Source organism: Camelus bactrianus, chromosome 34 (assembly GCF_048773025.1).
Source record: "Camelus bactrianus isolate YW-2024 breed Bactrian camel chromosome 34, ASM4877302v1, whole genome shotgun sequence".
NCBI lineage: Eukaryota > Metazoa > Chordata > Mammalia > Artiodactyla > Camelidae > Camelus > Camelus bactrianus.
The window spans coordinates 20044079-20620794 of NC_133572.1; the positions used below are offsets into that span (position 1 = coordinate 20044079).

At 40.1% G+C, this 576716-nt stretch overlaps 5 protein-coding genes, 2 non-coding genes and 3 pseudogenes across 34 annotated transcripts; 6 read left to right on the top strand and 4 right to left on the bottom strand.

Moving 5' to 3' along the window:
• Positions 1-40387: 40387 nt before the first annotated feature.
• On the top strand, positions 40388-67649 carry RESF1 (retroelement silencing factor 1). 6 transcript variants are annotated; one of them, XR_012504059.1, is made up of 8 exons: positions 40388-40504; positions 41762-41853; positions 49870-49918; positions 53262-53327; positions 57943-62971; positions 63867-63957; positions 64243-64326; positions 66916-66958. XR_012504059.1 is itself a non-coding variant. In XM_074357732.1 (7 exons), exons 5-7 carry the CDS (start codon positions 58000-58002, stop codon positions 67080-67082), a joined length of 5223 nt encoding a protein of 1740 aa, XP_074213833.1. In that variant the 5' UTR covers positions 40392-40504; positions 41762-41853; positions 49870-49918; positions 53262-53327; positions 57943-57999; the 3' UTR covers positions 67083-67649. The 6 variants fall into 6 exon arrangements, 4 of the variants coding, with proteins under 4 accessions (XP_074213836.1, XP_074213833.1, XP_074213834.1 ...); XR_012504058.1 differs by having other exon boundaries at positions 63867-64326; positions 66916-66980; XM_074357732.1 differs by lacking the exon at positions 63867-63957 and having other exon boundaries at positions 40392-40504; positions 66916-67649.
• Positions 67650-92047: 24398 nt separating this feature from the next.
• On the bottom strand, positions 92048-92120 carry TRNAS-AGA (transfer RNA serine (anticodon AGA)). The gene has a single exon. It is a non-coding gene; the product is annotated as a tRNA-Ser (tRNA).
• Positions 92121-93567: 1447 nt separating this feature from the next.
• TRNAS-AGA (transfer RNA serine (anticodon AGA)) lies at positions 93568-93639 on the bottom strand. The gene has a single exon. It is a non-coding gene; the product is annotated as a tRNA-Ser (tRNA).
• A 30693-nt stretch (positions 93640-124332) lies between these two features.
• BICD1 (BICD cargo adaptor 1) lies at positions 124333-296831 on the top strand. Of its 10 annotated transcripts, none has more exons than XM_074357303.1 (10): positions 124333-125004; positions 206461-206673; positions 236020-236172; positions 242710-243135; positions 253522-254613; positions 258426-258577; positions 261257-261574; positions 262562-262755; positions 285319-285404; positions 285527-290728. In XM_074357303.1, the coding sequence occupies exons 1-10, from the start codon at positions 124792-124794 to the stop codon at positions 285905-285907; spliced, it is 3228 nt and encodes a 1075-aa protein (XP_074213404.1). In that variant the 5' UTR covers positions 124333-124791; the 3' UTR covers positions 285908-290728. The 10 variants fall into 10 exon arrangements, 8 of the variants coding, with proteins under 8 accessions (XP_074213404.1, XP_045372013.1, XP_045372012.1 ...); XM_045516057.2 differs by having other exon boundaries at positions 124337-125004; positions 285329-285404; positions 290591-296831; XR_012503928.1 differs by lacking the exon at positions 285319-285404 and having other exon boundaries at positions 124337-125004; positions 261257-261464; positions 262663-262755; positions 290591-290726.
• Positions 214731-216822, top strand: LOC141575913 (large ribosomal subunit protein uL24-like; annotated as a pseudogene).
• Positions 296832-311779: 14948 nt separating the features above from the next.
• Positions 311780-480920, top strand: FGD4 (FYVE, RhoGEF and PH domain containing 4). Of its 5 annotated transcripts, XM_010954105.3 has the most exons (18): positions 311790-312997; positions 322311-322439; positions 418616-418768; positions 426728-426911; positions 431023-431521; positions 447696-447785; positions 449800-449945; positions 450381-450537; positions 455806-455944; positions 458289-458347; positions 458676-458822; positions 464574-464746; positions 468144-468174; positions 468384-468476; positions 468800-468925; positions 471894-472034; positions 474209-474349; positions 475399-480920. In XM_010954105.3, the coding sequence occupies exons 1-18, from the start codon at positions 312721-312723 to the stop codon at positions 475654-475656; spliced, it is 2943 nt and encodes a 980-aa protein (XP_010952407.2). In that variant the 5' UTR covers positions 311790-312720; the 3' UTR covers positions 475657-480920. The 5 variants fall into 5 exon arrangements, with proteins under 5 accessions (XP_045372005.2, XP_010952407.2, XP_045372011.2 ...); XM_045516055.2 differs by lacking the exon at positions 322311-322439 and having other exon boundaries at positions 312287-312997; XM_045516051.2 differs by lacking the exons at positions 311790-312997; positions 322311-322439 and adding an exon at positions 367662-368206.
• Positions 322314-358652, top strand: LOC141575887 (pancreatic progenitor cell differentiation and proliferation factor pseudogene; annotated as a pseudogene).
• On the bottom strand, positions 328298-329165 carry LOC141575882 (large ribosomal subunit protein P1 pseudogene; annotated as a pseudogene).
• Positions 480921-509246: 28326 nt separating the features above from the next.
• On the top strand, positions 509247-556203 carry DNM1L (dynamin 1 like). 10 transcript variants are annotated; one of them, XM_074357752.1, is made up of 21 exons: positions 509247-509456; positions 526699-526846; positions 530124-530162; positions 531641-531687; positions 532105-532176; positions 533367-533453; positions 538885-539047; positions 540987-541107; positions 542690-542821; positions 543721-543927; positions 545994-546114; positions 546351-546533; positions 546743-546832; positions 548215-548307; positions 550599-550655; positions 551345-551422; positions 551739-551771; positions 553328-553504; positions 553662-553771; positions 553931-554090; positions 554369-556203. In XM_074357752.1, the coding sequence occupies exons 1-21, from the start codon at positions 509355-509357 to the stop codon at positions 554423-554425; spliced, it is 2277 nt and encodes a 758-aa protein (XP_074213853.1). In that variant the 5' UTR covers positions 509247-509354; the 3' UTR covers positions 554426-556203. The 10 variants fall into 10 exon arrangements, with proteins under 10 accessions (XP_074213853.1, XP_074213855.1, XP_074213854.1 ...); XM_074357753.1 differs by having other exon boundaries at positions 509249-509456; positions 546351-546506; XM_074357754.1 differs by lacking the exon at positions 551739-551771.
• On the bottom strand, positions 555394-565979 carry YARS2 (tyrosyl-tRNA synthetase 2). The gene is made up of 5 exons (XM_010954103.3): positions 565172-565979; positions 564175-564342; positions 558635-558790; positions 558152-558322; positions 555394-557510 (listed from the first exon to the last, which is right to left on the bottom strand). The coding sequence occupies exons 1-5, from the start codon at positions 565951-565953 to the stop codon at positions 557351-557353; spliced, it is 1437 nt and encodes a 478-aa protein (XP_010952405.3). The 5' UTR covers positions 565954-565979; the 3' UTR covers positions 555394-557350.
• Between the last annotated feature and the right edge of the window lie 10737 nt (positions 565980-576716).

Genomic DNA, 576716 nt, shown 5'->3' on the forward strand with positions numbered 1-576716 from the left:
AAGTCTCTGGACTGGAGAACAAGAGGCACAGGTGAGGGCATTGGTACCTGGAAAAGTGGAGGTTTGTACAGTCATCCTCACCCTTCTTGCTAAGGCTCCACCTTCTGCTCCACAGCCCTCATCAACTGTCCAGTCCCCAAACCACGGCAGCCAGCTCCTCGCCCTCTAGGCACAAGACTGACACAACTTGCCCCCGGGAAATCTGTGCAACACAAGACGGGAGAAGTAGCGGCAAACAGATGGCCTTACACTAAACTCAAAATATACGTGAGTTCTCTACATACTCAGATCTAATCAATTCTCTTTCAAGCAGAAACCCATGATCAGCAGAATTCTAGAGAAAGTCTCTTATCATGCAAGATAAAGACCAAACAAGCAGAAAAGCCACCTTGAAGAAAACAAGGCAGGGAGGGTATAGCTCAGTGGTAGAGCGCATGCTTAGCCTACACAAGACCCTGGGTTCAATCCCCAGTCCCTCCTCTAAAAATAAACAAGTAAACCTAATTACCTGCCTCCCTCCCCCACCAAAAAGCTGAACAAATTAAAAAAAAAAAAAAAGAAAGAAAGAAAAGAAGAAAACAGAATATTTAGATGAAAGAAAACTACGTAATTTGTGTTTAAGTCAAACCCTCCCAGAAGGGACCACAAAGAGCTTTGCTATGATCACAATAAACACCAAGTTCAGTGTGTTAGAAATGTGCGGGGCAAGGGGGACACTGGCCAACTGAAACCAGTCAAATGGACTCCGTGAGTACTCTGGCACTTGAGTTTTATGAGGCTTTGTCGAGGAGGAGTTAGTCAAAGGATGGAAGCTAGCCAGGGTGGAGGAGGGGCAGGAAGGAAAGTCAGGCTAAGACAGGAAAGAAGCGGTCAGATTGCAAGTCTGACTGCTTTGAAAGGCTAGGTGAGGCTGTCTGTGAAAAAGCCTGTGGCTTTATCTTTCCTGAACACGTGGGTCCAAGCTGAGCTGTTACTGAAATAATTTGTTTTTCAAATTGTGGTTTCTGCACAATTTTTCTGTTTTTTCCAGTTGTGGTCCCTGTAGTTTCTCATTTCTCAGTCCCGATAGAGGTAAAAGAAGATATTGCATCCTTAAAACAAGAACAGGATGTTATTTTTAAAAAGAGGAACCTTCATAAAACAAAGAGTTTTTGGAAGTCAAAAATATGATAAGAAATAAAAACAAAGAATTGAAAGATATAATTGAGGAAATCACGCAGAAAGAACAGCGAAAAGACAAGGAGATATGAAATAGGAGAAAAAAAGATGAGAAAATTCAACCAGTCTGTGAAGTTCAGCAGCCAAATAGTGGGATTTCCAAGAAGAGGGAACAAAACAAAGCAAAACGAAACAAACAAAACAGAGCGGAGGATATCAATGATGAAATAACTCAAGAAAAAAGCCCAGAACTGAAGGACCCAAACTTCCAGATTGAAAGAGCCATCAAAACAGATTAAAAATGCCTTTTACACCAAAGCGTATGATTGTAAGATTTAAAACATTTAGGACAGAAGAGATTCTCAAGCTCCCAGAGAAGGACGTGAGAAGGGGCAAGGGACAAAAACAGAGGGACAAGAATCAGAATTGTGTTGGGTTTCCCAACAGCAATGTGGAGCAGAGAAGGAGCAAGTTTCCCTCTACCCTATGAGGGTCCCTGGCTGGGTCTGCAAATTAAACTGACAAAGGCAGATTTACAGGAGGAGGGCGTGCAAAGTTGATAGAATTTTTACATGTACATGGGATCCTTCACAGGAGAATAAAGACCTGAGGAAGTGACCAGAGCAGATGGCTTTTATACCATTTAGACAAAGAAACAATACATTTGTGAAGAACGAAGGGTTTGGTGGTAAAGAGTGAGGAAGCAACAGATTTGTTCATGCAGCTTTCTAAGCCCTGAATTCCCTGTCTCTGGTGGCGAGAATGTCTCTCTTCCTCCTGATACAGGGACATTGTGCTTCATGTAGAAGATTTATCTCCTGCTTTAGGGAAGTAGGGAGAGGACAGGGAGGTTAGAGTGACCTTCCTGCCTTTGCTGTTTTCTCAGACTCCTTCAATTTAAGCTATTCAGTACATCAGGGTGCCATATTTTGGGACAGCACAGCCTGATGCCTTAAAAATTCTGAAGGAAAATTTATTCCAGCAGAGAACTCTATTTAATCAAATCATTAGATAGGTGCAGGTTTATATAAAGACTTGCAAAGAGTAAAAATAAAAATAATTTCCATATACCCTTCCTAAAGAATCTACTGAAAGATGTGTGTCACCAAAATGAGAAACTAAGAAAGAAGAAGGTGTGAAACATAGGGAACAGGAGAGAGGCAAAGGGATGCTCAAGGTGATAGTGAAAGAAAATCACAGGGTGAAAACCGGGTACCAAGTGTGAGAGGCAACCAGTCCAGACTGGGAGACAGACATGGGGCAAATCATCGCCTGGGTGCCTACTGCCCTGTCTAACTTGAGGTCAGAATCTTGCCTGCACTTGGCTTGTTTGTGTCGCTTTCCCCTTCTCCCTCATTGCTTAAATCATCTGGGAACCATTACATCTCACAGAAGTGTTCTGCTTTGATTTACTCCTGAGACCCAGCTGTAGGCCACAGTTAGCTAGAAATAGAAAATACAGAACATTCCACGGTCCCTGATCGTATTCCTACTGCATGTCCATTCCTGTGCCTACGCCACAACCTTGCATATGTTTTCCAGGACTCAGGACCCTGCCCCCAAGTTGCCCCAGATGAGCTCATACAAGCCCTCAGAAAACATTCAGTTTTGCTAGGGGATTTTTCACCAAACAAGGGAAATGTTACATTTTTCTTATCCAGATCATTTTGTTCTTGTTACTCAGTGTTTCACAACCAAAAAGTAGAGTAAATTCTTTCTTAATGTGTGGTGAATGGTCCCCCCAGATTGCAGAATATTTGGGGTCTTATTATTGCCAGAATAACAAAATGACTAGATGAGTCTGCACAGTTAGCTTGCTGGGAATTGGGGGGAACAGGGAACCAACTGCCAATTACTTTCTATCATAATTCTCATTAAAAGTTTTTTTTCCCCCTTATATTGTTCAGAGTAACAAAGTTGTGAATGTTGCAAAGAATGGAAAGGGAATGATTAACATAAACATCAGGAAAGAAGAACCAGGAGAGTGTTTCCTTTGGGGGGAAGGTAAGGAGATGTGGGTAAATTACCCTAGTAAAAGCAGAGCTTTCCTCCCTAATTTGTAATTCTCCACTAACCTCCTAAAAGACCACCAAAGAGCCCCAATGACCAAGCAAAGTTAAGTTTATTAGGCTTACGGCAATAAGAAAAGACATTATTTTGACATAGTCTTGTATCTTAAAGGGGAAAAGTCTGGAGATGATATTTTTAGCGTTTTAGGGCCAGAGAAGGGGCATTTTATGATGGGTCTCACAAAGCAGAGAGTTTAATGGGACTAGACAACGAGCATCCCATAATAGTTCTGAATTGTTTAGGAGAGCCGGGTGAGGGTCTTGAGGCAAGGTGAGCTTGATGAATAAGCTGTTTTTGGTACCAGCGATCAGGTTCTTGTCTTATTGCAGAAAAAATTCAGGACCAGACGCAGAGGTCAAGAAAGTGAAGTGGGGATTTATTAAGGGATGGGTGGTACACGCTCCATGGGAGAGCGGGCAGGCTCGGGGGAGCAGCTGTGCCCTGAGTTTCTTTGGCAAGTTGGTTACATAGGGTTTAAAAAGAAATGGGTGGAATATTCATTGAGGAGGAAAGGGTTTGGAGTTGTATTCCCTGATTTTCATCCCAACTCCACCTTCCCAAAGGGAGGAGGAATGTTTGTTCTTGTTTAGTTTGGATCAGAAGTGTCATGGCATCAGCAGATGATGGGTACTTCTATTCTGCAAGGCTAATTTTATTGTAATGGGGGCATAATGAGCAAAAAGTTACATTCGAACACTGGAGATTCCTGCAGTTTTCCACTTTTCTTTGTTGGCCTCCAGACCACTTGTCACCCAAAATGTGTGATTTCGTATCAGTCCAGAAGTTCCTGCTTTTCTGTCTGCCCAAGGACCCCAGTTGTTTACATGATGCATAGTTTCCAGCATTTGGCCAGTGCCCCTTCTTTTTTGCCCAATTCTTGCCATTTGGCCTGGACCCCCCTTTCTCTGCTCATATCTAGCTAACTGCCTGCTCTAACATTTTGGTTGGTTCACAGTTTTATTTTCTCTGAGTAAATACTTCTTTGAGAGAGTAGCTAAGTTGTTTCGCTTATCCTAGTTTTGTTTAGCACAAAGGCGGGAAAGAATTCTTCATTCTGGAATTATTTAACACAAAGACAGGGAGATATGTTGGTTTTGTTACCAAGCATAAGTTCAAGTGCCCAATGCATAGTGAGGCCAAAGAAATGGAATCATTAGAGTTTGGAGCAAAGAAAGGTTTATTACAGGGCCAAGCAAGGAGAACAGATGACTGTGTTCAAAAGACCCAATTTCTCTGATAGTTTTTGGAAAGAAGTTTTTATAGGCAAAATTTGGGGTGAGGTTTGCAGGGTGTGTGACTTCCTTCTGATTGGTTGATGATGAGGTAACAGGGTGGTGTTCCAGGACTCTCAGTCATCAGCCTTCTGGTTTCAGCCATTCTGGGATCTCAGCCTGGGGTTACCATCCTCCACCTGGGTGGGGGCCTTAGTTCCTACAGAAGAGCTCAGAGATACTGTGATGTATATTCCTTGAGGAGGAGCCAGGATCCTGCGTTAATCACTGCACTAGTTTTTCTTGACTGCCCCTCCTTTGTTTATGCATTCCCTCCCTTCCCTGAATAGCAAATGTTTGAATCTGCCCTTTGGTACTCAGAGAAGGTCTAGGAGACTGGAACCTTTTTCCTACAAACAAACTCTGATTTCTCCACTAACTAGTACCCATATTGAAGCTTCTCTGTCTTGTCAGTTCTTCACAAATTTATTGTTTCTTTGTCTAAAAGGTATATAAACAGACTGCTTTGGTCACTTCTTGGGCCCTATATCAATTAATCCTCCACAGATACGAAATTAACTTTTTTTCCTCCTTAATCTATCTTATATCTCTAAGAGAGGGCAGTTAGCCAGAACTGAGCAGAGAAGGGAGGCACAGGTCATGTGGCAGGAGACCACACCTCCGGTGACAACAGGGGTCCTGGGGCAGACAAAGAAAGGCAGGAATCTCCAACTCAGAAAGTCACCTTTTGTTCATTATACCCTTGTTTCAAAATAATTAGCATTGCAACCAGGGCAGTACCCATCGTGCACCAACGCCAGGACACTTCCAATCAAGACCAAATAAGGACAATGTTGGAAAGGAATCTGAAAAATAATAAAAATATATGTGTAGTTGAATTGTTTTCCTGAAACTAACACAACATTGTCAATCAACTATACTTCAATTTAAAAATAATAAAACTAAAGTAAAAAAATTTTAAAGACCAAATAAGGACAAAAACTCCCCCTCCCCTCAGGAACCAGGCCAAGAACCAGGAAATTACCCCCCCCAAACTCCTCCCTCCTTGATGAATATTCTGCCCAATTGTTTTCACACCCCAAGTAACCAGCTTGCCGGAAGGAACCGGGGCAGCTGCTCACTTGAGTCTGTCACTCCCTCCTGAGAGTGTACTGTGGCTTAATAAAGCCTCATCTTGCTCATTTGTCCTCCATGTCTCATCTCTGAATGTTTTCTGTGATGAAACAAGAACCTAACACTCCAGTAACCTGTCAATCTAATTTTTAAATAATCCAAAAGAACCAAGAAGGGTAGGGGGAAATTCTCCCCTCCCAGACAATTGTAAGAGATTTTAATACAAATTAAAGAACATGAAATATCATGGGAAAAAATGGTTTTTGCCATTCATTTTGGAGTCCCATATTCTTGCCAGTTGGTGGTCTACCACAGACAATCAAGCTTCTGAGTACCTATTAGGACATGCTAAACTCCAAAGTTCTGCATTGTTTATCCCAATTTAATGCTAGAAAAATTATGTTCATTAATTTTCTGACATGTAGCTTTTGATCTAAGACTTAACTCTGAATTCTGAGAACTGCCTGATCCCATAAAACTCCAATTTGTCATAATTACAAATTACTAAAAGGATATTTCTGATAATTTTTTTTCAAAGCATGGATGTTAATCCCAAAATGTCATGTCTACTGTACTTTAAATACTCTGTCAGACAGAATCTTAAAAAAAGAATTTATGAGCTAGTAAACTTGAAGTTACCCAGTCCTTAAAGATGAAAATTGATCCCTTTAAGCCACTGAAGACACTGTCTTTCTATTTCCATTCTGTTTTGAAATCTTCAAACCTTGACTGTATTTAAGAGTGGAACCCTTTGGGGAAGGGTTTGATGAAGGAATAACAAGAGCAAAATCTAAGTGGAACATTTATCATCTTTGAAGTGATCTTCATTCGAAGAGCAGGATGAGCAGATCATAATTTGCCCATATTTGGCATTCATGTTGTTTCCAAATATGTTTCCTCAAGTAAATTCACATCATATGAAAAGGACTTTGTGTGTTATTTTCAAGTGCGAATGTGATGGGTAGAGAATGATTCTTCAAAGTCTAACTTGAAAATCAAGGCAGAAAAAATTGGGTAGCAGTTGTTTGGATAACTTTCCTTCAAATATGCGAGCTTGGCATTATTTCACAGCGTTATTGGGCATGGCCTCTGCAGTCAGAGAGACTTTGGTTCAAATGTCTTGGGACAATTAATGATTTCCTGAGTCTTAGCTTTTGCATCTGATAAGCAGGACTAAGCATCTATGCACTGTGTCACTGAGAACATTAAATGGCGTAAAGAAGGTGAAACAACACTGTGCTCGGCAAATGTTAGTGGTAGTTTAATGACTCCCTGTCACTATCCTAAAAATGTTAAAAGTGAAACCCTTTAAGATGGCCTGTCTTAAAAGCCTTTCTTAATCTGCCTTATGCTCTTCTGAGTTTCTCCAAACTGCACATGTTCCCTAAGCCAAGTTCATCTGCCCGAGGCACCATGAGGCCAAGCCAACTGAAACGTCAGAGTCTGGAGCAGAGGAAGGTTTATTGCAGGGCCGAGTAAGGAGGACGGGGCGGCTCGTGCCCCCAGGAAACCCCGAGCTCCCTGAAGGGTTTCAGAAAAGCATATTTGAAGGCCAGATGAGGGAGGGGGATTGCAGGGTACATGCCAGCTCATGCACAGTCCTCTGATTGGTTGACACGGCAGTAACAGGGCGGTCAACACTATCAAGCCCCAGGCTCCAGAAGGTCTGGGGGCCACGTGCTCAACATCATCAAGTAGTTAATTTCTTCCCTTTGGTGGTGGTTTTTAGCATCTGAAAAACTCAGGAAATATACATGAGATACTATTATCTGGGTGCTTCAGAGAGGAGCTGCAGCAGGGGGTATGGGGGAGGGTCTGACCTTGGAAGCCCCACGGGGTCCTGCTCAGTTACACACATAGTTTCCTCCACAAACTACAGTGTTCCTTGGGTCCTTGCCTTGTTCATGCCTTCACCTCCTCTACTCTCAGGAGTATCTTTCTCTTAATTCATTATTCTTTCCTTAAGGCTCACCCCTGGTGTTACTCCCTGCCTGAAGTCTCTACTGGTTGGGTTAAGGTGTTCCTTGTGTGTAGTTATCCTAACTCCTGTTCAAACCTTTCTATGTCTTTGTATTGTGACTCAGTTTGTTTGAATATTGTGAGCTCCTTGAGAGCATAGATGATGTTTTATTCATATCTTGAAACTCAGAAGCTAATGCAGTGATTTTTAAATGGTAGATATTCAATGAGCATTCAAGAAATGAATACTCAGTGAATAAACAATGCTCAGACAAATTGCTTCCAGGTTCTAGTCTCTTAGCTTGCAGGTCCTGGACCTCATTTGTTTGAACATTGAGGAACCAACAAGCTTAAGGGAACTGAATCACACTAAGTAGACTCTCAAGGTAGTATATAAGCCAGAAGGCAACTCATTGAAAGATAGCTCCTATCAATTTGATGGGAGAAATTTTCACTATTGAGTTCTGAGGAAGCCATTCTGGCTTATGCATGGTTTGGTCTGAACTGGAACAGCCTGTCTTTGTGGCCTGTCAAACATGCATTGTGCATCTGCTTTACCCATTAAAGAAAACAAGGCATTACCCAGAAGAAGAATGTCCACTCTGAAGGCAGGGCTAAGTGCCCCTCCCTCCCTTCCTATGAGGTCGGTACTAGTACTCTTTCAAAGAAAAGCTTCCCATTTCCAGACACCAAGGTCACGCTGACCCACGGTGACTCTTTTGAAACCTTGAAGGAATGTATCCCTGTCAAGTTGGATGTTTTGTTCTTTGTTCTGACAAGATATAAAACTGCTGAGAACCATGCTTTTCTGGAGCGCTTTCTTCCTTGGTGGAGACTGCACTCTTGGGCAGCAGTCCTCTGTGTGGCTCGAATAAAACTATAAAATTATTATAGATTGCTTATCGATTATTTACACTGAAAAATTCATCATCGCCCCTAGAGGACAGTCTTTAGGAATAATCAATGTAGTTTATCAGGGAGTCTGGAATGTTCCAGGTACTGCTCTGCGCTCACCAAGAGCAAGTCCATCGCTTGATAATGGCCCACTGTCAAGTACGCTGTTTCTGTAACTGAGCTGGACCCTGTGGGGCCTTCCTGGGTCAGACTCCTCCCCCATACCCTCTACTGTAGCTCCTCTCTGAAGAACCCAGATAATAGTATCTCATAGACATATTTCCTGAGTTTTTAAGATGCTAAAAACCACCACTAAATGGAAGAAATTAACTACTTGGTAATGGAGGTTATGTGCCCCAGACCTTCGGACACATAGGGGTTGACAGTATTGACCGCCCTGTTCCCTCTACATCAACCAATCAGAGGACTGTGCGTGAGCTGATCACGTAGCCTGCGACCCCTCTCCCTCGCCTGGCCTTTAAATAGGCTTTGCTGAAATCCTTTGGGGAGTTTGGGGGTTTTCTTGGGCATGAGCCACCCCGTCCTCCTTGCTCAGCCCTGCAATAAAACCTCTTCTGCTCCAAACTCTGACATTGCGGTTTGTTCGGCCTCTTGGTGTATTGGGCACACAAACTTGCATTTGTCAACATTTTGACTGTCTTAAAAAGCTGGGAAGTCAATGCACTGATTTATAATTACACTGAGCTCAGAATTCTCACTTCTGAATGAGGGACACATTCTCTCCCAGCCCTCAAGCTATACAGGAAGCCGTTCACAATCAGAGGCCCAGTCACTAATTCACAAGGTAAAAGTCACCGTGACAGGAAGAGGAAACACTGTACTCAGAGGGTCTTACAGGAACAGACTGTAGGTAGTTTGCTGACTCCCGATCTAGTCAATAAAAAAGAAACAGGCCAGGAGATGTGGCCTAGTATAGACAAAGTAATAAGGGAGTTGCCAAAGGCTGTTCCCTATATTATGTCTTAACGAAAATTCCTGGGCAATCCCAGGAAAATGACAGGTTAATCCCATTATAGGGTGAGTAATCTCATTATAGAGCCACAGTATAAATCCCGGATGCCTAGCGACCTGGGGTCTTCTCAGGCAGACTGCTGAAGCTCGCACTGCTTTGGACCTTCCTAACTTCAGGGGTTTCTACAGTGGCTGACTCCTTCTCCCAGCATCCATCAGAATACAGCATTGATTTACCATTTCCCTCTGCCTTTGAGACAGGAAGGGGGCAGGGCACAGCCATTCAAGCATTAACGCAACAATTAGCACCAGAATGGTGAAAGATTCAACCCCCAGGAGGCCTTGAGGCTCAAGATGGTGGGAGGTTTGACTTCCTTGAGCTTCATTATATGCTCACTGTAACATATTAGCATGGCAAATAACATGCCCACAGGCGCCATGACAGTCCCGAGGCTGGCCACAAAAGGTCAAAGAGTGGGAAATGGCCAACTTCCTGGGAATCCCAGCCCCTTCCCCAGGCTACTTAGACTGGTCCTTCCACTTATTAACATATGAAGCTACCAAGCCCCCAAAACTGGCAACAGAGTGCCTTGTGGCTGCCTCTTTCCCTCCTCTTCAGAGATGGCCCACACTATCTCTATGGAACGTGTACCTACTTTTACTCTAATCTGAGCACCCAACCCCCACACCTCTCAGCCTTTCTCTTGTCTTTTGATGTATCTCTCTAAATAAATCTGCCTTTACTCAACTGTGGCTCTCTCTTGAATTCTTTCCTGTGCAAAGCCAAGGACCCACACTTGGTGGGGCACGTCCCAGGGGCTCAACTGAGGCCTGGGACTTGGCCCTCCTCACGCCCCACAGCTGTTTTTCCTGCATCACGTTGACACTGTGTTACTATACTGCAACTATCCAATATTTATTGGACATATACGGGGGAAGCAAAAATTGTAAGACAGAGAGTGTTCCTGCCCTTGAAGTATTCCCAGTCTCAACAGAAGACAGATTTTCTTCATATACAAGTGGGTGATCACAAGTTAGCTTTGTAAAGCAGTAACTTGGCAGAGTTCTAATCTCCACTAGCTTCTCCAAAAAGCCAATAGATAAATCAAATAAAATAGTCTTTAACATACAAAATCAACGTTAAATGCCAGTAGATGCTTCCTTAGAAGCTATCTTTTTCTTTTTTTTTTTTTTTATTTTTTTATTTATACTACCACCATTGCATTAGATGACCCTGTAGGACACAATTTGGTGATTAACAGGATATTTCACACTTGTTTCACATTTTCATACTCATGCATTTGGTTTCCCACTTGTACCTAACATGAAGACTGATTTCATTGATTCGACCAGTACTCTCTGTTTCAAGGTGGGTTATTTTGTATTTTAGCTGTCTTAATTGTAAGATCCTAAAGTAGAATAACTAGGATCATTTTGGTTTTATTTTTAAGCAACTCTTATTCAATTACTATTTTGGAGTGAGTGTTAATACATTGATTTTGAAGTTGTGGTGGGTGGTGAACAAATGTGCTGTGTGGGGTTGTAGACGAGAGGAGATGGGTCCGTACTGGGAATGTCAAAGTGTTCCCCTTCAGCTGAGTAGTATGGCTGGACTGTGGGCAAACGAGGAGAACCATGGATCCCTGGTGATGAGTTTGAACTTTGTGCTGGAAAGCGTCAGCATCCTATAATTTCATTTTACATCTATTCCACTTCATTCAGTATTCAGAAGCAGTATTAAATGGAGAGTGACACTTGAGTGTCTTCCATTTTCTTACAGAATTTAAATTTATTCCCAGTGTCAAGACTGTTTCCATTTCAGAAACTTCATATTCATCATTCTCTCTCTTTTGGGAAGTATTCTATTCCTCCTAAGGAAAAACAGTGTCCATCTTTTGCAAATAATAATTAAAAATTAATTCCTTAGGCATTTCAATAGATTGCCATCCTAAAGCTCCCCTAGTCAGAATTTCAGTCGCCTCTACCCTTCGTCTCTCTTGTGGGCTTGAGGAAGGCTTCCAGGAAACAATAAGCTAAAATAAGTCTTGAAGGATGGGTAAGACAAGTGGGAAGAGTGCTCTGGAAGAGTATCAGCTACCTGAGAGGCTGGAGAGTTTATGAAAAAACTTCTTTGCACATGGTGCTATGGAATGTTAAAAGAAGAGAGAGATGTATTAAGAAATCTCAATCAAATGAGTTTCTAATAAAATCACACAACCAAAAAAACTTATCCTAATTTTATTTTTGTATTTATTGTAACAAAAAATATAATTATAAAAAGGGAAAGGAAGGAAGGAAGGGAGAAAGGAAGAAAGGAAGAAAGATCAGGCTCACAATGAAGTCACTTGTGCTAAGTCTACATCAAGCCAAAACAATACCTAACCTAATTGCAGTTTCAAATTTACCCAAGAGTGTAATCTTAATTGGTCAATCTTGAATTTCCTGATCATCACCAGTGAGGTAATCCACTGAATAGATACTTTGTCCCCTGAAATAAGGTGATCTTGCCCCCAAATTACTCTTTTTTATCTACTGACTTCCTCATTCTCCCTTTCTCTCTTCACCCCCTCCCCTAAAAAGCTTTCCTTTTCTGTAACTCTTCAGAACTTCTTTCTACTTGCTAGATGGGATGCAGCCCAATCCATAAATTGTTGAATAAAGCCAATTAGATCTTAAAATTTACCCAGTTGAATTTTGTTTTTTTACCAGGAGCTTCTTTTTTTTCCCCCCCATTAGTGATGGAAAGGCTTAAAGTGGAATCTGGCTGTAAAGGAAAACTTGTGTTTTCATTTCTATTACACACAATAATCTCTGAATATTCAGAGACTTCCAATATGCAGGGTTCTCCACTTAACAGTTCTGGTGTGGGTTTTCCACATGTTCACCCGAACTAAATAGTCTATCAGATATTTTTCCAAAGAAGATGACTTTATTTGGGATCAGCAGAGAATTGCAATTTGGGATCAGCAAGCATGGTGAGCTATGTCCAGGTCCTCGCATGGAACAACAAGAATTACTCTTTTATGAAGAGGAATTGGGAGGGTTATAGTAAATAAAGAGTCCATGGTTCTTTGTTTGTTGAGTTCCTGCCAGGAAAGAAGAGAGAGATTTCTTCTTCCTATTGGACTTTGCTATCCTTGCAGGGCATGAGAGCTCCTCCTTCTGGTATCTCAGCTGTATTCAGCTGAGGTTTCTCTTTATCAAATTTTTTTTACATTTTCCCCTTTTGATCAAAAACTTTCTCTGAAAGGATCCCAGACCAAGAGTCAAGTTGTCTACTTTTAGCAACTTTTTGTCCCTCAATATCAGGAAGGACCTTTCCTGGCTGTAGTGTCTCATGTCAGAGGAAAAGTACACAGATTAGAAACCTGCTGAGGTCACATTTGAGTAATAAGGAGGGATAGAAGGCAGAACTCTCAGGCACTTTGTATGTAAAGTTTATTTGTAATAAAGATTATAGACATTGGAGATCCTCTGATGCATTATGTCATCATTAAAGGTTTGTCAACAAACTTTTATCAGACCTGGTCTGGGTATCTTGGGAGAGCTGTCTCATCAGATTATCACCTGCTTCAATTCTGGGAAATCTTTACTTTTATGACACCAGATGATGTGTAAGTCCAGTCAGTGTTTGGTACTTTCTTTAGGTGTGTCACATGAATCCAAGAGTCTAGTCCCTCGAGTTTGGCAGTGAGAAGGAAAAGCTGGGCTGGGCTAACTCATAAATGTAAGTTTAATAAGGGTCCATTTACTGTTCTGTTCCTGCCAGATAAGTTCCAGTTTATGGATTCCCTGCTTCTGCTTTTGTGACACTGCTGAGCTGTTCACGCCCTATTGGCCAATATACCCCAAGGTTGTAACCAACCCTATAAAACCTCACGCACACGTCCTAGAGGTGCTCAGAGCTGTGGAGCATAAGCCCTTCTGAGCCCGCTGGCGTAATAAACCTGAGTGCTCCAACCCCCCGAGGGCTGCTTGTTTCTTGGCTGGCCTGTCGTTTCCATAACAGCAGCACACAGTTTGGTTATCAGTACCTGATAGGGACCTCTCCAGTGAGGTTGAAGAGACTTCTTTTTGAAGTATCTTTTCCAATAGACAAAGTCCCCAGGCTGCAAAGTATGAGGCTTAATGTCTTCATCTCCCAAGGGCACACTGTGGAAAGATTGCTCTACCAAAATGTGCTTCTTTTTAATAGAAGAAATTAGGCTTTTGCAATATTGGAATATCTCTCCTTTTATCAATTGTGAGTCAAAAGAAGCAGGAGCCAAGTGCATTGGATATCCTGTGGCTATCTCAAAGAGAGTGTAAGTTCCAAAAGGGCTTGAGCTCAGATTTAAAAGAACCAACAGCAATTTTTTTGCCAAGATATCTGGAGGGCTTCTACAAATGTTGCCATTAGTGTCTTTGACGAAATCAGAAGATTGAGGGTAATAAAGAGAAGTATTTCTTCTTTCTGTTGGGCTCTGCTATCATCCCAGGGCATGAAAGGTCCTCCTGATCTTCCAACTCTATTTACTGGAGGTTTCTGTTTATTCATTTTTCCTATTTTTTAAAATTGAAGTATAGTTGATTTACAATGGTATATTAGTTTCTGGTGTACAACATAGTGATTCAGTTATATATACATTTATATAAGAATATATATATATATTCTTTTTCATTACAGGTTACTACAAGCCATTAAATATAGTTCCATGTGCTATACAGTAAGACCTTGTTGTTTATCTATTCTGTAGATAGTAGTTTGTATCTGCCAATCTCAAACTCCCAATTATTATTATTTTTAATATATAAGTATTTTATAATAATTTAAAAAATTTTATACACATACTGAGGAATTCTGTGACACCAGCTGGGTGTCGTATAATTTAACTCAATTCTGACAATATCTACCTGGACTTAACACCAGATCCCACAGGTTAAGGGCTCAATCCTACAAGACCCTCCCCTCACCTCCAATTCAGACTCCAGTCGCAAGTCCAGATTGTCACCTGTGCTTCAATTAACAGGCTGTAAATTGGGAGTTTCTCATCACCCTCTCCTTGGGCTTGATTAATTATGCTAGACTGGCTCACAGAACTCAGGGAAACAGTTTACTTACTAGATTACCAGTTCATTACAAAGGATATTAAAGGATATGGATGAATAGCCAGAAGAAGAGATACGTAGGGCAAGGTGTGTGGGGAAGGTGGGAAAGTGTGTGGAGCTTCCAGGCCTTCTCTAGGTGTGTCATTCTCCCAACACATCCACATATCCAACCTGGAAGCTCTCCAAGTCCTGTAATTTAGGCTTTATTACATAGAAATGACTGATCAAATCATCGGTCATTGGTAACTGGTTCAACATTCAGCCCCTCACCCCTCTCAAGGAGTGGTTGGTGGGGTAAGACTGAAATATCCAACCCTTTATCACCTGTTGGTTTCCCTGGCAACCAGCCTCAATCTGTAGGCACTTTCCAAATGTTGTTTAATTAACATAAACTCAGGTGTGGTTGAAAGGGGCTTGTAATATGAATTTTAAAAGACACCCATTTTACCTTAATTCCCCTGGAGCTATTTCAGGACCTGGGAACACAACAAAATGTTACGACCAAAGAAGTCCCTATGGCTCTTACGTCAGTGAGAAGGAAAAGCCGGGCTGGGCCTAACTCGTAAATCTAAGTGTAACAAGTGTCAGATTACTGATCTGAGTTCTGCTGGCCTAACTCATAAGTCTGAGTTTAATTAGTGTTGGTAACTGATCTGTTCTTATTAGAAAAGCTCTAGTTTACTGATTTGCTGCTTCCCTTTTGTGCTATTGCTGAGCTGTTTGCGCCCTATTGGCTAAAAAAAATCCCAAGCTTGTAATTAACCCTATAAAACCTCACATACACGTCTTGAAGGTGCTCAGAGCTCCGGAGCAGAAGCCCCTCTGAGCCCACCGGCATACTGAACCTGAGTACTCCAACCCTCTGAGTGGTGCTTGTTTCTTGGCTGGCCTGTCGCTTCCCTAACATCAGGAATTACAAGGATTTCGCCAGGAACAGTGGACCAAGACTGTGAAAATTAATCAAAGGAAAACTCAACTAAAATTGTTGGGAAGGCTTGTAGAGAGAGCTCTCACCCCCTACCACTCACCATCGGTGACATGACAGATGTCAAGGAGACAGACCTACAGTCTGGGTTTCCATTCTGAATTTTTAATTTTTGTCTGTCTTAATTTTCTACTACATGGAGGAGATTTTCTATTTATTATTTTATTATCTAACTATAATTTAATAACACTATGGTCAGAAAATATCATATATGTGATTTCAATCCTGTGAGTTTTGTTGAGATTTGCCTTATGGCCAAATACATATTCAGTTAAAAGTTTCATATGTGCTTAAGGAGAATGTGGAGGGTTTTTTGTTTGTTTTTGTTCTGTTTTTGGTTTTTGGGTTTTTTTTTTTGCAGTGCACTGCAGTGTTCTGTTTCTATTATGTCAAATTTTGTAAATCATAGAAATCAAATTGTGGTGTTTTTTTTTTGGTTGATATGAATATTTTATTGACTGATTGATTGATGGAAAGAATTGTTGATTTACAGCATTAGTTTCAGGTTTACAACATAGTGATTCAATATTTTTAATAGATTATACTTTATTTTAAAATGGCCGAATTTCCTTGTGCTGTACAAAAATCTTCTGTGTTCTTGCTGAACATTTTTGTTCAGTTACTAAATTCTTCCACTGTCTATGATTATAGGTTTGTTTGTTTCTTCTGGTTATTCTATCAGTCTTTGCTTTATATATAATTTTTCAGGCTATGACTTTGAGTACATAGAAAAGAAATTTAAATATGGGCCCAAAATAATGAAATTGCACAACAGCAATGGCAAAGAGAATATCATAAAACAGCAGGAGGGAAAAAAGATGATCTTCAAAAAAGCAGAGTTGAAAGGAGCAGCCTGGTTGAGAGACAGCATAATTCACAGACAATGAAATGTTATCAGCTCTGTGCTGAGAGTAAATACCTGACAACTTGGAATTTTAAATCCAGTGAAAACATCTTTCAAGAATGAAGGCAAAATAAAATCATTTTCAGACAAATAAAACTGAGTCTCCAAGATAGGGAAAGCTTAGCCAGAAGGAAAGATCCTAGAAGAGAAGTTCAAGATACAAGAAGAAAAAAGCATAAAAAGCATAAAAAAAATACTAAGTGTTGGGTAAATCTAAATATCAACCATAAAATAATAATGATGGTAATAATATTTAAGTTTAAAAGAAAAATCCAAAATAATGTTAAAATATAAAACAGGTTCATCTTCTGAAGGAGATAAAGATATTATTTAACTTGAGACATTGTAATTTAAGTAATCACATTGCATTTTATAGAGTGACCACCATCAAAAAACAAAAACCACATCCCAAATACAAATAGGGTGCATTTCCAAACTAGTAGGAAAAATAATAAAATTAATCCAAATGAAGGCAAAAAAGAATAGAAAGTAAAAGACAGCATAAACTAGAATGGTAGATTTTTGTGCAAACTTATTTCATTAAAGGTAAATTAAATTGATGCTTTAATAGCTAAAAGAAAAATATTGGATTTTCAAATCTCTTCCATAGGCTGCCTGCAAGATTTTAGAAAGGTTGAAAGCAAATAGTAATAGGAAAGAATAGAATAGAAAGTAAATAGATGGAAAAGGTATGCCAGCTAAAAAAAAGCCAGCATGTTTACATTAAATGAGAAAACAATAGAGTTCAATACAAATAGCATTATTAGAAATGAACAGGTGCTAGCAGTGACCACGATAAAAACATGACTGTTATTGGCTCATTCATTCTTCTTATTTCATAATTTGATCATCAAAATATGATGGTATGTCTTATATCTTCCATTATCACAGCAAAGATTTTTTTCATAAAGGTTTTTCTTTCTTTTGTGTGTGTGTGTGGGAACTGGGTTTGTTTGTTTGTTTGTTTGTTTATTCATTAATTCATTCATTTAGTGGAGGTACTAGGAATTGAACGCAGGACCTCATCCATGTTGGGCATGCACTCTATCACTGAGCTATACCATCCCTCCTGCTTTTTCTTTCTTCTTCAAATTTTTTCTTCTCCCTCTCCTCCCCCTCCTTCTCCTCATCCTCCTTCTTTTATTTCAATAAACTCTTACCAGCTTTGATCTTATGAGGAAAAAAAAGTATCTCACTATTCTATTTTGAATTTCTGTGACAACTTGTAAGGTTGAACATATCCTCTTTTTTTTTGGTATTTGAATTTCTTCCTTTATGTATAATTGTCTCAAAACCTTTGCATATTTATCTAATGGTATCTTTACATGTTTATACCTGGCTTTGTCAAAGGGGGAAACTAACTCTCAATATCTGTATCTAAACAGGTGAATTTGTTACTGAGTCCAAACTCGTGCTCACTGCACTACAGACCAATAACTTGGGAGATGAGGTGTTGGGACAAAGAATAACAACTTTATTTGGGAAATCAGCAGACCAAGAAGATGGAGGACTAATGTCCTAGAGAAACATCTTCCCTAAGTCAGAATTCAGGCTCTTTTTATACTAAAAAGGGGAAAGGGTGTGGTTGGTTGTTGCAAACTTCTTGGTGTTGGAATCCTTTGTTCTTGGAGCTGTCCATGGAGGTCAGGTCATGATGTTCCTGTAAACCTCCAACAAGACAATTATTATTCTCTGTTCTGCAACTTTTTATCTCTGTATGAATGAAAAAGTGTTATACCCTTACAGGTCAGACTACCTTGTATATTTCAGGCTGTAGGCAACATTCTTTTACAAAAGGTGTGGAACCAGCGTAGCTAAGTACAAACAACAGAGCACAGGGTTAGAACTAGAGGGACAGATCCTACATGGAGTCAGATTTGATCTTCTCTATTTCAAATTTATGAATTAACTAAGGGGAAACTATACTGATCAGGCACAATATCCTTGAAAAAAGCAAGCTTTGAGTCTTATGAGTTTCTTGAGAAGTGGTTTTCTAGTAGTTGTATTGATTATAGAGACAAGAGTGGGTCTACGTCAACTTTAGAAATGTGGCTTGTGCTCGTTGCAGAGGTGAGAATGGGCTATTCTGGCAAAACTTGCTGATTTTTCAGGAACATTGGGCTGTCTCTGACTGGTCATCTTTCAAAGGTCTTCTCACAAAATCAAATTGATTTAAGGGGATTAATTGTTACCATGGCTATGGAACTGTCAATCTTTCTCTTAGGACATAAAGACTTTTTAATACTCAGCTCACCACATTGAAGATATTAAGCTTTTGTCACATTGTTTAAATTTTTGTTTCACTTTGTGTTTTAATTTGGAGATTTTTCTAACATAAAACTCTATAGTTTGTCAAAATGCCCTGTCTTCTTTACGATTCCTACCCTTTCAGTTGAAAATCTTTCACTACTCATGACATATAATAGGAACTTTCCACTTTCAATCATTGATTAAATCATTTTAATCATTAATCATTTCCACTTTTAATCATTTTCAAAGCAACTCTTTTTTTTTTTTTCCAAAGCAGCTCTTTATATTGATTTGTAATAGTGTAACTGAGCAGGACCCCAATTGTCATTGGTGACCATCTGATATCTTTAATGATGTTTGTAACTGCTTAAGTGTATAATGATTTAAAGGGTTTTTCTCATGCACTTGCTGACCCGGGTTAGGCTAGAAAGGAGGGAGGCTTGAGTGGTCTGCCCACCTCCCTTGTGGTGCTGGTACTACATACAGGGATCATGCTCAGTGCCCTACCTTGCCCCCAGTGCCCTGCTCCTGACTCCAGTGCCCTCCTCTTGACCCCCTGTGGTTTCCTCATATCCTGTTGCTCGAGCTGCAGGCCTCAGCCTGCAGCAGGAGGACTCAGGGCTCAGCCCGCTTAAAAGGTTGAAAGTATTTATCAACCTGACTTTAAATTGAACAAGTTTTCTCTAGAGCTCTTTTCCATGGAGCTCCTTCCTATGCAACCTTTGATCTAGGTACAAGAATATTAAGAGTCACAAAGCTGGAGTTGAACTTCATGCCCAGCAGAGGGAAGGGGAATGCTGCATCTGCAAAAACAAGAACAACTTTGCAACAATTTGTTACCCGGTGTGAGATTTCTATGGAAGCTAGCTCTGCCCCTTGAACTCTTGAACTTTTACTATAAACCCCTGCCTCCTCTCCCCAGCAGGCTCACAGTTTAGAGGCATTAGCCCACTGTGACCGCCTTTGCCTAGAAAAGAGATAAAGCTGCCTTTTCTACTTCATCCAAAACTCTGTCTCAATTCAGTAAGTGGGGTATGGAGGCCATGTTTTGGCAACAATAGCCTCATGTCCACATATTTTGCTTCCTCTAAAATTCCAAGCTCCACAAGGTCAGGGTTTATATCATTGTTTCCTCCCACAGCATGTATTATGGTGCATGCGAGGTGTGTGAGACTGCAGTGTAAAGCCTGGGGTGGAATAGGAATATGTGATTAAAACCAAGAGATAATAAACTATCTAGTAGGGTAAGAGTTAGTAAGGGTTGATGTAAACCAAGGACAAGTTGGATGTGAGAAAAGATTCAGGAAGAGGTAACTGAGGATCCAAATTTGATAAAACTCAACTTGTTGATAAAACTTATTCTCTTGGGTAACACAAGTCATATTATCATATTAAAAAATAATAATTCTGCCCTTTATTTGGCATTAGTTCAGTAGATGAGTAATAGTGGAGTCTTCTTGTGGGATCTTAGTAAGGTGAGATGGTTAAGCCTAAAACTGGTCTTGTAAAAATTTCCCCTAAGAACTGAACTTAATAAGTCCCCAGGGAGGATTAGAAGGCTGAGGACTCAGGTGGCAGCTTTATGTAAATGTCTACTTCTGAACTTAGCGGACAAAAGTAACCGTAATTAGTGTGCTTACTCTAGGGTGGTCCCTAAAGGGACCCCATAAATCCCCAAGCCATACTATGATATCTTAAGGGTAATCAAAAGTCAGAAGGTGTTTTCCTTCCCCAAAAAGTTCTTTAAAAACATTTGTGAATGTCATATTAAGTTAAAAGGCAGAAAAGCCTGCATTTGGACCTCTCATGTGAGATAATAAATTTCCTCATAATTATGAAAGAAAGGAAAGGAAAAGGGAGGGGAAGAGAAGAAAGGAAGAGAAGGAGGGAAGGTGGATGGAAAGAAAGAAGGATGAGAAAAAGCAAAGGAAGATAACAGAAGAAAAAAGGAAAACGCAAGTAGCTTAGTTACTTGACTGATATGAGGGAGAGTGGCCCAGAGTCTGTGTCTCCTTGAGAAAAGTGATACCAGTAATGGGCTAATTGTATAATGCTATAGTTTTGGCAAAAATATCTGGAAGCCACCTAGTTCAACTCCTTGAATTTTTAAAGAAAAAAACCCCAAATGTTCAAAGATTAAATTACTTACTAAAGCTAGTACCAGAGATGGAACTATAATTGAAATCTTTTAATTCATAAACTAATTGTATGTACTTTACAATATAGTTCATTACACATCCCAGCCTCAACCACAAATGGGTGAGAGACGCAAACTCAGCTAAACAAAGATCTTTAGGTACATCTTAATGATTCTGTGTAAGATGATCACTCTGGGTGAATTCTTGAGGATGTAATTGATACTACCCAGGAGTACTAAAGTCAAGCTTTCAATTCCTTATTTGTGTCACGTTATCAAATTTTGTTAAGCCCGAGGAAGAAGATAAATCATTTATGGATGGCTCTGATAAATATATCTTTTGCTTCCTACCTCTTGCAAAATAATAAATGGGTATGGCATATAAAGTTTTAAAGAAAAGATAGCTTTATCTGGTTAAGCATGACTGCCCCTGTTAAGAATTCATTTCCAGGGGGAGAATATAACTCAGTGGTAGAGTATGTGTTTAGTATGCACAAGGTCCTGGGTTCAACCCCCAGTACTTCCATTAAAATAAGTAAATAAACCTAATTCCCCCCATCCCCCCCAAAAGAATTAATTTCCAGCAGTAAAAGAGAAAAATATTCAGAAAAGGAGATTGATTTTACTCTGATTCAAGTCAGAGTATCTCAGCAGAGCAGGTTTGCCTTAGACTTTTATAGGCAGCGGTAAACAAGTGCATTTGGGGTGGTTTACAGTTGAGGTTGTTTTATAAGCAGGGTAAGTCTTAGTCAGTTAGTGGAACGAATGTTTTTCTCTCTAGGTAGCTAATAGCAGGGGGACAAATAGTTCTAATCTTAGCTGAAAATCGGGAGACAAAGAATGGGAAGTTAGCTAGGTACAAAGCAGGTTCAGGCAAAGGGGAAGAGGCTGTGTCTGGCCTTGTCACGGCCTTTTCTCAATCAATAATCACTGAATCAGTCATTATTTCTTAATTAAACTAGACACCCCCCCCCCAAGTAATCAAATCCTCTGTTGCCTTGCTCTGGGCTCAATGGAAAGCTCTTAGTTACAAAATTATTTATGGAAAATATAACAGTTGGTTGTAAATGCTTTCAAACTTTTAGTTATAAATGTTTTTGCAATTGAAGTTGTCTACTAAGAGCTCTCAGAAGGGATAGCCAGGAAAAGATAAACGCAGTATAGAAATAAATCCGAGGATAGTGGTGATAGTTGTACAACGTTGTGAATGTATTTAGACACTAAATTTTACACTTACAATGGTTTATTTTTGTTATGTATATTTTACCACAATTTTTAAAGTGTATAGAAAAAAGAAGAAATCAGAAAACATAATGGAAAAATCTTTACAATAGCAAGAGAAATTAAACTATTTAGGAAGAAAATTATAGTGTAATTGGGAAGAACAAATCTGACTCCATATTAGATTGGTTCCTTTGGATCTAACCTTGTGATCCATTTCCCATGCAGATTCTGCAACTTTTGTAAAAGAATGTTGCCTATAGCCTGAAATATACAGGAGAGCCCATTCTCAAGGCTCTGATCTTTAAGGGTATAACACTTTCTCATTCATATAAAGATAAAAAGTTGCAGAAGAGAAAATAACATTTGCCTTGTTGTAGGTTTGCAGGAACACCACGAGCTGACCTCCATGGACAGCTGCAAGAACAAAGGATTCCAACACCAAGAAGTCTGCACCAACCAACCACACCCTTTCCCCTTTTTAGTATAAAAAGAGCCTGAATTCTGACTTGGGGAAGATGGTTCTCCAGGATGTGAGTCTGTCATCTTCTTGGTCTGCTGGCTTTCCAAATAAGGTCATTATTCCTTGTTCCAACACCTCATCTCTTGATTTATTGGCCTGTCGTGAGGTGAGCAGAATGAGTTTGGACTCAGTAACAATAGGACGGTATAAAAAGGCATAAAAGAACACCTGGATAAATGGAGCGACTTGCTGTGCTCCTGGAGTGGAGGACTCAATGTAAAAAATCCAAGAAAGACCTCCTCTAATTTATCTATGCATTCCATACAATGCAAAGGAATTCTTAATAGAATTTATATACACATGTGTCATAGACACACCTACACATGCACAAAAATTGATTCTACGTTATTAGTTATCTGGAATGAATTATTCACTGAGGAGCATTGTGAAAAGTGACTAGCCATCTGGACAGTGTTAGTTGAACTCCTACAGCTTATCTTACACCCAAATTAATTCCAGGTGGATCAAAAACTGTAAACTTAAAGCCACAATAAAAACAAAGAAAAGCTTCTCTTCTCTAAATGTACTAAAATCTTAAGCAGGCATCACATCAAACGGAAAGTCCGAATGGGAAATAGGTAAAGGGAAGGTGCTGACCAATTCCCATAATAATCAGTAAAACCACAGTACGTTATGTCTATACACCCACCAGAATGGCTGAGTTTTAATAGGTTGACAGAACCACATATTGGTGAGAAAGTGAGTACCAGGAACCTTCACGCCCTGCTATTGGGAGTGTAAGCTGCTACAAATTCTTTGAAAACAAGTTTGATATTGAACATACCCAATGACTCCAAAAGTCTACTCCTATTAATTTAAAAAGAACATAATTTATTAATAAAAAAGGACCATCTGGAGGAGTAGATTCACGTAAGTAATGTATTTTGAATAGAAGAATAAACATAAGGGACATGGTCTCCCAGGTATCAAAATATAAAGCTATTAAAACATTGTCTAAAGCACTTACAGAGAAATTAGCCACTGAAAGAGAAGAAAGTTCAGAAATAGAGGCAAGAAGACATGTATATAGCATGCATATACATATATATATATATATAAATAAAATAATCTAAAGATTCATTTCAAATCAGTAGGAAAAGATGTACTATTCAATAAGTGGTGTGTTGTCTGTTTTGATGAAAAAAGACATTTACATTACATCAAATAATAAAACTCTGGGTGTGGGAGATTTAAAATGTTAAAGATAAACAAAGATATAAGGGGGTAAGGGTATAGCTCAGTGGTAGATGGCTTAGCATGCAGGAGGTCCTGGGTTCAATTCTCAGTACTTCTATTTTAAAAATAAATAAATAAATAAACCTAATTACCCCCCCAAAAATAAAATAAATTGTACAAAAAATAAAATAAATATTTTTTAAAAGATATAAGATTACCAGAAAAAAATTTAGGGAAATGCCTTTATAATTTTGAAGTGACAAGTATTTGTGTGTGTATGTGTATAAATATATACCTCAAATATGCATCACTTATACATTATATTGACACAGTATATATAAATGTATATAATGCATTATATATAAATATATACATTTAAAGAAAAATTTTCTCAAATCTGCAAAGAAACTGAATGATACTAACTTGACCTTTTTTATGCATGACAGAATATTTACCAAGTCCATTTGCTTTAATGTGACACTCTTGGGAAATACTATATATTTGACATCAACTTACCAAGTTTAGCAAATTATGGTGCCTGTTTTCCCTGAAAAAATATTCAGTCATCAAAATTATGATTGTGAAGATTGTAGCATAACATATAAAACTATTTCTTTAAAGAAAACAAAAGCTATGCATAGAAAAGAAAAAGCATGAGAGGAAAAAAAATCACATTGAAGAAAAATTAATCAATAGTCAATCTATGGGAGAAATAGAGGATTTTATTCAAGCCAACCTGAGGATTATAACCCAGGAGACAGTCTTTCAGAAAACTCTGAGGACCGTTCCACTTGTTGGAAGTCAAAGGCACAATTATATACATTTTGGACACAAAGGACTGTCCATCAAAATGACAACACTGACATTTTATGTAAAGTTCACCAAAGATACATAATCTAGAGCCACATCTACAAGGCCAGCAGCTGGTCACCATGACTCCTCACAGTATTAGGAAAAGAATGCTATCTTCTAAGGAGGTATGTTGCTGCAGTCAGAAGAAGGGGGGAAAATGGTCTTGGTTGGGCAGACGTTCCCACCTTTGAGGAGGTCTGGTTAATGTATAATGCATGTGCCCATCACACATTAGGGAGGGCCCAATACAGGCAGAGAATACATTCTGCTTGAATTTTCTTATCCTGGCTTAAAACATAAATTTTATGCCATCAACCAATATATTAGTGATTATCATTGCATAATATGTTATTAATAACATTTCATTTTATTTTTCAGGATTTTCCTCATTGTCTAATGAGCATTCATTATTTTTTTATAATGAGGAAAATGTTGATTCAAACAAAACACAGCATGTTTCAGCACGCCCTGACTCTTCTTTTAAGATGTGTGATGCAATAGGTTGGCCTCTTGTGGCTTTTACAGAAACCTGTAGGTTGTGTTCCTCCCAACACCTAAGAGTTTTACTTCATGTAATGAATATTTGATCCTTGTCTTTTTTAAAGGAGGGCAAGTTAACACTTAAAACTGATTGAATTACATACAGAGTAATTCACAAGTTCTGGCCAGGAAGACAACATTTCTGTACTGTGTGGTTAATCAAAGCAACTTATTTAGAAGGCTTATTTGGGAAACAATCTGTTTTAAATTAAATATTGGGAGAGAAAAGCCCCTCACCCTCTTAGGTTTATTGCTTGGAGGTGTGCTAATTAAACTAACAGAAGACAGATTAACAGGAGGGAAGGCACTCAAATTTTTTTTTTTTATGTGCATAGGCGCTCAAAGAAACTCACCCTATATACCCTTTCAATGAAACAGAGGGGTTTTGGGCTTCAAAGGACACAAAATTGTAGGGAAGTGCAACTAATGGAAGACGGGCTATTTTAGCAAGAATTCGCTTATGCAAATTCATCTTGGAGTTGGCTCCCGGTGTTTGGTAAGAGTCACTCTTCTCTCCCTGTTGGTTTGGCGGGTGGGAGTGATTCTTAATGCCTTTGGCTCAAAGTAACACTTATGCTGACGTGGCATGTTTTGGGGTGGCGTTATCTGATTCCTTTCAAAGTGTTGTCCTACAAAATACAACGGCCAGTTATTTTACCAGCATAATGGGCTTATTTGAGAATAACAATTTGAGACAAGCAAGCTACAGCAAACACCATAGGCAAGACCAATTAGCAAAGGAAAGTTACTTTATAGAGAAAAAAAAAAAAAAAAGGCAGTTGGGAGGGACTGTTTTGAACAAAAGTCCATTGGAGGAAAGTGAGAGTCAGAGTGGCCCAGCGTTTCCCATGGGCTGGGCTTCTTGCTGGGCAAGCAGACATCTTCCTGTTGAGGTCTGTAATCGACACTTCCTGTTGGGGTTTGTTACTGATGACAAGGGGTAGTGGTCCAGGGCTCCCCATTCTGGCCTCTTCACTCCATTTTAAATGAGGTTTCCTTTATTCTGTTCCACAAGACAAAAATAAGTAAAGTCAAAATATCCATGGTGTAAAAAAAAAAAATCACCATTCTGTACACAAAATTCATTGCTGTGCAGAGTTTCTGCTCTGACACAGAGGTTATAAACAGTAACTCTCATTTGCAGATGCTGACTGGTATGTATAAAATAGATGAAAAAGTTTATACTGTATAGCACAGAGAAATATATTCAGTATCTTATAGTAGCTTATGGTGAAAGGGAATATGAGAATAAATTTATGTATGTTCATGTGTGGCTGATGGGTTGTGCTGTACACCAGAAACTGACACGACATTGTAAACTGACCATACCACAACTAAAAAAAAAAAGAAAAAGTTGAAGCAACAAAATCATAAAAAGACACAAATTAAAAATCTATGGAAAATATTAATGGAGAAAATTTTAAAAACCTTTTCCTTTGAAAGCTAGTAAACTAGGCAAGCCTTTAGAAAGTTTGTTCAAGATAGATATATACATATATAGATGAATGTGTTATTCATATAATCAAATATAATACAAAAACTAGACAGAGATGCAGGCCTACATGTGTCAATATACAGAAATTATAAAAACATAAGTTAAGGAAAAGAATAAACTTGCTGAATGATTAAGAAAAAAATAAATAGTTGTGGTAGCTCACAGAGAAAAAAATGTGACAATGAATATACACATGTTCATGTATAACTGAAAAATTGTGCTCTACACTGGAATTTGACACAACATTGTAAAATGATTATAAATCAATAAAAAATGTTAATAAATAAGTAAATAAATAAATAAATAAACAGTAAGTAATTTAATTTAATTTTAATTTTTTCGTAAAATAGTGTTGTAGTAAAGATCAAAAGAGATAAGGCACATTTAGCAAAATGTCTGGCACAGCGCAAACCATGAATACTGCAACTATAATTTCATGTTCTCTTTAGAGGATGCTTATTCTCTGAGTGTACTGACTCCTGGCATCAGGCAGAGTTTTTGACGAGAGAAGCAGAAACACTATGAATAATTGAATAAGGAATTTATTATAGGCATTAGACCTTAGACAATTATGGTAGCCGGCTGAGAAGTCTACACAAGGCCGTTGGCTCCGTGGTGTGTAGATCCTGAAGTCATCCAGGCTGGTAATCAGGGAAGCTGGATGTAAAGAAGGGAAGGGCAAGAACCAGAATCCATGACATAAACTAGAAACCACAAGGATAAGCCATGATGTTGGGTGAACTGCAGGAGATGTTGGTGCCCTTCACCAGGAAACTCCCCAAGCATTTGGCCCAGGACTAGGAAAAGCTGAAGGAGATACAATGTGTGCTTGAGGAACTATGGATTGGGTACCACTATACCCCTACAAGATGTGTTAGCAGATCAGTGGTAAGATGTGCTCACTATGAAAATGCCTGGCATCCTATACTGACTTTCAGTATGAAAAAAAATGAGAGCTGCTTCACTTAGACCTCCCAAAACTTGCTCCTACTTCTGTGGCCAACTGTAACCCAGAACCTTGCAGGGAAAGAAATTCTGGGAAAGTGAGTTTGAATTTGGCTAAGCTGACATGGTACAAAGACATGATACTACTTGTCTTGTTAATGATCCCGCCTACTTTAATCTGAAACTGAAAACTTGGAGGGAAAAACACACTGTAGCATTCAGCATTCTAACTTTTATTTTGAAATTCGGGGACTTCTAACAGCAAAAACGGTTATCTTCTCTGTTCTATTTAATGAAATTGTAGTTAAGAAAACAAAGATCATTTACTTCAAAACATGTAGTTTTGAATGAATGATGTATCACATCACACAATTTGTTTAGCAAAGGACTGTCAAACTTATGCAGATTTGGCCTCTGGAAGAGGGTTGGGTCCAGGAAACCTGACTGGGTTGTGTCAGCTTGTCTAGCTTGATTGCCTCTTTGTTTGGTTCTCAACTAGCCCCTATCCACAGATGGCTTTAATTATGGACACCTAAAGCAGTTTCAAAGAAGTCAGAGTAAGGCAGGTGAAATTCCCAAACAAGCCCATCACATTTATGAGGTTTGCTTCCACTGAATACGGCAGAACAGTGGTAGGGTCTGGAGTGCTCCTGCAATGGGTAAAATATGTGCAGGGGTGGGAGATGATTTTTAGGAAGTTCAATCTGGAGGCAGAAAAATGCTAGCTACTTTCATCAAAAATAAGGTCTGAACAGCACCCAAGACTGTGAGGTTAAATGTAAGTACCAAGGTTAAGTCAACCATTGCTACCATTACCCAAACAAGGTGGATGGGCTGTTGGTATTGGGTCAAATGAGGGGATATAATCAATAGGTCCCTGGTGTTCATTACGCTGTTGTTAAGATTCCTGGAGCTTCTCCTGATTTTCTATATACAAGTAGAAAGAAAAGCTTATGATAATTAGGCAGTCCAAGGGTAGTGAGTCTAATTACGGCAAGGATTCAGATGTGTCAATTAGTTAAGATCATTCAAAGGGGCAGCCAGTACAGAAAGTTAGCAATCCATTGTCTACAACATCCTGTGAGTCCAAGAACCCTTCTAAGTTACACTTTGGCAATTAGCCGGTTAAAGTGATGAAGAGCGTCCATTCTCTGAAGGGAAAGAGACTTTCCATTTTGTATGTTGATGTCATAATGAACATAATGCACTTTGGTCTAACAAAAGTGGAGTTTATCCTTTGAGAAGTTATGTCCCTCATTTGCTAATGCTGTCAGTACATGGAGGGAATCAATTCTTCAAGGCTTTCTATCTGGAGAGCGTAACAGAAGACCCACACGTTATACTGGAGTTTCCCCATCTCTGAGTCTTAAAAGATGAACTAGTTGGTAGAGATCAGAGATTCCATACTATAAATTTCTAAGATGACTAAATTCTTCAATGAATTCTTCTCTTTCCTTGGGAGGATTTAGAAAGTTCTTAACTACATTATGCAAACCTGATCTTGACCAAGGTTTAAAGCCATCAAGCCAGTAAGCTTGGCAATCATCTTTACCTATGCTACATGACATTGATGAGGCACATTATTGAGTGAGATGGATATGTTTGTTTTGGTCTGGTTTTAGTATTATTTTTTCTTGTGAAAGGGATATATTTAAGAAGGTGCAGTGGAAGAAAGGGATGGTACAGGGAAAAGAGGCTGAGCAGAGTAAGGGAAAGGAGGGAGTCGAGGTACCAGGGTCAAGAAGGAAAGTCAAGCTAGTGTTGGATCAGGAGAGAAAGAGATTCTAAGGTTGGATTTTAGATCCTCCACATTTTTATTAGCCTTTCGTGGGGAATCATTAATGGCAGGAATTTTAGAATTTTTCTTTTAGAGGGCTCTTCATGTTACTGCCGGACTCAATGGGCCCATTGCTTGGGGTGCATAGCCAACAGACATGCCAAGTACTTTCGATCAAAGCAGAAACATTCATCACTTGTGACAAGTAAAGAGACAGGGAGCTATCTCTCAAAGACAGGGAGCTATCTCTCAAAGCATTGTCTCTGTGAAGAGCAAGATCAGGGAATTTTTAAGCTAAGGGCACATGCATCTTCATGAAAGAGTGAGTGTGATCTTCCACGTGGAGATGGATTTCCAGCTGTGCTTCCGCAGTGCAACAGCATGCTCAGATATACCTTGCATGTTCAAAAAATGGTGGCAACCCCCACCCTTAGGGCAGAGGTTTCCGCCTTAAAATGGGGCAAAGGTTACTCTAGGTTGACGAAATCCAGGCACATAGTTGAGTGAAGTCATGAGGGTCAGCCCAGGTCAGCATCATCAGTCCTTAGGCTCCACTTAGTCTGGTGGTTGAGTGCTCCAGGGGGGTTGGGGCCTGCAAAACAGCTCTGGAATGTACTTCAGGCTGATCTTTACCTTTGAAACAGAACTAGGAGTCTTTGTAGCTAATTTACTGTATCCACTATGGTTAATGCTCCTGCCTGATAATAGCATTCTTTTTTTTTTTTTTTTAACTTTTTAAAAATTGAAATATAGTCAGTTTACAACATTGTGTCAATTTCTGGTGTACAGCAAAATGCTGCAGTCATACCTGAATATACATATATTCCTTTTCATATTCTTTTTCATTATAGGTTACTACAAGGTGTAGAATATAGTTTCCTGTGCTATAGAGTATAAACTTGTTTATCTATTTTGTATATATTAGTCAGTATCCGCAAATCTCGAACTCCCAATTTATCCCTTCTCACTACCTTCCCCTCTGGTAACCATAAGTTTGTTTTCTATGTCTGTGAGTCTGTTTCTGTTTTATAAATAAGTTCTTTTGTCTTTTTTTATTATTATTATTATTATTATTTTAGATTCCACATACGGGTGATATCATATGGTATTTTTCTTTCTCTTTCTGGCTTACTTCACTTAGAATGACATTCTCCAGGGCCAGTCATGTTGCTGCAAATGGCTTTTTTTCTTTTTTTATGGCTGAGTAGTATTCCATTGTATAAATATACCTCAGCTACTTAATCCAGTCATCTGTTGATGGATATCTAGGTTGTTTCCATGTCTTGGCTATTGCAAATAGTGCTGCTATGAACATTGGGGTGAGGGTGTCTTTTTGAATTAGGGTTCCCTCTGGATATATGCCCAGGACTGGGATTGCTGGATCATATGATAAGTCTATTTTTAGTCTTTTGGGAAATCTCCATACTGTTTTCCACAATGGCTGCACCAAACTGCATTCCTACCAACAGCAAAGGAGGGTTCCCTTTTCTCCACAGCCTCTCCAGCATTTATTGTTTGTGAACTTTTGAATGATGGCCATTCTGACAGGTGTGGTGATACCTCATTATAGTTTTGATTTGCATTTCTCTGATAATTAGTGATATTGAGCATTTTTTCTTGTGCCTATTGGCCATTTGTGTCTTTACTGGAGAATTGCTTGTTTAGTTCTTCTGCCCATTTGTTCTTTTTAAAATCATGAATTACTAAGAACTATTCTTTGTCCCACAGGAAGACCTAGGAAGGCATAGTTTACCTTTCGCCCAATCATCACACTCTGGTTTTTAACTTAAGCTTGCACAGCGCATGTTATAGGTTCTTTCATTGCCTGGTTTTCTACTTCTGCAGGATATGATATAGTCTATTTTAAACCCATCCCTTCCTTACTACTGTCTCACTAACAATGCCCATTTAAAAATGTTGATGATTGAATTTTTGGAATTTTTCAGCCATTTGTGTCTACTGTAGAAAGCAAATGGATTATTTTATTCATATTCCAAGTTCCCCAGAATAACCACTCAAGTTCTAATGTGTCCTTCCAGAGCTTCCAATATTTAGTGCTATTTGCCCCCACAACTTTGAGCCCATATTCAAGTGACAAGAGGAAACAAGAATAAGTGGGCCAGGAAAGCATCTTGGAACTATGAGCCCAGTTCATCTGTGAGAACCTGGAATAGTGAAAAAAATCAAATCAAGAGCCTTGTACCACAGACAATTAAAAAGAAAAAAGGTTTATGCAGCTCTCCAACAGAGAGAGCAGGTCAGAAGCAGGCTGACTCAACCAGTCAGTTCTTGCAACTTGAAGGGACATGAAAAGGGGCCTCAGGCATGTTCTGTTCTCCTTGATGTGGCGCAGGGCCCCAGAGGGTCCAGTCCTGACTGAAACTAAGGCACAATTTTAGAAAATGGATCAAAATATTGTTAGCCTAGGCCTTTATTAGAGAATGCTGGGCATGAGCAGTCTGACATGTGAAAGGATGGCACCTTAGCAGGAAGGGTCTGTTGAAGTTTGGCCCATTTAGGGAATAGATGGCCAAAGATGGGTCCTTGGGAAAGAGAGGAATAATTCTTGTGGGTTGGTAGCCATTGTCAAGAGGAACGGGGCGGGGGGTGATAGGCAAGGGCTATGGTCATGTGCAAGAAGGCGTGAGGGGGAACCACTGTGGGTGTTAGGCGGTTTAGATAGAAATGAGCACTGGTTAGGGGGAGAGGAAGGGGAAAGGAACAACCCAGAAAATAACAGCATCTCTGCATTGGGGAAAAGGGACTCCAGAAAATTTTATTTTCTCTAAATGAGGGCCAGCAAAAGAAGCCAGTTAAATCAAAATGCTACAGCTGCACGTAAGAGAAGGACCCAGCATAACTTGACCCAATGGACCTGCCCAAAAGAGGATGGGCACGCCAGAGCACAATGAGCCTGAGCTGTCAATCAACCTGAGCACAAGGACCCTGAGCTGCCGATCAGCCTGATCACTCAGAGATCCTGAGTCGCTAATCAATCAATCAATCAATCAATCACAAAAACGCCCCCAAGCCAGGCTATAAGACAGAAAAACAAAGGAGCAGCGCCATTTTTACTCTTGGGTTGGCCCACTCCCCACTCTCGGGACTGTACTATCTTTTATTACTTTTTTACTTCACTAATGAAAGTCTTACTTATATCATGCTTTCTATCTCTTGTTAAAAATTCTTTTTTTTTTTTTTTACAGGTGACTAAGAACCAAGGTAATTCTTATTTCACTTTTCCCAGTAACATGGGACACGGATATGAAAGAACTACTGATACCGGGCAGGACCCTGTGTCCCTCCTGACCCCTGCCTCTTGTTTATAGGAAATTTGAAGTCTCCCAGGCCTCCCTGAGTCATAGAAGAGCAGGCTCAAGCCGTTGATTAGGACAAGCCTGCAGGCATTGGGGGATGGCAGTGACTCTGACCACCTATTTCAACGATTAACTGAGATTACGCCTCCATTTTCCTTTAAAACTTTCATGGCTGAACAGAATCTCTGGAGATTTTGGTGGGGAAGGGGGGAATGCTGTGTCCACCAGGTTACAGGCATTATGATGAAGACCAACTTTCCTTTTACCAAGTTACCAAGGCAGTTGCCCACCCAGATCCCCTGCCCTTCTCTCAAATAGAAACCAATTACTCTTATCTAAGTCTCAGGAGGCAGTTGCAAAGAGAAGAAACAAGCACTGATTCGAAACAACGGAGCCTAAGATGGTGGAGGATGTGACTTCCAGTGGACCTTGATCCTCATTCTACGCTCACTGTGATGTATTAGCTGCTAAATGACACACCCACCAGCGCCATGACAGTTGACAATGGCCATGACAACAACCAGAGAAACTCATACAAGGACTGATTGGTTCCATCACACCTGGAAGGGAAGACGTGATGGCAGAAGCCGCTCATAAAAATCCACATGGCCCTACCCGGTGCTGGAGCTGTCTCCACCGGCCATCGTGGCTGATAACTTCCCCCTTGAGAGCTTTCTTTCCCTGCTTGAGCACTTCCTTCCCTTCTCCTCATTTGAGCGCTTTCCTTCCTTTTCCTCTTTTGAGAAAATAAAGCAGCTTTTTCATGTTGTCCCTTTGCCTCTGCTGTAAAATCTTTCACAGCTGGTGGCAAGGACCCATGCTTTGGTGGGCCTCCTAATTTAGGGCCCCCCTCGCTGCTAACACCACTGTGGAAAATTCTTGCTTCTTCAGTGTCCCTCACCACATTCAGCATCACCTTGGATATCACCGTCCGACGGGAATGAAGAGACCTAATGCAACTGGGCTGAAGTGCACCCTTTAACAACCAGTTGCCTGTAGGGGTAGAATTTAGCCTCCTTAACCTTGAATCTGAACAGAATAGTAGCTTCAACAAAGAATGAATCGATTAGTTAGCAGCATTGGTCTCCAAACATCAGAGGCTTTAGCATTTAAATTGCTGGAGTATTTCCTTCTTGAGTGCTGAACCCTGTGGCTACACTCTCAATTTTTGTTCTTTGTTTTCCAAATTGACCTTGCATTTTGTTTTCCAGTTGGTAATTCAACTCACCAGATCTGTTTGACTGTTCAAATAAACACAACAATGAGATCACTTTACATAGATTGAGAAGCTAATACTCATTGTTAATGACAGAGAAAGAATAATTTTCTTGGCATTACTGAAAATTGTGATGGACTTAAAAGGAAGTTATCTGGCAGTATCTGTTATGTCAAATTACAATTCAACCCACCAGTTTTCCTCCTGGGAATCCTTCCAACACTTATGGATTGTTCACAAGTGGCAAAAATTGGAAATAAAGTGAGTTTCATAAGGATCATGATGAATTTCAGGTAATTATTAAAAATGACTCGGAAATGACAGGCCAGCCAAGAAACAAGCACCACTCAGAGGGTTGCAGTCCTCAGGTTTATTACGCCAGCGGGCTCAGAGGGGCTTACGCTCCGCAGCTCTGAGCGCCTCTAGGACGTGTGCGTGAGCTTTTATAGGGTTGGTTACAACCTTGGGGTTTAAAGGCCAATGGGGCGCGAACAGCTCAGCAGTGTCACAAAAGCAGAAGCAAGGAATCCGTAAACCAGAACTTATCTGGCAGGAACAGATCAGTAAACCGACACTTATTAAACTTAGATTTATCAGTTAGCCCAGCCCAGCTTTTCCTTCTCACTACTACTGTGACCTGGAGGGACGGCTATGGCTTGCTGAATAAAGTAAGAATCAGAGCAGTGTGAACCATATTCTACTTACTAAAAAAGTGAGTAAAATCTCTCTATATATTAATAAATGGTTAAATGAGCATGAAGAAAAGTACTGAAGGACCCCTGGATTAGGGAGAATTAGTGGTTTATCCGTACACCAATATCACGCTCTTTGATTATTATATAATAAGTCTTTAAGTCAGGTTGTGAAAGTCCTTTCTTTTTCAAGATTATTTTGAACACTTTGGTCCTTTGCATTTCCAAGCTCAGGTCTGCGAGTATTCCTCTTCTTGTCAAATCCAAAGGGTATTTTCCAGTTTATTCTTACTTGATTTTTAACAGGACTGAGCACCTTAACCTCATGTGTACTGCTCTGTGATATCAGTCCCTGAGTTTTTCTTCTGCCTTTCTGGCTATTCCCATGTCTCTTTAAGGTGTATCTTTCCCCCTTTCCATTAAACATAAGAGTTTTTCAAGACTTGGTTCTGGATCTTTCCTCATTGTACACGTCACATAAACTAATATTCTTTCATAACCAGAGCTTTACTCAACTTATAAAAGATTTTCTTCTCTCTCATTAATAGTTTGGCCAGTCCTGGCTGGTGGAGAGCTCTTCTTTGCAGAACTTTTTGTATCTAGTTTCCTTCTTCTTTGTTCCTTAACTATTTCCTTGGGGTATAACCTGGAGTCCATTATATTAAGTTTTCTGTTGCTGACGCAACAAATCACCACAAACCGAGCTGCTTACATAGTATCTACTTATCGCACAGAGTTTCATTTCCAAGCTCATTGTTGGCAGAATTGATTTCCTTCTCGTGCTTTCCACGTGGGCCCCTCCATATTTAAGCCAGCAACAGTGAGCTGAGCCTTTCTCATGAGTCCAGTCTCAGACTTCCCTATGTACCCTCATCTCTCTGGCTTCCTCTCCCATCTTCCTCTTCTGGGTTTAAAGGGTCATATGATTATGCTATGCCACCCAGACCTAAAAAATGTAGGCAAATCTCCGTATTTTAAGGTGATCTTTGTTACATCCACAAAGTCCCTTTGTTCGTGAAGTAACATAACCATGGAGTAACACCAGGAGGTGAAGGTCACAGTGTAATAGAGGGGAACAAATCTGACTTTATGTTGGATCTGTTCCTTTAGATTGACCACTGTGCCCTGTCTTCCAGGCTTGGTCTTGCTGGCTCTGCTCCTTTTGTAAAAGAATGTTGCCTTTAGCCTGAGATAGACAGGAGAGCCTATACTCGAGGTTCCGAACTTTAAGGACGTCAGCGCTTCTGCACTTATGTAGAGATGGCAAGTTGCAAAGTAGAGAATAACCTTTGTTTTGTGGGAGGTTTACAGGGACACCATGACCTGACCCACATGGACGGCTGCAAGAACAAAGAACGCCTGCAGCAAGAAGTTTGCAACAACAACCACACCCCCTCCCTTGTTTTTTTTGTATAAAAGGAGCCTGTATTCTGACTGGAGCAGGATGGTTCTCCAAGACGTTAGTCTGCCAGCCTCTCGGTCTGCCGGCTTTCCGAATAAAGTCGCTATTCCTTGCCCCAACACCTTGTCTCCTTATTTACTGGCCTGTCATGCGGCAGGCAGAACGAGTTTGTACTCGGTAACAGGGACCAGACGTGTACTTACCACATTCATGGGTAGAATTCAGGAATACCATAAATGGATGGCAAAACGATTAACCCTATTTTCACTAAAATTTTACTGAAACGTATCATTTCCTTCAATTATAAATGTTGGCAACAAAGCCACAGGAATATAGCAGTATTAACAGTAAATTTTTCACCATACAATCATAGGTATTCTTATTAGAGTTAATGCTTATTAGAGTTAATGCAGATAATCTTGAAATATCATTTATGGTCATTTTCAAAGTCACAGTTATTAGATTTGCTACTAGATCGTATTTACCGAGTTAGTAAACACCTATCGTATTACACATTTGTTGTTTAAAACATTTTGCTTTCATATTGAATTAATTTTACTTTGTAATCTTTTTCTTTTTAATTTTTTATTGTATTTTTTAGTGAAGGTACTGGAGATTGAACCCATGACCTAGTGCATGCTAAGCATGCACTCTACCACTGAGCTATACCCTGCCCCATTTACTTTGTAATCTTACATATCTTATTTTAAACTTTACAAAACGTTATTCTAAGAAGGGTCTATAGGTTCCAACAAACTGCCGAAGAGATTTATGGCACAAGAAAGGAGAACTACTCCAGCTTTCAGGAATAGTTTTCCTTTGTGAGGCTGAAATCAGGTTACTGCAACTTCCACATTCCAATCCAAGCAAATAGAGGGAAAGGAACTTCAGGGTAAGCCATCCCTTAGGCAGAAGTTACATACAACGTTTCTGCTCTTACGTCATTATGAGAATTGAAATGTGGCAATACTTAGCTGCAAGGGAGGCTTGGGGACTGTGTTCTCCAGTTAAGTGACCTTGTACCTAGCTAAATATTACTCATAGGAAGGAAAAACAGAATATAGGGGCAACTGAGAAAAGAAAAAGAAAAAATGACCTCATTTACCTCTTAAATGGATATTAAGCATCTTTTGTACAAACTTCTTAGTATAGACACGCTAATGATGTCATGCACTTTTCTAAAACACGTTTTATAAGTTTAGGAGTTTATGACCCTTGTGGCTAAGTATTATGCTCTTGAACATTGAGATATCATTTATAGTGAAAATAATTTGACCTGAGACAGACTTTGCTTTTGAATGTTGTGAAACACAAGGAGAGGATGTGTAATTTATAATTACACATAATGGCATAGAACCAGCTAATCTTTTGGGGGATCTTTCCTTAGCCTGACCAGTTGGATAACAAGGTTCTTTGTTTGGCATCCGGAGTTATAAATATCTTAAAAAGAAGGCACCTCCACCTCCAGCCCTGGAGTGAACAACTTTCAGGTCCTGGAGACGGTGTACTCCCCTTGCAAGTCTCCTTGCTGGTGACCTTTCAGGGCTGCTATATCGACAAATGTCAGCTGCACTTTAGGACTTGTGGGAAGATCACACTTCTGGAAAATCAGACAAGCTTTATTTATCTAAAGGAGACAGGAGAAAGCACACACATGGGGCAAGGATACACAGCAGAGAGACCGGCAACTTCACCCCAAATAGCATTGTAGCTTCCTGAGCACTACATCTTGCTGGGCAGTGTCAATGAAAATAATCAATAAACAATAAGAATGGAGGAGAATTTTATTTGAGTCAAACTGAGGAGTAGCCTGGAAGCCTGCTTCCCAGATTATTCTGAGAAACTGCTCCAGAGAAGCATGGTTTCCAGCACAGTTTTATATCTTATCAGAACAAAGAATATTAAAATCAGAGAAACTTTTCTTCACAGTTTCAAACAACGACAACAAAACCAGTCCAGCATGTACGCATACCGCATGTACAGTGTGGCCTTGGCACCTGGGAAGGGTGTCTTATCATCAAAGGAGGACCAGCTTGGTGTCCCAGGAAAAGGGGTATTTAATCTTTATTTTTAACATGGGCATTCTTTACTTCTGGTCACCGTGCCCTTTACTTTAATAATTAAAGCAGATGTACAAGGCATGTTTGATAGGCCACAAACAGGCTATTTTAGTTAACATAAAATTCAAGTTAACTCATGTATAAGCCAGAATGATTTCCCTGTATCTCCACATGTGAAATTTTCTTTTATCAGCATTAAGCCCTCCATAGGCAATATAGGAGTGGGGTCCATATCAGATTTTCTTGCAACAAAACTCCTTTTTTTCTTGGGTTCACTTGTTTGCTGACCTGTGTGGCTTAGGCTCTGGAAAACCCCTTATCTGAGGCAATTATACCACTCCATGTTCCAGGAGCTGCTTTTAATTATATATTGATTCATATTACTATCTCAACAATCCTGTGGGTAAGTATTAGCATCATTCTTACTTTACAAATGAGAAAACTGAACGGAGACAGGTTAAGTGATCTTCCCAAAGTTGTATGTCTGTTACCGAACACAAGTTCACGTGCCCAACACACACAGACCAAACAAATCAAAACACTGGAGTTTGGAGCAGACAAAAGTTTATTGCGGGTCGAGCTAAGAGGACAGGGAGCCCATGCCCAAGAAAACCCTGAACTCCTTGAAGGGTTTCAGCTAAGTATTTTTAAAGGCCAGATCGGGGGGGGAGGGGGTCACAGGTTACATGATCAACTTGTGCACAATCTTCTGATTGGTTGATAGTGGGGTAACAGTCAGTCAACACTATCAACCCCTAGGCGCCAGAAGGTCTGGGGGATCACGTGCTCAAGATCACCCAGTAGTTAATTTCTTCCATTTGGTGGTGGTTTTTAGCAACTGAAAAACTCAGGAAATACGCATGAGATACTGTATCTGGGGACTTCAGAGAGAAGCTACAGCAGAGGATATCGGGGAGGGGGTCTGACCCAGAAAGGCCCCACAGGGTCCTGCTCGGTTCCATGTCTAGTGAGTGGCAGAACCTTGATCTGAACCTTAAGAGGGCAAAGGAATACCCTGTACCCCACACTGCAAGAACTAACCACCTTGTCCTTTCTCATTTGTACTCACTCGGAAAGGATTCCCTTCTTTACTCTGTTGACTTTAAAAATAAAAGTTATTTTACCAGCAAAAATGGGTTTATTTGGGAACAGCAGAGGAACTGTAACAGAGAAGAACAAACCTGACTCCACACTGGGTCTATTCTTTTAGCTCCAACTTTTGTGCTCTGTTGCCTGTGCTTAGTCATGCTGGCTCTGCACCTTTGCCTCATCAATCAGTAAAAGAATGTTGCCTATAGTATGAAATATACATGATCGCCCTGTTTTTCAAAGCTCTGCATCCCAGGCTTGACCTTTAAAGCTGTAACACTTCTCATTCACATAGAGATAAAAAGTTGCAGAACAGAAAATAACATTTGTCTTACTGGAGGTTTACAGGAACATCCTGACCAAACCAACATGGACAGCTGCAAGAACAGAGGATTATCACATCCCCTCCTGGGTCTGGCCGGCACCAAGAAGTCTGCAGTAACTAGCCACACCCTTTTCCCTTTTAGGATAAGAAAAGCCTGAATTCTAACTTGGATAAGATGGTTCTTTGGGATAGTGTTCCACCATGTTGTCTGTCTGCTGGCTTTTTGAATAAAGTCCTTGTTCCTTGCCCCAACACCTCTTCTTCTTTATTTTATTGTTCTGTCATGGGGTGAGCAGCATAAATTTGGACTCAGTAACCAAATTGCAATTCAGGACAAGCAAGCTATAGCCAAAGCCATAGGCAAGTCCAACAAAGGAGAGTTACTTTACAGAGAAAAAGGAGGAATTTGGGGTGAGTTCTTCTGAAGGAAAGCAGATGATAGTCTCTCATTGGCTAAGTTGCTGGGGTAGTCAATTTCTTAGAGGAGATGCAATGTACAGCTTTTCCTGTTGGGGCCTGTAATTGACAATTCTTCCTGTTATGGACATGGAGTGGCACTATACTGCCAGAGGGCTCCCCCTTCTGGCCTCCCACGTTCATTTTGGAGACATCTCCCTCGATTAATTTTCACAACTTTCTCCCTATAAAAACCCTCCTACAAAAACAGTCTACTTCCTTTTATTTGAGAAGGTTCCCCTGCATTAATAGATGTTCCCCCTTGTTAGAAATAGGTGTTTTCATCCCTGACTTAGACTTACTGAGTCAGCAATTTCGCAGGGGGTGCTGTTCAGTCCCTCTTTAAGAAGAGATTCTGACGCACGTTAAAGACCGTTTTCTCCGTCAGACACGCGAACCTGCCTTGCGAATTCGGTGGATGAGTGGAGGGCGGGGCCGGCCCCGGACGCTGGTCATCCGAGCGGCACTAGGACCCGGGGGCCGGGACCGCGGCCCGCGTCGGCCTGACGCGCTCCCGGGGCGGGGCCCAGCTGTTCCGGGAGCGGGGCCTCCTGCGCGGCCCGCCCCTGAGGGCGGACCCGAGCCGACTTAAAACTCCGGGGCCGCGGGGCCGGCGCGTCCTCCCCGCTCGTCCAGGCTGGGCTGTACGCCCGTCGGTAAGTGAGAGACCAGTTCTCGGCCGCCGCTCGCGGGTCTTCTCGGGTCCGCGGCGGGGCGGGGCGCGCCGGGAGCCCGGGTGCCCGCGGGCGGGGCGGGCCGGGCCGAGCGCTTTTGTTCCGCGGCGGCGACCGAGCGGCGGCCGCGGGCGCGGGGGGCTCGGGCCTCGGGCCGCCGCCCAGAGCCCGCCCTGCCCGCCCTGCGGCGTGGGGCCGCCCAGCCCCGCCGGGAGGGCGGCGCCTCGCCGGGCGTCCTCTGCCGCTCGCCCTGCTCCTTGCGGTAGAGACAGCGGAGACGTGTTTTGCTAAACTCCAAGGCGGTTGGTTGGGCTGGCGAGTGTCAGACTAGCCTGTGTTTTTAATTGCTTCCTGTCACTGGCATGGAAAGAAAAAAAATCTTTGTTTTGCGTTTGTTTCTCAAGTGTCCCCTTCCTCTCCGCCCCTATTATGCTGAACCTCCCGGAGGAGGGTTGCTCCCCTTGCATCTCCAGGTGGCCCGCCGACACGCTTGTGTCGGAGACGCTTTCTGATGCTCAGCAATAGTTAGTTCCTGGAGGCATTTTTAAGTGCACGATTGCCTACCGGTTTTAGGTGTTCCCGAGGGACGCGAATTCTCTAAGCAGATGTCCTTAGGGTCCTGAGTTCAGCTGCAAGCTTTCGGGGAATCGTTTCAGTGAAAACATTTAATTTGTAATACTTTCAGTGCCTGTACCGTCAAAATAAAGAGAACAGCAGGTGATGAGAATGAGCTTGGTTGGGTGCATTTTAGTAGGTAGGTCGGCAGAGCTTGTTTGGGGATTTTTCTGACGATTATGTTAGCTGTGAATCATGTATAAGTTTTATTCAGCGTTAACGTGCATGAATTCCTTAAGGTTTTACTGACTTATTTTTTTCCCTGTAAACAATCGGATTCTCTTTTACTGATCCAGTAAAGAAAATTGGTAAGTTAAGCTGCTGTTAGGTTAACAGTGGGCCAGGAGAAGCGCACATGAATTCTCACTTAAAAAGTGAATGAATGGTATTTTAAGGCAGACGCAGTTTGTTTCTTTGCGGTCTTAATAAGAATTCAGTAAACTTAGTGTGCTTTTGGTGCAACCTTAAGGAACACAGATTTGTTCCTTATGTTGTCACATCAAGTAATCAGATTAATATGTATTCTAATTATGACTTTAATGTGAATTTCATATAAATAAAAATATAATTATACATTTTACATTAAATTACTGTTACTTATAAAATGTTTATTGCTGTCGGTAGGACCAAAGATGTAAACACTGTATGGAGCGGACCTGAGGTGTTCGGAGGGAAATGGGGATATATACAGTAATGAAAGAAAAACATATTTAAAGGTAAGTGTGTCATCTCGAAGTAGTCTAGTCTAATTTATCTGTTATGGAATAAAATTATTAATTTGAATCAGTATTGGTTGAATATTAAACTATAGGACAATGGATTTGGTGACAAAGCTTTAGGAAAAACAGTATAGTTGGCATATCATGGAGAAATCAGTTTATCTTTGCAAGATAAGGAATAGGAGTTTATGGTGAGGTGACTGGTCTTAAGTAACTGAGGAAGAGGTCCACTTAAAATTGTTCTCTACATGGTCTGCTTGTTTATTTTTTAAGTTTATGATTTCTGGCACATGGGGGAAAGGCAGCACAGAGCACAAGTCTGGAAGAGCCAGTCCATAAAATATCAGCCTTTAAAGCCAGAGTGATTCTTTCCAGGGCCTCTGGCCTGTAATCACCAAGTAATGTTAGGAGACCTTCAACAGTGATTAAGGCCATAGTCCCTGCAATCTGACTGCTGAGCGGCAGATCTTGGCTCTCACTTGCCATCTGTGCAACCTTGGGAAAGTCATTTAACTTCTCTGCCTCAGTTTCACCTGTGAAATGGGGTAACAGTAGTACCTACTTCAGAGGATTATTGTGATAAGTTAATGAGCCTCATAGATATACTTGGAAGAGCTCCTGGTATATGGTAAGTGCTCAGTAAACTTTAGCTTTTGTCATGTTAGAGGAAATACATTCTATGGCCTACGTAAATTAACACTATGTCTTATAGAAGATTCAGTTTGCTCCTTTAAGCTCTAAATCATCAACTATGTGTGGACTAGACCCTCCACTGTAGATCATGTTGTAGCTTCTGTTTTTTTGTAAGGAAGTATAAGACACAACTCTAGTTTTTGCCTGCAGGCAAATTTGAACCTATGTCTCTATGAAATTTTTCAGCCAGGGCAGATTTTTCCAAAAGCCTTATTTTCCATATTCTGTGATATACAGGAATCTCTTCCCATTTGGATTATCAGTGTCTTGGAAGGAAGGCAAGTGTTTAAGGAGTTGATCCAATTTGATGTTTAAAAAAGGTATTTATAAAGATAAATTCCATGAAAAAATTTTTTTCAATCAGGTCTTCACCAACCCCCTCCTCCCCCCACGAAGGCATTCTTTGTTTGGAATAAACTTGGAAAACATTCAATTTAAGATAACGAGACAACAATTTACCAACCCTGTCTCTGTAAAGCAAGTTAAATTTTACTTTGTAATAAGCCTTGTAAAGAAGTGATGCTTTCAATGGAATTGTAGCCATTATCTTGTAATAACTTTTAATGGCGTGTAATCTGTAAAAGTACCAAAGCACAGTGTCGTTCACCTGAAGTGGATATTGTAGATCAACAAATACTTCAATTTTTAAAAATGGGGGGAAGAGGTAGCTCAGTGGTAGAGTGCCTGCCTAGCGAGTACAGTGTCCTGGGTTCAATCCCCAGCACCTCCACTTAAAAAATAAGTAAATAAATAAACCTAGTTACCTCTTTCCCTAAAAAAAAAAAAAGAAAAGAAAAAAGAAAATATATTTCCCATCTTTAAAAAAAGAAGTGATGCTTTGTTGGGAGGCAGCTATGTAGTGTCTCTCCTTAATTCCTAAGGGTGCTTGTGAATTGAAGGGCAGTGTTACAGGCTGGCCCGTTGAGGTACATGTCTCCAGTGAGACATTTGCTCATAGTTATAATGAGTGCAAAGATTTAATGACAATCACTAAGATTCTCTTGAGATGTATTAAATTATAAGACTTCATTTGTAAATAAAATATTAACTTGTGGTTGAAATTGCAGAGTATGTTATAAGAAATTATATTGTCCATTGTTTTAAGAGACAGAAATTATAAGCAAATTACTATTTTTTTAAGCCCCCAAAGAGAATTCATTGGGTCACATAACTTAAAAGTTCATGTAGCTTGACCTTCAGATTTGGCTGGATCCAGCATCTGAATCTGAAAGAAAGTGTTAAAAACTTGAGCCACTCTTTGAGCTCTGCTGTCTTCAGCATTGACTTCATTCTCAGGCTACCTCCCTTCACTGGGTGGCGCTAGCATCCAGGTATACAGCCAGTCAGCTTCCTTTTGTCTGGTTGCCCCCCCAGAAGTCTCTAATCAGATTCATTGATGCCCTTTGCATCACATGCCCCAGTGTGTGCTAACAACAGGGAAATGTTTTGTTAAACTACAGTTTAGAGATGTAATTCATGTATCACTTTTATATAATTCACTTTTTCCATTTACAGCGTACAGTGGTTTTTGCAAATGTTCAGAGTATACAAACCATTACCACAGTCACTGTGGAACATTTTCTGGCCCCTAAAAAGAATCTCCATCCTCATTAACAGTTGCTCTCCATTCTCCCCCAAACCACCCATCTGCAGGCAACCATTCATCTAGTTTCTATCTCTGGATTTGTGTATTCTGAATATTACTTGTAATATCATAATGTGTGGTCTTTCGTGACTCCTCTCACCTGGCATGATGTTTTCAAGGTTCATTCATCTTGAAGCGCGTGTGAACTTTATTCCTTTTTATCGCCAAGTGCTAATTCCTTTGTATGGATTGGCCACATTTTGTTTATCCTTTCACCAGTTAACAGACACTTTTTGTGGCTACTCTGAATAATGCTGTCATGAGCGTTCATTCATGTACAAGTGTTTGCATGGACATACATTTTCGGTTCCCTTAGGTATACCTAGTGAAGTTGCTGTCGTGTCATGTGATAACCATGTTTGACCTTTTCAGAAACTGCCAGGCTGTTTTTGATGAACCATAGACATTCTCGACAGCAATGCATAGGAGTTAGTTTGTCCACATACTTACTTAACACTCATCTTTTTGATGAGCTATCATGGTGAGCATTAAGTGGTATCCTGTGATTTTTCTTAAATTGCATTCATTTGGTGATTAATGATGTTGAGCATCTTTTTGTGTGCATCTTGGCTGTTGGTATATCTTTGGGGAAAGTGTCTATTCAAAACCATGTTGACTTTAAACTCGAGTTGTCTTTGTAAAAATTATCAAGGTCTAAGAGTTCTTAAAATATTCTGGATTCTGGTTTCTCTCTAGTGATCATATATGTGAGGGTTTATTTTTGGATTCTATTCCATTGATCAGTGTTTATCCTAAGCCAGTCCCACGTGGTCTTGTTTACTGTAGTTTTGTAAGTTTTGAAATTGAAAGTGTGAGTCCTCCAACTTCATACTCTTTTTCAAAATGAATTTTAGTGTCAGATTCTCAATTTCTGTGAAGGAGACATCTGGACTTTGGTAAGGGTTATACTGAATCTGTAGATCAATTTGGGGAGTATTGCCACCTTGAGAGAATTAAATCTTCCAGTCCGTGAATGTGGGATGTTTTTCCATTTATTTAGGTCTGTAATTTCTTTTGGCAATGTTTTATAATGTTCAGAGTGCAAGTTTTTCCCTTTTGATAAATGTATCCCCAAGTGTTCCATTCTTTTTGCTGTTACTGTCAGCAGAATTGTTTTCTTTTCTAGATTGTTACTATATACTTTTGGGTTTCGTGTATTGAGCTTTTATTAGGCAACCTAACCAATCTAGTTCTATTAGTTTTTTAGTGGATTCCTTGAAATTTTCTGTATACAAAATGTTATCTGCAAGTAGAGATAGATTTACTTATCCATTTCCAATCTGGTTGCCTTATTCCTTTTTTCTGTTTGCCAGCTGCCATGGCTAGAACCTCCAGTACAGCGTTGAATAGACAGGGGCAGATATCCTTGTCTGGCAGAGGAAGAATGTCCAGTCTTTAAGGCTATGGGTTTTTTTGTAGATACCTTTTGTCAATTGGAGGAAATTCCCCTCAATTTCTAGTTTTAGTAATTTTATCTGAAAGAGTGCTGGATTTTAGGATGCATTTAATTTCACTCATATTAGATGCTTTTTCTACATCTGCTTGCAATGATCATGTGGTTTGTGTCCTTTATTCTACTGATGTGTTATATGGCATTGATTCAGTATAAACAGTCTTGCATTTCTGGGATAAGTCCCACTTGGTCATGGCATATAATTATTTTTATATGCTGTTGTGTTTCATTTGCTAGTATCTTGTTGAGGATATTTGCATCTGTATTCATAGCAGGTTGGTCAGTAGTTTTATTATGATTTTTTTTCTTTCTTTCTGATTTTGGTATTAAGGTAACATTGGCCTCAAAGTTGATTTGGGAAGTATTCCCTCCTCTTTTATGTTTTGGAAGGTTTTATAGAATGGGTTTTACATCCTTAAATTTTTGGTATGGATCACCAGAAAGCCATCTGGACCTAGCCATTTCTTTTGGGGTTGTTTTTGGTTACTAATTCAGTTTCTTTATAGGTTTCTTTAGATTCCATATGGCTTGAGTTGGTTTTGGTCAATTTGGGGATTCTGCACCCAATTCCAGTGGATATAAAGGGGGGGTTCCCCCCACATCACCGACAGGCAGTTGTCTGGGGACACTAGTTGGGTGTTTGCAGTTCAGCTGAATTCTGACACTACCTGGAAATGGTATCAGATTCCACACACTGAGGGCTCAGCCCCACAAGTCGCCTTACCCCGCACCTCAGACACACAGGCCCACATGGTCACCTGCGCTTCTGACTGGTTACGGATTGGAGGTTCCCAGGACCCCAGGCCCAGGTTGTTACCTGTACTTCTGATTGACTGATTAGAGGTTTCCAAGACCCCCCTCTTCAATTAATTTGCTAGAGTGGCTCACAGAACTCAGGAACGTTTTACTTACTGGTTTATTGCAAAGGACGTTAAAGAGTATTGTTACACAGTATTCAACCGAATAAAAAACTGAAAATCTAATTGGCTTTATTCAGCATTTCATGAATCGGGGCAGCATCGCCTCTAGTAAATAGGAACTCCTGAGGAGCTGCACAAAATGGAAGGCTTTTATAGGAGCAGGGGCGGGACAAGGAGGTTATTAGCAAGAGAAAAGAAAGTATTGTTTCAGGCAAGGTTACCTCACTAGTGCTGACCAGGAAATTCCAGAAATTTAATTCCTGGGAGATGTTGAAACTGTAGTTAAGTCATGGTTTGCTGTCCTGGGGGCAAGTGGTTCCAACCTGGGGCCTGTTGTTTCCTTTTTCTTTTTTTTAACAATAGGAATTAGCACCCAGATGGACCAGATGTGTAGGGTGATGAGGTATGTGGGAGAGGGTGTGGGAGCATCTGTGTCATTCTCCAGATCCTGTGCTCAGCAGCCCTGAAGCCCCCTGACCTTGTCCTTTTTGGGGTTTTATGGAGACCTCTTTACAGTCAAGAGTCATGGAATCAGCGGCCACTGGTGCCTGAGTGGACCTCCAGCTTCTCTGCCCTCCCTGGAGCTGTGTAGGGGGAGGGGAGGGGGGGGAGGGGAGGGGAGGGGAACCCTCTAATTGTCTGGTTGGTCCTCCTGGCACCTAGCCCCCATCCTTAGGTTCTGTCTAGAAGTCACCTCACTGATGCAACAAAAGACACCTTTATCACTCACTACTTGACAATCTGAGGGTTTTAGGAGCTCTGGTGCCAGAAATGAGCATGAAGACCAAATAATACATTTCTTATTATAAGTTACACTGTCACAGGTGTTTGTCCTTTTCATCCAAATGGTCGAGTATATTAGCATACAGTTAATAGTATCTCATTTTTAAAATTTTTTAAATTTATTTTACTTACTTCTTGAAGGGGGAGGTAATTAGGTTTACTTGAGGTACTGGGGATTGAACCCAGGACCTGTGCACACTAAGCATGTGCTCTGCCACTGAGCTGTATCCTCCCCCCTGGTATCACATTTTTTTAATATAAGGTTGGTAATAATGCCCTTATTCCTGGATTGTAGTCATTTTGAGCCTTTTTTCTTGATAAGTCTAGCTAAAAGCTTATCAATTCTGTTGATCTTTTCAAAGACCCATCTTGTGGTTTTGTTCATTTTCTGTATTTTTGTATTCTCGTGGCTAAAGTTTGGCAGCAGAGGATACAGTATGGAAAGAGGAAAAAGGTGATGCATAGGCAAAGTCCACAGAAGTCAGTGCGGGCTTCCAGGTCCTGCTCCCAGAGAGCCGCTTCATGCTTCCTCTGCAGCTGGACGCGGCAGGCTCACGTGGTCTCTGGAGGCGTTGATATACACAGTAACAAATTCTTGAAGATCCCAAAGAACGTTTGTTTATGTAGGTTATATCGGTATTTCCTTCATTAGAAACCAAAGCTGAGACACTTGTAAAAAATCATTTCATTGAAAAGTAACAAAAAGTTCTTACATATTAATGTAAATGTTGTCCAAAACAGTAGAAAACCATAGTAAAAAGAGTGGTATTGTTTTGTGTTTTTGCAAAGCTCTTTAGTATCTTTCTTAATAGGAAATAGTTGGATTCTCCTATCTGCTTCTGCATGTAATGTTTTGCTACTTGTTATTTTAGTTAGAAGTTGTTGAAGGGTGTTTCTTGGATGACAGAAATTCATTTCTGGTAGGTCACTGCTGCATTATGCCCCTAAACATTCACTGCCACAGTTCCTACCCACTTTTACGTTTTCCTTCTACGTGCTCATGTCATTGGGCAAAGTGTCGTGGCTTGGGTGGCTTAGAGCCTGGGGCTGGTCAGTGTACAGCAGTGGTTGCCATTCTTTCTCATCCTGCAAAACTTGAATGGCTCCCCTGTGGTTGTTAGGGAAGGAAGACAGCGCTGATCATGGGGGTAGGGGGCGCACAGAGACCATTCAGCTAGTTCACCCCGGATGCTTGCCACCATCTGCACCAGAAGATGCTGCTGGCCGATGGAAGATCTGAATCGAAGGACAGTTGAGGGAACAGCTGCTGACTTTGGGAGTGGATGTCCTTGGAGCTGTGTCCTTGGGCTGAGGCCTGAATACTTGATCCCATTAGTCATGATTCCTCATGGTTTCCTGATTAAGGGAAAGCAGAACCCTCTTGGATGTGTTTTCTAGACTGTAGTTACGGCTCTGAATTTAACTGCCTGCTGGATCTGTCATGCTTTACCTAAACTTGCTGACAAGAAGGGAGATTCTGTCCTATGCTTATTCTGGTACCTGAAGTCTTGAATCATTCCTCAACCTTCAGTTTTATAAAATCTGAATCTGAACCCCATGACAGTTAAAAATGCCGCTGTTGAGGTTCTTGGAATCCTGTCAGCAGAACCTGGGGCTACCGCAGTAAGCACTGTAGTGTGCCTGTAACGACGGGGGTGATTAGCAGGGAGTAACAGGTTTTACAGGTTTTCTTCAGCAGCATTGCAGCGTGCTTTAGGGGAACCGTTCAGTTCTATTCAAGGAGTCTCTCTACCTCAAGAGGCATAGAATTGGCTCACTCCTATTGTGGTAAGTGGTACTTCTCTCCTTATGCAGTTTGTGTCTCCACAGAACGTTGCAGCTCATGTAGCTGATACTTGCCTAGCAAACATTAATCACGTGCACTTGGAGGCAGTTGGCAGGGATTTCGAGGTACTGGAGACCACTGCCCCTCTAAAGGGTCGGGTTTCCCTGAGGCGCTGAAATGAGTTCCTAGACAAAACACCAAAGTAGGGTAACTGCCTGCTGCCTGTGTGCTCTGTGGTCTCTCATTCCAACTTTAGGGAATACTACAACAAGAAAAGGTGGTCTGAAACTTGTCTGACCTCTGCTGTGAAGACACAGCAAACTAAGTGTAAACTTTCGAGCCCCAGCGATGGTCCCGTTGCCTCTCTGAACTTCCTGCTGCCCAGTCGTGATGGGTGTATATGTGGTTGCCAGCACCCCGAGGTGTACCTGGATTAACCAGTCAGAAGGGGTAGAGCAATTCATTCCCACTTCCCCGCTCTCCCAGGGAGAACGCCACGTGGCTCTGAGAGCTGTGAACCTCGATGGCATGTGGGACATAATGGAGAGCCTGGCTCTGGCCTGGTCACTGTTACCCAGTGTTACCTAAGAGGAAGTGTAATCATTAGGGTATCTGACTGCGGTGGCCTGTGCTTCTGAGTCAGCTTTGGAGCTGGATACATGAAAGACTGGGGGGCAGAGATGTGGGTGAACAGCTTCTCCATGGGACTCTGATGACCTTTCTCTTCTTACAGGGCCTTCATCTCACTCTGACCCACACCTTGGCAGGGCGCCCCTACAAAGGTTGGTAAGCAGCCTCCTGAGAAATGCCACGAGGTGGCTTCTCCTCCGCCTCCCCGGTTGCAGGTGCACACAGACTTGCCAGCCTCCCCTCCCTTGGGGCGTGGCTGCAGGCTGTGAAGGGACCGCAGCTGAGGTTCTCAGCTGCCTAGGACTGCTGGGCTGCGCTCACTGTTGTGACCCTTGAATGTGATCATGTGTTTCAAGCATTCAGCACAGTTCTGGACGTAAAGTCAATTCTCAAATGTTAGCTGTTACTATAAAATTTAGGATAATCTATTCTTGAAAACCTAAATTAAGGGCTGATAAGCCTAATTTCTCCTATGACTTAAGGCCACAAAAAGCCAGAGCTGGCACAGATTGAGTAAATCTCGATACTTCTGGGATTCCTCAGAAGTGGGTTTTAGACTTAAGTGTCGGTATCTGTGGTTTTGTTGATCCATTGCAAGTCAGTTTTTCAGTGAAAAATACTGGCTTTCCTCAATTTGACTACATCAGTGGACTCTAGATAAACACATTGGAAGTGGAACTGAAACCATAATGGAAAGTTCCGATTTAAAATACCAGAATGGATATATGTGTTTTTTTTCCAGATATGTGACGAGTTATATGCTTTTTTTAAGAAGGTCCTATACTTTTGAGGTACTGAAGTGCTTATAGGTGACATCGTGCTGTTGATGGTTGACACCGATGTGAAGGGGTGGGGTGGAGACGTCTTCCCAGCTACAGGTTTAAATAGGGACTTCTGTTTAACTTGGTGTTTAACAATTACAGATAATGTTTGTTCATTGGACCAACGTTTATCAAAGGCTGCAAGACAGTTGTCTGGATGTGCATCTTCTGGGTGCCCTGAGACAGTCTTTTTTATGCTTGTCATCTTGGCTTTTAATAGAATCATCTTACACTACAACAGTGTTTCAGTTTCTTTGATAAATTAATGGTCCCTCTTGTATATAAAATAATTCTTGATGTGGCTCAAGTTTTTTCTTCCGTGTTCTGTTTCTTACTATTTCATTGAACCTAAAGCAAGCCTGGGCAAACCAATATATTATAAGTCCATTTTCATAGTTTCTGTTGCTGGTTGTGTGTGCTTGTGCATTTGTGTGTAAGATAATGACTATGATTATTCCTCAAAGGTATGATTTTTTAGGTCATTTTTTGCTTTGTAATTTTCTGTAATAAGGCTGGCTTACAAATAAAGGAAGCTGCTGGGTTGATGATTTTTCAGTTAAACCACGTTCTTTGCATTGTATGAATATAGAATATTTTAAAGTGAAAAAAATATCACAAATCTTTTTCTTAACGCTGGTGAGGTCTTCATGAAAATTTTATGTGAAAATCCACATAGATTGTTAAATTTGTAGTCTACTGCAGCCACTCACTTCCCTTTATTTCCCCGCATCAGAAATTCGTCTTGATTTTGCAGGTCACAACTTGACATTCACAACTTCCTCTGCCACGGATTTCAGTGACTTGCTGTCTTTCCACTTTTCTCACAGGAAGTAATAGTAATAATAAGATTTAAATCATGAAACTGTCAAACCTAAAAACAGACTTTGTTTTCAGGATGTAGGGTTTTTTGTTTTTTTTTTAATTAAAATTTTTGAAAGAATTCTGTGATGACACGCAGCAAGCCTCCATGGATTCTGTCTTTGGAACAGGAGGGTGTGAATGGTGACTCTGAATCCCCCAGGTGGGCCATAGCACTTTATGAGAGTCGACACATCAGGGGTGCTTGTCTCGTGGCGAGGGCCACGAGGGCCACCACCGCTTCTCGGCATCAACATACTAGTATTGCCTGTTCTCCAAACCGTAACAGCCAGATGGGTGGGTTAGTAGAGCTAAACTTTGTGCCAGCTGTGTCAGGATCATTATTTAGGGTTTGCTGATTTACCTGTAGCTATTCATGGCAGGGAGGTTCCTTGGAGAATTCCCCACAGCAGAATATAAGCATCCAGTGCTTTTTGGCTTGCTGGCACCTGTGCCCATCTCTGGGCTGCTTGCTGACCCTTTCGCCACTTGACAAGAGTACATGGACTCTTGGATCCAATCCAAAGGAACTGCCAGAGAGGAGAGAGCCTTAAAAACAAGGAAACCAGTGGACAGTTATGCACTAACTGCAACCTGAGCTCCTGTAGTTTTGTTTTCCTTTTTACCTCCACTGGAAATGAATGTGGGTGTGTATAATGTGTTTAAAACTCCTATTTCCTTGTTGATGTTTTTTCCTGCCAATTCTGTTCATTATTGAAAGTGGAGAATTGAAGTCTTCGACTCTTGGTGAATTGCCTATTTCACTTGTCTGTTTCGCTTCTTGAATTTAACGCTCTGTTAAGTGCATATATGTTTATAATTGTTATATCTTGGTGGGCCAACCCTTTTGTGGTTATAAAATGTATAGTCACTCTGCCTTTCTTGTGGCTGCTATTTGCATAGTATCTTTTTCTGTCCTTTTATTTTCAGTCTGTTTTTATCTTTGATCGAGGTATGCCTATTGGAGACAGCATATAGTTAGCTAACGTTTTTAAAAAAATACAACCCGACATTCCATCATTTGGATTGTTTAACGCACTCACTTTTCATGTTGCTGATATAGAGAGACATGTGCGGTTTGTACTATTTATCTTCTGTCTCATGTCTTTTTGTTTCTCACTCTTTTGCATTAAATGAATATTTTCTAATGTGGCATTTTTGCTTTTAATATTTTTTCACTATGTATTTTTAAGTCATTTTATGGAAGCACAAGTTACTTTTAAAAATTGTTTTTATTTCTACCTTTAAAGGTGTTCAGCATTTAAAATAGGATTTGTTGTATTTGTGATTTTTAACCAAGTTAAAAGATTCTCACTGGTGTGGGGTGTGGAGAGCTAAAGACTGGGGCCCAGGGAGGTTATGTGTTGTGTTTCTCTGAGTGCCAGCAGTCCTGGAGGACGTGCAGTGGTGTGCCTGCATACGTGTAATTGACTTAGCCCAGTGGAGACAGGTTGATACTTAGGAATAAAGGGAAGGGGAGTAGGATTTTAAACACAGAGATTTGATAGGAGGAGTGTCAGCTTTGGCGCTGCAAATGAAGGTTACATCTACAAGACTTTTTATAGATTTGGTGGTCGTAGGATGACAGTGTATTTCTTTCCCCTCTGAGATATAAGCAGCTGAGTAGGGGGACCATGTGTGGGTTAGAGTGGCTGGGGACCAGGGAAGAGAGATGAGGTCTCAGAAAATAGAAGAATAAAATTAATATAAATATAATTTTCAATAAAATGAGGTAGAATTGTTGGGTACTTGAGTTTGATATATGTGTTAATAAATTAAACTCAGTTCATTGGCTTGTGTGATTTTATTCCCCCAGAAGACATTCATCATTCCTGTGCAGAGAAGGAAATTCTGAAATTCAGCCATAGTTGGAGTTTGTCAGGTAAGTGCCATGACTGTCGCAGGTGAGGGGTGATAAGAGGGCAGGGTGGAGGTCCTTCATTCAAGGTCAGTCATTTATTTTGTTCCAGTCACTGTCCAGGGGTTGAAAGTCAGAAATGAGTAAAACGGATCCCTGCCATCGGGGAACCTGCATCCTAGTGGGAAGATGCTCCGTAGGCAAGTGAGCACACAGTGTCCTTTCCCAGGCTGACAAGATGGGTTAGATTCAAGTATCTAATGTTCCTTCTACCCAGGATTCCACCAAAATTTCAGAAAAGGTGTTTCAAAAAGAAAAAAAAAGAAAAAGGACATGTAATAGGACAGAAACAAAAAATACGGAGAAGATAAGAGATACTGGAAGCTGGAATTTGGGGGCAAAGGAGTTTATCTTTCCAAGAAAAACTTAAATGATAGACTATGGAAACCCTGCCTGTGGTAATCTCCATTACAGTATTTCTTCAGAAAAATCTAAGAATATATTGTATACAAAAGTAGAGACTCTGCAGTCAGGAAAAACTTCAGAAAACTTTTAACTTCCTCCATTTAATTTAGGTAGTTCAAGGTTGGTTTTCTAGGCTTCAGTTTTCTTTGCCAGCACAGGAGAATGGGGGGAAGAAAAACCCTCATAATTATTCCTAAAGAGTGTATCTCCTTCCTACCTATGGGCTCTGTGTGAGGCTGCCAGGCCTGCCCTAGGGAAATAACCACAGCAATTTCTTCCATTTCTAGAGTCTGGAAGTCTAAGATCAAGGTGTTTGGTTTCTCCTGAGATCTGTACTTGCAGACAGCTACCTTCTCCATGTCAGTTCACGTGGTCTTTCCTGTGTGCACACTGGTGTCTTATAGGGACACTAATTCTGTTGGATCAAGGCCCCATCCTGATGACCTCATTCAACCTTAATTGCCTCCCTAAAGGCCCTCTGTCCAAATACAGTCACACTGGAGGTTAGGGCTTCAATGTGAATTTTGCAGGGGACAGAGAATTCAGTCTGTGTAACAGCTACTCATGCCCAAACTCATGTAAGAATTAGGGGGAATTACTGGAAATTTATCATTAACTCTTGCAATACTGCTGTTTACTTTGTATTATACTTCTGTCTGATCAGTTGTCTTATTAAGGAGCTTTCCTGGGAGAAGGGACATAAGGAATATACAGGTCTTTTCCTTGGGACCTGTTTTTTAACTGAAATGGGTGCACTGTCAGGCTGGACCAGCCACGGGTGATCTGGCTCCCTGACAGATGAAAGCTCAGAGAGGGTGGTTTCTTTACTACTTTGATCAAATGGCAGGTCAGGACATAGAGTTCATCAATGACTTTGACTTTCACATAAGTGAGAAGAATCGAGCAGAGAAACAGACAGCAAGGATGCAGAATGAAAGTTAAACCCCTTGGAACCAAAGTGCTTGTAATGAACCAAGTCCGTGCATCCATAGTAGGAAAGTCCAGTTGGTCCAGGAGACCAGCCTCCAGGAGGCACTCAGGCAGGTGTGGATTACTGCTGGGTCGCAAGCAATGAGGTGAAGATGGTCCACTTGGGCAGAGCCTGATGGCCGTTGCCTTAGCAAGTGGATCCTCAAAGAGATGGGAGTTACAGCAAGACTTGTCTCAAACTGACAGTCCCAGCTCACCTATATTTATAGCCCCTGGAACACATTATCTCCAAGACCAGATGTTCGGTTTGGGAGGGGGAGAGTTTCCAGCACCAACTGTGTCACCTCAGGTCAACTTGGCAGAAGATCCCCAAAATGTCTGTATTTGGAGACAGAGATCTTCAGTGCCAGCTTTCTCCCTTTAGACGTCATCTCAGGTCAGCTTGGTAGGAGAGCCCCACAGTGTCTGCCTTTGCCTGCCAGCACGCACGGGTCCGTCCTGGCCAAGGTACAGCAATGGCTAAAAGTGAAACCTCCTAAGTCATGGAGTCAGTTTCCTGTCAAGGCGTTGTTCCATGCTTGACACCAGACCTCAAAGGCTCCTTCCTGTTGTATTATTTATGAGCAAATACGTAAGTAAACGTGTGTATATATGTATGTATCTAAAAGCCACAAGAACCGCATCAAGACATCACACACATGGTAACACATGCCTTCAATCTTAGTTGACTGCACTATGACCCATAACTTAATAGATCTAAAGGATCTACAGATTTTGTATTTTCTGCATAACCTCTATGAATAGTCAGATTTGTATTTTCCTTCCCAGTTCTTACACTTTCTAGGATCTCCAGTGCAACCGTGAATAGAGGGGGATGGTAGTGGCATCTTTGTTTTATTCTTACTATTAGTCTGAATTTTTGAAGTTACCATTTATCAGAATTAAGGAAATTTTCTTTCTACGCTAGGCTTAATACCAAACCAAGAGTAGAAACTAAAATTCCTTTTAATGAATTTTAATTGAATTTAATCAAAAATTCTTATCTCTTGAAATGATCATACAACTAAAGAAATTATTATAATGTAATTTGAGTAATTTTCAAATGACAAACCTTATATTCCTGAAATAAACTCAGTTTTATCATGATGTTATCCTTTCCATTTATCACCCCATTGGGTTTACTCATTTTATTTAGGACTTTTTTGCATTTGTTTCCGAAAGAGATTGGCTTCTTGAATGTCCTTCTTTACAGTTTTTGTTATGAGAACTTCAGTACATAAACTGAAGTACCCCCTTTTTTATCCTTAAAGAGGTTATGTTGGGTTATTCCGTAAATGGTAGAACACTCCAGTAAACCCATATGGGCCTGGTGTTTTCTCTGTGAAAAGATATTTAATTACTGGTGTAATTTCTTTAAAGAGAAGTAGTATTTTTACTATGTTAGCATTGGTTGAGTGTGTTTCTCAAGGAATTTCTCCATTCCACCTAAATTTTAAATGTATTCAAATAGTTACTCAAAGTAATACACATTATCATTTTAGTGTCTGTAGGGTTTAGTGATAGCCTCTTTTCCCAATATTGTGTGTGTGTGTGTGTGTGTGTTTGTGATCAGTGTTGTCAGAGGCTTACTGATATTCATTCTTTACCAACTTGTGACATATTGAATCTCTGTATTTTTGTTCATTACTGTATTTCACTCCTTCACTTCTTTTCCTTGGATTAACTTGTTATTCTTAACTTGGATTAATGCAGACATTGTTTCCCAGTCATCTTTTTTTTTAAATAAGTCTATTTAATGCTATAAATGAGCCTCAAGTCTTATGTGAACATTTGGATAGAAGCCTGTTACAGAGAAAAGCCAGAAGGAAGTGGCCCATTTTTAAAGTGCTTTAAAGAAAAGAATTGTCACCCCCAAATTCTGTATGTAGTAAATATCTATCCTGGCTTGTCCCCGAGTCCCCCCTCACCCCACACAATGCATATGTTGCTGCTCTAACCTCCAGTGTGACTGTGTTTGGAGGTGGAGCCTTTAGGGAGCTAATTATAGTTAAACAAAGCTGTGAGGGAAGGGCCCTGATCCAGTAGGACAGGTATTATGATCAGAGGAAGAGACAGCAGAGATCACTGCATTTTATTTATCTGGCAATTTTCTAGTTACTTTTTTCCTATGATTTCTATATTAATTCCACTGTGAATTAATCTGAGTTATTTTAATCCTTCAAAAACAAGGTTTGCTTATGGCCTAGCCATATGGTCAGTGCTGGTAAGAATTCCAGGTATACTTGGAAAGAATGTGTATTTTGCACTTGTTAGGTGTACTGTTAATATGTGTAGGTCAAATTTGTTTAATTTTGTTATTTTAATCTGTCTTTCTCCTGTCGTATGTTATGGTTATATTATTATTGTCCATTTGTAGATATGTACTGTTGGTGAGAGTGTAAGTTATTTCAGTCTTTTTGGAAAGCAGTTTGTCACTGCTCATGAAAATCATTGTAATGTCCTTTGACACACTGGTTTCACTTGCAGGAATTTCCAGAAACATTTAGCACACCTATAAAAGCATAAATATAAGAAAGTGCAGTGTAGGATAGTTTTGAGAACCAAATACCCATCACTAGAGGACTGGTTAAATGGTGATATGCCTATAAAGTGGAATGGTATGCAGACAGTGAGATAGGTGTTTGTGCACCAAAATGATAAGATATCCTCAGTAAGGAAATTATGCAAACTGTGGGCAGCATGTTTGGTAAGATTCCATTTGTCTTAAAAAATGAGGTTTTATTTATCTGTTAGTGTTTTTCACACACACAAGTTTTCTGAAAGAAGAGGTAACAATAGATGCCTCTAGAGAGTTAGACATTGGGGATGGTCAGTAGTAAGAACTTTTTAGTATATGTTTGATTTTTTTTTTAACAGTGAACATGGGTTACTCAGAGTAAAAAAGCTAGTTAAATAAATGAAGCAGTAAGTAATTGCCACTTAAAAGTGCAACAAACAAAATACTACCTGTAATGTGAGAATGAATTCCTTAAACACCCCAGAAATTGTATTGACATTTGCCATATTTATTGCATCTTTCTTTGCTGTTCTTCTTACCCAAATTAAAGATGAGGCTTTGTCTACTCTGAGGCTTCAGAAATTTTGATAGACATGTTCAGCATTGGTGATAAGGTGAACTAATTCTCTTTGAAATTCTATCCAGGCAAAACAGCTTTTTAATAAAAGATTATTTTATTTCCTGCAGATTTCTGACATTCAAAACAACTGGCTTTTAAGACTCTGATACTGCATCAAATCGACGATGAACTGGAATGCAAAACCAGAGAGTGTCGCCTTACCACCACAGTATCCTAAAAAACAGGCATCTTTTTTGGAGCAGGCTTTAGTTAACACACTTAGCATGACGTCTCAAAGTTCTTTAAACCATCCTGGAAGTAACCAAGAAGGATGCCCATTTCTCAGTAATTCAAATCCAGTTTCACAGCCACTGCTCAACATCAGAAATTATAAATCTCAACAAATGCCTATTTCTGATATGCATGGTGGGACAATTGTGACCTCACAGACGTCCGTGGAGAGAATAATACATGCCAATGTTAAAGGACCCAAACAACGAAGTCATGATTTGCACATGCCTTCAGGAGTTACACAGGATGTGTGGCTGAACTCGCCGATGAGGAATTCTATGCTTTCTCATACAGGGGCAACTGTATCTCATCAAACTGGTTTCGGAACGAACATGCCCAATGTACATGCACTACAGAATCAATTTGTAACATCAGATACCTATTCTATGCAAATACATATGATCCCTTCTAATTCTGGAAGAGTTCCTGTAACTTATCAAGGAAACCCAAGACTTAACCCACCTTTACCCGAGCAGCAGGTTGACTGGTCACAGCAGTGTGCGTCCAGTGGACTGCCTTACCCAGATTACAGGCCACTTCCAAAGCAATACAGCTATTCACCACGAAGCTTTTTGCAAGATCCTCCTTTTCAGGAACAAAACCCTATGTCATCTGTATCACTACAAGTTAAAAAAAGTCACCCTCCAAATCCTGCACTGACTTTACAGTCAAAGCAGACTGCAACCGTACCGTCCTACCAATACGCAGTTACTCAAACTGACAAAAGGCCACCCCCCCCTCCTTACGACTGTCGGTATGCAAGCCGTCCTCTGCAGAGGACTCAGCACGTTGTTAAAGTCCCTTCTATGGAAGTTCCTCACAGTCAAGACGTGCACTTACCTGAAATGAGGAAAGAATTTTTTAAAGGTTTTCAACAGCAATGGCAAAACGTTAACGAAAGTTTCAGCATGATGGGAAATCCCTGTAACTTGAGAGGAAATAGCAACGTCAGTCAGCCTTTTGATGAACCTGTCAGATCGTCTGTGGATGGTGTTCAGGCTCTTGCTCAAAGTAATCAAGAGGAAAGAATGGATTCCCGAAATCTGACTTCAAATCAAGTACTTGACACAAGTGCCACAAAAGAAAAGTTAGTGAGGGATATTAAAACGTTGGTAGAAATAAAAAAGAAGTTTTCAGACCTTGCAAGGAAAATTAAAATTAATAAAAATCTTTTGATGGCAGCAGGCTGTATTAAAACAACAAATACCCCTTACGGTGAATCGGCTCAAAATTCTGAGTTGTCTCTGAAACAAACTGTCAAAATCCAGCCTGGGCCACAGGTAACCCTGGTCACTCCACAGACTGCAGAGAATAAACCACCAACAGTAATGGGATCTGCAGAAGAAACAAATAGAATACATAGTACATTGAATTCCACCCTTCAGGACAGAAATTTTAACCAAGTCAGTTCTGTTTTACTAAATTCTGCCTGTTCGGAAAAATTGCCAATACCAGAAGGGTTACATGATTTGAAAGTTGTGAGTTCTTTAAAGACATCAGCTGTTGAGATTACCCAGGCAACACTAAATAACACCCAATTTTCATCAGGAAATTTTGTCAACGTTGCACAAAATGGGCCAACAAATTCTGAAACAGCTTCTCTTCCTCAGTCTACGTCCTTTGAGGAATATGCTTCAAAATATCCAAATAAAAATAGGCTAATTCTCAGTTTACTCGCACCTGGAGATAAAACTCTGAAGACATTATTAAAAGATACTAATGAAACTATTCAAGATTCAAAGCTGCATAGTTTTGAAATAAATCCAAATGCCCAAAACACTGGTGACCAACTGAATCTGAAAACCATGGAAACTCCAAGTACATGTAATATAAATGCCAAGATTTCAGACAGTTCTTCTTGCTTTCAGCTTAAATCCTTAAATGAACTGTCTTCTAAAAGTGACCACCACTTTTCAACGGAATTGCTAGCAACATGTCTTTCTTTGTGGAAAAAGCAACCTTCAGAACTTACAGAAGGAAAACCATGTAATGAGTCAAAAGCAAACAGAACTGCAGTTGGACTTTCAAAGCCTGTGGAAACCTGCGAGAAGAGTCCACTTCCAGCTGTTGGAAATTGTCAGAATAAGATTGTAAACAGCTCACAAGAAGCAATTCTGTCGATGGTGGCACAGAATTATGAGTCTTCAGGTGCAACGACTACAAAGGGAATTGCTGTAGTGTCGCCCTTAATTCTTTCAGATGTCAAAACACTGTCTGTCAGAGGTGCAACTCCTGAAGCCTTACCTGAAGCAGTGTATCCAGTTATTGAAGAAGGCAGTGTCTGTAGCTTACAGAATAAATTGGTAGAAGATACTGCTTCGAAGATTACTGTTAATGAGCCAGTAACAAGTACTACAAGCAGCAAGGTTTTCCCACTGATTCAGAAGGAAAAGCATGAGCCAATGAATGCTAATTCAGAAGGCACACCTCATGCCAGTCAAGGGAAGCAGAACAGATCAGAGCCAGATACCCAGTATCCTATGAGGGATCAGCAAGCTTCGTGTATATCAAAGGATAGCGACGCTGTGAGCAGCGATGTATTACAGATTGGCGATATTTGTTCTCTTGTTGAAGGCGATACCTCTTACAATTCCCAAATAGCAAAGATATTCAATTTGTCCCCTTTAAACAAAGTTGAGCCACAGAAGCCCTCTCTGCCCAACCCCCAAGGGACAAATAGTAGCCAACAAAATGAACAGTTGGATAACATCACTGAAAATAAAGACTTTGGTTTTCAGGATATTGTGCCGTGCACAGATGTGTCACGTAAAATAACTGACCAGTCACAGTCACTGCAACCTTCAGAATCGTCATCTTTGAAGTACGTTGAAGCAAAGAGTGGCATTCTGGAGGAAAGCAGTTTGGAGCATGTCGCTAAAAATGAAGGCATGGCTGACGATACGTGTTCATCGGCTGCTGTTCAGCAGGACAGTTGCCCTCAGGAAGGTGATGTGTCCTGCACTTATACGGACCAGGATCCTACAAGAAACGAGATTCTCAGTGACAAGACACCCATCTTATACCTGCACGATCAGCTGTCAGAACTTTTGAAAGAGTTTCCCTACGGTATTGAACCTGTGAACTTGCATGAAGGTTCTGTTGTCCAGCAAACGACAGACCAGATGTCAAAAGCTCAAGCTTGTGACAAAACCGGTTGTAACTCCAAAGACTCCACAGACCAAATCCAAATTACGATATTGAACTTGGAGCAAATGAAAGAATTATTTCCTGAGCAGGACGACCAACTGACAGAACCTCAGGAAGAAAAGCCTGTCCCAAAAGACAGGAAGCAGTGTGACCCACAAGCACGTACAGTTGAAGAAAGTTGCGAGTCTGTAGCAGTGGATTCAGAAAAAGATGATGTGCGTTGTTGTGCACTGGGGTGGCTCTCTATGGTTTATGAAGGAGTTCCTCAGTGCCAGTGTAGTTCTAGTGAGAACTCAGCCTCCAAGGAAGAAGGGAAAGGGCCGTGTTCTCCCTTGGAGACCAGCAGTTACAAACAAGGACAGAGAACTGATAGATGTGACCCTGTTGCATTTAATAAGCCTCCGAGTAATAATCCAGAGACTCCTGTGAATTTACCAGTTGAGAAAAAGCATGTTCCTGAAACAGAGCAAGGCAAGAATGTAGAAGATAAATCCAAAGCAAAACCTAACAGCTCCCTAAGGACAGAACAAGAGTTGTCTGGTCCACTTCTATCCAAAGCTGATAAGAAACTAGATTCCTCCTTGCAGAGTCACAAAAGAAAAAAAAGACTGCAATTTCATGAGATAACTTTTCACTCCACAAGCAAAATTACAAAATTTTCTCAAGAGGGCCTGCAGAGGAAGCTCATGGCCCAAAGCCTACGCCCATTAAAGCCAAAGATGGGTTTTTTGACAAGTAAAAATAAAGATCTGCATATGAAAAATGGCTCCCTGGTGCCATCAGTGTCCCCAGAAAAGAGAAAATTGAAAGCAGGTGGCTCCAAACAAAAAGTTTTGGAAAAAAGGAAGTTGGATGAAGGGAGCGTACTTGACTCGGAGATGAAGAGGAAGAAGAACGATAAGCCCGAGCGGGGTAAACATGTGGGAGGCGGTTCCTTTAAATTCCGTTCTCTTTTCTCCACCCCCAGTGAAAGAGCCAGGATTAAAGAAAAGACGGCCCCGAACGTTACGTCCCCAGGCTCCAAGGATAGCTCATCGAAAATTCATAGAGTCCTGGCCCCGAAGGAGTATTTATCAAGGCAGACGCTTATAGAAGCAGGGCCTAGCGGCAAAGCGTTAAAGAAAAGTTACGCAAAAAGCGCAACGTGTGACTCCCAGCACGTGAGGCCCGGTAAGCTTTCTGTGCGAGTTGGAAGTTGTGAGAAGTCAAACAGCAGCCTTCAGACCGCCAAAGAATCGTTTAATGTCTGTACCAGCCGTGGCAAAACCCTCAAAATCCATCATTCCAAGGAGTCTAAAACATACATTTCAAGGAATAGTAAAGGAACGGTTGGTGGAAAACAGCCTGATAAAATGTGGATTGATAAAACCAAATTAGACAAGAATTTAAACAATGCAAATAGTGACGTTGAATTCAGCCAGATGTCCTCCCAGGCAAAGGATCAAAGGAAACTATATCTGAACAGAGTTGCATTTAAATGCACTGAACGTGAGCGCATTTGTCTCACAAAATTAGATAATTCACCCAGGAAGCTTAATAAAGAGAAGAGACCAGAAGGTAAACCTAAGAGCCTTGTACCTGTGAAAGATGCCGCGGAGAAACTGAGCATGCTGGAGTTTAAGTTATGTCCAGAAGGACTGTTCAGTAAGAATACAAACCCCGTTGAAGACCAAAAGGATCTGCAGCCTTGTCCTAGGAAGGAGCAAGCCCCTGTGCAAGGTCCAGTTTAATTTTTTTTGATGGTGTCTGCAACGTTTTAACACATTTTCATTGTAGGTCCTGCAAGCGGGGGAGCACCTCTCCTGCCATCTGAGTAGCTAGGACCAACTTGAATGCGCTTTGCTTTTCTTAGTATTTGGTTTTCTCAGTAAGTTGATGGTTCGTTGGGCAGTGTTTGTTTTAAGTTTATTTCTCCCTTACTGTAAATGATACCAGAGTCATACTAGTGATAAGAGGGGTATCAAATTGTAAAGTCTGCCAAGTACAGAGATTTCCTTTTGTGCCAAGAGGTGAAAAACATTCTTCTAAGTTAGAAAAGCATTACATATACGTTGTTTCAAGTCTTGCTTTTGTCCGTTCTTTGGGCTTGCAATTTCAAAGCCTTCTGAATTTGAAATTTTGGTCTGAATAGTAGGAAATACGTAAGGATTGTTTTTATATGTATGGAAGTGGTCCAGCTCACTGTCATTTTTGAAGCAGGTGATGACTGTGTTGTCACTAAAGTGGTGATGTCTAGTCCACTCACGAAATACACGGTGGGAACACGGTCGAAGCTGTACCATTCCGTGTTACCACACCCAGAAGGGCAGTCATGACTTTTGGTTAGCCGGATGATAGAATTCTCAGTGTAGTGCAGGGTGGGAGGAGAGAGTAGAGAACTAATTATTTCTGGTAGTAAGGACACATTTAGGGTTTGTGGATATCATATATAAAACATTGTTGAGAAACCCAGACTGGGAAACTAAAGGATTTGAGTGGAAATCTCACTTTCTCCTGTGCTGTTCAGATAGTGTGTGTCGGGGTGCTTAGAGTTACAAGGTAAATAAGGCACATTTTCTTGGAAGGTGGTGGTGGGATAGATGATTAAATAGGAGTATATGGTTCATTTTGTAAGGTATTGGTGATGACACTTGGTTCTTATAACTGGATCCTCCCTGAGGCGCTGGGTGTGATGGAAACGTTGGAAGTGGGTGGACCAACATGAGGCACGTTCTCTATCTCGTGTGCCCTTAAACACCTTGGGGCGAGTTGGTGTTCAGCCTGTCTGGGAGAAACATAATTGAATGGTGAAGATAAGCTTTTAAATTGTGAGATACTCAGGCACTTCATATGGGAGAAAGCATTTTTCCAGGCCCTCTCTAGAAAGAGTTATCTGTGAATGTATCTAATGTCTTCTAAAATCTATTTTAGGCTTACATGATTTTCTTTCATTATAGTACTAAAAGAGGTGATTAGCAGTATCTAGAGGTCTGAAATGAATATTTAAATAGTTTCAGGAATAAAAAGTACAAAAGAAGACTGGTTAAAATGTGTGACTGAGGAGAAAAGGATGCCAGAAGCCAACCAAGAAATAGGTAAAATCATCTACGTTTTGATTTTATTTGTTGGGTACTCTGTCGTATATAAGCTGAATGCTGATTAAGAAACTTTTGTGAGATTTGATTTTTATCCATATTCTTTTAAGAAATAACTTGGTGTGTATGTGTGAGTGGTAGGAAGACATTCTGTTTTTTTCTGTCATGCTGTGGAGAGGGAAGCAGTGATGTTTCCTTTTAGCAAGAAAAGTAATTCTCATCACAATACTTTTCCTGTGTTGACTGTGGACAGTATATACTTGGTTTTGCAGCTCAGAAGTTCCCTCCCGAATACTCAGTTCTGACACTGTAGTGAGAAAATGGCTGTAGAGGAATGAATGAATGAGTGTGGGCTATGTTCAAATTAAACTTTACCAGTACTTGAAAGAGGCTGGATGTGGACTACAGGTCATACCCCTAGATGAGATGATAGGTAAGTTAATTCAATTCTCAAAACCAGGTGGACAAAGATGTTTCTGTTTATCAGTGAGAGGTTAGATCATTTGACTGGAGTTACATAGTCAGTGGCTGAACGGGGACTTGAATCCAGTCTTTCATTTTGATCATGAAAGTCTGATGCTCCTAATTGTTTATTTACTTATTTATTTGTTGGCTGGGGAGGGATTTGGCCTGAGGGCCAACCAAAGCCTCCAGCATCTGATTTAATTAGTGGAATGAATATATTTTGGATTTAGGGTTTTGCATTGAGAATTAGAAGCTAGGGTTCAAGAGTTTTGTTTTAATTTTGGTTAATTGAATACACAAAGACGAGTTTATATGGAGTCTCTTAGAAACAGAAAGAAGCAGAACTTCACCGTGAGCAACAATAAAGCACATTTTTAAACAAGAAGTGTGAAAAAGGATGAGGGAGAAGAGCTTAAAACAAATAAATGTACTTAAGCAGGCGTGTAGAATTGAGTCTTGTAGCCTGAAGATGCATGTAGGGAAAAAACTCAGCTGAATCACAATCAAGAAAGAAGAAATGCGCTATTGATTAGAACAGGAAGACGACCAAAAGATGGGGAAATGAATTAGAGCAGAAAACGCTTCTAAAGTGGAACACAGGAAGTCAAAAATGAGAAAGGTGGAAATGGGTGTGGAGGATTGGGGCAAAATGGTCCTTGGAGGTGGGAGAGAGACATAAGCATTACCTCAGAGATAAAGAGGCATTACTGGGGTGTGAATCAGAAAATATTCAGAAGACAGAAGTCCGCGCAGATTGACGGGAGGCTCAGGGAGACGCATGAGCTAAACGACGGACATAAAGGCGGCTGCAAACAGGATGAAGAAATAGAGAGTCCAGGTGGGACGTCAGAATTCAGGATCACAGTGAAAAAGGCACCATCCAGGGCCCAGACACAGTGAGAGCGGCACCAGGGAGAGAGACCAGCCAAGAAACAAGGCGCGGGGCTCCGTCAGAAGTCAGGAGTCTGAGGTTTGCAAATGTTAGCCACTATACATAAGAACAGATTTTAAAGCAATTTCTTCTGTGTAGCACAGGGAACTATATCCAGTATCTTGTAATAACCTTTAATGAAAAAGAATATGAAAACAAATCTGTGTATGCGTGACCGGGACATGGTGCTGTGCACCAGAAACTGACACATTGTAACTGACTGCACTTTAATTAAGAACAAACAAAAAACAAACTAAGGAGACTCAGGGAAAGCGTGAAAGACAAAACATCCCAGACGGAGAGGCTGGAGACAGAACCAGCGTGGAGTGAGACAGAGACAGATGTCGCAAGCTCCCAACCAGCTGTGAGAAACGCATTTCAGATAAGTAGGCCCTGCGTTTGGCAGAGGTTGGAGTGTGGGCGGAGCAAGTTGTGGAACTGTGGGCCAGGGCGAGGGAGGAGAGGAAGGAACAGAAGCCCCTGAGAAGCAGCTCAGAGCCCGACCCCAGGCGTCAGCATTACTGGCGCGGGAAGGAGAGCTAACGCGGACACAGAAGACATTGAAACAGAATTAAGAGGACAGAGTACTTGGCCCACCCAGGCAGGAAGAGGTAAAACAAGACTTACCCAGAAAGGAGTGGCTCGAGCAGAAATGGAAAGTGGGAATTTGTTATTGGAACAGCTTCTGAAATCAAGAGGCACATCCAGGAATGCACAGAAAGAGGAAAGTTGGCCGGGTCCCTGAGAACGAAGGGATAGTGAGGCTAACGGCAGCACCGCAGTGGCCTAAAGCAGGAAGGGACGGCTGTTTCCGAGCCTAATGCATAGTAGCAAGGCCAGAGGACTTGCAGACGGCCCTTTGCACTCACTCTTTGGAACTGGCTTTTTATATTGCTCGTTCAGATGGCTGTTAGGAAAGTCACCTTTATAATGTGCAATGATAAGAGGTTTATTGGGCAAGGATAAAGGAGGGGCACAAGCAGCCCTGGGCAGGGAAGACAGGGCCGCAGAGGAGAGGCAAGATGTCCTGTGTGCGTCATTCATAATTCTATAGGTAGAGAGCCATAGCTTGTCACACTGAGCGCTTGGCCCTAGTTTATCCAAGACGAAAACACATTTTTCCTCTCAATTTAGACTGCTTGTATACTGGTCACCAACTCTAAGAATAATGGATAAAATTTTTGTTTCCTCAGATGATAATGTTTTGGCTCATTCAAGACTCGCCAAGGGAAGCTTCAGTGCGGATGGATTTGAGACACTACAAAACCCAGTAAAAGACTCAAAAGCAATGTTTCAGACCTACAAAAAGATGTACATGGAGAAGCGAAGCAGGAGTCTTGGTAGCAGCCCGTTAGAGTAATTCTGAGACTCAGTTCTTCTGATGGTTCCATAATTGCCACCAGAAAATCTGTCACTTTAAGTTCAGAATGTTTTTCTGGAAATACAATTGCCATGATAAAATTTCTCAGAGATTTTGGTTACCACTTAGGTTATGCATATCATTGAAATCACTTAGTTGGCTTGAGAACCTTATTTGTGAGTAGCAGACGTAAGAAATAGACGGTGTTTGTCAAGGAAGCCATAAGGGATGGAATTTTGACGTTCTTAAACCAAGTTTACCATTATCTTGAAAGGCATTTTTATCTTATTTTGAAATGCTAACTAAAGGAGACCTGTTCCTCAGTTAGGGACTTGTTTATTTCAGCTGGGACTGTAAATATATTTTTGTTTCTAAAACATGTTAGCAAAACTTATTTTTCAAAAATGCTGTGAATGTTGTCAAAGTATATTCTTAAGTACTTTGTACCAAATTGTAAACTTTTTGTCAGAGGTCTTGTTTTATACTTGTTAAACTGAACACAACTTTTGCATAATGTTTAAACATTACATTTCATACTTGAAATAAACATTTATTTTTTAAAAAATATATTTGAAATGGTTTGATTTGTGTTTGATTTCCTACCCTTGACAACAGGGCACATTTTAGAAAGTTGTTTTTAAAAGGAGAGCCATTAATCAAGCTGTCACAATTAAGTATTTCCAGGGTGCATTCAGAAGAACAATTTCACTAGGTTTAGGAAATTGCAAGAAAGTAAGGAAGGCAAAGTATAGCTCTTCAGATGTCTCTGGGTTTTACTGTAAGACTACTAGAAGTAGAAATTGTCTTGGTCTTAATGCTGCATACGTAGCTCCTATTCATTTAGAAACATCTCAGGGGTTAGGGAGAAACAGGGAGTTGTTCAATGAGTGTATAGTTTCCGTTTTGCTCTTGTGACTGTTCTCAGCACTACTGAACCGTGTGCTTCTATCCGTAAGATGGTAACTCTTAACGTGTATTTTATCACAGATTTAAAAAATACATTCTGAAGACTTCAGAAGATGGGGCTTTTCAAAATATTAAGCACCGTGTTTCCATGGGGAAAGCAGCTATGCTCACCCTGAGTATTTGATGGTTTAAATGAGAGGATTCAGTTAGAAAAACAGTATTCGGTAAAACTGGCGCCATAGCGCCACTCAGAGCAAAGCAATGGTTCCAAGCTTACTAGTGGTCGTTATATTGGTCATTGTGTTCCTTACTATGGGGATCTCTCGATTTAACCCGTCTTTTAAATATCCTAAGCGATGGAATGGCAAGTCACTGAGGGAACTGCTGCGTGCATTGCAAAAGACTTTGAACCGGAGGGATGCAGAAGCAGCGGTGTGACCCTCAGAAGAAGCACATGTAATTGACTCGTAAACTGAACTAGTCCTGCGGAACGTCAGTTTTACTTGAATCACTGACACGTTTGTCTCAAACTACATCATCCTGATACTTCAAGGAGAAAAAGAATATTCGTTGTTGATAAAATTTGAACTTTCCAAGAAAAATGAGGATTTTAGGAACTTCGTATTGGAGACCCCGAGTTTGACAGCATCCCACTGCCTGGACCTCTGGTCGGCTCAGTGATAATATTAATGAATGTATTTCTGATGTGTCCTAAATGTTGGTATTTGGAAGATCTGCATAATTTAGTGAGCCAGTATTTCTGATGACCAGTGTAGAGTGATCAAAGATCCACTCAATCTCAGACCAGTGGGTTTCAATAAAGCAGTGCAAAAATTTCCTTGTTGCAGCTTCTACATTGTGACTAATCTTTAGGAGACAACTGCTTGTCAACTGTTGGCATAGTATGGAAGAAGAAGAATGCATGATTATCTGAAAAGGCTGTGAACACACTCTTTGGTCACATAAAAAGCTGCGTCTGCATGTGAGATCAGATTTTCTTGACATACTTGAAGACAACACAGCTCAAGAACAGAAGGCACAAGTAAATATGAGAATTCAGCTGTCCCCTATAAAGCCAGACATTAAGGAGATCTGCAAAAACGTAAAAATGCCAGACTTCTTCCAAGTTTTTGTTTTCATGATTATTTTTCATGAAAATGTAATTTATGTAAACCGTGTAGTGAGTTTAAGTGAGTACTCATTAAAATGTGTTCCAGTTTCTCCATGGAACAAACTGTGATAAATATCTCTTGAGATTCCTCAGATTTTAAGATTGTTTAAAAAAAACCTCTCTCAGTTATAGTGGCAATTCAGGAACAAGCACAATTAGATGGATATGTTCAGTCTTGCATCATTACCAAAAATTCAACATTAACTTTCAAACACTTCCCTTAAGTCGTATAAAGTTGCATGTGTGCACTTAACAAAGTTGAACTGGCTGCTGCTCTTCTTTATTTAATAATAACATTTTCATTTTAGGTGTGGCGTTTACGTGTTAAGGCTAGGACCTTATCGGTATCAATGAATATTTTAGGGCATTCAATTTCAAAGATTAATTTCAGCAAAGAATGAGAGATGGCTGCACTGACTTAAAATCTGTTTTTAAAAAAGGCGGTGGGGAGGGTATAGCTCAGTGGCAGAATGCCTGCTTAGCATGCAGGAATTCCTGGGTTCAATACTGAGTACCTCCATTAAATAAGTAAGCCTAATTACCTCTCCCCCAAACAAGAAAAGAATTAGTAAAGAGAGAAATCCAGCCTAAGTGTTTGAGGCTCAGGGCAACAGTGTGTAGAATATTTCTTTGTGCATAATGTAAGGGAAGACGGAGCCTCAATGAAAGAAGACCAAAGAAGTTTTTTCAAAAAGAAGGGAATCAAAAATGGTAGGAACTGAGATGCCAGAGTGAACGATCAAAGAAATTTAGTAGATGCACATCTGAAGACGCACAAAAGCAAGCAAGCAATAATAAATGAAGACTAATTTTGGGGGGGAAATAGTGAATCTGAATGGTGCCGTCTTCTGGAGGGAGAGCCAAGAGGACATGATGGTGGATTGGACAAGGGATAAGAAGGCGGTATCTTACTCTGGACTGTGCCACTGAGTGTGGGGAGAGGCCTGCCTTGCCTGTGATTAGGGAGCAGACGTCTTGGGACTGGGGATTGATTGCCTTAAGCATGTGGCCATGTTCAGTGGGGCTTTACAAGGGCCAACTCCTTTTCTTCTGGTCCTGGAGGCCAGGCTGAAAGGCAGAGCCTTGAACAAGTTGACCCACACCTCATAGTGGTTGAGTCCACCCAGCACAGATTCTGGAGAGGAACTGAGTCATGAACAGGCATCAGCTTCCCAGGCAGAGCGGTTTTTTTGTTTTTTTTTCATAGCTAGTATTTCAGGATAAATTTTATTTTATTTTTTTTAAAAAGTTCTCATGGTTGGGGGAGGTAATTAGGTTTTTAAGATTTATTTTAATGGAGGTACTAAGGATTGAACCCAGGACCTCGTGAGTGCTAAGCACATGCTCATGCACTGTACCCTCCCGCTCAGGGTAAATTTTAATGAAATGGATGTCTGAGGTTTAATAAGAGATCTTTATAATTTATCCTAACTTTTGCTTTGCCTAATTAGAATGGACTTGCCTATGAGATAATAGAATTTTATTTTCTTTTAAATAGCAAGAAACCTAGACTCCTTGACCAGAATTTAAGAGTTGGAAGGGGCAGGGAAGGAAATTTAGCCTTTCCTTTTTAAAGTCCTTTCAGTTGCTTCCTTCCAGTCTTTTGTTCTCTGATCTCTCTGTAACTCCAAGTTGATAATTTGCTTGAGATTGCAGGCTGTTGTAATTGTGAGGACCCAGTGATCAGGGAACTACTGCTGTCAGCGTGGTGGCATTTTAGGTATGTTGTATTCCATTGGTTACTGGGAGAGAACCTGCCTGCTCCCACTGCTTTGAACTACATCTCCAAAATGTGGCTCCTACCTTGTGATATTGTAATTTCCTGGGGTCCAAACTTTATTTTAATTCCTTCTTATTATTTTTTTGAGCTGTCTTATTGATTTTGCACAACTTTAAAATTTTTTGTCGGGGAGGGATAATTATGTTTACTTATTAATTTTTTTTTAATAGAGGTACTTGGGTGTTAACGTCTCCTACTATGATTGTGTTCCCACCAATTTCTCCCTTTATATTTGTTAGCATTTGCTTTTTGTATTTAGGTGCTCTTATATTGGGTGCATGTATGTTAATGAGTTGTAATATCTTCATCCTTTAATCATTATGTAGTGTCCTTCTTTATCTTTCTGTATGGCCTTTGTTTTAAAGCCTATTTTGTCTGAAATCAATATTGCTACTCCTGCTTTCTTGTCATTCCCATTTGCATGGAATATCTTCTTCCATCCTCTCACTCTCAATCTATGTGTGTCCTTCTCCCTAAAATGAGTCTCTTGTATGCAGCATATTATAGGTTCTTGTTTTATTATCCAGTCTGCCACTCTATGTCTTTTGATTGGAGCATTTAGACCATTGACATTTACAGTAATTATTGATAAATGTGTGTTTATTGCCATTTTGAACTTAGTTTTGCAGTTGATTTGGTATTTCCTCTTTGTTCCTTTCTTTTTCTTTTTGTGGTTTGATAACTTTCCTTTGTATTATCTTGGTTCCTTTTTAGTTTTTGTGACTCTGTTGTAAGGTTTTCACATTGTACACCTTAAATGTGTACAATTTTTATGTCAATTATATCTCAAAGCTAGAGAAAAATCTTGTTATTTTTTAAAATATATTTTACAGGAAAATAAATCATAAGAATTCCATTTTCCTGTTTTAGATTTAAAACTCTGCTAGAAACAGACTCACAGATCAGAGAACAAATCGCTGGTTATCAGAGGGAGGAGGGGTGGGGGAGGGGGCAGAATAGGTGAAGGAGATCAAAAGGTACAAGCTAGTAATAAGTAAGTTACAAGGATGTAATTACAGCACAGAACATAGTCGATGTTTTATAATAACTTTGTATGGCATGTAATCTATAAAAGTACTGAATTATTATGTTATACTCCTGAAATAATGTTTGAAGTCAACTATACTTCAATAATAAATAATAAATAAAACAAAGGATTTTGCAGCCAGCAAGTCATCAGCCACTGCAGCACAAACCCTCCCACCATCAACTGTGCACCCTGAGGGGATTTAGGATGGAGAAAAACAGGATACTGGACCTAGATGTTAAGGTGCATATCAAAGGAATGATTTCATTAAACCCAGACTCCTGCATCTTCCCATATATAGAAAAGTGCCAAATTCATTAACTTGAGATGTCTGGTTTTTCTTTAATAAGCAGTTATCTTTCGATGTTCAGCTACCTTTTTTTTTTTTTTTTTTTTTTTAGGGTTTTTTGGTTTTTGTTTTTGTTTTGCAAAACTTCTTATACATCTTGGCTCTTTTGTTACCTCTCCAAGACAGACCCTCAGAGCTATCTGACATATATATGTATGTGACATATATATGATATCTGGCTGTATCCTGGGCTTAAGTCCTCAATAATGCCCCAGATAAAACATAATTCTCAACTTTTAGGTTATGCATTTTCTTTCAGGTGATAGATCCTAGAAAATATTTTGAGGGAAAAAAAGACTTTTCTTCTAAAGCCTCTTAATTTAAAAAAAATGTATTAAATACAATTTTGCAGACATTTAAATGCAAAAACTCTTTTCATAAATTAACACCATGGGGGAAAATGGCTTAATTGCTAAAGAAAAGGAAGCTTTGGGAAAGAGCAGTATAGGAAAGTAGACATTTTTGAGTAGTCTCCATGAATATATCTTTTTCTTCCTAATTAAAAAAAAAAAAACCAAAATTACAAAGAATAATATAACACTCACTGAAGAAATATATTTAAAAACAAAATCTTCCCCCAACCCAATACACCTCTCCATAAAGGTAGCAGAAAAAGAAAACAGGTTTTTTTTTTTTCACTGAGTAAGCATTAAACTGGAATGTGATGCGGACCCCAGTCGTAAGAGATTGCAAAGACAGAAAGAAATCTCACGCTTTTATATAATCAGGCAGATACAGCCCAACGCACACAGGCTTTGAAAATAAGCTAGTCCTCAAGTAAGAGCACAATTTGTCACACATAGTTCATCCTAAATTCACCTGGAAATTGGAGGGGCCGTTTGTGTATGGTGTTTTTGTTTGTTTTTGTAGGGGCGTGGGTAATTAGGTTTATTTATTTATTTTTTAATGGAGGTACTGAGGATTGAACCCAAGACCTGTGCATGCTAAGCGTACGCTCTACCACTGAGCTGTACCCTCCTTCCGAGCTATACCCCCTCCATTTGTGTTAATTGCCTCTTTATGAAGGGAAAATGGACTTACCATATCTTCCCGAGAGGAGGTAGTTTTGCCATTTGGACCAAGGCACCCACCCAAGTTAGGCTGTTCATCCTCCCACAGTAACTGGGAGATGGGGCACACCCCTAAGGCAGGTGAGATGGCTGGGCTTAAGGCAGATCCCCGCCGGCTGCTGGCGTGTCCCCCCTGCCTGCTCCCCCCACGCCTCCGTGCTTCAGAAGCGGTGCGTGTGCGGCAGCAATAAATAGCAATAGAAGGAATATGAGCAACAGGTGTTGGAGACTTGCCAGTTAGCAAGAGGGTGTCACTTGCATATAAGGATGTAATGACCTGTCTCCCCAGGTTAGAGACGCCAAAGGCCAAGACCAGAAAGACCGGATGCCTCAACGTCCGGCTCCTACGGTGTAACCGCTCAAGAGAATGCGTGCTCTCTGCTTTCCTGACATGTGTTTCCTTAAACTTCAGCAGTTCTTTCGGTGTCGGTGTAGCCCAGAGACCCTGTGGATCCCCAACATACTTTCAGGGGTTCCGTGAGGTCAAAGCTGTTTTTCAAAATAATGCTATGCCATTATTTTGCCTTTTTCCACTTTCATTCTCTCATGAATGTAAAATGAAGTTTTCCAGAGACTACATGGCATGTGGTATCATAACAGACTGAATCTATAGCAGATATGAGAATCCAGCTGTCTTCTGCTTGGCCAAACATCAAAGAGATTTGCAAAAATGTAAAACAATGCCTCTGTTCCCAGAGAAAATTGTTTTGGGGGAGTTCACTATTTTTCAATGTGTTTTTCGTGATTATTATTGCTATTTAAAAATGGATTCATAAGGCTTTTTTAGTTCTTAGTTTCAACTTGTAATACAGTAAATATTGATAAATATAAACTATGTAAATAAAAGTTCATTGGAGTCCTCAATAATATTTAAGAGTATGAATGTGTCCTGAGTCAAAAACATTTGAGAACTGCTAAAACATTGGCTTGTGTAACTAATGGCAAAACTTCCCCATCTACTATAAATGATAGATTTCTGGTCATGTTTCCTTCTATTCCATGAAGAGATTAAACTCTTCCAAAACAATATTTTGCTAAACCATTTGCACTGAAATTTTTTACATCTCTCTTTGAGTGAATCCAAGAGCCTTAAATAATGGCATCGTGATACAACTTATTTATTATTAGAATGTTTGTTAATGACCAGATGCCTGTTACTCTTTAAATCATAAATGGCATTACCAACTTTCTCCCCTTTTCTCTCTTTTTTAATTTTTCCAAGACAAGTATAGCAGTGAAAACTTGTTGGGGAGGGTCTCCTCTTCTTTCTGCAGTTGTTAGTTATTAGAATAAAGGTGATTTGGGTTCTTTCTAATTCTAACTGTATTCACTTGGCGTCCCACTGAAGCAGACCCTAAGGAAAGGATTTGAAAACAAGGAGCTTATTTGGAAGGTGATCCTATGAAATACTGGTTAGGGGGATGGAGAAGTGAGAAAAAGATAGAAAGGAAGGCAATGAAAGAAAGCATGAGCTATCAAGCCAGCGCCCACTGTAGCTTAGTCCTGCTGAGGAACTCTGAGAGTCAGTATGTTGTGTGAAAATGGGGCACGAGAGGATGCTCATGTCCCAGGTCTTGGGTGAGTCCCTGAAACATGCCCCCCACGTGAGGGTCCTTGGCTTCACGCAGGAAAGAATTCAAGAGCGAGCCACAGTAAAGGAAAAGCACGTTTATTCAGGTAGACAGACACTCCATAGACAGAGCACAGGGCCATCTGAGAGGATGAGAGAGAGAGAGAGACGGACCACACGGTGTGGGGTTGTTAGTTTTTATGACCTCGGTAAATTCATGTGCTAACAAATGGGGGAATTATTCCAGCTACTTTAGAGGAGGGGCTGCGATTTACAGGAATTGGGTCCCCCCCAACCATTTTTTGGCCTTTTATGGTCAGCCTCAGTTTGTCACAGCACCTGTGGGAGTGCCACTGAGCATGTTAATAGATGACAGTGAGCACATAATGAAGCTCAAGGTCTACTGGGAGTCAAATCTTCCGCCATCTTGGTTCTAACCAGTTTGTCCTGTCCTCAATTGCTGCGTCATTCTTTTAGTGGTTGTGCCCTGTCCCTTTCTTCCCCTCCTTTCTCAGGTGTAGAAAGCATTTCTCCCAGCGATCCCACCAGAGGGATAAGGGAGCTGGGGTATTTATACACCAGCTGCTTTCAGGAATTGTTTATGAACTTCTAGGGGGATGTTTAAATGCAGGTCACCAGAGAAAACCCTCAGATGGCTGGAAATCAGCCAGGCATACACTAGAGAGCCAGGAGCATGGATGGGAGCATCAACAGTGGCAGCCACAAGCACAATGCTAAGTTTTTCATCATAAACACAGTATTATTTTGCATGTTCTGGAAGGTATAGGTAATTGGTGTCAACTTATATTATTGGAGAAGACGAGAGTTGCTGAGGAAACTTGAGGTGGTCCAGATGGTAGCTTAGACTTGACTGTGGGGAAATAAAGACCACCCAAATGAGAACAAGCAAAGGCTGTTTATTCAGAGCTTACAAATAGCAAGGGAGTCAGCCACAGTCACTTGCATTTTAATAAAGACTTAAGGCAGGCAGAGGAGAGGGAAAGCTTTATGGTGGAAAAGGGGAAGCCTCAGGTAAGCTGTGATGGGAAGTTGTTAGCATGGGGACACTTGTGGCCAGCTAACTAGAAATGGAACATCTTACGTGATTGGTTAGGGAAGCATAATTGGCTTTCTCTGGTTAGTCTCTAGTTGGAGTCCAGCACAAAAAATAGGGAAGCTGGAGGTTACTTACCTTACTTGCCGTCTCTATTTTCCACTATAAATCTTTCCACTCCTCTGCCTTGCCTTTGAGTCTCTGCGCAAACACCAGTAATGGTGACTGACTCCCTTGCTATAGCCAGCTCTGAATGGCTTCTGCCAGTTCTCATTCGGTGAGTCTTTATTTCCAGAAACCAAACTATTTTTACTCTCACCCCCATGCTCCTACCTTACATTTCTTTGTGCCAGTCTTATTAAACTTCTCACTTTCCCCAAATAAACATACCTGTCTCTGGCAGGCAGGAGCTGCCTGTCTTTGCTTTTATATGTGTCCTCTCTCTAGAAGATCCTTTAACTGCTTCTCCAGCTGATGGAACAAATCCTTTCTACTCCAGAGCCTGGAAGTTTGCTTTGGACAGCTACAGCTCACCCTAGTCCCATTTTTTAAAATATATTTAAACAAAATGTTGTTAGTAATAGATCATTTAAATAAGCTGGGGTGGGTTTGGTAGCCTTGCACTTTGCACGCCTGCCTTCTCCTGGGTCTCACTTAGTGCGTGGGCACCTGCGCCGCGAGCAGGGTTCTCGTCTTCAGTGGGAAAGACGACCTGTCTGCCCTTCCCCGAGCCTTGCTAGGATCACTTCACCAGCGCCTCCTTCTTCAAGGCCTACAGGCAGAGGCAGAGAGTACTTGCTGTCAAATAAAGTGTGCCCCAACACTGGTGGCTGGGAACAATTAACTCAGTCAGGTCCGGTGCTGGCGGCAGGAGGACTGGAGGCTGCTGCTTCCAACTTTATCCACCTGCCAGCTGGGCCGTGGTCCATGCTTCCACCAAAGAATGCAGAGCCTCCAGGCCGCCTCAATATAGCTGAGTTGTCTATGAAATAAGTGGAGAGAGTAGGCTGGGCAGTCCTGCCACACTGTGTACAGGGTTGTCTGATCACTCCCGCTTTAGTGGTTTTATGACATATTGTATAAGTACATGTGTAATATGTGTATGTAGGTATATACGTGTATTGTATAAATCTACAACCATTTATTTATTATACTGTATGTTAATTTGCCTCCATAATCTCTTTCAGCTGGAATAAGCTCTTAAAAAGTTCTTACGGAATGAAAAATTAAGTCTGTTTTGGTTTCTTAAGAAAGTGAATAATGGATGCACAAAATATTTATTGACGTTTACCATGGCCAGTGGTGGCTATGGTAACCTCGTTGACTGCATGAAAAGCAGAAGACCCACGTTTGCTGAAGACAAATCAGCATCCAGAATATACAATGGAGAAAAGAGTGGAGCTGAGACAACTGGACAGTTACATGTGAAAGAATGAAATTGGTTTATTCACTAACACCACATACAAAAAGAGTCAAAATGGATTAAAGACCTAAATGTAAGACCGGGTACTATAAAACTCCTAGAGGAAAACATAGGCAGAACACTCTTTGTTTCTTTTGGATCCATCTCCTAGAGTATTAGAAATAAAAGCAAAACCAAACAAATGGAAACTAATTAAACTTAAAAGCTTTTGCACAGCAAAAACCCTGTAAACAAAACAAAAAGACAACCTACCGAATGGGAGAAAATATTTGCAAAGGATGTGACCGAAAAGAGATTAATTTCCAAACTATACAAACAGCTCATAAAACTCAATATTAAAAAAAAACAAACCACCCAATCAAAAAATAGGCAAAGACCTAAATAGACGTTTCTCCGGAGAAGGCATACATACAGATGGCTGATGGGCACTTGAGAAGATGCTCAGCACTTCTAATTATTAGAGAAATGCAAATCAAAGCTACAATGAGATATCACCTCACACCAGTCAGAATAGCCATCATCAAAAAGTCTACAACTAATAAATGCTGAAGAGGGTGTGGAGAAAAGGGTACCCTCCTATACTGTTGGTGGGAATGTAAATTGGTGCAGCCACTATGGAGTATAATATGGAGTTCCTTAAAAAACTAAAAATAGAGCTGTCATATGATCCAGCAATTCCACTCCTGGGCATATATCCAGAAAAGATGAAAACTCTAATTTGAAAAAATACATGCACCCTAGTGTTCATAGCAGCACTGTTTACAATAGCCAAGACATGGAAGCAACCTAAATGTCCACTGACAGATGAATGGATAAAGAAGATGTCATATATATATAATGGAATATTACTCAGCCATAAAGAAAGAATGAAATAATGCCCTTTGCAGCAACTTGGATGGACCTAGAGATTATCATACTAAATTAAGTTAGACAGAGGAAGACAAATGTCATATGCTACCACTTATATGTGGAATCCAAGACTGATACAAATGAACTTATTTACAAAGCACCAGACATAAAAAACAAATTTATGGTTACCAGAGGGGAAACGGCAGGGAGGGATAAATCAGGGCTTGGGGATTAACAGGCACACATTTCTATATATAAAATAAACAACAGGATCTACTCTGTAGCACAGGGAACTATATTCAATATCTTGCAGTAATCTATAATGGGAAAGAATCTGAAAAAGAACTGAATCACTTTACTGTACACTTGAAGCTAACACAACATTGTAAATCAACTATACTTCAATTTTTTAAAAAACAATAATATTAAAACTTACATCTAAAAAATAATGTTCAGTAGTTCAACAATGGAGGGATAGTACTCATTATTCATGATACGAATATTGCATTGACCTATTTAATGCATGTAAGTCTACCTTTAAGATAAAGCAAAAACATTTGCCACCCTCCTCACTGCCAAAAAACCCACAATGGTTTATGGGCTTTTTCAATGCAATTCAACTTTATCTAAAAGCTTCAATTTATCCTAGTCGTTGAAAATATGTTTCTTTTCAGATTCATTCAATTTAGTGAAGCTGGGGTTATGAATGGACATAAACTGTGCTTCACCCAAGCCCTAACAGTCTGTTCAGTTTACCTGCTGAATTAGTCACTTGTGGTATGTGAGTCTCAATATATCTAACCTCCTTATCAAAACCTTTAAGATCACTGAGATGGCAATATTTATTAATGTTGATATCGATATCAATATCAAAATATACTAATAAAGAAAATGATTACAATAAAAAAGTCAGCGTCTTCTTCTGACGTTAGCATATATTTTAAGAAGATTGTGTCTGAAGGTGACTATGTAACACATGCAGACTCAGAGGTGTATTTACTTACCAGTTTCTGAAGCATGACCTCATTTAGAGCAAATGACAGCTCTTCAAGTAATTTTGCTCAGTTTCAAGTCTAAGTGTTCTGGTGCACATGTGAAAAGTAAACTGATATATGTTAATGTATTGGTGCTCTTAGTGGAAAGAGAACTTTGCAGCCAATTCAATAATGTCCATTTTATGTTGGTGTCACTAGATACTTATATTATTCGAATAATCTTTTTTTTTCTTCCACCCAATTCATGGAACCAAGTCAAATTTTTAGAAGCTCATTTTGTCAAAACTAAAACACTTAACTTCATTATGAATACTATTGTTTTAGTTAAAAAGTTCAGCACTGAAGTAAAGTCATTTGGTTTTTCACTGATAATAGGAATGTAAATTTTGAGGAAGTACAGCTTTATGGTAAAACAATACTCTCATTATATTAAGAAACCCATGGACCAGAAATGTTCTTGGAAGTGACTGAGATGCACATATCATTGGTTTAAAAACTAGTAATTTACCAGTGGCAATAGAAGCTATAATTGTAAAAATATTTATAAAAATTTTATATACGTAGATTAATTAAAGTACAAAATTTTGGTGAAGCTAATTTGAATTCAAATAAGAACTATTATTAATTTAAAAATGTATTGGGGGAGGGATAAATTAGGAGTTTGGGATTAACAGATACACACTACTATATAAAATAAATAACCAGTAAGGACCTACTTACAGTATAGCACAGGGAACAATATTCAGTATCTTGTAATAACCTATAATGGAAAAAAATCTGAAAAAGAATATATAAAAATATATATATACATATATATAACTGAATCACTTTGCTATACACTTGAAACTAACATAACATTTAAGTCAACTATACTTGAATTTAAAAAACACATTATCTGAGCCTCACAAGAACTCTTTTTTTTTTTCTTTTTTTATTGAAGTATAGTCAGTGTCAGTTTTGTGTCAGTTTCTGGTGTACAGCATAATGTTTCAGTCATACATATGCATACATATATTCTTTTTCACAAGAACTCTTTTTTAAGTAAAACCAAATGTCCTATAAAGGCACTGAACCTTTTGGTTAGGGAGTCCTGTTCAAGTGCATTGCGTTTAAAATGAGATAGAAACTTTTAACCAAAATATTTAAGAAATGGAGTGCCAAAAAGCAAAACCAGTTCCAAAGCTTTTGGCAAATTTAATTATTGAATACTAAACTTGCAAAAAAAAAGAAAAAGAGAAGAAGCTATTGAAATGTATCTTTACAAAAGCAAGGAAAAACTGAAAGATTTTAACAATGAGGGCTAAAATACTTAATTTTGAGATCCTATGATTTTTTTTAACATTTTTTATTGATTTATAATAATTTTACAATGTTGTGTCAAATTCCAGTGTAGAGCACAATTTTTCAATTATACATGAACATATATATATTCATTGTCACATTTTTTTCTCTGTGAGCTACCACAAGATCTTGTATATATTTCCCTGTGCTCTACAGTATAATCTTGTTTATCTATTCTGCATTTTGAAATCCCAGTCAATCCCTTCCCACCCCTCACCTCCTTGGCAACCACAAGTTTGTATTCTGTCTATGAGTCTGTTTCTGTTTTGTATTTATGTTTTGTTCGTTTTGTTTGTTTTTGTTTTGAGATCCTATGATTTTGATTTAAAATATCTCCACTTCTAAGAAGCGTCTTTTAAGGGAGCACCTTCTTTCAACTGGTTAAACAGTACAGGCGTACCTTAGAGAGATTGCAGGTTTGGTTGTAGACCACTGAAATCAAGCTAATATTGCAGTAAAGCAAGGCACATGAATTCTTTTGTTGCCCAGTGCATATAAAAGTTATGGTTGTACTACACTGTAGTCTATTAAGTACATTGTATCTAAAAAAAGCATTGTATCTAAAAAAAAATACATACCTCAATTAAAAAATGCTTCTAACTCTAATTCCTTTGCTATTTCCACCACATCTGCAATTACCTCTTCCGTTGGAGTCTTGAACCCCTCAAAGTCATCCATGAGGGCTGGAATCAATTTCTTCCAAGCTCCTATTAATGTTGATATTTTGACCGCTTCTCATGAATCACAAATTTCTTCCTGGCATGTCGAGTGGACCTGGTTACCCAAGGGCTCTGATGGAGCTGTACCATGAGATTAATGTTGTTTTCATGTCTGCGAACACAGCGTCCATTCTGCAGCCCACGGATCAAGGAGTCATTTCAACTTTCAAATCTTACTATTTAAGAAACACATTTTGTAAGGCTACAGCTGTCAGAGATGGCAATTCCTCTGATGAATCTAGGTAAAGTAAAATGAAACCTTAAGGACTCACCATTCTAGATTCTAGAATTAGGAGTGGAACCTGAAGGTATGACTGAATTGCTGCAATCTCGTGACACAACTCAAATGGATGAGGAGTTGTTCCTTATGGATGAGCAAAAAAAGTGGTTTCTTGAGATGGGATCTATCCCTGGTGAAAATGCTGTGAAGATTGTTGAATTGACAACAAAGGGCTTAAAATATTACATACATTTAGTCGATAAAGCAGTGGCAGGGTTTGAGAGGATTGACTCCAATTTTAAAAGAGTTTCCACCGTAGGCAAGATGCTATCAAATAAGATTACATGCTACAGAGAAATTATTAATGAAAGGAAGAGTCAATTGATGTGGCAAACTTCATTGTCATCTTATTTTAAGAAATTGCCACAGCCACCCTTCAGCAACCACCACCACGATCAGTCGGCGGCCATGATCATCAAGGCAAGATCCTCTACCAGCCAAAAGGTTACGACTTCTTGAAGGCTCAGATGGTGGTTGGCGTTTTTTTAGTAAAAAGTGTTTCTTAAGGAAGGTATGTACATTTTTTGAGACATATGCTGTATGTCATATATATAATGTAAATAATATATATATAATGTTAACATAACTTTTATATGCACCGGGAAACCAAAAAATTTGTATGACTCGCTTTACTGCAATATTGGTTTTATTTTGGTGGTCCAGAGTGGAGCTCACAATATCTCTGAGGTACGCCTGTATCTGAAGGAAACCAAGTCCTTATCTCAAAGACAGAGCCGCACACCCACGTTCACTGCAACATTGTTCACAGTAGCCAAGATACAGAATTAACCTAAGTGTTTTTCAACAGAAGGATGGATAAGGACTATATGAAATATTATTCAGATATGAGAAAGAAGGAAATCCTACCATTTGCAACAATATGAATGAAACTAGAGGGCATTATGGTAAGGGAAATTAGCCAGATAAAGACAAATACCACATTCACTTATATGTGGAATCTTTTTTTAAAAAATTGTTTTTTAAAGGTTGATTTTATAGAAATAGGATAGAATGGTAGTTACCAGGGCTGGAGGGTTGAGGGGGGAGGTGGAGGGAGGGACGGAGATGGGGAGATGCTGGTCAAAGGGTTCAGTTAGAAGATAAATAAGCTTTGGGCATCTAATCTGCTCCACATGGTGACTGTATAAATAATACCTTGTTGTGTGCTTGAAATTTGCTGAGAGTAGACCTGAAGCATTTTCACCCCCTCCCCCCTCCCAAAGAGAGCTATGTGAGGTGATGGCTGTGTTAATTAGCCTGATGGTCGTAATCATTTCACAAAGTATATGTTTGTCAAATCATCATGTTGTTCACTTTAAATGTAAACAATTTTATTTGTCTATTATACCTCAATAAAGCTGAAAAATAAAAGAAATGGATTAAGGTATATGAATAATGATTTTGCTTATGCTATTTTTATTATTTGTATAATCAACACAAAGGTTTTAATTTTTACTATATTATATGCAGAAGATCTTGTTTTTTTCTTTTCTTAGGAAGAATATTATTTCAAAAGTGGTTTGGAATTAAATTATTGAGTAGATCCACCAAAATAATAAAACCAATTTGTTGGTCAATAAACAAATATTTCAAAAATCAGAGAAATAATCATAGATTCTTTTTAGCACCTCCTTTTAATCTCAAAATTGCACTGTTTGGAGGATAATGTAAATACATGGTAACCCTGCCTACTCACAGATTCATGCTCTGGGGCTCTGCCTACCCGGCCCTCCACTCTGTCTGGCTCAGGATAAAGCACCACAAAGGCACAGACAAATACATTGCATCTCAAGTGATTAAAGGAATGTGTCTCGCCAGGGAGGAGCAGGGAGGATGAGGAAGAGGAAGGAAGAGCAGGAGCAGACACTTGCAATACGGATTTAAAGAATTTCAAGGGGGAGGATATAGCTCAGTGGTAGAGCACGTGCTTAGCATGCATGAGGTCCTGGATTGAAACCCCAGTACGTCCATTAAGAAAAAAATACATAAATAAACCTGATTACCTCCCCTCCTCCAAAAAAAAAAAAAAAGAAGAAGAATTTCAGGAGATCCTGGTCACTCTTAGGTCACTGCCAACATGCTAAGTTAAATCAGAGTGTACCCCCACTTTTTAGTAAATCTGTGAACATTATATCTTTCTTCGTCTTTATTAAAAATCAGTTTTCCCTTTTGAAATTGTCCTGTATCTTGTGACTCTTACAAAGTCACTGTCATTCAAACACATTCGTATAAACAGAGTAGATGTCCTGCAGGGTACTCCGGGGGTGCACCACGGGGGAGTTCTCTGACATTTTAAGAGGAAGACCATAATCTAGAAGTGGCCACTACAAGTCTTGAGATCTCTTTACTTCTGAAGGCCCAGAGGGTTTACAAGTTATCAAAATGAGTATTAGAAATGGGTTTTTATTAATGTAATTAGTGATCTTCAAGAAATGTGAAATATTTTAGGATTCCTCCCATTCTTGCATGAATAGAGAATAAGAATCCAGAGCTCTGGAAGCCTCGAGCCCTAAAGGTGGCATCCAGATACTGACCCTGACACGTCTTGCCTCCAACCACTGGCCCCAGGGCTCTGGGGGTCCATGAGCCGAGTGGTTGTCCTGCTTGACTGAGTGCACTTGCTGGGCTAGGCATGCTCTCAGCACCCAAGGGGACAGATGGCAGATCTTTGTTGAACTTACAGCGCAGGGCTTCTGAATTGTTTTTTCTCTGTTTGCAAATAAATGTCTGTGTGCCGCTGACTTGCCTTCGCTGTAACCTGCTAGGGAGGGTGCAGCTGAGTGGCTGACCTTCCCCATCTCTAACTATGTGAGATGTCTAATTCTGCCAAAAAGCAGCTCATAGTTAGGTATGACCTGCCTCTCAATCTGTTCCCATCTAATTTTTTCAGGTCTCCAGGATCTAGACCAGTGGTTCTCAAAGTGCAGTCCCCAGGCTAGCAGTGTCAGGATCGTCCAGGAACTTGTTAGAAATCAAATCCTGAAGACCCACCTCAGATCCGCTAAGTCAGAAGCTCTGGGGCTGTTTTCGGGTGATCCTTATGCATGAAGTTTGTGAAGTGCTGGACCAGATCCCATTTCGCCATCTCTCCCTCGTTCCTTGGTTGCTCTCCTTTTTAACTTCATTTACTGCATCCGTTGTGCCTTCTCTGAGACATCACGTTGCTTTCTTTTTTAGCATTATGTTTTGTTTAAGATTCTCCATAAATCAAGACCCATATGTAACTTCTAATCAGAATTCCTCACTCATCCAGTCTCCTTTGGGCAGACTCTTTGTATTGAGCTGATTTTATAAACAACACAATTTCAGAAATTCATATTCCTCTGTGAGGCAGCAGGAACAGTGCAAGGATTATCAAGCTCTGTTCTTTGGAACCCTCGGCACTTCTCTGAGCCCCCTAAGGGGATACTTGGAAGGTTGGGGGAGGAGGAATAAGGCTTTTTATCCTTGCCCTTTTTTTCCTGCTATTTTTGGGAGGGAGGTAATTAGGTTTGTTTGTTTGTTTGTTTGTTTAATGGAGGTACTGGGGATTGAACCTAGGACCTCCTGCATGCTAAGCACACACTCTACCAATGAACTACACCTTCCCCAGATCCTTGCCTTTTTTTGAAATCTAATTTTATATATAATGACTAACATCTGCAAATCTCAAACTCCCAAATTTATCCTTTCCCTCTTTCCCTGTTAACCATAAGAATGTTTACTATGTCTGTGAGTCTGTTTCTTTTGTAGATGAGTTCATTAGTGTCCTCTTTTCTTCCTTCCTTCCTTCCTTCCTTTCTTTCTTTTCTTCCTTTCTTTCTCTTTCTTTCTCTTTCTTTCTCTTTCTTTTCTTTCTTTCTTTCTTTCTTTCTTTCTTTCTTTCTTTCTTTCTTTCTTTCTTTCTTTCTTTCTTTCTCTCTCTCTTTCTTCCTTGCTTCCTTCCATCCTTGCTTCCTTCCCTCCTTCCTTCCTTTTTTTTTTTTTTTTTTTTTAAGATTCCACACATGAGTGGTATCATATGGTATTTTTCTTTCTCTTTCTGTAAAATGCCAAACTTAGTGTAACCAAGCAGGACCCCGTGCGGGCTGGGGGGGGCCTACCCCTCCCCCAGACAGACCCCTCCCCCACATGCTCTGCTGTAGCTCCTCTCTGAAGTACCTAGATAACAGCATCTGATGCACATTTCCTGGGTTGTTTTACAGATGCAAAAACCCCCACCAAATGGGAGACTTTAACTACTCAATGACCATGAGCACACAGCCCCCAGGCCTCCTGGAGCCCAAGGATGGATAATGTTAATCCCTTTGACACCGCCCTATTAACCTCACCATCAACCAGTCAGAGAATTGTGTGCTAGCTGATCACACAGCCTGCAACTCCCTTCCCTCACTTTGCTGTTAAAAGTGCTTTCCTGAAATCCACAGGGGAGTTTGGGCTTTTTAAGCATTAGCTGCCCCAGGCACCTTGTCTGGTGCCTTACAATAAATGCTTCCCTTTCCTTCCTCACAACCCAGTGTGAGTGGACTGGCTTTACTGTGTGCAGGGGCGCAGACCAAGTTTGGTCCAGTAACAATGGGACAGCAGAAAATGCTCCACGTTATCTGAACTGCCGGTGATATTGATTGGCAGGCGAATGGAGTGAGATGGGACTAGATCTCAAACCCTGACCTGCTGACGTCTATGACATTGAGTATCAACTTGCTTCCTTCCCCTTCCCTTCAAGTAACTGCAGGGCATTTCCTAGAATAGTTTTCAAAGGAATACACCTTACATTAGGACCTGGGACGCATACATACATACACGACTGAATCAACACTTAGCCTGACAGCATATAAAGCATTCCGGCATTTTCTATTCTGCTGTGTTTGTTTGTTGTTTTTTAATTCTTGGCTTCCAACAGCAGTTTAAACGCCTTGTCTTGGGGCAGAGGCAATATGGCTAGCAGCTGTCTCCTTCTTGGATCTGGGCTATGGATTTTAGCCAGATGTTTGCTACTCACTTCCAAGCTTCCCAAGGCAGATTGCCAGTGTTGTTGTCCTGCTGTTGGTCTTTGAGTTGATGGCCCATCTGTCCTGGATCTCGATGAGAGTCGGGGTAGAGGAGGGGGACTCTGAGAGAAAGCTCATTAAGTGTGGCCTTGTTCTGGATTCAGAATGTGGTGGGTCTGCACAAAATCACCCTGTTGGATAGGTAATTCTTTAAAAACAAAATTAAGGAGGGAGGGTATAGCTCAAGCAGTAGAGCACATGCATAGCATGCATGAGGTCCTGGTTCAATCCCCAGTGCCTTCTCTAAGAATAAATAAACCTAATTACCTACACACAAACACACACACACACACACACACAAATTAGATCTATGATTTTAAAATTTCTTTAAAACAATTAAATAATTAGAAATGTAGTCATCCCCAGCTGTGCATCAGTAACCTGTGATCGGAAATCAGTTATTCTACAGGAGAATGCTATTCTGGAGCCTTTTGACATTTATTTTAAACAAGAAAAATTATACTACGTCAACCCCAAGCCCTCAACCAATTTCTTAAAACAGTTAGTTACAGCATGGTAATATGCCCTTATATAAAGTTTAAAAATATCCAAGCCATCTTGTTAGGCATAAAGTGCTTAAAAGGTTGTTTCTCCTTTTTTTAAAATTTTTTTATTTTATTTTTTTATTGAGTTATAGTCAGTTTACAATGGTCTGTCAATTTCCGATGTAGAGCACAATTTTTCAGTTATACATGAACATACATACATTCACCTTCGCATTCTTTTTTTTGCTGTGAGCTACCACAAGATCTTGTATATATTTCCCTGTGCTACACAGTATAATCTTGTTTATCTGTTCTGTATATGCCTGTCAGTATCTACAAGTTTAAAACATTGTTTCTTTATCACCAAATACTTACTATGATCGATAATGAACAGCAGCCTTTGTGCAGAAGACCACTGACCAAGATGGCTTTGACGGTCCCTTCAGCCCGCCTAAACTTAAACGGGCTTCTTTCTGACTTGAGGCCCCCAAGCTCCCTTTACTTTAGAAGACTTGTCATTTTTTTTCTCTACCCCTTTGAGATATGAATGTTTTTTAAAAACCTCTGGGCAGTTTTACAACCCAGGAAAGTCTTTCTCAAGAACCTGGGAACCATCCTGTTGAAATGTAATCAGCCAGGGAGATGTACCCCATTTCTCAGCTTCTGAGGGAGGGCAGGCACCACCTCCAGGGTTCCTTGCTCCAGATTGCAAAACTATCTCTTGTCATAAAGATATGAGAAATTTATTTTCCCTTCAGATAAAGCCAATTAGCACACACAGCTGGCTTATAACGCCCCCCTAGCATCCTCCGGGGCCTTTCTACCAGCTCATCCCAGCCCTTAAAGAGCCCCACCCCTCTGCTGCCGTGCAGCTGCGTTCAGACTTGTTCTGACCTCTCCCTCCAGTTGCAGTAGCCTTGGATAAAGTCTTCTTCACCTGTTTAGCTTTGTCCGGTGCAATTTTTCTTTTAATGCTGCCGATGGTCTTGTACTGTATCCCTTCTGTGGACATTCAATTTCACAATTTTCAAAAAAATTTACAAGGATTCTATCTATATTAGTTTCCTGGGGCTGCTGTGACAAAGCACAATAAACTAGATGACTTTAAAAAAAAACGAACGAGCAAACCAGAAATTTATTCTTTTATAAATTTGGAGGCCAGAAGCCCCAAAGCAAAGGTGTTAACAGGGTCGTGCTCTTTCTGGGGAAGAAGCTGTTCCGCGTCTTTGTCTCAGTTTCTGATGTTGTCAGTCATCCTTGGTGTCCCTTGACTTACAGATGCATCCTTCCAATCACTGCCTCCATCTTCACGGGCAGCCTCCCTGTGCACGTCAGTCTCTGTGTCTCTTCTCTTCCCCTTATAGGGATACCAGTCATGTTGGATCAAGAGCCCACAGTACGTGACCATGGCCTTGTGTCAACTTACATCTTTTGGGGGTGGGGGGAGGAAGTAATTAGGTTTATTTATTTATTTATTTGTCTTTGATGGAGGTACTGGGAATTGAACCCGGGACCTTGTGCATGGTAAGCATTCACTCTACCGCTGAGCGATACCCTCCCCCAACTTACATCTTAAATTACGTCTGCAAAGAGCTTATTTCCAAGTAGGGTCACATTCACAAGTACTAGGGGTTAGGACTTCAACATACCTTTTTCAGGGGACACGATACAACCCACAATTCACTCTGAAGAAGCATCAATGTATTTATTTATTTTTATTATTTTATTGAAGTGTAGTCAGTTTACACTGTGTCAATTTCTGGTGTACAGCATAATGTCTCAGTCATACATATACATACATATATTCATTTCCATATTCTTTCCCATTATAGATGACTACAAGATATTGAATATAGTTCCTGTGCTGTACAGAAGAAACTTGTTTATCATTTTATATATAGTAGTTAGTATCTGCAAATCTCAAACTCCCGATTTATCCCTTCCCACCCCTTTTCCCCTCCTGTGACCATAAAATTGTTTGTTATGTCTGTGAGTCTGTTTCTGTTTTGTAGATGAGTTCATTGGTGTCGTCTTTTTTTCTTTTCTTAGGTTCCACATCAATAGTATTTGGAATGAAAGACTTTTCCCACATATGTCTATGAAGTTTGGGGATTAAAAATAGAGGGGTACCTATCTCCTAGTGATAAGGTTTACTTGGAAGGCACTGTGCAGGGTGGGCAGTGCTCTGTCCGCCTAGGTGGAGGCTTAGGTTTGGTGAGGGTGAAGCTTCTTTAAGAGGGGGATGGAGGACTAGTGTCAAAGACAAAACCAGGCAGGTAAGGGGGTTGTCTTTATGCAGATGGTCCGCCCCCAGAGCCACAGCAGAACGCCTCTGCAGGGTGGGTTTTCCCTTTGACTTAAGTCAGGAGGGGAGGTAGACAGGCTGTAGGCAGAGGGATTTCCAGGTGGGGTTGTTTTGTAAGCAGGAGAAAGCTCAGTCAGGGAGTTGAAGAGGAAGTTTTTCTGTGGTTAATTAGTGGGGAACAAACAAACAGCTAATCAATTACAACAAAGAACGGGAAGCCAGGGGATCTGTGTTGCCCAGACTTGCCATCAGGTTCAGGCAAAAAGGGAAAGAAAGACCTGTGTTTGGCCTTGTCTCAGGTAAACAGAGGAGTCATCTGCAAGGATTACGGGAGGCATGAGAAAGAGTGGGCAGTGGGATTTGTGAGTCAAATCTGGAAGGGAGATTTCTTTGAGTAAGCCGTTTCCTAGAACAGAAAAGGATGGGGGATTTCGGAAAACAGAAGGTTGAGGAGGTGTTCTTTGCCACTGCTGCTTTCCAGAAGCACAGGGTCCAGGTGAAGTTCAACATTGTCGGTGGTCAGGAGGAAGGACCCCTTAGTGGCTGAGCGCACGGTTTCATTGCCTGACTTAACTATCTACAGGCACTCTTTTTAGAAGTGGTTTGTCTGCAGGGAGGGGGGTATAGCTCAGTGGTAGAGTGCTTGCCTAGCATGCAGGAGGTCCTGGGTTCAATCTCCAGTACCTCCATTAAAAAAAAAAGAAAAAGAAAAATATATAAATAAATAATCCCCCTACCAAAAGAAAAAAAGTCTCCTTTAAAAAAAAGAAGAAAAAAGAGTGGACGCTTATCATTTAAAAAAAAAAGAGAACTGGTTTATTTATCGGTGCAGAATGACTTCCGCAGTAGTGGGGTGCCACCAAGTGGTGGTGCCAATTAGTGACTGCCAAACGTCGGGCTCCAGTGGGCTGGGTGGACCCCAGTAGTGTGCAAGGAAAACCACTGGGCTGCCGCAAGAAAGTACCAGAATTTCTACTTTATTTTTATCACAAAAGCAAGCAAGAATTAAATATTGAGTACTGATATTTAACATAGCAGGTTGCACTGAGTTCCTCACTCTGACTCTGTGTCACAAGGCACCTTCTCAGGGAAGCCAAGAAGCTTCCCACTGTGTAACTTTCCTCTCTGAACCCCTTCGGAGTGTCGTGACATATTGCGGACTGTGAGTGCCTGATTAAGTGTGGATGACGTTATCTGGTTTCAACTAAACCTATCCTTACACAATGGCCAAGTGGCTTTAAAAGACTCCTACAGAGAAAATTCTGGTTTAAAAAAATAACTCGAATAATGCACGTACCAGCAAGCAGGAATCTATGGCAGCACTGGCAAATATTCCTACTGCGGTAGACACTCTTCACCAGCTACTTGACAAAAAAAATTTAAAAATCTAACATATTTTATAAGAAGTTGATCAAAACATTCAAAATTGTGAACACTGTTTAAAATAGGAATTTACTTTAGTGTTGTTAATCTCACCCTAATTGTTCTTGTATGAAGATGTTTCATATCTGTTTGGGTTATGAGAGCTGCTTGCCCATCAATATTTGAAATAAATTGAATTTACATCTCTATTTCATAGTGTTAACCCAACCTTTTCAAAATTTGTGAAATGCAGCATAGATAATCACTGATCTTTTCCCTATGATCGTGGCGAAGACCAGTGACTGGAGCCTATGTTTGCACACTTACAAGATATGGTATAGCATAATTTTCAAAAAGGTAAAATTCTGATTGTTGGACAAATATAAAATGAATATACGTCAAAGATTTTACTTAACTCACTGATTAATGAAGGAACCAATAAAGATGTTATGACCAATTCAGGGAGCATCTAAGAAGCAAAAAGCATCACAAGATAGGATCTACAGGATATAAAAGTGATTAATGCCTGATCAAAGGCTAGGCATAGGTAACTTTGGAGTTATCTGTTCCACTGAGAGAGATGCTTGCAGCTCTTCCAGACAAAAATCTCCAAGTTAACAAGTAAGTTCACTAATTCTGAGACCTTTAGTCAATAGTAAAGAATGGAATGAACTTTACATTGTTATGATCTTCTGGCCAAATCCAGTCCATGTGTTTTGTAAATAAAGTTTTATTGGAACTTTGTTGTTTCTTCACTTATGACTGCTCTTGTGCTGGAGTAGAAGATCTGAGTGCTCAGAGGCCTAAACCCAGCAAAGCCTCAAATATTTACTGTCTGGATCTTTACAGATGAAATGTGTGGGTCCCTGCCCTAGGCAACCTTCAGGTGGGCTTTGTCCCCACGTGACAGTGAAAGGATGTGCTGCTCACTTTTTTTTGCCTTATTTCCAAATTTTGGATAATTTTCTTGACAGCTACTTAAGGACTCTTAATATTCTTTATATATATATTTTTAACATTTTTTATTGACTTATAATCAGTTTACAATGTTGTGTCAAATTCCAGTGTAGAGCACAATTTTTCAATTATACATGAACATATGTATATTCATGGTCACATTCCTTTCTCTGTGAGCTACCGTAAGATCTTGTATGTATTTCCCTGTGCTATACAGTATAATCTTGTTTATCTATTCTACAATTTTGAAATCCCTGTCTATCTCTTCCCACCCCCCTGTATATATATTTATTGGAGGTACTGGGGATTAAACCCAGAACCTCATGCATTCTAAGCATGCGCTGTACCACTGAGCTATACCCTCCCTGCTTAATACATAATTTACCTGTATTTCCATTACTTTCAGATAGACTTTTTGGATCAGATTCCCTAAGTTTTATTTTTTTTTTAATATTTTTCCCCTCAAGATGTTTTAGATATTTGTTTACTCTTATATTGCTTTATTAATTACAAGTAACACAGAGGACGTTTATTTTTGCCCTTTTAAATAAACTGCAACATTTTTTTGAAGTATAAAATTTTATATTCTTACTTTGAAGTTTAATTGACATCTATTGTCATGATATAGCTCACATATATAACAGTATATATCATATATATTGTCATGATATATACTGCTGTCATTGTTAATTCCATTTTCTTGGCATGCAGTGAGACTCCCCATTCCATCTGCACATCCGTATCTTCATTTCAATAGCATCTGCTTTCACATTTGATAGTGTCTTTAGCATTTCGTTTGGCATGTTTTCTTGCATTTACGCTCATCGTTGCTCTGTCAGTATCCCATTGTCTGTCTTCCATTTCTGTCATTTTCCCCTTAAGCCACTTCAATCACCTTGTGCATTTTCTTAATAACTGATGTAGTTTCCACAAGCCTCTCCCCCAGGTGATTGCTTTACATTTGTTACAGCGTCACTCTTATTTGGATAATCAAAGTGACTTCAGCAATACCATTAACTTTTACCTTAATTTATATACTTAGCTCCACTAGCTCCCTGCCCCCACCCGACCCCGTTGCTTTCTTTACTCATTCTTAATCAAATATGTGTCCATGTATTCTTTAATTTTCCAGATCACTGGTTCATGATAAAAGGATGTAATTCAGGACCAGCCAGTTGGAAGAGATGTATAGGGCGAGGACACAGAGCTTCCATGCCGAGTGCACACCTCTCCCCAGGTCTCCACATGTTCCAACCCAAAGACTCCGAATTCCCTAAGTTGTCATTTAACCAATGTTTATTGAGCACATACTGTGAGCCAGATAGATACTGCAATGAACAGAACCGAGCTCTGTCACTTTCCCAGTGGAGTGAGGAAGTCAAACGTGTAAAGGGGGTTTTCTCTAGGAGGTGAACGCTGAGCCCAGTCTGAGAGAGACGCCCCAGATACGTGAAGACTGGAGGCAGAGGAAAGGGAAACGAGGCGCAGTTAATGGTAGCTGGAGGGGAAGATCTGAATTGACTTCGGGGTCTCTTTGGCTTTAGGAGAACTACTTCAATGTACCTTTTGATTATGGAAAAGTAAAACCGAAGCCCTGTTTTGGAACGGAGATGTCTCGGGCAGTGGGAAACTAGGCTGTTTTTCTTGGGATTGTAAAATGTCCACTCATGTGCCTCCTTTCAGTAATAAATATGTTGTAACACCCTTTTTACTATATGCCTACTTGTATACACAATATTTTAAAAATCAGTGTTATGTTCAAATTCAAACATACAGAAGTGGTAAAAAGTTATTATTAAAAAAAATTTGTAATGAAGGTACTGGGGATTGAACCCAGGAACTCATGCGTTCTAAGCACACACTCTACCACTGAGCTCTACCCTCCTCCTCATATTATAAACATAATCTATGTAAGTGTTTGATATGATCACGCCAAGAGGCATAATGGAAGAGACCCCGGGGCCTCTGTGTAGAGCAACAAGAACACGGCGGATACAAATGCGCACGGAAGCCGTTAATCACCAACTCAAACGTCACAACTGGAGTTGCCTTCAGAAGAAATGATTTTCCAGAATGATGAGTAACTAGATAAAATCCTGGGCCACATAAAGTACAATCTTTCCTAGATTTGCACAGTGGTTTCATTTCTGGAAAATTCGATGTCTAGCAAAACCACACAAAAATATTTTGACATGTAAAGCAAAGTTAAGTTTAAGTTCAAATAATTATAAGCAGATTTTTTTTTAATTGAAGTATAGTCAGTTTACAATATGTCAGTTTCTGGTGTACAGCATACACACACACACACACACAATCGTTTTCATATTCTTTTTCATTATCGGTTACTACAAGATGTTGAATACAGTTCCCTGTGCTGTACAGTATGAACTTGTTGTTAATCTATTTTATATATAGTAGTTAGTATCTGCAAATCTTGAACTCCCAATTTATCCCTTCCCACCCCCTCCCCCCCGTAACCATAAGTTTGTTTTCTATGTCTGTGAGACTGCTTCTGTTTTATAAATCAGTTCATTTGTCTTTTTTTTAAAGATTCACATATAAATGTTATCACGTGGTATTTTTCTTTCATAAACAGGTTTTTAACCTCCATAAATATGTGGAAGAACATTAGAAGTTCACGCTGACTGAGAAACAGTTTTTCCGTGTGAGACTGCCCTACACATTGACCAGTGTCCTTGGTCCCATTTGCTAAAGCACAGCAGTGCCCATTCAGATCCCTTTACCCCAAATCCCATTCACTGTATAATCCAAAAGACTTCTTCAAATTTCCAAGTTGCCCTCTAGGGGGCAGTATGATTCCTGTGGAAAAATCATTGTGAGAAAAAAGTTGTATTACAGGGTAAACCTGCCCTTGCCCGTAGGGTCTGAGGGGCAGTGTCACTCTGTTGCCTGGGAGGCTGGTTGGGGTGAGGGTGAGGGTGGGATCAAAGAAATATCTTCTCCTCTGGCTAGCCCCCAGGGAAGCCTGGGCGCCTGCAAAAACAGAAGGCAAAAGTAACATTGGACACCCTTCTCATGCATTTAAGATTTCCTTGATCAGTTTGCTTATAAAGAGCTATAGTCAAGAAATGATGGGGTAAATGCAGAAATATCTGTCTATATCAGTATGTGAGTGTTCACGTATACACATATGTAGCGTTGTATATGCGTGCACACACGTTCATCGTGTCATTGTGTTGCAGAAAAGTGGAGGCAATCTAAATGTCTGTGTACAGGAGAGGAGATTTAAAAAAAGAAAAACAAACCTATGACACATTTATAAAATGAAATACAGGTGTCCCTCAGAGATGGTTCTGTTCAGGACCACCACAAGAAACAAATACTGCAATTAAGCAGGTCACTCAAACTTTTCGTTTGTCCAGTGTGTATAAAAGTTATGTTATACTGTAGTCTATTAAGTGTGTAAGAGTGTTATGTCTAAAAAAGCCTTTCTGTTGCTCCTGCACTAAGTATATGGAAAAGTACCAGGGGGACATCCCTTCTGTGTTGCTGGGACCTTGTATGACATGTTAAATAAAAGGCCTTCTCAATCTTGGTTATAGGAAATCTTGCTGAACTGGGAGGGAAGAAGAATGCTTTCTAACTGCTCCTGTTGCGTAAAGATCAACCCCCATCCCTGGGGAGTCTAATAACCCATAGACAAGGTCTTGGAGCTTAGAAGACAAGAGGCAGCTTTATTGCTTTGCAGAGCAAAGGGGACCCACAGTAGGCTGGTGTCTACAAAACGGTGAGCCCGACTTGGGGATGGGGTGGGGTGGTTATACAGCCAGAGCTCAAACAATAAAGCATCGATAACCATCAAGAGAATCATTTATCTTGTCATAAAGATTTCTTGGCATCAGGACGTCCTCAGGCAACCGTTCTATACAGACTGGTTAGTTGTAACTTTTGCAATCTTTTCATCTCTTTAACACCTGTGGTATGTTTCCCTTTTGGGCAAATTAGCCTATTTTTGTGGGGTTACATTTCTGTGAACTTCTTCCTGGAGAATGACTCAGAAGCCAAACATGATTATAAGTTTTAATCGCCAGAGTAAAGTAAAAGCAGTAAAATCAATACCTTTAGCTTTCACAATGGCCCGGGGCTGGGAGCGGTGACCGGTTGGTCAGGTTTGCTGACTGCTCTAAGAGCAAGCTGCAAGCGTGCAGCCAAGAGTGAGTTAGCCGAAGTGCAGGCGTTTTATATTATTCCTCCTTCACCCCCACACTCAGCACCTCAGCAATGGGCACATTTAACACCTTAAAGTGTTAAAATGTAAGTTTCTTCATTGATTATTCTGTGCTGAACTGTCAGGCTTTTTTTTCCCCTTTCAAGGACTGTGTTCATTAATTTAGTTCCACCAGCCAGCTGGCAGGTTGTCCCACAGCCTGTCAAGGGTATTGACAAGAGACAGGGGTACTGCTTCCCCTGGAGTATTCCAGGGGTGGGGGCTTTTCACCTGCACGCAGAGAACCTCCAAGTGGCAGACTGAACATTTCATGCCGCTGCCGCCGGAGAGCAGAAGCCACAGAGCGAAGCCCTTTACTGCATTCAGCGCCTCTCCCGTTCATTCATTTTCAGAGCCTGGTTTTCCTCTGACAACACTGCTCAGTCAGAACTGTGACAAGTGTACAAATGAACTGTCTACGCCTACTCTGAAGCACAGCAACATGTCTGCTGTCCTACGCGCTCAAATTTAGCAACTTCTAGTTCATTCTGTCTCTCTCTCTTTTTTTCTCTCTTTGAGAGTTAAGTTTTATTCAGCAGACATTTCTGAGGACTCAAACCCCTTCCAGCCCGGGATGAACGCCTCTCAGATGCTCTGAGGGGCTGCTCCGAAGAGGTAGGGGAGGAGCCAGGATATATAGGAGCTTTACAACACAGACCAGGTAGTGGGAACAATAAAAGATTACTCGTTATCTAAAGAAAATCAGACATCTCAAGTTGAAGAATTTAGTGCTTTTCTATGTATTGGAGGAAGCAAACATTTGGGCTCATTGAATTCATTCCTTTGACAAGCTCCTAGCTACCTAGGGCCAGTGTCCTGTCCTTTCTTATTCTGAGTCCACTCAGGGTGCACCACTGTGAGTGGCTGCAGAGGCTGGGCTGCAGGCCTGTCCTCACTGGGGGGTGGTGGCAGCTGCTGATGACTTGATGGCTTCAGCATTCCTTGTTTACTGGTAAGGTTTGCAGTATTTTTCATTCACGGTGCTCCCCCTTGATCCTAAATTTGACCAATATTTTGGGAGATATTTCATGACCAATTTTGGCCCACGACACTAAGAAGGCTCATTCCTATATCAGGCAGAAGATTCTGTCGCCATGCCGCTCAAAAGTGTTCACAGGGATCAGTTAATACTGAAAAATTCTCTGGATCATTTGTCTTACTAGTCTATGTGAACAAAAATACTGCAACCACATCAGTAAACAAAGAATGCTGAAACCAAGTCATCAGCAGCTGCCACCATCCTCCAGTGAGGACAGGCCTGCAGCCCAGTCTCTGCAGCCACTCACAATGGTGCCCTCTGAGGGGACTCAGAATAAGAAAGGACAGGACACTGGCCCTAGGTAGCTAGGTGCTTGTCAAAGGAATGAATTCAATGAGCCCAAATGTTTGCTTCCTCCCATACATAGAAAAGCACTAAATTCTTTAACTTGAGGTACCTGGCTTTCTTTAGATAACAAGCAATCTTTTATTGTTCCAACTTCCTGGTCTGTGTTGTAAAGCTCCTATATATCCTGGCTCCTCCCCTGCTTCTTCGGAGCGGTCCCTCAGAGCCATCTGAGAGGCCGTCATCCCGGCTCAAGTCCTCCCGCCAAAGAAAACATACCTCTCAAGTTTTAGGCTGAGCATTTATTTCAGTCGACATCTATCATGATCCAGGAAAATGTTCCATCTTGTTGCTTCTTCCCATATTAGTTCATTCTGTTGCTATATTTATTATGGTAGCCATACCAGGGTGATGGAATCACATTTTCTTTATTCACTATCTCAGAAGATAAAGTGTGTCTCTGTGCAGGATTGCATAGCTTTCATAGAGTTTGTATTGTTTGTTTGTTTTCTGAAGGGGAGGTGATTGGGTTTCTTCATTAATTTCCACTTGGAGAAGGTACCGGGGATCGAACCCGGGACCTCTTGCATGCTGAGCACGCGCACTACCATTTGAGCTATACACTCCCCCCTCATAGAGTTTACTCTGAAGTTACTTGAAACTGAGTCATGCTATTCTTATTAACATCATCTTAACCAGGAATTTTATGCTTATAAGAAGGCTAGTCTTGATATGTAACTAGAAATACTCAACAGAACACAGTGAAGCAAGAAACAAACTTTTAAGGGGTAAACGGAACACAGGTAATAATAATTGTAGCACATTTCAGCACAGATATCAGATTTAGTGTTGAACTAAAATCATACTATTTGAACATGAATCCCCCTGGGTTATTAGGCCTAATTAATAATGTCAACTTTAAAAAACATCAATCTAAGAAAGAAACGGGAATTTTTACTTTAACCCAGGAGAAGCCTCCCTGACAGACCTGAGAGCTGTCCCAAAGAGATGGGGTGAGGTGGGGGGTCAGTACACAGGCGATTTTGGTGAAGGGGTCTGTGCAGGCAAGCACACATTTAGGTGGAAGGTTGCTTGCTAGTCAATAGGAACAGGCACCTTGGTTAATGGTTTTAAGTGCTTTTCTAAGTATGGGAAGATGCAAGAATCCAAGTTTTATTTAAAAATTTCTCCCGAAATATCTCTAACTACTTAAGGGCCTGTTCTGCCTGCTTTCCCAGAGCACAGAGCGCCTCGTCCCGATCTCCGCCCTGAATTCCTTCCAGGGTGTGTTGTGGGGCAGCGACTGCAGTGGCTCATGACTGAATGCTTGTAGAACTGGATGGCGGGCAACATTCTTTGTTTTACACTCTCTTCCCTTTTGATCTTAATTTTGACCAAGTTGGGAGGCATTTCATGATCAGTTTGTCCCACGGTGCTAGGAACGCTTGTTCCCAGGTCAGGCGAGGATTTCGTTGCTAGACGACTCCATGTGCTATCACAGGACTGGACCCTGTTGACAGTAGCCAAACGCCGCTGGACCACCCGTCTTACTAGTCTGTTATGGTCCAGGAAATGGTTCCCTTTTATTGCTTCTTCCCATATCTAGACTGACACTCTCACAATCATTGATCTTATAGAGCTATATATTTGATCAACCATTTCAAGTTAGCTAATCATCATTAATTTTATCTGAGGCTCAGTCACACATTTGGCAATGCAAGAAACAGTGACTCACAAAACAGGTAGAATACAAGTAATGTGGCTAGTTACATCTATAAGGTCACAAGTAAGTATTTAAGCTAAAAACTTCTGTTAGTTGCTGCCTAGTATCTCTGCAGGTCATCTGACCAGTCTGTTCTGCACCAGCCATTATCTGTAAGGGAAATGATACATTGGCACTTTTCATAAAGTTCAGCCAAGATGTCTGCACAGACAACGTCAAAGATGGGTCCTTCCGACCCCTTACGGGATTGAGAAAGGAATGTTATCTTCCAAAGAGTTACCTGGCTGGCGCCAGAAAAGAAATTTGATCTTCACGGTTGAGCAGGTACTTCTGCCTTTGAGGAGGTCTGGTTAACATATAGTGTAGGTGCACGATTCACACTAGAGCAGAGGGAGGAGGCGCAAAGGGCAGAGAAGAACTTTATGCTTCAATTTTTCTTGTCTTGCCTTAAAATGTGAATTTTTGTTTCATCAACAAGTAACTCTTTTAGAGGGGAGGGTATAGCTCAGTGACAGAGCGCATGCCTAGCATGCACGAAGTGCCGGGTTCAACCCCCAGTACCTCCATCAAAAAGTTTTAAAAAAAAGTAAGTAAGTAAACCTAATTACCTACCCCTACAAAAAAAGTAATAATAATAATAAGTAACCCTTTTAAAATCTTAGCTGTGTTGCTTTTAGCCATTTTTTGCAAAGGAGTTTGTGTTTTGCTGTTTGCTTATCCATTTGGTTTATTTTGCTAAAGACTTCTGTTTGTACAACAGGTCTCACTACTTTCAGAGCATCACACAGATAAAATGTTCCATTGTTTCTTTCATAAGACTTTTATGCTATTTTTGGTAAGCCCAGGACTGAAGCTGTCTCCAGAACCAGGTCTGTTGTCAGCACCCTAATACCTGGTCATTACTGTGAAAATGATCTCTTCCCTAATGGTTCTCATTTCTGTAAGTTTGTATGTCAGCAGAGGAGTCTTCATTTAAATGACTAATATGTAGTAACGAACAGTAAACGACGGAGGTAAAAGTGAGGAAAAAGGAGAAGGCAGATCATTGAGAAGAAAGAAACTCATAAAAGTCTGGATAATAAGACTGATTGAACAGGCACTAGTTGAGGACTGGTTTCGCCTAGAGCAGGGGTTGGCAAACTGCGTGGTTGGCCAAATCTGGCCTAATGGCTAATTTGGTTCAGCCCATGAACCAGGAGTGATTTTTATGGTTTTAAATGATTGAGAAAAAAAAAAACTATTTTGTAACATGTGAAAATTATTTAAAAATTCAAACTTCAGTGTCCATAAATAAAGTTTTATTGGGACACAGCTGTTCTGTTTGTGTAAGCATTGTCTGTGGCTGGTTTCACACTATAATGGCCAAGTTGAGCAATTTCAGAGAGAAAAATAGTCTGCAAAACCTAAAATATTTACTACTTGCTTTTTTATAGCAAAAGTCTGTTGACCCCTGGACTAGATTTCTGAATTTATTTTTTTCCTTCATCTTTTTTAAAAAAATTTAGATTATGGTCATTCTTTTTTTTTTTTTTAATTGAAGTATAGTTGATTTACAATGCTGTGTTAGTTTCAGGCATACAGCAAAGTGATTCAGTTCTATATATATAACTGAATATATATGTATACTATTTTTCAGATTCTTTTCCATTATACATCATTACAAGAAGTTGAATATAGTTCCCTCTGCTATACAGTAGGTCCTTGTTGTTTATCTATTTTACACATCGTAGTGTGTGTGTCTTTTAATCCCAGACTCCTAGTTTATCCCTCCCCAACCTGAATTTAAATTTTGATACTTCTTTTTTCCTCACTTCTCCGTCCCCACATTCCTCCTTTTCTAAGCACTTCTTGGAAGCCCCAGTCTGAGCTCAGAGGGGGCAATCTGGTTAAACTGAGGGTCTTGGTTTATACCTAAGTCCGAAGCAGAAGACTCCAAGAGAGCAGAGAACTTGATAGAAGACAAACCTGGGTTTGGATTCTGGCTCTGTTAGTTGTATATCTTTATTTAATAAGCATCAGTTTTGTCATCTGTAAAACAGTAAAATACATCATAGATGTGCACTGTGTAGTCAAAAAAATTGAGTATGTAAAGTATCTGATACATACTATCTTCCCAGTAAACACTAAGTTCCTTTCCATTTCCCTAAGGAGCAGTGCTCTATGCTTGTGATTGTTTGCCTAAACTTGTAGAGATGGTCTGCGGACAAAGAGCTGCTAACACGGAGTAGTTTTTCCCTCTGGTTCCTCTCCTGATGGGATGATTAAAGCAACCATCCCTGGCTCCAGTGGAATTCCTCTCAACACTGTATTAGGGCACCTTCAGCCTAGGGTTGGCGAACGCTACCTTGCAAAGTAATATTGTGGCTGACGTAGAGAATCCGTGCTTAAAATGACTTTTCATTCTCTTACTGAAGTTTATCAACTTTGTTTTCACATCCATTTAGCTCTTTAAAAAAATAATAAATAATTTATGCCTAGATTTCCACTTATAATGGATCTCACTATCCTGTAATATTTTTTTTCTTGTGGAGATCCCTAATGAGATCCTGGCGAATCTCTACGTATCTTTTTTTTTTTTACCAAAATGCTCTTAAATTCTTTGATCATATGTTCTTAAAGATATACTGCAAACACTAAGCAATTTGCTGTGTTTTTAAATGTTACTCTTTTTTTGCTATGCAAAATCTACGTATTCATGAAAGTTCTCACTGTTAAAATCCTTCCATGATTATTGTTATATCTCAACTGTTTGGGTTCTGGATAGAAGCCACAGCGATGACGCAGTTCATTCCATGAACACTGAGTCTATTTTGCTAAAATAGACAACAGCTGAGCCATATTTATGTCATAATTTAATGAACTGACAGTGTATAAAATAACATTGTAAATTTAGTTCCCTTTTTTGAGAAGGACATTTACTTAAAACACAGTTTCCTTTTATGCCTATCTAAAACAGGCTCTGTAGGATTGTTATATGCACAGTTTTTCATACTTGATGTCTAGAGGTAAATATTAAGATTTCGACCAGTTTAGTTTTTTTTTTTTTCTGAATAGACTCGGTCCTGGTGTCAAGTCTAGGCTTTGACGATTAAGATGAGCCTCACTTTTTTCATCATTTGTAAAGTGGGAATAAATTTCACTCCACGTTTCTAATGCCGGGTTCATGTTTGCATAAAGCGTGTACTTATCAGCAAGCAGGCACACAATGGCTTATACAGTCCGTTCTGCTTGGTTAGCTGACGCCCCTGTCTGTTTCCTCAGGTGCCGAAGCACATCCTGAGACAATGGTGTCTGTACCCTGGGACAGGACGTGGGAGCTGTCTTTGGGCAATGCATCCTCTGCATCAACGGCTGGACATAGGGGGCTTAGGGGTCAAGAGCAGGGTGCTGTCCGTCCCTTAGGTGCAGATTCCAGAACATCTTAGATTCTTACACTCTGTTCCAGCCAAGAGTGAATAAAGCATTTTAGCCAATCCACGTATCTTGATTGCCACCAATTTCACCAACGAGAACTCTTCTAACAGAGGATGCTAATTTTTTTTCTTTTTGAGGGGGTGAGGGTAGGTAATTAGGTTTATTTATTTAGTTGGTTGTTTCAATTGAGGTACTGGGGACTGAACCCAGGATCTCATGCATGCTAAACACGCATGCTGACCGCTGAGCTATACCCGCCCGCAGAGGATGCTGAATGACAGTCTCCTGCTTATTAAAGGCAAAGCTCTTGCAGGGTGCATTGTCTGATTAGCATGTTGGCCGGCCCCCTGAGGGGTTGGGGGAGTTACTAAGAAGGGCATCTGGCCTGCCTCTGTCTCCTCATATGCTGTAGTGCATCCAGCGTCTGCGAATGGCTGGTTCAGTGCCTTTGCAGCCTCAATTATAAAAGTTAAGGAGTTCAGTACATGCCATCCCAAAATATGCCACTTTGGGGTACTGGGGTTTTTTTTTGTTTGTTTGTTTTGTTTTTTTTTTTTTGAGCTGAAGGCACTTGAAAAACAGAAAAATGTCAGAATATGCTTTCTTTGAACCCCCCTTATCTGCCTAAAGATGGATCCTCCCAAGGAATCCAACTAGCCTAGGTGCTCTCGCCTTGGCTTCATCTGCCAGGAAGGACTGACTCTTATCACAGGAGCCAAGACCAGAAGGCGACACCACACCCAGACATTCTTTGTCACAAGCTATCACAACTCCCATCTATTCTGCTAAGGCCCATTCATCTTTCCTGAAGCTCACTCACTCTTTCCTTAGTGGCTGCATCCTCTTCCCCTCGCCCTGTTGGATGCAACCGGTGTTCCAGGTTCTTGTCCCATCCCAGAAAGAATTCAGAGACAAGACATAGAGGTTAAGAAAAGTAAAGTGAGGATCTATTAAAGGATGGACAGTACACTCTCAGGGGAGAGCGGGCAGGCTCAGGTGGGCGGCTGCCCTGAGTTTCTTTGGCAAGTTGGTTACACAGGGTGTAGAAATGAATGGGTGGAATATTCACTGGGGAGGGAAGGGTCTGGGGTCATATTTCCTGATTATCATCCCAACTCCACCTTCCCAAAGGGAGGAGGGGTTTTTGTCCTTATTTAGTCTGGATCGGAGGTGTCATGGCGTCCGTGCATGATGGGGACTTCTGATCTGCAAGGCTAATTTTATTGAAATGAGGCCATAAAGAGCAAAGGTTACATTTGGACACTGGAAATTCCTGCCTTTTCTGACCTTTCTTTGTTGGTCTCCAGGCCAAAAGGTGTGGCCCTTTATCAGCCCAAAGGTTCCTGCTTTTCTCTCTCTTCTCTGCCCAGGGACCCCTGGTGCTTCCATGATGCATGTTTTCCTGCATGTGGCTTGTGCCCCTCCTTTCTGCCCAATCCCTGCCATTTGGCCTGTGTCCCCCTTTCTCTGCTCGTATCTAGCTCTCTGCCTGCTCTAACATAATAACTGTCTATAAGCTCTCAGATCTCACAGCTTTTTTGGATATTCTCTTTTTACGCGCAGGTGATTCCTCACATCTGTAATATTAAAAATTAATAAATTTGACAAAATAAAAAAATTAATAAATTTGTGTGCCTTTTCTCCCGTCAACCTGCCTGTTGCCAGTTCACTTTACAGACCCAGATATCGTGCCTAAAAGGGTAGAAGGAAAGCCTTTCTTCCCTTAGAGAGGCCCGTAGGCCTTTACATGCCCACGTACAGAAGAGAAACACAATCATGGTTTTCCTATTTTCGTACATATTTGAACTCTCCAATGACGAGAAAGTATAAAATTTATAAACAATTCTATCTTTTAATGTATTATTTGATCTCCAATTACGTTCTTCTTTTTTCCTTTGCTTTCAATGCTTGAATGTGTTCCTTATTATATATAGTACGTTGTAAATTGAACAATTTAGGATTTACTTAATTCCGCCTGCCTGCCCTCAATCTTTTATCATTTTTTCTCAGGCCAGCTAGTGGTCATAGTTCAGTTTCCCACTATAGGCTTGCTTGGATATCATTAATATAACTGTCATCTCATGGGCTCCTCTAACCCAAATTATTGTGCTCCATCTTTTTTCAAAAATTACAGCATTTGGGGGAGTGGGAGGTACGGGTTAGTGGGCATAGGGCAGGCTGCAGGCCTATTATACAACACGGGTAATAACTGTAAATGGAAAGTAACATTTAGAGTTGTGTAAAAAATTAAAGTATAAAAAACTTTTTTTAAATTACAGCATTTTGTACACATTTTTGGGGGGAGTAATTAGGTTTTTATTAATTATTATTTTTTTAATGGAGATACTGGGGATTGAACCCAGGATCTTGTGTTCTTACCACTTAGCTGCACCTCCCCTCTTGTACAGGTCTTAAGGTGATCAATTTTGTCCTCCCAAATGAGCAATCTGTAGGAGCCCAAGTTGTGAATTGGTGAGCTCAATGAAGACATAATTAAAATAATTCCCTTTGGTCTTGTGACCGAAAAATACTGCAAGCCATATCAGTAAAAAAAAAGGATGCTGAAGCCATCAAGTCATCAGTGGCTGCCCCACCCCCTAGTGGGGACAGGCCTGCAGCCCAGCCTCTGCAGCCACTCACAGTGGTGCACTCCTAGGGGACTCAGAATGAGAAAGGACAGGACACTGGCCCTAGGTAGCTAGGTGCTTGTCAAAGGAATGAATTCAATGAGCCCAAATGTTTGCTTCCTCTCATATCTAGAAAAGCGCTAAATTCTTTAACTTGAGATGCCTGGTTTTCTTTAGATAACAAGTAATCTTTTATTGTTCCAAATACCTGGTCTGTGTTGTAAAGCTCCTATATATCCTGGCTCCTCCCTTACCTCTTCGGAGCAGCCCCTCAGAGCCATCTGAGAGGCTGTCATCCCTGGCTGAGACCCCAGAACTGTCCACCGAATAAAACATTACTCTCAACTTTGAGGCTGTGCGTTTACTTCGGTTGACAGTCTCTAATGTGTTCCCTTAGAGATCAGTGGTATCTCTGATGCTTATTTTTTGCTATCCACCCAAAAGAGTCAAGTATGCGCCGGCCCAACAGGATGAAGTAAACAGCTGTGCACATGGTTTGGTGGGTTAATAATGGAGCCCTCAGTCAACACCCTTTATTACAGGCTGTGGGTATGTTTGGAACGATTGCTGAGAGAGAATTCTTTTTAGGGTAAAAGGACAAAATAGTGTGGTCTGGTACAGGGGCCCTCCTGGGGACTAGGATTTCTTTTGTTTACCTCCCTCGTTCTCCACTAGGAGTCCTTCTTGGCCCGACCTCGCTCTGGTGGAGGGACAAGCGCTCAGAGCACCTCTACCTCGCCTGTTCCCAGCCACACCTGGAAGGTGTCCTGGAGAATGCTTTCCATGGAGTACGACGGGTCCCCAAAGCATCAGTCCTGCCTGAGCCACATGTGAGATGGAGCCAACCTCACTCATTCATCTCATTTGAATTCTAACTGTCACATTCAGGCGAACAATCAAAAGGATTGGGGATTTCTTTATTTTGTGGAATGAATGATTGAATTTCTGATCCTGAAGTGAAAAAAATGGGCTTTAAAAAGTTAATTTGATGTATTTTGATATGAGCTATGTCCTCCATCCGCGTCCCTAGTTGTGAGACAGGAAGGGGCAGGGCACAGCCATTTAAGGAATAACACAGCGATTAACAACACCAGGATGGCTGGAGATTCAACCCCCAGGAGGCCTTGAGGCTCAAGATGGTGGGAGGTTTGACTTCTTTGAGCTTCATTATATGCTCACTGTAATGTACTAGCATGGTTAATAACACGACCACAGGCGCCATGGCAGTCCCAAGGCTAGCCACAAAAGGTCAAAGAGTGGGAAATGGCCAACTTCCCAGGAATCCCAGCCCCTCCCCCAGGGTTGTTAGACTGGTCCTTCCACTTATTAGCATATGAAGCCACTGAGCCCATAAAAACTGGCAACATGGCACCTCGTGGCTGCGTCTCTCTCCCTCCCTCCTCTTCAGAGACGGCCCGCTCTCTGTCTGTGGAGTGTGTACCTACTTTTACTCTAATCTGAGCACCCAACCCTCACACCTCGTGGCCTTTCCTCTTACCTTTTTAAACAGCCTACGCTGTATGCGGTGTGTATCTCTCTAAATAAATCTGCCTTTACTCAGCTGTGGCTCACACTTGAATTCTTTCCTGTGTGAAGCCAAGGACCCACACTTGGCGGGGCATGTCCCACGGACTTGACCGAGACCTGGGACACAGCCGTCCTCTCACCCCACATTCCTTTCCTGCATCAGTTCCTATCCACATATTTCAACTAGGTGTCCTTTCTTGGGGTCCCACAAGTTCAGCTTCATTATATGTTTCCATAGTTTGGAAAGCTTGTGTCGCATGCCCTCACTACCTCCTGTTTCATGTAGCAATGGCTTCAGTGGTTCATTTCAATTTTTAGTTGTACGAACTGCTTCAGGAGTGACGTTTGGAAACATGAACAAAAATCATCAATGATATTTCGCTTGACTCATTCTGCATTGCTTAAACCTTAAAATTTTGTAATTTGTGGTTATTTAAGTTACAGGGTTTTCAGTTTTGTTTTGTTTTGTTTTTTTAAACAACCCAGGTTTCTACCTTTTCACTGGGGTCTCTTGCTCTGTCCTTGGTCTTACTGAGCAGGCAAAGCTTAAATCAGAAAAATTGTCAAAACTAGTTAAAAACAAAAAGGCTCCCAATTCTCCCAATGCAATGGGAAAATCTGGTTATGTCTCAGGATGTGTCCACTGACCAAAAATATTAATAGTTGATGTACTATATGTAAAATAGATAAACAAGTTTATACTGTACAGCACAGGGAACCATATTCAACACCTTGTAGTAACCTATAATGAAAAAGAATATGAAAAGGAATATAGGTGTGTTCATGTATGACTGAAACATTGTGCTGTGCACCAGAAATGGACACAACATTGTAAACTGACTGTACTTCAATTAAAAAAAAAATTGATGAACATCATTTGCCAGCTGTGAAGCCTTGGGCAGGGTACACAACCTCTCTGTGCCTTCATTTCCTCATCTATAAAACAAGAATATTATCATTATCATTACCTTCAATCTCCTGGGATTATTGTTAAGGGGTAAATTAGTAAATACATGTAAAACACTGAGAACAGGACTTGGCATAGAGTGGCATTCAAGTCATGTTATCTTTAAAAAAAAAAAGTTGAAGAAAAGGACAATGAGTTAGGAACCAACCTTTCTATCTGTTCACCAGGTTGGACATCAGGGGCTTGTAACTGGGTTTGCCTTCAGCATCCAAAGGCTGTGGTTGTGGGGGAAATAAATTGTCAGTGAGGTTTGTGTAGCTCTTTCTAGCATGTGGCCATGGGCTCAGTTTCCTCATGACAATAGGCTGCTCTATCCAGGGACTTTATTAGGAGAAATTAGAAGACAGACTAGAGAATTACTAAGGAATGTGCTTCGTACTTATTAAAAATTGTTAGAGAGGTCATAAAAAGCTAAAATGGCACAAAAGAAAAACTGCAAAGGTGAGCTGGGTAGGCACTACAGTGCCAAACCATCCAACTTCCCTCCCCTGGCGATGAGAGAAAGCATTTCTAAAATGAAGTGATTTTAATAGATATAGTGATTTGCTTAACTTGGTTTACTAAAAATTGTCTGTGCAAGCTGATTATGTAGCCATGGCATCAGTTGGGTTTCCATGGTTACAAAAATAGTTACTCTTCCACAAACAGTCTTCACAACAGAGAAGTATGTGATTATGATCTTCAAATTGCCTTGTGATTCAAGAAATTTCATTTCAACCTAAAGAACAAAACTTAATGTTTTTGTTTTGTTTTATTCTGGAATTGGTCATGTTTTAAAAGGAAAAGAGAAGAGAGCAAATGGGGATGTCTATTAACTGTATGTGGTGTGTTTTGTTTTCAGAACAACACACAACCATCCTCAGTTAATAAGACAATTTACTCTGGAGGACCCACATGCTGGCCGCAGCATCCATTCTGTGTTCCTGGTGGCCCCTTGTCCATTCCCTGTGACTGTTATTTCCCTCAGGTCCTTCCACTACCTTCTCCTCTCTCAGCAAGTGACTTGAGACAGAGAAAATAGAGTCCCTTATCTTACTTAAACAGTTAAAAGGAAAAATATAAAGACCTCAATAAGAAAATTGCAAAAAGATGGAAAGAGAGAGAAGAAATATAAATGATAAGTAAATGTAGTGATTTGGGTTGGAAGTTTCATTTTCATTAGTTATCAACAAAATGTAGGTTGAAATGACAATAAAATGATATTCTTCCTTTACCTGTTAAATCAGCAAGGATTTTTAAAAGTAATAGTACTTATTGCTGACAAAGGCATGGGGAAACTGAAGTTTCTTCTGCTTCAAGTGATGTGAAAATTAGCACACAGCTTTCAAAACATGCATGCTCTTTGACCCAGTAATTTCACTTGGAGTAAGTTCTGTACAAGGTGAATCTCCAATCATAGGAGAGTGATTGCAATGATTTCTTTTAAAGTATTTTAAAATTTCGTTTAAAGCACTATGAGCTAAGGAGAAGTCTGAGGTCTTTGCCTGTATCTTGTCATTTCATCTTTATCAGAACTCCATGAAGCAGACACCATTATTCCCTTCCTACAGACAAAGAGTTACGGAGAAAAGAAGCAAGTTGCTTGCCCAAGGGCACACGGACAGGAAGTGGCTTCAACTCTGGAGCTAGACCCTCAACCACTATGCTCTACTGCCTAGTTCTAAACTTATGGCAGCAGGCAGAGCTATATAACAGACAAGATAATTTTTAAAGAAGAGAGAAAAATAATGATGGAGACATAACACAGGGGATGAGGCTAAAAATACATATAATGCAACCTATGCACTTGCTAAAAGAAGGTCACAAATCTGCCTAGAAGTTTTCTAGCACCTCTTGGATGAAAGAAAATCTGATCAGTTACACAACTCCGTGTACTCATGAGATAAAAGCAGACCACTGGCTCCAGAAAAGACCAAGTAGTCGGAATAGTAAGAACAGACATGGATTTATTCCACAGACATAGAAGGTTCTCATAAAAAGAGACACTCTGTGAGGTCATGGCTAGTGACTTTAACAGCATCCTGGTGTAGACGAGATGACCACTTCCGCTGGGTTGAGTTTTCCAGCTCTTCTCGCAGGGCCTCATGACCCAGCACCAGATCCTGGCAGCAGGCAAGCAGGATGTGGGCAGCATTTTGGATTTGTACTGGTCTAAATATTATAGAGCACCTGAGAGTGAATGGGCAGATTTTTAAAAAATAATCTTCCCTTTGATAGATTAAAAGCATGAGACTGAGATTGTGTTTTTCAACAAGTACCTAGAAATCAGTACCTATTTTGTTACATAGGTTTTATATGCCTTAGGGCCATTGGATTGGAGGTAGGAATGGTAAATATTATTATAATATGAAAAGGTCAATTATATAGTTTTAAAGGTGATGCTTAGAAACTAGTTTTGTTAGAGCAGGCAGAGAGCTAGATATGAGCAGAGAAAGGGGGACACAGACCAAATTGCAGGGATTCAGCAGAAATGAGGGGCACCAGCCAAATGCAGGAAACCCTACATCATGGAAGCCAGGGGTCCCTGGGCAGAGAGAAAAGCAGGAACCTTTGGGCTGATAAGGGGCCACACTTTTTGGGGTGATAAGTGGCCTGGAGACCAACAAAGAGAGATCAGAAAAAAGCAGGAACTTCCAGTGTCCAGATGTAAGCTTTTGCTCATTGTGCCCTCATTTCAATAAAATTAGCCTTGCAGGTCAGAAGTCCCCATCATGCACGGACGCCATGACACCTCCGATCCAGACTAAATAAGGACAAAAATCCCTCCTCCCTTTTGGGAAGGTGGAGTTGGGATGATAATCAGGAAATATGACCCCAGACCCTTCCCTCCCCAGTGAATATTCCACCCATTCATTTCTACACCCTGTGTAACCAACTTGCCAAAGAAACCCAGGGCAGCCGCCCACCTGAGCCTGCCCGCTCTCCCCTGAGAGTGCACTGTCCATCCTTTAATAGATCCTCACTTTACTTTTCTTAACCTCTATGTCTTATCTCTGAATTCTTTCTGGGACAGGAAAGAACCTGGAACACCAGTTGGATCCACCAGCAACAGTTTGAGAATGTGAAAATTTTCTCAGACTAAAATATTAAATAAAGCAGAACACACAACTATCTATAACATATGATCCAACTATGTTTAAAATCTATAGTAGCAAGATATGAATCTTCAGCTTTTCTTAACAAAGAATCATTTTTTCCCCTTTGTTTATTATAATAGAAGAATGGAAGGTACTTTCTAGATGGACTGGAATATCTCAGAAGGAGGCACCAGGTTTCAGTTGCTAGTTGCTTGGGTCCTAAGTTTGGCCATCAAACCCAGGAGAAAGAAGAAGAAAATGGGTTTTGATTTGATTTGATGCATTTGGGGTGCAGGAGAAAATGCAGGGAGGCATAAGGACCATGTGGAAGAAACAGACTGGGGAGCGGGTTAGGAACAGGCAAGATTTCCAGGGGGGCCTTCAGCAACCTGGAAGTTGATCCCTGAAGTTGCCCGTGAAATAAGGCCCTGGGCTAAGAGACTTCTGTGCTCAAGGGAGGTTGGTTGCTGAGCCCTGACACCCAGTCAGATAGAACTACCCCGGCCTTGAATAACTGCATGCTCCTCACGGGCGCCGGGGGCTACACCAGTTTCTTCTCAGAGACAGAGAGAAGTAGCTCCTTCCAGAATTTGTGTAATTTGGTAACTGCCTCCCCACAAGGCTTTGCTGGCTCCTTCATTCATTACCCTGTATGAGCATCCTTTGTAACCATAGTCTAGGACACCAGTATGAGGAAGGGCTGGGTACCTCCTGTACCTAGATGGAGCAGGTTGAGCTAGACAAGCCTGAGATTACTTTGTGTTCACACACACGTGCTCACACACATATGCAACAGAGGGTACTGGGAAAAGCTGCATCTCTGTGAAGGATCCCACCCGATTCCCCCGCATGCCCCCTAAATTCAGGGTTGCCCAGGACCCATTCCCAGCCCTCGTCTTCATGCGAGACCCTCTTGCTGGGCTCCTTCAGTTTCCACAGAAATTCTGATGCATCTTAAAGCTGAAGTCTCCACTACGAGCCTCCTTAGATTACAGCTTAAAAATATCTAGAATAGTTTCCACAGAGGAGAGCATCCAGCTTCCCGTCTCTGAGCTTTTTATCTTTGTCTTTGTTTTTGTTCATCAGTGTCTAAATTCTTAACAAATACTGTTCCATTGTAAGAAAGAGGATCCTGGGGAAGGAGAAAGAAATCAGTGCTGATAAACATCCTGCCCAGTCTATGAAGGAAGTGTCTTCATTCCTATTTATAAAGAAGAAAATTGAGGCTTGGAGCAGGTGAATACCTTGTACAAGATCAAACAGCTTGAGAGGGAGGATGACTAAAGTCAAGTCTATCTATTTCCCTAAGAAAAGAAGGCTGATGGTTTCATGTTGGGAAGTCAAACTTCTTGTCCCCAGAATTTGGGATGCCGTCCTAACCGGGAAATACTAACCCTTCCCCCAGGACATGTTGGTGCCTGAGACTGAGTCACTGTGACCTTTCAGCCTTTTAATACTGAGTAAAGTCTGTGACCTTCTGGCTTCCTCTACCCTTTAACATCACCTGGGACCTCCGCCTGTCTGGCAAAGTTATCCTACAGGACGCACACTATAAAAAGAAACCCTCCTCCTCCTGCGGGTCCCCTTTGCTCTCACATTACTGCCACACCGCTGCACCCCGACACCAGATGTGTGGGTTTTCCACACATCAAGCAACTCTGCACCCCCAGCTGAGTGTCCCACAAAGTGAAATGTCAGCGTTTGGGGCAGGAAAAGGTTTCTTGCAAGGGCCAAGGAGAGAGAACACACAGGCAGCTGGAGCTCAAAAGACCTGAACTCTGGAAGGGTTTTAGGGAAGAGTTTTTAAAGGCAAATTTGGGGTGAGAGCTGCCGGGTGTGTGACCTTCCTCTGATGGCTGGTAGTGACGCGTAACAGGGTGGTGTCCCAGGAATCCCAATCGTTAACTTTCTGGTTCCGCCCAGTTTGGGGGCCACATGCTGTGCTCAGCCTGAAGTTACCATCCTCCACCTTGGGGGGGAGGCGTAGTTCCTGCAGAAGAACTTAGAGATATGCATCAGATTGTTATGTATCTCTCTCTTTTTTCTTTTTTCAGTTTTTTTTTAAATTTTTATTTTAAGGAGCAGGGAGGTTATTATGTTTATTTATTTTAATGGAGGTACTTGGGATTGAACCCAGGACCTCGGGCATGCTAAGCACACACTCTACCACTTGAGCTGTACCCTCCCTGCCCCCCGCCGCACCCCACAGATTGTTATGTGAATCTCTTTGGGAGGAACTGGAGCTCTGTTTTATCAAACTGTTTGAATCTGCTCTTTGGAACCCAGGGGAGGTCTAGGAAGCTGAAGCCTTTTTCCTACAAACACGAATTGAAGGACATGGTCCTGTTCAGTTTCACCACAGCTATAAATCAGAGGTTCCTACACCCCAGTCTTCAGTTTTGATTAGTTTTTTTTAGAGCAGCTCACAGAATTCAAGAAAAGAGTTTACTTATTAGATTCCTGATTTATTATAATGGACATAATAAAGGAAACAGGTAAACAGCTAGAGGAAGAGATGCAGAGGGCAAGGTCTGCAAGGGTCTACAGCACAGGGGCTTCTGTCCTTATGGACTGGGGTGTGCTACCTTCCCGGAGTCACCAACCCAGAAGCTCCCCAAACCACATCTTTTGGGGCTTTTATGGAGGCTTCATTACACAGGCACAACTGTTTAAATCATCAACCAATTGTGATTGATTCAACTTCCAAGCCCTCTCCCCTCCCTGGAGGTCAGGATGCAGGAGCTGAAGGTTCCAACCTTCTCATTTTGATTGGCTCCTGAGCAACCAGCCCCCATCCTTTGGGGCTTTCCAAAAGTCACCTACCTCATTCACATAAACTCAGGTGTGGTTGAAAGGGACTTGTTGTGAATAACCAGATGCCCTTTCACTTGCAGATCTGGAGCTGTTTCAGGAACAAAGACCAAACACTGCAGCAAAAGATGCTCCCACTGCTCACATCACTCAGGAAATTCTAAGGGTGTGGAGAGCTCTGTGCCAAAAAAACTGGACAATCAAATCTACATTTCTATTATAAATCACAATACCATACACCTCTGATTTTAAAATTCCCTATAGAGCAACAATAATCAATCTCCATGGTTCTGGCACAAGGACAGACATATAAACCAACAGCATAGAATTAAGAATTTAGAAATAAACCCAAATGTCTATAGTCAACTGACTTTTGACCAGAGCGCCAAGACCATTCAGTGCAGAAAAAATAATTTTTAACAAGTTGCGCTGGGACAACTGGATAGCCACATGTAAAAGATGAAATCATACCCTTTTCACTCAATGCAGAGAAATTAAATTCAAAATGGATTGAAGACCTATAACTATAAGAAGTAAAATGATTAAAATGCTTAGAATGAAACATAGGGCTAAATCTTGATAATGTCAAATTTGGCAATGGACTCTTAGCGATGGAAGGGGAGAAGGACACTTACTAGGAATTGTGCCCACTTTTTAAACCCAGTTAGCCAGCTCCTACTCATTGGCAAGTATTTCATATACTAACTTAAATGGCCACCTTTATTACATGACCATGTGCACAGCAAGAAATTGGAGATGCACTCACTACAGGAGTAGGGAGTAGATGTTGCGAGACACCTAGGAGTTGGCCATATTCCGTGATTTAACTCATCACCTACCTTTCCATCAATATCCTCAATTTCCCTGTCTCCGCATCCCCTTGCACACTCATTCACGAAACTCTAACCCTACATTTTTAAGTTGAAATATAACCAGTTTTCAATGTTATGTTGGTTTCTGGTGTACAGCATAGTGATTCTTTTATACATATATGTATTTCTTTTCAAATTCTTTTTCAAGGTATTGAATATAGTTCCCTGTGCTAAACAGTAGGACTTTGTTGTTTATCTCTTATCCTAAATTGATATAACTACCACCATCTCTACTCTTACACTTGATCTTCTGAAAAAAGCCATACAAGGGGGGAGGGTGTAGCTCAAGTGGCAGAGCACATGCTTAGCATGTATGAGGTCCTGGGTTCAATCCCTGGTACCTCCTCTAAAAATAAAGAAATAAATAGACCTAATTACCTACCTGCCCCCCCCCCAATTTTTTTTAATTAAAAAAAAAGAAGTTATCCAAAAAAGCCACACAGTTGTATGGCTTTTAAACATACACATACATACATACATTCATTTTCATGTTCTTTTTCACTATGTTACTACGAACTATTGAATATAGTTCCCTGTGCTGTACAGTAGAAACTCACTGTTTATTTTATATATAGTAGTTAGTATCTGCAAATCTTGAACTCCCAATTTATCCCTTCCCATCCTCTTCCCCCACTGGTAATCGTAAGTTTGTTTTCTACGTATGTGAGTCTGTTTCTGTTTTGTAAATAAGTTCATTTGTCTCTTTTTTTTAGATTCCACATATGAGTGATCTCATATGGTATTTTTCTTCCTCTTTCTGGCTCACTTCACTTAGAGTGACAATCTCCAGATCCATCCATGTTGCTGCAAATGGATGGGGCTTTCAGTGCCTCTGTAAATTCATGATTTTTAACTTCAGCTGGGCTCTTGACTCGGCTGGATAACAAAAATTTTTTCAGAAATAATCTTTGTAATTGTTTAATCCTTTGATCCATGGTATCTTGTAAAACCTTAGGTGGATTTGTCACTTTAACTTCCAGCATATAGCTTTGCTCACTAAAGCAGTCCTCAATAAACTTTATAAAACAGAGGACTTGGCATTCTGAAACAGTTGACTCGGAACATTACCCCAGACCAAGAAAATCAAAGGCTGGTCAGTGGACAAATTCTAAAGAAATAATACCTGGTAGTCAGAATTTCTAAGTCTTCTTTTAATGAAAAAATAAGTTATGTTAGCCTGTGTACTGCAGCGTGCTGCAAATTCTTCTGGTTGTTTTTAGTCAAAATAGATGGAGGATGGATTTAATAATGAAGAAAGCATTAATGAGATGAGATCGTCCCCGAAATAGGCAAATGCTGACAGCAAAAATGATAAAAATTAAGAATTTTGAAGAAAACATTATTTAGAAAGTAAAGGAAAGAAACAGATGAAAAAATTCAATCCCAACTAAAATTAAATTGAACACTTTGAGAATATCAGTGCCTTTCTGGTGGGGGAGATGTCAAGGATACAGACTGTGGCTAAGCAGCAGCCCCCGCCAATCTGATTGCCACTGATGCGGAAGATGTAAAACAGGGAGATTTGTAGACACTAATATATATAAAATAGATAAACAAGTTTATATTGCATAGCACAGGGAACTATATTCAAAATCTTGTAGTAGCTCACGGTGAAAAAGAATATGAAAATGAATATACGTATATTCACGTATGACTGAAACACTGTGCTGTACACCAGAAAGTGACACATTGCAAACTGACTATACCTCAATTTAAAAAAAAAAAGACCCCCACACACAAAAAGAAAAAAACCAGGGAGGGAACAGCTATGTGGCTGCTCCTCCAACCCCTCCTCACTGACACAAAATACTCCAGCTTTTATTAATCAGCGTCATGCATCTTAGAAGAAACAAAAGACAGATGAGGTAGCAGAGCTGAGAGAGCTCCCTGAATAAACACACAAAACAGCAGACAGGGCTCAGGAAGTCATGTGAGCAGAGGGGCAGTACACTCTGGGAGCGAGCCTGGACCCAGATATGCTCCAGGATCTGGGCCAAGGGCAGCCGCCAAGAGGGCTGGGTTTTTTGTTTTTTGTTTTTAATTAAAATTAGTTGATTTACAATGTTTTGTTAGTTTCTGGTGTCCAGCATAGTGACCTAGTTTATACAAACACATACACATGCACACATATATATTTTAATATTCTTTTCAATTATGGTTTATTACAGGAAGCAGAGGATTGGTATTTGAGCAGCTTGGAAATGAGGTCCTGGCTTCAGAGGGCATTGGTGGAGAAAACCTCACATCTACCTTGAGGATGCATTTGGAGGTCTCAGTGCGTGAGGTGCTTTCAAAGGGTGCAATTCCCACCAGCAGCTGATAGCAGAGCATTCCAGTGTACCACAGATCCACCTTCTCGTTGTACAACTTCCCCTCCATCGTTTCTGCAGTCATGGAGTTATCTGCTCAGGCTGTCTCCAATCTTAAACTCCTCTTCTTGCTTCACTCACCTATCGTCTGGTTTCCACCTTCTCTTTTCCACAGAAGCTACTCCTGTCAAGAGTATGTTACCTCCGAGGGATGTAATGTACAATGCGATCAATATAATCAACACTGCTGTATGTTACATGTAAAAATCGTTAAGAGAGTAAGTTCTCATTGCAAGAAAAAAATTTCTTTTTCTATTTCTTAAATTTTGTACCTACGTGAGATGATGGATGTTCACTAAACTTACTGTGATAATTGCTCCATGAAGTGTATAAGTCAAATCATTATACTGTACTCTGTAAACTTACATGGTGCTGTGTATAAGTTATATCTCAATACAACTGGAAGGAAGAAATAAATTTCTGTGCAAAATTTTTACAAAGACCTATACACGGAGAACTATAAAACGTTGGTAAAGGAAACTGAAGATGATTCAAAGAAATGGAAAGTTATTCCATGCTCTTGAATTGGAAGACTCAATATTGTTAAAATGGCCATACTACTCAAAGCAAGCTACAGATGTAACGGGACCCCTATCAAATTATCTGTGACATTTTTCACAGAACTAGAACAAAGAATCCTAAAATTTATATGGAACAACAAAAGACCCAGAATTGCCAAAGCAATCCTAAGGGAAAGAACAAAGCTGGAAGCGTAAGCTTCCCAGACTGCAGACAATACTACAAAGCTATAGTAATCAAAACAGCATGGCATTGTCACAGAAACAGATATATAGATAAATGGAACAGAGTAGAGAGACCAGAAATAAACCTACACAGCTATGGTTGATTATTCTTTGACAAAGGAGGCAAGAATATACAACGGAGAAAAAACAGTCTCTTCAGTGAGTGCTGTTGGGGAAACTGGACACACACATGTAAATCAATGATGTTACAACACTCCTCACACCACACACAAAAACAAACTCAAAATGGTTTAAAGACCTAAATACAAGACATGACACCATAAAACTCCTAGAAGAGAACATAGGCAAAACAATCTTTGACGTAAATTGTAGCAGTATTTTCTCAGATCAGTCTCCCAAGGCAAAAATAAAAAGAGCAAAATGAAACAAATGGGACCTAATCAGACTTGAAAGCTTTTGCACAGCAAAGGAAACCATAAACAAAACATAAAGACAACCTATGGCTTGGGAGAAAATATTTGCTAATGATGTGACTGACAAGGGTTTAATTTTCAAAACATATAAACAGCCCATACTACGCAATGTCAAAAAACAAACAACCCAATCAAAAAGTGGCCAGAACACCTGCATAGCCATTTCTCCAAAGAAGACATACACAGGAACCTGAAAAGATGCTCAACATGGCTAGTTATTAGAGAAATGCAAATAATAGCTACAATGAGTTATCTTCTCACACCAATCAGAATGGCCATCATCAAAAAGTCCACAAACAATAAATGCTGGAGAGGGTGTGAAGAAAAGGGAATCTTCACACACTGTTGATGGGAGTGTAAATTGGTGCAGCCACTATGGAAAACAGGATGGAGGTTCCTTAAAAAACTAAAAATAGAGATACCATATGATCCAGAAATCCCAGTACTGGGCATATATCCAAAAAGATGAAAAATGTAATTCGAAAAGATACACGCACCCTTGTGCTCATGGCAGCACTATTTTACAATAGCCAAGACATGAAAGCAGCCTAAGTGAATGAACAGTGAACAGATGAATGGATAAAGAAGATTTGGTGTACACACACACACACACACACACACACACACACACAATGGAATACTACTCAGCCATAAAAAGGAATGAAATAATGCCATTTGCAACAACATGGATGGGCCTAGAGATTATCATACTGAGTGAAGTAAGTCAGACAAAGAAAGACAAATATTATATGATATCACTTATATGTGGGATCTAAAAAATTATACAAATGAGTTTATTTACAAAAGAAAGAAGACTCATAGACATAGAAAACAAAGGGGAAAGGTGGGGAGGGAGGGATAAATAAATTAGGAGTACAGGATTAACATGTACACACCACTATATATAAAATAGATAAACAATAAAGATTCACTGTAGAGCACAAGGAACTATATTCAATATTTACTAATAACCTATACTGGAAAAGAATCTGAAAAATATATATAATTGAATCACTTTGCTGTACACCTGAAATCAGCACAACATTGTAAACCAACTATACATCAATTTAAAAACGTATATAACCCTTTTAATAGTATATACCTACACACACATATATGACTATGAATATAAATGTACCATATTAATTTATATATGGTTACTTGTATGTAGAATAATTCGTTTCAGGTAAAAATAAAGACAAGAATTAATTAAGTTCAAAAAACTTTTTAAATAAAATAAAATAAAGTTTACTGTATTCTTAGAAAAGGAAAGAGTTACCCACCCCCGTGTTGCCAAATTCAGTGACGTTTCTCAGTCCACATGTTACTTGACCTTGATCTCCCAATGGCATTGACTTGGTCCTTGTTCTTTCGCTCCTCAAACCATCTCCTCTTTTGTTCCCTTTTGTTCTCTCCTGATTTTCCTCCTACCACACTGACTGGTCCCTTCTCTGCAGGCTTTTCCTCTCCAATTCAGCCTTTACTTGGGGTTTCTCAGGGTTAGGTCCTCAAAGCGTTCTCTTCTCTATTATACTCTTTTCCCAAACAGTCTGTTCATTTTCTTTGCTTTAAATATCATCTACTGCTAATGACTTCCAGAGGAGGACTGTTTATACCTCCCAAGAAGTCTTTCCTTTCTTTTTTTTTTCCAGGAACTCTTTCTTAATTTTAGTTTTTACATCCAATTGTCTATTTAACAGTTCTATTCAAATGTCTCAGAAGTGTCTAAAACTGAACATGTCCACAATAGAACACAATCTCCTGAAACTCCCTCCCAGCCTTTCCCATCTAATGGCAGAACATCATCCCAATTGCCCAAGTCAGAAAATTAGTTTACTCATGATTCCTTTTTTTTCTCTCTATCCCATATCCAGTTTCCAACCCTCTTGAGACTTCTAACATTCCTTTTCCCAATATATCTTGAATTCATCCACTCCTTTTTCCTACTGTCACCATCTCAGTCCGGGTCACCATTTCCGTTCTCCTTGACAACTCCAACAGCTTTCTAAAGTGACCCTATTTCTATCTTTTGATACCTCCTACCTTTTTTTGCAGATAGTAGTGATATTCTTAAAATACAAATCATATCGAATAATTTCATCCCTTATTAAATAACCAAAAGCCTGCCACTACACTGAGAGTAAACCCAAATTCATCATTCCTTTTTTTTTTTTTTTTTTTTTTGAGGCTGTTAGGCAAAGAATGCTATAAACAGATTCAGAAACTCTAGGTAAATTTCAGGGCCATCAAAAACCAAGAGAAGGGAACATCTTTTAGCAGAAAGAAGCCATTAAGGAATTCTATTCAAATCTTGAAGAACTGAGTGCAAGGCCAGCTTTAGACACAAATGTGAATCAGATGATAATTGTCTTCAGCGTTCCCAGCCTCCTCCTTCTCAACCATTCAGTTCCTTCCTTTGTGTAACTCCATCAGAATCAGGAGGAAATAAAAAGCAAGTATAACTGTAAATTTAAGTTTAATAACCTTTGAATTTTAAACTTATTTCTAATTATGAGATGACAGGCTTCTTTATTTGTTACCAAGAAATTTCAGACATCATTGAGGGGGTTAGAAATAAGGGTAGAGGATTTAAAAAGTCTTTTCAGGGAGCCTAAAAATCACAACTTGTAACCTATCAGCTCTTCTGACTTTAAGGCTGATTCAGTAGGTAAGTCTATTTAAAGACTAAAAAAAAATTTTTTTAAACAACTTTATTGTGGTATAATTTCTGTATAGCAAATTACACATATTTCAGATGTGCAATCTGATGGATTTTGATAGATGTACACACATACGAAACCACCACAATCAAGATAGCTAACATTTCCATCACTCCCCAAGAGGTGCAAATTTCAAACTCCCAATTTATCCCTTCGCACCCCGTTTAGCCCCTAGTAACGGTAAGTTTATTCTCTATGTCTGCGAGCCTGTTTCTGTTTTGTAAATAAGTGTCATTTGTGTCAGTTTTTTTAGATTCCACATGTAAGTGCTATCATACGGGATTTTTCTTTCTAAGGATTTTTCTGTTGCATGTTGAGAAGTTAAAGAGAAGTGTCTTGTCTATTCCTGTTTCTGTGTGATGTCAAACTCATTTGCATTGGAAAGTTTCTCTGTGAACGTTTGCACTTTGAAAGACCATATACATATTTTTAACTGACAGATAACTGGCTTATTATATTAATTTCAGGTATGCAACATCTAAATTCCCTAACCTGCAAGGCAGGAACAATCTCTGAATATCTCTCCAGTGTGGCCTGTCTCTCCAGCGTAATCTCAGACCACCTCCCCTTTGCTTAGTAAGCCTCAGCCCCTGATTTCTATTCCTTGCGCTCACCGAGCTCTTTCCTGCCTTGGGTTTTGACTCATGCTGTTCTGTCTTCCTGGAAAGCTCTTCCCCAACATTTTGTGCATCCAATTCCTTCATGTTCCTTAGAAACTAAGACAAAATCACTTTTTAAGAGATACGTTCATTGATCATCCTGCGATTTCTTTTTCTACTTCAATCTTATCCTTGTTTTTCTTCAAAAACTTTTACAAACAAACACACATATGCTACTTATAGGTGTCAAGTACTGTTCTGTTCACAACAACCTCATTAGTAGATTAAATTACTGTCCCCTCTTCAAGGATGAGGTAACTGAGGCACACACACAAGTAAGCGGCAAATTTGGATTTGACCCGAGCAGATCAGCTTGCGCTCTTAACCACTCTGCTGTATCCTGCCTGCCAGTGTTACAACTTGGAATTATTATCTCAATCTGTCTTTTTTGTAGCTGCTCTTTGTTTTTCATTTATGTTACTGTTTGCTTGCCTTTGTCTGTCCCTTGCCAACATGAGCTCCATGAATCAGGGACCACTAAGCCCTGACATGTTATTGGCCATTGATTTCACAGTGCCTGCTGTGTACCTAGGACATAACGGGTACTTAATAAACATCGCCTTCATGAATGAATGAGTGAGTGAGAGCAAGGGGAAGCAATATTCATGCTGATAAAGCTGGTGGAAAGTTGGTTTGAGGTACCAGACCACAAAAATACAATTTTTCCTAAATATTTGTAAGTAAGGAAGTTCCCTAAGTGATGGGAGGCTGCTAGGATAAAGAAATATGAGGGAACCCTGCTTCTAGGAACGATTTAAGAAATGATTTTCTAGATACATGCCATTGATATGTATACACATACATGTATGTACATATATATGGTATGTCTGACATAGGTATGAAGAAAGAGAGAAGTGTAATTGTGTAGAAGTGGAAGACTATGATATACACGGAAATAAGTTTGCTTTCTTCAAGTTAAATACCGACATAGAAAGGGCCAAAGTTGTAATAAGCAAAATCTTAAAGTATTGAAATAGTGTACATGTCTGAATGAAACCAGACTGAATATATTAATAAAAGTATTAATCAGAAAAATGAGGTGGGGTAGAGCCTGGGGAATGGGTAGCAATGGAAACTTAGAAAAAGGAAAAAGAGATATACAGAATCGACTCCAGGCAATATGATCCCTTTGAAGGGCTATGCTTACACTCTGTGGAGCGAGGGCAGGTCAGGGGCACACTGGGAAAAAGGCAGCTTCGCTAACTGCAACGCCAGGTTTCCCCTCCTTCTCTTCAGGAGTTCAGCATCGTTCATCACTGTGATGGGAGACTGGGCACTATGGGAACCCCTGGGCGGCGGGTGGGGTGCTTGTCAGTTGCAGTGAGATCAAGGCTGCGCAGGTGGAATGGAATTCATGGTGGTCCAAAGTTTCAAGTCTTTTCTTTCTTTCTCCCTTCCCTTTGCTTCTCTCTCTCTCTGTCCTTTCTTGATCAGATAATCACAAGAGAATACTGTAATTGTGAGCATGTGGAAGGAATCTTTTTTTGTCTGTTTTTGGAGACAGTGAAAATCACATCCAGAGAACCTATTAGTCAGGGGTTTGTAAGAACAGTGCCATTTGCTCTTCCTCCCACACCCTCAGTTGTCTTTTTTCCTTTGCCATGTACACAATGATGGGAGAGTCCTGCTTTCTAACTCAGAAAGCTTGTGTGTGTGTGTGTGTGTGTGTGTGTGTGTTTGAACACTTCTTGGCCACTGAGAAACAGCTCTGTAATAAGTGCCACCAGGAGTCAGGGAAGGACCTGGTCAGGCCCCTGGTCTACTGATCCCACAGCCTCCTGGTGACACAGAAACAGCCTTTTCTGCTATTGCTTCTTTTCTGTTTTGTTCTTCTCTGTTCTCATCTCATCTCCATTCTTTATTCTCTTTCTCTCTGACTTTGCCTTCATCTCCTCTTGTGATTCTTCATCACTCTTCATGCTGATGAAAGTGGTCTTCTTATGAGCACCTAATACTTAGTTGCTGATTTTGTATTAGTAACGTGTGAAGGCGAAGCTAACATAGTGGTCCAAGTTAGGGCTCCGGAGATACGTTACATTTTGGCTTTACCAGTTAAGAGATGCCTGACTTTGGGCAAATCACTCAACTTCCCCTTGCCTTTCTTTTACTATCTGTAAACTGGGGATAATGGTGCCCACCTCAAAGGGTTGCTGTTAGGATGGGAGAGATTGCCTGTACCAAACTTAGAAGAATGCTTGGCACATGGTCTCATGAACTATTAGCTCTTATTATTTGAAAAAATGTCTATTGTGGGGTACGTATATTGATTTCATATATAGGGAATTTCATGCAGTTTTCCTTTATTAAAGAATGCGTAGACTAGAACTACTGGGGCAAGAAACAGTAGTACCTAGTGGTTTACTGGGTGCATACATTATAGAGATCTCTTTCTGAGTAGTGATCTTGTGATAAGCGAGCCACAGAACGCTTGGGCGAGGGCAACCAATCTTTAGCAAAGACTGTCCTGAGTGGGTAATAAGGTTAGCTGCTGAGAGCGGGAAGTGAATCAGGCCAAGCTAGGGAAAGGCAGGGAGGGAACGCGAGAGGAGGCAGGAAGAAGGGGCGGAAGCGGGAGCCTAGGCGTGCGTCTGGAAGGCTCCCGAGCATAGTGTTTGGATGCCGGAGGCCAGGGAAGGATGCTGCGATACCAGCGGGCGAGAAGAAGGATGCCCGGGCCCCGAGCGCGTTAGTGACTGTTAGCTGCTCTTCGGGGAAGGCGCAGGTTCCAGGCAGTCTCCTGAGCTTGGGCTCCCGGCGCAGCCAGAGGGCCGGGCGCCCACGCCACTCGCGGGGACCTCGACGTCCACCGGGCGAAGCCCCCGGGAGGAGCTCCCGCCAGGGGGCGAGCCGGGCCCGGCCAGGCCAGGCCAGGCGGGGGTCCCTCCCGCTCGCGTCCCGCCGCCTGGGCCGCGGCCCCCCGCGCCCGCGCTGCCGCCCGGCGGGAGGCGCCTGGGGAGCTTGCCGTCTGGTCCCTCCCCCGCGCCCCCGCCCCCCGCGCCGACTCCGTCCGCCTTCCCCCCCGCCCCCCGCGCGGAACCCCGGCCCGGCGCGCAGGGAGGGAGCGAGCGAGAGAGCGAGCGGGCCGGCGCCGCATCATTCCGCACCCGCTGCAGCGCGGCCGGACGGAGCAGGTGGAGCGGGCGGCAGCCGCGAGCCGGGCCCGCGGGGACTGCAGTGACGCGGCCCCGAGACATGGCGGCCGCGCGCCTCTGAATAAGCAGAATCCGAGCCCCCGGCCGCCGCCGGCCGCCGCCGCAGCCCGGGCCATGCCGCGCGGCCGCTGAGCGCGCGCAGGGGCCGGCCCGCAGGGCACATGCCCCCGATCCTCCCCGCCGCCTTCTCCATGTCGCCGGCGTCTCGGGCGGTGTAGCTGCGGCTGCCGGAGGCGCAGTCACGGCATCGCCCTGCTCGCCCATCCGGCCGCACTTCTCTTTTCCATTCGCATCCTTCCCTGCTCCTCCTCTCCTTCTCCCTCCCCCCGCCGGCTTTGCATCCATCTCCCCCACCCCGTCATCCCCTCCTGCTTCCAGCCGCCGGGGCTATGGCCGCGGAAGAGGTATTGCAGACTGTGGACCATTACAAGACCGAGATAGAGAGGCTGACCAAGGAGCTCACGGAGACGACCCACGAGAAGATCCAGGCTGCCGAGTACGGGCTGGTGGTCCTGGAGGAGAAGCTGACCCTCAAGCAGCAGTATGACGAGCTGGAGGCTGAGTACGACAGCCTGAAACAGGAGCTGGAGCAGCTCAAAGAGGTGAGTTGCCCGTCACCTCTTCCCTGCTCGGCCCCCGTTCCCCCACCCTCGACGCCCACTCAGCGTTTATGAAGGAGTCGGAAAGGATGCTCTTGAAGGGACTGTTTCTTCATCTTTGAGCTCTTTGTTGATAAGAAAAGACTGAAAGAGCCCATTGTTTTACCCCCCAAGAGAGCAGTTGCCCAGGAAGTGAATGTACAAGCTGGAATTTGGGAGGTGATGGTTGTTGAGGCTGTGGGGGAGAGGGATTCCTGAGAGTCCTTAAGGATCGGCGCTCTAAGGCGACATTTAGTGGGTTGGAATGCGTAAATCAAACTTCTCAAACTGCTGTTACATCAGCCCAGGTTTCAATGTCACTCCCGTCACCCACAAAGGCGATGAGTAGGTTTGTGTTGAGGACCCACAGTTTCAGGATGGTTACCTCAGCCTTGTGCTGAAGGTGGCCACTCCTTGATGAGTCTGGGGGCTGTTTTTAGAAGAACTCCCCGCCAGTCCCGTTTGACAAAGGCTGGGCAGTCTTCATTCTCCCTCGCCTTAGTTATTCTTGTCACCGGCTGCAGGAGAAAAACAACTCTGCTGCTGGGTGATGTGCTGCCTTGATTTAACCTCTGAGTGAGTCTGGGCTGTGCCCGAAGTCTTGTAAGGTCACCCTGAGCGGGGGAAATCTAACTCCCTTGCAAATGGCCTGAAAGAATGGTATATGTCAAGTTCGTGCGTAGCCGAGCATTTCAAACGAGGCTCTTCTGTTAGAAATGACTGTATGAATAAAACCAGAGTATCTAAAATGGGCCCCGTATATATAACACTTGCCCTCTTTAATCTTTTGGTATTTGGCATCTTTTAGAGACCGACTAACGTATAGGAAGAAAGTAAGTGGTGAATATGCTTTGATTTCCTATCGGAGACAAAATAATATACTATTGTTGAAGGAAGTCAGTCTGTTTTCCCTGATTCCTGAGGCACTATGGGTAGCAAGTAACCAGTTATATATGCAGACGTGCACATTGGCTTTCTGTGCGGCATGTCTTTATTTTTAGGTGAATATTGGCATTTTAAATGTTAATTCTAACTTGATACGTAACGTTATTCAGAAATATTTTTCTTGTAATGTACTCAGTTTTTCAGGAGGGTGTCTTGTTTTATGTTATCACAGTTAAAAGACATGATTTATGACATCTAATCAACTTACCTAATAATTTAGTACATAATATGGTAGGCATTTATACTTTGAGGTATGTCTTTTTTCATTCTGATGCCTAACTGCCAAAAAATAAACATATGGTAAAAACCCCAACTAGAAATCTGATTTTGAGGTATTTAGCTGTAAATTTGTAGTCCATATTGTTTTGTTTTGTTTCGTTTTTTGGTTATCATGTACATGTCTGTTCTTAACTACAGCTGGATTTACTGGTGTTTTCCAACTTAGAGTAGATCTTCAGCTGAAATGTTTAAATTCAGTGATGGTGAACCTTATGAAGTCAGAAAACAGGATGATGATTGTAAATCTCAGTGGTATTTTGATGTCTACACTTATGAGGACAGCTTTGCCAAAACAAGGAAGTGCAAACCAGGCACTGTTAGCCATCACCTCCTTTATAAACGTGGTAGAATTAATTTAACGAAAAGGAGTGTGACTGTTAGATGACCTTCCTGCTTGATTCAAACAACCCTACTAGGTTTCCTGTGTCATTACAGTCACCCTGCATAGTAAACCTTAATACAGTTGTCTTTTGCTTTTCCTAGACCGTAAGCTCTTAAGGAAAGGAATCTATCTTTACATTACCTCCAGTCTTTATCACAAAACCTAGCACCTAGTGAGTGGTATTTTATGAAAGAATACATTTATACTGAAAGACGATAGAACTTTTTAAAGCATTCACTAGTCAATATTGGTTAGTGCCAGAGAAAGACTAAAAAAATTAGAAAGTATAGAAAGTGACTAATATTAAAAACTACCTGCATTACTTTCATTAGCAATAATAGGAAAAACAAGAAAAAGTGTTTTGTAAGAATAGTGTAACTGGTTTCTTAATACCGAATATTGCAACTACCAATTACTATTTTTTCTATAAAAAATTGTGGCATAATCGTATTTTGTCGTGTATAGCAGGAGGTTAATAAAAATTTATCAGGATCATTTTTACCAAATGATACTTGTTAATATATGTATTTGAGTTGCATTTAGCATAAATGTAATTTAATTTTAGGTTCCCAATGAATTGGCTTATACAATTATATAAAAATGTATTTTAAGGTAATAAAAGAATCATTGTATTTGGTTATTTGATAGTGAGACCTGTTATTCTGATCCTGCACTTTAGTTGCGAGTATTATTTAAATGAACTAAATCAGTCTCACTACTGTTTCCTATTTGAAAAGTAAATCCAAAATAATCGTGCAAACTAAGATATTCTAGCGATATCTTATGGAAGCCATTTTTGAGAAACATGTTTTGTGAGTGCTCTTGATTTTTCAAAAGCATATTTTGTTCATTTTCAAGTTTATATACTAAATGATGCATTATACTATAAAGCCAAGTATAAAGTCTTCGGCTTATTTCTGGGCTGTTTCAACAAATATGATTCATTTAAAAGTAATTGGATCGGTTTATTGGAATGTCAACAGGAAAGCACTGTGTAAGTCCAAGTTGGATGCTGGTGGTTTGCAGTGTGGCGACACGGCTCAGTCTTTACAGGTCATGTTTGTTTGCAAGAGTCAGCACCCAGCAATGCTACTGCCCTCCCTCCCAGGCTTTTTACTGCTCTGACAATAATCCGAGTGAGCAGTGTTGCTGAAGATGTGCAGAATCAAGATGATGAATTCATGAGGTTTTTTCCTAGTTATTTTCTTCGGTAGGTCAGGCTTGCTTTTTGACTTGGCTCTTCCTTGAGCCTACACAACTGCTGTCATTCTGTTCCCGAAAGAAGACTCTTGAAAAAAAAAAAAGTACTGATGATGTGAAAAAAGAATGACTGACTTCGGACATCATCATCATCATGTTTCCCTTTTCATTGTCTTTGGGAAGCTGGACCGAGCACCTGTCCACTAGAATATTCGGCCGCGGTTTTGCTTTTATGATTTCACGAATAACGCATGCTTTTCCGAGGCCTAAAGGGTACCCAGACCCAGTTAGGTTCAGGGCCTGGCTGATTGTATGTTTGAGATGTGTGTAAATCAGCACTGTGTCTGTCACCCAGGCCAAAATAGTGTTTGAAGAAGAGTCATGTTTCTAAAATTATTTGAAAACTAAAAATATACATTTGTTTAAAAAAAACCCTAGAATTTAAATTCAAGGGTTTTCGTTTTTTGTTTTTTGGCTTTAAAAATGTTTGAAATTTAAAATATTGTAATGTTTAAAAAGATCCCCGTAGAAAGGAGTGATTCAGCATTCCTGGTAGCATTTTACGAAACACATCCATGTGACAACATGAGAAAAGTTTTGCAGCTAGGTTACAGTAGACCCTCTACTAAGAATCTCTGACTCATTTTCTCTCATTTTCTCAACCTGACACCAAGGATAGACACTAGCTGCTGAGGAAGCACTTTGTGGACATAGAGCAGCTTTTCCTTCTGGGGCCAATTTGAAGCTTTTTCAGGACCGTAGTTACATCATTCAAGAAATAAACATTGAACTTAGAGACTTTTAGAGATCATCACATTAGGACCTGTTGAAAGCCATTTAACTACCTGAATTCGTCTTTAAACAGAACTAATTTCTTCCCCTATATGCTTAGAAAGATGGTTAGTTTCTCCTCTCTTTGTAAATTCTAAATCATAAAATCATATGGGGAAAACCCCCCAGGCTTCCTTTCTAATCTAAGAATAAACACAGAGAAAGTTAATACTGAATTTGTTAGTTGGCTAGTGTTTTTTCTCTCTTAATGTTTTTGCTGAAGAGATGTTACATTTATTATCAAATAATTTTGAAAAGTGTTTACAAGCAGCCTCATCAAAGAAGCATAATCATCTTCAACCACATTTTTTTTCACCCAATTTCCCTAACACGTGCCATTTTTGCTTTTTGTTTCAACTCAGAAGATGTCTCCTCTGGCAAAGTTATTTCTCAGGTGTCATTTAGCAAGATTTTATAATCTCTCATCACATTCACCATATTTGCATGAACAGCAGCCATGGTTTGAAGATTTTTTTTCGGAGTTTCATGCTTAACAAAATATTCTTCCTTATCTTCCCCTTACATACACATGCACTTTATGGATGTTGCATTCTAAATTGAAAATATAATGAACTTGCATGTTGAAAGATGTAATAAAAGACCTTCTCACACTGAAGCTTATACCTGTAAACATGGTTTGAAGGAGAGGAGGACCTGAAGACTTGGCACAGTCTGACTATTAAATGACTCCTTATGGTAAAGGAGAAGTCGCAGGAGGTGAAACTGGGGATGTGGTCGTGGCCATGTTTTGTATTGGGAACCGGGAACCATTCAAAGGAAATGAAACAAAACACGTAGTAACTGCGGTTGGTACCTTGCATTTATCTCATTTAATCTTCAAAGTCACTCAGAGGCTTAGTACCCATTTTTACAGATAACAAAATAATTGAAGTCATAAAGCATTAAACTACGGATACAGCTCGCCTCAGGACAAGGCACTTTGCATGCCTTATCCCCAATCTGTACAGCCATCCTTTTACAAGAGGAGACTTGGTTTCAGAGAGGCTGAAGAGGCTTCTCAAGGCCACAAAGCTAAGTGATGAAACTTGGTTCAGGCTGAACTCTTTTCACTGCGCCGAACTCCCCCTGAGAGGGTGAAACACCTCAGTCAACCTGCAGTTTAGAAGGTCAAGGTCACAGAGGGAGGATTGCAGCTGTGCAGGGGCGGTCGGGAGTGAGAGGTGGGGACAAACCTTAGGGCTGCTGAGGAGCTGTTGGGTGGAGCACGATGTTGGATGGGACCGGGTGTGGCAAGTGAGGAAGAGAGTGGATTTGAGAATATCAGGATGGATAGCAGGTGGTTTCATTCACAAACGAAGGTTCAAGGAAGAGCAGTTTTAGAGGGTAAAGTTGATGCCCGAGTTATGAGTCCTTTTAATTGACGTTTTCTTGGAGAAGAGGCATAAGTTGCATGATACATTAAAATACTCAACTCTCAGTTTAATGAAACAAATGAATAATTTGTACAGTGGGTTGATGAAGCCAGATCGCATTCTGAAGTAAGAGATGTGCAGACTCATCAGAAGTGGACAGGAGGCTGGGCCGGGGCAGGGAGGAAAAGTGGCCCCTGCTGACTTTTTGGGTTGGGGGTGCTGGGAGCAGCAGCACTCACCCCCTGCTGTCTGAGATGTGAAGGCCATTAACACTTGTACTTTAAATTTTTTTATTTTTTTAACTGAAGTACAGTCAGTTACAATGTGTCAATTTCTAGTGCACGCATAATGTTTCAGCCATACATAGACATACATATATTTGTTTTCATTTTCTTTTTCATTATAGGTAACTGCAAGATATTGACTATAGTTCCCTGTGCATTAACACTTTTGAGTTTTTCCCTTTGCTTTTTTTTTTCGGCCATCAGAGTTTGATTGCTCTTTAAAAATTACAATTGTATAATTACGACAATTTGTGGCAACCATTCCAAGTTAGATAAAACCATAGACAACTTAATAGTTTCCCCTTCCTCTCTTCCCAGTTCTGTCTCTGTTTACTTGGTGAGTATTCTCTTATATTTGCTTTAAATTTTTTTAAAATTTTATTTTATTGAGTTATAGTCAGTTTACAATGTTGTGTCTAAATATTTTTAAACATATGGATCCATATGCAGGTTTTTCTGTTGTTCTTATTCTTTTGTTTTTATAAAAATGGGATCATGCCATACATATTACTCTGCAACCTGGTGGGTTTTTTAAAATTTAATAGTATGTCCTTTTAGAATGCAGATGATCTAGGGCAGGGCAGGATGTTTAAAACACTGATGTTTTGAGTGTGAAGCAAATGGGACTGGTTAGGGAAGATGAGTAGAGAGCTTCAGGGAGTGTGGTTGACACTGGAGGATGGGCGGGACGGGGAGGTGGCCCAGGGTCAGCCCTAAGGGTAGCTTGGGTGGCAAGTGAGAGAGAAAGCTAGTGTAGGTGTGGGTAAAAGATACTAATGGAATTTGTTGGGGTGCACCATGGCAGGTCTGTGTCATCATAGCAAGGGAGGGAAAAGATGGGAAGTTTTATGGGTGAATTAGCAGTGATTTTGATTCCTTGCCTTGGCTGGTGACGGAGCGATGTGTATCAGCAAAATAGGCGGCTGGTTTCCAGGACTGGCAAGAGCCCGTCCTGCAGTGTGGCCACATCCTGTCTATGCTGGGTCTTGGCGAGAAGCCAAGATGATGCAGGCAGATTGGGCCTCATTATGTTATTCCATCTTTGCCCTGTGATGGTTGAGTGGTTTTTTTTAGCTTTTCAGAAGAAACTATTTTTTATTATAAAACTATTTTGGTTGTAATTATGAAGATAATTTACCTTTATTGAAGACAATAAAGTACACAAAAGTATAAAGAAAATTAAAATCATCCATAATTTTATCACCGAGATATTACTGTCATTATTTAACTTCTTTCCCTCTAGCAATCCTTTATGTGTGAAGGTATATAATGAATAATATCAAAACTGATATCAGTATGAGTATAAATATAGATGCAGATAAATACGTAGGTCCTAATATAGCTTTTTTTCAAAATTTGAATCATGCTGTCATAAAAAATTATTTAAATTGCTCTAAGAAAGTTTTTTTAAATTGAAGTGTGGTTGATATACAATATTATATAAATTACAGTGTACAATACAGTGATTCAGTTTTTAAAACTTATACTCCATTTATAGTAATTATAAAATATTGGCTGTATTCCCTGTGTTGTACAGTATATCCTTGTAGCTCATTTTGTACACAATAGTTTGTACCTCTTAATCCCCTACCCCTGTAATACCCCTCCCGTCCTCCCTGTCCCCTCTGGTAACCCCTAGCTCTCTATATCTGTGAGTCTGTTTCTTTTTTGTTATATTCACTAGTTTGTTTTATTTTTCAGATTTCACATATAAGTGATATTGTACAGTATGTCTTTGTCTGAATTATTTCACTTAGCATAATACCCTCCAAACCCATCCATGATGTTGCAAATGGCAAAATTTCATTCTTTTTTATGGCTCAGTAGTATTCCATGTGTGTGTGTGTGTGTGTGTGTGTGTGTGTGTGTGTGTGTGTGTGTGTGCACCACATCTTTATCCATTCATTTGTTGGTGGACACTCAGGCTGCTTCCGTATTTTGGCAGTTGTAAATAATGCTGCTATGAACATTGGGGTGCATGTATCTTTTCAAATTAGTGTTTTTGTTTTTGTTTTGTTTTGTTGTGTTTTTTTCAGCTATTTACCCAGGAGTGGAATTGCTGGGTCATATGGTAGTTCTGTTTTCAATTTTTTTTTTGAGAAACCTCCGTACTGTTTTACACAGTGGCTGCACCACTTTAAATAGCTGAGTTTTGAAATAGTTGGTTGCGGTCTTATATAGCTTCTGAAATTTAGCATGTTGTGCAGGTGGTGCGGAGAAGATACAAGATAGGAAATTGTTTGGCAGAAGTGTTTTTCCTTATTATGATGGAAGGAAATAAGAGAGTGGCAATTGATACCTTTTCCTCCTGGGATTTAATTACTTTATAAAACTAAAGGGTTGGAGTTGATCTCTGTGATTTTTATTATTATGACGGTTTTTATTATGACTATCTATTTTCTGTGATGCTGTGTTTTAGAATTGCCAAATCTGCTTATTTACCTACCTGTCCTTTACTTTTCAGATTCATTTTTTACAAAATATAGAAAAATCTTGCCTAATTGTGATAATTTTCCACTAGGCCTCCAGGGACATACATCAATTGTTTTCTATATTTTTCCCTCATATCTATTTCCACTCTGGTCACTCAGCTCCAGCCAGGATAATCCACCTGTCTTCACACTTGAACTCTACCCACCTACAATTGTTTTTTTTTTTTAAACAATTCATAGTTCCTTGAACACCTGGCCCAACTCGGTTCCCTCTGGATTCACGTTACTTTTCGAATCATGCCCATGTTGTCCTAGAACTGATTCGTTGGGTTTGCTTTCATGAGCATATTTGTTACTTGGCTTTCGATTGTAGAGCAAGGCCTGGTGGGTCCCTGGGAGCCAGATTTTGTATCAGAATAAAGAACTAACCAGCAAAGTTGTCCGATCACGGAATGAGGCAAGGGATTTTAGTAAGTAGTGAGCTCCCTGACACCAGGGAAGTTTACTGAGTCTAGGCAACCAGATGCTGGGAATACTGCCCGGAGGGCTCATGCTTGGAAGGGGGTTTATACAGATTGCTTTCTTTCTTTCTTATTTTGATAGAGGTTCTGGGGATTGAACCCAGGACCTCATGCATGCTAGGCAGGCACTCTACCACTGAGCTATACCCCCCTCCTCTATAGAATGGTTTATAATGTCCACCCCCTCCATCTGAGTTTTTTTTTTTTTTACCATTCCGTATGTTCCAAGGAATTTCATGTGTTTTTGTTTTTTTATACTCCCTTCCCCACCACTAGATCACAGTGTTTCCAACATGGTCAAAATTTTCTATTTAATAGCATTTCACAGTATTTATGACTTTTGAACATTTGAAATATTCTCACAGTGTATCAAAAGTTTATCTTAGTTTTCTTTTTAAAAAATACTTCCATGCTTTCCTGACCCACTTGGGTTTGTTTGTTTGTTTGTTTATTTAAAAATTGTTTTATTCATTTACTATTGTATCATTTTATTTTATTTTATTTTATTTTATTTTTGTGGGGGGAGGTAATTACTTATTTATTTTTAGAGGACGTACTGGGTATCGAACCCAGGACCTCAAGCATGCTAAGCATGCACTCTACCACATAAGTTATACCCTCCCCTTATGTTATTTTTGAGGGAGGAGGTAATTAGGTTTACTTATTTGTTGATTGATTTTTAATGGAGGTACTAGGGATTTTAATGGAGGTTTGAACCCAGCACCTCATGCATGGTAAGTATGCACTCTGCCTTGTAAGCTATACTCTCCCCTAGTTTATCTTAGTGTTGATTTATGTTTTGCTTGTTCTTCAGAAGAAGATTGATGCAAAATTTAAAAAATTAAAATGAATATGAGTTGTGGGACATTTCAATTTTGAAAGCTTTGTGGTTGCATTGAGGGTGGTCTCCAGCCTCTGGAATCCCTGTTTTCATGCCCTGTAAGAATACCCATTCATGTAAAGAGGATGTAGGAAATATACATAGTGGAATACTACTCAGCCATAAAAAAGAATGAAATGTTGCCATTTGCAGCAACATGGTTGGATTTGGAGGCTATTATGCTAAGTGAAATAAGTCAGACAAAGACAGTACTGTATGTTATTGCTTATATGTGGAATCTAAAAAGTAAAACAAATGAATATATCAAAACAGAAACAGACTGATGCATGTAGAGAACAAGCTAGTGGTTACCAGTGGGGAGAGGGGAGGGGCAAGATAAGAGTAGGAGATTAAGCACAAACCACTATTTATAAAATAAATAAGCTGCAAGAATATACAAGAATATATTGTACATTGCAAGGAATATAGCCAATATTTTATAATAACTTGAAACAATATAGTCTATCAAAATTTTGAATCACTATGTTGTACACTTGAAACTAAGACAATATTGTAAATCAGTTATACTTCAATAAAAAAGAGGAAAAATTTTTAAAAATTCATCTTTGAAAAATGACCATCTGTAAAGTAGTGTATTATTACCTTCAGATTCTTCAAGTGAGGTTCTGGAGCGCGACATTGGACGAGTTTGAGCAGAGCCTAGATTCCCCCAGGGCTTTTTGAGGAGATGACTGAATACAGACTACTCATTAGGACCCCCTAGGTGATTTATAAAACTACTGCTGCTGGGACCCCTCTCTGAGACAGTTTAGTCATTGGAGGTGGAGCGAGGGGCTTCAGTATGTTGACACCCCCCCTCATGGGTGCAACCAGGGCTGAGAGCCTCTCTCTTTAGAAACTTCCAACTCTAGGACTAAGTGACTGTACGAATAGAAGTATTTGGTAAGAAAAGCTGGAAAGTTATGAGCTAATTTGTAAACATCAGCTGCACAGGAAGGGAGGGTATAGCTCAGCAGTAGAGGGCACGCTTAGAGTGTGCATGAGGTCCAGGGTTCAATCCCCAGTACCTCCATCAAGAAATAAGTAAGTAAGCAAACCTAATTACCTCCCAGCAAAACAAACCAAAAAAAAAAAAAAAAAAATCAACTGTGCAGTCTTTTTACTTGTCTTCTCTGTTTTCTGGAAATGAAAATACTGGAAACCTTTCAGAAAACCAGCAACCAACGTCATCAAAAATCTAATCGCAAAAAAAAAAAAAAAATCTAATCGCCTCAGTTAAGATGTATGCTAAAAGCGTGTAATACTCGATCCGTCAGGGTTGTCTGAAGTTCCTTTTAAAGTTACTTGTCTCCTTTGCTGTGTCTGTTTTGTTGTTCACAGTTGCTTATGCCAACTTTACAAAGTTCATAAGTAGGATTTTTGAAAAAGAATTGCTCTGCTGGATTGATCTTTTAACTTCTGGGGTTAACTTCACTTGTTTTTTGTTTATGCAGGCTTACTGTTTTCAAACATTTTATGGGGAAAAAATGTAATATTTAACTGCTACGTTTTTATATTTAGAATCGGAAAAAAGGGACCTGTTTGCATTTATGGGAAGTACACAATCACAGTAGCAATTTCCTTAAGAATGTTTCGGCGTGGGTCTGTAAATAGAAGGTTCTGAGTGATGGGTGTTTGTTTTTCTCTGGCATCCTGCAGACTAATGTGGAATCAAATGCCACTGCTGAAGAGCTCTTAGCCGTCAGTTTTTGAAACTGAAAGAGGTCTTTTAACGTGAATGTGCCTTGCTGAGAAGCCTCACTGATTGCCTTTCTCTAGACGGTTTCAGGAGATGTTTTGAAGCTGACCTTGATGTGAGGTTGGATCTTGTGCACGGCTTCTTTTGATGAGCTGTAGATATGTCATCTTGCAGATTACTTTTTTGGCATGCATGGCCATGTTCGTTTAAATCATAATCTGAGAGGCTGGAGGGGATTGAGTTGGGGATGAATAGCAGATGCGGTCAGAGAGGGAGGAGGTGTCAAGTGATGCAGTAGCTTTTACATCCTTACTAGGACTTTTGACTTTTGACTTTTGCTTTGCATGAAATGGGAAGTTCTTGGAGGATCTGAGCACAGAAGTCACAAATACTCCACAGTTTCCCCCCCAATCCGTGTGTACATTCGAAGAGACTGTAACCTCCTTCAGGGAAAAGGAGTTTAAAATAACCTGGTAGCTTGTGAGAAGTGTCGCATTCTCCTCCCTGCCTCTCCCACAGCAAGTGTTTCATAGTTGTTCCTGGTATTGTGTTCCTTCAGGCTGGGAAAAAAAAAAAAAGATGAAGTAATTAAGACAGTTATTTTGAAAAGGACGGGGAGGATATAGCTCAGTGGTAGAGTGCATGCCTAGCATATGTGAGGTCGTGGGTTCCATCCCCAGTACCTCCATTAAAAAAATAAATAGATTTAATTACCCCCCCAAATAAACAACAACAAAAAAAGAGGTTCAACTAGACACCTGCTTTAAAAAATAACCATTTGTTTGAGTAATTAACCGGTTTACTAGAAGAGATACTGCGCTGACTTGCTGGGCTCTTCGTGCTGGAATCTTCACCTGAATTTCTCCTACTCTGTGCCTTATTCTGGACCATGTGAGCCATCTGGTAGACCCTAGTCTAAAGTGACATGAAGACAGTTTAACATTGTATGACTGGTTTTGTGTCACAGTTGATATCCTAGTTCCTGAGGGACTGGAATGAATGCTGGTCGTTTATTCATTCATGCTTTAAATATTTAGAGAATGTCCGTTATATGTCGAGCTCATGCTGGGTGTACAAAAACTCTTTATTTCTAAGTTAGTTGCTTACTGTTAGAGGCAAAAAAGACGAACAAATGTGATTAAGATGTTTTATTGGAGAGATCATGGGCTTTTGAGTCAGAATGAACTGTCTTTGAATCTGTTTAGTAGCTTTGTGATTTTAGCCTAAAACCTAGAATGCTACGAACCTCACTCTCCTGTTCTGTGAAATGGAGGAACATAAAAACTCTGGGTGTAAAGAAAAATCCACTTGAAGCATTTAATACAGCCCCTGACACATAGTGAGCACCTGATAAGTGATGGATGTGATGATGAGAATAATAATTAATAATAATAATAAAATGGTAAAAATAATAATATGTCGGCTGTGCTTGACAGGACCCCAAAGAAGAGGGCAGCAAACTCAACTTGAAGGGACCCCAGGAAGCTTCCCGATCGTGGCCACGTGTGAGGGTGTGGGACCAACAGAACGGATTTTCTTTTTTCTTTTGGTTAAAAAAACTTTTTAATATAAAATGAAGGGGAATAGACCCACCAGAATTAAAACATAAAGTTAGAGCAGTTAATGTAGTTCGCATTGATCAATGAATAAGACTGAAAGATTAATAAAACAAAACGGTGACCGTACAACATGTAAGAATTTCATATAATCTGGGAAATATTTCCAAGATGTCAGGGGAAAATGGTTATTCAATAAACAGGTCACCATATGGGGAAAAATACTGTATTCTTTCTTCATTTCCTGATTTAGGCCCCAGGGATCAAAGAGTTGAGCGTAATTAAATGAGTCATAAAAATAATAGAAAAAAAGGAATCTTCTTAAAACTATATAATTTTAGAATAGGATAAACCTTACTGAAAGCATGTCACAAACCAGAAGCAATAATAGTATATATTGGGAAAATTAAACATTTTTGAATGGGATAATAATTAATGAAGTAAAAAAAGCTAAGAAAATTATTTGCAATATGTATTTTAAAAGATTCGTTTTCTTAATCTTTGTTAGAAGTTCATTAAATAATAATTTTAAAAGACTAAAATCACAACAGAAGAGTGAGCAAAAGACATAGATATTTTGTTGCCCAAATGGCTTTTAAATAGATTAAAAAAAGGGACAACACAATCCTAATTACGAAACACAAAATAAAATAACAAATGAGATTTAATTTTTCACCAAACAGGAGGGATTTTCCAGGCAGAGGCGGGGGCAGAGTCATTGAGGAAGAAGGAGCAGCCTGCAAAGGAGGGGGAATTGGAGAGACCGTTGCTTGTCAGCATCTGTATTACTGCGGGTGGGGTGTGACATGGGTGAGAGGTGGGAGGTGAGCCTGGAGAGATGGTGTGGGGTCAGGCGACGAAGGACCTTGTGACAGGCTCGTGGGTCCCTGCCAGCCTCGGCTCGGGCGTGGCTGATGGTGGTGACGTCTGCCACGGGAAGGCTTTGCCACTGAGAGCCAGTCCCAGGGACAAGGTGGGCAGTACCTCCGACCAACAAGGGGTCTGGAAATCTCTGCTGCTCCTCTGCCCCGTTTGGTGTGTTTCAGGGTTTGTTTTAGCCTCGTGGCTTCTTGCGAATTGGAGCGAGGCCGCTTCCCAGTCTCACCTTCATCATGACCAGGTCGCCTGATTGCCCCTTCAGCATGGGTCCTCGGTGCCACTGTCCTCTTGGGTGGCTGGGCTGGTGCTGCTCCCAGCGACTGTCATCACGCCCGCACCCCTCTGATTCCTGACTCACAGCTCCCTCAGCCTCATGCCCCCCTGGAAGCCTGACTTCCAACCTGTTGATTAGTCCCTGGACGTTGCGCTCTGTCCACACTAGACTTATCATTTCCTTTCTCATCGGCTTTGCTGTTTCGGGCTGATTACTGTTTTCCTCCTTTCTTGTCTTTTTTCCTCAGTTGTCATTAAATCAGCTTCAACCTCCTTTTTGCTTCTTTTCTGGGAGAGTCTCCCTTATGCCTGTTGAACAGGGAGGGTCAGGCCACTCGTGGGAGTGCTGAGGACCTTACGCTTAGTCTACATACCACACAAAAAGCACTGGCAGTTTCAAAGCAGGAAGGTAATATAATTAACATTATGTTTTTAAAACAGTGATTTTTGGTTTTCGATTCTGACAGTGCAGTGGTCCTGGCCCTCTGCCTAATAACCCTTTTGCTGGGAGCAGTGAAAAATGCTAGATAAAATACAAAAATAGCCCTTACAATGCATGAATGGACTTCTTAGCAAGAATGCTCAGAGGCTAAACCTGAATTAAAGCAGGAACCTTTAGAAATGAGCAGTGTGTCAGCCCTGACTGCTGCCTGGAGTGCACTGGCTGAGTCAGATAAAACTGAGCTTGTTTCTGTGAGCCACTTAGGGTAGAGGAAATAAAAGACAAAGCTTAGAATTCCCCACGTTTGGGCTCCAAAGGACGTCACACTCACTGTAGGAGAGAACTGGAAAAACCATCCTGCCCAACTTTCAGCAGGGACTACGTAAAACGCTGGGTATCTATTCTCAGACTTCGTACCCCACCAGTAGGCTTTCGCCAATGTCTGCAGACTGTTCACACAGCGTATGTGTGTGTGTGTGTGTGTGTGTGTGGAAGGGCTGAAATTCAACAAACTTAAGGTCAGTCCCACTCCTGGGCGTATACCCGAGAAAACCAAAACGTGAATTCAGAAAGACAGGCTGTGTGTTTTGATTCTTGTTTAAGAAGCCTTCTCTTACTCTAAAGACGTAAAAATATTCTCTTGTGCTGTTTTCTGAATATCTTATGGTTTGCCTTTTATATTTAAATCTTTAATTCTCCCTGGAATTGATTTCTGTGTTTGATGTGAGCTAGAAATCTAATTTAATTTCCCCCCATAATTTTCCGCTCTAAAATTGGATTCCTAGTTGTTGTTTTTTTTTTGAGGGGAGGGGGTAATTAGGTTTATTTATTTATTTTTTGAGGTTCAACCCCCAGGACTTGGTGCATGCTAAGCACGCGCTCTACCCACTCCCCCATTGCCAGATACCTCACACCATCGGCTGTGGAGCAGTCCTTCTGTCCTCTGCTAACCTTCAGCGCCTGCTTTGTCGTAAATCAGGTTTCTGTATATGCACAGGTCTGTCTCTGGTCTGTCCCCTTCCATTGGTTGTTCGTCTGTTCCTGGACGAGTGTCACGGTGTCTTACGGTTGCGGCTCTGTGATACGTTCTGGGTCGCTGGTGGACCACTTCCACTCTGCCCTTCCTTAGGAGTCGTCGGCTTTAGGAGTCCTCTTGGTTCTCATTGGCTTCGATACACTTTTAGTATTTACAAGGAAGTGGCCGGTGAACCAGGGCAGAGCGCACGGTTTATTCCCATCTCCCCAGTACTGTTTCGGAAGGATGCTGAGTGTCTCGTGGTTGTCCTTGACTCTGTGTACGTTTTTATAAGCAAAGCAGGCAAGCTCCAACAAGGGAACTCAATTGTCTGACCAACTAGCTGTCACTACAAACCTTAATGGGGTCTGTGATCTAATTCTTAAGAACTCACTTTGGAGAAAAAGATTATTTAAGAGCTTTTCATAAAGTTTTAAAAAATACCAGCTCTAATCTCCAAGTCCCTTATGAGCAGGCATATGCATATTTCTAATTTAAACAAGCATCTGAACTATTTTATGGCCTGGAGCTCTATAAAAATTCTGTTCTTGGTGATTTTCCTCTTACCACAGTCATTGGAAAAACAAATTTCTACACTGATTCCCAATTAACTGGTCTATTTAATAATAACATCATACTCCTGTAAAACGTAAACCTTTTATGGAAAAGGCTCAGATGAACTGTTACCTAGGTAAGAATCCATTTCTTTTTATCATTTTACATTGTTTCAGTTTTAGTATTAATCAGAAATGTAATTATTCCTCTTCTTAAAAAAAAATTCATAGTGTTATTTATGTTCAGATAGTTTTAAATCAATAATTTCTCCCACATGTTTATAGCTTAATTATATATATAGGGGGAGGAGGTAATAGGTTTATGTATTATTAGTTTTTTTTTTAAATGGAGGTGCTGAGGATTGAACCCAGGACCTCGTGTGTGCTAAGTACACGCTCTACTGCTGAGCTATATATACCCCCCCGATTATGTTTTCAAGTCAAAACTATTTGAGTTTTTTTCCCCTTCATAATCTGATATTAACAATATGGAGAGCTTACGTTCAGCAAACTAGCATCACACTTAAAATGTCCTATTTAATATTAAAAAATAAGACTTCACCAGTCCCCTTTTTCCCCCTGTGTATTCTTCTTTCTCATTGTCTCTTATCCCCTCACTCTCCATTAACTTTACACCAGAGTATCAAGGATTTAATGGATCACGAAAGAATGAACTCTAGGGGGAAATTCCTGGGAACATTTATTAAATGTCAGTGTGGAGGAAATCTTCCTAAGCAAGATATAAAATTTAGAATGAGAAGGCAAGGCTGACACATTTGGTTCCATAGAAATTTTTTAAAAAACTGGAATAGACACCCTAAACACAACAGATTGGAGAAAAAAAATGCAACATGGTTAACTTACAGAGGTTTATTATCCCTAATATACAGCTCCTCTGAGTTGATTGAAAACAATCATACAATCACCTCCCCCACCAAAAAAAAAAAAAAAAAAGAAAAAAAGAAAAAAACCCCCAACAATAATACAACAGAAAAAGGGCAAAGACTGTAACTAGACAAACAGAAGAGGGTTTGCAAATAATAAACGTGGAAAAGATGCTCAATCTCAGCGAGTGATTGCAAATTAAATAATAGTGAGTTTTCACTGGTTTACCAATCAGCTTACAAAAATGTTAAATATTGACCACATGCAACGTGGTAGAATGTGTGGAAATGTGAGCATTCTCATACCTTGTTTGTGGGAGCAGGGGTTGCTGTGAGTTTTGAGAATGTGACTGGGCAGTCTGTATTAAGATATAAAATGCCCTCAGTACTTGGATCCAAGAATCTCTCACAAACCACAGGTGACTAACACCGTTCCCCAAATACCCCACGTCAAAGGGAAGCACCTTAGCATTTAGTATCTAATCTAGACCGTGTCTAAATACAGATCGTAAATGTGTGGAACATAAAAGGAATCAAAACATGCTCATTCGTCTTTAGTGTATCTTAACAGACTTCTATAAGTTTAAATAAATAATGCTTCTACATATTTAAATAAAATCGTGTTTTAAAATCGAGGTGTAATTTTACCCATCCCCACGTATCCCTTCTCCCTTAGCCCATTTCACGGACCTGGTTTGGACTTTTGATTTAGTGATCAGAGTGTGATTTTTTAAAAAAAATTTAATGCTACGTTACTTTTCAACGCTTCTTGGTCTTGAATATATGCGAGCATTTTTGACAAAAAGTGATGCTTATTCTCCATCCTGGTGGATTCAGGGGTTGCTCCTCTCAGAGTAAAGGGGACACCACCACCGGGGTGCTTTGTCCTCAAGAGCAGCCCTGCCACCGTCCCCCGACCCTATTGGCAGAGGAAGTGACACATTTACTCCAGGGTTTACAAAAACACTCATAAAACACCCTCTGTCACATTCTGTGAAAGAGTTAAGTGGTGACTTGGGACGTTTTAAACCTACCGTTACTTCTCTTTATGTATTTATGTAAAAATAAAAGTTGTAGCCTGTAAAAACAACTCTGAAAATCCATTGCAAAAAGGAAAACTTAATGTAGGAAAAAAAGACTGAAAATGAAGGTTAGATGACACTGAATGTTAAAATGAAGTTGGTTTTTTTTTTCCATTTCTAATCCTGAACAATTATTGTAGACATTTATTTATTTCACAGTGATTGTTGGACACCTGCCATGTCCCAGGTATTATTAGGTGCTTGGGGTACAAAGTTCCTGCCCTCGGGGGCTTGACACACCGTGGGCGAGACAGGCATAGAGGAGTAAGCAAATAAACAATTTTGCACAATGACGTGTGCTAAAATGTGAAGAGAGCAGGACAAAAGAATGAGAAGACTGGCAGGTATGCTGTCGCGGGAGGCTATTTCAGAAATGAGGGCCAAGCGTGGCTTTTCAAAGGAGACAGCATCCCACGTGATGAGCAGTATCAAGCCCAGAAAAGGTTTCACAGTGTCCGGGGCTGAACGTAAAGACCGTGAGCTTGGTGGTACTGCCGTCGTGGGTGCGGTCGGCCTTGAAAGGGCAGACCTGCGCTGTGCATTGTCGGGCCTGGGGCGCCTGCGAAAGGTTAGCATCCCTGGCTCCGCCCACTAAGTGCCAGTGGTGTCTCCTCTCCCGGGTCTTGATTATAAAATCAGGGGCGTGGCAGTGGTTGAGTGCCTGCTTAGCACTCATGAGGTCCTGGGTTCAATCCCCAGTACCTCCTATAAAAATAAATAAACCTGGTTACCTCACCCCCAAATAAAAAACAAGTAATACAATAATAAATAAATAAAATATATAAAAAAAAAACCAAGAACAAGATCACTGTCAGTGCACAACATGGTGACTGTAGCTGACAATACTGTATTATATATTTGAAAGTTGCTAAAAGAGTAGATCTTAATTCTCATCACAAGAAGAAAATTGGAACTATGTGAGGTGACGGATGTGAAGTAGGCTTGTGGTGATCATTTCACAGTGTATACCTGTAACAGATCATGTTGTATACCTAATATACCTAAGAGCTGATACAACCTTATATGTCAATTAAATCTCAATTTAAAAATTAAAAAAAGAAAAGAAAAAGACAAAAACAAAGCACCATCACACATTCCAAACTTCTCCTCTTCCCCCAGGGGAGCCCTGCTACCCTCAGCTGGGAGCCCCTGCAATCTGGAGTGAAGGGTTGGGGTAGATGTTACAGAGAGGAGGCTGGAGAGGTGGACAGCGACCAGGTCTTGGAGCCCTGGCGAGGAGTCTGGTTGTTATTTTAAGTGTAATGGGCAGCCACTGGAGTGATGTGATCTAATAAATATTTCAGAAAGATCCCTCTGGCACTTCCCTGCAGACTGTTGATGGAGTGAGCCAAGTGGGGAGGCTTTTGCAATAGTTCCAGTGTCAGATGATGGTGGCTTGGACTAGGGGAGAAGCTACTTGGCAGCGAGAAAAGAATGATTTAGTATGCACGTTGAAGGGTTTGCCAGTTAATTGGATGTGAGAGCAAAAGAAAGGGAGAAATCAGGATGGCTCCTGGGTTTCTTTAGAATGATGAGCTAAGAAGAATATAAAGAAATCATATGGTGAGATATGAAAATGAAGGAATAAATAATATTTCACAACTAAATTTAGAAGCTGAAATATTTCATATTCACTTGACTGAAAATTCTTATGGATCCCTATTTTGATACTTTGTTTAAAAAGGAATTGTAAAATGTATCTGCCAAGAGCATTTAACACTTAGAAAGGAGTCATAACTTTGACAGAAAAGCAAGCATCATCTAGTTATTATGCCCTATGATGTAATTTACTGGACCTAAGTTGGCTGTGTTTCATGATACATAGAGTATATAGCCACATTTCTTTGTTTCCGCTACAAAGCTAAAATGTTGTCATTTTTCTTCCAATAAAATAAAACAAACCAGCCATATATACCCTTTTGACATTCTCTGAAGGCAACCCCATCCAGTTATTAAAATGGATGTTTTTTTTCCAACTAAAGAGTTAATTATTTATAGGGAGCACTGTGTGTGCTCTAGGTTAGAAGCATGGAGACTAGGGCATAAATATATCCTTAAACTGGAACTGAAGTTAAAAAAAAATGCAACTGGTGCAAATAGCAGCTTTCTTTCCCCTCAACTGTGGGTCTTTGTTGACTCACTTGCAGTGTTCGATCATGTTGTGGTCCCCGAGGGCCAGGGAGGCGGGTGTCCTGGACTTATGAAGAAGCTGATGTGATCTTAGTCTGCATTAACAGAAATCCTGTCCGGAGTATGATGATCAATGTTCGCCCATCCACTCCTGGAATACTGTGTTCTAGGTGTAATGATCCAGGCACCAATGGGTGGCAGATAGGAGGAATACAGAGCTCAGATATGAAGGACTTTACTTTCTGGAAGACGAAGAGCAGAGGGAAAAGTAACAGGCTTTCTGAGGAGAGAGACTTCCTTGTTGGCTAATGGAGATGTTTAAGCAGAAGCCAAAAAGCTGTTTGGTAGGGACTTAAGGAAGTGAGTCAGGCATTTGATGGAGTTTGGAACAGAGGACGTCTAAATTGTTTTCAGCATGGTGACTCTGTCATTAAACATACCTGTCTCACTAATGCTGCAGAATTCGAATGAAGTCCTGATAACCACAGCTGCACCAGTCCTGGGGTTTGTTTTGCAACAGCTGCTTGGTGGTTAAACTCTTCAGGTGAAATAGCAGAGTGACAGAGAGTAGCGCCAGCAAGAGAGGGCACCGCTCCTCTGGAGTGGGCATCACACACGGGGGCCCATGTGTCCCATAGGCAGAAGCCAGCCCAGGGATCTAGAAACATTTGATGTAGGGAGCTGCTGCTGCTGCTTTTTTTTTTTTTTTTTTTAATACAATAAGGAGAATCATGCAAAAAATCTGGATCCCAGACCTCTCAAAAAATTGGAAGATTTCACAAAGCCCTGGGCCTGCTTTTCTTCACGACACTGGTGGACTGGACCTGAGTCGTTCTCCTTCAGAAAGGGCACGAATCTCCAGTTCACCGCCGTCCCCAGCATTTCATCTCATACACAGCACCTTACTGTCTATGTCCCGCATTTAGATCCTCCGTTGCATCATTGTTGACTTTTGAGTTTTGATTTTCTGGTCCAGATCCTGGCACTCTTTCCTTCTATGGAAAAAAAGAAAGTTAAGTGTGAGAGAGCAGAGGGGTTGGAGGAGGACATAGTGCCTTACTTGGACTTGCCTGGACTCGGATTAAAAGGACCCACATTTCATTCTGAGTCTGTCTCATATCGTGAAGCCTCGTTTCTTCATCTACTAAATAGGAACAGCAAACAGGACTGTGTTTACTTCGGAGTGAGCTGGTATATGCAGGAGCACCTGGTACATAAATAATCTTGCCCAAAGCACACGTTCTGGTGAGCTGGTGCCTCCCTACGCCCTCCTGTAAAACCCGAGGCAGCTCTGACGTTCCCTTGTTCCGTGGTGGTTGATTTCCACGTCTGTTTTCTCTTTGTGTCTTACTCAACTTTCTATCACCAAGCACTGAACTTCGCCATTCTGAGGAATGAATGAATGGAGTGAATTTTGAGAGTGAGGGAAGAGAGGATAAAGGAAAAGGAAATAAATGACTGAGCATCTTCTTCCTTCCCGTCTCTCAGAACTACTCCTCCCCCCACCGCCCCCAACTCCCCTCCTCTCCTTCCCCGGATCGTCAGCCTGGTTCTACCCTGAACTCTGATCTCTCAGAGTTCCACTTTGTGGCTGGGTTGAACATTCTTTTTTTTTTTTTTTTTTAATACCTTTATTATGGTATGATTCCTATACAGTAAACTACATGTATTTCAGATGTACAATTTGATGAATTTTGATAGATGTACACACCCATGAAACCACCACCAGAATCAAGATAACTAACATTTCCATCACGCCCATCACTCCCCAAGAGGTGCAAATTTCGAATTCCCAATTTATCCCTCCCACTCCCTTCACCCGCTGGTAACCCTAAGTTTGTTCTCTATGTCTGTGAGTCTGTTTCTGTTTGTAGATAAGTTCATTTGTGTCCTTTTTTTAGATTCCACATATAAGCAATGTCAGGTTGAGCATTCTTAAAGACATTAAGAAGGTGGTTTTTTTCTCCAGTTTTTTTTTAGGAGCTTTATTATCGAGTTTACTTAAGGCTCCAGAAATAGTTACTAATGCCTGAAGGTAAAGCCCTGTTTTGGTTTCTCATGACTCTGGTCTTCACTGAATAGTCTTTCAATGTTGTTGTTTTACTAACAAGTTATTTTGTTTTGTGACCTGAAGTAACAATCTCAAATATGTATTACGGTGATTTCATTACTCAGATTTATAATTTTTCTATATTTTTCAAAAAGGAGAAAAGTCATAGTAGAAAAGAAAGAGAACAAGGTAGCCTGTTTGGTGGTGTGTGTTTTAGCCAGAGTATCTGGCCTGATTATCTTTTATCATGTAAAGCCTTTTGCACTTAGTGTCAGCATGTTAATTTTTACTACTGTATTGTAATAATACTTAAGTGTATCTCTTTGATTAAACGGCTTCTTTTGTATGTTTCCTAGAAGTATGGCTGTAGAAAGTGCTCTAAACTTTATCAGGAAACCTGGGTTTTAATTTGGATTCCTTATTTACTGGCTAGAAGACCAAGACCGATTATTTAAACTGTTAAAATTGCTAAATTATGTTCACTGCCTACCACATACCAGGTTTTGTGCTAAATATGTAATATGTTTTATCTCAACCCTTAATAGTCTGTGAAACAATGTTTTTATTATTATTTCTGTTACATAGATGAGGAAATTGAGACCTAGGTAGATTAGATAACTTGTCTGGTTAATGATGGAACCAAAATTTGAGTGAGGAGGTGTGACTTCAAAACTTGGAGTTTTAACAGTAGTAATAATAATATTAGCAATAATAGTTCCGTAATGGCAGAAATAGTCGCTTGGGCTGACATAGTGCTGGTTATGTGACAGGCACTTCTCCAAGTGCTGTACGTATATTTAATTTATTCGAACTCATTGAGCTGTGCTTTCTTAGTTCTTAGACTTGTTATCAGTGTTAAATATAAATTGTATGTAGCTATCCCTGTAGGTACATGTTACAGAAGTTGTAAATTAACTCAATTTCTTCGGTGGCATTATCCTACATTCGCACATAAGAATGAAGAATTTTATGATTTTGATCAATTGATATCCTTTAAAGTGACCAGGAAGGTTAAGTTCGCTGCATACAGGAAAGACTGCACTGGTATTAATTTAATAAAACAGTGCAACAGTAATAGCTTGGTCCTTCTTTCGTAAGTTTGTAAGTTACATTTCCATTTTCCTGAAAACTTTTTACAGGATAGAATTTACTCTGTGCTATTGTTTAGTAATTGTATTACAACTTGATAGTTGGAGGGGCTCGCTGTGTGTCTTGTGCCCTCGGCCCTGCGGTTGCCATGGTGACTGATTTAACAACATTCAGTTACCTTGACAGCTGAATTAGGTGTCAGTGCACCATCCCTTGTTTGAGGCCATGCTTTCCAGCATGGACCCACTCTGTTTCTGTAAACTTGTGTTTGTTGTCATCTCTGAAAAAATTTTAAGGCAGCAGTTTTATGGCCTCTGCTGTAATTGTGTGTGTGTGTGCGCGCAGCATGCGCAGCATGATGAAAAAGCCAAAAGCCCTTAAATTAAATCAGAGTTTAATCTATGTCCTTAAACTAGATGGTAAGCTGCTTTGGGCTTTTTCCTATCCCTTACACATGGCCCCCACTCAGTAAATCCTTGCTGATTGACTCTGGAGTGAAGGATTATTTCTACAGTAGCATATGGTGGGCTTAAAAAAAAAATACTGGTAGTGGAAAACTTGTTGGCATGTATCCATTTTCAGATTTTTCTAGAAGGTCTCATACCAAACAAGGAGCAGCAGAACCATCTGTCCCTGAACCTGGGGTGGATCTTAGCAGCCTCCTATCTGTTGCACTGTCTTTGTAGTGGATGGCCGTGCTGCGCTGTAATTAAGTCAGCCGGTGGGAGTCCCTGTGTTGAAGGGGCCCTCTCCCTGCTGGTTAAGTACCGCTGCCTTTGTGTCACATGCCATGTTATTGTGGAGTGGATAATTTTTTTCCCTGCAATCGGTCTTGATTTAACAGCAGGATCCCCTGGGCTTCTTCCAAGAAGCACCACATCTCCCCGAAAATAAATGGAGGATGAATTCTTTCTTGAGATTCTGAAAAACTACTCAATGCACACTTTTCTTTTTCTCATGTTCAAAACAATGCTGAATGTTTATAACTATACTCCGAATGAGTTACTTGGTTCACTGACTTCCTTCCTGCTCTGGCAAAGGTCGACTTTTTTTCGTGGCAGAGAAATATTATAAAAATGTAATATTTAAAAAATGCCTAAAAGTGAAGAAGAACAGCCTTATAAGCCTCTCACTGTGGCTAATAAAAGAAAGGCTGTAAATGAGACTTACCCTGGGATTTCCCCTTCTCTTACCTTCATAAAGCCTGTGTTCCCTCCTCCAGCCGAGCCTCCTTCTGCTCATCCATTCTCTCCCCTCTCTCCCCTCTCCTGCGGATCTCAGGACCAAAAAAATCAGCTTATTCGCAGGCACTCAATTCTGACTACATGGCTGAGTACAGAGCATCTCCAAGAATGATCATATCAAATTTGGATATTTAACTTGAGGGTAGAAATAAAATTATTCCATTGGTAAGATGCAGAATTTCACTGTGAACTGTCTGGTAAATCAAGTCAAAATGTGGGAAGAGTATATAGCTTAGAGGTAGAGCGCACACTTAGTGTGCACGAGGTCCTGGGTTCAATCCCCAGTACTTTCACTAAAAAATAAATTTAAAATACATAAAGAAACCTAATTACCTACCCCGCCCACCCCCAAAAAACGAATACAAAAAAAAAAAAAGTTAAAAAAAAAGATCAAAATGGGCCTTCCAAGAAGCATTTCATGATGCTTTCATTTCTTGTCGGAAATCCTCCTGGGTCTGACCGTTTGAAGTCCATTCTGGCTCTGAGGATGTGTTAGTAGGAACAAACATATGATAAGAAATGTAGATTATAAAAAATTCTGGTCACAAGGGTTAGCGACCTGTAGACATAAGAAATGAAAACCTACTGCCTTCTTTTCCAAAAGTCCTTACTTCCTGGATGGGTAAAACATGGAATGCCATGCTGTTTTGAATTTTTACATTATTAAAAAAGTTGAACAGGTTTTTTTCATGTTGTTGACTGTTTTGTCTTCTGCCTTCTTACCAAACCGCACGTCAGTGCTTCCATTGAAAGAAGCACCCTATAGTTTGAGAGAGCCTTTATTTTCTAAGCAGACTGTTTATTTGATTAAATGTTTAAAAGAACTAGATCTACGAATAAGAAGCCAAATGTTACGTTTTCATTTCTTTGGATAAATAACGTTTCACGTATATTTCCTCATTCTCACGGGGTGGCGTATTTAAGTGTGTGTAGTTTTGGCATTTCAGGAAACAGAACTGAAAAAAAAGGATATTGATAACTTCATTAACAGCGTGTTGTGTGTCAGAAGAAATGTGGAGACTTAGAATCAGTGATTGGAAACTCAACGTATTTCAGTGTAATTGAAATCTTCCTTAGAACCGACATGTTCCCTTGACTCAGAAAGGAAAATAGGGTGGGGAAGTTTACACTAGTTGCCTTTTAATTCTGTAAAAATCTGTTGCCTCTTAAAGGTATAAAAATTCAGAACCATGGTTCTCTGTTTTGCTTCTTTGCTGTGAGTGAGTTGTTACCTTTTCTGAGCCCTTGGCTTCTGTGAACATAGGGCACCCATCTGCTGTTTTAAAGCGGAGATTTACAGTTCAAACGAGGCAACATTTTGATTTTACACTCCTGTCTTCTAGGAGTCCAACCTAAAATTAAGAAAATGGAATTATTCAAGGCCTCATTCTCTTGTTGGTGACTTAATCAGAATTTATTTATATGTTTGATTTTTTTTTTTTGGTCCTAATACCCACTTTTGACCAATGTGTTGTGTTTTTGTTATTAAGCTAAACGTGTATGAAAAGATGTCTCAGAACAATAGCCTATATTTCTAATGCTCAGTGAGAGGTCTGATTCAGAGGCCCCTCCTTTGGACGGACTTTTGAACGGCACTTACCACAGTATCCTGTGCGTGTTGGTTTTCTTTTCTTTCTTTTTTTTTTATTCGTTGGTTTTCTTTCCTTTTGTTACCCCCATTTTTGGTCAGCATCCTTGTCCTACCTGTTTTTGTCTCTCCCCAGGGCCTTGCACACAGTAGGTGGTCAACAACACATGTTTGTTGAATGTAAGACCTAAATCGTAGCCTACTCTTAAAAAGGAGTTGAGTCTCATCAATGTTTTCCATTTTGCTGAACCAAAGAGAAGATAGTGGATACCTTTACCCTGTTCCTATATCCCCAGCACAAAGGAAAAACTATGATGAGGAGAACGTGGAAGCCTCTTTACCTTCCTCTGCTTCTTGGTCAGCTCTTTGAGTGTCACCAGACAAGACCTGTGCTGTGAACAGGAGGGCACAGTGTAAACTGTGAAGATCATGTTATTAGGGTGGATGGTATGAAACTGCCATTTTTGCAGATCACAAGTGGTAGAATCTTGTAATTACACATGGTTCAGCCGAATACATTAAAATAAAACCTTGTTGAATGTGAGGGCTTAAACTTTAATCCATTTTGAGAATCTTTATTATTTGACAACAACTGACATAGAAAAAGTCAAAGCAAAATGAATTCATTTAAAAATTAGGACCCACAGTGAAAAACTATCTGAAAATGAATATATGTATGTTCATGTATGACCGAAGCATTGTTCTGTACACCAGAAATTGATGCAACATTGTAAACTGTACCTCGATTAAAAACAAAAAATTAGGACCAACATTTCAGTGAATACTCAGGGGGAAAAAAAAAGAATTGATCTAGTTAAAAGAATTGATTTCAATAAAGAATTCTTTATTGAAATATTTAAACATGTGAAAATGTTGGCAAAATAAAAATCAGCTAATACTTCAAATTGAAAATGAATTGTTTGCTGTTATGCATGGCATAATGTTTTTCTCTACAAAAAAGGCACATTACAACGGCCTTCACGTCACATCTGACTGACTCTTGCAGCATTTCTTTAAAGATCTTGAACTAAATTTGAGGACTTCATTACCTTCCCAGGGATTAAACAAGTATTTTATCATTAAAATGATTTTCTTATGAAGCATCCAAAATAGGCAGGATTTCTCGTTTTCTTTTCTTCAGTTGTTAACACTCTAAGGCTGCCTGATTCTTATCTGTCGGGGACTTGGGGTGTTACTGGAGCCGTCTTCTGTGGATTTGATGACATGTTATAGTGCATTCAGTTTACACTGCCTTCGCCGTGAGACTTAACTACAGACACCGATTGTCCGGCTATAAATAGTTCTCTCAACTCTACCCATTCTCCTTATCCTGCTTTCAGTTTCTCCATGGCAGTTATTATCTCTTGATTATATTTTTTTGTTTGTCCTTTGTCTCCTCTGGTTTCTGGAACATCCTAGTCATAGACGTCTGCACAGCCTTTTGAAAAACCATCTTAAGCTGTGAAAAGTGCTGCACATACAGAAAAAGCACACAAGCCCAAGTGTACAGTCTAATAACAGAAAGCCCCTGTTCACGCGGCCACCCCCCAGGTGAGGGGGAGAGAATGTGCAGGCACCCCAGAATCCCCTTTTGTGCCCCTCCTCCTCCACTGCGACTCTCCCACCCCAGGTAACCCGTAATTTTGGATTCCTATTTTTATTTCACTCTTTAGACATTTAAAATATTAGATTATCTGTTTCTTTTAAAAAAATGGTACATAGGAATTCTTTAGATACACTTTGAATCCTAGTCCTTTATCATTTTTGTATATTACAGATATCTTACCTACATAGTGATTTGTCTTTTCAATTATAAGTGAATCTTTCTAAAGTGAGTATTAGCATTTCACAATAGGACAGTGGTTTATTTTGCTAGTGAAATCTAGTCTTTCCCTTTTCTCTTCATGAACATTTTTTTTTTTTTTTTTGCTACAGCAGCAGTGACTGTACCAGAGGTGTAAATCCGTAGTAGGTGTGAATGCCAAAAATTATGGTTTAAACTCGCAAAATATACCTTCTTAGATACGAGAAACAGTTTGTCAAATAGCCCCTGGCTTTATCTGGGCCACCTGAAGAATCACCAGGAGATGTTAGATAGTGAAATTAATCCACTCAGGGTAAACGCACTTAGTAATTGCTTTCATTAATCAAGGCAGGTTAATTTACCATCCACTTGTACAACAATGTCAAAAACTCTATTATCTACTGAAACCTTTTGTACAGCAAGTTAAGTGTCTGTTTCCTCCATAAAGATTAAGATTCAATATTAATCCAGACTAAGAATTACTTTCTCTCCTTCACCTCTTTGATTCCCTCTCCCCACGCTCGTACAAGAGAGGCCAGACTGCAGTATGGTCGTCCCAGAGCTCAGAGCCCTTCTCTTAAATTCACATACCATCCATTTACTTCCATAGACAGATACCAGTGGCACTAGTATGGGTGGGGGCAGGTGAAATGGTCTTTCTTGAGGACAGGAGTTGGCTGTCTCCTGGTGGTTGAGTGATACACCTAGGCATCGAGGGAGACCCAAGTTCTGTTTTGTTTTTTTTTTTGAGTATCAATTGAATATTTATTCACAATGAAGCAAGAAATCATAATAAAATATCAACTTCTAAAAGCGGAAGAATTCCACAAACATCACAAAACCCAGGGTTAGAGGGGGGGCGGGAATGACAAAACGTGTTTCCTAGTGAGCTGCCTAAAATACATGTGATAATATTTTTCTAAAATTTTAGTCATCTCTTTCTATGATAAACATTTTTTCCTGTAATCTTTCTATAAGGAGATGAGAAAGATAATTCAGTCTATGAGAAATCTGCTTTTCATTATTGATTATTTATTTATGTATTTTTTTAAGACTATTTTTTTCCAGAGAGGAGGAGGTAATTAGGTTTATTTATTTATTTTTGATGGAGGTACTGGGGATTGGACCCAAGACCTCGTGCGTGCTAAGCATGCACTCTACCACTCAGCTATTACCCTCTCCCCTACTGATAATTTAGAAAAGCCCCCCCCCCCCAACTTCCAACTCATTACAATGTCATGTAACATTTTTAGAGTTTTGTCAAATTTGGGCTAAGATCTATCCAGTTGGCTTCACCCATGAGCTAGAAGAGACATAGAGCCAAGTTTCTTTGAAAGCGATACTCCTTAACTCTTGTCAGTGTTTTCATCAGTACCACTGGGCATATATTATCTCCACGTGTCTTAGTACTTTGTTTCCGGCACCTACATTTTGGTCTTTGCTTCCTCTAAGGGACTAAGAGGAGCAAGGAAGTAAAGCGTTGATGCTGAGTACATCTGTTCAGTGCCTGCAGCTCCGCACGATGGAAGTCATGAGGAAGGCTCTGTGACACAAGTTAATGATCGTGGATATGACAGAAAAGTGGTGGTGCAAAGTAGGAAGGGTGAAAGGATTCACCTTTGCTGTCAAAATCCTATGTCTATATTCTCAAATCCCATTTCCCCTTTCTTTTGACTATGATTTCTGGATTACCAATTAAACTACCAGATACTATGTTAAGCCCAATTACTACACACGATAACCTGGAAATCTTTAAGTAGCTCCTAGTCTTAGAAAAAGAAAGAAGGAGAGAAACGCTAAAATAATTATAGTATGTTATTATAATACATGATAATAGGTAGAATGTGTAGGGAGCACAGCCAGCCAGTCACTGGACACAGAGAAGGCAGTTTTTGAGCTGGTTTGAGAGGGCCTGGTTGATAGAACTTGATCGTCAGTTAGAGTTGAGGGCTTAGGGAGAGGGAATTTTTCCTTTGTTGTAAAGTTAGAGTGAATATTACTTCTATACTTGTAGGGTTTTAAGGAGAAAGGCTTAGGACAAGGTGCTGAAAGACAGCAGACTTCTATTTTCTGTGCATTTGTACATGATGACATTCATTTACAGACACAAACACTCCTTGTACATAAATTACCCATGTAATATTTGCCTTTCCCCAGTCTGAGGTGTCAGCTCTGGGCGCAGAGAGTGGGGAGCCAGCCCTTCCTTCACTGGGTGTCTGGGTGGGATGCTTTCAAAGAAGTTCCCCTCTCTTGGTCCACTCCCCCCCCCCCCCCCGCCTCCCCGAGTTCAAAGATCTTGAGCAGATATTTCTGCTTGTGTCATACCTTCCTGATCTATTGATGTCCAGGAAATTTGACAACAGAGACATTTTAGACTTGTTTAATCACTGAAGGCTTTTAAAATAATAAATGAACTTCAAGGCCAGTTTAGTTTTGCTGAGGTGAAGATCACTATCATAATTAGAGTCTTTGATCTAGTGAGGGAGAGAAATTTCGGGTCAAATGACGAAGACTCAACAGATGTGCTGAGAAAGTTTCCTTTGTCCCACTGGACACTTTTCATTGTTTTTGGTGGTATTCGACTGATGTTGCCTGCTGGCTTCCTGTAAGTCTACTCCGATCTACGTTGACAAATCAAACTAGAAATCAATTATGTTTTCAGCTAATTCTGTTAGCAGTTATGTATCCAGCAGGTGTTTACTAAGTACCTACTGTATGTGAAGCACTGTATAGGTGAGCAAAACAGGTTATGGGCCCTGTCCTCACAGCACTTAGAGTTGAGTGGGAAAAAGTGAAATAAATCAGTTTCCCATGTTTATAATTACAGATGACATACACATGCAAATAAAGGCTCTCCATAACCCAGTCATTGTCCCCTGTCGTTCTGCTTCCTGATTCGACCATCTGCATATGTTAATAGTCATTTGTCAGGCTTAATTTAGCAACCAACTTTATTTCCTCACGCTCGTTTTTGTTAACAATTCCTGTGACATGCTCACTCTTACAGATTGGCCATTGGTGCCTCACAGCCAGGGTGGCTTCCAGATTTTCACCTTGGGAAAGCAGGTGGATGGAGAGGTCACAAACGGAAATAGAGAACATAGGAGAAAAGACTTGAGACTCAGAAAAAAAATGTGTTGAACACATGGAGTTTAAGGGACATCGGAGTGGAGGTACTGAACAGGCTGGTGGAAATACACTTCTGAATCTCAAGACTGGCTAATGAAAAAGAAGAAAATTAATAATGAGGGACCATTAACACATGTCTTGCTCTGGTTATGTAACATATGGTATCAAGTTATTGCATATAAGTCATTCTTGAAGTCATGGGACTGAAAGATGAAAGTAGAGAAACAAGGAGCAGGGGAGGGTATAGCTTAAGTGGTAGAGCGCATGCTTAGCGTGAGCAAGGTCCTGGGTTCAATCCCCAGTACCTCCTCTAAAGATAAATAAGTAAATAAACCTGATTACCACCCCCATACCCAAAAAAGTAGAGGAAGAAGGAAAAGAGCTGCGATGGAGTTGTGTGTGTGTGTGTGTGTGTGTGTGTGTGGTAACAGCCCTCAGGGCTGAGGGAGAGGGAGAGGACGCAGTGAAAGCCAGAGAGGCAGTAGGTGGGAGAGCTGTGATGAGGACCAGGAGCGGATGGAGGTGAATGGAGACCAACCTGGGAAGTGTTTCAAGAATGAGAAATCAGAGCTGCAGAGATGCCAAGAAAGATTGGAGCCAGGAAGCAGCTGGATTGGAGGTTCATAGGAACAAAAGCAGAGAATTCTGAATTCTGAAACCCACAGCTCTCATTTCAGTAAAAGGGCAGTTGGATTTTTTTTGTTTCCCTTAGCCACCATTTTGAATATTTGATTAATTATCAGACAGCTAAACTTTCTATTCCTTGGTGGTTAAGATTTACCAAGAAAACTTTCTGTGCCATTTGAAGTTAAGTGATTTGTGATTAAAATCATTCAAGTTCATTGTTCACTGCTCATTCAATTTCTTTATGTGTTTTTTTTTTAATTGAAGTACAGTCAGTTTACAATGTTGTGTCAATTTCTGGTGTACAGCATGATAGTTCAGTCATACATACATATATTCGTTTTCATCTTCTTTTTCATTATAGGTTACTCTAAGATACTGAAAATAGTTCCCTGTGCTACACAGTATGAACTTGTTTATCTATTTTATATATAGTAGTTAGTATCTGCTAATCCAGAACTCCCAATTTATCCCTTCCCACCCTCTTCTGCATGCTGGTAACTATGTTTGTTTTCGATGTCTGTGAGTCTGTTTCTGTTTTGTAAATAAGTTCATTTTGTTTTTTTTTGTTTTTTTTAGATTCCACATATAAGCGGTATCATATGGTATTTGTCTTTCTCTTTCTGGCTCACTTCACTTAGAATGACACTCTCCAGGTCAGCTTCTTTGTTTCGTTTTGTTTTTTAACGTCTGCTTCAAGGCTACTCTTCATAGTTTCTATGGTGATAATTTTTAAAAAGCTTTTTCAGGTTTTGCAGGAGTATGAGTGAGTGCAGAATAGCCTAAAGAACATGGGCAGTTAGTACATGGGTGTGACAGTGAAGTACCTGCTATGAACTTGGAAATAAGGAATAAAAAACAACCCCAAACAATTAAAGGGCCAGAGTAGAGGAGGAAAAACCTTCAAGAGACAGAACGGCCAGCAAACGCTGACCACAATCTTAAGAAAAAAGGTTAATATCAACGTCAAGACTGCAGTGATCAGAAGGAGTGTTGCTTAAAAAAAGCGGTTAGGAACTGAGAAGCAGTTGCTGGCCGTGTCCACGAAGCCCCGGGCGGGGGCGGGCACCCTGCCGAGGTGGGCTCTCCGAACGAGCCTGTGATGCGGAGACAGGCGGACTGGGCTCCGGGGCCGGAGGCAGGTGCGCTTGAGTCCGGCAGCCCCCGTGCCGACTCTGCTCGCTGCGCCCCCGCCGCACCCGGTCAGCTGCTCGCTGGCGAGCTCAGCCTCCGAGGAGAGGATGATTCTCCTACTGACGCCCTTCCTGGCCCTCGGCAGTTCTGGGACACGTCTGGTAAAGTAAGTATCTCTTCTGGCGGGGGCCTCAGTCCGCCGTGGGTCTGAGTCGGTGCGGAGCGTCGTGAGGCCGAGGAGCCTGGAATGCGACGGCCTCCGGGCCCGGGGCTCACGGCCTGGATGGTGTCGGGCTCACCGCGTCGGGCTCCCTGTGAAGGCCCCGCGTTCCTGGTGAGACAGTATCACCGTAAGGGCTGCTACCGGGCGCTTTTACACATCACTGTTATTTTTCTAAACATCGAATATATTAAGACAATTCTGTGATTGTAAAAATGTGGAACAGATACCACCTCACGTGCAATGAGGCGCTGGTCGTTGAGCAGCGCCACGGTGGCCCCCGGGTTGCGTCGTGTCTCCCTGTGCTCAGTCCCCGGCCAGGCCGTTTCTGTACAGCTCCGTCCTCCGAGTGAGGAACCGAGATGCTCCTAAACGTGACTAAGCGTAGGCCTTGGGTGATGTCAGTGTTTATGTCTTCTCTGTGGTCACGGGCTGGTTTCTAAGGAACCATAGCAGTCATACAACTGTACGTTCTTGTAAATTGTACACAACGTAATCACACATGTAACTTTGTAATAAGTTACGTAAGCCGCGCTACTTAGTATTCCAATGTGACCTTGTTTTTGTTTGTTTGTTTGTTGGTGATAATTAGATTGATTTTTTTTTTTAATGGAGGTACTGGGCATTGAACCCAGGACCTCATGCATGCTAAGCATGCATTCTACCACTGAGCTATACCCTCCCCGCTTCCAACCTGCCTTTTATATGTTTCTGTATGTGTTGTAGGAGAATCCATTTTTTTCCTGAAGTTATTCTTTTCTGTTGCTACATTTGTATGCTTTGTCAAAGAAGCATTGTCAGAAAATCATCTGAAATGCAGCACAAGCAAGTTGGGGCTTTCGATGTTTTAGGTGAACCAAGAAGAAAAACCAGTGTGAGAGTTAAAAAGATACAAAACCAGAATAAGGGCAAAACGTTGACCCTGACTGATTTGAGAGAATTCTGGTCACGTGATCCTAAGAAGCGCGAGTAACCAGTTTAATTGTTTATAACCAGTCCTGCGGGAGTCCTGGCAGATCGGTTGGGGCTGTCTGCAGGTTTGCTCTAGGGAAGTGAGAGAAAAAAGCATGTATTTTCTTCTTGACCTTGAGAATTTAGCCTGGTTTCGGGTGTACAAACAGGAAGACCCTAGGAGCTGCCCGGTCATTTTAGGGAGGCACGTGGATGAAGATAGGGTTAGGAGAGCTGGGCTTTGGGCCGAGTGATGGTGGTCTGATATCCCACTAGCGTAGAGGTGTTCCCACAGCTTATGAAATAGAGAAGAGTGTGCAGCCTGCTGTCCAGGGCCAGTGGTCCACAGAGGAGAGCCCTCTCGATAGAGAAGGAGGCAGACCAGACTCCTGGGAAATTCACTGCCCTTCTGTCTGAGCGTTGCCCCGTCATTTTCATTAGAGCCCTTCCTTGTAAACTTAATATAAACTGTACTGTGCTTCTTGGCAATTCTGGCAAATCTTTTGCTTCAGCAAATACTCCAAAAAATGTAGGATCGGCTGGCTGACTGTCTTTTGGGTAGGCATCAAAACAGATGGGTGGGGGCATTGTCAGAAAGATGGTAGCAGACGCAGTTGCCTAAAGATATAAGAGTGTCTTGATATAAAAGAATATTGAGATTCATGTGGCTGGAAATTTCTGCACAGAGCAGGTTGCAGGGAGTGTATTCCGGTGCAGAAATACGGGGTCTGGCTCCCCCAGAGCGCCTGGTACAGAGGTGCAGCTGCCGCTCGTGGGACCCGCACAGATCTCTCCAGCGGACAGCCCCTCACCTTCCTTCCTAGGCAGTCTGCACCCTGCCGGCCTTTCTGCCTTTTCTGGAGCCCTTGGCTGAGTGCCTCCTGCTCACCAGGTTCAGCCCATGAATTACTCCTGCACACTGTGATGATTGGATTGAGCTACAGCTTTGCCTAAGTCACATTTTTCCATCTTATTAATCAGAGACACGCACACACCAACCAAGCATTGTAACTTGCATGCGCTTACTGCCAGATGAGGTGAATTGAAGGTCATGTTCACAGGCATCCACTGTACGTTATGGTTACCTTGTATTGGGTGGTAAGTAGCCAGACTTGATCAGATCCTGCCCCGGGGAGTCTGTGAGACAGGGAGGAAGGAACAGAAGTGCTCGTGGTGGAACAGAGCCCGAGAACAACTGAGTGACGCAGTGAGGAATCTCTGATAGACTCAGGTTAAGGGTGTCTTTGTCTCTGCCTACATACACATCTGCCTCTTTCTTCCCTGCCTCCCTGTGCACCATTTTCTCCTTTCCCTCTGGCCATCATGGACGATGGATGCTCCATGCTTCCTGAGATTGCATGTCTTCTGTTTACAGTCAGCAGAGATGAGGGTGTTTAAATCCCAATTGCAGCTGCCAAGGAGAGGGAAATTGCTTGGCCCACTTGGGATCAGGTGTGGCAGTTGGTCCATTTGGCTACAACCAGGGAGGGAGATTTGTGTGTGGGACCCAGTCCTGAGAAACAGAGATACGAACAACGTGAGAATAACTTCTCGTATTTAAGGAGTTATTTCTGTAGGCATCTTATCCTAATCTTTTATTTCTTTATTTTTTTCTTTTGAGGAAATCAAACCCACTTCCTGTAGTAATAATATCATCAAAGACATGCACAGTTAGATTTGATTGCTCATCTGATACCTGGGTCTGAGAGAGGATTGTTCAGCTACATTCCAGAAGCTTCAGTAGTAAAACTGCTCTTTGTAGATGAGTCCACAAGGCCCACCAGGCAGAAGAGGAAATTCAGGAGCCTTAATTCAATCAGGGCTTATCAGACCCCCAGGGCTCAACTCAGAGAGGGGATTCGAGTCTCACTCAATCCTAAGATATTTTGAGGAAATTCTCCAAGTTCATGATGGACCTTATTACACAAAGTCAATACTATTTTTTTTTCTCAGTGTTGAATATTCTAGGCCTAACACTTTCAGATTACTTCCTTCTTCCCTGGACTTCTGTGACACTACTCTGTTCTCCACATAACTCTCTTCCTCCAAAGTTCCCCAAATGCTCTTAATCTCCCTGCTCTGTGGGTAGGGACCCAGGGTAGCCCTTCTTTTTTCACTCATTTTTATAAGTTTCTCCAGTGTCTTGGTGTTGGGGAAGCTCATTTCTAGCCTTGACCTCTTCCATAACCATTTTTTGGTAGATACGGTTGCCAGTTGAATGAGAACTCAGTGGCATCATGTCACGTGACTACTGACATCCCCGTAATTTTGTCAGCGTCAGTGAAATTCTTCCATTTTACCCAGGCTTAATGCCATGAACTCATTCATCTTTGACAGCTTGTCCCTCCCTGAGCGCCACTACCAAGTCCAGTTGAGTTTTTCTTTGCGGTGACTGTAGGAATCCTTCATCTTTTCCATTTCTGTTGCCATGACCATTGACCAGATTCTCACTAGAATCTCTTCAATATTCTCCCAAGAGGGTTTTTGTTTTTTGGTTTTGGTTTTTTTGGCTCTTGTTTTGTTTTGTTTTGTTTTTAAACTTCTGGTTTAGTAAGTAGTCCATGGACAAGATTACTTTAAGGATTGCTCTGAGCTCCGTTACAATCACAGTCTTTGGAGTGGTCCGAACATCTTGAAAAATAAAGGCAAGATTTATTGCAGAAACCTTCGCAGGCGATTCTCATGGGTTTGCTGAGCATGCACTCTACCACTTGAGCTGTATCCTCCCCCCAGATCAGTTCTTTAAATCCCACTTAAGTCCTTCCTTGGCCAGCAGCCTCCTCCTGTTTGTCAGGTCAAGGTCAAGCTCCTTAGTCTAGCAGTCAACGCTCACTGTTCCTTCATGTGCGCCCTGAACTCCGAGCAGCCAGTGTTTCCTTCATCTGTCACGTTCATATTCATTCTGTGACTTTGTAGGGCTTTCTTAACTTCCCTCGAGACCCACCGTCTCTACTAAACATGCCCAGTGAATTCTGCTCATTCATACTGTTCTTTCCTTTCCCCAAATTTCCTGCGGTCTTATCTCTGTACTGCTGATAACCCAGTACTTGATTGTGTACTGTCTTGTATGCATAAAATCTTTCCTATCAAAATAGATTTTCAGTTTCTTAAGAGTAGGAAAGTCTTTGATATCCTGTGTACAGTCTAGCATAGCAAGTTCTAGAAATCAATGTAATCATACACTAAATAATGTCTGCTCTTATGGATTGTGGATACACCTCCTGCTTTATCCTGTATCCAATTAAAAAGATCCCATTTAGGGTTTTCTCCTAATTCAAGCATTTTACCCCATGCTGTTTCTGCAAATAGGCAGAGAGAGGAGCAGCTGTGAAATTAACCTTTTAGCTTTACTTACTCGAAATGTGATTAAAAAAAATAAGTTGTGGTTTTCTTAAAATCCAGTATCTTGAATGACATTTATTATTTTTTAAGTTAACATATTTAAAAATGTCTTTATTTCACAATGCAGACAGGGCTCTAAAAGCAAATGTGAATTTTGTCCACAGCTGTACCCTGTCAGCCACTCACAGTCTGACTGCATTATTTCAAAGGCATAGCCATCATTTACACTCTTTATTACCCAGGGGCATTTCAAACTGTTACTGAGATGCATCCATCCCTGGAGTAACCATCTGTGAATTGTAACACCATAAGGTGGAATGATGAGCGGCTACATCTAATTAATATGCAAAAAAGAGAATTTCAGCTGTCCAGCTATGCAGACTAAAATGCAACCGTTAGTCTGCTGAGTATTCCATCTAAATTTTTTATCATAGTATCTAGTTCAAGAACCCGTTGTTTTAGGATCCTCAGAGAGAAATAGAGCTTTCTTCGCCACTGAGATAAGGACATCTCAAAATGAAAGAATCTTCTTTAATAAATGTTTATTGTGAAAAATTCAAACTCTACAGAGAAAGGAAAGGCCATGAAAAATGCCAGGAGACTGCCCATGATGCTGTGAAATATCACAGTAGAAGTACTTTTCTTTTGTACGTCTGCTTGCACTCCAAAATCCCTAAGGGGTAATAAAAAAAAGAAAAGGCAATGCTTTATTTTAATGCTTCAACTGCACTGAAAGAAGAGAAACTATTGGGAGCAACATATGTTAAGATATGAAGATATAATCGCTTATATTAAGTGGGTTTTATAACAGTGACTTAAAATCTTTGAAAATTTTCTCCCCCTTTATTACACATAACCGTGCAAATCTCTTAACTTAGCTGTCTGGCTGGATGTACTCTGCCCTCCTGGAGATGCCACCCCATTTGGAATTATCTAGGAATCCTGCAGACCAGCTCAGACTTCAGAAAAGTTGTTCCGTGGTGATTTATACGTCTGTGTAATCTGGAGAATACTACTTTTAAAATGTAGTGAGGTCTAGAAATAGCCCCACCGTTGCTGCCCACTGAGAGATAACTACTCTCTTGAGGTCTGCCCGTCAGCCTGTGACAGGAGCATCAGTCTGTGACAGTCCCAGCTCCTGGGATGCGTTAATAACGGGACGTAGCCGGTGGGGGGGAGGGCGGCGGCTTGAGCCTTGGCTCAGGTTTCCAGCTGTCATACTGCTGGAGCCTGAGGATGTGCTCAGAGTCATTGAAGGAAAGCACAGCAGAGGTTCTCTTGGCTTGAGACGAGGTCCTCTGGGAGGTCACTATTAACAGCACTGTGGGAGTTATTTGGGACTGGAAACCCAGACTGTTTCCCGTATAATTTTAACTTTTTTTTTTTCAGGGCTCTGTATACTTACTATCCTTTTTGGAAGAGCTGTTAGCTGCTTGTCAGTTTACATTTTGAAATAATGCCCTGATGACATCTCTAAGCAGGGCATGTATGTATTTCAGAACACAGATGTTTTGATCAACCAGCTTGTGACACAAACCTAGAAGCAGGCGAGGCTCCTTATGTGTATATATATACACATAAGGCGAGGCTCCTTATACACACACACACACACACACACACACATATATATATATATATTTTTTTTTTTGGTGAGGGGTGGGTAATTAGGTTCACTTATTAATCTTTAGAGCAGGTACCGGGGATTGAACCCAGGACCTCATGCATGCTAAGCATGCACTTTACCGCTTGAGCTATCCCCTTTCCCCTGCTTTTTATATTCTTAATAAATGACTTGAAAATTACTTGCTTTCCAGAAAAACTCCAACTATTTGAATTCTCTCCAAACAGGGAAGATTCTACAAAATTGTTCTATATACACACACGTGTGTGTGAGAGAGATTTTGTGTTGTGTCACATAGTGTGTGACAGCTGTGTTTAAATGTGTGGATGAGACACTGTGTACTAAGTATGTGTGACCCTGTCTATATCTTAAGATTACTACCCATTTGGCAGTACTGAGATTGTAACATTGTGATCCAAGAATAAATCTCAGGAAATCCTTACCTTTTGGTTCTCAAAACAGTTTCTCAAAAATGATGGTAGTGTTTATACTGAGTAAATGCTATTGACTGTTACGAAGACAATAATTGTGACAATTACAAATCAAGTTACATTTTCGTAGTCAAGCTAATTCTCTGACTGGCAGATTACTTTTTTACAATTGGTATATCACTTAATCCTCACAATTATCCTGTAGCATAATTGTTCTCTCTGTGTCTATTTCATGGTAAATAATTTGCCTGAGAACAGCCAGCCAGCAAGGGGGAGGAGGTAGGACCCAAACCCAGATTTCTCAGACGTCAAATCCTGTGCTCTCTTGTGCTGTGTTGTCTTCCAAGAAAGAGAGTCGTAGACTGTAGCTTGGACTTCTAAATTATTTATTCCTTAAATCATTTATACAGTATAGTTTAGTTCAGTGTTTTAGAGCATGGCTTCTAGAGTAAAAATATGTGTGTTGAAGTTCTAACGTCTGTTACTTGCTAAGCTGCGTGGAGTTACTTAACATCCCTGTGCCTCAGTCTTCTCATTTGTATAATGTGTATGTTAATAGCAGTTCCCACCTGGTAGGGTTTTATGTATTTGCTTATTTATCTATGTATACATTATACATCATTTCTCTCTAAATGTATAACAGAGACGTATATATATTAACCCCCTCCCCCCAGGAGTGTATCTGTATATAGAATGGGTTAGTATGTATCTGTGGTTCTTAACTGGAAGTGATTTTGCCCCTCTCCTTCCCTGTCCCCTACTTTGGGAAACATCTGGCAATGTCTGGAGACATTTTTGGCCATCACAGTTGAGAGTTGCTACTGGTGTCTACTGTCCACTGCTGATGCTTTATAATGCACTGGACACCCCTCCAAAATGAAGGGTTATCTGACTCCAAATGTCAGTAAGGGCTGAGGTTGATTATCTCTGGATTAATATAAATTACTGTCAATCTGAATACATTTGTGTATACTGTACACACACACACACACACACACAGAGAGAGATACAGAGAGAAGGACAGAGACAGATATGCAAGCATACACTAAATGAGTTAGTAAATATAAAACACTTTGAACTGTTGCCTGGAATATATGACTGGTATGTATGTGTTAATTATAATTATTTTTCTAAATCAAAATTCTGGTTTTCACAGACTTAACACCTAATAAAGTTGGATGTTAACTGGCCCTTATTTTTAAAATATTGGATATTGATTCAGCAGATGAAAATCTTCAGAAATCACTCTTGTCTACTATTGTGATTATTTTGAATCTAGAGCCTTGTTTTCAGAGACGAGTACTTGACCCCTGCCTCTGTGGGTCAGTCTGAATTTCATTTTGTGCTTATGCCTTTTGATGGTACCCTTCATGTACAGATGCAAATGCAGATGAAGGGCCCAGGCTCACTCGTATGGATGCTAAGGACTCTCCTTCCCTTAGACTGGGTGACGTGTCGGTGGGACAGACTTCTTTACCTAGGAGCAAATGCAGGTGTTGTGTTATTGTTTTGAATAGTTTGTATTAACAGATTTTCAGACCCATCCCTAAGCATTTTGGGGGCCTAGGACAAGACGACAAAGGGAAGCGCACCCCCACATTCTGTGTCTGAATATTAAAAGTGTTAAATCAAGGGTGTTCCCCACCTTTTCTGCTTCTTCTGGAAGAAACCAAAATTCCTGGGTACTCAAGTGTACCCACTGTGTGGTACCAAGAGCCATCTGATCCCAGATCTTCTTGCCGGAATATCTTTGTCTTCTCAGCATGACAGTTTATTTCCTAGATATTTTCTCGGTCTCTCTTTCTGCTTTTTATCTCTGTCTTCATTGGCCACAGCTTGGTGAATCTCACCTTAGACATCCATTTTTTCACCTACTCACATTAAAAAAATTTTTTTCACATATTCACTCCAGTGTCATGATTAAGAGCGTGGATTCTGTATTTACAACAGCTAAGGCATGGAAGCAACCTGAATGTCCATTGGCAGATGATTGCATTGGATAGAGAAACACACAATGGAATACTTACTACTCAGCCATAGAAAGGAATAAAATAATGCCATTTGCAGCAACGTGGATGGACTTGGAGACTGTCATTCTAAGTGAAATAAGCTAGAAAGAGAAAGAAAAATAACATATGATAGCACTCTCATGTGGAATCTAAAAAAAATGACACAAATGAGCTTATTTACAAAACAGACAGATTCAGAGACATAGAAAACAAACTTATGGTTACCAGGGAGGGAAGGGGATTGTGGAGGGATAAATTGGGAGTTTGGAATTTGTAGGTACTAACTACTATATATAAAATAAACAACATGGTCCTACTGTGTAGCACAGGGAGCTATATTCAATACCTTGTACTAGCCTATAATGAAAGAGAATAGGAAAAGGAATTATATATATATCTGAATCCCTATGCTGTATACCAGAAATTAACACAACGTAAAACGAATATATTTCAATAACAAAAAAATAAAAGAAAAAAGAAAAAGAAAAAATAGAGCCTGGGTTCTGGAGACTAACTGTCTGGGCCAAATGCACTATCTTCCTGGGACTGGCCGTGTGATTCTGGGCAAGTTTACCTTCCCTATGTGTCATTCTCTGCATCTGCAAAATGGGGATGGTAATAATAATACTTTGGAGGATTGTTTTGAGGCCAAATGAAAATACACACGTGGAGTAGGTAATAATGGTGGCCTCCCCTACATCTGCACCTTCAGAACCCGAAAGGCCTTTGGCCAAATAAAACAGATGTCACAGGGTTTATTTAATTTTAGTTTGACCATTAATTATTGGGTACCTCACTGTGTGCTAAGGTTCGGGGCAGTCCTATAGTTTAGTGGCTATAGTGTGGGCTTTGGAATCAGACCGCCTAGTTTAAGATCCTGGCTCCTTCATTTACTGGCTGTGTGACCTTGGGCATGTTGTTTAACTTCTCTGTGGCTCAGTTTCCAGATGTAAAAGGAAAAGAAAAATCCTAGCAACACGTTAAGGTGGCTGTAAGAACTAAATGAGTTCATATGCAGAAAGAATCCCTCTGGCACATAGTAAGCACTCAACAGATCCTAGCCATTCATCTTTATGTTCTTATGATGGCAGATTTGGCCCCTGTCCCTCCATGCAGAGAAGCTCATGTAATTTATTTGCCGACAACCCTCCTTGAGTCTCATGAGGGCTTTGCTTCTGACTCTGTGCAACAACTTTCACACTGGTGCAGAGCGCTGTTCCAGCCTCTGACATCCTGCAGTGTCATTTCATACTCCCTCCTCTCTGTCTCTCCTGGTTTATGAGCTCTTCGAATGCAGGAACTTGCTGTTCTTTGCCTAGGACTTTGCACAATGCCTGCCACTCTTTTTTTTTTTTTTAATTGAGGTATAGTCAGTTTACAATGTTGTGTCAATTTCTGGTGCACAGCACAATTCTTCAGTCATACATGAATATACATACATTTGTTTTCATAATCTTTTTTACCATGAGCTACTACAAGATATTGAGTACATTTCCCTGTGGTATACAATATAAATTTGTTTATTTATTTTATATATACCAGTCAGTATCTGCAAATCTCAAACTCCCAGTTCATTCCTTCCCACCTCCCTCCCCCCTCCCCCCGGCAACCACAAGTCTATTCTATGTCTGAGAGTCTGTTTCTGTTTTACATGTAAGTTCATTTGTCTTTTTTTTTTTTTTTAGATTCCACGTATGAATGATATCATATGGTATTTCTCTTTCTCTTTCTGGCTTACTTCACTTAGAATTACATTCTCCAGGTCCATCCATGTTGCTGCAAATGGCATTATTTTATCAATTTTTTTGGCTGAGTAGTATTCCATTGTATAAATATACCACACCTTCTTTATCCAGTCATCTGTTGATGGACATTTAGGCTGTTTCCATGTCTTGGATATTGTAAATAGTGCTGCTATGAACATTGGGGTGCAGGTGTCTTTTTTTTTTGGTGTCTTTTTGAATTGGGGTTCCCTCTGGATATATGCCAAGGAGCCTGCTACTCTTGATTAAAAATGCTTAAGAAATATTTGTTGAGGGAGCGAGTAAAACAATGGACCCAGTGATACGTGTATGTGTGTAATTTGTACACCATCAGACAAGTTTGGTTTGCCAGTTTTCTGGCATGTAGACCACCCAGCAAGACGGATGTTTTTGGCGAGGCCAGGTGGGGAGAGTAGGGGACAGAGAAGTTGCCAGTTAGCAGGCTGCTAAGGAAAGAAGAGAGAAAAACCACAAAGAATATAGTGGCCTAGGGCTATTTAATATAGAATTCTGCCTGTTTACCTGGTGCTTTGACATTCTTCCCGGCTTACCTGCCGCCCCTGTGCCCAGAGAGGAAGCAGGGCAGTTGGTTCCTACCTGTAGTTGGGATTCTTCAAGAGGAGTCGCACGGCTGCCCACTTTGAACATGGAGATTTCCGCGTCCAGGATGGGTTGGGACTGACAGGCTGAGGTTCGAATCCAGGCTCCACCATTCCTGGTTGTCACTCTTGCCAAGTATTGATCTCTCTGAGCCTCAGGTATCTCACCTACAAAATGGGGACAATAGTGCCCAGTCGTTGTGAGTTTAGAGAACAGGTGGGTGTGTCACCTGACACATTCTAACGAAGCCCATGGGTTAGTCTGGCACATACTTTGTTTTCAACAAACAATAGGTTTTATCCTTCCGCTGCCAGGTCCCAGCTGCTGGATTAGCGCGCACTGGGTGTGAGCCTCTTCTGGCACCAAGCCTTCCTTTACCAGGCAGCCCTGGCCAACCCCCGGACATGACTCCCACAGCAAGGAGGGGCCCTTCCAGCACGCCTTCCACTGCCCTTTTTGACAAGAGGTGCCTAATACCCGGTGTCGTTAAAAAAAAGGTTTTATATCAAAAAAGTTAAGCTCTTGCAAGCTAAGCTCTCTTTTAAAAGCCATCGTACACCTCAGTAATATTTCCATAAATGTGGTTCAAAGTAAGCACTCTTATTGAGGTTTTGTTTATTTATCTTGAAAATGGAAGTGCCTCACTGTAAAAAAAAAATTTGACCCTCAGTCTAGATTTTGGACAGTCAAGAAGTATGAGTTTTTCAATATCAAATTTGGGTTAAGAAGAGCTAGATGACTTAAATTCGTTTTAATCCTTATAATCTGATAGGAAAATCTGAATCCTCTTGAAATACAGTGGAGCCACTTAAAATCGTTTTTGTGTTTCATATTCATTCATTCATGTCACAATTTACGGTTTATTATGTACAAGATACTGAGATGGGTAGATACTGTGTTTAATGGTGAAGCACATTTTTGTATAATTTATTTTCAGGTATCGCTCACTCTTTCTTACACACACGCGTGCGTGCATAATTAATTTCCCTTTTCCCCTTATGTAATTAAAAGTTAAAATAAATGAGGGTAGTGTTTCAGTTGTACTTAAGCTCTATCCAAATTTGCTTTGTTTGTAACAAGACTATGATATAACCTTATAAATATCTTAACATCATTTTTTTAAAAACTATTTTTACAGGGTAGGTTAACTATGACTCTGTGAGCAACATCTCTATCTTTTGTCTAGAAACCTTAATGATACAGTAATACCCAGTATTGTCCATAATCTGTTCACATCCAGAAAGAAAAATGATTTGAGTGTCATTATGTCTTCAGAGTCACCTAAAATCCAATCTTTTACGTGACTTACTGAGCCCTCCTACGTGGTAAAAGGCCTGAGCTTGAAGACACCCGTTGCCAAATCATTACCCATCATAGTGCTGGGTAGTAACCCTTCCGAGCTGAAAGATGGCATGCCGTAGAAGAAATGAAAGGGAGCTGACACTAGAAAGAACATTAGTGAAATCAATATTATTCAACCAGAGACAGAGCCTCCATTAACGGTATGTCAATATGACCAATTATTTCCCACAGCACTGACATCATAGCTGTATTTTTTTTCTTTGTCTTTAGGAGAGAATAGTTTTGCTTACCGTAATTGTTGAATTGTAGCCATTTGCCAGAACGTCTTCTTGGAAGTTTTTTGCATTGTCATCATTACTACTTCGAATTTGTCTTTATTTGATATCTAAACTCCTGATCGTAACTTACTTTAGTTTAAAGGTTAAGATCAATAAACTGGGCTAAGTATTCAGTAAGTTGATATGAAATCTAGAAATTCTTGATGGTACTCACTGCCCAGGGGGTAAGACGAAACAGGGAGAACTTTAAGAGTAATCAGGGGAAGAGAGGGGGAAGGTATGGTTCAAGTGGTAGAGCGCAGTCTTAGCATACACAAGGGTCCTGGGTTCAATCCCCAGGACCTCCTCTAAAAATAAATAAACCTAATTTACCTCCTGCACAAAACAACCAAAAAAGAGTAATCAGGGGGAGGGTGTAGCTCAAGTAGTAGAGTGCATGCTTAGTATGCAAGAAATACTGGGTTCGATAAAATAACCCTAATTTACCTCTCCCTCAAAACAAACAATATTAAAAAAAAAAAAAGAGTAATCAGAATTTGTAAATAAATATTTATTTTGTTAATTTTTGCTACCCCAGCTAGGCTGTAAGCTCCCTAAGTGCCGGGACAGGTATATTTTGCTTGTCATCATTTTCCCATCACCTAGTGTCTGGCGCATAGAATGCTCTAGATGAATTGTTTCTTAAAGCCTTTGTGACTTGTCATGGATTTTTGCTCAGTTTTCCGATAACTGAGTAGCTGTCAGCTTCGGAGTTCTACCACCAACGCTGCAGTGAAGCAGCCGCCGTGCTCAGGAGGGTGCAGACGGCGTTGCTGGTTCCAGACCCACCCCGTGCCTGCCACGCGCACTGTAGATGGGTGCCCCTCCTCACACCCTTCAGCACCCATGGAGGGGGGAGTTGACACTTCAGTCTCTGCTAGAGCTGCAACTGAGAAGGAAAACTCCTCCGTGGAGCAGTCGGGACCCGGCCTCACACCTCCTGTCTAAATCCCACACCGGTGTGTGTCTCTGGTGGCCCCTAGATCATACGCAAAAGCCTACCTTCAAGGCAGTCTAGGAAATGCAATTTTAAATTTTATTTTAGTTTTTATTGAGGGGGGAGGTAATTAGGTTTATTCATTTATTTATTTTTAGAGGCGGTACTGGGGATTGAGCCCAGCACCTTGTGTATGCTAAGCATGTGTTCTACCACTTGAGCTATACCCTCCCCCCAAGAAAGTGCAATTTTTTATGTTTCAAGCTTCTGCCGGGAAGAAGGCTCATTCATTAGAAAGAAGTTGGAATGGATGTTAAGCACCACCAATCTACTGCATCCATTCTAACTCCTTTTCAAGTTTACATTCCTTTAGCAATCCTTGGAAAAATGCAAAGTAGGTGATGATTTTTCAAGGCCCCAAAATAATTGACAAGTGAAGGGGGGTGGTTAAGAGTGTGGCCTCCAGAGTCCTGCTGTCTGAAGTCAAACCCTCTTTCCCCTCTATGTGCCCCAACTGCCAGATCTGCAGATGGGCATAATCTTGCTTCAAAATACGAGTTTGAGGAATAAATGAGATAAAGAATGTGATATGCTTAGCACATGCCTGGCTAATGGTAATTTACCAGTAAATGTTACCTAAATATTGTAATTCTAATTCTTATTCATCAAAGTCTCATTTCCTAATGGGAAATAGAGGTCCTTTGATTAAAAAATAAACTTTGAATTCCATTATAATAGATTTTTATGTGAGAATGTTAACAGATCTCATTTAATTCCTCCTGGTTCCTTTTTGTTCATTCATACAGTAATTGAGGGTTTACTGTGCATAATTGAGTTGGGTTGATATTCTAGTTTTATCTGATATAAATTCTTATTTATTTTTTATTGAAGTATAGTCAGTTACAATGTGTCAATTTCTGGTGTACAGCAGACTCTGAGTGATTACAATGTGTCCATGTAAATTTGTTGATGGGAACAAATGCACCTTGGTGGGGGATCTGATAATTTGATAAATTACGCAGGTGTGGGGACAGGGAAGTACATGGGAAATCTCTGTACCTTCTGCTCAATTTTGCTGTGAACCTAAAACTTTCCTAAAAGCCTATTTTTAAAAAATGAAAAAAATAAATTCTGGTGTACAGCATAATGTCCTAGTCGTGTGTGTGTGTGTGTGTGTGTGTGTGTGTGTGTATATATATGCATATATATATATTCATCTTCATATTCTTTTTCATTAAAGGTTATTACAAGATATTGATTATAGTTCCCTGTGCTTATACAGAAGAAATTTTTTTAATCTATTTTTTTATGTAGTGGTTATCATTTGCAAATCTTAAACTCCCAAATTTATCCCTTCTCACCCCCTTTCCCCTGGTATTGTTTACTATGTCTGTGAGTCTGTGTCTGTTTTGTAGATGAGTTTATTCGTGTCCTCTTTTTTCTTTTTTCTTCTTTTTTTTTTAGGCTATACATTTGAGTGATAAATTGATATAAATTCTTAATACGTGCTCATTGTGTAGAATTTGACAATAAGGAAATATATAGAGAATAATACTAAATTACTTATAATCATACTATACAGAGCTAACTGTTGGTAACAAAGTGATATTTTCCTCTCTTTTCCTGCCTTGCATATTTAAGTTTTTTTAAAAGATATTGTATATTCAGTTTGTATCCTGCTTGTTCACTGAAAGTTATATTAGGACCTTGGAAAACATTTTAATGGCTTGATAATATTTTATTGTATGGAGTATAAAAGTTATTGTTCTCAGTGTTTGAGTATTACAGTAAAATCTTTTGAACATGATTCTGCTGCTCGCCAAATACTCCACGTGCCCCCTTACATTTCCCAGCTTCCCTGTTAGCTGAGTCAGGATCCTGAGACGAGCTTTAGACAATGACCTGAGAACAGAATTCACTAGTGTCACTTCCAGGCCGAGGCAGCTGACAGCCAGCGTGTTTCCTTTGTCCCTTTCTTCCCCTGCTGAAATGAACTTGGAGGGGGGGTAGTCCAGATGGCATAACTGGAGGAGGGCAGCCCCATCTACGTTCAGCTTTGTTGAGTTAAACCATTGAGATTTCACAGATTTTTCTGCTTAGCAGCTTCTGTTAATTACCCTGATAATTTATGGAATTTGTCTTGTTTATCAGTGGTATTGATTTACTAGTACATCTTTTTCTTTTCTTTTTTTTTGCAGTTTTAATGGCCAGGCTCTTTTGCACCAGTTCTCAGTAGTTCACAATCAGTTCTTTCCAGCGTGTAAACTGAAGATAGATCAGACTATATGGTTCAAAAGTGAAAGACTCAAGAAAGTTTACTACCACATAATCTGTGCTTGTCTTCTCTTTTTTATTGACATCAAACCAGTCAGGATGTTAGACTACAAAATGCTCACTGCATGGAAGAAAAATGGATTGAGAAAGTCCCTGCTGTTAAATGAAAGTTTATGGTATTTGTTATAGAGGCAATTAAGGTAATTAGTGAAAGCCAATATAACCGGCCTCTGCTCCTTAGTCCTGAGTGTCAAAATGGAACTTTGCAATGTCCTCCCGGAAACCCCTTTCAATAGCACGTTGATAGTTAGAGAGGTTGTTCTTCAGGGGCCTCAAAGGACAAAAGTGAATCCATTAACACTGCAGAAAACAATCTGACTGCTGCAGGGCGAAAAAGGATCAAGAGGTAAAATGGAGTTGAGAAGGTCACAGGAGCTAATTGTCAGTATTTCTGCTCTTCATCAAAATTGTTTTTAACGAGCTCCCTGATAGCTGTGCGTGCTGACGGCTAGGTCAACATGGCAAGTCTAGGATCACAGGGGCGGAATTAGGTGACACTGCCCTGCTTTGGCTGAACCGAGGGAGACGTCCCCTAGAGAAAGAGCCAGAGGGGACCATGATAGGTTAGACAGAGCATCCTTGAGGGCTTGAATTTCACTTCAGCCTCAGAGGAATTGCCACAAAGATGAATTGGGTTTATGAGTATATATACTCATAGAATAGAATATATGAATATATATTCATAATACAGGATATTATGAGAACAAAGACTAGAATTACCAGAAGAGATATTTGAAAAGAGACTGCAGATTGACTGTTTAGATTTATATTTGAAGAGATGCTCAGTCAAAATCCATTTTTCAAGAGGATTTGGCAATTAGCCTTAGGCTAATTTATAACTTGACTGATTTGAAGATTTGCAAGGATTCAACTATTCAAAAACAAAACGCAGTAAAAGTATAAAAATAGACAAAGAACAGATTTCTTCTGTACAGCACAGGGAACTATACTCAGTACCTTGTAATAACCTTTAATGAAAAAGGATATGAAAATGGATATATACATATGTATGACTGGGACATTATGCTGTATATCAGAAATTGACACATTGTAACTGACTATACTTCAATTAAAAAAAAAACACTGTAAAAGGATGCAGAATACCTAGAAACTGGAAAAATACATTCAAGAATCTTGAAGGGGTTCTTTTATAAAAGGAGATTTGTAGATAATCTTTACTGAATTGTTTCCACCAGAAAGGTCTATCTCAGTTAACAGATTATGTTAATCAGACTACGAGTGTCCAACTGTTGTTACAGTGTATTAAACTGTGGTGGTTCTCAGTCGGGGGCTATTTTGTCTCTCCTCCCCCTCCCGTCGCGTCTGGTTGTCACGACCAGAGGAACTAGGGGAACGCTGCTGCCATCTAGTGGGTAGAGGCTAGGATGCCGCTAAACATCCAGACATCCTCCATCGCACAGGACAGTCCCTACAACAAAGAACCATTCAGCCAACGATGTCATTACTGCCCAGGCTGAGAAATCCTGAGTTTAAGTAAACCGGGGGACTTGTATTGGAATGAAAAAAAAAAAGGATAAAAATTGGGGGAAATGAAAGCTAACCACATTTGTTAAGTCTCTGTCCAACACAGTGCCTAAAGTCGGGGTATAGATGCGGTGTCTACCTCTAGTCCCAGGTTGGAATCCTTGGTGAGGGCAAGTTTCTTGACCTCTCTAAGCCTCAGTTTCCAAAAAAGTGAGAATGATAGTAATATTTGCCTTGTAGGTTTTTGTGAAAATTAAACGAGAACACATAATAAGTGCTTGGCATGGTGCCTGACGATCTTTAAACGCCCAGTAAGTGGTAGCTGTAATCAGCATAGAAATCAGATTGCAAAGAGTTACTCCACGTGTTTGCATTAATTATCACAGGGTCATGAGTTTTAAATACCTATTTCTCAGGTTATATTTAAAAATTTTCTACCATAGCATGCAGTATTTGTATTGTAAGAAAACAATAAACTTGCTTTAAACTAATTCAAAAGGAAGCTTCAGATTTCATATCATAAATTCTAAATATTCTTTGCTCTTTTCCAAAGTCAAGTCTAGGTTATGCAGATCACAAAATAATCAGATATTTTCAGTGGCCACTTAATTTACAAGTGTGTGAAAACTGCTATTGGAATGAAATAAAAATAAGAAATAGAATGGTTGCAAGTATTCTGAGATAGAAAATCAAAGATGCATTTATGACAGACGGGAGAATGGATTACAGGATTTGGTTTTGTTGAAGTTATTCATATATTCGTGTTTTGCTCAGATTTTTAAATTATTTCTCCTTTTATGGGCACATAGCAATTTCAGGGAAGTAGCTGAGAGTCATTCTTATTTGATATGGATTTTCCTAGTGTCAGGTCACATGTGAACCCCAGAATGAGTCTTGTGTAGTGGTTAAGACACAGAGTCTGAAGCCTGGCTTCCTTTCATCAAATCCCAGCCTTGCAGGACGTTTGGTTCTGTCCAAAACATCCGTAAGCCAATTGCTTCATGCCAAAAAGTGCTTGAAACTTGGTCCTATCCAGAATATCCATGATCATATTTGGCCCGTGCCAAATGGTTTGAACGGGACCAAATATCAAAGCCCTTTTGGCATGGATCAAATGGCTTACGGATGTTTTGCACAGAACCAAATGTCTGCTAACCAATCCGAGCCTTACCACTCATTAGCTTTTTGATCTTGGGGAAGTAACTTAACTTCCTTGTGACTTAGTTTCCTCACCTTTAAAAAGGAAGTAATAGAGGGGAGGGGCTCAGTGGTAGAGTGCATGCTTAGCATAAATGAGTTCTTGGGTTCAATTCTCAGTACCTCTGTTAAAAAATATATAAACTTAAATTATGCCCCCCCAAATCTAAAAGTAAGTAAGTAAAAAAACCTAAATTACCTGCCCCCCAAAATCAACAAATAAATAAAGTAGTTTTTTAAAAAAAGGAAACTATAATGTCCTTATATTAAGTTTAAAAGGAGATGACATGTATTTTTATTTATATAAATAAATATATTTTCTTCCATCTAAACAATGCCTGGCTCATATAGGGCTTATGTAAGTGCTTACTATTATTATTGAAAGTTGGATATATATATTTTTCATTAATAGACTTTATTTTTTAGAGCAATTTCAGGTTCACAACAGAATTGAGCAGAAAATACAGAGAGTTTGCACACAGCCCTCCCCACCCACACATACATACTCCCCTACCCTCAACATCCCTCATCCGTGTGGCATGTTTGGTACAATCGATTACCGGAAAGTTGGGTATATTTTTTTAATGTCTTTTTTTTTTTAACTTGTTGCAGAGAAGAATGACACAACACTAATTTTGGTCAAACGAAGGTAATTTTGATAGACACTCTTCAACATGTCAGTGAGAAGTATCAGACTGCTGTGTACTGATTAGCTCAGTTACAGAACTGCTTACCTGTGCTGTCAGTGACATCAGATTAGCTTGTTATTTAGAACTGGCTACTAAGGCATGACCGAGCTGTTCCAAGTTGTAGTTCTTGGTCACACACCTTCCTCGCCTCCCACTCTTTCTCGAGGAGGGCCTCCCATTTACATGTTGGAATCACGAGGTAGAGTCTGAGGATGCAAGCACACTTTCGTGTCTCTGGTGGGAGAGGGAAGGCTTCTAAGTTCCCTTTCTCCCGGTGCAGTTTCTTGTTCCTTCTTTTCCACATACCTGGTAAGACCTGGCCGCAGTGACCTTCTGCTTTGAAGGGCCCCGTTCAGGACTGAGGAGCAAGGCCAGGTGAGGGTCCAGGGGCGTGGAATGGAAGCTGGCTGCTCGGGGCTCTCCTGTCCTGACCTTGAGGGGAAAGCCGGGGACGGTCCTGGAGATCGAGATGAGAACAGTTCCCTGGCGTTTGGCTGGCAGGAGCCAGCGGCTGCCCACTGGTAACGTCTGTGCTGAGAAGTTTTAGGCTCAGGCTACCTCAGCAAAGCTCAGCAAGGTAGAAACTTTGGACGCGAACGAAGCACTAGCTCAGGTCCTGAGTGGATCCAAACCGGATTCCTGAGAAGGATGCTGACTTGGGCCTGTCTGTTCTGCGGAGACGGGATGGCCTTGCACCTGGATGGGAACCCTGGTGGGAGCTTTCATTTCCTTAGTCGCAGTGGGTGCGGTGATGATTTCTGCCACGTCTGAGCATCTGGGCGTCGTTAGCACGGCAGGCTCGGTCAGGACTGTGCTGGGAACTGTCGATTTTCTCCTTAAAAGTTCAACTGAAAAAATTATTTTTATGAAAAATAATATATGAAACAATATTTACTCTCATACTTAGCAGGAGCATTCTACATACTTGTTGACCTGTTGAATCTACCCTGGGCATCTGAAGCTGTGTCCTCTAGGTGAGTGTCTTTGGAAGTCGGCTGCGGGAGCCTTTGAGGCTTTCCAAGGAGGAGAGACAGTGATGGGAAGGAAAGGTGTAGCTTTGCTTCCATCTGTTTTATATTCTAGATTTCTCTAGAACGTTCTCTTTGAAGAAAAGTTTTCAACCACATTTTGAAAACCACTTTTGTAGGCAGATGACATCCTTGGATCACCTAGGTCATTGAACAGCTTTTATTGGAAACCTACCCGTGTTGCTTTAGCTTCCCAAAGAAACACCTTCACCAAATTGTGTTTCAAAGTTATGCTTTTAAATTATACTTCACTATTATAGAAGAGCTGGCTTTTTCTGTGCAACCATAGGATTCAAGTCCTTTGAACATGTGTTCCCAAATGAAACATATCTCTGAGTTTAATCCTAAGAAAATCTTGTTTCTCTAGAGAATGAGCATAATTCCTCTTCTCTGATGATGCAAATTATGTAATTATTTTATTTCCAGCTTTTCTCTTAGACATCCTGCAATTCTGAGCTACATTTTATGCACAATCACAGAAATGATATTGAGTTTTAGGATCAGAACATTTGTTTCTTCTTGTTCTTTACCTGTTTTATTATTTTCTTTCCATTTGCTCCTATATGCCTCTTTGCAGGCTGCCTCAGATGCTTTTTGGAATGAGGCAGGGTATAAATTCAATAAATAATATGTGTCTAAACCATTTGCCAACAAAACCTTTTTGGGACAGAGCCTAAACATTACTTACATAAAAAGATCTGGTTGCCACCTTCTGTAGGAATATTTTTTGCTCATTTCCCTGTAGTGTACTTTATTCTTTCTTTATTTTTTTAAACACTTTTATTGTGGTATGATTCCTGTACAGTAAACTACACATATCTCAGATGAACAGTTGATGGATTTTGAAAGCTGTACACACCCGTGAAACCAGCACCGCAATCAAGACAGCTGACATTTCCATCACTCCCCAAGAGGTGCACATTTCAAATTCCCAATTTATCCCTTCCCACCCCCTTATTTTTTAAGAGTTGCAGTATTTTAGTTCACTTAATAGAAGGCTCATGGATGTGGGTTCTGTGTTGACAGCAGGCGAAGCCTTACTTTCAGTATCACTTTACAGATTGTTACTCTTACTCTCGTGGGCTGGCATGTGTTGTGTGTCCAGAATTTGACGAAGGGTCTTATTGGTTTGAATATAGATTAGAGGGGCACTGAATTTTAGAATTTGGAGCGGCATAAGAAATCATCTAGCCCAGTGATTCTCAAGTAGGAGACATCTGGCAATGTCTAGAGGGACTTTTGGTTGTCAAATCTGGGGTGGAGGCTCCTGCCACCTAGGACTGGAGGCCAGGGATGGTGTTAAGCACTGCACAACGCAGGGGACAGCCCCCCGCCCCCAGCGTCAGTGCTGCCAAGGTTGGAAACTCTGATTTAGTACAGTCACGTAATTTTTCAGACAAATTGAGGCCCGGAGAGGTTGAGTGACTTGTTCTTCAAATATAAGATTTAAAATGGGGGTGGAGTGCATGCTTGGCACACATGAGGTCCTGGGTTCAATCCCCAGTAGCTCCATTAAATAAATAAAAAAAGCCAATTACCCCCCCCCCACCACCACCAAAGGAGAAAAACCATCATTTCCTACAGCCAATTAAAACATGCCAGCTTTCCATGTTCCTGTGCAAGATTTGGTCTTCAGTGTTACTAAAATAATTAGCCAAACTTGTTCTTAAAATAGTGAAATGATAAGAAATTTCTTTTTGAGACTGAGATCAAGGCAAAGAGGTTCTTAAGGGAAGACTGTTCTCAGAAATTCAGTGCCCTCCCTGTGGGTGCCTCTCCACGGGAACATTGTACATTCTTGCCCCAATGAAGTTGAATGTGGCTGCTTGACTAGCGTGGGCCTGTAAAACGTGAGACGGATGTCCCCCTCAAGTGGACGCCTCGGGAGCCCCTGCGTGGTGTGCCGTGTCCTCGCCTCCCTCTGCCAGCACTGTTGGCAGCGTTCTGGGCGAGGGCAGGGCTGGCAGCCTGCTCTTAAAGCCACAGCCCGCCCTGATGAGGATGTGATGGGGACTAGAAATTAAACCTTTGCTGTTGTTTTAAAAATGTAATCACATCATAAATCAGGTCCCCAGGAAGTGTGAGATACAGTTTTCCCACACAGAGCACGATTTGATGTTTTCCTTTCCTTCATCACTTAGGTCTGCACACACAGCATTCAGTACTTTCTTCCTGTTCTGCGGTACCTCGCCCAGGGCGCCTTTTGTTCCCACCCATCTGGAGTAAACAGAATATATCATTGTCCTGTTCTGGCTGAGCTAGCAATATAAATGCTTTCTTTTTTTGTTATTTGTATATTCATGTTTTTAAAACCACAGTACTGGAACTGCTGGAATTGAGCACTGGCCCTAAAGATGGATTTCTCCTTCCTTTTTTGGCATCAGTTTTCCCTACCTTTCCCCTCCCCCTGTTTGTTTCTACTTGGGACTGAGTGCTGATGCAGCCATTACTGGTTGGCTTTTATCTGCCTCTCTGTGGTAAGTCCAGAACAACCAGGTACCCGAAGAGGGCGGAGTAAGTGGTCGGTGGGGCACTGTGAGTGTCGCTAGCTGGAGTCACCGAGCTGCTGGGGTCTTTGTGAGAGGGAAGTTTGCTCTTATACTAGGCACTGGCGACATAGAGATGAAAAGACAAAGTTTCTTCACTCAGAAACCTTGGAAATAGAGTTGTCAGCAAGTTTCTTTCTTTCTTTCTTTCTTAATTGAAGTATCGTCAGTTACAATGTGTCAGTTTCTGGTGCGCAGCATAATGTCCCAGTCATGCATATACATACATATATTCGTTTTCATATTCTTTGAGCTACTTTCTGATCATAACACTTTAACGTGGAAGAAAAGCTCTCCCAGAGAAAAGGCAACAATAGATTCAGAGTCTGGAGCTTTTTAAGGGTAGATCTGGCTTAATTCACCTTCTTCTCACTCACCCCCTACCCACCACTGGTCCTATTCATAACTCAGTTTTTAAAGATAGAAGGAAGTCCCAAGACTCAGCCCCTGTTACCTCTTTCCTGCGTGGGGAAGTCTGAAGTGTCTAATCCTTCAGGGCTTTTATGAAGGGTTGGTGTTACTCACAGAAGACTCTGACATGGGTAGGACAGAATAACTATTAAAAAAAAATTCTTTTAGTGGGGGAGGTAATTAGGTTTATTTACTTATTTTAATGGAGGTATTGGGGGAGAACCCAAGACCTGGTGCGTGCTAAGCATGCACTCTACCACTGAGCTATCCCTACCCCCTCTGCCCTGCACCCAGAATATCTCCCATTCCTTTGTGTGCTTACCACGTGCCAGAGCTGGGGGTCCACTGTTAAGTAAGACAGGCAAGGCCTTTGCCGGCTGGGTGCTCACGTTCTAGACATTGGTTATATTGATCTCCATTCCATGCTATGCCTCAGGCCAAGTCATTCTCCATTCTGTTTCTCATCTTTAATTGTGCATTGTTCCGTTGTCAAAGCAGCGTCACCAGGTATGGTTATGCCAGTTGACAGCATAACGCAACTAATATCAACAACATAAAATGCGTGAATTTACCACCTGCCTCTGCTCTCCGCTGGCTGGCCGGCCAGGGGTCCCGCTCTGGCTCAGGTAGTGCTGTAGCCAACTGCCATCAGTTGTCTGCATCCTAGATACAAGCTTCCACTTGAATTCCCCAGCACTCTGCCCTGTTTACCTGATGGGCTGTTTCAACACTAGCAGCTGCAGGGCTGAGATAAGCTTTGTGTCAACTTTCTCTCTCAACTATCTGGGAGAGCTTAAGGGATCATTTTTGTAAATGTTCTCTTAAGGAAGCGAGGAAGGGTGGAAGGAAGAAGGGAAGAAAAAAGAAAGGAAGGGAGGGAGGGATGGAGGGAGAAAGAAGGAAAGCAGAGTCTTGCTCACCTAGTTGTAACTTGAGTTTTGCCTCTTTTCTTACAAATATCGCAGCTCAGAGACAGGTCAGACACCCTGAAACAATAATGTCTTGCTCCAAGCCCAGTGCTCATCAGCCCTTTAGAAATTATGAGCCAGGTTTTTTACTTTGGTTTTCCTCTCTGAAAAAAATCACTTAAACTTAAATAAAGTTACCAGATGTAGTCATCAAACGCTTAGGAAACTTGCACATATTTGGAATTCAGTAAATATTTGTTGGGTAAACGAATGTGAACTCTGTTGGAATTGCTTATTCCACAAATGGTCTCTTAGCAAGATTTTCAGAAACTATTTTTGTATTAAATCAGAAAACAAAACAAAGAAACAGTCTGTTTCTTCCTACAGAGTTTTAAAATGGCTTTTACATGATGCTCTTGAACAGATTTTAATCTTGTTTATGGTTGAAATAAAAAGCCATCATCATGTTTTTCTTTTGGGTATTTCATTGTTTTCCCCCATAATTCATAGATGTTCTTTGTCTGTTATGAATATTATAATTTTGTCTGTCTTGAAAATAGTTTTTTTCTTCTGTGCTGTTTCTCTATTGAGTTTATGTATCTTTTGCCTGACAAAAATAGGAAACGTCTACACTGTGAAGTGTATGTGTATTTTCCTTTCTAGTTTATTTTCTGGTTTACACAGAAAATGTCTACCAGATCCTTAAGTTATATAAATATTCTTAAATTTCTTCTAAATTTTTAAAATTATATTTTCCAGTTAAAGCCTTCATCCACTGGAATTATTCTGTATTTATTTTCTTCCAGTTGGATAACCAATTGTGTCAGCATAATTAAACTACCCTATGAAATGAATTGCTATCTCTGTGTCAGTAGTCACATCTTTTCCCATATTTCCTGTTCTGCTCCATTGATCTACCTTCCTATGATTAGGCCAGTATAATGTTTGAAAACATTGTCACTCACAGAAATTCAAAAATAGTAGAGGCTCCCTTCATTATTTTTGATTTTTATAATTTTCTTGGTTACTTCCAGATTTTTGTTTCTCAATATATGTAGTTATAAATCATTTAGCTCCAAAACCTCATTGAGATTCTAACTGGAATCACATTACATCTTTTGATTTTATGAGTATGGAACGTATTTTTGTTTATTCAAATCTTTCGTGCTTTTTAAATATGGGTTTTAGTTTTCTTCATATAGCATTTGTTCTTTTCCTACAATATTTTATGGTTTTTTGGAAATGGAATTTAAAAAATTTCTCATTCTACCTGGCTATTGTAAGTATAGGGAAACGTGATTGATTTTTATTAGTGCTTCATTTATTTGTTTTATAGTATTTGTTATTTGCAAGCATTTATTAGCTGATCTTTTCTGTTTTGTTTTTTTTTTTTCCTGTTTTGAATGTAAGCCCAAGGTAGATCATATTTACCTTGCTCACCATTTTATTCCAGCAGGTCGAATGAATGTGTCTTAAAAAGAGTTGAAGAGGAGATTCAACAATTTTTGCTATTTTCCCTTTTCTTTAAAAAAAAATGTGTTTCTACCACATACAAGACTTTTAACATCCTTGGATTTCTGCTCCCAATAAATAATTGGGGAAGATTATCTCATTTTTTCCTTAATTAAAAAAAAAACCCAACTTTTTTGAAGTATATACTTTATATATCAAAAATCACCCATTTTAAATGCACAATGAAATGATTTTTCGTAAATGTACTGAACATTTTTGCCCTCTTGCTCATTTATAGTTAATTTCTGTTCCCATCCCCACCTCTAGGCAACCTCTAGTCTACTTTTTGTTTCAATGGATTTGCCTATTCTGGACATTTCATGTAAATGAGATCATATACTATGTGACCTTTGTGACTGGCTTCTTTCAACCTGGCATAATTTTGTTTTTTTTAAATTGAAGCATAGTCAGTTTACAATGTTGTGTCAATTTCTGGTGTACACCATAATGATTCAGTCATACATATACATACATATATTCGTTTTCATGTTCTTTTCATTATAGGTTACAAGATACTGAATGTAGTTTCCTGTATTATACAGTAGAAATGTGCTGTTTATCTATTTTATATATAGTAGTTAATATTTGCAAATCTCAAACTCCCAGTTTATCCCTTCCCACCCCTTTCGCTCAGCATAATGTTGCTGAAGTTCATCCATGTTGATGACTTCATTCCTTTACTGCTAAAAATATTCTATTGGATGGATATATACCACATTTTGTCTGTCCATTCATTAGTTGTTGGATATTTAGATTGTTTCCATTTTGGGGTTAGTATGAATAAGGCTGCTGTGAACATCATAGGCGAGTCTTTGTGTGGAAATGTTTTCATTTTCCTTGGGTAGGTACCTAGAAATGGAACACCTGGTTCATTTTATGGTTTTTGAGAAATTGCTGCACTGTTTTCCAAAGTGACTGCACCATTTCATATTTTTAGCAGCAGTGTAAAAGTTTCCCAGTTTCTCCTTCCTAAAGTTTTTCCTCCCGATTCATTGATGTACGATTGAGATATTATTTACATTGAAGTAGAGTTTACATGATACAGTGCTCAGATCTTAAGTGTGCAATTCAGTGACCGCTGTGTCAATCAAGATACGGAACATTTCCATCATTCTGGAAGGTCCCCTTGTCTCTTGCCCCTTGGATGCAATTACTGTTCTGATTCCTGTCCTTGTACATTGGTGTTGTCTGTTCTAGAATTTCCTATAAACCAGCCCATACAGCTCTTTGGTTTGGGCTTCTTCACTTAATGTAAAATTTTTGAGGTTCATCAGTATTACTTATCTCTGCAGTTTGTTCTTTTTTAATTGCTGACAGTATTTAAAAAAAATTTTTTTTTGTTTTTGATTTTCTGGAGGGGAAGGTAATCAGGTTTATTTATTTTTTCATGGAGGTACTGGGGACTGAACGCAGGGCCTTGTGCTCGCTAGGCAAGCATTCTACCACTGAGCTATAACGTCCCCCCACCGAGAGTATTTCAGTATATGAATGCACCACATTTTGTTTATCTGTTTACCTTTGAGTCATTTTTAGTTTATGATTGTTTGGAACAAAGCTACTGTTAAACATTCTTGCATAAGTCTTTTTGTGGACATGCTTTCATTTTTCTTGTGTAAATACCCAAGAGGGTAATTGCTGGGTCATAAGATCATTGTATGTTATCTACTGATTTGTATGTGATATTAAGTTACATTACAACATTCTATAAGAACTAGAGTTTTTAAAATATCATGTCTGATTTTCTAAGTAATTGTACAATTTGCTGATACATATAATTTTATCTTTTATGATACTTTACTGATTATTTAATTTTCTTGTATAGAACCTCCTTAAAAATTCAATAGTAATGGAGATATTTGTTGTGCTTTTTGTTTCTGATTTTAATGGAAATGGTTTTGTTTCTGATTTTAATGGAAATGCTTCGATGCATCCTCATTTGGTATGATGTTTGCTTTTGGTAAATAGTCTTTATCATATTTAAAATTTTTTAGCTTTTTCTATTTTACTTAACTGCAGAATTATACTAGTACATTGTCGGAATCTCTCAGTGTTTCCCTTTGCTTCTCTTTGTTGATATGATAAATTATATTCATCGATTTCCTGAAAATGAACTATTTTAGTATTCCTGAAATAAATCTTACAAAAGACAAAAAATGGGAATAGGATTTTACAGAAGAGGAAATCTTAATGTTCAACAAACATGAAAAGAGGCTCAACCTTAGTTTTAGTTAGGAAAATGTATATCAAAGTAACATTGTTATACCATTCTTTATCCTCAGAGTGGCAAAATGGGTAATGATATGCAGTGCTGGTGAGCATTTAAGAAAAGAATACACTCACATTTACTGGAGGCAGTGTGAATTATTACAGCCTTTTGGGAAAGCTATCTGAGAAATATGTTAAAACTAGTAAGACATACAATCATTAGATCATATGTCTAAGATCTGTGATCTAATAATCATGTTTTGCTTTATGTTGGAGTAGCCTTATATTTTTCATGAATTTCATGCCATATAAAAATTGGATTTGGGGGAGGGCATAGCTCAAGTGGTAGAGTGTATGCTTAGCATGTAAGAGGTTCTGGGTTCAGTCTCCGGTACCTCCTCTAAGAATAAATAAGTAAATAAACCTAATCACCTCCCCCCACCAAAAATAAAAAAAATAAAAATTGAATTTCATATTGTGAACAATATGATCAGAACATTTTCTTCAGTAATTAATGCTACCTTTGATTAGCATATAAAGTGACAGTACATTATCCAGATTTTGATCCATTTGAAATAACATTATAATAAAATTATAATGATTTTAAAAGAGGCTAAATGTTTATGTAAAATCATATTATTGGAAAAACTCCGTATAATGATAAAAATTTAGAAACAACATGAAGGATTAATGCAATTATTCGCAGCTGTTAAAAATAGTGATACACACGTGTTTAGAACGTGTATTAATGAAAATTCCGCACGCACAGGATGACCCTGTCTGCTCGGTGCTCATGTGGTTGTGTGATGATGGGCAGTTTTGGTTTGTTTCACTCTTAACAAGGAGAAGGAGCAGAAGTTGTTTCTGGGACTGGGACTATCAATTACTAAACCACTTACAGTCTGAATTACACTCTTCCTGGTACAGCCGTAATTTCATCAGATTTAGTCACATCTTAATTAGATAGTAGGCTGCTCGAGGGAAGGCATCACTTCTTATGGGTCACTCTCAGAACTCAGAATCATTCTGATTTGTAATGTTAAGGGAGCACCATTGAACAGCCCACTAAGAGAGAATGGGCGTTGCATCAGAGAGGTCAGAGCGCGAGCGTTACAAAGAGCAGGTCGTGGTCCGAGGATCATCCACCTGACTGCAGTGCTGGCGCCTGCCCGCTGCAGCTAAGCAGGCTTGACCACAGTCCTTGCTGGGACGGAGGCTGCAGTTTCTGGGAAAAGGACAGAAAGGTGAGACAGGGCAGGATCAGGGTGAAGGTTACACTGATTTTACAGAAATGGAGGGCTGGATTTGATTCGGATTTGATTCAAATTTGATGAGCTTTGGTTCAATTTAAGCTGGAGACTCTACTCCAGGAGATCCTGTTTGGTACACAGACCACAGAGGCAGGAGTCTCATGACTTAGCGATATTAAAAAGTTAGGCATTGCGGGGAGGGAATAGCTCAGTGGTAGAGCACCTGCTTAGCATGCAGGAGGTCCTGGGTTCAATCCCCAGTGCCTCCATTTAAATAAATAAACCTAATTACCTCCCCCCTTAAAAAAAAAAAGTTAGGCAGGTGGCCCCTTGCTGGTTCTCAGTAGTGTGTGAAACATACACAGGAGCCTGGCAACTGCCGGGGTAGGTAAAAACGTGGGCAGCTCTCCCCCATGCTGGTGTAGGGAGCTGTCTGTTATTGCTGCTGGTGGTCCTGGCCCAGCGCAGGCTGGCGTCGGGGGCATCTGGGGCAGGCGGGCCGGGGGTCACTCTGCACCTTTCAGCTGCGGTGAGTGGATGAGTGAGCTGCTCTTGTGCCTTTGGGTAAGGGGCTCACACTTCATTTCGGGGGAAAAAAGCTGTTCCTTGGTTAAAACAGCACTCCACTTGTGACAGAGCAGCCACTCTTCTCCACAGATGACAGGGATGGGTTTTGGAGTGTGTAAACTATTAACAAAAAGAACAGGCTATATGCTTCGTAGTTCTTTTCTTTTTTTTAACTTTTTTTATTGAGTTATAGTCATTTTACAATGTTGTGTCAAATTCCAGTGTAGAGCACAATTTTTCAGTTTTACAAGAACATGCATATATTCATTGCCGCATTCTTTTTCACCATGAGCTACCACAAGATCTTGTATATATTTCCCTGTGCTGTATAGTATAATCTTGTTTATCTATTCTACATATGCCTGTCAGTATCTACAAATTTTGAACTCCCAGTCTGTCCCTTCCCACTCGCCTCATAGTTCTTTCAAGGACACTGAAAAGTAAATACGTCTGCAAGAAGATATTGTTGAAGAGAGTTATTCCACAAGTGAAGGGGCCCTGCTTTGCATTTTTCTGTCTAAAGTAGCCCTCTTGTGTCTCTGTAGAAACTGCAGGCCACACCTCAAGGGCTGAAGCAATTCTGTGGAGAAACCCACTTATACCGGATTCCAGATGCCGTTCCCACTAGAAACAATTCCAAGGACATACTTACATTTCAAATAAATGATAAAAGCAATTTCTAGATGAAGTGTACATTACAAAGGAGAAATATGTTATTGGTACATTTATCAATCCATATTACCTGAAGTTGACTGTAACAGAAAAAGTATCGACCCCTTCTTAAAATAGACTGAACACATTTTGAGGTAAATTGTTTTTCTTCCTATTTTTGCCAGCCAGTGCTTAAAACCTAATGATAGGATAGCACAGGGGAGGAAAAGCTTTTCTTGACACTCTTAGGGTCTGTGGCTGGGTCTGTAAATTAAGCAAAGACAGATTAACAGGAGAAAAGCGTACAAACTTATTTAATACAGATTTTATTTGATGTGGGAGCCTTCATCAGCCAACAAAGACCCAAAGAAACTGTTAAACCTGAGTATTTTTATAATGCTCAATATTTTTTAGTGAGTTTGATGAAGAGGGGACATTTGTGGAGAAATACGATAGGTCAGGGTATGAGATTAGGGAAGTAGCCTGGGGGAGCCTTATCGAGGCTGGTTTCTTTGGATTCTTCTGTGTCCCTTTGTCTCTGCAGTGAAGGATGTCCCTTTCTTTCCATATGGGGAGGGCGTGTCTCACACGAGGGTTTAATGACCTTCCCTGCCTCTGTCATTTTCTCAGAGTCCTTCATCCTACAATGTTCGATATGCTGAGGTACCATATTTTGGGGTCGCCTGTCCTGATCGCCAACAGTACGTTGAATGATAAAGGAATCTAAATTTCTACTTTCTTGATGTTTTATGTGCTCATTTTACTAAAACTATGGAAATCAGCAAAATATTTTCATTGCTATAATACTGATTTTTTTTTTAATGTGTAGTTTTTGCATTTGGGCCGAAGTAATTCTTATCTTTGTAAACAGGGTTAAAGAGGGCTTAAAGCAGAGGATTCCCCGTACCAGGCAAAGAAGCAAAGCCCTATTTACTCACTGAGCACAGCCGAGCCCAGACCAGAATGTCCTTCTCAGGCATCCTTTCCCACGAGCGCACAGCCAGTGACGTCCAGATGTGGACTTCAGTGCTTCTGAGCTCGTGGGTTCGACAGCCAGCTCTGGTGCTCGGCTCAGAGAACCCTGGGGACTTCTGTCTGGACCCTGTGTTCACCCGCTTCTAGGTCTGCTTTTCCACCTTCCTCGTGGATGGGTGTCTTCTAAAATGTCTTCTGGAAGAGTCTCAGCTGCCCTTTACTTTCCAACCAGAGAGAGACTCAGATGCCTTAAAACAGGCACCAGGCACACATCTACTTAAGATTCTGGAGTCAGACCTTTCTCTCATTTCCTGTGGTCAGATTTTTTATTTATTTATGTTATCCTATTTCCAAATATGCTTTTCCCTTGGGTCTCTTCACTTTTTTCTGCAAAGGATTTCCTAGACAAGGTTACCCTCAGCCTGTTGGAAGTACACGGTCCCCTTGAGGAGTCTAAAATAGAGTTCTTCCTTCAGTAATTCACAGCTCTGGTGGCAACAGGTGACATTCTCCTCCTAATGTTGTCCTGCTAAATCAAATGTCATGCCGTCTTCCAAAAGATCACCATTTGTAAACATTTTATTAAGTTATCAATGGTCAGACGCCGACTTTTTAACATCCATTATCTCATTTAATCCTTACCAGAAAGTTACTGAGGGACATTCAGTTTCTCAGGCCTGAGATGTCAGTGATTCATCATCCACGTGTATCCCAGCTTTTAACAGCTTGCTGCTGTTGGCTCCCATCCCATTCTCTTGTATGTACATAAGTGTGTACACATTTAAAAATAAATTCTACTGTAGCTTTAGAAGAGTCTCAGGAGGGATAAAAAAATAAATGCTTTCCATCCATCTTTACCCAGAAGTTAGAATATTACTTTATACGGTGGAAGCAGAATCAGTTCAGAATGTCTTTGGCATTAGAAGAGATGCATAAAAGAACTAAAGAATTGTTTACAAAAAAATTCCACTTTTTGCTAATTTGTCATATTGAATGCCATGGTGTGTACTAATTCTGGCTATAAAATGAAAACAATTACGTGTAGACTTGATTTTTTTCTAATTAACATTTGAAATCATTTAAATCATTTACAATCAGGAGCCCTTCCTGATGGTAAATGCATGTAAATTTTTATGCATGTAAAGGCAGTAAGACAGCTGGTTATCTTATGCTTTATACGAAAGATTATGTTTCAGCACATTTTAAAATTCAGCCAAACTAATGATCCTATCGAAAAATATTTCTCTTTCACTGGCTTTTAGAACGTAATTCAATTTTCTTAGCAATTTTTTGCTTCTTATTGGAATGTACGTGTTGTAATTCTACCAGAGAAAAACACTGACCTATGTAATTTTAGTGGCATTAAATTTGTCTCTTTGCGTATACGTACCTCATCAATTCAGCCAAAGCAAAAGCAAATTGCAGGGGAAGAAGTAATCTGCTGATCTGTCTGCACTGTAAGACTCTGGTGTCTGGAGGAATTGTGATGGCAATTGCTCTAAGATGCATTCTGTTTACAAAGACTAATGTTGCAGGTGTTTTTAATTAGCTGCTACAAATGAAAAACTGCCGGTATATGCTTGTTAGATCTACTTAAATTCATTCCATTCCAAATGGAGGAGAACTTAAAGAATACCAGCATAGAACAGGAAACTGTTCATTAACAACCACGTTCAGAGAGGTGGTGGTAAGTATCTGAATGTATCCTTCTGATTTTAGGGGAAGGGGAAAAACTTGATTTCCTGTGGTACAGACAATTGCATTCTGTACTGTAGTTTTCCAATTTCTTCTTATATGTAAATTTGTGTCCTAAGCAGATGATTCATCGTCAAGGAAAAGGCTCTTTGCGGTCCCCACTCTCTGGCACTGTGCACAGAAAATACTTAAATGAGATTTGTAGTATTTCCATTCATTAAAGTTTTAGAAATTGTTTTGAGAAAATCAAAGGGCTAGACATACAGGAGAGTTAAAAGTGTTACTATAATTTATCATGAAGTTTGGCGCCTGTCATTTACAGAGCTCTGTTTGTTCAATGGGTTGGAAAACTCTGTGTTGATTTTCTTATTTTCTGTGTTTCTACAGGCCTTGAGGCCGTTTTGCTATTAGTTTTAAAACGGCAATATTGACGCTCATAGCCAGGACTATTGAAGAACGCTGACATTTTAGGTTACTGTAAAATGCTTAAATTGCCTGTGATGGCATCTGATGCAGTGCCTTTATTGGAGAAAACATCTTTTTTTAATTGAAGTATAGTTGATTTACAGTGTTGTGTCAATTTCTGGTGTACAACAGAGAGATTCAGATATATGCGTATATATTCTTTTTCATATTCTCTTTCATTATAGGTTATTATAGGATAATCAATGTAGTTCCCTGTGTTTTTTAGTAGGATCTTGTTATCTCTCTGTTTTATATGTAGTAGTTTGTACCTATAAATCCCAAACTCTTCAGTTTATCCCTCCACCCCCTCCTCTCCTGCCCCTCGGTAACCATAAATTTGTTTTCTATGTCTATGAGTCTGTTTCTGTTTTGTAAATAAGTTCATTTGCATTCTTTTTTAATATCCCACATACAAGTGATATCATATGATATTTGTCTTTCTCTGTCTGACTTCACTTACTATGATCTCTCTAGGTCCATGCATGTTGCTGCAGATGGCATTATGTCATTCTTTTTTATGGCTGAGTAGTATTCCATCGTATAATATACCACAACTTCTTTATCCAGTCATCCGTCAATGGACAATTAGCCATGTCTTGGCTATTGTATGTAGTGCTGCTGTGAACACTGGGGTGCAGGTGTCTTGAGAAGACATATGTATTGCTTTGCTTTCATGGTACCCTGATCGCACTGATCTTCTGCTACTCTGTGGCTTTGAATAGTCAGTAACTGACTATAGCTGAAGTGTTACATGAGTGATGATTGTTTTCCATCCTAGGTGAAGACCTAATAAGAATTTGCTTAAAATGACAGCAAAAGGAATTTAGACTTCAGAAACGCAAAGTGCGGATGGTAAAAATCCTTTTGCCATGGGACTCCTTTTGCCTGAAACTTTGGAAATAGATAAATTAGATAGCTAAATTCTCTTTCAGCTTCTGATCTTTGGATTTTCATTGCTGTGTGCAAAGTTTATGAAACCTAAATTTTCTTCAACTCATAAAATGTGTTTTACGGTTTAATATAAAGGCTATACACTTTCTATTCCTTTTAGCTACATTCCTGCAGAACCTCCTCTGTGGTTTTCAGTATGATTTGCTGAATTCCAGAAGTTTATCTGTAAGTCAGTTTTTAGGAACATGTGATTATAAGTTCCGTCCGGGTGGAAGTCCCTACTCTTTCATGTGTCTGAACTAACAGTGCCAGAGAACACAGAAGCAGCCCCACCAAGAACCCCGCCCCACTATCTGGCAGGGCAAGCAGGGACTCCACCACCTCAAGCCACTGGCAGAGTTCCTTTCCCAGGATCTGGGAAGTAATTTTACAGGAAAAAAAACCTTAAGCCCAAATTGTGCCTAATTTAAATGATTGCTTTTGTCACATTCTCTATAGTCACAGGAAATTTTTATTATTAATCACAAATCATAAGCAATTCCCATTCTTTTATGATGCTTCTAGAGAGCCAGTCCACTGTTATGGTTTTGATGCCTTATTGCTTAGGCTAAGTCATGCTCTGGTTAAAAAAACAACCCCCAGCATTTCAGGGACCTGTGACAACAGGGGTTGACCTCCATTGCTGGGAGCTAAGACTCTATTCCACATCATTGTCGTTCTGAGATGTGAGCCGAGGGAGCAGCTCCTCTCTGAGGCTTTGCTGATCTTTGAGTGCAGGGGTTAAAAACGGAGTGGAAACATATGATGGCTTGAAAGGAGTGCATGTCATGCCACACGCATTTGACAGACCCCATCAGATGGCCACTCTGGGGATGTGCAGTCCTGCAGAGAGGGGCCCCACCAGACGTGCAGCCATTAGCGTGGCATCAGCGTGGCAGGGATGTAAAATCATCCCATGGTGAGGAGCAGGGAACACCTTTGAATAAGGGTAAGGTCGGCTATAGTTAAGACATCTCGAGCCTTGCCGTAAATAAATTCTCATCTGTTTGCGTGATGAGGTTTGTGTGTTGCTGACTTCTGTGGCAGAAGTAGCTCTCTGTGCTCACCACCCCATTTTATTTTCTTCCTGGGTCTAGAGGAAAGTAGCCTTTCTCAACCCCTTTGCATCTGTGTGGGGCCAGGAGACTATTTATGGCCAGTGGACTATGGGGAAGTGATGCACAGCACTTCCGGACTAGCTCCCATACATCTGGCAGAATCCACCCTCTCTCTCTCTCTTTCTCTGTCATCACTGTCAGGGTGAATACAGAGGAGCCTGTCTCTAAATCACTGCTCAGAGGCGATGTATCCAGGAGAACCACCTGTCCAGAAACATCTACTTTGAACTATGAGTTAGAACAAATGAACCTTTGTCGTGTTAAGAAATTGAGGTTTTGTGGTTCCATGTTTCTGTGTTACCCTATCCTGACCAATATAACCTTGCTTGCTGGTTTAGTTAATGGTGCACATTTACTGGAGTGATGTGCATTTTGTAGTGAAGTGGTCAGACGGAACATACCTCCCCAAGCTGCTGAGCCTGCGTGTACATCTCTGCTGCAGAAATACAGAGATGTGACCGAAGAGCTGATTTTTAAGTTTCATTTAACTTTTATTACTTTAAATTTAAATGGCTGCATGTGGCTAGTGGCTACTGTATTGGATCACAGAGCCGCGATAGCAGGCTTCACATTCACATCTGAGTTTCCTCATTGTGAAGTACGTGAGATGTGTTAGAGCTGATCATTTTGCAAATGCTGTGCCTTTGCTTTAATCTCTGTATTACCTTTGTGGAGGTACTTGCCATCCTGGGAACCATTTACAAGTGTTATAAAAGACTATTTATCTACATTTTTCCATGTTTAAAGGACTCTTTCAAAGGAGCTAAGTCATGTAATGAAAAGAACATTGGATTTGGTGCAAAATGTCTAGATTGTGTTGCCCACTCTCACTAATTGGCTATATGAATTGGGGCAAGTTATTTAAACTCTCTGGGTCTCAGTTTCTTCTACAGTGAACTTGTTACCAGATCCAAACTCATTCTGCTCGCCTCACTACAGGCCAATAAATCGGGAGATGAGGTGGAGAAGATGGCAGACGAATGTCTTGGAGAACCATCATCCCCAAGTCAGAATTCTCCTTTTATATTAAAAAGGGGAGGAGATGTAGTTGGTTGTTGCAAACTTCTTGGTGTTGGAATCCTTTGTTCTTGCAGCTGTCCCCGTGGGTCAGGTCATGGTGCCCCTGTAAAACCTACATCTTTGCAACTTTTTTTTTCTATGCATTTTTTTGCAGTGTTATTTTCTATCCTGCAACCTGTTATCTTTATATAAGTGCAAAAGTGTTAATATCCTTTATGGTCAGAGCCTTGAGAATAGCTCTCTGGTATATTTCAGGCTAAAGGCAACATTCTTTACAAAAGGTGCAGAGCTGGCGAGACTCAGCCTAGAAAACAGGGCCCAAGGTTAAAGCCACAGAAACAGATCTAATATGGAGTCAGACTTGTTCTTTTCTGTTACAAACTTCCAAGCTTCAACTACTCACCAGCCTCTAAAACTGAATGGTGGAACATCCCTCTATGTGGTTTTTTTTTTTTCCTCCTTAACCATTTTGTTATTCACATGTGGGAAAGGGAGGCTGTATTAGAATGAACCCACGTGTGTCAACATGACTTAACTCTTTGCTCCAGGAAATTCTTGCCCAGAAAGATTAGACAGTAAATAAATAACTAACTTCATTGTTTGCTTTAGGGGATTCTTGCAAATCAATTTATCAGGATGAACAGTCTGCTTATCTGGGCAAACAGCTCTCTTATTAGAACAATATATCATTCACCTGGGCAAACAGCTTGACAAGTACACGGACGAATGACATTATGCATTGCAGTCTTGAGAGTGAATCTGCTGTAAATGCTATTTTATTTTACCATCTAACTGGGAGGACAGTATCTTTAATATGTGCGTCTAGCAGGTATTACTGTCTAGCAGGAGTTTGTACATGGGTGAGGTTAACTGTAACAAGATTAATGAAGTCACAGCCAGTAAGTTAATTATAACAAGGTAGGTGAGCAAAATCAACTGTGTCAAACAGTTTACAACTTTACATAAGCAATCCTTTATCTACAATGTACGTTCTAAGAAGTTCAGTTTTCTATAATGAACCTTAAAGTTACAGGTTAAAGCCTTTGTAGTTTGAAATTACCGACCACAGAGGTTCCCTGAGATTACTTACTCAATATTAAGAGCTACTTACTAGTTAAAAAGAGACAGAGCGTGTGCAAATTTAAAGTAGAAATTTGTGCCTGTCTCTTGTGTTCTTTGTTCAATGAGCTCTTAAGCAAGTACCCTGAATTCTTAAATAATCTGCACTGAAGTTATTTTTCTTGAAGTTTCTCCGTAATACCTTCATCACCCATGGGTTCGTGCATTAATTTTAACTAAGGCTGAACTGAAGTATTTTCAAGTTGATGACTTATTTCTTCCTTTCTGCCCACAAGGAAAAGCTTTGTCTCTAGGTTCACAGTTTTACTCAGGAAATCTGGTGCCAGATCTGAGAGCAGCTTGTTGAGGATATGGAATTAGAACTTAGAATGTGCCCCAAGAAGGAGTCCCCTGACATTCACATCTATTGCTTTGACGTGGCCGTTTTGACCTGGAAGCGTCTGATATAAACTGAGAAAGATACTGATTTTCAGTTAAAAGAAGTTGCCAAATAATGTGCAAATCAGACACCTTCGCCTCCCGGCCTGCCCCCCACTGTTAACCAGTGTTGCATTCTCTTTCCCTGACTCCCCTCCTCCTTCCCGGACTCCCACATCTGCCCTGTTGATATTGGATATTACTCACATCAGAGATGTGATGAGGCATAAAATCAAAGGGAAGTGTGAGATGGGCTGGGGGTTAACTAACATCTGGCAGGCCAGCCACACGTGATCAGACATGAGAAGTTCACCAGCCACCGTCCTCATCAAGGGAAGACAGCTGCCGTTCAAAGCACAGCATCTTCTCCTTTCTGAGATTTTACTTACATCTTTTTTTTTTAAACTATGTAAGTGCATTCTCAAATTACTTTTCTTTTAAAATATTGAAATATATTGGATTTACAATGTTGTGTCAGTTTCTGGTATACAGCATAGTGATTCAGTCATATATATATACACACACGTATATATACATATTCTTTTTCATTATAGGCCATTACAAGCTACTGAATATAGTTCCCGTGCTACACAGTAGGACCTTGTTGTTTATTTTATATGTAGCAGTTTGTATCTGCTAATCCCAAACTCCTAATTTATCCCTTATTTATAGAACAGAAACAGTCTCACAGACATAGAAAACAAACTTAAGGTTACCAATGGAGAAAGGGTGGGGAGGATAAATTACTTAAATCTTTGATGTCTGCATCCCAAATTCCACTCTCTTATTTCTCCCTAAAAGTTAAAGACACTGATAGGAGTAGGGCTTGGGGAGGAAATGTTTGGGCCTGTGAAAAAAATTCACATTAGTATTGATTTAAAAAAAAAATTGGGTGGGGTAATTAGGTTTATTTATTGATTAATTGGTTTAATTTTTTTTTAATGGAATGCTGGGGATTGAACCCAGGACCTTGTGCATGCTAAGCACACACTGAGCTACACCCTCTCCCTCATACTAGTATTGATTTGAAGAAAAGAATCTGCTCATGGTTATCGAACTACTACAGTCAGGCCTGAAGGACGAAAGCTTTAATGTTTTCTTATTGACAAAGGAATTTAAGCACTTTACCAAGGAAGTTACACTTAGCAGCCTGAAGATAGCTTTCCTGACAGCCAATTGGTATATATACCTTCAAAGTTAACAGTTATATTTCCTAAGAGATAAGATTAACCTTCTGAAGTCTGGATGTCTCAAGGTAACTTGCGACAAACTAGTTAAGACACTAGTATGATGACAAGATATGGATCAGCCATAAGTAAGACAGGAGAGAGCCTTCATCAGCATGGGTTAGGATTTATAGTCTTCTGTCTTCAACTCCTAGGTGTTGTGACCAGCCTCCACCTGTATCACAAATCTCGGAGTAACAAGCATGCGTTGTATTTTTAAAAATCTTTTATAATGATGATTCTTGGGGAGGGCCAACTCTCCTTGAAGCTCTCACATAACTACTTGTTCTGTTTTGTTTTTGTCTTGAGGGGGTTGAAATTTATTTATTTATCTGTATTGAAGTATAGTCAGTTACATATCAATTTCTGGTGTACAGCATCATGCTTCAGGCACACATATACATACATATATTCATTTTCATATTCTTGTTCATTATAAATTACTACAAGATGTTGAATATAGTTCCCTGTGCTATACAGAAGAAACTTGTCGTTTACCTATTCTATATATAGTAGTTAGTATTCACAGGCTTTTAAATACATTTCTTTGGGGAGGAATGATATGTAAGAGTAATATATAAGTGCTCCAAAAATAGTGAAAAAAAATAGTGAGGAAGGGGGGAAAGTCCTCCATAGGGTCAGGGTTAGGGGTGAATTACTCAGTAATAAAAATACAGCAATTGTGCTCTCTGACAAGGCTGTCTGAATACCCTGACTTGCAGTTGGGTGCTCCTACCTGGGAGTCTGTTTCTCCTCCCCCATCCTTCTCATGCTGGTGGTTGAGAGGTACCTCTAAGCCTACTTATCTCATTATCTCACACTTCCCCTTTAGTTCTTTGTACTGTGCCAAGCTCTGCTTTCCTTAAACTGGCCCCCACTCTCATGGCCTCAGATGATCTGTAAACAAGAATTATTTATGCTCTTCCCTTTTCCTTCAAGGTCTTTGTAAACCTTTCACCCTCAACTGGAAGCTCCTTCCACTTCCTTCTTGCCAGCTCCCTGTCAGTGGTTTCTTTTAAGACCAACATCATAAAATATTTGCAAATGATGTGACTGACAAAGGTTTAATTTCCAGAATATGTAAACAGCTCATACAACTTAATAAGAACAAAACAAACAACCCAATCCAAAAATGGGCAGAAGACCTAAACAAGCAGTTCTCCAAGGAAGACATACAAATGGCCAACAGGCACATGAAAAATGCTCAATATCACTAATTATCAGAGAAAGGCAAATCAAAACCACAATGAGGTATCACCTCACACCAGTCAGAATGGCCATAATTAAAAATTCCACAAACGATAATTGCTGGAGAGGGTGTGGAGAAAAGGGAACCCTCCTGCACTGTTGGTAGGAATGCAGTTTGGTGCAACCATTATGGAAAACAGTATGGCGATTCCTCAAAAAACTAAAAATAAACTTACCATATGATCCAGCAATCCCACTCCTGGGCATATATCCAGAGGGAACTCTAAGTCAAAAAGATACGTGAACCCCAGTGTTCATAGCAGCACTATATACAATAGCCAAAACATGGAACTAACCTAAATATCTGTTGGCAGAGGACTGGATAAAGAAGTTGTGGTATATTTATACAATGGAATACTACTCAGCCATAAAAAAGAATAAAATGTCATTTGTAGCAACATGAATGGACCTGAAGATCATCATTCTAAGTGAAGTAAGCCAAAATAAGAAGGAAAAATGCCATATGATAGTGCTTGTATGTGGAATCTAAAAAACAGGACACAAACGAACTTATCTACAAAACAGAAACAAACTCACAGACATAGAGAACAAACCTACGGTTACTGGGGGTAAAGAGGGTGGGAAGGGATAAATTGGGAGTTAGAGATTTGTGGATACTAACTACTATATATAAAATACATAAACAACAATTTTATACTGTATAGCAGAGGGAACTGTATTCAATATCTTGTAGTAACCTATAAAGAAAAAGAATATGAAGATGAATATATGTATTTACATGTATGACTAAACTATTATGCTGTACACCAGAAATTGACACATTATAAACTGACTACACTTAAATAAAAAAATAATATGTATATGCATATAAAAGAGATACCACAGGAAAATCAATGTGGAAATGAAGATGGCAGGATCCAGTTTGATTCCAGGGTTTGAGAAGTTGTACAGTGCCCAACAGGTGCATACATCCCATTTGTAAGTAATTGCGGTGTTCAAGAATGAAATTAAAATGTTTTTCTTTCAATTTACATGCATTAGTTTTCCAAACAGCTACTATGTCGTTAGGACATAAAGTCAGAATTCAGGCTCCTTTTATACTAAAAAGGGGAGGGGGGTGTGGGTGGTTGTTGCAAACTTCTTGGTGTCAGAATCTTTTCTTCTTCCAACCGTCCACGTGGGTCAGGTCACAGAGTCCGGTCCTGGAGTCCCTGTAAACCTCCAACAAAACAAATGTTATTTTCTATTCTGCAACTTTTTATCTTTCTATGAATGCAAAAGTGTTAATACCCTTAAAGGTCAGAGCCTTGAGAATGGGCTCTCCTGTATATTTCAGACTATAGGCAACGTTCTTTTACAAAAGGTGCAGAGCCAGCAAGACTGAGCACAGGAAACAGAGCACAGGGTTAAAGCCAAAGGCACAGATCTAATATGGAATCAGATTTATTCTTTTCTATTACATAAAGACTTATTGAGTTGCCTGGACTTAGCTATTTCATAAATGGAATTGTTTTGTATTTCTTTTGTCCTGGGGAATGCCATGAAAAAAGTTTTTAGACACCAAGTGTACCTTCAACCAAGAATATTTGAGAACCTCTGTCCCAAATTAGTTAATTCAGAATATTTAGAGGTGAAGCTGGTGTTTCTTTAGGTTTAAGAAACTTCCCAGGTGATTCTAATGGGCCCTTAGGACTCAGAAGCACTGCTAGAGATTTACACATGTGGCTGAAGATAATGCTATTCAGGTGGTTCTGGGGACCACCGCTGGTTTGCAAATTATTTCCTGCAGGTCATCATCAAGATGTGGTTTATATTAATCATATGTTTAGTGAATGATGGTACAATTTCTGTAATCCTTTTTTACCCTTATGTTATATTTGTTTTGGTTAAATTTATTGAAATACAATTTTTTGTCTGTGAAATCTAATAATAAAAAATTGAATAATTGAATTCTGGTGAGGATGTGGAGCAATATGGATTCTCATTCATTGCTAGTGGGAATGCAAAATGGTACAGACACTTTGGAAGACAGTTTGGTGGTGTCCATTGTATAGATATACCACAATTTGTTTATCCAGTCACCTGTTGATGGACATTTCAGTTGTATTCAGTTTTTGACTATTACAAATAATGTTGTGAACGTTTGTGTACAAATCTATGTGGAATGAAATGGCTGGGTCATGTGGTAGATGTGTGCTTACAGTAACTGATTTTTTATTGTATTTTGCAAAATCACTAGTCCACCAAGGGTTAGAAATAAAACTGTTCCTTCACCAAATGTATTCTGAGAAGTGCTAGCCAGGGAAATGTGCATAAGATTTTTCATTGCTACATTGTTTGTAATAACAAAAAACGGGATGCAATCCAGTCATTCATTTTTGGGAGAATGTATTATTAAAATGAGGTATATATTTATTCAGCAGACTGTACAAGTAGAGATAAATGAACCATAGGGACACTAATCAAAATGGATAAATTTTAGGAATTTAAAGTTGAGTTTAAAAAGCAAATTGCAAAAGAATGCCTATGGAATGATTCCATTATATGAATTTCAAAAGCAATATTAAATAATGTATTACTTACAAATACATACATATGTAGTAAACTTTTAAGAAAAGCAAGAAAATGGTAAATACAAAATTCAGGACAGTGCTTGTTTGGGGAGGGGTTGGGGTGCAATGAGGGAGAAAGAACCAAGGAAGGGTAGACACGTTTTTGAGGCTAATGGATCATGATCTATTTCTTAAACTACAGAAATTCATTTTGATATTATTTTTGTGCTTATATTTTGTCATAAATCCTGTCTTGTATATATTCAATATATAACAACAAAATTTAGAAAAATCTCCAAACAGTAGAAAAAGGAGGTTGTTAAGCAGATAGAAGGCAACAGTTATGAACCATCAAGGATAGGGAAAAAAAAAATGCAGGCTTTAAGTAAAGATATATTTGAATAGTAGTCTATTAGGTATTATTTGGAAAAATTGGGTCATTAAACCAAGTTAGCATAGAATATTTAGTTAAGTATAGAAAATACGGTATGTTATTTATTAGAATGATGCCGTGTAGCGATGTAATATGGTGATTAAATCAGCTAAGGATATTTGATAGATGCTAAAAAAAAAACCCTACGATTAGTCTCATCAAGTTAAAAATGCATGTTTTTAATTTTTATGATAAATTAAAAATGGTTTACAGAATGCAAGATGAGAATCAAAAATCGGTAATCGAGTATCCTGTGTTTCCCAGATGGATGGAATTTATAATTGGATAGGAGTTAGGTTAAAAGCCAGAAAAAGATGGGAGAAGGTAAGAAAGAGTTCTCACTAAAAGAAGATAAAACTGAATTCTTAGAGCCTATGTCTTGAGAAATTTTTTACATTTTTAGTGGCTTAATAAGAAAAAATGATACATCAGAGTTCCCTTTCTGGTGCTTCAGTGTTTCAGAAATGTGTGGGGAGCTACTCTCCACAGAGAGGGGAACAGCCTGCTGGGTCGTGCACAGGCCCAAGGAAGACTGTTACACACGGAAGCCCCAGCCCGCCAGCACCGCATCCAAGACTTCCAGACGCAGGGGAGAGAGGGTGGGAACGGATATCTGAAAAGCATTTACTATGTCCAAGGCATTTTGCCGTGGATTTTATTTGTACCTCTTATCTGATATCCTCACCTTTAGACCTGGTCTGTTCTTACCATTAAGGGAGATGTTATCATTCTCATTTTCCACATGAGGTAACAGAGATACAGAAATTCAAAACCTTGACAAAAATGTTACAAGAGGCAGATTTAAACCCCAATACATTTGATTCCCAAAGCACATATTTTTCCTGTAATTAATAGCCAATAATTATTGTGAACTGACTGTACTTGTACCAAGAGCGATTCCAAATGATACATAGATTTTCTCTAACCCTCACAACAACACTCTGAAAGAGACATTATTACCCCCATTTTACAGATGAGAAAACTGAGGCACAGAATGTTCAGTAACTTGCTCAGTGTCATACAATTAGTAAGTGGCAGAGTTGGTCCAGTAAAGGAGCTCACATCTTTAACCTCTTTTGCCTCCTATGAGTACATCTACCTTTGAAGGATCAGGCTTAATTCTCAATATTAGGGGAACCTTATGACTCCTAATAAGGTTTGGGCCACGTAAGTCATAGAAATGGATTTCTCCCAGCTGCGAACTTTTGGGTTGTCTCACCTAAGGTGATGCCTTCTCTTCTCTCTCTCTTTTTTTTTATTACCAAATTCTTTTAGCAGTTAATTTTTATTTATTTTTATTGACGTACAGTCAGTTTACAATGTTATATCAATTTCTGGTGTACAGCACAGTGCTTCAGTCATACATGAATATACATATCTTCATTTTCATTTTCATATTCTTTTTCTCCATAAGCTACTACAAAATATTGAATATATTTCCCTGTGTTATGCAGTATAATCTTGCTGATCTGTTTTATATATACCAGTCAGTATCTGCAAATCTCGATCTCCCAGTTTACCTCTTCCCAGCCCCTTCCCACTCAGTAACCGTAAGTTTGTTTTCTATGTCTGTGAGTCTGTTTCTGTTTTATATATAAGTTCATTTGATCCCTTGTTTTCTAATTGGGCCATACCTTCTAAGACACTTCGCTGCTGGAACATAGTGGTTTGGGAAATGTTTCTTACCCAGTTCAAAGAAGTTTAGCTAGTTTACCACTTTGTGTGTGTGTGTGTGTGTGTGTGTGTGCGTGTGTGTGTGTGTGTGCGCGTGTGTGTGTGTGTGCGTGTGTGTGCACGTGCGCGCGTGCGTGCACATGTATGCATGCATGTACACTTCATGAGATCCTTTGGGCTCACTGTTTTCCATGGAATAAGAATTAATCCTTCATAGAACTAACAGCTCTATTAAACTCTCAAACTCTGTCCTTTAATGTGGACTTTCCTTAAGACTTAACTTAAAACATGGTAATTAAATATCGTTTAAACCATTTGCTGGGATTATAATATATTCTTTTTACTCCAAAAGTATTTGAAATAGATTAAAATGAAAGAAACCAATACCGTGGGATAAATACAATAAAAACTCAAAACGGCATAGAGTAAACAGGAGATAGCTGTACCAGAAACTTAAGGTATTTCAGTGAATTGCTGCAGAGCATTTAATGTGGAATTAAATACTGTGGCAGCCGAGGAAACAGAGAAATATTATTGGTCAAATAATTTTTATTATATGTTCAAAGAAGGTAATATAGTTCATTGGGGGAGGGTGGCTTCCAGTGACAGGCCAGTTGACAACCGTCTCCTTCCCCTGCGTTAAATCATGTGTAAACGTTCCCGGAGCCCCCAGGTCTTAGTGCTGAGGCTGCAACTTTAAGGAACCACCACTGAGAAGTCTTCAGAGAGGCACCCTGGCTACGCTGTAGTTTTTGCTTAGCAAAGCTTCAGTTTAGCTTTGCTCCTCTGGGGGAAGGTCAGGTTCTGGCTCAACCCTCCTTTATTCGGGTGTCTGCTCAAAGGTCCCTCCCTTCTCTGACTGTCCCCTCTAAAGGAGGCTCCCTCTCTCAGCACCTGCCTTATTGTCTATCCCTGCTCTGTCCACCATGGTAGCCACTAGCCAATTGTGACAATTAACACTCATTACATTACATAGATTAAAAATTTAATTCTTTGGTCATACTAGCCACGTTTCAAGAGCTCATTAGCCAAACGGGGACAGAGGTTACCACGCTGGACGACACAGATACATGTCATTGCTGTTTTATGCTCTGACCCTGGGTTTCATTTTCTTTTTAGGACTTTTCCAACATGGTGCCACATACTTACTGATTTATTTGTGTTCCACAGGAGTGTTTGCTCCCAATGGCAGAGAGATTTTTTCCTACAGTACTGCTGCTCCTTAGAGCCTAAAGCAGTGCCTGTTACAGTTCTCTGTAAATACTTACTGAGTGAATGAACAAACAAATGAATACATTTTAGTATTTCTGATAAAAAATATTTTGTCTAATGTCCTTGAGTGACCTAGGATATGGCTCTGCCACAGTTTTTAAGATGAAAGAATGAAAATTCTATAACCAAGGACACATATTTTAAAGATAATACGGCACTATTAAATACACTAGCCAAACTTGGATTTGTTTTGTCTTCCATATTATGAAGAATAATAAGTATGAAAATTCCTTACATACTTAGCTTAACAGTTAACATAAAGTCTGGAACACGAAGGTGAAAAATACCAATTTTCTTTGAGTTAAGAAGTCATGTGATGGGGGAGGGGGGTGGGAGGGATAAACTGGGAGTTTGAGATTTGCAGATACTGACTGTTATACAAAAAATAGATAAACAAGTTTATACTGCGTAGCACAGGGAACTATATTCAATATCTTGTAGTAGCTTATGGCAAAAAAGAATATGAAAACGAATATATGTATATTCATGTCTGACTGAAGCACTGTGCTGTACACCAGAAATTGACACAACATTGTAAACTGCCTATACCTCAATTTAAAAAAAGAGTCACGTGAGTAGAATGAGAAAGCAAGGTACTTACACAGCTAATTGGGCTTCCCCTGGCATGTAATTGAAAGCGGCCGTGATCCATTGTAATGGAATATATTAAAGGTGATATTGTGTAATTATAGCTACACATGATGAGAAATCATAATAAAATGGTATAGAAATGTCATTGTACCTCAATTAATTTCAAATAAAAATTACCCGTGAAATGATTGCAGTGTCTAAAAGGAATCTGCTATCTGAACAAAATATAACTGGAAGCATGGCTGCCCCAGGTGTGCCTATAAATAGACATCGAAGCTAATTTGTGATTTCTGCCAAGCATGAGGCTTCAATAGCCTTGAAAAAGAGAGTTTCTCTTCTCTTGGGTCCAGCTTTGTGAGGGGAGATCTGGAACAGTGATGGAGGATGGTGGTACCTGGCAGAGCCAGACAGGCCTGGTAAGCCAACAGTTAGCCAAATTCATGCCCAGTTCCAGCTACTGACCATTAGGGATTAGGTAAAGTGGGGTTGTTTTCTCCTTCACCAGCCCTTGTAAGATGCAGGTATTTTCTGAGTAGCATTAGTTCTCAGCAGATTTGCGAGTGTAGATCATGGGGCATCTGTAACCTGTGCTGCATTGGTATTATTTTTCTATTTCAAGGGATAAAAATGGTAAATGTCCTTGGATAAACTTGCAAACTTCCATTGGTTTCCAAACCAGGTCCAATGAAGGAAAAAAATGATGACTAACTTTGTAGGCCCCTATATGTTCAGTTAAGGTTTCTAAGCTGCAATAAATATGAGTTCAATTTCAATACTTGACTCTTTTGAAGATCTATTCTGTGTATATGTAGGAAATGTTTTATTTCCTTTGGTGCTGGATCTAGAGTACAATTCTTAAACTTTACATCAAGGGTAGAAAGATAAATTCACGTGCTGTTAAGGCCTTAGGGGTTGTTTTAGTCACCAAGAGAGCACTGCCTATGCGCTGAGAATAAGATGAGAACCCTAGATTGCCTAAGTCTATCTCAGGCAGAGTAAGGAAAATGGCGCCATGGAAGCTTTCTGTTACATTGACGTGGGGAAGTAGTTGTGAAGAAAAAGCTAGCTGAGGTGCTTGACACACAGTTGATGCTAATTTAAAATTTTCTTAATACTTTACGGTGTATTGCCAAAATACCAATTTCCAGAATTAATTACTCTGGTTGGATCTTTTCTTATCGACCCCTTTCAGCGTGGTTATGCTGTTCACTCGTAGTACAGCCAGGTGCATTTGTTACTGTTTGTGTTCCATTTCGGTCCCTGGACACACGGAGGCTGATTTTAATTATTACTTATTTGAGAAGTATGTGAAACTGCTGTAGTGCTGAGTCAGAACGGTATGAAAAGGCTTACTTAGAAAAGTGTGACTCCCATGAAGTGTGATCCCTCGTATCGTATTTCGTTCCCTCACCCATTTCATTTCCGCCTCATCCTCACTCACCCCCTGTAGCTTCCCAATTTCATTAATTTCTGAGTAATTCTTCTGCATTTCTTTTTGGGGGGGTGGGGTGTAATTAGGTTTATTTATTTGTTAATGGGGGTCCTGAGGACTGAACCCAGGACCTCCCACATGTTAAGCACACACTCTACCACTGAGCTATCCCTCCCCCTGTATTTCTTTTTGCACAAATGTTTTCTTATACAGTGAATGCACTGCAGTGTCTTTTTGTGGTACCAGGCAGTTCAAATGCTGTTTGGTGATTTTATCTCTTAAGGATACTGTTCATATTGGTATTTTCTTACCACTAAAGTATTAGAGAGCTAGTGAAACTATTATTTTCTTTCTTGAAAATTATTTTGAGGACTTTTTCCTAGAATGCAAATAAGAACATGAATTTTGATGGGCTCATTAGCACTGAACCGGCTATTCCTTAATAGGATTTGTCTCAAAATGGTAACATAAAACAAGCAGCTATATTTTTCAAGTTTTCTTTTAATGCATTATATATATATTTTAGCAAAATCTTTTAAAATTCTCTTTCCCCTTATTAACTGAATTTGAAGTATTTCGTGTCCGTGAGAGCTGCTAGCCTGTTACATGAACTATGTGTTTTTTGCTTCTGCAAGTTTTGCCGAGTAGCTTTCCTTACACACAAAGCAAAACAAATCATGTTCCCAAGTCCGTTCGGTTGTGCTGCGATGCGTTTCATTGTGCGCTCTTTTTTCTTTCCAAATCCTGTGCAGGCGTTTGGCCAGTCCTTCTCCATCCACCGTAAGGTTGCTGAGGATGGCGAGACTCGGGAGGAGACGCTTCTGCAGGAGTCCGCGTCGAAGGAGGCTTACTATCTGGGGAAGATCTTGGAGATGCAGAACGAGCTGAAACAGAGCCGGGCTGTGGTCACTAACGTGCAGGCAGAAAATGAGAGGCTCACGGCCGTCGTGCAGGACCTGAAGGAGGTAAACCGACAGCACACAGGTGCCCTGGGAGAGAGCTGTGGGAGAGAGAAGTGAGAGAGAGTGCTTCCCGAGAGAGAGGAGTGAAACCTTTTCTCTGGTCAGACAAGGTGCACGCAGTATCCACGCCAGCAGGCTTCCTGCTTTTTTAAGTGACACGACAGGTTATTCTGCGACAAGCTCTTTCTTTTATCGTTTGCTAAGAATGTAAAGTCTGTATTTATTGAGTACTTGGGAATGGGCCTTGCCATTTCTGCAGGGATGTTTCAGAAATACGGTGCCCTGGGCACTTCCTCCCGTTTACCTGTTTCAGTGCAGCGAGGAGAGGGATGGCTGGCCGCGGTGCTCTGTGTCCGCACTAATTCACAGTGACGGTGGTTTTAGCTCAGGAGTCTCCTCACTGGGGAGTGAGACCCTGGGGGAGTGTTCTGAGGGGGTCTTAGAGTCTGGTGATGTGCAACCATGAACTATTTTTCTGGCTGTAAAGAAGCAGCAAATTGTAGCTCCTTATGAATCAGGTCCAGTCCCCGGACCTCCACTGCACTCGCTCTTTGCCCTCAGCTTCTCAGGCAGGTGCGTCACCTGCCGGGTCGTTTCAGGGTGGCGGAGTCATTCTGTCCTGGGGGAGGGGATGATGTTGGGGACAGAAATAGCCGAAAGCAGCGTCATCCCCTGAACCCTTTTAAGAGCGTTTTTGAAAGCTTCATATTAAATATAAACTCCATTTTTTTGATAGAAAAGATGTAGAAGAGGGACAGATGGCCTTTAATCCCTACACACTCATCTCTCAGAGGTTGACAAATGCCAGGTCCACTAAGAAGTGGGCTCCTTAATTGAGCATTTTAATAATAGAAAAAGGTAGGGTGAAAAATTTGTTCCATATTGTGAAATGTAACCAAAGGAGTCCACCTGGTACCTTTCTCTGGAAATTCATGATGTATTATAAATAACATTTTGTTATTATGAGATATAAGTCATTTATTGGAATTTAATCCATAATTTACATTCACATGTGTCCATATTGCAATGAACTAAATGAAGAGTGACAGTAAGATTTCTTCTTTACCTGGCTTGCTGTTTTTGGACACGCCCCAAATCTAGCAATATGACTTCTGGAGACAGAGAAAGGGGAATTCAGTGTTGGTACCAAGAAAAGCAGGAGAGTTTTCAGGATGCCCTGCCTCACTACCCTCCACTGCAAATGAATGTTAAAAACAATTGCTCTCCAGTTCTTCGTTTGTTGCATCCATCTGTGCCAGGTTTCCACCATCACTTGCTTATCCTTTGGAGTACCGGACCCTTCTCCTCCTAAGGGACTGCCATTTACCCTTCCAACCCCAGGCTTCCCTGTGAGACAGGCATCCACTGCCACGGTGGGCCCAAGGTCACGGAATCCACCATCCTGGGTTAAGCCCAGAACACCCACAGGGGGCGACCTCAGCAGCCCCGAGCAGCAGGTTCACCTGGCGAATCCAGAGAGAGGCTGCGACATGGGCAACCTGAGGGTGACTGGCACCCATGTGCAGGTGGTTTATGGAGAATAATCAAGCAGCCTTGATTGCCAGTTGGATGGATCCTCTAAAAGCTGCACATCCCCACTATGTGCAGCGGCTGCAGTTGGGGAAAGAACGGCAAAGGTTGAGGGAAAAGCATCCACAGATGTTTTTCTGTTGAGGAAGGACAGTGGAGACTGATGGAGCCATGCTTGAGTGCAGTTTCCAATAAATAGATGTGTGACAAGTTGGTTAGTAAGAAGGATGTGGAGGGGAGGGTATAGCTCAGTGGTAGAGTGCCTGCTTAGCATGCACCAAGTCCTGGGTTCAATCCCCAGTACCTTTGTTACTGAGTCCAAACTTGTTCTGCTCGCCGACATGACAGGCCAATAAATTGGGAGACAAGGTGTTGGGGCAAGAAATAGCGACTTTATTCAGAAAGCCAGCAGATGGAGACAATGGCAGACTAATGTCTTGGAGAACCAGTCATAATACGGGCTCCTTTTACACAAAAAAACGGGAGGAGGTGTGGTTGGTTGTTGCAAACTTCTTGGTGTAGGAATCCTTTATCCTTGCAGCCGTCCATGTGGGCCAGCTCCTGGTGCTCCTGCAAAACCTCCAACGAAACAAAGGTTATTCTCTATTCTGCAACTTTGAGAGAGCAGAGCGTGAGAGCAGAGCGAGCAAGACTAAGCATGGAAGACAGGGCACAGTGGTTAAAGCCAAAGGGACAGATCTAATAAAGCGTCGGATTTGTTCTTTTCTAGTATACCTCCATTAAAAATAAATAAATAAACCTAGTTACCTCCCCCGTAACAACAATAACAAAAAAGAATGAGGATGTAGCTTAGGAATGAACCGAGGAAGCTTTGAGAAGCCTTGCCCCGGAGCTGGGCATGGGAGCGCCATAAAGCGCACAATTTGGAGAGTTGCCGAGTGGCCACTAGGTTACAGTCCTTTGATTCCTATGCATTTTCAGTCGTTGATTTGCAGTAAGAGACTAACGTGCTCCATTCAAATTTATGTATTTTTAAATCTGAAATAAATTAAGGCAATTTAGCCTGCGAGTTTATTCATTCAAATTTGTCAGAAACTAAGAGGAAACTAAAAACAACCCAGGTGGTTGGTTTCTTGGTCTTCGCTGTCGGCCAGCAACGGATGTGTGGATGTTCTTTGTGATGAGCTGAAAGGTGGTGGTACTAACTACACCGCAGAGCCCTGCTGTTTTTCATCCAGGCTTCATGTTTTAATGTCCCTAATAAAAGTGTAACTAGCGTATAGAGCAGAGTACATTTGTAAAAGGAGAAGAGGAATCAATTCTACTCCTTGGTATATTGATACAGACTTCTGATGGCTGGTGTCAAGTTGAAATCTCAGATTTTTTTTAAATTGTAGGATCAAATTTATTTACTTTTTGTACTCTGGGTACTGACTGATGCAAAGTGATCAAAAGAGATCATGAAACAAAAAAATCATGACTCGATAAGCGATGAGAAATAGACAGGGATAACCAATGCAAAATGTAGTGAATCATCTGCTTGACAATGTTGTGTGAATTTAATAATTTAATTAATGGAATCATTTAAAATTTATTGAAAGGACTCATCTCTTATTTCAGTACGCTGATTGGTACTGGCAAATGTGCCTGTCTGTATATGTGCTGTGTGTGTTATGGAAACTTTACATGTATGTTTGTGCACGTGTGTGTGTGTGCATGTAATTCCATGGTCAGATTCTTTTCCATATATGGTATATATAGGATAGTACAGTGGGAAAATCAGAAACATTTCTGAATTAGGTATTAGAAAATCAACATTCTAGACTCAGCTCTGCTAAAAGTTTTAGAATTATATTCATCATATATGGGTTAAAGATTATTTTAGTATATAGTAAATAAATGAACAGACTATTATCATTAATAGTTTTCTGCATCCTCTATAAATATTATTGAAGATATTATTTATTATGTATATCCACATTCTTAGGTTAAAGAAACTTAAGGTAAATGCCTTTTTGACTTTATTACTTTGAAAATTCTTTCTGTTGAGATATGAATCAGGTGGTAGGAATCACAGTATGTTTTCATTATTGCTTTTGGTTCTTCAAACTTCAGTTAAATTTTTAACTTCAATTAAAAATTTTTAAAAAAGAATTTCAGAAACAAACCAAAAAACTCATTATAGATTTCATATTTTATTTAAAAAGTGTGTCTGCTTTTTAAAAATATGTTATTTTTTTTATTCAGGTATAGTTAGTTTACAATGTTGTGTCAATTTCTGGTGTACAGCACAAGCTTCAGTCATACATGAATAGACATATATTTATTTTCATATTCTTTTTCACCATGAGCTACTACAAGATATCGAATATAGTTCCCTGTTCTGTACAGTATAAACTTGTTTATCCACTTTATATATACCTGTCAGTATCTGTAAATCTCGAACTCCCAGTTTATCCCTTCCCACCCCCTGCCCCACTGGTAACCATAAGTTTGTTTTTTATGTCTGTGAGTCTATTTCTGTTTTATAAATAAGTTTGTCTGTCTTTTTTTTTAGATTCCACATATAAGTGATATCATGTGGTATTTTTCTTTCTCTTTCTAGCTTACTTCACTTAGAATGACACTCTCCAGGGCCATCCCTGTTGCTACAAATGGCATTATTTTATTCTTTTTTATGGCTGAGTAGTATTCCATTGTATAAATATATTACAACTTCTTTATCCGGTCCTCTGTTGATGGACATTTAGGCTGTTTCCATGTCTTGGCTACTGTAAATAGTGCTGCTGTGAACATTGGGGTGCAGGTGTCTCTTTGAATTAAGGTAAAACATGCTACTATTAACTGTCCTTACCCCTGTTGGAAATTTTTGAAAATATGAACTGTCAGATGTAGGGTTTGAGTTTCTCATCTTAGGGTTTTCATCTTTCTGGGATTTTGCACTTTGCAGTCACACCTTCATTCATTCAACAAGGCACCTCAGTGCTCGCTATGAGCCAGATGCCTGGGTGCTTGGGAAGCGTCAGTGAACAAAAATTCAACGTGTGGTTGATTTCAGTGTTAGAACAGCTCAATGTGTTTAGAAACCGTTTCCTTCTCCTCTTTAGTATCTGTGGAAATAGAGAGTGAGCTGTGCTTCAGACAATATATGTTATAAATTGAGTATCTGTGTCCCTTCAGCGTATGTTGAAACCTGACACCCCATGTGATGGTGTCTGGAGGTGGGGACTTTGGGGGTTGATTAGGTTGACAGTGGAGCCCTCATGAATGAGACCCAACGACAGACACCCCAGAGAGCTCCCTCACCCCTTCCACTAGGTGAGAACACAGCGAGAAGGTGGCGTCTGTGACCCGGGAAGTGGGCCTTCAAACCTGACACTGAATCTGCCCGTGCCTCCCGGTGTCCAGGGCTGTGAGAGCTAAATGCCTGTGAAGCTACCCAGCCTCTGGTGTTATTGTTTGAGCAGCTCAAACGGACTAAGAAAACATTTTGGACAGTAGGGACATTATGCTGTATGCCAGAAATGGACACGTTGTAACTGACTATACTTCAATTAAATAAATACATAAATTAAAAAAAATTAAACAGTAAATTACACTCATCTTTGTCTCTCACTAAAACCACAGATAGGTGACACCTGCTGGACTAAAGCAAAACACCAGATGAGAAGCCCTGGACCTCAACCACTAGCACACGTTCACTTTTATTTAAGAGGAGCCCTTCAGCCACGCTTTAAAAATGGAGTTGCTTCTACTGTATAATTAGGAGGTCTGGTAATAGTGTGGAACTGGAAATCAGGAAATCTGAGTTCAGGTCCTAACTCGAGCACTTTATTATTTGTGTTTGATTAAGCATCTTATTTTCCGTATAAATGTTATAGTAGCACCTGTCCTACTCCTCGTGATTTTTGTGAGGATAAAATAAGATATTTTTCATGAAAGTGCTTTATGAGAAATTGAGGACTATGTTAGTGTTATTTATTGTTTCAAAGTTTGGTGATTGGACTTCACATAGCCAGACAGAAACAAAAAATTTAGGAAGATGTATTGGAGTAAACCGAGTCGCCGCAGCACCTTCTGATAGTAGCAAGAAGGAATGGTTGGCATCCGGACGTCAAAAGAAGAGACAGCACATATTTAAAAGCCAGCAGGTTGAAAGAGGAGATCCGTCTGGATGTTCTTACTATCAGTGTAAATAGCCTTCTGTACCTGGCTGGTTCTCCAAAGGGTCGCTGCATTATTTTTCAGTGAGACACTGAATGTGCTTACGATGACCCGAGTCATGGGGAGAGGTTGATTATTTAATTACGGCATTCAGTAATAACGAAGCTTTTCCTGCAGTCTCTGAGTTTCTGGTTGAATGCTTGGCCTTTGAGAGCTGTGTGTACACGTAGCTGCATGAAACTGACACTCCAACTGAATGCTGATTTTTCCTGTTCTTTAAAGGCACGGCGTGGCTATACCTGGAAAGTTGTCTGTTTCCCCGGCATGTCCCAGTTTCTCTCCTGCTCGTTGTACTTACTGGGAATGGACCTCACACCTCCCTGGAATGTTGCAGAGTGCCAAACAGGGAAGAATCACCAGTCTCTTTAATTGGTTTAAATAACTAACAATAATGTCATAGCTAACATTTATGAGAGCTTATCACGTGCCAAGCACGATACTCAGCATTTTATGTTCATTATCTTATATAATTCTCTCGAACTTACAAGGCATGTGCTGTTTCTATCCCCACTTTCCAGGTGAGGCAAAGAGAGGCTTACAACAGCCCAGCAGGCAGTCAAACTGGTGTTCTAAGCCAGGCGATCTGAATCCAGAGTCCCTTCTTTTAACCATGTTAGTGCCTGCTTACTGGTTTATTGATTCTGTTAGAGAGGGCTGTATTTCTTTTTGTTGAAAAGTTCTTTCTGACACTTGCTGAGCTGTAGTGAACAAACATCCCTATTAACATGATCAAGGAATTTGAAAGCAAAGTTTAGCAATATACTGACAGTTCACCTTTGAATGACTGATCTGATTGTGCCTTTGGGAAAAATAAGTTACATTCATGGATTTGTTTGTAGTATTAGTTTAAAATTATAGGCTCTCAGAATTTTTTTAAATGTGTGTGTATAGTTCAATGAATTTTAACAAATACATAGATTCATGTAACCACATACTCCTTTGTAGTCACATCCTTCCCCACCCCAATCTCCAGTAACCAGTCATCTGTTTCTATCACTACAGCTTTGTCTTTTATTATTTTATTTTATTTTGGGGGGGGGGTCAGGGAGGAGGTAATTAGGTTTATTCATTTTTCAGAGGAGGTCCTGGGGATTGAACCCAAGACCTCGTGCATGCAAAGCATGCGCTCTACCACTGAGCTGTACCCTCCCCCGCTATCGTTTTGTCTTTTAAGGAACATCATGTAAATGGAACTATACAGTGTGTAACCTTTTGGGAGCAAGTCCTTTCCCTCAGCGTAATGCCTGTGAGACTCGTCTAAGTTGTTGCATGTCAGTAGTTCCTTCCTTTTTATTGCCAAATACGACTGTGTGGATACATGACTTTTTTTTTTTTAGTCGATTCACCTATTGGAGAACATTTGGGTTATTTTGAGTTTGGGCACTTGCAAGTAGGGCTGCTGTATACATTCATGTGCATTTATGTTCTTAGGTGAACGCAAGTGTTTATTTCTCTAGGGTAGACACTTGGGAGCAGTGGAGCTGGTGGATGCAGATGCTGGTACACTGGCAGGTGTGAGTGGAGAGAGCCTTCGTGAGTCCTGTTCAGGTTGCTCCAGTTTTCCCTCTGAAGCAGGAAGCAAGGCCAGCGGCCGAGAGGGCAGATGGCGCGGTGCTGGGGATTTGAGGAGGGGGCGTGGTGAGATAAGCACTGAGAAGAGTGAGGCACTAAGGCAGGAAGCAGGAGGAGAAGGTCTCTCAAGAGGAGGAATCCCGGAATGGAGATCATCACCTTTGTGCACACTGAGAAGGCCAGGAATTAAGACCAGGCCTTCTGGAGATATTGACAATGAACCAGGAGCTAAAGTCTTAAGAGAAATGAGCGGGGCTGAGTCGGTGTTGAGAAGTGACAGTAACAGTGCTCAGGAGTGGGTAGCATGGTGTCTGTGTCTACCCTGCTGCTGCAGCCTCGTTCCGGGGAAGTCACTTTTAATTTTTTTTTTTTAATGTACATACATTAGCTTAAAAAAAAAAATCTCGTAATGACATGAGATTTAAAGCAGAGGGGTTTTAAGGATGGAGAAGGAGGGAGTGGTGAATGTTCTGAAAGCAGCCTTTTGGGCACCTGTCCCACAGGCCACTACTGGAGAGAGTTGCAAGGGAAACAGTGTCCCCAAGGGAGAGTCAGGTTTCCATTCATCACAGTGCATTATACGCATCTGTAAAATCATTATGCCTTCCATGGTCCCATATGCTCACAGAGTCGGTGACTACAGATTAGAATGCATGCCTTGTTATAAGGAGCATATATGTTTAATTTCTCTTTTTAAGGATTGGGAAGTACTTTTTTCCCCCATGATTTGGAAAGTTAGGTTATTGTATTTGTCAGTGAGAAATAATCCGGCAGCTTCTGAATAGTTTTCAAAATCCTAGCAGTCGATCTTCAGTCGAAAATACCTTTATCCTTTTGGGGGTTATTTTAGGGGTGCACTAGGCATCCCATAATACCAAACACTTAGGGGAAGACTTCAGAAACGAAAGCACTCTTCCCTTTCGTGGCCATTGCTGAAACGCCAGTGGCCAAAATGAAGTTCTGTCCCTTTGTGACTTCTGACCGATGCAAGAACCGTAAAAGGCATTTCAGTGCACCTTCCCACATTCGCAGGAAGATTATGTCTTCCAAAGAGCTGAGACAGTACAATGTTCAATCCATGCCCATCGGAAAGGATGATGAAGTTCAGGTTGAATGAGGGCACTACGAGGGGCAGCAGGTCGGCAAAGTGGTCCAGGTTCACAGGAAGAAATGTGCCGTCTACGTTGGACAAGTGCAGCGGGGAGGGCTCATGGCACGACTGTCCATGTGGCCATTCACCCCAGCAAGGCGCTTATCACTAGACTAAAACGGGGTGAAGACCACAAAAAGATCCTCGAATGTAAAGCCAAATCTCACCAAGTAGGAAAGGAAAAGGGCAAATATAAGGAAGAAACAATTGAGAAGATGCAGGAATAATCTTGTATACAACTTTCATTAAAAACTGTTACAGTGATTTTTTAAAAAGCATATGGTAATGTTTCCAACATCCAGATGTAGGACAGCATTTGGACACAGCTTCAAAATAGTACCACTTTCATTTGTGACTCTTCTTTCTGCGTGAGACAATGAGAGGGGGCATAAGCTTCTGGCCTGATGTGGCAATTGCAGCAACTTCCTGTGTAATAGCCAGTCATTAAGCCAGTGCCAAATGGAGAATTAAATGGGAAATTGCAGAGAAGTTCAAGCTAAAGTTAGAAATGGCCAGAGAGCATTGCCTGGGGCAGGTTACAGAAATGGCAACTCTGGAGCTGACATAGGTTAAAAAATAAAAATCTGTTTCTTTTTTTTTTTTTTTTAATTGAAGTATAGTCAGTTACAATGTGTCAGTTTCTGGTGTACAGCAAAAAAATCTGTTTTTTAAAATATTCTTGGCATAGTTTCTTTACTTTTTTTTAAAAAAGGTGATTGTTTTATCAGTTACCATTCATCCTATAAAAATAATAAGCAGCAAAGGCACCCACTTTTTAAAATGTAGAGCCAGTGTGGTGTATACTTGGCACATACACATATATGTGTATATGGATTATAAATTTGGATTTTATATGTATGGATGTCTTTCCTTTCCTTTCCTCCCTCCCTTCCTCCTTCCCTTCCTTCTTTCCCCCTCCTACCTGACCTCCCTCCCTTCTCTTTCTTGTCTTGTGAATTAGGGTCAAATACCAGCTTTCTACCTCTTGGAACATAGGAATAAAGACTGTGTATAATCCATTTGGTCCACATTGATTCTTGGACTAAAAATAGCTTGATTCAGTTTCCAACTTCTTCTCCCACCCCAAGCTCAGATTTTGCTCCCTGTGCAGACTGGGTAGAAGAGGGGGAGTAATGAATAATCAGCCGTTCAGCTGGAATGCTTAGTGGGCAATTTTAATCTTTTTTTTTTTTTTTTTTTTTTCGCATCTTGACCTCTATTTCCAAAGAACATCCTGGTTGGCAGATCTAGCCTGATTAAGATTCTGTTCAGGCATTTAATTCTCCTAAGGGAATTGATAGCTTAATCTCACAATCAAGGCTACCCGAATCTACTCAGAACTTAATTCCTTGAAGGTTATAGGAAATTTATACTTGGGCAAGGCAGGAAGAGCAAACTAATGAGTGAGCTTAGTGATGTAATGAATTTTTTTATATATATAATCTTGAATTACACTTTTTAATGCTTAATCAACAAAGATATTTTAAAAATAAATATTATAGAGTGAATTATATTAGATGCATTAATAGACCTGAACTTTACCTTTTAGTTTGAATTCAAATAGAATGTGTCCCATAAGAAAGGCTGTCCATTGGTTACCTACTTATTGGCTTCCTCATTGTCTTGCATGTTCACTTATATTAAAAGTACTTAGATTGAGAAATAGTTTTCTGATAGAGTTCTGGCTTCACTAAAACAATTTTTCAGAAAGGCAGAATTATAATTAAACATTTCTTCTGAGGTTCTCGCACTATACAAAAACCTTACTGTCTGTATTACATTAAAAAAAAAACCTAAAATACTACAATGTATTTTTTAATGAGCTTTGGCACACAATTTTAAACATGCACATTAATAGATCGACAATATTTATGGGCCAGATTATTCCCATGTTTTGTTGTGGCTTACAGGAGAGAGTGTCTGTCTAAAAATGAGTTCAAGATTTGGCTACATGTGCAAGGAAGTGGCCAGCAGGTGTTTTCTGGATGGCAAATTCAGTTGTTAGAATGATAACAGGATAACAACATCGATCTTGTCCCCAGCAACTGATGATAATGAAACTGGGTCTTGAGAGGAATAAAAACCTTGCATCATTATTTGAATCAATCTTTCATTGGCAGTGCTTGCCAAGGGAGTGTTGTTTCACGACCTTTTTTTTCATTATCAACTCCTTAACAAGTGATTTATGCATTTGTTTTCCTAATTGCCACAAAATGAAATACTGAGGAATAAGATTTTGTAGAGTAGTGGTGAGCTTGGGAGGATCATAAACCATTGTAATATCTAAGTTTTTGTGTTTTTTTTTTTTTTTTTTTTTGCTTCCCTAAGGATTAATTTTCACCCCTGTATTAATTCTCTGTGGTTAGCTGGAACAAAATACTTCAAATTTGGTGGCTTAAAACACAGGCTATTCCCTTACAGTGCTGAAGGCCAGAAGCCTGCAGTTGACTGGGCTGAAATCAAGGTGTTGGCAGGGCTGTACTGCCTCGGAGGTGTGAAGGAACGCCCGTTTCCTCTTCCAGTCTGCCCTCCTTGCATTCATTGGCTCATGGCCCCTTCCTCCACGTTTCAAAGCCAGCAACATAGCGTCTTGTTTCAGTGTCATATTCCTTTCTTGTTTTTTGTCAGATTTTTCTCTGTCTGCCTCTGATAAGGACACTGTGATGAGGGTCTACCTGGATAATCCAGGAAAATCTCTCCATCTCAACATCCTTAACTCAATCACATCTGCAAAATCTCTGCTGCTGTATAAGGTACCACACTCACAGGCTCTGGGGATTAGGACCTGGACATCCTTGGCGGCCATTGTTCAGCCTCCCACAGGGGTAATACCACCCCCTATTGGAAATGCATGTTCTACATATTGAGAAAGAGAAAAAAAATAGAAGAAGATATATATAAATATGTAACTTTGGCTTGTAATCAATTCTTTATTCTATATCTTTAATTATATGTTTAAAATTAATGAGACTCAGGAGCCCTAGAGTTGGTGATGCTCATCTTATTTCAATGTACTAACCTATCCATTTATTTTGCATCACCCTTTTGGCTGGAGCCAGTCAGCAGAGAAGGGCAATGCGTCACTCCAAGGTCAGACAGTGTCATTACCTATCTCTTATTGTTAAGCGGGAAATCCACCATTAAGCTTCCGATTGAGAGAAATATTATTGAGTTGGCAAATGCTTTCAGTGTGTATGTGCAGAGAGTCGTAGGTAACCGCATTTTTTCAGACTGTGGCAAAGAGAAATGAAAATTCTGTGCTGTATTTTAATTTGCTGCAGAGTTTCTCCTCCAGGATCGACCATTCTGTTGAGCACCCCCAAGTCAGACAGTGCTGGAAATGCCAGCGTGTGGAAGGCAGTGTCTGCCTCTCTCAAACTGTTCAGAGGGCTAAAATGAATACATAATTAATTCTAGTAGTGGAAGTCACTTCTCTCCCCCTGGGCTGCTGTTTAGGATCGCTGCCTGAATGAAAGCAGAAACCTACCTGACATCCTCTAAGCCTGACTTACATCCTCTGGGGACCATGCAGCGGATACCACTGGGCTCTCCAGCCTGCGTGTGTATTACTAATTAAAGACACGCTGCCAGGGTCTTCTTTATTTATTGCATGGCTAGCTTAGATGGCGTGGAAATTGATCAGTTCTCTATTAACAATCCATGAGCTGCACTCCCATCTGAAATGAGCAGAGGCTGAACAATACATTTAACACAATGATTGAGGTTGAATTCAACAAGAATCCTGATGAAGTCCAACTAGATTCTTAGTGCTCTGCTCCAGCGGCTTTTGGAGATAGACTTTTTTCCCTGACACACTTCACCAAATCATGGGCTTAAAAACAGTTGTATTTGCCCTCATTCTTGGGCAAATAGGACCTAGGCATCCTAATTTTTTTTTTAAACAAGATTGCCACAGAATGTTACTAAAAGCCTATGTTTATGTTTGATAAAGCAGTGCACAAAAGAAAAGTTGTATTCAGTAAAATTCCTTACAAGTTAATTACTTAAAACTTTGCAAATAACTGAAGTTAGATGCTTTGGATTTTGTTTTTAGAGCTAAGTGCAGATTTTGCAAGGGCATTCATCTCCATGTCGGCCAGGGTTTAATACTGGTTCTACAAATATTAGCTGAGTAGCCTTAGGCAAATGATTATCCTTTCGGGGCCTCAATATTGTTATCTATTAAATGGGAATAAAAATAATACCTGCCTCGAGGAGGTGTTGTGAATCCTCACATGTGTGCTTGGCATGGCTACTGGCATATGGCAGGCAGTGGGGCCAGAGTTAGCTTTTGCATTATTTCAGTGCTGTTTGCATATATTTTTAGAATGCACTTAGGATTATTTCTCAGGAATAGCATTCCAGAAGTAGAATTACTGGATCAAATGATACAAGGTTTTCTTTTCTTTTTTTTTTTTTTAAGGTCATGCATGTAGCTTTATTGCTTTTCTAGAGGATTAAAGCAGTGTATGCTCTCATTCATAATGGAAGAGAGTTCCCATTTCACTGAGCCCTGGCAAGCATTAAGCTTCGTAACTCTGTCAGGTTGCTTATTTGATAGCTAAAGAGTGGCATTTCAGTGTTAATTTATGAGGTCATTGACGATAGGGACATGGTTTATCGTCTTCATCACTACATCCTAGCCCAGAGCTTGGCATATACTAGACATCCAGAAAAAAGAACAAATCAGTGACGAGAAATTAACTACTTTCATTAATTTGTGGAATAATAAATATGTACATTCATTAATTAAGGAGTAATTGCTACACCTTCATTTTTTGCACGTTTGTTAGGTTTCAGCGTCTCTATTATTTATGTGTGGTTCAAGAAATTATTGACTTCTTAATCATTTGCTCTGAGTATTCGCCCCAGTTTATTTGCCTTTAGATTTTATTTTATTTTTGACACATTGAATTTTTGGCAGTTCTGTTTTTAAATCTGCTGCGTGTTTCCTTTGAGATTCCTTTTAGTAGTTTTAAGGGTAGAATGTTTTTTCTTCCTTCTTCTCCCCTTTACCCGTCTCAAAACTATAAAACTATAATGCTCATTTATATCAGTTTTTATGGTTTAATTTTTACTCTTAACGCTTTAGTTTATGTGAGATTCAGCTTGGTGTGAGGAACAATGTGAGAATTTAAATTTAAAATGTTCCCCTAAATGGCTAAATGTCCCAACACCATTTACATCATGATGCTTCTCTTTTTATAAGAATATTAAATTCTATTCTTTGTATTCAAGCATCATAAATAGCTTAAACTGAGAGAACTGGGGTAGATTACAGTCTCAAAAAAACCACCCCAGAATATTTTTATAATGTTAGCAAAAGAAATGAAAAGAATTAATTGTTAGTAAAGTTATTTTCAATTCAAGGGATGAAAAATAGGCCATATTTAATACATTATTACTGTTTCCCAGAATATACAACATTTATGATTTGACATAGATCTTTTAGACATGATTTATAAGCTTTTAGAATTTGCATATAAGCCCTGGGTTAAGGATTTACATTTATGATGAATCTCAATATTTTTACTTTGAGTATCAGAAAAATACAAGAGTGTAATCCAATTTAATTTTATTTCCCCCAGCCTGATTGGTCAGCAGTCGGATTTGATTAGTTTTCTGTAACCTAAATATTCAGTAGCCTAAGGGTTTCTTACCAGGTTTCTGAATAAATAAAGCATGTTTTCGGTCTGAGTGAATTTCTTCATAATTTCTCTTTAATTAAAATTGATTCCTTTTAAAAGACATTTGTATTTTCTTTTCTAGAAGTACTCCAACACTATTCAGTCTTCACTGTGTTGTGTTTTGCTATCCTGTCTTGTCCTATTTCTGGTGTATTTTGTCTTATTTCTGTCCTATTCTGTTATTTTCTCTACCTACTCTTATGCCAGAGATTCCCTTTGTGATGATTGTATAATAATATGTTAAAGTTTACTGTTACTGTTTTTCTCTTTTTCTTATGTTTCAATTACTTTGGTGGCCCTTTAATTTTTGGTTCATGTTTAAATGGTCTGATCTAGTTTTTAGATTATCAATACGCCTGTATGCTTGATCGATAGCACAATTTGGAAGATGAGCTCAGGCTCCCTTTTTTTCTCCTGTGCTGACTTAATATTTCTTCTAGGAGCGACCTTAAAAATTCATTAGTTCAGTTGTCTACAAGGTAAGAAGAGTCATCCTTCATCAACTGTCCCAAAATTAAAATAATTGATTTCATGTACATTCTCTAAAATAAAATATGGAAACCAGTGATGTTCACAACCAGACACTGCAAAAATCAATACTAAGTTTCTTTTGTATTTGAAATCGAGAGCTAATAACAGCTGCTTATAGGATTTTCCAACCTAATCTTTTTTCTGCTAATAGGTGCTCAGTCTGACAGAGCTCCTAAGGACCATTTCACCCTGTCTCTCTTTGCCGTCCCCCTTTATGCAAATAAGATGACCCTTACATCCAATCAAATCATCACAACAGGCTTTTCATCATTTTTAATGGAACGTCAGTTTCTTGCACCTGCTTGCCTGGTACCCAAAACCTTGCATCTCCCTTCAATCTGCAGCACAGAATGTTCATCAGAGGGAGTTACCTTCAAGTGCCTACTTGTTATTCTAGTCCTGTCAAAAACTCAGCTGACAGATACGCAAGGGTCATAGCCCAGGTGACACACAATCTGCCAAATCCCCCATTTTTTCTTAAGTTTTAGCCTTCTCTTGACACAGAGTATTAGAAAACTGTATACTCTTATCAGCAATATGATGTGATGTTTAAAAATAGGGACTAAGAAGTCAGATAAGAGTTGAGTTCAAATTCAGGCCCCACCACTTACTTTCAGTGGAATCTTGTCTAAATCACATCATCTTTCTAAACTTTGACATAATTGACATATATTCGGTTTACAGTATGTAAATTTCTGGTTTACAGCATGGTGATTCAGTTATACATATATATGTATCCTTTATCATATTTTTCGTTATAGGCTATTACATGGTATTGAATATAGTCCCCTGTGCTCTACAGTAGGACTTTGTTGTTTATCTATTTTATATATAGTAGTTAGTATCTGCAAATCTCGAACTCTCAATTTATCCCTTCACCCCACATTTAACCCCCGGTAACCATAAGTTTTTTTTTTCTTGGGGGGGAGGGATTTGAGTTTTAATTAACATGTGGACAAATATAATATTAATTTTTTAAAATTTGAAATTTTCATGAACAAAATCTTTTCTGTAGTATTTCATTATAGTCACTATTCTGTAGCTGAGCCATTGAAGGGAAAAGGATCTAGCCTTTGGTGTAGCTGAGAAATGGTTTGTTGTTTGTTTGTTTTAATTTTATTTTCTGTTGAAGTGTAGTTGATTTACAATGTTAGTTTCAGGTGTACAACAAAGTGATTCAGTTATGCATATATATAGACATGTATTTTCAGATTCTTTTCCATCATAGTTTATTATAAGAAATTAAGTACAGTTCCCTGTGCTATACTATACAGTAGGCCCTTGTTATTTATCTATTTTATGTATAATAGTGTGTATCTGTTAATTCCAAACTCCTAATTTATTCCTCTCCCCTCTTTCCCCTTTGGTAATCATAGTTTGTTTTCTATGTCTGTGAGTCTATTTCTGGTTTGTAAATAACATTTTAATCTTTTTTTAGATTCTACATATAAGTGATATCATATGATACTTGTCTTTGTCTGACTTACATAATATGACAATCCATCCATGTTGCTGCAAATGTCATTATTTTATTATTTTTTATGGCTGAGTAGTATTCCATTGTATAAATATACCACATCTTCTTTATCCAGTCATCTGTTGATGGACATTTAGGCAGTTTCCATGTGTTGGCTATTGTATACAGTGCTGCTGTGAACATTGGGGTGCATGTATTATTTTGAATTAAAGTTCCCTCTGGATATATGCCCAGGAGTGGGGTTGCTAGATCATATGGTAAGATTAGTTTTAGTCTTTTGAGGAATCTCCATACTGTTTTTCACAGTGGCTGCACCAAACTACCTTCCTACCAGCAGTGTAGGAGTAAGCCTCTCCACAGCCTCTCCAGCATTTATAGTTTGGACTTTGAATGATGGCTATTCTGACTGGTGTGAGGTGATACCTCACTGTGGTTTTGATTTGCATTTCTCTGATAATTAGTGATATTGAGCGTTTTTTCATGTGCCTATTGGCCATTTGTATGTCTTCATTGGAGAAATGTTTGCTTAGGTCTTCTGCCCAGTTTTGGATTGGGTGGTTTGTTTTTTTGTTATTGAGTTGTATGAGCTGTTTGTATATTCTGGAAATTTTAAGCCCTTATCGGTCACATCATTTACAAATATTTTCTCCCATTCTGTGGGTTGTCTTTTCATTTTGTTTATAATTTCCTTTGCTATGCAAAAGCTGGTAAGTTTAATCAGTTCCCATTTGTTTATCTAATGGTGTTTTTAAAATCAGATAACTAGAATTCTGCGACTTTTGTATGTTTCTCTTTTCACTTGTTGGCTGGGAATCAGAGCTGAGTGGAAAGCTCAGTTAAAGTGAGTAATTGAGGCCTGGGCAGGATAATGCTGTTTGGTACGCAAGCTATTTGCCCAAGTGAGAAACCTGTTGTCTAAGATCAATTGATTTTCCTAAAGCAAACAGTTGGTAATTCAAAACCAGAGTTGAATTACTGGTTTATATTCTTATCTGCACTGAGCAGAGTTTCCCTGGAACAATTAAGTCATATTGACACAGGGGTCTCATTTCTCAGTCCCAGTAGCTACATCACGTCAGTGTTTGCATTCATGCTTCTCAAGAATATTTGCTGCCTCTCTTTTTTTTTTTTTTTATTGTCTAAAATTTCACATTTTAACTGCTTTTTTATGTAGGCATATTTTATTTATAATGGCCTCAAACATTTTAAGCAGAGAGTAGAAATAATCATCATAATAAAATACGAATGATGATATAATCCAAATCAGCAGAGACAAAGAAAGCAAAAGAGGCCGTAGTGTAATGGTTAAAGCATGGGATCCAGAGTCAGATACTCCTGACAGTCAGATAGATAGAACTAGATGAGACAGTGCAAAGCTCTTGGAGTAGTTCATAGGATAAGTGCCCAATAAGCAGTAGTTTAAGGAAAAACAGTGAAATTATAACTTAGTGCCACAGGCATTTTAAAGATTGCGTATTGGGTTGAGGCAAAGTTGAGATTTGGAAAGAAAAAGTGGCCCTCAGCAATTTTTTTAAAATCAAGAAACATGAGCTATAGTAGACAAAAAAAATGCCTAACTTTAACCTGGCTCCTGTTAAGTTTAAGAATTATTTAAAGAACATCACAAATGCCTGATTTAGTTAAATTCTTTGAGAAGGTCTAATTCCAAATTCCAGAGCTGGAGATGGACATGGTCATCACTGGACTTCAGTTTTTAAAATCAGGACATTCAAGGAGCAGCCAACATTGCTTTCAATTCTCTCTCTAATAGGTGGAAAGACTTTTGCTAGCTGAGTGGCAAGAGTGGAAAAGGAATGTTAAAAATACCCACTGGTCTCATTTTATTTTTAAGTCAGAAGGGAAAATTCCTGAAATGTTGCCTGACTTGACTTATCCAGTTTAGAACAGAAGGATCGTTTAGATTGAAAAATAGTAGCCTGCTGGTAAATAAGGGAAATAATACCTTTGAATCTAGGGGCACCTGAATGGCCTTTTATTTCATAAGTTATGTCTCCCCTTCTTAGGATAACCAGGAGAAGGATGGGAGAGATTAGTCTCTAAGGAGGAAAAGAATTTATTATCTCTACCTCCAGAAATAACATTGTAATTACGGGACAGATTTCCACCAAACTGTTTTTAGAAATTGCACATTTTTAACTGATTAGGAAGAACTATGAAGAAAGCATCTTTATAGTTATTTGAAATTCGTAGTTTTTCCAAGTGTTTATTTTTACTTTCCTCCTCCCACTATTCCGCATTTATCAGATGTTTATTGAGCACCTTCTATTGGGCAGATACTGGTCTGGGCACTGGAGATACAGCAAGAAACAAGACAGCATCTTTGTCCTCATGAAGCTTACATTTGAGTGAATGAGATGGACAATAAACATAATTACAATAGTCTGTCATGTTGTAAAATGGGAAATCCTCATGGAGGGATTGGTGTGTTGGGTGTGCGTGACATCAAGAGTGTTGATGTGCTGATCATGTTTGGTTTGAGATGCCTGCTAGATCTCCAAGTGGAGAATAAGAAGGTAACTGGATATGTAAGTCTGGAGCTCAAAGCAGAGGCTGATGCTAGGGAAAGGAATATAGGAGTTATCAGTGAATGCATGACGATTAAAGCCATGGGTCCAGATGTGATCACCTGTGGAGTGACAAGAGAACACAGCCAGCAGTCAGACCTCAGACACTCCAATATATGGAGGTCAGCGAAGAAAAGGAGTCATTAAAGGAGACTGAGTCTTAGAGATAAATGTGTTTCCAAAAGGGTAAATGAAGAACTGTGTGAGCAAGATGAAACTTAGGACTGATCATTAGATTTGGCAGGATGTAGGGAGGTTGCCAATGAGTGTGGCAAGAGATTTCCCTGGAGTGGAGGGAACCAAGGCCTGATCAGGCTGCAGAGAGAAGGTGAAGAAATGGAGATGGCAGGTATAGACAGATTTAGTTCAGTAATTTGCCAGGAAAGGTGGCAGAGGGATGGGGACACTATTATTTTTGTTTTCTTTGTTATTAGTTTCTTCTGTGGTGGTGGTTTATTTTCATGGGGGTTGTGTGTTTGTAAACTGATGATCCTTCAAGAAGGATAAATTGGTGATGAAGGAGAGAGGTAGGATGGATAACTGCGGAAGTTAAGTCCTTGAGCAGGTAAGATCTCTCTTCCTGATATGCATAAAGATGGAAACCTTGAAATGAAAGAAAAAAAAAGATTCTTGTACTGATATCAAGAACCCTGCGTTAGGATAGGGTGCGGATGGTGTGGGAGTAGGGGGAAGGGGGAACTGGGAATCTGAGGAGCCTGTATCAGTACCATTTCCTAGGGAAAGGAACCCCAGGTGGGTAGGGTAGAGTATGGTACCAATTGCGCCCCCCGCCCCCAAAAAGGATTTGAACAAGCCAACTTCCTGGCTCCCTGGGATGAAAACGTGAGCCTGGGCTTTACCGGCAGGAAGCCTGAAGTAAACTGGGATCGCTTCACAACAAAGCACGTTCTTCTAGCTTGTATGTGGCTTCTTTGAAATAGCTTAGTTGATTCCGTACTTTGGTTAACAGTGTGTAAATCTAAAGTGATTTGTTTGTCTGTCTGTGAATGTGTCTTTCCTCTTCCCGCTTCGTCTCTCATCTCGAGCTGAAACAGGAGACAAGACAGTTTCCGGTGTGAATTTCATAGAGGAAGCTGATACAGATCATTATGGCTGGAGAGGGAGTGTCCCTGTGTTTCCTAGTGTCCCTGACAGCATGCAGATGGAGTCTGGCTTACAGTGCTCTGAGTTTGGGAGTGTTTTCCTAGAGATCGCTGAGGGCTTCAGGAGCCTACAGATGAGTTTGTTCGTTTGCTTTTTAGTAGTTTAAATGCTGCCGGTTAATTGGCAGCATTGAGCTGAAGTTGTTCCATTATCGTATTTTTAGTTCATTTTTAGGCACAAATATCTTCCTATATGATCTGATAATACCGATCATTTGCAAGTGATTTTATTGCAGCACCAGTTTGGTTCCCAGGAATGCAGAAGCATGGATCCTCCACTAGACACTTGAAAAGGAAATAATAAGGACTTAGAAATAAATGTTGTCTAGGTTAGTATAACAGACCATTTTGGTGAGGGACCCACTCTTTGAAATCAAATAAGAGACACAAGAAAGAATGCTGGGAGAACCTGTATGACAGAATGAAAAGAATAAAAATCATATCATTGTGTTAATTCCACAGCCACAGATCTATGACGCAAAAGAATCGCTAAAACTAAAGCTTGTCTTGTTGATACATTTATTAGTGTCTTGTTTCTCTTTTTAGATTCCACATTTGAGTGATGTCATATGGTATTTTTTCCCCTTTCTTGGGGGTGGGAAGGGATAAATTGGGAATTCAAGATTTGCAAATACTAACTAGTATATATAAAATAGATAAACAACAAATTTCTACTATATAGCACAGGGAACTGTATTTAATATCTTGTAGCAACCTATAATGAAAAAGAATATGAAAACAAATATATGTATGACTGAAATGTTACGCTGTACACCAGAAATTGACACATTGTAAACTGACTATACTTCAGTTAAAAACAAAACAAAACTAAACTTGTCCTACACGACATTTATCACAAAGAAATTCTGTTTGGACATTGAGTCAAACTTTCCTGACTAGATTGCACACAGTTAATGTTGTATGCTCTGCAATTACCCTCTTTCTGTTCCAATCTGGGTTTCATCACGTATTAGCTGTGTGGACTTTGGGCAAGTAACTCCTTTGCACCTCAGAGAAATAGACACAATAACAGTGCCTACCTTAGTGGGGTATTGCTGAGGATAAAATGCAACCACGTACAGAACAATGAGAATGATGTCAGCGACACAGATGAGATTTTTTTTTAATCATAAGATGACTGTCTAGAAAACATAGTGCAACTTGCAGTGTATATTGATCGTTCACTTAATTTTAGGGATGGTGAAATGATAGGGCAGTGATGGCAGACTTACTGAATACTCAAGGATGAGAAATGAAACTTGGGTTTTACCTTGTTTTGTCATTGCCTTTCACTAGGTATTCATTCCATTTACTTTTCAAAATTGTAGTATTTTCATCTTTATTACCTACAGACATATTCTCAGTAAGTGTAGGCCACACCTTATGTAATTGTGAGGATGACATTGCCAACTCAATTTCTAGTCTTTTTGAGCCTGCTGGAACCTATGCAAATTTTCCCTCTTTGAATTTTTTATGTTTACCCCATTTTTTCTGGCTGGAGTAGAAAATTGTCTTTAAAGTTATTGCTGCTACAAAGGAAATTCTAGTCCTCAAAACATCAATTAGACACAACCCTTCATTGCTGTTATATACATTTAAAAAGTTTTCTACACGTATATTAAAAATATTTAAACAAAGTAGAATGGCATAAAGACGACATCTTTCTTCACCACTGCCCAACCTCCAGTCCTACCCTGTAGAAGGAACCACTTATATTAGGTTTCTGTAACAAATTACCAAATTTTGTGGATTAAAAAATACAGATTTTTAATCTTACAGTTCTATAGTTCAGAAATCCGAAATTTGTCTCACTGGAGCTAAAACCAAGATGTTACCAGGGCTGTATGTTTCTTACTTGAGGCTCTAGAAGGGAGTCTTTTTCTCTTGCCCTTTCCAGCTTCTAGGGGCCGCCCGCATTCCTTGGTCCATGGTCCCCTCCTCCGTCTTCAGCATCAAGCTACATCCTTCTCACGCTGCCATCTCTCTGGCTCTCGTCCTCTGCCTCGCTTCCATTTTTCATTGTGCCCACCTGGATAACCCAATCTAATCTCCATACTTCATGGTCAGCTGATGACCAACCTTAACTCAACTGCAACCTTATTCCCTCTTATTACCTAGTTTCCCTCTAGGGCAATTAAAAGAGCAATGAGTCAGTAGATAACATTGCTTAAAGAGCAATTTCCTTCTTTTGTCCGCCTTGTTCAGTTGGTCTGCTTTTCTTCTCTCTGAGCTCTGGAGAGACATTTTTTTCTCCCAAAGCAAAAGCACTGAGATCCAGTCAACGCTTTGACGGAGACCCATCCCTTGTTCCTTAGACTACATCCTGCTCAGGCTGCCATAACAAACCATCACAGACTTGGGATGCGCAGACAGCAGAAATAGACGTTATCTCACAATTCCGGCCCCGAGGTCCAGGGGCAGCCGATTTGGTTCCTGGCTTGCTGCGCCCCCAGCTGGCTTTTCCTCTGTGCTCACAGGAGGAGAGCCAGCTGTCATTGCTAAGGGTACTAATCCTGTCCGGCCACAGCCCCTCCCCCATGACATCATCTAACTTTAATTACCTCCCAAAGGCCCCATCTGCAGATACCATCGCCCTGAGGGGGTTTGTGCTGCTTCAACATAGGAATTCACCGGGGAAGCAATTCAGGCTGTAACAGTCATCTGGATGGAGTTTGAAAAAACTCTTATCCAGGCCAAAGCGCATCTCTTTTTAAAGTAGTAGAAGCATAATTGCTAATGTGACCCTTTTTAAATGGTCACTTATTCTACAGATATTTCTTGTTTGTGCCGTGTGACTCACCGGCTTAAAGCTCTCCTAGTGATGAAGAGCGCTGAACCTGGGGAACAGAGCCATTCTGCCCGCTGTGCTCTGTGAGGCCGTGGCCAGGCACCTGGCTACCTGCTCCTTGCTGCCTCCCTGAGGGCCTCTGTCCCTGCTTCTCACTCTCCCTGCAGCGCCTTGCCCCAAGGCGGCCAGCTCATGCTCATCGTTCAGGCTCCCACTAAACGTCATCCGTCTTAGGACGTCCCTGACACCCAGTCACAGCTGTGTATTCCTTGGGCTTGCTGGTCTGGGCCAGAGGCTTTGCTGGATGTAAAAAAAGACAAAGACCGGGAGCAAAAAGCCAGGCTTATTACAGCGTTAGCCTTAAATGTGGGCGGGTGTGTGTGTTAGCAAGAATACCTAGCATGTCCTGAACACCTGCTGTGTGTGAAGCACTATGCCAGAGGTTCAGCATTATTTCTCTAATCTAATCTTTACAGCGGCCTCTGATGCACGTATGATTGTTATCCTCACTTTACGTCAGGTCAGCAAACTGCAGCTTATGGCGGTCAACTCACTTGCCAAAGGCCGTACACGACCAGGTATAGAGCTGGGAGTTATCCATTTTCGTTGGGCTACAGACTTTAAGCCCAATAAGATTTCCCTTTGGCCAAATGATCGACAAGACTCAGTAAGACAAAGCATCTTTATTTTAAAAAATTGAGACAATAATAGATCAGAAGGAATATTGTGAAAAGAGGCAGTGATGATTAATGAAGATAAAGGTGTTTTGTGATCGGACAGACCTGAGTGTGAGCTCTGACCCCGCCACCCGCTGGTTCTGTCACCGTGGATTAAAGACTTTTCTTATCTTCCGTTTCTTGCCTGTAAAAAGGAACTTATGATTACATGAGCAAAGAAACACTGGCACTGACAGATTCTCAATGTTAGTTTGATTTTCTTGAATAATATTAACAAAATTCAGGTATCTCTTCTGTGCAGTTTAGCACTAAGCGCAAATAAGCATCGAATAATCTCTTTTTAATGGGTTTATAGCACTTTAAGCTTGCCTTCTGAATGTCATCGTAAGTCTGGTGACTGAGACACTGGGCAGTAACTCAGTAGGAATATTTATTACAGTTGTTCACTTTGATTTTTTAAACGCTATTTAATTTTATGTTTGCTTAAAATTGACTTGTTTTAAGCCAGTCATAACTTGGGCCCCAGGCATATATTAATTTACAATTGTGATTGATCCAAAATCTCATTACTTAGATTTATATCCTCAATTCACTAATGAAAGATATTAAAATAATGTTGAATAAAATATATGGATAGTAATAAAATAATACAATATAGCTTCAAAATCTGAATATAACTGTGATAGTATTTGTGTTGTGGCTGATTCTTTACAAAAAGCAGTTCCAGGTTACTGAAAAATCCATGTTTTAAAAGCCTATCAGTCTAATGTTTCTGGAAAATGTAAGCTTTACCGAAAGTTTTCAACTTTCATAGAAGTGAAAGTAAGTAAGTGAGGTACCACTAAAGAATCAAAGACATCTCACACATAATTGTATTAATTAAATGGTGGGAACATATATTATCTCACTATTTAACTCAGTAAAATGTTAAGTAGGGAAAACAAAGAAGGTGATTATCAGGAGGCTTTAGGTAAAACTGTAACAAGATTTAAAAAAAAATGAACTATTTCTCCCACATACACACTGAGGGTTCATTTGGCTGATAGTGATTCGAAATATATATTTTGTAGTATTTCTTTGGCCGTGGCCCACACACTAAAGGCAGACATTTCTCAGTTAGTCATTTTCAGGTTTGTTGCCTAAGATGCTAATTGAAATTCAAGGCAGGGAAAACTGCGTCACCAACTTTTGTGTGACAGTGAAAGGCTTTCTCATTAGACTTAGCTTGGTATAAAAGCTTCTCCTCCCTGCCGCCTGAGAGGGACCCTGTGTGTGAAGTGTGTCCAGTGGGGTCTTCAAAAGCCATGTAGACACCAGGCGCTCACCAGCCGGAAGCCCTCGTGCTGTCTCCGCAGCAGTGAGCCCTGAGCAGCAGGTGCCAAAAGAAGATGCCCAGTGCACTTTCCAAAACTCTTTCCCAGGGCTGGGGGAAGGGAGCCGCCCTGGGGACCCCTGTGCGGAGCTCCGAGTCTCCAGGGAGGGAAAGCACGTCCTTATCCCCCAGACGCTCCCTTTCCTCCCTGAATTGGAGTCTTTTGAACCTCAGAGCCACATACCACACTGCTTGGAGCTGGAGGCTCCCACAGCCCCTCGGTCCTCTCTTCACCGTGAATTCAGCCTGATTTGCAGAGGACCATTCACTTTCCCCTTGCATGTTTTAGTCTTTTACTTTCAATTTGTTTTCTTTGGCTTTCTGCCTGAAGCCAGGAGACAAAGTCAGTCAGAATGTGTTAATGAAAAGAGCTCAAAAAAGAAAAAAAAAAAAAAAAAAAAGAGCTCAAACTTAGGATCTGGGAGATTTGGATCAAAACCTAGGACTATCATTTCCTACCTCTGTGAATTACCCCAGTTTCCTTCGTCTCTCTGGGCTTCAGTTTACTGATTATTGTAGTAGAATAGATACCACAAGTTCTTTTTATTTAACTATTTGTCCCGCATTTAACTACCAACTACTAATATTATGCATTTGTTATATGTGGTTGAATCATAGCATTCTTTTGCTGTCTTTTTATGCCTGAGAAATTTCTTTCCTCTGCCTGGTACATCCTATGTAAGTGGCGAAAACAACTTTTATTAAAACATTAAATAATCAAGTTTTCCCACTTCAATGGCACTGTAATGGATTGAAAAATTCACTTTGAGCGACTGTAGAATAAGTAATGACAAAAAAAACATTTTATAAAAGAAAATGTAAAAGAATGAGAAAACTACAAGACTTAGAGCCTATTTATAACCTTCACCTGCCAAGAAGGATAAAAGTTACTGAGTATATTTATTCGATTTATGTATACCTTTCAGATATGTCCAATCTAAACTGAATTTCTGCTAAGAGAGTAGTATTCAAGTATTTCTTTTGTTCATCTTGCCTTATGGTACTTTGTTTGGTTTTAGGAGTCTGTCTGCAAAGATGCAGTTTGTAGAAACATATTCCAATGATTTCTTACTGTTACAGAGTGCATGAAAAAATGCCTCAGAATATTATCTTAGGAATGCAACTTGTAGCCTTGACACTCGGCTTCCCTGCAGGGCTGACTTGTATGGTCTGCCTTTTGCGGATGGAGCAGCTCACTGTCTCCTGACTGTTCAAGGTGTGAGCCAGGGGGGCTACGCCTCGTCTTCTGTGCAGTGTCTTCCTGGGCGGCTGCTGGAATTCATTATTTATTGCCCTCCACTCTCCTCGCCTCCATTTCTGTTATGTTTGCTTTTCCTAAAGTTGCAGCAGTTACACAGGGTCAGATCATTGAGAAGACTCACCGGAGTCCAAAGGGTGTGTTCGTATAAGGTTTTGTAGGGGTGGAAAACTTTCCTTCTTCCCTTCTAAGTTCATTGGCTGGTCTTATCATTAAATTGACATAAGACAGATTAACAGAAGAAAACTGTAAGGGAGCCCCATAAAAATATGAGACTCCCCAGCAGCCAAGTAATCAAGGCTTATGTACCATTCCGAGCTAAGAGGGCGGAGGTAGGGGTCTGGAGCTTCAAAGGGGAGGAAGACAATTCACAGAAGATGAGAAGAGCAGGGGTTTGGCAAACAAATGTTGGCCACGCTATGCAGACAGGTCTTTTTTTTTTTTTTTTTTTTTTGGTAATTGAAGCACAGTCAGTTTACAATGTTGTGTTACTTTCTGGTGTACAGCATAATGATTCAGTCGTATGTATACATACATATATTCGTCTTCATATTCTTTTTTGTTATAGGTTATTACAAGATATTGACTCTAGTTCCCTGTGCTATACAGTATGAACTTGTTTATCTATATTATACATAGTAGTTACTATCTGCAAATCTCGAACTCCCAATTAATCCCTTCCTACCCCTTCCCCACCACTGGTAAACCATAAGTTTGTTTTCTATGTCTGTGAGTCTGTTTCTGTTTTGTAAATAGATTCATTTGTCTGTCTGGGTTTTTTTCTTTAGATTCCACATATAAGTGATATCATGGTATTTTTCTGTCTCTTTCTGGGTTACTTCACTTAGAATGATGATCTCCAGGTCCATCCATGTTGCTGCAAGTGGCATTATTTTATTATTTTTTATGGCTGAGTAGTATTCCATTGTGTAAATATACCACAACTTCTTTATCCAGTCTTCTGTCGATGGGCATTTAGGTTGTTTCCATGTCTGGGCTATTGTAAATAGTGCTACTATAAACATTGGGGTGCATGTATCATTTTGAATTAAAGTTTCCTCTGGATACATGCCCAGGAGTGGGACTGTTGGATCACATGGTAAGTCTATTTTTAGTCTTTTAAGGAGTCTCCATTCTGTTTTCCAAAACGAGTGGCACAAATTCCTTTGTGAGCAAAATTTTCATATCACATCTTAGTTCTTGCGGGATCATGAAATATCATCACTGCTTTGAAATTACGGTTATTTCTTAAATCTGCCACTCGGTTTGATTACACATTCCACTAATAAAGAAGCACATGTCTTACTGTATCAGTTATGTGTTAAGGTGTAGCAAATTGCCCCAAATATTAAGGGCTTAAAATAATACCCATGATCCTGTGGGTCAGATATTTGAGCTGTACTCAGCTGGGTGTACCTTACAGACTAGCCTGGGGCCACTCCTGTGGTGCCGTCATCTGGCAGCTCAGTTGAGCCAGATAGTTCGACACGTCTCAGTCCGGCACCGGGCAGCCGGCGCGGACTGCGGGCTGGGCCCGGGCTCCAGCAGGCTGGCTGGGGCTGCTTCATGGGTGGCCTTGTTCCAAGAAAGAGCAAGCACTTCAAGGCTTCTGGGGACTGAGGCTTCCCCTGCGTTCTGTGGGTCGCAGCAAGTCAGAGGCCAGTTCAGAGTCGGTTTGAGCAGAAACTCCACAGCGTGTGACCGCAGAGAAGTGTGATTAACTGGGGGCCACTACTGTAACCATCTCCCTGATTGCCATATCATAATCTTAAAAAATATTGTATTAGCTTAAATGTAACATAATCAGTGTCCTTGGTAATCCTGTCTTTTTTTTTTTTTAACATTTTTTTATTGGGTTATACTCATTTTACAATGTTGTGTCAAATTCCAGTGCAGAGCACAGTAATCCTGTCTTTTACACTGGAAGGGAGGAAAATTTCCTTCCACCCTCTTCGGTTCTGCGACTGGAACTAAGAATTAAACTGACATAAAACAGATTAACGGGGGGAAAAAAGCTTGCAGATTTATTTAATTTTTTTTACTTGTACATGGGAGCCTTCAAAGGGAAAAGGAAGAGCAGAAAAGGTCATTAAGGCCCCAAGGCTTATGTAGCTTTTTACACAAAGAATGATAAATCCGGGGCTGTGACAAGACAAAGGGGCTTGGGTGACAGGCAGTGTATCGTGGGACAGTGAGGAGGAAGTATGTGTGGGAAACCAAGGAAGGTGATTTTAGCAGGTCTGTCTGTCTGGGTCATTTTGGCATAGACTACCCGTCTCTGGTGATGAGAACGTTATCTTCCTGGTCCGGGGGGGCACCTCCCTCCAGGGAAATTTCATGTCCTGCTTTTAGGTAGAAAGGAGGAGGACAGAGAGGCCTTCCTCCCTCTGCTATTTGTCAAGTGCTTTCAGCTCAAAACGGTCAATGTACCAAAGTGGCATATTTTGGCCTGGGAGGTTCTGAACCCTTTCGATGTCCCTTAGAATATTATTCTGAGAAGAGGTCCATTGGCTTCACCAGGTGGTCAGAAAGGGCCATGGCACAAATGGGGTTAAAGACCCCTGATCTGGAGGCAAGGAATTGTGGGAGGTGGGATGCAAACGCCTGAGGGCCGGAGCCACTGGCAGGCCCACCACGGGGAGGGAGTGGAGGGGATCTCTGTGGCTGCAGCCGGGTGACTGAGGCCAGAGTGGCTGGACCAAGGCAGTTGGAAGACTTTGAAACTTGCAGAGGGGATCTCCCCACCAGCCCTGAGTATGGAAAGTTGGTATTGTATGCATACTAACTTTATTTTATGTTTCATAATACATTGTGGCTATCTTTCCATTCTAGTGCATAAAGCTTTTTTTCTTGTTCTTTTTAATAATTTTATAATGCTCCACTAAGAGATGCATGATCATTTATTTCACTGATCCCCCATTAGCAAACATATAGATTGTTTCCAATTTTTTTGTGTCCATATACCTGGATTTCTTTTTCTTCTTCATTTACCTCTAAGAAAATTTACTTAATGATTTTTAGTGGGGAGAGGGTATAGCTCAGTGGTAGAGTGTGTGCTTAGCATGCAAGAGGTCCTGGGTTCAATCCCCAGTACTGCCATTAAAATCAATCAATCTAATTACCTCCCCCCTCCACCACCAAAAAAAAACTAAGAAAAAAGAATGATTTTTAGGTGTAAAATTGCTAGATTATGTTATGTGTACGCGCTTTTAAAGTTTGATCGAGATCACTAAATTGCCATTCAAAAAAGGTGGTACCGATTTATAATCCATGAGGTGTTTTTTATTATGTTTTAACTGCCAAGACTTCATTCTACACTTCACAAAATTAAGGATAAGAACGTTTTGTATTGACTGTTTATTCTTTCGTTGCAGAACAATGAGATGTTGGAGCTACAGAGAATACGGATGAAGGATGAAATACGAGAATACAAATTCCGGGAGGCCCGCCTCCTTCAGGACTACACCGAATTAGAAGAAGAGAACATCACGTTGCAGAAGCTGGTGTCCACATTAAAGCAGAACCAGGTAAGGTTTAAAAAGTTTTTTGGCGACACTCCAGATAGATCCACACCTTCTGACCCCTGAGGTTACGTCTTCTCTAGGAAGGAAACTCGAAATTTGCTTCCATCTCCATACGTTATTTACGTGCTGAACTTTCCCAGCCGTCTTATTTCAGCTAAAATGTAGAAGGCAAACCTAGAAGTAGTATAAATACCAGTAAAGCTTTATTGGATAAGAAAACATTTTCTTTATACTTTAGCTCTATATTAATTTATGTTTGGAGGAAGCTAAATGTATTGTAACCAGTTTAACCTGAGACTTATTAAAAGCCTGAGTTTATAAGCTTGTTTTGTGCGACAAGCTTAAGCTCTCCCTGTGATCTCAATTAGCCTCTCCCTCTCTCTCCCCACCTCTCTTTCTCTCTCTCGCTTAAATTGTTTTCAAACTATACAGGGAAAAGGATTATGAAATGTAAAGTGGTAAGGACAACGTTATACAAAAGAAAATTCCTGATTTCTTTGTTCTGCTGTGACCTGACTAGAAAGAGTACATGTGTACGTTTAAATAATCTGGGGGGCAGTGAGGCTTCGACGGCTTAACCGTGTCATTTTCCCGATCGGTTTGCCCTGGGGTTTGTTACAGTCACTAGTAAGAGCACTCCTGAATCTGTGCTTTTAGTAGAATTGACTTGTGCATACAATTCACAGGTTGTTCAGCAAAGGTGAACTGGATTTCAAGGTCTTTCCAACGTGGTTCCTCAACCACAACCCTGTTTTGGTCTAAACACCGTTACAACCTCTCAGGTTAGGTCAAGAAACTGTCAGGCACCGTGCTAGGCACTGTGCTAGGCTAGAGAGGTACCAGAATCCGTAAGGCAGGATTCTTGCTTTCAATAAACTTAGAGGCCAGCCCAGATGTGTGCCTTCACTTCCTCTCCCTCTCAAGTTGGTATCTCCATCCAGAGCTGTTTCAGTTGACCCTTCGTATCTATGGGTTCACAGATTCAGCCAACCATGGATTAAAAAAAAGAAAAAGAAAGGAAGAAAAAAAGAGAAAGAAGGAAGGGAGGGAGGGATAGGGAGGGAAGAAATGAAAAAGAAAAAAAGAAAAATTTTAGAAAACTCCAAAAAGCAAAACTTGAATTTGCCTGACACTGGCAATATTTACATAGCATTTACGTTGCATTAAGTGTTATAAGTCATCTAACCATGATTTAAAGATGTGCCAGTGTGCGTAGGTTATATGCAAATACCACACCACTGTATACGAGGGACTTGAGCATCCACGGACTTTGGTGACTGCTGGGGCTCCTGGAACTGATCCCTCAAGGATACTGAGGGACAACCGTGTGGTTTTGATACATATAAAGATAAAGAGGGGAAAGGAAAAATCCAGAAAAAAAGAAATCCATGTACTGGCACAACTGAAATCTGATTTCTGATCGTTGTCACTCCGCCCAGCTCTGCAGGGTTGGGAAGCAAGCTGTCTGCTAAGGAGTGTGGGGGTTAGTTTCAGACAATTAAAGGAGGGTTACCAGGATGGCCCATGTGTTTTTACCATGAAGCACTGAATCACTGTGTGCGTGCCGAGGGCTGGTGGTACTGTGGGGTCCCAGGTCATGATTTGTTTGGGATCAGTGACCTCACAGTGGAGAAAATTAGAAGATTTAAAAAAAAAAAAAAAAAGCATCTCAGGGCGGGGAGGGTATAGGCAAGTGGTAGAGCACATGGTTAGCATGCATAAGGTCCCGGGTTCAATCCCCAGTGCCTCCTCTAAAAATAAATAAGCCGGATTACCTCCCTCTCCCCACTTAAAAAAAATAGTGCTTCTCGGAAATGTCTTGAAATGAGAAGGGTATTTTTTGTGTTTGTTTTTGTGGTCGCTGATGAACAATGTAAAGGACTTGAAGCAAGTTTACTGAAGGGCAAACATTTAAAGTGGGCATTACTCCTGACTCCTACAGATCGTCCGTGCCCTGGGCACAGGCAGGAGTGCGGCCAGACAGCCTCCCACCTGCGCTGCACGTGCTAGACCCATTGACTCGGGAAGCCCATGTAGGCCAGTAGTAGGTATTGTTGACAGACTGCCGAGGTATCCCGTGAGTATTCATCGCCCAGCTGTCCCGCCTGTGGGAATTCGTGCCATCAGTCTGGCTCGTTGCTGTTTATGGCTTACTCATGCCCTCCCACCAGTCACTGAAATGTGGAAATCAAATGTTTAACTCAGAAGGTTGAAAAAAAACAGGAAAATGTATACATCTCTTTAATTCTGTTTTTTAGGTGCAATATGGTAATTTTCCCAATTAAGGGTCTAATTAATTAATTTGAAATCATTTCCTATACCAAGGGCCGTTCTGGCTTATTCCCTGACAAATGGGCGCACTGCGGTGTCACAGGCCTCTCCCAGTTACGCAAATGCCAGGGTTTGGTTCCCTTTTTTTCCTGCTGTTGGTCTTTATTCATAGGATTCAGCATCTATCATAAACTCTCTTCCTAATTAACTAAGTATGAAGTATAATGTTTTATGTACGAATGCCACACATTTTTTAAAAAAGATATGACAGTGGCTGGTTTTCAGTCTCAAAATTGGTCTGAATGTTGCTTTGTGCTGAAGCCCCCTGGACAAAGCGTGCTCTCCCGTCTGGTGTGAGGTTTCTCTAAACAGCAAAACTTCCCGGATTGTAAAATGCTTAGTTCAAAGAACTAGAACATTATCGTCTCCTGAAGTTCCATTTTCCTTGTAACTGTTTATTGATTATTTTCTAAATAATTGTTTAAATACCACTTTTTACTCCCTATATAGCTCCTATATATTAGTTTGTTTCCATCTCTTTTTGTTAAATTATGACACCCAGAACACGGCCTGGCCTATAGTAGGCATTAAATAAATATTTGTTGAAACAATGAGTAAATCTTTTCCTTTATAATTCAACTGAGAAGGAAACTAAAATTTAAGATGATTATAATTAGGGAGGGTAGGCACTGCTCAGTGGTAGAGCGCATGCCTAGCATGCACGAGGTCCTGGGTTCAATAACCAGGTACCTCCATTAAAATTTTTTTTAAAATTAAGATTATTCTAATTAACCATACCAATTGTTATTTGTGATCCTAAGTATGAAATACGTGGAACCTCAAAGAATTGACTCTGAAGACTTTAGCCACGTTCCTCTGTGTGCTGATTTGGTTCTGTGACCCAACCTTTTAAGTAACGTTTTATACCTTTATACTTTTTCAAACCAATATATCTGAAAGAAGTACAGTAAACAGCAGCAGCCATAAGAAGAAGTCAACTCCCAGTTCCCCAACAGACCACCAGAAAAACCTGCTGATGAAGCAAAGCTGTTTCTCAGCTCTCGCAGTAAGAGACCACCTCGACAGCGCGTTAGTAGTGTCTCGAATTGGGGTATCTACAGGAAGGATGTTCATAGAATTTTTTAGGCTCTGGACTGGATGATTTTAAGGTGGGTCTTGCACGGTGGGGAACTGGTTGGGATAGACAGGGTTTTTGACATCATGGCTTAGAGTTGAGAGGCACAACAAAGGGAAGGTCTTGATGCGAGTCCTGGGTAAGCTACTGCAGTTCAGTCGCATCTTCCAGGAGCAAGTATTTCCCAAAAGCAACTAAGTTTTTTTATGCCAAGTCCCAGTATCGGTTACCACAGGGGCAGGACATTTTGCCTGGTTCCAGTAGTACTTAACCTGGGGCAGGAAATCATGTTAGTTTCAGTTTTTAGAGTTGAGACGGTGGGAGGAAGGGAGAAGTAATAAATTTCATGTCTCTAGTATCTCCTATATTGAACTAAAGCACTCAGTATTTGTTACCTAAGCACTGAAAAACCCTAGTTTTCAATTAACAGTTCAACTGTATTTTTATTTTGAAGAATATTTCCTCTAGGAATATATTTCTATATCAGGTAATAATATCATAGGGGACCCTGGGGGATCAATTCAGTTTGATTTCATTTAACCAGTGTTTCAGGGGTCTCTTTCTTTTTTTCTTTTTTTTAAGTATAGTCAATTACAATGTGTCGATTTCTGGTGTACAGCATAATGTTTGTATACATATACATACATATATTCATTTCCATATTCTTTTTCATTATAAGTTGCCAAGATATTGAAAATAGTTCCCTGCGCTATAGAAAAGAAATTTGTTTTTTACCTGTTTTATGTATAGTAGTTAGTATTTGCACATGTTGAACTCCCAATTAATTTATCCCTTCCCACCCCAGGAGTATCCTTCTATGAGGCCATGTACTTTTTGAAGGACAAAAGACATGATCACTGGCCCCAGGAGCTTCAAGTCCCAGTAGGGAAGGCCGGTGGTAAATTTAGCTATCCATATAATTGAGTATTAAAGCTATGTGTTAGGTGTGGCCCTACAGGTGCAGAGTGAGATCTTTAGCATTCCTAAACTCTGAAAAGATTGTGTACCTATCTCCAGCCCTCATGTAGTTAAAAATAAAAAGAATTACTAAACTCTGAAGTTGCTATAAGGAATCCCAACAAAGTACTGATTTTTCTCATGGTGTCTACTTTGATGCTGTCTTTAAGATGCCAGACACCACCCTTTAAGTGCCTTCTCATTCTGTTTCTTGGTGCCTCCACTTTGCTGGGGCTCTAGTCATGATGCAGCCTGGCAGTGATGACACGAGAAGGGAGTAACTGACATTGTTACACTTTTTTCTAGTTTATTTTTTCATTCACAATTGTTTATTCAGCAGATGCTTACTAAGGGCAGAATTCTGTTGAAACACTACGAAGGAACATCGAAGCACTCTGAGGCACACCTCGGTGCCTAAAAAGTATTTCCTCTAAGCAACCGTGGATATAAAATATTTATGGAAAAGTGGCATGTGGTACCATGGAAAAGCCTCCAAGCAAAGCATGTGGACTCAGAGTGGAGATCCATCTCACCTGTGGACTTTCACAACCAAGAGGGCGTTTGAACAGACCCTTATTTGGTTGTAACTGGAAAGAGTACTATATTGATAACAGTATATCTGTATTCTTTTCCTTAAAAATCGCCTTTATTACCACCCCTACAGAACACCTGTTGTTAACATTTTGTTAAATTTCCAGTTGATCTCTTGTATTGCATACTTGCAATAATACATTATCCTTTTTCACTCAAAGTGATATTCATTTCCTGTGTCATTACAAACCCACTGGTGATACTGTTTTTGATAACTAGGGTTCTGTCATGTTACTCAGAAATTATTTGTTCAAGGGAATATGGCTGTGCTTTAAAAAAAAATTATTTCTTAGAGATAGATCCCAAAGTATGTGATACCCAGGAGTTAAAATAATCCAGCTAGGGGAGTGAATGGAAATACGGATGAAAGGAAGGTGACCAGGAGTTGATGATTGTTGAAGCTGAGTGAGTGGTGGGCACTTGGGGCTCATTGAGCTCTTCTTGCTGCTGGGTATTTTCACATTACCCACAGTATAAAGTTTTTTTTTTTAAAGGAAAACATCGCATCATGTGATTGTAGATGTGTGTGGCAGATTTAGATTGTTGTTCTCAATTCTTTACTCTCTCCCTCTGCCGCATCCCCTGGCAGTGCCCTGGGAGGGGCAGGGTAAATTGGCCGGCTCCACTGACAGAGGTCTTGGTCATGTGACTCTCTCTGAGCAGTGGAAGGTTAGCAGACCCGATGGTGTGCAGATTTCAGGCGTGCTTGCCTGGTCTGACTAATCCCCTTACCCTCCTGTATCATCATGAGAAAAACATGCTCCAAGAAGTGTGACCCTTCAGTTTGGTCCCAAAACAAAAGATGGACAGCAGCACACAGTCTGAAGCCTGACGCCAAGTCTGTCCAACCTGCGGCGTGAAGCAGGGCTCCTGGGGCTGGCACACAGTCAGTCACCCGGTCACGTGGGGATCTTCCTTGCAGCTCTGGTTGCGTAAGAGATCTGCCAGTTTCCAGTGGGTTTTCTGTGAGAGTTGTTCCACATGGAGATGTATTTCTGACGTGTTTGTTGGGAGGAAGTGAGCTCCACGTCCTCCTACTCTGCCATCCTGACCCACCTCCATGTGTTTTTTAAATTTTTGCCTAATTGGTAGTTATTCCAGATTCTGTCCTTAAGGGCGTGAAGTTTGCTTTCTCATCTTACTCCCAAACATATTTTATTGTGATTATATTCTTATTGTGATCTTATAATTAACTTAGCCCTGAGTATAAAAATTTCCTCATTATTAATAATTAAATAAAGTAATAGTGATATAAACTTTTCTTGGATTGTGAATACTTTGATGAACTATTACAAAAATATTCTTGATTTATTAGCCAAACCGTGCCCCCTTTTGACCACTGGACCCCATAAAAGAAGTCCTAAGAGAGTTCCTTTCTCATCTCTGCTAAGAATTGAATTTATATATATATGGATATATAATATCTAAAGAAACCATCCTATGTTACCCTAGCAGTGTACTTCCATGTACTTTATAGATTTATTTTGTAGACGTCTAATTTTTTCATGTCCACTGGCGTGTTTAATGGCAGTTTTGTCAGACCCAAATTTTAGTTTTATGAATCTTCTTTATCCTGTCTGATTCAGGTCGAATATGAAGGCTTAAAGCATGAGATTAAGCGGTTTGAGGAGGAGACAGTTCTGCTGAACAGCCAGCTGGAAGATGCCATCCGACTGAAGGAGATCGCCGAGCACCAGCTGGAGGAAGCCCTGGAGACCTTAAAAAATGAGAGGGAGCAGAAAAATAGCCTGCGGAAGGAGCTCTCGCAGTACATCACCCTTGGCGACAACCACATAGGCATCTCGGTAGACGGACTCAAGTTTGCTGAGGATGGGGCTGAACCAAACAACGATGACAAAATGAACGGGCACATCCACGCGCCCCTCGTGAAGCTGAACGGAGACTATCGGACTCCCACTTTGAGGAAAGGAGAGGCCCTGCACCCTGTTTCTGACTTATTCAGTGAGCTGAACATTTCAGAAATACAGAAACTGAAGCAGCAGCTCATGCAGGTAAGAAGTTGGTTTAGGGCTGCGAGAATGAATTTTTTTGTAGATTGCGTGTAGTGTGTTGTGGGATTTCTTATTGTCACGTCTTAGTTCCGGATTACTTTTTAAAATAGTGCTTCTGTAAGTAGCAACTTTGAAAGTACAGTATTTTAGAAACACACAACAAAAGAGGTGGTGAAGAGAAATCTCTCATTTGCATTGCTTTACAAAATTCATCTCTTAGAGCCACAAAATAGATGGCAATCAGGTGTGAGGGGAGAAAAGACAGTATCTTGATGCATTTCTGAGAAAGGAATTCAAAAGCTTTCCATACAAGGCAGAAAATGAAGTCTTCCATCACAGGCAACACTACGTATAGCTTTAAGATTAATCGTTAACACTTCACAGCAATACTTTGGGCTTTAAAAGACATGAAGGGCTTTCTATATACAAACCAGCCAGGAGAGTGTGATTACAAATACAGAACAGGTGTAAATCTGAAACTAACAAGTTCTTATTCCAACATTAGCTAAACCTTAAATTTTTAGCATCTTCAAATCAAGTACCTTGTGGAGAATCCCGGCCTTTAAATTTATCTCATACTGAAATGACTTTCTAGTGTAGAGTTTGCCTCCGAGACATATTTCATCCAGTGCTGATGGAAATGTTGTCTGAGGACCAGCATCCCAGCCACCACCACCGCCTGGGGGCTTCTGAGGACGGCAAATTGTTGGACTCCACACAGATCTCCTGAGCCAGGAATCTGGTTCAACAAGCTTGTTAGTTGATCACGTCTGTGGCTTTTTCTTCATCTGTTACCCCCCTCAAGGTTCTTTGCATCTGATAATTAGAGGTCTTAAGACTCTGGCAATCATACTAGTTTTATAGCAAACAGGGCTTAGAATTTCCTGCCAAGATGGAAATGACTGAAAAAGGTAACTAACAGAAATAACAAGACTAGGGAACCAATGAAATTAATTTATTATTAGGTTTATTTTTAATACTATATCAAGAGTTAATATATCCTTTAACTTTTACCTGCCCAGAGCTTTAGGCTGCTGAAAGAGAATTAGTGAGAATTCATTTTCTCAATGTTTAATTTGAATCAAGGCAAGAGGACATGGCCACTGGAAGGAAATTAATTTCATATGGACTCACCTGACTGCAAAGTCCAGTTCTGTGCAGATAACACTTTTCTATGTCTTTTTGCTCAGTTCACACTAATACACTCAGGTGGGTGGAAAACATATTTCCTAGTGAAAAGATTTTGCATGACATATTTATAAGAATTTGTGCCCCCCAAATTGAATAGAATTAATATAAAATTTTCCTTAAACTATCATGTTGGTGGCTTTGGGATAAAAAAATAATGGGTTGAAGCTTTTTATTTCTTTTTCAATTTCTTTTTTTTAATTCTGGTGACAGAGTAGAATATATTAGGAAGAGGGGCTTTTATGCATAAAACAGCCCAACAGTTTTCAACCAGGTCAGCTATTGGTTGAAAGCTCAGAGTTGTTTTCAGCTTTAATCCTAAATGTAATCTGAGCTGGGTAACACAAAAATCCAAAAAAGAGATGTAGTTTAATAAAAAAAAAGAATGGTAGAAAACAAGTTCTCAGCAAGAGAGAGGTTCTCAATGGGGACCACGTTGCGTTTGGGATGGGCTTTGTCCTCGTTGTCTGGGACTGTCTGATAAATTACAGGAAGTTTAGCATCTCTGGTCCCAACCGATTAAATGCTTGTTACACCTCACAGATGGGGTGACCAGAGATGCCCACGCATTTCAAGTGCTCCAAGGTCGACCTCTAATTAAGAATCATTCTTAGAGAGATATCACTTTACTCTCCCATATTACACTTCCTCAAAGTGTCATAAAGGTTTATGAGGCAATACACATAAAGCGCTTAGAACAGGGCCAAGCACATGGTGAATGCTCCATCATCATGAACTGTTACCACTGTTTCTGCTCCGTAGTCTTTACTTCATTAAGCACTCAGTTTATTTAGCCATTATTAATAGTATTAACTGTTATTGTTGGATAATTAGTTCAAGGATAGTCATCTCAGATGGGAGGAATGTGGTCGCTAATAGGAATACAGAAAGGTGGCAGTTAAGTATCAGGGCGTGAAAAGGAATGTTCATTAAGCAAAAAGCTAGAATGAGAAAAGCTTGGCTGGATAAACCTTCCCTCAGTACACGAGAAAGCTGTGGGTCTTCAGACCTTTCATCAGCACCCAGTAACTGCTGACAGATTGTAAAGATGCAGGGAGGCACTGGTAAGGCCTTGTGTCCCAGAGTTTGCTCCAAATTTAGTTTCGAAAAACCAGGCTCAACACAGGAAGGACTTCGCAGCTTCCAGCCTCACACCAGGAACACTAACTTCTCATTTCGTTGTCAGCAAAGTAATCATCTATTTTCTTGTAATCAGCATTTTTGTAAGAATATATATTTCAGTTAAATTGTTGAGTACAAGTATACTGGAATGTATCTTCTCATGCATAATTTCTTTATAATCTGAGTTTTTCCTTAGCTGTTTTCCCTTGTGTTTAACTTATGTAAGTAAACAAATTATGAAAACATTACAAGATACATTACCTAGAAGTTACTGCAGTTGGCATTAATGTGAATGAGCCTTGAAAATAATACGGCAATTCTAAGACACAACACTCACGCACTGTGAAGCATGTACCGTGTCAGTACGTGTGTCAGGACCGCTGTTCTGGACCTCCTGGGGAGACAATGAAATGCACCTTCACTATGGCTGTCTGAAACGCTTGGGGCCAGATGGGTTTTGAATCTAGAAAGTATAAGAATGGAAAAAATTTTCCCTTTTCCCGTCTAGGTTCTTTGGCTGGTCCAATAATTAAATTGAAAACAGATGAAGAGGAGAAAAACAGACTTAATTTCATACGTAGAGGGTCCCGGGCAGGGACATAACGCCCTCTACTAGGGAATATGCAGATTTTAAGATTTCCTTTCTTAGGATTAAAGAAATTCTTTGAAAACAGCATACCTGAGTCAAAGCCTCTCGGCCTTTTCTTATCTTACAAGACTCGATCTGTGCATCTAACTTATGTTTTCCTGTCTGTGGTATTTACTTAACCTGGTCCCGAAAAGAAAAAAAAAAAAAAGCCTCTGTTTCCGCCTTGGGTATCAGGAATGTTGGCTGAATCGCTTCACTTCTGTTAGGCGCATTTCTAAAAGGGAAAGTAATAAATAAGCCCCATCACTAGTCCATGAGACACCTTTGCTGGGATTAGGAAAAAAAAAAAAAGATAGTTTCCCTTCCTTAAGATCTCATACTGCTGGGGTTTGCTGGGGAGGGATCTGCTGGGAAACAGTACTAATTAATAGAAAAATCTACGACTTACAGTTTACTCAGTGCCTCCCAGAATTGTCCCCAAGACTCAGTTATTTCAAATAGATTATAATTGACAATTTCCAGTGACAGTACTTGCCAGTGGCAGTCAAGTACCTTATTAGTTTTATTAGAATGAAAAAGAGTAGATCCTGCCTAGGAATACTGAATAAATCACACAATCTAGTTGAAGGTATCTCTATGCTTGTGCTAACATTTCTACCTTTGATAAATAGCCTCCGTTATACTTCATAACACAGAGAGTCAGACTAAGCAGGAAAAAACTCTTTGGGTTGTGTTCTTCAGTATCATCCTGTTAGGTAACTTCATGTGGAATGTGAGAAAACAGCACCATTTCTGTAGAACTGAAGCTTATACGTTTTGTTGTTTCCTCGTGGCTGTGGAAGAAATAAAAATTCATGTTGTGTTTGGATCCACTCTATTAAAGGCAATTTTAATTTTTCCTATAGTGATGGTAACTGGTCAATTTGTTGTATGTCCCATAAGAGTGCAAAGCAATTTATATACATTTGCTTACTTGGTTGGTAATTATAACAACTAAGAAGTAGTGTTATCCCCTTTTACAGATAGAGAAACTGAGGCACAAATGTGTCACTTGCTCAAAGGAAGTGGAGTCACTACACAGAAAGAGAGTCAGATCAAATATAATCTGTTTGTAACAGATAAGACTCACGGAATATTGATGGTATGAAATTAATTAAGACAAGATTGGTCAGTTCCCAGTTTTTAAACCTTAATGTGACACATACAATTTCCTAGGACAAAGCTGACAACTTAAGTTGTTACAGTGTTACAGACTTTACAGTTAAGGGTTACCTTTATAAGCATGAGGCAGACATGTTTCTCAGAAGCCTTACTTTTTTGACCAAAGTAAATATAAAAGAGCATCTGTAGTCAAACAGCAAGGGATGAGTCTGTATAGTTTTTTTCAAGAACGGCTTTATGGAGCTAATTCGCATGCAATCCATCCATTTACAGGGTACAATTCAGTGGTTTTTAGTGTAGTCACAGAGTCGTGCAGCCACCACCAAAGTCCACTTTAAACATTTTTATTACACCAGAAAGAAAGCGTATACCCATTAGCAGCCACTGCAGCTCTAGGCAACCGCTAACCTACTTTCTGTCTCAACAGATTTGTCTGTTCTGGACATTTCATGTGAATGGAATCACACGATACGTGGTCTTTTGTGTCTGGCTTTTATCACTTAGCATAGTGTGTTCAAGGTTCATTCATATGGTACCATGGGTTACTACTTCATTTCCTTTTATCGCCAAATAATATTCTATTATATGGATATACCACATTTTATTTCTCCATTTATCATTGATGGACATTTGGGTTGTTTCCACTTTTCGGCTATTAGGAATAATACTGCGGTGAACATTCATGCACAAGTTTTTGTGTACACGTAGCTTTTTATTCTCTTGGGCATTTGCAGGAGTGGGATTGCTCGGTCACATGGTAACTCTGTGTTTCACCTTCCAAGGAGCTGCCAGACTGTTTCAAAGCAGCTGCACCATTTTATGTCCCCGCCAGCAGTGTATGAGGATTCTGAGCTCTCCATGTCCTCACTCACACTTATTTGCCTTGTGATCATAACCTGACTGCCCTGGCTGGAACTTCCAGTCCAATGTTGAATAAAAATGGCAGGAGCAGCCATGTTCATCCTGCTCCTGATCCTAGGAAGAGAGCGGTGTGTTATCTGTGAGTGTTTGGTCGATGCCCTCCATCATTCTGGGGGAGTTCTCTTCTGTTTCTTCTAGACTGTTGTCTGTTTTCATCATGAAGCGGTATTGAATTTTATCAACTGCTTTTCCTGCATGTATTGAAATGACCACGTGGTTTTGTCCTATGTTATATTAATACAGTGTATTGTATTTTTTGATTTTTGGATGTTAAATCAACATTGTATTCCTAGGATAAATCCCACTTGGTCATGCTGTAATCGTTTTAATAGGTTACTGGATTCAGCTTGCTAGTATTTTGTTCAAGATTTTTGTGTCTTTCATGAGATACTGATCTGTAGTTTTCTTTTCTTGTAATATTTTTGTCTGGTTTTGGTATCAAAGTAATACTGGCCTCATAGAACGACTTGAAAAGGGTCCCTCCCCTTCCTTTTTTTTTTTTTTTTTTTTGAATCTCTGTCCAGCTGACTGCATTTTGCACATACACGCGTGTATGTGTCTGTGAGAGAGAGAGCTTCCTTCTTGCCACTCTCTCTGAAATATATTACCTTTTTATCCAACTGCTGGAGTCTCTCACCTTGCGTTTCTTAGTTCTGAGCTGATCTTTTTTCACAGTTCTCGCCCATCAGGGCACAGATACGCATTGCCAGAGTTGCATCACTTCAAGCAGAGAAGAATAAATTATTAATTTCTGAGTTCTATTTTACACAAGCATGTATGTCATTACAAAAGCTACACCAGTCACTCAGATGTCACACTGAGAGTCTGATGACCAGGATTAAGACTTTCTGGGAATTATTGACTCATAAAACAACTTTGATTTCTTTTCCTATAAAAATTCTAATATGAACGTGCAAATTATGCTATCTTTTGTTCCTTCACAAAAGAATCGATCATTATTAAGTACATGTAAATGTGTTTATTTTAAAAGGTAAAGATTCAGTGAAATTAAACATAATTTCTATAGGACACAACTACAATAATAATGATAGTATATACTGTATACTTATACTAAACTAAAAAGTTTACAAATTCTGCGTTCAGGTTTTCTGGCAAAAACCAGCCCTACTATGAAAAATAAAATCTCCGCTTCACAGATAGAAGATGGAAATTGTAGGAAGAGAAATAGGGCAACTATTTTTAGTCACTATAGAAGATTATATATTATTTATATGTATAATTATACAAGATTATAATCAACTCAGCAAGTCTCTTGAATAAATTCTTCACAAATAGAGATTAAAATAGACAGTTAAAATGAATAGTAATTTTAATCTTTAAAGTGCTTTGCATTTATTAATTCAAAGCACAATGTATCTGAAATAGTTTAAGCACTGCTCTTTGAAATCCAGATACAATTTAAGTATTTCAAGCTGCAGGGGAAGGATATAGCTCAGTGGTAGGCTGTGTGCTTAGGTTCAATCCCCTGTACCTCAGTTAAAAAATAAATTAATTAACCTAATTCCCCCCCCAAATAAATAAATAAGGTACTTCAAGTTTCAGTAGCTGAGTGAAAGAATAATGCCAGAGTTATACAAAATTATCCACAATTTAGTTATCCTTCTTTGTTGGGGGAGGGCAAACCAACCTTAATTGCCTGGAAAAAATACACACACACACATATATGTGTATGTATGTGTGCACGTATGTATGTGTGTATAAAATTTGAATGCCATACCCTATTCAAGTGATTCCACCAGAAATACTAAGTGTGGAAATTAGCACTGTATGGAGACACTGTTCTGTTTGATGTTTTCTGCAGGTGCAATCATGAAGAAACTGATACACTTAGCCTTTTAGGTTCAGAAAATGTTTCTGTTAAAACAACTGTAATCAGCCAAGTCCAGATTGGAAACTCTCCTAAAAGCATTACCTCATTCATCATAACACTTCTGCCTCTGAAACAAGCTTGAGGCAAACACAGTCACTACATTTTGTTCGGGTCCAATTTTTATTTTATCCAAAAACTTTTCCTATTAAAAGGGCTTTTTGAAAACAGCTTTGTGTGTTGTACTTGAGCGTACTCATCAAACGATGTTCAGACTTTTTAGAGCAAATTTACTTAATTTTCAAAAAACTGTTTTTAAAAACCTCCTGAAATAATCCATTTTACTGAGATTGTATACAACACCAATAATAGAATATCTAGGAGATTTTTTCTTTTTTATCAAAAATTCAAATGACTTGACTTTTCATCAAATACCATATGACATAATTACCTGGATTTTCGCTTAAAATTATCGCCCTGTAGTCTGGGTAAGTTGTTTCATCTTCAATGATATGCAAATACAATGTGTGGTAGCTAGTGAAACCCAGCTAAGAGGATTTGTCTTCAAATCTGTCCTGACTCTGCGATGAGTTGCTTTTGCACATACAAATACAAATTTGGAAAACAGGATGTGTTTGCCACGTAGAAGCGTTTTGGTCATGGATTTGGACCACAGTTACCCAAATGTTAGCAACAGCTAACATTATAATACTTTGAGCATTAAAGTTATTTTCTTACTAAATCATCCAAATGTCCCGTGATACAGGCATTGGCACACTCCTTTTATAGATTCTGAACTGAAGCTTGCCCAGATTTGGCTCGAGTTCTCAGATGCTGCAAGTCCTAGTGTGACCTATGATACAATGTTCTGGAATACTTTGATTTCTGTAGCCATAAAATGTAACTTCTGGATTGCGTGCCTATTGCAGATACGATCAAACAGTAGGTCATAAAATCAAAGCTACAATTTAGAAGACTCTAAATAATAATTTAAAATAACAAAACTCTATTTTAAAGTTCTAATATATACAACCATACTATAGAGGCATTTGCATCGTCTTGCAGGACCATAAATGTGATTGTGCAAGCTGAAACCATGCAAACACTTAATGGAGAAAATTACAATTGGTCTGTGATTTTTCAAATTTTGTGTCAAAACATTAGAAAACTCTCTTACTGTGGGTCATAAGTACAGAGAGCAGTGAAAAAACAGAAAAGCTACTTGGTACACTGTAACCTAAACATCAGAAACATATTTAAAGATTCCTTTGTAAAAAAATCTTGAAAAAAATGTTTAACCCCCCCCCCCCAAAAAAAAACCCTAGGGAAATTGATTCACATTTTGCAGAATATCAGAGCTATCCATGCTTTGGAAATAAAAATTTGAAAACCACCCCTCCCAAAAAAGTATCAAGATTAGTTTGATCTTGCCTTCTTCTCAACATATAATTTATGATGCTGGCAAGAATCTTTTCTTGGAAAATTGTCCTACTCCTTTTTCAGTTTGGATGAGCTTCCAACATTGTATCCTTTGCATCTTCAGTGTCTGAAAATCTCTCTGATGGTGTGAATGTGTCACTTCCTCAAGGGCTTTTTCATCCTTTTTGTAACAACTACTTTTTTCATTTATGTTGATACATTCTCCTTTGCCATGTTGCTTTGGCTAAAGTCCTTCACACAGCATCAGTGTCACCATTCCCACATTCAACTATTTCTTCTGTAACTGCTCTCATGTTTGATTCAAATTTCACTGCAACATTGTCACTCTGTTTCTTTGCTGCTCGCTCTTTCTTTCCTTCTTTTTGTCTTTCTTTGCCAATACCTTCTTTGGATGATCTGTTTTTGTGAAACATCATGCGAGTTTATCACTGGGAGACAAGAAGACAACACAACTACATACTTTGCTGCCTGTGAGTGAATTGAATAACAGATACACAGTGACCGATAACTGATGGACTTTGAATGATGTGACTGGTCGCTGGTCATGATGTTATTATGCAGTGTTTTCGTAGATTGAAGCAGCAAAAGTTTGTACTTTGCACATTGCTCACAGTTAATATACTGGTCATTGAAATCTGAACTATGGGAGGACTGGTATTTTAACTAAACCATGGTCACTGAAATTCATGCATATTAGAACCTTGTCAAGTGAAGACAGCCTAAAATGATAATTACCTGAAGGATATCAAGTATCATAAAGAATCATAAAAATACTACTATATACTGAATTATAAATTTATAGATAGATAGGTATAGCTCTCCTAAAGTAATATGTTGGTTAAAAATATTAATCATGTTTTAATAATTGATATTTATTGTGTTATTATAATAATAACTTACTTAACTCCTAGGAATTTAGGAGAGTTTGGAGGGATATAATGTATAATCCAGGAAAGCTTGAAAGTTCAACTTGATAACTTCCTTTAGACGTAAAGACATTCAACATAAGTTTATTATCCTTAAAGCAGATCTCATGATGGTTTATTTAAAAAAAGAAGAAAGGAAAGAAATTTAAATGCAGAAAGATATACCTTTTACATAGGGCTTTAAAATGCAAACTGTTATTTGCTTATTGAAAAACATACCTCCATTGTAAGCATGCAGAAACGCTTAATCATAATAGTGATTACCCATATGGAGGGACGGAAAGTGGTTTTAAAGTTTCTCAGATTTACAGTTTCTTATATATTTATATTTAATGAGATAGTATTTTATATTGAGACTTGAATATTTTTCAATATACAGTACTACCATCTTTACAGTAACATATGGCCACGTTATTCAAATTAATTGCAGTTTTAAAATAGCCCTAAAACTGTTTTTTTTCCTGACATTTATATTAAAAACTATTGTATTTAGTCCATGTTTATCTTGGGGGGTAAACGCTTATTTTTAAAGAGACAGTTATGGTTCTCATCATTATTTAGTAAGTTAAAGACTGAAGTTTTTTTCTAACTTATTTTTGTTTGTTTTAATTTTGGGGGGTGGTAGTGGAAGGTAATTATGTTGGTTTATTTATTTGTTTATTTATTTTTGGAGGAAGTACTGGGGATTGAACCCAGGACCCTGCGCATGCCAAGAATGCCCTTAATCACTTGAGCTGTATCGTCCCCTACAAAAGCCTTAAGTTTTAAAGCTGACTTAGGGCTGAGCTCTGGAAGGAAAGGCTGATTCACAGGCACCTTGAGACAGTCATTTATCCCATATACTCTAAGGCTTTCAAAATAAAGACAATGCTAAGTACTATCTCTTGAAGTCATGTTTTCTGCAAGGTGTTAAAAGATAAAAATAAGGTTGTTTGAATTATAATCAAGTTTCATGAGTGTATGTGCATAATGCGTGAGAATTTGGATGGGTAAGTATGCAGAGCATAATTCCTTTGGAATGACGTAGTTTTTGATTGATTGACTTACCAAAACCGCTGAAATAAGAAAACATGCTCCAATTCAATTTGAAGTAATGGGAACTTTGGCTCTGGGGCAGTTTTTTAAATGTGTACATGTCCAACTGTGAATGGTTCAAGTTCATCACTGGTGTTGCACTGAAGGCATTCAGAGACTTTCTTTTGCCATTGCAGGTAGAGCGGGAAAAGGCTATTCTTCTGGCCAATCTCCAGGAGTCCCAGACGCAGTTGGAACACACCAAAGGGGCGCTGACAGAGCAGCATGAACGGGTGCATCGGCTCACGGAGCACGTGAATGCCATGAAGGGCCTGCAGAGCAGCAAGGAGCTCAAGGAGCTGGATGGGGAGAAGGGCCGGGACTCGGGGGAGGAGGCGCATGACTACGAGGTGGACATCAACGGCTTAGAGATCCTTGAGTGCAAGTACAGGGTGGCAGTCACCGAGGTGATCGATTTGAAAGCTGAAATTAAGGCCTTGAAGGAGAAATACAACAAATCTGTAGAAAACTACACGGAGGAGAAGGCCAAGTATGAGAGTAAGATCCAAATGTACGATGAGCAGGTTACAAGCCTTGAGAAGACCAGCAAGGAGAGTGGAGAGAAGATGGCGCACATGGAGAAGGAGTTGCAGAAGATGACCAGCATAGCCAACGAAAATCACAATACCCTGAATACAGCCCAGGATGAGCTGGTGACGTTTAGTGAGGAGCTAGCCCAGCTCTACCACCACGTCTGTCTGTGCAACAATGAAACCCCCAACAGGGTCATGCTGGACTACTACAGACAAAGCAGGGTCACCCGGAGTGGCAGCCTGAAGGGGCCCGATGATCCCAGGGGGCTTTTGTCTCCACGGTTAGCCAGGCGGGGGGTGTCATCCCCCGTGGAAACACGGACCTCACCTGAACCAGTTTCAAAAGAAAACACAGAGGCCAGCAAAGAGCCGAGTCCAACCAAGACCCCCACGGTCTCCCCTGTTATTACTGCCCCACCGTCCTCTCCAGTATTGGACACAAGTGACATCCGCAAAGAGCCAATGAACATCTACAACCTCAACGCCATCATCCGGGACCAAATCAAGCATCTGCAGAAGGCTGTGGACCGGTCCTTGCAACTGTCTCGTCAGAGAGCAGCGGCACGGGAGCTGGCTCCCATGATCGACAAAGACAAGGAAGCCCTCATGGAGGAGATCCTCAAGCTGAAGTCCCTGCTGAGCACCAAACGGGAGCAGATCGCCACACTGAGGGCGGTGCTGAAAGCCAACAAACAGGTGATCGGTCTCATTCTACCGAAAAGCCGTGCTAGACAGCGCTTTCTTAACTGGTTTATTCCTTCATGCGTTTGGGTGTCCACTGCCGGCAGGGTGAGAGTTCAGGTTCCTGGTCAGCAGAGGAAGAAAACAAGCAACCTATGGCCAGTGCCAGATCAGAATGTAGTCATTACTCTGAGGTGCAGGAATGGATGGATGAAACAGGAGAGGAGCTATGCCCCGCTCAGTCGAGGTAGAGGTGAGGAAGCTAAAGCAGGAGCAGAGAAGATCCAGTTGCAGGTGTCAGAAGGCAGCTCAGGGGGTCCTTAGCTGGAGCCCAGCAGTCACTGAGTGTGGAAGCAGGAGACGGAGGGATGCAGAACAGGCTGGCGAGGCAGCTTAACACCAGGCGGATACAGCAAGAAAAGCTCCCGGCGGGCAGCGGGAGCAGAGGGAGAGAGAAATAGAGGACACGGAGATAAAGGTAGAATGTGCACTCGCTCTGCCCGTGACCCCACACCTGAAATTCAGGTCCACTTGGGATGTTAACTCACCTGGGCCAGAGCTGAAGCAGTAGAGAATTTTTTCTCGCCATAGACCTGTCCTTCTGCCGTGAGTAGGCATGCTGCCACGTGAGCCAGCCGGATTCCTAGATATCCTTAATGTCTGAATTTGTTTTTCACCTTCAAGCTTTACCTGGCTGAGAGTGTTATGAAATACAGTCGGAAAATATTTTTAACCTCTGTTTAGCTTCTCTGGAAAGTGAGGCTTGAAAGGTACATTTGAGAAGGGTGCTGAATAAAGGGTATTGATCAAGAGACGCAACAAAGCATCAAGTATCTTCTCGCAAATGTAAGCTGTACTAGGGCTGGAGAGTGAAGGTTAATTTCAGATTCAGAATTCCTTCCCCTGTTGCCTTTATCTGGGGAAAACCACACCATTATCTCATGTCATCTATGGTACAGCTTTCTGGCATCTTTATCTTCAGTTCCTACAAACCTGTTGATATAATTTGAAGGTCTATACCATGAGCAATAGTATTGTTTCACTATAAACACGTTTACATAAATCTGAGGGCAAAATGGGACCCTATTTTGTGCTGTCACTTGGCAGGGAAATAGAAAAGATCAGGGCAAATGGAGAATTTGTAAAACCTCTGACTCCAATTTGAGGTCAGGATGAAGAATTTGTTTCCATATCTTTCTGTAATCCGAAGACCCAATGAGTTAGTACAGTCATGAATAACTGATACCATATTAGATAAGGCTTCGACAGCCTTCAAGGACATGATATCCCGGGTATTCTTGGTCAAGCCATTCAAATAACTTCTTTGACTTCTTCCTGAAGGTTGAATATTAACAACTTAGAAACCTAGTTCTATATAAGTGTCAAGACACTTCGTTGACACAGAAGTATAGATAAGCATGATTGATGAGCCAAGAGAGACGAATTTGCGAATAAGCTTCATTGGTTACGTATGTCATGGCAGTAGTGAGTAGGGATGCGAAAACAAGTGACTAGTAATCTGGCAGGACTTCGACACTTGCCGGTAACTATTCACAGCATGGGACCTACTGAGTGCTTTAGAGTGGTATAAACAGTGCCATAGGAATTCAGAGCAGTGCAAAGAATTCCTGGCTGACTTTTTATTTTCATAGTGATTCGTGGTACCATTTGCATCGTATTAGCATCACAGCTCTTAAGTAAATTAAACATGGGCGTATCTCTAGCCACGCGTTTAGTTTATATTTTAGTGGTGTTGGGCCTGTTACTGCGCTGCTGGGTGCCAGAAATAGCTTCAGGTGTGTACAGATGGCATCCATTTACAGCTAGACATTATGGGGTGTTTATTATCAAGGCCAACCGAAGAATTCTATCATAGAGGGAAAAAAGGGAATCTTCCTGTTTTAAATAGACATTCGCATTCTCTATGAATCTTTTAATAAACCTTGGGCTTTTTTGTAAGCGCAGTGTCTTCTGATGAAATAAGTAAATGTTTATAAATGCCCATCTGTGTACTAAATGATGATGATGGATGTTAAAGATTCAAAGAAGGCCAGCACATGGTCCCTGCCTTCCAGAACAGGGATAAACTACCAGGGGTATCAGAATAGAAACAGATAATTACAGTTTGATGTTATGCATGCTGTAATCCAAGTTACGGGAGCATTGCAAAGGAAGTAACTAATATGTCCTAGATCTAGGTCTCTGTGGCTGCACACGAGATTTTTTATTTAGAAAATCAACCTTGGGAGTGTGGAGAATGGAGATGTCGGCAAATCTGCTAATGGGTTATAGGTACTTAGACATTTTTTAATTCTGAAAGAGCTTCGTGCAGTCTTGCGGACAGAAATCCACAAACAAAGCTGAGCCCTTTGGGGTGTTTTTCACAGATAATGAACGAGTGTGTGCCTTCTCTTTCAGATCTTCCTCTTTCATCATTGCTCGCCCTCTGCCCCTTAGGCAACTGGCCACGTGGCTCCGTGTGCTCACAGCTACAGTTTTGCAATTTTATCTCTTCTACATGATTAGGTGTCTCATTTTTTTGATAAGTAAACAACTGCCATCTTCCCCCAGGTCAGTTTCTGCATTCTGGGTAATTTCCTGGATCTATGATACTTCTGAAGATTCTACTAAATTATATAGCACTACAGAATATACTGAAGTATTGTATGAGTAACTTCTCATTTTAATCTGAATTTAAATTCAATCAAAACTATTAAGATACGACTTTGGAATAAAAACATTAACAAACTACCTTATCCCAGCATTATTTTAATTAAGAAAAGAATCCGTTTATCTCTATGGAATTTGAACCTGTCTATTTCAAGCACAAAAAGAAATGCCAGAAGCCAGGGTGGTCTTCCTGGGAAACCTGTTAGTAATGGATTTTTCATTAGTATTAAATATTTTTACACACTCTGGAAAGCTGTAGTTAATAGTTTGTAGAGATGGTGTGTTTCCAGTTTGGCTTCAGTGTGTGGTGCTATGCATTAAACAGGCAGGCCCTAAACACACGTTGATTTCATGCATTGATTTAGTCAGCAATTTTTTTTTTTTTTTTTTTTTTTACTTCCTACTGTGTGTCAGGTGAGTTCTCAGTTTGAAACACTGTTAATCACAAGAGCTTTAAACATGCCCAAATCCCAAATTCAAACAAATATTTTCATCCATTCAACATTTTGAAATCTCTGCTTTTACGGACATTATGAAGAATTTGACTATAATTTATTGTTTTGAAGAAGTTGTACACAAAGACTTAGGAAATAACTGTTTTTTTTGTCAATTCTTTTCCTTAAACATATAACATGGACTTATGGTTTGTCATATTCATGTTATAAACTGCTGTGGCCTGTGACTTTTATTCTGTGTTTCAAGCCCACAGAGCACAGGCAACGTAAGAATATTTGCATAAGAGGAAATTCTGTTGTATTTCAATTGGACACTGTGCTTCTTCACTAACTCTCCCTTGATAAAATCCTAGTATAACGTTTCATTTTGGCTCCCTTCGCATCTGAAAACCCCATACTCTCAACAATCTGCATTAAGTGTTTACTGAGCTACTGTCATTCCCTGAGCTCCTGATAGAAAAGTGACTGGTTCATAGCCGGCTTCCGGGGCAACGTATCCACATTATGGATTCGCATCCATGTTTTGAATTAAAAAAAAAATTGCCCTGTGTCCAAAATACATATATATGTTTATATAAAATTCAACCTAGTCAATTTCACTCTTTATTTATGAGAGAAAGCAATTGACCCAGCGTGAAGAAATCTGTTATGGTAGATTTTCCTGACATGAAGATTGTAAGCACTGTGATTTTTCTGCTTTAGACAGCTGAGGTGGCCCTAGCCAATCTCAAGAACAAATATGAAAATGAAAAAGCCATGGTGACTGAAACTATGACGAAACTTAGAAATGAACTGAAGGCTTTGAAAGAAGATGCAGCAACTTTCTCATCCCTGAGAGCGATGTTTGCAACAAGGTAATAGTTTTTTCCTTCCAAGATGAGGCGTGGTACACGGGGAAAAGACTTTAGATTGCACGCGCGCATCTTGGTGCATCAGGAGTGTTACTGAGTGTGCCGTCTAAAAGGGCAAGGTGTGAAGAAAATACATGAGGTTCCACTCTGACAAATCTAAGATAAAAACCTGTTGTGCTGTTTTCCAGAGCCCTCTACTGGACACACTGGATCAAGCAATTCTTTTACATACAAGTGTTTTTAAATAAATGTAATAGATATTTTTTCTACGGACTTATGTACCCTAAAGAATTAGACTTAAAAAAAAAAAACCCTCCCATAAGGGGAAAAACCCACTTCCTAAAATAGCTAAATATATTATCACCACTGAAATTTATTTCTGTGACTAAATTACATGAAAGTGTTTATCATTAGCAAGTATTTGTATGAAAAAGATACCTTCATAATGAAGATTAATACTCATCATATCAACTAATTACTTAGACATTAATATACTGTGAATTAAACTATAATTTCTAAAATGTAAATTATATGCATATATCACCAAATTTTTCACACTGCCCAACTAATTACTTAGACTAATAATAGTTACTACCTCTCCCCACCAGTTTTTTTAGGAAGCACCACTGTATTTTATTTTTAAACTTGAAATGATTGTAAAGAAGTGTTGATTTAAGGGTTTCAAAATCTTGAGATTTTCACAACAAGGTCCTACTGAATAGCACAGGGAACTATATTCAATACCTTGTAATATAGCCTATAATGAAAAAGAATATGAAAAGGAATATATATATATATATATATTATATATATATATAATATATATATATTATATTCAGTTATATATATATAACTGAATCACTATGCTGTACACCAGAAGTTAATACAACATTGTAAACTGACTATACTTCAATTAAAAAAAAAAAACAAACCTTGAGATTTTCAATATAGTATTGCAGTTTCCTTTTGCTGTTACAATTCAGTGCCAAAACAAAAACGGTTTTATATCTTGTAAGATGCAAACTTGGTACAAAATTCACAAAGCATAACTGTGGTTATGCTTTATTTGCAGATTCAGTAAATAATTTACACGCTGATATAAGTGTTTAAGAAAAAAGTCCTGGGACCTGGAATTGTCCAACTTCTTTCTTGTGTCAGGAAAGAAAGGGCTCAAGCTCAAACTTTGTGATTGACCCTTGGAAATGGCAGTGAGAAGTCTTGAGTGCCCGAGGGACCGCAGGGCACAGGGGAACTGACTTCTGGGTCTGAGCACAGTACAGTTTGGGGAATAGAATGTGCACCCTTCCAGCCACTCTGGCGGGAGGCAGAATGGAGAATGAGTTTGGTACACAGTGCTGCCCTCTTTGAAAAAGAAATCAAAACATTTTTAAAGGGACGTTTGAAGTCTCAATCTGGTTTATGTAAGAATTATTACCCCCAGATAATGTGCTTCACAGAAATTTGTTTTTCAGTTATATTAACTGCCTTACTCTGTAATATTAAAAAAATATTGTTATCTAACCAATTAAAATAAATCCAGGGTCCTGAAACCCACATTTTGTTTTTCTAAGCCCTGGTTTTTCATATGATAGTCCTCCTAAGCTTCTTGACATTCAGTGTTAAGGGGAATAGGTCCCACCTGGATCTCAAGTTCTTTCACTGCAAGGTCTAATTTTTTTCTTTAAAATGCCACAAGTTAATTCAAAGTTTGTAAGCTACATTTTGGATAATTCCAGAAGTTATTCACTCTCTGCTGGTTCATGAAGAGTATTTGTTATTACTATCTTGGTAGGTAAATAAACTCAGAAAAAAACTCTGAATAATTGTGTGAATCATTCTCCCTTCCAAGGGTACATGTGCTCAGGTGTTTGGTGGAAAAAGCTTATGTTCCTGCTGGAGCACAAGTTTCAGGCCTGAGTGAAGATGTTCCTGACAGCCAGCTACGCCTGTGTCAAACCCTAGGCCAGTCCTGGTTTTCTTTGACACGTGTTGCTTTATCATCTGGTTGAGAAATCATTGCAAATACTCAGGTTTCTAATGCAGGCAAATCTGCCATATTGAAGGCAGTAGCAGCTACAGTCTGAACTCAAAATAAAACCTTCGAGGGGTGGGTATAGCTCAAGGGACAGAGTGTGTGCTTCGCATGCGTGAGGTTGTGGGTTTAAGCCCCTGTACCTCCATTTAAATAAATAAACCTAATTATCCCCCCCAATTTTTTAATTAAAAAAATAAATAAAACCTGTCAATAAAGAGGTACATATTTTCTTTATAAATATTACTATTCCTTTGCATGCTACAGGCAGACTATACCAAATTTGTCACATTCCTCTTAAGAATCCAACATTGCACAGTTGGGAAAAAAGAAAGCTATTGTGAACATCATCTGAGACTTTCCTGTTGGTTCTTCTGCCACCAGGGAGCAGTCCCTACAAGAGCTGTCTCTGGGGTTCGGTGTCGCCTGTTAAGAGCGTCCCCATATGTACTTCACTGTATAGTCGAACCGTCAGTTACTGAAGTTGCTCTGCTCCCAATTTTCCAGTGTAACAGATGACTTCCCTTGTGCGTGAGGAAGACCAGGGTTCTCAATACCTCAATTCCAGTAAAATTCACTCCTTTCCACGTAAGATCCAAATTTACTTTCACCAAGATCTTCTCCTCACCACTTTTCTGTTGGGGTTTCAGATGTGATGAATATGTCACACAGTTGGATGAGATGCAGCGACAGTTAGCAGCTGCAGAGGACGAGAAGAAGACTCTAAACACTTTGTTGCGAATGGCTATCCAGCAAAAGCTCGCCCTGACCCAGCGGCTGGAGGACTTAGAGTTTGACCATGAGCAGTCCCGACGCAGCAAAGGCAAACTTGGGAAGAGCAAGATCGGCAGCCCTAAAGTAAGTGGGGAGGCGTCAGTCACCGTGCCCACCATAGACACTTCCCTCCTGCATAGTCAGGGCCCACAGACACCCAGCATTCGGGTCCGCAGTGGCACTCAGAGGAAAAGGTATGCATGCAGTGATCTTCAGAGTATGGTGCAGTGGCCAGATTTTAGTTAACTGCAAAAATTAATGTGCTCTTATTGTGGAGGATGGAGGAAGGGGAAGGAGGAGAAAAATTGGGAGCGGGTGTATAAATGGGCCTTGCCAACATTGGGTTTTCCAAATTAAAACCTTTTGATAATTGTGTTTATTTATTCCTTTCCGTCCCCAACGCCCCATCTCTTGGTTAACCATAATACGATTTTGAAGTGTCTGTCAACATTTTTGCTGTTCCTTGTATGCATAAATATGCCTCTCCCTTACCTCCAACCTAAAAATTGGTAGATAAAAGGTGGCTATTTAAGAATGAAGCTATGTTATATGCGGGTGATAATTTTAAAAGTCATTGTACCTCTGGCAATGGTGCTATTTACCAGTTTCTCCTTAACGGGGCAAGGATATGAATCTGTTCTCTTAGGGGAACTTCTGTTCATATTCTGAAAACTGCTGGCTGACTGAGGGAAGATGTCTCTATCTAGGTCATATGGAGTGGAATCTGTATACTCTTTCTCTGAAAAGCAGGTTTTTGTGCTTTTTTCATTTGGTGTGTAAATATTGCTCAAAGAAAATCACTTGTAAGGTTTTTAGTGGCTTGATTTTATGACCTTTCTCTAGAGTCCTGGATGTTGAATCAATTACTTACCCTGTATTTTCAGTTAATGACAAAATTTTTATTTTAGGAGCTTTCAGTAAAGAATAAAACAATATAAATAGTTTCTACTTGTGGTTCAAACTGACTAACTCTAATAAATCTCTTTTCCAGTATCCAGTACAGTTTCCAAATAGGGTTGTATCCTGGTATGGAAGTTAAACAATTAGTGAAAATCTTGCTTTACATGTTAAAAAAAAATTAAATGCCAATATAAATAATGTTGTCACTGGTGAGGCTTTGAAAGGTAATTAAAGTAAAACTTTTTTGTTTCCTATATGTATTTTCTTGGATCTCCTGCAAGACAATTTTCACCTTCCCTTTGTGATCAGAGCCGTCCCAGGACTTCAGGGGCTTCCTACCTACAGAATTTATTAAGAGTTCCCCCTGATCCCACCTCCACAGAATCATTTCTTCTGAAGGGCCCCCCTTCCATGAGTGAATTCATCCAAGGGCACCGGCTCAGCAAGGAAAAAAGGTTAACCGTGGCTCCACCAGGTAAACATTTTTTCCTTGGGTGTATGTGATGCAAATGATTAGATGAATAGACAGCTCTCCCGTACCTTCCAACCACTCATGCCCACCCATCCGCAGAGTCTAACTCCGATGACAGTCAGTTCCTACCAGCTACGGTAAAGTCGCCTTTATGCTTCACCACCTGTTTCTGTCTTTACTCAGCCAGAAAGTCGTTCCAGGGACTTCCTTTCCACAGCCAAGGATGGAGAATGAGAGTTGGAAGGAATGGGATAGGTCAAGGGGAACTAGGAACAGGCATAATACAGGACACACAGCTGGATCCTATTTGCAGTTTGGTAGCTCTTAGCCATTCCATCTTGGTCAAATTTTGTCATTTTGTTCTGATCATTTTTAATGTGATTTCAGTAAAGGGGGCCATCTTTATAAAAAGCCTTTTGGGCTAGTCTCCTTTTGTAGTGACTCAGAATGTCTCCTCAGTCATTGAGAAAATAAAAGTAAAATCCTCTAAGATTTTGCTCCTCCGGAACGCTTAGGTCTTCGTGTAATGTTCCTGGAGTTTGTAAGCCCTTAGTGATGTTTGCTTACCAGTACGCTCACAACTTACTTTCAGCTTCACTGTTTGGCCTTTTTCATTTCTTTCTTTTTCTTTCTTTTTCTTTCTTTTTTTTTTTTTTAATATTTTAAAACTTTCCTATGAAGGGCCTCAATTGAAAATGTGACTTCTGGCAAATACAGATCATCCTTTCGAGAAATCCCTGCCTGCTAACTACAGGTCAGAGGTGGCCAAGACAGGAACTCCAGGAAACAAAATAAGCCCAAAGGCAGCTGTTACTCGGCTATCACAGGGGACGGAAAATGAAAACCAATTTAAGTTACTTGTCGGCAGTTAGAAACTCAGGAGATTTCACAGGAGCAGGTAGATTTCTGGCCTCCCTTGAATGATTCTGAGTATCTGGCAGCCCTGGGTCTGCATTCATGATGCCAGCAACCTGGTGGGGCTGTGGAGTGACTGCTGCTTAGCGACCGTCCCCCTCACTCCCTGTGACTTAAACCCGGCCCGGTGCACCTGTCTCTGCTGTCTTCTGGCCCCTGCCTTTGAGTTTGCCACCTTGGCCACTGAATTTTATTTTTTAAATCTACTTCGATTTTACCTTAATTCCTTTTTGGAAACCTCAGCCTTTCAATCTCTGATACTTTCCTAATCTGATTCATGAGTCAGCCTAATGATACGCGGGATGGCAACTTACAGTACATGTTCAGCATTCTAAGAACATCCAAGGACATGCGCACTGACGACGCGCTGGAAAAGCGTTAACAGCCAAAATGGGCGCCTGAAAAAATAAAGTAACGCCCCTTCTGGATGTTCCTCCTTTTGTAACTCCTCTCCTATTGTTTTAGCCCCCTTTGGAAGGTACCGTAAAGTGTCTGTGACTCACCGAAGTGGTAATGAGTCATTAGGACACCTAGCTTCAATAAAACCCACCAGTCTTCTGAGTGCTCCCACTGGAATTGGTAGCACTATCTTCTAGAACTTAGAAAAGAAATTCTTTGATAAATAAGTAACCCTATTGTGTTTTAATTAAAAGAGTGACATATCAGTTAGACTAAAAATTAATAATAAATATTTATAACGGTTTTCGTTTTGTGTATGACCAACCCTGGTTTACACGGCAATCTATGTCTATATCAGGGGGCTCTGTTTTACACCATTGTCATTACATTGTGGAAACCATTAACAGACGTCATAGCCTTCTTCATGTTACCACCGCATCTTATTTTTATTTTTAAAGGTTGTTATATCATGAATTTTATTTCAGATGTTGTTACTGCATTAATCACTACTTCTTCTCTTGTTAACCGCTGAGGGAGTTTTCTGTTGTTTGTTACGTTACAGGATGCTCTTAGGAATGTCATGTGTTCACCTTCTCATCTGGTCCGTTGTTTTCCAGAGTGAGATCACTGGGTTAAAAGTATGAACATCTTTATGTTTTTTGCTCCATTTTGATGTGCTGTCAAAAAGGGCATATCGGTGTTCCAGAAGCCCTACATTTCCCCCATTTTCACACATTCTACATCTTTCTGCTACTTTACAGACACTGTATACATCTTGCAACTCTAAGGCTGGACAGCATACATGAATGAGAACACTATCATGTTGTCTTAAATTCTTTAGTTTGGAATAATGGGAAAATGCCATAGGCCTCAGAAATGATTACTATACACAAGATTAGAGCTATAAATAATGTGGAATTCAGAATCATCACTAGGCCACAAAATCATTTTAATGACAACTTAGTGTACAGATAAAACTTATATTTTTAACCATTTATTTGAAGTTAAAATAATAGAAGAGGGAAGGAAGTCAAGCTGTTATTATAGCCTGAGGAATTTTCAGTTGTTTATCATACAACCAACCAGATTAATCCTCGATAAATTCTCAGATCAACCCAGTAACATTTTCTAAAAGGTTCTGGTTCAGTGAGTTACCATAGAAACTAACTATCTACACCAAACAAATGGTAGCTTCTAAAGTTATTTACATCATTGACAATATATATTATTTTTCCTAGGCTGAACTATATTGGGTAAGACATATTAAACATTATTTATTATGCTTTTACTATATAAAAATGTTTTAATTAAGCTGAAAAAGGGAAAATATGCCATATATATCCAAGAAATATCTTAAACCCATGGGAAATAATAGATTTTATGAGTATTAGTCATGAGTTTAACATAAATTATTGATTATTATAAAATTTACTGGCTGGTAATGATATATATTCATCTTTTAAAATGACAATTCCTTGTTAATTTATCAGAATGTTTTTTGAGAGATATTATTATCTAAAATATATTTCAAAATATATTTTTAGGTTATTTTAAGTATTCTAATAAGAAGATATACAGAATGTTTTCTATTGAGGATCACTGAAGTAATTAAATCAATAGAAGTGAAATTAGTTGAATCTGTTTTGGTTGAGGAGTTGCAAGAGATATAAATCTCATTTAAATTTTAAAATACAGAACATAAAATATTACTTACCGTATATAAGGGATATTTTCAAATAGATTTCATTTCTGTGAGATGGTCAGCAGGTAACCCCATCTTCTTCAAGGCACAATTTCTTACTTTCTGGAAAATCCACTCTCTGAGAGGGCACTGATTTTCAGAACCAGAATGTTTTGTGCTAATTGATGAGTACATTGTCCTGACTGACTTCCAGTATCAGTAAAACCTTGTGGAGGAAATGTCTGGCCCTTGCTTCTGACCATGGCTCAGCCCCTGGTACCTCAACCCTTGATGAAATCTCTGGCCGTGGCTTGTTGACTTTCTTGGTCTTGACTTTATCCTCATCCAGGGTCCACCCACATATGCCTACTAGCTTTGATGAACTTGAATCAAAAGGGCCCTGCTGATACCAACAAGTTTGCAGTCAGGCAGCAGATAGTATGTCTTCATAATATCAGTGGTTATTTTGTAGCCAGTTTTTTCTGGATGCTTCAACTTCCCAGGCCTGTATAATTAGTAAAATCTTAAAATTTAATCCATAATTAAAATAGTCTACCAGAATATGTAAAAGGAATCAATGTAATTTATAGGCAAAAGATGTTATTTCTCCGGTAAAGACCTAACTGCATCGTCTGTACAGGTAAATTAGGTCCCGGGACCCAACTGCAACATGGGGGTGGGGCTGCTTCCTTGCACCAAACAATTCTCAGACACCAGCTGGGTGTCCTACAATTCAACTCAGTTCTGACGCGGTCTACCCAGAGATGGCATCAGATTCCAGAGGATGAAGACTCAGTCCTACAGGACAACCCCACCCCCTACGTTAGGAGTGGCAAACTCTGCCTTAATGTCTGTGCTTCTGACCCACTGGCTGTAGATTGGAGGTTCCCACGACTCCCTCTTTGGATTCCAGGCACCAGTCGCACATCCAGGTTGTTACCTGACTTCTGAATGATTGGCTATAAATCAGGAGTTCCCGTGACTCCCTCTTCTGGTTCAATTAATTCGCTACTTCCCAGATTACTGGTTTATTATAATAAGCTAGAACTCAGAAGAGATGTGTAGGGCAAGAAATGGGGAAAGGGCACACAGCTTACGTGCTGTCCTCACACGCCACTCTCTCCTAGTCTTCATGTGTTTGCCAACCCAGAAGCTCTATGAACCCTGTCCTTCCAGGTTCTTATGGAGGCTTCATTACATAAGCATGAGATTGATTAAACTGTTGGCCATTGGTTAGTGATTCAGCCTCCAGCCTCTCCCTTCCTGGGAGGTCAGGGGTTGGGACTGAAAGTTCCAACTCTGAAATTACAGGGTTTGTTCTCCTGGAAACCAGCTATTAAAATCATCTCATTAAGATAACAAGAGACACCTTTGTCATCCTCTGCACTTCAGAAATTCCAAGAGTTTGGGGAGCTGTGAGCCAGGATTCCTGAACGGGACCAAACATGCATTTCTTCTATTATTACAATTTTTTTAAATTGAGGTACCAGGACCTTGTGCATGGTAAGCATGCGCTCTACCACTGAGCTATACACTCCCCCCACTCAAATATGCATTGCTTATAAATCACAATATCACAGCAAGATGAACAAGAAATCTTAAACTTGGAAAAACCAGTTTGAACTCTCTTCTGGATGTAAGAGCCTAAGGCAATTTGCTCTTCACGAACACGGTGTTTTCCACGTAGGAGCTTCTGCTCTTGAATGTCTTGCTTCCCCACATCGTTTCAGTTTCGTCTGGCCCTCCCTACTCCCCTTTCTTTCCCTCCTCCCTTTCTCTTTCTCTGAAACCATTACTGAACTAACGTGAAAGCATGGTATTGTTTTGAAATCTGAAAGTTTTCTATGCTGTTTTAGATTTTACCGATTTTTAAAGCAGCTCGTAGAAATGTGTTAACCTTCGCTGTGTAATCACCCCGTGAGGTGTATGGTCAACAGTAAACACGAGCGTGTTCATTCGCGAAGATTGCCGTTACACTTCCCTGTGTTCAAACAAGTAGATATTTATTGCTCTGTCTGTTATATGTTCTTAAGCATGTACCCAAACCACATTTCTTTCATTAACTCGTTTTCTCATTCACTCATTTGTCAAAATTTAACAGAATACATTGTGCACCTGCTGTGTGTCAGGCACTTTCCTTGGCTTTTGGTATAATGCAGTGATATTCAAGTAAAACACCACCTCTGTTCCTCAAGAAACCCATAGTCAGTAGGGGAAGTAGACAGGCAAGCAAATAATGATATTAATAAATGTTCCTGGTAAAAGGGAGAGTTGGAGAGGTGAGGAAGTCCTCCCAGAAGAGATGCAAGCACTGGTTGTGAATGGTGACCGGACCTCCATAGGCAGATGGCGGGGATGCAGGTGTGGGTAATGAGAAGAGCCTTGTCGATGTCAACTGGAAAACATGCCCAGCATGTGAGTTGTGAGTTAAGTTTTATTTGGGGTGAAATGAGGACTATAGCCCGGGAAACAGCGTCTCAGATAGCTCTGAGGGACTGCTCTGAAGAGGTGGGGCGAAGGTGAGTGTTGTACAGTGAAGTGAAGGGAGGGATGTACAGTCAAGCACACATTTTGGCAGAGCCTTGCTGCTTGTCGTGAGGAAATGCCACTGTTACTGATTTTAGTGCTCTTCTAGATATGAGAAAATGCAAGAATTTGGTCTCAGAAATCTTCTCCTGAAAATATCTAACTATCTGAAGCTCTGTTCTGCCAGTTTTCCCCAGAGCACAGAGCACCTCATTTCTGATCTCCACCCTGAACTCCTTTCAGGGTGTGTTGAAAGTCAATGACTGCAGTGACTAGAGGCTTAATCCTTGTAGAGGCAGATGGCAAGTCCAAGGTTTAGCTGGCAGGGCTCCCTCATGGTTATAAATCCCGCCATGGGCTGGGAGGCGTTACGCGACCGTTTCGTCCCGTGGTGCTAGGCATACTCATTCCTAGGTCAGCGAGGATCCCGTCAGTAGGTCACTCAGTGTGCCGTTCCTGGCCAAGGCCCTGTTTACAGTAGCTGAGCATCTCTGGACCACCTGTCTTACTAGTCTTTTACGGTCCAGGAAAATATTCCCCCTTGTTGTTTCTTCCCATATCTAGAGTCGCACTGTCACAATCATAGGTCTCATATAAAGGTACATACCTGGTCAGCTGCTTCAAGTCACCTGGTCATCATGTTATCAGAGGCTCAGTCACACATTTGGTAATGTAAAAAACAACAGAATTTTGTAAAACAGGCAAAATACAAATAATATAGCTAATAGTATTAGTAAGGTCATAAGTAAGAATTTAAGCCAAGAACTTCCTTCAGGTGCAGCCCAGGATATCTCCAGGTTGTCTGACTTGGTCTGTTCTGTGCCAATCCTTCTCTCTCAGGGAAATGCAAAGTGTTGCTCATAAGGCAACCAGTCCAGTTTCCTAGTGTTACCAGCCCGCTTATCCATAGCATGATGTCATTATCCCCAACATAAAGGAGACTTTAAACTTAAATGACCATAGCCTGGTGTGAGCCACATAAATCCGTCCCGTAACTGTGGGAGGTTTCCTTCTCATAAATGGGAGGTTGCAATTTTTGACTGAAATTTTGATTGAGCTTGGGTAACCTTAGAAGGAGATTCATATTTATGGCCAGGGTCAGAGCAGATATTAATTGATCAGATGAGCAGATCCTACCTATTAATATAAATAGTGGCCTGAATAGAAATGTAAATTTTTTCTTCTAGAATAAATTTCCTGAGGGCCAACCAGTTAAAGCCTTGGAGTGGAGAAACCCACCTACGTAACCCAGAAGTGCTGGATATAAGTAATTGACCGTAAACCTAACAATTGGATTAACTTTAACTCTGCATAAGATTGTGAAATACATTTGGTTCGTAAGCAAAGTTGTGAGCAATTATTAAAGTAATTGGTATACAGTCCTGGTCCGGTGTCTTAGGTCAGCTGTCTACTTCAGATGTTTTCTTCTGATCCTGGTCTGGTAGCTTCCACTCTGTTGGAGCATTGTTTTAAGGTGGTTTTGAGATCAGCAGTCCTCTCTGTAAGCCAGTCCTGTGCAGGGGCCCTTTGCAGGTGGAAATAACAATCCAAATATCCATTTGCTTCAGATTTGCTATGCATGAGCTAGTTAGGAGTACCTTATAAGGACCCTAGATCATTCTAGGCTGGACATAGTCCTTCAAAAGATGCCTTTTCCTGGTTGTAGGTCATGGGGCATCTGATCTCCATCCAAAGATAGATTACTAAGATAAGCTTCAGAAACAATCTTAGAGTGTCCTTTTAATAATTCAGTTAAGCTTACAGTATTAAAACAGCAAGGAACTATCTGGGAAGTGTATCTTAGTAAATACAGATCCCAGTTAACAAAACTAGAATTTAATATTCACTGAAACATATTTTCTCTCCTCTCATTTCTACCAAATAGAGCCAAATTAAGACTAATTTGTTTGCAAAATAAGTCTGATTTCAAAAAACCTGGTCTGATGTTTTATATACGTGTAACTGATCATCTAGGCTTTTTTTTTTTAATTGGCTTTGCTGGAACTTTTTATAAGAAATCTCAGATTGAACTTTTAAAAAAGGCTTCTCAGGGCCAGGAAAACTACACCAAGGGCTTGTCGCAGATTTCTCCGTACAGATCCATGTGAATTCCTCCTTTTTCCAGGTCTCCAAAATACCTTGAGATTCCTGTGTCTGTTAGGAGGTGATCTTCCCAATCTGTCTGACAAAGCTGCTGGGAACCTGAGAGTTTCCAGGCTCTGGAAGGATGAGATAGAGAGAACAGAGAGATGTTTTCAATTCTGCTTACAAAGGTATAATTTACCAAATTCCTGTAAGTCATAATTAGCTTGAGGGGAAGGGTTTCATAATAGCTGGAAAACACAGATTAAAAGCCAGTTCAGACAGAAACCATAAAAATTATAACCATTTTCACCAGTTCTCTCAGTCCTATGTAACTAACCCTTTCTGTTAACAGTTTTATGAAGCCATGAGGTTTCCTGTTAGAATTATTTAATTTCTTACCTAGTTCAGCATTATGGTCTGAAAGTTACCAGAAATCTGTACTAGTCAAAAAGTCCTTGCTATGAATTTTCTTGAAGAGGAAGCATTTTTGCAAGGACATCAGAATAAAACCATAATTGTCTATGAATGATTACAATACAAAGAAACTTAGTAACTGCTGCAACATGTAACATTTTGAGGTAATGACTAGAATTATAACTGATAACATTTTACCAGGACATACAGATTTTTACAAATTCCGTAAGATTTCTAGACTATCTGTATTAATACAGAGAATTGTAATGCATACAATATAACCTAAGAAGATTTATTACTCAAGTATACTTCCCATGTAATTTAACATACCAGATGAACCTAATTAGTTTAATATTTCTTTTGGGGATGTTTCAGGGCCCTTTAAAGCATACCAAAGTTAGCTAAAGGTCAAACAAACTTCATTAGAATTTGATTTGGGAAGTTTTGACAAAAAATATCAAAAAGGTTTTAAAACACTTGGTCAGATAGGGTCATAGGTCGCTGTGAAACAATTCTTATCACTTAACCAAAGTGACAATAAAAGATTTCAAAGGCAAATATGGAAAGTTCTAACAGATTTCCAATTAAAAGTAAGAGAAACTTTATAAGGAAAAACAGATCAACATTTTAAGGAAAGTTTGTCCTCTTAACAGAGAGAAAAGCCGAATTCAGGTTTTGCACCAGCTTACTTTAAATTTTTATTTACTCAATTAACAAATTAATTGCCACATCACCCAAATCTGGGTGACAGTTGTGTTTCCTCAGAGGCACCCTATCCACAGTGGGCAATCAACATGTTAAATTTATTCTAAACTTAGCTAATCCTGATCATGCACAAAACTCTTTTCTCAAGGTTCCTTTTCCATAAACCTTCCATCACTTTCTGAATCCCTATTTGTTATCCCTTACGTATGTCCATCCAGAAACAACTGGCTCTAGGACAAACCCACTTTCTTTTTCCTTAATAAACTGCAAGTCCATTCTTCATACCTTCTTTACAGAAAACACACATCCTACTTTGTACCTCTACTGGAATGTTTCCTTTATTTTTTAAGTAGCTTTAATTACATACTTAAAGTAGAATCCTCAACTCTTAAAAACCTTAATTTCTAGTGAAAACTAAAAAGTAAGCAATTATGAATTGTCTTTTAAATTAGCATTCTGTAGATTAGCAAACATAAATACCAGTAATAATTTCTTTAAAAAGAAAGTGCCTTCTTATAGAAAATATATCAGTTTGGCACCAAACATATTTATTAATAGTCCTAAGTACCTTTAGTTTCTCTGTAAAAGGAAGCCAGTGTTCAGTAGTTAATGTTTCAGTATCTTATTTTGTTTGAGAATGACCTGACTGTTCAATAAATTTCCATCATCTTAATTTAGCACAATTCTAAAATTTTAAGTTAGCAAATATCTGGAGAGATTATTTTCAAGTAGACATTTCCTAAAATGATCATTCCTGAAGAGTTCACCCAAAGCTCTTACCTCATTTACATTTAATTTACTTATGTTCATCACACCAAGTTGTTTTTCTTGCTGGCAAATGTGGAATAGATATAGTAAGATTTTATCTGACTTCTGTTAAATAAAGGTATTTACTAAATATTGATGACTGTAAAGACATGTCTATGTTAATGAAATTGACAAACTTAAAATTTAATACCAGGTACTAATTTAATACTGAGTATTTCCTAGTACATGTGAACCTGAAACTCATTCCGGCCAGTTTCCTTTTATATGTCTGAGAATTTATATAAGTGCTTAATTTCCTTAAATCAATTAAGTAGAGCTCATTTATAAATTAAATTTTATAATACTATCCAAAGGTAAAGATTATATATATCTCACACAGACATATAGACAGACACAACCAGAGATCTCATAGCTTCATTTTCTAAACTTAGTCATGAATCAGATATTACAATGTAAAACTCACTAATTTATAAATAACAGTTGGAATCAGTTAATTTTAAAGGGCTTCTTTCCCTTTTTTCACTCAGTTTTAGGAATTAGAGATGCTGTAGATAAGGTAAGTGTTCCTCAGGGCCCTGATCTTAAGGTGCAAAGAGAGAAAAGCAAGTTCTTCTAGAAGGTCTTGTTTCTTCAGGGTCAGAATTCTGAAATTTTTTTTTCCAAGCTAACTTTCTCTAACAACTATGTACACAGTAAAAGAGCCCATTTTGGCCATTGTCAGGGCAAAATTTTCCTTTAATTCCCAATTAAGTAAGTACTTGTTAAGCACTTTTGTACATACATAAACATTTGTACGTACATAAACCTGGCTGGGTTGTTAGTGGGAGGCTGGCTTTCTGACGGCCCTTGTTTCTCTGTTTGAGAGGCTCTAGTTCTCATTTTAAAGTTGAATTTGTCGGGGATAAAATTTACTAATGACATTGTGTCATGGGCCAGTGTGTTACTTGTGAGCGTAGCTCCCCTAGGCATCACCCTAGAGTCGTTTCAGCCTTCTTTTCTGGCGTGGTTCTCCCTCCTGTGGTCCAAGACCACTCTGGGTGCTTGTGATCACTCAATGGCCAGTTCTTACACATGACCCCCAGGTGAGCAAGTCTTCTAATTAATGAGTGGGTTTCCCTATGGGACCACTGCACAGTGTGAGGACTCTGCTTCCATCACTCCTGTAAATTTCTCAGTTCCAATGTCAGTATAAGAATTTAGTTCCTGGGGATCGGGGTGGGTATAGCACAGTGGTAGAGTGCACACCTAGCATGCACTATGTCCTGGGTTCAATCCCCAGAACCTCCATTGAATAAATTAATAAGCAAACCTAATTATCTCCCGCCTAAAAAAATGAATTTAAAAAAAAGAATTCAGTTCCTATTGTTAGGTATTCTAGGAAACTATATTTCTTAAATATTCTTAAAATAATAAAACAACTTAATTTAAAAAAAATTGGTGTAATCAGGCTTGTAAAAAGTCTGTCTTATTTGTTTTAAACAGAGAGTGCCTAGAAATGTTTATAATGCATCCTGCCAGGTTAAATAGCAGGCTTTAATGACCTTGTATATAGACTGAAAACACATCAGACTCTTTCAAGGTTGGTTCCATGAGTTTTCCTTTTTTCCAGGATAAAAGAGAAAATAAAGACAATACTAAGTAAACCATTCCTTGGTACAAACTGGAGACACTCAATAAATAATCCAATGATTAACGAAACATTTGATGACCATAGTTCTATCAGCATTTTTATTTTGTTTTACTTTTGTTTTGTATTCTGCTCCCTCCTCTGTCAGCTATCCTATCCAGAACTTGCATTTCCTTAAAAAGATTTCATATTCAAGACCTGAGTATTGTAAACAAAATACGCTATGATAAAATGATGAAATTATTTAATTATGAAACATGAAAACCAACGGTGCAGCAGGAATGTGCATATTAGGGCAGATCAAATTTTCAATCCATGTTGACTGTTTTAGCGTAAGTATTTAGCTTTGAAGTCTTCTAAATTTTATTAAACCCATGGAAATTGAAAAGATTTTAATTAAAATCCTCAAGGAAAAAACGACAATCTTCCCCTAATATATCCATTACCCCTCCAGACTCAGCCGCCTTCTGGAAGCCTCCATCTCCAGCAGCACATGGGTGGGCTCCGGTGGACTCAAGCATGATGTGATCACTTTTGCCCTGAATATGTGACACTTAGAAATATCAAATAAGCATATTCTCTTTCACTCAATGCCCTCATCGTATCCCGGGGAAATGGCCACCAGCATCTTCCATGCTACGCTCCTCACACTATTTAATCAAATTTGCTGGCACTAATCTGTTAAATTCTACCCTCTGTCCTCACTGTAAGTGCATAACAACCCCTATTACAAAAAAACCAGTTTGATTATAAGCATTCCCTGGGATGTTATATTCATACTGCAGCTTTCAAAGGGACTTTTTCTGTCTACAAACAATACTAAGAAAACATAGTAAGAAAAAGCCACAATAGATACCCAGGGAAGCCAGTCTCTGGGTTAACAACTGTAGGTTCTCCCTTACATTTCTAAGGATACGTGGACAGCTACAGTGAAGTACGTTAGGTGCTTCTCCCAACTCTGAGACTCTCTGATTCAGTGAACACAAATTATTCTCCCCATGATTGGGACTGAAGCTCACTGTGTACAATCCGCATTTCTAAACAGACTTGTAAGTAAATATATTAAAATATCTCTGCACCGTATCATATAGTTTCCATCAAGAAAAAGGAAAATTCCTGTTATCTAATAAGCAGAACAAACTTTTTTTGGACAGTTCTGAGTGTCTATGTGTTATGAACTACACAATTCAGAGTTCATGCTGAATTCTTGCAGTGTGCTAACACTTTGGTTTCCTTCCCCAAACCAATGAGACTCAGTTTCTAAATGTAAATCTGTATACGGGGGCCACTGATTTAATAGAGGAATGCTTCTCTGGTACCCGTCAACATGGCAGCCAGCCAGACTCTCCTGGGGCATGTCAGCAGGCTGGGGAGCGGACCTTTGCACATGCTAAACCTGGCTTCAGCGGCTCTCCGGAGCTCTGAGCGAGCTGGGCAGGGTCTGCAGGAGCAGCCTGACTGCTGGCATGAGCGTGGTGTGAATCATGGCTAGTTGTGATGTGCATGGAAAGCCTACACTTGCTACTTCCTTTTACTTAGTTTTAAATTATGTAGTGAAAACATGGTTCCATAGCTCTTACATTTGGACTAGTTAAAGGGACCTAGTCGTTAAAACTTGTGCAGCTAGTGAACCGGAGTGGACTCACAGCGCGCTGTACTCATGACACGGCAAGGAGGCATCCTGCCGCCCTCTTGCACAGCTGCACTCCCTTCCTCCACACATCCCTCTCCTTAGTCATCTGTTGACGCTGGCTTGGTTTTCTTGGCTCCTTCCCAGTGTTTTACGCCTAAAAAGGTATGAGAGGGAAAAAGAAAAGCACAGCTCAAAATGGTTGACTTTCATCCTTTCTGTTGTTTCCTAAAAAAGTAAACGTAAAGCCATAAAGATGTTATCTAACCACTGATTTCACCATCACCTCTCAGCCAAAAGGAACGTCATCGATGTGCTCTCCATATCGCGAATTTAAAGTTTCTGTGAACTGAGCATGTAAAAGCCACGTTTGTTTTGGCTATGCTAATTATTGGACTCTGGAGATTTTCTTATTCTTTCCTTTTTTTTTTTTTTTTTTTTTTTGGTGTCTACATGATCTGTGTCACTTCCATGTGTCCAGCTCACAGATCAGATCTCCTTCAGAGGCTCTGTTTCTTGGGCTGAAGCTCTGTTTCTTGGGCTGGGTCTCTCTCGTAAACCACAGTTGTCAGTGAATGTTCTTGAGAGATGGACTAGTTTAGATTGTTACTCTTCAAATAATTATTTCTAAGGAACTTCTGTAACTTCAGATATTTGCATTTATATGATTTCAAGGTTTATGTGAAGATATATACATTGACTTTGCAGGATAATGATTTACAGCAGGACAGTCATTTTAATTAAACTCGCCTTTGCTGGGTATAAAAATGATACTTTTTTCAGTTGAAGGAAATGTACTGTCCTTGTGTTGAGGACTTTTTTGCTGCTCTGATGCTGTTCATCTCATCCAATTTTGCTCTAAACTTGGCCTCACTTTCCGATTCTTCATTGCACTTAGACCGACTTCAGTGCGCTTACTAACAATTGAAAATCAGTCTATGATCAGTTTGGGTCATAGGAACTGACATTAGAAATTTAGAATAGGAAGTACCAATGTGGGTGCCTCTTGGTTCGCCTTAAATACCTATTTCTGGCTTTCCAGGCAGTTTTACCTCCACCTCTATTCATAGGAACCTGTTTTTAAAAAAAACTCAACTATAGTGTAGTCATTTACGCTGGGAAAGTATTTATGGAATAAGCCATTATGACAGCAGACTCAGTTAAACATAAATTTTTTTCTCTTTTTATGCACTACTTGACATCAAAAGCAAAAAGAGGTAAGTTGACTATAAACCTGAGTGAACCTTATTTTCTTTAATAGATTTATTTCTGAAGAGCTTTGCTTCTATTACATTTCTACAAATCAAATATTTTTACATTAGGAAGCTTGTTATTGTAAATCCTTATTCTTTCCTTTGAAAATTGAATAAGCACCTTCTGTAAACTTGGATTTTAAAAATATTTAACATTTAAACATATTGCTTTTCCTTTAACCAAGTTATACCTATGGTTTAATTTGCTTGTAAAGACAGTGCATTTTGGGGTTTCTGAGGGCCCCCCAAAATATGGATTACATGTTATAACTGAAATTGGTGAAAGGCTATAATTTTCAGATCCATCGCTTTACAGAAGAGGATGCCCTGAATCTCTCATAATGTTTTCTAGTATTGATTTTTTTGAAATGACTATATATACATATATATCTACATATATATGTATATATGTGTATATATATTTAATAAGAAAAGCAAACACATTTCACTGAGTGCTGTCTCATATTTTCCTTGTTTGGAACATATTTTCACTTGATCTTTTTAGTGGGTTCTTGCTTGTAGTTTAACTTATTTCTCCTTTGTTTCTTTTTGATGATGGACTAATTCTGACATTTCAAAGGTATAGCTGGTGTTCATCTGACACACGCTGTTATTGACATTGCTTAAGGAGAACAGACCATCATAGCATCCTGAGTTAACTCTGTGCCAGCTGACAGTGTTCTTGGGAAGGTCATTTCTGAACAAAAGGTTATTTTCTAAAAGGTACTTAATTGGTGTAAGAATCTGGCAGCAAAATGTACTTTTACCTCTTGGTGCCACTGTATTTAATCACCCTCTCCCCCTGTGTCTTCCGTCTCTTATCTACGTAGGCTGTTGATTACACACATGCTCGTGGTGTAACTGTAAGTTGTTCAGAAGCAGAAAGTTGACGATACTGCAGAGCATTTTTATATTTCTCTTTTGCAAGGTTTGAAATAAATATAGTTTGTGAATATTGCTTTGTTTTCTCAGCTAGTCATGATAATTTGTCAGGACAGCGAATGGAAAGCCGGGTGAAAGTCTCTGTCTAATCCATAATCACTGAAAAGTCTGAAAATGCTCCCTCTCCTTCTTAGCAAGTCATGCTCTGATTCTACATTGTTGAAGACAGTTTTCATGCTTGTCACCAAAGTGTGATAAACTATGCACAGCTGTCATTCATCTGAAGGCGGAGCCAGACGTTTTTAAAGATTTGTCACCAGGCCATATTTTTACATTGTCTATCCTGAAATTTTTTTATGTCTTTCAACAATTCTGTCTCCGCTGTTTCCTGGAAATTTTTAATGAATAATGATTGTCTCTGACTATAAAGGGTATAAACAAATAATGGGATTTTCTATGTTGAACACTGATCTAAAGTTAAGGCTGAGGTGTCTGGTGATGTAAATTAGCAGGTTACACCCCTGAGTAGCTGGACATTATGTTATGTCTTACCTGTGGGTACTTTAAGAGAAACTTTGTGTTAACAGAATATGTGGTATGTTTGGCAAAAAGAGACGAGATAGTCAACTCTATGTGTTTGATTATAAAATGCTTAAAGTTATTCACTGCTATCCATTTTTATTAGTGCCAGTGTACCACTGAATTCATCATTAGATTTTTGAAAACATTTCAACTTTTCCTAACTACTGTTTATATTCATATAAATATTTTGATCTCATGCCCTCCTGATTATTTTTCTTGATATAACGTTCTTATCTTAAATTTTTCTTAGATGTTCCTAAATTCTCTACTGTATATGTCTGTTTTTTTCAGTTTGTATGTATAGGTGTCCATAGGACCACTAAAGGGTTCACGTTGTATGAACTCAAGGAGAATGTATTTTGACCCTTCTTTCCATTAACTTTTCTGTTAATTCACTAACACACTGTTAATCATTTGTAGATTTAGTGAGGAATAACTTAGTATTGGCTTGAAAAATCTTTATCAGAGAGTATTTTCTCTTTCTCATTCGTTTTGTTAGAAGGATGTTGCTATGATGACAGAAATGTCTAAATTGTACTCGCCTTTCCTCAGGAGTATTCATCACACAACAGCACTAATAATGTAACCACTAAGGGGGAGGTAGAGCTCAGTGGCAGAGCACATGCTTAGCATACATGAGGTCGTGGGTTCAATCCCCAGTACCTCCATTAAAAATAAATAAATAAACCTAATCCACCCCTCCCCCAAAAAAGAAAAGCAAAACAAATTTTTTTTTAAAATAATGTAACCAATAAAAAAAATCTAATGATCCTTTAGGGAAGGCGAAGTTGGTATATTAGCAGGTATTTTGCAACTCATGCAAATTCCCCAGACAAACTACTGTGGGGAAACAGAATAATAAGTTTTAGGAAGGCAGGGAACTCTGCTCTCACCGCACAGCGTGACTGAGGAATTTACAAACACTGCAAGGGCAGCGGAGGTCAAAGGCTGTACACAGGAAATGCTGAAGGAGATGGGATAAATGCTAAATGATAAATGGAGGAAGCAGACACTTCTCCTGGCGTGATCAGGAATAAAGACTGAAACTTGTTCGTTCTGAACAGTCCAAGAGGACACAAGAGCATTTTAGATGAAAGTAATCATAGGGGCAAAGACTTGTTGAGATGATTTCATCATATGACCTACTTCTGCCTTTTCAACTTCATTGTTGTTAATGGCCATGGTTTTGTTTCTAGAAGATGCAAACCTCAAGGTCATCTCGACTCCTCCCTTTGGCCAGTTGTGTCTGATTGATGACCGGCACCTGTCCATGGACCCTGGGCTCTGCGCCTTCCCAAACACTCTCTCACCTGATCTGTAAGATTGACATTTAATGTCTTCACATCACAGACAAGCTGAGGCTCAGAATGGTGAAGTCAGTTCTTCCATGTCCCTCAGCTACTGGCTGGTGGGGCACAGATCTAAACAGTAAGATCTCTCTGATGGACCTAAATCTCGTGCTGACTGGAAGGAAAGTTGAAGAGCACGGAGGAGTGAGAAAAGTGAATAAAGAGGAAGACAAAGAGACCATAGAAAATTGTTGCAGAGTATTGTTGGCAAGTGGAAGGAAATTGTGATGCACCCGCTACCTGCTCCTGTGGATTGTTGTGCAAAACCCTCACTTAAGACCTGAGAGTGCGCGTAAGCATGCCATCAGTTAATTATGGAAAGCAGTTTTGTGCCATTATCCACAAATATTCAGAGTTCCTCAGGAGACTTTTAAAAAATAATTACGCAATTTTTGTTTCCACGTCAGTGCACAGTGTATAAAAATTGACATTTTTCTACTAACATAATTACTCAAATTTCATATACTATCGTCGATTTGGTTTTCTCCAATACTGGTTTGACCATTTTCACTTCACTCTAAAATGCTTTTTGCTAAGAAGAAAGTCTGATGAAATTCAAGTACAGATTTTCATTTAGAATTTGTGCTTCTGGCCTTCTGTATATATCTTTTTCCTTTGAGTTTCCTTGAATTAAAACTTATTTATTTCAGTCCTCGGACTGCTTAGAGTTTAGAAGAAGCAAGGTCTGGTGATCACATTTTCTGACTTGAGAGAGAAATAAAAAGGAGAGGAAGTTAATGTGGTAGATGACACAATAGGGTCTAAAAGATGCTTCAGGTAGGAAAAGGTGAAACTTATTAGAGACTGACATACAGGTAAAAGTATATAAAATACTGCATTGGAATTTCAGACACCAGAAGTACAGGATAGAGGAAGCATGACTTGACAGCACCATCTTTAAACCAAGTAGGCGTCTATGAAATTGCAGTGTGATGGGGCTGCCCAAAAAATGCCTGTAGGCTTCTGCTCTTTTCATAGAATCAGAATGTCTCAGCTGATGCAAGATTCTGCCACTCCCCTGCAGCTATGACTTCTTACTACACATGATGTCCTTTCTGAGCACCTCACTTTTAGAAGATTGTGCACAAACTGGACTGTGGTCAGAGAGCAGAAAGGACGCCGAGGAAGGCTGAAATCGTGTCCCGTAAGGAAGAGCTTGGACTACCTGGCCTGATGAAAACTCAGGGGACAGAAATCGTTTTCCTGGTAAAGTGTGGAGCATCTCCTGGAGTGTCTGGTCATGATGGAAGGACACATGGAAAACAAGATCTCATGATATGGTCGGGGTGCACTAGTGCTCAAGTCTGGAAAAACTAGGGGCTGGGGCACAGGCCATTCCGTAGAAGACTGTGTGTGACAAAGGGCTGCAGCTCTGTGTCCCTGAGAGCATCTGGGCACCGAGGAAGCCGCCCTGCAGCCCCACGTGGTCCTCGCCACCTCCCACCACAGCCACCCGGGCCACGTGTGGAGCCAGAAACATAGAGGTGTCCCTGGCCTCCTTCGTCCGGAGACCCTCTCCCAGCTCAGACAGCCACGTGGGCTCATGGACTCCCGAAGGCACTGACTTTCAGAAAAGTGGTTAATTTTCTAAATTGCATTGGAAAGTTTAAAAATAGGAGAAGCTGGAGGGAAAACCATAGGACAAGACTTTCCCTGCCAATGAGATTCATGAGTTTCAGCCATCTCTTTATAAAAACTGGATATTTTCCCCATTCCTGCTTTGTGTTTTAGAGGTAGCTGGTGGCCTTCAAGTGACTGTCAGCGGTCTGATGATGTTCTCGCGTGTTCCTTTGACCATGTGACCCTGATATTTTGTAGCAGTAGCTGGTGTAGATTTGAGAGGCAGCCAGAGAAGCGAGTGTAAAGCAGGCCTTAGTATCAGAAAAGTCTCAGCTGAAATCCTTCCTCCGCCACTTCCTGGCTGTGTGACCTTGGGCAAGTTAGCACGTATGGTGACGATATTAATTGAATCAGCAAATGTTTGTGGACAACCTACGGTGAGGCCAAGCTCTGTGTTTGTTTCTGGTGGGAGAGGTCACGAAAAATGTTAGAGAGAGAAAAAAAAAACAGTTGCAGGATACATGCGATTTTGATATCGTCCCATAGATCAAAAATACTTAATTTCCTCATAATAAGGATACTGCAAATAACCACTCCAGAGTGTTGCTAAGACTCAAAACTGATATAAAGTTCCTAGGAGAACTTATATCATGTTGATTCACCAAATAATTTCCTTCCTTCTTTCTCTTTTTTTGACCTTCCTTTCTACTTGAGGCCTTTGTTTGGGGAGGAATGTCACAAGGAGACTCTTCATGGATATATCAAGACAGACATAAGATGCTTTCAGCAATAACATGGCTTTTTCATCCCTGCCCTTGAGGCACTAACAATCTCTTGATTATGCAATGACATTTCTCAGGCCTGTGACCTTATAATATTAATGTACAGTGTTACCTAATTCAGTTCTGAGCATTTCAAGTGAATGCTTTACTTTTATAAAATATTTTATTCCTACTAGTAGAGGCCATAAACAGTTTATAGTTGACAAGAAGTTCTTCTGCTAATTCGTTTTTTCGGGTGTACAGCCTATATGTCACAACCTCCAGGAAGCATTTCCTGACCACTTCGGTTACTTAATTGTTTCTGCTCTGAGGTTCCCTGCATTTCCCTATTATGGGAAGCAATGCAGTGATGTGTCTGTGAAGTTCAGTTCAGCCCTTGGGTCATATAGTTCTGGATTCAAATTCCAGCGCTACCTCTTAGTGAACTTTGGCAAGTTACTTAACCTTGGTCCCCCTTTCCTCACCCATAAATTGGGATTAATAAAAAAAGGTTAAAGGAGAACGTGCATATTAAGTGCCTGGCACACAGTAAGCAACGACTAAGTGCTAGGTGTGGCCATCATCACCATCACCGCCATCACCACCATCACCGCCATCACCGCCATCTCCACCATCACTGTCGTGACACTTTGTTTGTTGAATCTGCTTGTCTTCCCCAGTGGACCAGGGATCCTGTCTTCTCTGTTTTCCTTTTATCCTCACTGCCTAACACAGTTTCCGACACACAATGGGAGTTTAGTAACTTGATTGCTGAACGGTTGAGATGAAATTTTGGTGCCCCCAGGTGACAGCAGTGGCATCTGAGGTTCTGAAATGCCTCCTCCTTAAGTCACATCATTCTCATCTTTCATGTCCTCAAAAGCAATGAAATGAGGCCTGGTTTCTTCAAGAGCGAGTCTACCAGTGTAGACCCTGCACAGAGCAGGCGAGATCGTGTAAAGCCCCCAGCATCTCAGAGCTGGGCGTTTTCTCAGTCTGCCAGCCCACCCCTTTCATTTTACAAAGTACACGCTAAACACACATTGCGCTGCTCGGCTGCGTTTAGCCAAGTCCGTGATTGGAGGGCTGTCGATCCCAGAAAAGGGGTTTAGAAGACAGCCGAGTCAGAGCAACACACTTATTTTTCAAATTTCTCTTTTTAAAACCTGTCACCACCTTATCTACAGAATTTGTTTTTGTTCCTTAAGAATAACACTTAGCTAAATAGTTGTACATAATAAATGCAAAATAATAGTAATAATTAGCCGAGATGATGTAACTTCTAAAGAGGAAAAAACTGGTACTCACTACAAATGTAAGGAGTCTCCCCCACAGAGTAAACAGTTCATTAAGAGTGCATTGTGGTCCTGCTCAACTGATTTCTAAATTCATCACAAAGCATATTTCAAATGAATGATAATCTGACTGCATTGGCAAAAAAAAAAAAAAAGAAAGAAAGAAACCATACACACACACACCAAAAAAGCCAAAAACCTTTCTAATATAAGTGAGAGATGGAAAAGAACTTGAACCATGTAACCACTCTAATTAGTCTAATTCTAGGGCTTATCATTCATTCCACAGAGGTCAAAACTTTGCTATAGAAGAGCTTTATTTATACCCTTCCTGGCAACATAGGAAAGACAGGCCAGATTCCAGAGTCATCGCCCAAGTGTTCATGCTCATTTGTATTCATTGCATTTACCCAAACACAACATAAGAGGGCAGCACACACCTGGTTAACTTAAAATTGCAGGTCTGGTGACCACATCGAAGTGGTTGTTTACATTAGCCCAGCAATTCCTAAATTATCACTTACACAGGAGAGCTGTTGGAAAAGATACAAAGAGCATAAAGGAATTCACCCTTTAAGACTTTTGAGTTTCTACAAAAGGAAATCACTGAGCTACTCAAGCTGCAAAATGGGAAAACAGACTTAAAGAAAAAAATAAAAAAGAGTTCTCCAAAGCTAAGGAAATGGAAATATTTGTTATATCTGAAAGACTTTTACTGTGTCTGATCACCTGAATACCAGCTACTCAACGAGAATCAGATCTCACTTCTATTACAATGCAATAATTCATGTTACTCTGCGACAAATACCACCTTATAAAAGGGTCTCTTCAGCAATGACTGTTCTCTTGAATGAACTTAAGACAAGCCTATCTTATATTCTTCTTTGTAACAGAGACAGCTTCAGTATGTTTCTAATGTCTTGCACAACACATCAACAATTTTCATGAATTTCGGTATACTGAAGGTGTATGAGCAGGTTTTGCTCTAATAAGAGAATATGTTGGGTTTAGAGCAAGGGAGACTTAGATACAAGCCTTTGAATGTAAATTTCAGTAAAGACATTAATTCAAGGCTGTAAATCCAGAATTTCTGATAATTTGGCTTAAATATTATCTATCTAACATACAGGGAAAGAGGTTTGCTGAGCAAATGCATAGTCTAGGCAGTAGCAAGGGGAAATGCCGCAATTATTTACGAATAGCTGACTTTTTAAGTCTAATTCCAACTTTTTTGCAAAATCTTTTTGTAGGAATAGAATGTATCCATTTCTAACCAGCTTCACAGGTGATTCTAGTATATCAGCCTGATAACCAGTGAACAGGCTGCTCTTTGATTAGTTTAAAACACCCAGCCCGTGGCCTTTCTTAGAGTAGCCGATTGACATAACTGATCAGCTAAAGCATGGATTTTTACCAGCTAGCACGAGTTATATTATGTGACTTTAAAATGGCAAAAATAAAAGTGGATTTCCCATTCAGGTTAGCTTTTCTCCATCAGTCCAAGTTACTAACAACTTATTTTATATATATATGTATATATATAAACATATATATATAAAATAAACATTCTAAGATTTCTGACAGTTCTTCCTTTTGATGAATAAAGTCTATTTTCAGAAAACTGCAAAGATTATTTCCTTCTCTGACATCCTTCTATTAATCATGGAAAAGTCTGTTTTTTGCATGCTTTTCTCAAGGTCCCTATGAGACTGACAATATGCCCATGTGTCTGACAATAAAGTCAATTATCTGAATACGTTCCACTTGGAATAGTGACTCTAAGTGCTGAGCAAGTAGCTACCACCATGTTCAAGTTCAGAACTTGAAGCAATTTCATTACGTTAATAGATCCTTTATTTTTAGACATGTCCAAATACCAAATATGAATGGCCACCTAGGTCCTAATGACTTGAGAGATCTCACTACAAATTTTGGGTCACTAATTTTTAAATGCTGTGTCTAGTTAAGAAAAAAGTCTTGTCTTTCCTAATGGCATCATTCAAAAAACCAAAAAGGCTTAACCCCGTTTCTGTGTGAACGCACATTCCTCACTAAATCTCGCAGGCAACTGCTTAAGTCGCCGTTACTAACACGTGGCTCTGTCATCTCTTTGTATACGTGTCTAATTTATCAGTTTCTTATAGATTGTCAGCAGCCTGCTGCCTCCGTACCGCCACAGTGCTCACAACTAGCCGGGAGGCAAGACTGCCCGACTGTCAGGTAAATTCAGACATCCTTTCTCTTCCCACCCAGCTGCATGTCAGATCCATAGACTCCAAGCTTTCCCTTCTCGCATCGTAACTGCCGATACGTGATTACATTTGCCATGTTTTATTTCAAACATGGGTTATACAAAACACGCTTTGGATACCTGGAGCCCACATGTGCCCAGTGGAAGTACAAGGGACCTAGAGTGTATTTCAGAAGCCACCAGCTGGTGGACTAAAGGCTGCCTTCAGCTCCCTCGTGTGAGTAAACACTTGGGTCAGTCCAGCGTTTCATTACTTTCCAAAATAGAAAACCTGGAATTGTTAGGATGTTTGTCTTTTGTCTCCTTGGAGTATCTTTCTCAGACAAACAATCAGGAAGGGTATAAAGCATACCTCATGTCTGGTCCAAGACAACTTTATGAAAGTGTTTCTATTTTCTGTCCACGTAGGGCCCTCATTAAAACTGAAATTGGGGTGGGAGGGTATAGCTCAAGTGGTAGAGCACACGCTTAGCATGCATGAGGTCCTGGGTTCAATCCCCAGTACCTCCTCTAAGAATAAATCAGTGAATAAACCTGAATACCATCCCCCCCACCAAAGAAATGGAAAGATGGAAAAAACCTTGTAATGGGCATTCAGGAAATTGCAGTGGTAGTGCCCTTTAAGATTAACTGAAGAGTTTTAATTTTTACTTACTTTTAATTAATTTTTTAGTTAACTTTGGGGGGTGGTAATGAGGTTTATTCATCTATTTATTTAATGGAGGTACTGGGGCCTGAACCTAGGACCTCGTGCATGCTAGGCATGCGCTCTACCACTGAGCCATACCCTCCCCACTAACTGAAGAATCTTAAAGGCTGGTTTACATACTGCCTGGACACTACACTGGAGAGCTTGCTAAACAATTTCTGTTCCAATGAAAGCTTTGCGAATCCAGCATGAATTTATCTTCATCCTGGGCCAGCTTCCACACAGCATCAGAGCAACCCCATCAGGACCTCATCATTTTCTTGTAATCCTTCATCTCCAGTTATTTGGCCTCTGATGGTGCCAAGTTTTTATAGTCTGGTTGTGGCTTTTATAGCCTGCTTGTTGTTCCCTCCTTATTTTAATAAGGCCATCGCTTTTCTACCAGGGCAAGGCTCCTTTTGAGTAGAGACAGTCCCATACATACTTCCATGCATGTCTGAGAGGCACATGTCAGAGGCAGGTGCATGTGGTCACAGGTTAGAGCCAGAGACTTGGGGAGCCCACAAGTCCTCCCCAGAAACACAGCAGCAGTCAAACCCCAGTGTGACTCTGTCCCTGAGGTGGCTGTGCAGCCAGCTGTTTAAGTGGGACACCAAGTTAGCAGGAAAAAGAATGTGATTAATAGGCCCCAAGCCACTGCTTCCTGATTGATGTCTCAGTCTGCCGTGCCCACCACTTCCAGCAACAGGGTTTTTATTCCAGGAAGGTCCTTCACTAATAGATGAATGCTATTTTGTAACAGCAGCCAACTGTTGAGTAATTTCAATTTTTAAGTAACTAAATACAATTATAAATGCTCATATACATCCCACTGGGATTCTGTGTGTGTGGTGCACAAGCACATGGGCTCTTAACCTACAGTGCATTCTCCGCGAAGCACCCCCATCCCTCGCAGGGCCGGGGACGGTGCCAGGCACACGACAGAAGTCCAGTCACTTGACTGTTTGAGTGGATGAGCTCTGGGGTCACATGGCTTGGCTTTTAGTCCCACCTGTGTGATCCTGGACGGCTGCTTTTGGGGGCTAAGATTCTGTTTCTTGACTCGTAAAGAGAGAGGCTGGGTACTGGGGAGGGTTCGGTGAGGCACAGGCCTGGCCCGTGGTGTGTTGTCAGTGTCTCTTCCGACTACTAACCGCCCTTAGTACCTAACCACTCCTCAAGACTGAGATCTGCAGTGTCTTTCATAACCTCTCTCGTTTGCTAGGACAAAGAGTGGAGAAGGCTACTGTTTTAGATGTTTCAATTAGATAAGAAATGGAAAGGCTAATGAGGAATCATTTGAAGTTTAATTTTTTTTCACCTTTTTTTTTTGAGAACCAGTTTGACTAAATGATTATGTGCCCCACTTACGTATCTTCTGAGATTACTGGATTTAGATCGCTTGCTACTTCCACACGGATGACTGATTTTAAAGGAAAGCAGTTTAATGAATTACAGATGTTTCTTGTTTCTACTCACATGAATACAGCCTGGTCCGGAGCAGGCGTCCGCTGACCCTCCCTGTGGTCCACACAGAGAAATGATAACATACAGAGAGACCTGAGAAGACTCCCTTTTGCAGAGTCACTAGGATGATGGCTGGCTTCCTTCCCACTCACGCCCACTGCCGAAAGCACCGAACTTAATGCCCTCACTGCCCTCTTCACTTCTTCCTGGCAAGAAATTAATACATAGCCAACCTTCGCGTTCTTCCTGTGCACCAGACACGGGTTAAATCTCTACACTTATTAATGGTTACAGTTCCTCTAAGGCAAGCGGCTATTAGACTCATTTTTAAATGAGGAAACCAAGATCTGAGGACGTAAAATGATTTGTCCACGGTCACCCATCCTGAAAGCAGTGGATCCCAGTGACTTAGCAGCTTTTCTCCTAACCATCCCCATACACCACTGCACTGCAAGGGGACCCGCCCCCCGCCCCGTTAGTGATACTGTGAGGAGCAAAGTCAGAGAGTATTTAAATCAGCCATGTTGACTCTTTTGGGGGCAGGGAGGTAATTCAGTTTATTGATTATATTGTTTTTTAATTTCATGGAGGTACTGGGGATTGAACCTATGACCTCGTGCACGCTAAGCATGGTGCTCTGCTGCTGAGCTAGACCCCACCCCCACCAGGCTGGCTCTTTATCCCTGAATTGAGAAGGAAAGTTTATTTAATGAGAAACAAAATGTGCTAAGAATGTTGAATGATTTCAGGTTGGAAGTTTTCTATCCCTGTGTCTCACTATAAAAATTGTTTTATACTGCCTTCAGCTTACACATAGATTAAAACTAAAATTTTAGGCCTATAGTTTGGCATAAAAGAGCATTTGTCACTTTTGAAAATGGAGAACTTTTCCATATATGCTTTTTACAGACTGATTCCACTGTAGAGACCAATTTTTAAGGTTGTTTATAGATATCAGATATCATGATATGAAAAGAAATGCCCAGTGTGTTGCAGCCTTGGGTGTAATATTTTATATATATATTTGGTATTTAATACCTTTCCATTTCTAGCAAGTAATTGCTTACTTGGAAAAGAAATTTTCTGAAGACATATCCATTTTCATATCCTAATAGCAATGGTTTCCTAACCCTACTGTTTACAACGTGGTCTGCTACAGAACAGAGGCTCTTAAATGCAAAGGATGAAGGACAGGTGGGCGTCTGAAGGTATTTAGCAATCAGAACTGAGGCAGAATTCATCCTATCTCTATTTAAGGTTAGATTAGAATTAATCAAATCCAGTATTTACATTTAAGAAGTGATTCCTTAATCGGTAAGCCAAAAAATATGCTTCTGTCACATGAAACACACAGGGCACTTGCATTTTATGTGAATTTAAAACAGTAATGCTAGAATATGAACTATTTATAACCTCTCACTTTATGTAAGAAATCTGAAATAATGCAGAAAACATTAAAACATCATGAATGACAATGTGTTGGGCCAAGCAGCTGTGACCTGTGTTCAAGCCATCGCTGCACACTTCCAGCTGGTCACACAGAGATGCGTGTCTTCCCTCCTCGCTGAACCCCATGGGGCCTTCAAACACAGCCCTCTTGTGCAGGGTGACCACCCTGTGCTGCTTGCCGTTAACTTAGGTTGAAAAACATGTTTCGCCCCCTAAAAAGAAACTCGTTCTAAATCGTGCAGATTTAATGGGAAGAAACTCGGTTAGGTCTGTGGGAAGGTCTGTCAGCGGCTTTATTTCCCAGGCCATCTGACTCTGCCATGCAATATTTTCTTAGTTCTTGCTTTGAACCTCCAGCTCTCCCGTGTTCACCTAGCACATTTTAAAAATAGACAGGAAAAATCATTTTTAGCACTGGGTGTCCTAACTAGTACAGAAGAGCATATCTCCTTTTAATCTAAATTTATAGCCGTTCAAATAGTTTGGGAAGTAAAGGTGACCCCAAGCAGAGCGGTATTGTACATATTTATCATTTCTGTATTAAAATTCAAGAGATATACATGAAGACTAATTTCAGCACCAAAATTATTTGTTTAATGTTCATTTTTAGTAATTTCAATGATAGTATTAGCTTTTAAAAACTGATTAAATTAATAATAATAAAATTTTAATAGTTTTCTCAAATAACACTCCTGGCAGAAATGAATTCTATGGTACTGAGTTTCAAAGTACAAAGGAAAAAAGCAGAGTTTTAGGAAAATGCCGGTCTATTTCAATTAAAAAATAAAAAAATCCCCGTAGTGTGATTTCCCCCTTACTTGTCACCTTTTGAACGGTCTGAACCCGAATGTGCTCTGTAGTGTTACATTAGGAAATTCCATGCATTTGCTTCCTTATTTTTCAAGATTATTCATCAGGCCTCTGAAGAGCCCGAGCATTCCTGTGTTCATTTAAACTGGAGGCTCTCAGAAGTCATTTTGGAAGTCTGCGTGACATACTTGCTTTTCTGTCCTTTACGTTACCAAGCTAAAGCAGTAGGGGGAAGGAACCCTTGGACAAATTAGATTTCCATGGGCAAGTTAGTTATCCTGCTGGATCTGGGTCTACCAGAGAACTGTGGCATCATTTAAAGCCTTGGTCCAGCACGTCCATGTCCCCGGGAGCTTGTTAGAAATGCAGATTCTCAGGTCCCACCCAGCCCCGCTGAATCAGAATCACTCCCCCAGATGACTGGTGGACACATTTAAGTTGGTAAAGAACTGAGCTAAAGAAATCTTGCAGCTAACCCAGAGACCTAGGGAAACGAGACTGTGCAAAACCTTAAAAAAAGTGACCGCAGGGAGGAGTTCACATATTTCCCTAGCACGTTGCATTTTTCTTTTTTTTTTTCCTGCGTTGTTTGGAAGAGCCACAGTTGTCTTGGCATGCTTTCGATTTGAGCCATTTTCTGTGCAAAACTTCTGTGAATATAGTGCACCGGTGGAACCCTTAGCACGGTGCCTCGCCCCTTGTAAGTGTGTTTCTTGCTGACACCCTGTTTCTTGTTTTCAGTCCTGACACAGCTGTCCCCGAGGAGCAGCCACACCCCAGCTCCCAGTGCGCCCCTCTCCACTGTCTCTCCAAGCCTCCTCACCCCTAGTCTTCGCCCCCCGCCGACGAACACCTGGGGCCATCATTTTGTAGCCACACACAGGATACTGCCCAAGATCCACGGGGTGTTTTCTTCTCGGTGGTTAGATGTTGGATCAGATTAACGTCCATCATTTTGGAAAGATGGGAGAAAGTGGAGAAGATTAACACAAAGCACAGACTCCGGTGTGATGAAACAGTCTATGGTTTCTCTAAGTCCCAGCTACACGTCTGCAATCAAATGGCTTCAGTTCAGTTTAAATCCAAACAAAACGAAATAGGAAATATGTATCTCAGATGGCTGGCTTTTACCTCGATAGCATGAGAGAGACCTAAGACAACGTAAAAATACATATATTGTAAAATCCCCTTTCCTCATCCTTCAAATTCAGCTAGAGGAGTTGATTCTAATATTTTTGGTCATCGCTATTTATTTTGTACTTTATTTGCCACATGATTTATGTCTATAAAAATCATTTCAGTGAGAAGTGAACTTCACTTATTTTTCAAGACACATATTTTGCTCAGTTAAGTGTGAGTTTTAATTTCATTGGAAATCTGGAATTGGCCCAGGCTGTGGTCATTCTTCCTGCACAAAATGCTAAATGAAGTGCATCGGAATGTTAACCAGAACTGGATTTTGCCGCTACACTGATAGTCATTCTGCACTTACTTTAATCAGTAGCTCATTAACTGCTGGGTTTTTGTTGTTTTTGTTTTTTTAAACTAGAATTCTTCACTGGATGTTATAAAGCAAATCTAAAAAAAGAGACTATGTTATGATTCATTGACTTACTCAACTTTTGACGGCATCTTTATTTTTTTTTTTTTAATTGCAGACAGTTAGTTGCCCTGGTGCTGCTCCTTTGTGTGTGTGTATATGTGTGTGTGTGTGAGTTGACGTTAAAGAAGGCTAAATAACCTGAAGGGAAAAAACAATGGTGTATTTATTTAATGACAACAGAATTTTTGTTTACTTCTCCCAAATTCAGGGTCCTACTATGAGTCTTTCCTGCTACAAGGTATCAAGTACAAATGAGAAAATATATACATATGTAGTTGTAAGTCAACCTTTGGTTAATTAATTTATCCAGAAAGTGTTCAAATTTTGATTTACATTGTATGTTTTGTTGTTAGGTTTTTTTGCATAATGAATCCTCCTTGCCAAAAAACAACAGGTGATAAACATTAGCTCTCTGTCTACTTTTGACAAACACTCAGGTGCCTACAAGCATTATATTATATTGAGATAATACATGTTCCTAGTTAATTTACAGATTCTGCTGGGTGACTTTTATGACTTAATTTAAGGCAGTGGATTTTCATAGCAAAATTTATTTCGCACATAACCTGACAAACAAGGAAAACAGCTAACTGAGCCGAAAGGTCTAACACTCTCGGGCTCCTTAACTGTGCTGCCCACACACCTGCTCCTAGCCCTGATTCCTTGTCTAGTCAGGTAGCCTTAACTTGTTTAAAACCAGAACAGTTTGACCTTTTTGTGTAATGATAACCTGTAACTTCTCTTTGAAACAAACAATCCTCACTGTTAACACAAAAGGTAGTTAACAAGCAGGGCTCGGGGGAGGGTATAGCTCAAGTGGTACAGTGCTTTCTTAGCATCCACAAGGTCCTGGGTTCAATCCCCAGTACCTCCTCTAAAAAATAAATAAGTAAACCTAATTACCTTCCCCCCCCCCAAAACAAACAAACAATGCAGCGCTCTAACAATGGTGGTCTAGGAGGAGCCACTCAGCTTACTGAGCAAAAACAGGTGATGCACTAGCGGAGTGGCCCATCCCAGTTGGCAGCCCATAGGTAAGTTACAAAGCACAGGGTCGGAGCTCTCATCAGTCACGCACCTGTTAGAGGTCACTGTTACCAAAGCAACCAAGAGATTTTTTTTGAGTTCCTTCTACGAGTGCTATTTTCAACAGCGTCATTTATTATGCAACTTGGAGTAGTTGGAGATTTTCATCAAAATAGGGATTCAGGTTAAAATACAGAAAATGAAACAAATCAAGTCGCCATCAAGTCCTGAACACGGCAGCCTAACCTTCTGCCCGTTGCCTTGTCTTCTAGACATTGTCTTCATCTTATTGGTGTTGTATCTGCCAGCCACCAGTGTCAGTGAGACAGTGTGGGTTTTATTAGAGTTCAGTTAAAGGAAACTCCCCAACTTGCTTTTTCTTTTCTTTTCTTTTTCAAGTGTCTTGTGTTCGGACCTGAGACGTGGCATAGCTGCTAAGTTGACTTTTAATAAAACTGTGCCTGAGGGAAAATAATGCCTTTTTAAAAAGTACCTCAGAACATCTTCCCATGTTGCCTCGTCAGTGTCGGTGGTGGTGCAGGGAGGGAGGTTAGCAGAGAGTGCTGTCTGTGTGTGACTCGAGGGCAGTCGTGCTCCCTCACTCTGTGTTTACGACCAGCTGAAAAACTGGGTCATAGACAAAAACATTTATTTCTGTCAATAAAAAGTTTATCAGTAAGTGTATTATATACTAGTTTAATTTAAGTTCATTATATTAATAGAGTGGGAAATGCTTGTTTTGAAGTAGTAATTCTATACAAATGTTAAGTTTAGCAAAACTTTGCCAAAAAGATATAAAAACTGGGAAATAAATTTCTAATTTTCAGCACAAAATTAGATAATAGTCCCTAAGCAGTAAGAGAGAATCCCATGTATTTTTATGGTGGCATCATTTCGTGTAGTTTAAACTGAGCCGTATCATTTTATTTACAGGCATTTAAAATGAACGAATTTGTATAGCATTGATAAAAATCAGTACCTGTAAAGAAGCATTAGGGTTCAAAAAGAAATTGGAAAATTGAAGAACTAGTGGTAATAAAAAAGAATGAACCTCTGTAAGACAAGTTGAAGACAGATTTGGGAAAGAAAAAGCAACTATAAAATATAATTAAAATACTGGCTAATTGTTGCAAACCCAGAGGGCAAAGATAAAAGGTAGCAAGAAAGAGTGGCTTAGCAAAGTAACCAGGTCGTTTTAAAAGTAAGCACAATTACCATACTGAAAAGAATAGCATGCAGAAATGCTGTCCTGCCGAGGGTTTCTTTTAGTTAAAAAATAAACTAAAAAGGAGCAATAAATTCCCTTTGGTCTGGATGCACAGGGGCATACAGGACCCTCAGGTTAAACTTTCCAGTCAATTCATAATTCATCAGATCCATTTCTGTATCCAATTCTGTTTCACTAAGAGGAATTTGGAGAACTTTGAGGAAATAGAAAGTTATAAAACAGTTTTTAAAAAGATCTATTTAGCAAGATTATACTTTAGCTTAAAGAAAAAGAGGTACAATAGTGATCTTCGAGAAAAGGAAGGCTAACAAGTGATAGGTGCCAGCTATAGATACTAAGACTAGAATAAGAAAAAGTCTTCAGTGTGAAGGATTTATATTAACTTTGGGAAGGAGATTTTTAACAATGGGAAATTAATCACTGAAATTAATCATCTTAAGGAAGATTTGTTTTTTAAAAATTAAATACTATTGGTTGTCTAGTACAGATTAAATTATATGGCAAGATGTCTTATGATAATGTACTGTAATTCTGGGATTCCACAGTTCTATGATTCTTTCACTTTAAATTTCAAAATACATGAAGGGTCTACTGGCTAGTCGTAAAATATTTTATCCCTTAAAAACAGGGCAGCAGTCTTAATTTTTTCAAGGTATTTGACAAAAAACAAGACAGGATTGCTGGTATTATTTTTTCCTTCCAGCTATAATTCATAACATCTTTAAAGTTGTCCAGAATGTAGCAGTTCTACTATAAAAAGCCTCAACTGTCAGAGTCTAAAATGACAAATGTCCTCAGGAATACTTCGGAAATAGAAGGTATGCAATCCCCCAGGGGGGCAAATGCCTCTCAGATTTTATCTTTTCTTAAAAGGATATTCAATCTACAGTGTTTGCTTTTCTATGCTTTGGAAAATATTCCTGTACAGATAGTCATTCTATTTCAAACAAGCATGTACCACCAGTCAAATAAGTCAATTATGAATGTGGAAATTTCCTGATGTTCTGAATTAAATAAAATCCTCACAATTCTCAAGAGAAAATTACAAAATATGAAAAAGGAAGAAATGAATGAAATGTATTTTCTACTGGGATAAGAACGGCAAATTTAATGTATAATTGTTATCATCCATCAGCCAAAAGACATAATCTGTATCTCAGAAAGACACATCATAGGAAACTGATGGATTTCCAGTAAGAAAGTGTGCTGGTTCAACCCATGGATGCCACAAATGCACTAATATTATAGATATAAAGACTAGATTAAAAAGGAACTCTTAGGATAGACTTCCCAATTTAAAAAATTTGCCCCCTAAGTTTTTTGTTTATTTATAAACCAGAGTGATTTTAAATTGTCCTCGTATTTAAGATTGCAAAAAATTCACAAGAATATGTTTTCAGTAAAGAGAACACAATTCTTCAAAAAGCTGTTCCATTGGGGTTGTGAGAGAGAGCGTGATCAGTGCTGATACTGACAACTTTTACCTTAAAATCAATTTCTATGGACATACAAGGCCCATCTAGCTCCCGAGTGACCTTTTCTGTTTGTAATAACGCCCCCAGATGCGCTGTATTTGTAATTTGATTCATTGTTATTTTAGTGCCACGGTAACTGCCATTGGCCCCTGATGTATTGCATTTGTATCCTGATCCTGTTATGTTAACTCCTGAAAGATTTCATCTAGACATCTCTTTTGTCCTTCTGACTCAAAGTTAAACTAAAAGATACAGTATCAAGCTATGTCCCCCAGTCAAGGATTTTCCAGAAATAATATTCTACTTACAAAGAAGAGCAGCAGTTAACTGCCTTTAGAGTAAGGGTGTGAGTGCATAAAATTATGCAGTGTGAAATGTTTTCATGAGATATTGCACATCATGTAAGCTTTCCCATATTCATAATATGAACACTATGGAAAGTATTATTTCTCTTGTCTCCATTAGGAATGTGAGGAGATTGTTACCTGTATCCGGTCTCCTTTCCATATTGAAATGCATGGCTCTAATCCTCAGTGTCTTTTTATCCCTTTCCTCTGGAGTTATTTAAAACTTGCCCTATTTAAACCGAAGCCTGGGAAAACTGCTGAGCCAGAGTATTTCCATGACTGGAGTTTAATTGCTGTGGAACATCGGTTAAGAGCACATTTTTATTTTAACTTTTTTCCCCCTTCAGAATGATTCTCTGATCATCTGTTAGCTAATGAAGACACTGAGGAGTAAATCTGCTGCTCTTTAGTGTGACTCTTTTCTGTTTTAAAAAGTCATTTTTAAACAAAGATTGGAGAACTATGGAGAAAAATGTCGTCATGTGTTGACCAGTCATTATTCGATGATGATGGAGATACAGAATGAATCATTTTGTTGTTTGGGTTCAAAGATCTGATTGTGCACCAAATCTCAGAGGAAGTAAATGATTTTAACGTTATTGCCACAAAGTTTTTAGCTCAATGGTTTGACTGTTAGAGTCAATTAAACAGTTCTTTGAAAGTCTTTTATGACATTTTTGTAATCTACTCAGTGTTTTTATTTGCATGATTATGCATATGTGACGAACCACACATAATTCTGACATTGTATTTCTTTCCAGTATTAACATTTGTGTAACATGTGGCTGACCCGGATTTGTACCCTGTATAATCATTGTTGTAATGATCCTGCTATTCCTACATTTCACTGCAATTCTGTTATTATGCCTTTTGGGGTTAAATGTGAAGTGTTTCCACCTAATGCTAACACCATATGAAAACATGACTAAAAGACTGACCTCAGACATTCTTTTGTTGCTAATTATTTTTTAAATCCAAATTTCAAAGGAAACTTGTTCTCAAAGACATACACATTTATTTTAAATCCAAAAACGTTCTTTTACGAATTTATTTTTGCTTGTCCTTTTTAACTTTTTTGTTGTTGACAATCCTAAGTGAGTGTCCCATGGGAGAATCCATATAATATGTGCTTGTATTTGTGTAATCTGATCGCGCACTCAACGGTTGGAAAAGGCACTACAGTGCTAAGAAAATAAGTGAGGCCAACATATCAATTCTTTTATCTTCGTTTATGTTACCAACTGAATATGGTGTAATGCATAACTCTTTCCAGTAAATAAAATGGTTATCTTTGTTCATTTCATCTACTCTACCTTTTTATCAGTTTGAGCAGTTTTCTGTATTTCATGTTGATTTGTACTTACACAAAAAGAAAAAAGTTACGAATTTCTATGATTTATATATTTTAAGTGAGCACTTATTCAAGCTAAAAACTGAATATTTTGCTTTGACATCTCTACACATTCTTATTAAGAAATGTGTGTCAACTTTGCCCATTTTCTCCACTTATCATCGCTCCTACTTGTAATCTTTTCTAAAGGGTTATTTTGCAGGGAGGATATGCTTATCTGAATTAGATTAGAAACGTACCAACATGAAGGAAATGCCTGTTCTTAAAAAAAGGAAACATCATTTTAATGAAAGAAGAAGGGAAGTTTGTATGCTTTATTTGGGGAGACAGTTCTTTGTTCTCTTTCATATGAAGAAACAGCAGAGTCCCAAACCTTTGAGGAACGTTAATTTACTAGCTCCTTCTTCAGGTACGTGTGTTTTAGCAGATCAGCTGCTTGGGGAGTCATCTGCTTTGACTTGATTTTCTTTCTGGAGGCAGGGGACATGGAGAACCAGAACATGGACTTCAGTGAGGTTCTACTGAGTTGAAACCTCGAAGGCAAACCCCTTTTTAATTAATCAAATTAACCCACCATGGGCACTGCGACAGCCCCAGCTAAAGTCGCCTGCTTATCTGTTATATAAACACAACACTAAAACCAATAGCATAAACTTTCCTAAAAATCCCTTTTTTTTTTTTTTTCTCCTCTGGAAGCTGCCGTTTTCCTTTGAGATTATAAGCGTTGGTCCTTGATCCTCTCATGTGCAATAAAGCTGATAGTTTGTTACATTCAAAAGCTAGAAGAGCTGGACCAGCCTCCAGGAGTGTCCAGGTGTCTTCTCATCCCTACGTTTGGCAGGCAGCCTGGAGAGACACTCTACTGAAGGCACCGTGGTGGGGTCCTGCACCCCCACTGAGGATAAGACAGAGGCCAGAATGGATGGGACCTTGTGGGCAGGATTTGCTTGGTTTTTAGTTGTATACACATTGACTAGCATGTTGTAGGCACTCAACAAAGTGGGTTCCTTGGCTCCTTGCCAGCTAGCTTTGCTTTTACAGCATATGTGGATTTGAGTTTATAGAACTTAACGTCACCTACAATCGTATGAGCAGGCACTAAATGCCAACTAATTGGGGGAGATGATCTTTAAGTGAATGGTTATTCTTATCATTCTCTCTTGGTTAGTCTAAAAACTGGATCTCTAACCTTGCATTTGGAGGAGCCTCATGTGTACAGTGAAGTAATCTGACTGAGTCCCTTCTTAAACTTGTTATGAATCAACTATCACTTCAAAACTATGAAGCAGCTCAGGATAATTCATTTACAATATAACTGTCAAGGAAGATGAATCTCACAGGAAAAAAAATATTGCCAGTATCAGAAGTAAACATAATTTATAATGTGACTTAAATGTAAAAAGCAATGTGAAGATACATAAACCATAGCTATAGTTACATCCCGTTAAGCAGTAAAGAAATGGTTGTTTATAACTGTCGACATAATTTGTGAGACCAGTGCAAAATCAAAATGCAGACCAAAATCTACTTGTTCAAAAATTATTAAGAATTTCAAGACAGTGACAACAGGACACTAAACTAAACAGGAAGCTAAGCACAGAGCCCTCGTGACCTCAGAAGTCCACACGCCCATGAAGCCAGCCTTGCCCCAGAATGTAGTGAAATAATGATTCAGAGCTCAACACAGTGTAGCTATCCAGAATCTGGCTTTCATTTTTAACAGAATAGATTTCCCACTTTCTGTGGTTGGAAGAAAAAATACTGTGTTTTTGTTCTTCAAAGACTTACAAAGTTGAATCTTGCAATGCTCACATATCCCAATGCGACCATAATTTTCAACTCAAAATTTCTAAACTCTCACATACGTACCAAGTTGTGCAGAGATTATCAAAATCATTAAAAGAAATCTTCAAAACATCAGCAGTAGACATTTTAATTCGTGTATATTAACGCAAAACTAATTTAAGAACCCTCCTGATACTTTCATAATTTGACTTCCTTTGAAGGTATAAATTATTAATAATGTCAGTCAAATGTCACAGGAAGATTCAGCTCATTTAAAAGACCTATTAGCTCAAGATTAATAGGTAATTCATATCAACTTTTCTTCTGAATAAATCAAAGGGGAAAGAAATTATTTACGTGACTGAAATCTATTGACACTGAAAACAGGGGCACTCGTGTTATATAGTAAGCTACCCTGTGTGTAAGAAAGGGAGAAAACCACAATGTACATATATTTTTTCCTGTTTTTAATAAAGTAACAGTGGAAACCTAAAGAAGTGGTTATCTGTAAAAGAGCACAGGGGCTGCAGGAAGGAACCGGGGGAAACCAGATTCCTCAGGAGGCGAATGCCTTGCTATATTGTTTTCTAGTTCCACATGGAAATACAGTGTCTATTCAAAAATTTAAAAAGAAATAAAAAATAAAATAAATAGATGCCCTCAAAATTTTCACAATGAAGTCAGAAATAGAAACTGGCATGAATCCTAGAGAAATGATTGTTTTAAAGCTGGCTATGTCGGTAGAAGTATTTTTTCAAAGCGAGGAATTTCGTGTGAATTTTAGCTCTGGCACTTAGCAGCTCAGGTTTTGTAAAGGTCCTTAACCTCTCCAAGCCTCAACTGTATCATTTTAAAAATGAGGGGGCAGTGGGCCGCACCTGGCAGTCCCGCGCTGGTGCCCCTGTCCCAGGTGACCCTGTCCCCAGCAGCAGGGGTAGGATGGCGCTGAAGCAGATCCAGAGGAATTAACCTGACTTGCAAAGGGACCCTCCCGCCCCATGCTCCGCAGGACCTGTGGGAGATGATTAAGGAGAGCCCTTACTAAGGGAGTGTTTTCTTCCTGACCATCCACTTTCCTTCAGATTATCCTTTCAGGCCCCCAGAAGTTGCTTTCACAGCCAGAATTTATCACCCCAACATCAACAGCAGTGACAGCGTCTGCCACGACATCCTGCAGTCCCCGTGGCCTCCATCACCGACAATGTCTCAAGTGCTCTGATCATCTGTTCCCAACCCTGATGACCCTCCAGTGCCAGAAGCAGGCCACACCCACAGAGAAGTACAAGAGACCAGCAAGAGGGTGCACATGGAAATGCGCTGTAATTCAAGGCCAGCCTGGGTGCCCAGGCAGAGCGGGCAGGCTGTCCTCACCTCCCGTCTGCCACAAGCCACGTCCTGAGGAGTCAGCTCATCCCAGGAGGCTCCTGGGAATTGGAAACAGTGTCACTGGGAAATGGAGGCCTCGCCCCACGGATCCCACCAGTGCCACACGCTGGCACTGTCCCCTCACACCGAGAAGCAGCAAATAGAATGTCAGGACATAAAGAACATAACACGCCAGGAGAGATGACTGTCCTTTTAGAAGCAAGAGCAAATTGTGAAACCTGGGAAGAATTGAGTTATGCTTTTCTATGTGATGAGGTTTCTCACCACCCCTACCTATTCTCACTCGGAGGCTCGCGAAGTCCAGGTGTGGGCCGTTCATCCACCAGAATGCAGGGAGAGACAGAGGGACTTTTAAATGTAAATAAAAGTGTAATTCACTCATTAAAAAAAAAATGAGAGTCAAAACGCCCACCTGGCAAGGTTATTGCCAAGATTAAGTTAAATAGCATACATGAAATCTTCCAAACTGTTCATAGCCTTCGGTAGCTAACGTTATTTCCAATAACACAGTGTCTGGGCTATTGGAGTCCTATATGAATGGAGTTCATTCATTCACTTGTACATGCATTAATTCAGCAAATACTCATGGAGAACCTATTTCATGTTAGATACTGCTCTAGGGGTTTGCCATACATCAGAGAATAAAACAAAGAAGGTTCATGCCTTTTTGAAGTTTGTGTCATATGTAGAGCATTCATGAGGGAAACATATGAAAACCAGAGAGCATGATAAATATGGAAATGTCAAAGCATGTCAGTGAAACTTACGGAAAAATTCAAAAAGTGGAACAGGGAAAGGAAGTTGTGCTGGGCTGAGTGGGGAGGAGGTGAAGCAGATTATAGTATTAAACGGGGTGGTCAGGTTGGACCTTGTTAAAAAGAAGAATAAACAAGATAAAAATCATCCTGTTTACATCATGATTGTTTCAGTTTTTAAATTACTAAATTACATAGTTTGTTCAAATTTTTAGAAGTTGTTATTCATCTAAAAATACCAAACAGCAATGTACATTAGGCAACAGGCATTTTCCAAAACTAGTCTTTTAAAAGGTTATAATAATTTGGAGTAAACAGTACAACAATATGCGTATGTTGTATTAAATAATAATTAAGTAATTTAAAATAAATTCTAAAATATATGACTATATACTTTTCAATATATAGTCAGAGAGTAAGCTAAGCTTTCTTCGAGTCCTTAATTCCAACTGTCTCCTCCTTGACTGACCCTGTCACCCAAATTTTCTGTAAAATTAAGGGCATCTTTTAAAATATGTTCTCACAGACTTTCTTCCTTAATACAAAGGTGAGAAGGGAATGATCACATTGCTCAGCTTTGCGCTAGCTTGCTGCTGAGTGTTACCATTTTTTTAGATTTGTATAGATCCAGACTTCAAACTTGGCTATTTCAGTAGAACTGACAGAAAGTAATATATATTTAAAGCTTGGCTTTCTCTCATGAATAGTTGCCCTAATTCTGGGTCACCTTATCAGAAAATAAAAGGCGCATTACTGAATGCATTTATGTAACATGGGTAAAGCCTCATCAAATTACATGCCTAGGTGAGTATGCATACTTAACAAATTTCAAAGACGGAAATACAATCCAACTGGTGAAAATATTACCTATTAAAAGTCTGTTTATTATCTCCTATGAAGAGTTCTTTCATGTCACTTCTTTCCAGCAGAAGCAAACATAAAGCTAACTTGAATTCGGGTATCAGTATGATAATATGATTTTAATTATATGCACCAAGCCAGCCAAAGGTCATCTTTTTAAAAGTGTGCATTATCTGGAAAGGGGCTGTTCTTTGCACTGGATGATGGCAGCCTACCATTATCTGTAATATCATTTAATTTCCACATCTAAAGATGTTCCTTAAATATTCCTTGGAAACACATTCTTATTGGATGCTGAATATTCCAAAGCCCACACGTGAATATACTGTGCACATTACTGTGTAATTTCTATATATTTTTAAAGATACGTGCCTTACACTTAAAGGATATTTTCTTGTTCGATGCATTTCATTAGCACTTTGGAAGTGAGATCAGATCAGGGAAATGGAGTACTTCATGTTTCTTCTATTGTTGAAATTAAAACCAAATGAGCTCCAGTGTCGCGGGCATCAATCTGCTCTCCTCTTACGTTCTCTTGATGAGAACTTTGTGCGCGAACATTAAAAGTGCAGTTTTCTCTTATAAACAACTTGGTTACTACTAGAAATTCAGATGGCAGTCAGTAGATGGACATTTACTGACTGCATACTCCATGCATGAATGGAATCTCAAAGATTTCTTTTAAGATCAATCAATCAAACAAAATTAGAACAACTACCAAACATGCAAACTTAGACCGTGTGCTGACGGAATGGCATCCTCCTGCCATCTGCAACCCTACACTGATCAATGTTGATGCTTCTAGAGCAGTCCCATTACTTAGGAGTTATGAATGCAGCATGGTACAGTTATAATATATACCAGAATACATCTGATAAAGTTTGAAAACAAGCACAGAGAACATATGACTGGGTCTATTCTCAGATGGAAAAAGGGATGCCTAAGGTACTGAACAAATCACTCAAGAACTAATCGTGTTCTTAAATATCCTCTGATCAGCAAAGACACAGGGTGATAATTGGCTGGGTAAGTGACGATCACACCAGTGAAGCTGCAGAGGCATATTGTCAGCTTTTGAAGTTCAAGATTCTATTCACAGCCCAGCCTTGTGCATTACACTTGTCCCTGGCAGAGCTCCCCCTGGTTGGATGGGAGTTTCATCTCTCCCTCACAGCCAGGAAGTATGGGAAAAACCTGCTCAGCTCAGGATAAAAACATTCATTTCACCCAAAATAAATCCGATTATTTTCCTTCGGATTAGTCACAGGTGAGATTCTGCCAACCCCATTCGCTTATTTCCCAAATGTTTCCTTTCTCTTTTCCTAGTAATAAAAGCAATACATGCTGATTGTAGCAAATTTGGAAGATGCAGAAAAGTTGAAAGAAAACAATAAAGTTCACCCATAATCTTACCTCTCAAAAAAACTGCTGTTAACCTTTTGGTGCCTTTCCTTGAAATCATCCTGAATACTAATTCTGAAGCCTGCTTGTTTTCTCTTAACATTTTTTATGGTGACTTTTTTTCTAAGTTATGAAAAGTTTTCAACTACATTATTTTTAAGGCTGGCATAATACTCTACAGGATGGATAAACTATACATTTGAAAAAAGAAAATTCTCTTCTATTATTGGATGCTTATGTTGCTTTCAGACTTCTGCTATTTTAAATAGTGCCATTAAAAGCTTTATACAGAAATTGCCATCTAAATTTCTAACTGTTTACTCAGAGTCCACTCCTTCAGGACGAATACTGTATAGATGGTCATGAATATTTTTCCTTTCATGCATTTTTGTTCAGTAAATTTCAAGAAGTATTTTATTGTGTGGAAGCCACTGTGCAAGATGCTACAGAGGATACAAATATGAACTAGTCAGATTTGGCCTCAAGGAAATTGCAGTCTATAAAGGAGAGTCAGACGAAAGTGTACATAACTAGGATACATAATGGAAAGTGATACATTCCACGAACAAAGGTTTTGATTTGCGCTTTGGAGATTCAAAAATTAGGAGTCTGTTTTCTCATGACAAACTAAAAATCATTCACATGAAAATGTTTATTCCCTGCTTTAAAAATATTTCTGATGGCCAACATTCTCATTAAAATATTTATATCTATTTGTGTCTCCTCTGGAGAAAAACCCTCTATTAAAAGTATTGCATAAATAATATCACTGGTTTCATCAGGCTTATACTTTGTCTCATTCTCATAGGAAATTTTAGGGTGTTTTGAATATGGTTATTTTGGATTCTAATGATTCAGAGCTATGTGGGCCACTGCAACTGCCTATAGTGGCGTGAGCCTTCTGAAAAAGCAATGGTGTCATTGTGGAAAGATGTAAATTTACAATTACAAGTTGACCCTACAGTCTTATAGGTTCTGTCATTTTCTGTTGACATTCTCATAGCACATACAAGAGCAAAATATCACAGAGCTTTAAATTACAGTTTTTGAAAATAGTTTGATCATTTTTCAAAATCAAATGAAAATTTATGTAAGTATCTCATTTCCATCTACATCAGGGGTCAACAAATTTTCTCTGTAAAGGACTAGATAGTAAGTGTTTTCAGATTTGCTGTCCATCTGGTCTCTGTCTGCTCTGCTGTTGTAGTGCAAAGGCAGCCATAAATTGTTGTCTGGGTTCAATGAAATTTTGTTTATGAACATAGAAATTAGTGTTCTATGTAATTTCTCTATGTCGTGAAATATTCTTCTTTTGATTTTTCCCCAACCATTTAAAAAGTTAAAAGCCATTGGTATTTCACGAGCCATACCAGAACAGCAGGTGGTGGGCTGGGCTTGGCCCACAGGTCACAGTTTGCTGACCCCTTATCTAGATAATCTCATACAAAAACAATAAAGGGATTATGCATAAATCCTAAAATAAAATCTTGCTAAGCAGTAATAATAAATTATGAAATATAAGCCTTTTTTTTTCCCAAGTGATTTTCTTAAAATTTGGATAAACTCTTTTCCCTGTATCAGTATGCTTTTGGCTCCAGGTAACAAAGAAGCCTAACAGTGGCTTAACAATTAGGACAGTTTATCTTGTCATTTACCAAGGATTCCAGAGGTAGGAAGTTCCAGGATTGGTGCAGTAGTGTCTTTTTTTTTTAATTTTAATTTTTTAATTTTGGTGGGGGGAGGTAATTAGGTTTACTTATTTATTTACTTAGAGGAGGTCCTGGGGATTGAACCCAGGACTTCATGCATGCTAAGCATGTGCTCTAGCATTTGAACCATACCCTCCCCCTGGTTCAGTAGTGTCTTGAACTTAGCAATGCAAGGACTCTTCCCATTATTCCATCATTCTGTTCTGCCACTCTCCATAGATCGGCATCGTCTCCCCTGTCCGTCACATGATGACTACATCAGTTCAGGACTTACATCTGTATCTTGAAAAAAAGCACATATAAAAGCAGGAGGAGTAGAGAGAAGGTGGGTAGGGAGTGGGTTCCTTTTAATAAGTTCTTCTCTTATTGAGGAAGAAAATCCTTCCCAGAAGCCCATGGCAGATTTCCCCTCTAGACCCAGAACTGGATCGTAGGTTCGTATGCTTCCCCTAAATCAACAACTGGTGAAGAAAACAGGGTTCCTGTGATCACCGGATGCCATCCAGTTTTCCCATAAAGAAGCACAACTTGACCTCATTGCTAACCAACAGTTGAATTAAACTGTGTTTTGTTAACAAGCAAAAGTGGGGATGGCTGTTGAGTAGACAACCAACAGTGCTTTCCACATTCTTTTAATTTTTAATTAATGTATGAAGTGATATACTTAAGGTATATAAAGCCAAATTATTAGGAAAAAACACTTTATTGAATGAGGTATGGGGTTTTTGTAACTCTGCTACAAATTTTCTGACTTCTTTATATATTTCACCACTAACTCTTGATCAATCTTGAAATATTTCAGCTCAAAGAATATACCTCTTCTAGCAATAAGTAAATATAAATAAATAAATAAATAAATAAATAAATAAATAAATAAATAAAATTTGAAAAAGGAAATTTATTTAAAGCAGGCGCATATAAGAAGCTTTAGAAAAAGCATCCCAGAATGTTATTTTAATTTAGAAAAGTGCAAAAATGTATTTATCCACAAATACATGTATACCATATTTCATCCATCTTAAGACATATTTTTCCTTTTTTTTTTTTTCACTTTTTAACATTTCTGAAACTGGGTTGCATCTTATGATCAATGGCATTATACAATTGCTGAGAACCAGACAGCTCCTGGTAAAATACATCATCATGCATGTGCCATAAACTTGGTCATTAAGGTTGTTTTTGTAACGGTGGCAAAAATACACAGCATGAAATTTACTATCTTAATCATTTTAAGTGTGCCGTACAGTGGTGTTAACTATCTGCACATAATTGTGCAATAAACTCTAGAGCTTTTTCCTCTCGCAAAACCAAAGCTCTATACCCACTGAACAACAGCTCCCCTTCCCCCACCTCCCCCAGTCTCCAGGAACCACCATTCTCCTGAGTTTGATTGCTTTAGATACTTCATGATCATTGAGTTTGTGCATCGTAGATCTGCATGGTGAGTTTAAATGCATTAAAACGTCTCCAAAGACATTTCACTATAATGTAAAATGACAACAGAAATGTTAGAATGTATTTAGAAAGGTACAGAAATAGAGCAACAGTTATAAATGTTTCATTAATAACCTTAGTAATGGGGGGAAGGTATAGCTCAGTGGTAGAGCGCATGCTTAGCATGCACAAGGTCCTCGGTTCAATTCCCAGTACCTCCATTGAATGAATGAATGAATGGATAAATAAATAAATAAATAAATAAATAAATAAATAATAAACAAACCTAATTACCTCCCTTTGCCAAAAAAAGACAAAACAAAAAAGTTAAAAAAAACAATAATGGGTACAAATGTGATATACAAATACTGGTCAGAGGAATGACTGTATTTTCGTATTTCCTTGCCAAAAAAAAAAAAAAAAGTGTTTTATGGAATGCGACCCCCTAAGACTAATAAATTTATGTTTATATTCTGGACTTGCCCACTTCACGAGTTACTATAGAAAGCATGTGGTGTCTTAGTACATTAATAGCAAATGCTAATTAAATAACCAAAGTAGTCAATAACATATGGAAAGCTTCTTGAGTATTTAGCATCTTACAGTTGTGTTTCCTGGTCAGAAAAGAGATGAGTAGTGGTATGGAACTGCATTCCATTTTTCTATGCTCTAATTGTCCTGATAGCCAATGAGATAGTTCAGTAACATTTACGTATGAGATGCTTAATAAAACAAATAACCAAACTACTACAACAAAAACTAAATTAAAACAAAAACAAAAACATGATGTCGGTAGCAGAAAGACAGTGGAGATCTGTCCACCTGGGATAAAGAAAGCTTTTTAAAACTTCCTATATGTGCCGGATTTAAGTAAATATCCCAAATATTCTACTCACTCATTCATTCAGTCATAGAGGTGGTACATCCTTTGAGATGAAACATTTCAGTATTGGTCAGCATTGTTTTGATCTAATGAGCTAAAAACAAGGGATGTAGACAGTTAAGGTGATTGCCAAAACGCAAACCCGACATTCCTTGCTTAAAACTTCAAACTATCATTCCCTTATCATCAGAACGAAGTCCTAGCCCTTTACCACGGCACACATGGTCCTTACTGATCTGATCCTACTTTCTCTCCAGCTTCATCTCTCTCTCCTCATGCCCGGTAAGTGCAACTTTTCCTCTGTTTCTCCTCACTATCTCTCCCCTGCCCCTCTTCCCCTTTCTCCCTTGTATGTCCTGTTCCTTACACTGGGGTAACTCTTTATCCCCTCCACCAGGCCAACTCCTCATCTTTCGGGGCTCCCTTAATTTTGACTTCCTCTAGGAAACTTCTGATAGGCCAGGTTCAAGTTGGGTGCATGGAACTATGGGCTCCATGATGCCATGGACCGTGTTCTTTAAAAGTAACTGCTTTCTTTCCAGTTTCCAAATTATTTTAAAAAGATGTTGACTGACCACCTCCTTTCAAGCAGCAATAGTTTCAATTTAAGTACAAGGCCAAATTTGTGCCATGGCAGTTTCAGGTGACACCTCAAATTTGTGCAAATCTTATACAAGGTGTGTATATATGTATTTGCTTACAAAGGTCATTCATATATGTAGTAAGTGGTCAAAATATAGACATAGGAATTATATTAACATGTTATAAATTATGCACATATATATGACTTCACATATATATAAAGTTTAATTAATACCTCAACTTCTATCAACTCAAAATATCACACTGTTTACTAAGTTATTGTTGAAATAAATGTATTCATGCTTGCTAGCAACCAAATAAGTCAAAAGAAGGTAATTTTAAGCTAAAAGCAACCCAACTCTATTTAGTTAATTACATAGCTATAAGAAAGTGTGCCATGAACTGTATATACGGCTAACTGAATATCCCATGCCGTAGGTAAAAAATGAAACAGGCAGTGGGAAAGGTAATTTCATGTTTGATCAACTTTCATGACTCATATGCCAGGGGTTCCTCCCGTTATAGAACATTAGCAGAGTTAACAGAACTTGATGATATTATAAATTAATCTCTTTCTCTCCCACTCTCCATTGAAATTCAGAATAACGTTTCTATGATCCACGGGCCCCAGAGAATTCAAAAGGAATCAGACAAATTACTTTGAAAATTTAAATTAGGATGTGAATTATACTTCAATTTAATACATCCATCTGTGCATATAGTTTGGGTATGTCTTGGTGTAAAGGAAAGAGAGAAGGCACATTATCTGTACGGTGACTCCTGTCTGCACATGGTTGTCTGCATTACTCCACAGTTAAGGAATTAGGTAGGGGTAAGGCTGTGGGTTTGTTCAACAGAAATGTTAATCCAGCTGTGTTCAGAAAAGAACAGTTAATATTGTTTTCAAACATATTACTTAAGAAAAATTATTTCGGGGGTCAGAAATTATCCCTCTCATCTCTGGAGTTCCAAAGTGCTGTCTTTTTATTATATCACTTACTACATTTTTATTGTTATTATGGTTCTAACTGCAGACTGTTAGTTCCTTAAGAGTAGGAATCCAGTCTTACTAATATTGTATCTTCCGCAGCCCTCAATATGGTGATGTATGCAACTTTGAGCTCAATAAAATGTATGAAATGAATGAATATGCTACCAAATATAAGTAAATAAGTAAGTAAGTAAATAAATAAATGTATTACCTTTTTCAATTGGGTATTCATGTCTTCTGTACTGTGAGCAACAACATAAAAAAAACAAAGAGCATCACTCATCAACTGGTTATACAAAGGTTAGGTTGCAACCCACTGCAGTCGCCCACCGACAGTGCACCCTGAGATGAATTCAGATGAAAAGCAGGATGAAGCTCTCTGTGCTAAAACAGGCCCTTAGATAGATGCATCTCTCAGGAAGAATTTCAATGACGCCAGATTCCTGCATCTTTCCACCCACAGAAAAAGCACTGAAGTCATTACCTTGAGATACCTGTCCTTTGTGACTAGCAGTGATCTTTTACCAAGATGTATGCTTGACTACACTGTTTCCTAGGCAAAAAATTCCTATATATACTGGCTCCTCCTCTCCCTCTTTGGAGCAGTTTACTCAGAGGTACTGAGAGGCTGTCTCCTGGGCTACAGTCCTCAGTAAGACCCTGAACAAAACTCAAAACTCACAGCTCTCATGTTACGGGTTTTTAAGTCAACAGTTCGTCAGCCCCCTAATGCTATTACATAAAGTCAGCATGATTCATGCCTTTTAGAGACCTTTCTTACTTTAATATATAAACCCCTACCCAGTGACAGCATCGAAGTAAAAAAACTAACACATTTATAATCCATTTACTGAGGAAATAACACAATTTATTATTAAAGCAAGAGAAAATTTTTCTTTTTCTAGTGAGATTAAAATGAGAGTGAATCTGCTGCGAAGTGTTGATTTCTTCTAAATTCTAGTCTTGGAAGTGATGTGACATCAGCAGTTAAAGCAGTTTATTGATGTACAATTTTTCTCCTGAGTATAGTTTTTTGGTTTTTATCTTGTTTATTAGGGACTAGATCAATCTGAGACTGGTTATGTTGTTCAAATTACACTGAATGTTTGTTGAAAACATTTTAATCAGAATTCATAGACATATCAATATACACATTATTTTTGCTACACTGGCAAGTATACAGATAAAACTGAAGGAACATGAATTATTCATAATCTTCCTATGCATTTTCTAGTCTGGTGTTGTATGCTAATTCTTGGGGAAGGGGGGATTCTGGGCTGCCAGCTCCTCTCCATACAGTGGTTCCACCATGATCTGGGCCTCAGGCTCTTCCACTGGCTGCTCAGGCACTCCAGCCAGCAGTTGGAGAAGAGGAGTCAAATTTCATGGCCAGGGTGCAGAAGCCAGGCCTGGAGGTGACACATATTACTTCTGCCCACAAAATTCTGAAGAATTCAGTTACATGGCTCCACCTAACTGCGAGGGAAGATTTAAATCAGTCTCCTCGTATGCCCAAGGGAAATGACACAGGGTTTAGTCAGCATTCAGTCCTGGCTCAGCCCCAGAGACGTGGAGTGTAAGCACCTGCGCGCATCTCTGTATTTCAGGACCCAGCACAGTTCTCATTCAATACATGTTGATGAATTACTAGCAAACTTTCTACTGGCTATATAAGCAAATAAAATAATGTATAATGACTATAGGTACAAGATGATATTCAATATTGTGTTCTACTCTAACCTAAGTTAACTCGACATCAAATAAAGTGCTGTTGACTCCTTCCGTTCGTGTTGCAAAAACACAGTCATCAAGTGCAAAGTCCCTCAGAAATGGCTTCTATCAGAAAATGATAAGCACCATAACACTGATAGAGGAGACACCAGATGATGTGTGTTATACAACGTCCCACCTGACAATGCTGCCACCCACCCACGTGAACTAGTTACGTTAGGTAATGTGAACAATGTGAGTCAAGAAAGAAACAGCAACATGTATAGCGCGAACAAGTCAAAATGTCCAAATGAGGAAGCATCAAACTGCTGTCCCAAAGACTTGTGGTAAGACACTTTTATGCCCCCTACAGGTATGTTTACTGCAGTTCTCTACAGAAAGAATAAGCATTTACTGAGGTAGTTATTTTGGGGGGCCGGGGGTAATGTGGGAGCACATACGGGGGTTCCTTTGAGTTTCACCAGTAACCAGTTCTCTAAGAGAGAAGGTTATCAGCATTTTACTTAAAAATAGGTTAAGCTACTTGCTGATATAGTATTATTGTCTGCAACATCACCTTTTAATTGAACCAAATAAATTATGCCCCAATTAAAATATGGTTAACTCATGTATATGGAGGTAAAGCCCCTTTCAGCATTAATTTATGTTTGAAACTACTTGTTTAAATTATTTCCGATACTGTGTAGCACAGCAGACAAGACTACAGTTTACAGAGAAAGAGAAACAATAATTAGGTACAATACAGTGATACAGGGATAATAAATCCAGAGAGAGCAAAAGCTCCTTTTAACGAGGTTTGAAAGGATGCATTAAAAATTAGGGGAGGGGGTTATTCCCTTTTCCTTAGGGGTATATTTATTGGAGTAAAACCCAAGGAGACTGAGACAGTTGAACTGCCTCCTAAAAAGTTTCTTGAGGAGGACTGGGTTATGGGTTACACTTCAGGGAGCTGGAGGAGACATTACCTTGGTGAAGGACCATCTGATTAAATGTGGGGTGGCTTCCAAGGTGGGAGTGATGGTTGGGGAACCCTCTGCTTGAGCTGGGGTACTTGGAACGTTTTCCTCTCCTAGCTCTGTGGTTTTGGAATACAGCTTCATCATTACAGAGAGTAGTGAATTTTAAAGTTCACGAAAGCAAACCAGTTTAAAATGTGTTTTCTTCAATTTGGTATTTAGCCGAAGTTTTTAAGAAAGGATTTGACAAATTAAAAGGACTTCAAAGTGCATTATAATAAAGTCCTGAAAGTGTTCGTGGTGATGGAGGGTCTGATGCTGTTCCGGAAACCTTTCTCTTTTACATCCAGTCACCTCTTCATCGTTCTCTGGCTCCACGCTCCTGGGAAGTTTTCTCTGGTTCAGTGAGATAAGGACAGACTTTGGGGCAGGGCCTCGGATAAGCATTCTAGCTCTGCAGTACTACGTGACACACTGAAGGTTCCGCATCTTGGTTTCCTCATCTCAAATACTTGACTGGGTGGCTCCACGACATAGAGATCATTATCAAGGACTCATCAGAGGCTTGAGGCACAAGTGTGACCCTTGCCGCGTGGGTCTGCGAGAATGGCAAACCCTGTACAGACTCCGGAGTAGCTGTAATTATTTTCTTCTTTCCTTCCGAATCTAGAGCGTGGCCCGCAGGTAAACGCCCCCAGGTGTGGTGGCGCAGGTGAGCGAGCGCCCCCAGGTGTGGTGGCGCAGGTGAGCGAGCGCCCCAGGTGTGGTGGCGCAGGTGAGCGAGCGCCCCAGGTGTGGTGGCGCAGGTGAGCGAGCGCCCCCAGGTGTGGTGGCGCACAAGAGCGCCTGCGCGGTTCCCATCGGCCACTGGGCGAGCCCGGCCGCGCCGGGCGCGGGGAGGGGATGGGGGCGGGGCGCGGGGAGGGGCGAGCGCGGAGGGACGGGAGAGTGGGCGGGGATGGGCGGAGCCGAGCTGTCCTGAACGCTCCGGGCGCCTCCGCGAGTCCTGGGCTGCTGCCCGGGCTGGAGAGGAGGAGGTGGCGGCGACGGCGGCAGCGGCCCCCACAGGCCGAACTGTTCTGCGCTCCCCACGGCCCGCCCCCGGGGGCCGGCCGGCGATTGGTTCGGAGAGGAGTGGGTGGCCTTGGCCCCTGCCGGCCGCTGCAGTGGCGGCGTCAGGTGGGAGCGCGAGCCGCAGAGACCCGGGCGTGGCGGCTGCCGCACTGGGAGTCGGAGCCCGGCTCTCGGCGCGGCCCTGGGCGCCCCAGGAAGGAAGGGACGGGGACGCAGTCGCCGAGGAGACGCCGGGGCAGAGGGGCGCCGAGCAGCCGGGAGTCGCCCGTCTCCAGGCGCGGAGAGCCTGGGGCATGCAGGCGACGCCGCCGGGGGTCCCGCCGCCCCTCAGGAGCCCGCCGGGCGCGCGCTTGCAGCCGGACGAGGGCGGGAGAGGACGCGCAGCCGCGAGCGAGCGCGGCAGGATGAGCGGCGAGGGCGACTACAACTTCAGGAGGGTGGCGATCCGGAGAAAGTCCAACCCCTCCTACCTGCCGCCCGGGACCCCCCGGCCCTGGAGTCGGCCCCCGTCGCACCTGGGATGGGCCGAGAAGGCCACCTTCCGGAGCCAGGCACCCGCAGGCGCCCTAGGTAAGTGCCTCGGGAGGTGGGGGGCGCCCGGGGCGTTGTCGCAGGTGCTCCCCGTCCGCCACAGCAGCGGGAGCCAGCCGGGGACACATTCCCAGAAGGCAGCGCCGGGCCGTCCATCCCTTTCCTTGTTTTGTCCTTTCCCCTCCATGGTCCTTGGGCGGGAGCGCGCCTGGGGCTGAACTTGTCCTGGAGGTCACTTTCCCGGGAACTCCGGAAGTAAAGGATAACTCTTAAAAAAAAAAAAAGAGTTTGGTTAGGAATTAGTAAGGTCCATTTTCTAGATACTAAAGTTTAAGTCTTTTTCGCTAAATTGCTTTCGGCAGACCTTGTGAAGGACTAGTAACAATGAAGGCGGGAGGCTGGTGTCCGTCCAGGTCCGGCAGCCTAGCTGTTGGGTGACCTCGGTTCGGCCACCCTGAGTGCTCTGGGTTTCCCTTTTGGAAAAGGCTCTTGAGTGTGAAAAGCTGCAAGTCTCTCATAAGGAAACGTGTTCCTATTGTCAAGAATTTGAATTCTTACTGCTGTTTTTGTATTGATAAATAAGATATCAATAACTCGGTATTTTGAGTTCCGAATACTCATCGAATCTTAGCTTTGGAAGAAATCTTCAAAATGATCAATCCAAATGCGTAACTATTCCTTTGCTCTTTAAAGGCGTTCGGTTCTCCCCAGGTGGGCTTGAAGCCAGGTAGAGCCCAGCAGGGACTTTTTTTTTTTTTCCTGACTTGCAAAACTTTTCTTTAAAATCCCCTCTCCCCTTTTTTTGTGCTCCTATTGTGCCATAGCCAGAGACGGCTTCTATGTAGACTAGTTATGAGGCAAGAACCTTATTTATGTAGCAGAAATACAAATGCTTTTTATTCACTTACACTCATTTTGTTCTGATTAAGCAAAGTTGTTATGATGGTTTAAATGTAATAAGTTTTGGAGCTTCAAAACTTTTCTCTGTCCTTGTTATAGGGCAGAAAAGCATGGTGGATGATAAGTTCCAAATTTACAGCCACATTAGATAAGGACAGAAATAGAGTTGGGAGAAAATATATAAGCAAGTAACTGAATTACTGTGTTTTTAGGTCTCAATTTCCTTATTTTCAAAGTGAAGACTCTGTTGAAATAATCTCTGAAATCCTTTCCAAATTAGGTGTGATTCACTCTAAAATGAATGGAAGAGTGTTTTCTTCCTTTGTAAGTGAAGATGCATTGCTTTGTTTTGGAGTTAGTTGTGAGTTTTTAGATCGTTTGAGCTACTCAATTGCTTAATCATCAGCAGTTTTCAATTTGAGACTAAGGGGATCCAGTTTCTTTACATCATCATTTTACTTGAAATCGTGCTGAGTTTCAAGCCCTTGAGTAGGTGAGAAAAGCTGCATTGTCCTCCAAGCAGTAGGAGTGAGCAGTCTAATAAGTCATTTCTACAAGGCAGCTATAGAAGAGTCTTTTTCTTTTCTCTTCTCTTTTCTCTTTTTTATTCAGAGAAAATCCAGAACTATTTTTTTCCCAGTGAGATTGGGAACCTAGCAATAACTTTTCAAGGTCTATTACGTTGTCTCAGTATTGTTTACAAGAACTCAAAATTCTTGCTACCGTATTCTCAAGGTTGAAAAATAATTCCTATATCTTCCGTAATAAAATCTGTAGTGTCTGTTGGAGAATGGTCTAAGGTTTTGACAGGTAGTCTGAAACTGCTGAGTGACCACACCCTGTTCAGTTTGGTGAGGGGAAAAACGTTTTAGAAAGTGCTTCCTTCTTTGAATTAAATCTGTCTCCCTATTAAGTCTCATCCAACTGTTTAAGATCATATAAGTAGGATCTTCCCCTCATCAAAAAGCAACCAAGTTTAAATTCCCAAGAAGTGACAATTTACTCTAAAGTACCTAAAAAAGTAATTATGTATGAAAACTACAACATTGAGATCCATTACATGTATAGTGGTTGTTACTCACAATCGAAATTACTTTCCCTCTTGAATAAGGAACAAAAACTGAGAGGTCAAGAACTTAAAAGAAGTTTAAGTTTATGCTGTTGTGTTATATTTTTTGATTGTGAAACACATTATTTTTAGTTCCCTGGTTTTTCACGAAAAAAAAAAAAAAGAAAGGAAGAGAAAAGGAAATCTACCAACTGCATCCTCCATGTGTATGTCTGAATGTGAATGTCCTCCTCTAGGTGAGGTAATTAAGACGTAGGCTGTGCAGTCAGAGTGCCCGAGTTCAAGTCTTTCACTACCAGTTGCATAAATTGAACCAAGTCTCTTAATTTTTGAGTTTCTTCATCTGGACAATGGCGATAACAGTACTTTATATGATTGTTGGGAAGATGCAGTAAGGTTATATAGATAAATATCTGGCACAAAGCGAGCATTCAGGGTAGAATCATGATAAGGAGTCATTATCCATCCCTGTGTCCCCAGAAGTCTGGCACTGGGACTGGCACATAGGAGACACTAAAAATACTTGCTAGATGAATTTTCGAAATATCCCTCCCCTATGATTGTTATAATTGCTACTATTTACTGAATGCATTTCCTATACTAAGAACTCTGCTTTTTGAAACAAACATGAATACATATGTGTATGAATTTATTTCACATCAATTTTAATAGGTGGGTAGCATTCTGCCCACTTTCCAGCTGAAGATATTGAGGTGCAGAAAGTTTTACTAACTTGCTTGGAATTATAAACTGGTACTTGTTTAGCCAAGATTCAAATTCAAGTGTGCCTGGCACCAAAGGCAGTGCTCTTAACCACACATCACATAAAGCACATAATTCCATTATGGTAAAAACATACATTTAAAGGGATATTTTATACACACATACATACACACACACAGTAGGATGAAAATGTTCTTAATTTTGTCCTTTTTTTTTTTTTTTTTTTTTGCCTAGATTTTTCTATGCCTTTTTTTTTCCTTTTCTTTTCCATAGTCTGAATGTCTGAAACCCTTGTGGGTGGGGGAGTCTGTCTATTAAGTATTTTTTTTGCTATCTTCCAAGGTAGCTTGTTCCCTCAATTATTCCTTGGTTTTATGGGAGTCCTGAAGGGTCTATATTGAAGATTCCTTTCTGTAGAAAAGATTTATGTTTGTTTCTACTTCCACCCCAAGACCACTTTGATTAGCCAAGAATTTCTCTGACTTAAAGAATGTGTAAATTTAAGTTCAGGCTTGCCAAGGGGAGATCAGCATTGTTACCATCATTAATTTTTCCACTTAGACGTGATATGGGTCTGCAGACTACTCATCAGTTAGCTTTGATGGAAGGCAGATTTTTTCCTAGGCCATCCCTTTATCCATGCTGTAGCTCCTTCATTGTGGGTCCCAGGTTCAGTCCTTTCCTATCACAAGCTCAAAGCCCAGGTCTCCCCTTCTGCTGCAAGACCTTCAGTTCCTGGCCTGTAGATTACGCCATTCAAATTTAGGTTTACTGTTCATTTTAGAGAAAAATAAAAACCAAGCTGCAGTGCTGTACAACCAGCATAAGCTTCAGAGGCAGAATTTTATTTTTTAAAATGTTTTTATTTTAATTTTTTTTTGCAAGGGAGGTAATTAGCTTTATTTGTTTATTTGTTTGTTTAATGGAGGTACTGGGAATTGAACCCAGGACCTCGTGCATGCTAAGCACACACTCTACCCCTGAACTATACCCTCCCTACAAGAGGCAGGATTTGAACCAGGTCTCTGGCTTCGGTACTCACAAGCTCCTAACACTAGTTCTTAGGATTTCCCGGGGCTTTGGAGGCCAACTGCAATGCAGTAACCATGTGTCATATATGTTAAGGCTAATGTTTGTAGCATTAATGAATGCATGTTATATTTACAATAGTGATCTAAATCTAAGGTCATAGGTAGTTTATCTAAATATTTATAACAAAATGGTGGTGTTAATATCATTAATGATTTTTAGAAGCTGCTTAAGACGGACTTTGAAATAGGAAAGTCCTTCAGAGGAACAGGAACCAGGGTGGGTTTTCTTACTTCTTGGAAGGCCAAGAGCAGTTTACTAGCCTTGTAAACTTGTGAGCCTAAGATCACTGACAGGTGTTTATTCCGTGATCACCTATTTGTATTATTTTCCTCTACTGAGAAAAACCTAGGGTGATGGATCCAACTAGTGGCAGAGGACCTGGACTTACTGGGGTGGGGGTTAGGGACTGGCCTGAGGCCATTACTGCTGGACTTCCCGGGCATGTGGATTCAGTCCTGGTGTAGTCAGTGTTGCACAGGGATACTTTGCTTTATTGTGCTTCAGAAATATTGTGTTTTTTACAAATTGAAGGTTTGTGACACTGCTGTCAAGCAAGTCTTTTGGCACTTTTTTCCCCAAAGCATTTGCTCGCTTTGTGTCTCTGTGTCACATTTTGGTAATTCTTGGGGTATGTCACACTTTTGCATTATTATTATATTTGTTACGGTGATTTCTGAACAGTGATCTTTGATGTTACTATTATCATTGTTTTGGGGCACTGCGAACAAAACCCATGTAACTTAATCAATAAATGTGTGTGTTCTGGATGCTCCACCTACTGGCCATTTGGGCCTCCCTGTGCCCTAACACAGTATTGAAATTAGGCTACTTGATAATCCTGCAATGGCCTCTAAGTGTTCTGTGTGAAAGGAGGAGTCTCACGTCTCCTTTTAAATCAAAAACTAGACATGACTGAGCTTAGTGAGGAAGGCATGTCAAAAGCCAAGATAGGTTGAAAGCTAGGCCCTTGTGCCAAACAGTTAGCCAGGTTGTGAATGCAAAGGGAAGGTTCTTGAAGGAAATTATAAGTGCTGCTCCAGTGAACATGTGAATGATAAGAAAGCAAAGCAGCTTTATTGCTGACATGGAGTAACTTGTAGTGGTCTCTGTAGAAGGTCACACTGGCTGCAGCATTCCCCAAGTCAGAGCCTAACCAGAGCAGGACCCTAGCTCTCCTCAGTCCCATGGAAGGCTGGGAGAGGTGAGGAAGCTGCAGAGGAAAAGTTGGGAGGTAGCATAGGTTGGTTCATGAGGTTTAAGGAAAGAAGCCGTCTCCATAACATAAAAGTACAGAGTGAGGTAGCAACGCTGATGTAGAAGCTGCAGGAAGTTATCCAGAACATCTAGCTCAGATAATTAATGAAGGTGGCTACACAAAACAACAGATTTTCAATGAAGATAAACAGCCTTCTATTGGAAGAAGAAGCCATCTAGAACTTTCATAGCTGGAGAGGAGAAGTCAATGTCTGGCTTCAAAGGACAGGTGACTCTCTTGTTGGAGGCTAATGCAGCTGGTGACTTTAAGTTCAAGCTGGTGCTCATTTACCATTTCAGAAATCCTAGGGCCCTTTAGAATAATGCTAAATCTACCCTGCCTGTGCTCTGGAAATGGAACAGCAAAGCTTGGATGACAGCACATCTGTTTACAGCCTGGCTCAGTGAATATTTTCAGCCCTGCTCAGAAAAAAAGATTCCTTTCAAAATATCACTGCTTATTGACAGTGTACCTGGTCAGTCCAGAGCTCTGATGGAGATGTACAACCAGATTAATATTGTTTTAATTCTGCAGCCCATGGGTCATAGAGTCATTTCAACTTTCAAATCTTATTACTTAAGAAATACATTTCATAAGGCTGCAGGTGCCATAGATTATGATTCCTCTGATGGATCTGGGTAGAATCAATTGAAAACTTTCTGGAAAAGATTCACCATTCTAAATGCCATTAAGAACATTTGTAATTCATGAGAAGAGTCAAAATATCAACTCAACGGAAGTTGGAAAGAATTTGATTTCAGTCCTCTTGGGTGACTTTGAAGGGTTCAAGAGTTCAGTGGAGAAGTAAGTGTAGATGTGGTGGAAGTAACAAGAGGGCTAGAGTTAGCAGTGGAGCCTGGAGATGTGACTGACTGTTGCCATCTCATGATGAAACTTGAATGGGTGAGGATGTGCTTCCTGTGGATGAGTGAAGAAAGCAGTTTCTTGAGAGACGGAATCTATTCCCAGTGAATATGCTGTGAAGATTGTTGAAATGACACCGAATTAGATCAACCGAATTGATAAAGCAGCGGCAGGGTTTGAGAAGACTGACTCCAAGTTTGAAAGAAGTTCCACTGTGGGTAAAATGCTATCAAACAGCACGCAGAGAAATCATTCATGAAACGAAGAGTCGATTGAAGCCAGCAAACTTTATTGTCTTATTTTTAAGACATTGTTACAGCCACTCCACCCTAACCCTGATTGATCAGCAACCATCAATCAGCAAAATCATTATGACTTGCTGAAGGCTCCGATGATGGTTAGCATTTTTAGCAATAAGATATTTTTAAATTAAGGCATGTACTTTTTTTATTTTTAGACATAATGCTTTTGCACGCTTAATAGACTACAGTGTAGTGTAGACATAACTTTTATATGCACTGGAAAATCAAAAAATTCTTGTAACTGGCTTTATTGCAGTGTTCACTTTATTGCAGTGGCCTGGACTAAACCTGCAATATATTCCAAGTATGTCTGAAAATTCTTTTCTACGTACATTTGCTGGAAAGTTGATTGAAAAAGGATTTAAACATGATATATTTAATTTTATGAATGTGAGATTCAGGAGCTTTAGACAGGAGCTCATGAATCTGTATTTTTTAAAAGTCTATCAGATAATTCTGATAATCGGCTTGGTGTCCAAATACCGTCCTGCTGGCTGCATCAGAGTTCCTTGGAGTGCTGATTCAAAATTCCAAGCCGCACCTTAGATGGAATGAGTCAGAATGTCCAGGGGCAGGGTTAGCTGTGCTTTTAACAGGTGCCCCCGATGATTCTAATAAAGCAGGCAGCTGTTCAACTACTGAGCACCCCCAGACGTGGGTAAGCCCCACCTTTGGTCCTGAGCCCAGACAGCCAGCATATATAGGTGTGAGGCAAAGAAGGACACACGTTGTCCTTCAACTGACACATCACATGGGCCCCCTGTCCTTCTTGGCAAGCTTTTTGTCCATTTCTGGTTGATTTCTTGTTGTGTTTTTTTACATCTGTCATACTTTTCTACTTTGCTCTTCTTTCTCAACCACCCCCTTCCAGTAAATTAAAATGGACTTTATTTTATGCTGATAGACAATTTATATCCGACTAGAATATTTGATGTGAATGCAAGTGACCTTTTACTTCAGACTTGGTCTCTAGGGTCCTTCGTTGCTGCCCTCTCTTTTCTAATCTGGATGAATCCAGTCCGCACTTTATGGGTTTCTTGTCCTGCACCCCCACTTCCCTCCAAATGAGGTCTTTCTGGACTTTACACTTTGATATTCTCTGGGGCTTCCTTCCTTAAACTGCTGCGTACACTTTCCTTGCTGCCTCCACTCCTCCATCCCCTCACCCCGTCCTTCTCCCTGCTTCCTTTTCCTCCTCTAGGCTGCCATCTGTTCCCAACTAGGGGTTGGTGCTCTAAGTCAGCAGTGAATTCCCACGTATCATCCAGCAGTCTGTTTGTGGCTCTTATTAATTTCTGGATGGCGTTTGCTTTTTTTTAAAAGCTCTTTTCTTGGTCCTACTTCGCTGGGCCTTCAAGTTGGCTCCTCTGGCCAGCTTGTCTCTCTCCCTGTTTTTCTCCAACAGCCCCATTTTCTCTTCCCCGTTATCTCCTGCCACCTGTGTTCTTTGCTGATGTCATCTGCCCACCCCCTGGGTTTCTTAGCTTAATCTTTGCTGCTTTTCAGGGCCTGCTGAATAAATGCAGATGTCCTAAGGGCGTCACAGTGCAACTTTCTCTGCTGAGGTGGAGCCCCTCCTCCTGGCTTTTCTCAGGGGTATTATTGCCTTGCTTCTGTTAGGCTTCAGAGTTTATCTGAAACCTGCCCTTCTCTGTTATGTACTTGCCACCTGGTCAGCCACCAGCTGTTCCTGAGTCTCCTTCATTCCGTGATGCTGGCCTTCGTCTTATTTCAGGCCACTCCTCTCACCAGCTACCCACTTTACATATCCCCCCACCCCCGCCCCCCCATTAATTTTCTTAAGTCTGGATATTGGTCCTATCCTTCCTGTGGTCAGAAGCTCTCTGTGGCTCCCAACTGCCTGTCACTGATGTTTATAATGTAGCATTCTATATCCCAAACTGAGCGCTTTGGAGACTGTTGGTTAAACCTTCACCAGTATTAAAGCTGGGCTAGTCATGTGTCAGGCACACTTTAGGAGTTATGTGTGTGTGTGTTTTCAGGAATAAACCTGGCATTGTTTGGATAGCACTGTCTAGAATTAGTCATCCGTCCTTGGAGTGCAGCCGACAGCGTGGACAGCCAGCGCCAGCAAGTTCCCCGGAAGCCCATAGTCAGGTTTGCTGTGTTGCCGCTCAGGATTAGAGTGAACACAGGCGCACCTGCTCAGCCCTGAGCGCACACACACCTGTTCACTGGACTCAAAACTGTCAACCTCAGCTGGAGCGTCTGTAGAAGCTGCGGAGCTGCCTCTGTCCTGGGGCCTCCGTCTTGGGGCCTCCACACCGAGCGCAGCAGCCTTGCTGCAGACACCTGTCTGACCTGCTCTGCAAGGCTGGGCTGTTCCCTGGGGCCTCTGGCAGGACTTTGTGTTAGGCCGCATGTTTAATAGCAGCCTTAGAAGTACAATGACTTTATCCTAAGGTTATTTCTATTTTAAAAATATATGCTAGTGAGTGCATTTAGGAGGTGAAAAGTCAGTATGTAGAATGAAATAAATTATAAGACACCCCAACTGAAGAATACTGAGGGGGTCATTGCTTATAGGTTCAAGTGCAGTGTAGTATAACGTATGGGAAGTGATAAAATGATAGCCAAATTCATTTAAAAATAATTACTAAAAACCCTTTGTAGAAGAAATAAGCTTTTAAATAAAGTCATCTTTATTTTCTCTGCAGAAAGTTGGCTAGCATAACATTTTTTTCCCCTAAAACATGCTACCTTAATGCTGTTGTATTGATGATGTGACAATATTGATGTGTGGTGTTGGGGATCCAAAGATGAATGAGACAAATGCTTTGACCTTAAGTAATCTCCATCCTAGAAGGGCAGTATGATATATAATAAACAGCAGGCTGTAAGGCCATGTTGGATGTAAGAGCAGTGCTCAGAGTGCTGGTAATTCAGAGGAAGGCACATTTTTGTCTGTGCTGCATCCACACTTGTTTGGGGGAAGGCTGCACATTCGGCTCGTGCCTCAGAGTCACCCGTGAGCCTGTGTGCGGGCTTCGTGCATCTGACTGCAGTGCCTTCCTGCTGACACAAGCTGGAAATCCATAGCAGGCTGGAAAAACAAACTGACCCACAGGTTCCTTTCAGAGCTATCAGCCAACTAATTCCATCAGTATCTCTGTGTTCTCTTTTCAGATCCCTGTATCCTTCATGATAAATTTTGCATTTTTAAGATTCCACCAAAGTTGGGATCTTTCAGCCCTGCAGCAAGCATTTCAGTGTTTCCCATGGACCAGGCGGTTATGCTGGGGCCTAGAAATCAAGGTGAGAAGAATGCACTGTGATGGTTTAGACACGGGCTCTGGAGTTTTCCTAGTGGGGACTGGCTGGGTTTTAATCCTTTTGTGACTGGGGACTCTTTGCCTCAATTTCTTCATCTATAAAATTGGAGTATTAGTATTACCTACATTGTGAAGCTGTTGGAAGAATAAAAATTAACGTTCTTAAAGGGCTTAGAACAGTGCTTGGGAAATGCTCAAATAATAACTTTTTTAGTATTTTTGTTGAGATTAACACAAACACTCACCTCATGGTTTGGGTTTGCTTTTGCACCTTATGTGTGTCTCTGATCTAGTGCTGTCTCCTTGCATCGTGGTTGGTTGTTTACAGTCGCACCTACTGAGTGCAAGTTACTGCCCAAGGTGCAAGCTGGTCCAGGCACATGTCTTCCCATCCTTTTATCCACTTCCTGTTAGCCCTTTCCTCTCCTTACTTCCTGCCAACACTGCCGTTCACTGCTCGCCTCTCACAGTCTTCCCTCTTGTGCTGTCTTGAGCCCCACTTTTATGTCAGACCTCCCTAAAGCCTGAATTGTGCATGACAGAACCATCGTCTGCTTTGGTTTCCTGACTGAAGCCTGGCTTTCTCCTCTTAACACTGATTCTTGGTGAGTCATGTGGAAATTGATCTTCCATGATCCACATGGCTGCCGGTCAGGACCTGAGATCAGCCCTCCCTTAGCTTCTCCTGACTCTTTGTCTTCTACCCTGCTAGGGAAAAAAACAACAAACAAACAAACAAACCCTCCTGCATTCACTCTTGCCAGCCATCTCAATTTCTTCACTAAACTTCTCCTTCTTTTTCCTGTGCCTGCCATACCAGTCCCTAACTTGAGTCACCCACTGCCATTGCCCTCAAGAGCCCCTCCCTCCAGAGTCCAGTCAAGGGCTCAGTAAGTCTTGAGTTAACACAGGAACCCCAAACTAGCTTGACATATTCAGCATCAGAGTTTTCTGACAATGCTGTCAAAATATGGAACTGGCTTCCTCTGATCATTGCGAGTTCCTTACTAATGAGGATCTCAGGGAGAGGCAGGAAGCCTTGTGTCTGTAGAGGAGACAGAATGTCAGATGTAACCCTTTCTGACCAGTAATCACTGCTTGCACACTAAGTATTCTAACATCAGTGGTTCTCAGCTGTCCTGTGTCTGCACCATTCATGTGCTCCTAGCGGCAATATATATATGCAGTACTTTGTGCAGGGATGTATTTATTACTAGGAAAGGTGTGGGAATACTTTGTTCTCTTTGAGATTTCACGGACTAGGTGTTCCTACAGTTCTGATTATTCCTGGCATCCTTTCTGATGCTGTGGTAAGCCTCGTCTTATACCGGAGTTGGCAGGCCCTGGCTCTTCTCCACCGAAAGGCCTCGGAATGCTTCGTTCCAGCATCAGGAATTTCATCATCTTGCAGCTTTATCACTTCCCATTCCTGGTGTCCTCTCCTTGCACAGGCTTTTTAATTGTTTTTTCCTTTTGCTGGTTATTTCTCACCTTTAGGACTTGGCTTTTAAGGTCAAAACTTCTAACAGGGCTCCTTTCTTCCACCCATCTCTAAAGGGCTTACTTTTAAAAAGCAATCTGAGAATCAGAAGCCAGGTATGATCAGAAGCAAGATTTTAGTTCCCAGCTATTAGAGAAGAAGATGAGGCTGGGGGACATCTGAAACTTGAAAGATCACTGTATTGTTTTCCATCTCTTAATATATTTCATCAAATCTAAAATATTTCATCAAGACTTACGAATATAGGTATATATATGCATGACCAGGACATTATGCTCGTACACCAGAAATTGGCACATTGTAACTGACTATATACTTCAATAAAAAAAGAAAGAAGATATTTCATCAAATCTTTTTTATGTTCTAACATCTCTGAAGTTGGGATAATTTTTTCAATTGGTGGTGATTAAAAATTTGTGAGACACTGAAATGTAGATTGGCCTAAATTTTAAAATATAACTGTACAAAAGTTCCTGCCTCTGAATAGTAGCAAAGAGTATGAATATTCCTGGGTATATAACTGAAACATTGACTGACGTCCCCGCCCCCTCCCCTAAAGCCAAAGCATGCTATATGTGGTTATACCTTCTATACCTCTGGGTCCTTCTTCAGCCTTCTTAATTGTAATTAACAGCCATAAGAGTCACAACAATAGTAACTGTTGTTTATTGAGCACTTACTGTTTTGATCAGCCACTGTCCTAAGCGCTTTACATGCATAAACTCACTTAATCATAACAAGTAGGACCTGTAACCTCCATTGTACAGAAGAGGAATCAGAAGCTCAGACAGATTAAATAATTTGTCCAAGTTTACCTGGCGGAGGAGCCAGGATTTAAACCTAGGCTCTTAACTCCTGTGCTTTCCTGCCTCCCGTAAATTCCTTGTTGCTTGTTTTTAACATCTCTGAACGTAAAGATGCTAACAGTCGATCTTTAGAAATGGAGAAGACACTTTCCCTTACGTTTTTATCCAGTTCATCCAGAGTATTAAAAACAAGAGCAACTCTCTGGTCTGCCGCTAGTGAGGAAGGAAGAAAGGAGACATTTTCAAGGGAAAGGAGAAGCATATTCCTAGAAAAGATTCTGGAGGTGGAAACAAGCAGCAGCTTTCTGTTCTTTGCTGTGCAACCGGACCTTTTGCAAATACTCACCTAATTCAGGCCTGTGCTGCTTTCTTTCTAGAAACGTACGTGACTACATTATATCATATCTCATTAGCAGGGTGATGGTTACATACTAAACTTTGAAATTATATGAATAGTATTAATTTTCAAGGACCTGTTAAATTTGATCTGTTCTACAAAAACAGGCAAAACTGCATTTCTCTTTTGCCCCATTTAAAAAAACTCTAATGGATGGCTGCATAGTAGAATGTGTCTGTGTATACACACACATAAATGTATATATGTATTTATAATATTAATATAGTAGTACCATGATCCTGTTGGTATATGTTGGCAAACCACTTTAATTTTTCTAATTAAGAGAGTTACGCATGGCTTTTTTCACTCTTTCAACATCTCAGCGTGGTAGGAAGTTGGGTGAGAGCAGTGACACTCAGAGGCTGTCCCCTATGAGGGAACTAGGGAACTGACGAGGGTGCTAATGAGAGCCCTTTGCAGTCCTTTTACAGAAAGCGGTGCACTCAGGCCACTGGCTGTGAAAACAGTGAAAAGAAGGGAAGAGAAGGATTCAGGAGGAAGCAAGGAGGAAACTGCCAACCACGGCGTCATTGTTCTGAAGTCAGCGTGTTGCCCACTGCAACCTCGTTTTCTTGAGATCGAATGCCCATTTCTGAGTTTTGGAACTGAATGACCAACTTTGTGTGTTTGTGTTAACCTGGGAGATTTTGCCTTAACCACATTGTGGGCATTGAGGAGGTAGAAAAAAAGAAATAGACAGTTAAAGGATATTCGCATAAGCCCCGCCTTCACTGGGCAGCTGTCACCGTGCGGTGTCGGAAGCCTGTGGTGGACCAGCCGGCAGGGGCGGGGCAGGTGCTGCTCTTCCTCATGGTCTTGGATGGTGGCTCATTTCTATAAACTTCAAAAAAAAATTACATTGGCAATTGCATCTGTCACTGATGCACTGAAATTCCTTATTTCAGAATATTCATTTCTGCACCTCTGTTGCTCATTGTTCATTCTGGCATGGATTCCTGGGCCTTATTACAATTTATACTTTTTCATCTGGAAAAGGGTTTTTTATTCTCACTCCTTGTCTTGTGTCTCAAAGCCAGTTCCTTACAATTAGTTCCTGCAAATGCTATAATGCCTCTTTGAGAAGCAAGGCTTTGTTATGGGCATTTGGAAACGTTTAATAGATTATGTCTTATTTTCCTTTATCCAAAAACGCCCCTCCCCCAACAATAGATTAAGAGAATAATTTCCCTTTATTAACTTTTTTTCTTTTAATATTTTCCCTTTGCTCATGTGTTACAGGTTTTTATTGTAGACCTGAAAGTCTTGACTAATACGAAATTTCAGTCAGTTGAAATCTTACTTTCAGTGCTATAAAAAGTACTGAGTTCATCTGCTTAACGTCTTAAATACACCTTCTCTCGCTGAGGCCTCTCCCTGGCCCCCTTGTTTAAAATTGGGAGCCCTGCTCCCGTACTCCTTTCCTTGTTTTATTTTTCTCTACAACACTTAATCTAACTCTGTATTTTTAAAATCCCACACCAGTACACACTAAATGCCATGAGAGCAAGGGATTTTGTCTGTTGCATTCTCTTTTCTACAGGCAGAGTGCAGTCAGGATGCTTGATGTGGAGACGGCCAAGCTTGGGCCCCGGGACTTGTTCTCAGCCGCTCATCCATGAGACAGGGAAGGAGGTGGCGGATGTGTGTGTTTGGGGTGGTTTGGGGTACAGGTGAGCACTGGACAGATCTTAGAGGCGGAGTGCCAGTCCCGGGCCCTTTGCACCAAAACACCAGCAGCCACAGTACCCAAGACACTGGGCTGCTGGTTAGACGGGAACAGGTGGAGCCAGAGCATGGGATCAAGCTGAGTTGAGAATAAGGTAGAGACAGGGGTTGGCATGAGGCCTTCACCAAGTTGAGAGTTTCTGTATACAGAGAAGCCTTTTTTCAGTCACCTCTTTTAATAATTCATTGAATCATTTTACCAAGAAGAAGAAACTTCACATTAGCGCCAGGAGAGCAGTAACCATACCTGTTTTTTTCCCTACTGTTGTCCAACACTTTAGCAGAGTTCTGGTTCACATTAGATGCTTGTGAAATTCTAATTGAGTGAGTGAATGAAATCCTGTGTTGAGTGCTACATTTTCAAAGTGCGTATATTTTAAAAAAATTATTGTAGTGTAGTTGATTTACAGTGCTTCAGGCGTACAACAAAGTGATTCAGTTATACATAGCTGCGTATGTATCTGTTCTTTTTTAGATTCTTTCCCATTATAGATTATTACAAGGTACTGAATATAGTTCTCTGGGCTCTGTCTACAGTAGGGCCTGGCTGTTCTTCTGTTTTAAATATAGTGGTGTGTATATGTTAATCTCAAATTCCTAATTTATTCCTCCTCCCCTTTCCCCTTTGGAAACCATAACTTTGTTTTCTGTCAGTGACTCTGTTTCTGTTTTGTAAATAAGTTTGTTTATAACATTTTTTTTAGGTTCCACATATAAGTGATATTTGTCTTTCTCTGACTTACGTCACTCAGTATGATAAATTCTAGATCCATCCATGTTGCTACAAATGGCATTGTTTCATTCTTTTTTATGGCTGAATAATATTTCATTGTATATGTTCATATATTTATACACACACACACACCCCCCACATCTTCTTTACCCATTCATCTGTCAATGAACACTTAGGTTGCTTCCATGTCTTGGCTATTATAAATAGCACTGCTGTGAACACTTGAGTGCATGTATCTTTTTGAATTAGAATTTTCATCTTTTCTGAATATATGCCCAGAAGTGGGATTGCTGGATCAGATGATAACTCTATTTTTAGCTTTTTAAGGAACCTCCACACTGTTCCCTGCAGTGGCTGCGCCAGTTTGCATTCCCATCAACAGTGCAGGAGGGTTTCTTTTTCTCCACACGCGCTCCACGTTTATCACTTGTAGGCTTTTTGATGGTGGCCATTCTGACCAGCGTGAGGTGGTATGTCGCTGTAGTTTTGGTTTGCATTTCTCTAATAACTAGGAACACTGAGCATCTTTTCACGTGCCTTTGGCCATCTGTGTGTCTTCTTTGGAGAAATGTCTATTTAGGTCTTCTGCTCATTTTTTGATAGAGTTGTTTGGTGTTTCTTTGGTTTTGCTTTTTTGTAAGAGCCGCTTTTTGCTGAATGCATTGCTAACGAGGTTTAGTCAGAAAAACCCAAAGCCCATGTCATTATCAGACTGCTCGGATTCCTCTTTCTTTGCTTCCACTTTCTTCTCCTCGGCGTGGCAGCAGTGGTGGAGGGGGCAGGACCTCCCTCTGGGGCGGCACCAGCTGCCGGGGCAGGGCCACCAGCGCCTACGTTGCAGGTGAGGCTCCAGATGCTGACATTGGCCAAAGCCTTTGCTAACGAGCCTGGGCAGAAAGGGTCAACATTTACACCTGCTGCTTAAATGAGGACGTTAGTCTTATCCTCTGTGACTGTCACCTCATCGTCATGCAGGATGAGGGCCAATTAGAGGCAGGCGAGCTCGGGGATGAGTTCTAGGTGGGCACTGCCGGGCGCGGCGCGATGCCAGTTGCCAGATATAGTGACAGCCTCACCCCAGTGCGGCCTTGGCTTCCTCGGAAGGACCAGGCACCTTAGCAGCAGCTGAGGAAAGCATGTTTGTTTGTTTCTTTGTTTTTGATATCAAGCTGTTTTTATATTTTGGAAATTGATATTTTGTCGGTTGCATCGTTTACAAATATTATTTTCCCATTCTGTAGATTGTCTTTTCATTTTATTTATGGTTTCCTTTGCTGTGCAAAAGCTTTTACGTTTAATTAGGTCCCATTTGTTTATTTTTTATTTTATTTCCACTACTCTAGGAGATGGATCCAAAAAAATCTTGCTTCAATTTATGTCAAAGAGTGCTCTGCCTGTGTTTTCCTCGAGTAGTTTTACAGTATCCAGTCTCATATTTAGGTCTCAAAGTGCATATTTTATGCCCGCCCAGTATGTAAAAATCTAGCTAAAACACGATTTTTATCACCATCTTACCTCAATTTTTTTTCTTCACTCAGTTTCTTCATTTTACCAACGTAGGATTTCTTTAAATAAGTTTCCTTGGTAATTTTGAGAGACGATTCAGTTTAAAAGTGCATTGACTATGTAACATTCAAAACTATATGTTTTATATAAAGACATATTCTCTAATTATAGCTGTTGGATTTACCTCACTGTTAATTGTTTCATCTTTAAAAATCTCTATTGTGGGTTGGGGGTGGGGGCAATGAAAAAAATCCTTTGGCAAAGGGTTGGCTCTCTGATTATGTATTTAACCCGAACTACGTAACAAGCTGGGCCTTTCCCCTTGGTTTTCTTAAGTTCCTCACACTATTCCTTTTCAGCTGTTTTACTTCATGCTATGTTCTCAAACTTTCTGTCTCTACTTAGAAGATGGAGGAGAACCTTAAACCACGGTACTATGTTGCGTGTTACTAGTTTACATACGTGTTCCTGAGCCACAGAAAGTTGGTTATGCTGCAACTGAGAAATGAAGTTCAGGCGAGCAGTCACTGTTTGAACACAAGTTACTCTTAACAGCTGGAATATTTAAAACAGTTTTGTTCCCTCCCCACCCCGTGAATTTCATGGACTTGAAAATAATTTTAAATTGGTAGGCGAAATTCATTGCTTAGCTCCTTTGAAATCATCTGGCCTTTTCAAAAAAGAAAGCTTTAATCATACTGTCTTCTTCGGGAAGGCCACTTCCTTGGTGTCAGTTAGGGAGCCGGTGCGTCTGGCCCACCCTGCAGTTTCTTTACGGGTGTAATTAACCTAACTGTCTTCTCAGTGCTTTATGCTAGAAAAATGGAAACTACTTTAAACTTCTGTAGACAGTGATATTTAAAATATGCTTAGCTTGTGAACAAGGTTCAACTTTACTCTAATGCAAAAATCTGCACAACATGATGAGGCACCGTGTGGCATTTTGACTGAATTTTGTGCACTGTATGTAAGTCCTGGAATATGGACAAGAGAAAAAAAAGTCAGATAAAATAGTGAATCGTGCAGATTTCTGTTCTGAGAGAAGCAGCTTCGTGTCGTGAAAAGTGGCTGAGACACCTGGCTCAGTCATCACTGGGCTTAAACCCTGCCTCTGCCGCTGCATAGCTTGTGGCGAGTTGTGTAACCTCCCGAAGGCCATTTTTTAAATAAAATTAGGATAATGAAAGTATGCATTTCATAAGGTTGTGAAGGATTAAATGAAATAATACATGTAAAGCTTGGTGCATTTCCATAATCAGTATATAATACATGCTAGCTACAAAATATATATGTATAATATTTATTATACATAACATATATCGTATGTATATGGTGTGAGTGTGTGTGTGTGTGTGTGTATAGTGTGTACTGTAATTGGCATTGGCCCCAGGCCGTTTTGAAGGTGTCTGATAACATTACTGTCTCAAGCCTCCTAGACAGATACTCATGTTATTTAAGTGAGTAGAATCAGCAGATTACACATTAGTAGATATTTTTCATTGCTCCTAAAATCTTACAAAGTGAAATTATATTAACATGTCATATGAACTCCCTGTTACCCTTTTGGGTGTTTTGCATCTGACCAGCATCATTTCATTTTCAGTAAAAGTGAGATATCTTTTCTAGACACACAATCCAACTAATGCAAATTATTTCACTGCATCATTCTGCGTGCGACGTGCACGTTGTGTATACCACCTGCACACCCCTGGTCAGCTTGAAAATTAGTTTTCACAGTGTTAATTGCTCTCTGTTGTTGCAGGTAGGAATATGTCCTTGATTCAGTTCTTCTCATCGTAGGAAACATTAAATTCTCACTTGCTTTATAGAAATGGTCTGGGAATATGTAGTATCTAGTAAAACTGCATTTCTGTAAGTCACACTCGGTATAACAGTAGTAACCCCTAGGTCGTCCAACTTGAAAAAGGAAAAAAAAATCTGCTCTTAAAATAATGTTGAAAACTCTACTTTATTTATGTTGGCCTTCACTCAGCAGATTTTTTTAATAAGCCTGGTTGTAATCTTTTCACTGCTCATGGCAAATGAAACGCCACAGTTTAGGAAAGGCGTGAGAATGGGTGGGGGTGGGGGGAGTGGCTTCAGGAGTGTGCCTCTAGACACGACAGCGGAAATTGTCTGACAATCTGATGTCAAGATTAGAAAAAACTTATGACAGTGCCACACAGTACTTCAGTGATGGATATTCACAGTTATATCCTTGTCATCAAGAAGTGCCAAGTAACGTTCAGCGTTGTAGAAAGCGAGATAGCGTATAATTTCCTAGCAATTTCAACTGAGAGCACCAGACCAGGCATATAGTGTCATGTAGTGGAAATAGCGTGCTGACCGTCACATCATGACCAGGCTGCTTTTTTGTTCGGTTTCCATTGGCCCATCTCTTATCTTTGTGAGGTCAAAAGAAACTGTATAGTTAAAGGGTCTTAAAATTCTCCACAGATGAAAGTGGTTGGTAGAAACAAACCACTTTTTTCTTTGTTGACACTGATTATGATGAAGACGACCGTCAGTCAGGCGTTTGGTTAGCGCAGGTGTTCTCGAGTCGGCACTGCTGCCGCTTGGAGCTGGATGGTTCTTGGCTGTGGGGCCGTGGCCTGTGCGCTGTGGGGCGTTCAGCAGCGTCCTCGCCTTTACTCACTAGACACCAGCAGCGCTAGACGTTGCCAGATATCCCCTGAGAGCCAAAAAAATTGCCACAGGTTGAGAACCACTGAGTTAGTGTAAGTGCATTTAAGTTTGATATGAATTTATATTTAAATATAATTTAAATTTAAATTAGATATGAACCAAAATGCATTGTTGATATCCTTTTAGCTGTTTGGGGAACGTTCAGTTACCGTCATCGCTGGTTGGCCATTTGGTGCAGTCTGCTCTCACTTTTTTATTGCTGTAGAATGGAGGAGAACTTGTTTCGCATGGTCCATATGGTGACTTTGAACTACGGAGAAAGATTTCGCAGACTCGCAGGGAAGTATGCATCGTTGCTTTAGCTTCACATTGTAGAAGCTTCTAGACTTTCTGGTGGTCCACATAATTCCCAGCAGAGTGCCAAGCGCTGGTTGAAGAGGGGAGTGTTTGCAGCCTGTCTGGTTTGTCCCTGGTGCCCCCAAAGGGCTGGCGCTCTTGAGTGCAATCTCTCTGGGTTTGCAGAACTGCGTGAACACAGTGCGGCGGCGGGGAGCTCGGGAGAATCCACAAGGGGGATGAACGTTGCCAGCCGTTGCCGCCCCGACCAGAGAGGGCGCGCCGGCCTTGGCTTCTCACCGGCTCCTCTTACTCCTCGTTCCATTAGGCGTTTGATCGTTTTCATACTGGTTTTGCAGGGGTGTGAACCAGGCCAGAGGATGGGCAGAAGCAGCAGAGGAGGCTGGGGCTATGGGGATGCTTTGAGAGAGTTCTACGTCGGCCCAGGAGTGAGGACCGAGTGTGAGAGGTGCCTGGGAGCTCAGAGGAGATTGGAGGGGTTGCTGTGCAGGGGACGTGTCACTCATTCTTGTGCTGAGGCCTTCCACGTGCCAGGTCCTGAGCAGAGAGCTTTATACACACGGCTTCATTGACTCCTCCCACCAGTTTGCTGAGGCACGTCCTGTTTCTCTTACCACCCCCCCCACCCCCCACCCCCCGTTCTTGTCACGCCTGGAAGGCAGATTTGCAGTCGGGAGACGGTGCGTTGTGTGGCGAAAGATTTTAAAAGATTTATTTAAAATGGAAGGAAAAGTATTACCCCCAAGAAAGGGAAGAAAAGAAGTGGTGGTTTTGTCTCTCCTTTCTCTTACACCCTCCCTTAGAGGTGGTCCCTTGACGGATGGCTCTTGTCCCTGGAGTGCTTAGTCACGTCTGGCCCTTTGCACGTGTCCTTGCCCGTGGTGCACACAGAAAACCCATGGGGGGGACCCTAAACTGCAGTGTTATATATAGTACAATGAATGTTGGTCATCTCTGATTAAGTCCTTTCTGCTACTGCACAGTCATGGCTGTCAGGTTTGAACCAGTATTTTTGTTTATTTTTTTGCTGGCACGCGTTTAGGAGAAGTAAAGCCCCTTTATGCTGGAGGCGGGTGTAACACCATCTTCCAGACCCTCCTCCCTCTCCTCCACCCATCTGCCTGGTGCCCCCACCTATCTAACTCCCTAACATTTACGTTTATTCCACAGACGAGGAAGCCAAGGCTTCACAAGGGTGGCCCACTTGCCCAAAGGCTCACAGCTCCTGACTGGTAGAAACAGGACACACTCAGGCTGGTCCAGGTCTGGAGCCCACAGCCATAGCAGCATCATTCAGTTCAAACCCTGCTAGAAATTACATTCCTTGTTTGCTGGATTGAGAGGCAAAACATAGTAGAAGCTTATCTTTTATCCTGATAAAACAAGTAGAAATGAAAGTACTTCGGACCGCCGAGGAGGCAGGGTGCTCCCTGGCCTCCTGAGCGCCCGCGACTCCTGGCAGGAGCCCGCTCTCTGCTTCCTTCCTCCCAGGGGTGTGCGTGGCTTCGTGGTCTGGGTCGGTAGCTTGTTAGTCCAGTGGATATTTAGGCAGATTGTTTTCACTTTTTAAAGATAGATATTTTTAAGGCTGGAAAGGTAACTACATGCCCTGTAGCTGTTGATTTATGGTAAGATAAATGTATAAGTCGCCCAGACATAGCTCAGATCACTGTTCCTGCCCACTGCCATTTGCTTAAATAAATCTCTGGATTGCTCTTTTCTTAGAGGATGACTTCAGGTGATCCCAGTTGTTGAGCAATAGACTAGTAGCCCTCGAGTTTTATAGGATGTTTAATGATAAATAAATTCCTGTCTCTGCTAGTTAAGCAAAGTCCACTGAACCGTCAGCTCTGGGATCTGGTCGTAGTGGCTCAGCTCATCCCCATCCACAGCTATTCCTTAAAAAAGTTTTATCTTTTAAAGCTCTTGCTTGCAAGTTGTCACATTCCTCCAAAGTTTTCACTTTTCTTTATGATTAAGGAGTTTGTGAGAATCAGAATGTCAGGTCAAGAAAATCTCTTACTCTAGGAGAGTGCAGTGCTAATGGTGGTCAAAAGGCCAGATGGAAATGAACGATACAAGCTTCTAGTAGTTGAGTTTTTTGTGTTTGACTATGATGACAATTTTGAGGAAGGAACAGTATTTTAAAGGGCCTAAAACCAAACTAAAGTAATACATTGTGATTTTAAAAATTGACAGACTGATTTAAAAAAAAAAAGCCGCTTTTTTGAGATAGAGTTCAGATACCAAGCAATTTACCCATTTAAAGTAGACAGGCTGACTTCTGAGATGGAAAAACTTTGAATTGTTTCAATACCATCCCATAGAACTCTGAATTAGACAATGATTTTTGACAGAGGAACTTTTTTTCTCTTTGAAAGTGCTTAAGGTTTTGGCGGCCTTTAAGAAGACTGTCTACCTCAAATTTGCAGCCATTTAAACTTTCTACCAAATTGTGTAACACGCTGAAGTGGTGACTGGTCATGTAAATAGATGTGGTTGACTGCTGGTTTAGCAAATTGAGCTAGAAGAGCAAGGGTCATTGATGAGTAAGCTCCCATGCAAATACGTACCTTCCTCCAACATTTACCAGTTGAAGACTTGGGTGTGCTCACAGCTGTCTGTGAAGGAATGCGAGGTGAGCGAAGGGTAAAGATGACTCACGCGTCCTTCCAGAAATGGGAAAGCCTGCACTTGGTGTAATCAGATTTGTTAGAAAAAGAAGTTGGTGCCTGATGAAGTTATTAGTGAAACTTTGTCTAGTCCTTAGAAGGAAAAAAATCCTTTAAAAGGATATACAGTATTCATAATATGGCTCTTTAAACAAATGAACTCATTTACAAAACAGGAACAGACTCACAGATATAAAAAACAAACGTATGGTTACCAGGGGGAAAAGGGGATGGGAAGGGATAAATTGGAAGTTCAAGATTAGCAGACTAACTACTATATATAAAACAGATAAATAACAAGTTTCTACTGCATAGCACAAGAAAGTATACTCAATATCTTGTAGTCACTTATAATAAGAATATATGTATGACTGAAACATTATGCTGTACACCATAAATTGATATAACATTGTAAACTTACTATACATCAATAAAAATAAATAAAAAATTTTAAGTGAAACAAAAAAATAATATGGCTCTTTAAAAGTAAGTTTTTACATGCTTAATATTTGTAAAAGCAGCCTGTATTGAAACTTTCTTTTTAATTTGCTATTTCTGTGGTATAAAATAGGTATTTAGGAACTTTGATTTTTTAAATTATTTGATTTTGGGGGGGGAAGGTAATTAGGTTTGTTTAGTTTTAGAGGAGGGACCGAGGTACCAGGGGCTGAACCCAGGACCTTGTGCATGCTAAGCGCGCCCTCTGCCACCTGAGCTAGAGTTTCCCCTAGGAGCTTTGATTTTGACTTAACATAATTCCTACCCTTTGACCATTGCTTGGGAATGATGAGATTGCAGAATGAGGGCTGCCTGTGGTACAATGGCTCTTTATGTGGGTGAGGATTGAAGGAAGCAGCGTCTCATGCTGGAATATTGAATAAAATCTGTTGTTTCTGTGTGTGAGTGCTGAAATTCGCAGTTGAGAAATGTACTTACTGCGTTCTGTTAATAGACCTTTATACATTGGTTGTTTTGGAACTAAACTTACACATCTCATGTAAATGGTCATTTTGAGAATGAGGCCTAATTTGAGACTGGGAGTTAGGCTATACTGTGAGTTGTGAATAAGATACAGACTGTTTCCAGGAGTCTAAAATTTTGTCTGTTAGACACAGATTCAAAACAGCTCCTGCAAGGACTTCCTGCCTGTGGAACTTCCAATTTTTCTAGAGAAACCTCAAGGCTGGAATTTTATGTAAAATTTCTCAATAACTGCAACTAATTAAAAAAGGTTGCTTTGTTTTGTGCATGTGCACGCTGGCCTGGGCAGCGTAGGGCACGCCTCTGCCCTCAGTGGAAAGAGCATGAATACCTGCTACACAGACTGGAAGTGGTCAGGCCTGGAGCGCATACAGGTGCCAACGATCTGCAGCAGGGGCCACGAGGGGCGTCCACAGAGCAGGAGGGACACTGATCTGGGCCCTGAAGGTGGGACTTAGCCGTGGTCAGCGAGGGATGTGTGTCCTGCCCGGGTGGGGAAAGCGCAGGGAGAAGACTGCTGCAAGCGCGGGTAGTTCAGCGGGCCACGAGTCTCAGGCCCTGGACATGTAAAGGATAAAGCAAAGCTCTTCCCGTGATCTGCATACGCCACCTCCCCAGCTGAAGACAACAGCAAGAAAAAACAACCCTCCGCAGATGAACCATGCGCTTTTCTGTCATGGAGCCGCTACTTGGTCTGCTGTTCTGTAGGGAGTCACCCGTTTTTCATCTGAGGAGTCACTGAATTGAAAAGAAAACTTTCACACATCTTTTTTTTTTGCTTTATGAGAGGAAGGTAATTAGGGTTATTTATGTATTTCTATTTGGAGGAGGCACTGGGGATTGAACCCAGGACCTCGTGCCCGCTAAGCACGCGCTCTGCCACTTGAGCTGTACCCTCCCCCCAACATCTTTAAGTGAAGAAGATATTGGCTCAGTATGGGAAGAATTTAAGTCTTTTGTCCCTTAAACTTTGTTTCTCCTTGACTATACTTTCGTATTTTAGAATCGCCTTTATATTTCTCAGAGTAATTTCTGGGGTGTGGTTGGATGGCTCAGATAAAGGCTATTAAATTGATTCTTTCACCTTCCCAGAGTTAAAGTTTATTGTCCTTCCCTTTAAGCAACAGATTTCTGATTTAAGGTGACACCATTATGATATCCACACAGTTGTGTTGTATTAAATGAGACTGTCCTTCGAAGTACGAAAGAGAATCAGACACAACTAAGAATTACATGTACAGTGAATAGTCTGTACTTAGTCTGTGCATGTACATTCCAGTCTGGGTTGTCCATTAACTTGCTCAGTGACGTGGCAAATCACTTACCTTGAACGACTTGCTTTGCTATTCACCTGTTAGATGTAACCTGGCTGAATACTTAATAGGGCAAGGTTTGGAGTACAGAGACAAAAATACTATTCTTCCTCAGAGCATACTGTGTCTGATTTGTTCACCTTGCATCTTTACACATAACAGGCACTCAAATATTTTGTTGGTTAAAACTAATGTAGAAGAGAAATCTTTTTTTTTTTTTTTCCTTCTGTATGGTGTTAGGAGAGGCAGGAGGTATATGTTTTCAGAGATTGTTTTTATGAGAATTTGTGTGGAAGAAAAAAACCAAACCACTCATTAAGAGGGAAAAAACACAGATACAAGACAAAAAACTGGCAAAAAATGAGAAGTTTTCTTAATTTCTATTTCTGATATTTTTGTTGTTCATGTATAGAAATTCAACAGATTTCTGCATGTTAATTTTGGATCTGGTAACTTTACCGATGTTATTGATGAGTTCTTGTATTTTTTTGGTGATCTCTTATAGGATTTTCTATGTATAGTATCATGTCATCAGCAAACAGTAGCAGTTTTACTTTTTTCTTTCCAGTCTGGATTCCTTTTATTTCCTTATTCTTGTCTAATTGCTGTGGCTAAGGCTTCAAGTATTATGTTGAATAAAAGCGGTGAGAGTAGGCATCCTTGCCTTGTTCCTGATCTTAGAGGAAATGTTTTCAGCTTTTCACGGTTGAGCATGATGTTAGCTGTGAGCTTGTCATACATGACCTGTATGTATTATGTTGAGTTCTGTTCCCTCTATACCCACTTTGTTAAGAGTTTTTATCAAAGGTGCATGTAGGCAGCCTGAGGAAAAAGGATTCAGTGCATATGGAGGAATAGACATAGTATCTTTTGCACCAGGCTTCTCCCCTGAAACGATGCAAACAAGAAAACAAAGAAGCAACAGCTTTAGTACTCAGAAACAAACAGAAAACTATAAACTTAGAATTCTATACCACTGAAAATATCTCCCAAAAATGAAGGTGAAATAGGAACATTTTAAACATTTTCAGACGTACAAAAGCCAAAAGAATTCATCACCAGGTGGACGGGCTTTCAGGTACCCTATTTGATTGGACAGAGATGATCTGACTGTAAATAGGCAGACTTTCGCTGGGCCAGTCAGAGTGTCTTTCAGGAACGTGGAACCTGGACCATGAAAATCACATAAATATATGAAGTTGGGGCCTACGTGTGGTAAGCCAGGGAGGCTGAATAACACAAGGTTGTGAGCAGAGAAAGAATAGTCCGTGACGTGAGACCTAGCAGTGAGGCCAGAAATCTCCCTTGGTTTCTGGAGCTCTTACAATTCCCCATTCTAATCTTTCCTGAGACTGAGTTACAGCCCTGCATGTGGTTTCTTTGTGAGAAACCATTTCATCTTTAGAATAAACTTAATCTGTTTAAGCTAGCCCTATATGTTCTTGGATACTTGTCGCCCCCCACCCCCCAAAAAGAGTCGTTTGCAAATTTTCTTTCTTGTTTATTTTAGTGTAGATATGCTGAGGTTGTCACACCATGAGGATTTAGCATTTCTAGGCCCGTCACCTTTGGGTTATTCAGAATGTTTTCTCAGGGAACTTTAAGGCCTTGGGTTTCTGTTGAGTTGTGGTAGAAAAATATGCTATGTCTTTTAAAGTTAGTTCCTTTTCTCATTATGAAGGGGCAAAGCCCACCAGCAAGACCTCCCAGGCAGGGCCATTGCCCTCCCGCTTTTGCACTTCTATAAAAGGGCTTGCTTCTAGGAAAACGAAACATACCCCTAAGATTCCATTGGTTCCCAAAACCTCACTCCTGATTGGTCCATTTCTAACACCTCATTTTGCATATGGCGCAAACTTAATAAAAACCTAAAACCCTGTAAAAGCCTGTGTAAGCCTGCAGTCAAGGTCCAGAGCTTGGAGTGTTAACTTCTCTGAGCCCTCCGGCATAATAAACCTGAGTTCTCCAACCCTCCGAGTGCTGCTTGGTCTCTCGACGGGATTCAGGTTTCTGTAACAATTATTTATAGTGCCCAGGCAGCCAGAAATTGCTGAAGAAATGAAGAAAACAGTGGCAAGTGTCTCTCAATGTTGGTGTAAGAGTTCAGGAACAGTTAGGGTTTATGTATGCAATTTTTGCTTTTCTAGTTTTCTCTACAAAATACCCCTATGTTCTGACTATTATTAGATAGCATTTTTTATTTTGCTCTTTAATTGATCACTAGTCTTTTTATAAGCCTTTTTAATCTTTGAATCACTAATATTTTAAAAACAGTACTAATGTGATAGATTCCAGCCTCTGAGTCCATATCAAATGATTCTTTTAAACAAAATTTTGATTCCTATTTGTCTGTATCTCTATAATCTTTTTTTTTTTTTAACTTTTATTTAGTTCAGCAAGATCCTAAGCATGCTTTTGACCAAGTATTTTGCTGGTAAATCTCTTAAATTGACTAGACACAGATTTAGAATCTCAGACAATTCTTTTAATAGTTGCCTTTTTAAAAATTCCTCAGTGTTCTTGTTTCTAACAGCGAATCTTGTGATTCTTTGTATTTTTTCTTCCTTTCTGGGTGAAGTAACAAGAGTATTAAAGTCTTTTATGAAGGTTATGGTGATCTAAATACTCTTCAGGGGTGCTTTGACCTACTTAGAATGCTTCTTTGTGTTGGAGAGCATGTTTATCCCCAGGGTAGCTCTGCTACAGAATTGCCCCGTGTGAATACATTGAAACTTCCCTCTTGCAAGGCCTTTTATTACACAAACACAATGAAGCAGCATGCTGCCAAAAACAAGTGAGGAAGATTGCATTGTGCTTGACTTCCTTGCATTAAGAAGTTTTATTCATCCCAGTTCTACAGACTGTTTAACAATAATATTTTGAATAAGGATTTTTGCAGCACAGTTGCTTGCATGTGCTCATTCTCAATATGTTTGCTGTGTTAGCAGATAGAGACCCCTTAATTAGGAGGCCCACCGAAGTGTGGGTCCTTGCCCCCAGCTGTGAAAGAATTTGGAGCAGAGGCAGTGGGACAAAGTGAAAAAGCTGCTTTATTTCTCAAAAGAGGGAAAGGGAAGAAAGGCGCTCAAGCGAGGAAAAGGAGCTTGAGTGGGGAGCTGTCAGCCAAGATGACCAGTCAAGACCGCTCCAGCCCAGGTCAGGCCATGTGGACTTGTATGGGAGGCTTCCGGGTGTGTTGGAGCCAATCAGTCCTTGTACAGGCTCTTCCAGTTGTTGTCATAGCAATCATCAACTGCCATGGCGCTGGTGGGTGTGTCACTTAGCAGCTAATACATTACAGTGAGCATATAATGAAGCTCAAGGCCCATTGGAAGTCACATCCTCCACCATCTTGGGCTTAGTTGGTTCTAATCAGTTTTTGTTTCTTTTCTTTGCAGCTGCCTCCTGAGACTTAGATGAGAGTAATTGGTTTCTGTTTGAGGGGGAGGCAAGGGTATGATCCTGTGGGCAACAGCCTTGATAACATGCAGTTATAAACGAGAGGCAGGGTTTGGGGGGCACCACACAGGTTTCTACTTGGTATCATGTTGAGAAACATCTTTATGCATTTTGTTTAATAGGACATTATACATATACAGAAAAATTTACTTTATACTTAGAGCTTTTTTTTTTTTAAGGCATATGGTACTATGCCTAAAATTGCCACTTTTAAGAGCACAGTAGTGAAATCCTCCTGGATATTTAAAAATAAACTATCAAGATAGTAGTATTTAACTTATAGTATATATTTTTAAATGTATACAGTAAACACTTTAAATGTTTGCACTTATTAATAATGGATTTTTGTGATTGACAGCAGAATATCTATGTCATTCACTCTCTTTAGGATCAGGTCATTTGCAGTAGACTTTTCCCTCTGATCATTTTGTTTGTTTAAATGCAAGTAGATAGCTACCTAGAAATTAGAAAAAAGAGTCACTTAAAATAGTAAAATACGCAGGGCATATTCCTTTTGGTCATTTATCAGGATTTGAATTTGCAGATAGGTGATGTTTGTGAATATACAGTGTGATGAATGGAGAGGTGTTTTTAAGTACCTTTGGCCTCTAGGAGGCAGCATGATCTAGTTTAAAATTTCTGGGTCCTGAACAAGGAAAGCTGGTCTTCTGTCATGTGAAGAACTTTCCTGTATGAAAATATTTGCCCTCTGAATCATAAAGTTACACTGGGAATGAATAAAATAACAGCTGGTAGTCAGAATCCTAGAGAAGGAGATTTTGTGATTGTGCCATTCTCTTTATGGATACTTGAAAAGGAAAAGGAATGACTGTGAGTGCCGTGGCAGTAGCTTAATGAGTGAGGAAGTAAAGGAATTAATACTTTTAGTGCATGGGTACTTTTCCATTTGCAGACTGCAGTTCTCTTGTGTAAAACTGCTCTGTGAGCGTTACTGACACGCACAGTCAGTTCAGGGCTCTTTTATTTCTAGCTGGTGTTTTTGCTCAAGTACTATGTTAATCAAATTATATTTAAGTTAGCAGACGTTATGGCTCTCCTACGTTAGCAAATGTAGCTGTCCTGCAGCTATTATTAAAAGCAGTCTAAAAATTGGTCGAAATTCAGGAGATATATTATGCCAGTTTCTTCACTGTAATTGGGTACTTTTGCATGTAATGCAAATGTACTCATGGCATGTGTTGCCATTGCTGGTTTAAGGAGAACAGGGAATGTGAATGTGTACATGAGGACAATGTGTGAGCTTCAGTCCATTGTGGCCTCTGTTTTCCTTCCTTTTCCTGTTTTCATGGCACCTGAATAATGGCTATTTAGTGACTTGGCTGAGAGTATTATGGTAAAAGGATAATGCCCCTTAAGTCTCCTGGAATTTCCACTTTTAGGAGAATTTGTTTTGCTCAAAACTCAAAGGTAGATTCAGAAGTCAAAGGGACTCGTAGGAGAATTTATTTGTAGCCTTATTTGTAAGATGGATATCGTTACTGTCATCCATTTAATTTTGGATCTGTTTCAACCAAAACCTCATAAAGTTCAGTCATGCGCTTTTATCTTTGAATGTGCTTAATTCAGAAAGAATTAACCAAAGTAATCAAAAGTTACACTGAAAGAACCGATAAATGTTGAGGAAGATTAGAATGCTGTGTATTCTAAAGAAGTCCACTAGTTTGTTTTCCACAAAGGGATGCATCCTTTAAAATGGAAGTCTCTGTGAAAAAATAATCTGACATTTTCTTGTTCGAATAGTCTGAGACTTCGCCTCCCTTTTGTGTTTGAGACACAAAGGCCTTCAGTCAGCTAATGAGCCGGGCTTCTTTTGCTTTACAAAATAAATAAATAAATGTTCAGTGTTTCTACATTGACAGGGTGATATTTGGGACAAAATGGAAATGGAGCTTGTATAACCTATTCTGAATTCTGTAATGAGCAGGCATGTACTTGATGAAGGAATTCAGTTATTTGCAAACCTTAAGATTTTAAAAAAGCAAAACAGGACTTCTCCCCTTTTCATGTATTCTACATTGTTATCAGAAAGTTACTTTTAGCTGAACATGTAATTTCTATCAAGAAAAACTGTCATTTTAAAAAGTATTCTATTTCAGCATTGCTTATGGATTTTTTGGTTTGTTTTGAGGTGGGAAGCCCCATGAAAAAGATGGCAGGACCCCCAGGCAGGGCCGCTACTCTCCTGCCAGCACCACTTTGTTCCCTGGCCCAGCGGCATTATCTCGCTTTTTAACTCTGAAATGGCATACTTCTAGGAAAGTGGAACTTATCCCTAAGATTCAGTTGGTTCCCTGAGCTAACTCGTATTTGGTCCATTTGTAGTTCCTCATTTTATGGAGCTAACTCCTGATTGGTCCATTTGTATCACTCCTGATTGGTCCGTTTGTATCACTCCTGATTGGTCCATTTCTACAAAGCTCGTTCCTAATTAGTCAACTTTGTTACACCTTATTTGCATATGATGTTGCAAAGTGTAGACTGGCAGACTATAAAAGCCTGTGTAAACCTACAGACGGGGTCCAGAGCTTGGAGTGTTAACTCCTCTGGGCCTGCTGGCGTAATAAACTTGAATTCTCCAGCCCTCTGAGTGCTGCTTGGTTTCTCACATGGATCCAGGTTGCTGTCACAACTGAGCTGTAACACACTTTGCTGCAAAGTTTGGTTTTGGATTTTTAAAAATTGCAGTATATAGTTGATTTACAATATTATGTTACTTTCAGGTGTATAGCATAGTGATTAATTTTTTTTTCTGTTTATATTCTGTTATAGGTTATTACAAAGTAGTGAATATAGTTCCCTGTGCTGTACAGTAAATTCTTGTTGCTTATCTATTTTATATATGATAGTTTATATCTGTCAACCCCATATTCCTAATTTGCCCTTTTCTCCCTCCCTCTCCCCTTCAATATCCATAAGTTTTGTTTGTTTGTTTGTTTTAACTAGAAATCAGAGTTACAGGAAAGAGAACTATTGTGAGATATTTCATCTCTTAGCCAAAGTGTGTCTAGGGTTATTTTTGTCCATTAACTTAATTCAGTACCACCACAACCAGAATAATAATGCTTAAAGGTGTTATGATCCTCTTAACGTGGGGTACTGCAGTAATTAGATGACTTTTCTTATCACTTAAAACTGTTACCATTTTGGAACTAGTCTATCCAATGCCACAAGCATACATCACAACTATACTATAGTGTGTATAGAGTATAGAGGGAAGTTTCTAGCATCGAATTGCTAGGGTCTTTTGCAAGAAAAGACAGCCTTGCTTGATCTATCAAATTAAAATGGAATAAAATGCACTGTTAGAGCATTTGATGAACTTTGTGATGTCTTCTGAGGACCCAGACCTCAAGGGTTGAGTTTTGTGGGTATGTGTTTATGTGTGAGTGTGCTGGGCTATTTCATTAAACATAGCCTATTAGGCACTATTAAAAAATGTTACGTTGTTATTTGTGCCCAAAACAGCATGTAGCTTATACAAATAGAATGCAAATTTCGAGGAAACCAGAGCCCTGGGGTTGAGCGGGACCTTGGGAGAGTGTGTGGTGTTTCCATCCGCCAGCTCTGTTCTCAGGAGCTGGGGTGAATTGTTCTGCTATTGAAATTAAATAACTAAATTGTTAATAATTAAATTCAATAATGACAGGATTGCTTTCCTTTTTGTTAATTAGACAATTAATACGATTTCCTCATTAAAATTTTTTTTTCACTCAGTTTCTTTTTTAAACCTTTATCATTTCCTGCCATTTGTCTGCTTGGGAGCACTAACTGAATTCAGGGTGAATTCAAACACTGTACAAATGAATGCAGATTAACAGAAAAACTCAAACAGCTTATACTTTGTGGCCTTGTTTGCTCGTGGCTGTAACTTTTTTTATTTCTAATAGGTGTAATATAATTATATTTTCTGCTAGTAAGTCCCCTGTGTGTGATAAAACTGAACTTAGTTGGTAAATCAGTACTTTATTTTATCCCACAGAAACATGTTCAGCAAAGAACATCATGAATTTCAAGCCCTCCATCACCCCAGTTACTGGAACTAGTGATTTGGTCCAGTGTTCTTACTTACCAGTGAGTCCCAGAAAGATTTAATGACTTGATTAAGGTCACCCCAAAAAATCAGTGGTAGGATTAGGGCTCTGTCATACAGCTTCTAAATACATACTCATGGTTCTGGATTTGACAGCAATACTTCACAGGTAGGATAACTGAATTTGGAGGGACTATTTTGTTTGGGAAGGATTTACTTATTCTTCACTAATGTAATTCTCATTTTTACAGATGAAACAGGAAACAGGCTCATTGAGTTTAAGGGATTTGTCTAAAGATTGCTAATAAAGTTTCTCTGCTAGTTAAAGGAGCAGCCAGGTTTTGCACTGAAATTGCTGGTCCTTTCTTCATAACACTGGCTTTGGTAGTAGAGAAATCACCAACAGGAGTGATGATGTGTTCAGAAATCTCCTAAATGTGACATTGAATATATATATGTTCATGTATACCTGAAAAATTGTGCTCTACACTGGGATTTGACACAACATTGTAAAATGACTATAAGTCTATAAAAAAATGTTAAAAAAAAAAAAAGAAATCTCTTGAGTCATTGACTCACTAGAATTAAAATTTTTCAGAGATTTAGATGGCCAGCGGATGGTTATTTGAAAGAGATTATCAGTTTGGTTGGTAAATTTGTGGTTATTTGGGGATGTTTGACTATTGCTATTATAAGGATCACAAAAAATATTTTTAAGGCTCTTAAAGATGCTTCTACATTTGGGTTTATCTCCTTCAACAAAAATAAAGATTTGAGAAAGCAAGTATATGTATTTAAAAATCTAAAAGTATTTTCAAGGAAAATAGATGTTTGTTTTGAAATAAATTAGACCATCTCAGATCAGTATGAGAAACTAAAACATTGATTATGCAGCTGACTCAATTTAAAGTGTCTTATTTACTCACAGAATACTTTCCCGCTATAATTTTTCTTTTTCTTTTTCTTTTTTTTTATTGAGTGATAGTCAGTTTACAAATTGTGTCAGTTTCTGGTGTACAGCACAATACTTCAGTCATACATGAATATGCATATATTCATTTTCTTATTCTTTTCACCATGAGCTACTTCAAGACATTGAATATATTTCCCTGTGCTATACATTATAAACTTGTTTATCTATTTTACACATTACCAGTCAGTATCTGCAAATCTCGAACTCCCAGTTTATCCCTTCCCACCCCACTTCCCCCTGGCAACCACAAGTCTGTATTCTATGTCTGTGAGTCTGTTTCTGTTTTATATATAAATTCATTTGTCTTTTTTTTTTTTTTTTGGTTCCACTTATGAGTGATGTCATATATTTTTCTTTCTCTTTCTGACTTACTTCACTTAGAATGACATTCTCCAGGGACATCCATGTTCCCTCTATAATTTTTCGGTTCTTTGAATTCTCCATATGATATTTAAAAGAAAGAGTTCTTATTTTTGAAAAGAAGCTCCACTGGTTAAAAACTAGACTATCAACCACATAGTGTCTAAATACAGATGGTCAGATAGATGCTGGGACTCATAAAGACCTAAGAATGGGTGCAGGGTGACTGGAGTGTGCTCAGTGTGTGAAAATCCATTGAGTATGGTATGTGCACTCTTCTCTGTGTATGTTATACTTCCATTGAAGCTTGGAAAAGTAAAACCACCTACGGAGCAAATATATTTCTTGAATGGTTAATCTTAACTTTAAAAATTTAATATTGTCATTAAGTGCAGTAATTATTTTGCAGCTTTCCCACAACTCTTCCTCTTTAACATTTGAAAATTGACCTTTGTTTTTTCCTTAAAATTTTTTTTGGTTTTATTTATTTTATTTTATTTATTTGGGGGGGGGTAGTTAGGTTGGTTGGTTTGTTTGCTTTGGTGGAGGTACTGGGGATTGAACCCGGAACCTCGTGCATGCAAAGCACACACTCTACCACTGAGCTCTACCCTCCCCCACTGAAGATTTACCTTTATACAAAATCTGTATTGAAGGTGTCATTATGAAATAAATAGCAGGAGGTGGTATAGCTGTGACAGAGGGTTGTAGGAGCTGCTGGGAAGAAGAGACCATGTCTTTCTGGACAGTTTATGAAGTAAAAATGGACATTTCTGAAGGATTAGTAAGAGGGTATCAAACAAAGAATAAGGGAGAGAAACAGACTCTGAGTGAAGGAGACGGCACCTATGTGAGACAGGAGCTAGGAGGTGTTCCTGACCCCAGACTTTGATATCATGTGCTCTGCGTAAATCTCCGTCAGAGTGCTGTTCACGTTATGCTGTATTTTTATTTACTTGATTATCATGATGGGAGACTGGGGCCTCCAAGGGCTAGGACTGGTCTTATCCTCCCCAGTGCTTGGAATATAATAAGTGACCAATAAAGGCTTGCTGAAGAAGGAAGGTGTGCGACAGCATGTGTGGGAAACATCTAACCATTTGGTGGGGCTCCAGAGTCAGGCATGGTGTGGGCGTTGGTCAGACATGGAGCTGGATATACATGTGTGTGGAGCCAGGCTTCATGCCACGCTGAAGAGTTTGGATTTACCCTATAAGGAGTTGTCTGGCCACTGAGGATTTCTGAGAGGGCGAGGGTGATCAGATTTATGATTGTGAGCAATGTAGCAGGTAGACTGGAGGAGGGGAGAGGCTGACGCTGGTCAGGAGGCTGCAGGATGTGTACACGCTGAGCGTGTGTGAGACAGTCTAGGTGCTGGGAGAAGTGGAACTTCTGTTTATTGTTTACAAAATAAGCCTAAGTAACATTTATTATGTATGTTGAAAAATTATCATTTTATATGTTAATGGTGACTTCCTCGTCCGAATGTCACACTGGCACATGCCACATCCCATACGGCCAGGAAGGCTTCCTGAGAGGAGAAGGGCGTTCCATGACTCCTGGGGATGGCAAGGCCTTTTGTTTGCCCTTTCCTTTCAGCATTTTGCCAAATGTTGTAGTTTACATGTGCTTGGTTTAGTGAATATACAGAATATATTGCTTAGTTTTACTTAATCTCTCGTAAGATGACACATGATATCAAATTCAAATACTCTCTTAAACCACAGTTTGACAGTAAGCCTCACAATTCAAGACACATGAACCATAAGCAGCGGGGCTCATACTTCCCGCAACTGAGTCATATTGGGATGTGAGAACAGTGACTGTCTAACCTGACAGGACAAGGAGGTGACCAAAAACACACAATCAGAATCACCACGGAGATTCTTTGAAGTCTAACTTTACATTTACTCTTGCTAAGGATGAACTTTGGCTTAAGTCTTATCATGCCTTGAGATTTAGTTACCTGATACTATGACACTGATATTTAAAACTGCTTTTCATGTTGTCTTTGTATCCTATTGAAAAGTTCTATTTTTGTGTATTTTGTAAAATATTAGTAATAGTGCATGTTATAGAATTTATAAATGTACATTCCTGGGGTTGCAGAGTCAAAAGTTTTAATGATAATAAAAATAAATGAATGAATAAATAAATGAATGAATGAATAAATAAATAAAAGTTTTAATAGATTGTATGATGAAAAAAATTTTGAGATGATTGGTTTAGGGAAGGATGCTGAAAAACAGGCAACGCGGTGTTTAGATTCTACTAGGTATTATGGACTATTTTGGTTCCTTTTACATATGTTGTATGATACAATATTAACGGTAATCCTGTGAAATGTCATCTTACAGATGGCAAGACTGAGGCTCAGAGAAGTTCAGTACCTTGTCCAAGATCACAAGTTCTGTATTTCAGCCTAGATCTCTTACTTTAAAACTCACGTTCTTTCTACATATTGTTTCTGTTGAATAACTGGGAATTTGAAAATGCTTCTGGCTGAGATAAAGAACACAAGGTAACTCATTTTCTCCAGGAGAGTACTAGTGAATTTTTAATGAAGTTATATTTAAAACAACACTGCTTATCCTTTTATCCTTTCTATTAGATGACATCTAATTCAGACATGATGTGTGTTATTTGTTTCTGTGGCTGGGGGGTCCATAACTTATCCATCATGTTCAAAGTTAATGTTGATTCTTCTAAGTTTGTGTCTGATAATAGAATACTCAGTTAGGAGACAATATTTACCCTTGCGAAATTATCATATTTTGAATTAGGAGCATATGGGAGAAATGATAATAACTATCCAAACATTTAAAACTGATATAAGTACAAATTTACTGATTTTTTTTTTTGCCCTTTTCAGATAAACGTTTTCATGGTCCCTTGTAATTCATATATCTCCAGACTTACAACAAAAGCTTTCAAAAGATTTCTTCAGTCTTAGAAACTAAGATGAAAATGCCACAGTGCTTACGAGGCTTTCACATGACGGGTTTAATAGTCATAATTCCATTTATTTATCTGTTTCTCTGATTCTTTTGTTGTCTTTTTGCCAGGTAGTTTATTTATCTGTTGTGAATTTATACAACTAGCAGAGTGGTATTTGAATCCACATGTTTGCACAGAGCGCTGAGAGATGCTACAAAGATGCACAGAAGCCTTATTCCAAGAATGCTGTGCGTTTTTTAAATGGAAGTACCTGCTTCTCTGGTTCCCAGTTTATGCCCTTTGCCCTGGGACTATTACCTTTCTTTCTGGCTTTTTAAAGGTTTTTCACTGTGACTTTTTTAGTTATGGATTTGGTTTGGTTTTTGTATAGTATCGGATGGTTAAACAACAGGTGAACACTGCATATCTGTCATAGGAAAGTTGGTAAAAAAGTTAGCTTCCATTTCCGGTGCAGCAGCCTTAAGTGGCTTCACAGCTTGTTCCATGGTCCGCCTTTGCTGGTGAGTCTCAAATACAGTGGTGCATGAAAAACTTCCAAGTGCTCAATAACTAATTGTTAATACCATATTATTATTTTTTTCTGTATTTGACTTTCCTTTTTCTGGTTCAAGGCCATTAACTTTCACTATAATTCACTTAGACGTTCTCTCCAGGGTTTGCTCACCTTTAAAACCAATGCCATTGAAATCCTGCCACGCACCACATCAGTTATCAAAAATCATCACTCCTGCGTGCCTTCTTTTTCGATCTGTGAGGAAGCCACTATATGCTTTTATTTAAAATGAAACTTAGCTTTTGTCCATCTATTTCTAAAAGTAGACAAAAGGCTGGAGGCAGTTTACAAGTGCAAAAATGCCTGGGACTCTACGTACTGTGCACACACCGTCCATTGTTTTAAGAAAGTAGAACCAGGGTCCTAGTAAGGGAGGGAATGCAGTCATTACTTGCCTGGCACAGCACCTCGCTGCTTAGTCAAAATAGAGTGTTATTTTTTTTTCCATGCTGTATCATTTTATTATAATTCCATTATGATAGTGACATATAGTCACTTAGAAGTCCTCCATAACTATATTCAATATCTTGTAGTAACCTTTAATGAAAAAGAATATGAAAATGAATACATGCATGCCTATGCACGACCGGGACACTGCACTGCACACCAGAAACTGACACATTGCAACTGACTGTACTTCAACTAAGAAAAAAAAAAGTCTTCCATGGCTCAGCCAGGATTAGATACCAGCCCGCATAACTTGAGGGGCAGGTGATAATCTTATTCATATCTAATCTCCAGAGACAAAATAGGATGTATTAATCCCCTTTTTACACTGGAGAAAACTAGGCTTCGGAGGATAAACATAAGAGGCTGTTTAAGGTTGTGCCCCTAGTAACTGACAAAGAGGGGGTTGATTCTGACTCTGGTACCCGTGTTGTACTTTTACTTGAAAAAGATAACATATGCATATATATGTATATATACACGCATATATATAAAAGGCTAACTTGGTGTCTGTCACATATTAGATTCTTTTTAAAAAAATATAGTTGATTTTAAATTGAAATATAATTGATGTAGATTCTTAATAAGTGTAGATTCCCTTCTCTCTCTTGCTATTTTTCTGAACTTTTCTGCCTTTCGATGAAGCAATTAATTAAAAAAAAAAAAGATGCAGAGAGGTTAACAACTGTTTCCTCTCTTTGGCAGAAGGGGTAAGTTGAGGGCATGTCATGTCCTGCGTTAACCCTATGCGGCTAAACCCTATCCCTTTTTGATGAACACTCACAGAGAGCTTGTCTGTTTTGAATGTAAATGGAGCAGCAGAGAGCTGTAGAAAGCTACAGCCAATTTGACACCATTTTAGTAACAAGGGTTCTGTTAAAGTTTTGTTGGAAGAATTTTTTTCTTTAAATAAGCAGGCATTTCTAGAGCTTAGCTTTGCATAAGACAGGGAGACTCCTGACGCAAAGAAAGCAGTAAGGTGGGGGGTTCTGACAAGCTTTGCATAGTAGGTGCAGAGATGTGTTAACTGTGTCTCATGGGGACCCCTGAACGTAAGTGAATGGTTGGTGGGGTGCCGTTCACATATGCTAGGTTGTGAATGCCCCCTTCACGTCCCCCAGAGTTGTGTAGCACGGTGGCCTTGAGTCTAATAGAGGGATAAATTCTAAGAAGAGTTAGTTTTCTACTTGTATGTGTCTTTAAGTCTCTTGAAAATCCCATCTGTATGTTCTATCTTATCATTAAAAAAAAGTTTACAAATTGATGTGTCTCTGGAAATGAAGTTTCTCTTAATGAAGACAAGCTTTGGCGGGAGGTAGAAGGCATCTGAAGGCTGGAATCCAGTGAGGGGGTGGGGGGCTCCTAGTCTGTGGCTCCTGCCTGGTGACTGAGGAGAGAATCTGTTGGCTCAGGGAATGGCCCTGGGCCCATGCCTTTGCCTCTTGAACGGCAGAAGTCAACGTTTACTCTAGTCATGTGAATCCTGCGGCCACTAGGTGGCGGGACAGAGGCAGAAATTCTAGGCAGGTTTGTAAGATTAGGGAGCCTGGTCAGCCATACCTCAGGGTGGGAGGTGGGTGTCGCCAGTCAGGGTCCCAGAGGGAAAGAACTTGTGCCCTGGGGTTTATTTCTCTACTTACCTATTTTGATTCTACCCCAGCTGATGAAGCTTCTGGCGATGGAATTTAGAATGTGTCACCTTGAAGGCACGAATCATAAAAATCTTAGCTTTCAGTAACTTTGCAAAACTCTACCATCTGATTGGTGAGGCACTGTTATAGACTGTCATCTGTACTGTTTTATAGATGCACGAACAGATGTCCACAGAAGTCGGCTTTCACAAGATCTCGATAGCAAGTCACCGGCTGGTCTTGATCTTTGAATTCCAGGTCTTTGTCAATTAAGCTGTTCTTAATTAAGTGCAGTGTATTTATGGAGTAAAATAGAGACTGGAAGATGTTCGAGGTTCTATCTTCTGGGTCTCCATAGTCCTGAATGTAGTCCCCATACAGCCAAAACCAGGCGCTGCTGGTTAGCAGGAGGCAATGACCAAATTTGCCAGTCTTCTGACTATAAGAAAACAGCCTTCATTAGATCATCACTTAAAATGCAAAGCTGTCAAGTCGTAGCAGCTACCACATTGTGGTACTTGCAGGAGTGTGAGGACTGACGGAGGAAGCCTACACGTGTGCTTGGCATGCATCACAACATATACCTGAAATTAACAGACTGCTTTCCCCTCTGTACCTGCCCCTCCCGAATGACTTTTTTCACGTTTGTCTCTGGCTTTGACAGTTTATTAGTTATCTGGGCATTAGCAGCCGCCCCCTGCAGCGGCTCGCTCGGGGCCGCCACCCACGACTCCTCCCTGCACCACCTGGGCTCCGCTTTCAGTAACAGCTCCTGCAGGAGTGCCAAGTGTCCTGGGGAAGCCACCCCGCACCATCTCTCATCTCCCCACAGCTGACCCGGACACTGGTGGGCTAGCTTCTCTTTCGGGAAGTCCACTCTCCCATTTGTGGCCACAGTGTTGGAGTCCCAGAGCGCTCGGAATCGCCCCAGACCCTTACTGGCACCATCACTGGTGACCTGGCTCGGGAAACCGTGGGGAAGCAGCAGCCTGGCGGCCAGCCTGGCAAAACCAACTCCGGGCTCCCGTCCTGAGTGGCCACCACCAGCTGCCAGGCTTCCTTCCAAGGCATTAGGCCCATCAGAGCCCCCCCACCCCCAGCCAATTCCCCTTCCCTTCCCTCCCCTCCCCTAGACTGAGCAAGCTATGGCCAGTAGAAACAGTTGGGTTCTTTAATATCAAAACAGCAAAACACAAAAAAGGAAGTTGAGAGAACCCCGCTCTTTACTACCCAAGCCACACAAGAGCCTTCCTGATACCTCATAACCTTGTGCCTTGCACCAAGTAGAAAATAAACTCCAGCCATTTAAAAAAAAAAATTAGTTGGAACCAGTGTGCTGAGTGGGAGGGAAAACTTGCTTCTCAGGGGTCCATCCTTTTAAGTTGGCTTCCTTTACTTTGCAACAGCAATGGACTTTTTAAAAAAGTAGTGTTACTGTGTAAACTGAATGCATAATTCTTTTTCGCTTATTTTCAGAAGGAGAACGGTCCATAACTATGCTTCTGAGTAGTGGCTTTCAAACCTTTTAACCACAGCCCAATACAACCCTCTATGTGTACATGTGCATGGGTGTTCGTGTCTGAACTGAAACTGACTCCCTTTCTGTGCATTGATATACTCCACTATTTTCTGTCAGATCCACTCATGAGATGCGACCACAGTTTGAAAAGTCTTCTGCCTTTGGAGAAAAAGATAAGAAAACATTCTTCTGTGCTTTGTTTTTCTGTCTTAACTGAAGAGCTCCAGGTTGGCAAATCCAGGGTCAGATTCAAAATGAGAACGTTATACCCCTTGGAACCTGTAAGTTTGGATCCTAGACCTTGGTGCTTCCAGTGGTACTTGAGGGGCACTGACATTTCCATCAGCTCCCCCCACACTTCCTTATGCCACAGCTGGTTAAAGGTGGTGAGAACAGGAAAAAAAAAATGCAACGTATGTGCTGTAAATCACAGCTAACATTTTTGCTAAAACTTTTACTCACCTTGTACTTCTTTTTTTGTTTTGCCTTTTCAGTTTTTTTAGGTAGAATTATTACAGTCCGACTGCACAAACACATTATATTGCATGTAAATACACATATACAGTACACTGCACATTTTTAAGTTTACATATATGTACTAATTATTGTTTCTAAGAACAGATTAGATCTTTAGCTTTTTAAACTTACATAGTTATCAAAGGAATAAAGCCAACTACAAAATAAGACTCAACAGCATGCGGTGATCCAGTCATAAAGGGCAGTCAGATGTGCTGACGCATACTCAAGAAATCAAAATAATAATTAATTTGTGTCATTATTATTGTTATTATTTTTAGATCCCTCATATAAATGATGTCATATGGCATTTTTCTTTCTTTTTCTGGCCCACTTCACTTTGAATGACAATCTTCAGGTCCATCCATGTTGCTGCAAATGGCATTATTTTATTCTTTTAATTGCTGAATAGTATTCCATTGTATAAATATACCACATCTTCCTTCTCCAGTCATCTGTTGATGGACATTTGGGTTGTTTCCATGTCTTGGCTATTGTAAATAGCCAAGTAGTCACCCTGTATTTCTTTCATGGGTAGATTTTAACCTTAATTCTTGCAGTTCTGGGGTCAGTGGGCTTGTGTTAACTCACATCACCTAACAAGTCTACTTGAGACAACTTTGGAAATTCAGGCATGAACTGTTGACTGGAACAGATTTCTGTGTCAGCTGCTGATGGAACAGAGCAGCAGTGTTGACTGGCCTCTTGTTCATAACTTGGGATGTGTGATCTCATTTGCTCCCCATCACTCTGTGAGAGAAGAGGTGAAATCATCTTCTTTACTCAAAACCATCACCGCCGCTGAAAAAACCCAAGACAACAGGCAAATAACAGGCAAATAAAACCCAAGAATTCAAGATGTCAGCTAGCTTGTTGAGAGCCACACAGCTGTAGGAAAGCGTAAAGCTTCACCCCAGATCTGCCTTATTACTAAAAATTTTGATACCAAAACCCTTCAGAATTAAAAATGTTAATGTCAGAAGTAAGTTTGGCGTGGATTAAGTACTAATTAAAACACACTCTTTGGGAGACAAATGAGTTTAGAGAGTATAGCACAAGAATCATTAAACTACCGTTGTTTAAAGGTACATAACCGTTCTTCTCAACTTTGTGCTTCAGATATTTAAGATGCCTTTCGTTTGGAGGAACATTGATGCAGTCCCCACAAATACATTTTTTTTTCTCTGTGCAGCAAACCCGGAAGCCTATGGTAAATGACTGTGTTTTATGGGTTGTCTTTCTTACTTTTATTTTTTTCTGAAAAGCCTGTGAAATAGGGAAGCATGTGGTGGTGTCATTGGTGGTAACACAAAGATCCGAAAAGCTTGTATGGGAATTTGAATAAGAACTCAGGTCTTCTGACCGCCTTGCCCACTTCTTTGCAGAAGTGTTAATCCATGCGGGCAGAGTAATTGACTGTTTTGGGTAAAGGTTCAAGGTTTAAAATGGCAGAGGAAGAGGGCCACACAGCATATTTGCTACTTGGGTTTAGAACGTGGCCATGTCAAGACAGTTTGGTCAGTGTTCTGCCAAGTGATCCCGTGAGGGAGAGCTTAAGTGAAAACCTGCACTTCCCAGCTATTTCATGTAGCCAGTAACAGGTGGAAATACTCTTCAGGTTGTGATTTTCCCTTTCTGTCCCAAGTTTCTTTTAAAGTTTTTGCTAAGCACTTAAAATTTTGCGCGTGACCCTATGAAACATGCTATGTACATAAATGGTGGATTAGCCATGGTTTTTATGTGTGTTTGGTCTCATCCAGCTGAAATTCATGGTTCTGCAAAAGATGAAAGAAGAAGGACAATTGTCAGTGGGGCACTAATATAACCATTGAAAAGTTGGTTAAATAATAAGAAGAATGGATAAGGTGTATTGAGAGTTGCCTACGTGCTAGGCAGTGTTCAAAGTATTTCGCTCATTTTATCTCATAAAATCTTCTCAAAACTCTAGTGAAGGTAGGTTCTATTATTATTTCAGTTTTTACAGATGAGGAAACCAAGCCCCTAATAGTTTAGCTTAATATTGAGGGTCGTAGTTTGATGAGTGGTGGAGGAGTTATAATCTGACTTGAGAGCCTATGCTTTTAATAACTGTTGTACTGACCTCCTGTGTGATAGGCATTAAACTGAGAGTTAGTAGAAAATGGGTCCTAATTGTAGTTTTCTCATTAATTTATAGTCTGAATTGGTACAAGTCATTTCATCTCTTTTTGCCTCTGCTTCCTCATCTCTAAATTATGTAATAATATCTGTTTTATCTACACCTCCACTTTGTGGTGGGGATTAAAGCTCAAGAAGTGTGGTGGTCCTTTCAAGGAATGACAGCAATTTAATGCAGAAAAAGTGGAAGATTCAACTCCCGGTTGGCCTTGAGGATTAAGTCGGTAGGAGGTTTGACTTTCAGTAGACCTTGAGCTTCATTATAGGCTCATTGCAACAGCGTGATAAATAACATGCCTGCAGGTGCCATGACAGTCCCAAGGCCAAAGAGTGGGGGGAGGTGGCCCAATTCCTGGGGACCCCAGCCCCTTCTCCAGAGCAGGTGGAATGGTCCCACCTGTAGGCTTATGAAGCTACCGAGCCCATAAAAGCTGGCAACACCACTCCTAGCCACCCTTTTTCACTCCCTCCTCTTAGGAGATGGCCTGCACTCTGTCTACGGAGTGTGTGCCTACTTTTACTTTAACCTGAGCGCCCGCCTCCCACACCTCTTTCTCTGCCTTTCTCTTGCCTTACATTTTATGCAGTGTGTATCTCTCTAAATGAATCTACCTTTACTCAAAAAAAAAAAAAAATGGTCGTGGCCTTAGGACAGGATACATTGTGAACCGAGAGCCAAAGGCAAGGAGGTGAAGGCAATAGAAAGTGGAAGAAAGTATGTATTTTTAAAGTTTATATGCAAAAATAACTCAAAATGTTGGCTGAGTGAAAGAAAAGTGCAAATATGTAAATTGCCAAGGTAGGCTGTAGGCACCACCTTCAATGGGAAGATGAGCCGGAGGGGCCAGAAGGAGCGTCCAGGGAGTTAGAAGTAGCTCTGTCAGCGATCGGAGGATGATGAAAGGGTCCTGAGCGGTGCTGCTGCTCACAGAAGACGGGCCACACCAGACAGCGGCTGGGGTGGGGGCAGGCAGGATGAAGCGTGACCACAAGCTCGCACATTTGTCAGGTTAAGCACCTTCACCCATGGTAAATAAATGCTGGTGAAGCTTTTAGAAGTGGATAGAGATGTTCCATAACTATTTAGGTAGATGTTTGGTAATACCGAGGTATTCTGAGGGAGGCGTGAATAATTCAGTCATTTGTACGCAAGAATAATGTGTGTGATGCCGTGAATCGGAGGTCATCGTACCCCCTACCACTGTCACCTTTAACTCTCCCTTTTTACTCTCATTTCCACGCTGACCTCAGCAGGCCATTGCTGAGGCTCATCTAGCTCATTCTGTGATTTCTTTTATATGATATTTGTGTTTTGAAGATTTGAGCAGAGTATGAACTGCTTTCAGGACGCATTTCTCTTCCAGAAAGTGAGGAATAGTAAGGCGTGCCTGGCTGGATCCTTTCCTATGCATATTCATGCATCCCCAGACAGCGTGGTTTGCTGGCGAGCACTGTGGTAGGGAGGCAGGTCATGTATGCCCTGGTCAGGAGAGGCCACTTGTCCCTCTTTGAGTGCCTCTTCCACGTAGTTATTAAACTGCGGGACTTCAAGTATTGGTCAGAATACTCTGCAGAAACAGAACCAATAGGTTGTGTGTGTGTGCATATATATTACAAAGAATTGGCTCCTGTGCTTAAGGAGGCTGGCAAGTCCAAATCTGCAGCGTGGGTTGGCGGGCTTGAGACCCGGAAGAGCTGGTGATGCAGTTCCAGTCCAAAGGCCAACAGGCAGGGACCTAGGAGAGCCAGTGGTGCAGCTGAAGCCCAAGAATTCTGTTTTCCTCAGGGAGGCCAGTCTTTTTGTTCTATTCAGGCTGTCAACTGATTGGACGAGGCCCACCCACGTTATAGAGAGCAGTCTGCTTACTCAGAGTCCCCTGATTTAAATGTTAATCTCATCCACAACACCATTCAAGTTGACATGGAATGTGTTAAAGCAAGGCCTCCTTAGAGGATGTTGGGAGCCCTCACTGCCCCGTGGGAACCAGATGTTGAATCTACCTCGTCCTCAGAACTTCTCTCAAATGAAGACAATTTATACTAAACACATTAAGTAGAAATCTTATAACCTGTTTGAATCAAATTAATGCATAAGAAAGCACTTAAAAAACTGCAAAGCAGTTTACAAATGCAAGGAGTTTGGGGATGTGATGAGTGAAGAGGGTGTGGGTAGAGTTTAGCATAATTGGGGGAGTTGCCACCTGTCGTGAGGATTATAGTTTGGCAAGAGAACAATGAACCTTTCTTTTTGTGACCGGGCTGCACACAGCCACACAGAGTGCGGTGAAGCCTTCTTCGGACCTTCTCTTGGGTCTACAGGAGAAATCTCATCTTCATGGGAGTGTGTCTTGAGTGGGACCTGGGAACTCTGACTCTGCTGCCCAGCCTGTGAATTCTCACCTCCTTTTTCTCCTGCTTTCCAGAGGACTTCTTGTGGTGCTGTGTGACCCAAGGGTTGAAGAACTGGAGAGATGAAAAATATAATTTGTTTACATAGCAGCTATCTTTTGTGCTGTATTATCTCATATAAACTTCGGGAGAAAATAATAAAATGGAGGAGGTGATTCTGTTGCTGTTTATACTTACAGATAGAGTGACCACAGTTTCAATTTCTCTGGTCAGTAGAGGACAGTATATTGCGCACAGTTGCTTAATAAATATTTGGTTTAAAAGAAATCTTTTTCTATTCCTGTATCCTTTCACTTTTCTCTCTCTTACTTCTGATTTTCCCCCAGCTTACATTTGAGTCCCCACTATATGAAGAATGCTGTATTATTTTTTAGGAGAAATTAAGTAAATAGAATTAGATCTGCTCCTTCAGGAATTTTTTAAATGAGACTAATTCATCTCAATATCACAGTGAAAATAAAGTGCTTAATACTAAATACTACATACCCTAATACCCTTTAAAGTAGAGTATGTTTTTATAACTTGAATCTTGTAGAGAGGAAGCCTTTCTTTAGTTTAACTTGCAGAATTGGTGGTGTTTTTATTTTCCAGTGAACTCTAACAACAAAATGTTCATTAATTAAAAATAGCTGCCCGATACAGGAAACAGCTCATATAGCAGCTTCTGACACGGTTCTAAAAACAGACTTGAGCTGCTTGAGTGCTAAGAATGAGCCCTGAAAGCTTGTGAAGAAGTTCAGGTAAAAGCATGCTTTGTTTTAAGGATTCTATGTGCCTTTACCTGAATGTTTTCTGATTGTAAGAGTCACATGTGCTTATTGTTAAAAAAAAAAATGAAATACTATAGCCATATCTTATGGAGAAAGTGAGATTCTCACCCGAATTGTGGTGTCTGTTTAGTCTGGTAGCTTCTAACAGATTCTTTTCTATGCATTTACAGTGGTATGTGCTTATTTTAAACATGGAATTATATGTTTTTTTAACTTGTTGTTTTATTGCTATATTACAAATTTTCCACACCAAATCTTTTAAAATCCTCTTCTTGTATCACCTCTTTTAAAGTAGCGTCGCATTTCACTTTATAACTGTACTATAATTCGTTAAAACCAGTTCCCTGTCAGCAGTCTTGTGAGTTGGTATTATTTAATTTTTCTTCCTTGAAAGTCATCTATTTTTAGGGCAGATGCACTTGTAATTGAATAAATTTACCAAATGTAATTTGTTGATAGTATAATACATTGGGAGTTTACTGTGTGCCTGGAACTCTTCCAAACACTGTTCTGTGAAAATCAGAAGAATAATGCTACCATCTTATGAAGGATTGTTGTCCCTGTTCTTGTGATGGAGAGAGCCTCCAGGCTCCCTGTACGCCGTCGTACGATGGACTGAAAGAGGGGTGACTGGCTCAGGCATGTGAGGGCGCTTTAACTCAAAGGAGCTAAGCAGAAGGGTGGGGGCTGCGTCAGCACAAGAGGAAGCAGAGCTTACAGACTTTCATTGGAGTTACTGATGTTAAAAATCTTTCCTGGTTGCCATAACAACAGGCTTCGCAAGACCTGCCATCTTCACTCTTGTCACTGTGCCTTGAGGATTCCCTGGCTGTGGCCACGGTGACCACAGATTGCTTGGTGTCTGTGTATCCCCTGCTGATCCCCGAATTCCTGTTATGAGTTCACCTGCTACCCAGGGCCTTCCCACAGCTCTGTCTGTACCCCTAGTAGGCCTTACTGAGAGCTCCCTTGGCCAGTCCTCCCTGGTGGCCTGTGTAGGTATTTATTTTTTTCTCCTAAAAATAGAACCTCTTAAGTTTTTGTCATTGTTAGTGTCTTAGATGCCAAGCTCTGTTGATAGGATAGACTCTGAAAAAAGTCTCCTTAGACCTAGAAGGTGTGTTTCATCTGCTTAAGTGATTGTTAAATTGATCCTAGGTATGATACATTGAATTTTTAGGGGGAAGAAAGTTTACTCCAAATTACTTTTCTTTGTAATTTCCTAGCCTATCACGACTAGAGAGAAGTGGAGTTTAACATACCCTTAAAAGGGACCTGTGTTTTGATTATCTATTGTAGTACAATAAATCACTCCAAAACTTAGCAGCTTAAAGCAGCAACTTGTTAGCTCATGATTCAATGGGTTGACCAGGCAGTTCTGTTTTCATTGTGGTGTCAGTTGGATGCTGAAACGGCTGTAGTCCTCTGAGACTTGGTTGGGAGCTCAGCTGGGACCCAGTGGCCCAGGGCACCTGTGGTGTTTGAGTTCCAGAATGGAAGAAGTGAGTGCTGCCCAGCCAGAGAAGGGCTGGGCCCAGAATTGGCACTGCATCGCGATGCATCATCTGCCCTGTGCTATTGGTCTAAGCAGCAATAGGCTCAGCCTATGGTGGGAGTCAGCCCAGAGTCATTGTGGGAAGGGGGCTTTACAAGGACATGACTACCTGTAAGTGTGGTTCAAAGTGAATACCTGTGAACTAACTAAAGGGACATGTTATTTGCTCTCCTCCCCGACCCAACGTACAATGATAAGGAAGGTGTAGGGAAATCATAACAGACACTCCCCTTCAAAAAGGTGTTAGAAGCTGTGGTGAAGTTAGAACCCTGATACACTGCAGGTAAGAATGTGAAATGGTGCCGTTACTGTGGAACCAGTCTGGCACTTCCACAAAAGGTTAAAACATCAAGTTACCATTTTGCCCAGCAATTCCACACATAAGCGTACACTGAAGAGAGAGGAAAACATATGTCCACACAAAACTTGTACATGAATGTTCCGAGCAACATAGCCAAAAGGTGGAAGCAACCCAAATATCAGCAGGTGAATGGATATATAAAATACAGTTTGTCCGTCTGGTGGAATGAAGTAGGTACCTACTGCAACATAGATGAAGCTTGAAAATATGCTAAGTGGAGGGAGCCAGTCACAAAAGACCACACATCGTATGATTCAGTTTATGTGTCCAGAATAAGCAAACCGATAGAGACAAGGTGGATGATCAGTTTCTTAGGGCTGGTGGGGATGGGTGTATGGAGGGTGAAAACTCAAGGGTACGGGTTTCTTTTTGAGGTGATGAAAGTGTTCTAAAATTCACTGGTTGTGTGTATCTGCGAATATACTAATAACTTTGAATTGCAAGCTTTGTATGGTATGGGAATTATATCTCAGTAAAGCTGTTACTAAAAAAGAAAATAAAAATTAAAAGTAAGCAGAAGAGGAAAATGGGAGGCACATAGCAGCCCCTGGGCCATAGCAGTCAACTGGGTGCATGTTAGTGCTGCCTTCTTTGGGGGCTGGTTTATAACCTGGGCGGCTTTCTGTGGCTCTTGCCTGCGCCTTCTAGCCTCTTGAGTGTGTCTTCTGAATCTTCTTACTTTTCCTTAAGAAATGGCCCATGTTTGCAGCCTCTTCCTGTCTGAATAAGGGCCCTAATATTTTTCATTTCAAACTATCTCCATTTCTTTTTTTTTTTTTCCCTTCTTTTTCCAGTCTTATTGAGAAATCTCTCTCTCTTGTTAGTCCAGATTGATAGTGCTTCCACTGACATATTCCTCAAAGTTTTTCAGGGTTTTCCCATGGATCTCTTTGGGGTTTACAACATTAGCTTATAAGCATTCTCACAAATTTCTGAGATGGTTCTCTCCCTACCCTGAGCTGCCTTCAAGTGAGGGTGTTACATAAAAGTACCTGTAAGACTCTTAGAAGCTCCACTGTCCGGTAGAGATGGCCCTTAAGGTACTCCCTTACAGTTCTTCAAAGCCTCTTGGTCTGGCTCTCCGATTTGCAAAGTCTGATCTTTGTACCAGCATCATTAGCGCCCCTGGAACTGACTGCAGCGGCCAGACCCCATTTCAGACCTGCTGAATGAAACTGAGGATCAGGCCCCGCAGTCTGGGGTTTAGCAGACCCCCCAGCTGTGTCTGGTGTACACAAAGTTTTAGGACCACTGGTCTAAAGGAAAAAGTATTGCCTGAGGAGCCTAAAATCTGAGGGCTCAACAGAGTGCTGCACATTCACATCCTTGAGGCCACACTTTATGGGCAGTGCAGGATTTGACCTTTGCCCTGAGCAGTTTCTTACTTTGAGCTCACTGCTTTGCTCAGATGCTGAAAAGAGCGATTGTTTTATTTTTGTGAACCTGTCAAGTCTAGCTCCTTTTTATTTCCTCTAAATAATGTTTGAAAAGGAACCAAACAGTTCCTTTTTTTAGTTCATCTCACTACATGGGCAGTTAAGACAAGCCGGTTGATAGCTTTCAACATTCTTCTTGGAATTTTCCTTAGTCAGATCGTGAGTTCATTAAATATCCTTTCCACTTTCACATCCCTGCATGCAGTGGGTTTTCTAATTATTCTGTCAGTGTACAACTTAGATCCCCTGTCTTCAAGACACCAATAACATTTGTTTACTTTTTTATATACACACACACACATTCTTTTTCAGATTCTTTTCCATTTTAAGTTATTACAAGAGATTGAATATAGTTCCCTGTGCTGTACAGTAGGTCCTTGTTGTTCTGTTATTCTTGATTTTTAACTCTAGTTAACCAAGATCATTTTGACTCCCAAAACTTGTTTGGACCCCCACCTTTTATTTTGGTAGCATTTACAAGTCATTTCTAGTTTATCACTTGGGTTAATTTAAAAAGATATACCCATGAAAACTTAAAAGATCTCACCAAGTGGAGAGAGAGACTGTTTTCCTGGATTGGAAGACCCTCAATATAGTAAAGATGACTATCTTCCAAATCAATGTGTAGATTTAACACAATTCTTATCAAAATTTTAGGAAAATTTTTATAAGTATGGGTAAGATTATTCTAAAATTTACATAGAAAGGCAAAATAACTAGAATGACAAAAACAATTTTAAGACATTCTGTGGCTGCAGTAATCAGTGCTGTGACACTGCCCTGCCAGAGGGGTGGACGGACAGAGAAACACGACAGGATAGACTTAGGAGTAGCCCCACTCAAGTGCAGCCAGCTCACTTTTGACAGAGGTTCCAAAGTAATACATTTTCAGTGGGAGGGTATAGCTCAAGCAGTAGAGTGCCTCCATGAAGTCCTGGGTTCAATCCCCAGGACCTTCTCTAAAAATAAATAAACAAATAAACCTGATTACTGACCCCCACCAAAAAAAAAAAAAAAAAAAAAAGAATAAATAAAATGGTGATCATAATTGTTAAAAAAAAAGTAATACATTTTCAATAAATGGTGTTAGAGCAGTTGGATATCTGTAGACAAAAAAGAATCTAAACCTTAGAATATATCCATAAATTAATTCAAACTAGGCCATCATCTGCAATGTAGAACATGAAACTGTAAAACTTTTAAAAGAAAACAAAGGAGAAAATCTTCAGGACTCAGGGATTGGCAAAAAGTTCTTAGCCATATGACCAGAAGCATGAATCATAAAAGACTGATAAATAAAATTTCATCAAAATTTAGAACTTTTGCAGAATCTGTTAAAAGGGTGAAAAGATAAGCTATGGACTGGAAAAATATCTGGAAACCCTGTCTTTGACAAAGAACTCCGTCTGAAATACATAAAGAACTCTCAAAACTCAACAGTAAAAATGAAATAAAATAAAACAAAAAACCCAAACAGTCTAATTAGAAAATGGGCAAACAACATGAAGACACATTTCACCAAAAAGGATACACAGATGACAAATAAAAACAAGCGCCTGTGGTCACTCATTATATAACCGAGCAGTTGCACTTCTGAGCACTTATCCCAGAGAAATGAAAACTTAAATCCACAGTAAAACGTGTGCAAAATGTTCACAGCAGTTTTATTTGTAATAGCCCAAACTGTGAACACCTAATATCCATTCATGTGAGTGGGTAAACTAACTGTGGTGTACCCACATTGTGGAATTCAGTGCAACATAAAGGAAGACTATGGATACAGGCGAGAACTGGAATGGGTCTCAAGGGCAGTATGCTGAGTGGAAAAAGCCAGTCTCCAAAAGTCACATAACATGTGATCCCACTTATATTCCACTTATTATGTAAATGACAGCATGACCTAGAGAACAGATTAGTGGCTGCCGGAGGTTGGGGACGGTGGGGAGAAGGGTGCTGGGTGTTGGGTGCTGTAAAGGGGCAGCACGCGGGAGCTCTTTGTCGTGATGGAGAGCCCAGTATCTTGATTTGGGTGGTTTCACAGGTCTGTACGAGTGATAAAACAGCATAGAACGAAACAGACACATTGTGCAAATGCCAGTTTCCTGGTTTTGATACTGTACTATAATTATACAGTATGACGTCGTCGTTAGGGGAAACTAGCCCTCTCTGGACCAGTTTTGCAACTTCCTGAGTTGATCATTATTTCAAAATAAAAAGTTACGGACTTTATATAATTTATTCAAAATACAAAAATATACCCAGACTTTAGACCTGTCTGGTCCACTAGCCATGAGTTGCTTTCAAAATTAAAATTTCAGTTAAAATAAAATTTTAGTTCCTCGGTCATACGAGCCATGTTTCAAATACTCATGTGGCTGCCTTTACAGGCACAAATGTAGAACATTTCCATCAACACGGAAAGGTCAGTTAGCCCTACTTAAATCTTCAGGCAAAACAGTAATGCCAGTTGCCATATGTGTGGGCACCTACACGTTCCTTAGTGAACTGTCTTAAATTTATAAATCAAGAGATAATAGTCTGTACCAGCAAAATTTAAATTAAAGAAATGGGTTTGCTCTCTCACTCCCTCGTCTTTGGAGACGGCCCACACTCTGTCTGTTGAGTGTGTATCTACTTTTACTTTAACCCCCACACCTTGGGGCCTTTCTCTCGCCTTCTGAAACAGTCTACATTCTATGTAGTAGAATGTAGTGTCTCTCTAAATAAATCTATCTTTACTCAAAAAAAAAAAAAAAGTTTAACATGACACTAAAAAACTATCAGTTTTTGAAGCTATATCCCATATTTTAATAAGAAAAGAAATGAAACATTTGTTTCATGTTTGAAATAAGGATGAGGTTTTTTCCCTTATCTGCCAAGGCAGTTGCTGTTTTTTTCCCATAATCACAATATAGAATATATACGAAATGGGCAAAACAAAGGGGCTGGACAAGTAGGGGAAAGAGATAACAGCAGGAAAAGTGTTTTAAATGTCCCATATGTTTTGTTTTTTTTTCTGTGTCTTAGTGACAGTTTACTAATGGTAGCTTACCACTGCAGAGGAAGCATGGTTTAGTGACCAGAACTTAGACAGAATTCTATTTCTGGCTCAAAATGACCTTGAGGAAGTGACAAATTACTCATCTCATTCTCATAACCAATAAGCAAATTAAGATGAAACCAACTGTTGCTCTGGTGGACTATAGGATAAGTTATTCTAAAATTATCCCAAGGAGGGGAGGGTATAGCTCATGCGTTAGAACGCGTGCTTAGCATGCATGAGGTCCTGGGTTCAATCCTCAATACCTCCTCCAAATGTAAATAAATAAACCCAATTACCTCCCCCTCATTAAAAAAAAAAAAAAAGAAAGAAAATGATCCCAGTGTTTTAGGTTATATGTAAAACTCTTTGCATTACAACAACAAAGAGTTTTACAAAGTTTTGAGGAATGTAGTTATGAAAAGAGTCACATGAGGTAGAAAGAGGAAGTTTACTTTACCAGACACGAACATTTTTAGGTTATGAGTTTGAGAGTTAAAAACAAGAAAACTCAGACATAGCGTAAAGTTTTTTCTTATTTTTTTCCAGGTTAATAATTTGGGGGAAACTTTGGGGGAGAATGAGCAGACAGTTTGCATTTTAGAGATCAGGTTTTGAAGTTTACAAGTCCAGGGTTTGAATTGCAGCTCTGCCATTTACCCCAAGAAAGTTATTTAGCTAAGTTCTCAGTTTCACTGTCTATACAATGGGGCCAATAACGCCTTTTTTGTTTGAGTTGTTATGAGAAGGGCATGTAGTAAGTACACAGCTGTGATTACTGATGATGCTAACTTTATCAAGACGTGGAATGGAATGATGGTGGTGTTAGGAACAGATAAATAGCTTTGTTTACTCTTTTATGAAGACTTATTTTTAGTCATATAATAATTTTGAGGGGGTACTAGCTTTAGCTTTATAACAAATTGGTTGTTAATTGTGGTTCCAAAAGCCTTTCTCAATTTAGTGTGTGACTTACTTGATCAAAATCACTTGATTTAAAGTCAAGACGGATAAATCTGTTTTTATAAAATCCAACAAACCAAAGTCTAAGCAGAAAACTAAGGGGGAAGAAAGCACACCTTTATGACATTTTATTTCAGTGCAGTCCCTGTAACGTGTTTCTACTGCTGTATCCACGTAATACCTGCATGAACAGTGAAAAGGTTTAGTTAATTCTAAAGATAAATAAAAATCTACAATATACCATGTCAGATATCAGAAAATATTCCATATGATCTTCCTTTTCCTTTGCCTGCTGGATGCTTAAACATTGACTGAAAAAGTCAAGAACCAGAGCCGTAAACTCACTAGGCTAAGCAGAGCAGAGCAGTTCGTTTCAGCCAGTTGTTCACAGGCATGTGGTCAGTTTGAAGTTTCCTGCTCAACTCCTCCGAGCTAGAGAGAAGGAACTAATAATGCTGACACTCTCGTTTTGCTTCATCACCCATGCCTGAGCACATACGCCAACACTTCCTGCGCAAGACCTACCCTGACTCTGCAGAGGAGCCCCTCAGCCCTCAGCTGATCTGGGTGGGCATGCGGTGACGTCTGGAAAGCATCAGCCCTCGGCTGCACACCACACACGATGTGAACATGCCATGTCTCATTACTGTACCTTTCACTGCGTAGAGATAAGCTTTCAAAGCTTATGGTAACATTCATTGACAGCAAGTGCTGGTTGCAAGCCAGTTACTAGCTCTCAAAAGTACCAACCCATGAAAGTCGTATGCTGGAAGACAGCATGTTTAAGGAAAAGCTAATTGAGAAATATAATGCCATGGAAACTGCATTGAAAAAAAATCTATCAGAGTATCTGAAATGTATATAGCTTTTCTCCCTAATACCGATCTAAATCTATCTCACCTTAACACCCTTGGCTTTAGTTTTCTTACCCATACAGTGGGAGGATTTCCAAATTTCTAAGGCTTTGTGATTTTAGTGTGTGTTTCTCCAAGTCGTTTTCTCCATGTTTCCATTTCTTGGCTCATAAGCTACATTAAATGTTTATTTCATTCTACCTGTCAAAATTTTGTCAAGTACTTTAAGGTAATACACTATTTTCAGTTTTGTTATACTTTCAGAAACACAGTAATTTGAAGAAGTGATACTGCGAAGTTGTACTGCGTCTAGACATGATAGTCTGACTCTGACTACACCACGTAAATATTCACATGCAAAGGAAATTGGAATTTGGATTATTATGTGGATGTTGAATCCATGTGATAAACCTCTAGATGTTTTGTGACGTCTGTGTTATGTGGTATATTATCTACAAGGTTGGCTTCAATTGCTAATGTTCTCTTATGAGCATGGCAAGGGTGGGAACTTTTCTCATCATTGCCTTTCCTTCTTTAAAATCCTGACTTCTTTCATGAAGACGGTATTTGGGGTTGCTAGTATCCTGGGAAGGAAAGAGAAGGCCCTTTTGCTTTGAGGGGATGGACATGGTTTTGCCCTTCCACATCTCTTGGGATTCTCTTATAGCCATGAAAAAAAATCCTAAGACTCTGTAAGACCTACTTTTAAAGGATAGTTTATTATAAACCCGAAGGCTGTAACTACAGTAAAATCACACAGAGCTGGCCCCATCCTTCCCGTTCGACCACAGTATTCTAGAGCATTCCCACTGCATTTTGAAATGCCTTCATGGAATTTTGAAATTCGTTACTTGCGTATCTTCGAGCCTGCATCAGTGCTAGCAGGGGGAGTTGTGAAACACAGTTCTGTGCTTCCCCTTAGCTCTTCCACGTCGAGCAGAAGATGTGTGTGTTTCTCGTGTCTAAATACAGAATGTCTATAGATGTTTACCCACAAATCGTAGATCCAAAGAATTTCTCCACAAGCAGGAGATCAGTATGATGAATCAGAAGACTAAAAGGCACTGCTGGATGCTTGAAAGGAATCCTCTATGGGGGGCTGTGAGTATTGTTATTTTTGCAATTTCCGTTTTTGAAGTAGGCTAAAAAGATTTGAAATTTTTGAGTATATGAAGTCTATGAATAGATGAAGTAACTGCTGTTCGTCTCCTTCTTTACTCCTAAATGATAAGTAATTTGTATTATTATTGAAAAATTATCCTGCCTCATGTGTAGAACGGTTTCATGCTGTGATTTTAGACAAAGGTAAAGCTTTTCCTATTTTCATGGTCCCGGTGGCGCCTCTTCCTGTGGATTCATAGCACAGCAGTGTTCCCTGAGAGCAGTGAACATGAACTGTGCTTTAAATGCAATCACTATTGACCTTTCTTAGCTGAGACTTTTAATCTCCTCATCCCTCCTATTTCTAATCTCTATTTCTCCTCCTTCCTTCTGTTTCTAATATGTAAAAGCTGTACTTCAACAAGTTTCTTAGAATTTATTTGTGTACTTAATCATCAGTCATCAATTATTAAGGGATAAAATTCCCTCTGCTTCTAAAACATTGTCAGAATACATTGGTAATGCGCAAGGTTAACGATTTCTTGAAATTACATGTGATTTATTGGACTCTGAAGTCTAGTTGGCTTGACTGGATCTTTTAGCATCGTGGCCCGACTGTTCTCTTGGTCTTTTCTATTTTACTGAAAAACCACTTTCAGTGAATGTTTTACTCAGAAAAACATTTTCACAGAGTGTAGTAAGGAGAAAGGAGACAAACATTTTGATGTGTAGTAAGGAGAAAGGAAACAAACGTTTAGGTATAACTACTGGTAACATTTTGATGTGATTTTCCTCTTCGTGTCTGCTGTTTTGCAAAGCTGAGGTCATAATTTATGTAGATTTTTAAAATCATGCTTCCCCCTCCCATATAATATTACGTTTTTCATGTTATAAAAATTCAATAGCTGTGTGATATTCTGTTAAAAAGCAGTACTTTAATTTAGTTAACATGTTCTTTGCTGTTAGGTATTTAACATTTAACATTTTTCAAGATTTGGATTATGAATCTCTGTGAGAACACTATCGTTCTAAAAGACGATCTTTGCAAGGTGCCTTGGGGGGGAAATCCCATTGTATTTGTATTCTTGATTTAAGATATTAATAATAGCCATACCTGAGAATTTTAAGGGCAAGCATTGAATTAGGATTCTAAACAAATGTATTGAGTCCCATGTTTGTTTAAATTTTCTCACTTTTTAAAAAAACTTTTACTTCTATGTGGCAGGTAGCCTATGTGCCCCTGTCTTTTTGTTTTGTTTTGTTTTTTTGTTTTGTTTTGGTTTGGTTTGGTTTTCTTAGGTTCATCTATTTATTTTTTAAAGGAAGTACTGGGGACTGAACCCAGGACCTCGTGCATGCTAAGCATGCGCTCGGCCACTTGAGCTACACCATCCCCTCTACCTGCTTTTCAAACATGGATGGCATTGCTTTCTTTGTTGGGACAAGCTGGAGTGGGATCTATAGAACATTTGCAAATCGGTGAACATTGAGAGAAATTGGAAGAGAACTTCCCTAAGGCAGGTCCTTCTGCACCACAAGCCTCATGTGAGTGGAGGGCTAGGCTATGCGTGTAAGCACGGGCTGTGAATATGCTGGTGCCAGGAAAGGCACAGATTCACAAGGCTTCAGCCACAGCCTTTGGCTTTTCTTTGTTTCACTAGGTTGGAAATGGCCTGAGATTCTCCCAATAATTCAGCCACAAAAAGGAAGAAAAAGCTTCTTGTTCTTCATTCCCATTGTGTAGAGGCCCCTGTGTCACAGACTGGCACCACCGTGGGGTACTGGCCTACCTTGTGGGGTGAATGGAACTGAGTTCAGAGTACTCTGAGTTACTTACGAATTCTTAAACGTGCCTTCTATATAAAACTTTATAGGCATGATGGTAAATTTTAATAGAATAGGAATAGCTAGGGTACTATGAATAGACAATCAAAATATGACAGTTTGGAGCCTTATTCTTTAAGTAATTATTTTTGGATCAGAAAATTTGATTTCAAGATTTCAGAGAGGGTGTAGCTTAGTAGTAAAGTGCATGCTTAGCATGCATGAGGTCCTGGGTTCAATCCTCAGTACCTCCATTACAATAAGTAAATAAATAAACCTACCCCCCATAAAACAAACAAACAAACAAACAAAACCCCTCAAGATTTCAGGCAATTTGTTTTTTCTTTGCCTTGCTAATTTAGGTGTTAATACAAGTTAATACCTGACTTTTCTTTATAAATGAATAAAATTTTATTGAACATGTATTATACTTAGAAATAGTTCTTTTTTCCTAATTTTTACTGTAATTTTAAAATTTAGGATCTAGTTGCTTTAAGTGCCAGATTTTATACACACACACACACACAGATATATATATATTACATTAAAAAGAAGTCAAAGTGGGATTTATTATAGGACCTATATATTTTGTTCTCGAATGACAAGCATAAGTAGACTTATTTATAAGACCAAAGGTGACTCAGAATTAGGCTGAAAACCACATAGTCATACGGGTTTTTTTGCCCTTGCTTTCTTTTGCTTGTTAGGCACCCCAGCCTGCATGTGCTGCTTCCGAGTGTGCCCACAGCACACACAGTGTTCTAAGGATCAGCTTTGTCACTGAACCAGTTGGACCCATCCAGCAGTTTATACACTTCTTGGCATTTCTCCTGCCCATTTGTTTAATCTTTCCAGCTCATCTGATCCTCTGGCATTAGAGCTGACAGCTGCAGTGGCACATGGGGTCCATAAAGTAGCTGAATAATAAAATGCCGTGACCTGGTTCTTGTATATTTTCAGTGACGACTGAATTGGTAGCTCAGAAATGCTACAGATTTGTTTGGCAGGTCAAGGGAAACATTCTCTTTATTTTACAGGAGGAAGTTTGTGTGTAAAAGGCACTGGTAATTGATCCTCAGTGTTTTAAATTGTGTCTCCTAAGTCCTAGTCCTTATTGTCTACTGAGCACCAACTGGGCACAGTGCCTTGTGTTCCATGAACATTATTTCTAATCCTCAGGATAGTCTTTAAGGTGATATGACCCTATTTTTCAGATGGAGAAAGCAGACTCCATGAGGTTATATACGCATATCTGCATATTTAGTTTTACACAGTAAATGGCAGAACTGGAATTCAGGTCCAAGAACATCTGTTTCCAGATCTCATGGCTTATCAATTGCACAGTGTAGCAGTCATTTTTTTATTATAAATAGTATTTTATTTCCATTTTGCTGTTGCTGGACATGGACTGTTGTGATGAAAGATGCTGTGAACATTATTGTTCATCTTTTAGTGGAATTATTGGGTGTGTGTGTGTTCACCCTTAGGAGATGTTGCCTCAAAGTTTTCATGGTGGTTTCAGTGTGTGAATATTCTAGTTCTACTTCCTAATCAAGACTTTCTGTTGGTCTGAAAAAATCTTAGCCGTGTGGCATGTCCAGTGGTATCATTTGGGGATTTTAACTTGTGTGTCTCTGATTAATGATTTTTATATGCTTGTTTGGAGACCTTTTGTGAGGTTCTCAATCAGAACTTTTGTCCGTTAAAGAAAATAGGGTGGGAGCTGGAAAGTAAAGTGAAAAAAAGAAACATGTAATGTTGGGCAGTAATAAGTGCTATTAAGTAGCAAAGGTCAAATTACTAGGGTCGATAGAAACTGACAGATGGGGTTATGAGGACAGAAGGAGCCACGTGAGAAAGTGACGTGTATGCGCAGACTCGCCTGAAGTTTGTTACGGAAGCAGGAGGAAAACCTGGATGAAACATTCTCGGCAGAGGGAACCGTAAGTGCACAGGGCTCGAAGGAGGAATGAGGTTTAGCAGGAAGGACCCGGCAGGGAAGCATTTAAATTCCCACACGACTCTTCAGCTTCAGAGGGATGGTGAGGCCCTCATTTCGCCCACCTCCAGCCATGTACTCAGTAAGATGTTATTTAGCTTGTTTTCTTATTTATAAAGATTAAAAGCTTCTATTCGGTTAATGGGGTTCCAGGTTTGAACTAATAACTTCATATTTTGCCAACAAACTGCTACATGATATCTACTCATAATATCTACTCTTCTTTTTCATTGAGTTATAATCAGTTTACAATGTTGTGTCAATTTCTGGTGCACAGCACAATTCTTCAGTCATACGTGAATATACGTATATTCATTTTCACATTCTTTTCACTGTGAGCTACTACAAGATCTTGTATATATGTCCCTGTGCCACACAGTGTAAACTTGTTTATCTATTCTATATGTACCTGTCAGTATCTACAAACCTCGAACTCCCCGTCTATCCCTTCCCACCCACCTCCCCCTGGCACCACAAGTTTGTGTTCTATGTCTGTGAGTCTGTTTCTGTTTTATATTTAAGTTCATTTGTCTTCTTTTTTTAGATTCCAAATTTGTTTTTAGGGGGAGGTAATTAGGTTTATTTATTTATTACTTTTGGTGGAGGTACCTGGGATTGAACCCAGGACCTCCTGCATGCTAGGCATGCACTCTACCACTGAGCTATACCCTCCCCGCTTGCTACATAATATCTAAACACATTTCCTTGTGATGTGTTTTATGAATGCTTACTTAGTAAACATTTATTGAACAGATCTGATTGAGTGCATGTCATGGAGGACGGAAAGGTGAGGAAAGAGTTGTTGAGGAAAGCAGAGAAGGAAGGAGTTACTGGAGAGAGCCCTAGAGAAACAGGAGAGCTGGTTGTGAGGGGCCCAGGAGGAAGGGATGTCAGGGAGCAGAGCAAGGTCAGCACTGCAGAGGCCCGCAGAGAAGCCCAGGGATGCTAGATCTGAAGTGACGACCTGTGGCTTTGGTGACTGGAACGTCCCACTGGTCTTGGTGGGAGCAGCAGTGTCAGGTGCGCAGGTTAGACAGACAGGTGGGCGGAGAAGAGACTTGGAGGTAAGGAGGTGGAGGCAGTGGCCTTGGAGTTCCCACCTTCTGAGAAGTGTGAACAAAAGAGAAAGGAATGAGATTAGGCAGCTTGACAAAAAGATGAATGGAGCCAAGTGGTTTTTTGTTTTATTTTTGATTTTTTCTTTCTGGAAAGATACTTCAGTGGTCTTTTTTTCCCCATTACAGGGAGTCATCCTTTGCTATTCTTGGCTCACAGAGCAGACAGGTGTGTGTTTCTCCCCTCTATGCCCTTTTAAACATGTTAAAACTTCTTACAACTGTATAGTTTTCCAAGTATTCAAAGAGCCTTCACCTATGCGATCTCATTGATCTTGAGAGGAAGGTCACACATACTATGCCTGTTTCTTGGATGAAAGCCTCAAAACTCAGAGGTAGTAGCTGAGAAGTCACCCCACTGATAAACTGCGGGGCAAGAATTTTTGTCAGTATGCCCTACCTTGCCCAGAGTTTGGGAATCTGTATTCACATCATTAACTGACCATGATTGCTGCAGTTATCCTCTGGTTACCCCAGAAAGAAACCCCAAGGCATTTAGATGTAATTTATAGGACAGACTAAGAAACTTTCCCGATTCCCCCTTTGTTTCCCCTGCACACACACACTCTCACCCACCTGTGCACCCTCATATACACACACACATCACCCACCCCACGTACATACCTCTGCGCCCGCCACACACAGTCTCAAATGTTGTCAATTGATTATACCTCAGTCCTAGTCTCAAAGGACCCTTGCCCATTACTTTCTTCTTTCTGGGGTTTGGATTTGGGATAAAAAGGTACCATTAGATTAGAGAGAATTGATTTTATACGGCTAGATGAGAGGCTGTAAATACAGACATTCCTTATTTTATTGTGCTTTGCTTTACTGCACTTGGCAGACACTGCGTTTTTTACACACTGAAGGTTTGTTAGATGGTTAGCAGTTTTTAGCAGTTTTTTTTTTAACATTTTTTATTGCGTTATAGTCATTTACAATGTTGAGTCAAATTCCAGTGTAGAGCACAATTTTTCAGTTATACGTGAACATATGTATATTCATTGTCATTGCAGTATTTCTAAACGTAAGTATGTACATTGTTTGTTTAAGACATAACGCTATTGCACACTTAATAGGCTACAATGTAGGGTAACCATAACTTTTACATGCACTGGGAAACCATGTAATTAACATGACTTGCTTTATTGCAATATTCGCTTCATTGCAAACTGGAAGCAAACTTGCACTGTCTTGGAGGCACACCTGTAAATCCTTAGGTTTCAGCACTAAGAGTTCAATTAATCATTCAATTTTTGCCAAATTTGCTGTAGCTCCCCAAAGGAAACCCTATAGAACTTATGCTAACCAATTTTTGCATAAATTTGATCTAAAGCAATAGTTGTTTGCATGCTTTGGTCCTTCGGGATAGTTTTTGAGTTGTGAGAATTAACTGTTCTGCGTTGGATTTTATGAGCACAAAACTGGTATTGTCATAACTTTCATCCTGGCCTGATCTCATCCCCTAAAAGCTGAGAAGGAAGGTGCGTAATGTTGATATTTTGATGGTCTTTATAGAACGATGTTTGTGTGATATGCCTTTTCCACACACCTAGTGCTAGACCTCTGTCACAGTTGTTAGCACCTTTCTCCTCCTCACCCCCCAAAAAGGTAAAAGTCTTTGTTTCTTGAACTTATTAAAAAACTCATCAAGGGAAAGGAGCCAGTGCCCCTTTTTTTCAGTCTGTAGAGTTTAGGCTTGGAACGTTACAAATTGTAGAAGCCCAGTAAGTCTTGTTTATAGAACATGCTTTGTTCTTCATCCTTTTCCCACTTGTCACAGCCTCTCACAAATGTTTAACGTAAGTATAGTTACTAATATAATGAACATATTAACATAAATGTATATTGTTATGTGTGTACTGCCTGCAGAGAGTCTTCACTGTCATGCATTTCAGAAAGTTTCTTAGACAAAGAAAGACAGAAGAATTAAAACATCTAGATTCCAATTTGGATGAATCACCTCTTGAAAGAAGGTGGATCAGAATGAAGAATGTGGAAGGCGACAGACTAAGACTCAGATATTTGTATGCTTTCTGACCACCTCTGTTTCAGAGTCAATATTAAGTATATGGAGACAGAAGGAATATTACCTTAACGAGGACAGTAAGGACCTAATGCTGTGAAGAGCTGGATCCCATTTTTTCTCACTTGACTAAGACATATTACCTTTCTAATTTTAACAGAAATATCCCTGGGGCATTGGTGGGCCTGGGTTATAGTCCTGATGGTTGGCTTTGATGAAAAAGGGCAGCGCCCTGAGACCCACTGACGTAGGCTTATCCTCAACGCTTGCTTTCTTTGCAGTGCGGTAGCTGGGCAGGTCCTAGACGGCACTCCTGGAAATGCTGACACATCAGAGGAGTGATGGGCAATTAAAGAAAATGCTTCCCAGACTCTGCTCCATCACTGTTTACACCTTGCAAACTGGACAGAGATGTTCCATTTATTTCAGTGTGTTTTCTTTCGCCTGTAAGGTACTTCGTACCCTGCAAATATATTTTTATTTTAAATCATTTTATAAAACTATTACAAAAGAAAAAAACAGTCAAATATAAAGATACATAGAATGTTAAACAGAAATACAAAGTTCTTGGTAACACACTGAAAATATCTAAGGAGATGTCACCTCTTTACAGGTGTTGTGTTTTGTGTTTCCGTGTCTGTGATTGGTTAACTCTGTTGTCTAGTCTTACATGATAAATTGACCTTAGGACAGGTAATCTGAGTCTGTTTCATATTCACAGACTACCACCCTGACAGTATCCAGTCCCTTCATAGTATGAGCTATTTGTGTGGAAGGAGTTTGAGCAAAAGTGGAAAGAGGGCGTGGCAAGGGCAGAGCGGGTGGTGGCGCTCCCGCAGAGCGCCCTGCACAGAGCATCTCTGCGCGATGCCGCTGCCGTCTCACCTGGCACCGCAGTGGTGCCTCCTGCTCAGACCTTCCAGTGACACCACACCTCAGGGCTGAACCCAGAAGCTTTTAGTATTTCCTTCCGGATAATAAATAAGTACTTGTTCTTGTCTTTGCTGCTCTAGCCCTTTCTTCTTTTCTTCTGAAACCAGTAAGAATCCGAAGAAGACCCCTCCTTCTTCTAACTTGCATTCCTGTTATTTTAGAAGAGATCTTCGGAGGTGGTCTAACTGGCTCTCTCACTCTGTGCCTGAAGTGCACAGGACCAGAGCGGGTAGATGGCTGGCCGTATCATACCAGTGGCTAAGCAGGGACTAGAGTCCAAGTTTCTGGAGTTCTAATTATGGGGTCTTTCTGTCATTAAGCTCTACAAAGCTAAGGGCTTAAAAACATCATCCCAAAAATCTGTGCCCGGGTGCTCTGGGGCATCACTGCCAACTCACAGGGGTGCTCCCTGCAGGATATTTTTAAATTTCAAGGGAAACACAGTGACTTCTATCAAACACTGTGGAAACTCTGAACTCTAGGTAGTTCCGAGTTTCAGTATTAGACCATACTGTATTTCTTTTGATGACATTGTAATTTTGCAAAGCTGGGGTTTTGGTGAGTAACTGCGAAGAAGGAGGTACCTAGTAAAAATCAGTGTGGAGCAGGAAATGAGGATGACAGGGTCTAATACGATTCTGTGGTGTGAGACGGTGTACAGGACCCAGTAGGCACCAACATCCCATGAGTAACTAGTGATTTAAGAATGGAATAAAATATTAATTTTCCTTGCAATAGTTTTGTATTATATTTTCAAATGGTGCTAAATTGCTAGGTCAAGATAGTTATTAAGTTGTTTGTACCTAACTACTTAATAAGTGGAGTTCCTAGGGATTTCTCTTGGGTTGGGGCACCGTAAAAAGGTTGCTGAGATGGTAAAGGCTCCATGATTTGAAATTTTGGAACCTCTGAATATCTCCCTGAATAAAGCATCTTACCAAGGAAGGAGAAAGGCTGCGTAAGGGTGAATGAAACTAGACAGATTCAATAGTGAAGGGACAGAGAACAATAATCGCAAAGTTATCTGATCCCTGTGTAGCTGGCACAGACGTTCCTATAACACGTTCTAGGCAACGTTGCCGACTGCCCGCTATTTGAAGAAGATAAATTATTGGGCTTCTCTGCTTCCAACACCTTTTTATCTTGAGAACCTTTATGGGGATTATTGGTTCTTTGCCATGTGCCCTACAGCTTAAGTTTGGAGGCCCTATCGTTAGATTCTGAGCAGTGTGGCTCGAGGTGCTGCTGTGGAGACAAAGTCAGAACAGCCAGAGGTGAACTTGGAGCCGAACAGGACACTGCTGTTCACTTGCCTTTCTTAGATCTGCTGTTTTTTCCCTTCTGAGTAATTCCCATGAATCAATATTCTAGAAACTATGAGTCAGATTTTATAATTGTGCCTTGCTAGTTAGTAGATCTACTCAAGGACATAGTAGGGCGAACACTGAAAATTCTGTGTCGGAGGAATAAGCAATACTTTTAGAAAATTATCATTCGTGATGTTAGAAATTTTGGAAAACAGAGGAAAGAAAAACACTATCAATATTTCTTCTTCCCTTAGGTTTTCTAGCCCATGGGGGCAAGGTGGAAGCAGAGAGTTTAGTTCGGAAATCATTGCGGAATCCGGGTGAGAGATAGTGTGGCCTAGGCCAGGTGGGAGGGGTGGGGGTGCTAAGAAGTGGCCAGATTGGAAGAAACAGCTCATGTCATGAGCCGCCAGGTGGGATGTGAAGGAGTCAAAGAAAGAAAAAAGTCAAAGACAGGCTCTCAGGCGTTAAGCCTGAGTGATTAGAAGGATGGGGCTGCTATTTCCAAAAATGGGAAGGATACAAGAGGAGCAGATTTGGGGAGAAAATCAGGAGTTTTGGGATGCTCTGTTTGAGACATTGAACAAACAGGCAGAGATACTCAGTCAGTATTTAGATACAGGAGTCTGGAGTTCACAGGGGGAAGAGGTTTGTCCTGGAGGTGTAAATTTGGGAGGTAGCTGTATATTTATATTTTTACCATGTTTAAAAAGCTTGGCAGTTATTTTACCCATTATTACTCCTCTCATACAGAATTTTCATTGTTATCTTCATTTTTTTAATCCAAATAACCTTTAGAGTCACTTTGTTAAATTTACTTTCTAAAGTAGGTTGGAGATTTTACTAGAAGACTATATGTGTGTGTGTGTGTGTGTGTGTGTGTATTTACTAGGTGACTGTGTATGTGTATGTATATGTACATATATATTTACTAGAAGACTATACAGTAATTTTAGAAGACTCAGCACCTTTAACATGGATCTTTGTAGATCCAACAATGCATTATTTGTCTCCATTTAGTTTTCCTTTATTTCTTCTGATAAGGACTCATTCTTTTTTCCCCAAATAATTGATACACATTTCTTGATAATATTATTCCCAAATGTTGTATACTTTTTGTTGCCATTGTTAGTAGATTTCATTTCGCCCGTATTCTGATAGCTTTTGCCTTATAAAGAGTTTATGTTGATACATTTGGCCACTTCTCTACATTTTGTGTACTATGAATAATATATCCTTGATCTTTAAAATTTTCTTCCCTAGAAAAAGAACCGTATCATCTGCAAATAATAATTTTATCTTTTTCCGTTCAATATTTGTGTCTCATTTCTGTTCATGCCAAGAAGAGAGCTCCTAAATTTAAGACAAGAGGTAACTATAGAGTGAGGTGGTGATTAATGCCTAGACGTTAGGTCACAGCTTACGATTTTTGTTTTGTTTAAAGGTTTATCCTAATTATTTCTTTTCTTTGCCTTTAAAATTTTTATTTCTGATGGGTTTGTTTTGAGTGCCTAGAATTTTATCTGTTTTAGATTTATGCATTCTCTCCAATAGTTGGTTTTGGTATGATATATATTGGTTTTCAGCCACTTTGCTCTTCCAAGGACATATTCTATGATTCTGTGAGCACCACGCATTGGCAGAAAGATCTTTTCTGCTGAATCAGCATTTAACTTGCATGGATGCAGAAACGAATTAAACCCAGCACAGAGTACAAAACCAAGAGATTTCAGTCCTATGATTGGACAGGGCTGGGATGAAAACTTAAAATTCAGTAGCCTCTCCCTCTTCCCCCAAATCGACCAAAACAGTAAAAATGAATTTTTACAAGTCAAAAAAATTATTACATATACATTTACAAGACAATTGATTTTGAAAACTTATTTTCAGACTGTTTTGCAAATTGGAAAATTTTATTTAAAAGCTAAATACAAAACTGTTTCACTTCTGATGTGGACTGTAAATCAGAAAAGGACTTGCTGATGCAACTTAGATTTCTGGAATGCGTTATCTTGAATTTTCAAGTTAACTTTCAAGTTTTGTTTTCTGTGTGCCAAGTTAAGCTTCATATGACCTTTCTCCCTGAATGAGCCGTGGATGCTATCTGACAGACACATTTAGGACTTTGTACCTCCAAGGATAGATTTGCAGAACAGCTTTTAATTGGCCTGCATTGCCTTGTTCAAATAGCCAAACACCTGCTAGGCAAGCCCCTGCGCATGTGAGTGGCTATATGTTGCTTCCTTTAGGATTTGCAAGGCTGGAGCACAAAGACGGTGATTGTTACCCAATAAGCAGTAGTCACACACTTCTACCAATCGCCTTAGGAGGGCTGGTTACCATGGAATCCACCATCTGTTCACTCCCCGCCGGAATGTGATTATCCTTGCTGGGCTGGGAACTGGGGGAAGCAGGGGAGCGTGTGCTGTGTGAAATTATCTGCAATGGACTGGGTTCATGGGAGGCTAGATTTGGCTCACTAGAAGAACAAATGAAGGCAGTTTTACTTCTTAACCATTTGTGACTTCTAACCAAGAGGAATAAATTCAGCTTTTATAAGGTAAGTAACCCTAGTACTGTGTATCCAGTTTGTTACTACGTTTGGTGTGGGGCATTATCTCCATGTGGTCCAAGAAAAGGGAGCTGTAAGCTCTTCTGGAAGGAACCTCCAGCATCACACACTTCTGTTGTATTGATTTTAAGCGGCTCATTTATACCTATGCAGTACATGTTGATGTGGGAAAAAGGAAAGAATTATTCTTTAGTCTTTTCAGATTTCTTACGCCTGTGAAATTGTATTGTGATCCCCGAAAGTGGCAAAAAAGTCATTTTATGTGGTTTCTCAGAGTGAATTGTACTAGTATTCTTTTTGAAACACGCCCATGGCCACAACGTGTTCAGTGTCTGCTTCAAACAGAAAATGTCTCAGGTCAGGGACATTTGTAGGTTATGATTTTTGTTAATCATTATTCTGGCCCCCACGACTGACCTGCCATTAGTAGCTCATGTTTTGCAATGGGGTGTTTATGCCGGTGTATTTTGCAATGCTTTTGCACAAGTTTCAAGGGCCTAAGCATGGGGAAACAATGTGCCAGTGCCTTCACGGCGGGCGTGTAGCACCGTGATAAAGGATGAGGCGAAAGCGAGGAGGACCGGCTTCTGTTTCAAGGGCTTCCTTTGTTTTTCTGTTTGAACAGCCCCTTAAAATATGTGGTGCATATTGTGAGCAGTAGAAGGAGATTTTGGTGCTAACAAATGGATGACTGACATTCTTCTGTGTGGCTAAGAGGTTGGGCAGCTCGAACAAGGGACTTCTATGTCCTTTGTAAAGCAGCATTGTATCCCCTTCCCCAAAACGGTGCCCTGAAACATGAAAGTGAAAAAACAAAAAGAGTGCTGTCTCTACTCTGGATTCTTCTTTTGTGTAAGTTTTTTGTTTTGTTTTGTTTTTTTTAATCATTTAAACCATTGCACCAGGGATCTGTGAGTCTAGCTGGGTCTGCCATTTTTATTTGATACAGAAAGGGGTTGCAAGGAGAGGGTTTGCTAACGCAGTTTTCGTCCCTTTAACTGTGCTGTTGTGCTGTCATCGTGGGCATTCATGTCAGTGGGTCACTGGCTGCCCAGAGAGCTAGAAAAGGTCGTTGCTAACAAGCCCTGCCGATTTGATCTTCTTTTTTTTTTTTTTTTTTTTTTTTTTTTGATAGAATAAAATTAGATAACCTTGTATTGGTCAAGGACTCATGTTCTTACTTGAAGAACAGGTTTTCAGGGCTGACTGCTAATTGTGGCTTCTTGGGATTTCTTGTAGTTGACTTTAAAATCCTTACCTTCTTTTGCATTTACTGGTCTATATGCATTATTATTATTTTAAAGTTTTTTAATATGCAAAATTGGATTAGGTACATACTAGCTCTGAAAAGCATCTTTTTCAGCAATAATAGACTTATTATCTGTCTGAAAATTTCCTTAGCAGCATCTGTAAAAAAATTTTTAAATGAATGTTACGTTATTTGAATGAAATTTTCACCCATAAAAGCAATCGTTCGTAAGCAATATAAGTTTGGGGAGGACATGAGATGATTTAAACACATGTGCATTTAGGCTGTTCATGTTGCTCTAATATCCTTGTATCTTAGAAACCTGAAAAGGCCTGTGAGTGAGTGGGTGTGCAGTGTGTGAGCGTCTGGGTGCCAGGGATGTGCGTACTCAAGCGGCTGACATGGGCTGGGCAAATCAGTGCACTTCTCAAGTTTTTTAGTGTTTGTGAATTTTCTTGCTATTTTTATTGTTACTGAGTTAAACTTACAAAATTGTATTTTTTAAGTGGGTGTTTATGTCAGAGTGTACCGCAGCATTTTATAGGTATTGGCAGGCATTTGTTTTCACTTGTAAATATGTTTATTAGTGAGTTTCTTGGCTGATTTTTCTGAGTAGTAAGTGTTAAAGTCACAAGGGTGTTCAAAATGTGTTAGGAACCCTGTTTGATCCGCCTTTGATAAGACAGAAAACCTAGGGTTACAGTTTCTGAAATTGGTGACGAGAAGTGGGCAGCAGGGACAGTCCTCGGAGCACCCGTTATCCCTGCTGGTGGACCTGAGGGACAGGTGTGCACAGTGCTGTGACACGAAGTTCACTTGAGGGGATGTGGTTTCTGGACCTCACATTTATTCCCCATGGTGAGGCATTCATTTGCAGTCGCATTGTCTGTGGTGAGACCAACCACCGTGTCCACAGTCTTGTGGTAACAAGTCGAGAATGCGTGAGCGCTCAGGCCAGCTGGGAAGCGTTGCTTCCTGGTTCTCACTGTCCTCGCCTGTGAGCGTGGAGGGAGGTGCTCGATTTCAGTGCTTTCTGAGCCTTCTTCCGACTTGTCAGACTCGTTGATGGTATGATGCTTTTTAACCCTTCAACACAACTAAAGATGTTACTAAATGACAAGTTTAGATTTGTGTTTGTCAATATGTAAAGCTACCCGTATTCTGAGTTATTTCTCATAAAAGTATTATAGAGATGACAAATCAGAAAGTCTGAGGAGAATGCTTGGCGTAACTCAGATCCGTAACAGTCTGAGTAGACAGTGTATCAACCACCACGAGCTCAGTGCAGTCTAGTCTTTCTGCTTCTTTGACACATTATTCTGGAATGCTGCCTGACCTAACTGTTGGAATAATTAGACAGCAGAGCCAGTAGACAGCAATTAAATGCTTACATTTTTCTTCCCATGTGTTACTGCCACATTCGAACTTCTAAATTGAGTCTGTCTTTTTCGCTTTTGGGGTACGGATTTATCATCCTTTTTTGGGGGGGCCGTGGTGGTCCATTTGACCTTTGTGCTGCCTGAGATGGTGGAGTGCTAGGGATTTGAAGGCATGGAGACCTGCTGATGATGCTTTGTTCAGTTGTCTTTGGTGTTAAATCTGTTTGCATTAAAGTGTGGTTTTTTAAAAAACAGATGTACTGAAAACTGCCCTCTCCCACAATTCCATACTGCCATGGTTTCAAGAAATGCTTAGAATGAGTTCATTTTTGTGCATCAGTAAAATTTTGCATTGCTGTGTTAGATACAGAACTACAGGATGTGACACCTATAAAAAATATGCATGTGAGCGATGAAAACACACCCCAAAGCCATGGCTCCCCGCTGGCTGCGTTTGGCAGGATTTGTCTCCCTGTGACTGTGCCCCGCATCATATGTTTGATTATCAGCACTTCCTTCTGAGATGTTTCCTCTTCTGTTTTTATAGCTGCTCCTATGCTTCTGTAAAATAAAAAGGCAAACTTTCTATAAATTGGCAGTGAATGTGTCTATGTAGGCAGCAGCACATCCTCGGAGCAGTTCTGTGGAACGCGCTTAACTCTGCTGTCGCCACTTGAAGCCCAGCGATGGCTTGATGGAGTTGTGTGAGGGCATCTAGCAGTGCTGTAGTCTTAGAAAAGTTCCGTTTTGTTTTTTTTTTTAAACAAATAACCCCCATTCCATGGGGGCTATAATTGTTCTTTTGTAACAAAGGTGTTGAGTTACTGACTTCCCCTGAAACGGAATGTTTCCTTCCTCCCTGTCTGCTTAAATCCTGTGCTCTTTTAAAATTTTTGACCAATTTCCTGGTCCTGAACCCAGATTAATGAAATCATGAGACGAGACACATTTCCACAAGGCAAACAGATGGAATCTATTGGATTTTTTTTTAGATCCTTGCTATACACTGCTAGGTGTTTATTTTCACATAATTTAAAGATTGGGAGGATCTGTCAGAGACGAATCTGAGGCCCATAAAGATTAAGCAACTTGTCCAGGGTCACAGAACTTGAGTTGCAGAAGCAGCTCATGCTGGGTATTGCATGTTGAACACAGATACGGGTAAGGCCAACCGACTTCCTGTATCGTTACCCTTATGAGGAACAGAACATTGGGGCATCACCCTGAAGTCTCACTGGTAAAATTTTCAATGTGCCCAGGAGGACAGCTTTGAAAGATGATTGATTCCCTCAATAACCAAAGTCATAAGAAACAAATATATTTCTTCTCATAAATGCCTAAACTTAAAAAATATGTAACTGCCAAGCCAACTAGATGTTTGTGTTTTTCAGTTTACAGTTTCCCCCCTTACAGCTGTGTCTATGGAAGTAAACTCAAGGTCAGAATGTTGCTCAGTAATTATGGGGCCCAGAGCAGGTGGGGGCGGAGCCCTGAGACAGGAAGGACAGCCCGAAGGGCAAGTGCAGCTCCATTTCACGGCGGGCGCACCTGTCACCTGGTCAGGTTATTCCTGGTGTGAGTTGATGCCTATCTTTCGTGGGCACTGCTGGAGAGATGCAACCTGGGTTTCCTTACCTGCCCCCTTACCCCACCCACCTGCCTCACCCTGCTCGGGACCGCCCTCCTGCCTGCTGAGACGGTCCTTCTTTGGCTGTGTTACTGTCATCAGTGTGAACGTTGCATTCATTCACCAAGTATTTATCGCACGTTTACTCTGCATTAGGCAGTGTTGCAGGTGTGGCGGACTGGGCACAGGACACAGCCGCCAAGGTCGTTAGTGAAACTTCCATAATAGAGAGGGAGACGGATGTACACAACAGACAGATGAACAGTGTCATTTCAAATAGAGACAAGTCGGTGAAGGCAAAATGTGTATGCTAAGAAGGAATTTTAGGGCAAGAAACTTTAGATTGGGTGATCAGGAAATGGTGATGTGGGGAGGTCTCAGATAAGCTGAGCCACGGTGATAAGCCTCGATCCAGTGGAGTTAGGGATGTGTTTGTTAGCCCTACTTTATTCAGGTGGAAATTGAGGGCCGTACCATATTTACTTAGTGTTGCAGAGTTGTCTTGTCTTTTAGGACTTAATACTGACAATATGCTCTTTTCCAAAGTCGGAGTTTAATGGGCCGGCATGGGAGGCAGTGCCAGCTTCGGTGCAGTGGTTAAGTACACAGGCAGACCCGGGTGCGTCCCCTCTCACGTCCTGGCTACCCAGAGGTCTCTAGGCAAGTTACTTAACCTCTCTTAAACCTGTCTCCCCATTTGTTAGAATTTCTGGGGTGGTTGTGGATATGAAAAGAGATAATATTTAAAAACCCATTTATGCTGTAGAATGGTGACAGTGCGATATTCTCTAAGGGTCTTCAGTGATAGTCCCACGAGTGTTCAAATAACTTGCTGCTGTTGGCGTTGAAAGCCTGGGAGTACTACTAGCCTTACTCCCTATAGGATAAATTTTTCTTTGATCTCTCCCATTCACTCTCTCACCCCTCACACTCATTTATTCAAAAAATGCTTAAAAATAAAAAACCCTTTATTGAGGCATGATTGACATATAGAATGCTGTACATATTTAATGTGTATAACTTGATGAGTTTGGAGATGAGTTTCTTGACGGAGAAAACCATCACCACAATCTACACTATAAACGTGTTCATCACCTCCAAAAGAAAACTCCTTGAGTGTCCACCTGCCCTTGCTAGATTCTGGACAAGGAGCGTGCTTAGACATGGGCCGTGCTCGACTACTAATCAGTCAGCTGCATTCAGTGTGACTGACGGCATGGCAGGGGACGCGTGCAGAAGTCAGCGGAGCAGGTGATCCACCGCGCAGGGGAGAGGGGCTGGGAGTACCAGTCTGCGGCAGCAGAAGCAGGGAGGCGCGGTGGGCTTGGGGGGTGCTGGTAGCCGGGTGCAGGATCTGAGCTAAGGGAGGGCAGGATTTGAGAATGGAGACTGAGGGTGACATGGAAGTGGGTTTGTTTTTTTTTTTTTTAAACTGTATCCTGTAAAGAATGAGGAACGTTTGAATAGTTTGAAACATTCGGGGGATACGTCTTCAGTTTTGTCATCTAAAAAGATACCTGGCAGTTAGAATGATGGAAGCACTGGAGACAGCAATGTCCAAGGCGGCCTGAGTTCTTTTTCTCATCTCCATCTTCTTCCACAGCAGTCAGAATTTTTCTTCTTCTGTCATTACCACCACAATATAATCAAATCGTATCTTATTCTCGATGTTTAGATTATAAAGTCAGCACATGAAGTGAAACTTGAACAGAGTCCGAAAATCCTTGAGAAATCCCTCAGGAAGGCCCGGCTTGGGAGATCAGCTCTCTCATCAGGTCAACCCAGTGTGTGTGCTTTTCTCCAGGCTTGGAAGTGACTGCTGCTTCTCTCCGTGGGCACCAGATGAAATAATTCCTTTGTAGCGTTTAGGGGTCACACTGCATGTTGCACGAGGGAAAGTTCACGATCTCTCAGTCTCACTTCTGCACCGGGGCCCGTGAGCACTATTGTCTGAGTGACTTCATCTACTGCTCCTGTGCTGTTTACTGGGCGATCCAGTGACCGGTTTATCACTGTGCATCAGGTGCTCCCCTGGGAAATGGGAAATCACTACCATGTTTTGTTTTTTTGTTTGTTTAAGTGATCTTTCCTCTTTAAAAAAAATTGCAATGGGCATACAATTATTGCTGTAAAATGATCAATAATATAGCTCTTCCTTGACTGATTTTTCTGCTTTCTGATCATTGTATACATTGATTTTCTTCTGGGATGATTAACAGCTTCTGGACTAATTCTGATCAGTGCATCCTCAACTCAAGGTGATGCCACTTTGAGGGCCCTCAGGAGTTGTGTACTTTTGACTTTGAGCTCACAGCGTCAACCTTCAGGTACTGTTGGTGCCACAATATTTGGTACTTCTCTTTTCAGATTAGCACTCCTGTTCCCTACTGGTTGGTCACTGCCTTCTTGTCATAGAAGATCATTGGAACAGTAGTTTATTCCCTGAGGAGAACCAATTCTGTACCAAGTAAACTAGCCACTAGCCAATTCAATAGTTTGACGACCTCAAATGCACAGTTGCTTTGAAAAAGGCTGTTCTGGTTTCAGCTCTTTCCTCCCAGGGAGCACAGACATTTTAACAGTAGTGAAAATTGAGTTATTGTTGACCAGATGGAGGTGACAGGAGGACCGAGTGAAAGGAAGATGCTTTTGGAGTCCATGTAACAGCTCTCTAGTCTTCCTGCATCTTCAGCCATCCAGAACTACCCCTCTTGATCGCCACAGGTGTAGTACATTTTCACAAAAGCTGTTGTGCTGTTCGTGAACATTGAGAAGGGAGTAGGGCCTGATATTTGCAAAAAAATTCTAGTGGAGAACAGATTAAATGGAATCTCCTTTTGATAAAGTTAAATAGGTATATCTCCTGGTCCAGGCTACCTGGGCATTCATTTAATAAACATTTCAGTGTGTTTCTTTGCGTCCAGCACTGGTCTTGCCCTCAGTAAGCTCACTTAAGTAACTGACGTGTATAACACAAGGTCCTCGGACTGCACAAAGGCGTGTGCAAAGTGCTGTGGTTTCAGAGAGGAAGGACTCAGACCCAGGCCAGAGGAGCAGAAAGATGTCACTTTGGAGCCAACTCTGTGCTGCATCTTAAAGGAGAGATTTGCCAAGTTGGGAAGGAAGGGCATTTCCTATCAAGGGAACGACATACATAAAGGCTTGACAACTGTAAAATGAAACAAGTTTGGAATACAAGAAAGTTGGTGTTGAAGAGACTTACAATCAACACTTTCTATTAACATTTCTTAGTATGCTTCCTAGAGAAACTTTCAGGTTAAGCAAAGCTTTGTGCTCTGAAGGCAAATTTGAGAGAAGGCCTTTCAGAAAGTAGAGATAGTCTTGTTTCGTATACACAGAAAGTATGCATCACCGTCAGTGCAGGTGAAGGAGGTTTTATACACACGTTTCTTTCAGAGAATGAAGCGTGTTCCTAAGGTTTGGTGCAGCTAGTCAAACGCTCAAGAGACTTGGAATCAATGTTTTTGTTGTTGTTGTTGTTGTTGTTGTTGTTTTAACATTTTTTATTGATTTATAATCATTTTACAATGTTGTATCAAATTCCAGTGTAGAGCACAATTTTTCAGTTATACATGAATGTATATATATTCATTGTCACATTTTTTTTCTCCGCGAGCTACCATGAGATCTTGTATATATTTCCTTGTGCTGTACAGTATAATCTTGTTTATCTATTCTACAATTTTGAAATCCCAGTCTATCCCTTCCCACCCTCTGCCCCCTTGGCAACCACAAGTTTGTGTTCTATGTCTATGAGTCTATTTCTGTTTCATATTTATGCTTTGTTTGTGTTTTTTTTTTAGATTCCACATATGAGCGATCTCATATGGTATTTTTCTTTCTCTTTCTGGGAATCAATGTTTTTTTAAAACATTTCTTAGTATGCTTAATAGAGAAACTTTCTTTTTTATTTTATTTAATTTTAATTTTGATTTTGAATATTATGTCCAATGAAGAAAATGTATTAAGGCAATGCAACAATGGTAAAAGTAGAGATAAGACATTAAGAACTTTTAAGGCATATTTAAGTATATACACTACTTAAACTACAAGCTAGCTGCTGTTTTTTTAAATATACTTATATGTACTGTTCATTGTTTCTAAGAACTGTTTAGAGCTTTAGCTTTTTAAACTTACATAGTTATTAAAGGAATAAAGCCAACCACAAAATAAGAATCCACAGAATGCAGTAATCCAATCATAAAGAACAGTCAAATGTGCTTACACATATTCAAGAAATCAGTCATCTAAGTTATAAATAATAAGTAGTTTATGTGTGTCTTTTTTTTTTAGATTCCACATAAAAGCAATATCATACAGCTTTTTTTCCCTCTGTGTGTCTTGACTTAGAATGATGACCTCCAGGTCCATCCATGTTGCTGCAAATGTTATTATTTTATTCTTTTTTTTTTTACTGCTAAGTAGTATTCCAGTGTGTGTTTGTGTGTGTGTGTGTGTACACACACGTGCACACCACATCTTCTTTATACAGTCATTTGTTAATGAACATTTGGGTTGTTTCCATGTCTTGGCTGTTGTAAATAGTGCTGCTGTGAACATTGGGATGCATGTGTCTTTTTAAATTATATTTTATTTTGGGTATATGCCCAGGAATGGGATTGCTGGATCATATGGTAAGTCTATTTTTAGTGTTTTAAGGAATCTCCATACTGTCCTCCATAGTGGCTGCACCAGTTTACATTCCCACCAACAGTGTAGAAGGGTTCCTTTTTCTTCACTCCCTCTCCAGCATTTATCATTTGTAGACCTTTTAATGATGGCCATTCTGTGTGGTAACCAAGAACCAGGGGAACCAGACTTGAATCCTACTTTTGATTTGGGAACTGTATTAAATATCTCATTACATGTCTAAGTTATTTAGATTTATATGTGAATTTTATACTTTTTACCATTTTTAAACAAGTGCCACAAATTCTTAGTATGAAAAATGTATGTTTCCATTTTTCAAAAAAGGAAAATATGACAGCAAAAGGAAAAGAATCACATTTTTCAATGGCTCCTCATTTTTCTTTGTGTATTGTACTTCAAATTCTAGCACTTTCTGCCATTTAAAATTAATTTTTGCCTATCAGTTGGTGATTAAACCCGTGCTGTGGACTGAAAGCCGAAATTAAAACAGTTCTTCTGAGTTCACAGTGTAACTTGGAAAAACTAATATTTATTTATGCAAAATGTCTAAGATATATTCAAGCAGGAAATCAGTTCTATAAATTTCAGTAACAAAATACTGAAGCAACGTGAATGTTGAGGCGAGAAATGGATATATGATGTTGTTGTTTTTTGATAATAGGAAGAAAAAACTTCAGTGTTGATGGGCTCCGTCCAGCCTACTACCATTCTTCCAGTAAACGTTTCTTCCCAGCTGCACAGGTCTTCTCTGAGGCCCTGAAGCACTCTGTGGTTTTATCTGTCATGGGTATATTTTACAGTTGGCTGTCACCTTGTCTCTCTCCCCAACTAGATTGAGCTCCTAAGGCTACAAACTGTTTTACTCATTTTTAAATCCCCAGCTTTTGGCTCAGCAGAACCCTTACTTACACTTACATTGTTGAACTAAGGCTGAAGAAAAAATGCAAGGTGAAGGAACTCACCCATATTGCCAGTGACAGTTGTGTGTTGCCATTTCAGCAGCTGGAAGATAGGGAAAGATAACGCACCTTAGGACCAGGACGTTAACCACCTCACCCAATGTCCTTACTTCTGCAAAGAGCCCCAATCCAACAAAGGGAAGTAAACAGTTCCTTCTCAAAGCTCTGAAGGTTTTGGATCCATTCTTGTCCAGCTGTCCCTGACTAAATCGGGTGCTGTTAGAGGTCATGGATTTTGTTAGTTATTTTCGTATTCCCATGTGCTCACACAAAACCTAGCAAATCAAAAATGCTAGATTACAGCATCTAATGAAAGACATGAGGAAAAGAGCCTTTCCTAGACATTTTCAGAATGTTTGGGGACCACTGACCAATTTGAAAGGTATAATCAAACAGTAGAGCAGTAGACTTAGGGGCATCAATGATCTTTCTGAACAAAACAGAAGTCCACTATAGTACTTACTTGTTTTGGTTTGAAGAAATCTTTCCTGCCCGTCCCTCCTGTTCTTGCTACACTGACATTCAGGTCTGTGCATGTGGTGCCACGTCAAACAACTTCATTTACTCCTGAATTAAATAATTATTAATTTCCTGCCTCTAACAGAAAGGATAAAAGACAGGCAGACCAAAACTGTATTCTTGTAGGTGTGTATGAGTACTGTGTCTTTCAGATAATACAAATGATCATGGGTGGGTAAGGACCAAAATTCCATAGAGGAAGATAGGGTAAATTGAAAACTGTGGTTATGTGGTATCACTTTTAAAGGGCAGTCAAGGGAGTCGTCAAAAAACTAGATAATCTATCAGACAAGTCCAACCCAATCTACAACCAGTACCTTGAGTTTAATAAACAATGGGCTGTTAATCCCAAATTAATGTATGATGTAATAACTAAAATGGTCAAAATCAAAACTTAAGCTCTTTTCAGAAACCAGGAGAAAAATAACATTAGTAATCTGAAAAAAAGCCGTTTGAAAAATGACAGGATCTGGAACTAATTTCCCTTTCTAAAGTTGGGGTTAATATCATTAGCATTTTCTGTTTGCACTGAATTTGCAAGATCTTTCAGACACCATCCTGGTTAACAGTAATTATGGTGAAACTGACAAAGGTTATCTATTCTAAACATGTATGCTTGCTTCCATTAACGGATACCGTAAACTACAAGAAGTGTAAATTATAAAGTGATCTTTTAGCATAAAACCCTTAACGTTTAAAATACAATACAGTTTATGTTAATAGAATAAAAATCCCTCACTTCAAATTCTAGGGTAGTTTTTAGATGGTTTATATATAAATGATAAGAATGAAAATTCTTTTCTAATAGAATGTCTCAGGCCTATGGATATAGCAAAACGTTAATTCACTATTTAAATGAAGAAAAGAATGGGAAACTTAGCACATAATTTTGAGATGGTAATTTTTCTAATGAATACATATCTATGACATAATATTGGGAATATTACTACATAATACTGTAGTAGGTCTGGAAATTACCGTAATTTAAATCAGGCAATTTCAGGTCTAATGTGTTTTTAATGAGTACCCCCCCCAAAAGTGCCCAAATGCTTAGTAAAGCTTCTTTATTAACTCATTTAAATTAAGAGATAGTGTGTGTCTTCTTTGTACTTGCGAACTGTCCTTGTCTTGGGGAGGGAGTTTAGTTATAAAAATAATTTTGTTGCGCTGTTGGTTTGCGTCTGAGTTTCTCCTTCCCTAAGTGACATTACGTTCATCTTTACACGTACACTTCGTTTAGGATAGCTTGCCCGAAGTAGCAGAGCCACATGATGTGCATTGTAGTTTTCTGGTGTTCAATATGCATTACCATTTTGTCTCCTTGATGCCTGTTTCATTTTTACCTGCTACTGGGTGTGTTTGAGATGACTGTTTCTTTAGGATTGGCTCTTATAATTTAAAAGGATTTTTTCGGCGGGGTGGGGGAACTATAGCTCAGTGGTAGAGCATGTGCTTAGCGTGCACGAGGTCCTGAGTTCAATCCCCAGTATTGCCATTAAAAATAAATAAATAAATAATAAATAAATAAATAAACCTAATTACTTTCCCCCCGTCCCCCCCCATAAAAGGGGGGGAAAAGAATCTAAAAGGATTTTTTCTAATCCAAAACTAAAAGATGTTAATGTTTAAATTGTTATTTTTCATTATGCCAATGCCATTCTTTCTCAAATATTTCTTTACCAAGTTTATTCACAGTTACTTTTAGGTGAAATGTAATCATGAAATTCTCTTTATTTTTTATTATCATAATTGATATCCTTAGAATTGAGCCACAGGGTTAGACAGTCTTCATATCATCTAGACTGATCTAGAGAATATGATGGAAGTTTTGGAAGAATTAACTTAAAATCATTCTGGAGATATTTTCTCAAATTGGTATAGTATATTTACTCAGAAATTTTTTTGAGGGGGAGGAAGGTAATTACGTTTATTTATTTTTGGAGGAGGTACTGGGGGTTGAACTTAGGACCTCATGCATGCTAAGCATGCACTCTGCCACTTAAGCTATACCCTCCCCCTAGTATATTTACTTTTAAATTTACTGTAGTGCACTTACTGTTTATGCTGCCTGATTCCTAGAGTCATAATTTTATCATTGGTATAATACATTTATGTTAATTTTATGACAATTTTAGGAATAACTTAAAGATGAAGGGTTATTATGTGAAATATACAAAATTTCTATGAAACACTACCTAGGAATATAAATACTCCTTGTCTTCTAGAAGTTGCTGTCTCTAGAGCAATGATCTGTGAAGGCTTATGTGCCCCAGGGGGTACAAAAGATGAAACACTGCAGTGCAGGAAGCAGATCCTTTTGGAACATTTTGCCTAAGGAATTAAAAAAAAAAAAAGACACTTAAGCATTCCTAACAGTTATAGACTTACTCTGGCATTTTTATCCAGTCAGATGTCATCAGGGACGTCCTGTGTGTCAGAACATGTGAGGAACTCTGAGGGAATAGTGGGGGGTGGGCAGTGACAAGCTCACTCACCTCCTTTCTGCCCGTGACACTGTAGGCATGGCTGGTTAAATAGACTGAGATAACGTTATCTTAGATAGTGGAATTCTGGCAATACTTGGTAATAAGTGACCATAAACATATTTTGTAGCACCCAGGGGTTTGAAGGTTATATGATGGCATAGTACTTAAACGAGTTGTCAGACCAAAGATATTGTATCTTTTTTTTTTTAACAAAAAATGCAGATTTTCCCTGTTGACTAGCCTTTCATGATGTAAAAAGAAGTGTCTATCAGTACATATTTAGCAGGTTCTTACCTAGCAGATATATTCAAAAAAATAAACACAACGTATCTTTTTGAAGTTAAGGTGACATTTGAATGAGTGAGAAAGTAACTAGTCAGCAGAGGGAAGTGCTCTTTGGACAGAGCATTTTTTAAATGATTGTTTGGAAGTGTTTCTATTATTGTGTCATTTTCTCACCAAAATTGATACGTGTATCTTTTCTTTTTTAAAAATTAAAAAAAAAAATTCACTTCTGTGCACACAGCCAAACTTAGAGATCTCTTTTACCTTGTTTTAAAAATTTGGAAATAGTTTTAGTAGGTTTCAGACCAAATTTTCAAAAGTGAAAAAATGGTAACACCTTTTATGACATCAAGGCAGATGGAAGTTCACTGGAAGAATTGCAAGGAAAATCTTTGCATAACCGGTAAATGGGACTGAAAAATGTGTATCATGATTTAGTGAGCGTAGCCGACAATGTACTTCTTCCCTTTACAACGGGGTATCTTTCTCAGCTAGGGCAATCATCAGAACCACGTATGGACGTAAGCTGGCTTATGTCTACTGTTTCAAACGTCTGTATCACGAAATATTTAACCAAGACACTTTAAAAAAAAAAAACAAAGCATATTGAATTACATTGTTTTCTCAAAAACAGTGTTTTTGTCTTTACATTATCCTTCTTTAAGTTCTATTTTTGTGTTTTATAGTATGCATTTTAGCGCCGTAATACTGTACTTAACGTATACGTATACACATTCGTGCGTGCAGGAATGGGTACGTACATATTTGGGAGTGCGATGCCCAGATTTCATACTGAGAGGATGTGCCATGAAAAAGTTTGGAGACCACTGTCCTAGAAAGCCTTTCCTGTCCCTCCCCTGTGCACCTACAAGTGATGGGCAAACTTGTCAGTCACCATTTTACTCGTCTGCTCTCCCTTTGACTTATTAGAACAGACCATTTAATGAGATTATATTGTGTATTTGATACAGCGTGCACGGGGCTCATAACAATGAATGAGATAGCCATGATCCTTGATGTCCAGAAGTTTTCAAAACAGTAGGAAAGACAAATACTAAACAAGGACATTGGATGAACATTTATTTAATTATAGGTATAAATAAAAGTTCAAAAGGAAATCCAGAAGTAGTGAAATTAGTCATATGTGAAGACCGTAAGGCCATAGGAATTGGAAAGAACAGTGTGGCTAAAGAAAAATGAGATTCCAGGAAAGTGATAATCAGGACTTTCTAAAAAAAATTCCCAAGGGCTTAGTAGTGTGCCATGTATACTGTATTGAGTCCCGTGTTGGGACGCCGTAATTCTTTGTAAATAAGTGGATAAAACAATTTTGGAAGGTATCTCAGACTGATGGCTCAAAATTTTCATTGACTCACACAGAGTTTTTTTGAGTTTTGAAATTTAAATTAAAAATCATTCTCTAATTTGCCGCAGGGAACTAATTCATACTGTTTTGAACCCATTTGTGTTATCTGCCTAGACTCTAAACACACTTGCCTTTGTTACCTGTGTAGAGGATGAAGATAAGCCATGCCCCATACATGGTGAGCTGTTCGCCAACATACGGTTTCTTATCTTGAGTTCTGCTAGTGGTTAATGCTCAAACTAAAGTATGTGTCTTAAAGACTATGGACATTTTATAATCCTTAGGGTAATATTAAAAATCTGTTTCAGCATTATTGGTAAGGTTTGCAGTTTATAGATTGCCAGGATAATAATCTAAAAACTTCAAACAAGTAAATTTGAAAGTACCAGTTCATTAGTTAAGCCCTTATGATAGAAACAGGATTAAAAAAAATTAGATCCCTTTTTATCTTTGATCTTATTTCCTACCATGAAGACAATAACTTAGAAAAGTTATCTGAAAGCTTACTGCAATGTGGATCAACTAATGTTCTGTCTGTCTTTCTTTGGGATTCTCTTTATTCCTGTAGCACACTTCTGAGATGGCATCAAAAAGGAAGCTTCTTGTTTAATTGTGTCATTTTATCTGAGGGATAAAAGGGAAGAAATAAACAGAGTGGCTGGTTTGCAAAAATAGGATGGTGCTGGTTTTATTTAGGGTGTCTTTTCTTTCTGCATTCTGAGTTTGCCCTTTAGGAATATTTGGGCAACACAAGAGGCCTAGACAGCTGTGTTACACCAGCAAGCTGCACACTAGGGCACTGGGGAAAGGAAGACAGTAGTAAAAAGAAATCTGGATAAGGTAGCTGATTAAAAAGGGGGAGAAATGAAAGCTCTCTCTCTTTTCTCCCAAGTTAGGAGAAGTAACTGGCTGTACTTCACCCTTTATCTGACCTGGCTAGGGCAAAGCCTAAGTTTTATTTTCTTAAAGCCTCAGAGGAGCCTTTTCTGGAAGCTGCGTGGTTATTTCAAAGCTGGAAAAAATAATTGTTAGGTTCCTGTGGAAATTTATGAAAAGAAAACATTTTTCTTGACTTCCTTCTCAAAACCCGTGATTGATGGAAGGAACGTGGTTTGGGAACATATTTTGAAAGCAGAGTGGCAAGAGATGAGACTGGAAAGGTGAGCAGAGGACAGTGCCTTCAGGCCCTGCCTGGAGTTTGCATTTCATTCTCAGTGCAGTCAGCCGCCATCGAGGGTTACCAGCTGGCAAGTGGTGATCGTGGTGCAGGCCACAGTGAAGTTTGCCAGTCTGCCACAGATTTCCTCACTTTAGGGCCTGAAATAAGATCCTTTTCCTTCTTTTGCTGCCCGGTGAAATCTTACTTATCCCTCGAGATGAAGTCCAAACCTCCTTTTTCCATCGAAGGAAGTAGTTTCCAGGTATATGGAATGAGAGCATGGAGCTGAAAAGAGAGGTTGGTACTGGGGTTAGATGTTTCAGGATCTTGTGCGCAGTGGGAGGAGCTGCAGCCCTTGAGTGAATCGATTGTCCACAGGAGATCTTGAAGAAAGGGAAGAATGCGAAGGAACAGTACAGACAGTCGTCAGGCCATGCTAGAGAATTCATAACCATGAGCAAACAGATTGAGGGACAGTGGGACAGGCCCCCCTGAGGTTGGGTGGCATAAGTTGATGGAGGAAAAGTGATCTAGTTGCAACAATTTTTTTTTAATTTTGGTAAAATATACATAACATAAAATTTACCATTTTAGCCATTTTTAAATGTGCTATTCTCTGACATCAGTATATTCACGTTGTTCTTCCACCAGCACCACTATCTCTAGAATTGTTTCATCTTCCCCAATGAAAATTTTATACTTATTTAATAGTTGCAGTAATGTTTTGTTTGCAATACACGTCAACCACGGTGCTAAAACTCTATATAGGGGGACATTGTCATGGTAGGACAGAGAGATGCAAGGAAGGGGCACTGAACTGCCCGAGAGAGCATTTGCAAAGAGTGACTCCCTTGTGAGATGGGTGAGGCAGAAGCAGAGGGAGGGGTTGAACAGAGAAGAGAAATGAACGTAGGTGCCCAGCGACTTAAGTGCTTTGTGTATGTTTTTTATTTGGGGTAGATTAGGTTTACTTATTTATTTATTTTTAGAGGAGGTCCTGGGGATTGAACCCAGGACCTCGTGCCTGCTAAGCATGCGCTCTGCCACTTGAGCTATACCCTCCCCTCTTTGTGTATGTTCTTTAATGAAACTATTCTCAGATCTAAGAATAGGTTCATTCAAGAGTTTAGAGTAGGAGAGGTAGAAATGTAGCTGGTGGCAAGATGGGAAGTGTAGAACTCAAAATCTCAGAATTAACCACTTGATAAAGTGAATGTGATTTACTTACAGGAAATGCATAGCTTGTCCAGTCTAGGATAGTTACCTGGCATTGATCGAGAGGAATCCAGAGAAATTCTGTAAGAACAGTAATGGTCATAATTAAGGAAGAAACACCGTATGTATCAATTAAGTTTGTTTCTGCTTTGAATTTAGGTAATATCAGTTACCTGGAATTAGAACAAAAACAAAATTGAAAATTAAAAAAAAAAGTATGCCTTTATCTTAAAGAGCCGGCCATGATAGGGGAAGTGATGAGATAGAAGAAATATCACTAACCTAAAAGTGTGTTTGCCTCCGAGCGAATGAGTGATGTGCTGCAGGAAGTCCACACAGATAATGTCAGACAAGCTATAAATTGGGGCATGAGGATCCATTCCATAGTTGAGATAAGAAATCAGTCCTTTCATTCTCTAGAAGTAAGTATTTTTAATTAGAAGAGAATCATTGAGGTCAGATGACGTTTCAGATACAAGGTTTCTTCTCCGAAACTGCATACCTAAAATACACAAACTATCGCTATCCACACGCCGTTAGAAGGATGTGTAGCGTCTCGTCATGGGCTTCCAAAGTAGAAGAGTAATGGAACCGAGTTAAAACCCAGAATGGGCAGCAGTGTAATCCAGGATTGTGTTGTCATCCACCTGGAAACACTGGTTTGGGAGGTGCTGTCTACCTGAACAATATATGTGGTTGGGACTTTAAGTGAACATTTAACTAAAGAATTAATATAAAAATCACAGGAAAAAGATACAGTGAGCCAGGGATTATCTACTGTTGATGATGAGAAAGGCAATAGGTCTACTAAAAATCACTTAGCTTTGAGTTTATACTATCCAAGGCAAACCATCTGTTTCACAGCCTCCTGCTTTTTTAAAGAATAAATTGCTTTTATTTGCTCCTTAATCTTTTTAAATTAAGAGATAATTTATATACAGTACAATTCTCCCTCTTTAGCTTGTAATTCTGAGTTTTGACAAATGCTTACAGTCGTTTAACTGCCACAATGTTAAGATGTGGAGCAGCCCCATCACCTTTGAAAATTCTGTCCTACCCTTTTGTAATCAAGCAGTTCCTCCTTTTTCCCTGTAACCTCGGATTTATTTTCTGTTCCTGTATGCTTGCCTCTTCCAGAATGTGGAGCCTTATACATGGAGCCTTTTAAATTGGCTTCTTTCTAATGCACACACGTGTCCCCAGTTCATTCCTTGAGTGTTACGCCGTTGTACGGGTGGACCACAGTTTGCTTATCCATTCACTGAGTGAAGATCAGCTGGGTGTTTTCCAGCTTTTGGTAATTATGATAAAACCTCTGTAAACATTCTTGTGCAGGTTTTTGTGTGAATGTACGTATTCATTTCACTTGGTAAGTACCTAGCAGTGTGATTGCTGGGTCATATGGAAGTGATTGTTTATAAGAAACTGCTGTGGCTACTGTTGGGTAGCTTAAATTTAGTTACAAATTTGTGGTGGATGCTGAATATAATTGCAGATTATCTACTGTGGACAGTGAGATTCAGTGATATTTTAATTACCACTTCCTAGTTGCAAATCATATTTTGGTTTTCTAGTTTTTGTCCATATAGATTCAAAATTAGATTCTATTGTATCTTAATTTATTGTGCAAAACTGAATTTAATTTATTCAAGGTTATTATCTTACTAGTGTTACTGGCCAAGATTTTTAACATCTTAAACCTACTTTTCTCTTCTGCAGAATGGTAATTATTATTCCTTACCTCACCTGTGTTATTCCTTTTACAGAAAAGCATTCCATTCTGTAAAATAGTGATAAATTATTATTACCTCACAGTGAGGATTTAATGAAATGCTGCATGGAAAGTGCTTACCAGAGCACCTGGCACAAAGTAAATGTTAGCTACGGAAAAAGAAAAGGTATTTGTTTGAAAACCAAACCTGAGATTATAATTTACACATTGCCATCAAAACTCAGGAAGCACAGAAGTTGGTGCATTTTCATGACAGGGAAACATTCTGCTTTTTACATCACTGAAATTTGCCAAGGCTAAGTGGTTTTGGAATCAAATATAAACAGTTTCCCTGTCACAGTGAAATTTAAACACATGGGTAGAGTTTGTGAAGGACATAGACGATAATTCAGGTTTTTATCCTTCTTTCTTTGACTCCTTTTCTCCATGTTTGAATTGTCTGTTCTTTTTAGATTAAAACCTATTCATGCCTAATGTGCAGATTTCTTTTATTAAGAATTATTAAGTTGATAAGTCCACTGTTTGATGAGCAGATGGAAGTTCCTGTGAGTCCCATCTGAATATGTAACACATAACCCTCACGCTGCGTCTGGAGTGTTGCCCACCTGCCCTGACTTTAAGCAGTTCCCAAGCAGGTACAATTGAGCCAGAGCTTTAGGCATCAGGGAGTGTCAGGACCCTAGACAGGAAAGTCTCTGCCCGAGTGGTTCTCCACGTATGGTCCCTGAATTGCAGTCCTGGATGAGTAGTGTCAGCGTCACCTGGGAGCTTGTTAGAAATGCAAATTCTGGCAGCCATTGTGGAAAACAGTATGGAGATTCCTCAAGAGACTAAAAATAGACTTACCATATGACCCAGCAATCCCACTCCTGGGCATATATCCTGAAGGAACCCTACTTCAAAATGACACCTGCACCCCAATGTTCATAGCAGCACTATTTACAATAGCCAAGACATGGAAACAGCCTAAATGTCCATTGACAGATGACTGGATAAAGAAGCTGTGGTATATTTATACAATGAAATAATACTCAGCCATAAAAAATGATAAAATAAGGCCTTTTGCAGCAACATGGGTGCTCCTGGAGAATGTCATTCTAAATGAAGTAAGCCAGAAAGAGAAAGAAAAATACCACATGGTATCACTCATATGTGGAATCTAAAAAAAAAAAAAGAGAGAGACAAATTAACATATATAAAATAGAAACAGACTCACAGATGTAGAATACAGACTTGTAGTTGCCAGAGGGAAGAGGGGTGGGAAGGGATAAACTGAGAATTTGAGATTTGCAGATACTGACTGGTATATATAAAATAGATAAACAAGTTTATACTGTATAACACAGGGAAATATATTCGATATCTTGTAGTAGCTCATGGTGTAAAAGAATAGGAAAATGAATATATGTATATTCATTTATGACTTTGTGCTGTACACCAGAAATTGTAAACTGACTATAACTCAATAAAAATAAATAAAAAAGAAATGCAAATTCTGGGGTTCTACCACAGATTGGTTGAATTCAACTCCTGAGGGGACCAGGCAGTGTGTATTTTAAAACACCATCCAATTTGACATAATGTTGTAAAATGACTATAACTCAATAAAAAAAATGTAATAAGAAAAATCAATAAAATGCCATCCAGGTGATCTGATGTGTGAGAACCACTGCATCTGGACACACTGAGGAGGGCTTTGGAGAGGTGACTTTGAACTGTAAGAGTGATGTCTGTGGCTTGTTACTTCATTGTGATTTTTACAAATATTTTAATTGACACTAATTTTTTAGGGCTATGCAGAATTTTGGAAATACTGATTAAATGCTATAAACTGAAAAATAAATAATATCTTACCAGTTAAATAATGTTCCGAAATAAAATATAAACTTTGGTTTTCTTAGGAAATTTGAGGAGTATTTATCCACTCTGCACTGTTTATTCAGTAAGATCAGCGAGCTGTGCTCAAATGGATAGGCAGTCGTTAAGTGGCAGAATAATATTTGAGATAATTCAGAATGACATTTTAACATCTTCAAGCATGTGAATCTTGAATCTGTAACCTCTCTGGTCCAGGGCATGGACCCAGTTCAAGTGGAAACAAACTGTTTTCATGCTGGCTTTTTGGGAGCATTACTAACAGTTAAGGAATTAGTCAGTTTATAAACTGTCCTATTCCCAAATGCATTTCTAGTGCATCTGAAGTGCCCATGGACCTCCGGTGTTGTTTGTTTTACTGTAAAAAACAGACATCTCTCCATCCTCCAATACGTGGTCTCATGAAGCACTCTGCAGCAGCCCTCCTCTGGGGAGGTGTGGCATTGTATGCACAAGGTCGTCCTCGAGCCGTTAGGTCCAAGAAGGTCCTGAAGTGAGCAGTGCACCATCCGAGCTCCCGGCTGGCATGTGGGGTCTGCAGGCCATCAGAGGCTTTAAAGCCAGGAGTGAGATTTTATTACATGAACTTTAAAAGAGTAGAAGCCAAATATTTGCTTATTAAACCAAAGTAGACTGATTATCAATATACGTGAAAGCATGTCCACTGATCAAGGTAAGTGGTTTCATTTTCTGATGTATATTTCTCTCTCTCTCTCTCTTTTTTTTTTTTTCCAGTGTGTGGGTCAGTCTGTAACACAGCATGCTGAGAGACATGAAAGCTGCAAAGTTTGGTTTTAAGTTAAGAATAAGGTTCATATTATTTTTTCACTTTAACGTTAAAATGTGTACTATTTTCATGGTTTTTAGCTCTTCTGGGGGCTGTTTCTGGGTCAGTGAACTACAAGTTTTAATATAGTTCTGTTTCTCTGACTCATTCTTAGTAACATTAGAAAAGTTTGAAACTTTAGTCACTGATGGGAGAATGAAGAGAAAGAAAGCAAAAGTTTTCTCTTTTTTCTTCCATTTCTGGTGCGAACAAAGCGAAGAAATGTTTGCCACTCATCCTTTTCTAGGACTGCTGCATGGAGTGCTGTCCTGTCCCAGCAAGCAGGCAGACACATCCCGCCGTCCCCGTCTTCTTGTTTTCCATGTAAGACGCTGAGCTGTTGCAGGGACAGGCATGGTTTTTTTTTTTTTTTTTTTGATTGCTAGTGGCATTAAGCCACTGTTTTTTCCTCCAAAATTCTAGAGGGCATATTAATGAGAAATTGATTCTTTCAAAGAATAATGAAACTCTGCTGTGTGGTAGAAATGTAATCATGTGACAGGAAATTTCTGCTAAAAATATTTTTTAAAACTGGTATGGGTACGTTTTGTGAAGCTGTTTTCCCATCGTGGGTGCATGGACCTTCCTGAAGAATGTCTACCCTGCTTGTCTGTGCTGTTAAAACAGGGTGAACTGAATCTTAGGCAGTCTGCACAGTCACCAAGATTCTCTGGTAGTGTCACCTCTTTGCTTCTTTTGGCCTGGGGAGGGGGCTGGGGGGTTGCGCTGGGTGTGGAAGCCCAAGGGCGGGGTTGCAGCGAGGACGAGGCTCCCTCCCACAGCTGCACAGCCTGGCTGGCCCTGCTCCCAGGTTCTAGGAGCTGCTAGAGATGCTGTAACCCCGTCCCTGCCTGCCCTGGCCCCCTCCGTTATCCAGGAAGAAGCCTCAGTTCCTTTGCAAGGATTCCACTTGTTCTTGTACCAAGTTCAAGGCTTGTGGGCTCTCTCCACCGTTTGCCATTGCACTGTAAAATGGGATTTTTTTTTTTAAGCAGCGAAAGGGAAGTATTTTCTTTCTCTGTTAGTGAAGTTCTCTCTTCCTCTGAAACGGCGTCTGTTGTTTCTCATTCCACCTTCAGATACTTAGGGATGGTTGGAGAGAAGCAGTGTTCCCTCCTGAAAAGCAGCCCGGGTGGAGAGAAAAGTGCTTCCCGGAGTCTTCTGCTCTAATGGGAAGCTCTGTGTAATGCGTGGCCACTACAGTTTACACGTTCCTTTTAAGGTTTTTAAACTGAAAAGCCAGTCATGTAGCACTTCCTGTCCACACTGCTGGGTTATTTGACTGCTATTTTGTTGTCCAAGAAAAATTTTAAATATGTACATTTAGTGTACATGTTACTTGTAAAAGTTTCATCTCTTTTTAATGACTTGAAGAAACTTTCCTTTTTAAAACTTATGCTTGTGGGCAAACTCCCATGAAAACTGAAAAGAGAAAAATGGAACGTGAGGCATGGCTCAATGGGAAGTACTCTCCAGTCTTTGCAGGGATGATGAAGCGGCCTTCATTTGATATGCATTCAAATTGTGTGTAAATTAAATTGCAATTCAGGATTAAGACTTAAACTGGAACAGCCCTCCTTAGACACTGGAATACCAGTCATTCAAAAAAGAAAAAAGCCTTTCCCTGGGTGCTTATGAGGTTTATGCATCCCTGCTACCTTTCTGACCTACCATCTGGCCATCATGTTTATGCTGTGCTATTTCTTATGTATAAATTAGGGAGCTAACTTTTATCGGTCTGAAATTTATTCTTCAAGGTCTTCACCCTGATTTAACTATGCTCTCCGACTTAGCCCTCCCACAGTCCCTGTCACACTCTGTGTAATGGTCTTTCCCCTGCTAGTCGGCCCAGGGCCTGCAGCCGGCAGTCATACGTTGCGGCAGATGGAAGGAGAGTGCCTCAGAAAAGAAGAACAGTGTTAGTCACGGAAGCTGGTGGTTCTGCATGGTGGTTAGTAAACCCTGGCCTGGGGAAAACCTCTCTTTCCCCTCTTAGACAAAAAACCTGCCAAGTTGTGGTAGCCTGGCCATCTCCATGTCATTATATATTTCTTATGCTTGGGCCCCAAACCCTCGTCTTCCTTGAGTCTTTTTTCTCTTACCAATCTGTTAGTCCAATCTGTCAATCAGTTCTACTTTGAGAGATATCAAATTGACCGTGTCCCTTTTTTTTTATTAAGTGAAAGCAAGTTTATTTAGAGAGACACATTCCATAGACAGACTGCGGTCCATCTCAGAAGGGAGAACAGCCCTGGAGCGTGGGTCATCTCGGAAAGGGAGAGTGGCCCTAGGAGATGTCACTCCAGAGACATAGAGAGGCGTCTCAGAAGGCAGGAGAAGCCCCAGCTGACCATGTCTTAATGCCTCCACTGCTACTTGCCCGGTCCAGGCCACACTCAGCTTTTCCTTGGATTATTCCGGTAGCTTCCTCTCCACCTTTGACCTCCTGAAGTCTGTTCTTCACCCAGCAGCCTGAGTGCTCCTTTAAAAATGGAAAGCAAGGCATGGTCTCCTGTGCTCAGAACCTGTCAGTGGAGTCCCATCTCTGCCCTCTCAGGGACATGCAAAGCCCTGCCTATCCTGATGCCAGCCTCTGCCCTGTTAACTCTCTGCCCTCAGTGTGCTCCCTGCTCATTCTGATCTATCTGTGAAGTCTGAGAGGCCAAACTGAGCCCACTTAGCAAGAACTGAGACGAAGTCGTGGGGTGGGGGGTGGGCCTGGTAGTGAGAATGGAGCCTTTGGAGGGCTCAGTAAATGATTTCGTGTTATGAATTACAGGGTTCTCTTGGGAGAGAGGAAATAGATGGGAGAAGTTTTGGAGAGTGAGACCAAGAAATTTGGGGAACAGTTTGCATGGAGAAAATTGTGGCAAGATGAAGAGAAAATATTTAAGATGTTTTGCTATGTTTGAAGGGTGTACTCCCCCCTCTATTTTTCCTTCCCCTCCTTTTTTTTCTTTTTTTTTCCCTCCTGGGTTTAAGACAGTTAACTCTCTGAAACGCTGCTATAGGGAAAAGGTAGGAAAGGAAAGAAGATAGAATAAAATGTAACAACCTAGAAATGTTTCCTCTTTATAGTTCTGTAGAACTTGATCTGAAGGGGTGGAAAACCAGTACAAGCAGGGGCTGCATGACAGGTGTCACCGCACAGGGGACATGTTTGGAGAATGAAAAGGAGGAGCGATAGACTGTTTTTATTTGATTCAAGATTTCCTTGAAAAAGATCGCACTGAAACTAGATTAATTTGTTTAAAGAAAGACTGTGAAGCTAAGGGAACCAACAAGTGCAGAAACACGCAGAGATGTGAAAAGATTGTAACGTGTTACAGGAATAGAGAAGATCGGAATGCGGCTAGAGCGTTAGGGGTGTGTGGCTGAAGCCGTCACCGGTAGTTTGATGTCTGATGGTAAAGGGTCTTCTATGGAAATTAGAGTTTTTTCCTGTGGATCTTGCAGTCCCGTTAAAGGATTTTAAATAAGAGAGTAAGAAGATTGGTTTCAGCATTGAATGAATTCCATACAAATAGAATATATACCTTAACACAAGAAAGCAAGGAAGGGCCATTTACATGATACAGAACGTTCAGTTGGTTACCCTTCCGACCAAATACTTCTCTGTTATATTTATTACGGACGTTGCAGTCAGTTCAGTAGAGGCCAGTAGTCACACCGTTTTAACATTTAGTAGTGTGACGCACACTTAACTTGTGTCCAAAGGGATATGCGACGTGGTTTTTGTTTCAGAGGAGTAGAAGTGTTTGAATTACTGTCTGCCCTTTAATGTTTCAACTAACCATTCCTTTGCTTCATCAAGGCCAGTGCCCGTGGTTGCTGAAGTTTTGAATATTTGCCGTTTTCAGTCTTTCAAGGCAGGTAACCTGTGTGAATTTGCCATCTCTGAGGGAGCCATGGCCTGTTCCATGTTAACCTTTTTCTTTGTAGGAGCAGTGATATTAGACATAACTAAGTGTGACTGACTTAATGCTGTTTTAAAATTCAGAATGGGAAAAATGGTTACATTTGATGGCTTGGCTTATTTTTCTTCCTAACTTCCTTTATCTGCCAACCAGAATATATATATATATATGTATATATACACACATATGTGTGTGTGTGTGTGTGTGTGTATAGGAAATAAAAAGTAAGCTGGATGCAGTATTTGCTTTCTCAGTTTTGCATGACTGGAAACAATCCCCTGCACTGTTAGAAGCTCAACACACAACACTATTGTGCTCCTGGTCTAGGAAGCTGGCCTGGGGCAAAAATGAGGCCTGCTGGTCCCATCACACAGCAGTGAGTTAAGGAAAGCAAATGTCAGTGTAAGCTGTTCAATATTAAATTTTAGTAAAAGGAGATTTATATTAATATTTGTCTTACAGGAGTATCAAAATAAAAAGAGTTGAGATGGATTAGAGACTGTCACCAAGCCCTTTTTGGAAAACCACCTAAAACCACTTGTCAGGTTTTAAATTTTTAAAAATTGCCGCTAGTCAGTCAGTGTCTGCATCTACCTGTCACCGGTACCTAAGCAGTGACACTAGAGCAGTAAAAATGTCTCTAATTAATAAGGAAGTTGTTATGTAACGTCCTCACAGTCACCAGGTAAATAAACGATCATGTCAAAATTTTGACCTTTCAGCTTCTAGTTTTCCTAACCTACCCTGTTTTCTCCTAGCGGCAAAAAAAAATACACTTTCCAGATAAACATGGCCTTGCTTCCCACAGCAGGCCTGGCCGCTCCTGGCCATGGACCCCAGTGGTAGTGTCGGTGCGTTTGAAGTAAGCAGCTTTCAGGTTGAAGGACTGGCTGGCCCTACGGAGCTTTCCCCACTTGGTAGAGTTCATTTTTATCCATTATTGCCATGAAGCTAAATTTGGGTTTGAAAAGTGAATGAACAGTGCCAACAGCTACAAAACAAAGTGGGCCGAGCCCTGAGAATCGGTCAGTGATTTAAAGCCGGCGACGGGAGGTAGGCGCCGTGAAGAAGGCAGAGACTCATAGAAATTAGTGTTATCGGCAGTGTTAGGCTGGAGTGTTTTGGCTGCTGGGAAAAGGTTTAGAGAAGTCAAGTTCAGAAAAATCAGAAAAGCGGATACAAAATAAAATCAGCAAGGTCAGGAAGTATTTGCTTCTGAAAAGGATGTATTTTTCCTTTTGTGAAGAGAAATAGTAGTCCATTCTTGGTTGCTGTGACGGACATCATGAAAAACTGTTCTGTTTGGTTTTAGCAACATGCATGTCAAACCTTATGAAACATTTTGGCCAGTTTGATTTTCTTCTTCTCTCTGGACCTGCCGATAAATTTATTGTGAATAAATGGAAAATAGTTTGGCAATGGGTAAAAGGAAGAGGAAAAGCCAAGATTCTGGCTGATTTATGAACCAGACACCTTGAATAAATGAGTTGGCTACTGTAGCTCTTGGGAGAAAAGCCATCTTTTGCCCTTCAAGTTCATTTCTTACATCTGTTTTTATTTCTTTTGGAATTTATGAAGTTAAGAAAAATTTTAATTATATTGATTTCAGAAGTCTCTTCTTTCATAGCAAAGATTGAGGAGGCCAGATCATAGTTTCGGCTCTGCAGGCCACATGGTTTCTTTTGTACCACCTCACTCTGCCACCTTACTGAAAAGCATCGAACACAGTATGTACAAGAATGAGTGTGGCTGCATTCCAGTAAACCTTCACTAACAGAAGTACGTGGTGGATTTGGCCAATGAGTTGTGGGTGGTAGCCTCTCATTCAGGTCTGTTTTAATCCTCCCTTTGAGGGCCTCACGGGCTGTAGTTTGCAGTTCCTGCTTGAAAGGCATTTTAACCTCCCTACCTGAGGGCAGGCTGAAGGCCTTACCGACCCTACACAGTACCAGGCACTGATCCTGTTACAGTGCCCTCTTGCAAGCTGCTGTATATTTTTTTCCATTCCCTTTTGTTTAATTGTATAGTTGACATACAATATTATATAAGTTACAGGAGTACAATATAGTGATTCACAATTTTTAATTCACGTTTATCATTATTGTAAAATATTGGCTATGTTCCCCACGTTGTCCAAGAAGCAAAATAAGTGCTTATTGAATTTAATAAGCAAGCAAGCCTAGTTACCTCCCCCAACAAAAGAAAAAATAAATTATATATATGATAGTGAGTGTTTAAAAAACCCCACAAGATCCCCCCCCAAAATGCCTACCTTACTTTATCTCATTGGATTCTTGAGAGGAACAAATGAAATAATGCCTGTAAAGTGCTTTGCGTACTGCTTACTTGGCTCAGAATGAATAATATTGTTAGATTTTATTAATACCGTTATTACTAATAGTAGTAAGAACAGCATTAGCATTTGCAAGCAAATTTATAGTAAACTGTGTAAGTTTTAAAGCACTATGAAATCCCAAGTTGTGATAGTTAATATTTTTGTGACATTCAGGATAAATATCTCCGTGTGTGTGTGTATGTGTGTGTTACTGAAGGACATAGCAGCAGTGCATCCTTCTCATTCCCTCTCTGAAGCTATGCACTGCGGTGCATTTATACAAACTCCTTTTGGTGTCTAGAAAACAAATCAGTTGAGAAAAGGCTGTTTGAAAAATAGCTGTTTTTTTCAGGGAGCATAGCCTATTCCAGTACCCTGTACGGGTTATAAGTCTTCAGGAAGAAGTCGGCTTTCTTATCAAACGAAGGGTTTTGCCTGATCTTGGGGTTTAAACCCACAGGGAGATCACAGAACAAAGGCGCAGCTCTGCGTCTGAGTCCTGCAGCTCAGCAGAATCGAAGGGCAGTGGTGTGCTTTTGTATTCAGAGGTCTTATGATACTTGGCTCAATGGAGTGAAACTTCCTGCATTGTGCCACGTATCACTGTTCTCTGCATTGTTAATTATTACACTTTACATCCTGTTTTACAACCACTTTAAGAAAAGAAAAAGTCCCTTTGGAGATTTTTGTGTTTCCTAAATTGTAAGCACTTAAGTCTGCTAGACTGTGGGGTTTTGCAGGTGAGAGCAGGAGGGAGGTGGAGACGATGGAGGGGAGGTGGACTGGCAGGATTACAGAACGTAATTGCATCTGATTTTTTAACCTCCAGTTTTGGGCTCCGTGTGCAGGACCCTAGCGCCCTAACGCTGCTTTTGTGGTCAGCACATTGTGGGAGTGTGCAGCCTCGAAGCTGAGGGCGGCAGGGTCACGTCCAAAAGCCAAGGCCAGGTTGGAGTTTCAGTTCGTAATCTGAGAGTCCTGAGGGCAGCCAGGATGATTAGCAGGATGTCAGGAGCAGGCGGTGGTAACGGAGATAGAGAAGTGTGGGAAACAGCCTGGGCAATAGCTGTTAGACGTGGCAGTGCGTCCCTGGGGCAGCTTTTCCCAAAATGTATTCTGACACCAGCTCTGTGGGGGTGTTAACTGGTAATATATGATGGAAAGTTTTCCTGATATACATACTGGGTTCAAAGTTAAACAGTTTTTATTTTTAACTGTAGGACTTTTCGTGGCTTCTCATGTGGCCATTGCCATTGTGAGGACACAAGTTTTATATTGTCAAATTCGGCAGGTCACAGATGTTTCAGAATCATGGTTAGTTGGTTAGTTGGTTGTGGGTTGAGGCTGGGGGGTATTGAGAGATCCTGTTGCCAGAGTAGTGCTTCACATGATACACTTTGGGGAAAGTTGTCCTAGGGCACGTGACACGTGCTGTGGCTTTTCACCTGGGCTCTTTAATGGGCCACAGTGAACCCTGCGGAGTCCTGAAGGAACTGGCAAATACCCAGAAACCTGCTCGTGCTCTCGGTCAGTGCTTTCCCTCCCTCCAGCCTAATCACTGGACTGATGTCGGTTACTGTTGTTAATAAAATTAAGGAAACCAGTCCTTTTTATAGGAAGAAAGACAAATGATTTAACCCGTAATCACTGAGACTAAAAACAGCAACAACATGAGTCAAAGCCTCTGTCCAGCTGGCACTGTAAGGGGCAAATAGGCTTCCCCCCTCCTAATAGGCAATGAAATGATATTTTAAAGACGATGTCAAAGGGACTGTATCTGAAGACTTTAATGATGAGGCAGCTAGGGTGTCAAGGTTGGCCAGCCCTAGTGAATATCAGGGCAGACTGTTCGTCCGGGACAGTCTCGCCGGCTCCTGTCACACACACAGCTCTCTTCTTACTTAAAGGCACTGATTCCCTGTCATATTAGTGAGGAGCCTAAGTAAGCATTACCCTTTTCTCCTCTCTGTCCCTCCCTCCTTAAGCCAAGCCCCCTGCAGACTTTATCCTTCATTTGTTTCAGAGCCATTCCTTTCCTCTTCCGCCTCTGCCTTTTGCTCGTAGGCCGGGTTCTTGCCCTGTGTGAGGACTGACTGGGGCAGCTGCTCCCTAATCACAGTTAGCAGGGGATCTGGGGGTGGGGGCTCCAGATACTATGGAATTGTATGTATCTCTTTCCCTCTTTAAACCAGGAATTACCTGAAGGTAAGGCTTATGTCTTATTTCTCCTTCCGTCCCCGGAGTACCTGGCACTTTTCATTATTAGGGAGTTACCACTCAGCACTTGTAAGGAGGGACAAAAAGGAAAAAAGAAAGAAATAGAAGAAAGTAGAAGCCTGATGGGTGTTGCCCGTCATTTTGCAGTGGATCGTTGGATAGTCTTGGCGCTTACAAAAGCAGTTCGTACTTTGGAGGTGTAAAGGTGAGAGCTAGTAAAATTAAATAGTGAGTTTAAGTGGACACAGGCACTTAAATGGGCTTTTCAGAAAATGATTCATTGTTAAAAACCAGCAATTATGCCTAATACGGAGGAAAGTCAAATGGAGGAAAAGTGAAAGCAGTGGGTGGAACCCAGGACGCACATTTACAGTCATGGTCAAGGGGGAAGAATGTGGTTAAATTGTTCAGGGTTAAAATGACCTACCGTAAATTCTACTCCTCATCGAATGTCAGACACCATTTTATCATTAGTAACACTGTCATCAAGTTTAACGTACCAGGCCACGTACTTGTGAATAATTCATTGTTGTGTTAATTTGCAAAAGAGTATTAATTAACCGTAATTTATCCAAAATGGTCTACTGGGAATCTCTGAAAGTGGCAGAGCCACTGAAGCAAGTGGCAGCTCCTGAGAAAGTAAGCCAGGATGGGCGAGTGCTGGGTGGTGGCAGACGAAGATTTAGCCAGTGGTAAGGGCACATATAGGCAGTCAGGGCAAACACAGGAGGCAATTTAAGAGGCTGGAGGGAGGAGAGAGTACAGATCTGGTCCCCTGATCCACTACCCGGGCGTTTACACAGCACTGAGTATTATACGAGCAGTAATAATAATAACAAAGGGTCACTGAGCGCTTACCGCGTGTCATCTGTTGCTCTGGTACTTCCACTAGAATTCATTAAATCTTAGTCCTCACTACATTATGGTGGGGAGAAGCATGATGAATGCTACGAACTCTCTTATAGATCAGGAAACTGAAGTCAGTCAGTCAGTCACCCAGCTATTAGGTGAAATGAGAGTTTTATGACTAAGGTGCCCTGAAGAATGTTTAAATTGCTGTCAGGGTATGTTTAATAACTAGTACAATCGGCCAGGAAACAGCCAAGTGTCATGCCCCGGGGGTCAAGGAAAGCTGCCTGGGTGTGCGCGTGCGTGTGTGTGCGCACGGCATCGGAGCTGCCTTTCTGACACAGGTGATCGTACGGGGGGAGAGCTAACGTCGGTTATCAGGACCACCTGCGCATTAATATACTTAGAGATGTTTAAACGGTATATTCATCAATTTCAAAACTTAAAACTGTCAGGAATCTTACGCTCTGGCCAAAAGTGTGACAGCTTCAAAACTCAGCACTTACTTGGTTGCCTGGATAGGCATCTTCTCAGGGTTCTTTCTCATGGTCAGCACAGCAGTGATGCAGGGCGTTTTGATAATCAAGGGCCCCGTTTCTTCCACCTGGTTATGAAAAAGAAGGAGCCAAGAAATGAGTGTTTGTTATAAATTGGCGACCGTTTATTGGATAAAGTCCAGTAGGCTGTAACCTCCTCGGACTCTGGTGGTGTCAACTAGAGCTGCCCTTTGTAAGGAGGCAGAAAGAGACACATGTAATTGATTGTGGCTTCTCTCTACTCCCACCTTCCGCCCTACTTGTGGCTGCAGACACAGAGCAAATTTTGTGCTTTAAATAGCAAGAGCTTTTCCGTAATCTTGACCAAAATTCTTGGTCAAATACAGCCAAAAGGGGAACCTCCATCAGTGCTTAGTTGGGGGTGGGAGAGCTGCCTCCAGCCCCCTTCCACATGCAAGGGGGTGCCGAGGAGGTTTGGTCTGTACCTAAAATAACGCCATGCCAAGGCACAGCGGAGCACAGGGACCAGCCAGCCCCAGCAGACCCCGAGAGCCCATGTTTAAATTGTAGTGATACATGTAGTCTGCGACACATACATACACGTAACAGGTGCCATGGCCGTGGCCTCATCTGTGAGCTCCTACTTGGAGCTAGAATGTTGACAATCTTAGTGTGATGTGTTTCAGTTCATCTAACAGCATTTCAGCTTTGAAGGGGCTGATGACAATTCTTTATAGAAATCTTACTATCCTTTTCATTCCCTTCTGAGTAGCAGAAAAATTCAATGATATTGTTTGGAGCATGTTTCAGGAAAATAAAATATTTCTAGTTTGAAAACAAAAATTACTTTTGTGTTTTTAGAGGCTGTATTTACTTTATTTCATTGCGCGCATATGTTGTTGCATTTACCGTGGATACAATAGAAATAATTACCTTTTTACACATTTATATCATACAGTGGTGGGACCCTTAAAAATATTGAATATTCACAGTTCCTTCCCTTCAAGGCTTATTTTAACTTCATATTACATTTGAACTTCAAAGATCTGAAGCAAGCTACTTTCCCTGACAATTTAACTCTCTGCTATTCTGTGATTTTAGGATTTTCCAAATGCTCAGTCTGAAACATTGACAGCCATTGTGCATTTTAGTTAGTGGCTCTAATAAATGTGAATAAAATTAAAGATTATAATAAATGGAAATCTTTCAGTCAGTTGCTGGGATTTGGGGCTGCTACTGTTTTTATCAAGACAAACATCTGGGTAGTTCCACAATTCCAGATGTTCGGAAATCTGGGCTGTAAGGGAGATTATTTGGCTATAGTTTTTTTTTTTTCCAGTTACTTAGAACTCATGTATAAATAATCTTGAATGTTTCAAAATTTAACATTGGAATGGAAATGTTTGAAATTCTGTATAGCTCGAGTTCTCAGACAGCTGTGTCATCTCCTTATTGTTGGAATTTAGAAAACAGCTCTTATGAAATGGAAAATAAGAATGTAGGCGAAGGAAGAGAAACTTGTCAAAGGTCTCTGGAATTCATTTGTTCAACAATTACTAACTGAGCATCTAAGGGGATGTTCCTGAGACATTCCCAGAGTTTACATTCTAACCAGGACAGGCAGTTAACAAAATAATGTTAGTTTGTTAGAAGGTGACAAATGCTATGGTTTAAAAAAAAAAAACAAAAAAAACAAAAAATCACACACACACCTGTAAAACATGGTAAAAGTAGCGCTTATACTAGGGAGAGTGTCTGGGTAGCCCCACGTCAACAAGATGCAATTTGAGCCAAGATGTGAAGAGAAAGCAGTTTGCTGGGGCAGGAACATTCCAGCAGAGAAGAGCCAGACCCAAGGCTGTAAATAAAGTGCGCCTGGCCTGCGGGAGGTGCAGCAGGGGCCGGTGTGCCTGGAGTACAGCGAGCAAGCAGGCAGTACTCAGCGACGAGTTCAGGGGTAAGGGGACTGACACCAGGTCACGCAGAGCCTGTCAGCCAGCGTAAAGAGGTGACTTTGTAAACTGCGAGTGACGTGTGGCCCCATTGGAGAATTTTAAGCACCAAGGGTGACATGATCTGACTTGGGTTTTAAAAGGGATCTCTCTGGTCCTGGCTGAAAATGTGTACTGGGGACAAGGGTAGGAGCAGGGAGACCACGTGGAGGGTCTTAACTGTAGTCCAGTTAAAGATTATGGTAATTTAGGCCAAAACAGTAGCAGTGGAGGTGGTGGTGGTAGACGGTAGAGTTGGCAGAATTTCCTAAGGGATAGGATGTAGGGTGTGAGAGAAAAAGGGAGGACTTTGCGATGCTTCCAAGCTTTTTGTTCTGCGCATAGATGAAGTTGCTATTAATTGAGATGGAGAGGACAGTAAAGGTGGGTAATTTTGAGTGAGAGTTGGCAGACAAGGGAATCAGATTTGGGTGTGTTGAGTGTGAGTTAGCTCTTAGAAATGCTAGTGGAGATGCTAGGTAGGCAATTGAATATATTAATTTTTTTTACCTTTTATTCATTGAGCAAGGGATATGCTTTTTTAATTAAAAGTTTTGTTGAAAATGCATAACATAGAGGTTACCATCTTAACTGTTTAAAGTGTACAGTTCATTGGCATCCTAAGTACATTTACATTGTTGTGCTTCTGTGACCACTATCCATCCACAGAACTTTTGATCTTCTATAACTTAACTCTTGTCAAACAATAACTTTGTATTCTCTCATCCCTCCAGTCCCTACCAACCACCATTCTACTTTCTGTCTCCAAAGCTGACTACTCTATGTACCTGATATAAATGGAATCATACAGTATTTGTGTTTTTCAACTGGCTTATTGCACTTAGCATAATGGCCTCAAGGCCATTCGTATTGTAGCATGTATCAGAATTTCCTTCCTTTTCAAGGCTGAATAATATTCCATTGTATGTATATGCCACATTTTGTATATCCATTCATCTGTCAGCAGGTACTTCAGTTGCTTCATCATCTTAGCTATTGTAAATAAGGCTGCTCTGAACATAGGTTCTCATTCATTCCCTCAGCCTACACCACTCCTAATCCCCAAAGTTTGCCATGTTACCTTCCATCCCTTTCAGTACATTTATACGTGTATATATCTTACGTCTTTTTTAAAAATGGGATTATAGTGTACATATTTCTCTGCAGCTTTTTTGTCTTTCATTTAATAAAGTCTTGGAGATCTTCCCAGTCTTATTTTTGTTTTTCTGTTTTTACAGCTGCATGTGTTACATAATGTTGCTTTCACTGTCCATGTGCATATATTTTTACACACAGATGAAATTGTTTCTGTAGATTAGATTCCTAGAATTAGGTTTCCTAGGTCCAAGGAAACTTCTTAAACTGTCCATCATATTTCCTTCTTTAAGATCCTTTATGGTTTGCTTATTATTTGGTGGGGGGTGGCGGGGTAGATTTTATTATTGGGTGCTAACAGTTTGGGAAACTGAAATCATTTCCTGAAATAAATTTCCTTGCTGTGGATTTGTTCCCCTTGGCAAATGAGTTGTAAATCACGAGTTTTATAACCTGAATGGCTTTATTATTTTTTTTAAGTGCAATTGATCTCTCAATCTAGACAGTTTAAATGGCACATGGGAGGTATGACCCATATCCAGGACAAATGGGGAGTTTTTGAAAGGATGATAGGAGAAGACTGTTGAAAAATATCTTACAATAAATAGAATATTCTGCAGTGGAGACACTAGGCAGACACCACCCTACCCAGAGACCAAGGTTAGCGTCACATGTGACAGTCATGCTGAATATCATGCAATGATATAACACAGTGGGATGGATAGCATGCCTCTGGTGTTCTTTCCCAAACCCATAAACCCAGTCTAATCGTGAGAAAACATCAGAGAAACCCAGTGTGAGGGACGTCCTACAAAATACCTACTCCCACTCTTCAAAAGTGCCAACGTCATCAAAGATAAGCAAAGACTGAGTAACTGTCTCATGGATTGGAGAACTAAAAGCAACACGGTATCTTGGTTTGGATCCTGTGACAGAAAAAGGATGTTAGAAAATTGGTGAAATCTGAATGAAATATGTGGTATTGGGCCAATATTACGTTCTTAGTTTTGTCTGTGTTTAACACCATGGTTATCTAATATGCTAACTTAAGAGTCTGGGTGCAACTCATGTAAATCTAAAGTTATGTCAAAATAAAGTGTTTTTTAAAGTATCTCTTTACTTCTGGACAGTATACTTCTAAGAAGATTGTCTGCCCTAGAAGCTACTCTGTGCTCCTGAATCAAGAGATTTTCTTGCAGGAGGAGGGTATAGCTCAGGGATAGAGTGCATGCTTAGCATACACAAGGCCCTGGGTTCAATCTCCAGTCCCTCCTCTAAAAATAAATAAATAAGTAAACCCAATTACCCCCCCCCATAAAAACATTTTTAAATTTTTTAAAAAAGAAAGATTTTCTTGTCCTGCAGGGTGGAGCCCATCCCGATGTGCTGGGCTAGAGACTCGGTGCAGTTGGGGGAGATGTTACGCGTGGGTGAGGCAGTACAGACATGAACACAGCCAGGCCACAGAGATGTGATCTGACGTCATGGATGCCATGACAAGAAATCAGGCTTGAAGAATCAAGAACCAGTGGACTTTGCTTTGGAGTAAATCCAATCTCAATTTGTGAAAAGAGCCTGTCAAGAATAAGTTGGCAAAACATAACAACCCAACACAAAGTTTTGCAAATAGCAGGCAGTCCCCCTAACCAGTCAGAGCAATTATCTGCCACTCACCTGTGTCGTGCAAAAGAAGACACATAAATGAAAGTTAAGCCATAGTGGGAACCTCTTCTGTTGGAACAGGGAGGTCTGTGCAGCCAAAGATGAGGCTGAATTAACTGAGAATATCTGAGAATACCCTGCAGTTAGCATCTGTCTAGACAATCTTTACAGGAGGTATGACCCGGCAAGCATAAGTGAGTGACTCCAAGACAGAAGAATACAAAATGGTTAGGACCAGTGGCTAAGCAGATTATCAGCCTTCATGAGGAGACAGTATGTAAATACTAACCCATGCCAACTTAATGTAACTGGTTGTATCTGTGCCCAAGATAACTGTTTAATTACCCCTACTGGTTCTTCTTGGTAAACTGGAATCTGAAAGCCTCTATGGTTATTATAAAATTTATTTAATGGGTAGACCATCTGGTTACAATTTTGGTTTCAAGTCCCTGTTATGCAACTGGTACCCAAATAAGGACTGTCTCCAAATGTGAGTAGGCTGAGTCCGTCATAAACAAACAAAAAGAACTTTTCCTTTGTATTGCTAGTATCCAAGATGTTAGAAGATGAACTATTTAATGAAATGGTGCCATCTAATTTTAAGCACACTTCCTGTACCATGATGTGTTTGATCTATACCAGTAGTCAGCAGACTTTTCCTATAAAGGACCAGTTAGCAAATAATAGTAAAGATTTTGGGCTTTCCATGGTCTCTGTCTTTGCTTTTTTTTTTTTTTAAATGACCTTTTAAGAATGTGTTTTCTGTGTCTTTCACCATATTTTCATACCTCATGGTAACGGCTGAAGTTTGGAGACGAGTTTTAAACAATGATCTGCAATGAAGTTTGTGGCAATGGATTTTTTTTGTCACTGGCAAAAGATTATAATCGTGACTTTAATGGATTTAAAAGAAAATGGGTGTGTAGTTGATCTCTTACTGCAGGCATTTTGGCACATTCATCTGAGATGTTCTCGAATTATCTTGTAAACCTATGGGATCCTGACAATTTGCTATCCAGAAATTAAGTGCCTAGTTTTTAATTTCAGATTATTTATTCAGGATATGTTTTGTTTCTAAGTAGGTTCTTTTTTTTTTATTGAGTTATAGTCAGTTTACAATGTTGTGTCAATTTCCAGTGTAGAGCACAATTTTTCAGTCATACATGAATATTTATGTATATTCATTTTCACATTCTTTTTCACCGTGAGCTAAGACAAGATCTTGGATATATTTCTCCATGCTATGCAGTGTGTACTTGTTCATCTATTCTAAATATACCTGCCAGTATCTTACAAATCTCAAACTCCCAGTCTATCCCTGCCCATCCCCCTCCCCCCTGGCAACCACAAGTTTGTGTTCTATGTCTCTGAGTCTGTTTCTGTTTTATATCTAAATGGGTTCATTTTCAAAGTGGTTTCATCTTTTAATTCATAACAGTGGTGATCTGTTTTTTAAAGATTCAGTTTGAACACTGCTTTATCCAGTTGGCAGCCCATTTTTGCAGAAGGGTGTCTGATAAAACTCCTTTAATATGTTTTAACATGAGTCTCTAATAACTTCTCAGACAATACTTGGAGCTGTTAATAGCTTCTAAACTTTATCTGAAGAAATTTTAAGGGGAGCACAGAAAGTAAAACAGTACTGTAGTTTTTAATCAATATTAATCAAGAATCAATTGAAGTATTTACTCAATAGAGAGTTGATTGGATTTTATTAGCTTTTCTTGTTTTAAATAATAATTAAGGCTTTTATCTCTAATGATTCTCGTTTTAGATATTTGGCTTCTATAAAAATGAAACTCTTTGTTTTGTAGTCAAATGATAGTTTCTTAAATGGCACATACTTTTTAATGATAGTGGATTTCCTGGTAGAAATTTTATTTTCTCCTGAACAAGGTCCAATCTGTTGTTAAAATCACCGTGTCAACTAGAAGAAAGGAAAACTTAATGTGCATATAAAGAGAAAATGCTGGCATATAATTTCTTGAAAAGTCTCTGAAATTTAGTATTTAACTTCTTATATCAGAAATTGAACTAAGAATTGACCTGTTCTCCTTCATCTGTCTCATGATGCTTTAAAAGATTTCAAGTTGTAAATAAATGTAACAGTGTTATCTATATAATCTCATTTTTAAAAAACCATGGGTAATAATAACTCATATGTGTTCATCTGGAGTCTGAGTAAGCTAGTAAGACAAGGGTGTGGGGGGGGGACTGGGTGGGTGGGTGTGTATTTGTATTTGTTCATTTCCAGTCAAGCCATTCTTCTAGAGCCTTTAGGTCAGCTGTCACACTCATGCTTTCTTGCTTTGTGTTTTTGAACCACTCAATGACTGGTGACTGACTGGCTGCTGGAAGGGAAGCTTTTAACAGCTTAGTGCTGGGGCCCCCTGGCCCTCTCCTTCGCCTGCATCTAGCAGCTGCATTCTGCCCTTTCTGTGGCCCTGCCAGGAAAGTGGATGGGGGTGGGGGTGGAGAGTGTGTGTGTGTGTGGCAGCCAGCAGTCTCTGTCAGCACACATTATAAGGTTTCTCAAGCACATGGAATGAGATCTGTCTTAGGAAAACTCTTTGTCAAGGCCAACACGTGTGGGAAGAGTATCTCTCTGCTTAGTCTGGTAACTAACTGTTTTTGTTGTGTGGGGTTAGAAGGAACCGAGTCACGAGACGTAGTTAGGCTCTACCTCCGTGTTTACCTGCCCTTTCCTTTTGAACTCTCCCAGGCTGCAGTATCTGTCCAAAGATCACTAGAATTCCACCTTCTTTGAAGAGCAGCACAGCCACGCTGGTTGATCAGAATGTATCTGCTGAAGAGGCTCAGGGAATAAATGGGAAAACGCCAGCAAAACACGCAGCTGCAAGTCCAAAGCCACAAGGTACGCTCGTCGGCGGGGGGTGGGGGGGTTGATCACGTCGGGTGCTTTGTTCATCGATGAAGGCTACGCAGAAGAATGACAATCACTAAGAAAGAGCTTCAGGCTATAAATGAGAGGAATTGGGTGCATTTATTGTTTTCAGGAGAAAAGTCAGTCTGTGAACCTGCTCAGGCGGAGTTTCTGCTCCTAAAACACCTTGTACGTTTCTCGGTTACAGTTCTTTTCATGCTGCAGAAATTATGTGTCCCCTTAATGGAACTGTGATCTCTTCATGCGTTATGCGTGACATGGTACAGAGCCTAACTTACTGTGTGTATAACAAATATGTAACAATGAATGTGTGTTTAGAAGTATTGTCAGAAAGTTACCATGACTTGCTAGATGTCAGAGGTTCTGTGGAAAATATCATTCCAAAATAGTGCATAATATACTTAGCAAGAACGTGATTTTACAATATTAAGGAACTAGGGCTCTTCAAGCTTCTTAGTAAAGACATCCACAGAAATTAAAAGTAAACAGTGCCTCCATCGAGGAATTGAGCATCCAACAAGGGGAAAACTTTATACTGGAGGAAGCCTTTCAACGTTTTGTTCAGTGACCGTTTCCTTTTACAAATAAATTTCTAGTGAACTAGGTATTAACTTTGAGAAATAGCAAAATTATAATTTTGATGATTGAGAGCAAGACCTTTTGAAATGGAACACAAAACTAAGCTATACTATGGCTTACTGTGTAGTTCCTAATATATTTTCATTTATATCAAATGAACATTCAGCTAAGAAACAATACTAGGCATTTTCAGAATCACTATACTTTGGAAAAGTCAATTTCTATGTGGATTATGTCGGATTTATTTTAGTTTCTTTCTTGTTCTTATGTTTCAAGGATTTCTGAAAGAGATATTTAAAAGGGAGTTAAAAATGGAATCTTCTAGTTTATGGGATATTTTTCTTTTTTTCCTCACTACTAGCTATATTGGTGGTGGTACGGGATACAGCTGTTGAGCAAGGTCAGATAACTGGAGATTCAAATGAGTAGCCCATCCGTGAGTTTATAATCTTATTTTTGACCATACTCCTCCCTATGACATTGATGCAAATATGAACATAGAAATTTTTCTGATCATGATTTTATTTGCACAATACAGATTCCATCTTGCTCGTTAGACCTAAGCTGATGTCAAGTAAGGTAAAAATATAAGACATAAATACAATTGAATTTTATGTAATTGCTCAGATCAAAAGCATGAATTTCATTATTTATAAAGGCTGTTTGGAAAGATTCATTGTATCACTTTATTGTTTTTTTGTACTTCATTGAGATAAATTTTAGCAATGCCCTTCCTGAGCTGCCACGTGCCAAAACAATCCTATTCTTAAGGGAGAAGACACTGACCTTGCTTTTTTACTTTTTTGTAGTTGTATCAAAGTCTATGCATTGCTGTTTAAATACATATGTTTACTTCCTATCCTGAATATGGATTAATATATAAAATTTTATATAAATACGGAGAGTATTTCCAGGTATTAAGTAAACCATGTAGAGTACTTTCTACCTCGTTTTCAAAATACTCTCACTCATTGTTTGGCCCTTCCCTGGCCCCCCCTAGCTAAAATTTTAACCCCCGTCTCACCCCTGAAATCTCTTTATTTCCTCATCCCTGCTTTGTTTTTTTCTCATTGGTTACAGTCTGGTCTACTATGTATTTAAGCCTTCATTTGTTTTTTTTTTCCTGTCTTTTACACTGCTGCATCCCCGTGCCTCTCGCACAGCATAGCAGGCCTTCAGTAGTACTGTTGAATGAACCCCTGCTCCATCACCACATTTCGTTTTTACTTTGTTTGAAACTTAGAATGGAGGGAGGGTATAGCTCAGTGGCAGAGTGCATGCTTAGCATGCACCAGGTCCTGGGTTCAATCCTCAGTACCTCCATTAAGATAGATAGATAGATAGATAGATAGATAGATAGATAGATAGATAGATGAATTATTTTTAAAACTAAAATAATACTTGGAATGTATGCCATCTAGAGACCAGCATCCTGAAATGAGGCTCCATCTTGGTATTGACAAATCAGCTGCCAAATGGATTGAGCACTGCTTACCTATCGACTTATGACTGATTGTGTTTCCCACCCTCTAGTGGAGAGAAGCCTTTTGATTCCTGCAAACCCTTAAGGACATTTGGGTGGCCGAGGCTGAGAAGTGGAGGGGGACTCCTTGCGCAGAGTGAGGGGCTATCACACTGACACCTCTCTTCCCATGTCCTTGTAAATCCCTCGTAAGGCACGTGTGGTGAGGCTGCTGGGACTTCAGGATCCATTATGGAATTTGAGTTCAACTTGAAAACTCTTATTCTGGATCAGTAGTTCTCAACTGGAGATCATTTTGCAGGCCTGCTGCGCCCCCTCGCTGGCTGTGTCTGGGACGTGCGGCTGGCTTCTGACGGGTGCAGGCTAGGTCTGCAGCGCAGCGTCCTCCGGGGCACAGGCCAGCCCCGCAGCTGCCCCCCAACAGAGAAATATCCAACCTGAAATGTCAGTAGTCTGAGAAACTCTGATCTGGATCGTAAAAATAGCTTGTAATTAAGTTTTATTAGTTTCTCATGTGGAGTGCTAATAATATCATAGCTACAGTTTATTTCAGTGATTTTTAAAAGGAGAGAATAATAAATACCTTTATTAGTGGTGACTGTGCTCTAGCAACATCAAGTTTATGTTTTTGTGTTTATTAATTACAAGTAAGTAAATCCTAAGGATGTAATGTGCAGCATAGTGACTATAGCCAATAATACTATGTTGTATATTTGAAAGTTGCTAAGAGAGATCTTAAAAGTTCTCATCACAAGAAAAAAAATGTATAACTGTGTGTTGACAGATGTGAACTAGAGTTACCATGGTGATCATTTCGCAATGTATACAAATATCAAGTCAGCATGTTGTACCCCTGAAACTAATACCGTGTTATATGTCAATTGTATCTCTTTTTAAAATTACCAACAGGTAAATATTTTTGAAGAATTATATTTTTTAAAAGGATAAAAGAGTTAAATTTTATATTAGATAAGCTTGCATCTGAATCTAAGCTTAAGGTACAGCTTTTGAAATGGATTCCTTCTATAGTTAGAGCTAGTTTGTCCTCAGAAAATACCCTAAAGGAAACAGTGGTTTATTCACTTCACACCAATCCTACCGGTCAAGCAAACAAATTACTGAACAACTCCAATATAAGTCTTTCTTCCTGCTGACCACTTTTAATATTGGCCAATTTCCTGCCATGCTAGATAGACAGAAGTCAGAAGAACTTCCTAGCAATTAAAGGTAATTGTCCTTTTTCTCTTGGGAGCTTTGATCCATGACATTCTCCATAGTTAACTGTTTTGATAAAGCCCACATACTGTCACTTCTCAATCATTAAACCTTAATGTTTAAAAAAAGTTTCATGAACTTTGAAAGCCACATTATTGTTCAAATAATTTAGTAAATATACTCAGTTTACTCAGTTGAGTAATTCATCACATCTGCCTTAAGTAAATAATTCTATGTGTAATGTTTCATTCTTAAAGTGTAATGTGTTACAAATTTATAATGCGTTAATATATAGCCGGCTCTTGTTTTTCATAGTAAGTAAAATAAGAGCAATTGAAATCTCCTGGTAATCCCCAAATTTCAACTGATGTAAAGAAAAAAAGTGTTGCTTGCTAGCGATTCCAGTTCTACAAGGGTCAAGCCAATGGCTATCGCCTTCGCCCACCAACTATGTACCCTGAGGGGAATTCAGTGGAGAAAACCAGAGAGCACTCCTTGCTTCGGATGCACCATCCCCTGCAGAGTTCAGATGGCTATCTAAGGAAGAATTTCAATGACCCCAGGTTCTTGAATCTTCCCTACATAGAAAAGCACTAAAATCATTAACTTGCAATGTCTGTTCTTTGTGGTTAGCAGTAATCTTTTTATGCTTAACTACATGTTTTTTTCCAGTTAAAAAAAAAAAAAGTTTCTCTCTATCCTGACTCCTCCCTTGCCTCTTTGGAACAGTTCTTCAGAGCCATCGGAGAGGCTGTCTCCCTGGCTATAGTTCTCAGTAAAGTCCCCGGATAAAACTTAATGCACAACTCTTCTGTTGTGCGTTTTTCTTTCATTTGACAGTGGCAATTAGTTTCTTTTTCATTCCCAATCATTATTTTGCATACTTGGAAATTTTTGAATAATCAATTTTTTGTTCTGGTTACCGTCTGTAAGATTTCCTGCAATAGAGCCCATTTTACTTAGAGTCAGCTAGATGTCTTCAGCTGAGCACGTCCACAACTCGAATACCAATCTTCTCTACAGAAACTGCTTTATTTGTTGTGTCAGTTACTGCCAATTCCATCCTGCCGGCTGTTCGGGCCAAAAGCCTGAGTCAGTCTCGATCCCTCTCTCTTTCATACCTCACATTTAATCTAGCAGGGAAACTTCTTTTTAAAATATACCTGAAGTCTCACTAGTTTTCACTGCCTCCCTCTAAGCACTGTCGTATACACAGTAACCTCCTAACTCCTCCCGGTTTCTGCCCTGCTCCCACCCTGCTTGCCTCCTTCTCAACTGCAGCCAGCGTGGTGCTGTTGGGATTTAAGCCATGTCACATCGTCCTCAGCTCAGAACTCTAGGGGAACTTCCCCCTTCACTCAAAAGTCAAATTCCTTACAGTACTCCACCGGTCTGCATTATCCACCGGTGTGCATTATCATCCCTCCCTCTGACCTCAATACCTGCTCTGCCCGCCCGCCGGCCGCTTTGGCTCCCGTCACATCGCCCTCCGCTGGCCTCCAGCTTTCACTCAACCTGACTGAGAGCTCTTCCCCAAGTAACTCCCTTCACTGCTTTCATTCTTGTTCAAATCTGCACTTCTCAAAGAGGCCCCCTTTGAACACCTTACTTAATACTGCAGTCTGCCCTTCCCCCCCACTCCCTACACTCCAGATCCCTTCTATCTTGTTTTTTTAGCCCCTCTCCCCTTTTTTCTCCCAGCATTTAATACCTTCTGATACATGGTTTACTTATTTTTTTGTTTCTTATCTTTCCCTTTATTCATTAACGTGGTTAAGTGCATAGAACTTAATTGGTATTCAATAAATATTTGTTGGATCCATGAGAAAGTAAACATTAAAAAAAAAACCTGTGTAGATATTTAAGAATTTCTCTAGGATATGTATATTCTGCATATATATATATATATATATGTATTTCCTAATGGTTGCATTACTTTATACTCCCTCTCAAAAATGTGTAAGTTCGCATCACTTCATAGCCTCAGTGACACTTCGTATTGTTAGATTTTGAAATTTTCGTTAATCTGATGGGGCTGAAGGAGTATCATATTGTGGACTTAATTTGCATTTCTCCAGTTACTGGTGAGATTGAACCCTATTTTTTCTGTTGACATCCTTTGGGCTGCAGGGGGAAGAAGTACTACGTTGAGTTTTAGGTATAATGACCTGGAGGTGCTGATAGGACACCTAGAAGGTGTCCAGAAAGCATTTGGAAATCAGATGTAAAAGGAAAATCAGAAATGATGAGGGAGACAAGAATCATTTTCACTCATCAGTTATCTTTTCAACAAAGTACGCGCTGTCTTCCTCGAAGACAGTGGTTTTGACACTTTGGCCATTCCTGACCCTCGAGATTTTTGTCTTATGCATGTAGTATTTGTGTTCTTTTATTCAAATGTATAGTAAACCAGTAAATGTACACGTTGGGTTGTCTCCCTTGCTAAAACAGAAGCCTCCTCTCTGCTTCTAAAGTAACCGTGTACTTGATGCTCAGCTTTATCAGCATCTTTAAACTGTCTCCCTGTTAGAATATGAGCTCCTTGCTGACGTGTTAATTAATTAGTTCCTTCAGGTATTCTACGAATTTGCCAAGCACTGTGCAGGAAGTTACTGTGAATATGGTTGTGGTCAAAACAAACATTCCTTACCCTCACAGGACTCCAGCCTTGTTTCAGAGAAACCTTTATGTCTATAGTGTATTTAATACTTTCATGGCTGGTCTATTATTTAATACTACTTATTACTGCTTATCATGATAATTTATTGTAAGCACTGTAGAGAAGATACACAGTGCTGTGAAACATTTTAATAAGAGAGGCATAATTGAGATGGGAAGTCAGGAGAGTCATCTCTGAGAGACTGACTGGCTGGTAACAGACTATTTTATTTCCATCCTTCAATCAACAGTGTCTGAAATAATAATAGTAAATAAGGATATAGTAAAAGAAAATAACAATGATAAAGAAGGAACGTTCACTGAGTAAACTCTAGATTAGCTGGAGGAATTATTTTATAACAGCCTTTACACACAGAATTGTAAAGAACATGTTAACTTCCTTCTTTGAATATTCTAGTTAGGAATATTGAAATTATTCCAAATGTTAAAACTTTTTTTTTTAGTGGGTTATTGTCCTGGTTTACTGTTTTGGTATATGGTTGTCCTACACAGGAAATTTTTCCTTAAAATTAACAAATATCACACTTGTATAAGGCCCTTTCTTTCCCATGGATACTAAATTAACCTCCCCCAACCCCAAGTATATCTTGGAACATAGTATCATTTTCACTTTAAAAAAGCATGTCATTTTTTTTTAACTGGAATTTTCTTCTTGTCTGTGTTGAAAAGGAAAAATGTACATTGTTACACCTGTAGCTCTTTGTGAGATTTTTTTCCGTCTCTCTGTAAGAATTGATAACTGGCACAGAAATGGTGAAATCTAGGCCAGTGAGCATCCGGCGACTGTCAGCGAGCTGAGCTTATTACAGAAGAGACGAGATTACTGAAATCCAGGGTACCCGGCTCTGAGAAAATGGAGCATGTAATTAGAAGAAGACGTGATTCGTCATCCTTTTTCCAGAAGATAGGAGAAGGGTTTAAAAAAAAAAATGAGATGATTCTTTGGATTTGTTTACAACTGGTGATAGAATATATAACGTGTAGGTATTTTTCTTCTACCCAGAATGTTAATCGAAGAGAAAAATGATACTAGTTTTCAAAATTGAAGTGATTCTTGTATTGGTTAAGCACTTATGTTTTCTCATCTATGGAATTTCTCATCCATTAGAGGAAATCTGTAGATTTTTTAGTATTTTGGAAATGATCTGTTCCTATTCTATTGAGTGGAGGACTTAATAGTCAGCAAATGACTTGGGGTATATTAATACCAGTCAGCTACTGAACTTCTGTAACCCCCTTCTGCAGATTTACAGTGAGGAACAGAGGTAATAACCAGGTGGGGGGCGGGGCAGAGTGTCAGTACCAGGCGTAACATGGGATCAGCCTTGTTGCTCCAGGCCCCTCACTTAAGATCTAAGCCTTCACAGACATAGGAGGCAAGTAACGATACGTACCTCCGAGGACTGCAAAGGAAACGTTTCATCTGTGATCAAAAGAGATGAGGTGCTTCTGTTAAATGGGAGGGTGCGATAGTAATACAACGTTATACTACTGTTGTTTGTTGTTTTGTTGGCTTTTATGTCTAACCTACTAGCTCTGAATTCTGGTATGTCTGTTATCTCTCTGTTATTAGAAAGTCTTTTGTAGCAAGCAGTGCCTCCCTAGGAATTAGTTTCAAATTTATCACTTGCTTTTTTCTGTTTAGGTAGGTAACTACTGTGTTATCGCTAACAGAGTTTGGCATGCTGCAGCCATGCATATGGATCCATAGATGTTTAGTGAAGCCATGTTTTAAATCACTTAGAATTGAAAGTACCACGTGAATCTTGGAGATGGGATTTCCACAGGACACAGAGAAAATGTCCAAGATAGATAAAAGTCCCTTGGTTAAAGTTCAGTACAAATGTGACAGACCCCTTTACAAAAGTTTGGTGATGCGAGAAAGACTTTTACACGCAGGGCACCAGAATATTTTTTTTGTTAAGGAACAAATATCAGTGAAATGCTGAATTCTATTAATTCTTTTTCTACAGTGCCTCCAAAGCCATTTCATCTGCAGAATTCACCTTCGTCCAACATACACCAAACCCCCAGGCATAAAGCTTTATCTAGTGCAAAACCAAGGATGGAGGAAGTTAAACCTGCCTCTGCTTCTTGTGTCTCAAAAGAAAAACCCAGTAAGGTATCAGATCTCATCAGTCGCTTTGAAGGAGGCAGGTAAGAGCTAACTTACACTGGGAGAAGGCAGAAGGGAGAAGAAAACTGGTTTTTGAAAAATACGATAGTTATAGATATGAAAATTAAAAAATATATAGTGTTTTACTCCATTAGTTTGGTAGAGCTCTAGAAAGAGTGACTTTCTTAAATGCTAATTTTGCCCTAATATGAATTGTCATTTATTACATATTACCATCGCCCATTACTGTGGCCCAGCCCTCTCATCACACATGTGCTGTGCAGATCCCTGGATGTGCTCTGTCTGGCTTCCTCTGTATATGTCACTCTGTCTGCATGTTATCACCCCTTGGAGTCACTCTGGTGATCGATAGGTACCTGGGTTGGAAAGGCAAGAGCTTGTCCCTGCCTCTTTGTTTCTCGCTCTTTGTGCTTGAATATAACTTCTGTGGGCCTGTCCTGTGTCTTCTTTAGGACCCATTTTATTTAACGCGGGTCTTCTGTGTCCATTCAGTCCGTTTACCCCTCTCCCCGTATCCTAGGTTTTGTGAAGAGAGACAGGCAACAGCAAAATTCATGCTAAATTTCAGTTTGTATTTATTAGATGCAATGTTATATTCTTTAGTCCTAATGTTTCACAAAAGGTAGGTGAAACGTATGTTTCTCACTTAAAGATAAAAAGCAAACTTACCGAAGTTGCTCTTCTATACATGACCCTCAATTGTTTCTTCATAGAATTCTCGTCACTGACTTAAATACAATTTTTAAATTTTTTCATCAGAAGGATTTTATTTTCATGTGTCACCAAAAGTCTGTATATAATTAAACCACATACATAACTTTACTTTCATCCTTGAAGCCAAATGTTTCCATTCATTCTAGCATGGTACTTGGGGATGGGTTTCCCAATGGGTGATTTCATTATTTGCAGAATAAGGAATTATTTATGTACTGGATCATAGCTTGGAAATACTTTAAAATCTTCTGGAAATTGTGACCAGCTACACCACTGCAGTGTCCCTCCTTTATGAGACTATATTTAGGAACAAGTTCTGGTGAAAAGTAGTTCAGAAGCCTGACTTCATTTTTCATTCTTTAGTCCATTATGGGAACCTGAGTCATACATCTGTCAACTTCAGCATTTCCTCTGAAGTAGGATTTTTAATACCTTTGCTACGTTAAATGATAGTCATCTTTACTAGAATGATTTATTTCCACTTAAATTTTTTTTTATTTCTCATGGCAAGTTGATTCAGTGGCACATGTTTGCAGATTCCCAGGGCCATCTCCAGTGACTGCATGATGTAACGAGGGGCTGAGCCCTGACCCCTATGCATAGTGCACACCCGAGCCTGGGTCCTAAGATGTGGGGGTGGCTTTGGGAAGCCCTGAATGGATCAGTATTCCAAAGACTGAGTCCTCTGATCCTCACCATTTTGGTAACCTCCTCTCCATACACAAAATGTACAGTTTTCCTACCTGTTAATACCAGTTTTCTTTTACTCTTTCAGAGTTAACAGATTGCAAGTCATTTTCTGATGCAGAGTTTGAAGGTTGGATCTAAGGAGGGGTGTGCTGTAAATGTGTGACATTTTAAGCAAACTTGTTCTAAGTGCAGATAGGATGTAAATGTGAGCATTTGGGCCAGTCTGGTAAAGGGATGTTACTTGCGGCAGAATCCACTGCCAACTTGAAAAATAATTATATGTTTTTAATGCGGTATTTCCTGTAGGAGCAGGCCCTGAAGAGTGTTTGAATGGGTTAGTGTTGCGTTGGGTCTGTAGGACATTAATGGGAAATGTGTATTTCCTGTTGTGATGTCTGTGTGCCTACAGTGTAGCTGTAGGGTTTTGCCCCAGTTGATACAGCCTGATCGAGCACTTTGTGGAGCAGAGGGAGATTTGGCAGGCTCTGAGTTACTACAGTAATTTGACAGAAAGAACCAATGTCTGTTGCAGTGGAGTTACAGAAGACCATTACCATACGGCACTGTTAAAACCTAACCATGTGTCACAGTTTACTCTTTGCAATAATCTAAGTAACTCTGTTTTATCAAGAGTGATTTGGAGGATGTATTTGAAGCAAGTGAATTTTGTGTATTTATTTTTTACTGTGGTTTCTTATTCCTTTTTTTTTTTTTTTTTTTTTTGAGAGTAAGAGAAACTAGTATCTTTGACCTATGACAGACTTCAGGATTTTAGAGAGAAGTAAATAACATTTACCCACAAAACTGAACGTTGTTTTTTTCCCCAGGACCCTGCAAGGCCAACTGTTTCTCCTCATGGTTTGTCACCCACAGGAATCTGCTCCGTATTGATTCAGCCACTGCTTTCACTAACCTCCCCCCCACCCCGCTACGCATTGCCCCTGGGTGCACTTACTACAGGAAACCCCTGCTTCTCATCCAAAGCGGCCTTTTCCCCAGATCCAAAAGTAAGCCCAACGTTTGGTTCAGAGAATCTGCTGAGCATCTTTCCACTGTATTGTTGGACACGGATGTGGCCAGGGAAAGGAGGACAGTTTCATTTAAATCTTCAAGGGCTTTCGGGGAAATCAGGCCTAAAATATACTCTCCTAGAAGTCAGATATCAGGAGTCAGATACAGTGTGAGATTTACTTATACTGACACCCTCCAACTTTTATATGACATTTTCCCCTACCTTCCCTTCCCTTCCGGTGGTGGTGAACTTCACGGTGCCCTTCCCCGTCCTTTATTACTTTCTCACGGTCAGTCATCATTCCCTGCGCATTCTGCAGTCCAGACCAGCAGTGTCTGGGAGGAGTGCAGTGAAGGGGGTGAGGGTGCATCTCAGCCCTGCCCATGGACCTTGCCGCTGTGCCTCCCCCCCGCACCCCTCAGGAGCCCTCACCCCGTGACCGCTGCCCATGCTGAGGAAGATGCCAGCCCTGGACTTTCCTCCCGCGTTTCGTGTGCAGCCTGATCACCTGCTCCTCACTCCATCTTTCCCATTCCAGTGTATTATAATGTGGGGTTAAGACCACGGGGTTTAGAGTCAGACTTCTTGGTGTGAACACTGGCTTTAGCATTGTTAGCTGTGTGACATTGGCCACTTTATGTAAGTTTCTAAGCCTCAATTTCTCTGTATAAGGGGGGGTCCTTTAGTTTGGAATTACTATGAGTGTGAAACAAGATCATCAGTGTAAAGGCTTAGCGTAGCTTCTGGCACTTAGTGTTAGCTGCCATTGCTGAATTACTGTCATCACCGCCATTCATTATTTATTGTTCGCAGAGTATTTATTGAGCACTGTCACATTTCAAGCTCTGTGCTGAGAGGTGGGGATAAAGCGGAGAAGACCGGCATGTTCTGTACCATCAGAGAGTATTAGTCTGTTTTAATTTTTCCCCTCATCGGGTCATAAGAATCTCTTCAAGACTGCAGCCCAGAGTTCTGTGTCTCCTCCCTGGAACCCTACATTCAAGTACTATATAAATACTTCCTTAGGAGCATTGTTCCATTTTGGCAGTTAAATTCCTTTGTACTATTAGGAGTATATATGATGTCAGGTAATAACAAGGATTTTAAAGAAAAATGGGATAGAATCTTGTAGACTATGATCAGGATGCTAGATTGAGTGTTTGGGGAAGCCCTCAGAGTTTGACCTCTGTGCCCAACTTAAAAAAGAACAGATTGGAGGGGATCAGCATGGAAGCAGAGAGAGCAGTTAGGAGGCTGTGGCCACACATGTAACAAAGCTTTTGAGAAATGTGTTCTGCTTTCCAAACAAAAATAACCTTTGGTTTCTAACCTGTTCATAAATTGAGGGCTGACTATACTTGTTTTTAAAATTTTTAAGAAAGTAAAAATCTTGAGAAAAGACGGCTTTATTAAATATATTTTTCACATCTAAGTCTTTACTAATTAGCCATATTGATAAGCAGCCCAAGGAAATATTCCCAGACCTGTAGGTAAAGCTCAGGCTTAGCATCTGTATGTAAATGTTTATCTGATTGTGAAGTGCATCCCAGAATACTAAGAACTGCTCTGGAATATTCTCATCCATGTCTCTAAAGCCAACAGAGGGAAAACAATGTCTTCACTAAATATCCCTAAACAGCTGGCATAAATTTGTTTTTATTCTAGAACTTGTCCATGCCAACATTTTCATACTTCCTTTGTGTTTTATCTTTTAGCCCATTATCAAATTACAGTGATTTGAAAAAAGATCCTGCTGTGAACCTCAATGTTCCTAGAACCCCAGGAAGGCACGGATTGACAACCACACCTCAGCAAAAGCTCCTCTCCCAGCGCTCACCCCGGAAGCAGGGACATAATCCAGATCAAGCTCAGGGTGTACAGACTCGTGTGGCTAACGGCATAATAGCAGCACAAAACCAGATGGAATGTGAAGAGGATAAAGCAGCCGCTCTCAGAGCAGAAACTCCTATTCAAACTTCGGAACCCTCGCCCGATACCAGCTTAGTGAATGGAGAAAGAGAAGAAACAACCACGGGACCTGCATCACCCACGGCAAATCACTGCGATGGAAATGCTGATGACAGGACCCCGGGTGTCGGCCCAGCGCTCCCCCTGGGAGAAGGAAGGGCAGACGCAGAAACCAAGGTGCAAGAGAGGGAAAACAGAGAGAGTCCCCAGGAGCTGGACCAGCTGGACCAGCACCATGAGATGAAGGTAAAGGAGGGAGCACTGCCTCTGCCACTGTGGTTTGAAAACTCTATTTCATAGCACCCTGTAACGAGCAAGATAACACACGGGACACGTTCTTGGATCAAAGGTGCAGTATAAGCATTGTCAGAGTTCCCTGGAATGGAAAGCTGGTTACATTTCTGAAGATAAGAAAAAATTGCCTGTTATTTAGTCTCTTTTCGATTATAAATAACAGTCTGTGTAGGAGAGTTGAGAATTGAAAATTGGTCCGTTATAAGAAAATGTGTAAGTGACAAATCCAAGTCCTAAACACAGTGAGGATTTTTTATGGTGCTGTGTCTTAATTGGCATTAACACAGGCAGGAATGAAAAAAAGGCTGAAGCTAGAATGTTAGAGTAGAAAATGATCAACTGGCGTGGACAGAACTTCAAAGTGAAATCTGTCCTATGGTTCCGTTTACGGTGATCCTGAAAAAAAATCACAAATAGCCAAGGAGCCAGTGGTCTTTTTTCTTCTAGTTAGTGAATTAATTTTAAATGCCGACTCTCAAGCAGAGAAAGTTTAAATAAGGAAGTGGGTGGGAGAAAGTGAGTCATACTTGGTAACATTATCTGAAACAGTAAGGAAACAGGACTTTTGCAGAGTGACTCTCTTTGCATCTTCATATAGTAGTGGATGTTAGCGTCTCTGAGCTTGAATCGTGGTGAACAGAAGAGAAGTTTAGAACCAAGGAACTCAAGACTCACATCTGTCCTTTTACAGTTGGGATGATGCCCCCAGCAAGTATTTATGAAACAGTATTCTTATTAAGGGAAATACTTTCATTGGTGCTGATGCCTGTGGTTGCTGGGTGCCTCCTCTTTTTACCCCTGTTGTGTATTATTATATACACATTTTCTTAAATGGGTCTTACGTGGTTTGGCAGAGACTTGATAGGGCTTTCCTGTTAAGCTAGTGAAATGCAGAATGGTACAGCTCTCTTTCTCCTAAATGGGCGTTTAAGCAGTGGTTGGCACGTGCTGTATGTGGGAAGAAAAAGGAAATTTTCTCTGCAGAGCTACTGATCCAAACCCCACGTGTCTCTCATCTGAGAAGGAGTATTAGGATTTAATTTCTACTGGGTGACAAAGTGTTTGCCTTTGCTGCTCTGATGCTGTTACATTGCCTTTCCTTGTTCCCAAATGCAAAGGTAAATGTGAACAGTGTTAAGATGGTAAATTTTATGTTGTCTGTTTTACCGCAATTAAAAACAAAAAGTAAACTTAAAAAAATCAAGAAGTTAGTAATGTACAGTGGACCAAACTATTGGAACCAGGAAATCTTGATTCTACTTCTGGTTTGTCCACTAACCAGCAGTGTGATGTTGAACAAATCATTTAAACTCCTTAATTAAAGGATGCTAAAATTCTTTAAAAAATATAAATGGAGTCTGATCTTAAGGCCCTTTTTAGTGATAATAACATAGTAATTCTATGCTGTTATATGTAGGTATATTCCTTTGTTAGCATAGCCCTTCAGATCACCAGGTGTTTCTCACGCTGTCTAATGTGCTGAACTTCTAAGACTTCCTGGAATATTTTGAGTTTCACTATGTAGACAGCTGAAAAAAGTTACTTCAATCTTTATATAACTCACTATAGAGATTTACATCAGAATAGTCATAGTAAGTTCCGTTTAAGCCAGAATTAAATCTAATGGGCATTTCCTAAATTGCCTACCAGAGCTGGGGGCTGGAAAGTAGGCGTAGAACAGAATTGCAAAGATGGTTGTAGAAAGTAGACACATATTAAAGTATATCCTGAACAGTCATTATTAATGATTGAGTACTGGCTTGAAAATAATCTGTTTGTGTAATTGTTTCTCTGATTACCTGACGTATTTTGATCAAGGATCTCTTTCAGTGGTGAATGCAGAATATTGTTATTTTTGCCATGTAAGAGATACAGAAGACCTACCTCACTGCAATTATTGACTCTGCTATGCCTTAGCAAAGCAGCACTTTGCCAGTGTTTAAACGTTTTGCACCACCAGTGATCTAGAATATAGCCAGACACCTCAAAGTAAGCAGATGTTCTTTAAGAACCTCAGAATCGAAGAAAAATTTTAGCACCTTATGATGCCTTTTGGTCTCAACCGCAGAGTGTTAACAGTATCTTTAAATTAAGGCTAATCAGGTATTACAGCAGATTACAAGATTGAAATCTACTAAAAGGAAGGTGTTATCATAAGGAAACATACTAAAGCCCATAAATTACAGGAAAGTTAGGGACCAGGGACTATCATAGTGTGCATGCATGTGTCCGCTCAGGCATGGGTACTCCAGGGCATCAGGGGATAACAATTACTGTTTGGCATGACAAATTTGGGTTATCATAAGTAGCTTAAACTTAATTAGGAGACTCATGTAAATGGGTCAAAATGGATTAGAATGAATTTCACTAAAAATAGTTGTCTTTTCTCAGATTTGTAGGTGTCAGTGGTTAAGCTTTAGCAGAGATGCACTGACGTGGACTGCTGCACACACTGATTATGCCATGGAAATGAAAACCTCTGCGCAGTTTTTATGAGCCTTTTTAATATCTAGGTTATATTTAATGAGTTGCACTGGTAGATTTTTTTCTGAGATTGATTCAGAGTATTTCCTTCTGCATTTCATACAGCAAGCTAAATATAAGTGTATGGATGTGCACTTTTTAAGACTAACATTTATATAAGTAACAAATCTGTTACTGGCAACATAAGCTTGAAGTAGCAATGTGTTAAAACTCTAACAATAACAGCTTTATCAAGAATATAAAAGAAACAGATTTTTCTAACAGTTAATCTTTCATTTCATCAAAAATGAAAGCAATTATGTAAAGAAGTGGGGGGAATAGATGATGGTGTTGTCCACAATGTAGAGATTTATAGAAACAAATATTTTATATATTTTTTTAAAACGTAAATGTTTGTTTCCTGCTTATTTGTGGCTTTTTCATTGCCATTTTACTTATATTTTTATGTAAGTCTTGAGGGTTTACTACTTTTGAACATACTCAAAAATTAAGAAACATAATCATCTCCTAGGGAAAAGAATGACAGATGATCACATTCAGAAGTAAACTGCAAGTAAATTACAGACAGAAAACCAGTGCTGTAATCCAAGTTAACTCACTGTTCCTCTTTTCCCTTCAATTTCTCCTCACTAATTGTAATTCTTAAAATTGTTGATTAATTTTATAGGGTGTAACATGAGTTATCAAAGTTTCCTGGGAGTCGAAACATAATGCTTACCTTGGTTATCCAATTCTTATGATGGACTACAAGTTCTTTTTTAAGATAAAGCTTTAAATCTCTTTGGTTCACTTCTTGAAAAGTAAGGGGACCCCTGTTGAGTTCTTGTTAGATTTGAGGGCAAATAGTAAATTACTCCTTCATTATTTCTTCTTTTGCCAAATCAGCTTTAATTCCAAGAAGGTGAAAGGCAACACAAGGAAAGAATTTATCCAGTTTTCACTAGTCAGTCTTTCATTGTTGCTAATATCATAATGAAAGCTCCAAGTGAGGTTGTAGGTGTTTTAAAATGATGTGTAGGGTAATGGAAAAGTTTCCGCACTAACCACGTGGATAGTTCATGAAAGTATTGAGGATGGCTTTTCTTTATGGGGAACCCAGAACTTCTTTATGTTGTGGTGACTCTGTTTAGTATGTTAGAAAGATACAAGAAAGAGAAATGAGAAAAAGTGAACTCCAGAGAGACTATATGTGAGAAAACTAACCATCGTTCACTCAAAAAATTCAGTGTGCAGGCTCACTCTCCTAGGTTCTGGAAGCAGAAATGAACAAGACAAGCCTTCCCCATAGTTTCAGTCTCCAGAGGAGAAAAAGGCGTCAGCAAATCACGCTGTTGTGGTGCAGTCTGTCCTTGGGAAACACAGATGAGGAAACAGCTGTCGTGGAGGAGGGCTGGTGAGGGGCAGGCTGCTGAAAAGCAGCGGAATTGGGCTTGAAGGAAGAGTGGGCGGTGCTGGTGGTCCAGAATAGACGGGAAAAGGGAGGTGGGGAAGAGGAATGCATCTGGGCTGAGGGCAAGTGTGAGCAGCAGAAATAAGAGGGTGGCTGCCATGTTTAGGGGTTTTCTGGCCTCATAATAGAGGCTAGAAGGGCTAGAGAAATGAGTGTGGGGGTAGAAGGGGCTTAAAAAGAAAATGGAAGCAAAAGACAAAAGTTCAGTGGGTTTGTGTGCCTAGATCGTGTTTTTTTCTCTTGAAAGCAATGGAAACTTTTTTAAAAGATTTTTTTTAAGTCTTAATAAAAAATGAATAATCCTCATAGAAAATCAAGAAAGTGCAACAAAACCTAAAGAATACAAAATCACTCCTGGCTCTGCCCCCAGAGAGAACTGCTTTGATACAGAACATTCCAGCTTGTTTTTCTCAGCTGATTTTTTTTTTAAAAAAAACATTTTCAGTAGCATAATGTATGGTCAGTCTGCATCCTGTTTTGTAGGATTAAACGTAGGTATTTTCCCATGTTATTTCAAACTTTCCATAAGCTTAACACTGCCTTGGCCTCAGAGGCACTTAATTAAAGCATGGAAGTGACATGATTATACATCCGTGGGTTTTAGAAAAATGAGTCAGATAAAAGGAAAAGCAGACGCAGCAGGGTCTATGGTTAGTGAGCAACTGCAGTGGTCCCGGTGTGAGAGGGTGAGGTCCTGGGACAAGGGAGAGAGGTCTCTGGGGCCGTGTCAGGTGTCAGGAGTGAGTCATGTACAGCTCCTAGCTTGGCTCAGGTAGCAGCTGGTGTTCCATTTACCAAACTGTAAGGGAACAGGACAGTATATTTGGAGGGAGAAAAAAATTAATTGGATTTAGACACATGAATTTAAAGGACTACTGAGATATCCAGGTAAAGATATCTAAAACAAAAATGGGATATTCTAGAGACATTATGGGCTATTGATTAAGGATGAAGGCTTTCAATATTAAAAGAGATGAGTTCAGATCTCAGTGCCATCTCTTCCCAGCTAGGCGACCCCAGACACGGCAGGCACTTTAATAGAACCCTGTCAGCCTCGGTTTCCTGACATGGAGATGGCAGACAGGAAGAAGAGCAGTTGTGTTTGGAATGAGGGGAGGGAGTTAGAGTTGCTGACCAGGTGACCTTTGTATTGCTCAGTTTATGGCATTTGCAAGACATCCATTTGGAGATATTAGGCAGGTGAAATTAAGATGTGATTAATATTGCCAAAATAGAATGTGTAGGAGCAGGAAGAGAGCCGAGGACTGAGCCCTAGCGAATACAAGCATAATCAGAAGGGGAACACGGTGATGTGTCTGAGACGAGAAAGGAGAAGAGAGACCAGTGTCGTGAGAGCCACTGGGCTTAAGAGGGTGGGGGTGGGGAGCTTATGAAGATGGTCACCATTTAGAAGGTGGAACCAGTTAACCTTGGACATTATATAGCAAACTATCTCAGTAAAGCTGGATGCTCGCATTAAACTGAATCTATTATATTGCACATATGCTGTGTACAAGGCACTGCAGTGAATTCAAAGAGGAAACTAGCAGTTGAGAAAGAGGATTAAGATAAATAAATGACTGTTACTCATCATGAGGTAAAGGGGAAAAGAGCAAGCTCAAAGATGGAGCCGCGGTCTGGAGGATGAGGTCTGGCTGAGGATGAATTTCCTGTTGGTAGCAGAAATGGAGGAGTCGGGCAGAGAGTCTGGAAGTTGCTGAGTGAGTGAGATACGGGGAGACTGCCCTGTAGAGAGGGTTGGTGCAGGGTGTGTTAGTTTGACCCCCAAGAGGCCAGTGGACTATCCTCAAGGTTGGGGGGGGGGCTTTGAATTTGAGGACAGTGGAGAAGATTAGCTCTTGTGGTGCCTTGTGACCAAGATTCTGAGGGCCCAGGTCAAAGACAGTGGGACCAGCCAGCAGCCTCTCCAGCATTACTCAGTGGCCTGGAAGCCAAGAAAGAGAAGGAGCAAACTTGGAGTGGGACCAGCAATTCAGCAGTGCCGACAGGACAACAGGGTAACAGAATCGGAGACTGGGTTTAACAGAGTGTTGATATGAACCAGGAAATTTGGCAAAGTCAGGTGCTTGGAGGTCACAGTGTACACAAAGATCCCATTTAGTGTGGGTGTGAGAGAAATGGAAAGGTCAGATCTTGAAGACACAGTGGTTGTTTTATGGGGCTTAAAAAAAAAACAAAACAAAACAGAGAGTAACGCACCATAACCTGGTGGTCAGGAGGACAGACTCAAGAGCCAGACCCTGTGGGTTTGAATCCCGCCTCAGCTGCTGACAGCTGTGTGGCCTCAAGCAGGTCACTTAAAACCTTTCTGTGTCTCCGTTTCCTCATCTGTAACACGTAGGGAGTGTTACCTACCTCATAACATTGTCACAAGGCATGGATCATTTAATAGTCACCAAGTGCTTAGAACAGTGCCTTGAAACAATCTGAGCTGTGTTTCTCTTAAATAAAACATAAAATAAAATCTTATTTCCTCATTTGTAAACCTAGATAAACTCATAACCCTTAATAGACCAAAATTCAACATATCTTGCCTGTTGAAGATCCCAGCACCTCTCTCTCAGTTCTGATTTAAACTGAGGCCTCCCCTGCAGCGCAGAGAGAAATTTGCATGCCTCGTGCCATTTAACTTGGGTTTTTTTTTTTTTATGTTTTGTTTGTTTCTCCTGCCTGAAGACCATAGGCTGTTACCATGTAAGGCACTCACTAATGTGTACAGGGTTTTAGCTCCAGAGAATTAGCATCAGAAATATTTGTAAGTGACCTAATTACTTTGATACGCTGCCTAGGCTTGGGAAAGATGAATTCAGCTATTGACTGTGGGTGTATATTACATTTTCTTGGTGTCTGATCTTTCATTTCTGCTAAAGCCAAAGGACAGCTTAGTCTAATATATACTGAACTGGATAAAAGAGCAAAGTTCTGTCTTTGCTGCGACTTCTGTCTGACCTTGTGCAAGTAATCAAATTGATCTTTTGGATGCGAGCTTGAATTCTCCCTCCTCCCCACCCTCTATCAAAAGGATGCAATTTAAATCGTCATATTAAAAGTTCTCACTCTCCTATTCTCCTCTTCTGAATAAGATAAATAGTAAAGAGGGCATAGATTGGACAGTTTTTGGTGCTGGTCATTCGGGCTTGGATTTGACTCCCGAAGCTTCCTGTGATTCCTGGCAGTGATCTCCACTGCTCTGTCTTCCAGCTCACTGACCCGCTCTTCTGAATCACTTAGTCTGCTGCTTACTCCTTCCAGTGTATTTTTCATTTCAGTTGCTGTGTTCTTCATCTCGGTTTGGTGGTTCTTTGTAGTTTCTAACTCTGTTAAAAACTTGTAACTTCCCACCGTGTGTATCCAGTTTCCTCCTGAGTTCTTTGATCATGTTTACCATCGTTATGCTGCACACTTTCTTGGGTAGACTGCCTGTGTCCGCTTCGCTGAGTTCTTCTTCTGGGGCTTTTGTCTCGTTCTTTCATCTTAAGTGTATTCCTTTGCCGCCTCGTTTTGTCTAAGTTGCTGTTTGTGTTTTTATGGATGTGGTAGGTTACTTGGGTTTCTCGACCTTGGAGAAGTGGCCCTCTGTCAGAGACGTCCTTTGCGTCCCAGCAGTGCACTGCCCTCTCGTCGCCCAAGCTACACATGCTTTAGGGGTCCACCCTGAGAGGCCACATGGGTCCTTCTGTTGTGGGGAGCCATCTATGTGGGCCATCTGGCAGGCCCCTGGGCTGGTTGGTCGCCAGGCCCTGCCTTGTGCACATGCTGCTGCTGGCTGCTGTTAGCAGAGCCTGGTCACAAGGTTGTGAAATCCTAGGGGCCCCCAGGGCTATTGCTGGCTCACTGATGGGTGGAGTCAGGATCCTGAAGACTCTGGCTTTAGTGCCGGGTCTGCTGGCAGGCAGAGCTGGTTACTGGAGTCTAGCTGCGGGGCCCAGGCATCCCAGAGCTCATTTCAGATTGTTGCCAGGCAAGAGCGTGGGGTGGCTGTTGGTTCCTGACGCAGCTGGGCATCCCTAAGGTTGCGCTGGCCTGCTAGTGGGCAGGGCTGGGGCCCAGCTGGTCCTGCACTGCTGGATTGTACTTTTCTGGCTTCTGGTGTCTTTCCCCTGGTGGATGAGGCTTGGTTTGGCCTGCTGGTGGGCTAAGCCATGTCTCAGGGTGACCCCAGAGGAGGCTGTGGGCTCTTGAGTCTTTAGGCAGCTTGTCTGCTGATGGGGGAGGCTGTGTCCCTGCCCGGTTAGCTATTTTGCCTGAGGTGTCCCGCCCTGTCCTCTGCAGGCTGTTGGGTGGGGCCAGGTCTGGGAGCTAATTGTCCAGGATGTCAGCAGCCACAGCAGCAGTGTTCTCGCAGCTGAATGTCCCCCACTACGTCCACCACCAGTGCCGGGGCCCCCAGCCTCTCCAGGAGACTGTCCAAGACCAGCAGGTAGGCCCGATCACGCTCCTGTTCAATTACTTCTTTTTCCCGGTGTCCCAGCGCGAGTGAGAGTTTGTGTGCGCCATTTAAGAATGAAGCCTCTTTTTCCCTCCAGTCCTTGGGGCCCCTGCAATTTAGCGCCTCTGGCTTTCAAAGGCAACTGCCCTGGGATCTTGTATTTCTGGTGCTAGACCCCCGGGCTGGGACGCCAGGCGCGGGGCTCAGAACTCTCACTCCCGTGGGCGACACCCTGCAGTATAGTTTTTCTCCCATTTGTGGGTTGCCCCGCCGAGGGGTATGGGATTTGATTGTTATCGCAAGTCCACCCCTCCTGATCTCGATGTGTTTCCTTCTTTATGTCCCTACCTGTAGAAGATCCTGCCTGGTGGGTTCCAGTATTTTTTTATCGGTGGTAGTTCTGCAGATCATTGTGATTTTGGTGCACTTGTGAGAGGAGATGGGTTCAGGATCTCTCCACCCCGCCATCTTGGCCGCCATCTCCCTGGTGTTCTCTTTTTCTTGGAATGTGAACCCGGTAGTAAATTTCTTGTTGATTACAAATCTCCCCTGGAAACCGCACGACCTTACTTACGGTGTTATTACATGATCTTAACTGGACATAAAATCTGTGTTTTGTTCCCATACCTTCTCATTTTCTTGTTCCCGTATCCAGAGGGGGTTCTCTTAGTTAAAAGGCTGTAGCAGAATAAGAACTTTGTTTCCACAGACCTGGACTGAGTCCTGGCTCAGACGCTGACCAGCTGTGTGGCTTTGGGCAGATTACCCAGCCTCACTGAGACACAGCTTCCTCATCTATATAAGTAGGGGATAATGCTGCCTGCTTCACGGGATTATTGAGAGGATTTCATTAGGTGATTTAGGTGAAGCACGTAGAACTGTGCCAACATACAGTAAGTACTCAATAAACAGGGAAAGTTGTCCCTGTCTCTCACTTGTAACGTCCCTTGATTACTCTGCTCAGTATAGTGAGAAAGAATGCTGAAAGTAAGGTGTCCAACACAAGTCAAAGATTTCAGGACCAATTATGTGACATTTAAATATCATTGTGATCTAATTTTAAGTTATCACCTGGAGCCACATTGAAGACTGATGTCTGGAATTACATTAAAAATGACATATCAATATTTTGATACATCTCATGAATTATGGTCCAAAATTAAGTACTTATTTCTAAGTTGACTCATCTCGTTATGAGAGAATGGACTTCAGGGAATGCAGATATGTATGCCAATACAAAGCCACATCTTCCTTCTCCATGGAAGACTATGAAGGACAGATTTGGACTGAAATGCCCTAGGACCAAGAAATATGCCTTCTGGTCCTATAAAATCCTGATAATTTTTATACACATTGTTTTAAATATAACATACGGACCATGTTATAAATATACATATGGAAAAGGCTGTAAGAACCTTTATTAGTTTTGAGTCAGTGTTTTTATTTTTTTATTTTTTTAACTTTTTTTATTGACTTAGAGTCATTTTACAATGTTATGTCAATTTCCAGTGTAGAGCACAATTTTTCAGTTATACATGAACATACATATATTCATTGTCACATTTTTTTCGCTGTGAGCAACCACGAGATCTTGTATATGTTTCCCTGTGCTGTACAGTATAATCTTGTTTATCTGTTCTGCATATATGCCTGTCAGTATCTACAGATTTAGAGCTCCCACTCTGTCCCTTCCCACCCCCAACCCTTGGCAACCACAAGTTTGTATTCTGTGTCTATGATTCTGTTTGTTTTGTGTTTATGTTCTTTTTTTTTTTTTAGATTCCACATATGAGCGATCTCATGTGATATTTTTCTTTCTCTTTCTGGCTTACTTCACTTAGAGTAACATTCTCCAGGGACATCCATGTTGCTGCAAATGGCGTTATGTTGTTGTTTTTTATGGCTGAATAGTATTCTGTTGTATAAATATACCACATCTTCTTTATCCAGTCATCTGTTGATGGACATTTAGGCTGTTTCCATGTCTTGGCTACTGTAAATAGTGCTGCTATGAACATTGGGGTGCAGGTGGAGTCAGTGTTTTTAGAAAGAAATAACCTTCCTGCTTAAAATGAACCCACATGAGAACATGTGATTATAAAGCATATATCAATATCTGATTCATTTTTTAAATAGTTTAAGACTTTGCCCTGAAAGCATCTTTCAGGAAACTAATTGCTCATTGGCATTTATGAAACTCTTTTCAAAATATGTACTCTCCTGCTTGGTGGTGTTGAGACATGTGGCAGGGCGTATAGTACTAAGATTCCAAAGAGTGACCTGCGTATCCAGGTAGTGAACCCTGAGCTGGTCTTTGTCCCCGCTCTTGCCATATGGAAGAGTCATGCCAAAGGGGCTGAAAAGAGCTGCAGGGGCATGGTGACCATCTGCAAGGAGGGAGGCAGAACTGATAACTGCAGCACAGTGTGAGCCGGTGGGTACACTGGCTAATAACGAGGCTGACCCTAACCCTAGTGAGTATGGAGCAGGTCTCTACAAAACGGTTACTGGAGATGTGAAGGTACGCAGTAATAGCCTAGAAATGCATTAAGCTGAAAGACAGAGGAAAGTAAATTGTAGAGTCTGTTACTGTAAGAGGAGTGTATCTTACTTTTTCAGTTCTGGTAGGTTAGATATACTCTCATTTTTTTTGTTTGTTTTTGTGTTTGTGTGTATATATATATATATATAATTGAAGTATAGTCAGTTTATAATATGTCAACAGCACAGTGCTTCATACATATACATATATTCATTTTCATCTCTAATATATTTTTGAGGCAAAACAAAAATACTCTGAGAACAGCTTTCAATATAGTATGTATTTGCAAGTAAAAAAAAAAACCAATCCCTTTACTTTATAGAAGAATAGCAAAATAAGATACTTTTTTAATAGCATATTTATAATTATTTTGAAAAGTCAAGTCTGTGTATTAGGTTCCAAAAGAAGCAAATGGGATTACTCATCAAACTAGTATTATGTAACCATTATTGTTTTCCAAAGAATCACAAGAATAAGTGATTTCTTAGTAAACTGCTTTAAAAAAAAAAAATCAGTCTGCAGCCCCAACGTACCAGCAGTTCTAAAACGACTTTGTCCATCATTTAAGCGTAAGTCTGATATAGTAGAGCCTCGTACATGAAGACAGATCACATGTTTCTCCCTAAATGTGCTCATAGATAAGTTTCAGAAACAATTTTTTTTTAAAGTTGGAAACCATCATATTATTACTTCAAATATGACTGAATTTTTTATACCTGATAATTATTACTAAAATTACTGAAAAGTCTGTTTTAAGTAGAATTTGTGTTGGAAAAATAATCAACGTGTAAGTTAAAATGCACGTTTCATTTTTGAGTGGATAGTTAGCATTTTGTTAGTCTGGTCCCTTGTGGGCACGCAATACAGTCTAGTTTGGGGTGGGGGTTGTTTTGAACAATTTTACGTGGTCTGTTAGAAGTGGTGCGTGCTCCGGGGGAGGAGGGCTGTGACTTGAGTTGGAGTTTGTTTTCGAGGACGGTGAGGACTATCATTCACATTCTTTGGCTAGTGGCCATCTGCCGGGTCATCACTGAGGAATCCTCCCTAGTCCAGACACCTACCCTCTATGTCTTCTTTTTTTCTTTCTTTCTTTTTTTAAAACTTTTCTTGGGGGGAAGGGAAGTAATTAGGTTTATTTATTTGTTTGTTTTTGAAGGAGGTACTGGGGATTGAACCCAGGAACTCATGCATGCTAAGCATGTGCTCTAGCACTTTGGGCTATACCTCCCCAACACACACACCTCTTCTGAAGGCACCTTAGAGCCCATGCCTGGTCCTCAAAGGGCTTGGGTGGGCATCTGGGGTCTGCTGGGCCAGACAGCACTCCTGGTGCCCCCACGGCCTGGGAATTAGGGCAGTACAGTCGACTTTTTTTGTTGCAGAGGGGTTAGAGTGACAGCCAACTATTTGCTGAAAAGTTGCCTAAAGTCGCATCCTCTCCTACACGCTTAGACTCTAATTCAGTGGCTTTCTAACTGTGTGGACTTGGGCAGGTTCCCAGGCCTCTTTGAGTCTTGGAACTTTGTTTTCTTTGTATGTGCGCTGCAGTTAAATAGGAACCATACTGGCTCTATTTCATAGAGTTGTTGTAAGGACCAGTCTGTGTGGAATACTTACAGCAGCCTGGCACACAGCGAGCCATGAGTGAGTGAGTGTTAGCTGTTCTAATTACGGAGATACTATTATTGCTGTGATTAACCTGAAGAAAGGCCCCATGAGTCCGCGATTTCCTCACTTCCACCACAAAGTCCCTGGTAACTTGTCACAAACCTTTTATGTGAGGGATTAAACCACCTATCAGCAAGTCTAGTTTCGCTTAGCTTTGTGTTGGCTTTGGCAAGTTCAGGGACCAAATATCAGAAGACCATCTGCGTCGAAGGAACATAACTTTTACTAATAACTGCTGGCGTCCCTTTGTATTTTGCAAATTATGACCAGGATACCCACAATTTGCCGTGTTCAGCCAAAGTATGATTTGCAGTCAGCAAAAGACTGTTTTTTATAAGCTTCCTATTCAAGATCCGGTAGGATGTGGAAGATCTCAGGGGGGACTTCATTGCACAGCAATGGGCAGTATGACCTGCTGGTTAATGAATTCTCTGACTGATAAAAGATGTATTATTTTATCACAGCACAAATTCTGCTCGGTTGTTTTTTCCTTTAAAGATATTTGTAAGAACTAGAATTAGGACAGACAAAAGAATATAGTGGGTTAACAAGATGTAGGGGGAGGGTATAGCCCAGTGGTAGAGTGCCTGCCTAGCATGCACAGGGTCCTGGGTTCAATCCCCAGTACCTCCATTTAAAAAAACAGGTAAACCTAATTACCTCCCAGCACCAAAAAAAAAAAAAAAAACCCAAGATGTATATCACCACTTTTAGAATAAAATGAAGGACTTGAAAGGAGCAAACTGCTGATACTGATAACAACAAGGATGTATCTCAGATGCATTTTGATAAGTGAAACAAGCAAGACTCAAAAGGCACGTACTATGTGATTACATTCATGTGACATTCGGGAACAGGCCAGATCAGCGATTACTAGGAGCTGGCGGTGGGAGAGGAGTGGGCGTGGCTGCAGAGACTTAAGAAAAGTTTCGATGGAAATGTTGTGAGTCCTGATGGTGGTGGTGGTGACGTGATTATAAGCATTTGTCCAAACTCCTAGAAGTATTCACCAGAAAGGTGAATCTTACTATTTGTAAGTTACGTCTCCATATTAAAAAACCAAAACACGTGACTTGTAGTTAGTGCAGGTCAGTATTTCTTCTGAGCACGTGGAACAGCAGATCACTTTTTTTGAAATGTTGGCAGATTTCTTACGTATCTACTTATACTTTATTATAGCTTTGAAAGTCACATTTTTAGATTTTAAGTACTTCTCCATAAATAGTAATTGTCTAAAAATTACTTGAAAGGTTCTCAATTTCATGGAATATACTGCATATGTTTCTTAGTATTTAAGTTTCCTATGTTAGTCAGGATGCTACAGATAATACCAATATTATTTAACCTCACTTAAACAATAAGGAAGTTTATTGGCTTTATCTCTGTACTTATGAGATGGCTGCTCATAGCATTCAAACCTGCATGGACCCTAATTAAATGGAATCACAAAGAGAGATCACTTTTTCCATGGTTCTTCCTTAAGAGTAGGGGGCCTCCTTTTCCAGAGCTGCCAGTGCATGCTCCTTCAGCTCTCATTTCTCATGGGCTCCCGAACCAACTGCTGTGTGCTCTTAATTGCTACACCATTCAGGACCCCCCTTTTGACCTATGGATAAGGTCAGTTTCTGCAAAGGAAAGGCTACATAGTAGGGTAGACATGCTAACCAAGTGTGGGTACCATTGAGAGATGGGAGTAAATGATGCCAGGCAGGCAAGCACCAATACAAGTACTTTAAGTTTAATAAGTTAAACCAAAACCTTGACTAATTGTGGAATTTGGTTACTACGTAGTTCTTCTTTCAGTATTTCTGAGCCCACAAATTATTTAAACAGGGTTATGTTACTTTACCTAAAGACTTCTCACATAAATACCTCATTTCAGTGATACTGTAAGAAGCCACAGGGTGCCTTTCCACATTAGAACAGACATTGCATATAAAGCATAAAGTAGTGGTCATATGTATTTTACACAAGGAAGCATTTATACAGCTTACTAGCGTTGTATACATAGTTTAACATGTTGCATTTACAGAAATTAAACATTGACAAGGAATGGAAATTTAGCAGGCCATCAAAAGGAAAGTAAGTCTTACAGAGAGGTTCCAGCAAGAGCATGTGCCTGGCAGAGAGAAAAGGAAGAAGGAAGGGCTGGGGATGGTCAGGGATATGTTTAGATAAAGGTGGGTACCCAGTGTGTTTTAAGGGAAGGGTTCATGTAAAGATGCCGTGAGACATTTGAGGAAATACATAGAGATGAGGTTTGAACAACCCTGAATGGTACACAGTGTCTGGATTTCATCTTGTCAGTGAGAGGAGGACTATTGAAGACCTTTTTTTTTTTTTCCTGTGGGAACTAGGATGAGCTGGGCAGAGCAGAGTTTTAGAAAGATTCCTCATATAGTGGTATTCCAGGTAAGTTAGAGCCAAAAAATAATGGAATCAAATTATTGGGCAGCTGTTGATTGACCTGGGCTTGAGATAAGGTCTGAGCAAGACAGGGTAGTGATGATGAGAACTTGAAGGAAGGATGCTGAAGATGTCATGTCACGAGCAGGAGTGGGTGGCTGACTGGATTTTGCGGTAGGGAGCTAAGCTAAAGTAATTCAAGTCAGCTAACTGGAAAGGGATGGAACGAACCATTGCCAGGATGGTAAGGTTCGGGGGTGGTGGTAAGGCAGAGATTTTACAGAAAAGATGAATTTGATCTTAGGTTGACAGCATGTCAAAGTGATAATAAACGCCCAGCAATAGTGAAGCATGTGAGACTACTGCTCAGGTAGTCAGTCAGCGATATTTTATTGAGAGCCAATGTTTTATTGGAGCACCGTGGTAGACACAAGAGATCCAGCCGTTGACAAGGAGAAAATGTTCCTAGCCTCGTGGCACTAACAAGGTTATACAATTACATTTAAGGGTTAAGTATATATAAACTGAGGAAATAACAAAGTGTGGATTTAATTTAAAATAATATGAGTAGAGGGAGGTGGGTGAGGGCATAGATGAAAACAAGGTTAACAATGAGCTGATGTTACATGTTGTGGGTGGACACGTAGGGGTTCGTTTGACTGCTTTCCCTACTTTTATATATGATTGAAATCTTTCATGATAAAAATTTTTTTTTAAGGCAGAAAGTTCTGGGCATAGAGCTAATAATTAAATAAGATCTTTGACAGAGTGATGGAATCATGTCTAAAGACTAGCCTGAGAGAGGTAAAGGAAAAATGGGGAAAGTATTAGTATCTAGAAGTAAAAAAAAGTACAAAATGTTTCAAGGAAGGTGGATGATAGTGTTAATTGCTACAGAGATCAAAGATGTTATAACCTGAAGAAGTTGCTGCAGATTGAATTTGGCCGATTGCTCATTTGTAATTTTGTTCTTTTCCAGTTGGGTGTTCCTTGATAACTAAAAGGAACTGGGTACCTGAGAAGCTTAAGGAAATTGTTTTGATGAAACCATTTGATAAGGCTTATTACTTGAGAAATGCTGTCCAAGCTTTATTTCCTAATATGCAAATACCTGTTCTGTTTTTAGGAGACTGATGAGCAAAAACTTCACAAAATAGCCAATGAACTTTTGCTTACAGAAAGAGCTTACGTCAGCCGACTTGACCTCTTAGATCAGGTAATATTTTCCCATTCAAAATTGTTTTATTTCTTGGCATTATGCATCATTTTAATTTAAAATGTTTTAGTAACTTACAAAAATAACCTGGCCACTTTTGGCCAGTAAAGCTGCTCCCCCAAGGTAATCTCTGACATTTTCAGCTCCGTCAGTAAATTCATTAGGTGCAAAGGTTCATTAGGTATTAAAGTTTTATAATTCAGAAAGACCAGACTGAAGGCCTCTCTGTATGAGTCACAAAATGCCTTTATCTGTGTCTTTCAACCCTGAACACTAAGTAGTCTGTTTCTTGAACACTTACTGTGATCCTGAGGGCTGTGTTACTATCATGATCTAAACGGGACGTTGGTGATTCTGATGCCGACATGAATGCATCACTGATTCTTGTCTCGCTTGCTGCTCAGCCCTTGTGAGTGTTCTGAATTGCTGCAGTCATAGGGCCAGAAGGGATTTTGAGAGTTCACTTTGTTCAGCCTTGTCTGAAACATTAGATCCAGTGCCTGGTGTAAATATTTGTCGAATCTGTGAATCTGCTTTATCACACTTTGTACTTTCATCAAGGTGGAGCCCTGACACCATCTCAAACATACATTTGCGAAGAAGGTTTTAAAATGCATCGTTAACTGTTGAACGTGGTAGCCTCTTAATCCTGTTTCAGTGAGTAGAAGACAATCTATAAATCTAACACAGACTCCTCTTACTAGAAGAGAAAGTTGCCATGTTCGGGGGTTAGTTGTCAGAAGACTCGTCGCACTGTTGCAATCAGAAAACTGGAACTTCATGAGGGCAGGCCATCCTGGGCGTGCCTCCCTATCGTCAGTTCCTGGAACAAACTTACATCCCTGTTAGGTGAGCCTTACGGGGCCAGATCAAGGCTTGTGTTTCCCTGAGATAATGAGTTCTTGACTCAGATACTCACTTTCCAAAGAATTTCACCCTGAATCCATCAATTCATGTTGCTCCGTGCCTTGGGAACCATTTTTCTTCTCATGATTACACAGCTGAAACTTCTAGGCATTCCTGTGGTGGAGGTAACATTTTCCCCTCTTACCAACTGCGTTTTTTTTTTTTAAGCCGTATCATCTTGTCAGTTACTGCTGCTGCTGTTTGAGAATTCAGAGCCTGAATTAGTAAACTATCCTATTGGAGTCTCTAAGGATGTAATTTTTTATTCTTTTTGCCTCCCAAGAAGATGCAGTGGAGGTGAATTCAGAAAATAAACAACCATCTGGACTTTGTGAAAGAACAGACCTCCTTCTGCTTACATTGAACAGAATAGCAGTGGAGGGATGATAGCCGCCCTACTGGAGTGGAGCTAAGACAGCAGAAAAAAAAAAAAAAAAAAAAGACACCTGTGATGTACAAGACGTTTTTATTCTCATGTCTGTGTTTTAGGTTAGCATGCGTTATTATTTACCAAAAAGCAAGAAAACATCTGAGAACTGAAATCTTCTTTTGTTCATACATTGACCAGATAGTTCTTAAGCACCTTTTCTACTGTGAAAACTAATCACAAGGTTCTTCCTCCCCAAGGAGGGTTTAATAGGGAAAATGAGGCTTCTGCCAACAAATTACCATAAAAGGCAACATGTAATACTAAGTGCCGTAGAAGTCATTCAAAACCTAAAGAGGACAGAAAAGCATCACAGTTATTGTTGTGTGTGTGTGTGTATATATATATGTATAGTTTTCCATATCTCTTAACTCAGTCTATGGACAGGAAGGGTAAATCCTATTAACCTCAGCTGGAAACCCTCTGGAACAGAAAAGGTTAACATTCCGCAGACAGAGGCATTGCTTACGCTAAGAGTCCAAGTGTCCCAATTGTAATTCCTGGTTCTTCCCAATCAAAGCATATATATACTCATTCCTCCACTTCAAAAATGATTTCTTGAAGAATGAGCTTTTCAATTTACTCAACATAAAGCTGCTAAGAACCCACAGCGTGCCTGGCACAGTGCTAGATGGTTACCCAATAAATTTGAAGTAATGTTAGCTTTATTCTCTTATTCAGGTATTTTATTGCAAACTATTGGAAGAAGCAAATCGAGGCTCATTTCCAGCAGAGATGGTGAATAAAATCTTTTCTAATATTTCGTCAATAAATGCCTTCCACAGTAAATTCCTCCTGCCGGAGCTGGAGAAAAGAATGCAAGAATGGTAAGAGGAGTCAAAAGCAAATGACGTACCTAAGGCAGCCCTACTAGACTCTCTGTTACTCACACGAGATTCTGTGTTAATAATGCTACACAGAGCAAAAAAAAAAAAAAAAAAAGTTGTGCGAAATTTTTATGTTCAGACTACTGATAGAAGTTTTAGTACATTTCATCTTTGCTTTCCAACTATCTTTTGATTAGAGACAAGATGTTAGGGATAATCTGGGGCTTCAAGAATTCCGTAGCATCTATTTCTCTTTACTGTGTCATTTTTAAACTCCCTTGTAAAAAGTGCTTTTTCATTCTCTACCAATCTTATAAGCAAATTGGATTTGATGAAGCATAGGGTATGTATAGAAAGTGATTACTTCGTTTGGAGTCCTGTTAATTCACTCATTCTGTAAGAAATCTGAATGACTTGTTTCTGTGTTTAATGCAGGGAAACTACCCCTAGAATTGGTGACATTCTCCAGAAATTGGCGCCATTCCTTAAGATGTACGGAGAATATGTGAAGGGGTTTGATCATGCAATGGAACTGGTTAAAAACATGACGGAGCGTATTCCCCAGTTCAAATCAGTAGTTGAAGACATTCAGGTAATAGGACTCTTTTGTTCAAGGCTATAAATTACTTTTTCTGTACAAATCATAAGGTTTTCTAGACCTAAAATTTTTAGATTAAGAGATCTGAGACACCTAGCCAAATTCCATTCTGCTCTGAATTATGCATAAATCATCTCTGCAAAGTTAACATATTTATTGAACACATGCCATATACTGCACAGTAAATTCTCCGTTCAAAGGAGGCCAGGACAGTCTGGCTTTCTCAGGACCCGCATAAATTTACAAAGTGAGTTCCCATTCAACTGTGGGCCTCTCTTGCTTGCTTTCAGAGCCTGAGATGTTGGAATGAATATGAGGAGTGAATGCTGTAAATCCTAACATTTTGGAAACGTAATTACAGTTGGCCCTTGAACAACATGGGGGTTAGAGGCACTGAAACCCCCTCCACACACACATTTGGAAATCCCAGTGTAGTTTTACAGTCAGCCTTCCATATCCATGGTTTTGCATCCGTGAATTTAACCAACTGGGGACGATGTACTGTAGTATATATTTTATTTTAAAAAAAAATCTGTGTATAAATGGTCCTCCACAGTTCAATCATGTGTTGTTCAAGGGTCAACTATATTTGTTTTATTTTATTTCATTTGAGGGGGGAGCATGTTGGTCACTTTATATGTGTCCTGATTATTTTTAGTTTCATCAGGCCTGGATGAAACACTTTAATAATATCATAGTAATTTCTATTTGATTCGCTAGTAAAATTGTTATGAACCTATTCTTTGCTAAGTTTAAATATTGGAAAGAGATTGTTTAGATTACATAAGATTATTTGGGTGAGGATTCTGTTGCTCCTTGACTGGGTTTTTTTTTTGTATTACATAAATTTTGTTATTGACCATTTTAATTTCTCTAATTTTAAAACTATTTTTTGGGGAAGGGAGGATATAGCTCAGTGATAGAGCGCATGCTTAGCATTTATGAGGTCCTGGGTTCAATCCCCAGTACCTCCATTAAATAAATCAATAAAACATAATTATCCCCTCTCCCTCTCCATCCCCCCCCCAAAAAACCCCAAAAAAGTAAAATAAAAATAAAACAGTTAGACAAAATAAATTTTTAAAAAACTATTTTTTGAGTCATTTTCCTATTGATTTCTTGAGGGATTGTGATATGCATCTTAATTTATCACAGTCTGCTTTAGATTAATACTAACCTTAATTCTGATCAAATGCAGACATTTTGCTCCATTAGATCTGTTGCCTCCTTCATGCTCCAGTCCATTAATACCAGGTGTTACTTTAAATGTGTGTTAAACCCATTAATACAGCGATGTGATCGTTGTCCTGTACAATTTCTTTTAAAGAAGTGAAGGGAGGGTGTTAAAAAATACGTCTACAAGTGCATTTACTAACCCATGTATTTACCTTTTCTGTAGTAAATTCCTTTCAGCATGAAAGAGATGTGTTTCTCGTGAGTCAGGTTGGATAGGATGAATTTTCTTGGCCTCTGTTTATCTGGCAGTATCTTTATTTTTTCTTCACTATTGAATGATAATGTTGCTAGATACAGAATTCTTCGCTAATAGTTCTTTTTCTTTCAGCTGTTTTACTGCTTTCTGTCCTCCATTGAGTCAGATGAGAAGTTAGCCAGGAGTTGTATTGATAGTCCCCTGTATGTAATGAATCTTCTCTTGCTGCTTTCAAAGTTTTGTCTTTTTTTTGGCTTTCAACCGTTTGGTTGAGCTTCTTGGATGTTTAGGGGTTTTTGTTTGTTTTTGTTCTTAATCAGTTTGAGAATTTTTCAATCATTGTTTCTTTAAAATAATCTGTTTCCTCCGTAGAAATTGCTATCTTTATATACTTTGTTATACTTTTCATATTCTTCGAATATGATTATCTTTATTTCTTTGAACATATTTATATTAGCTATGTTTACTATATAGGTTAACACATTGCTATTTATTTGAATGTCTCATTTCTTTGCTGAGTATTGTACATTTTAGGATAACCTGTTGTAACAACTCTGGATTTGGATTTTCCCCACTGAGTAGCTATGAGTGCTTTTGTTTGTTTATTAACTTGCTTAGATTAAATCTGTGAACTCTCTCCTCTGATGTGCAGCCACTTATGTCTCTACTCAGTTTTTTGTTGAATATTCTTGTTTATATGTGATCCTGGCCCCTATATCTGAGTAGGTTAAAGATCAAACAGTAACTGAACATAGGTGCTTGACCACCTAGACTCTGTGTCTCTCCTCTGCTGGTGGTTCTGTCCGTGGAGGGGAGCATGTTTATTTAAAGATCAGGCTATTTTCAAGTCCACGGGGCCCGTTTATATCTCCTGTCTTCATCTCCATAACCTCGCTGTGGTCAGAGACCGTGCTGGCTCGGGCTCTCTTCTGTCTCTGCTGATTATTCACACGGCCTCGGCCAAGAAGATCAGTGTCCGACCGCGACCACAGCTTCAGGCTGTTAATAAAGTCATCGGTCCTCCCCCCGCTTATCTCAGAGATCATCACTTCCATGGCCAGGGCTGCTGGGCACGTGAGCTGTTCAGCTCTCCAAGTCAGATGAGCCGTTTTCAGCTTCAGCAGAGACGCTCCGGTCCTCACAGCTTGTCCCACCTGGCACAACCTTCACGGTGACTGGGCTGGGGGAGCAGCAGGTGCAGCTCCGGGCCGGAATGCCACAGAGGCTCACTGTTCTCACCCAAAGTTCAGCAGTTTCTAAAACATAAAGACTCTCAGATTGTTATGTGCCTTTGGTCAATTTCTACAGTGCTGAAATGGTTATTGTTGGTTTTTTTTTTTAAAATCAGTTGTATCCAGCTTTATAGTTGCTTCTTATAAGACAGATTTTGCCAGTGTCCCCACTCAGCAACAGCTGAAAGTCCTGCCTCTTCCCCTTCATTCCTTTTTTTTTTTTTCCCTAAACATCTCTTTTCTCCCATAATTAAGCACACAGCTACCTTTCTGAACCCTGGCTCCTGCTTTGACTGGTTCACTAGCCCCTTTTGCTAATACTGGATTGTGGGCAGAATACAAGGTTTGTCCTTCACCAAATTCTTTCTCTTCAAACCCTTAATGATGTCATAGTTCCCCAAGCCTTTAACCATCCATGTCAGACGGATGCTTATAGGGTCATTATATCTAGTCTCTTTCTCTACCCCTAAACTCCAGTTGCAAACTGCTGAGTGCTGTCTGCACAATTCTGTGTGAACATTTGTTGTCAGTACAAAGTCAACGTGTTGCATGCCTATCTTTAGCTCCCAAACTTTTTTTCCACCTGACCTTTCACGCCTTGCAGAGACTAGCTTGTGGTTCTGTGAGTGAATTTATTACACGACACCAACATTCTCTTATTCACCAGAGTTTGATAACTTGGCTTTATTTTCAGTTTGTCACTTTTCCTCATTCGCTGTATGTGCTCATTTGACTGTTAGCTAATATGTTCAAGGAGCTCAGCATGGAGCTCACTGCATGGTAAGTGCTCCCTACGTGGTGGCGGTGGTGGGCATTACTGTTGTTTTATCCAGTATCAAAGTTCTATCTCTGCCGTGTCTTCTCCACATTACAAGGCAAGGGTGGGATTGTGAAAGGAGTGGCAGGCTGAGACGTAACTAGCCTAGTTTAGGCTGCTAGTCTGCCTCTTGCAGTCATTTGACCTTAGAGAACTCTCCTAGCTTTCTCAGCTGGTTTCTTCATGTAAAAATTTTGAAATCAGCAATATTTTCCTGAAAAAAAAAACACATATATATAGGAGAAAATCAAATGAGATAACTAAACTTATAATATTAATATCTTGTCGTTTATTAAGGAAAGCTGTCAGCCCTCAGCTCCATGCTAATTTCAGGCTCTTTTTACTCTTCTTCGGACCTACAATCATAAGCCCTGAACTGGTTTCCCCGCATCTTCCCAGAGCCACACTGCAGTAGGTGAACCTCAGTGGACCTCACACCCACTGCTGCCACTCCCCTGCACGAGACGGAGTACATCTAGGCCAAGCTGGACGCTACTGCCCGTGGTGCCTCTTCTTCCTCACCCCTGCTTCCCGTGGTGCCTCTTCTTCCTCACCCCTGCTTCCCTGCAAGTGTCTCACTTCCCAGCAGGACTCAGTTGCTCCCTTTTACTGAGCATCTCTCAGGCCCCACTGCCTTGGAGCTGCTCTCTGAGGTCCCTCTTCCTGCACTTGCCCTTGGTCTTCCTCATTTCCCTTCCCACCAAGGCCTGCCCTCATCTGAGTTCATGTTAAGTATTCCATTCTCTATGAAGCCTTTCATTTCTTGTTTGCTTTGAATGCAAAATCATGTCATTTAAAAAAAATTATTACTTCTTTTAAAAAATTTGTTTAATGTATTACGTATTTATTTATTTATTGGGAGGGGAGTTAGGTTTATTTGTTTATTTATTTTAATGGGGTACTGAGGAGTGAACCCAGGATCTCCTGCATGCTAAGCCCACACTCTACCACCAAAATCATGTCTTAGTCTTAATATAACTTTTTTCTTACCTTGCAATGCACTGATCATAGTCATCAATAAATGATTTAAGAAAGTTCTTGCTTTGTTTAATACGAACAAGAACATAGCGTATTTTTCAAGTAATCTTTTCCCCTTCTTCCCATATTAACAGCTTATTGAGAGCAGAGACACCAGTTTCACCCTAAGAAAAGGAGATCTGTTTGCAGAGTTTGGTTTCTAATGGGAAAGAATGCTGTGAACTAATGAAAAATTAAACACTTTTGACAGATAATAAGATGCTCAGACCTTACCATTCTTGTACATGGAGTCTTTTTTTAATTTCACAGGAAATGACATTTCTGGTAGCCTTATTATGAAATAGTTCCTGCTGAGTCCAAAGTCATTTAATACAGTAGCACTTAGGGAACCTCATTAAATAGATGCTTCTTTTGCAAATCTCTGGAGTACGATTTAATAATGTGACCTCACAAGCCCTGGGAGTGAATCATTGAGGTGTTTGCCATCGATTCGGAATTTTCTTGCTTAAAATTTTGCTTGATTTTCCTTTCTGTTCTTACACTAGTTTGTGGTCTTCAAACTTTAATGGAAGAATCAGGGGTGTTTTAAAATGCATGTGCCTCAGAGATTATGGTCTCATAGGTTGGAAAGGGGTTCAGAATTTCCATTTTTGATAGCACCCTAGGTGTATCTGATGCAGCTGATGCACAGACCGCACTTTGTAGGGAAATGCTGTCCTTAATTGAAGTTCTGTGTTACATTGAGTTTTTAGACTGGCTAACCTAATTTTTAAATCTTTCTTTAAAAACCTATCTCATCACAGAAACAGAGGATCTGTGGGAACTTGACTTTGCAGCATCACATGCTGGAACCCGTCCAGCGGATCCCCCGGTATGAGATGCTCCTGAAGGACTACCTGAGGAAACTGCCCCCTGATTCTCCGGACTGGAATGATGCTAAAAGTAAATGCCCCCCCTCCGCCAACCCCGCTCGACTGTGGGGTAATTTAGTGGCCAGGCAGCCTTGTGGTTCCAACATGAGGCAGGTCTCATCGCCACGTTAGTAAAATATTGATGCCAGAAAGTAACCTCACTGGAAATCATTATCAGCACCTCAATTATGCAGGCACTTCTGAGCCCAAATCACAGGCTTAGAGCAATGCAAATTGTATTTCTCATGCTGGCTTCACATTAATCATTAACTCTGAAATATAAAACTGTAGTCTCAGAGACATCTGAAATAGCAATACACAGTTACCTTCTCGTGGGAAGAATACAACCATTCAGAACTACTCGTGCTGCAGGTTAATTAGGTGGGCTGATAGGTACCAAGACAACTGAGGTGACATTTACTGTATAAAAATAACGTAAGCAAAGTGATCTCTGTCTACTCTAAGACAGAAGAGAAAATGGTGCTATTTAGTGTCAGCTAACATTTTCCCTGAGAAAATTTTATTCCTGTTTCACTCGTTTCCTTTTGTTTTTTCATTAGATCATAATGAAAGGCTTTTTAAAGAGCTTAAGGGTTTCCATAAGAATTTTGTCTTCTTGTGAACTTTTTAAAAATCAATTAGCTGTGAAAGGAAGAATGAAAATTTAACTTCAGTTAGTACTCAACAAGTCCTAACAATTCTGGTATTCAGGCTTAAATTAAAGCGTTGCTACTTTCCCTAATAATTTCTTGTCTTCCATTGTAAGTGAACCTTGATGAGAGACGAGGAACACAAAACAAAATCTCTGGTCTTGGAGGCTGGGTCTTTTTCTGAGCACAGGCTGTCTCTGATGTTTCTGCCACCATCCAAGGGAGCTGGTGACCTCAGGAACCTCTCATCTCCCCTTCCTTCCTCTACGCTTTAGAAGTATCCTAACTTAACCTTCTTCCACTTTCCACTTCATGCCCGCTTTCCTAACCCGGTCCGAGTGCTTGGTTTTAGTAGCAGAGCTAGTGGTAAGAGTGGAGGATGGATCACCATGGTGATTCCGCCGACTGGTGTCTTGGGCAGTGGCACCAGGCATCTTAATTTGTCTCCCTCTACCTTGATCCTACATGGAATGCACAAAATTGCCCAAATCGGGATAATTCTCCAAAATATGAATAAAAATTCAGTTTTGTCTGCACTCAAAAACTTTGACTTATCCTAAGGTACCTATGTCAAAAAACGAAGAGTTGGTAACATAATAGGATATTTTATTACTTTTTTTGGTTTGCTGCTTACATTAAAATTATAAGGAAGTCGCAGAAGTACTTCTAGAGACCTAGAAAGTAGAGGGAAAGCAACAGAAGTACATTTTGTTCAGCAGTGGAACAAAGACAGAAAAATTGGTTCAGAATGATGAGGTTATTGTGGTAACAGAATTAACCCAACCAGTAGCCACAAGACAGGAAAGACAGGAACACGATACAGACTTGAGAACGTTCCGTGGGGATGACCCAGCAGGAAGCCTCGGCTTCCACAGCCCTTCAGCAGCAGTCTCGAAGCTCCTGCGTCTCCCACATCAGGGTCCCCGCCCCCACCTTTTGCTCCCACCTGCCCTAGCGACAAAGCCATCCGTCAGCACTGGCATCAGAAGGTTCCCTTCCACTTGAGCAAGGCTAGAACTGTGCGGGCTTTCCCAGAAAAGCTGGGTGTGCTTGGTGGTTAATTTGCTCGTAAAACTAGTGATATACTTAATGTACAGCTGAAGTGTGGTGGAACTTGGAGCCAAAAGATAGGTTCAAATGTAGCCCTTCAAGGTCACAGGTGTGTGACCTTAGCCAAGTCTCATCACTGTACTGCGTTCATCTGCCAAATGGAGCTAATATAATTTTCATTCAAAATTGCATAAGAATTAACAGACATAACATATGGAAGTCCCTGACAGAGTGCCTTTTACCAAGCCTAGCGTACACAGTCGTCATTCGGTTTGAAGGTCCTTTATGAATTAAACGTCTCTCTGAGCCTAATCGCTGTATATGACTTTATTTGAGGAAATACTCTTCAAGTTCCAAATAATCTGCTTATTAAAAGAATTTCTGAAAGTAAGTGGAAGGGGAGGGGATAGCTCAAAGTGCTAGAGCACATGCTTTGCATGTACGAAGTCCTGGGTTCAATCCCTAGTACCTCCTCAAATAAATAAACAAACAAACAAACAAACCCAGTTACCTTCCTCCCCCCCACCCAAAAGAAAAGAAAGTAAATGGAAATCGTCCCTGCTTTTATTGTGTATCTTTGGTCTCAATTTTCTTACTGTTTTGTATGTTATTCAGCTGTCTAGTAGCATAGTAAAGACGAAATATATTTACTTTTCTTGTTTTTTTCCCATTTAGAATCACTTGAAATTATATCTACAGCAGCAAGCCATTCTAATAGTGCAATAAGAAAAATGGTAAGTGGTTTTCAGAAGATATGAGAGTCTTCGAGTTAGAGAATTGCCAATAATAGAGTCTTACATTATCTACAGGTTTGGACCAAAATGAATTGATACAGGCGAACAAAAGAGATTGTTTATAAAATGTCCAGTGTTATCTGGACTAATCCTCTCCCCCTTCTCCCAGGTTTCAATGTGCTCATAATTGACATACTTTCTACCAACATTTATGCTTAGCTCCAATCCATTCTGAATTATCTGTATTTTAGCTAAGGTCACTGATGACAGCTAGGAAGGTGAAACCTCCTTATATTTGACCTTGCTGTGTTTTGTTTTAATTTCCTAGGAGAACCTAAAGAAACTCTTAGAGATTTATGAAATGTTGGGAGAAGAAGAAGACATTGTGAATCCTTCGAATGAACTAATAAAAGAAGGGCAGATTCTCAAGCTAGCGGCTCGGAACACGTCCGCACAGGAGCGCTACCTTTTCTTAGTAAGTTTTGTTGTATGATCAAGTCACATGAGAATAACTCATACACGTTGTTACATCCATGTTTGAAAAACAGGATGCTTCCTTGCCCACCAAAGCAATTATATCCAAACTAGTTTAGTTAATACTGTAACTGAAACTTGTTCTTTCAAGGACACATCTTCTTTTGAAGTATTTTTTTCTATAATTTTTCTATGTGCTTACCATGTCTGATTTACTTCAGTGACACATGGTGAAGACTATCTAACCTTTCCATGATGACATAGCCACCAATGTGTATATGGGGATAACCACTTTTAATCTTTCTAGTTTGAAGAAATATATTGGCAAGGTTACAAATCCTGTGCCTCAGACATCCACGTGAAAAGTACATGAGTTTGCTGCATAATTCCTGTTCACTACAGTCCGTCCCTGTCCCTTCCTTCCCACTTCCTGGAAATGATAGTCTGGGGCTTATGGGAAATGTAAGCATTCTTCTTGGGGAATCCAGGCCATTTTATTTTCAGTCTCTGTTAATTACAACTCCTTTCTGTATATAATATGATAAGATAATAATCATAATAATAGCTAACACTGAGTAACAATAAATTAACATTGAGTGATAGCTCAGTAAACATTAGCTGGAACTATGGTTGTAATTATAAACAAAGAAACAGACACATTGATAAGGAGGCTGCCCACTGCCTGGCACATGACACATTCTCAGAATGATGTTCATGTCTGATTTTTCTGCTGTAAGGCAGTCATCTCACCAGCCTTAGTATGAGTTTCTGGGGGTTTAGAGGTTTCTGTTGTCTTGTTACAGCCTCCCTTGAAAGGAAAATTTATAGGAACTAATTATCATGCAGAAGGTGTTCAGTATCTCATTTTTAAAAAAGAACATTTGGTCACCATATGGTCCAGCAGGTCTACTTCAAGCTTGTAGGACTCAAGAAAATTGAAACATGTCTACACAAAATTTGTACATGAATATTCATCACAAAATTAATCATTATAGCCAAAAAGTGGAAACAACCTAAATGTTCATCAGTCGATGAATGGATAAACAAAATGTGGTGTGACCATGCAGTGGAATATTATTTGGCAGTAAAAAAAAGAATGAAATATTGACACATGGATGAACTTTGAAAACATCGTATAAAGTGAAAGAAGCCATTCACAAAAGGCCACGTTGTATGATACGATTCCATTTATATAAAATGTCCAGAAATGCATAAAGGCAGGAAGTAAGTAATGGTTGCCTAGGGCTAGTGGGCAGAAAGAAATGGATACAAGGTTTCCATTTAGAGTCATGACATGTTCTGGAATTAGATGGCAGTGATAGTTGCACAATTTCCAACAGTATAAAAACCAAGACTTACACATTTTAAAAGGGTAAATTTTATGGTATATGGATTATATCTCACTAGATTTAAGAATGTATTGATATTATCCAAATTAACCGTAAGTCTTCGTTTGAGCTCAGCAGAAAACCTTCAACTTGGAGAGGTTCTACAAAAAGCTAAATGTAAATCAAGGACATGTGCTGTCATGTCAGGGTTCAGATGTCTGTTTTGGAATGTTCGTTTTGTTATTCAGGTATGGTGAGGCCAAGAGATTGGAAGATGATTGCCATTGAAAAGACATACTTACAGCTTCCCAAAGAAGGGGGCATGCCACACCATGGAGGGGCTGCATGAGAAAGCACCAGGGTTGGTCAGGAGACAGAGGGAGCAAGCAGAAAATGTGGATAAGAGCCTTTATTGTGGTTTCTTGCAGAAAAAAATGGGCAAGGCAGGATAAACGCGCTTAGACTTTGCTAGTTGTAAATGATTTCATTAGGCTCCGGGGCACAAGGGCCGTTGCCTGGTGCCTAGCCTTAGGGTGCTTAGGGCAGGGGCGTGCTGGCCCAGAGTGTGAGAGCTCAGTAGACGAGGGGGTTAGGTTGTGGGCTCTGGATCTGTTGGTTTCCGTACGAAAGTCAGGCTTGCAGGTGAGTCATTTACTATCTCTCAGAATTGAGTAGCCCTGAGAGGGGCAGTCCTCCAGGAGGGGCAAAGCCCCACAATGTCAAAGCATCAAAAATCCAAATTAAAAAGACATGCTTAATGCACTATTCTGGGCAAGATGCCTGAGAGCCAGTGCCTCCCCTCTGTCTTTGCCCCGCCTTGAGTGCCTTAGGGAGTGTCCTTTCCTCTCTCCCACATTAGTGTTACAGTTTCTAGAGTTAAACTTTTAGCTCTGTGTCTAACTGATTGTCTTGGTTTAATGTTCACATTTGAGGATTATTCTAGAAATAGTTTTAGATTGAATACCTTAATGCAGAGCTAAATTAAGCAGCTCTTTGGAAGACAGATGGCGAAGAGCCTTGGGGGAATACAGCAGTGGTGACTTTGAGGAAAGGACCCATCTTGTTCCAGTTATTATAAGCTATCAAACATGTCACAGCATTGCCTCCTAGGAGAAGGGAGTCATCCAGCAGGAATTTTAGGAAAGCCATATTCACCTTTTGAAGACCATCTTAGAAGCATTTCCTGTAGTGTTCATTCTTTTCATCCTCCCCCTCTGGTTCTAACTTGTCACAGAATCTCTCCTCTCCCCAGCACATTCCCGTGGAGCATCTTGTTCCTCTTCTCTGCAGAAACTCAGAAGTACCATTTTAATTTTCCTTTCTCTGTGGAGGTAAAATGAGGGCTAGTTTTCTGTCTCCTGTTCTGGGGATATTACATTTATAAATCTAAGAAGCCAAATTATATTTAGAATCCGATTTCAGCTTTCAAATGAATTTTTTTTTAATTTTATTTATTACTGTATTATTTAATTATTTTATTTTTAGGGGGGAGGTAATTAGACTTGTTTATTTCTAGAGGAGGTCCCGGGGATTGAACCCAAGACCTCATGCGTGCTAAGCATGCGCTCTACCACTTGAGCTATATCCTCCCCGCACAAAATGGTGTTTGCGTGTTTCCATATTTGCTTGCCTCCACGCCATGCTTTTGATATTAATGTAGGGAAGTCTTGAATAAGTACATAACCACCCCTGACATCTGAAAGTTAAAACAAATCACCAGGATATCCTGTAGAATAATGAGAGGTTTTATTCCAGGCCCTTTGGAGTTCTAGTCCTCATTTCCCTGTGGCTTCACAGAGTTAGGTTTTTCCACCCCTCTTGACTGACGGACTTTGAATACAGACGAGGCACTGGAAGTTTTCTCCAACAATACATTTTTACGTCCTAAAACAGACTTCAATGAACTGTCACTAGTGAGACACGCAAGTGAATTGTTTCAATCAAATAATATACTTTATTTTAAGAGACTTGAAACAAATAGTTGAGGGACGCTGGAGCCCCAGAAGGGGGCACCTCCCTACACTTTTAATAAATTTGAGACTTTCCTCTAGGTTTTGGCACAGCCTAGGGCTCTGGAGCTTGCCAGCCCAAGACTGCTTTGTCAGTAGCTGCTTCTGAGCTCTGGGCGGGGAACGAAAGGAATGTCCTGGAGCAGAAGGGCTCTCCGACGCTGAAAGGGAAAGTCCGTCTGCGTGCCGCTGCCCTTGCTGTAGCTTCCTCTTTCAGCACCAGCAAAAACCCAGAGAAAGTGACAGTGGCTTCTGCCACAGGAGCATGGTTCACAGAGGGAGCTGGACTAGCTGCTTAATTCCTTTATGCGTATGGCCTTGATGTCTTTGTAAGCCATGTCACCTTCACCTCTGGGAAGAAGGAAAAGGGGAGTTATTGGCTAGCAGTAGATTGCAGAGCTATGTAAGGTTATACAGTTACTGACAGTTCAGGGTGTAAAGTCTCTCTTAGGAAGAGGAGGGGAAATGTAACCTTGAAAGCATGGAAGGGAAAGTGAAATGCCATTATCAGATGGTCATCTCGTTATGAGCATAACCACCAAAAAGCAAATGCTAAGAACCTCCATATTCATGGACTTGCATTTTTACAAGATGACAAGACTTTGCTGAACTTTATAAAGCAAGCTTGAGTCCATGTATAGATCAATCAGACATTTTATGCCGTAATTTTCCCTCTATCACTCAGTTTCCTAAGAAATATGGTGGTGGTTGCTATCTTTGAAAGTGTGAGTGAGCCTTGTCCATTTTGGTGGCTCCCTGCATCTCCTGTGCTGTTCATAGACTTGACCAAATCCCCTCCTGAGAAGGCTTTGATGGAAGAGAGAAAGAAATGTGAATGTGCAGGCCAGCTGTGGCCTTAATCAAGTTGGGATGGTGATGAGAACCTTTCCCCGTATTATCAGATCTCTACATCCGTGTACTTCAGTGCGGCTGATTGCCTTACTTAGAATACAGGGCAGTTAGTAATGAGGTCATGTTCTCTTCTAGAGACATAGGTGCAAGATGTGATGCTCAGATATATCTGATACAACGTATTTAGTGCCTTTTATTTCTGCATTATCCAATATGGAAATGAAATTTATGACACTGGTTATAGAAATTTGCAAGGTAATATGCAAGGAACAACTGGTGGGAAATTTGCCTTCAGAATGAGTACAGTGGACATTGTCACATAAACATGTTGAAATGTTTGAAATATCCATCAGTATTTCTTATTGATGGTTAGAGCTAATTAGAGGGCCTGACTAAATAGTACATTTTCCCTCCTTTAATCCTCTCAATAACCTGTGACTTGAACAGATAATCCCAAAACATGAGAGGTCATATCATACATAGAGGTTGCCTGGGAACTTACTCCCAGGTGACCTTATCTTACAGAAATACATATAATCCTAGAAATAGAAATAATGTTACAAACAATAAACATGAAGTAGGAAGATAAATATGGACCTTCTTTAGGAGTCTGCCTACAAATTAACCCAAATATTTAGACTTTCATCCTTTTGCATGTTTTAATATATTTCCAAACCTTGCTTTGTTCTGATTAGCAGGAGTTGTTCATTTTTTACTTTAAAGTGAGGCACTGGGAGGGTGTAGCTCAAGTGGTAGAGTGCGTGCTCAGCATACACAGGGTCCTAGGTTCAATACCCAGTACCTCCTCTAAAATAAATAAACCTAATTACCTCCCCCCTACAAAAAAAAAAAAAAAAAAACTTAAAAAAAAAAGTGAGGCACTAATTTGATTCAGTTTCAAAATAAAGTCCTTCATTTTAAATAAAGACTTTTTGCTAAAATAGATAATTTTTCTGTTAATTCGTACGTGATAAATTCTCAAGATGTGGGGTAGTGCAAAACATTGCCTTAGTTTTTTACGTGGGATTTAGTGTGCTAACCTCACACATTCTAATGAAATTTAAGCTAATAATTTGTCTACTTTTTTTAAACTTAACATTAAACACATTGGTGAAAATAATTGCTAAATATTACTCTTTTCCTCTAAGAGCTAATTGTAGACTTCATGTCTAAGACACAACAATTAGAAATTTTGTTGTCTAAGGGCTTCAACTTAAGTGGTTGAGAATTTTAGTTCCTGGTATGTAGAAGGTCCTTAATAGTTGCTGAATTTAATTTCCTTAACTAATTTCCTTAGTAGTACAAAGTGATGATTGATTTACTTAAATATCAATAAAATATATATGAACCAACAAAGGGAAATATATGTTACAAATTTTAAAATATGATTTTAATACAGGCATAAAAGCTGTATAGCACTTAAGTAATTTTGCTCACATGGAAAGTGTGAGATTTCCTGGAACCTCCCTGGAATTTCTGTCTGGGCTGCTTTCAGTGTTGGTCACTTTCCTCCTGTCGTGTTTCGTTGTCCTGTGTGCTGACGTGTGTTCTGTCTCCTTGCAGTTCAACAACATGTTGCTGTACTGTGTGCCAAGGTTCAGCTTGGTGGGCTCCAAATTCACGGTTCGAACCAGGGTTGGCATTGATGGAATGAAAATCGTGGAGACGCACAATGAGGAGTACCCGCACACTTTCCAGGTGTCCGGGAAGGAGAGGACGCTGGAGCTGCAGGCCAGGTGAGAGGGGCCGTCCTGCCACACAGCTTCCCCGAAGCAGCAGAACAATTCTGAGGCTCTTCCCCAAGTCTGGCTGGACACAAATGGAAGATGTAAGCTCTTGAAAGTCAGGAATTACATCTTCCCTTTTAATTCCTCCGTAGTGCCTAGGATAGTGGTTTTGCAAACAGTAAGCAAAGTTAAGTAAGTAAAGTGACTCTTTAGACGGACAAGGTGCAGAGAATGAAGTTGCATTCAAGCCAGTGTTTTGAGTCTTACAGGAAACAGTTCTCTCTTAACCCTTCTTCCCGCCATCCTTCCTTTTTGGTCCAAAAATGTTTATTGATGCTTATTATTCCATGTTTAATTCTGAAGCTTTAACTATCAGTCCTCAGAGACTCTGCATTCAGAGGGCTTAATGGCACTTTGATGGAAAGAATGTTTGGAGGAGGCATGTTGAAAAAGATAATGGTTCTCCTGCCACGGGTAAAGATACATGAAGGGGGCCATCTGGGGCTCTGTAGCCTCTGGCACCCAGGACCTCTTCTTACATGCACATATGCTTTATTGAGCGGGAGAGAAAGAGCTGGAAGTCTAGCATCCACGCCCCAGCATAACCAGGTTTGGTGGGGGGACCATGAGAACCACTGTAGTAGATCACAGCTATGTCATGCATGAACCTCTGGAAGACAGGGTGTCCTCAGATTTTTAAAAATCTGCTGTAGAAGGGAAGGGTACAGCTCAAGTGGTAGAGAGCATGCGTAGCATGCACGGGATCCTGGGTTCAGTCCCCCGTACCTCCTCTAAAAATAAACAAATAAACCTAATTACCTCCTCCACCAAATTTTTTTTTAAAATCTGCTTTAGAAGAGCATTATTCACTTATCCTATAAAAACCGACCATGGTGAAAACTGAGACGCTCCAAAAGATCACAGGTTAGAGGCTTGAGTGCCAGTCTCAGCTCTGATGGTTCTGACACCCTAGAATCCGTTGAGAATCAGAGTTCTTCTGTTCCTTTCTGCTCTTTTGCACCAAAAACATGTGATTCTGGCTGCTCAGGTGAACCCATTCCTGGATGGTTGTACTCAGTAACTATGTACCAGCTTAAATTTGACACTTTTGAAAGAGAATAAATTATTTTTAAGCAGGATTCTGTGGCCCAGGGAGTCAGGGACTTGGTGAAATTCCAGACTGGAAGATGTAGCAGGCTGGGAGAGTTTGAAGGCATACCTAGCTAGTTCTTTGACTTCCCACAGAAAACATAGACTGAACCTGCCTTACTTAGGGAGCTGCCAGGGAACTGCTCTGAGGGTTAAAAGGTGGCATTTCAAGCATGAGTTAAAATGGTGGAGGACTTGGTTTTGAATGTCCTGCTTTATCGTGGTGGGGTTTAGACCCCAGCCATCACACCCAAGAGAACAATGTATGTGGCTGTGCTTGGCGACTCCTGGCCTGAGTCCTCACTCAGTGGTTGGCTCCCTGAGCGACTGGCTGTGGCAACAGGGAGGACTATCAGAGGAGTCTTCATTGCCGATGAATGAAGGTGCTGCTGGCTCTGAACATCTACAACCTGAGACATGTCTCTGAACAGCAGAAGAGACACTATCGAGGTTTCTTGAGTTGCCTAAGTTGGGGACTCCAGCAGGTTGGGCTGTTTGCCCTTCAGGATGGGGCTGATGCGTGAAAAGGTTTCTGAAGTACAGACAGTCATCATTTTGTAGCGTTCTGGTATGCACTATTGGATGCCTTCCAATTAGTATTGAAAACACATTTTTTTCTTAAATTTCTTATTCCTCTAATCTCTGCTTTAGTTGTATTTATGATTGTATGGTGAATCAAAGATCTAAATGAAGTGTGATTACCTTTCTTCTAGTCTATCGTGAATGACTCAAGAATGCAGGCAAACATTGAAATTCTCAGAAAGTCAGATGGATTGCATGCAGCCCAAAATTGGATATATATTTGGTGATATTTAAAGAGAATTCACTTCTGAAGCCAACATGGCAGGGGGTGGGGGGGTGGATGTTCTGCTTTACCTACTAAATAAGTCAGCCTCAAGACGGACCTCTTCACTCAGCTTCCTCTTCCATATTCAAAAGAATATAAACTTTGGAATCAAAATTAATTTTTATAGCTTTTGTTCAGTGGTTTTCTGTTACTAAATGGATATAAGAGTATAATAAGAAGTAAATTAAACAAAGGAGTAAAAAGAAAATCTGCCCTGACTGGGAAAGTAAAACAAAGGGTATTAAAGACTTGTCAGATTAGTTTGCATTTAAAAGGCTAAAAGCAGCTAGCAAATAACTCTACTTCCAGGACAGCAGAGTTGATTTGGGGGGCGCAGGGCACAGCATTAGGGAGAAATGTTTTTTGAGGGGCAAAATCGAAGCCCTCCCCTCGCCCCCAAGGTTCTCGGTTCAAGGATTCCCCGGTGAAAGATCAGCAGAACCTTCCATCTGACAAGCCCGGAGTCCGGCAGCATGCTTGGCACGTCGTGATCTCAGTAATACATTTGTGGGAAAGACGGATGTGCTCACAGGAGCAGACCTCCTGCCAGACACATGCATGTGTGATATTCCGTGGGGCTGCGGCATGTGGCATGGCACTGGGACCCAAACTCAGCCCCAGCCTACCAAACACAGACAGAGCTGCCTCTTCACAAGCCCTCAAGGCGGAGACCTTACGGACTCCAGAGTCTATTAAGGGCAATTTTTTCCTAATCTATGACAGCAGCCAGCTGTATAAGCTACCTGCCAGGGAGATGAAATAAGGAAACTTTGCCTGAACAGGAGAATGGGGAACTTGACTATAGTCAGACGTTTTTTCCCAGCAGGAAATTATTAAGTGCTGGGCTTCATTAATCTGTGAAACCTCCTTCCTGCAGGCATTTAAATTTTTGTTGTGCTTTATCTGCAGTGAGTTAGGTATGCTATTGCCTGAAGCCTCTTAGCAAAATACAATTAAATTGTTTATCAAAGGAAACGTTAAATAGCTCCCTGAGGCCTTATAAAGGTATTTTAGATTCTCAAGGATAATTGCAGCCTTTTCTAAGATGGGCTGTGACTAGCAGCCTTTGAAAGCCTCGTGTTTTTGTAAAGTGGAATTAGAAGATGACTCCTGCATCTAGTGTAATACTGGGTCTACAGATTCCTGATACAGATGATGGTTGTTAAATGAAAGCCAAACTTAACTCTCCTCATCAAAAAGTATGCGTACCAAAGTAAGTAGATAGTCTAAAACTACGTTTATGAATTAATTTATTCAACTGCCTGAGATTCAGTCTAATTTTTATTATAACTCCTTCTTGGACATCCCTGAACTTTCTAGAAAGTTGAAATAACATAAAAACATAGTTTTATATACTAGGTGTAACTCATTAATATTCTATTTACTTTTTTTTTTTTTTTTTGGTTTTAGTTCTGAGCAAGACAAAGAAGAATGGATCAAGGTAAAACTGATTTCTATTTTCATTTTTGTTTTGTCATAACCCCCATATGTGTACCCAAATGTGCATATATTGTCGTATTATGCATGTATTATAGTCATCAGAATAAGGTCACTTGAGTTTTTAAGGTGACTCCCATCTTAGATAATTTGTTTAATAAAGTGTTTGCATTGATACTTTAGTGTGTGCTTTGAATTTCATGTGTATTTTAGGCACTTCAGGAGACGATTGATGCTTTCCATCAGAGGCATGAAACCTTCAGAAATGCGATTGCGAAGGATAATGACATCCACTTAGAGGTCTCTGTAAGTTGAATTCAGTTCTTAACTTTAAATTCTTTTCTCCTTGCGCTTGCAGGAGATCTGTCAGGTCATTTTTGTGACCCGGCCTTTTCCCGTTGTGGTGCCAGAACTGGCTATTTCGACAGAATCTCCTTCTTAGGGAAATACAGTAGTGAACGCCTCTTCACGCTGCTTAAACTTCTTTGAACCTTTCGTTTCTTTTCCTGCATCTTGAGTTTCAAAACACTGTATGAGCAGTGTTGTTAAAGTGCTTTTTTAAATAAATGAATTAATGAATGGAAATGACGGGTTTTGCCATTAAAATTGAATCTCCTTTCCCTGTTTAGACTGCTGAGCTAGGGAAACGGGCCCCGAGATGGATACGGGACAATGAAGTGACCATGTGCATGAAATGCAAGGAGCCTTTTAATGCGCTGACGAGGAGAAGGCATCACTGCCGAGCATGTGGACACGTACGTGCGGTTTCCTGATCATTAAGGTTGCCAGTCACTAGATAAAGTGTTGTCAAATCATCACCTTGGAAACGAACAAAGAAATCATTCAATACGTCACTTAATTGATAAACTTATTTTGGTGATAACTATATGCCAAGCGCTGTGCTGGGTCCTGGAGACAAAATGGTAAAATGATAGCTTCATCGAGCTCACGTTCTAACGGAGAAAAATAGACCAAAGTCAAGTAAACAGACAAGCATTTCAAATTACTGTAAATGCAATAAAGAAACAGGAGGTTAAAATGGGGGATAATGGAGAAGGATTTGGAACCAGTCGTAGTTAGGAAAATGAATACCTGTATGAAGGGTTGACATTTAAGCTGACGCCTGAAAGGTGATAAAGAGCTAACCGTGAGAAGCGAGACAGCAAGAACGTCCAGGCGGTGAGCAGCAGTGTGTCAGAAGCCCTGAGGCAGGAAGAAGCTTGATGAATTCTTGAGACTGCCAGCAGGTCACTCAGCAGGAGCATAGTGAGCGAGGGGAAGCGTGCGGTAAGAAGTAGGAGAGGTAATAACCCAAGGGGTCAATGACTGAGGAAACAAGAGATGGGGCCTAAGCTTCCGTGGAGATTCAGGTTTCTGATGAGGAGAGGGAAACTTCCCTCCCTGCTAACAGGAAGGATGAAGGGAGTGATGCATGCAAATGTGGGTGTCTTTTTGATTTGGTGGTGGGAAATGGGGGGATTGAGATCTGATGAGACCTACATGTTCACTGAAGCATCAGGAAGAGCCGTCATCTGAAACTGAAGGGGGAAGGAGGGAGCTGTTGGGGAGATTTGAGAACGAGGGCCAAGCATGAAATAGTTGTCTCTGGGCAGGGTAAAGTGAGCCTGCCCAAGAAGCAAAGGTGGACTGCTGGGTGCCCATTAGACATTGATGGTTACAAATGTAAAAGGACACACTAATCCATTTAAAGCAGTGATTTCTCTAGCAAGATTCAGCTACTCAAGCCAGAAGAGGCAGGTGATGGGTTTCCAGCGATTGAGTTGTTTCATGTGGAAAGAGTGAGAAGGCACAAAAGCATGACCTGAAAGCTGGAGAGAAGTAGGGGCAAGTTTTGGAGGGTCCTTGTAAACCAAGTTGAGGATAAATACTTTCTCCCGAACAGCAACGGGCAAACATCCAGAAGGGCAGGGATCGTGGTGTCATGACCAAGTATATTATTAGTAAGCTTTAGTGTGTCCGTCCTTATTTATAGCTCTTTTCGGTTATTCTCAGTTACACTGTGGATTTATTCATTGTTTTTTCCTAAGTTTTGATTCAGACAGTTTTATAATCAAAATTAAACTGATAGCAAACATCTTTTTCCCCCCTCAGGGTAAGACATTTTTTAAATCTATCATTGAGTTTGCTTGAAACGTTTTCAGATATTGACATAATTACCTTCAGTAAACAAACAAACAAAAAATGTTTGAATGTACTATGACATAATTTGAAAATAAATAAGATAGTATTTGATATGATTGCAGATACAGACATGTTCAATTCTAAATCCTATAATAACTTCATTGTCATCATGAGAAAACAATGAACATTTTTTATCATGAATTTTACATGCTGTGAAACTAAACCAAAAGTTTTACTAGTATTTATATTTCTTTTTGTCCACTATAAATGGGGGAAAATATGCTTCTAAAAGCAAGAAAATAATTTTTTAAACTACAAGAGTCTTTTTTTAAACAGTTACCCTTTAAGAATTAGAAAAAAATACCATTCAGTAAAAAGTAGCATGCAGTGTGCCTATAGTTGTTCATTTCTTGGCATTCTATAAATGTTTACTACATAAGTGGTGAGCAAAATATACAAGGACAGGTTTTCATAGAGCTTCCAGCCTACTGAGGGTGACAAGCATTAATTGAATAATCACACAAGTACATAATTAAAAATTATAATCAGTGTGTGAAGAAAAGCACACGGAAGTTTAGTAGCACGGTGATAGGAGATGGGCTGTTGTCAGGACGCTGGAGGAACCTCCCTTGAGGAAGTGACGTTTGAGTCAGTACGTGAAGGATGAGCAAGAGTGAGCTCGCGGAAGCAGAGGTGAGCGTGGCGGGGGGCACCGCTCTGTAGGGGCTGTGAGACGCCGGTGTCACTGAAGGTGGAGGAAGAGGGGCAGATCACGCAGGCCTTCAGAGGCCATAATTTAATTTGTTCATGATCCAAGAGCAAAGGGAAGACTTTGAAGGAATTTAAATCGAGGAGAAACATATCAAATTAGCATTTTTAAGGAAGCCTCCGGTGCTGTTTGGGAAATAGCTTAGAGCCAGACTAAGAGGAGTGGCCTGGACGCCAGTAAGAGTGCTCCCAGGACCAGTCACGAGGCTCTACTGGTCCAAACCAGGACACTGCTAGCTTGGACTCAGGTGACTGCAGGAAAGGTATAGAAAAATGGACAGGTTGAAAAAATTACCTAGGAGGCAGAATCAGCAGGGCTCTGCAATACGGTGAGTTCATGGGGTGAGGTAGACAGAGGTGTCGGGATGACACCGGGGTCTCAGACTCGCCACGACAGGGTAGAAGGCTGTGTTGTTTCCTGCTGTAGGAAGCGCGATGAGAGGGGAACATATTTGCGGGGTGGAGGGGTATGTGTGATAGGAGAAGGCTGAGGGCAAGGATGGCCACGAATTCACGTGGGGAGGGCACTGACGAAACATCCGGAGGTGTGACGTGTGAAGATCTGGACCAAGCCTTTGAGGATCTCCCACCTCTCGGCCAGGAAGAGAAGGAAGGGCAGGCAGAACCCGTCACAAGCCGCCTTTCAATGCCGGGACAGATACTCCGAGTGCCCCTGGGGATCTTCTTAGTCTAATACAAACTGGCCTTTTACATTGAACTTTTTCTCATTTCTCATCACCTATAGCTGACTATTGCTTACACCTTATTATTTTTAAATAATAGTATTCTTCACTCTTTTTTTTTAAATTTAAGGTGGTTTGCTGGAAGTGTTCTGATTACAAAGCTCAGCTTGAATATGATGGTGGTAAATTGAGCAAAGTGTGTAAAGACTGTTATCAAATAATAAGTGGATTCACAGACAGTGAAGAAAAGAAAAGAAAAGGAATTTTAGAGGTATGAAATATTAAATGTTGGATGTCTTTTAGATTTTTATACTAGGATCATAGAATATTCTGTTAACCCTGCAGAATACAAATAATATATTTTGTTATTTCTCTTAGTGTTTAACAATTTGGAGTATGACGAGCAAGATTTATATACTTCTGTTCTATGTTGCTGACTCTTGAGTAGGGGGAGGGTATAGCTCAAGTGGCAGAGCACGTACTTAGCATACACAGGGTCCTGGGTTCAATCCCCAGGACCACCTCTAAAAATAAATAAATAAACAAACCTTATTCCCCCCCCAAAAAAATAACAAAAAACAAAATAAAATAAATAAAAATAAAATATATTGCTGACCCTTGGGATCATGCTTAGCTGTATAGAAAGAAAGGGGGCAGTGCTGTGTTAACCAGCGTGCATTTGAGAGTGAAATCCAGTCCTTCCTTGGTGTCTGTGGAGGACTGACTCTAGGACCCCCCACAGATACCAAAATCCACGGGTGCTCAAGTCTCTGATATACAAAGGCTTGGTACAGTCGGCCCTCCTTATCTGCACGTTCTGCATCCCCAGTTACAAAGGGCCAATCGTGTATTGATTTTGTGAAGTCAAATATTAGAGTATTAATTGGCATCTCTTCTAATGCCTGACTTATTATAATATCCACATATTTTTAATAGGAAAGTTTTTCTCTCATTTTCATCATATTGGCTTTGAAAACTACTGTATGAAATTTTTAAAATTTAGCAATGTAATTACCTGAAAAACTTTTCCAATTTACTGCATTAAAAGCATCATTTAATGGCCAGTGACAGTAATCTGAGAACTGCATTGAAATATTATTGAAATGCCTCATAAGTGAATTTGACTCATGTGTTAGATAAATTCAGACCCAAGCCCAGGAACTCTACTGCAGCTTGTGTCTGAAGTGAGTTTCACACCCAGAGATGTTAACAACATAAGGGGTAAATATAAGGCTTTTGGGACAGATAGCCTCCAAGATAGCCTGGAAATCTATGAAGAGTAGGTTCATGATCAAAATTCCTATGTATCTAAAGTCATAGATATACTTGGTTTATTAAGAGTATCTGGGGGAGGGGATAGCTCAGTTGGTAGGAGCACATGCTTAGCATGCATGAGGTCCTGGGTTCAATCCCCACTACCTCCTCTAAGAATAAATAAATACTAAATAAACCTAATTACCTCCCTCCACCAAAAAAATAAATAAATGAACTTAAAAAACCCTATGGTTTAAGAAATAGACTCACAGACATAGAACACAAACTATGGTTACCAAAGGGGAAATATGCATAATAAAAACCATGATTTAGTCATTCCCTTTTTAGCCAGTGATTTATATTGGGAGACAAAGCAGGAAACTGTAAATGGCCCTGCAAAGAGTTACTGCAATTTTAAAGCCTTCAAAATTATCTCAGGTATAGGCTAGAGACTGCCAGTAAGTATTTACCTCTTGGCCGCGGCTTTCCCACGCAGTGATGTCGGTACAGCGTTGTGGCTAAGAGTTCAAACTCTGGATCCAGATGCAAATCCTAGCACGCCAGTACCTAAACGCGCGATCTCAGGAAAGCTCTTTCGCCTCTCAGCCTGGTGATAATGAAAGTAGGAACTGCTCCGGGGGAGGGGGCAGCTCACGTGGCAGAGCACATGCCTAGCACGCACGAGGTCCTAGGTCCTGGGTTCGATCCCCGGTACCTCCTCTGAAAATAAATGAATGAATAAACCTAATTACCTCCCCCTCTAAAAAAAAAAAAAAAAAAAAAAAAAAAAAAAAAAAAAAAAAAAGACAATAAAAATTAACACCAATTAAAAAAAGAAAGCAGGAACTACTCGGGGTTGGTGTGAGGTTTAAATGAAATGAAACACATAGCGAGCTAAGAAAAGTGCCTTGTGGAGAAAGCAGTCAAGGAATGTTTAGTTTTATTTAAATTCAGGGTCTGGTAACACAAAGTTAAAATGGTCTTAAATGTTTTCCCATGCTAGTAATAGGTCTAGATGAATGTTCAAATAATAATTGCCGGTCAGCCTTTTTTGGGGCAACCCCAGAAGACGTTTTACTTAGACACATTGTAGCTTAGCGAATGTTCTCTTAAGTTGAATTACTTCTCTAATCTGGTTCATTTGTGTTCATTCTCTCACTTGCACTCCTGCTCTCCATCTCATTCTTCTAGATTGAATCGGCAGAAGTATCTGGGAACAGCGTGGTGTGCAGCTTCCTTCAGTACATGGAGAAGTCGAAACCTTGGCAGAAAGCTTGGTGTGTGATCCCCAAGCAAGACCCCCTCGTGCTGTACATGTACGGGGCCCCCCAGGTACCCAGCCAGCTTCTTTCTGAAGGAACAGAGGGAGGCCCGTGGGCACTGAACCTAAAACCCCTCCATGTGCTTCTCTATAGGACCGAATTCAGAGAGTTTCACTGTTTCGTTACAATTGGAAAATAGTAACTAAAATACAAGCTTATTTAGCCTGACTGATCCCTCTATAGCCAATAGTTCCTTCTGCTTGTTTATGGATCATTTGCCCCCTTCTCTCATTCCCATTCAGTGGGTTTGAGGAAATGTGGGTTGAGTTAGGAACGGGCATGGGGAGAAGGGGTTGAATCAAAGGAGAAGGAGCCTTTTTAATGATGGGAAATATTAGCAAGCCCTTTTTTCCTGAATAGAGGGATGCCTGAAAAAGAAAAGAATGTGAGAGGAAGGTGAATTTAAATCAACTTTGTAACAGTTTGTTGAGACCTTCTGTTCACTTATCTGAGATGAATCTGTGGGAACAGCAGATTTGAGCCAGACACTATGTGTGGATTGTGCTGTGCGTAAAAAACCAACAACACTGGAACCAATTGTGCGTTCATCTGGGAACATAAAATGTTTAATGTAGCCTATATCTACATTGAGGGCTAGTCAAACTTTATTTTAGAAATAGATTAAAAATGCCAAGGTATATATTTTATTCTATCTCATTGTTTTTCCTATAATCTTTTCCAGTCCATAAGTAAATTGATGCGTGAATGAATGAAACACCAAATAAAACTGCATCTGGTAGTGAAGTCCATCATTAATGTTTGCTGGACTTGTACAGTAGGGTGATTATCCCCCTTTTCACTGAATGAGGAGTTGAATGGGCTCTCTCACAGAGAAGGAGGTGTGCGGTCAGTGAATTCTAACCGATTTAGATGTCAGTGCTCATTCATGAATGCATTCGGGCAACACGATCAGCGGCCTCATGCTCGGGCACTGTGCTAAGCATGGGATTGCCTCTCTCTCCATGGAGAGCTCACAACACAAGTCTTTGTAGGTAAGGTGGTAGAAAAGGAAGTTTAGTGGGAGCTCGATCACATCTCACTGCCACGTTTTCCCCTTAGGACGTCAGAGCACAGGCCACCATTCCACTCCTGGGCTATGTCGTGGACGATATGCCGAGGAGTGCAGACCTGCCGCACAGTTTCAAACTGACCCAGTCCAAGTCCGTGCACAGCTTTGCTGCAGACAGTGAGGAGCTGAAGCAGAAGTGGCTGAAGATCATCCTCTTAGCTGTCACAGGTGAGACACCAGATGGCCCTAGCAAGCAGCCAGACGCTTTGGACGAGCATCCTGAATCTAAGAGACAGTCCGAATGCTGAGCCCCAGGACCGTCCGTGGTGTGGGGGCCAAGGGGGTCTCAAGATTTACAGCTCAAGACATTCCCAGCTCTCCTTACTCCTCTCCTAGCACTTTATGTTGAAAACACGGGCCCAAATGCATCTTTTGGGGCACTATTTTCCTATGTTTATGTACTCTTAGTGAGATTAATGTGCAGAGCCATTCTACCCATAAAAAGTTTGAAATAATGTGAAAAATGGAGCTTTTTTTTAATGAGCTATTCCTTGAATATGTACTTTTGGGGAAAAAAAAAAGTGGTATCAATTAATTCTGTCATTTCAGGTTAGAAAAGGCCACTTCATTTAAGGAATCCTTTAACGTCTTCACTTTCACATGTAGGATTGTAACAGTTTGAAAGATATACCTCTATGTTGCCAAAATAGATCTACGGTTTAAAAAAATACAGGGACAGTTTAGAATATCATATTAACTTATTTTATTTAGTTTATAAAGCTCAAGCTGCATAAATGATGTATGTTCTTTTAAAACAAAAAGGACAAATTGTTGGTGTTCAAACTTTCAACTTATTGAGAAAAGATAATACTTGTTTTTATAGAAATACTCCTAAGAATAAAATATCTTAAATATATAGCGATTATGTATATATAGTATTAAATATAAATATATATATACACACACACTATATGTGCTTTTTTCTTCAGCTTAAGGCTCATATTTGTTTTCTAATTTATTTTTTAAATATACAGCATGTTTTATCTTGGAATGGAGCAGTGTTCTAAACTTAAGAAATGTTTTTGGTGACTTATGTTTTAGCTGGTTGACATCCAAGGGTATTGATATTTTTATAATAAGAAGACGCTATAATTTATGTGGCATGGGTTGTATTAGTGAGTTCCAACGGTATTTTTAAAGTACTGTTTTTCTTTGTTCTGTGCCTATTTAAAACAGTGCCTCTCTTTGAAGGTGCTAATAATGCCTACTTAAGTGTAATATGAGGGTTTAATTAATGCTTCAGTCTTGGTTATTCTGAGAAAAGGTGCATTCCGGTCGCGGGGTGGTCAGAGTCATGCAGGTTGCTGTCCCTTGTGCAGCCCTCTGATTGTCACAGCAGTTATTAAAATCAGCACGTACAAGACAGCTGACCCTACGCAGAGCTGGGACATTTGGAAACTACATTTATTGTTACATTTTTCTTCTCCGTAAGACTGTTAAGTGTGGTTAAATGAGGACTATGTATAATTAACACTTAAGATAATTGTGTGAGCCTATTCCTTTGTCAGACTGAAACAAAATTCACATAAGATTACCTGTGTTTGGGGGGTGGGGTGGGTAGGTAATTGAAGATAGTTTATGTTCAACTCTAAACCACATCACTAAAGAAGAGTGGGAGAAAATACAATATAGAAAAATGATATTTTGATGGCAGGTTTGGGGGAGGTACATAATGACTGATGCAAGTTTGAGCATTTTTTCCCCCATTTATCCTCTGGGGAGTTTTAACAGACAAAGTGTGATTCCTTGTCACAAAGGCTGCTCTTTATTATATTGTAGTTATGATTAAAATCTCACATTAAGTTGGCTATTTAAGTTAGTGCTGTTCTCAAAATTAGATCTTTTTTTTTTAAATTTACTCTGTCATGTTCCAAACGTTGTCACTTTTTAATGCATCTCTCTGCTAGAAATCCCCAAGAACGACCCCACTGTCCTCAGCTTTTGGGGGATTATACCTTAAATGTAGGACAGATGCACTCAGGACTTGCGATTCATTTATTCAGGCCCTGTTTTTTTAGAGAAATATTTGAAATATCTCCTTTTTCCCCCTCGTATCCCTAAGAAGCAGGTGAACTTACGATGGCGGACATGATTTGGCTGCCTTCCTCTGCAAAAGGAATACCAGCCAGGATTGTTAATATTAAACCAGGTACTTGGAGTCAAAAAGAGAGAAGGTAGCTTCTTAGGCCCTGTTAAATTAAGGATGGACTAAAAAAGTTTTGCATTGCTTCTCTTTTCTAGTTGCCAAGTGTGCATATGTGTGTGTGAGTTCAGAGGTGGTTACTAAGGTTAAACTATACCGATGGATCGTGATGCTTTGGTTTGAATCTCAAGAAGAGAGAAGCGGGAAAAATGTAGAATCAGTACCAGGAGATGGGGACTTTTGTAACTGGGGACAGAACAACGGAAACGCGGAGGGCAATTAGGAGATTAACGAGCCAGATTATTTTTGAAAACTATTCTAACGGCAAGAAAGCTACATTTCCACTACCAGTAAGTTCTTCTGGAATAGAAGTAACATGGACGTATTCAAGGTTTGGCTCAGTAAATATCAAATGTGATTTAATTTAGATACTGAAAGAAAACTCATGGAAAGGGAATAATATCACGCTTTAACATTCTCTTTAATTTTTTTTCCCTAAAAATTAGACATATTAGTATTGGAAGAGAATTTCTACTTATCCAGTCACGATCTTTGCGTGACACGTGCTCTTTTGCCGCGCAGAGAGAAGCAGTGAAGGAGCCTTATGCCTGTTTCTTGTTAAAGTATCACTAACGCTTTTACTTGGAGAAAGGCAAAGGAGTGCTCTTAGCCATCTTAAAAGACTCAACCGAAAGACCTTAAAGTGTGGTTGATTGGTTAGAAGAAGAATCTGTCTTTCGCTGTCTGAGACACCTGAGCAGTCATGGCAAATTGAACCTAGAAAAATAATTGGTTGCTCTACTATTAAAACCAACATTCCATTTGGGTCCTATTTTTTAGAATATTGTCTCTAATTTGGTGCTTTCCAAGTCATCTTTTCTTTAAAGTGCCCTTCCTCCAAACTTAAAAAATACTTCTTTGATAAGAACTGCTCTTCATTATAAAACATTCCGATTTTTTTACACTTTAATTTTTCTTTATCGAAGGTCTGTCACTTGGTATATTAACTATGAATGTAGTGCAGACGTATCTCCAGGTTTTAAGTGGGGCCCAATGATGGAAAGTGCCACCAGCCACTTTTGTGATAATGGCATCTCCAGTGCCATCGTGTATGCAAGCAATAACGCTCTTCAGGGTAGGTTTTTATACCGAAATTTTAATGTGAACATTCCCAAGTGATGCCAGAATTCAAATTGCTCAGTGTAGGGAAGAGAAAGTGTGTGTGGTAGGGGCGGGGGGTGGGGGGGAGGCAGACAACATCATTCCTTGGATTCAAGTAACTATCAAAAGCCTTTTTTACTTTTGCAAAGGGTACGGATGGTAAAAACAGCCAAACACACCTGTACTGCTTTATCAAGTTACATTTCGTTTTCCATGAAGTTTAATACAGATTGGCGTCCTTATCTTCACGGGGTGACATACCCCAATTTTTAAAAATTACCAACCTTTTTATTGTGTACTTTGTGGAAACAGGGTTTTTTGTTGTTTTTTTTTTCCCTCAACCCCTTCTAATTTTAGATCTCATTTCTGGTTATACTCAAAGCCTTAAGTTCTTATTCTGAGTGTATTACCTGTGATAACTGTAATAATGACCTTTCTGGGCTGAAATATCCTGGGCTGAATATCCTGAGAAAAAAGGCATCAAGAGAAGCAAATAAAACTTTTGAGGACAAAGGTCTTCCCGCGCCCCCCCCCCACCAGGCATCCTTGCTGTAATGCAGAATCGAACATTAATTACAATTTTCTATATCACGTGATGTTCCTATTAGCGGGTCTAAGATTAAGCACATGGTATTTATAAGCTAAAATTAATTCGAAAGGCAAGAATGTCTTAATGTCTTCATTCTTAAATTTTGTATTCTTCACGAATGTATTCATATAAAACTGGGTAACCTGTTCTTAATAGGATTGTATTGTACATCTGTAACATCTGTAATGGATCCTGTTAACTTCTTCATTCTCATCCAATTTTAGTAGAATCCAGTTGCTTTTTATTTCCATATTACGATCTACTATGGATTCTTCAGGTTTAGAAAATATGAGTATGATATATAAAAGCCACTAGATCCACTTTTAAAACCCTTCCTGTGAATTTATGCGTATGTAAATATGTAAAAACTGCTGATTTCCAATTCTGTTTTTCCATAGGAATGAAATTTTTATAGAAACTGTTCTTTTTAACTTAACTATTTTAACATAAATTATTTACATGGATTTTTTGGTATAATTCATTCTTATGTATGCCCTGTAATCATGTTGTCATGGAAGACGACTGCTTTCTTTACTGATATGTAGAGAGGAATTGGAGAAGCACTGAGACAAGCAAGAATGGACAGACAGATGGACAGAAGGAGTCCATCGGTCTCCAAATCAGAGCAATATATGTTAGGATAAGAGAAAAATACTTGAACAGCAGAGGGACATAAACTGTAAGATACAAATCTACGTGATCGCACACTGATGGGGTCCACTGCACCCGGCCTTTCGTCTGGCCTCTGGACCGTTAGTATCTTGTCATTACTTTTTCTTTAGACTTAAAAAAATAATAATTTCTATTGGGTAGTTTTCTGCCCTGTTTATTGACATAGAAAAAAAATCCCTCTGAAGTCAATCACAGTCTTCTACTTTCTGGGCTGAGCATTTGGCAGAGTACAGTGTCCTTTCTGTCTTTTGAGATGAAGTAGCACATGGCTTGTACAAGATAGTTGTTAACTCATTGGGGGTCACTGTGAGTTACATGACGGTTACCCCTTCCTGAAACTCATTACAGATTGAATTAGTGAGATTAGGTAGATTTAGTGAGAAATCAAGAAATCTCATTGTAGCATATTTTATTAATAAGTGAATACCAAATACATAGAGTGATATGTATAGGTTTGGGAAGAGAAATAATAGTCTATGTGGACCATTATGATAACAGAATTGCATTATCTATTACACATTATATGGATGTTGGAATGTATCACTTGGGTGGGGGTGGGGAGGTCTCCCTACATTAGCAATCATGTCTGTACATAGAACCTTGTTTTGTTTTTTTAAAACCAAACTAGCATTTCATTTTGTGACAATTGACTGATTTTTTTTTTTTTTTTGAGTAAGTGTTGTCTGGGTTTTTGAATTGTTGACTGATCAGTTTGAAAAGGTATGTTAGCAGAATTTTAGAGTTAAATGTGAAAAAAAGTGTACACAAAATAATTTTTCCTTTCTAGCTATATGAATGTAAAATACTTGCAGATAGTGTATATAATTTGTAACATATGTATATTTGGTCATAAAGACAGAGAATTGGAAACATTGTAAAATTAAGCACTTTAATTCTATTAAATAGTAAACATTTGTATCTTATAAATAAATACATCCTTAAATGAATTCTAAAGACTTAGATATTATTTCAGCTAGGATTATGTATGTTCAGCTCACAATAATTTTGGTTGTTAGAAATGTTGGTTGACTCAGAAAAAAGTTACTGCATAGGGTACTGATGGTCCTTCCCACCACCAGTCCCACCAAAACCTGCATAAATCTTTTGAGAATAAAGCTTGTGGTGGGGGGAGGGTATAGCTCAAGTGGTAGAGCACATGCTTAGCATGCACGAGGTCCTGGGTTCAATCCCCAGCACCTCCACCAAAGATAAACCTAATTACTTCTCCCTGTAAATGGAATAATTAAATGATATAATAATAAATAAAATTAAGACAGAAGCCAGGGTTCCCCAGGTGTAGAGATGGTGGCTTCTCCCTGAGATAACTCCAAAACTAGATCTCCAGGAACGGTGCAGCAGGGCTGCTCTGTTCTCTTTGAAATGACTGCTTCAGTCCATGGTGTATGGTATTGCCTGCATGGCTCAGTCTTACATAGTGACACACAAGTCAAAGGAACTGTGGGTCTTGGTCCTGCTATGGCCTTAGGCAATTTACCTGAATCCCAATAATAAATTCTTACAGTCGTTTCAAGGAATAAGAAAAAGGCACTTGGTAACTCTGAAGCACTATACAAATAGCATTTCCTGGAGCAGTTTACTGGGTATCATACAGTCACCGTATTGGCCTTCGATTTAAAAAATTAAAGATATCCCCAAAAGGAATCCTAAGTGACTTCCAATATGATTTCATAAGTAAAACATTTCCAGAAATAATATTTTTTAGACATTCATTACCTTTCTTCAGGCCTTAATGAACCAATTCATTTATCGATACTTACAAGCAGTTGGCATCAGCTGAAGAATTCTTTAAAATGTTGCCCTTGGCCCATCGACACGACTTGTTTGGGTCCACCTTACACGGGAGTGGAAACACGGCGGAGAGAGGGCCGGTGTGGCCTATTCAGGGCTTCTCAGACTTCAGTGTGCATCCCCTGAGGGTCTTACTCAACTGCGGATTCTGAGTCGCAAGGTCAGCGATGAAGCCGTTCTTGTTAATGACGTCTTGCGTGATGTCAGTGCTCTGAAACCACTCCTGGAGGAACAGGCTCACGGTGGAAAGGACTCTGTCGTAGACAGCTGGCTAGAAACCCTTGGCTCTGTCACTTACTCTTTGTGACTTAGGCACAAACTCTCCCTTGAAAAGTTGTGGGACTTAAATGAGACAATATTATAATGTATTGCCTGGCCCGGATGAGACATTCAGTAAATAACTGTTAACATTAACGGAGATCGTTGAGCTACTGCAGAAGTGTGCAGCCCTGGCTGTACGTTAGACGCACCTGGGAGTAAACTGAGTCGTGCTCTGGCTTCACCCTCAGAAACCCCTATCTTGTGGTGGTTGGCCTGTGGGTATTAGTATTTGCAAAAATTCCCCAGGTGATCCTGATGGGAAGCCTCATTTGAGAAACACTGATTACATATTTACTCAGCGCTTGGTTCTGTGTCAAACACTCTACGTGCACATCACAGCAGCACCTGTAAGATTTTCACACAAGCAAACAGGTTTAGAGAGGTTACGTGACTTGCCGCTCAGCTCCTGGCGCCCTCTCGTCCTCCCATGCCCACTTTAAAGGTTCAATCACTAACCAGCCCTTTGCGTTCAGTTCACTCAACGCCCTCTCTGGCTTTGTCCTGCTTGTTTGCCAAAACCAAAACCTGGGTTTACTCAACTCTGTCTTCTCCATGCCCACAACCCCTGCCGCTGAGCAAGATGAACACCTATACTGATTGGTGTGATTTTAAATGTGTCACTAGATGACTATTTCACACCTCCTTTCTCCTCAAACCTCCATCGCCTCCCTCATCCTCGACCCAATTGATAACCTTCCCCACTTTACTCAGAAAATTAAAGTAATTGGCGGGGCACTTCCACAGTCTTCCCACAACCACATCGAGCCATCTACCAACACTTGGGTCCCACATCCTGACTGGATAATCCATGTTGCTTACCTAAACCTGGTGTCTCCAATTGTGCGCCACCTCCTACCCCCACTCACCTTCTCAAGGGTACTGCTCCAGCCACTCTGCTTTTCTCATACAATATACAAAGTCCTCCCTCTTTACTGGGTCTTTCTTTCAGCAAACACATGCATAATTTCCCCCAACCTAAATAATAAACTTCCCCCGCCAGTTACCACCCACTCCCCCCTGCCTTTTGGAGCAATACTTGAGTTTTCTGTGCTTGTCTCCAGTTCCTTGCTAACCATTCTCTCCTAAGTGGACTTCAGCCACACTCTTGCCCCCACCATTTAAATGAAATTGCTCTCATCAGCGTGAACAGTGACTTCCATGTTGCTAATCCAGTGGTCAATTCTCAGTTCTCATCTTGACTTATTGGCATTTGCTATACCTGGTCATACCCTTCTCCAAAATTCACTTCTTCCCTTGGCTTGCAGGTCTCCAAACACTTGGTTATTCTTTCTATTCCTCTCTTAGTCTCCTTTGCTGTTTTCTACACATCTTCTAGACTTCTTAGTGGTACCCAGGATGAGGTATGTCCTGGGTTCTTTATCCGCGCTCGTTTCATTGGTGATCACATATAATTTCACACTGTCGACTCCCAATTTTATATCTCCAGCTCTTAACTATTCCTCTGCACACTACAAACATGTATCTATCTACTTGTCCTCTCCACTTGGATGCCTAGTAGACAATCTTAAATTTAACCTGTGCAAAACTGAGCTGATCTCTCCCCACACAACCTACCCCATCCGTAACTTTTCCCCGTCTCAGTTCATTGCAACTCCGGTTTCCAAGTTGCTCAGGCCGAAAGCTTTCATCTCAGACTCCTCTCTTTTTCAGACTACACATCCAGTGTATCAGGAAATGACATTAACTCACCTTCAGAATGTACCTAGAATCAGATCTCTCACCAGTGCGGCTGCTACCATCCTGTCCTGAACCACCATCTTGCTGCACTGTCACAGTAGCTTTCTACTGAGTCGCAAGGCTTCCAGCCCTCCCCCACCCCTCACCTTGTCAAATACGCAATCAGGGGAGTCTGTCAAAACACAGATTCTGTTGCTTCTCTACCCCAATCCCTCCAGGGGCTCCCCATTTCCCTCAGAATAAGAGCCAGAGTCCTCTGGCCTCACAAGGTCCTGCGTGTCTCCCCACCACCAGCACCCTGGACCACGCATCTTGCTTTTCTGTAAACAAGCAGAGCACACGTAAGCCGTATAACACAGACGCTGGCTGTCCCTTCTTCCTGCAGTGCTCCTTCCCTAGACATCCACACGGTTTACACCTCTGCCAGTTTAAAGTCTTTGTTCAGATACCACCACGATCTCACTGGACTATGAGATTTTAGATTTACAGCTGCCTCCACCACCCACATATCATTCCCATCCTTGCTAATCTGTTCTATCTTTTCCCATAGCACTTAGCATCTTGTAACAAACTAAGTAACTAGCTGTTTATTTTTTATTGTCTATCTACACCTATTAGAACAGAAGCTCCACAAAGGTAAGGATTTTTATATGTTTTGATCACTGATGTCCCTAATCCCCACATTGTAGGCGCTCAAATACTGAACACAAAATCTAGATTATATAAAATAACAAAATGAGCAGAACTGTTCCGAAGTATCGGACCTCTGGAATAGAGGCTGAGAGGAAGAGAAATCAACATTTTATATAGCTAAATTGTTTTAATAGCAAAGCCAGATTCCTGATTAAGTGTTTAAAACACAGTCAAGGACTTCAAAATATAACGAAGAAAATCTTAGTCAACCTTTGCACAATGGATTCTTGCTTTTAAAAAATCCATCTCAACCCATTGTCATCACCACCACAACATCTGGTCCATGAGGAAATTAGAGGCGGCTGGTCACCGTTCCAGAAGGAGCCAGAGGTGCTGAAAGACACACGTCCTGAGGAAGTGGGGCCGGCGGAGCAGACCTGACATGGGGTTTGGATAATGAGCCCCCAGTCCGCGGTCACCCTCTCTCACAGAGGAAGTGATTCATGTGTTGTTTTGGTCTTGCATTTCAGTAAAAATAAAGCCAGGTTGCTTTGGCTCAGTAAAGGAAACTCTGCTTTTATAGAAGATTTTTAAGAAGATTGAACCACATAGTCCATTACGGTATTTTCACAAGAAACAATATTTTTAGATCATTTAAATATATGATTATCATACACCAAGCCAAGGTAATAACTGTGAAAAACTGGGAAAAAATCAACTTAAAAATATTGAAGGAGGAAGAAACATATCTCATCCTACAGATCATCTTGTGAAGATTGTTTTTCAGTATCTTTTGCGTTAGTATGTGTGTCTGCGTGTGTGTGTGTGTGTGTGCTTGGGGAGTGGAGAGCAGGCAGGCACAGACCACAAGGAGAATGAACCAAAGGGTCCAGCCTCACAGTTTCTAAATATAGGAGAAGGAACCCTCAATAAAGAAAAATTATTTGCTAAGGAATTCGTGGTGATTTTCTAAGTATACCTTTTTGTTGAGTTTTTACTTTTGAACCATCTGAGTGTTTTATATCCACATACATAATAAGATTTTAAAATGATGAAAAAACCTAAAATGGAATATAAATACAAATGAACATATCTATAGGTCAAATAATACCAAATGCATAACAACATAACCACTCTGAAGATAAAGATTAGAGCTCACGCACACTTTTGAACACAGTATGTTGACTATACACGCTTAGGCTAAAGGCAAATAAAACTGTAAGCAAGTACTGAGTTCTAGGTCACCGGTTTGTTTTACCCAATCGTAAGACTTGCATTTCCAACATTTTACTGAGTTCTAGAACTGAGCAAATAAGTGGTGTATTGAGTGTAATGGGAGCCAAATTTCTTGCTGTCCCCGAAGGAAGTTCCATTGTGGAAAGGGAGAATGTGATAAGAAACTCTGTGCTGTTGGACTAGAGTTACAGGTATCAGTATGAACACATGATCTGATAAAGTTAGCTAGCTAGGTGGTATAGACAGTTGGTGACAAGACATACAGATACACAGGTGTGTGTGTGTACACACATCTCCTAGCCGTCTTCTCTGAGGGTCTAGAAGCAATAACTCCCCGGCAGCAGTGAGCATATGTAGGTTGGTTTCTAAAGAATGATGGGGACGTGACAGAAGAACCAGGAGTCAACTTGAAGAGGCTTCCACTGGCAAAATCCGGGACAGTTGAACACGAAAATAAAAAATGATGGTGGTTCTATGTTGATTCTATGTCAATGGAGCTGGGGGGTAAAGGATGGTAATTGATTAAAATCCATTAAATAAAATAGGAACACATGGATTCAAACTGACATGAATGAATGAATGAAGAAAAAGGAAAAGCTCTTCCCGATGATAGAATGCAAACAAACAAGTGTAGAAGGAATGAAAAAGTTCACATGATGAGCGTTTGACAAAACATTGTAATAATTCAAGTAAGAATCATCCTACTCTGTAACTGGTGGGTAAAAAAAACTCTTGAGGACAAGTGTACGTACATAGTCTCAAAGCTGTACCCACAAAGTTCTTATTAATTATAAAAGGAAAAATAATAACTTTGTAATGGAAAAGCTTGGTGGACAGCGCCTCACCCAAGTTAATGTCACCAGCAAGGGCAGACTGATATCATGGGCCCCTTGATCGAAGCACATCTCTCTATTCCTGCTCGAAGTGCAGAACCTCAATTTAACCATGAGGAAATACCAGACAAGCCCAAACTGAGCGAGCCCGAACTACAGAAAACCTGGTCTATTTTCTTCAAAAATATTACAGTCAGGGGAGAGGGTGTGGCCCAGTGGTACAGCCCATGCTTGGCACGCACGAGGTCCTGGGTTCAATCCCCAGTAACTCCATTTAAATAAATAAGTAAATAAATAAAACTTATTACACCCCCAAACAAAAACAAACCCACAAAAATAAATAAATAAATAAAATATATTTTTAAAGAAATGTTCAGTCATGAAATACAAAGAAAGATTGAGGAATTTTCCAGAATAAAGGACTCAAACGACTTGAGAACTAAATGCAATGTGTATGGAATCCTGGATTGGACCTAAGCTATATTTTTTTCCTACTATTTTTTAAATTAAATTTTATTTGTTTATTTATTTATTTTTGGTTGGGGGAGGTAATTAGGTTTATTTAACTTCAGAGGAATTTCTGGGGATTGAACCCAGGACCTCGTGTATGCTAATCATGTGCTCTACCACTTGAAATACACCCTCCCCTCTTTTTTTCTACTATTAAACACATTATGGAGACAATTGGTTAGACACTAATTATGTGTGTAGCTTAGATCATCATACTGTATCTGTCGGTTTTCTTGTTTCAGCAATTACAGTGCAGTTATGTAAGGGAACAGCGTTGTTCTTGAAAATACACACTCCAGTGCGTATTTCAAGGTAAAGAGGCATCATGTCTACAATTTTCTGTCAAATGATTCAGAGATGAAAGGGAGAGAGAACAATTAGGCCAATGAAGTAAAAATGTTAATAGAGAATCTGGATGAAGGGTGAACTAGAGTTTTTGTAATGTATTTCTAGCTTTTCTGTGAATCAAATGCACTTAAATTTTTTGTAATGTTTTTATGGAGTTTAACCTAGTTACTCTGCTGAGATGGTTTTGTAATTGTAATTTGTCTTTTCTTTTATTTCTCTTCATACAAATAAAAATTATTTCATAAAGATGTATAAAGAAAAGCCCCCGTCTTTCGGGGCGGGGAGCTCAAGTAGTAGAGCACGTGCTTAGCATGCATGAGGTCCTGGGCTCAATCCCCAGTACCTCCATTAAATTAATTAATTGCTTGATTGATTTAATAGATCAATTAATCTAACTACCTCTCCCTCCCCCACCCCTGAAAAAATTTTTCTTAAGTCATTTATTCATTCAACATTTAAATATTGAGTGTTTCCTATATGTCAGTTGCTTACTGTATCAATATTTAAGAGCTAGGATTACTTTGAATATACTGACAGTAGGTTCTTTTTTAATTTCTCTGAGCATACAAATAACTATCCTCCTATTCTGTCATTCCACTAGTCAGAAGATATGTTCTTTGTAAACAAAATACTCAATATTTTTAAATAGATAAGCCATACTGTCACAAATGTTTATGTCAGCATTCACAAGGAAGATTTCTGACCCACCCCACGCTTGTCACCTCTGATTGTTAACCTAATGCAAGATTTACAAAATAAAACACAAATAAGAGAAACATTCTATTTTGACTAGAGTGGAAATATGAAGAGCTCAATACCTAGAATGTTCTAAAATTACACATTGTTTCAAACATATTAAAGGAACTGCAATTGTTCCTGGGTGTTTTGGTATTTCTTAACATTGGTTCATTTAAGGGATCCAAGAAACGCTAATAGATTTTAAGGGGGAAAATTGTGTGAGAATAAAAGAGAGAAGTTGAGAAAAACTCTGACCTTTCCAAGTTCCAGAGCCCCTTCATGCATGAAAATGTATTTTCATTTATTTTAAAAATCCCGAATTCCACAGAGGAACTGAACTTCTATTGTTTTCAAACAACAACAGAAAAGGTGGAGCAGAACAAGTTATTGTTTCAGGATTCAGAAACCAAAGCAAGAAAACCATGAAATTAGTGTGAGATTAGAGCAGAAAATCAAACTTCAAGCAGCTCATGCAAAGATGAGTGTTCAGGTAGGGTGCGTGCCCAGCACACATGAGGTCCTGGGTTCAATCCCCAGTACCTCAGTTTAAAAATAAATAAACAAACCTAATTGCCTCACCCCTCGCACACACACACACACACACACACACACACACACACACAAAAGATCAGTGCCTGAAGTTTAAAAATGGTGGAATCCTGGGTGATTTTTCAACATTTCTTCTCTGTATTTTCCTTTTTTTCTCTGAAGCCTAAAAATATATTTAGAAGTTAAAAAGAAACATACTTAAGGAACTGCTGACATCCACATAAGTACGTGCTCCAGCCCACTGGTGGCAGGCGGTGACCTGCCAGTAGTGGTGGCCACAGGGCGGATCCAAGCTCCATAGTCACCTGAGCCCCAGGTGCTTCTTAGATCTTAGCATTCAACAGATTCCTTGGCCAATGTAACAACCAGAACACAACAAAGAAAAATTCCTCCAGCTTTTGTCAAAAATCCTGCTCTTAGTGAGCCCTGAAGGAGGCCAGGGATGAGGGCCAGATGGAAGGTTCCCAGATAAAGTAATAAGTCGGTGACTCTTAAAATTAGTGCTACTGAAATGTTTGTTTAACATTTACTTAGAGGAGAGACCAAGTAATGTCTACTAGTAAGACTTCTGGGAGCAGCTGGGAACCTCTTCTATTGTATTCTGGGTTCTTCAGATTTGGCAAGAGAGTTGTGTATACTTACTAGTCACAAAATAAATAAAAAGATGGAAATCAGCTGGACCCAGTTTCACCAATAAGCACTTTAGAGACCACTTACTGTTGCTCAAGAGCGCCCCCTGGGGGTTTTGAACTATGACAAGTGATTTAAACACATTCTGTTCCTGAGAGGAATTCTGGTAAACACAATTTTCTCCATATCAATGTTTCCCACCACGACTAGTGCTGATCAACACCTTAGCATCCCCTATACATAGCAACATGGGTGGCTTCCCTGCTGGACCACCCCTTAATCCAGCTCCGCTGGGAAGAACTCTTGACAATGCAGCTGCCGTCTGGTCCTCCCAGGTGCCTCTGTCCCCTCACTCTGTCCCTTTATTCTCCTTCCCTTACAAACACCAGAGCAAATTCCTCAAGTATGTCCGCCCTGCCAGTCACAACTGAATCCAAGGGATGCACCATCGCAGCTCAGTCTTGATCCCCAAATCACAGGTGTCTCTTTACAAAGTAGAGCCCGCTGTTTGCAATCTGGGGTCTTACTTGTTTCTCTTAACATCATACTCTAAGCACTTCTCTATCTTCAAAAGCAGTTTTTAATAGTAGCAGCCAACATCTGAGGGCTTACTATGTGCTAGGCACCATTCTAGGACCTCTGTGATTTATTTCATTTATACTCCACTACAATTTATTTACAAAATCTGCTATTTCCCATTTTCACTGGTTTATATTTTTAGTGCTTCCAAATACTTACAGTTTGTTTGTTTTTCCAATTTCTAATTCTTTTTTTATTCAGTTTTAGTATCTTATATGTAATAGAAATGACTTTTCCCTCTCAGTGTCTAGCTTATTGGTATAAGATTACTTATATTAGTCTCTAAGAGGTTTAAATAATCTCTATCAATGATTTTATCTACTGTTTATTCTTCTTTTCTTCCAGTTTTATTGAGATGTAATTGGTGTGCAGCACTGTGTATGTTTAAGGTGTGCAGCATAATAATATGACTTACGTAGACTGTGAACTGATTACCACAATAAATTTAGTGAACATCCATCATCTCATATAGATACACTAAAGAAACAGAAAAAAAATGTCTTCCCTGCAATGAGAACACGTAACAACTTTCATGTATAACATACGGCAGTGCTAATTATATTTACCACACTGCACATTACAGCCCTAGGACTGTTTGTCATGAGACTGGAAGTTTGTACCTTTTGATGATCTTCCGCCAATCGCCCCTCCCCCCAGCCCCACTTCTGGTAACAGCAAATCAGATCTCTTCTCCCATGAGTTTGTTTTCCAAGTATAATAGAACTACAAAACTATGTTAATTCCTGGTACAATACATAGCGATTCAATACTTCTAAACATCTCAAAATGACCATCATGATAAGTCTAGTTACCATCTGTCACCATACAGAGATATCACATAATTATTCACTATATTCCCCACACTGTGCGTTTTTTATTTGTTTTGATGTTTAGATTCCACATATAAGTGAAATCATACAGTATGTGCTTGTATTTGTCTTTCTGTGTCTGACTTATTTCACTTAGCATAATACCCTCTAGGTCTGAGAATGGCAAGATTTCATTCTTTTTTATGGTTGAGTAATATTCCTATACACACACATACACATCCCCCCCCACATCTTCTTTATGCACTCATCTATTGATGGACACTTTGGTTGCTTCCATATCTTGGCTATTGTGAATAATGCTGCAGTGGACATAGGGGTGCATTTGTTACTGAGCCCCTTCCAGATTCTTGGACAGCAATACCATGGAAATAATTGTCGACTCCACAAGACTATTAGGCAAGGAAAACTTTTTATTAAAAGAGACAACTTTAGGGGTAAAGGTATAGCCCAGCGATAGGTCACATGCTTAGCATGCACCAGGTCCTGGGTTCAATCCCCAATACCTCCATTACAAAAATTAATTAGTTAAAATAAATAAATAAACCTAATTACCTCTCTCCCCAACACACACACAAAGAAATAGCTTGTGCACAAGGGAGAAGGCAGAAAAAAGGGGGGGGGGGCCACTTCCCCAAGTACAAGGGGCGAGTTGCTTTTATAACAGAACGAAGGGTTTTTCACATGAGGACTGATAATTTCCAGAAACTATCAAATATCTTTGATCAGTAGCAGGTGCCTCCATGGTGGCAGTCAGAAATAGGGAGTGCTTCTGTGAGGGGAAAGGAATGCATGAGAATTTTCTATAAGAAAGTACAGGAACAGATAAGGGTAAAGTTCATACTTGAGTTTCTGGCCTTGGGCAACTAGGTCCAATCATTAGCACAACAGAGATGAAGTTTTTCTGTCCCTGGGCGCCTGCTTTCCCCTCTGGGACTCAGCCCCCCGGGGTTTGTCCTTCAGCTTGCAAGACTTATTTTGCCCAAGGCCGTTCTTCCATCCTTTTCCGAAATGTGTCTTCCTGTTTCACATTTTTTTTTTCAAATTCGTGTTTTTTTGTCATTTTTCATTAGTTTAAATAACACTTCAAGGAACAGCTTTAACCTGTGATCGAGAGCCCCACCTATCACTGAGGTTAGACCTTGTAGAAAACTTCTTAGGCAGGCGGTCCTGCTGGGAGGAGAGTGTGGGAGGAAGGACAGCTGAGCCCTGTTGTGTGTTAGCCTTGAAGACGTCCGTACCCGTCTCACACTTTGTTGTGGCTTTGATGTGCTGGGGCTGCGTGCCAGCAGGTGGATAAGGATGTACAAATTTCTCCCAGGTGATTCTGACTCGTCCCCTTCTTCCTTTACCTGCCCACCCTCCTTTTAGGAACCACTGTGACCATCAAAACTGAGGGAAGCACATTAGTGCTCAGGCCAAGTACCACAAACTGTGTCCCGGTGAGAACTTACCCCCTCCTGCTCCCCCCCCAGCTGCGCAGGGCTTCACCCAGGCTCTGCAGGGCTAAGTCTCAGCCTGTCCTGGGGTGACTGGAATGAAAAGAGAAATAGCTCTCCAGCTGAAAAACAGAAAGGAATTCAGGGGTCCATAAAAAGCTTTTCCAAAGCAACAACATGTTTATAAAGGAGGAAAGACACTGACGGAGGGGGTGGGAGGGAGTGGGCAGGGGCGGCCAGGGTGCATTCCTATTCTCTGCCCCCTCACACTCCAGAACATTGGCTTGCAACCTAGTTTTCTAAATTTTCTATCTCCTTTCTCTTCCCTCCCGGGGACATCTGGCAACTTCTGGAGACATTTCTTGGTTGTCACAAATGGGAGGGAGGGAGTGCTACTGGCATCTGTGCTTAGAGTTCAGGGACACCACTGTACACGCCCCATGCACGAGATGGTGCCCCACAGCAAAGAATTCTCCAACCCAAAATGTCAACAGTGCCAGAGTGGAGAATCCCTGCTCCAGCGCCTGGACTTCCCTACAACCCTCTCCTCCTTTCTTCTGTCCCCCGTCCAGGGCTCCCCTTTCCTCGGGTCCAAATGGAAATATGATGGCCTCTCACCACAATGCTGGACGGGCCGTAGTTTCCCTGTGCTCTCAGTCTGTAGTTGATCAGTCTTGAGCAATCAGTTCCCGAGAGCAAAGTGACTCCTTATCTCATCTGTGACATCCGGGAACTTGTGGAGACACAAGAACACCCTAAACACCTGGGCTGGGAACACGATCCGTGGCCTGAAGACCTGGAGACTCATGGCCCTAGCCATTTCTATTTACCCTCTTCTTGGGCTGTTTCTCAGCTTTGTCATTCCTTTGGCCTGCAATGCAGTCCCCCATAACCCCTCCCCACCCCCACAACATGCCATTATGATTCATGTCCCTGTTGAACTTGTAAATTCAACAGAGAAATAGAATTGGCCTTAGTTGCTATTTGAGAACTTAAGAAACGAATTTGACAAGAAAATATATACCTTTGGGAAATAGTATGGAGATCCCCCAAAAGACTAAAATTAGAATTACCATGTGACCCAGCAGTCCCACTCCTGGGCATATATCCAGAGGGAACCCTAATTCAAAAAGACACCTACACCGCAATGCTCATAGCAGCACTATTTACAATAGACAAGACATGGAAACAACCTAAATGTCCATTGATAGATGACTGGATAAAGAAGTTGTGGTGTATTTATACAATGGAATACTACTCAGCCATAAAAAATGATAAAATAATGCCATTTGCAGCAACATGGATGGACCTGGAGATTGTCATTCTAAGTGAAGTAGGCCAGAAAGAGAAAGAAAAATACCATATGAGATCACTCATATGTGGAATCTAAGAAAAAAAAGACAAATGAACTTATATATAAAACAGAAACAGACTCACAGACATAGAATACAGACTTGAGGTTCCAGGGCAGATGGGGGGTGGGAAGGGATAAACTGGGCGTTCGAGATTTGCAGATACTGACAGGTATATATAAAATAGACAAACAAGTTCATACTGTATAGCACAGGGAATATATTCAATATCTTGTAGTAGTAGCTCACGGTGAAAAAGAATGCAAAAATGAGTATATGTGCACTTAAGTGTGAGTGAAGCGCTGCGGTTTACACCAGAAACTGACACAACATTGTAGACTGACTATAACTCAATAAAAAAAAAATGTTAAAAAAAAAAAGAAACGAAAAGAAAATCTATGCCTTGAAGAAAGATACCCTCTGTGGCCTTGTTTTGCTTAAATGATTAATGTTCGGATCCGAGTATGTTTTCTCGCTATTCATTACATTTCTGGTGAGCTGTAGGGTAAGACTAGCCCATAGAAAGGACTTGAACAATGACAGGGGAGGGTATAGCTCAAGTGGTAGAGTGTATGCCTAGCATGTATGAGGTCCTGGGTTCAATCCCCAGTACCTGATTACTCCAAAAAATAGATAACCCTAATTAACTCCCTTGCCCTCCACCAAAATGAAATAATTAAAAATGCAATAAATAATTTTAACAAATAAATAAAATTAACAATGGCAAAAGGGTGAAGGACTTCTAACTTTAAAACCTTTCTTCAATATGCCTGTACTAGAATTTAAATACACCTCATCTGTTCCGGGAAGTCAGAATCTGTGGGCAAAACTCCAGGATGCGTTCTGGGGGCTGTGAGCTGGCTTCAGGGCTGGGGTTCACCTTCTCCCAAACAGCGGGCTCAGGCAGGGACATAAAATCATTGTAAAAGCCTGATCCGTAACTCGTCAAATTTTAATTCTGCTAAAAGTCACATTTTAAAATGTATGACTTTTTGTTGTCATTAATCCAGACACACAAGGAACTCCTGAATCAGGGAGGCTTTGTCAAACTGAGAGTCAGGAGAACTGAGTTCTGATCCCGTCTCCGCCAGCTGCTGGGGCTGTAAACCTGAGCGCGTACTCCACCTCTCTGAGCCTTGGTTTCCTTATTTGTAAAATACTGGAGTTGGAGTAAAATTTAAAATCCTGAAAGTTGCTAAGGTTCCCTTAGGCTCTAATATTGTAAGATTCTTATGCTTCATATTTTTGTTATTCATTGTCCCCATGGCTCTCCTTGCCTTTTTGAAAGCCTACATTTGGTACCATATGCAACGTCTAATGTATTGTATACATAGTCATAGCTGCTTTTCTAAATGCCCTTCAAACGCTTCCTTAATTTAGTGCCCTAGACCAAGTCTTCTCTCCATGCCTGTTCACCCAGGAGGCTCCAGTCTCTCAGCCAAAGCCCCTGAGCATCAGTGGATCCTGTGAGTATAAATAAGGTACCTGGTGGGCTCAGCGTTAGTGCTGATACGCATATAAAAATCTCCTCTTCAAGATTCAAAGTTTTTAGTCAGGCAGATAAGCGGGGCTGATGGTTAGATAAGACATTCTGCGTGCCGCACGTAGGCGCGGAGAAGGTATCCCTAGTGGCCACTTTCGCCCCGACCCAGCTCCCACGCCTGGAGTCTGACCCCCAACCCCGAACACATGCGTTCTGCACCGTCTCCCTGTGAAAGGGCCAGATCCAGCCCTGGAACTTCACTTCCATACTGCTAAGAATACCGCTAACCAAATTAAAAGACAAAGTGCATATTGAGAGAAAATATTTGTAACATACATATTATTTGTCATAATAAATATAAAGAACTCTTACAAATAAATATTTAGAAATGTGAATGCAGGGGGAAAATGGGCAAAGAATGTGAATATGTAATCCACAGGAAAAGAAATATGAAGGGCCAACATATGGAAAATTTCACTAATAATGAAACACAAATAAAAGTAATGTTGGGTTTTTTAACCAATTAAATTAGCAAAAGTAAAATTGTTGATATCACCCACGTGTGGGCATGAGGAAACGGGTACTCCTATACACTTTTACTAGAAGTATAGACTGGCACACAATATCTACTTAGATTTTAAAGATGCATATCCTTTTTCCAGGGGTTAAAGGGGGTGGGAAGGGATATATTGGGAATTCAAAACTTGCACCTCTTGGGGAGTGATGGAAATGTGAGCTATCTTGATTGTGGTGGTGGATTCATGGGTATATACATCCATCAAAACTCATCAAATTGTACATCTGAAATATGTGTAGTTTACTGTACAGGAGCCATATCACAGTAAAGATGTTTAAAAAAAAAGATGCATTTCCTTTGACTTAGCAATTTCACTTCTAAGAATCTATTCTGCTGAAACACTTACATAAGTTTGAATATACACGTGTAAAAGGATATTTTCTGCAGTATTGTCCATAATAAGAAATTTGAAGTAATCTATCATCTACCAAGAGAAAAACTGTTAATAAAATTGTCATAATCCTTACAAGAAAATACCACGCAGCTATCGGAAAGAATATTTTGAGTTGTTTGTGTACTGATACGGAAGATGTCTAGAATATAGCAATAAGTAAAGACAAGCTATAATAAAAGGAACTCTTTTCACTGTAATGAACTGTGTGTGTAGTGTGATCTAATTTATACTGTATGTTAGTGTCTGGACAGTGAAAGGTTTGAAGAACAGAGAGAAGCTAGTAACGGTGGTTCTTATCTGTAGAGTATGATCTGAGGTGAGCTTTTCTGTATTTTACATCATTCATTTAATGATACTGTTACGGACTGAACTGTCTCCCCTAAATGCATATACTGAAGCCCTAACCCCAGCGTGGCTGTAATTGGAGACTACCTGTGAAGAGGCGATTATGGTCAAGCGGTCATACTGGTGGGGCCCTCATCCGATAGGACTGGTGTCCTTAGAACACTAAGGGCGCTCTCTTTCCACGTGTGCACAGAGGAAGGGCCACGTGAGGACACACTGAGAAGGCAGCTATCTGCTGCCTGGAAAGATGGGTCTTACCAGGGACCAGTCTTGCTGGGATTCTGGTGGCACCTTGATATCGGACTTCTCGCCTCCAGAACTGTGAGAAAATAAATGTCTGTTGCTTAAGTCACCCAGTCTTTTGTATCTTGTTATAGCAGCTTGAACAGACTAATACAGATACGGAGAGATTTTTTATACTCTTATCCTTGGATATTCTTTATTGAGAAAGGCACACCCTTTAAAAATGTTTTAATTTTTATTTATTTATTCATTTTTTGGTGGGGGGGGATAATTAGGTTTACTTATTTTTAGAGGCAGTACTGGGGATTGAACGCAGGACCTTGGGCATGCTAAGCATGCGCTCTACCACTTGAGCTACACCCTCCCCCTTATTTTTTTTTAAGCAGATGTTTTTAAAAAAACTACTTCAAGACGCAAGCTGAACTCCCACAACAGGAACGTCTCCAATAATGTGTCCATTGGGTTTAGTCTGCTCTATTAATGAGGATAATTACCACCACGTGCTGTACCAGATCTCTAAATCTAAGTGTCTCCACACCACAGAGATGTATTTCTAGCTCCTATGGTCATGTCTGATATGCTTTGGCAGGGTTTGGCAGGGAACTCTGTTCTAGGTCCTCCACTCAGGGACCCAGGCTGACTTGAGGGCTGACCATCTTGCTACATCACCCGCTCAGCACATGGTTCTAGAGTTTGCCAAAGCAGGGGGAGGGAGCTAGAGGTCAGGCAAGGCTTTTCACTGACCCAGCGCAGAAGAAGCAAACAGCACCTGCGCTCATCGTTACTGCAGAACAGTCACATGACCCCAACCAAGCTGCACAGGAGGCTGGGAAATATGAGAACCATCTGAATATTGACTTTGTTTTCTTTTTTTAATTTACTACATTTTAGGGGGGAGGTAATTAGGTTTATTTATTTGTTTATTTAAATGGAGGTACGGGGATTGAACCCAAGACCTCGTGCTTGCTAAGCTACCCACTGAGCTATACTCTCCCTGCCGTCTGCGTGCTTAAAGAATACCAAATATTGTCATAATACTTCTTGTTATGGATTGAACTATATTCCCCCAGGATCTCAGAATATGATTTTACTTGGAAATAGTGTCTTTACAGAAGTAATCAAGTTAAAAATTCCTTCAAGTTAAAATCCTTCTTTTGCCTCCTCTTCAGATGAGCTCATTAGAGACGGGGGGAGGGGATAGCTCAGTGGTAGAGTGCCATGCATAGCATGCATGAGGTCCTGGTTCAATCCTCAATACTGCCATTAAAAACAAAAAATCAAATAAATAAACTTAATTACCCCTCCAACCCCCCCCCAAAAGAATGAGCCCTAATCCACTAAGACTTCCTTTCACGAAGACATTTGGACACAGAGACAAACATGCACAGAAGGAGGAAGAGGTGAACACATTCAGGAAGCAGATGGTCACATGATGATGGAGGCAGAGGAAGGAGTTATGCTGCCACAGACCAAGAAAATGGGGGTCACTAAAAGCTAGGGGAGAAGCATGGAATAGACTCTCCCTCAAAGCCCTCAAAAGAAACCAATCCGGCTGACATCTTGATTTTGGGCTTCTAGCTTCTAGAAGCCTGAGGCATTTCTGTTGTTCTAAAGCATCCAGCTTGTGGTACTTTTACAGTAGCCTTAGGAAATGAAAACTCTCTTCCATCAAAGTTACTCAGAGATTTAATACATGGCAGTCGGTGCTTACGAAGCTGTTAGAATGACAGGAAAAAGCAGGCACTAGCCTGGACATCCAGGAACCACTCCCAGGACAATGCGGGCACCTAGAGTTGCTGATACATTTACCACAGTCAGGGGCTGGCTCTCAAGATCTCTCCACCTCTGTCACTATCTGAGAACCAGGAAAGCACCACTGGGACCATCGATTTCAGAACCACATCATGCTTCCCATGAGCTACCCCGTGTAACTCCTCCATCCTGGCACAGTTTAGTTCTAAATGTAAGTCTTGAGTGAAGACAGCTGTTTTATGGAGTTAAAATTATAGCTGAAGCACTTTGTTGCAAATATATTGGCAAATGTAGTTTTTAGCTTTTTAGCTTCTGAAGCAAAAAAAAAAAAAAAAAAAAAAAAAAAAAGAGAGAGAGAAAAAAAAAAAAAAACCACCAGAAGGAGGCTTAAATACATTTTGAACAAGCTGTTCTCTTTTTCTTTTATCTTTTTGGTCACTATTTTATGATTTTTTTTTTTAAATCATTCTTCTGGCTCCCCTCAAATGTTCTTATGGTCGTGATCACTTTTCTTCTTTATAGTCTCTGGGCAAAAGCATCTATTCTAAATTCATCCAGGTGTCTCCCTCTGCATTATTACCACCCTAGTAATCATTTCCTCATTCATTCATACAGCCATCCCCATCTCCATTATTACCGTCATCTCTGTCTTGAATTATGGCAACGCTCCCTGCCTGGTTTCCCGTTCTCCCTTACAGCCTCTCAGTCCAGTGGGATGGGGGGGATCCTTGTAAAATTCGTAAGATCACGTGTCTCTTTGTTTGCCGCTCTGATTTTCTCCATCACCTTCAGGACACATCTCTAGCTCCTCGCTCTCAGGAATTCACTTCTGACTGACCAGCTATTTATTTAGTTAGTTTTTGGGAGAGGTAATTAGGTTTGTTTGTTTGTTTGTTTGTTTGGGGAGAGGTAATTAGGTTTGTTTGCGTGTGTGTGTGTTTCATGCAGCTTCTGGGGATCGGAGCCAGGCCCTTGCGCATGCTCAGCACGTGCTCTACCCCTGAGCTGCACCCCCCGCCCCTGACCCGCTCGTTAGACGTGACACTGGCCATTCCCTCACAGACCTCACGCCCTGTGCTTAGTCACCCTAAACTATTTAAGCCGTCCAGGACGTATCATGTCCTTTCCTGTCTCTTCCCTTTTGCACGAGCTGCCCCCTCTGTCTGGTTTGGACGTCCTTCCCCCTCCTCTGTCAGGCCAACTCCTGCTCACCCGCGGCCGGGAAGCCCAGGTTCGGCCCCTCCCCCTGCGCTGCCCGCCGTATCACTGATTCTCCTCTTGAGAAGAGACATGAGCAGAGAGCTCTGAGGGGTTTTGAGGAATGCCCGTGAATGTGCTTTGTTCACCTTTGTATCTTTAGTATTTAATATAGTAATTAACTCCTATTTTCATTTTAAGCTTGTTTGCTTTTGTTTTTGCTGCTGGTCTGAATAGCGGCACACGTTTAAGACTGCTGTTGAGATTTGAGGGTACATTATTTTCGACCTTTGCATAAACTTACTAGTACTGCTTAAAAGCTTCCTTTTATTTTGGTAGCAGGTCACATCCCTATTTGGCAGATTGAGGGTGAGAGTGAGGCCATGGGTTCTTAGAGTATGATTAATTCAGAATTTTTTCCCCTCATGCTGTATTAGTTCTTTCTTTTTTTTTTTTTTTTTAATTTTTGTTGGAGGTTGAACCCAGGACCTCATGCATGCTAGGCGAGCACTCCACCACCACCTCCCCCTCCCCCCCATTAGTTCTAAAACAACTTCTTAGTTCCTGACTAGCCCAGATGCAGTGTATTTAATATGCAAACTATTTATTCAGTCATTCATTCATACATCCATCTATTCATTCCTCCATTTAGTCAAACATGCAGTAACTGAAGAGGAATGAGAATAAAGAAAAGCCGTCAGAAAGAAACAAAAAAAGTCAACTGTTGGATAAAACTTTATACCTTTACATATACTGTACACAGGCCTTTATGATACACTGCCTTCTTCACTAAGTTTGCTAAGTGTGTCACTGATACGTAAGTCTTAATCGCCCATCACAATTGTATAGCATTTCTAGAAAACTGGTTCTTAAAACTCAAATTGACTCATGCTGCCCACTACTGGCTAGGTGAACTGGTTGGGGAATTAGAAAGGAAAGAAGTTCTCAGCCTCTCCTAGCCCTGGCTCCTGCAGGAAGAAATTCTGGGTGGACGTCCCTTCTGTTGACCACAGTGTACCAGTGAGCCTTTGGATAGGCAAAGGGAGCTCACCAAGGGCTCAAAAGCTCGATTTCTTTTCACCCTGAAAAGGTGAAAGGTGTAGGGGAGACAAAAAGGAAGCCCTGAAAAACAGAGGAGAAACAAAGGTTTGAGGAGTTTTTAAGAATGAAACAAATAGCTCAAGTGGTAGAGTGTGTGCTTAGCATGCATCGGGTCCTGGGTTCAATCCCTAGTACCTCCATCAAATAAATAAATGAATCTAATTACCCCCCATCCAAAAAAAGAACTATAAAAAATAAAACTACACTAAAAAGTCTTATAAAGATGAAATGAACTTTTTGGGAACCTGGAGTGTAGCTGTAAAGGAAAGTGGCCAAGGAGAAAATCCCAGAGACGTGGTGGGGGAAGTAACTTAACAGGGATGTTTAACGTGTCCTATTTCGTTGTTGACATTACTGTGATGTAAAATCACTCCGTTATCTCGAACAGCTAATACAATACTCCATATTTTTCGAGGGTGGGCAGATTAAAGGAAGGGATACGTTCTATTGGTGTATGGGTGCCAAGCAAAGGGAAGAAACAGTCTAGAGAGATGTGCGAGGGGAGCAGAGTACTCTAGGTCTCTTTGCTGTGTTCTCACGCTGCCCTCTAATGGGCTGTCAGTGTCTCCCCAGATTCAATTGCTGCCTTCTGAACCACCAGATTGATTCCACCATCTGCAGACAATTTCCCAACATCTGCTGACAAAGTATGTGTCAAGCTTGAGACCTAGGGAGTAGTGCAAATTGATTAAACCTGTTTACTTTATTGTCTTTGCAAATTATGGGCAGTTTCCAAAACATGACAAAGAGGCTTCCCCATCAGAGTTGTGTATTTCACATGAACATTAGCTCTACATGTTCCACGGTGATTGGAAGACAGTGGAATGGCAGCTTGGCTATGGCTGACGTTCAAAATGTTCGCATAAAATGATACTGGATGCTTCTGCTATTCAAAAGTTTGAACGATCCTTTTCAAGAGACATTAAAATAATTTCCAGTTATTAATTAACTCAAAATAAGCTTTCTCTCATTCGGAATTTTATTTTCTTTTATTTTTAAAATATTTTAATAGAAGTATAGTCAGTTTACAATGTTGTGTCAATTTCTGGTGTACAGCACAATGCTTCAGTCATACATGAATATACATATATTCATTTTTATATTCTTTTTAACCATAAGTTACTACAAGATATTGAATATAGTTCCCTGTGCTATGCAGTATAAATTTGTTGTTTATCTATTTTATATATATTACTTGGTATCTGCAAATCTCGAACTCCAATTTATCACTTCTCACCCACCTCCCCTGCTGGCAACCATAAGTTTGTTCTCTATGTCTGTGAGTCTGTTTCTGTTTTGTAAATCAGTTTGTTTGTCTTTTTTTTTTTTTTTGATTCCACATATAAGTGATATCATATGGTATTCTTTTTTCTGGCTTATTTCATTTAGAATGACATTCTCCAGGTCCATCCATGTTGCTGCAAATGGCATTATTTTATTATTTTTTATGGCTGACTAGTATTCCATTGTATAAATATACCACAACTTCTTTATCCAGTCATCTGTCAATGGACATTTAGGTTGTTTCGATATCTTGGCTATTGTAAATAGTGCTGCTATGAACATTGGGGTGCAGGTGTTTTTTGAATTGAAGTTCCCTCTGGATATATGGCAAGGAGTGGGATTGCCAGATCATATGGTAAGTCTGTTTTTTGTTTTTTAAGGCATCACCGTACTGCTTTCCATAGTGGCTGCACCAAGCTACATCCCCACCAGCAGTGTAGGAGGGTTCCCTTTTCTCCACACCCTCTCCAGCATTTACTGTTAAAGTGGACTTTTGAATGATGGTCATTTTGACTGGTGTAAGTGATACCTCATTGTAGTTTTGATTTGCATGTCTCTGATAATTAGTGATATTCAGCATTTTTTCACGTACCTATTGGCCATCTGTATGTCTTCATTAGAGCCTAGCTTGTTTAAGTCTTCTGCCCATTTTTGATTGGGTTGTTTGTTTTTTTCTTATTAAGTCATATGAGCTATTTATATATTTCAGAAATTAAGCCCTTGTCAGTAACATCTTTTGCAAATATTTTCTCCCACTCCATAGGTTGTCATTTTGTTTTGTTTATGGTTTCCTTTGCTGTGCAAAAGCTTTTGTTTGATTAGGTTCCATTTGTTTATTTTTGCTCTTATTTCTATTTCCTGGGTAGACTGCCCTAGGAGACATTGCTGAGATTTATGTCGGATAATGTTTTGCCTGTTTTCTTCTAAGAAGTTTATAGTGTCTTGTCTTATGTTTAAGTCTTTAAGCCATTTTGAGGTTTTTTTGTGTGTATGCTGTGAGGGAGTAGTCTAACTTCATTGATTTACATGCAGCTGTCCAGTTGTCCCTACACCATTTGCTGAAGAGACTGCCTTTACTCCATTGTATGTTCTTGCCTCCTTTGTCAAAGATTAATTAACCAAAAGTTTCTGGGTTTATTTCTGGGCTCTCTGTTCTGTTCCATTGATCTGTATGTCTTTTTTTGCACCAATACCATGCTGTTTTGATTACTGTAGCTCTGTAGTATTGTCTGAAGTCTGGGAGGGTTATTCCTCCAGCTTCATTCTTTTCCTTCAGTAATGCTTTGGCAATTCTGGGTCTTTTGCGATTCCATATACATTTTAGGATTATTTGTTCTAATTCTGTGAAAAATGTCCTGTGGAATTTGATAGGGATAGCATTAAATCTGTAGATTTCCTTGGGTAGTATGGCTGTTTTAACAATATTAATTCTTCCAACCCAAGAACATGGGATATCTTTCCATTTCCTTAAGCTATCTTTAATTTCCTTAGTCAATGTTTTATAGTTCTCTGCATATAAGTATTTCACTTCCTTGGTCAGATTTATTCCTAAGTATTTTTTTTTTTTTTGGATGCAATTTTAAAAGGGATTGTTTCTTTACTTTCCTTTTCTGATATTTCATTGTTAGGGTAAAGAAATGCAAGTGATTTTTGTATGTTAACCTTGTATCCTGCTACTCATTCAGGATTTTAAGTTAGAATAAAGCCAATCTACACCCCAGCAAAGTAACTTGGCAGCTATTCTGATGAGGAGTCTATGCCAGGCCAGCTTTATGTATTTTGGCTGTGTTTGATTACAAATCCTGATTGCAATTGTACCAATTCAGAGCTGGTTAAATCCTTGCTATTCCAGCCTTCCCAAGTAAAAGAAAAGGAAATTCCAAGTCCCCTACAGTAATACTCTGTAATAAGCATCATATTACGTAGTGGAGATGACCAGCCACACCACTTCCACTTTCAGTGAGCTCACCGTTGGCTAAGGGGAAAGGGCGATGATGTTAGAACACACCCTCACGCCATACACAAAAATAAACTCAAAATGTCTTAAAGACTTAAACATAAGACAGGACACCATAAATCTTCTAGAAGAGAACACAGGCAAAACATTCTCTGACATAAATTGTGGCAATGTTTTTCTGGGTCAGTCTCCCAAGGAAATAGAAATAAAAGCAGAAACAAACAAATAGGACCTAATTAAACTTATAAGCGTTTTCACAGCAAAGGAAACCATAAACAAAGTGAAAACAACCTACAGACTGGGAGAAAGTATTTGCAAACGATGTGATTGACAAGGGCTTAACTTCTGGAATATATAAACAGCCCATACAACTCAATAACAACAACAACAACAACAACAAAAAAAAAAACCAAGCAACCCAATCAAAAATGGGCAGAAGACTTAAACAAGCTAGGCTCTAATGAAGACATACAGATGGCCAATAGGTACATGAAAAAATGCTGAATATCACTAATTATCAGACAAATGCAAATCAAAACTGCAATGACATATCACTTACACCAGTCAAGATGGCCATCATTCGAAAGTCCACAAACAGTAAATGCTGAAGAGGGAGTGGAGAAAAGGGAACCCTCCTACACTGCTGGTGGGGATGTAGCTTGGTGCAGCCACTATGGAAAGCAGTACGGTGATGCCTTAAAAAACGAAAAACAGACTTACCACATGATCTGGCAATTCCACTCCTGAGCATGCATCCAGAGAAAACTCTAATTCAAAAAGATACATGTACCCCAATATTCATAGCAGCACTGTATACAATAGCCAAGAAATGAAAGTAACCTAAATGACCATCAATAGAGATTGGGGAAAGAAGTTATGGTATCTATCTACCTACCTACCTATCTTTATAATGGAATACTACTTAGCCATAAAAAAGAATGCCATTTGCAGCAACATGAATGGATCTAGAGATTATCATACTAAGTAAATCAGAGAGAGAAAGACAAATATCACATGATATCATTTACATTTGGAATAAAAAAAATGACACAAATTAACATACTTACAAATCAGAAAGAGACTCACAGACATAGAAAACAAACTTATGGTTACCAAAGGGGAAAGAGGGGTGGAAGGGATAAATTAGGAGTTTAAGATTAGCAGATACACACTACTATATACAAAATAGATTAACAATAAGTTCCTACTGTGTAGTACAGAAAGCTATAGGCAATAGCTTGTATAGTCTATAATGAAAAAGAATATGAAAAAGAATATATATGTATAAATGTATAACTGAATCACTATGCTGTACACCAGAAATTAACACAGCACTGTAAATCAATTACACGTCAATTGAAAAATAAATAACTGTGTTGAGTAAATGAGGGAATGAATGCAGAATCATATGTGTAGAGTTTACCAAATAGCTTTTTTTTTTTAATTGAATGAAAGTTCTTCACATTCTATAGTGCTTTACAATTTTCAAGTTTCAATGAAACTTGGAATAACTTAAAAAAAATCTAATACCCCTATCATGCTCTTCCTTGCTTTCTTCTCCTCACTGGTCACCACTTGTTTGTTCTCTAACTGTGAATCGGCTTCTTTTTTGTCTTATTCACTAGTTTGTTGTATTTTTTTTAGATTTCACATATAAGCGATATTATACAGCATTTGTCTTTCTCTATCTGATTTATTTCATAATGCCCTCCAAGTCCATCCCTGTTGCTGCAAATGGCAACATTTCATTCTTTTTTATGGCTGCATAGTATTCCCCAAATAGTCAGTTTTGATCCCAGCTCTGCCACCTACTAGCTTTGTAAACCTACTACTTTACTCAAACACCTGGAGCCTTAGTTTCTACACTGTAAAATGTTTATTTAGCATAGTGCCTCACATACAGTAAGCACTCAGTATAACAGTTTAACAGTATTGTGTAAAAAGAGCAACAAGGAAAATAGGGAATGACTAAGTACAAGGAGTTGAATTCCTAGATTATGAGCTATATATGTACATTTAGGACTTGGGGAATTTCTTTTACAGTGGCTAAGGATTCTACTTTATTCTTCAAAACCAATTTATGCCATGTGATAGGAAACATGATCTCTGAAGTCAGTGACTCACATCCTTACAGTTCCATAACCAGAGAGAGAGAAAATTATCTGGTTAACTCAAGTTTAAAAATTCTAGAGAAGCTCTCTAAAAGGTCCTGTTTAGATCAGGTCCGTCCTTAGACCAGTCACCTTAACGTGGTGTGGGAGGCAGAATAATGGCCTCTCAAACATGTCCATGCCCTAATCCCTGGAACCTGTGAACCTAACATGGTAAAAGGGACTTTACAGATATGGTTAAAGTTACTGGCTTAGCTATGGGGAGATTGTCCTGGATTATCCAAGGGGAGCCAATATAATCATGGGTTCTTAAAAAGCAGAGAAACTTTCCTCGCTGTGGTCCGGGGAAAATGTGATAGCGGAAGTAGCGTCAAAGTGGCTAGCTTTGAAGATGTTTGAAAGGGGGTCAAGAGCTAGGAGTATGAGTGGTTTCAAATCTGGAAAAGGCAAGGAGATTGACTCTCCCACAGAGGCTCCACAAAGGAACGCAACTCTGATGATAGTGTGATTTTGGCCCAGTGCGACCCATGCTGGACTTCTGACCTACAGAGCTGTGAGGTCATACATTTTTGCGGCGACTTGTGAAGGCAGCAATAGGAAGCTCACACACCAGGGCGCACCAGGGTGGAAACTGAGTTTCGGTTCCTCCCCAGACACGCTCAACCTCATCTGCCCGGAGGCAGCTTGCTCAGTGGGATCCCCCTGCAGCCTCCAGCGCTGCCCACCCACCTCGTTCACGAGGATAAACTGGTCTGAGAGAAGGAAGGAGAGAGAGCAGAGAGGAGAGGGAGGAAGAATTCTGCTGCTGCCTGAGCCCCTGGTTCCAGGTGCTCTTTGAGGACAAGGCCATGTCAACTCTTTGGTTATATAAGGCAGTTAATTCCTCTTTTTGAGCCAGTTAGCTTGAGTTAAATTTCTGTGACTTACAATCAAACTGTCTTCCATAAATCATAAACCTATAGTGGGGGCTGCAGGAGGAGAATTTTTTAAAAGCCTTTGGAGACAGTATCTGCTCATGGCTCCCTGTGACGTCATAGCAACCGGCTCAGAAACACATTCTCCTCCTTCAGACGAGACATACTTACTGGCGAAGTGGCTTTCCCACAAGCAAGAGTGTTCTGAAATTAAAATGTGAAAACCTAAATAGGTTTGCTTTGTTTGCTTCTAGCGAAACACACTGCCCATAGACGATCTTGCCTTACGTTTACAAAAAATGTTATCAAACTAGAGCCACTCTTTTTCAAGGCCTCACCACTTCCTGTTTCTGCAGCCTCCAACACTTTTCTTTTCCTTTGTCTCGGTGAAATCAATGCGCTACGGTCTAGACAAATACTGGACAATCCTGCTTTACCCTAACGGAGGGTGGGGGTGACAGGAGGACTTTTGAGCACTGGCCATTTGATCATTCTTCTTTCTCCTACAAAAAGACAGAATTAAAAAGCAGTCACTATGGTTTTCGAAGCATGTTGATACAGGCTTTTTATGTTCTACTCCAACAGATCCTTTACAATTTAAACGGAAATACATCATGCCATACAAAATTCGTGACATCTCTCTTTTGGGACTATACGTACGCTTGCTCTTTACATTTGGCCATTAGGAAATAGGAAAACACTATGTCTTTTGGTGCCACAAATAAGGGAAAAACAGTTGTAGTTGTATCATTGTTGTCCCAGGGCACTTTGCTCCTACGAAGCAGTTGCTGGTTACACCCACGGAGCTTCACCATGAACTTATTCCCTTAATTTGTCTGCCTTGGCTTCTTGGAAGGAATACAGACTGCTCAGAGAAAAAGGAAGAGAACAAAAAACTCCATCAACAGAGGGCTGAGAATCAACGTGGGTAACATCTGATTATTATTATCTTTGTTAGAAAATAAAATGACTTGGAATAAATTTCTTTGGTCTGCTTTCTGTTTTTGGAGTTCTGAAATTTTTGTCTCATTTTTCTCTGAAATTAAAAGAAAAGAATTAGAGAGAAGGAAATGTTCATAAAACCAGATGCCAGAAAACCACTAGTGGACCTTCAGGTCTTAGCTTCAGTGACATTTAATTCATTGGTTCAAAAGTATTTATTGAGTACCTACCATGTGTCCTGCTGAACAAATCAAGCATGTTCCCCAAGGCTACTGTGTATGGCTGTGCCCGTTAATGGTACCCACTACTGCAAGTGGTCCTTGCTCTCAAGAAGATTCAATGCAGTGGTTTCTAGGAGGTCTTGCTTGAACTTTCACTCCCCACTCAGAGTAGAGAAGGTACTGCCCAGTACGTCCAGTCATAGCACTTAGCCCATGTGTTTGTCATATTGTTAGACTGCAAACTCAGAGGGTTCTGAAATTGGGACTACCTTGTTTGTCACTTTCCAGGGGGCTAGGGATGCATCAGTGAATTAAACAGTCAAAAATCCTTGGCCTCTTGATAATCTAGAGGAGACATAGTAAAGAAGTTCAATAGGTAGCATGTAAGATGGAGGTACACCTATGGAGAAAAATCAAGGAGGGAAAGGGTCTTCCTCTGTCGCCTACCTTGGGTCTTTGCTCAGATGTCACTTTTTTTTTTTTTTTAAATTTTGAGCGAGGAAACCTTTGGAGGGTTGCAGTAGAGGAGAGACACTATTTTAAATGAAAAACACCTAGGAATAGAACACTAGGTATACTTAGCAAACAGCCAGAATGGCAGTTAGCAGATCTCCACTTTGCCAGCAATCAGGCCACGGTGAATAAAGATTTATACAGAATATAGAGAAAAAGGACCCAGCCCTTCCCCTCTAAAACCCTAACGTTTTCAGACCCTTTCTGAACACATTTTAACAAATATCCCAGAGAACCCTCTTGTTCTAACCTGGGCTGGTTTTGTATTTTTATAAAATTGCACTTCACATATTTTCGTATCATCCTACAGACCTTTTGCACCTGGCTGGGGTATCTCAGGCTATGAGCTGTTCTTTAACCCTTTCCAACCCGCCCTAACTTGACAAAGCGTCCTCATTGGGAAATACCATCCTGGAGAATCAAGAGACTAGCTGTACTTAACACATTCGCATCTGGAATTTTCACACCCGTTTTTGAGGACAGGCATCAGTGTATCTCTTCCCTTCTACTCTCTGAGCCTCGCTTCCTAATCTTTAGACAGGAGCCAAAGCAGCATCCCGGCCCCAAACACCCGTCTCCCCGACCCGAGCCGCGCAGCCTTCTGGGAGCTGTAGGCCCCGGCGGTCCTCCGCACCAGAACTGCAACTCCCGGCAGCCTTTGTTTCTAGGCCCCGCCCCCCTTGGCGCATGGCCTGCCGGGAGGGGGCAGGTAGCGGGCGGGCGGGCTCCAATGGGTGCCGGCTCCCGAGGAGAGGGCGGAGGAGAGGAGGAAGGAGGCGGACTCTGGGCCCCAGCCCCATTCATTGCCGCGGCCGGCCGGGCGGGGGTCCCGTGTTTTCCGCGTCATGGAGGCGCTCATTCCCGTTATCAACAAGCTCCAGGACGTCTTCAACACGGTGGGCGCCGACATCATCCAGCTGCCTCAGATCGTCGTGGTGGGAACGCAGGTGAGAGACGAGGGCGGCGTCTGCCCAGGCCGGAGCCCCGGTGCGCGGGCCTGGACCCGGCCGCCGCCGCGCCCGCTCCCGGGCCCGCCCTCGCGGCCTGCGTGGGGAGGGCGCCGCCGCGCCGGGATGCCCGGGGCCGCCGTGCACCGGGGTCGGGGGACCCAGGGCCCGGCCGGGAGGCGAGGGGCGGAGCCGGCGCGGCTTTGGGCCCCGCGGGTCCCGGGGGCGGGGTGGGGGAGGGCCGGGCCGGCCGGCGGGGCTGGAGTCCGCGGGGACCGGGCGCGGCTCTGCCCGCGGGCCGCCGCCTCCAAGGGCACCTGGGGGACGCGCGGCGCACGCGGGGCCGCACTGGGCACGCGGGGCCGGGGCGCCCCTTCCCGGCTGGTTTCGGGGCGGCGGGGTGTTTTACGCCCCCCCCTGCCTTGCCCAGGGGCGGCGGGGTCGGTTTTGGAGCCGCGCGGCTCCGGCGGGGAAGGCCGCTGCTGTGTAGCACCTGTTTTCCTGCAGCGTCGTCTAGGTTTCCAGAACGCCGAAGCGGTTAAGCCAGAACAGAACCCCTAAAGCAACTTGCACTTGGAGTTTGTGGGTGTTAGGAAGGCATAGCCAATTTTTCTGCGTAGGCTGTGGTTTTTGTCTTCCCCCTAAATTAAGCATCAAGGTTCTCTGGTCTTCTTGTGTTGCATCTCTTTTAGATAACACATTTTTTTAATGTGCAGAAATGTTGTAGAAATTAATGTTATTTCTAGAGTGACAGAGAATTCTAAGTTTCATTTTCTCTGCCTGCTGCTTTTCTGGTTGAAGAGGAATCAACCATAGGCCTTTTATTGGAGTTCAGAGAAACGCATTTTAGACATTACTTAGTATATTAAGTGCTTTCATTTGTTAATGATGTTTTCTATTTCTGAGTGGTTTCCTCACTTTCCACGAGGTGCATCGCTACATCTTGCTACAAAATTAAAGTGTAGGATATACAAATTTTGAGAGGGGACTTGATGTTCAAAATACCGTAGTAGGTCCAGACACTGGAAACCTTGGAAACCATACACATCCCGGGGTGGGGGTGGGAATGGAGGATGGAAGGGGCTGGTTGCCTTAGGATTGGTGTAGATTCTGCTCAATCCTGCCTGCACATATAGTATTTGTAACTCTTAATATTTGGAGTTATTACTGGAGACTGAATCATCACCACAGTAAATTATGAGAAATATAGTTTAAAATATTTTATTATTATTTTTTTAAGTGGAGGTTCTAGGGATTGAAGCCAGGATCTTATGCATGCTAAGCATGCGCTCTCCCACTGAGCTATATGCCCCACTCTGAGAAATATTTTTATTGAGTATATTTTGTTCGCTGCTCTGTTCTGGGATATGTGGTAGGTGCTCCATAATACTTTGAATGAGTAGATAGTATTTTTAAAACACTGGGGCTTTTATCACCAAAGCCGTTCCGTTTTTATAAATAGAATTAGAGGAGATGATTTAAATTAAATCTTTGGTAGTAATTTGGAAGTGTTTCCCAGCTGTAGACCAGATACTTTCCCATATACTTTAAAGAAATTCTCAATGCTTTTTAAGCAAAAGAATCAGAGCTGTAGTGCATATAAACAGCTTCACATCAAGGAGGATTTTTCTTACACAAAATGGTTTATTTTGGTGAGTAAACCTGTTCCCAGAATTGAGGGGGGTGAGCAGGGTAGAAAAGTAAAGAGTTGACCATTGTGAAAGCCATTAACATGTGGTGGCAAAAACCATGCTAGTAGTGACAGTTATACGCCACTCATATCTTATTAGCTGAAATCCAGTCCTTTATTATTTAGGTACAGAAGAAATAAATAAAAATAGAAGCAATGTCCTTTCCCTCATATTTTCTTCAGTATGTTGAAAAAAACCTCTTTCATTTGATCTGAATAAAAGCACACCACAACTTTGTCATCTAGGTTATTTAAAGTATAACGTGTACAGCACAGACCTCACATTCATGTATATACGTGTTTTGTATATATATATTTATTGAAGTGTAGTCAGTTTACAAGGTTGTGTCAGTTACTGGAATACAGCGTAACGCTTCAGTCATACATGAACAGACTTGAGCATTCTTAAGTTCATACTTAATGGAGTAGTGTAAAGTGAGTTCCAGACATAGTGAATGCTCTGTACTTCGTTCTGCCTGGTACACTTCTCAGTGGCAGGGATCATGTCTTCGTAACACAGGTATAATCTCTATCTTACGCATCACCTGTACTTTAAATGGCTACAGGTCCCATTTTGTGGAAATTTGTAGAACTGTGATTGTCAAACTTGAATGTATATAAGAATTATTTTGAAAAAAGTTTCCTGGACCCCATCCCCAGAGATTTTGATTCTATAAGTCTGGGGTGGTCCTGGCATCATAGGTCATTCTGATGCAGATGATTCATGGATCCTAATCTGAAAAATCTATTAGTGAGTCTTTGATTTTACAATGAGTGAAATTGGAAAAAGCAGGCAGGCGTTGTCTGAGGGCATACCACTGTTCAGTAGTGTGTTGATTTTGGCCACATTCTTGCTCCAAAATATCAGCTTCCAGGCAATCTTTGCGGATCTCTAAATGTTTTAAACTTTGATTCCCTGCCCCACCCCCAATTTTGATTTCTTAAATTGCCTAAATAATACTTTGCGGCCTAGAGAATTGGAGAAGTTGAGGAGAGAGATGTTTACATTCACACTTTTTATGATTTAGCTAAATAAATTGCTTTCCTCTTTCTCTAGCTGAGGTTCTTTGTGTGGAAACACCAGAAAACGGGGAGAGAGAAGGTTGATGCTTTTAAACCGTGGTGTTCTTTGCAGGTGAAGGAGATAAGACTTAATGACTTTTGTGACTCGACTTGGGAAATATAATCACTATTTCTTAAGTTGGGAATTGGAAGGTGGAGCCCTCCAGGTATGTAATCCAAACCACCACTAGCACAGGAGTCCCGATACAGGTGGCGTTAACCTGAGACTCTGGCTCGGTGTTGCTGGTAACATACCTTTCACCTTGCGTTTTATTTCAGTCATTGCAGTGCTCCACCTTCAGTAATTCAGACAAATGCGAAAGGAACTGGAGTCTTGCCTTTTAAATGACCAACTCACAAACCAACTTTTTAATTTAACATTTAAAAATTTAAATATAATTTATATAATATAAAACCCAACATTATAAAGTACATAGTTCAGTGGTTTTTTCGTATATTCACAAGGTTCGGCAACCATCAGCACTGTCTAATTCCAGAACATTCTCATTACCCCAGAAGGAAACTCCAAATCCATTAGCACAGTCCTCATCACCCCCCCAACCCCGCACCTGGCAACCACTAGTCTACTTTTTGTCTCTATGGATTTGCCTATTCTGGACGTTTCATATAAATGGAATTGTACAATCTGTGGTCTTTTGCGTCTGGCCTCTTTTGCTCAGCATAGTGTTTTTCAGGTTTGTTCATGTTGTAGCATGTATTAGTACTTCATTACTTTTTATGGCTGAATAATATTCCTTTGTATAGATATGCCACAGTTTGTTTATCCATTCATTAGCTGGTGGACATTTGGGTTTCTGCTTTTTGGCTATGTTGAATAATGCTGCTGTGAACATTGTTTTACAAGTTTTTGTGTGAACATATGTTTTCAGTTCTCTTGGGAATATACAGTTGACACGAGCAAAATGGATTTGAACTGCGAGGGTCCATTTATGCAGATTTTTTTCAATAAATACATCAGTACTACACGATGCATGGTTGGTTGAGTGTGGATGTGAAGCTGTGGCTATAGAGGGCCAACTGTGTAGTTAAATGCAGATTTACAAGGGCTAGTGTCTCTGACTGCTATTCAGGGATCCGCCGTACCTAGGAGTAGAATTGCTGGTTCATTTGGTAACTCTTAGTTAACTTTTTAAGGAACGGCCACACTGTTTTCCATGGTAGCTGTACCATTTTACAGACCTCTGTCAGTGTGTGAGGGTTTCAGTTTCTGTACACTCTCATCAACTCTTGTTACTGTCTTTTTTTAAGTGTTACATTATTCTAGAATTCTTTATTTAAAAGAAAGCAGACGCACTTCCCCTCCTACTACCTCCTCTGCCACTATTATTTACATTAGCTCTTTCTGGAATCTTGTTCTCTCCTGCTTGATCTGCCTACATTTGTCTTGTGTTTGTAGAGATGGTGGCTTCATTAAGTTTAGTAATTTGGTGCCAAATACTGATCTGAATTTTCATTCCTTCGTTGTTTTCTTGTGAGTGTTTTTAAGTAAATTTATGTTTTTCCCTTTTCTTTTTTTCTAGTTTTTCTGTGTAGATCATGTGCTGCTTCAGTTTTTTTTTAAATTTTAAAAACATTGAGGTGAAATTTATATAGCATAAAATTAGTTATCTTAAAGTGTGCAATTCATTGGCATTTAGTACAGTCATAATGTTGTGCAACCGCCACCACTGTCTAGGTCCAAAACATTTTCATCACCCCAAAAGAAAACTCCATATCCATTAAGGAGTCATTTCCTAATTCTCTTTCCCCTCAGTCCCTGGCAGCCATCAGTCTTCTTCCTTCTTAATGGATTTACCTATTTTGGATATTTTGTAGAAACAGAATCATACACTATATGGCCATTTCTGTTTGGCTTCTTTCATTTAGTATAGCATGGCCCATTCATATTGTAACATGTGTCAGTACTTTTAATTGCTGACTAATATTCCATTGTGTGTATATACCACGGTTTGTTTGTTGTTCATCTGTTGATGGGTATTTGGGTGGTTTCAGTCTTTTGTTGGTTGTGAGTAGTGCTGCGGTGAACTTTTGTGTACAAGTATTTAAATACCTGTTTCCAGTTCTTTCAGTTATAGACCCAGAGGTGAAATGCTGGGTCATATATTAATTCTCTGTTTAACTTTTGGAGGAACCACCAAAGTTTTTTCCACAGTTGCTATATCATTTTACATTCCCACCAATAATGTACTAGGCTTCCAATTTCTTTATATCCTGTTCAACACTTTGTTACTGTGTTTTTTTAATATAAGTTACCTGATGAGAGTGTGAAGTGGCATCACATTTGTGGTTTTGATTTGTATTTCCCTAATGACTAATGACGTGAATATCTTTTAGGTGTTTGTTGGGTTGTCTTTCTATGTTGAACTGTAAGAGTTCTTTATATATTCTGGATACTAGGCCATTATAAATGTGTGATTTGCACATACTTTCTCCGATTCTGTAGGTTGTCTTTTCACTTTCCTGATAGTGTCCTTTGATGCATAAAAGTTTTTAATTGTGATGAAGTCGAGTTTGTCTTTTTTTTTTTTATTTTGTTGCTTGTGCTTTGGGAATCATATCATTGCCAAATCCAAGGTCATGAAAGTTTATTATTTTATCATTATTTTATATTTTCTTCTAAGAATTTTATAGTTTTAGCTCTTACATTTAGGGTTTTGATCCATTTTGAGTAAATTTTTGTCTTTGGTATGAAGTACGGGTTCCCACCTTCATTCTTTTCCATGTGCCTGCCTATCCAGTTGATTCAACACTATTAGTTGGAGATTTGTTCTTTCCCCATTGAATGGTTTTGGCACTATTGTTGAAAATCAGTTGACTTAAGATGTGTGGATTTATTTCTGGACTCTAAATTATTTTCTGTTGGTCTGTAGGTCTATTCTTATGCCAGTACCATGCACTGTTCTGATTACTGTAGCTTTGCAGTGTATTTTGAAACCAGAAAGTAAGAGTCTCCCAACTGTTCTTTTTTTTGAAGATTGTTTTTGCAATTAGAAGTCCCTTGCCATTCACTCCACAGGAATTTTAGAATTGGTATTTCCATTTCTATAAATGAAGCTGTTGGAATTTTGATAGAGATTGTGTTGACTCTGTACATTGCTTTGGGGAATACTGCCATCTTAATATTAAATCAGACCTAGAATTCTTGGTTGATAGATTTTTTTTTCTTTCAGCTCTTTAGATGAGTCGTGCTACTGCCTCCAGCTTCCAAGATTTCTAATGAGAAATCTATTGTGTTGTTAATCTTACTGAGGATCTCTTGTATGTGAATTATCTGTTTCTCTCCTGCTGCTTTCAATATTAGTTTTTGTTTTTCAGCATTTTGATTACAGTTTGTCTCCATGTGGATCTCTTTGTGTTTATCCTACATCGAGTCACTGAGTTCTTTAATATGCAGATTCATGTCACTTTCTCCGATTCCCTGCTTTTATGGAAAAAGTGGAGATGGATATTACATTTGCTTTTCAGATATCTGGATCTCACTCTTTTATGTTCCAGACAGCACTGGGCCTGTATTTTATTTTTATTGATTTATTTAAATTGAAGTATAGTTGATTTACAGTGTTATGTTACTTTCTGGTGTGCAGCATAGTGATTCAATTATACACACATGTATATTCTTTTTCATATTCTTTTTTACTATAGGTTATTACAAGCTATTGAATATAGTTCCCTGTGATATACAGTAGGACCTTGTTGTTAATCTATTTTGTATATAGTAGTTTGTATCTACTAGTCCAAACTCCTAATTTATCCCTCCCCCCGACCTTCCTTTTCCCTTTGGTAACCATAAGTTTGTTTTCTATGTCAGGGTATCTCTTTCTGTTTTGTAAATAAGTTCATTTGTGTCATTTTTTTAAGATTCTACATACAAGTGATATATGATACTTATCTTTATCTGACTTAGTTCACTTAGTATGATAATCTCTAGGTCCATCCATGTTGCTGCAAATGACATTATTTCTTTTTTATGGCTAAGTAGTATTCCACTGTGTGTGTGTACACACACAGATGCACACCCCCACATAAATATATATATACTGCAACTTCTTTAGACATCCAATCATCTGTTGATGGACATTTAGTTTCAGGCCTGTATTTTATAATCAGGAAAAAGTTCTTCCCCAAGGAATGTCAGGTCTCCAGCATTTTAGCAAGTTTGGCTTCTGGGTAGTTGAAGTGTTGATATCACTGAGTAATATATGTAGTGATTATTCAATATAACAGTCACATTTCAACACAATACATTATGAAGTGATTTAAACTTTAGATTTATATTTTGCCAGTAGGTGAAGTGTTTGAGCTATGCAGTAAGAAATGTTAGTTCATTTATTTAAAATACCAGAAAGTTAACATTTCTAGTGATGCTCTGAGAAATATTTTAATTAAAATAAATAAGGCAAACATTAAGGAAACTTGTAATTCTGAAACTACTTCAGTTAAAAATTTAGGAAAGGTACATCTTTATCTGTTAATATCAAAATAAAGAATTGCAAGGTCTGCTTTATACAATGAAAAGTAAAAACTAAGCCATTAAAAACTGAATCAGCCTTGATTAATGTGACATGAACAAATATTTACAACTCCCTACTCTCAATTGATGCCAATTATCAGAGAGAAAGAGATAAAAAATATGACAGAATTTAAGGCTCCATCTCAAAATATAAATTCAAAACACTATAAATCTCAATAAAGTACAATTTGGAAGAAACTAAAAGATGACACTGAGACCAAGCACACCAATTCTTAACCCCTAAATACACAGGCTGTTGAGTCAATTCTGGCAGAATGTGGAGATGAAGAAAGCAGAAGACCTTGCAGTGCCAAGAGAGCCCTATTTTCAGAGCAAGTCAGCTGTGACTTTGGCCACATTGGAACTCTTGTAGCCACTCACCTTCCTGGAAAGAGTGCAGACATTGAGCATTTAAATCAACAGCGGGAAACAAGCACTGATCTAACCAATTGTTGAAGAAACCGATGCCATTTATAATGCTGAGGTAGAAAATTGGGAGTCCACAGACATGTTTTGTTTGGTCTGTGTTTGTTGATACATAAAGTTTTTTAATTGCGATATAATTGACATGTAACATTATATTAGGTTCAGGCAATAGCACAGTGATTTGATATATGTATATATTGGGAAACTATCACTCCCAGTAAGTCTAGTTGACATCCATCACCACACATGGTTAAAATTTTTTTCTCATGAGAACTTTTAAGATTTACTCTCTTGGTAACTTTCACATATACAATAGTATTACTGTCTGTAGTCACCAGGCTGTAAATTACATCCCCAGGACTTATTTTATAACTAGAAGTTTGTACATCTGACTGTCTTTACCCATTTTACTTATCCCCACCTCTGGCACACACCAGTCTGTTCTCTGTATTTATGGCTTTATTTTTGTTTGTTTTGTTTTAGATTCCACAAATAAATGAGATCAGGTGGTATTCGCCTTTCTTTGACTTATTTTACTTAGTATGGGACCCTCAGTGTCCATCCATGTTGTTACAAACAGCAAGATTTCCTTCTTTTTTATGTCTGAATACTATTCTCATTTTTTGTATGTGTATACATGCACACACCACATTTTCTTTATCTATCCATTGATGGACACTTACTATTTCCATTTCTTGGCTGTTGGAAATAATGCACCACTGCTCATGGGGGTGCACGTGTCTTTTCAGTTTAGGGTTTTTGTTTCCTTCAGATAAATACCCAGAAGCGGAATTGCTGGATCATGTGGTAGCTCTGTTTTCAGTTGTCACTGATCCTTCTGCTTCATGTAGTTTGCTCTGGAACCTCTGTTTTGTACTCTCTTGTATTTTCTCTCTGTTGAAATTCTCTTTGTTTATCCATTTTTTTCTGGGCTTGTTTAGCATTTTATGCCTTTTTTTAACTTTATGAGATATATCACTTATCTCCATTTCATTAAGATTTTTTTTCTGAAGTTTTATCTTGTTCTTTTGTTTGAAACATACTTCTTTATTTTTCTTGACTCTCCGTGCTGGTTTGTATGCGTTAGAATCAGCAGCCGCCTCCACAAGTTTTGAACGAGTGGCCTTTTGTAGGAATGAACCTCATCATTCAGCCCTGCCCTAGATCTTAGTTGTCCAAACAGCCTGTCTTTTTCTCAGTGGATCCCATTAATTGAGGATATACCAAGACCTGTCAGCATCCCTTGGGGGAGGATCTTAGCACCCAGCTCAGGCTGATTGGACGCTGGATGCTCAGAGAGCAGCTTTCAAGTATATGCAAATACACTTTTTTAGGGGAAGACTGGGAGGTAGGTGTTTCTCCCTGCTCCCTTTACACGGTGTCCTGGGAGGCTGGCCACAGTGAGTCTGCGTAAGCTCCCCAGAGCTTTCTTAGTTCACTGTGTCTTATGGTTCTCATGGATGCACGTCCTGTTAGCTTTCAAAGCTAGATGCTTTGGGGGCCTGTCTCTCAGGTGCAGATCTTAGAAGTTGGGGTGCCAGACGTGGGGCTCAGACCCTTCGCTCTTCAGGGAGAAGCTGGGTGTTGTGAGTTCCCTCGTGATTGTAGGTCACCGTGCCTGGAATGGGGTTTATGGTGAGATTGTGTCTGAGCCTTTTCTACCTGTTTCCGTGTGGATTTTTGTCATTTTCCTGATGTGTAGGAGTTGCTCAGCTAGTTTTTTAGTTTCTTTCAGAGGGAATTTTTCCATTTTTAGCTGTAAATTCAGTATGTCCGTGGTAGGATGTGAGTTCGGGATCCTCCTGTGTTGTCATCCTGAGCTGAAACAATACGATATGTGAAAAGAAAAAGAATTAGTTGCCAATGTTTAAAAATGGGTGGATTTAATTGAAAAGCCGACATTTCTGGTTTTTCCTTTAAAAGAATCAGAAAATCTGACCACACTGGACGCCCATTTCCAGTGGTTTTGAAGAAACGCCTGCTTTAGAAGGGTCAGACTGCATCTAGTTAGCCATGGCTTCCTGTGCTCCCGGTTGCCTTCCATGGTTACCACTTACCATCATACATGTGTTGCTATTTTTTATGGTGTGAAGAGGGCAATGAAATGTCTTCTGTTTGCATGTTTCTATCAAAAGGGGAAAGCTAAAGACTACCTGGGAAATATTCTTATATTTTTTATATTCTTGAGAAACATTCTTATTTCGTGAGATGTGAAAAATATTCTTATATTTTTAATATGCAAACAAAATGTCAGAAGAATACAATCTGATGTCATTGGTTTACCCATTTAGGTTACCTGCGTTGCTTATGTGACAGTTGAGTTTGTAACCTCTGTTGGTTTGCTAAAGCTGCCCTAACAAAACCCCACACGTGCGGGGTGGCACGTACACAGCACATGCAAGTCACAGAAGGTGATTTTCTCACAGTGCTGGAGGCTGGAAGTCCGATATCAAGATGTAGGTGGGTCTGGATTCTCTTGAGGCCTCTCTCCTTGGCTTGCAGATGACTGCCTTCTCTCTTTGTCCTCATGTGTTCATTCCTCTGTATGTCACATCCCTAATGTCTTTCTGTTTGTGCAAATTTTCTCTTTTTATAAGGACACTAGTCAGTTTGGATTACAGCCCACCCTCATGACCTTGTTTTAACTTAATTGACTGTCTCCAAATATGATCACACATTGCGGTATGACTTTTGAGGGAGTTAGAGCTTCAGTATATGAGTTTTGGAGGGATGCAATTCAATCCATAATAACCTGTCTTAAAAAAACTATATGTAGATACATAAAAACGTACATCTAACTGAAAATCAGTAGCCATAAAGGAGGAGACAAAGGTAGATAATTAGAGTAACAAAATGAGGTTAATACAGAATTCAGGAGAGAAATTTAAAAAGTATTCTTTGTGATATACTTTCTTTAAGAAGGAAGAACAACATGTCATAGTGGGTGGAGGTGATGGGGAACAATAGTCACACTGAAATTATTGAAACCTAATTTATGAAATAGAAAAACAACTTGAAGAATTCTCTAAAAAGACAGATCAAAACCATATGTTACGAAATTTATTAGCAGTAAGAGACTGGATGGTGAGACCTAAGAGCAAACATCCTTATAGCTGAGAAAGAACATTTGGAACAGATGGACAAAGAATGATCAAACAAACAATAAGCAGAAGTTCCCCAGAGTTGATATAACACATCTTCAGATTTCAGTTGCTGGGTACAAATATTGAAAGAATTGACACACCCTGGTTAAATTTCTGAAATCCAAACAAAAAAGCCATAATTCTCCAAGTGTCGAAATAGAAGAGGGGAGGAAAAGACAGATTTCCTAAAAGGGAAAGAGAATCAGACTGGCATCAGACTTCCAATCTGCAACAGTAAATGTTAGATGGCATGCAGAGATGATTAAAATTTAGAGTTCCGAGGGGAATTAATTGTGATTTTAAAATTCTGTCTCCATTGACTGTAATCATTCTTTAAATGGGGTGAAACTTAAACACTGAGCAACAAGAGAGAACAGAAACATTTTTAATGGCTTCTTCATATCCTATCCAAGATATTGTGAGATAAAATTGAAATATTACCTGAATTGCTTCCGGAAGATCTCTGCAGTAGCCATTAAAGATTATTTTGAAACTGAAAACACCAGAAAGGTGTAAAGCATAGTATTATGGGCGCTGTTTATCTACCTCCCAGTTTAAGAAATAAACTATTAACTACCCAGGGGAATTTCCCCTCTTCCCAGGGAGACAGAGCCAATTTCCTGAATTGGGAATTTATCGTGCCATTTTACATATGGTACATAAGTAGATAACCTGAGCAATATATATTATTTTACATGTTTTACACTTACCTGAAGCAAGTGGTGTCAAATAGTATATATTCTGCAGTGTGTTTTTACACAGTGGTATATGTGAAATTTGCTCATACGTACACCTACATAATCCTAGTTTGCTCAGTGATACTGTTAGATTCCATTATATGAATATATCAAAATTTATTCTCTTGTTGAGGAACATTTAAATGTTTCCCCTTGTTTGCTGTAGCAGTTTTAGTAAGCAGCAGTACCAGTAACATTCCTATAAATGCTTCATTGTATACATTTGAGAATTACTCTATAGTATCAAGAAGTGGAAAGTATATTTATTTTCATTTTTACTTGATATTCCTGCTTGCTCCTCAGAATGTTTGTAACAATTTACATTTCCACTGGCAGAGTGGAATTTGTTTATGTCTATACTTGTTATTGTCACATTTTAAGTTTATGATACTTTATTGTGGTATTTTATTATGATAATTGTATTGCATCTCCCTGATTACTGATAAGTTTGAACAGCTTATTTCTTGGCCCTCTGTGGTTCTGTTTTTCTGTTCTTTTCATATCTCTGTGTGTGATTTTCTATTACTCATCTTTTTCTTATTGATTTGTAGGAGTTGTGTATACATTTTGGTTACTAATTCTTTGTTATGTGGATCACAGATATTTCCCCCAATTATTTTGTACGAGTAAAAGAACTTTTAATTTTACTACAATTGAATTATCAGTCTTTTCTGTTTCAAGTTGTACATTTTGTGTGTTAAGGGATCATTCCCTGTCTCAAAGTCATGAAAGTATTCTTATGTTCACTAATGTGTAAAGTCATGTTTTTCCACATTTGTTTATGATTCTTTAGGAATTTGTGAAATGTATAGTTAGATGGTTTTTAGCATGTCCGTAGAGTTGTGTAAATATCACCATACTCTAATTATATAATATTTTGTCATCCGTAAAAGAAAGCTTGTATCCATTAGCAGTTGCTCCCCACTCTTCTCTGCCCCCAGGGCTAAGCAGACACTTCATCTACTTTCTTGCCTGTTCTGGACGTTTCATGTAAACAGAATCAAATAATATGTGGTCTTTTGTGACTGGCTTCTTTCACTTAGCATAATGTTTTTGAGATTCATCCATGTTGTAGTATGTATCTGTACTTTATTCCTTTTTATGACTGAGTAATATAAAAAAGTTATGTAAGACTAAACATTAGTCTCAGTATTTCAAAGTCATTTAAATGTCTGTGTTAGGGATTCTGGGAAGATGACAGCAATGGTAGAATAGTTTCCTAGTCTCTCTATGACTTTCCCATAAAAATAGAACAAGTGGATAGGAAAAACAAAAACAAAAACCCCATAAAGAACATCTACAAGAAAGTTAGTTGACCATGTTTCTCCACAGACTCTCAAATACTGGTAGTTTGAGGACAGACCACTAGCAGCTCCAAGACCTGCGTATTATTATCTACGTAGGAAGAAGAAGGAAGCAATGGAACGTCAAATGAATGTGAGAATCGAAAAATAGCCGGAAGGCAATCACTGGAAAGCTTGGAGGGCCAGTTTAGGAATACCAGCTGAAACTGGGAGGGGTTTTGCACACACTGATAATGGGTGAGTGAAAGAAGTCCTTTGTATAGTCTTAGGGGACTGAAGTGCCTTCATGAAACTTTAAAAACCAATCAAAGCTCCCTTCTGGGACGAGTCCTCACGTGAGAAGGAACTGAGACTACAATTGAACATCCCCTGAAGAGTACCAGGGAAGGAGACGGTCCAGATAAAAGTGGTGGAGAGGAACAGAACCAAGATATCTCAGAAAACAAAGAACTTTATTTTTAAACACTGCATGAAAACAAGAGGGAGTTTTAGAGTGTGAAGTTAGGCCAAGCCTCCTCCTAAAAGTTGAGGAAAATGAATTTCATTTTAAATATCAGCAATATGAAATGATTGTTGTCAAAGCTCATACAAAGTATTTAAAGAAAAGTGGACTCAGAATAGCTTTCCTATAGAAATGAAAGCACACCAAAAAGACATCCACAAAACAGGTGAAAACCATTAGATATTAAGACAAAAAGTAAGATGAGACTCATAATCAGAATAAGACATTTCAAAAAACAAGTTTGCTTAAGAAAATAAAAAAACTAGGTGGCAGAACTTTTTGAAGTATTAGAAATGAAACAAAATTTATTTTAGAAATAAATTAGGAAGAATGCACCAGAGCATATAAACATAAAAGATAACACCTTTAAAAGAGGAGGACATTGAAAATGAGAAGGATTTTTTTTTAAGAAGGTATAAAAAGGAGGTGTAAAAAGAATTTGATAGAAATTGATGTAGTAGAAAAAGGCAAAGAAAATCCAACATATGTATAATAGGCATCCCCAAAGAAGAGAAAAATGATAGCAAAGGAACAGAACAGATATTAAAAAAAAAAAAAAAAGCATTGTACTCAGGGATGACCACAAAAAACTATAATTTAACTGAATTAAAACCAGACTTGGAACTCCATTTTGAAAGAGCACAACACATACCTGAGAACATTGACACAGAAAGACCAACACTGAGATACATTCTAATAAAATTATTGAATTTTAAAGGAAAAATAAAAATCCTTATGCAAGCAAAAGTCACAGTCTCCCATAAGGGAAGGAAAATCAGATTTTATACTTTTCAACAGTAAAAATTTCTAAGAGAAGACATGCTCTTATTATGAGAGAAGATACAATTTATTATGGAATTCCATATTTAAGATACCCAAGAAAGCATGAGCTGAAGATTTTACATTTAACCAAACTATTTTCAAGAATACACATCACAAGCTGTTATCTGTATGCTAGAACTGAAGGGTCTTTTTCCCACTAGCTCTTCCTGAGGAGTCTGCCAGAGAGCGAGCTTCAGAGAATCAGAATGGCTAGAGAGACATTAATGTAAGGACTGGCGACGAGCACTACACAAAGGGGGTTAAAAATGAGAAAATATGGTCTGTAAAGAGGTGGGAAGGAGAATGAAGGGATCACATTAAAACATTTAACAAACTTTTTATTAATCATATTGATAATGGAATAGTATTGGTATTATGGTTTGGAGGCTGTGTGTAATGTGAAATGAAAAGCAAATGAATGTTTTCTTCTAATTCTGCCACGGACTCTGTCCTTGAGAACCAAGATCCTCAGTATAGAAGAATAAAGATAGAGATGACTCAGATTGGGAAATATATATATGTATGTGTTTGTGTGTGTTTGTGTACGTGTGTTGTGTGGTGGTTGGGCCAAGATAGAGAAATAAGTTAAACATTTAACTCCAGGAGTTTTAAAAAGGAATAGATAAATAACCTGTCTCCCCCAGGCGGGGTAGGGGAAACAGTGGGAAGAAATTAACAGTATTAAAAAAAATAATCACAAAATGAAATCAATAAAATACAGATTTGACCGAAAAAGTCAACTGGGAAATCTGGTCAGAAACATAAAAGACAGATCATTAGAAATGAGAAAAATGAACAGTGTCTAAGAAAATTATAAGTAGTTTCACTTGTAAATTAGAAAATCCAGGAGAATTACTTGGCTTTTTTATGGATAGGTTTTTAATCAAACACATAAAGAACAGGAAGTTTCCATGCCGCTTAAATTAGTTCAGAGTACAGAAAAGAAATGATGGAAACACCCCAATTTACTTGTTGAGGGGGTGAACCTTGACTCCAAAACCGAGCAACAGCAGATCTGCTGCATAACCTTCAATCTGACCTTCCGTATCCACCCAACATGAACGTTCTGAGGAGCCCTTCTGGACGGCGGGAGTGGGCCCCTGTGTCCTCTGGCTTCTGACTGGATTTAGAAATGGGGAGCCCTGACGGGAATTGGAGGAAAGGAGGAGACTAAAGCCTGGGTATTCATTCCCCTGGCTCACTGCCTGTGTGTGAGCCAGGGGAGTAAATGTGAAATCGGTGTTACATGTAAACTTGCAGCCTTGGGCTGGCGCTCCCTTTCCTGAAAGCCCTCATCCTTCTTTCGGGCCCTGTGGGCGGGAAGAGCGGCTCTGTCATTACTAACCTGGGGTATTGCACTGTCTCCGGTGATTCCCTCTGAGTCTCATCCAGCGCTGTGTCAACAGCCTGCTTGTAAATAAACTCTCCTTTAATTAACCTAGCTTGAGTGGGCCTTCTGCTGCCTGTAGACCCTTTGTGATATGGTAGATGAGTTTAGGGTTTTTGCATTTGTAGAAAATATGAAATTAGAAGACATACTAGTTTTGACTAAGGAAAAATACAATACACAAAAAATACTGTTACAAAAAAACATGAATTACAAAGTTGAGAAAAACAAATTTGTAAACGTTTAAAATGTATAATAGAGACTAGGCGTTTATATACTATTTGATTATCTGCTGTTTATTAGTATTGTATCTCTGTTAAATTTTCTGAGTGTGACCATTGTGCTGTGGTTATATAGAAGAATACCCTTATTCTTAAGAGATATGCCACAGTATTTAGGGATGAAGTGTCATGACATACTAACTTTCAAATGGGACAGCAAAAGAAAAGTGTGTGTAAGAAGAGACATGAAGCAAATGTGTCAAAGTGTTAATAATTGGTTAAGTTATATGGTACCTTTGTTAAGGCATATGGGTATTCACTGTTAATATTCTTGTAACTCTTGCAGCTTTGAAATTTTCAAAATAAAAATTTTGGGAAAATATTCAAAACAACAAAAAATGAAATACTTATTTGGATAAAGTGCTTTATGTAAAATACCAGCATTTGAACAAGCAAATCACTGAAGGAGACGTACGGAAGGCCCTCAAACACAGTGATGCTTGACTGAATAATAGGGGAATGCAAATTTAAAAGAACTGTCAGTGTTTATCTGTGAAAATAGCAAGATTCAAAAAAGTGATAATGCCCAATCCGGATGAGTAATTGAACAGAAGCATAGTTTGGTGCCTGCCATCTTGTAATGCGCAGCCAGGCAGTATCTGTGAGTGCTTACAATCTGTATGCTCTTTAATCCCGACAATTTCATTTAATGAATTAATTAAATATAATGAGGTAACAGAATGAGTAGGGTTCTATGTACAAAGCATGTTCATTGCAGCATTGTTAATAGTAGCAAGAGCCATTTAAACGTCCATTTAAATGTCCAAATTGGGGTTTGGTTTTACATACAGAATACTGTTTAACTATTAAGCATAGATGTTAATATATTAATATGGAATATTCCTGATTGTTACATTAAAAATAAAAGCAGTTTAGAGAAAAATACGTATAATACTACCCACTTAAAGAAAAATATCTACATATTATGGGCATAATTTTACATATACCTACAACACTAATTGAAAATATCTAATATATATGTAGGTGTATATATCATATATACACCAATGTTATGTGGTTGGGAGGGTATCAAAAGTTAGGTAGGAAAATTATGGGAGAGTGGGACTTTTATATTCTTTCTTTTTTTTTTTCTGAGTTACAGATTTTTATTTATTCCATGAAATAACCACAGATAATGTTACCACGTAACTAGTTGATTTGGCATTAGAGTGTATATTCTGTCTTTTTTTTTTTATTTTAGAGAAATAAAGATCGTATAATAGAAAATGTAACTAAACTTGAATTTTAAAAGACTGCGATAATTAAAAAAATATTTTTTTTTGTATAGTATAGTCTTGCTGAGTTACAAAAAAGTCTGTTAAAAAACTCATTTTGCTCTTGTGTGTTCTGTTTTCAGAGCAGTGGAAAGAGCTCAGTGCTGGAAAGCCTAGTGGGGAGGGACCTGCTCCCCAGAGGCACCGGCATTGTCACCCGGAGACCGCTCATTCTGCAGCTGGTCCACGTCTCACCCGAAGATAAACGAAAAACGACAGGAGAAGAAAACGGTAGATTTAGAATTGGAATAAGAATTATTTAAAAATTCTTCATTTTTGGTTGAAGCTTAAAAAGATATGAATTGGTTAGGCAGAAATTAGTGGCTGTAGCAAAGCTGGGAGACTTGTGAGGAAAAGCGGTGTGTGTCTTTTCCCTTGTAAGGAAAGAACAATGTTTGTTGTTTTTGAGGACAATGAGTAAACTTGTTGGGAATAGTACCTTTTTGGTAATTCAGTTTAGTAACCTGTTGTTAATGCCGTTTAATGGAGGATTTAGTTATCTCACTAAACAGGAATTTTTTTACTTTTTATTTTTAATTTATTTGGGGAGGGGGTGAGTTTATTTATTTATTTATTTTAATGGAGGCGCTGGGGATTGAACCCAGAACCTTGTGCTTGCTAAGCATGCACTCTACTACTGAGCTATACCCTCCCCCACCAGGAATCAGTTATTTAAAAAAGTTTTTGTGTCTTTTGGAGTGTTTAACCCCTAGTGTTTCAAACTGTTTTTACTTTTTCATTTTGTTTTAGGATTTAAATATTTTAGATTCTCATTTAAGATTTTATTTTAAATAAAATTAAAACGATTTAGTTTTTCAGCATAGCAGTGTTATCTCACCTTCCTTTTCCTGATCTTACCATGTGTCTGCTTATTTTGAATCTTTGGCCCTTTAATCTAAGATGAATATTATTTCTAAAAAGTTTTTTTTTAATTTCTAAAAGATTATTATTATATTTTATTTATTATTTATTATTATTATTATTATTATTATTATTATTATTATTATTATTATTATTATTATTTACTATCCTTCTCTTGCTAAGGCTTGCCTATAAAGTACATACTGTTTGGTTTTTTAGATTCTCCCCTCCATAGTAAATGTGAAGTATTAAGATAAGAAAATGTGCATTGTCCTTTATAGCAGTTCTTCTTTGGTTAAACTGAAAATATTCTAAGAAATACAGTTTTTATCTCTTAGCAGATTTTAAATTGGTTATTAAATATGAATCTTATATTAGTTACACATTTATCAGTGAGGTTTGTAATGTTTGATGAGAGTAATATATTTATTAATGTAAAAATTCCTTTTTAAATATAGTGGCTCAGATTTTCTTATTAAAGTCTGTAAAAATTTTCTGATTATTAAATTACATTTGTTTGTTTCTTATTCTGCAGAGATCTGTTTTCAGTGCAGTTTCATTCTACATCCTATATTCTAATCTAAGATGGGATGGTAGTGTTGGTGCAGTTGAAGTGACTTTAATTTCTGTATCTGATCTTTTCCTTCACTTATTACAGGAGCATTGGTGGTGGTAGCTTGATTTTTTATTTATTTTTTAAAGAGGGAAAAAAAAAATCCCTGTCATGAGCATCTGCAATGACTGTGGAAAGTTAATTGCTGAAGCAAGTTAATGAAGTTGTAGGTGTTGACAAGTAATGTTTTGGGTAGACTGCCGAAGGGTATGTAGGAGCCTTTTAGTTATATCATGTAGCTTCTTGGTATATTATTCATCACTTTGCATTTCTGTAATATTTCTTTATTATTGAAATTCTGAGCCTTGAATTTAATCCTTTTGGACTAACATGTGGTCCAGCCTCAAACTTATAGAATTTAACACTTTAAAAATTTCATTCCCACTAATATCAAATTTACCAAATTCCTTAAACTAAGACCTTAAGAAACTGTATGGTGTTAATTGTTTCTTTCTTTTAACTCTTCATATTCTTAAGTCACTTTGAAAAGGGGAGATGAAATCCTGTCTCTCTAACTATTTGCAGATGTGGGCAGTGTTTCCAGAAACAGAAGTGTCGTTTTAGCTATAGAAGTGTCAATTTCTTCTATCTCTTTGCTTGTACGTCCATTATACTTTGTTGATGTCTCTTCTTGGTGGTTGGTCAGTAAATCTGCATATCTTTACCTATATATATATTTTTTCCAAGCTTAGTGCTTATTTTTTATGTAAAAAAACATAAAACCTCACTTAGAATGACAACTCAGCCACCAGGAACACAAAATAGATTTCATAAAGTTTGAGTGCTAAATACCATGTATCTTATTGATAACTAGGAGCGTTCTTTAGTTTCTCATCAGAGGCTTTTTATCCTTAGTGTGAACAGTTCTACCTTGTCGTAAGTCATTCCATCCCAAAGGAAATCAGAAACACTGAAGCAGTAAACATTTAGTTATTTAGCCAGACGAGTATGAGTTACCTGACAGCCTGACAACCGGAGAGGAGAAAGGGAGGAAAACAAAGACAAGAAATTTAAAAAAAGAAAAAAAAATCAGTCTCTAACCATTTTGTATAGGGATTTATAGCGTCAAAGGGCTTTGTTACGTAGCAGAGGCCCAAGTTACCGATAATAGGTTAGTTTAAGAGCAGTGGATTCAAACGTGACACAGAGCAGTATAATCCATCTTAGATATAGGTCCATCAGAACTGCCTAAAATAAAATATTTTAATATGTAATATGTTTAATTCTCAGGAAAATTTATTTATCATGGGATCCTTTATTCTGCCAACTACATAGGATAATTGAGGTATCAGTACAGAGATTTATACTATTTCTCATCTTGCCCCCCCAACTTCTGCCAGTGTAAAAGAATTTTTTGATACAATTTTATTAAAAACAAAATCAAACTGTTTTCAAGTCGGATGGTGGTTTAGTTTGAACTTTGAACTCTGATTGTCTTTCATATATTTGTAAGAGATGAATCAGGTTTTCCTCAGATCTCCTTTTAGATAAAATCCCAAAGTAGCATGCTGATTAAAAATCAAAATTTGTTTCTGTGGTGTTTTGTTAAATTCAACGTATATTTCAAAGAAAAGAATCCCTTATGAAGCTCAGTCTTAGCAAGTAGGGTAAATACTTGTATATATTTACTTTTAAGATTTTGAAAGATATGTTTGATATGTTTTGTAGTCTTTTTTACTGTAATTTATCTTTTCCCATAGTTAGTTATCAAATACCTAAAGTGAGTTTTTGAATAGTAAATTCATTTTAATCCATTTGTGTTAGAATTAGAAACCAGAGATAATATAATCAGTTGTAATGGAAAATAAACATAAATTATGGCACACTATATACTTTGTTTATGTCCCTTAAAATATTATATACATCCCTCTAATTAATTGTAATGGAAATTATATAGTTGTAAATTTTGAATAATTTAATACCATGTGCATTTGAAATGTTCAGATTTTTGCACATTTGAGTTTTTAGGAAGAGTTGAAATACTAGGGATAAGCACTAAACTTACCATTCTGTGCTGTTTCTCTTTAACTACAGACCCTGCTACATGGAAAAACTCAAGACACCTTTCTAAAGGTTTCCTTTATCCATTTGTTTTTGGCCCTTCTTTTTCTATTGTGCCTGCATGTGTGCATTTGTACTCCTACAGGCTGTGTGCATCTTATTTTTCTTCCATTTTTATTTGCCTGTCCACATTGACTGATTGCAGGTGTTAGTGGTTCTTGTTACCTTTTGGCACTGCATCAGAATTCAGGCTTTTTTTGGTGGTGAATGTAATTTATTTTATTTTAATTTTCAAAAACATGCTTGTGAAGCCAGGCCTTTCCTCTATGATAAGGTAAATTAAAAACACCCCTTTGGTATCTAGTACCTGCCTCTGTGAGTTCTATTCATCTAGATTACTCCAGGCCTCCAATGAGACTTCTTGGAAGAAGGTACTAAGCTTCAAGTAGGTGAGCATTTTACTTGCAAAAAGGATCCAGTTTATTTACCTTTATTCCGCCAAAGAAATTGATCCACTTTTTCTTCAATAAATATTTATTTGGATATCTTAACAGTCATTTTTATTTTGATGTCAGCCAGCTGATCTGCATTATTCAGAAACTCTGTCACTAAGACATTTAAACTCTGAATTTGGCAGGTAATGTAGCTGTGCTTGGGGGAGGCAGAGTCAGTTTACCTTCCTAAAATCAAGCATTTCTAGCTACTTTGGGAAAATTAGAATAAAACTTGCTCTCCAAGTTTTAGACCACTTGAAATGGTACCTACAGTGAATAATTTTTCCTTTTCTCAGCAAGTGCAGGAGGAATAGACCTATTACTGAAAACTGCTGTAGAAGAGCAACTCCATTCAGTGCATATGCCGGGTTCCCCCCAAACCATGCCCCCTACCCCATTTCATTTCTTTCTTACCTTCAATTCCAAGGGAAAACATAATCTTGTTCCCGGGGGAGAAAAATCACCTTGAAAGTGCATGTAAATTTACAGAACAGCTTCACATGACTGAAAGGAATGACAAATTGTGACTTTTTAGGTTACTGACAGGAAGCCAAATTAAAATTAAAAAACGCAAAATCAATTGAAAAATTATCTGTTTCATTCACACATTGCAAATTTTTACCTTGAGTTACGTGTGTAAATCTTTTTGCATTACTCAGTATGATTCATAAGTTTTGTTCTTTTAGCCATTAGCTTGAGTGTTTTCGTCAGATAAACTGCTTTTATGTGTAAGATACTTAAAAATAAAGAATATATGTTTTACTATAATATAATTACATACAAAATATGAGGAGAGGTGAACAATTTGATTCATGAAATTTAGATTTCAAATGGTGGGAAGACCTATGAGCAACTCTGAAATTGGTCATATTTTTGAAATACATGGTACAATTTTTACAATGTGAAAGTATAATTTAGCAGATATTGAAATATACATAAACTTATAGTCATGACAAAATAGGAACAAATAATATTGTGTTGCCTTTTTGAATTCCTAGCTAAAGATAAAAAGTAATTTCCATAGTTTTCCAATAAACGGAGGTTTTCTTTTTCCAGGGGTCGAAGCAGAAGAATGGGGTAAATTTCTACACACCAAAAATAAGGTAATCATACAAGAATGTCATGAAGAAGTAACATGTAGAAAACATTTGTTTTGGTACAATTTTTAGTTGATAATTTCATTTCTTATGATTGGCAGTGCAGCATGTTATCTTGAAAAAGCTGTTCCTTGTAAAATAAATCTTACCTAGCTAACATTCCTAACCACTGTAATTTACTTGGAAACTACTTTAAGTTGAGCCCTATTCTAATTTGGAGATTCTTAATCATTGTGAGATCAGGCAGCTTTGAAAAACTCATAAACTATGACTTCTTGGCTCTGAAAAATATATGTGTATATTAGAATTTGTTTGCTAATTCTCTGAAGTGGATCCATAGACATCCTTGACATTTATCAGACCCCACTTGAGAACATTTAATCTTATTTTGAATATCATGTTTTTTGTCTGAATAATTTTTAGCTTTACACAGATTTTGATGAAATTCGACAAGAAATTGAAAATGAAACAGAAAGGATTTCAGGAAATAATAAGGTAGGTATCTTTTTAGAGCTGGAAAGTATAATCATCAGTAAATATTATCATTGAGGGTATTCTGGCCTTTGAAATTAATAGAATATTTTCACAGATATATAAAAACCTTAGAATCCCTTTTATTTCTTAGAGGTTTTATATACTATCAGATATTTCATGTAGATGTTTATTCTTGATCTTGTGTTTTTTATATATATATATATCTTTATTATATACTTTTTCTATTTAATACCTCTGCAGTATTATCATTTCCTGATAGATTCTAACTCTAACTCAAGAAGCATTATATAACTTACAAGATAACTTGTATTTTGAAGAGTTCTTTTTCTTACCTGAGTTAGGCTAGATTAAGTTTTTCTTTTCAGTGAAAATGAAGCGTAATCTTAGAAATCTGAATTGTTTTCTTATATTCTGAGAATTTAAATTAGGTGTCTAAGATACCATTAATCTTGATGAATGTTTGCCTCCAGTAAATTCCTCTGTTTTCTCTTTCTTTCTTCTTTCTTCTTACTATCTTTCTGTTCCCTTCTCTTTTGTTTTTATTTCCATTCTTGTACAGGCACATTTAATCCCACAAGTGGGACCTAGCTAACTACTAATGTTAAAAAAAAACAATTACTGAGCACTTTTATCTGCCACGTACTACGCTGGAGAGGTTATTTCCTGACAGAAGGGTGCTTTTGAAGCCATGTTAATTCTTTATGACCATTCAGGATGTTTGTCTGTTTCAGTGATTGACTAAGCTTTGTTTATTGTTGACCTCTGGGCAGGTGACCTTTCAGTTGCTGCTACCACTGTCATACTCGTTACCTGTGGATAACCTGTTACCTGTATCTCACTGTCAACTCAGGAACCTCATAAATTTGGATAGTAATACATTATTCTTTTGTTCAGCACTAGGTCTGCTACACATATTTAAGAAATGTTGCTTGCTTAGAATCAGGAGAAAAGAATGTGAAATATAGGGAAATAAATTGGTATAGAGTTGGACAGAATTGTAACCTGTGGCTGGCTGCCTTATTTACTATGTTTCATCCCTTTTGATTGTTGAAATATTTTAAGATCATGGCTTAATTAATACTTAAAGGCATCTAATGTCTATCTACTTGAAATGAGGTTTACTTTAGCATTTTATATTTCATTGAAATTTTAATATGATTTTAATATGGTATTTTAACACTTATTTTTAGGGAGTTAGCCCTGAACCAATTCATCTTAAGATTTTTTCACCCAACGTCGTCAATCTGACACTTGTGGATTTGCCAGGAATGACCAAGGTAAAGAATAGTTGTTTCTCATTGTGGATATGGTCATGTTTGTTTTCACTGGAACAAATGTGGTTTTTCCTTAACCTCTTATGGAATAATCGCCTTTTTTTTTTTTTTTTTTTGCAATTAACTTGAGCTATTAGCAGTATTTGACACGGTTGAGCCTTCCCTTCTCCTTGACACACTTTCTTTACTTGGTTTCCGTGATACCATACTCTGGAGGATTATCTCTCATCTCACTGGTGACTCGTTCTCTGTCCCTTTTGCTGGTTTCTTATCTTCCCAAGGTCTAAACAGTGAGTGCCCCAAAGCTCAGTTTTTGGACCTCTAGTCAAGGGAGTATATTTAACCCTTTGATGATTTCATCTAACCTTATGACTTTAAATATGAGTGTCTCTCTGCTGACAGCACTCAGATGTCTTCAGGCTTGGATGTTCATCCTGTATATCTGTCTACTTGACACGTACCCTTTAAATGTCTAATAGGCATTTCAGACTTGATGTGTCTAATACCAGGTCCTGATCTGTCCCTCAACCTGACTTGATCCTTCTGTGGTCTCCCTCATCTCAATAAATGGCAGCTCTGTTCTACCAGTTGCTTAGCCAAAAAGTTTGTAGTCATCCCTGACGCTTCTTACCCCACCCCACTTTCTCTGTTAGCAAATCCTCCTGGCTCTCCTTAGCATTACGACACAGGCGTACCTGGAAGACACTGCAGGTCCCGCTGCAGACCACCGCAATACAGGGAATATTGCAGAAAAGCAAGTCACACAGGTTTTTTGGTTTCCCAGTGTACATATGTTTACACTATACTGTTGACCCTTGAACAACATTGGAACTGCATGGGTCCACTTATATGTGGGTTTTTTTCAATAAATATATTGGAAACATTTTTGGACATTGGCAACAATTTGAAAAAACTTGCAGACAACCTTGTAGCCTAGAAATGTTGAAAAAATTAAGAAAAAAGTATGTCACAAATGCATGAAATATATGTAGACACTAGTCTATTCTATCATTTGCTACCATAAGGTACACACAAATCTGTTACAAAATTAAAATTTATCAAAACTTTTGCACGCACAGACTGTGCACAGCACCATTTGTAGCATTTGTAGTTAAGAGAAATGTAAACAGACATAAAAATGCAATATTAAGTCGTAACTGCATAAAATTAACTCTAGTACATACTGTACTACTGTGATGATTTCATGGCTACCTTCTGTGCTGCTGTGATGAGCTCAGGTGTTGGGAGCGTCCACATAAGACACTTTGTGATGCTCATCATCCCAGTTCTTCTCCTGTAAATTGCATTTCACGGTAAAAAGTGATCTCTTGAGATCCTTACGTATTTTTCATTGTGTTCAGTGTGATACTGTGAATCTTGAGCAACACCATGAGACCCACATGAAGTGTCACTAGTTACGCTGAAAGTGCTCCCAGGAAGCAGAGAAAAGTCATGATGTTATAAGAAAAGTTGAATTGCCTGATACGTACCATAGATGGGGGTCTGCAGGTGCGGTCGCCCACCATTTCAAGATAAGTGAATCCAGCTTAAGGACCATTGTGAAAAAAGAAAAGGAAATTCATGAAGCCATCACTGCAGCTGTCCCTGATGGCACAAGAACCTTGTACTTTATGTGAAATACCTTTTTATCCTGTATTGAAAATTCAGCTTTTCTGTGGGTGCAGGACTGCTGTACGAACGGCATACCCATAAACTCTGATGTGATTTGAGAAAAAGGGAAGTCACTATATGACAGCCTGAAGCAAAAGGAAGGTGAAGGACCTAAAGCTGGATAATTTAATGCCAGCAAAGGATAGTTTGATAATTTTAGAAAGAGGTTTGGCTTTTAAAAAATGTCAAGGTTACAGGAGAAGCAGCTTCTGCTGACCAAGAGGCAGCAGGCTTAGTTCTCAGATGCTGGTAAGAAAATCACTGAGGAGAAAGGTTATCTGCCTGAACACGTTTCTGATAAAGATGAAAAGTGCCCGATTCCGGGGGAAAAAAATGCCACAAAGGACATTTATTAGTAAGGCAGAGAAGCAAGCACCAGGATTTAAGAAAGAAGGGATAGGCCAGCTCTTCTGTTTTGTGCAAATGCAGTCAGATTTATGATCGGGACCACCCTTGTCTATAAAGCTGCTAACTTCTGGGCCTTGAAGGGAAAAGATAAACACCAGCCACCAGTCTTCTGGTTGCACAACAAGAAGGACCGGACAAAGGGAAACGTTTTCTGGATTGGTTCCATTGATTGTTTGTCCTTGAAGTCAGGAAGTACCTTCCCAGTAAGGGACTGCCTTACTAAGTTCTTAACATGTCAGACAGTGCCCGTGGCCACCCAGAGCCCCACGAGTCAAACACCATAGGTGCTGAAGTGGTCTCCTTGCTCCCAAACACAGTGTCTCTAATTTACCCCCTACATCAGGGGGTCGTGTGGACCTTTAGGCGCATTACACATGGTACTCTATGGGAAGGGTCATCAACACTGTGGAAGAGAACCCCAGTGTGAGAAAATCCTGAACATCTAGAAGGGTTACACCACTGAAGATGCCACTGTTGTCATGAAAAAAGCCGTGAAAGCCGTAAGGCCTGAAATAATACATTCCTCCTGGAGAAAACTCTGTCCAGATGTTGTGTCTGACTTTAGGATTTATGACAGAGCCAAACAAAGAAATCATGGAAGAGATTGTGGATATGGTTACAAAAAGTAGAAGGTAAAGGGTTTCAAAATACGGATCTTGTAGAAATTCAAGAGCTAAAGTAGACACTATACTGGAGGAATGTCACGGAAGATGACTTGATGGAGATGAGTGCGTCTGAAACAGTGTCAGGTGATGAGGATGAAGACGCAGAAGAAGCAGCGCCAGAAAACAAACTCATTAGACAGTTTGTCAGAAGAGTTCCAAGATGGTACTGCATGGAAACATTTTTAGAGTGAGAAAACAAAAGAGACAAATTACAGTGTGTTTCCATGAAGTTACATGGAGTGTGCCTGCCTCTCCTGCCTCCCCTCCCACCTCCTCCACCTCTTCTGCCTCTGCCACCCCTGAGATGTCAAGACCAACTCCTCCTCCTTCATGAAGACGAGGATGACCCACTTCCACTTAGTAGTAATTAATCATCATGCTGTACAGTTAATCAGCTTACCTTTGTGTATGTGTGTGTCTCCATGTGACAGTCTAGTGATGGTGTGGCAAGAACTGTCTGAGATGTTTTTGTGTCATCGTTGCCATCCTCACCTAAGTGTTCACTGTGTAGGACGTCATGTAGGAGACTTCAACTGAAGTAGACAGCCTATCCTTACATAGGCGTAAAGTGAGTGATATTTAATATAAAATTAATAATGTGTTAGTTTTCTTAGTGCTTAATAACTTTCTTTCAAAGAATGATATTACCAAACAGTGTGCCTTCTCTGGTAATTGGAGAAACTGCCTATCAGCTGATCAGCACAGGTAAGTGGTTCCCAGGGCTGTGTTATGAATATGACTGCAGTGCTGTGTGCTGTAAAAGTTTTACAGCGTTCACTCAGTGTGTAGGCTAGGCTCCCATGAAGCAGTCATGTTGCTGCTGCTTTGTTCCCAGTGCATGAATTGTTACATCTGTAAATAAATATGAATTTCTTTTTCACATTATCTTTTCATCTTTGATGTCTGGTGTGTATATAACATCTCCAGTGTTTTATCTCGTAAGACAATATTGCTGTAGGTACTGACATAATTTTTCTTGTGAACAGATGACATAAACTTATATACACTGTACACATAAACTGTACTTATCAATACGGTCCAGTACCGTAAATGTATTTTCTGTTCCTTGTGACTTTCTTATTAATTTTTTTAGCTTACTTTGCTGTAGGAGTACAGTATATAGTATATATAACGTATGAAATGTGTGTGAATTGGCTGTCATTGATAAGGCTTCCAGTCAGCAGGAGGCTATTAGAAGTGAAGTTTTTGGGGAATCAGAAGCTACATGTAGATTTCTGACTGTGGGGGGGGGGGCAGTGCCCCTAACCCCCATGTTGTCTAAGGCTCAGCTGTACTGTAGTCTGTTGTGTCGCAGTACCATTATGTCTAAAAAAACAATGTACATACTTTCATTAAAAAGGCTTTTTTGCTAAAGAATGATAGCCATCAGCTGGGCCTTCAGTGAGCCATGATCTGTTTGCTGGTGGAGAGTTTGAAATGTTTTGAGAATTACTAAACTGTGACACAGAGACATGGAGTGAGCAAATGCTGTTGGAAAAATTGATGCCAGTAGATTTGCTTGTCACAGGGTTACCATAAACCTTTGATTTGTTAAAAAACGCAGTATCTGCAAAGCACAATAAAGCAAAGTGCAGTGAAACAGGGTGTGCCTGTATATCTGGAACTCTATCATGTCTTACAAATTCATAGCTACCGTCTTGAGCTAGCCACTGTCATCTCAGCTGGATTGCCACCAGAGCCTCCTGAGAGGTCTTCCTCATAACTTGTTAACTAAGCAGCCAGAGTGATACTATTTGTTTCTTTGGCGGGGGAGGTAATTAGATTTACTTATTTACTCTTAGAGGAAGTCCTGGGGATTGAACCGAGGACCTCATGCATGCTAAGCATGCACTCTACCACTTGAGCTATATATATATAATCCTATATATATAATCCTCTCCCCCTAGAATGATACTGTTAAGGTGAAAATTAGATTGTGTCCTTCCTTGGTGCAGTATCTGTCCAGTGGCTTCCCATTTCACTGGAGTAAAAGCTCCATTTGTTGGATCTAATGTGTCCACTTGATCTGTCTCTGTGAGTCTTCTAGCCCCTGCTCTAGCCTCTGCCATCTTGTCCACTTTGCTGGGTGTTCTTCCTCTAGAATCTGCATGGACCTCTCCCTTGTATCTTTCAGTTTCTGGTCATTCTCTCAGATGTCATTATCTGAGTGAGGTCTTTTCTGATTACTTGATTTAAAAGCCTAATCCAATTTAAAATAATAATTTGAAAGTATAACTTTCTCTAATTCCTTAGCCTCCTGTTCTTTATTTTTCCCATAGCCCTACTACCACCTCGATACTATATATGTGTTTATTATCTGCATCACTGAAGCTTGATGGAGGCGGGAATTTTGGTCTTTTCCTTATTCACTGGTGTGATATAATATGGCATATAGGACAGTGCCTGAAATACAGTAGCCTGCCAGTAAATACTTGCTAATTGAGTGAATGAATGAATTTGTCTCTAGGCAGTTAACATCGACGAATGTCTAACATGGTAAACTTTTGCAGGAGTTACATTTTGAGACTTTTACATATTACCAAACTCATACATACCACTGTAGTATATAATTTCCTCATTTTAATGATCTGTAAATGGGGCAGTACCTATGTTCTGTGGATTAGATGGCGGGGGGATGGGGCTGAGTTGAGTTTTATTACTGGTTCCTTGATCGTCTCTGTTTGGTTCAGGTGCCTGTAGGTGATCAACCTAAGGATATTGAGCTTCAAATCAGAGAGCTCATTCTTCGGTTCATCAGTAATCCAAATTCCATTATCCTCGCTGTCACTGCTGCTAACACAGATATGGCAACATCAGAGGCACTGAAAATTTCAAGAGAGGTGGATCCAGATGGTAAGGACAGTTGTTAATACTTAATTAAATGCTTGGTTAGCAATGGTAAATCCGCCCTCAAGAGAGGGGTTTATATTTTTAAAAAGAGTATCTCTAGCTCTTAATATACATTAAAAAAGAATAATGTTTTTCTATTTATCTTATAGTATCAAATAGAAATTCTGATGGAAAATAAAGTTTTAATGGATAAATTGCTGTACAGGTGAGGCAAAAATACTTCACATAATATCCAAATTCGTAATGATTACCTAATGATTCTAAAATAATAAGATGGCTTTGCAAAAAGATTTTTTTATTTTGTATAAGTAAGATGATTTAAGCTTTTGAATGGCTGATATCTAAGAATAGTTGCTGTCATAGTAGGCAGTCATTGTAGACTATTATAATATAGGAGATAATTGTGGTGTCTGCATTCTGTAGGTGCAGAGAACATTTAGACAGGCTCAAGGCAGAGGGGATTCTTGGAAATACAGTTCATACTGTGCGCCGGTATATGATGCTTGACTGATGCTATAGGGTGTATCTCTAAGTATATATGAGATGCCAGATTGCTGCTAGTACATGTTTGCTCTGCTCCATACAGGAGCCAGTTTTTTTTCACGTGAGTATCGGGAGGATCTGTGGGCTCTATCATGTTTCTTTTTTCCTGCTTTGAATACAAATAAGAATTTAAAAGAAAAATTTAGTAGGACATGTTCGTGCTAAGACAATTAAAATCCCTATTGAAATGACTAAAATTAAGTCATTTCTTAAAATTTTTTTATTATTTCAAGTTTTTAAGAAACGTATTACATGAGTAATTAATATTCATTTTAGTTAAATTAAAAGATAAACTATATCAAAGGTTTAAATTTTATTATTTAAAGTAAGCTGTTAAGCATTTTGTATGCATTAGTTCTATTTTAAACTGACCCTTGAGCCATAAATGTAATGATACTTTTCATCTAGGAATCTTAATTTAGTAATATAGTGTAAGGAAACAACCCAATCCAGTATTATTAATTAAAAAATTAGAATCAACTTAATATATGGCCCACAGTAGGAATGATTAAGTTAAGATAATAATAGAATATGGAATCATTAAAAAGGATGATTTTGTAGATTTGGAACAAAATAGGAAAATGCTTATAAAATTGAAAAAAATGCCGTATGTAAAATTGGCCATTATGCAGAGCAGCTGGAACTCTCATTCGTTGCTGGCAGGAATGCCACAGCCACTTTGGGAAGCAGCCTGTCAATTTTTAAAATGTTAACTTAGCAGTCCCACTTCTAGGTATTTATCCCTTTAAATGAAAACCTACGTTCATGTGAAACCCTGTATGCAAATATCTACAGTAGCTTTATTCGTAATCTCCTAAAACTGAAAACAACATAGATGTTTCTCAAATGGGAAATAAATAACTAAACTACAGTGTAGCCATACCATGGAACATTACTCAGCAACAAAAAGGGATGAACTGTTGATTCAGGCAACAGCATGGGTTATGCCAAGTGAAAGAAGCCAGACTCAGAGGCTGCGTGTATGATGCCATTTGTGTAGCGTTCTGGAAAAGGCAAAGCAAGGAGTGACAAATGGGTGTCACTGGGTGGGACAGGGATGTTTTCAGAGGGAAGCCGAACCGTTCCCGTCTTGAGGCAGTTGTGCTGTAACTTTGCGTTTATCAAAACTCAGAACTGTGTACCAGGCATGAGTGAATTTTAAATTTTTAAAATGCTAATAGAAAAGTTAGCTGAGAGCTAATAAAAAAAATTACATGTGAAAAATCTTAAAAATTAAACACAACGATTAAAATTAGTTTTTATATAGACAGGTTAGAAAAGCATTACCAAGATGATTGCAGGCATAATGTTAGGTGGGATTATAGATGAGGCTTTTCCTTTATTAATCCTTAATAGCGTAATTGAATGAGTCATTTCTTTTCTTTTTTGCATTTACCAGGTCGCAGAACCCTAGCTGTCATCACTAAACTTGATCTCATGGATGCGGGTACCGATGCCATGGATGTGTTAATGGGAAGGGTTATACCAGTCAAACTTGGAATAATTGGAGTAGTTAACAGGTTAGCAATCAAGAATGGGATAAGAATTGCAGCTTTCTCATTTCAAAGCAAATCTGAATTTTTAAAATCAGTCTGAAATGTGATCCTGTCCCTAGTTTTCCCCCTTTTATTATAATCTTTATATTGCTAAAGAATTCATTGCTTTCCAAAGGGAGAAAAGAGATTCACTAAGGCCTCCTGTAGATATTTTTAACTAGAAAATGTTTCTAAAGTAAGCAGTGCCACAAAATGGAAGAAAATTTAATAGCTAGGCTTGAAAAATTCCTGTCTATTATGTTTTGTATGAGGAGGGCACTGGATAAGAAAAAATGTATTATTTAATTTGCACCCAGTCAAGGAAGAGTTTTTATGGTGGTAGATTTTTAATAGATCGGTTTAACCTCTAGCATTAGTGATTCTATGTAATTTCCGGGATGTGACTTGGAGAAAGTTTATTAAAGGTGTCCTAATTGTAAGCAGCTGGTATCAAAAACTGTGGAGAGGAAACTACTACTGAGTGTCTAACTATGTTTTAGACACACTACTGTGAGCAGTTTGCAAATGGTACCTCTTTGACCGTTACAGCATCCCTGTGAGGTGTGTGCATTAGTCTGTTTGATAATCAGAAAACTTAGTAAGTTTACAAAAACCTATGTTTAGGTTTTGTAAATTAAATTTATGAAAGTCACATGGCTGGTGAAAGCAGAGCCAGATTCAAACGAAGATCCCTTTTAGTCTAAAGCCTTTATAAAAATAGGAAGCACCGAAGTTACCGTGAGATCTGGGTTCCAGTCCTAGTTCACCCACAAACTAGATATAAAGTGGGTTTAAATGACACATAGCATCTTTCGGCCCCAGACCTTTTAAAATGAAAATGTGGCCAACTGATATCTTTCCAGTTACCTGCTGCCATTCACATGTCCTTCTCCCTCGTCCCTACCCTGTTGCTGTTGTTTTTTTTAAATTCCCACTATCTCCCTTTTTAGGCAAGCAGGTGGTATAAAACTGCTTGTTGTATTTGTAGATGACTGCTCTTCACCTCTGTTGCCTGTCCATGGATAAAAGATACAGTTGATTAAGACACACATGTTTTTACACTTGTCTGTCCCTGGTTCTTAAGAGTACTGCTTTTGACTGTAGCTAATGGTGATAATGAAGCCTACGCTATTCAGGCATTGCTTATTACATGAAAGTCACACAGTTTGAATCCCGGCTGAACTACTTAATATGTGACCTTGGGTAAGTTAGTTAATCTCCCTGAGCCTTAAGTTACTTTTGTGTAAAATGGAATAATACCTATTGCATAGAATTATTGTGAGACTTAAATATAACAGTCTGTGTCAGGCATTACAGGCAATGCCTGTGCTTTCATCATTGTCATCAGTTTTAGGCCGTCACCATCACCACCACCACCACCACCACCACCACCACCATCACCACCATCACCACCATCACCACCATCACCATCACCACCATCACCACCATCATCACCACCACCACCATCATCACCACCATCACCACCACCATCATCACCTTCATTCAAAGTACTTGAGAGGATCACAGTTGACTTATAGTTGAACAGTTTTTTATTTTTCGACCTCAGGAGCCAGCTAGATATTAACAATAAGAAGAGTGTAACTGATTCAATCCGTGACGAGTATGCTTTCCTTCAAAAGAAATACCCATCTCTGGCTAATAGAAATGGAACAAAGTATCTTGCTAGAACTTTAAACAGGTAATATTTTTTACCTTTTGGAAAATGAGATGGTTTTGGTCTGAGACCTTTGATTATCAATTCCTCACATTTTCATAATGTTCTTACCTGTAAAATTTCACTTTTTGTTTCTTGTATAGTAGCTTTTTAATAATGCAGATGTCTATTTCTGTTGAGATGGTTGGCATTAAATCATCTTGTAGTTCAGAAATGCTCAAGTGAATTTTAAAATGCCTTAATTGTGAAATTCTTGACAGTCATTTTGCTTTTGATAATAGAACAAGATGGCAGGTGACTTCATCTCCACTTTGGATTTCAGGGACTGAATTAAAATGCATAATTTTTGCATAATCTATTCTTAATTTAGGATGTCTTCTATTCCTATTCAGAAAAAGCATTTAAGCTGTGTACTTTCAATTCTGAATACCCAGTAATGGTAGAGGGACTGGAATACCTTTCTAGATAATTTATAAATGACTGCAGTAAAATCAGTCTTCTCTTACTTTTGGCTTAGTTCCTAAATAAATTATAGGCTGATGGACGTGGATCTTAAGGTTGATTTTCACTGTATTGAGTACCCAGTGTAAAAGGTGAGTCAGAAACCAAAACCATGTAGGTAGAGTTGAATTGAGTAGCTTACATTCTTTGAGGTAACTGCAATAATATAAAAACAGTTTTCTTTCAATTTATATTCGGTTCTCTAGCAACTGCTACAATTTGAGGGGCTGAAGGCAAATTTAAAAAGCACTGACCAGGATGGCTTCCTTTATGTCATTTTTTTCAGACTAAGCCTGCGCCTCTAGTCTAAGATTGCGTTACTTCCTCCCACACAAATCATTTGCATTTAAAAATTTTGACCTGCTTGGGTCTTCAATATACACAGCTTCACTTTACGATCCCTCCTGTCTAACGTCTGCCAGGTTGCTGATGCACCACATCAGAGACTGCTTACCAGAGCTGAAAACGAGAATAAATGTTCTCGCTGCCCAGTATCAGTCTCTCCTGAACAGCTACGGGGAGCCTGTGGATGACAAAAGTGCTACCTTACTCCAGCTCATCACCAAATTCGCCACGGAATATTGTAATACTATTGAAGGGACTGCAAAATATATTGAAACTTCAGAGCTGTAAGTAAAAAATTTCTCTATGGATTTGATTACCCGGATTGATAAATTACTTTATCTTTGGTTACAGTGACTTTAACTCTGAGATTATCTGGCTGTGATTTATTATCTGTAAAACAGGAATATCATTTTTTAGAAATGATGATGTCTGATATGCATGTAAAATGCTCTATAAACTATGTAAAGCATGGTAAAAGTTACAGGTTTTTTTTAACAAGACCTTTATTGATAAGCATTTATAAAAATTTCATTATTTACCTACTTATCTTAATGGAGGTACTGGGGATTGAACGCATTACCTCGTACATGCTAAGCATGCACTCTACCACTGAGCTATACCCTCCCCTAATTTAACTTTTAAAATGTTTAATACACACAGTGTAATTGTTCATGAAAAAAAAATACAAAAATGCAGGTAAATAAAAAGAATAAAACCCAAGGACAAAATTACTCTTAAATCCATCATCCCTGGCTACTTTGGCATTCACCTAAACATTTTTCTATGCATTTGTAAAATGTATAAATGCCTGTAATAACATCTTTAAAAACTCAGATAGTGTAATGCTATTTTGGAATCCTTTCTTTAAATCAACATGTCATAAATGACTAGTAGTAATTAAATATTTGTATTCTCAGTCCTAAGATTTACATAGTATTTTGCTATTTAGATACATACTTTCATTTTCTGAAGCAGTCCCCTACTATTAATAGTTCACTTTCACTGATACACAAATATATAAAAGTGTTGTGATGGACTGTCTTTGGAGCATGTATCCAAGTAGACCCTTAGGGCACCAAATCCGAGGGCGTGTGACCTCCTCAGAGTCTCTCACTGCTACACTCTAAGTAGATTATATTGTGTTACTACTAGCAATATACAAGAATGTACATTACTCTTAACTCTCACCTTTAAGAAAATCTTTGAACTTTGAAAACCAATTACAGACGTCTAGAAAGTTGCACATAAAAGTACAGGGAGGGCCTGTTCACCATTCACCCCTCACCTCCCCCGTGTTGACAGTGTGACATAAATATAGTACAATAACAAAACGAGAAAACGGACATTGGTACAATCCACAGGGCTTAGTCAGATTTCACCAGTTATACACACACATACACATGAGTGTGTACAGTTCTGTGTACTTTGTGTGACCCAGGTAGCCTTCTATTTGAGCTAACGCCAAAGGATATTTAACAAAGTAATTATTGAATGGTTATTATATGTATGGTGTATTGAGGAAATAAAGATTACTACAATGAACTTTTAAAGAGTTCAGTGGGTAAGGTAGGTCAAGGTAACACATGGCTTGATTAGGTGACAAAAAGTATAATTTCTACCTAAATAATTATTAAACATAGTACATATCCAGGAAAGTACATACAACAGGGATAGTTTTATAAGTAGTTAATAAAGCAAATATCTGTGTAATTACCTAATCAAGCCTTGTTAGAATTATTGAAGAGAGACCATTCACATTTCCTTCAAGGACTGGGAGAGCCCCCCAGTTAAGAATGCATTTGGGTTGGGATCTGAATAGACTTTGGGAAGGCAGGGAGCAGAAGGGTATTTTAGGCTTTGGAGTAGGAAAGAATAATGCACGGCAAATTTGGAGAATGGCACGTACAGTAACAGGACATAACGGGGTAAGGCAGGGAAGGGGTCTCAGAACAAGACCGTGGAAAGTCTAGTATCTTCAGAATTTGAAGAATTCCTGCTATAAAAAACAGAACAGTTTTGGTCAGAGGAGCAACCCGTTTTAGAAGGATAATTCTGATCATTATGAACATTATTTGGAGTTCCTCTGTGTGTGTGTGTGTGTGTGTGTGTGTGTGTGTGTGTGTGTGTGCGCGCGCACGCACGTGCATATATGAATGGCTTTCGTGAAATGGCTCCTTTCCCCATTAAAAAAAAATTAGAAACTGGTTCATAATGGAGTTGAGGATACATGGAGATGGTCTAAATACAACTGTTTATCTGAGACAAGCCTAAAGCTTACAGAAAGCCTTCTAACTTATAGCTTCTCTCCCTTTTAGTAATACTAGAAATCATACAGTTCATTGCCTTTCAGATGCGGCGGTGCTAGAATATGTTATATTTTCCATGAGACTTTTGGGCGAACCTTAGAGTCTGTTGATCCACTAGGTGGCCTTAACACTATTGACATTTTGACTGCCATTAGAAATGCAACTGTGAGTATGCTTAACTTTCAGAATTTTATTGAAATGAGGTTAAAGTTTTATTATTTTTTAACCCATGTAATTATATCTTTTTTTTAAATCAAATTGTATGATTACTTTGCTCTCACTCTTGAAATTAGGAAGTCCTTTTCATTAAAAAATTAAAAATGTGATTTACTTTTAACATTAGAGAAGAGCCAAAATTATATGTAGTTATAATAAGAGCTCAAAAAATTATTATTTTTTAGGGTCCTCGTCCTGCTTTGTTTGTGCCTGAAGTTTCGTTTGAGTTACTGGTCAAACGGCAAATCAAACGTCTGGAAGAGCCGAGCCTCCGCTGTGTGGAACTGGTTCATGAGGAAATGCAAAGGATCATTCAGCACTGTAGCAACTACAGCACACAAGTAATTGAGAAATGTACCAGGTTTCAGGTTAAGTAGTAACAGACATGGCGGAGTGGTTGCGTGGGGCAGGCGGGAATACAGCAGATGGGCTACAAGTTAAAATCTGCAGCTCCCTTACCTGCAAGCGATTTGAAATAGTGTCCTTAACTGTACCTTCCAAATCTAATTCAGCATGTCAGTGATTATTTAATTTCCTGTAAAGAAAGTAGACTGTTTCTTTCTTCCATCACATACAGGAGTTGTTGCGTTTCCCTAAACTGCACGATGCCATAGTTGAAGTAGTGACTTGTCTTCTTCGTAAACGGTTGCCTGTTACAAACGAAATGGTGAGCTACTCCTTCACAAGTCATCGTTGTAGTCACTGTTAGTAACAGTCATTTTGTACAGCATTATGATTACTTTAGAGCTTAGGCATAATGTTTTCCACTATATTGGGAAGAAAAAGAAGTGAGTTTCAGTCTTATTTCAAAGAAAACTTCAGTAATTCTGGTATAAAATGCATTTTTCTTCATATTTTAATTTTTGTTAGCCTGCAGCCACAGACTTTCCTGAGAGTGGAATTACTGTTGAGAACTGTGAATAGCTTAGCTTTATTACGTAGCAGCACTGATCACATGGAAAGTTAGGTTTATCTTCAGCCCCAGTGAACTGAGCCATTATATGCAAGCTTTTTTTTTTTTTTAAACTCTGATGTACATCAGGGTAATTTGGCCATTTGTACAGTGTCCTTGTTTGATGACCTAATACTATAATATCATGGCTGTGTCCTTAAAAAGAAAAATCCTGACATTGGCAGAAATATTTAAAATTGCCCTTAAGCCTCTAATTGTTGGCTGGTTTATTTATGTTTTCCCTTCCTGGTCCATGTGCGCTTGGCTCCGGGGCTCAGGATGGTGAGTTTACTTAGAGCGCAAGACCAGGCTTGGAAGCACAGAATGTCAGTGTCTTTGCTTGGTTATTTCCCCAGCAAGCATAACCCCCAGGCTCAAATGAGGAAGGACGGGTAGCCTGAGCGCAGGCCCTGCCCGCTGACACCACAGAATCGTTGGGATTTCATTTAAATAAATCATTCTCACTGGTTCTTGCCCTTTGAGTGCTGCTCTGATGCCTGATTTGTCAGGACAGTGCCAATGAAGGAGTTAATCTCTCTACGATGCTGGAGAAATGAGTGTCAGCGTTCCTTTCCGATTCCTGTCCCAGTGAGGCCTTTGAACCACACATGTTTGCACTAGGTGCCTCATAATCAAGGCTGATCAGTGATTATCTCAGGTCTTTAAACGTATCCTTTACTTTAACTTACTTGTATCTGATCATGCAATGTTTTCTTGTTGTTGAACCTGAACTTTTGACATGGAATAGTGGAAGATCTAAGGTTTTAAAAGCAAAATTGCATAAAGCCCTGGAACTTAGATACGCATCAGATAGATAGCTTTTTTCCCTAACAAAATACTTCTAACTACTTTAATGTCACCATCCCTCCCCCTTAGAGAAGTGTAATCTTAGATGCTGAGATAGAAATAATTCAAAACATAGAGCAAGTTATTATTCACTATCAGACCTGTCAGTTGGAGTAGAATTATCAAGTTCTCATTTAGGCATCAGTGTCCTGTACTGTGTTTTAGAATTATGTGTTTAATAAGTTTATGTTTCCTGAAATAAAACTAGGTTGGCATATTTTTGTATATAGCCTAATTTTACTTTTTTCTAGGTCCATAACTTAGTGGCAATTGAACTGGCTTACATCAACACAAAACATCCAGACTTTGCTGATGCTTGTGGGTTAATGAACAATAATATAGAGGTAAAACAATTTGAATTTGTCTCTTTTGAGAGAAAATCTGTTGTAACTCAGTTATATCAGACTCATTGAGCAAGGGATAACTGTAAGATAGATATGCAACCACATTGTTGTCTGCTATATGCCGGGAAGTATGCTGAGGGCATTACATTGTCCTCTTAAATTTAATTCTCAAAACCCCTGGAGGCATTGTTTTCATCTTCTGCTGTGACACTGTAACTCACAGAGGCTCCGGGACTCATTGACTCATTGTTGAAGGTCTGCCTGGTTCCATTTAAGTGACTGTTGCAGTTTATTCAGACTGAAGTGTGTTAAGTGTGTTTAAAACTGTTTTCATTTGGTTCTGAAAGCTGTTTGGAAACATTCCAAGAATTACCTAAATTATAGTGCATTTGGGAAAACGGTACTATCATCACTACTACTGTGGTGGCTGCATTTCATGGATCTTTTTTTTCCCACTTGAGGTTAATGTTGCAGGTTGCTTAAGATCTCAGATGGAGCCAAGGCTGGTGGATAGAGCAGTTTATCCAGATGCAATTTTTTTTCTCTGCCTTATTCATCCAAGAACAGTAAATTTTTTCTGCTGCTCCTTGGTCCAGTGAGATCCCAGAGCCCCTTTCTAGATCAGATTTTCCTCTTATGCACGTGGGCGGACAGGCAGTTGTAAGCACGGGGTTTGGGGACTGCAAGGGACTCTGAGTTATCGCCTTCAGCCCTTGGGTTAGGCAGATGAGGACCCTGAGGACAGACAGCAGCTGTCACTTCAGCGCTATTTGCTGGGCACTCTTAGAGGGAAAAAGCGCCTTCTCTTTAACAGGTACAGGGAACTACTTTTTAGCTACATAGTCGAGGAGACACCTGTTGTCAGAAAAAATTCCAAAATGCATATGAGTAAGGCACTTAAAAAAATACTCAATGAACTAGATAACAGTTACGTTAAAAAAAAATACCACGTAGACCCTGTCTTAGGGTAAAGACTTAGTTCTTGTAACACTGAAACCAACTTCGTGGAAAATGTGTGTCTGGAACAGTTTTTGTAATACTGACAAGGTCATTTATAATATAATTTCAGATAAATACAAATGAGTATGTCTCTGGCTTTAATAACTCTGTATCAAGAAACTTTATGTGGATATTCTCACTTAATCTCTCCAGCAGCCCCACGAGGGTAGGTGATATAAACAGGCCAGGAAGCTGGGGCTTAGCTAGTGACCTGGCGAGCTAAGGTCCTAACTGGTTGGTAACAGACTGGGTGAGTTTCTGGTCTCTAGGTTCCTTTACTTTGTGTCCCTCTTCAAAATGTACAGTTAATGCTGACTTTTTATTCTGAAGATTGTTAAAATCCATAGATTTTTTATCATCTATATTTTCTATCACTGCATAAATGAAAAGTGGGTCAGATTTCTGTCAGAAAAGATGTCCTACCCCAAAGCATCGTGAAGCTTTGTTAATTAGCCCTTTTTGCAAATTTGAATGTTCATTAAATGCTTTCTACTCAGGAGCATTTTGACTGTTTGACCTAAATGCTCTTCTGCTGTCTGGTGCTGCCTGTGAGAGAGCCACTAACAACACCTGCATCCTTTTGCATTTTCATAGTCTTGCACCTGCTTGACGTGTAGTAGGTGCTCAGTACCTACTGATTTGAATTTACAGTTCCTCTAGCTCTGTACCAGGGTTAGTTTGATAATAGCAAATTAGGAGGGAGGGCAGCTGACTAGTCTGTTAAAGGAGCCAGGTGACAGAAACGACCATTAGATTCCCACACAGTTATTCCTGGAGATCGTTCAGGATAAAGAAACCAACATTCTTACCGCGGTTTCTTACAGGTATGAGGTTTTTGTGTGGGACTTGTGTGAATTTAACACAGATGTGTGCAGGTTAGAGTGATTTTTAAGGGTTTTGCTTCAGTTTTCTGTGATCTGTGCACTTCGAATTCTACACGGTACGTTGAAGGCTTGTGTGCACATTTATGTGGGGACAGTGATTCTTAATGGGAAAGGCAGAGGTGATGCTGGTCCACTGCCCCTCATTTGAGAATCCCTGGTACAGGGGAGCCACTGTTACTGACACTGTATTGTATCCCTCAGGTGTGTTGGGGCAGAAAAAAAGATTGAGAAGCATTGGGTTAAATGAGTTCTTGTTTGTTTTAAAATATAATTATGGCATGAGTCCCAACAGTGAGAGGATACACTGTAAGTTATTCCGTACTTTTTAATTAAGCTGAACATTTTTTTTAGTAGGCTTCTATCTGTGCTCTGATAATCACCTTTTCTCTGCTTGGTTGTGTTTTTTAGGAACAAAGGAGAAACAGGCTAGCAAGAGAATTGCCTTCAGCTGTATCACGAGACAAGGTAAAAAATGGTGTTTTTATAGCATGTTCCCAACGCGCAAAGATGAACTGGTAAGGCTCGGAGGGGCGCTCAGCTCTAGTTTTGTCTTGTTCTCCTTTTACTATTCCACTGGCATTATTTCATTGTTCGAGTAAAGGTATGCGAATTTTAAAATAAGATTAGAGCACTTTAAAGATAAAATATTTTTGAATATATTGGAATAAGTGCTTAAAGGTGGATTTTAAAGTATCAAGGCTTTTTAAAAAAAATTCAGTGACTTTATCAGCTTTGTAAAATGAGTTGAAATGAGTAATGACTTTATTCTAACAAGAGGGCTTTTTGGAGTGGGAAGGTGACAATACCTGTAATGCCTGTAATGGTCGCATATATTAAAATTTTTGTGTGTATTAAAATCTGTTACCTTGGGTTGATTCTTTCCCAGAAGAGATCTTATCAAATTCCAAAGATCAAAATGAAGTTTTTGGATTTGGATTTTTCTGAGGAATTTATCTGAGGAAAGCCTTAAATAAAGGTGACAACAGTACAGGAAATAAGGCAGAATAAACATTAATTTATACCCCCCGAGTACTTTTGGTTTTCATGTTACTTTACTATTTTCTACCGAGGGGAAAACTCACGTTTATAGAATGTTTCTGAATGCATTTTTGGCATCCTTGATTTCTTTTTTTCCCTGCATTTTTTGCCTTTAGTCTTCTAAAGTTCCAAGTGCTTTGGCACCTGCCTCCCAGGAGCCCTCCCCTGCTGCTTCTGCTGAGGCTGATGGCAAGGTCTGTTCTGATTCTTAATCTAAGCCTGCATGCCTAGTCTGGTGCAACACAATCGTCTGGAAACAATACACTGAGTAGCAGAATAGTAATATGGGATATTGTGCTAAGGTCAGATTTTAGTCTCATAGAAATTTTAAATCATTTAACAGTGTATACACGTCATAGAATAAGTGTTGACATGCTTTTGCTTGCAATATAGAAGATGCACACAGAAAAGGAATTTAAAGAGGAAATCATCCTCTACTTTTTGAATTTCAAGCCATTGGTATTTAAATTTTGCTTGTTAAACTGCATGTTTTAACATATCTTTTAACAGTTAATTCAGGACAGCAGAAGAGAAACTAAAAATGTGAGTCTCATTTCAGAATGAAAATGTTGGTACTTTTGATTCTCACTGAAACACTGTCTTCAAAACCACTGACAAACTCGTTTGTACGGTGGCATCTACCTCCTGTGTCTGTTATGGTTTTAATGTTTCTCTTATCTAACTAACCCTTCTGAGATGGCTTTTGTTCTTGTTTTAACACTGTTCTAAATAATAATAACAGGCTTTCTCACTGTTTTCTGTTACTTCCAAGAATAGTTTTGAATTTAGTATTTTGGTAGGAAAAGAAGATTCCAGAGGTGGAAGTTGTACTTTGGGACATTTCCTCTTTAAAGGTTCTGAGATCGCCCAGCACTAATGGATAATCCTCTCGTGCTTCTTTCTTGTGCTTCTGTTCAGCTCGCACTCGTCACCCGAAATACGTAGCTTAACACATGCCTCAAACGCTTCAGCAAATTTAGAACGGGGACTGTGAGAGTTTGAGACTGTTCTCAGACAGTTCTTAATAACCTTTTTAGGGGGAAAAAATTAAATAATCTCTGAATTATTCACTCATCCTTATTTCTAGTTTTTCTGCCGTTTAGCTCCTTTCCCTATAGTCCAGATTTAAAGTGCCGAGTCCCAAATGAAACTTTCTTGCAGCCTACTGTGCTTAGAGCCTAAGAGAACCATCTGAATCACTGCTTAAGTTTTATTTCACTCATGGCATCACCCTGAATTTGCTCACTTTCCTTAAGATTTCATTTCAGGCATTTAAAAATTCAATTATTCATTTTAAAATTAATGTATAAATATACTGCTTGTATGCTGATATACCTCATTGTAAGTACATTTTAGAGACAAATTTCGGCCCGTGTTTTGATTCAGAATGGTACCCCAAAACATTTTCTAACAACTGCGTAACATTCTTTAATTAAATTTAGACAAGCACTTCCAGCAGATCCTTTCTCAAGGGTCCGGACGCTGAGGGAACTGGTGCTGTGTGTCACACTGCATTTTAGGGGCTTAAAGTCCCTGCCAGCCTGAGAGTCACGAGTGTTCTTGTTTCTTCTGTTAAAGGGTCCCTACATTTATCCTGTGGTGCTGACTACTAGGAACATAAACTGACTTGAGAAATGTATAAGCTCTTAGGTTTGGAGACACGAGCTCACAGAACGTTTGCAGAGATGACAGTTCACAGAGTTCACAGTTACTTAGAGGAAATAAGCTGACGTTTTCCCTCGTGCTTGTGATGAGCAGTCAGCCTTGTGTCAAAGGGCAGCTTATACTCCCCCACAACCTTGGGTGTTGAAGGGGTTTGAGAGAAATGTTTTGAGAAGTTGGCAGATAATAAAAAAGGGAATTTAAGTAACACTGGCTGAGGCTTGCAAACAATTCACAGTTGTTACTCAGACGCTCAGGAGCCCAGTTACACATGCCACCCACCATCCTTTCTGCCCCTGATGTCTCTCTGAGTAGACCAAACTCCAGGTGGGTATGGGTGTCTGTTCTCCTTGACTGCTGCCAAAGAAAATGAATTGTGTTTAGCTAACGTCAGCTTTGATATGTTCGGTATAGATTCTGGAACATGTTTTTTTCAGGCTGCATCTGGAGGTGGTGGGGTTGGAGATGGTGTTCAAGAACCAGCCACAGGCAACTGGAGAGGGATGCTGAAGACTTCAAAGGCTGAAGAGTTACTAGCTGAGGAAAAATCGAAACCAATCCCAATTATGCCGGCCAGCCCGCAGAAAGGCCACGCCGTGAACTTGCTGGATGTGGTAAGCTGCAGGGTGTGGTTGAGGATGGATAACCAGATTCTTAGGAGAACACTTCAAAAGACAGAAGGAGCTGAAGTCTCAAAAACTTACTGAATGTTGAATGTTTTTCATTTCAAAATGGCACAAAAGTTTTTTTTCTCCCCTTCACACCATTTAGCCAGTTCCTGTTGCAAGAAAACTGTCTGCCCGTGAACAGCGAGACTGTGAGGTTATTGAACGACTCATCAAATCCTATTTTCTTATTGTCAGAAAGAATATTCAAGACAGGTTAGTGCTGTGTCATGTAAATCACACACACACACAGAGATAGAACACTGATGCATGATCTCAGCCTCTGTTTCGACAATATAAGTATTTAAAAAATTTTTTTTACATTTAGGTTTTTATTCTAAATCCAATGGATTATCTGACTGTTTGGTTTTGCAGTGTGCCAAAGGCAGTGATGCATTTTTTGGTTAATCATGTGAAAGACACTCTTCAGAGTGAGTTAGTCGGACAGCTGTATAAATCATCTTTGTTGGATGATCTTCTGACGGAGTCTGAGGACATGGCACAGCGCAGGAAAGAAGCAGCTGATATGCTAAAGGTATTACCGTGAAGTTTTTTTTGGCTTTTCACACTTGGGTTGTAAGTATAAACATATGTTGTTTAAAACGCATTCTCATCCTTAGAGGAACTGTGAAGTCTCTGTATTTGCATGACATCCAGTCTTTTTTTTTTCTGTTGGCACTTGGTTAGATTCCAGTTTCAGAGAGGATGCTGATCAGTATAAATTCACCATATATCGAGATACTAGCCCATATCGATTCAGATTCTCTGATATTACAACTCAAGCATTTATAATTTTTATCATCTTTAATGCAGGCACTACAAGGAGCCAGTCAAATTATTGCTGAAATCCGAGAGACTCACCTTTGGTAAAGAGAACTATGTAATACCAACACTTGGCTGACTTGCTAGTGACTGCCTACTTGAGTAGAACTTTATTTATGAACTCCTGTGTGTTGCAATGGAATGGACCTGCTCACGTGAAGACTGGCTATCCACAGAAACTGTGCTCTGTATTGCAGAACAAATCATACATTTAATCCAAATAATAAATGGCTGTTTCTAAAATTTCCTGGTATATATAAAATACATCAAGTCTATCTTGTGACAGTTTCGTTTGAACTTAAAAGGAACTGTTAATAGTTGTAGCTGTACAAGCAGTTTGTCTGTGGATATAAGATGACCTGTGTACTCTGCTAGTAGTCCTAAAGCTGCTGCCATAGTCCTTCAAGAAGAATGCACCAGGACACCATTTCGTACGACTATAATGCATGCACTATGTATCAACGGATCTGGCTTTGAAAGAGGTGGGTTGACAAGTTACTCACGTAATCACCAGTCGACCTGTTCTTTGATTTAATTTTACTGAGCTGCTCTGCAGCCTCTGCTGTGTGAGAAGGTTGAATGGCCAAGAGGGTCTGTAACACTGACAGTGACTGGTATGCATAATGTGTAGCTACATAGTCCTTCCACTCCTGGGTCCACGCTGCCCTAGCGCATTAAAAGTTAAAGTATCTTTGATCTTACTTAAACGTGGAAGCATGAATTATGTCTGCCTGCATTAAAAACAACCATCTCTATTTTATTATCTAGTAAGACCTGGTAGCATCCATCCCCTTTTAATTTTGAGACATCCTAATACAGTCCCCTTGGTTTCCAAATACAATGGAAATAATCCGGACACATTTTTAAATTGGGGCACGCACACCACACTTCAAGACTCACGTAGAGGTGGAACTTAAACCAAACACTGCTGATTACCGGAGTGTCTCTTTCTGTAAGTGTGAGTTGGTAACAGTTACTCTTGCTTCACACCAAAATACTTTAGAATAGAATAGAGGTATGAAAATAATGGTGGAGCTTTATTATTTAAAGAAACACATCTGGACAGACACACATACTCCTAAAGGCTTTCAGGGGGTTGGGAGCGAGGTTTAGATCATACACACATTTTACTAAAATCCCCCAGATGATTCTTTGTATGGATTACACTAGATTTTAAGATAAACTATATGCTGCAGATATTAAACCTTTTAGAGTTATTCCGTTTATGAAGGGCTGCTGGCAGGAACAATGCGAGTACATCTGCTACCTTTAGTTACTGGTACCCATTTGACAGGCTCAGCAACTGATGTGAAACACAAAACACCAGAGTTAGCTGGGTATGACGTGGCACTGCTTTGAATGTGTCAGCAGTTCCACCTTCACAGAAAGCATGCTTCCAGATGTCAGCACACTTCACAATCACGCCGCCATCATTAAACACGTAGCCACCCGTGACTTCCTCATTCCAGGTAGACCAGATGACTACCGCTCCGTTACAGGTTTTCAAATTTGTAAGGGGGAGAAAGCTTGTAATGCACCTTTCTCCAGAATATCAGACAAATTCCAAACTGAGTATGTTACCTGCTGTGGTGCCGCACCTGCTAGTACTACACACCTCGTACAAAGGAAAACAGGCAAGGCAGGAATGGAACGAGAAAACCTCCTTTTGTTGGCCCTCAAGCTGAGTGAAGTTCTGAAATGTAGAGACGATCTCTGACATTTATAATGGATACCTGTATGTTTCACTATGTAAATAAAATTGCTGGTATGAAGTGACATTAAAGTTTGTCAATAAATGAATTCTTCCTAACTTTGATCCCAGAAAATTTAGATAAACTACAGCTTTTTTAACATTTAAATCTACTTTGGAACACAGCAGCACACCTTATACTGTAAGAAAGTTTAGTGACTTTTTTCCTATTAGGTTTTCGTAACTGACTAAAGTATTACATCTCCGTCTTTGCATATGAAGACAGTGACTTGCTCCAAGCAACCTAGGTAGTAAGTCGCTGAATTGGAACTCTAAAGCCATGCTCTGCGGCCTGTGAGATTTTCCAGAATAGATGAGACTGTAAACAGCTTGCGTGTGTGTTTGTGTTTCACTTGATCCTCAGGGGAAATAGTACCTTGATTTTTCAATGTTGGAAAACAGGTCTGTAGGACCAGCTTGCCTAATGAACGTAGAGCTTAATTTAACTAAGTCTTGATTCCAGATCCTTTAAATCTGACCTGAAAACTTCCCTTACCAGAGTATCTTTTGGTATTCTCACATGATTATCCTCTGTTTTATCTTGTTGGTTACTTTTCAGTTCATCTCAAGCTGCAATCTACTTGGGGACAGATGTTTAAACTTAAAACTAACTTAAAAGTTTGTAAATTTATAAAATATCGCTACCTTTTTTTACTAAGTAAAAAAAAAGAATAAATTTAATCATATGGAAACACAGGCAAGAGACTGGAAAACTAAATTAGAAACTTTCTAAAAAGTCAAGTACTGATTTTTGTTCTTTTCTTCGAAAAGAAATCATTGCTACAGTAATTTCTAATGCCAACCATGGCTTCCTCTGACTCTTCCCCTTTTTTAAGGAGAACTGAATTTGCATCCTAAACAACCAAAAAATCCAGTGAGATAAACACCTGATAAAGAAGTACCTCACTTCCTTACACTGCTGCGTCTACAGTGTCCTCATCTTCAAAAGGGCAAGGACAGGACAAGAAAGACAACACACAGCTTTTCATGAAGAGATTCACCCTGGAAATCGTGCTTAATGTTTAAGGCTCAGGAAGTAGAAATCCCACTATTAAATAACAAACGTAACCACCCTGTATAAATTATGAGATTACTCACACTGTGAGGCTTAGAGTGTGCACTCCATTCTCTGTTGTTTGATTTGATTAAGTGACGGTATAAGTCCGTCCGTCTTGAGAATGAATAAATGACGGATACGTCTGAACCACCAGGAGGACTCCTCTTCACAGCTGAAGCCATTTTATAATGTAGACGTTCCTTTTCCCTATTTTAAGTAACGAAAGTCCATTCTTAAGAATATGTTGTCCAACAACTAGAACGCTCTCAGGGTTTGTTACTTGTCTGTGATTTATACTGACTCCTCCTTCTGTAATCATCCGATACCTAAAAACAGAAATGGTTAGTGGTCAGGTAAGTCTAACCACTGCTGACCTGTCCCAGTAACACAGACACATCACCTCATTTACATTTTAAAGGCTCTTCATCGGAAACTAGCACTGAATTGTTACCTTCGTAGTTACTAGATTCCACCTCCCCTTTAATGTTCTTCTGAAGGAGCAGGTTTAAGACGGTCAACTGATACTTTTAAATAAGGCAGGCAATCCCTCTGCTCCCCAAAATAAAGAGGATACAGACTGACTATGAGATGGCTTGTGTGACTCTCCTTGGGGCCTGTCCTTGGATGTTCTCAAACTGCCCGCCCCTGAGCTCACTGAACCCAGAGTATTTATACGTAGTGACCCCCTAAACACGAGCCTTTTCAACGCTAGAGGAAAAACCGACCAGGTGAGACTCAGAGTCCAGTGATACTAGACTTTACAGAAAATTTAAGGGATTTTCAGGATTAAGAAATCAGTTATTAAAAAAAAAAAAGAAATCAGTTACTACTTTATTCTTAGACTAACCTAACTTCCACAAGGAATGCGATGCCATTATCAGGAAAACACCCTCTCTGGAAATACATGCTGTGAACTGTAACATTTAATGTTGAATGAAATGTGAACCTAAAAGTTAAATAACCTTACCCTCGGGGACCATCTGGGATGGCATTTGCTTTGCGACACGTGTCTAGGACGCTTGTTCCAGGGTCGAGAACTAATTCGGAAAATGAAGCTTCTTTAAACAACTCTTTTAACTCTTGATCTGACATGACCTCCAGTGCATCTATGCTGCTGTGATAAAGGGCTTGTGTACACCTGAAAAACACATTTTGAGAGCCACGGCCTGTGAGTGTTTGCTCAGATACGTGTTCTAACACCCGATAACCAACCACGAAGTTCCCGTTATGTCCCCGATGGAAAGTCTGCGACAGCAACACTTAGCCTGTCTGTGTAACTGACAAGCTCAGTTCGGGATAGTCTCTTCCCAGTAAACAGAGGCTATTCTAAAGCGATGAACGCTGACCATCCTTGGCAGAGGTAAAAGGGAACTCTGCAACAGCATGGCCCTAAACGTCCCCAGCCTCTTAACTAAGCAACTCATCAAGCGTCCGCTACTGGAAGAGGCACCTTTTAGCCGAGTCCAGCCCTTCTTGCCCGTGGACGAGCTTTGTTACTTCGGCAGCAAGCCGTTTCTGAGGGCCCCGCTTCTCTGCCTCTTTGACATGGAGCTGCATTATATGGTCAATCTCTGGAAGGGGCAGAAAAGTAAAGAGCTTCAGGTACCTTGGGGACAAAAAAAAACCTGTTAGGTTTATACAACATACCTAGTTTTAATTTCCAGCTCCCGTTCCCTTTAAAGAACATCCGGCTTACTTTTAAATTTATTTTAAATTATGAAACATAACAAACATGCACGGATGTACCAAAAATAAGACAAAGTAATACATACACCATCCTGACTGAAGATGTTACTGTTCTGCCATCTTTGTTTCAGACCCTTTTTAAAAGTCACAAAGCAGCAGAGACACCGATGAAGACCCCAGCCCCATCATGTATATTCTCCTTCACCACTAATCTAAATTTGTGGGCACCCTTCCCACGCACACTTTTATATTTCTGTTTCCTGTGTATGCACCCAGAAATAAAACTATCGTGTAATTAAAAACTGAGAAGTATCCTCTTTTAAAAATCTTATCTTTGGTGAAAACCATAGGAAAGTATGCAAATCACAAACACAGCTTAATGAGTCATAAAGCAAACATCTGTGTAACTGTCACCTGTCGAAATACACAACGCTGCTCCCACCCAAGAAAGCCAGACGCCCCACCCTCACCCCCGCCAAGGTGACCACTCCTCTGACTTTCACGGGAATCACTTCCTCGTTTTTCCTTCTATGTTTGCCATCTCGGTATGCTTCCTTAGACAGCATCACTTAGTTAGTTCTGCCTTTTTTCAGACATACAAACAGAATCCACAGAATACATTTTTGTTTGGCTGCTTTGGCACATCACTGTGTTGGAGATTCACCCACGTTGCTGTGTGTGCAGCTGTCCAATGCAACACTCCATGCTGTGAATGTCTCAGAATGTATTTATTCTAGCCTGGGTGTCTGCATTCTCCCCACCCTGGGGCACTGGTTAACACTGCGACTATGACTAGTCCCACGTTCTTCTTGGTGCACATGTGCACTAACCTGTCAGGGGTGCGCCCAGGGAAGGGACTGACCAGCACAGGATGTGTGTGTATTCGACTTGAGTAGCACCGCCACGTATCTCTCCAAGTGGTTCTCTAAGTGTAGGGCACGTGCTTGACGTTAAGCGTTTGTCAGTGCGTCCCTTTCAAAGACATCCCTCCTGGACACGCACGCGGCCTGCTGTTACGACAGGGCTGACAGCAGCCAACTAGGTAAGGAACCAGACTGCCCCGACCAGTGAAGAGCCGCTTTTAGAAAGCCCTGGGACCAAGATAACTGACTGCTTGAGTGGCCCCACTCCTCCCTTCCCACGCCCTAATCCTTGCTTGTGTTTTAAATTAGCCAGTGAAGAGGGAGCCTGCAAAGCCCCAGGCAGTAACGGCAGAGCCCCAGGTCTGCGCTCCCTACCCCGCTCTCTGTCTTCAACCTCGCCGTGTGGCCCTCAGACTATGTACCTTCTAGAAACTGTAATAAATCTTATTTTTTAAAGTTCCCTGATGATGGTTGCTGAGGTGCGTCCTGCAATCATTAGGACCACAAGGGCTGGTCCAGCCACGGTGTTGGCTCTGGGTGAAGAGATGTCTGGGGTGGGGGGGAGCACAGTATCAGCACGGGTGAGTGCCGGGCATTTCTAGCTGATGGCACCACTGTGGACAGGCTGAGGTCCCAAGACAGCTGGCAGTGGTGTAGCTGGCAGGACTGCACGACCGCCTTTCAGCTTTGAGTAGTTTACTAACTGGCTAACTCAGGGAGGTAACACCATCTGGGGGGCGGCAACGCGGGCTGGAGGGCCATCAAGCTGTGATTACGTCTGTTACATGTTGCCTCCACTGGGCATTGCCTGCGCTATCTGTCCCCAAATGCCCCTGCTGCCATAATTCAATGATCTCCGCAAAGCAGTGTGGTCAGCGATCAAGGCCACGTGGTCTAATGAAATGATCAGACCACTAATTAGAGGCCTTAACTGACTACTAATGTACACGAAGGTGCCCCACATCTCAGGGCTAAGGAGAGCTAACGAGGATGGACTGGATCCCAAGGTGAGGCTTTGGGCCAGAGGTGAGAGGAAAGGCTATTCCCACAGGTACACAGGAGGGAGACCTGCCCTGCGCGTGGTGGGTCACACTGGGGCTACACTTCCTAACCTGAGGGGTGGAACAGCCTGACAGCAGGGAACCCGGCACAGCGAAGGGCAAACACAGCCAAGGCCTGCTGTCCTTTGTCCCTCTAACTCAATGGGATGTCACGGGTCCAGTACCCATTGTGCTGTTGCTAAACAATGGACACACGTAAATGTCCTGATATCTCATGCTAGAGCCTGTAAGGCCCCGGAGGTGGGACACCAGCTCCGTGATGAGGGCAGAGCCCCTCTGGAAGCTTCCTGGGCACTGCTTAGTGCCACCGTGTGCCCAGACGCCAAGGCTCCAGTTCTGCACCCCCAAGGCCTTGGGCTTTCCCAAAGACCCTGTGCATCTTCTGCCGTTGGAGACAGACCGAAGTCCGGGGGTTGACTGGGACAGCCCGAAAACGGGGCAGCCACCTACAAAGAGGGCTCATGGGATGTCTTCCGCAAGCTTTTTCTGCTACCAACATGTAAGATCAAGACAACAGAGAAAATCAGGAAGAAAAAAACAGATCAGAAATCATGCCTTAACTGAAATTCCAACCTTCTGCAGAGATTCTGCACAGAAGGAAGGAAAGAAGGGAGCTGATTGGCTGTTGCAGGTTTTTGGAACCTAAATTGTCACTCATGGCTGCTGAAATGTGCCAACTGACCAACTGGTACCTCTAAAGATCCTAAAATCTACAGCCTTCTCTGAGATCCATCCATCCAGGCTATGTCTGTTTCTGCTGAGGTCCCCTTGGTTTTCCCTGGAATGGGCAGAACAAAGCAACATGCCTCGTGAGGCACCAAGGGGAAAGCTGCCAGTGTCACGGAGGCCTCTAGTGAGGACAAAGAGGGAGCAGAAAGGCAGGCAGAGGACCCCGGAGCCCCCCCTCTCCTCACCCGGACAGTCACCGCCGGGCCCTGTGCCCATCCTCCCATCACAGTGACTACTGCCAAGTGAATGCGAGACACGAGAAGAGGCCCGTCTCCTGCTGTGCAAAATGGGCATGGTTGATGGGTTTACTGTTTCCTACCCTTTCTATGACCAGAGTGACTCCAATGACTCCCTTTTCAGTCTAACCTTGAAGAAGCCCCATCTGATCCTGAGTCCAGAGAATTCTGTTTACAAGATGCTCCCTCTAACCACAGGCCAGTGTTCCTACACTTCACTTTTACTATCAAAACCACTCAAAAGGCACTGATGGGCACTGACGTGGAGTGAATTACTCACCGGTAAACCAGCCACCACACTCAGGTACAACACACGCTGGCCCTTGCATGTTCCAGAAGCAACACGTCCCTCATCTCTCACTGATTCTTTGCCTTAGACACACAGTCACACGCGAGTCTGTCACCTCCCACTGCGGCGAGGCGCAGCAGGACGCTTTGCGGGCTGCCTGGCAGGCAGCTCAACAAGCCTCACCCCTAGTCCCCCCTGGCCCCACACTCCGAGTCAGGGCTTGACCACATCCGACCATGCCTCCCCAGAGTCTCTGGACCAAACATAAGTCTCCTCGATTCCCTATGGGGTTTGGGGTGAAGCGCCTAGCTCCAAGGGCAGCCCCTGGAAGCCAGCTTTGGATCCTTCTGGGCTCTTTTAGAAAGAGAGGCCCTAACCAGCCCCCAGCTGATACTACCCCTTCGTGCCCTGGGCGGAGGATGCTTCTGCCAGAAGCTTGGCCCCGCTACTAACACCTCCTCGGTGGTGTGAAAATGGCATCTTAGGAGAGGACTCAGCTTGACGGCAAAGCTGTTCCTAATGACAGGAGGATGTGGCTTCCCTCATGCCCAAGAGCCCTGTGGGGCTGGCAGGGTGTTCCTGCTGCCTCCTCTTCTGGCTGGTTGGGGAGCCCCCTGGGACCTATGGTCTGAGATGCACAGGGAGCCAGTGTTCTTCACCAACGGCAGGAATGCAGCATCCCACCTGGTCTGAGGCACCTCTCCAGGTGAGGAAGGCAGTCCTGGCTGATCACCTGGCCCTTGGCATGCCAGAAAAAGCGGCCTTTCGCAGAGCCACATTTTCACAGACCCCTGGGCTATTGCTAATGGTCTTGCGGTTTGGTCTAGCCAATAGCTAAGGGACAGTTTTCTCATACGAGACAAGCCCACCTGGCCCAGGCATGGATGGGGCCCCCAGTTCCCATCACTGTTACCCACGTTTCCATTCACACTACCTGCTCTGTGCTGGAAGCCACTTTCAATAGTACCTCCGACTCCCTAAGCCCACCACTCTGCACAGTACAGGCCCTTCCTAGGATCCTGAGAGCCCACATGACCGAGGGTCACCGAGGAATTCGTGTCTCAACAGCTTGGGCTCAAGTGAGGGGACTCCCTCTCTCCTCTGGCAGCAAAGTTGTGACAGACGATTGCATTCTCCGCTCTCAAACCGAACAATGGAGACTGGGGACATACCCCCGGGAGACCAGCCACACTCCCAAAAGCAGGTTGACTTTACTCCACGGCCTCCTTCCCCGGAGGCCTTCATCAGACGTGCCTTCACCATCACTGATATTCACACAGGACTCCTTTGGGTGATGCCCACAAAGAACTCCTCTTCAAAACAGGTAAACTCCTTCCTTACTATATTTATTCTCATTCCCTTTAGATTAACAAACTTTACTGACTCTGACCCACTTTACCTCTCCAGACACTAAACACAGTATCTCTCCAATACAATATCCTTTAGAATTTCCATCTCAGCTACAGCCTTGGGCAACTGGCCTCACTGACCATCACTAGTCTCCTTAAAGAGACACTTTTATACTTTTGCTCAACAGTGGCTCTTAATGCTCGGCAGGAAAGTCTTACACATTTAAAAAATCTTAAGAATCATTCCTGGATTATTTTGATGATACAATTATGTCAAAAATATTTTCCAAAAAATGCACTTTCTTTGTTGCAAGTGTATTTCTCATTACCTTATATTATTCCAGGAGTTTGAGATACTGTGAATTAATGAGAAAATCATTTTTTAAAAGGATCTTCTTTTGTGTTAAAGAAAAGGAACTTTAGAGACAAAGGTAAAATAAGGGTTAGTGAAGTTTAAGATGAAAGGAGTGAAAAAACCAGAATATGCAAGCAATAATGTCCTAAGTACTTTGCTAGATGTAGATCACGAACTTGGCTTTAAGTTTTCTAGTACCCACAGTGGTTTTCTGCTTTAACGAAAAGTGTTTAATTTTAGAACAGTTAAAACTACAATGTTCTGGAATGTACTGGTTTATGCCTTAAATAGAACCTGAGTGAAAAAAAAAAAAAAAACAAAACCCAAAACTATGAAGGGATGATGGGTACAGACAGATTCAATGGCTCAAATTAAATCATGAGCTTATGAACTTAATTCTCAGCACACCATTAAGAACTCACCTTTCTACCAAATCATCTTGCTGCCTGACAAAAAACTGATACAGTTCAAATGGAGATGTCTTATCTCTGTTTAGCCAAACAGCATTGCCAGCAGACTTTCCCAGTTTTGCTCCAGTGGTACTTGTAATTAGAGGAACAGAGATTCCAAATACGTCTTCTCCAGTCAATCTGTGCACAAAGAAGAACTTCATTACATACGTCAAGGTCTGGTGCTGGTAGATTCTGCTCATCAGTCTTCCAATTTCAGTCTGGTCTCCAGCTCTAAGAACACTTACCTGACCTCCTAAACCTGGATTTTTGCTCCTCTTACTGCCTTCTCAACTCTCTATTTTGGCAGTTGTCATTCCGACCTGTAATTGAGCCAGTGGCTCTGGGCAAGTCAAGGGAAAGTGCTGAATAACTAGGCCCCAGAAATTTCTAAAGGCCTGGTGGGAAAAGGGGAGAAAACTGGGTAAAGGGCAAGTCAGGCAGAGACACCAAAGGAGGTGTTTTAAAGGGAATTTTTACGTGAGAAGCACATAAACTAATCCTGTAGTTCATCTTCCTCAGGAAAATGCCACTAAACTCTACATTATTTGCTAAATATTTAGTGTTGAAAAAATATTTTGAGATGCCAACCAATTCTTAACACTTAGCTTCACGTAAGGTGCCGAGCAAAAGCAGACTATTCGAGGAGGCCCAGTCACGTACTGGTATAAACAAAGAAAAGCAGTTTTTCAAATCAGAAACACAGAAAAAGCTTCGGAGAAGCAAACAGCTACAACCCGAATCCTGACTAGTGGTCTCTGTCCTGTGGCGGTCTAGAGTGTGGCCCACACCTAACACCATTAATTCAGCCCGAGTTGTCCTTAGCCAGTGATATCAATGCCATTACAGACCCTTAAATGCAGATAAACCCAGTAGGGCGTCACCCACAATCCCAGTAATACATCAGAAGCGAGTCGCGTGTGAACTGTCTAGCATTCCTGAGCATTCTTCCTGCTGTAAAGGTGCTTACTTGTGGATGAACTCATATCCGGACATGATGTTGCCCAGCTGATCAGATCCACCCAGCTGGACCCGGCATCCATACCGCTGGAACAGGTAGTAGAAATCATACGCCTGGAGGACCTGGTATAAAAACTCGGCCAAACTCATTCCTTCGGGGCTCTTGAGCCGGGTCTGCACGCTCAGCCGGCTCAGCAACGTGCCCATGCGGAAGTGGCCGCCCACCGCCGCTAGGAAGTCCACCAGGGGCTGCTTCTGGTACCAGTCGGCGTTGTCCAGCACCGTGAACGTGCCCCAGGCCCGCCCGTCGGCGAACAGCTGCTGGTGGTTAGCCGCCAGGGCCTGGAGCCCTCGGCGCAGGGCGCGCGCGTTGCTCCGCACGCGCTCCGCCGCCAGCGCCTCGCGCTCCTTGCTCCGGCCGCTCGGGTCTCCCAGGCGCGCGGTGGCGCCCCCCACCAGCGCGATCACGTTGTGGCCCGCTCGCTGGAAGTGAAACAGGCCCAAGAGCGCCAGAAGATGGCCCACGTGAAGCGAGTCGGCCGTGGGGTCGAAGCCGCAGTAGACGGTCTGGGGCACGGTGCCCGCCGTGCGGTGGTCAAAGAGCTCCGGGAGCTCGGTCTTCGTACCCCTCTCGGGGAAGAACTCCTTAAACAGACCGCGCGCCTTCTGCACCGCCAGCAACCCCTGCGCGCCCGAGTGGCTCTCACGCAGCCCCCGGGGCAGGACTCCTGACCGGCCCGGGGTACCAAACCTCCGGCCCCGGGAAATGCACCGCAACATGGGCGCCGCCATCTTACACGAAGGGGATGCTGGGATCTTGGAGGCCGGCCACACCCCTCAGGGCCCGCCTCCTCCAATTCCCACGGAATGTGCTTCGGCGTTTTTCTGCGCATGCCCGGCTGTGCGCTCTCCGCAAACTCAGTCGCGGAGTTTTGATCGTCTCGGTGGGGTTCCCGCTTAAAGTCCGGTCACCGTAACTTCCCTGAAACTTAATTTCCTCATCCTTCCATAACCTGGGCGTGTTTCTGATACTAGCGTCTAACTCGTTGGACTGTTGTGAGGATTAAGAATTAAGACACTTGGCACATAGCTTTCTAAAATGTTAGCTCTTTTTTTTTTTAATTGAATTATAGTCAGTTTACAACTGGTGTACAGCAGTTTTTCGGTCATACATGAACATACATATATTCATTCTGATATTCTTTTTCACCTTGAGCTACTATAAGATCTTGAATATACTTCCCTGTGCTATATAGTATAAGCTTGTTTATTCTCTATATACCTGTCAGTATCTGCAAGACTACTCCCAGTCTGTCCCTTCCCATCCCCCTCCCCCCAGCATCCACAGTTTCGTATTGTCTGTGAGTCTGTTTCTGTTTTATATTTAAGTTCATTTGTCTTTTTTTTTTTTTAAGATTCCACATATGAGTGACATACGGTATTTTTCTTTCTCTAAAATGTTAGCTTTTGTTTAAACTTTCACATACAAAAAATGTGATCCACAAGTTCTTTAAAGCCTTAGCTCTATGCAAAAACTTATTCATAGAGGTTGTGAGGGGTTAGAAATTGGTTTAAGGTCACGGAGAGATAGGGAGAGGCCAACAGTTCCGTTATTCTGATTCCCGAGTGGATGGGAACTACTCAGTCCCCAGTATTCATTAGCGGCTCCAGGAGGTGGCACTCTTGTCCAAGCTATAATGAGATAAAATTCATAGTAAATACAGAAAGCTCTGATTATTTATTTCAACTACAGGTAACCAAGCGGGACACAGATTTAGCACAAGTGGATTCAAATTAGTAATCACATTGCAACAGCAATAGGCAGGTGCTGTGAGTCCTCTGCTCATCAGTGACGGGGGTCTCGTTAGCAGTTGGCTGGCAGGGATCCAACTCCAAAACTGCCTTTAGAGTCTCATTTCTGGGACCGCTTTCAATGCCAACTGTCTTAGGTCGAGTTCCCAGGGAAAGAGACTCGAGTTGGAAAATTATGGGGGTGTGCTCTTGAGAACGCCTGTGGGTGTGATGGAAGCCGGGATGGGCAGAGAGAAGAGTTGATTTGTGAGCAGTTTGAAATAGAGGCCTTAGACAACCCCCACAGGGGGCTCTGGAGCTGGGATTTCCTTTCCGAATCATCCTGAAAAGAGGCGAGGAAGCAGGCCTTTACTGTGGGATGCCCCTGGGCAAGGCTTTGGCAAAGGGGGAGATGCAGAAGAAGCATGAGCTGTGAGCCGTCAGCAGCCAATACTGTGCTGCTGGGGGACTGACTGCCTTGGTCCTGAAGCAGGCATCTGGGCCACGCCCTCATTGTTCCCTACAGGACCTTTCCATTTCTTAACTTTATAAAGTCATTTAACAAAATATGTTTAAAAAATTAGTTTCTTTGCAGCTATAATTATCAGAGAATTGAGTTTCTCATTGCCAGACAGTAACTTCGACAGGATTGTTCGATACTTACTTAACAGGCTGTGTAACATAATTCCAAATCCCATAATTTTTTATCCCAAAGCACGTAAACTAAATTGTTTAATTTAATATTAGCAAGTGTTGCCGGTTGTTAGGTTGTCATGTTGTGGAAAGAATAAAGAGATGAGACACAAAGGTCAAAAAAGTAAAGTGAGGATTTATTAAAGGATGGATAGTACCCTCTCAAAGGGAGAGCGGGCAGGCTCAGGTGAGGAGCCGCCCTGTGTTTCTTTGGCAAGTTTGTTTGCATAGGATGTAAAAATCAATGGGCAGAATATTCGTTTGGAGCCGTATTCCCTGACTTTCATCCCAGCTCCACCTTCCTGGAGGAACGAGGGATTTTTGTGCCTATTTAGTCTGGATGGTAAGTGTCATGGCGTCGGTGCATCATGGGTACTTCTAAACTGCAAGGCTAATTTTATTGTAATGAGGGCATAATGAGCAAAAGGTTACATTTGGATGCTGGAGGTGCCTGCCTTTCCCCACCTCTCTTTGCCTGTCTCCGGGACACTTGTCACCCCAAAATGTGTGATTTCTTATCTGTCTGGAGGTTTTTGCTTTTCTCTATCTGCCCAAGGACCCCTGTTCTTCACAAGATGTATGGTTTCCTGCCATTTGTCCCATGCCCCCCTTTCTCTGCTCATATCTAGCTGTCTGCCTGCTCTAACACAAGGGCCAAATTGAATCTCGATAATGAAAATGAAGACACAGCAATATTTTCCTCAAGAAAATGAACATTTGGAGGAAGAAAGATTTCTTTAAAAAAATTATTTGGAAAAGCCAGTCTCTCACACAAGTTTTTGTATCCATACGTTCATTCTGTCAATTCAACAATATTTTTAAGTGCATTGAATATAATACATTGGATGCCTGTCTTTATCCTTCTGCCTCAGTTTCAAAGATACTAGGTTAAAAAATATTTACAGTTTCGTCTGGTCCTGAAGAAAATAAGGAGTATGTTCTAACTCTCCTGTTGCCATTCAAAATATCTCAAATTTGCCATCATCACCAGTTCAGCTGCAGCTTATTTCACACCACTTTGATCAGGGAAATATTTCAGTATGTACAGCAGGAAATTCTCCTGAGCACACAGCCAATGGTGCTTACTATTTAGTAACCAACACACAGGAAGATTTGAACATTTTCAAAAGGGTATCTTTCATTGTTCAGGTTTCTGATTAATGTGACAGGTAACTATCTGTGGCTTTTACAGGCATGTTAGTAATTTTATGCCAGAAAGTATGACTTCATATTGTGGTTTAATTACTTACTCACTTCAGGAAACCATAGTTTTTCTCATTGAACCGTGTACCTGTTTTAACATGATTTGATGCCCTGTGCTTAATGGAGAAGGAATTTTGTGGACAATGATAAACAGAAAATTTTTATCTGAGATTAGAATGTATTATAAGGTCTTTAAATAGAGATTTGAGTTCTGCTTGGTGTCTTACTAAATTCAGTTGTATTTCTTGAAGAGGTAGTGAAGTCTGGTACAGAAGGTAGTACCAGAGCAGGTGCTACGTGGGACTTGATGGCTCAGTGACAGTCACAGTTATTTTCTTTTTATAATTTGTCTTGGTGGAACAGGAAAAATGAGGCTTTGTCCAAAAAATGGAAGCAACAGAAGAAGGTGGGACTTTTAAAACTTTGGAATTATATACATGGCTAAAATTTTATGACACTTGATCTTGACCTGAGCTTAGCATACGAAAAGGTGCACAAGTTGATTCTTGCTGTTTTTTATTGGCTTAAAAGGTGAGTGAACACACCATACACAAAAATAAACTCAAATGGTTTAAAGACTTAAACATAAGACAAGACATGATAAACCTCCTAGAAGAAAACATAGGCAAAACATTCTCTGACATAAATCTTAGCAATGTTCTTGTAGGATGGTCTACCCAGGCAATAGAAACAAAAGCAAAAAATAACAAATGGGACCTAATTAAACTTAAAAGCTTTTGCACAGCAAAGGAAACCATAAGCAAAACAAAATGACAACTTACAGAATGGGAGAAAATATTTGCCAATGAGGCAACTGACAGAGGCTTAATTTCCAGAATATATAAACAGCTCATACAACTTAATAAGAAAAAAAAAAACAACCCAATTCAAAAATAGGCAGAAGATCTAAACAAGCAGTTCTCCAAAGAAGGCATACAGATGGCCAATAGGCACATGAAAAAATGCTCAACATCACTAATAACACCTCACACCAGTCAGAATGGCCATCATTCAAAAGTCCACAAACAATAAATGTTGGAGAGGGTATGGAGAAAAGGGAACCCTTCTACACTGTTGGTGGGAATGTAGTTTGCTGCAGCCATTATGGAAAACAGTATGGAGATTCCTTGAAAGACTAAAAATAGACTTACCATATGATCCAGCAGTCCCACTCTTAGGCATATATCCAGAGGAAACCCTAATTTAAAAAGATACATGCACCCCAATGTTCATAGCAGCACTGTATACAATAGCCAAGACATGGAAACAACCTAAATGTCCATCAACAGATGACTGGATGAAGAAGTTGTGGTATATTTATATAATGGAATACTATTCAGCCATAAAAATGACAACATAATGCCATTTGCAGCAACATGGATGTCCTTGGAGAATGTCACTCTAAGTGAAGTAAGCCAGAAAAAGAAAGAAAAATACCATATGAGAACGCTTATATGTTGAGTCTAAAAAAAAAGAAAAAAAGAGGGCACTAATGAACTCATCTATAAAACAGAAACAGACTTACAGACATGGTCAATAATCTTATGGTTACCAGGGGAAAGGAAATGGGAAGGGATAAATTTGGGAATTTGAGATTTGCAAATGTTAGCCACTATATATAAATATAGATTAAAAAATATTTCTCCTGTATAGCACAGGGAACTATAGTCAATATCTTGTAATAACCTTTGATGAAAAAGAATATATGAAAATGAATATATGCATGTCTATGTATGACTGGGACATTGTGCTGCATGCACACCAGAAATCAACACATTATAACTGACTGTACTTCAATAAAAATTTTTTTGAAATAAATAAGTAAATAAATAAATAAATAAATTTTCCTATGGAAAAAATAAAGTGAATGAACAGTTTTAAAAAGAAATTTAGAAAATATGGTTTATCGCAACTGTGATAACTTGAGGTTAGCTGACCTTGAATTAAGAGACACATCTAGTTACAGTTATTCTTTACTGAAACAAAATGCTAGGTCAACATCCACTTTGATAGGATCTCTGTTTCATGTGGTTTGATTTTCAAAATGTCAACAATTAGAAATTGAATGGCATTTAAAAAGCACAAAAAAGTAAAGATGAATAGTGTTTTTATAGACTAGTCTCTCTCAGGTTATGCCCAACAGTGTAAACTTAGGTCCTCCTATTTAATTCTGAAGTGTTTTTTATGTAACATAGTACATATTCAAGTTATAGCAGAGATCTGCCTGGGGCTGCAATATGCACAGCAAAATGACAGCAGAAAGGAGTCTGAGGAATCCTGATCATTATAATCACCGTAAAATATTATTCTCCCTTATATTTCCTCTTTTTCTTGTGGAGCCTGGAGGTAAAGTTTTGTTCTGGAACATAAGTGGTGGTATCGGATGCAAAAAGGAGAGGCCAGGAGCAAGGAACAGAGATTGTAAGTCACTTCAGGGAATTAACAATCGGCTTCCTTCCAAATAAAGTATTTCCATGATATTTCTATTTCCTAGTACTTGAGAAAAGAAAAAGAATAATTTCTAAAGGCTGGTTTTAAGTCTCTGCTGTCTTTGCATACTAGTTAACAAATCAATCTGCTTCATAATTTCATCCTCTCTGAAGGCTCCCCTGCTGCCAATATTCTTGAAACACCTTAAATCCTAAAGAATCCTCCCACCCTGGCCCATCCTTACCTACGAGCCAACCCCTCTCCTTTCATTCCACATGAATTCTTCCGGGACGTTTCCTCTGCATTAGGCATGATAAGAGAAAGATATTTGTACTATCCAGATTCACCTGTTTTCCTAAAATGCATTAAAATGTGAAATCGATCACACTCATCCTCAAAAGAAGGACCATTCAATTTGATTAAAAGCATAAATATATGTAGGAGCTTGAAGCCTCGTCCACATCCTTTTATTGAAGTGGTTCTGTTGATTTTTGAGTTGATGGTTATCTTCACCTCCAAACATTTTTTTAGCAAAGACTAATTTCTTTTAAACTGTTGGTTGCAGGAGGATATTAGAGCAAAACCAAAACAAAAACCTGTTAGTAAATGTGCATTTTCTCTCTGTATTGGAGTTTACAGAAGTTTACTTCGTTCTTTGTTTTTTGCTACTTTTGTAGTGAGCGGAATAACACGTAGGGCTCACAGTTGCTTTAAGCATATGCACCTGCTCCCATACCGATGTGCCTGGGTAATATTTCCCAATACTTAGGGGTTTTTAAATCCTTCATTTTCCCATTCCCATTTCCATTCTACCCATTTAAGCTGGTAGAAAGTTCTCTGTGTCAGTGCCTGAAGGAAGTCAGGGAGGAATGGAGAATAAGTCTGTAATTTTTGTGGCTTTCATTTCCAAAAGTCAGAAACCTAGAGACAGGCTGAAGTTTGAGGAAATAAGCTTGCAGAAGCAGAAAAGAAAGAGATGAAAGAGATAGGGTTCTCCTTATTAACGAGGGCCTCCAACCAAACCTGGAGGGGGAAGAAAGGAGCCTGTTAATGGTGGAGAAGCAACTTTCTACCTCTTTAGTGGGTTAAGGACTCTGAAGTTTGTTCATTTTCTTAACTAATTTTTATTAAAAGTGTTCGATGTGTCAGGAAATGTTCTGATGGCTTACACGCATTCATGAACTAAAGAAAGATCCCTGCCCTCATGGAGATGAAATTGTTTATGACGTCGTTTCTTCGAGCGGTCCTGTTCTTCACCAACTTCCTCTTTCGGACCCAGCGTCCTTCTCCACCCTTGAGCCTTGGAGCAGAGAGACGGAATGACTCCAACCAAAATTATCATTCCAGGAACATGCAGGTTAGGATGGGGCTGTGGGACAGAAACATTGTGAATTTCACAAGAGAAGGACATGCCTTGTGGAAGAATGGTGATAGAAGCATAGAGGAGCATTCTGAGCCAAAGAATTCCGAGCTGTTTCCCCTTTGATCTGCAATTATGTCTCCCTTCACAATTGCTGCGCTGTATTTATTTCCCTCAAGTGACTCTTTCCCCAGCACACTCCTTTTCTGCTCTGGGTTTGATGATAGCTGGTGTCGTCCACACTGCATTTTGTTTCACAGGCTCTTTTCCGGACTCATGCTTCAGGGGTGACTGGCAAGTCCTGGGAGCTGCTTACTTGTCTGACAGTGACGTGAGCAAAGCGAGCTTGTCTCCTAGGAACAGAATCTTGGAGACATCAGTTGTGATCGTATTTTGAAAAGCTTAGTTCCAAAAGATATTGTCGTCAGATGAGATCATTTTGGAATTTTCCAGTTTCTCAAGTTCCTCGGTAATTTTCTGACCTCTCTGACGTAGTGTACAAATGAATCAATCAACATTCATCATTGCCCTTTCATCAAGGCCAACTGGGTTTATGTCCCCATTGGAGAAGCAAGACAATAAGCAATCAGTCTACATTTTGTAGAGCGTTTCCATTTGGATTCAGTCTATTTTTACATTTTTCTTTTCGGTGTCTTCAGTATAGGCTTTTTTCCCTCCATCGTTTCTCTTTATTTATTTTTAAATTGTTATTTAACGGAGGTACTGGGGATTGAACCCGGGACCTCATGCCTGCTAAACACGCACTGTACCGCTGAGCTAGACCCTCCCCCCAGCATAGGATTTATGTGCTTCTGCGTAAGCACTGTGGCCAATTATCTAACGAGAAGCTGTCTGGAAACATTTTCTAACTATTCTCCTGCAATATTATAATAGGAACAGGTGCCTTACATTAACTTGGCCGCAACAGAAAGCTCAAACAGCACTTCCTTCACCCTCACAGCAACAACATGTGCTTCTGATTTGTGGCGCAAAGAGCACTGGGCTGGGAGTCAGACTGGGCAGCTGCCTCAGCTCAGTCCTCACTAGCTCAATCCTTAGACAAGTCGCTTCTCACTAAAGGCCTTGGTGTCCTCACTTCACAGACAAAGCGGTGAGATTAGGTCATCTTTGAAATCCCAGCCAGCTCTAAAATGCTGAGATGCCAGTTTGTTGTTACGTTAGGCAAAGGTCTCGTTTATCGTGTCTTAACTTTATCTTCGTGATTTAAGCTGCCACGTTAAAGAGGAGGTCACAAGTGTGTTCATCTGTCTCCTCCCGTAGTAGTTTGCTTTAAGGAGTAGAAACCAGTTTAAGTCAATATCTACCCGGCTGTAATCAGAGTCAAATTGTTTTATGATAACGTTTGAAAAATGAAAATTTAGAAGGGGCAATTAACCAATGAAACATGGATCATATTTGCAGAAGTGTTTTAGTCCCCAACGATCTCACTCAGAGCTGCCCATGGGTGAGAGGCCAAACCAGAAGGGCCTCACAAACAGAGAAAGCAAATGCGAACGACTCCTCTGCGTGCTCACAGCTATTTGCCCTGAAACCAGAGGAAACCGTAGATACCTGTGCCCCTCTTGCCAGTCTGCATTTCATAAGAATCTTCTCCAAGCGTGGAGTTTAAGGAAGACTTAAGGCAGTGGGAACCAGGGACACTTGTGTTGGTATCAGATTGTGACCAAATACATACACCAGTTGAGACAGCTTCCCTATGAACTGCTAATATTATTTTATGCTACACATTTGAGACTGCATCTTGTAAATAGGTGACCGTAAGCCCCGGTTTAGATGCCTCTTGTCTCAGCCTGATTCTTTCTTTTCCCTCTCTCTCTCCATTTTTTAAAAATGAAGTATAATTGACTTACAACACTGTGCTAGTTCCTGGTGCACAACATAGTGATTCGGTATCTCTCTACGTTTCAAGATGATCACCACAATAAATCTAGGTACCATCTGTCACCATACAAAGTTATTACGCTATTATTGACTGTACTCCTTGCGTTGTACATTTCATCCCTGTGACTCATTTATTTTGTGACTGAAAGTTTGCACCTCTTAATCCCCCTCACCTATTTCATTCAACCTCCGAGTCCCCTCCCCTCTGCCAACCACCTGCTGGTTCTCTGTATGTATGAGTATGTCACTATTTGTCATATTTGTTCATTTGCTTTGGTTTTTAGATTTCACATATACATGAAATCATACAGTATTTGTCTTTATCTGTCAGATGTTTCACTTTATGTAATACCTTCTAGATACATCCGTGTTGTTGCAAATGGCAGGATTTTATTCTTTTTTATGGTTGAGTAGGAGTCCATTAGAAATATATCTCACAGTTTCTTTAGCCGTTCGTCTATTAATGGGCACCTAGGTTGCTTCCATCTTTTGGCTACTGTGAATAATGCTGCAGTGAACATAAGGGGTGCCATATCTTTTCAAATTAACATTTTCCTTTTATGTGGAAAAATACCCAGGAGTGGGATTGCTGGGACATATGGTGGTTCTTTCTTAAAAAATTTTTGAGAAACCTCCATACGGTTTCCCACAGTGGCCGCACCAACTTACACTCCCACCAACAGTGCATGAGGGTTCCCTTTTCTCCACATCCTCACCAACATTTTTTATTTCAAGTTTATTTTTTAATTTTTATTTTTGGGGGAAGGTAATTAGATTTATTTATTTATTCAATGATTTATTTACTTTTAATGGAGGTACTGGGAATTGAACCCAGGGCCTTGTGCGTGCTAAACACACGCTCTACCACTGAGCTATACCCTCCCCACCTACCCCCATTACTTCTTGTCTTTTGAATAACAGCCATTCTGACAGGTGTGAGGTGATATCTCACTGTGGTTTTGATTCGCATTTCCCAGATGACTAGTAATGTTAAGCATCTTTTCATGTGCCTGTTGGCCACCTGTATGTTTCTTTGGTAAAATGTCTATTTGTGTCATCTTCCCATTTTTAAATCAGGTTGGTTGTTTTTTTGATGTTGAGGTTTATGAGTTCTTTGTATGTTTTGGATATTAATCCCTTATCAGATATATGGTTTGCAAATATCTTCTCCCATTCAGTAGGCTGCCTTCTTGTTTTATTGGTAGTTCCTTAACTTTGCAAAAGCTTTTTAGTTTGATCTATTCTCATTTGTTTATTTATACTTTTATTTCCCTTGCCTGAGGAGATATATCCAAAAAATATTGCTAAGACCAATGTCAAAGAATGTACTGCCTATGTTTTTCCTATGAGTTTTATGGTTTCAGGTCTTGCATTTAAGTCTTTAATCCATTTTGAGTTTACTTTCCTTCACGGTGTGAGAGAGCAGTCGAGCTGACTCTTTTGCAGGCAGCTGCCCAGTTTTCCCAATACCATTTATTTGCTGTGTTTTCCCCACTGCATATTCTTGCCTCCTTTGATGTAAATCAATTGCTCATAGAAGTGTGGGCACATTTCTGGTCTCTCTATTCTGTTCCAGTGACCTATGTGATTGTTTTCGTGACAGTACCATGCTGTTTTGATGACTGTAGCTTTGTAGTATAGTTTGAAGCCAGGGAGTATGATTCCTCCAAATTTGTTGTTCTTTCTCAAGATTGTTTTGGCTATTGGTGGGGGGCCTTCTGTGTTTCCAAACAAATTTCAGAATTATTTGTTCTAGTTCTGTGGAAAATGCCATTGCTATTTTGATAGCAATAGCATTGAGTTTGTAGATTGCCTTGGGTAGTGTGGTCATTTTAACAGCATTAGTCTATCCATGAACACTGTATATCTTTCTGTCTGCATCATCTTCAATTTCTTTCTTCAGTGTTTTATGTGATTTATTCCTAACTATTTTATTCTTTTTGACGCAGTAGTAAATAGGATTGTTGTGTAAGTGGGCCTCTCTGGGACTCTCTGTGCTTCCTGGACCTGGATGTCTGTTCCCTTTCCCAGGTTAGGGAAGTTTTCAGCTATTGTTTCTTCAAGTAAGTTCTCTGCCTTTCTCTCTTCTCCATCTGGGACAGTGTGAATGCTAGCATGCTTGCTGTTGTCCCAGAGGTCCTTAAACTGTCCTCATTTTTTAAAATCTTTTTTTTTT

Bases quoted from the DNA above. Each gene is read 5' to 3' on its own strand.
- RESF1 (XM_074357732.1), top strand. From the start codon at position 58,000: ATGAACTGGAATGCAAAACCAGAGAGTGTCGCCTTACCACCACAGTAT. The intron at 62,972-64,242 runs GTCCAGTTTAAT...ATATTTAAATAG, and splicing joins GGAGCAAGCCCCTGTGCAAG to TTTCAGGAATAAAAAGTACA. The intron at 64,327-66,915 runs GTAAAATCATCT...TTGTTTCCTCAG, and splicing joins AGAAGCCAACCAAGAAATAG to ATGATAATGTTTTGGCTCAT.
- BICD1 (XM_074357303.1), top strand. From the start codon at position 124,792: ATGGCCGCGGAAGAGGTATTGCAGACTGTGGACCATTACAAGACCGAG. The intron at 243,136-253,521 runs GTAAGAAGTTGG...TTGCCATTGCAG, and splicing joins TGAAGCAGCAGCTCATGCAG to GTAGAGCGGGAAAAGGCTAT. The intron at 254,614-258,425 runs GTGATCGGTCTC...TTTCTGCTTTAG, and splicing joins TGCTGAAAGCCAACAAACAG to ACAGCTGAGGTGGCCCTAGC.
- FGD4 (XM_010954105.3), top strand. From the start codon at position 312,721: ATGCAGGCGACGCCGCCGGGGGTCCCGCCGCCCCTCAGGAGCCCGCCG. The intron at 449,946-450,380 runs GTAAGAGGAGTC...TGTTTAATGCAG, and splicing joins GAGAAAAGAATGCAAGAATG to GGAAACTACCCCTAGAATTG. The intron at 468,477-468,799 runs GTAAGTTGAATT...TTCCCTGTTTAG, and splicing joins ACATCCACTTAGAGGTCTCT to ACTGCTGAGCTAGGGAAACG.
- DNM1L (XM_074357752.1), top strand. From the start codon at position 509,355: ATGGAGGCGCTCATTCCCGTTATCAACAAGCTCCAGGACGTCTTCAAC. The intron at 533,454-538,884 runs GTAAAGAATAGT...TGTTTGGTTCAG, and splicing joins ATTTGCCAGGAATGACCAAG to GTGCCTGTAGGTGATCAACC. The intron at 553,772-553,930 runs GTTAGTGCTGTG...TTGGTTTTGCAG, and splicing joins AGAAAGAATATTCAAGACAG to TGTGCCAAAGGCAGTGATGC.
- YARS2 (XM_010954103.3), bottom strand. From the start codon at position 565,953: ATGGCGGCGCCCATGTTGCGGTGCATTTCCCGGGGCCGGAGGTTTGGT. The intron at 558,791-564,174 runs GTGAGTTCTTAA...TTTGTCCCCAAG, and splicing joins CAAGATGATTTGGTAGAAAG to GTACCTGAAGCTCTTTACTT. The intron at 557,511-558,151 runs GTAAGGTTATTT...TTCTGTTTTTAG, and splicing joins ATCCCAGATGGTCCCCGAGG to GTATCGGATGATTACAGAAG.